Source organism: Silurus aristotelis, assembly GCF_946808225.1.
Source record: "Silurus aristotelis genome assembly, chromosome: 16".
NCBI classification, from domain to species: domain Eukaryota; kingdom Metazoa; phylum Chordata; class Actinopteri; order Siluriformes; family Siluridae; genus Silurus; species Silurus aristotelis.
The window spans coordinates 18,951,169-19,368,668 of NC_139589.1; the positions used below are offsets into that span (position 1 = coordinate 18,951,169).

General features: G+C 37.8%; 1 protein-coding gene across 2 annotated transcripts; it reads right to left on the minus strand.

Moving 5' to 3' along the window:
• Positions 1-31,976: 31,976 nt before the first annotated feature.
• Positions 31,977-286,220, minus strand: unc5da (unc-5 netrin receptor Da). Of its 2 annotated transcripts, none has more exons than XM_083564027.1 (17): positions 285,241-286,220; positions 113,126-113,326; positions 89,480-89,623; positions 89,286-89,389; positions 74,279-74,459; positions 66,202-66,369; positions 64,562-64,726; positions 63,732-63,767; positions 61,888-62,076; positions 55,474-55,794; positions 55,068-55,152; positions 47,911-48,073; positions 44,913-45,134; positions 40,830-40,982; positions 39,432-39,596; positions 37,748-37,926; positions 31,977-32,729 (listed from the first exon to the last, which is right to left on the minus strand). In XM_083564027.1, exons 1-17 carry the CDS (start codon positions 285,323-285,325, stop codon positions 32,333-32,335), a joined length of 2,958 nt encoding a protein of 985 aa, XP_083420153.1. In that variant the 5' UTR covers positions 285,326-286,220; the 3' UTR covers positions 31,977-32,332. The 2 variants fall into 2 exon arrangements, with proteins under 2 accessions (XP_083420153.1, XP_083420154.1); XM_083564028.1 differs by having other exon boundaries at positions 47,911-48,070; positions 285,241-285,745.
• Positions 286,221-417,500: the final 131,280 nt, after the last annotated feature.

Here is a 417,500-nt window from a genome sequence, read left to right on the forward strand (position 1 = left end):
GAAGAACCAAATATATTTAGGAATCATTAGTAAACAAAACTTGCAGGAATTGGAGATATCATTGATACTGGACTGAGGTTCACGAAGATATCACATGAGAACTTTGACTCTGTTTACCGTATATGCATGAAAATCTATGAATAAACAGAACATCCATTTCTGATGAAGAACCATTTGTAGTTATTTGTGTAGGTGGAAAACAAAGTTCGTGTGTGATGGTGTTGTGGTTATGTCCGAGAGCGCAATCTCTACACAAACACACCAACCAAATTAGGTTTCAATGATTTTCAACAAGCCTTTCAATTTATTTCTCATGCTCTGTATATATTGTACTGTTTATGGGTACACAAGGATGAAGTTTAATTTATACAAGGCTCTTTCCCTTTCTCCAGTGACTCTGTCTGTCTTTCGTCACAGACACTAGCTTTATTGGTTCAGCCAAGTTCAGTGACATTGTCAGTGAAACATTCCTAACTCATCCCTAACCCCAATTTATGATTCTTCAGTTTTATAATCATTCTTATTCAAATCAAAACTTTATGGTCATGTGAATAATTGAAAGATTTAGACATACAGCAATAGGCAGTTTATATTTTTGGCAGTATTTTATAGAGCTTTTATAGAGTATATTTCTGCAAATATGTTTCATTGTCAGAAAGTCTACACACGATTTTATGTGATCAAATTACATATGAAAATGTATACATGATAATCAACAATCAGAAGCATAATTAAAATAATCTGAAACATTTTAGGGGGAGAAAAAAATAGGGAGAAAAATGTATTTGAACAATGAAATTGTTCTGATTAAATCCAAATATTCCAACAAAAATCCTTTCTCACAAACACCATACAACATCATCCATGGGGTGAACTTGTTCATTAGAAATGCCCTCCCAATTTCTAGAACTATTGGCAAGTCAGGAGGCACCATAGTGTTAATCTCTAACCAAAAAAGTGGTGTAATAAAATTTTTTCTACCCACCATTTTTACAGTAGTGTGTAAATATTTTTTGTAAATTGTATGTAATAATGATGAGTAACACCAATAGCTAATGATAGGAATGTACAGCAGATAATATAAGGTAAATGGTAAATCAGGTTTTGATGATTCTTATGCATTTTTGTACTGCTTTCACAGCATTATACTTGAAATAAATATTTAATCTGCATCATCTATACACCCATCTTTGCTCATTTTTATGGCTTTTTTTCCTACCCAAAATAAGACAGTTCTGTTTTGTCAAGCTCTGCAGTGATTTAAGGTCACTATAATCATTTTAGCCAACCTTACCCTGGTTATTATACCTGTTAGCACAATTCAATTAACATGAATCTAATTTTAGACATTTGGGTCTTACTTTGAAGTGAGTATTTTTTAAGGTTGACATAGCCTTTCTCTTCTTAGTAAGTAACTATGATGCAAGCAATTTGGCCTCGGCCTGAATGATTTTATAATCATGTGCTCACGTGTTTTTTGTCTGGAGTTTTGTAGGAGGGATCGTCATTTGCTCCTGTGATAATGCCATCCAATTCTAAAAGCTGCATTAATCATGTGTCTTGAAAGATTTCTGTTTGGGGGGAAATCTGAAAGGAGCATGTCATGTGACCATCTCAGTGAAGGCAATCACAAAATCAACCATACAGTAAATCCTACAGAAGCTCCCATAATATCTGATTAATATACAGGTATACATTTTATCAGTTGACTCAAGTAAACATGAACATGAACATTAATAATATGAATCATATATAATATATATGGTATAAATTATATGTAACTTATGGAAAGGTGTAGAGACCTACTATGATGTGAAATAGAAAAAAAACAATTCCTGTTTAACTTGCTTGACCTGAACTCTCACATCTCAGTAGTTATTTCAAATGCCAGTGTGTCATTTTGATTCACGCTACTTTGTCAGAGACGTCTTTGTAAAGCGGCGTAGACACATTTTCAAAATGAAAAACTGCTAACCAAGAAATCATTTTAACATCCATTAACAAATACCCGCACAATGCTTCATGGGTAGTGCACACAGTAAATACCACAGCAATTACAATGTATATGTTAGAACAGATTTCTAATCTAGTTTCAAATTGGGCTAGTTTGTTTTTCATTGTCATTCTCATCAACATCATCATCATCTAAAACACATATGTTTTTTTAACTAGCTATGCTGGCTCTGGCAGTTCATGATTGACAGTATTTTTCAAATGAATTTTACATATTCATTTACAGCCTTTAGCAGGCGTTCTTATCCAGAATGACGTACAAAAGCGTTTTTGAAGTCTCTTATCAGTGAATTAATCAAAACTGGTTCACTAGGTTGCAAACTTAGGATAACATCAGCCTAAAACTTTGTTGAGAGGATTACAGCACACGTTTAAAAAATGTAAAGACACAAAACAAACAGGGAAAGAAGCGCTATTTCAAGTGTTTCAGGAAAATGTAGGTCTTTACCCATCGTTTAAAGACTCAGCTGTTTGGACACCTAGGGGAAGTTCATTCCACCAGAACAGAAAAGAGTCTTGATGTATACCTACTTCTTACCCCAAGAGAGTGTCCAAAATAAATAAAAAAATTGGAGCCCTATTTAAACCATTAGGTCCCTACATATCTGACACACTCCTTTGCACACATTAGCAGTAACCACCCCCACCAACACACACACACACACACACACACACACACACACACACACACACACACACACACACACACACACACACACACACACACACTGCAATCTGGTGAAATCGCAGTTCTAAAGCACACCACTAGTTTTTAAAAAAATTGTCAGACCTCCATCACAACTTATTCATCTCAGCCTCCAAACATGACTCTCAGAACGCTCACACATTCTCCTGCTTGCATTCATCCAGGTATTGTTTCAGCACACTTATTCCTCAATTAAGCACAAAGCACATGCAGGCTTATTATCATTTCGAGCATTATCAACTCTAAATGATGGCTAATAAAGCCCAAAAGTATATTCTTTCCAAATAATTGTGTATGTACCACATTTCTATCAGGAACTTTCAACATTGAAATTTAGGTAGGACTTTTTCAGCTGTAAGTCCCAAAAGTAGGGAGCAACCTAACAGTTAAATCTGTTTGTGAGTTATCTGACCATTGTCTACTTTTTGACCACGTTCTTGATTATCTTAATTATTGAATTTGGATTTTACTGTAATTGTCATTTAAGCTGCTATTTGTTTTCAACTGCATCCATCTTTGTCTGTTAAAAACAACCTCATGTTTGTATCTGTAATGATATTCATTTAGAACACATTATCTCATCTATGAGATAATGAAATGCATTTCAAATTCATGTACAATTCTTCACCAAACTCAACAGTATTTTGCATTTTAAGATGAATTATTTTAATAATACTCTCTCCATATACATCAGATATTAATATGCAAATGTTATTTCTATTGGGAAAAAAAGCTCCAAATGCTATATTTTGCTCCAAGTGCGTTATTTTGCATTACATAAAAACTGAAACTGGAGCTCTCTTTGGAAGCTTCTGCACCGCTAAAGTTAATAAAAAGTGCAATTGAAAAGAAAAAAAAACATCCAGTGAGTGTAAAATGTCAGAAGAAAAAAGCGAATGGTCAGAATTGTAGTACTGGAAAGGAGGGCTCAAGTTACTTAAATAACCACTCTTTACAACTTGACCAGAAAAGGACCTATGAATGCTCTACAGGGAGTATTAAATATGACGATTTCTATCATAGCTTATTATTTAAACATAATGTATAATTAAATGGAAACATTTGCATATGATAATTATCACTATTATGATAATTTCCACTACTCGCATTCATTCTGCTCACTTCAAATAATAACAGTGTAAATTCTTCCACATTGACCAATGTTTCATTACAGCTTAAACAGTCTCCTAAATACTATTGTGACACACCAATGATATGACTTGCGTTTTATAATTAAACGAATATAATGTGTTCCATTGTATTGTAATTAAATATTACTGGTGATGGCTATAACTAGTCTCACATAATTTGACTCATCAGGGAGTGGTTCTTTTGAAGCATTTTGCTTGAGAAATGAGTTTGGACGCCCATATCACAACAAAGCCGCGTTCGCACTCCCGAGAGACGTGACATATTTTTACAGCCACCTCTGACGCCACACAATGATACAAACAAAAGACAGCGAGCTTCTGCTCCATAATAAAATAATCCAGGTAAATGCTTAACCAGTTTGGCCTGCCATCTCACACCTTAATAGCTGTATTATAAATGCTAATATGAAATAGTTGCTTTTGACAAGAGCTACTGTCGTCAAAAAGACTTAGACAATGTTCTGACTGAGAAAGTGTAAACAAACCTGTTTAACAAGTTAAATACTTTACAAGTTAAGTACTTGAAAATGAAACAAAACAAGGCACTTATGTTTATTTGCAAGCTAGTTTAAACGTTTGCTAGAATATCAGCTAATCCTAATGCTATGTTAATCAAACCACTCAAGCCAGATGTTATCTAGCTCTATAAATAACACATAACCCAGCTATCTGTAGACATGATTTCATCACGTACTTGTCGTTCAAAGTCTAGCTCTTAGTGTATTATGAGTAATATGCAGTACAAGATCACCTAGGCTACTGAGTTCACTGATACTGCATGCTGGTCAAGATAAGTGCTGCTTAAATCAAAACCTGGCACTCTAGAGTAAAAACATTTGTATATGCCCATGTAGAGTATACATTGTATGCAAATGTATACATTATATATGTTTATTAATCCATTTTCTATACCACTTGTCTTACACAGAGTCACAGCCTAGACTGGATAATATTTTCTGGACTTAATGTACAAGGTAAGGTACAACTGGTTCGAGGTGACGACCCGTCTCACACACAAACATACTATGGGCAATTTGGAAACGCCAATCAGCCAAGAGTACCTGGAAAAAAGTTCTGAAGCATGTCTAGAACATGCAAATTCCATTCACAGAGGGAAGAGCTGGAATTTGAACCCACAACCTCAGACAAATATACACAGTGGATACTCTTTATATATACATATAGTGTCTAATCTTGTGCACAAGTCGCACCATTGCTCCTATTTTGCCATTAGAGTGTTAAAACCGTCCCTCCATTATTCTCAAAGTAACACCTAGGTGTGAATACAGTGCTGGATACAGCTGTGTTTGGTTCCAAGGTTAAATCAGATGACAGATTTTTAAGATTAGATTTGTGGACACTTGAACAGAAGATTCATATGTGCTTTTTGAGCATGCCATTCCACATTAAGTCCCCATTTGCTGCGATTGTGAAGATTTGTGCTCAACCACAAGGGCGTTAATAAAGCCAGGTACTGATGTAGGGTGAGAAGGCTTGGGGTGCAGTCAGCATTCCAATTCATCCCAAAGGATGTGGTTTAAACTCTATCGTTGGCTAATCAAGAACTTCCACTCCCATGTAAACCGTATATATGGATCTGACTTTGTGTACAGCTAGAACATCTTGGGTCTCCTAGTTCAAGTAAAGGGAAAATGTAATGCTACCACACCCAATACAATTGAGAGCCTTCAACTTTGGTGAAGAACCGCATATAGCTTGACAAGTCCGGCATCCCAATACTTTTGTACAAAGTACATACATCCATTTTGGAACTGAAGAACTGTAGGCTAATGTATTATATGATCTATGTTATGTTACTCATTGTTAGAAAAACATTTATTCAGTAAACTATGTTAAAATCACAGAACTCCATTAGAGACCCTCTATATCAAATACACTATATTAATTTAGCATTAGTCTCTGATGGTGATCTCTTCCCTTGCAAATAATTAGTCTATAGTACAATTTCTTTAGAGTAAAAAAAAACCCTTATTATACACAAGTAAAAGTTTCTTAAAGTCAGCTACTATTTTTTATGTTACAAAAAATTAGGGCTGTCAAGCAATGAAAATATTTAATCGTGAATAATCACACGATTGTCTCGAGTTAAATTGATTAATCGCAACATAATCTAACATTTTTTATCTATTCTAAATGTAAAAAAGGTCAAACAGAAATGCGCGCTCTATTGATCTTATCTTATCTTTTAAATTAATAAAATGTGTGCCATTATAATGAATTTAACACGTTAGCACTATTTTTAATTTTGACAAATTTAATCTGTATTTTAAATGATATCAGCTCTATGTATCACTTTGAATTCCAGCAACCCACACAGCCTACCGACAAGGCTGCAAGGGACTACAACTCCCAAAGCACACACACTCATCCACTTACATTTGCCCAAATTTCAAATGAGACACGCATGTTTTCAATTACACACATGCATCTCATGCTGACCTTTTAATGTACATTTATTCATAGAAACACCGTGACGTATCAGCGCTGTTTGTGTTTCTCTTGGTCTATACCAAGCCTTATTCTTGTGTTTGCATATCTGGTTTTGATCTTTTGTTCTTGTTATGGTTTCCTGTCTCTGGATTACCCTGTGCTGATCGCCTGAGTTTTTACCTGACTTGGACTTTGATATTTGGATTGGATCACGGACAAATCCGAATCCATATCCAATATCCACTAACACTTTAACCTCTGAGCTACCACTATAAGTATACGTTATAGTGACTTAGAGTATACGTTTAATTATACTATAATATGATATAATATAACAAAAGAAAATTGGCAAAAGCAAAAAAAAAAAATTTGTATGACAATGTTGGATCATAATAAACTTATTGCAAAAATATAATTAATTATAAAAACCTCAGTTCAGTTTCAAATAGTAGATAAGAAAATAATTTCTTCTGAACAGATTTGTTCTTGCCCTACACTAGAGACAGACACGCCCCCTCGGGAGGGAGAACTAGCAATGGCAGCGGAAGGACGTATTCACAAAACACGTTAGGAAAATACCAGAAAGGTCTTTAAAATCAGAAACTTTTCATTCTGACACTTACTTGCAGTTGAAAATCATTTCTTTTGTATGATAGAAAAACAGGATAGTAAACATAGGCAGCTGCATGTACTTGAGTAAAGAGCTTTAGCTTCGGGATCATAAATGCTGTTTACATATGGACATTCTGCAAATTCTATTTTTACTTTATTGCAACTTTAATTTTAGTGTAAAATATATTTTTTTCTTTTTTCTTTTTTTTTTTTCCTTTTTCTCTTTCATTTTTTAAATACTTTTTCTTTGTCAGAGACCAGTAAAAATAAATAAACAAATAAATAAATGCATCTCGTACTGTGTATGGTGTTTTGGCTTGCCAACAAAAGTATAACTCAGCTGCAGTATTGACACACAAATCACCTTAAATGATAATTAGGCCAAGTAACAAAGTACTTTTAAGTACTTTCCACCGCCACACAAATCTGGTTTTCATCAGGAACATCAGTTTTTTGACGTTTCCTTCCAGAAACGGTACTATCTCTGATTTAGCCTTGCTTTGTAGTGTTATGTGTATCCAGCTGTTACATTTCACACTGAGCTGTTTCTTGTTAGCCAGAGCACAACACACACACACACACACACACACACACACACACACACACACACACACACACACACACACACACACACACACACACACACACACACACACACACACGCCTAAAGTTATTTTGAAGCGTTCGTTTTACACAAAAGCATCTTTGTTTGTTTCCAACAGAGTAAAGCAATTAGACTCGGATCAAGAAGAAAAGAAATAACGCTAACTTTTAGACAAATCTCTATCATTTAGAATAAGTAGAACATTTTTCCCACCATTGTGGTTTGACCCAGGAGGAGATTCCTTCCATATTTTCTTCATTCTTTCCTTGTCTTTCTTTTCTTTTTTTTTCCCTCTGGAAGGGAGATCTTTCACTTTTCTCTAGGCCAAGGCCATTGCTGGAGGATATAAATCACACTGAGTTTTGTGTTTATAAGTTAATAAATAGTTAGAAATAGCATACAAGTCATGGCTTGCCACTTCATCGCTACAGTTATTTGTATGAAAATCATTCAAGTAGGTTCTGGTTCAGCTGATGTGATGAGAGGAGATGATCCGCAGTCAGAGTTTTATTATCTAAACCACTGAGAAACATATAGCCTAATTATCTATTGTTCTACTTTGATCCAGGAGCCAAGCTGTGGTTCCTTCCATACCCAAAGTAATGACACGGACCTCATCGCTTATTTTAATGCGAAAAAAAGTCTCTTTTATTTTATTATTTACCACTTCATCCAGACTTTTCACATTTCCATCATATGAACATTATTTGATATTTATAGGGCTGTTCCTGAGACAAAACATCTGTCAAAGAAAATGTGTGACCAGGGAACAGTATCCGTATCCTTTCTCCGGAAGACTTCTTGAGAAAGTCTACATATTTCATGTTCCTTTTTATTCCAGCTGCTGATCACCTGCTGAAAAACAGATGATCTAAACTGGGACTTTTATAAACAGTTTGTAGAAATAATTGCAATATATTACATTTGGCAGACACCCTTATCCAGAGTGATTTCCAAGTATCTCATTTCTACAAATGAGCAGTTGAGGGATAAGAGCCTTGTTTAAAAGCTCTGCAATGGCATTACAATGGTGCTGGGATTTGAACTCACAACCTTCTGAGCACGAGTTTAAGATCTTTACTACTGATCTACCACTTCCCACTATTATAAGGTGCGGCAATTGCATTATTTTGTAATAGTACTAATTAAACTCTCTTTCGACTTTTCCCGTTAGGGGTCGCTACAGCGGATCATCCGCATGTTTGATTTGGCACGTTTTACGCCGGATGCCCTTCCTAACGCAACCCTCCCCATTTATCCGGGCTTGGGACCGGCACTGAGAGTGGCTGGGGTTGGTTCCCTGACCGGGGATCGAACCCGGGCCGCAGCGGTGAGAGAGCTGCAGCCTAACCACTAGACCACCAGGGGACCTTAGTAATAGTACTAATTAATAAATACAATTTGTTCGATAACATGGGATCCCACGCTTTAAATTCTACACAATCACGTATTCTACACAACATCCCGATTAGGTGAAGACATGCAGCAATTTTACCAAATGCACCACAACGCTGGACATTATTTAAACAAATTAATCAAATACTATTTACCACTGGCTTCCTTATGAGATTTGAGAACATGATTTCTTTAGCCAATGGATTATACCATATTGAAACCCAATTGATTGTTTATTGAAATTTTTGTGTAAGCAGGGAACATGTTTTGTTGACTTAATATTTAAATGATGTGTATTTCAGTACACATTATAGTTTCTCTGTTATCTCTCTAATTGTCTCTTTTTAGGAAAGAAGAAACGATTTAATCTAGACCCGATTCTAAATAAAAACCTGTGGCGTGATCTGAAAATTGCAGTCCAACATTCTCCGCCTAATTTGGCAGAGTTGGAGAAAAATTTGCATTGAAAAAACAAATAAAAATGTGCACCATTTATAGAGACACGCCTAAGCCAACTCAAATCTCTAATTGTTGCAGAAGCACAATTTATACTGGGGGGGTAAAACTAAAGTGGAGTTGAATTTTGAATGTTTTTGATTTTCCCCTTCCTGAAACCATCTCGCTAATCCCCATTCACTTTCAGAAAGCTCCGGCGCTGAGATCTACACTACCTGGACAAAAGTTTTGGACTTTTCCAGCCATATGTGGTTGTTCTAAAAACTGTTAGCACAAAGTTGGCACATAATTGTAAAGGATGTCTTTGGATGCGGTAGCAATACTTTCCTTTACTTAAACTATCAGGAGCAAAGTGAGCCTCATGCAGATATGGTTTACATTATTTGGAGTCGAAGCTCTTAAATGGATCTCAAATCTACTGAATATATTTGGGATGAATTGGAAAGCTGACTGTACAGCAGGCCTTCTTACCTCACCTACATCAGTAACCTGACTTTACAAACACTCTTGTGGCTGAGTGATCACAAATCTCAATAAGCACACTCCTATTGGAACATCTTCCCAGAAGAGTGGAGGTTATTCTGACAGCAAAAGGAGACTTTATGTGGAGTGAAATTTGCAAAACGCACATATGAAACTTATGTTCCATTGGTCTGTAAGAACAGACACTATATTTAATAGCTGACAGGAGTCTTTATCTTCAGTATATCTGACTCAAACAAATATTCAGGACAGATTTCAGTTTTTCCAAACGGGTTTTTTTCAATCACTGCATAATGCAAAAAATTGATGCAGAGGCCTGCGTGTAAAAACGTTATATATGATAATGACTGACTTATCTTTCATGTATATTTCATGGCTTGTAAAGATGAGACAGATAAAAAATTTACTGGAAAATAATAATTCCTAATAATGTTCCTGAAAGCAAAACTAGATAGACCCAAATAAACATCACATGTGAGAATCACAAGGCCCCTCTCCATCCACAGCTGATGATGTAATACATTTTCAGAAATGACTATTGTACTTTTATCACCGTTATTCACATTAATAATGTCTATTCAAATATAAGCTTGCATTTTTTTTATTAGAGACTCTTGTCTATTATTCAGTATTTTTTATTGGTCCTTGCAGGCACTATTTCATTATTACAAAACCACTAGTTTCATTTTACAACATGATTATTTGTGGAGCTTCAGAAGAGAACTAAAACATCTGCGAGTGCTACTTGTGACAGAACTATTAAACTACTCAGAATGACATTTACATTTATGATATTTGTTAGACATCCTGAACCAGACGACTTTTAATTATGGCATTTATACAACTGTGCAGCTGAGGTATAAGAACCTTGCTCAAGGGCCCAACAGTGGCAACGTGGCAGTGTCCTGGGATTTAAACTTTCAACCCTCTCTGATCAGAGGGCCAAAGTCTTTAACACTGAGCTACCACTTGACACATGGTTTTCATAGATGGATGCAAAGACCTCCAGTGGTGCACATTCCTCCAGTCTTTTGCTCTCCTTAGAGATACTGAGCCAATTAAAGGTCACCAGCGATATCCATTTTTCATCCAATTTAAAATATAAACTTAGGAGACATGTGGCTTTCAACACATTACTTTTCTGGATTGCTACATTACTGATTTCATGTATTTATATAAACTTTCTTTCAGCTTCTCCCATTAGGGGTCGCCACAGCGGATCATCCATATTCATGATCCGCATGTTCGATTTGGCACATGTTTTACGCTGGATGCCCTTCCTAACGCAACCCTCCCCATTTATCCAGGCTTGGGACCGGCACTAAGAGTGCACTGGCTTGTGCAACCCTAATGGCTGGGGATGGTTCCCTGACCGAGGATCGAACCCGGCCCGCAGCGGTGAGCGTGCCGCATCCTAACCACTAGACCACCAGATTTCATGTATTTATATATGAAGAAGAAACTAAATTCAATTCAGGACATTTATTTTCATGGTACTTCATCGAATATAACTTTCTAAACCTTATTATCTTTTTGAGCAATATTAACTTTGAATAATTGACAGTAAAGATTTATGGGTTTTGATCATGCCTATCAATGCACATCACTTATGCCGGGTTTTCCCTCATGACTCGTCCTAAACCTGACTGTTGGCTTGACAATTATTGTAAACCTAAATGTAAAAGTTTACGATTTTAAAAACCATTTAAGAACATGATTTCTTTAGCCAATCATGTTCCTGTGATGATAAAATGATCAAATCTGTACTTCTTGATTTATGGTCACCTTAGTCAAATAATGAATTGATTCTCTGCAATCTTTTCTAACAATTTCTTTGTGATTTAAAAAACCGAGCAAACATCGCAGTCACATTCCCTTGTGTTTTTCCTTTCTTGCTAATTAAGCTTTAAAATCTAGTTAGTACATTATATACATAATAGACAAAGTTATATAATGTTATATATTATATAACTTTTTAAACTGCCAATTTGCTTGGATATGTATCATACATCCTGAAGTGCGTATAAACAAACTTAAAAATAAATAAAAATACTGGAAGGGAACTCTACAGCAGAGGATTTCCTTTACAGCTATAGTTTCAAGGTTTCAGCTGTTCTAAACTTTTCACTTTTTTCACAAGACATTTTGTAATAGTTTCAACTCATCCGCGATCAGATTTCTCCTTGTTTATGGTCAAATGTCAGTACACTTATAGAAAAAAACTCTATGAAGGGTTCTACAATGGATCTTTAGATAGTAACAGGGTACTATATATTATTTATAAAAATATATAATTTTTTTATTTTAAATTTTAAATTTTAATTTAAATTTTTAATTTTTTAAATTATAATTAATTTATTTTTAATTTTTTTAATTGTTTAATTTTATTTTTTTCTTATATATATATATATATATATATATATATATATATATATATATATATATATATATATATATATATATATATATATATATATATATATACACTCACAAAACAGTCCAGTCCAGATTTATATCATAAAAATACATCTCAAGAGCTGTCCATGGAGCATAAATGCTGTCATTTGCTTTCAACACATCGCATCTTATAAAACCTATCTGAGAGGTATAAATGATTGAAGACATCAGGTATTATTAGGCGTATTAGTATTTTCCAACAATCTGACAAATGCTAAATCTAATCTCACATCTGAAAATGCATGTAAAGTTTTCCAAATCCTTTTCTTAACAAATAAAAAAAATTATATTTAGCTCACTCATGTATGGACATGTGGACGAAAATACTGAGGCGTGTGTGTGTTTGATCATTCTTTGGCAAGCGCAAGGTTTCCTGTTTTGTAAAGTGTCATGGAATGAGTCACTTACCTACACACTCTCATACACTAATACAAGTTTGCTTTCGCCCAGGATTGCACAATCCTATTCATACCTGTCTGGTTATTACATCTTTCCGTTTTGCAATATATCCCATAAAAGGTGTGTTTCCGCTTTGCACACAAGTTCCCAACACAGGCTCCGGGTCCAGCAGTATTAAGACCAGGAATGAAATAGAATGGATAAGTAAAGTGAGTGTTTATAGATATATATATCAAAATATAGATGAAAGGTAATTCTCATCAAACATCAATCAGTTAACTGTGATATAGTTCTTAACCCCAGATGGACTAATTAATGTATTTGCAAATCCCCAGTTTTTAAAGAATGGTGTAAAAAAGCAAATAGGAGGAAGAAGGTCAGACTGGTTCAATCTGAATGGAATGCTATACTAGTTCACATTATCACTCTTTACATCTGTGGTGAGCAGAAAACCATCTCAGAACACTCAACATGTCAAACTTGGGCTACCAAAGCAGAAGAGCATGTCAGTTTCCCTTCCTATCAGCCAAAAAAACCCACAGAGCTGGAAAATGAGGCTGAATCTTTTGTTGCCCTGAAGGATATTCATTTCCTATAATACTGAATTTATTGGAATTTTAGGTAATTTGTAATTCAAAAAGCATATTTTCTTCAGACATCGGTGCAACTACAGCTAAGAAAATGAAGGCTATTTTCATTTAATTTATGAGTACCAACCTAACCCCTAAACTAACCAAAACCATTCGTCCCTATACATATTCTTAAAAAGCACCTAACAAAGATTGTGAGGTTGTGATCACAGACAAAAAAACGAAAATAATCGTTTCCCAAGTTTGGGAAAATGTGCATATCGTCATATTACATAAGACACACATGATCTGTAAAGTAACTTTTTTTCCCGGCTGCTGATTATGTTGCTAATTTTGGCAATATCATTGGACAAAACCCATCAATTCGCATTTCCTCTGAGAACAGATGGGGAAACCGATAGGGATTGTAGAGGGAGGAAGTGAGGGACGGAGCGAAGGGATAGCAGACTGTATTTGGAGAAAGAGGGGAGGGGGGTAAGGAAGAAGGAGTGGAAATAAACGGAAGCTAGGACTTCCTGAGCGTCAGTGATTTATCTAGTGACGCCTGGCCTTTATTGTTTCTCAAGTGTTCGAGAGGGACAAAAAAGAAGTGGAGGTCGAGGTTGGACTAAAGTACTTTTCCTATAGAGGCCGTTCTGTTTTTAAAATGTGTGTGTGTGTGTGTGTTTTGGGGGCTATTTTTATATCTTGGTTGGGATCACATGCTCCTAAGTAATAAAGAAACAACTATATAAAAAAATGGTTAATAATTATGACAATGGAACACATATAGTTTATTAAACAGATGTGTATGTGTGAGTGTATGTGTGTGTATGTTTTTTGAGAGAAAGAGCAAGAGCGAGAGAAAGAGAGAGAGAGAGAGAGAGAGAGAGAGAGAGAGAGAGAGAGAGAGAGAGAGAGAGAGAGAGAGAAAGCATGGTTTTGTGAAAAGCCATGAAGAGACAGCCGGCTTCATTCCCATTAATGATGTCATTTGCAAACTCTTTTGGAATTTAATCAGTTTCTCTGTAGTGCACGGCCACTTCAACATCAGCACGTAGGGTTGAGTGACCGCCAGTGTAACACTGCTTTTGTACACTTCGCTCTGGGATTAGGGGGAGTGGTGGCTCCAGCGGTTAAGGTGCTGGGTTGCCGATCGGAAGGTCTGGGGTTCAAGCCCCGGTATCGCCAGGCTGCCACTCTTGGGCCCTTGAGCAAGGCCCTTAACCCTCTATGCTCCGGGGGTCCCTTACGAGGGCAATATCAAGGTCCGTGACGTCGGAGTGACGTGGGGCCGCCTTCCCATGGGCTCACCACCTGCAGGAGGGACTGTAAGGGACGGTGCTGTGAGGATTGGGCGGCAGTCGAAGGCGGGGGCCTGCTTAGACTGCTGCCCCCGCGACCCGAATTACGGATAAGCGGGAGAAAATGAATGAATGAATGTATTGAGATCTTTTTCACAGCCATCTGAGTTTCAAAAAGTCTTGTAACTGTGAATTCCCAACTGGTATGAGTTTAACCAAGTCTGTCTGTCTGTCTATCTATCTATCTATCTATCTATCTATCTATCTATCTATCTATCTATCTATCTATGTCTGTCTGTCTGTCTGTTTGATCTCTGTCTGTCTGTCTGTCTGTCCAACAATATCAACTATAAACAAAATGATCAACATGGAATTCTTTCTATCTCTGTCTGTCTGTCTGTCTGTCTGTCTGTCTGTCTGTCTGTCTGTCTGTCATATCTCTATTCTTTGCAAAGTTGTGAAAGCAATGCAAATGTGCATCACCTTACTGTATTCACATTTATTTAAATTGTTTCAGGGCAAGCATCATGCATGGTCTAAAGATCGTAAAGATATTTTACTAAAAAACTTTAAAACAGTTGATTGGCAAAGGCCACAACTGAAAGTGAGCTGAGGCCAAAATACACATAGCTCACAGCAGTTTCCTAGACTTATATCTAATAAAACAAAAATACAGCTTGTTAATATTTACATTAAACAGTACCACATATGGATTATGATTCTCTCGATGGTAGTGCAGCCAATCTGCTTATTTTCATCTTGTGCACCTACATGAAGGAGAAGTATTACCTAAAAAGATCCATAACCATCAAACACTGTTATGCTGATGCTCAATATGGGTCTCTTTTGGCTTTTTTGGTTAAGAAACAAAACAATAAAATGGCAAATTTTTAATTGGTAGAACTGATGTCATCTCTACCAACCTCAGTCCATATCAAATTGACCAAAAGTGAATCTGAAATCCAGTCTGTTTTAATTTGCTGTCAGTTATAAGGTCATCACAGAAGCTAATAATAAGAAGCTCAGCATAATAAATTGAATCTGAGCTTTTAGAATTTTTTTTTACACAGTACTTTTCAACCATTATATCGAAACAAGAAGATTAAATCAACAAAGCTACAGTACCATGTTTTAGGCTCAAGCGTCACATATCTATCCTTTTTACCCTTTAACAGCTTGAACTTCACAGAAGAAATGCTTTCATTTATAAATCTGCTGCTCTATATACGTGCACAGGGTTTAAATAAAAAAATTTATTTAAACAAAATTGACTTGTGTGTTCATTTGACATGTTTTCTGTTATTGCTTATTGCAAATCTCAAGAACAAATAGAGTGTCTTAGATTTACAGCAGATTCTGCTAGCATGTCCACCAAGCTTTTCTAGAATTTAACAAACAAACTCAAATAAGAAAAAAGACTTTTAATAGTCACATACACAGTAAAATGTTTACTCCAGGTGTAAATGAGTAAAGGCTGGGTTCAGGGCCCAAGGTCAGCCATGATACAGCACCCTTGGAGCAAAGAGGGATAAGGGCCTTACTTGAGAGCCCAAGAGGGGCAACTTGGTTTTTAGCAACCCAGTGCCTTAACCATTGAGCTACAACTTCACCAAAATGACAGATCATTTTGAATTGCTGTCAACATTTTCTCTGTGGGCATTTTTTTAAACAGCTAGCCTACTTATTCAGTCACATACTATGCAGTTTGCTAGAAAGTACCACAATGTCACAGGCGGATGCAAGTGCAGGTGTTTTTATTTATACTGTGGTCAATCTGAATACTTAAATTTTGACTGACTGTAAAAACCTTAACAATAGTAACATACAGTTCCAGTTGCATGGATTTTGTGGCTCTTTATTTTATAAACGTGACCCAGTAGTAGTAGGGCAAATAAATATATAAAAAGCTATTGCTTTAGAGGAACAAAAATACCACCCTTTTGACCTTTCCTTCAGGAGACTCATTTTTTATTTGCTTTTTCCTTCTAAGAAACAGAGAGTGCTTGTTGTTAGTGAAAGCAGGTGGCTATTCAGAAAGTGAAGAAGTCACGGACGAAAAGAGGAAGCCGTTTCATCCGAGAGCGAGCGATTGTTATTCCTAAACTGCTGCCGGTGATTCATACGTGTTTTTTCCTGCGTCACGTTCGTTTGTACAGCTGTTATTCTTAAACCCAACACATCAACGCTTCATTTTAGCAGGCATCCTTAAACCCTGCCGTTCTCTCAGCGTGTGTGCCTGTTCCTTTCCAAACCGCTTTCAGATTCACAAAAAAACAGTCTGCAAAAAAAAGTCATGTGTTTCCATTAAAGTCTTGTATAGAGATGCAAAAGATGACATCATCAGGCGATTGGCAGCCAATTGCATGCACACAGTCATGGAGAGACAGGAGTACACACTTCATTTTTTTTCAATACAGTATTATGTTTGACTTTATCCATATGGCAATTTGTTACTATTAAGTCACTATTGTCACTGAGGTTGTCTTGTGATGGACTCAAATTGTACACAAGATCAGGTGGGTAAAAAAAAAAAAAACACTCTAGCAAAAAATCATTCAGTGAGAATTACTAAAGCAAAAAACATCATCTCTAGAAGAAACATCAATATTAACCTTATAAAATGACTCCCGGTTTTCTGTTCGTTTTGGTGCATTTGTTCCCTGCATTACAGGTTTCCTGAGGATTTGAAATGAAGGTGTGTTATTCTACACATTCTATAAAAAAAAGTAAACACAAAGGTACTGTTCTGAACAGTTTTGACTGACCTTTCCTCACAATGTCCTGCTTTCTTTGAAAAGTCTTCAATGTTATGCATGTTTACCTGAGCAACAGTTCTGCTACAGTAGTAATCATTCAGAATCGTCAGTGAAAGGTGTGAACAAGAAATGGACTCTTGGACTTTTTTTTACTTGTCTGGAATTGACACCAGATCAGTTAGCAGCATACAAGCAAAGAGCAAGTTTACACACTAGCATACTATCTGGCCAAATCTAACTTTGCTATCTAGCAACAAAGACCCTTATTGATTATCCCAAGCTTTAGCTACAGGCTGCACTACTGACCTATTGAGTCACATCCTAAGTGGAATACAGACCAAGGATTGAAACATCAATAGATCTGACCTGCTAGTCCAGCTAACTCATCTAGCTAATCACCAACCGGTACACACATGGTTCAACAGGTTGGATGTTGAGGCAATTTTAGCTTTTACAGATCATCATGCTAGCTAAAAAAATCAGGTCATCATTCTCAGATATTGTTGCTGTTGTTTACAGATGTTGAACCCGTGTACATGTGGAAACAGAATGTACTTTATTTTCTTGGCAAATACAGAACATATAGTACTTTTAATTAAACATACAGGTAGTCATCGACTTACAACCTATGCAACTCATGACCATTCGACTTTACGACCACAATCGCTAGCCGTGGCGTACGTTATTTTTTTCCCATCTTCCGGCATAATTTCACAGTACTGTACATATAGCCTACTCTACTTATGACCAAATCGTGTTACGAGTGTCGTACGCTGCAGCTACGCCGCTAGCCGCGGCATACGACAGTGCGTACCAGCTTACGGCATCATTTCACAGTACTGTACATATAGCCTACTCTACTCACGACCAAATCATGTTGCGACCGATTTGTCGGTCCCAATTGTGGTCGTAAGTTGACGACTACCTGTACAGTCTTCTGTGGTGAAATGCATTATTTAATGTTTTACTATTTACCAGAGTAAGGGTGAATATTTTTATTTTAAATTAAAGGAAAACTCAAAGTACAGTTACAGTAAAAAATATACTGAATCACACTGTCCATCTCACTTTGCTCCAGTAACCTTAATCTTAATTCATTATTATTATTATAATTTACTGAATTAATTCAGTGACTCTTTCTATACTGTAAATTAGATCAACGCATACTTGTTTTTGCATATAGCATAAATTAGGATGCATATGTAATAAAACAAACACACACAACAAGAACAAATGATTCATGTTTCAATGTTACAATAATAAAAAAGCCATCAGGAAATTTTTACACAGTCACAAAGTGGATTATAATATGTATATTGGATTTTAATATGAACCAAAAAACAACAACAACAACAACAGCATGTGAATCTTGTCTTATTCTTATAATCTTATATTAAAATTCTCTCTCTTTTGTTGAAAGGATAAAGAACTAAATGAACCACATGCATACATTAACCAAGCTGATATCAGTGAATCCTCAGATCTACACTGGTTCACCATTGTTTGTTCACTACAGTAATTACCAGATGTTTTAAAAATGTACTAAGACTTGAAAAACTTAATAGAATACAGCAGAGCTATAATATTCTTCTATATTTTGTCCACTGTTGAGTTTCATAAAAAAAAAAAAGGAAACCATTTATGTTTGCAGTAATTAGATTTCAGTAAATGTCACGTTTATTTTGTAAAGTCATCATCCATCATTATATATTAATACATTTGGATTATGCTTCAAGGGGCAGAAATTAAATTTCTCTGAAGTGCTTCAGTCTTTTCATAGCATAGCTTATTTCCTACTTGTTCGTTCTAACACGAATGACAATTTGTTGAAATCGTTCACAACACAAAGTCTTGTTTATTGAGTGACATTTTCTTTCAATAGCAACAACTAATGACATGCTCTGTCACAGCCAACACTGCAGCCAAGTGTTTTACACAAGGATGGGTTTAAATGAACTAAGAATATGAGTCACTGCATGGAAGGAAACGAGAAAGTTTTAATCAAAACCTCTGATATCTTTTCCAAACAAAATATCACTAGTGCTGTACATATAGTACATGCAGTTTGCTACTTCTAGTCATAGTTATGTTTATAAGAAAAGACATCATTACCAAATGAATAGATTTATTAAGCAATAAGAAGGTAGATTAAACCAGAGCCTCTTAACAACTTTACTTATTGTTATAGTCATGCTTTTTGTTACAGATTTGTCATTTTTAGCTTTACTTGTACAAGTAACCACATTTTAAAATGTTATATCTCTAGTTTAAAAAAAGACATGCTAATCAGAATCACGAACTTCACAATCTGGCCACTTTTAAATGGCAACCACAAAAGAATTTGTGTAAAACAGATTTGTAAATTAAACCATTAGTAATATGATGAAACATGATCGCTCTCATTGCCAAGTTCCTGTCACAGTTACCGCAGGAAATCCTAGCTAGCCCTGTGGTAAAGTTACCTACAACATAATTGCCCAGGAGCAGTGAGCAATTTCAGTAGACAAGCTGTACATGTTTGTGTGATTCTGTGTGAGTTCTCAGAGTAGACAAGAGGACAAGGAAGTGTTTCCTATCTGCATATAATCTGCATCAAATTTTACTATGACGTTACAGCGCAGCTGCGTTCGCACACCGTTTTGGTAGATTCCTAGGCATGTTATTCAAGCATCAATTTTTAGAACAACTGAGTGTTCACATAATATCTAAGCAGGAAAATCTGATGGGAATTTCTTCTGACCAACATCCAACATACAATTGCAAGCATCAATGCAGATGTTGTAGAATTTTAATTATTCTATTCGATTCAATTGTATTTGTATAAAGCTATTAACAATGCACATGCGCACAAAGCAACTTTACAGAATTAAATGGATTAATAATATGCAATAAAAATTTCGAAATGATTCCCTGAGGAGGCAACAGTGGCAATGAAGAACTCCCTCAGATGATATAAAGAAGAAACCTTGAAAGGATCCGAACTGCGAAGAGATCCCATTTTCATCTGGTTGATACCAGATATTTACCTTTGCCCTGTACATAACATACAAAAGCAATGATGCAATCCTTGAGAGTTGAAATGGCATCTTTTCCATAGTTCCATGGTTAATGCAGAAACGGATGCTATTAACAGCCTCCCATATTTGAGCTACTTATCTAAATAACAAAAACGAGTACATTATTTTGATACTTCTCAATTCAAGGATGTGCCAATGATATAGACAGGGTTACAACTTAATAGCCCACTTTTTCTGTCCATTGTTTACATTCCTTGCTTATCTGGTTTTCTTTTCTGTCTGGATGGTCTCACTATCGTTGACCTCTATAGCTTTCCAAATGTTTCAAAACCAGAACTCCGGATTCATCTAAACCAAATGCTGCTGTCTGATTAAAACATTTGGGATACATTTTTGTTGTTTATATTCGTTGTTCTCTGCAAAACTTCTGGAATCAGAGAAACCAGTCTTTACATACAGCCATTTCTAACCAATGCATTAAACAGGAAGTGTGCAACAAAGCGAAGGCATGTCTTCAACAGTGTATAGAAGTAAGAAGGACCCAGAGAAAAAAAATCTAACTGATATATAGCTGAGCGTAAAGCTCATGGCCTATCCCCAGGTTCTTCTTTTTACTGAAAAAGGTTATAATAACAAGTCAAAATAATCACTATTTACTTATGATCTGCCAATTGATCGAGACTATGTTCTTGAAATGAGTACAAATTGCATGAACATTGACTATGTAGACAAAAGTATCAGGACATCTCACTTTTTCAGCCACATTGAGTTGCCAAACTGTAACCAAGTTGGAGGCACACAATGTTAATCGGATGTCTTTAGATGGATTTTTTCGTCTCTTGAACACTTTGTCCCAAAACCTTTCCAGCATGACAATGTGTGATGTGTAGTTTACACCTTTGGGATAAATTGGAATGCTGAGTGCACCTCAGGCCTTTTCAGCCTTCATCAGGACCTGACTTTAGCTAAAACCTTTATGGCTAAATTAGCACAAATGTCCACAAATGTATCGGCAACAAACTCACATGGAGAGTGCGCTTGGTCAGATTAGCACCAGATGCACAGCTCTAGATGTACACAGGACAATGTCTTTTGGCACACTGACTTATGAAGTTCGGTGCTCCCTGTGACTGTGCGTGCAGCCTTGTGCTGCCATCTGTTGGTGTGTTACAAAACTAGTCTTGAAAGTTTTTGAAACTACAGCAATCCCCTGCTTTACCGCTGTTCGAATCTCGCACCACATAACAATTTTTTTTTCCGTGTTTTTCCCAGTCTCTCGCGAATAGGCCAAAAAACTGGGAATTGTTTTTATGGAGTTTTATGTTGAAATAATGAAATGTATTAATACAATATCATTACTAATTATAACATGAAGTAAAATGTTAATACAGTACAGTACCGTATACATAAAATAGCATTTTTGGGTTGGCGCCTGTTTATTGCGGGCGGTCTTGGAACGTAATTGGATAAACGGGAGATTAAACACCTTAAATCTTTAATGTTTTACTGTTTACTGTCATAAGCATCCTTGTATATACACTTTTTTTCTCATATATATCTTTATATATTTTATTTTATTTATATACTCTTATTTATCTGCCTTCTTTTTTTCTTGGTTTATTTTTCTCCCCATCCTATTCCCTCATGTTGGACCATCATATAAAGCATTTCACTGCATGTGATACTCTGTATGTATGTGTATGTGACAAATTTGATTTGATTACTGTACCTCGTACAAATCTCTTATGGTCAAGTGTCCACAAACCTTTTGTCCATATAGTGTAGGTTTAATAATGATTAAACGAAATAAATGAGGGGTGGGAGTAAAAAGCAACCACACATGAGATTTTAATACAAAACGATAAGGTTCCATTAAAGCAGAAAAAACACTACTCAGAGTTTTCAAAGCACTGTATTACACAAAGTAGAAACTAAAGAAGTTCAAGATTTTCATATACATCACGGTTTTTTTTCTTTGCGACCCTGTGTGTGTGTGTGTGTGTGTGTGTGTGTGTGTGTGTGTGTGTGTGTGTGTGTGTGTGTGTGTGTGTGTGTGTTTGTCTTTAAAATGAAATTTTTAAGACCAGGATCAATAAAACAAAGAGTTATGCAACGTGTGTGTGTGTGTGTGTGTGTGTGTGTGTGTGTGTGTGTGTGTATGTGTGTGTATTTATAAGTTTGTCTGACCCACGCATTAGTTCCTATAACTAGAGAGCAGACTCAACAGCATTGCAGTACCCCATTTACTGGCCTATGTGTACGTGTGTGTGTGTGTGTGTGTGTGTGTGTGTGTGTGTGTGTGTGTGTGTGTGTGTGTGTGCCTGTCCATCCTCCTGCTGGCTGTAAGATTGAAGTAAGGTCGTTACAGAGTACTGCTGAACATGGGTCACTGTGCCCTCAAGTTACACACACACACACACACACACACACACACACACACACACACACACACACACACACACACACACACACACACACACATACACACACACATACACATACACACACACACACATACACAGAGCGGTGAAAGATTAGCTTCACAAGCAGCTAACATGCTTGTGTGGGCGAAACAAAAGACAGCAGGAGATAATAACAAGGGAGTGGAGAGAAAGAGTGGAGAGCAGGAAAGTCTAGTAAAATGTTGAAGAAGTGTGTGTGTGTGTGTGTGTGTGTGTGTGTGTGTGTGTGTGTGTGTGTGTGTGTGTGTGTGTGTGTGTGTGAGAAAGAAAGAAAGAAAGAAAGAAAGAAAGAAAGAAAGAAAGAGATTCTGTGTGACGTCAATTGTTAGTTTAAGGCTGCTCACAGCAGGAATCCTGGGCAGAGTTTCACTAACAAACACATTTAGATATGTGGCCTGATCAGTCACACACACACACACACACACACACACACACACACACACACACACACACACACACACACACACACACACACACACACACACACACACACTCACAAATCGGCTAATTATGTAAAACCTTTTTGTGTGTTATAATGGCAGCATTTCTACAGTGTTACAGTTTTGTATTGTGTTTGTGTAAGTAAAAAACAATCAATTTTTCTTTTATGAAAGAAACTGTGTTTCTTTGTTGTGAGAGGCTACAAGATGCATTTTGGATATTATGAATAGGATAATTTTTGGGCAGTAATCTGATCTGATTTTAGTTTCCTTCTTGCACAAGAGTTCCCCGTGGAGTTCTCTCCATCTTTGGTGTAGGATTCTCCACAGAACCTTTTGATTAAACCTTTTCTGGGTTCCACAGAAGGACTACCAGCATCTGAAAAATATTTCTCGGGATAAATCTATTAAACACATTTGCAACATTATAGCAAGGTCCCATGCAGTTATTGTTTTCCATGGCTCATTTAAAGAAGTTGAATAAAAACCACAACCAAATCAATATGAAATGTTTAAATGTTTTAATAGAGATGCATAGTTTGAAAGAAAAAAAGGAAAAAAGAGAGAAAGACTGAGATAGAGAGGGAGGGAGAGAATGAGGGAGAGAGTTTCCAAGGTGCCAATGTAATGACTTAAAAAGACAGACATAGACAGAGAACAAATAAGGAGAGAGACGGAGGGAGACGGAGAGAGATGGGGAGAGAGAGAGAGAGAGAGAGAGAGAGAGAGAGAGAGAGAGAGAGAGAGAGAGAGAGAGAGAGAGAGAGAGAGATGGAGACTGCAGGATCGCTATGTGTACATAATGACTTGTGCATGTGTGTGACTTTAAACTTACAATGGAACGTGTGTGTGACAGAGAGAGAGAGAGAGAGAGAGAGAGAGAGAGAGAGAGAGAGAGAGAGAGAGAGAAGGAGAGATAAAGAGGGGAAGAGAGAGAGAGAGAGAGAGAGAGAAACTCGGCTGGCCTGGTCTGTAGCAGTTGGCACTTGGTACAAATGTGCAGTAATTCAAAGCATGCGACCCGCAGTGTGTGTGTGTGTGTGTGTGTGTGTGTGTGTGTGTGTGTGTGTGTGTGTGTGTGTGTGTGTGTGTGTGCGTGTGCGCTTATAGACTGTACACATGTTCCACTTCCCTCTCTCTCTCCCTCACACACACACACACACAGAGGCTTCCCTTCTGTCTCTCTCTCGCTCTCTCTCTCTCTCTCTCTCTCTCTCTCTCTCTCTCTCTGTCACACACACACACACACACACACAGAGGCTTCCCTTCTCTCTCTCTCTCTCTCTCTCTCTCTCTCTCTCTCTCTCTCTCTCTCTCTCTCTCTCTCTCTCTCTCTCTCTCTATCTCTCTCTCTCTGCTTCACTCCCCTTGAAACATTCTTATATTTTTACCAAATTATGACAAATTGAGTTTTGAATCAGAGGCTCAAAACAGATCCTGTTTAAAGATTACTTTCTTTCACATTTCCACTGAGATCATGGGGTTGCACATTCCACAAGTCCAATGAGCAAGAGAAAGGAAGAGAAGGAGAAGAAAGAGAAAGAAAGAAAGGTCAACATGGCAATTTTTGCAAAATGTGTCTGTGTTTGCTGCAGGAATGCCACTCGTTCAAGTGAATAAAGAGCAACAAGAAAGGAAGAGAAAAAACTGTTCATCTCAAAGATCAGTGATAAAACGGATGAAAGTGAAGCTTGCACTTGTATCTAAGCTACAGAGGAAGTAAATTCCAAAACATGTCCAAAGCAAAGCTCTCTCTCTCTCTCTCTCTCTCTCTCTCTCTCTCTCTCTCTCTCTCTCTCTCTCTCTCTCTCTCTCTTGTCTCTCTCTCTCGCTCTCTCTCTATGTGGAGGATTCAAGCCTTTTTACAAACTCTCATGAGCCTCACATGACTCTGCCTTTTCTCTCTTGCTGTCAATCTCCCACTCTATCTCTCTCTCTCTCTCTCTCTCTCTCTCTCTCTCTCTCTCTCTCTCCCTCTTTCCCCCTGCCCCCTCTCTCTTTCTCCATCTGTCTTTTTCTGAACACCACTGTTGCACATTGAGCTGTGACCTTTATGTTTCACACTCCTTGACACTGCTCTCTCTCTCTCTCTCTCTCTCTCTCTCTCTCTCTCTCTCTCTCTCTCTCTCTCTCTCTCTCTCTCTCTCTCTCTCTATCTCTTTCTCTGTCTCTTTCTCTCTCTCTCAGCAGTACACAGGCATCCTGTGTGTGCTGGACTGAATGGTATGCGAATGGAGTGGGTGTCTGAGAGGCCTTTCATCTGGCACAGGCATTGAGAGAGGGAAAGAGAGAGAGAAAAAGAGAAAGAAAGGGAGAGAGGGAGAGGGAGAAGAGATTGGGAGGGATGGGGGAAAGAAGAAGAGAGTGAACGAGCTATATTTAATTGAGTTAGCACAGTCATCCTAACAGCAGGACAACATGGTTCAGCTCTTTTCTAATATCAGTAAGTTGGTTTCTATTGGCAGAAAGAAAAGAGGGTAACACTTTCAGACAGCAGCAATAAAAACTATGTTTGTGGAAAATGAATTTGAAAAAGATGTGGGTATATGGCCTGGGAAAAACCTTTACATGGACAAACATCTACTTTTGGTCTGGCTTAATCCAAATCACTGGTTTAAATGAATTCACTTGTTCAAATAGGGTTATTTTTTTTACAGCTCACATCTTAAACTTGTATAATGACCAGATGATAATAAACAGATTAACAAAAAGTCAAGTCAAGATACAAAATACAATAACATTACAAAACTTACAATAAGTTTTTCTTAGATTTGGAAAATTGCATCCAAAGGTATTACTACTATCACTGTATACTACTATAATAATAATTGTCAGTTACATTTATGGCATTTAAATAAATCTGGGTAACTTACAATGATCTTATTCAAACAAATGTGCAGCTGAGGGTTTGAACTTGTAACATTCTGTTGAGAAGTCTTAACCATTAAGCTACCATATCATCATCATCATCATCATCATCATCATCATCATCAACACTATCATTGTGGTACAAGATCATTGTGGTACAAGAAAATTAAATCCAGTCTAAAATCATGTTGTTTTAGGCCACATTCTACCACTTTAATAAGGATTATTCTTCCTATTACAGCAGGCCCTCATCTGTTTTCTTCTATTATTACTCACATCAAGCCTGTTCCCTCCTGTTAGTGAAATGGGAGAAAAGTGCATTTAAAGCTTGCACTCCATTTCAACTAAAAGATGCCCCACCCAGCTTAGCATTACTATAAAATAATCAAAAGAACTATAAATCAATTGAACTGTGTTCGTGTTTACATCGTTCCGCAAATAAAAAAATTCACCCATCACTTGGACACTATTTGTGACTTAATTTTCTGGCATTACCTTTACGGCATTCAAAATTTACAGCTGAATAACAATCGAGGGTTGAAAGCCTTGCTCAAGGGCGCAGCAGTGGTAGTTTGGTGGTGCTGGGATTTTAACCCATGACCTTCTGAGCAGCAGTCCAACATTCTACCACTGAGCTACACTCCTCCAGTGAAACATTTAAAACTGTTGGCTTTTCTGAATTTTGATGTCATTGCAATGGTGCAGGAGGAGGACGACACGATCAACGTGATGGTGTGCATTTTGTTGATCAAAACCTGCTGTGTTTATAATACTTGCCCTTTAACTAACGTGATCTTTGCAGAAGATGACAAGACAAATTTAGCCTCAATAAAAAACATTTTGATGTTTCAAAATCATTTTATGGTTTCCTAAAGAAAATATATATCAAATGTTATTGCTAACAGAAACATGCAACTCATCAAAAACTTTTCTTTTTTTTCCGTAGCAACATCTGGTGGCACACAATAATTGTATATTCTTACATAGTTTTAATTTAATTGGATTAAAGTTGATTCAAATCCTGCACTGCTTTTTTTATTGAGTATGATGCAATATTGTGCATATATATATATATATATATATATATATATATATATATATATATATATATATATATATATATATATATATTATATACAAATACTCCAGTGTTTTGAATGTAAAAACTGATGTTCTGTTTAACTGAAACATTCATTTTCTGTACTGCAAGACTCTACTAGGAGACCCAAACCTGTTCCAGCATGACAATACCACTGTTCACAAAGACAACGCCATGATTTAATGGAGATTTGTGCTCATTAAGCCACACGGGTGTTAAATTTAGGTACTGATGTAGGTGAAGTTAGGAGGTCTGGGGTGCAGTCAGGATTCCAAATCGTCCCAAAGATGTTTAGTAGTGTATGCTCTTTAGCAGGGCTCTGAGGATCTTCTACTTCAAACCATGTAAAGCATATCTTCATGAAGCTCGCTTTGTGCAGAGGAGCATTGTCATTGTTTAAACAAGGCCTACTGCATCCAAACACATCCTACATATAGTTGTGTGTCTCAAATTTTGTGGTAACAGTTTAGATTCATGAAGTAGATAGATAGATAGATATATAGATAGATAGATAGATAGATAGATAGATAGATAGATAGATAGATAGATAGATAGATAGATAGATCGATAGATCGATAGATAGATAGATAAATAGATAGACAGACAGACAGACAGACAGACAGACAAGACAGACAGACAGACAGACAGACAGAAAGACAGACAGATATGCAAAAAAGTCCATTTAGAAATTTTATTAATAAATGTTATACAATAGCAAGTCAAGCCCCAAAAGCTTTTACAATGGAAAATAAATTGTTGTTCCCTCCATTATGATGAAATAACTTACATTAGATATGGAACATTCTGAATATACAGTAATCTTAAGAATAAACAAACAAACAAACAAACAAACAAACAAACAAACAAACAAACAAACAAACAAACAAACAAACAAAAAAAAATTAGCTTGCTGATTTCTTTAAACTATTGAACCCTCACAGAGATTCTTTCTCATGTTGAAGAGAGAGATGACAGACAATACATGTGGCATCACACACACACACACACACACACACACACACACACACACACACACACACACACACACACACACACACACACACGCACGCACGCTTGCACGCACTGCATACGGAAAGTCTGTACATACAGCATACATCATATGATTCAAATGGTTCAGTCACAGTTGCACATACATTTTTCATGAAGCATCGACTCCTAGTCATTTTGCTGGGCTGTAATATAATCCACATTTAGAGGGACAATCCACACTGTATGAACAAAGGTTTGTGGACACTTGACCATTAGATTCATATGTGCTTTTTGAACATCCGATTCCACATTTAGTCCCCGTTCTCTTTTATAAAACCTTCACTCTTCTGGAAAGATATTTGGCCGGATTTTGGGGTGTGTTTGTGGAGAGTTGTGTTCATTCAGACTAAAATGCATTAGAGAAGGCAAGTATTGATTTAGGTGAGGTGAGGAGGCCTGAGGTGTAGTCAGCGATCCAATTCATCAAAGGGGTTCAGTAGGGTTGAGGTCAGAGCTCTATAGCAGGCTACTTAAGATCTTCTACTCCAACCCATGTAAACCATATCTTATGGCTGGCTTTATGCACAGGGACATTGCCATGCTGGAACTGGTTTGGGTCTTTTAGTTCAAGTCAAGGGAAATTTTACCATAATCCAAAGTTCGCTCCAACTTTGTGGAAAAGTCAAGTATCTCAATATTGTTTTCGATAAAGTGTCTCTTATAATTTGAATCAAGTACAATCCATTTTTACATCTTTCCCAAAAAGATGGTCAGGCTTACATTTCAGTTTACCTTCCCAATTATTCAAATCATTCGATGTGTTTTCAATGTATGTAATCACAAATCAACAATCTACTAACGTTGATCGTTGACTTCACAGCACTTTGCTGAAATTTAGTGATAATTTGTTTTTGTACAAATAGTTTAGTTCTTGTTTTTTGAGCGGGTTTAATTGCAAGTATGTACAAAATACCTGCAAATGAATGATTCAGTCTCATGTGTTAACTCTATAAAGGGAAGAAATACATTACATAAAAAAATAAATAAAAAAAAGTCACTATCATGTGCAAGTTTTTATGACAATTAATACACGTTGTCACTGTTTTTTTCAATAGTGTGTGTCATTTTATTTAGTTTTACTTTTTGACTGGTCTTTTATCTGATAATCATTAACGATTATTAACATCTTATATTAGGATCAGTAAATGTTGGCTTGGCATTTGATACATTTTAATCTTTGCATAAAGTCAGTAAAAATACAAGAATATAATGAAACATAACAATGACTGTGTGTGTGTGTGTGTGTGTGTGTGTGTGTGTGTGTGTGTGTGTGTGTGTGTGTGCGTGCATGGATGACCAGATTTAATACTAATATAATAATAATAATCGTAAACAATTTTATCAACAAAATAAGAATTTAAATGAAAATAAAAAAATAATATTCAATTGAATATTTGTTTTTATTTGTTAAATATCCTCTTTAAGCCTCACATTCTTATTCGAAATGTTTTGCCGCCCCTTTGTGGTCCATTACGGTACTGCATTTTACTCTCATATACCTGATAATGATCATTTTAATTTAAAAGTATTATATTTCTTAATAATTTAATTATATTTACTTATTTCCAATAATTAACATTTACATATTTTATATTGTCTTTCATTAAAAAATATTTTTTTAAATCCAGAATATCTTTTTAGAATTTAATAATGATAACATTTTGATGTAAAATTGATGCATCAAATAAAATCTAATTGAAAAGATTTTTCCTGAATACATCTGAAGCCTTTATGGAGCTGCTTTGAAAGCTTATAATAAATATATAAGTATGTTCTCTCTGATCAAAAATAGCCATTTTTATAATAGCCATTTACTTTTCTTTAGTGTGGTCTGTTCGGTTGATTAGGAAATGATGAGTCCTGACATAACACTGATCCAAAACATCAAAATTGTCTGTCAAAATTTGGAAACATCAAGTCTTTTATCATTTCTCAGTACACATGCATGATCCTTTTGTTGATATGCAACAAACTAGGTCATTTAATGGTATAAGACTTACTTTGACCAAATATATAAATGCACAGATATTCAACTTTATTTCCCTGAACAATTAATCCTTAACCATGAATAACAGCTTTACACAATCTTGACATCTAGACAGTTAATTTCTCCAAACAATTGTCTGAAATAGCCTCTTAAAACTTGCCAAAGGTGTTCTTCACTAGATATTTTTTTCTGACCTTGTCATCCAGTTCACCCCAGAGAAATTCAATAGGATTTAGTTGCAGTGACTGGGCAGGCCATTCCATGATAAATAACACTCCAGCTGAATGTTTGCTCTCCAAAATAATGCTTATAGAGCTTGAATGCTACAGATCACCTCTCACCTGGAATAAATCTCCAAACTTCCCTGCTCCAAAACAACCCCAAACTAATTAAGCTTTCACCTCCATGATAGACTGTAGGTGCGAGGCAGTCTGCTAACGTCTTCGCTCCTGTTCTCCATCTTCTTCTGGTAAACATATTGAATTTAGACTCTGCTGTCCACAGATATTTCTTTCACTCATTCGCTGTTCAATTGTGTGTTTTTGCCTTTACCTAAGATGTTGCATATACAGTAAACAAAAGAAACAGGCATGTGTTTTGAATTTTTTTTAGAGACTAGTTGTTTCCAAACTTTTGACATGCACTGTATGTCCTTTGCACTGAAATGCAGGTTCAACTGACCTGTTAATCAGGAAAGCCTGACCATATGTTAGTCTTAAAGGGAATAACTGCATGATCTAGATTCTAGTCTCTTCTAACATCTCATAATGCCAAAGATTTATCATTTTAATCTCTTTTATAAAATTTGTAATCTCTTTTTTAAATACAACATAGTGCCGTTTCTCTGTCTCTCCATAATCGTCCATAAATAAACTCCATACTCTTTGTATTTTTTTCTAAATGCGCATCTATCTTCAGACATCATAACAGGTTACAATAACAGCTTGCTATAAAGGAATGCATGTGAGTGTATGCTGTAATGCTTCTTGTCTAATCTGTTCACCTCTTCGTTTGTTTCATGTGCGTAACTGTTAAGTTTTAGTCTCATTTCTGAAGGAAAGAAAGAGCAAAAACTAAAACAATTTGGTTTCATAAGACTAGAGATGTGTCTCAGTCACCTCCCTAGTTCAGTCTTCAGGAACTGATGAGGGAGTCGGATATTTGGAGCGTTGGTATGTTCAATCCTTAAACTAAAAATCCCACGATGCCGCAGAAAATCCACCAATGCTCTGGAAACGATGTAATTCTTTAAAGATTGAAATGTAAGCAGCTTGTTATCGTTGTATATGGTTTGTTCGAGTTGATATTGTTAAAGTATTTTTTTGAAACCCACTAGCTAACCTACTATCCTGCTTGAAGTACAATTACAAAAACATTTGATTATTTTGTCATATAAAGAAATTAATATGACATATAAAACTTAAATATTTGATAAGTTTTTTACAGGAACTGATGAGTAAATTAGAAATTTCGTCCTGCTTGATGTTGTGAGAATGCTTTACAGGTAGAGTATATGAACAATTCATCAGTAGCTCAATATACAGCAAGTCAGGATTCTTATCAGTGCCCGAACTTGTATTCTTGGTATATTCACCACAGAGGGAGCTAGAGAGCTGAATAGGATGCATCTGACTCATTGAGTCTAGAAATTTTTCGAATACCAGCAGGGGGCGTCAGAGGTGGTTGTGAAAGGCAACTGGAGTTAAAAAGTGGATGTTTCCCACCACCTTTTATTGGTCTTCAACAATTCCAGGTTTAATTTTGTGAGTAATTTATTTGCCGCAGATCAGAAAAGTCCATTGTGAAACGGTACTTCATTCTTGCAAAAATTCCGTGTGCTAGTTTCTGCCTGTCTATTTCTTCCTCCGTCACTGTCTCTCTTGCACACATTGACAAACACAAACACTGTATCACTATCACCTTAAACCCCAAATTCTCAAAACCTTTTTGTCTATCCATTGTCCAACCGAGGAAAGAACCTCTCCTAGTCACCACCCCCTTTTTTTCTTCAGTAGACTTTGCTAATAACTGCTTGTTTTCTGCATAACATTACCTAGGTGTCTTCTGAGTCTAAGTCATTGCTGTAAGAGCCAATAGTTGGGTCAGTGGTTAGAGATTTGCCAGTGTTGTGTCTTGCCTGGTCCAGGATAAGAATATCATCCACTTTTCCAGACTTTTCCATCATGCAACTGATGTTAGATGAGTTTTTCGAGTAGTTCAGAGTAAGGGAATTGGCTGGGTGTTTGGTTTCGTCCATGTTACCCATGACTACCTGCTGTTTGGGGTGGTCCTGATTACATATAATGCCAGACTGTTTGACCTGGACACGTCCAATTTCCTCCAAGGCACTGGCCAGAGAGTCAAGATCTCCTCGTTCCTGATGTTGAACTTCCCACAAGCACAGGATTGCTGCAGAGGGACTTGACTGCTGTGCAAAGTAACCCAGATTCCTAGAATGAGAATTGAAATAAACAATAAAAAGATTTCATGGATAAAAGTTCTTAATTAAGAAGTGAAACAACTGCCATATTTATTACGATACTGGAATTCAACCGGTTGCATAAAAATAAAGACTTCAGAGTTCAGCAGTGCGAAATGGTACAATAACAGGTGCAATTGTCATGAGACAGTGTATGAATTAGAGCAGGCAGCTGCCCAACGCTTCAGGGTGGATGTAAATAATCATGGCTCTTGCATAATGGAAAAGAATGGTCAACTTTTATTATTATTACATTTCATTATTTAATCATGTTAATACATACTGATGGGTCATGCTAATAAGCTGATTTCACAGCTGACTACAAACATTAGCAACAACAGCAACACAAACGATCGCTAAAATGAAGTGGGGATCATGACCTAGTCATCAAGCAGTGTCACAGAGAGCATAGTGCTCAATTAGGACCATTGTACTTTCCGAGAGCAGAGGTCAGGCCACAAGCATTTTCTAAAGACCCCTATTAAAGGTACAAAAAAGACAAAGGTTAGTGTGTCCTTGATGAATGCCTGACCATTCAAATAACCGTTAGGATCAGCTACATGGGGGTTGCATGGTGAATGACTGGAGAGTGGGGGGTACCTGGCTTTCTAACTAGTATTCAGGAGTTCCAACAAGGTTCCCTGGTGGTCTAGTGCTTAGGAGGCGGCGCACTTATCGCTGCGGCCCGGGTTCAATCCCCGTTCAGGGAACCAACCCCAGCCATTGGGGTTGCACAAGCCTTAGTCCCAAACCCGGATAAATGGAGAGGGTTGCTTTAGGAAGGGCATCCAGCGTAAAAACATGTGCCAAATCAAACATGCGGATGATCCGCTGTGGCGACCCCTAATGGGAGAAGCCGAAAGAAAGTTTATTCAGGAGTTCCAACAATTATGTCTTTAGTTGTGAGTATACTCCTAAGTCTAAAGTCATGCAGCTGGAGTTTGTCTCAGAATTCAAGAGGGTTGATCCTATTAAATCTTCACTTCCCAAGAAAAAGAAACCGCTGATTGTTGAACTGACATATTCACCAGATAAAGTATTCAGGTTTTTGAGAAGGCAGACCATGTGCTTTAAGAAGCATTACTATTCTGTCTGCATAGTGTTACTGGGAGGGAAATGGGGTAATACTTCCTTACTGTAATTCTTTGGCTACTTTCTAGTATTACTGAGTATCAAAGATATAAGCAACTTTTACTATCTACTCAAATACATTTATGATTCAATATATACATTTTCTATACAATTCTAATTGACAATGACCGTCACCAATTACATTTAGCCTGTTAGCTTTATTAGTAATGGGTTATTTATTTAGCAAAAAGGACAATATCTACTTTAGTTTTATTTGTCCATTGAATACTAGCGATTCTTCTTCTTTGTGATATGATATTGCCATTTTATTTGTTAACTGAAGATACCTTTTTGAAAGATTGCTTTACTACTCTGTCGTTTTTGCCCCGACTTGTTTGATCTTTGTTTCTCTCTGGCATGTTGAAGAGATGTTGTGTTGATTTTGATTAATGTAGTGTCGAGGTGTACAATTGTATTCCTATTTTTAGAAAATAATACCTCATAAATCAACTGGTTTTGGCTTTTTACTAACATGTGTTTCGGTGTTGAGGAATAGTGCATCTTTGAGCTTATGTTCAATAATAGTCAAATACTCAAGTATTGTTCAAATCAGATACTTTAAGACTTTCAGTTAAATCTTCTTGTAATTGGTGTCTTTCTCACGCTCGGATCAAGAGTCGGAGACCAGAATACAGTCAATGAGTTTTATTTGCCTTAGTACATGAGACAGGAGTTTGTGATTCGGCAGAATCACAAACCGGAAAACGAGTAAAATCCGTAACATGGGATGTCCAGGGATGATCTCTAGTGCAATCTGTAGATCGGCCGGTGAGCGAGTGGGAACGGGGGCCTTATAAATGGGAGAGTAGATTGGAGACAGGTAAAGGTGATTAGTAGGAAGGCGCGGCTGTGCGAGTGTGCTGAGTGCAGGTGGGAGGTGTGGCTGACAGCCTTTTCATGTATTATTTTTGGGCGCTCTTTACACTGACAAATGATGGAGATACTTAGAGATGGTGAGATTGGGATGAAGGAGTGGCCAGATCGACACTCAACTCAAAAAAAAAAGTTATTAGGCAAAGCTCATTAATGTAATTTTTATTACCAGAGCACTTTGGGTCAAATGTAATTAATTAATTTTGTGATCAATTTACTGGTCTTCAGGCCATATGTGGGGCAGAGCTGTTAATTAATCAGCCATTGATGATAAGGGGTGAGTTAGATTTCTTACACAGGTTGATTGTCAGATTCATCTGGTAATCCAAGGAGAGCCTTCCAGGTTGTTGAGGAGCATATGGCAGAAGCTATGGTGAGATTATAAAATAACTCTTACTTCTGAGAAAAGCCTTCCTTGTACTGAGAGAAATCAGATGCATGGTGTCTGAATGCACCACATGTAATTCCTTAATTAAAGTGGTTGCAGTGAGATTCAATTGCTGTAAGACAGGAAGGAAGGAAGATATTTAGAATGCTTTGGTGAACACCAGCAACCAGGTATACAATCAGTGAGGAAGGCCTTCTGAAGAATGCTCACAGAAAACTCACAGAAGACAGACAATCTGACTCAAATGAAGTAAGATCCACAGAAAAGCTACACAAAAAATCACAAAACACTTCATTCATAAAAAATAAAAAATTGTATTAGCAAACCATTTAAAGCTTGCAGAGTGGCCAAAACCATACACAAGCTCTGTTGAGCAAGTCTGGAAGAGGGTTGACTTTTATTGGAGATATTGCTACAGTAAGTGATGGGAGGAGAACTGAGAGACTGGGAAACTCCTTGATTGAGAAGAAGAGTTTCTTCCTTTTGGTCTATTGTCTCAGGGGGTCATTTTCTGCGACTTAGATTACTTCAGAAATTTCAGAAAAGTTACAAGGGAAGGTAGTTTCTATTTTTTTTCCATCAGGAGGCCTGATAGTGTCATGCAATTATGAAGAATAATTTTCTTACATCCTAGAAATAGCATTTGTCATTTCAATTTAAGATTCTGGGGAAAAAATGAAGGGATCCTGACTGTGAACCAGCATTTTGCTTGCACAACTTTGGTTTAAAGTGTGATATAGTCTTTATGCGCTCTTTATTTATTTAATGTAGGCCTGGAATCAGTTTCTGATTTTATTAGACAGGAAATCAAGATTCAGGCTTTTCCGTTAGGGGGGCTTAGTTGCGTTCCCTTCCTTACCAGTAATAGCAATTTTTCTGGGCACCATCTGGTGTAGACCATCGATATTTACTCAAGCATTTATCTACTTGTATAAAATCAGCACCTCCAAGTCTGATGCTATTTCCTACTTGAAATGTGTGGGATGTTTTTTTTTTAATTTAGGTAGAAACAGTATGCTGAAACAGTTTGCTTAGAGTGTGAATGTTCTGTTAACCAATCATTATACACCACATATGGTCTTGAGTTGAGGGAAAAGACTAAACGCTTAAGGTCACAAGCACAGACAGTTTTAATGAGGTTTGTCCACAGGGTTGCTGGGTTTAATATTTTCTGATAATTCATTTTGTTTTACAGTTTGGTAAAAAGCTTATACTTAATAGATAAGCACAACAAATAACCAGTCTTTTTTTTTTTATATTAGATATGATCCATACTGTAAAATACAGCTTAATTTACTATAAACACAATTCCTCATCTACGAGGCTCATCAAGGACAAAATCTATCATTGCACAAAAAGCTTGTAATGTGTATTTTTCTCCATTAGGAGACAGTGCTGCACTATTCACAGCATCACTACCTCTCACTGGGTAAATCACCTTACACACATTGTGGAGAGTTAATTGCTGAAATCCGCTTAACAAGGAAGCATGTCTCATTACACGCTGCCTGCAGCATCGGACGGGTGGAAAATCCTGCAAAATCCTCCAATCTTTAAAGCATGTGTGTGGCTTTTTAAAAGAAAAGCAGACAGACTTTCCCCCCCTTAAACCGGTTTTGATTTGACAGCTTATATTGGTTCAAAAGTTACAGTGCATGGAAAAATCCCCTGATACACTGGTGACAGTTTTTTTCTATTGAAATAGACTTTTTGGATTTATATACACTTCAGCAAAATGAACAAATTAATACCAATACATTTTCCAGGCATGAGTTGTATGAAACTTTGGCATTTCAAAACAATTTTATGCAAAATATGTGTATAGATCAAATAAAGACCTCATCATTAATTAAGAAAGGTTCACAAAGAAAACACCAGAAAAGAACAATACTCTATATGAGCAATATTTGCACCTAAAAGTACACAGGACTCTGTAAGGGCTGATAGAAATATAGTTGTGGTTAAATGCTGTTCTGTGGATGGAGGGGGAAGTGAGTGGTAAGGATCACACACATGTGCTGAATTTCACTAAGTGTTCTGTGTTCCATTGAGTGACGGCATGCATAAAAGTGAGAAAGATGAGAGCCGAGAGAGAGAGAGAGAGAGAGAGAGAGAGAGAGAGAGAGAGAGAGAGAGAGAGAGAAAGCTGAGCACAAAGAGCAGTGTGTGCACTATCAATGACTGTCCTGAATAATGAAAGTAAAATAGTGCAGAAAATATAGAGACTTCATTTTTTTTTTTTTTTTGTCCCAAGGCTGTCTATCGTTTTCTCTTTCCTAAACCCTCTGTCATTCCACAGGCTGGAATATATTTCTTTGTGATGACTTTGGAGGAAGGTTTTTAAAATTAATTAAACCATAGACAGTGTGCCCCAGTTTCCTCATTAATATTTGGCTGATTTGAATCTGGTCTCTTTTGTTAATGACACTGAACATGACAGTAAATGATTGAAACAACCATTGACAATTTAATATGGCCAATTTTTGGTTTGTGTGTGACTGTGTGTGTGTGTGTGTGTGTGTGTGTGTGTGTGTGTGTGTGTGTGTGTGTGTGTGTGTGTGTTTACATGTGTGTATGCACTTGCAAGTGTATCCCACCTGTTTATGTGCAGTTTCTGGGCTAGCAGCTGCCAGTCTTTGCCTTTGGCATTGGCTGTGTCGAAGGTGGCACAGATCCTCTGCCGTATGGAAAGGGGGATTTTAAAAGCTTTTTCCCCCGTCTGAGAGGAAATGGTAGAATCGGACTGAAAGGAAAATGGCACCATTTCCTTTTGGCTCTGGAAAAAAAAATGTTTGACAAAGGATAGAAATGATAATTGCTATGTTAATTAACAGAAAAAAGACACCTAAAGCGAAAGCTTAAATACACACACTTCAAAATCATAAAATGAACAAATGTGGTAGCAATACATTTTTCTTTCAAACTAGGAGACCAAAATCTGTTCTAACATGGGATATGCTTTGGAACATCCCATTACACATGTAGTCCTCCTATTGCTCCTGTGATGACCTCCACATCTTGGTTAGATCTTCCACTAGAGTTTGGAGTGTGTTTGTAAAGATTTTTGCTCAATTAGTCACAAAGGCAAAGTCAAATAATAAAGATGGGTGAGGAGGCCTGTGGTGAAGTTAGCGTTCCAATTTATCCCAAAGGTGTTCAATAGGATTGTGGTCATAGTCCTAGTTAAATTAAGTCAAGTCAAGGGGCTTTTGTTGTCATTTCAACATTATGTAGCTGACGCAGTACACGGTGAAATGAGACAACGTTTCTCCAGAACCCTGGTACTACATCACACAACATAAAGCTACATAACAGAAAAGACCGGACGATACAAGACAGTGTGGGACAGATACACTTTTTAGCTCTATAGCAGGCCACTCAAGATCTTCCACTCCAACTTATGTATATCATACTTTCATGGAGTTCATTATGTTCACAAGGGGCATTTAAATAATGGAAAAGCTTTGGGTCTGTTACTTCAAGTGAAGGGAAAATGTAATGCTACCACATCCAAAGACATCCTATACAATTGTGTGCCTCCAATTTTGTGGTAGCGTTTGAGGAAGAACCACAAATGTCTGGAAAAGCCAGATGTCACCATACTTTTGTCTATATAGTGTATATACATAATTACAGGCATAAGTTTATAGCCATTATGACCATCTGCCTAACATTGCATTTGTCCCCCTTTTGCTGCCGAAACACTCTTGACCCTTCAGCAATTTAAGCTACAGAAGCTCGTCTGTTGGATCGGACCACATGGGCCGGCCTTCAGAGAGCCATATCAATGAGCCTCGGCCGCCCATGACCCTGTCACCGGTTCACCACTGTTCCTACCTTGAACCACTTTTAATAGATAAGTTAGGTTGAGAAAGGTTATAATTGTCATAACGTCATGCTTAATCAGTGTATATACAAGAAAACAGTTAACAGTTACATTTTATGTCAATGAACTACAAAATCAAGGTTATCAAATGAACTTATTAATAGTCAAAGGAATTAACAATTCAGGGTCCTCAATACACAACTGCAACTTGAATCATGAATAAATCATTGCATGCTGAATGTATGTATGTGTGCATATATATATATATATATATATATATATATATATATATATATATATATATATATATATATATATATATATATATATATATATATAATAATATATACATAATTTTTTTTGTATATTTATTTTTATAGTTTGTATGAGCATATAAAACTATTTGCTCGCTCTTTGTTTGTGCTTCCTTGTTAATGTCTGTATATGCTGCGTACCTCAGCCATGGTGGTGCAGAGCTGCAGGATCTGCTCATGACCTTTGACCTGCCGCACCCTGATCTTACATGAGAGCTGATTGGCTGCTGGATTGTGGCACTGCAGAGAGAAGGCACAATGCAAAGGAGATGCAGTACTGCACCACACCTGACTGAAAGGGAACTCCTGCAGAGAGTAAAAGAGAGAGAGAGAGATAGAATAAAAGAGAAAAAGAAAGAAAGAGATAGTGATATCGAACCTGGAATTAAAGGCCACCTATGTAAGCTGTATACATACTTTGTAGGTATACAGCTACTATTTCAATCCATTTCTGCCTCATTCATCCATGGATCGCTGACCTGATATTCTGAGTGCCAGAATGTCATTGGCATGATATTGATATAGTAGAGTGTGACTCGAGTGCAAGTACAAAACCTGGTAGAGGTATATTATCTAGACTTTGGATGTTTTTAGATCAACTGATAAATTGTTCTTTGCACACATCATGCATAGAAAAAATAGAGAACATCATTGTACCTTTGTGTGATAATGGGACCCAATGTGTTTAAATAAAAACAATTAAATCTGTACTGCTTTCCTGAAAAAAAAGCACTAGATCACAGGATGGTCAGCACTGGTCCTATGGTGGTCCCTTTACATTAATTTATGGAGTTCCCTTACAGTATATGTACACTAGGTATACTTGATAAAGTGGCTAGTACTGTATGTGTTGTGTGTTTGCCTTTAATAAGCTGCTTTAATAAATAATAAATAATAATTAAAAAATCTTCTTTAAAACTATCAACACTACTCAAGCATTCATCTCGTTTTTCATCTTTCTTTTATTGTTTTTTTCTTGCTACAGTCACTGCAGGCTTCCTCGTTGTGGATAAATACACATCCATTTATATATAAGTGAGTTTTGTTCTATAATACTTATGTTCTGTAAAGCTGTTTTGAGACAGTGTCCATCATGAAACACGCCATAGAAATAAACTGGAAATGAACTGAACTGAATTGAATTGAATAGTTTATTTTTCAACTACTTTTCCCAGCCCTTCTGTTTTTCCTTCACTTTCTCCAGTTCACCTATTCAACCAGCTGTTATTGTTGTTCATTTGTGCATCAAGAAAACCTGAAGCATTAATTAAAGTTGCTTGTCTGAGGACTAAATGTGAATGAAGAGAAAGGTCCAAGCAATATCCGTTTCTTGTGTTGAATTTCCCTAATTGCTTACTAACACATGTGTATTTCTATTTGCATAATAATCGTTGCATATTCAATTCAAGTAAAAGAAAACCCAACTGTCCCAATAGCACCCCTTACTAACTTAAGCTCATGAATATTTGCATACAAATCTGCATATTAATGCATAGCACACTCCATGGTGTAATGAATATGCATAGGCTGAGGCGGGACCTGGCAGGTGGCGAAGGGTTTGATGTTCCAAATGTAGTGAGGTGAAACATCCTGGATGGAGATCTGCAAGTTCGAGAAGCTTCTGCTGAAGAACATCGTGCACAGCTCTCCCAGGAGACGACTGCACTGAGCACGCTCTAACCACAACACCTCCTACACAAGGGAAAAAAGCGTGAGAGAGAGAGAACTTAAGGTTAATTAGAAGTTATTGAGAGTGTATAAAGGAATGAGGAAGAATAGATGAGTGAGTGAGAAGTGTGTTGGGAGAAAAAAAAAAAGGTTAAGGGCCAGTATGTATGGAATAAGGTAGAGTGCAGACTGCAACTTGATGCTGCTACAAAAATAAAATTATTTCTGAAATGAATGTTCAATTTTCCATAGTTGTAGCTCATCATGAAAACTATACCTGGGGAGTGCTTCCTGCATTACCTCTGTGTAAGGTGAGAATTGCAGTTTCAAAGCTTTTGTGGGTAGTGAAAATTCTTAACCATACAACTGTCAAAAAATCTTAGACCTTATTATGAGATGCTCAGAGAGTCAGCCAAACATAATATAAATAAACGACAGCACAAAGGTAAAAAAAAGGGCTCATTAAATAAAGAATATGTCTGAATATGACTGGTATGCATTTGACTGCTAACCGCCTATTAATAAAATAATTAATGTACAGTATAAAGAACACTTCTTAAAAAAAATTAAATAAAAAAATAAAATAAAATTTTTTTTTCCAAACTTTTTTTGTGCTAGAATATAAACTTTCAAATGTGTTTTTTAACAACCAAATTCACATTTAGTCCGCAATTGCTGTTATAATAATCTCCACTCTTCTGGAAAGATTTTCCACTAGATTTTAGAGTGTGTTTGTGGAGATTTTTACTCATTCAGCCACAAGGGTGATAGTAAAGGTTGTGATGAAGAGTGAGGAGGCCTGGAGTGACGTCAGTATTCCAATTCATCCCACATGAGTTCAGTAGGGTTGAAGTCAGAGCTCTCTAGGAGGAAACTCAAGATTTTTCACTCCAACTCATTTAACCCATATCATAATGGAGCTTGAATAGTACACAGGGGTGTTATTATGTTGGAACAGGTTTGGGTTTAATAGTTCAAGTGGGAAATTTTAGACATTCTATGAAATTGTGAGCCTTCAACTTGTTTGTAACGATTTTGAAAAAAACCCCACATATGGCAAGAAAAGTCAAATGTCAGAATACTTTTGTCCATGTAGAGTATTTTAATTACACCTAAAAAGTGGCCCTGAGTTCACCCAGCCTTTTTACACTTACACCTTGAAAAAAATACCAGCATACCTTGGCCTCTGATTAAGCATTCTGTCAAGCAACACTTAAAAAAAAAACATTATTACACTGGATATGAGGTATAACAAATACCGCATACAATCGACTTAATGGAGTTTTGTTCAGCATCAGAATACCCATAAGGTAATGTGGTAACTTATGCCCAAATGCCGTTAGTTCATCTTGCAATAGTCATTAAGACATCTCTTCTCTCTCGGTTGCTGTGACAGATGTCTCTGGATTTCATATCTGACTCATGTTTATACAAATCCCAAATCAATTATCCTTGAATTCCCATCCACATTGGCATGTCTAAAAGAGACATTAATAAAATTATAATGAAAAGTTCTTTCAGAGAAGAGTGAAAGCGCAAAACTATGTAATAATCCAACATCAAAAACATTCCGTTTGTTGGGAATGCGCCGATACGAATGGATCGGCATGCCATCCAGGATGTTTACTACAGCGCCGACCAGAATAAAGCTCTTATTCAATATAAACGAAGATCATGTTTTTTTAAAAAAAAAATTCTTAATAAATACCATACAATCAATACTGCAAACATAATCTGGTCTCCTGTTTATGAAATCTCAGCAGCAGTTGATGAATGGCATGAATAAGCCGAGCTTTATAAAATCGATTTTTTCACGCTTCCATAAATCAACACTTGTCTAACTTATGGAGTTCAATGAACAGAAAAAAAATGGATTTTGCTCAAAAAGTTCCAAAAAACTTGGCATTAGATCATTTCGAATACTTGAGAATACATTCAGGATTAATTCGGGGGTGTTTGGGGTGGGTTCTGATAATCACAGGTTTGCTTTTAATTCGAAGATTTCCTTCCAGTGTTCAACCGCTTATTCGCACAATTCCGAAAGTCAATGAAGTGCACACAGGTTTGCAAAAATTGTAGCCAATATGTTCATAAATTGTTTTTAATTATTACCCTTCCATATACAATTTTAAAAGGTGAAGAGGTGTAAATAAAGGCATGGGTTAATAAAAGAACAAGTGAGACTAATCACTAGACATGGCACCTGAGCTGAAATTCAGCCTACAGTCATCGCTGACAGTCAGAAGGACGTTGTTCTAGTGAACAGGTGAAAAGTGAAACGTATATGGAAGAGTGGTTGAAAGAAAAAAAGTATGGAAAAAAATGACATTGCAATTAAATTGCTCTCAGTCAATAATTCACTGCTACGACTGTTCTCTAAAGAGCACTATACTATATGGCACTTATTAATGAGAATGCAAGAAATAAAGTGGGTATGAAGAAGGAAATAATTAAGGCAATAGCTTGAATTTTGTTAAGCAGGTTGCAAGTGTCTTGCATACACTTTTTTTTAAAGCCATCAGGTTTTATGGTAACAAATAGTATTATTCACTAGTAGCTGAATACCATTACACTGCCAAGGGTGTAATTAAAATAGCTAATCCTAAATGTCTAGCAAGCATAGCAAGTGGTTAAATAAATAAATCTATTTGTAATGGATAAGAAATGTGTAAAAAGAATCATGCTTATTTCCCAAATAAGCAAAAAAAGGTGTTGAAACCGAATCAAACAATAGAACACAGAAAATTCACAAACAGACCAAACAATAGAGAGTTCCAAATAATAGGTAATCAGCAAGATTTGCAATTTGCAAGATCAACAATTTGAACTTAGAGAAATATAAGAAAGTAGTTTAGAATTGGCAAGAGTTCGCACTGACTGCAACATTAACCTGACTCTATTAGTCTCTGGTCAGAAGGTGTTTTTGAATGGGGGATTATATAGCTTGTATTTAGGAAAGAATGTATGTTTACACCCATTCCCATTATACCCATATGTGCATCTTGCCCAAGCTGAAGCACAAATCGTCTACAGTGTGTTTGTTTGGTGTAGTCGTAACAGTTTGCTTTAGGGAACATAAGAGGCCAAGCCTGTGTACAAATGCGAGGTCCATATAAACATGGTTAGCCAAGATTGGTTTAGAAAAAAAATTGAATGCCCTAAACAGATCTCTGACCTCAACACACTGAACACCTTTGGGATGAATTGGAATGCTGACTTTGCAATAGACCTTCTAGTTCAACTTGAGTGCCTGATCTTACTAAGACTCTTGTGGGTGAATAGGCACAAAAAAAGCATCATATGCAATCCAAAATCTAGAACAAATCCTTCCCAGAAGAGCGGAAGCACTTATAACAGCAATGTGGGAACTAAATCTTGATGGGATGCTTATTATGCACATATGGGTGTGATTGATCAGGTGTCCACATCAGTTTTGCCAATGCCTATACTAGCCATAGCTATGCTATCCATTACTACATAGAGGGTTATGCTACAAGCACAAGTAGAACAAATTTGCATATACAAGCTGTAAACATAGTGCCTAAGATTGATCGTTTTAGTTTCATTCTGTTGTGGATGTTAAGGGTGTGCTGGCAGTATAAGAAGAGGTGTTCCGGCCTTTTTCTTTCAGCCATAATGGAATTTTGCCAACTGAAAATTCCCAACGTCATGAGTTTCTTTTAACATAAATTATTATTGATTTTGCTGAGTGTAAAGCATAGCTGCAATGTCCGAGGGATTTGTGTATAAATGAATGTTAAGGTTCTTGTTAGGCTACATGCCTGCTTTCCATTGACCACTGACACTGTACACTAGGTTGCTTTCTACTTTACAGCAATCATATCTTGCTCTCAGAATAGAATAAACTAATAAATAAATAAAATGAAATAAAAAAAATGATGTGCACACATAAATACTCTAAGAACAGTTAGCTTCTTCATTTCAAAATGTCACCTGGTAGGCATGTGGTGTGTCGTCCATGCAGTAAACTCTGAGTGTGTACGCATTTTCCTCTGAGATTCCGAAAACTGCAATACGAAGTCTTTTCGCTGCTGACTCACTGATTGGCATTCCAACCAGGGCATAACGGCCAGGCTGATCCACAAGCACAAAGCAGCGTCTTGACTCCAGCACGCAGTAACACGAAGAGTTCTCCTCTTTCATCCACATCACATCCTGCAAAAACACATATATGAACATGTTGAATGTTTTCAGGCGTAAGAACATACAGCACATCCAAACCATAACGATCAAATACAGAACGAAACACAGGAACTGTGGCGGTGGTTCAACCGCTCTCATATATACAGTACTCATAAATCTCAATTATGTAGAATTTTTCAGATACTGAAGAAATGTACTAATGTTTACAAAACATTTAGTCTGAAAGAGACAAAGTGGAATTTGGAAATAGAACAGTTGTTATAACACTTGTTCCTTTATAAGACTCTTTACTTTCTCACTCTTAGAATAAAGAAGACAAGAAGACAAACAATGCAGCTTCTGTTCTGAAGACTTTCCTGTTACGGATGGATATTAGTAAATACTGTATTGGATCTTCTTCTTCTTCTTTCGGCTGCTCCCATTAGGGGTTGCCACAGCGGATCATCCGTCTCCATACCACCCTGTCCTCTACATCTGCCTCTTCCAAACCAACTACCTGCATGTCTTCCTTCACCACATCCATGAACCTCCTCCTTGGTCTTCCTCTTTTCCTCCTTCCTGGTGGCTCCATCCTCAGCATTCTCCTACTAATATAACTCATGTCCCTCCTCTGCACATTTCCAAACCATCTCAATCTCGCCTCCCTCACCCTGTCACTAAAACATCCTACATGCGCTGTCCCTCTAATAAACTCATTTCTAATCTTGCCCATCGTCGTCACTCCCAACGAAAACCTCAACATCTTCAGTTCTGCTACCTCAATGCCACTGTCTCTAATCCATACAACATCGCAGGTCTCACCACAGTCCTATAAACTTTCCCTTTCATTCTTGCAGATACTCTTCTATCACAAATCACTCCTGCTATCACTCTTCTCCACCCACTCCACCCTGCCTGCACTCTTTTCTTCACTTCTCTAACACACTCTCCATTATTTTGCACTGCTGACCCCAGTTACTTAAACTCCTCCACTTTCTCACCTCTTCTCCCTGCAACCGCATCACTCCACTGCCAATATCATTTCTATAGTAACAACTTACTATACTACATACTTTAGATTACACAAAAAATCATTTTTATCACTTCAGTTAAACACATTTGTACATTCAGGTCATTGCAGGCAACATTTAATCGTTATTGTGGCAGGTGCAAATGCCAGGGTATTGAATTAATTCAGGGCATGAGACATAATTTGTAGATAAACAGCATATTGTTAATTCTTCTCAATGACACTAAAGCACCGACATACAAAGTAAATCAAAAGGTGAATCAGGCCATAACAGTGCTTTTGGTTAATATATTTGACAGTTATTGTTTTATTTTAGACAGTCTATTCGGCATAAAGTAATTATTGTGCCACGGTTTGGATAGTAATTAATACACGTGTTACCTGTCAGACATACATTTGTGTGACCCTCTCTGTTTCTCCTCCCTCTGTTTGTTTCTTATCTCTCCGGCTTCTTCTATTCTACTGTAGGGGGACTCCCCTGCAAATCATTATTATATGGTGGCTGGAAATGGACCAATAAGAACAACAACCCAACCAGATGAGGCAGGATCTATTGTTTAAAAGCAGCACCCTGAAGTTCTTAAAACCTTAGCTCATAAGGCTAACATTTTGTTAGCCTTGTAAGCCTTGTGCTGTCCCATATATCATATACTAATTTGCTTAGTTTGTTAGCAAGTAAGGTGCAGCATACATACAATCTATGTAACCTACTGTAACACTCTAGTTAGATCTAAAATCCAAATTCCGAGATGTGCAATTTTGGTATTAAATCCACTTTACTAGATTACAGTCTACTAAAAATTATGCAGAGTATTGCCCAGTATAAATAAATTATTCTTTCAACAAAATGTTTTATTCGATACAGCTATTTTTTTTTTTATAAATAAAGAATGTGTAAAAGAAAAAAAAACAGATGTAATGTATGTAATGTATATATAAAATATATATAATAAAACTAAACTACTGTTTTTTAATATATTACTTTGTGTTGTAGGTTAGTGTTATTTATGATTAATGTAAACCTCGATCTTACCTTTTAGTATTGTAAAAACATTGGTAAAACACTGAAAAGGCATTTCCTAAAACATTGGGAAAGCACTGAAATATGGAAAACAATGTTCCATGTGTGCAGATGTGCAGACACTACAACCATACTTTTATATATATATATATATAAATATATATATATATATATATATATATATATATATATATATATATATATATATATATATATATATATATATATATATAAAATTTACAACATTTTTATGAAAATTTAAAATTGTTTTGAATGGGTCCTTATGATTAATATTGGTATAACCTTCTAATAATTTTGTGCTGGATTACGGGTAAGCAGAATAAATTAATCCTAAAATAAAGTGTAATGAATGGAATTCCACTCCTATTTCATGTTACCCTTGTGTACACTGCAAAAGCTGAGGCAAAAAGTGTGTGTGTCTATAAAGGATTGGGGGAAAAAAAATGCAAATTGGAACCACACTTCTTCCTTTTTATATTTAGCTTGCCAAAAGAAACTTTACCACCAACAACTGTATCACAATTAGGCAGGCTGACCCAAAGCTATATAAGTGGCAGAAGAAAAAGTATATATATCAAACTCTTACTTGCACACATATAAGTATATAAGTATATATTCGTACCTACTTCACTGGCATGGAAGGCAATAATTAGAGTCCGTTAAAATCGTACCTGCTTGTAAATCATAGCCTTATTTAATCACAGTTTGTCCTACAATATTAATGATAATTCACTGACCTCCCAGTTGTCTCCATGTGTTTGTCTCTTCAGTCGTACACTCCAGTCCTCTGAGACTTCTGCACAGTGTGATATTGTCATGGCGACCGGACACGACAAGACGACACCTGGTGGACCGAACGAGATCTCTGGACCCAAAAGTACCTCGTCATCAGAGAGACTGCTGAAAACATAAAGCAAATAAAGACCATAGTCAATAGTTACTGTGTAAATATTATATAATGTGGTTAATATGCAACTGAAAGCCAACATTATTTCACTCGATGTTGTAAACACTGAAATATTACACCTTTATGTGGTATAGAATCATTCTCAATTTCTTTGCCCAAGCCAATTTACAACATATTTACATAGTAAACAACAGGCTTCAGAAACAACAATCTTTTTCTATGGTATTATAAGTCAGCTTAATTTTAAAAGGATGAAATTGTCCATAACAATAAACCAACCTGAACCGTGTAAAAACACAACGCTTTCACTAAAATAATAATAATAATAATAATAATAAAAATAATAATAATAATAATGAAAATAAATGGCAGAACTGACGTCCTGTGGATTGTGGGTATATTGAATAAAAAAGGTATTGTATGTAATGTTTTACACATTAATATAGAATCTAGGTAGCACTATATTAAATCTAGGTAGCACTAGGATGCTAAATTGTAGAATGATGTAAGATCTTCTGGTTAATAGATACAGTATCTCACAAAAGTGAGTATACTCTCTACATTTCAGCAACCATTTTATTATATCTTAATACAACTCGGATAAACTTTGGTCAATGTGCAGCTTGTATAGCAAAAAAACTAATTTACTGTCCTCTGAAAATAACTCAACATACAGCCATTATTGTCAAAATATCTGGCAACAAAAGTAGGTACACACTAAGTGATACCAGCTGTACGTTGTTTAATCATGCAAAGCCACATGTCCAATTCATCATGTTTATGTTTTTGTCTGCTTGACAGAACCATACAAATTTGTGTATCTTGTATTAGAGCAGTTCAAATTTGGTGCTTTGAGTAAAATTCTCTCATACTGACCACTGGATGTTCAACATGACACCTCATGGCAGAGACTCTCGGAGGATTTGAGAATGAAAATTGTTGCTCTGCACAAAGATGCCCAGGCTATTAGAAGATCTGTAACACCCTAAAACTGATTTACAGTACATTGACCAGGGTCATTTAGAGATTTTCCAAGACGGGTTCCATTCGAAACAGGCCTCGCAAGGGTGGAGCAAAAAAGTTGAGTCCTCGTGCTGTGCATCAGGTGCAGAAGTTGCTTCAAAAAACAGACGCATGAGTGCTGCAGCATTGTTTTTGAGGTTACATAAGCTGAAGGTCTGTTAGTTAGTGCTCAGACCATACGCCACACACTGCAACAAGTCGGTTTGCATGGCCATCATACCAGAAAGAAGCTGAAGCTGGCTTACATGAAAGCCTGCAAACAGTTTGCTGAAGACAACCTGTCCAAGAGCATGAATTACTGAAACCATGTCCTGTAGTCTGATGAGATTAAGATAAACTTGTTTGTCTCAGATGGTGTCCAGCATGTGTGGTGATGCCCTGGTGAGAAGAACCAAGAAAATTGTGTCTTGCCTACAGTCATGCATAGTGGTGGTCTGGGGCTGCATGAGTGCTGCTAGTACTAGAGAGCTGCAGTTCATTAAGGGATTCCTACATGTACTGTGACATTCTAAAGCAGAATATGATTCCCTCCTTTCAAAAACTGGGCTGAACGTCAGTTTCCCAAACACACCGCCAAACTGCTTTGCTGAGAAAGTTGAAGGAGAAGGTAATGAAGTATGTCTCCAGACCCAAACCCTATTGAACACCTGTGGGGCATCCTTAAGTGAAAGTTGGAGAAGCACCATGTGTCTAACATCCAGCAGTGATGTCATTATGGAGGAGTGGAAGAGGATCCCAGCAACAACCTGTGCAGCTCTGGTGAATTCCATGCCCTGTAGGATTAAGGCAGTGCGAGATACTGTAACAGTGGTGCTCACCTAAAATAATGACACTTTGGACACAGCTTTTAGGTGTGTCCCTTTTTTAAGTACACTTAGGGTGTACTTACTTTAGTTGCCAGTTATATAGACAAAAATGGCTGTATTGTCGCTTGAGAATATATAATAAAATAGTTGGAAAAATGTGAGGGATGTACTCACTTTTGTAAGATACTGTACTTTTAAATGCTATCTGACACCTGTAGACAGTTGGAGGTGCTTTAGCTGCACTTTAATGGCTCAGTATTTTGAATATCTCAGATAATGAGACTAAGATAAAGGTTTTGGAAAAATAACTCCACACAAAAAAATGTAGTGCACCACTCGGCTGGCAGACTGGTGCAGTAGGTAGCAGTTCTGTCTCACAGCTCCAACATGTTTAGTTCAATCGAGTGCCTGTGGGTTCCTCGGGTTCAAGTGGTGCAGCGGATCATGCTGCTATGTTACAGCTCCAGGGTTTGGGGTTTGATCCTGAAAAGCACAGCATGATGCTACCATCACCATGCTTTTATGTGATGGTTGTATTGTGGCAGTGGTAGAGTCGAGCTTCCAAGAAAAACTTCTTAACTAGTGCCTCTAGTTTGATCTTGTGGGCTCATTGGTTTCCTGGCACTATCCAGAATCACACCAGTGGATACTCTTGGTATGAATGAATGGTCTGTATAAGAGAGTGTGTATGCTTGGAGGGCTGCATTGGACCGGTGATAGGATCCAGATTGATCTTGAACCTGACCAGGATTAATATGTACCAAATATTTGTGTTGTGCCTTTTTTAGTGAGATTAGATATTAAGACCAATTATATTCAGGGGATTGTATTTGCTCCTCTTCCTCTAATTCTGATTAATGATGGTCTGATAATTGTAGTCTAATTGTAGACAGATTCATTTTATGTTTTGTTTTTCTATGTTTGCTGCCATATTTGATAAGGTGTTGACATTTTTATTTCTATTTCTTTTTCTACTTAGCAAGGAAATCAAAATTCTAGAAAACAAAATTCTACACTTTTGATTAAAAATGCAACTAGTGTCTGGAATGAAAGTAAGTAGAAACCAAATATAAATTGTTTATGGTGACTTAAAAAAAATAAAAAATAAAAATAAATAAATAAATAAATAAATAAATAAATAAATAAATAAATAAATAAATAAATAAATAAATAAATAAAAGGGTCCTTTAACACTTTTTTAAAATTGAACAATTTTCACTCCAGTTCCCTCACACCATGTATTGGTTTGTTTATTAGTTTGTTTGTTGATTCGTTTTGTCTCAGTAATTACAGTCATTGAACAAAGATGCTGTGCTTGGAGTTTTTTTTTTTTTCTGTGTACAAAGACAATCAACTCGATGAACAAGCAGAAGCTGTTGTTCAGATTGTAGAAGGGACAGAGAAATGAGTCACTGAGAGTTACACACAGCTGTTTGATTGTAATTATCAGCTAGATATGATAAGATGATGGCTGAAATGCTAAAACATGCAGAAAATACTGGGTTTTGTCTGGTTGCTGAAGGCGGAAACAAACGCAGACTTAATAATTTGCTCATCTTGATTACTGTGCTTGAAAGTCAGTTCATTGGCTGCATTGTGGGTGTGTGTGTTTGTGTGTGTTGTCCCTTTGATTGTCAGAAAAAAATCTGTTAATTATAGCAATGTGAAGGATGGACTGCAATCATCAGTAATCCCTAAACTCATACACACTATATGGACAAAAGTATTGGCACAACTGACTTTTCCAGCCATATCTTGTTTTCCCCCAAACTGTTAGCACAAAGTTAAAGGTACACAATTGTAAAGGATGTCTCTGGATTCAATACAATTAAATTTTTTTTGCTTCACTTTAATTAGGAGAACTAAATCTGTTCCAGCATGAAAGATCTAGCTTACATAGGTTGGTGTGAAAGATCTTGAGTGGCCTGCTACAGAGCTCTGACCTCAACCTTATTGAACACCTTTTGGATGAACTGGAATGCTGACAGCACACCAGGCCTCCTCACTCGACATCAGTACCTGACCTTAATGAGCTGAAATCTCCACAAGCACAATGGAAAATCTAGTGAAACAGCTTCACAGAAGAGTGGAGGTATTATTATTACAGCAATTGGGCACTAAATGTGGATTGAGGTGTTCAGAAAAACACATTTAAATCTAATGAATAAATTCTTCCATAAATTTTTTTTTCTTTATACTAAAAACTCCAAGAAAAATGTTTTATTTTAGATTTTTGTTTAAAATGAGTTCTTTATACAGTCATACATTCTTTTACTAATAGCATTTACTTGAAAAGTCCAATGGCTTACCAGACATGTTCAGTATGGGAAAATCCATCAAGTTTTTGACGCACCCCGTCAAAACGTCAAAACGCACCCGTTTTCACCTTAGTGAATTCATCTAGACATTATGTCACTTTAATACAATAATGTTTTTCAAAAAATAAAAAAAAATAAAATTGTTAGTGAATACATAGTTTAAAATGTTATTCCTAACATTCCTGAACATTATTGTATTTTAAGATAATCCGCAACTTGATGTTAGTTAGGTTCCAAACAAGAACCCGCAAAATTTCCGAGCCCCGAGTTCCAAACTACGAATGAACGGGGGTTGACTGTATGATGTTCGGCACTCTAGGGTTGAGACTCTCTAAATATTCTCATGCACACTACAAAATCTTTTGGAATAATTTCCCAGAAGACTGTAAAAGACAGCAAAAGAGGACTAAATGTGGAATAGGATGTTCAAAAAAGTACATTTAAATCTTACAATCAGATGTCCACAAACAACTGTCAAAATAATGTATATAAAAAGCGTTATGTTAAACATAAGCTTGCAGAGCTAAACAATGCTCAAGACCAATTCTAGTCTTTTTTAAAGACAGTAACTGATCCAAAACAACTTGTGTTTAGTATTTGTGCTGTTGGAGACCAACATGTTTCTAATTCTGACTCCTTCATACTGATTGTAATATTATTTAGCTGGCATAGAGGACTATACTAATTGATTTGAATTAAGCAAAAGAATTATCAACCAATATACTACAATGATCTACTAATGAACACTGGGTAATTTCTGTACTCTGTAACCAATAATGAATTAATATTGTCTTGTTGATTTAATATGATTTAAACAATAATTACTGTCTTATACATTACATCTTTCTCTAGGAGATGACAACAATTAGTGTTTTTTGTTTGCTTTGCATATACACATGTACACACACACACACACACACACACACACACACACACACACACACACACACACACACACACACACACACACACACACACACAAAAAAGAATGCAGATATATGTCCTGAGATAATCGCATCATTTAGATCATCAGTTTACATCTAAACTGTAATATTTACACCCCCCCCCCTCTCTTTTTCTCTCTCTATGTGAGTGTATGTATACAATATCTAGCTGATTATTGCATATGAACCGTGAAAATTATGGTAATGAATGCAAATATGCAAATCTATTATATAATTACTACACAAACTCGCCGGCAAAGCAATCGAGCCTCAAGAGCCATGCAAACCATCTGCTGCTTTTACACTTTCCAGGTTCCTTTTCTCTCCCTAGTTCTCTTGTGTTCGCTCTTTGTTTCCTCCCCTGCCAAATTCTCTCCCTCTCCTTTTTTTTTCTATTCGTAACTCTTTCCATTTTTCCTCGTTTGCTCTCTATAACCCCTTTCGCTTTTATACTAACATACTCCTCTCTGAATAAAGTGTCTATCATTCACAATCCTGTCACTTCAGCTGATGGATGACGGCTCTGCTGAATGGGAACGTTTTGATCGACGGGTGAGCGCCTGGGTGTGTCAGGGTGTCAATTGCAGCTCGGTGGATTTCAGTATAGAGTCTTGACACATCAGAAAAGATTTATGGACTTTCTTTAAATAATGACAAAATGAAGGAAGACAAAACCTGAAACAAGTATAGAGGGTGGTGCGGTGGATCACACAGCTCCAGGCTTTAAGGTTTGATTTTGAGCTTGGGTTTCTTTTTGAGTTTCACATATTCTGTATTACTATAAGTGCTGTGATGGAGGGATTTCGTCTACCTTGCAGCCAGTGCCACAAGATCACATGATCCTGATAAGAATGAATGTGCTAACTGAGGATAAACAAATCAAGTAATCTATACTCATTAATAATATTTTAATTCATATTTAATTCTAGCTCACTCTAACAAAATGACTAGATTAGTAGACAAATGTAAGTCTAAAACAGATAATATTCTATGATTGCTTTGTATTTGACTCCATTTATCTTGAGATCAACCCTGGCAAATTTTCCAGCGTTTGGTAATGAAAAGCGTCCCCATAACTTCATAAAGGCATCAGCATGCTTTACTGTGGTTGTGGTATTTTTTGCAGGGTGATAAGTAGTCTTGGGTTTTGAATAAACCCAATGCTTTGAGCCACAGTAAAAAACATATGCGTTACATGCAGCAACCATTAGCCAATGTTTTTTTTAAAAGAAGGATTCCTCTATGTAAATGGTTTTGTATCAGAAATGCATCAAAAAAAGATCAAGACGTCAAGTTTACATGCCAATACGTCTGAGACACGTCCATTCTAAAAATGTCATGAGACTGGACTCACAGCCTGCCATGTTCTTCATCATGTATATTGAGGTTTAATGTTCTCTTCTTTTTTCCTTCCAGCACTCAAAACATGGCAGTGTGAGGATTAGCTATGCTTAATGACCCTACGTGTAAATAAGTGGCAATGTTTGTGTGCATGGTGCCTTGAGAATGAATGGGTCTCATTCAGGATCTTTTCCAGCATTTCATCTGGAGGCTTCAGATATACCACAATCCTGCCCAGAATCTACCAGTTATTAAAGCTGATTGAATGAACGAATGAATGAATAAATGAACAGATCTCCTCAGACACACACACACACACACACACACACACACACACACACACACACACACACACACACACACACACACTGAGTTACCTAACTGCCAGACATAATTGCTCTAGATACTTTTGTTTGAGTATGCCCCGACAACATACACAAACCAGATGCTAACATAATTAAATTGCAACAATAAACCAGCAGTCAAACTGTGTGTGTGTGTGTGTGTGTGTGTGTGTGTGTGTGTGTGTGTGTGTGTGTTTGTGTGTTTTATTACCAGGTGATTTCCTGATTGATGTTCATGTACATCTCCCAGCTAGTGTCTTCTGGAATTGCCCCATGAGGAATCAGCAAGCTCACACCTGCAAACCAGTGCAAAGAAACACACACACACACACACACACACACACACACACACACACACACACACACACACACACACACACACACACACACACACACACACACATTTGTACCAATATGTTGGTACATGTAATAGACATGAGCCGTGTACATGCGCACACATATTTATATCTTTGATAGACAGACAGACAGACAGACAGACAGACAGACAGACAGACAGACAGACAGACAGATGCACACATATACACACACACACACACACACACACACACACACACACACACACACACACACACACACACACACACACACACACAAACCTGTGTGTGGCAGCACTAATCGCCCTCCATTATACCCAAAATGCCCACTGGTCTTGTGTATTGGCATGCTAGTGGGTGGAGCCATCAGAAACTCCTTGCTTCTCCCCTCAATCATACCATCATGGGGAAATGTAAGGTGTGGAGCTTTGGAGCGATGAGTCGTTCCTTCTGTCACACCCAGAGACATCATGAAGGAGCTGTGAACTTTAACCTTGACATCAGGTAGCGGGTGAAAAATGAGCTCTTTATCGGTCGAGTCAGGAAAACACATGGGGCTTGAATATGACACCGAGTGACCTGGGTTCATCAGTAACGGGTTACCTGGAGAGAAGCGGGATTGAGAGCGATAAGATGAAAATATCTTGAGACAGGGACACACTGTCATAATATCACTACTGCTACTATCGCTGTTACCAACAAGCACAGCTACACATCCAATAGAAACCAAGCCAATTTTGAACCAAAGCATTTATGTTGGGCATTTTAAATCATGTATGCTGTGTCTTCAGAAGGAGCTCATTTTTATGAAAACATCTGAATTCTTTTATTTATGCATTTTATGCACTTGTGCTATTTTAACACCAGAGGGCCCAATCAGAGCATGCTATAGAGTTAAAATATACACTCAGCATCCATAGAAAGATCTGTACACCTGTTCTTTTATGCAACTATCTATATGTATTTTTGGTACGTGGTAGGTTAAATATTTTAATACTATATGATATGAGTAAGTTATACTTCTGTAAGTGGAAACATCTACATTAACGTTATTTAAAGAGGACTAAGAAAAATTTGTTAACAAGTGCCTGGGCTCCAACATGCCCATGTGATCTAACCTGCCTGAGAAAAGGCTTTAAAAACACCACTTGAGTCGGCTTTGGAGATCAATGACCCCCAGGTCAGATATTTTATTTGTCCGAGCAAAATTTGGGGGAGACTTTATACATTTTGTATTTGGTAAATCTCCAATACATTTTGTATTATGAGCCCATGTTCATAAATATTAAATTTAGTTTGTATAATATCAATATTATTTACTAAAGAAATTAAGAAGTATTTTACTTCATAATTATTCCTCATTCAAAACTTATATTCACATCGAATCGAATCGTAAAAACAGTATCCTGAATGCAGCATTGAATCAAATCATGGAAAAAAACAACCCAACTGTATATAGTGATCACATAACTATAGATATTTGTAGAAGTAATATTATTGAAATGTAATTATCATGTTGAATTATACCACAGCATAATTACATTTTAACTGTGATTGGTGTTGATTTATTTTTTATAATTGCAGCTCTAACAGTTGTTCTAAATATAATAAAAAATCACAAGCTTATAATAATGTGGGTTTTTAAATGTTATTGTTTCTATATTCTATAATATATAAAAATCAACAAACATAAATGTGCGCAGACAATATATTCTTAACCCTGACCCACCCTTTGAAAAGCATGACAGATTTTGTAGATGTCTGCATTAATATTTCTGCCAAAAAATCCAGGACACAGGATTTCTCAAGCCCATTTCTGATGGAAATGGCCTTTTTGGGTGACTAGGTCAAAACCTGTCAGAGAGAAAAAAGTGTTCTTGCAAGCTCCATAAAACAAGTGGCTCTCATATTCTGTGGGAACAATGCAAGCATGAAATGTATGGATGGAGTACAAAAGCTGACATAAAAAGGGAAATTATCCTGGGTTTGTACAGATCCTTGTAATAAGATATGATCAGTTATCAAACACCAGTCATATGCCTAAAACCGAGGAGTCCTGTAAAACAAAAACTGTACTGTTGAGAAGATGGTGGAATTGAGAAGGTTATAGCTGTTAAATATCTGAAAGGAGGTGTAAATATGAATTTATGTACCATCTGAAACACCCAAATGTTGTAAGCCCTCACTGTATATAACCGCCCTCATTATGCTGTGGTATAAATATATTTGTTTAGTCTTTACTGTTTTAGTTTTCTCTCTTTACTTTCAATGTGGAAAACCTTTGCATTTTGCTCCAATTTGCTCAGTATAAAACACCTTTTCTACATGACCTTCACTGCTTTTTTCATTAGAGGATTGAAGTACTCCATATGTACAAACGTTTGTGGACACCTGACCATAAGTTCCTAAAACCATACCTTCATGGAGCTCACTTTCTGCATAAGGGTAATGTCTGGAACAGTTTTGCATTTCCAAGTTCAAGTGATAGAAAAATCTAGAATATGGTAGCTCAATGGTTATGTCGTTATATTTGATTAAAAAGGTTGTGAGTTCAAGTCCTAGCACCGTCAAACAGCCACTGCTGGGCCCTTGAGCAAGACCCAAGAGTTTGGTGAAGAGTCACATATGGTTTCAAATGTCAGATGCCTCAACACTTTTGGTAATACAGTGTAAGTTTGCTAGACATTTACTGATGTGTCACTTGAAAAGGGAACTCCTGTGACACATCAGTCAAGATCTAGACATCAGCAAGGCTCTCGTTTATGAACTAACCACTCCATATCTTGACCCCATCCCTGCCAAATGACAGTTGATCAGGTGAACTGGGAGTAAACAAATTAACCAGGGAATAAACCCTGCATTTTCTCAGAAAAGGAAACTGGAAATGAGAGAACTGGCTCAATTTATTTTTTGAAAGGCCTGACATCCTTTTTTTTTGTGCATTTTTCCTTTATTCTTTCACCAGATTATTTATGATCAGTATGAGGGACTGAAGCAATGCTGGGAAGATTCGTTTCTCCATTCTCTTAATAATGTCCCTTAAGAAATGTTCGGGTGTTACAGCAACAATATCACAGAAATCATCCCTAAGCTACATTTTCTCAATTTAGTGTTTTGCCAGAAATCTGGCAACGCACACTGAGAGACATATTTAGCATGAGTGAGTGTGTGTGTGTGTGTGTGTGTGTGTGTGTGTGTGTGTGTGTGTGTGTGTGTGTGTTTGTGAATGTGAGAGAGAGGCATATCCACCATCAAAACCTAAGAGAGCCGATTATCGTATGAACTTATCTGGTTCACATCGTGCGGTATGTGTGACACATCACAATATTTCATGCACGATTTTATTTTTGTTTCTCTTTTTCTTGTTATTTGTGAGACAAATGCAAGTGCATTTGCATCTTCGCAAAATCTGCCACTCAGAAATCCGGAGCTCCTGAGTGAATTTGTGCAAATTTACCTAGAAATCCCGATTGATCAGCTTCAAATCCTTTAATTGAGGCGATGAATTACCGCTCAGTTTATGTACAAATTATGCTGTCAAGTTTAAACAGCTCATTTATTTCCATTACACACACACTCAACACACATTTGTGAAACTCAGTCCTTTTTATATTAATGATTGTAGCTTGGATGAAAGCGATCCAAAACAAATTCAGAAATGAAGACAAATAAGTCTATAATTAAGATGGCACACAATAAATAATGACACCGATATAAAAGCAATTAATGCTAGCTGCATTGTAGTGCATCTATGCTAGCTGACACATTATAATGACTGCACTGCATTATTTTATGTTGAAGCAAATACTGCCCTTAGGTTATGATCTTTCATATTTAGTTCTCAATTTGTCTTTTATGAGTAAGTTTTTTTGGCCTTTTATGGCATTTCTTGCCAGGAATGTTTGTGGTTCTTTGTGAAAACACATGCACAAGGATGATAAGTGATTCTGAAACTTTTGAAATTTGTAGCTCGGTTTGGATTGCGAAAAATATTTGCACACCACTTTATGGATAGTTCGATAAATATTGCTAACTGTTTGATGAAATGTACTGTAGTACAGAATAACTACACTTTATTACTGTAACTTTATCTCTAATTCATCATACATTATCAATTTCATGAAATACATTTTACAAATAATTTTAAATACACTGATTTAACACTCAGATCAATGGTTGTATTGCATCACATACAGTATTTTTTTTTTTTATGATCAACCAACATTAAAATGACTTTTCTTTGAATGTCTTTGTTTCCCGCCACTTGAAATAGGAGACCCAATCCTGTTCCAGCATGACCAGACCCTGTGCATGAAGCCAACATGGGTTGGAATAAAAGATCTTGAGTGGCATATTGTTGCTGGTCTTGTTAAACATTTTTTGGGATAGACTGCAATGCTGACTGCACCCCAGGCCTTCTCACCTCACCAACATCAGGACCTCACTTTACTATAACCCTTGCGATTGAATAACAAAATCTCCCCAATCACACTTCAAAATCTATTGAACCTTTCCAGAAGAGTAGAGATTATTTTAAGAGCAAATGGGTACTAAATGTCAAAGAATGTTTCAAAAGCACATACAAATTACTGATGAGTCGTTCTTGAACGATTCGTTTACGAACCAGTGATTCGTTCATTTTCTACAGGATGCACATGAGGAAAGCGTGACAAAATCAAAATAGGAAATGCACAGGAAACAGAATTGAGTAGTTTACCTCTCGACTCTTCTAGACTCTTCCGAGTCATGTGATTCCCATATACACTATGCAGTGCGATACACAGGAAACAGAATTGAGTAGTTCATCTCGTGAGTCCAATGGTCCGAGTCGTTCATTTTTTTGTCACGTGACTCCCACGGAGTCCCACGTGACTACACCATAAAGGTGATTAAAGAATTAAAGAAATAAAAAGAACTAAATGATTTCACTTCACTAATACAAATCGTATGGCCAGGTGTCCACAAACTTTTGTTTCTATAATGTGTATATTAGGACATTCTCAGTGCAGGAAGGTGCTGTAGATGATAAAATGTAAGTGTAGGGTGAGGTGTAGGGTGAGTATTAAGTCAGTGGATGGCTCTCAGAATAGTAGTAAGACACACGTACAAAGCAGTAGAGTTTAATGGTTTGATGAAGTGTGTAACTGGGAATAGGAGGTGCTGGCATAGGGATTTAATGGGGTATGTATTTCTGTGTCTGTGTAATAAAGCATCTGATCGAAGTAAAGTGTAGTTTATTTGGTGGTGGAGATTCATGGTGCAGCTGCGTGATGGCAATACGGACATTTTAGTAGAGCAGGTGGCAGAATATAGAAGTGTGTGTGCGTATAATGATGGCAAGTTTAGTGTGTGTGTGTGTGTGTGTGTGGGTGGGTGGGCAGATGTGTGCGGTAAAGTTTAGTAGTGTTTTGTGCATGATAGTGGATTTTAAGTGTGTGTCTGTGTGTGCGTGTTTGTGTGTGTGTGTGTGTGTGTGTGTGTTGCTCTGCTCCTACAGTAAAGAAGCTACATTACAGAACTCCATCTCCATCATACCCTCCTACTGTGTGTGTTTACTAGAATAGTGTGTGTGTGTGTGTGTGTGTGTGTGTGTGTGTGTGTGTGTGTGTGTGTGTGTGTGTGTGTGTGTGTGTGTGTGTGGGTCTGCTTTTCTTTGTTTCTACGTATATATTGTTTCTGTTCATTAGGGAACAATTATCATTTATATTAAACTATATATTTAAAAATGAAGAAATACAAAATATTGTCTTGTGTAATGTTGTGTATCATTGTGTAGTGTTGTTTAGTGTTATTTGGTACAAATTAAAATTTCCTGCAAAGAAAAGCATCTTAGTAAGTAGGAATATCTTCAATGTTGTAAAACTGATCTAGTATTTTCAGCTGAAAATAACAAAGAACAAACAACATTGTAACCTCTGTTATCTGTGTAAAGCTGCTTTGGGACAATGTCCATTGTTAAAAGTGCTTTACAAATAAAACTGAATTGAATTGAACAAAATCTATAAGTGTAAGACAACTGAAGGGAAGTGTATGTACAAATAATATCCCAAACATAGATTAATGGTCCTATTCGAAGGTTAATTGTAACCTAATAATAACTAAATAAATACTCAATACATTTGACTACATGCTAAATATTTTTTTCATTAATGAAGCTTTTAGCAGTGTGAAAGTAAACACAACACAATATACACTAAATGGACAAAAGTTTATCTAACCATAAAATTAATATTTTCTTTTCTTTTTGAACATCCCATTCCTTATTAAGTCCTAATTTGCTGTTATAGTAACCTTCAATCTCCTGGAATGATGTTTCACTAGATTTTGGAGGTTGCTTATGGAGACACTAACGTATGGTGAAGAGGCCTGGGGTGCAGTCAGCATTCCAACTGCTCCCAGTTTTGAGGTCAGAGCTCCATATCAGACCACTCAAGATCTTCCACTTCAACCCATGTCAAAAATATCGACACGGAGCTACACTTTTTATAACCTCTTAGTTCGCTATTATTCCACTGGTGTCATTGCTACTTACCTTAACTTGTAAGTTAACAAAACAACGCAGCATTTTTCCAAAAATGATTCTTTCTTGTAATTTATTGTAGCTTAAATGTTAGACAAAATTCTTCATTAATTACTTATTCAATAATTAATCAGTAAAATCATCAGAAGAACAAAATTGATAAGTCATGGTCTCACCCTGTGCATTGCTCTTAAAGCTGAAGGACTGGAATCCTCCAGTGAGCACAGAAGCATCGATAGCATCAACGCCGCACTCGCTGTGGCTCCGCCTGTAGAGGGTCACAACGATGATCAGCATCACCACGGCGACTGCACCGCCTGCCAGGCCTGAGTACAGAGCCACGTCATTGTTGACCTCTGGGTCCGCTGATAGATAGATAGATAGATAGATAGATAGATAGATAGATAGATAGATAGATAGATAGATAGATAGATAGATAGATAGATAGATAGATAGATAGATAGATAGATAGATAGATAGAAAGAAAATATTGATTGATTACTGATTGATTAGTGATTGCTGCAATACTGTTGCCATTGTAATTGTTTTCCAGTTTCGAAAGTATCATTAGTAGTTCTGTCAGGGGTGTTCGGTTTAAACTGACAAAAAATTTCTTTGAAATGAAACAAGTCTGATTACACTAAAAGAAAAGAAGAAAAGAGAGCAAATAGAAGTAAGTGTTCAATACACTACAGTCTAACCTGAAACCTTCAGTCCTGTTGTAGTTTTACCATTTTTCTTGCTGAATAGGTAAAATTTGTTCGCTGTTTTAAAAGGAAGCTAGTAAAAAATAAAATAAAATAAGGCTGAGCTAGAAAAGTCATGGTTGCCTAAACTGAGCAACTGAAAATGCTGGTGTGTTTTTCTCTAATTTTATCTTTTAAACTCTTCTATATCTGGCAAGTGTGTTCACATGATCCATATATTTTTATTTACTTGTGTGGGCTTAGTCTGGCATGCAAACTGTTCTGAAATGTTCTCCTACAAGAAGCTTGCAACAGGGTTTTTCCATCAGTAAAATTTCAGAATTTGAAAAATGAACTTAAAAAATGCTTTTATTTATTTTTTCCTCTCAAAAGTCTAGTAACATATAATTTTGCATCTTAACAAATTACCAAATTATTATTAAAAATACATTAATTAACAAATGTAGCTTTTATCTCTGCCTCTGTTCTCTCATTGGTTATTCACCCTAATGTGTTCACCTATTCTGTGTTTGACCTTGATAAGATGTGTTTCTGTTCCTCCTTGCAAAATCGTATTCTTGTATAAATAATCGTTTCCTGTCCCACTATAAAGGTACAAATGTTACAGCCCAGTTGGTTTCTAGTTCAGTAGTCAGGGAACTCATTAGGGAGTCGAACGATTTAAGAGCTGTTTCAATCTTGAAATCCTTCCAGTGCACTGGTACGTTCGCTCCATAAAAACAATCCCACAATGCGCCACAAAAACATAATTGGAAATGACGTCATATTTTCTGAAAGCTCTCAGCTCATATGATAAGCAGCTTGTTAGATCTCAAATGATTACTAATGTTGGTGATAGTAAAATGATGGTTAATAATTTGTAAAAAAAAAAAAAAAAAAAGATGATGTACCGTAAGAAAAATGTCTGTCATAGAAAACCTAACTATTCTATATGTTTGGGTTTTACAGTGACTGATAAGAAAATTAGAAGCTGCATCCTGTTGTTGATAAATACCAGTGGTGGCACTTTCTAACTCAAATACATAGTCATGTAACTGAATCATTACTGTCCCAGTGGGAGGTGAGCCAGGGTCCTTACCAGTGCCTGAAACTGTGTACACAAAATACTGTCATAGGGAGCTTGGGAGCTGATTGAGACACATCACAAGCTTGTTCTCTGCTCTACTACTCATGTTTAATGTATTTATAATTTTGTTTACTTCTGACCCTTGGTAGAAATTTGAACTTTTTAATTTAACAAGCATAAACCAGCATATTGAGTTCATGCACTTGCATCGTGTCTTTATTAACAATGTTTTAAAACGAAGTCCTACCTTGAGGAACCTTCAAATCATGCAGAAGCTTTTTATCTGCAGACACACACACACACACACACACACACACACACACACACACACACACACACCGGATTAATATTTAAAGTGTTATTTAGAACGTGAAATCCTGTTTTACAGACACACTGATTAAATACGACAAACAGTTTAAACATTTACAATGTACAATTGGTTTTCTTTTAATTAAGGTATTACAGAATCAGATGTAATCAGGTATATTTAGTAAAAATATTAAACATTAGCTACCGAGTTTACATTTTACATCCCACTCTTTCATTATTTAAACTGGAGTGCTGTGTGCATAGCTTCTGAACAATAAAGCCATGCCTTCTTTGATTTATTGGGGCATCTCAACACTTCTTGTCATTCTAACAATATACACTTTATGGACTAAAGTTTATGGACACCTGACCATATTATTCATATGTGCTTTTTGAACGTCTCATTTCACATTTAGTCTTCAAATTTCTGTAATAGTAACCTCCACTCTTCTGGGCAGATGTTCCACTAGATTTCTAAATGTGATTGTGGAGATTTGTGCTCATTCAACCACAAAAATATAATATTACATCATCCAAAGACATCCTGTGAAATTGTGTACCTCCAAATTTGTGGTTTTAGTTTTTTTGGTAAAAACACATATGACTGGAATGACTGTATCTCAATATTAATGTGTATACAGTGTACGTAGTGGTGCATAACTGGTTATTGTTGACTTTAAATTTCTTGGAAAGAGGTCATGTTGACATATCCCCCTTCAATATCTATTGCCCTGAAATACAATGTGGAGGGACCTGAAGATATCTCACCTTGAGAACACAGATCGCCAGTGCAGTTCTCAGTGTCCAGTGCACTTCCATCACACATTTCACCTCCATGTTTGGGTTCTGGGTTTACACACTCTCTACCTCGCCAGCGTTCACATTCTGAACCGCACACAGACCAGAGAGACCACCCGGACCAGCCACCATCCACTACACAACACAACACACACAAGCCTCCATTATTACTTACACAAACATCAGTCATTTTAATTCAGCCCTCCAAACACTTTTTCATGGATTAACATCTCATTTACATATTTATTTCTTTACTCCCAGCTGATAAATCATTATTTCATTTCTATAAATGATTTAATGATTTAGGACTTAATTATGATGAACTTACTGCCACAACCTATACCACAAAAAAAATGACTTCACTAAAGTCAATTTACACCTTCACAAGCACTAAGTAATATCGAGAGATCAATGAGACATTGGTCAACTGAACAAAACACATGAGAGAACGATCACGTCAGACAACTGGGACAAATGAATGAGATTATTAATTAATGAGTTAAATGTAATTTAACGTGTGTGTTTCCTGGATGTGGTTCAAATCGTCACACAGCCAGCTTTCCGTGATTAGCCACATTACATGGGCATTTTTATACTATTTCAACCAGAATGACTATGAGAAAGAAGACAGCAAGATTTAACTTATGGGAATAGAGTGTAGGTATAGACTAAATTTGCTACGCGGCTACTGCTGAGCGTGTCCTAAAATGACTGTTAAACACGTCTAAAAATAGCGATGCTAAGAACCATGCTGCTGCTGCAAAAGGTGTAAGAGTGACTTCCATAACAGATCCACACAGATAGTACTGTGGAGGTATAATGTGGATCGAAAATAATGAGGGGTGGTATATAAAAAAAATAATTCTCCTTTTGCTGCACGCACAGTCACAGGGAGCGCCGACCTTCATAAGTCAATGTGTTAAAAGACATCGTCCTGCGTACATTGGGAGCTGTGCAACTGGTGCTATTCTGACCATGTGCATCACCATGTCTGCGATTTCATTATGGACAGACAGCAAGTTAGAACAATTCTGCCCTGAGATGAAGCAACAGTCTTCACAACGGAAAAGTCTGTCATCCCCATGACCGGGAAAAAAGGCAAAGCAGGTCCGCAGCTCGACCGAATGCATGCGCATCATCTTTTTTTTTACATTTTTGCTGAATTGTGCATCAACAATTCACCCTCAGGGGCCAGACCATCAATACTGGCAAGTTTTAAAGAGTGTAAAAGAGGACATCCGGTGAAAGTGACTTAATTTAGACAGAGCTAGTCTCAAAAACTTTTTGAAACTAAATCGTACATGTGTAGCTAATGTATAGATGGTGCCCAAATAGGTTATGACAATAAAGAGTTATGTAGGTGGAGAAGTACGTCTGATAGGTTTGGCTCCAGGATCGAGAGAGCCAATCAGTGCGCGGCTGAACTAGAAATTCATTGCTCTAGCTGTTTTACCTAAAATTTATTTGAACAATAATTCTGCCTTTCTGCTGCTTAATGTCTGTTTATGTTTGTCTACACAGACAGAAGAATAAGCAGAGATAGGCAATAGTTATGTGAGGATTATGTTTTGGATGGAAATACACACACAGTGAAACACATCACAGCTTACCTGGACATGGTGAGGAGCAGCTGGTCTTCTGCACTGAAACACCTTCACAGAATGCTCCTCCATTCAGCGGTGCTGGATTGGTGCACATGCGTGTGCGTTTCATAAAACCCCGCCCACACTGCACACTACAGCTCGACCAATCGGACCATAACGACCAACCTCCGTTCACTAACAAACAAAGTAAAGGAAAAGAAAATGAAGAGATTGGCAAGTGAGATTATGATGGCATAGGAAATATACATCATTATATCCTGTACATTATGAACTAGCGGATCCCCAGAGAACTATCTCTTTCTCTGACACGCACACATGCACTGAAACACCCATTTGCTTACTGACAGTCTTTTTGAAGTCTTAATGAAGAAAATGGTACAAAATGGAAGCTCTTGTGGTTTCATCTATGAAATTATGCTGTCCTTTGCTGGCTCTGACAACATAAAAACCTAACAACATGAGTAAAAATAAGGATTGTAACCATGAATTTTGGTGGACCGGCATGATATTAATACTGACATATCATACAAACATCATTATTTTAGGTTTTTAAGTAGCACCATAATGGAAAGTTAAGAGTTGACAACATGCAATCATCCAGTGTATACACTAGTTTCAGCTATTTAAGCATACAAGTAGTGTAGACTCAAAAACACCAATGTTTGCATGGGATAAACAAGTCCTTTGAACATATTTTTGATTATTTTAAACATTATTCCCTAACCCTAACCCCCTTTTAGTACTTCCAATCTTTGCAATATATCTTACAATAAAAATGTAGAATAGAAATAGTTGTGTAAACACTGGATGCATGCATGCACACTTAATGTATTCTGATTCTTGGTCACAGAATTATTATCTAGCTCAATCGGACAATGCACTCATTAACTGTCCTGTCTGCTCCTTTTCTTCTTCACAGAATGATTATTCTGTAAACGTGGGACAGAAAGATTTTGCCTCACATGGAGCTCTATTAGTGTTCATTGCAGTTCCCCCTTTTGACCACTAGGACTTGCACAATCAGTCCAGTGATTGTACAATAGCCATTAATTCAGTTAGTATGATTCAGTTTTATTTGTATATAACTTTTAAAAATAAGCAGTTTTACACAAATAAACAAAAGTGTTTAGGAATTAATTCATTTATCCCTCTAAGATTCATCCCTGCAAATAAATTAGTGGAACATTGCCTTATTAAAACATCGCCTCATATCTGTTAAAATAAAATAAAATAAAATAAAATAAAATAAAATAAAATAAAATAAAATAAAATAAAATAAAATAAAATAAAATAAATTAAAATAAAATAAAATAAAATAAAATAAAATAAAATAAAATAAAATAAAATAAAATAGTTGTTTCACCCAGTGAAGTGGCCACTAAAAGTTAAAATAAAAAAGAGGGCTGATGTTAAAAAAACAGTTTATTAAAACTGATGAAATCAACAGATATGCAAAACTTTACATGTATCAGTTTGGTGTTAAATATTTTGTATAAACTATTAAAGCCTTTTATGGACTAAGCAACATGAGAAAACATGAGAGCTACTTCTTGGGTACCGATTAATGTGAAGGGCTACCAGTTTGATACACACAGTTTTCACTTTGATCTGAAACAACAAATTTGCTCAATTTACCTTTAATTATATGTTATTATTAATAATTAATGATATTCATCTATGTGAAGACACTGATCATGTTAATGATTTCTCATAATAATTATCAACAATGATTTAACAAAGTATGAAACAGCTATTTTTAGAAAAGGCCTGCGGGCTACTCATGTGGTCCTTGCGGGCTACCTGGTGCCCATGGGCACCACGTTGGTGACCCCTGGTGTATACTTTTTGTCATGCAAGTAACATTATTTGTTTTGTTTTATCTTGATGTTATCAAATATCCAGCTCCTGTACATAGTGCAAAACTAAGAACTGTGTAATTCTTAATCTTTTAACAATTTAAAGAAGAAACCTTTATTTTATTGGTCATTTACAGCCCTCCTTAATCTTGCTAAAGGACACATCAATAAATGAAGAATAGTATGCAGAATTTATATATTTATTAATCAGTACTGCCATGTATTGTCAGATTAAACCCCTTATATGGCTGTAAATGCCTGACCATTAAAGTCTGAGCTATTACTATACAGCTCATGTATGAAAAGTAAATTGTATGCATTGATTGGAGCACCTTTAAAGCTGGAACTGACAGTCTGGGTGAACTGACTGACACCGTGAAATCCTAAATCAGTTTTTTTGAAGACGTGTGTGCCAACCAAAACCTTCTGCACATTCAGTAACAACAAGGCATGGTTCACAACCAAACTTAAACAACTTTGACATACCAAGGAGAATGCCTACAGAGGGGAGGACAAAGCCTGTATAAGCAGGCTAGGAACCTACTGACAAAGGAGATCAGAATAGCCAAAAGAAGCTACTCTGAAAAGCTGAAGTTTGCCTACTGAGCAAACAGATTAGTGGATGATGCAGTCAACATGGGGCATAACTACATTCTGCAACACTTTGACTGCTCAGGGACAGAGAACTGCTTTGATCTCCTTTGTTGCGGTATGGCAGTAGCTTGCAGTGGCTGCTCAGGAATCAAATGTTTCATTTTGTAGCCTGTAGCAATCGTTGTCCATGTGTACCATTGCTTAAGACCAGAAATGACCCCAACAACATCATTAATGATGAACTGAAAAAGAAGATACATGACCTCAAAGTGCTTCAAGGACCAGGCCTACAGACCTTGGCATCACCTTCAGCAGACGGACGAAGAAGGGAGCATCAAAAGCAGTGCACGAGGAAGAGGAAGCACGGAGAGCAAGTGGGGGCTAGTGCTAAGCTGAAGGCTAACCATAGCCGGCCTTGCTTTATCATCCATCCTGCTAGAAAATGTCTGCTTCTTGGACAATGAATTGGACTACATCAGACTCCAGCAAGCTGCTCAACGTGAGCTTAGAGACTGCTGTGTCTATGTTTAACGTGTAAATGTTTTACGTGCTTTATGTGTAAGAACTCTGTCCTTGTTTCCAAAAACTGCTCACTGCCTGTGGAGCTTATGGTTGTGGGATGTAGACCTTCACCACGGGAATTCACCACCGTTGATGTACTCGGAAAGTACATTCCACCTAGCACTGATACTAAGGAGGCGTTCTGTGTACTCTATGAAACCATTAGCAAACTGCAGAACATACACCCTGACGGATTGTTTATTGTCATCAGAGATTTGAATCATGCAAATCTTAGGTGTGTGCTTTCTAAAAGCAATCAAAATGTGGACTTTGCAACCAGAGGGGAAAACATGCTGGATGTTTTTTACACAAACATCCCGGGTGCATACCGAGCGAAGTTCCGCCACCACCCTTGGCTATTCAGACCACATTTCTGCAATGCTGATCCCAGCATATAGACCACTCAATAGACAAGTTTGAAAGCAGGTAGGAACCTGGCCAGCAGGAGCCATTTCTGCTCTTCAGGACTGCTTTGAATGCACTGCTTGGTACATGTTTATGGAGGCTGCAACCAATGGTGACTTGGAAGAGTACAACGTCAGTGATCGGCTACATCAGCAAGAGCATCGATGACATGACCATCTCAAAGACCTTCACCACAAGCTCCAACCAGAAGCTGTAGATGACCTTTAACATGTGTGCGCTACTAGAGTCTAAAAAGCAGGGGACAAGACTGCCTTAAGGGCCAAACTGTTCCAAGCCATCAGAGAGGCAAAGCATGCACACAGCAAAATAATCTACAGCCACTACAGGGACAGCAGAGACACCTGGTGCATGTGGCAGGGAATCCAGGCAATCATGAACGACAATACACCATCACCTGCCTGTGACCATGATGCTTTCCGCTCAGATGCACTGAACGACTTCTATGCCCAGTTTAAGGTGCAGAACAACGTGGCGGAAAGGCGGCTCCTTCCAACCACCAGGTACTTTGTCTAACCACGAATGGAGGGAGGAAAACTCTATGCAGAGTTAACCCATGGAGATCTGCTGCACCAGAAAACATTCCTGGCAGAGTGCTAAGCGAATGTGCAGAATAGCTAGCAGATCGTCTCACTAACATCTTCAACATCCCCCTTAGCAGCGCTGTTGTTCCTACGTGCTTCGAGGACAATGACCATCGTCCCTGTCCTGAAGAAGTCTACAGTCTCCTGCCTAAATGACTATCCTCCTGCTGCATTCCCATCATAATAAAGTGCTTAGAGAAGCTCGTCATGAGGCACATCAAGACAAAGCTACCACCCTTACTGGACCCCATGCAGATTGCGTATCGTCCAAACCGTTCCACAGACTATACCATAGACATGACCCTCCATCTGGCCCTCACCCACCTGAACAATTAGGACACACGGACAAATGCTGTTCATAGACTTCAGTTCAGCATTCAGCCCAATCATCCCTTAGCACCTGATTGAGAAGCTGAACCAATTGTACCTGAAAACCTCCCTCTGCAATTGATTCCTGGATTTTCTGAGTGGAAGACCTTAGTCAGTCCTGATCAGGAACAGCATCTCCAGCACAACCACACTGAGCACTGGGGCCCCTCAGGGCTGTGTGCTCAGCCCACTACTGTTCACTCTGCTGACTCACGACTGTGTAGCAATGCACAGCTCAAACTACATAATTAAGTTTTTCAGATGACATGACCGTGGTGGTTCTCATCAGCAAGAAGATGAGTCAGCATACAGAGAGGAGGCGCAACATCTAACAGCCTGGTGTAGAGACAACACCCAGTCTCTGGACGTTGACAAAACTAAAAAGATGGTTGTTGACTTTCGGAGAGCACAGAGCAGACATTCTCCACTGACTATTGATGGATCTTGACAAATAAAATTTGACAAAATAAAATTTGATTTGATTTGATCTTCTGTGAAGATTGTCAAGAGCATCAAATTTATTGGTTGTTTATCCGGTGGAGAACTTCACCTTGTCACTCAACACCAGCTCCATCACCAAGAAAGCTCAGCAGCCTCTCTACCTCCTAAGAGGGCTGAAGCCCCATGACGGACCACAGAGGGACCATTGAGAGCATCCTGAGCAGCTGCATCACTGCCTGCTTTGAGAACTGCACCGTCTCGGATCGCAAGACTCTACAGAGGATATTAAGGACAGCCGAGAAGATCTTCGGAGTCTCTCTCCCCTTTATCACGGACATTGACACCACACGCTGGATCCGCTAATCTAATTGCATTGTGGATGACCTCAAACACCCCTCACACACACTCTTCACCCCTCTACCATCAGGAATGAGGTTTCGAAGCATCAGGGCCCTCACATTCAAACTGTGCAACCATTTTTCCCCTCAATCCATCAGGCTTCTCAACACACAGCACTGTGTGTTATTAAGCTGCTACAAATCTGAACTCAAACACACACTCAATACTAATTTCAATTCACAAACATCCATGTCTTCAGCACCACCCATTTTATATTAATTTATTATATGTTTATATTGAGACAATGTTCATCACTAAATGCGCTATACAAATAAAAATGAATTGAATTGAATATGCTGTTTTGCACACCCACTTAATCTTTGCTGTTACCATTAACACAAAAAGTTGTGCACAACAACAACAGCAAAAAAAGTTCTCTTTTGTTTATTGTACGGTATAACACGTTATACAGTAGGTTTACTGGTGGCGCTATTATTATTTTGTGTCTTGTGTTGTCTTTTTGTCTTGCACTGTTTGAAAGAAGCTGTACACGATGCACTTTATGTGGCTAGGACAACTTACATCAGTCCTAGCTCTGTATTCTGTATGTAGCTCTATTTTGTGTGATGTAGCTCGATGTTGTTTTATGTAGCACCAGGGTTCTGGAGAAACATTGTCTAATTTCAATATGTACTGCGTCAGCTATATATGGTAAAAATGACAATAAAAGCTTCTTGACTTGACTTGACATTGAATTTTTCTTTAAATACAGTAATTCGAGAAATACTTCACTTCAAACTCCTAAACCTCACTATGCCCCCTGCCATCTGTCAGTGGATCACCAGCTTCTTGACAGGCAGGAAACAACAGGTAAGACTGGACAGGGTTATCTCCTGTATTCGGACAGTCAGCACTGGTGCTCCTCAGGGATGTGTCCTATTCCCACTGCGATTCTTCCTCTATACTAACGACTGCACATCCAGTGACTGAACTGTTAAACACCTGAAATTTGCAGATGATACTACGGATTCATCCAAGATGGAGACGAGTCTGCATAGCAGCAGTAGGTGAACCAGCTAGTGCTATGGTACAGTCAGAACAACCTAGAGCTACAAAAGGAGGATAGTGGAAACACCCATCAACACTACTCCCCCTTCCCCTTCCCCTTCCTCTGTGTTATATGTGGAGAAATTTCTGGGAACTACTATTTCCCAAGACCTGAAATGGGAAAAAGGCCCAAAAAAGCCCAGCAGAGGATGTACTTTCTAGCCCAATTAAGGAAGTATGGTCTGCCACAGTAGCCGTTGATACAGTTCTACACTGCAGTCATTGAATCTGTCCTGTGCACATCCATCACATCTGGTTTTCAGCAGCAGCAAAACAGAAGGAAAACAGACTGCAGCAAACAGTTAAAACAGCAGAAAAAAATCATTGGTGTTCCCCTGCCCACTCTCCAGGACTCTCCAGCACCATACAAGAACCAGGAAACAGGCAGGAACTACAGAACTTTGTTCACCAAAACTGCCAGGTGCAGGAACAGTTTCTTTCAATCACCCTCATTAACACCCTCATATATGCCCTGCTTCATATCTATAACTACTGCATTATCAGAACAGTCGAGTCAAGTCAAGTTTATTTCTATAGCGCTTTTCAAAACATACATTGTCTCAAAGCAGCTTTACAGAAATCAACAGTTAAGGGGAATGGTGTGCATTTATCCCTGATGAGCAAGCCATGGCGACTTCAGGTAAGTCATCAGTAAGTCATCACTTCATCCCCATATGTTACACTCACAACTGCTGCTGTATATTGTACAACAGTTCAAAAGTAACTTCTTTATATAGGACTGTATAAGACTGTAGAAAACACATTACTCAAAATCACACATACCAGTGCTCACGTTAGATCTCACTCTCCAGTGTTCTGTATTGTTTAAAGACTATAATTACACTCTTGATCACCCAAATGAGGATGGATTCCCCTTTTGAGTCTGGTTCCTCTCTAGGTTTTTTTCTCATAACATTTAAGGGAGTTTTTCCCCTGCCACAGTCACCACGGCTGCTCACCAGGTATAAATACACATCGTTCACCTTAACTGTTAAATTCTGTAAAGCTGCTTTGAGACAATGTCTGTTGTGAAAAGTGCTATAGACATAAACTTGACTTGACTCTTACGTGACACACAATACTCCTATTTGTAATACCATGCACTCTCACACTTTATATACATTACTGATCTGTCATATGTTCTATATATTCTATTTAATACTTGTAATATCTATATTGTTTTGCATTGTCTTTTTTGTCTCAGATAGTCTGTTTTGTCTTGTATAGTCTAAGCTAAATATATGGTGTTATTTATGTTTGTACTTTTGAGTCACCATCAACTGGAACCAAATTCCTTGTGTATGTCAACACACTTGGCCAATAAACGTGATTCTGATTCTGAAACCATTACTGTCCTCAATTAGGCTTGCATTATCTAAAAATCAGCAGCAAAATATATACTGGAAGACTTAACCTAATGCCGCTTGAAGTCAGTAAAGCATGGCAATGCAGTGTCTGAAAGGATTATTTACTCATTAGATGTTCTGTTTCAAAAACCGATCAAAACTAATCTGACTGAAGTTCTGAAAAGATACATAGCCCTGTTTCTCCATCATGCCTTTCAGACTAGACCATTAGCTGTTTGAAAAATGAGAAAGATCTACCGTGAAGCACGCTACAGATTATGACTTATAATAAGTATTGGCAAATAGACCATTGACGGGAAACAGGCTTTTTGAATATATGCAGTCTGTCAATTACAATGTCGACTTTCTGTTCTACTTTATTAACTCATTGGAAGACATGGCCATTCATAATTATTTATTTTTTTCATGGAAATTGAATAGAAATAAATAAAAAAAAACTTACCATAAACAACAACAGTAGCTGAGGCACTACGTCTTCTAGCCACGACATTGTTGGCTACACAAGTGTAATTTCCTGAATCTGAGAGTCGTGCTTCGTGGATAATCAGGTTGTGATTTGCTCGTGTATCGAAATGAGCTTCAGAGTGTGTGCTGACTGGTTCATCATTCTTCAGCCATTCCACCTAAAAATAACAAAAAGAAACAGAATGTTTATGTAAGGCACCAAAGACCTATTTTGTCATTAGGTCCCATTAAGATCAAATCACTTGACACAATGTACAGTATGTGATAATCCCAATAAAATTCTACAACAGACAGCGTAATATGTTCTTAATGACAGATAATAAGGTCTGTCAATCGATTAAAATAATTAATCGTGATTATTCACATGACTGTCATGAGTTAACACTTGATTAATCACAACTTAATCACATTTTTTATCTGTTATAAATTTACCTTACAATACAATTCAGTTCATTTTGACAGCCCTACAGATAATATAATAAAAAAAAATTATTCACACCTAGCCTTGAACTATACAGCTAATCTCATGATCATTTGCTAGAAATAAGAGTTTTAAACTGCTGTTGCTGTTTGACAGAAGTGATCAAAAATAACAGCAAATTTTAGTTGGTTGGTTAAAGATCCAGAAGTCTAATTCTACTGAAACACACCTGATCTTAATTACACACATCCTATAAACAGGGACTATCACTAAAGACTTCTTGCAACCGTGCATTTTGTTTCTATTTTTCTTTTGTGCTTTTTGGTTTGTTTTTTTTGTCTGTTCCTGTTTATGGTTTTTGCTTCCTGCTTTAGAGCTTTTTGCCAGTTTCTTGTCTTATCAGTGTCCTCATGAACAAAAAACAGCATCGCATTTGTCTCTGACTCTGATTTCTGTAACGTGGACCATATTTACATCAAACTCATTTGACCAGAAAGAACATGAAATGTCAGAAAGAGAAGTTTTAATCAAGACAGTATGTTTTAAGGCAATTAAAATAAGAAGTAGATGCCATTCTCTGTTTCAGATTCAGATCAGATCTTCCTTCCAAGGTGGCCTTGGCAGTCAGATATCAAGCTTGCTGGATAAAAATAAAAGCCAGCCTTATGTACATGCCAGTGAATAGGATAGATATACTCTTTTTTATTAGTGCCCATTGAAAAAAGTTGCATTATATTTGCCTAAAGCTTTCTTTATACATGCAGTGGTTTTATCATTGCAAGTTGCCAGTCAGTGTACTTTGAAGTTGCCAGGAGGAGTTCTTACTATTGGTTGCCATAGTAACTTTTACCAGTGGGTGATGCAACTATCATTCCACTTTGGACAATAAATCTGTAAAGAGATCACATGTGCTCTGCTCTTCTCTCTTCACTTTCAATGGTAGTCACTGAAACAAGTTGCTTCACATTTGCTTAAAGTTAAACTTCTCAAAAGTCTTCAACCAACGCTGGTCAAAATAAATAGTTTCCACCTGCTTTTTGGCTATGACTCGATCCATGTGTGATCAGTGCAATAAAGTAAAAATAAATCTGTGCTGTACTGATTACGTCCCAGGTGACTCTCCGGTTAGAGCTTGTAGTTTAAAGGAGTGTATGAGCTAAGGGTAAAGTTATGTCCAATTGCAATTGATTCATTTCACTCCGGCCTCATATTCATTGATCCATGGGTGTGTGTTTGGAGTCTTAACAACACTGTGACTTTGGGGATGACCAGTGAAGATGTTTTAGTGTGCTTGTCCTGTGTAAAGGAAAATTCTGAAGTCGAAAAATAAGCAGACACAAACAGGCACCCTTCTTCTCTCTTGCTTTCTTTTTTTCTTCCTCTCCTTCACTCTCCAAGGTTTTAGATAAACGTGGGCGTAAATGGATAGATATTTCAGCTGTTAGCTGGTGAGTGGAAAAATGTGTTTCGTGCCCTGTTTGATGGCCAGAGTGAACGCTTTCATCGCAAGATTTTAATTTCACTATTTTCTTTGTTCCACTCCAAATGACTTACCCAACTACTGGTATATCTCTGCTCACTTAATTTCTCTAGCACAGTCCTTAGATGCCTTTATTTTAAACCTATTATAATTGTAGACTTGTATTATACATTTAGGCACACTCATAATACTCTGATTTAAATTATGATGATGATGGCTTGATAACCTGATCTCTAGTAATTCTCTGTGTGGAGTCACACAAAGCCTCCTGTATCTCTATGTGTTGCCTTGTTTACCCCCTACCTCCTAGAAATCCTGTTGGCAGTGATATTGGCTATGCTAAATGCTCCGGAGTGTGTAAATGAGCAGGTGTGTTTGAGTTATGGGATAGAATGGCATCCCATCCAGGATGCATTCTTGCTTTGTGCAAAGTATTCCTGGAATACCTCCTGGTACCCACTGCAAACCAATGGTGAAGATAAATATAGAATCCAATGGGTTCTTCAGTTCTCTCTCAGAGAGCGCTTAGAGCAAGAATTTAAATTCGTAACGGTCCTATCCCATCAAATTCTTTGCATTCAAAGGCACAGATGGTTAACTAATAAGACCATAAGATACCTTTTTAGTCATAAATGATTGTTATTTGGGAAGCTAAGAACTCTAAAAGTAGCAAGAGAACCTGCATATAATTCTTGGAAGATTTTTCTAGCAATAAACATGAAACTTAAATAGTAAGTTTTCTTCATGGTTTCTTTAAATGGTCTGGTGATTGAGGATGCTGTTGGTCAAGGGTGCCTAAATCCTGGAGATCACCACTATCACCATCATGAAGTAAACATTTTGGCTGAATTTGGAATTAAGTTTATAGTCATAACTTTTAAACCATTTGCCCAAAATTAATTTCTTTTTCTGTCTTATTATATATACATCATTTGGGAGAACCCCTTATCCACAACAAATTACACCTATGCAGTGGCAGCTTTTTGGTGCTGAGATCTGAATTTATCACAATCTAACCATAGTTCAAGGCCTTAACCACTGGGCTACCACCTCCCTACCAGATTTCTCACCCTCTTGGATTTGGACTACTACAGATTTTTTTATCACCAAATTTGAAACATCATCATAGTAAGATTCACAAATGTTCTCAAAAGAATTTTAAATACTCAAATCGGACAGCAATGCCACTAAACAGAACGTAAGGCTGTATCTCATCAACAAGTTTGGCCACTCAAACAAAATTTGACAGACATCTCTAGGACCATGGCCTGAGTCTATGCAAAGCATTTCACCTACTGCATCAATTGGCTAAGTGACAATAAAGTTACAGCAAACTGCTGCACCAAGTTTGGCTTATATCATCCTTACACCCTGCTGCATATTAGTTCATGTAGACCTTTTCTCCTTCACATACACACCATGAGTGAAACCACAAATCACTATTGAATGAACTTTTGCTTAAAATTATGATTATGTTCTTTTTGTGATGCAACAGTTGTATCATGTCTTAGAGTTTGGGTGTTTCGCCACCCAATTTATATGTAAAATATTTTTCCATAATCCCTATTTTAATTGTTGAATCCTGTACTGCTCTACCTAAAGAAGTTTTTGGCTAGTCAAATTTATGATATTTATGTATTGAGCTCTATTTGTCGCTCTCTCGCTCTCCTCTTCTCTCTCTCTCTTTCAGTCTGTTTTGTATTCATGACCCGATTTTGAGGTCTTTATGAGTCCTCTGAGAGTCTAATCATAGGCTGATGGGAAGACAGGGAATTCCATCCCTTTGTGGTGCCCAGGGATTGAAGGAAATTCCAGGTTCCTCAGTGCCACATCCATTCTAATTAAAGCCCGATGTCATGATGGTCGGTCTTACAACCATGCAAACAGCTTTTAAACACCTGGCAATACAGCTGAGAGTTTGTGGGGTTCATTTTTCCACAGTTACTGGTAGCCATGTAGCCCTCAGAGAGCTCCACAGCTTTGATGTTCCACATGAAGATGAAAGAGCCAAGATCTGAGGTCGCAGCTGTTTAGGAATAAGAGAGAATATCTAACCTATAGGATTGCACAAGGATCAAACTGAATCACAAAGCATCCAGCGCAAATAGAGTAATGGCCAAAATGGCTTTCAAGTAGCAGACAGTGAGCGATTGAGGCTAGCAGATGCTGGAAACTGTTCCAGGTTATGGTTGCATCATCATCAAGTAAAGAGAAGTGAGACATTGACAACTCTGGTGGATTGTATGAAGGAGTTCCTAAAGTCTTTTTTTTTCTTTTTTTGTTATGAAGCAATGAATCAGTGCTAATCTTGGCACTAGAACAAGGTGAATAGCCAAACAGGTCAATATAATTAGTGTCAGGGAGAACAGCTCGTAATATTGTCATTCTGAAGCTGGAATCCTTTGACGTTTATTCATAGGGGAAGCGAAAGTGACAGGAAGGCAATTACAGGATGGTGCCTTGCTCAATTAGGCATTACTTTGGGTGATGTCCGTCTGTATCATTTTACAATTGCTTCTACAATTTGAAACAACATCATGACGAATTTTTCACCAAAAATGATCTTCGACAGGTGCTTGAAGCTTTTTACACCTGCCGTGACTTCATCTATGGCAAATGTTATCAATTTAAATAATTGCAAACTGTTTTGCCTCATCAGACATAATGATTAATTGCATTACACAGAGAAATCTGTGCCATGCCATTATGAGGTTTTCAATGTTCTTGGCATATTTATTTGATGTCTTCCTCTTCATGAACGATCGTACTCATCTTTACACTGACATAATCTGGCACTTTCATTTCCATGCTGGTGTATCAGATTTCATTACGCTAAGCTTATTGTCCATGGGTGTTGATCTCATGAGTTGGATGATAGCGATCAATGCAGCTTGCTTTAAATAAACTCCACAAGGTGGAGTTGGTAACCTTTAAAAAAAAATTTTTTTAATTATGTTCGGAAATGCAATGTTTTGTGTTTTCCAGAGAAAAGCAATTTGTGATCAGTGATCTGGTGATATTTATTAAATTCCCCATCTGATCTAATGTCTCTTCACATTTAGCTGGGTAACATGATATGGTTCAAACAGACTGTGCGAGTGGTTATGGCTCCATCATATTATTTGCTCGACCTTTAGTCTCTGATTACAGTAGAAGTCATGTTTTCCCTGAACAGCATAAAGGAAGCCATTTTGGAAATAATTCATGCCCATTCAAACGGAGAGCCTTTTCTCTTGACAGTAAGGCTAACGCTGTGTCTGGTAACCACTGATCGACTCTATTTGCCGGTTTCTCCTCCTCACAATTAACAGAGGAACCATTTTGGCTTTAATTTTAGGAACAGGATCTGGCTCGTATTCACAAACCTATACTTTCTTTCGACAAAAACATGCCATGTTGTCTCCAGTGGCTGTTGATTAGCCCCAGTGACAATTTCTTTTATTTCTGTTTTCAAAATCCTACCCAGCAGCCATTTTGGCACTCTATCCAACATGACAGATGGCACATTTAGCTACTTTTTCAGTTTTCAGCTGGCAAGGATAAACAGAGACCTGGGCTTTGACATGCTTGGGATGGTCAAACCTAAGGATAGCAAAAAAAAAAAAAAAAAAACTTGAATGGTACATCACAGCCGTGAATCTCCAGGCAAATATATTTTCATTCTTTATCATTCTTTCACTGCAAAAGAGATCTGTTCATCACACCTGCTGTTAAAATTTATAGTGCAGTGGAAAATCATACACTGAATTTAGAGATGAACCAAAACAATCAAAGAATTAAGAAAGCATGTCAAAAAAAATGCAGGGGTGTAAAATGACAAGCTTGCTGTGCTCTTAATACAGTACTTGAGTACATGGTTACTGTATTGTTATACAGTATTTTCTTTACATTTACACAAACACCCTAATCCAGAGCGAATTACAACTGAGCAGTTAAGGTTTAGGGGCCTTGCTCAAGTCAAGTCAAGTCAAGTCAAGTTTATTTATATATCGATTTTCACAACAGACATTGTCTCAAAGCTGCTTTACAGAAATCAACAGTCAAGGTGAATGGTGTGCATTTACCCCTGATGAGCAAGCCGACTGTGGCGACTCAAGTACCCAGCAGTGGCAGCTTGTTGGTGCCAATCTGGTGGTGGACTTTGTGACTTTCCGGTCCAGAGTCCAATGACTTGAAAACTAAGCTACCACCTCCTGTATTATTTAGTTTTTTGGGTAAAAAAGGCTCTTTCCCCAGGAAGACTACAAGCTAATTAAAAAAACTGTTTTGTGCAAACATTTATATAATTAAAAAAATAATTCATATGCAAAACAAAACAAAAGGGGCCATTCCTTGAGTCAACTAATTAGATTCTTGATCTTGGTTTTTGGTTGTTTACCTTATGCTACATATTTTGTCCAATTCTCAACAAATTTGGCACATGACATCTTCAGAGTGAGCCTAACAAAAAAATTATTTTTAATATCTAAACAGTTAACACCATAATGGGCAAACCATTCTGACAACAAAGCTGGCAAACAGACAGAGATTATATCTTGATGTATCTCAATGACTTTGCTTACCGGCAAATGACTAATTATCTCCATCTCCTGAAATATATGTGAGGATATGCAGCAAATTTCCTATCGGTGCCACCTACTGGCACAATAATGTGCTATAAATTCTTACATCTAAATGCCATTTTTGCTACTCTTTCACCAAAATAAGTCCTATCATCCAAAGTTTTGATTTACAACATGTTAGCCACAGTGCAGAGTCAAAAATGTACAAACCATAAATAAAATGACAATTCACTTTTTGACAATAGATCTGAAAACTCGGCTCATCAAGTCTGAGTGCTTGGCCCCCAGAAATTCTTTTTGTAGTAGTTAGCACTATCATTATTTTTACTACTACTTCTACTAAAATGATCAAGCCATCTCATATTCCCTTTCTTCTTATATTGTTGTTATTCGAGGTTGTGTTTACTTGAGTATAGTTCACTTAAATTGTTCAAAAATAAATTTTTGTTATCTCAGAATCTCACATTTTTAATACTCCAGCCTTTAATATTTAAATAACTTAGAAAACGTAATTTGTAAAGATATTCCCTTTTAGATGTTTTTTTTTTTTCTACTCGATTATAATACGCTTATTTGAGAGCCATTTACTTTGTGACTCCTTTTACTTTTATTTAACTGACTGCCACCACTGCTAAAATGTCAGAAAGATTAGACACAAAGCTTATTCTAGTCTGGTTTTATTAGCCTGGATCGGCACTAACATATAAATTATTGATGAATGTGTCACATTGGGATTTCCAGTGCAGCATTCACTTTTTTACAGAAAGACAGACAGAAAAAGAAGAGATCATTTACATTTATTGCTTTTTCTTCTCCTTTGAGAATAAGGGATAACAAGTAAGATAAAAAGAGTAAAAAATTATACAATTGTGCTATTCAGTGTTTGATTCTGACAGTTCAGGTGTAAGGATTCATTTCATATAGCAGCAGCTTATATAGTGTATAAGTTAGTGAGTTAATGCAAAGTGAGCGAACAGAAGAAAAATGTAAATCAAATCAATATTTGATGTGACTTCACTTTGGCTTCCAATTCTTAAACTTGCACACTTTGTACACTTGCACAAAGTCAAGGATTTTTAAGGATCTGAGTCAGGTGCATAATTATATTAAGCAAATTCGATTTTATTCGATTTGATTAGTTTCGATTTAGTTCAGTTAAATTCAATTCAATTCAATTCAATTCAATTCAGTCTCAAAGCAGCGCTACAAACATAAAGAAGTTATACATTTGGAATTTATACAATCAAGTTGTAAGTTTGTTCCTTATAAGGTTATCCCAAATGAGAGCGCCCATGGTTACAGTGGCAAGGAAGAACTCCCTGAGATGGGATGGGGAAGAAACCTTGAGAGGAACCATAATTAAAAGGAAACCCATCCTCATCTGGGTGTGCACTGAATGTCAGTTCACTATAGTTCCATCATTGTTGAGGTGAGCTGTTCAATAAAAGGCGCTTAAATGCAGAACTGCAAAATGTGGTACAAAGCCATTATAGCAGACTGTTCATATTTGTTACTGTCCAAATCCATCATCATAGTTCTTGAGTTGCTCAGTAACTTGATTGGTCTGTGGTATAAGTGAACTCCATTAAGATGATTCAGGCAGATTCTGAGAGAATAAGGTACTAATGGTCAGCAATTTCATACTGCATGTACGGTGAAACACAGTCATTAACTAAAACAGAAACAGCTTTGTAAGAGGAACTGAATGAGGAACTGCAAAACTCTGTTCCTAAGGTGAGGTTGGGAAAGACAATTTCATGTCATGGCACCATGGCAAGACTGAGCAGAGCAACAAGACACAAGGTAGTTCTACTGCATCAGCTCGCAAAGATTTTAAAGCAACCTGGGATTTCAAGATGTGCTTTTCAGGCTATTCTGAAGAAGCACAAATAAAGGGGCAATGTTGAAGACTGTAAACCCTTAAGAAAACTTAATGCAGCAGATGAAAGACACATCATACCGCTTCTCTTTGACATCACAATATGTCTAGAAATGCCATCAGCAAAGAACTGATGGAAACCAGTGGTACACCCCAATACTTTTCCTAGGAAGTCTGGTCAGAAGTGGTCTTCTAAATAAATAAATGATAAATAAATTAATTGTGGTCATAAAGCCATATTCAAGTTCAAGTTTAAGTTTATTTCTATAGCTCTTTTCACGATGGACATTGTCTCAAAACAGCTTTTAGGAATTACAGAATACAGAATTTAGGAATTAAAGTGAAATGTCCAAATTAAAAATATTTGGCTGTTGCAGTTTGTTTGCTAAAGGTCTGAAGAGCAGTTCAATAATGGCCAGGATTAATGATGTCCACAGTGTGGAGAAATACAGGCAGACACTTGTTCATCATGTAGTACCATCTGGGAGGCATCTAATTGGCCCTGAATGTATTCTGCAACAATAATTTTTTAAACAAAGTAAGTAATTAATAACTTTAGCATAAATAAGAACAAAGAGTCCTGAAAGTGATGGTTTGCCCCCACAGAGCCTTGGTTTTAACATCATCAAGTCTGTCTCGGTTTACATGAAGAGACAGAAGGATTCTAGTTCCCCTAAATGTTTAAACCAACCTACCTGCTGAGTTCCTTCCAAAACTGTGTGCCTTGAAGAATTGATGCTGAATAGCATGCTAAGGATATTCACCCCAAATGTAATATTTGTAACTGTAATATTTCATTGGAATAACTTTTGCTTTAATTATGGCACGTGTTCTCTGTGGCATTTTTTCGATATATCCATAAATGACATAAAAAATGCAAGATCTTGTATTGATGAGATCAACGGACCACTGCATAAATTCTTCTCCAGCACATTCCAAATCTTCTCAACAGGGTTAAGTTTAGGACTCTGTGGAGGCCTATCCATGTGTAATAATTATGCCTTATGTTTCCTGAACCACTCACCAATCACATATGTATTTTTATTAACCAACATTAATTAGCATTAAACACATATTTCAATGTAAATAAACAAAGGTTTAACCAAAAACAACAAATTTGCTGTAGCTAAAATAACATGTACTTTCCATCACCCTGCACCCTGCAGTTCATCGCTGCTATTTTTTCTCCAGTAACAGTGCACATATTTTTATGCTCTATACATTATATTGCTAAAGCAGGTTCATACTTACACCCACCTCTACTGCTATTTATGTTTAAGGAACCTATTTGTAAGACATTTGTAAAGTGATGAGGAAACTTTTCTGTGCTGTTGTTAGTAAGTTTGTAGCTTATGATACTCTCATGGCTACATTACATGGCTTTATTACATCAAGTAACATGTTCTCTTATGTTTTGTGTACACTGGCATATAGAAGCATAATACAATAATGAAAAAAGTTCTTTTGACATGATTCAGAGAAAAAGGGGTTGAGGGTTTGTTGGGGATACTTTACAAGCCTGGGGTCCATTGAATAATACTCAGCTACTCTATGTATGGAGTTCTGCAAGACCTCAATGTGTCCATAGGGGATTATTTTATGATACATTAAAGATACACATTAGGCAGCTACCATTGCAATATGATTCATCCCTATTACGATGCAGTGAGATCTGATTTAGATTTTATTTAACACAATGCGATTCAGTGCAATATGATGCAATAGAAAAAAATATGATGCTATGTAATTCAATATGGTACAGATAGTTTGCTTGTATTTCTTTGGTTCAGACAGACAGCAAATCATAAATTTACTTAATTAACCTTTCTGAGGTGGTACTGAGAGAATGTGTCTGTTTAGCGAGAAGAAATCAATCTAAAATATTGGTCACAAATTATTGGTCACTTTCTAAATAATTAAATGATAGTGCATCTACTAATAATTTTCTCTCTCTCTCTCTCTCTCTCTCTCTCTCTCTCTCTCTCTCTCTCTCTCTCTCTCTCTCTCTCTCTCTCTCTCTCTCTAACGTAACGAGCGTGGTGTTATACACTAGCTTCACTATTCTTACCCCGCATGTGTATGTGGGTTCTCGGCTTTGTTCTACAATTCGTTTATTGAGCATCAGGAGGTGCTCTCCTAGCTAGCCACAGCAGATTAAACAATGCATCTCATCTCTCTCTCTCTACACTCTCACAGTTCCCGCGCGGACTGATTCCAATCACGGGTTACTGTCTCGCTATAATATATCCAAATCTTATTTATAGTAATTTATAACTTAAAATTTCAGTCCCTACATATAAATGTAAAAAAACAATGCATTGCTATTTAAATGCCAGCTTGTACCTGATGCACACTTTTTAAATAAAAGTTTTTAGGCTGATCCCCAAAGTGAATTGTTGAATCTTACCATTCCTACTGTATACATGGGGATGGACACATTGCATTTAATCCCTTACCGGCAGATTTTTTTTTTTTAGATCATTTGGTAAACTTTCAATTGGAGGTTCCCTGGTGGTCTAGTGGTTAGGATGTGGCGCTGTCAACGAGCACGGGAACCAACCCCAGCCATTAGGGTTGCACAAGCCTTAGTGCCGGTCCCAAGCCCGGATAAATGGGGAGGGTTGCGTTAGGAAGGGCATCCAGCGTAAAAACATGTGCCAAATCAAACATGCAGATGATCCGCTGTGGTGACCACTAATGGGAGAAGCCAAAAGAAAGTTTGTTAAACTTGTAATTAATTACATTATTTGAAAAATGTCCCGTGACCATCAAGTGACTATTCAGAGATCAAATTTGCTTCAAAACTAAAAGTACTGATCAATATAAAAGTACCAAAAGTACTGATCTATGAGAGCTACATTTTAATCATACATGCAATTTAATTTGCCATTCCCCTGTGTATCATACCTTTTTAAGAAGAGAGTTTGCTATGGCTACAGACCCACAGAGAGAGTACTGTACCCTTAGGGTGCCCATGGGGTTGCAGTTGTAATTTCCTGACAGGTTCTTAACACAATTTGTATTCACTTCAATGTAGCAAGGAAATGCATGTTTTTTTTATAAATCATTGGAGTGAAAAGTAAGATTTTACATGATAAAATAGTAGTAAACTTTCTAGTAAAGTCAAAGTTTCCCTGAATTACTTTGACAAAATTTAGATAATGAAATAATAAATAAATAAATAATGAACTTAAGTTATCAGCTGAAAAAATACTTTCTTACTGTCCACTACTGGTATAAAGTATCATGATCTGTGAAATATAGTGAAATCAAAAACGATACTTTTATCAATTCTTTATTTTAAAAAGGGGTTTCAACTGTACCAAGATGTACACATATCTGAACTGAGAATCTGCCCCTGCTGTAATTCAGGCATTTCTGTTGCCGAGCTCCCCTACTGTTGCAGATTTTATGCCTGACATCTCCAGCACTTCTAACAGGCACAGTATATGAGCTATCACCTTGTCTGTACTGAAATGTGACATCCAAAGATTTATTGTCATAAGAAGTAGAAATCCGTGTTAAAAAAAGAACTAATTTTCAACAATCATCTTTTCAGAAACATTAAATTCGAAAACCTACTAAAGCAGACCAGCTCTTTTTTTCAGTATTGTTGTTCCCTATAAATACTGTTCACAAACTTAAGGGAAATAAACGTAAAGTGGTTAAGAAGTTGGAGTTTTGATTGGAAGGTTGCAAATTCAAATCCTTGAACAATTTAGTCCACTGACAAAATTCCCATGCTGGGCACTTATTTAATTGTATATCTGAAATAGTTTTAAGTCGTTCTCGATAAGGCTGAATGTCAAACGCCAAAAATTTATAATCTTGTTCATAATAACTGCTGGATTATAACCAATGTTGACATGGTACTTCCATGTATGTAACATACACTATATCAGGGGTCTCCAATCTTTTCCAGAAAGGGCCGGTGTGGATGCAGGTTTTTATTCCAACCAAGCGAGTCCACACCAAATTCTACCTGTTCAAATCTAATGATCATCATTGTAAATGACTATCAGGTGTGACCATTGATTGGTTGGAATGAAAACCTGCACCCACACTGGCCCTTTCTGGAAAAGATTGGAGACCCCTGCACTATATGGACAATAGTTTTGGAACACCTGACTTTTCCAGCCATATGTGGTACTTCTCCGATCCAACGAAGTTGATATAGGAGACCCAAACCTGTTTCAGCATTCCCATGCCCTTTGGACAAAGCCAGCTCCATGAAGATATGGTTTGCATGGTTGGTGTGGAAGATCTTGAGTGGCTTGCTATAGAGCTCTGATCTTTTCCCTTTAAAGCATATTTGGGATGAATTGGAATGCTGACTGTACCCTGAATGAGCACAAATCTCTACAAGCATTCTCCAAAATCTAGTGAAACATCTTCCCAGAAATGTTAAGGTTATTATAAGAGCAAAAGAGAACTAAATGTGGAATGGGATGTTCAAAAAGCACATACCATCTCTAATGGTCAGGTGTCCACAAAATGTAGTCTATATAATAACTTGCTTCATATTTCACAGCTTTGTTTCATAAGTGAGATATAAGTTATCACTTTCTATATCCTAGTGCCCATGAATCTAATTCCATGAAAGAGAGACACCAATTCCAACCTCTGAGGCTTTGAGGTTTTCTGAACACAATAACAAAACACATCTTATTTAGGCTTTTATCAAATACAAGAAGGAAACTGAAAATGAAAACGTGAAAAAACAACAAAGGTCTCCACCTTTGTGCAAATGAAAGCATAATCCGTTGATGTAAGGCCAGCTAATTTACTGTTTAGAAATAAAAGCTTGTTCAAGGATGTGGGTGGAATGTCACAACAGGGGATGTGACATTTGAAAGCTCGACACAGGGTATTTTTAAAACTTAAAACCAGTTTATATCCACTCTGTTTTACAGACCTCACATGTGCCAAAGGCAGAAAATTGTAAAATATTAAATATAATCAGAATAAAAATGTCTTATTACAATTATGCCAGTTTTCTTTGTTTCTTTCTAGGGGACATGGTTCACTCCTGAGATAAGTGTCTTCTGTATGTTCCAAGAACAAAAAAATATTTTAGTTATTTTTTGTTCGGATTTACTTTTTTTATTCTTCTCCTTTTCCTGTCATTGTTTGGCTACCCTAACGTGTTCACCTGTTCTGTGTTACATTTTTTATTCGTTTATTTTTTTATACGCTCTTGTTGTGTATCATGCATTTTCGTATTATTAAGTTCCAAGTCCTGTTTTTCAGTTTGTTTGTAAGTCTGTTTTGGATGTGACTGTTTTTATCATATTTTGTTTTGTTCATGGATCTGTTTATTGTAAGGAAAACCAGAGATCATTAAATTGTCCCTTCAGCACAGCCAAAAAAGTGAAAAGACAGAAAAGAAGGCAGATAGTATTGAATACACAACAAAATCTTTTTTCTTTTTTTTTCATTTCAGGCACACATCTAACAATCATGAGAGACAAAATCTAAGTTATAACATCGTAAAATACGTGTGCACAATTTACTTCATTTACCTTCTCCATTTTTGTGTTTAGAATCATTTGTGCTCTCTTCTAAATGTTAAGAAAAACACTCTGCAACTGGAGTTGGCATGACGTACATACTCTTAGGAGCTCTCATGCTCTCAATAATGCCATGGGAGTGTGTTTTTGAAGTGCTCTCAGCTATATATTTTATAAAGTTTGCCTCAGCTATATATAAAATTTTTATATATAAAAACGTTTTTTGTTCTTTTTTTTTTGGCTTAAAAACAAAATTGCACTCCAAAGGGATCTGTAATAGAGAGTGAAGGTGAAAGATCTGATTTGTCAAGTAGTAGCACATGCTACAAATGACAACATACACACAAACCTCTTAGACACCACACACATTCCTTCACATTCCACTCAAACGGCTGAAAAGTTAATGAGAAGCTAAATGTAGTCGGGGAAAAAAAAATGAGAAAAAGAGAACAAGTCAAAGTAATTTTCAATGATACATGACAGGGGTGAAACGTTCTGTCCTTACTGCGCTAAAATAGAGTGACAGAAAGACAAAGAGAAAATGAGAAAAGCGTATCATTCTCAGAACGGCTGGCTGAATCAATCAGTTCGCATCCCTTATCATGATAACAGGAACCAGCTCTCAGCCCCTAACCCTTATTGTGGAAAAGGGAAAACAGATTTTTTTTTTTCTCAGGTATATCATGTTAAAAATCGAGTGGATTTGAATATTCTTTTAGCATTTTATTGTGGGAAGGCATTTTATACTACAACAATACAGTCATATATTAGGAATTTTAAAAAATAATAATAATTACAACTAGGAAAAGTACACATTGCATCATGCTACCACAGTGCTACACTGTAAATGACACAAAGCTTAAAACAATAGAAAATTGAGGTTATTATGTCATACTTGAAGCCTTAAATTGATATTTTTGACGCATAATAGATAAAATGTACAAAAAACAACATACAAACAACCAATGACTCCTTTATAATATTAACATAAACTGGGTAAGATATAATTTACTGTATAATTATTTTCTATTAGCCAAAGGGACTAAACTATTCACTAAATAAATCAATGATGAAACAAACAAAAGAAACTTGTGGGTGGGGCTTTATTTTATTGTATGTTTGCTTGACTAACCTCAGCTTGAGGAACTCCCTCTGGAGGACGACAATGGAGGACGATCATGCCTTTAATGGGCACCTCTGTCCCCTGTGGCTCCTGCTCAAAGTTCTTCCTCAGGTCTGAAACACACATATATGTATATACAATGCATTATATGTGAAACTTTTAGCGTGGAAAAAAATAAATAAATGATAGCGCATGGTACTGACATGCAATGCGGACTGTGGCTTTTCGACTCTTGGCTGTGCCCAGGTGACTCCAGGCCACACACAAACACCAGTAATCCTCAGGACCGTGAAAATCTTCCACTTGCTGTCGAGAGACATTTATCATCACTTCACGAATCTTCAAACCTGTATGGGAAAGATAGAGAGAGAGAGAGAGAGAGAGAGATAGAGAGAGAGAGAGAGAGAGAGAGAGAGAGAGAGAGAGAGAGAGAGAGAGAGAGAGAGAGAGAGAGAGATTAATATTGTGTGTATATTAAAGTATATTAACGCTTTAATTAAAGTGTAATTGTTTTAGCATTTAAGAGTATCTATATTTATAGAATGTGGCTGACGAGCAGCATTTTCATCATTGTTAATAACAATTTTTTAATAATAATAAAGTATAATACAATATTTCACCACCCAGCCATATGTGGTTCTTCCCAAAACTATTACCACAAAGTTGTGCACAAATGTATAGGATGTCTCTGGATGTAAAAGCATAAGATTTTCTTTTAATTTGAACTAAGAGACCCAAATCTGTTCCACCATAACAATGCCCATGTGCACAAAATAAGATCCTTGAAGATATAGTTCACATGGTTTGGAGTGAAAGATCTTGAGTGGCCTGCTCTAGAGCTCTGACCTCAACCTTATTTAACACCTTTGGAATGAATTAGAATGCCTCCTCACCCTACAGTACAGTACCTAACTTAACTAACACCCTAGTGGCTAAATGACCACAAATTTCCACAATCACACTATAAAATCTAGTAAAACATATTGCCAGAAGAGTGAAAGTTATTATAACAGCAAATGGGGATTAAATGTGGAATGGATTGTTCAAAAAACATATATGAATCTAATGGTCAGGTGTCCACAAACTTTTTTCAATATAGTTTATATCAGAGGCAGACATTGCATTTTAGTTCTCGTTTGCTACCTGAGTATTTTCCAGAATCCATCACATTTACATTTTTTTTACTTTACTTGTACTTTGCTGCATTTTGCACATGCATTGCATGTTCTATCTATGTAAGAGTAGTTTTTAAAAAAGAGGATATAAAATTTGCTGATGATTCCATAATTGTTAGCTTACTAAGTGAGGAGGACTCTACGCATGGTTCTGTGCTTGATGATTTTATAATTTGATGTCAAATTAATGTTCTTAAAACTAAGGAGATGACTATTGATTTCAACTCTAGGAGGAAATCTATTTAGTATAAGTAAACATGCATTAAGGAAGTGGGTATTAAGAGTGGTGAACAGTACAAGTATTTGAGTACTGTCCTGGATAATAAATTGCCCTTTACATCAATTGTCTGTGTAAGAGGTGGCAGCAAAGACTGTATAGTTTGCGGAAACTATTTTTCATTTAATGTGGATAAAACGCTGATGTGCATGTTTTACAGATCCTGCATTGAGGCTCTGTTATAATTTTCATCGTTGTGTTGGTTTAATTTTTTAAATGTAAAAAAAAAATGGTCTATAGCGCATAACCAGGAAAGTAAAATTACAGGGGGGAAGCAGATATATTATACTATAGACCAGTGACGGGCCATGCATTTGGTACCTGGGCCTTCAGTGGGGACTTACCCGAATTAATCCACCTCTTAATACCACTACTATCATGTCGCAATTATAGAAACCATCAACACAATACAAAAAAGCAATATAACAACGCGTGGCATTACAGAGAGAGAGAGGCATTTCACATATGGAGAGTGAATACCATTTTACTAAAGCAAGCTCCAAACTCGTTCGCTCTGACCAACCAATCAGAGGGTGGAAAAATGCTGACGCTATTCTGGGCCAGCTAGTTGACCGTGTGAGGCAAAATTTAAATCTGATTGGTAAAAGAAACAGACCCATTGCTAATATAGTCTAAGGTACATCAGCCAGCACTACTGATTCTGAAGGCCATAGGCAAATTAGATTGACAGGGCATTTTGTCAGATCATTTCCACCCTATGTACTAAATAAAGAGCTTCACCCACTCCTTTCTGGCATGCAGTATAAAACTCCTAATGGTAAAACAAATAGGTTTAGACATTCATTTATCCCCTCAGCTATAAAGGTAAGATAAAATACCTTTTGGAGAAATTGTAAATTTGAATTATTTGTTTGAGTTGTCTTATGTCTTATGATATCCTTGTATGGTGCAACCAAACTGCCTTCGGGAAACAAATAAAGATGAAATGAACTGAACTGAACTTAACTAACTTTTGTACACCACTATATTTAAACTACAAACAAAATTCTTTAACAAAACAAGAGTCTGTCACGAGACCCCAAAGTTCTCAAAGTATTTTGAATCTTGTACTGGAAGAAGAAGACCAAGGAGGAGGTTTATTAATGTGGTGAGGGAAGACATGTGGGTAGTTGAAAGAGGCAGATGTAGAGGACAGGGGGGTATAGAGACGGATGATCCGCTGTGGCGACCCCTAATGGGAGAAGCTGAATGAAGAAAAAGAAGAAGAAGAAGAAGAAGAAGAAGAAGTACTGTAGAGTAAAAATGTAAAGGGAGAACTAAATGTTATCCACCATTGGGATTAAGATAATGCATGCATAAAACGTTTGATATTTCAATATTTTAAAAGAAGCATACAAATATATACTGCATTGCTACATTTTTACACTTCTGGTAGATGCCAAACTACATTTAGTTGCTGTGTACCTGTACAATGCAATGACAATAAAGTTCTATCTATCTATCTATCTATCTATCTATCTATCTATCTATCTATCTATCTATCTATCTATCTATCTATCTATCTATCTATCTATCTATCTATCTATCTATCTATCTATCTAGTTGTAATTGTAATTGTAATAAATACTAGTAAAATATTAGGCTTGTCTGTTTTTTGTTTTCAAGTTGAAAAACTTATGTAAGTGTTTAGATTTCATTCATTATCAAAGCTACTATTCAACAAATTCGTTAAATCTGTTTTGTAAACATGCATATGCATAAGCATTACTAGAAAATGAAGCATAACAATTTTTTGGTCTATTGCAGTAAATCTGTATGTTTCAGTGACCTGCATAATAAAGTCGAAAGATGACAATTTCAGTTGTGAACAGCTTCACAATAACGTTGCACATGTCTGACATATTCAATCATTAATATTACCCTTCCCCCCCTTGTGTAGGTCTTATAATTCCCAGGATATTTATACATATCTTTCTGGTGGATCTGAGTGAGATTGAACCTGCGAACTTTTCTATGCAAGTCACGGTCCAACCGTATCACAGCTACACAGCTCAAAGCACAGCCGTCACCGATTTGTTATAGCAGTTTTATCAACGTTGTGCAGACGGGCTTCTTTAGACTGCACACCCCGGAAAAAACGAAAACCATTAAGAAGCTAAATTAGTTTCACATTTTCATGTCTGCTCGTGCAAAATAAATCATGCCATTTAGAGTTAATGCTACTACTCCGTTGGAGCTTTCGTTAGTATACTTTTCTCTGCTGGAATTGGGAATGCAACACTGGAATTCAGAAATCTATGCATAGGTATTTCTTACACACTCAGTTCTGAGCTGAAAATGTATACTTTCATGATCAGTTTAACATTGTTGCCAGTGGATGGGAAGCCAAGCCATCACACACATTCACACCTTTGGAGCGTGTGTGTTTTTGGCAGAGAGTTGGAAACAGTAAAACCTATGTGAACAAAGGCAGTACATGTAAATCTCCATTAATATATCAGGTCCATTTTTATGATATGCAAATTATTGAAGGCGATAAGGAAATTAGGTATTGTCAGGATTTTGGACTTAACATGCTGTGTTTTAGATAATAGAGTTGCTGCTATCTGTATCTAATTCCCATGTGTATACAGTATTTCACAAAAGTGAGTACACACCTAACATTTCAGACACCATTTTAGTATGTCTTCTCAAGGGACAATACTATAGAGAGGAAACTTGGATATATTCTAGAGTAATCAATGTGCAGCTGTACTCTTAAAATAACTCAACATACAGCCGTTATTGTCTAAATAGCTGGCAACAAAAAGTGAGTACACCTTAAGTGATAACAACTGTATGTCTTTTACCCATGCAAACCACATGTCCTGTTCATCATGTTCATGTTTTTGTCTGCTTGAAATTTGTGTATATTGTTTTGGAGCAGTTAAAATGTGGTGCTTAAAGTAAAATGCTCTCATACTGACCACTGGATGTTCAACATGACACCTAATAGCAAAGTCTCTCTGAGGATTTAAGAATAAGAAATGTTGCTCAGCACAAAGATGCCCAGGCTATAAAAAGATCAGTAACACCCTGAAACTGAGTAACAGTACAGTGGCCAGGGTTTCCCATGACGGGTTCCACAAGGAATAGAACACGGTGCAGAAACTGGCTTTTGTCTGCTTTAAAAAACAGACACATGAGTGTTGCAGCATTACTTCAGAGGTTGCAAAAGGCGGAAGGTCCGCTTTTTAGTGCTCAGATAATACGCTGCACACTGCAACAAGTAGATTTGCATTGCCATCGTCACAGAAAGAAGCCTCTTCTGTTACTGGCTCACAACAAGCCCACAAATGGTTTGCTAAAGACAACCTGTCCGAAAGCATGAATTACTGTAACCATCTCGTGTGGTCTAATAAGATAAAATTGTTTGGAGTGGCCAAATATGTCTCCTGACCTGACCCTATTGAGCACCTGTAGAGCATCCTCAAGTGGAAGGTGGAGAAGCGCCATGTGTCTAACCTCCAGCAGTTCTGTGATGTAACTAGGTATGAGTGGAAGAGGATCCCAGCAACAAACTGTGCAGCTCTGGTAAATTCCATACCCAGGAGGATTTAGGCAGTGTTAAAAAACAATTGTGCTCTCACAAAATATTGACATTTTGGAAACAGTTTTGACATGTTCACCTAGGGTGTGCTCACTTTTGTTGCCAGCTATTTAGACAATAATCGCTGTATGTTGAATTATTTTTACAGGACAGTCTAAAAAATCTATACTGCATCTATACTGCTATACAAGCTGCACATTGAATAATCTAAAATACAGTGGAACCCGGTTATCTCGCCCTCGGTTACCTCGACAACCCTATTAAGTCGACGTTTTTGAAGTGGAACCACCAAATTCTCACTTTTTCTAAGCATTTTTTATCAGTTATGTCTCGAGCACAAGGGGGGGAAAATTTGCCATTTAACGTCAGTTATCTCGATCAGCACTGTGCAGCCGCAGAAGAACTCGCGAAAGTGGCGGAAAAATCAAGCCTTACAGATGCTACAGGTGTTGTATTGTATACTGGTGAATCTCTGCTGTTAGTTAGTGCACATATGCCTTTTGTTGTTAAATGTTATGCGATGAACGGGAGCCGAAAGCCGCGCTGGGTAGAAGTGCCGGTGGGAAGACACGTACCGGGATACGCATGAGCGATAACAACGACCGCCGTGAACCAACATATACCAACAATAACGGACAGTGAGAGTGTGGAAGTTTAAATAGGAGCTGGTGATGATGCTAAACGAGCACCATATGTGCGCGATTAAAGCCGGGAGCTTCAGAGAAAGCGGTCGAGAAAGCACTTGCCACGCCGAAGGGGGCCGAAGGGGGCGTGGCAGGTGGATTCCTGACAGATAAACATGTACTGTATGTATTTTTATAGCATGCCTTCATCAAACAAATCGCAGCAACGCTGTTGTGTAAAAAAAACCTCCAAAAACACGTGCATGCACATTCTCATTTATTAACGCACATCATGTACATAAAGAAATTTCAAGCACGTAATATACTGCCGCCATATTGATTTCCGTTTATCTCGATCATCGGTTACATCGATGCTTTTTGGCGACCCCTAGGACATCGACATAACCGGGTTCCACTGTATATCCAAGTTTCATTTCTATAGTATTGCCCCTTGATATAATTTATTTATATAATAAAATGATTACACACGTTTGTAAGCTTCTGTATTTAAGTAGCCTTGTTCCTTTGTTTAATTGCTTGGAGTCTATTGTTATTTGTGTCTCATTCACATTTCACTTTGTTTTGTTTTTTTTGACTGCTGTTTAAGTGGAACCTGTTTTGACTTTTGCATTCTATACTTTTATTTGGTAAACTTTGGACTTTGGATAAAGTCTTTGAACGTTTACCCTGTTTGAGTCTTTCTTTGCATTGGCAAAGTGGTTTGGCTCACTGGGAGCAACTGACTCATGCTGCTGACCCCAGATCAAATTAATCAGTGTTCAGGTGTGTAAAAACCCATACGATAAAAAATATATATTTTCAAATATATTTAGAAATTTATTTTTAATTATATAAAAAATAAGCAAAAACAAATTTGCTAAAATATATTTCAAAATATATTTACATATTTTTTATATTCTATATAAATACTTTTTTTCCCCATTTTTTGTATATTTTCGAAAATATATTTTTAAATCATTTATCATTAATCATTTAAAATAATATATTTCAATCCAAGAAAATACATTTGCATGAACATTCTAGAAAATCTTTATTTTATTCACGGCATTTGTCAGATGCACTTATCCAGAGTGACTTAAAATTGAGCAGGGGAGGGTTAAGGGCCATGCTCAGGGGCCCAGCACCAGCAGTTTGGTGGTGGTGGGATTTTAACTTGTGACCTTCCAATCCACAGTCCATAGTCCAAACCACTGAGCTCTTACCTTCCTACTGTTTTATCTAAAACATATACAGTAACACGTTTAACAAATCAAGCAAGTAACATAATATATATCCTCATTCCTCTTTCAACTGTAAGCTTGGAAATGCATTTACTTGACCCTAAAATATATTTTGGTTTGAATTAAATATATTTTTTTATTAAAGAATATATTATATTGAGCATCACAGCATACAACATATTTAACATTTATTTAAAATATATTTTGGCTAAAATAAATCTATTTTTTTACCATATGGGTAAAAACCCCCTCATCCGCAAATTTTAATAGAAACTGTTTTGGCACATACTGGCATATTAATAGTACTGGTGTACTACTTTGGAAATTAATAATACATGTATCTGTCAATTGGTCATTTGTTAATTCACACCGTATCCTAATGTTGTAAACTTTATTTAACATTACGGAGTAGGGAAAATAGCAGGAAATTTACATGAAAAAAAGCATGTTTTAGTAGGAGAAAGCATGTGAGAGAGCAAGGGAGAGCGCATAACAGGAGGATTGAAAATGAAATGAAGGGTACTAAATAAATGGGAAATTCAGTCAGGTTGGGATTCGGAGCATCTATAATCCTTTAAAACTGACTGATTTCCACTCAGACTGTGCCAAGTCCACAGAGAGAGTGACAGATAAAGAGAGAGAGAGAAAAAGAGATTACAGATCCCAAGCACATTCAATTTCAAAACACTGGCTGAGTTAAATGTAAAAGTGCAGTATATAAAATCAAATGTATAAAATACCCATTGGATAAACCTACTAGACAACAAAATAAATATAAGGTTTAACTCAAAATGTTTTTTTTTTTACTATACTATACTATACTATATATATATATATATATACGTTCCCAAAGCGTTTTCCTAGTAACGTTTTCTGTTTTGTACCTATACTCTTTATTAGGAACTGGATTTTGCAATGAGATAAATAGCAATGGGATCAGGTATATTAAGCATAACCATGTATTTATGATGAAAACAGCTGACATAAGTCATGTGGTCAAAGTTAGTATGACACCTTAAATATTTGCCAGCTAGTTTCTGTTTCATTTTCATGCATATCATTCAATATTAAACACATTGTTCACTTCAAACTGCCCCTCAAGCTACCCACGTGCAAATAAGTTATTTTCTTAGGAGAGATATATAATCTTACATTATAGTCTTTTTTATACATTCATAAAGTGAAGACCTGGTAATGTAGTGTTTTAGATTTTATAAGTAGAAATAAAATCTACATAAAAATGTGCATCTTAAATAGTTATAACATTACTACTATTTTTCTGTGATCCTTTGGGTGCTTGAAATACATTATGATTATTAAAATTATATGAATGTCATTTATATTTATATAAAAATATAGCTAACCACACAGTTTATCCACTGAACTCCTGTTATAGTGTTGAATGACATTTAATGTCCTTATCTGACCAGAAAGCTGCTGGGCCTGACAACATATATGGCAGGTGCTCAGATGATGTGCTGATCAGCTCACAGATGTTCTAAGAGATATCTAACAATATCTCACTGATCCAGACAGTTGTTCTGGTGTGCTTCAAGGTGACTTCTTTCATCCTTTTGCCAAAGAACTAATCTGTATCCTGCTTCAATGACTACCAGCCCCCAGCACTCACACCAATCATCATCATTAAACTGGACCCCGTTTCAGTTCACCCATGGTGGACACCATATCCTCTTCTAGACCTGTCCTAGATAAAAATGGAAAAGACAATTTTGTGAGAGGATGCACTTTTGTTCAGCTGTCAATTAAATCATCCCTCTAAAACTTATACAAATAGCAGAGCCTGCAGAAGTTGACCACCTTCCTCTGCAAATGGATCCTGAATTTTCTGACTGGGAGACCCGAATGCCATTAGAATTGGCACCACCACCTCCAACACCATGCCAAACATTGCCACTCCCCAGGGCCTTGTGCTCGGTCTAATGCTGCTTTTGCTTCTGACTCAGACTACGTAATCAAACTTACTGATGACCAGTGTTGTGCTAGTTACTAAGAAATAGTAACTAGTTACAGTTACTAGTTACTTTATTCAAAAAGTAACTGAATATATCACAAGGATTTCTGAAATAAATAACAAAACAAGCTGAATAATATATTCAGAATCAAAATCTAAAGTGACTTCTGCATCATAAAAGCTGTTGTGTTGAGCTCTTAAAAATGTTCCTTTTACAGCTTAAGTATGAAAACTATCAACAATGTATAACAGAACACAAGGTTAGCTTCTAGCTTCGTCGAGGCGTGGAGTTTCTGAAGGAGCTTCGACAGATTGGAGTTGCTGCTATCGCAGTAATTACGACCTTCGAACCAGAAAGACACAGCTTACATTTAACTAAAAAGTTTTTGTCTTTATGCTCAACTAAAGTGAAATAATGAGCATATTTCCACTTTGAGAAACTCGTCTTGCTCTCGCCTCGACTCGCCATTACTGCCGCACAGACCTGAATAAACGGAGACACGCCCACAGTGCTTCTTCTTCGTGTTTACAGTGGTTTATCCGCCAATCCTACGATGCGTCGCTGCTGTAAACAGGTTAGACTGTAGGCTACACTTCAGCCGAAATTAATTCATTTAAAAAAGTAACGGACAACGAACCAGTAACGGAGTTACTTTATTTAAAATGTAACGTGTTACAGTATTAGTTACTGTCAAAAGTAACTGAGTTACTAGTAACGCGTTATTGCCCAACACTGCTGATGACACTATGGTAATGATTTATAAATCATTGTTTTTGCTGATGACAGTGTAGTAGTGGGCCTTAAAAGCAACATCGACAAGCATGGTGAGAAACAAATCAATGTGAATGATTGTTAGCATGACTAGATCCAGTTCTGATCACTCTTCCCTGTTTTAGAACTGTGGGGAAAAAGAAAACTGGTGAGGACCTGACCTGGCTTCTGGACAAAGCTTACCTGAAGAGAGAGACCTGCCTTACCTCCGTTTATTCATTTGTTCATTCAGATAGCCCTGACCGATTGTCTGATGTCCTGATATAGGAACATAACATAAGCAAAGTTGGGTAGATCACCTGGTTTAGGATTCAAGTTAGGATTAGGGTCACTCTGCCCACCAACCACAATGCCTCCAGCATTGTGAAGGACTTCTGTTAACCAGCAAAAGGCATGGAATGATCACCACTACCACCAGTATTTACACAAGCTACATCTCTGAGGCAGTAAGAGTACTAAAAAACCCAATTCTACCACCAACTTCCATAGGGATTAATTAAAATGCCTTGAAAATCCCACCATGAAAAAAAGTATTTTTATTATGTCAAATGGTTATAACACCTGAAATCTTTCATCATGCCCCAGCTTTTAATCAGATGCAAATTAAACATTTAAAGAAGAAATTTGGCTTCACTGATAAAGAACAGTAGAGCTAGAGCAACTCTAAACAAACAATATAAATCATTATTTCAAAACGCATACAAAGAGATGGCAAGCCTGTGGCACAAATTCAGATGAAGGCAAACTAAAGCATGACTAATTGGATATAAATATGCCTTGGCTCAGAGTCTGTCCATCAGTGCCAGTACTACTGATTTGGCAGAAGCTGTGAATATCAAGCCATGGTGTAATACAATGTCATTCATGGCCATGAGACATTACTCTGGAGGTTATACAGAAGACAGGAAAGGAATTGTTTACTATTTTGAGTCAAAAATCAGTGATAGGTGTTGCATAAAGGATTTTTGTTGCAAACAAGGATTGACTAATATTTTGTGTTAAATTATTAAAATAATATAAATTTCTGTCACATATCAACATCTTTAATTAGTGAGAGCTAGTAAGTGCCAGCTGGCACATATGTACATAATATGCATGCTGATCGGGTCTGGTATTTTTATTCATGTTAAGTTGTTTACAATTTCTTTTCTGTGGATTCAGGCATAAACAACCCAACTGCATATTACTCAATCGATTATTTCACATAGATTGTTTTGGACCTATTTAAAACAGCATCTTAAGAAATACATGTACTGAGATGTTTTTCTGGCGTAGACATTTCCAAACAAACTAATGACTTAAGACAATCAACAGATATGATGAAACTAAGTTTTCTCCATTTTTCAATGTCAACCATTTAATGGAAACTAATTGAGGATAGAAATAGAAGTTGTGAAGAGGAACTTGAAATGTCAAACCCCAAGAAATCATTTGAGCCAGTTGTTTGTCTACTATGGATGTGCATTTCCATAACTGAGGCCGATGCGATTTGTATATTCGATATGATTCACCCCTATTATGATGCAATGAGATCTGATTTTCAAATTGAATCACACAATTCGATTCGATTCACGATATGATGCTTTGCAATTTAATATGGTACAAATAGTTCATTTTTATTTCTTTGGTTTAGACAGATTACAAATCATACATTTACTCAAGTGCCTTCTTACATCTTACACATGGCTCTTTCACTAATAGGCCCTATAGTGCAAATAAAAAAGAAAAGAAAAAATATTAAATAAAACTAGACTTTCTTTTCTTGTTGAGAAAGAATGGTGATCAGTATGGAGTAGTATACTGTCATTTGTTTATAATCTAACAAATTGCAGTACAAAATGTAGCAAAACAGAGCAATTTACAGTACCGTACTGTAAACTATACAGTATATATGTATGTGGGATTGGTCATGAAGACGAGCACTGGTTCGCAAGTGGGGGAGGAGGATATGCTGCTACGTTTGTCTGCCGTGCAAAAAACATAACTTATTAAACTTATTATCGAAGATGGGAAGTAATGAATTACACACATTTTTTTACCGGTATCGGTACTTTACTTCACTATTTTTACTTTCACTCCTTACATTATTTTACACAAATATCTGTACTTTCTACTTCTTACATTCTTACACCAGGCTCGTTACTTTAGTTTTAATCTATTTGGTGACATGATCAACAGTTCAGCACATCAACCTATTTCTTGTCATTGTCTACCACTGGTCATTTCCTGGCTATCACACACAGCAGATGTAGGCTATCCTACAACAAGAAAGGCAGAAGGCAACAAGTATGGGGCTAACCTGGACGAGACAGAGGAAGTTAGCAATGTAAACATGACTGAGAACAGAGACATTTTTGATCACCTGATCATCATCATATTTTCTTGGCTTGGGTTCTACAGTATATGGTGGATGTTCAGCCTGGATATATTAATTAGGTAACAAAATTTGTTCTTTTGTATTAATATATTAATATGATGTGAGGTTCAATTACCAGCATGACACTAAAACAGGTAGTAGCAATGGCTTAAGTACTTAAGTACATGTCAGAAAAAGTGTAGTCAGTTCTTCAACTTTTACCAGAGTCTTTTAAATCTGTACTTCTACTTGAATGAAGGTTGTATGTACCTTTGCCATATCTGCTTAATATACATACATTTTCTTTTACGATTTTGTTTTATTGCTAGTTGAACCATTGTAAATCTGAGACAATCTGTATTGTGAGTGACTCTCAGGACACGCCTCGGTCTCCTTCGTGTTGTGATACTTCATATTCATGTAGCAGCATTGGTGCATATAAAATATTTGTCACAAATGATTGAACACTTTCTAAGTAATAAAAGTATAGCACATCTACTAAGAATAATAACAAATAAATCAGTGCATCGCATTTATGCCGATGCACCAATGCGAATCAATGAATCCTACTATCCCTACTGTCTACAATTAAGAAAATCATAATTCAGTTTGGGCTCTTCTTGCTCTTACTTTGTCTGTCATGCAAATTCATCGAAAAAGTATTGTTGCATTTTACTGTTTCACTAGCTTGTGTCAGTATCTCTGAGTGATAGAGGCGACACAGAGCCAAGTACAATCACATTGTATTCTACTTGTACCTTTCTTTACCTGTACTAGATAATCTTTTAATTAAAGGTCAAACTTCAGTGGCCTTTGGCCTGATGTAGACTCTGGGGAGCAGGGCTGAAAAAATATTTCATGCTAATCAACGGTTATGCATTATGCATGTATATTAAATGCGGATTGACCTTAAAGCCATTTGTACAGGATTTCCTTACTGATTGTGAGAAAGCCCTGACATAAAGGTCTATGATGCAATGAAATGAGACATGCTGGCTGTGTACTGTACATAAAAAATCCTGACCTATTAATAATATGAATAACTATTTTTTTTTAAGTAAAAACTTTCTTTCGGGTTCTCCCATTAGGGGTCGCCACAGCGGACCATCTGCATGTTTAATTTGGCACATGTTTTTACGCTGGATGCCCTTCCTAACGCAACCCTCCCCATTTATCCGGGCTTGGGACCGGCACTAAGGCTTGTGCAACCTTAATGGCTGGGGTTGGTTCCCTGACCGGGATCGAACCCGGGCCACAGCGGTGAGAGCGCCGCATCCTAACCACTAGACCACCAGGGAACCCCAACTAATTTTGTTTAACTAATTTTAATAAATTATATATATATATATATATATATATATATATATATATATATATATATATATATATATATATAAGATATGATTAAAGATTCATTAATAAAATAAATACTTTTTTTGTTGGACATTGTTATTTGGATTTATTTTTAGTTTAGTCCAGCGAGAACTCCCAAGACACTTTACAGCCTACAAACAGGGCCCCTAAGGAATCCAACTCAATTACTGGACAGGCTGGACACAATCACACGCAAACACTATATATATATATATATATATATATATATATATATATATATATATAAAGGGTGCACAAACATACAATCAGTGTAAAGTATAGTTCATTGTAGAGTTGTCTCCTGACACACAGCATTTGATGTTCTTGATTGTTTAAAGGTTTAGGTTTTTTGTGTGCCCACTGGTTTCTAAATCTACTCTTGCTGTGTAAACCTACTTTATCTTTGCTTTACCTGCACACGCAGCCATCTTTGCTGTCTGATTTAGTTTACATCTTTTGATGAAAATACACCATATGCCAATATTTTATGTCCCTTTGTTGTAATACTGACTTCAAAATTCTCTAAGAATGCTTTCCACTAGATTTGGGAGAGTGGCTGCGGGGATTTGTGCTCATTCAGCCACATGAGCAATCTGCTGGGCACTGATGTTTGATGAGGTGGCTTAGTGTGAACTTAGACTTCCAGTTTATACCAAATATGCTCAGTGAGGATAAGGTCAGTCTTTTTGCTGGCCACTCAAAATCAGTGGTGGGCCATGCATTTGGTACCTGGACCTTCAGTGGGGACTTACCCGGCTTAATCCACCTCTTAATACCACCACTATCAAACCATCAATACAATACAAAAACGCAATATAACAATGCGTGGCATTACAGAGAGAGAGGCATTTCACATATGGAGGGTGAATACTATTTTTACTAAAGCAAGCTCCAAATCTCTACACTACAACCGCAACTGTAGCACCTACATCATCTGGAGCAGTTCAGAATCAATATTTGTCTAATAACATGACAAAAACATTAAAAATTTAAATAAAATACAACCTAACCACCAGACATGCAGACTCATATTTTGCACCGCTCTTCAGAAGCTGAAAGCCAGTGGTACCGCTTATATTCACTGGTCTGGAAGTGGTAAACAAACCCTTTCCTGTGCTGAGACAAGCTAGCTAGCTTCAGGGTTGGCCGACCTCTCCTCACGATGTCTAGCTTGTCTTGAAAATTTATTTTTTAAGTATGTCTAAGTTCAAATAAATGTATCTTCCTCCATAGGCATAAAAAAGGTTTAACCCAGATGTATTAACGTGTACAACATGATACAGACATGTTTCGCTAATAGAACTTGGCTGTAACAGTTTCCCTCTGACCAATCAATCATAGGACAGAGAAATGCTGATGTTTTCTAGGCCAGCTAGCTGGCCCTGTGAGGCAAATTTGAAATCTAATTGATTTAAGAAACAGATTTATTCGTTCATTTATTCATTTTCTCCCGCTAATCCGTAATTCGGGTCGCGGGGGCAGCAGTCTAAGCAGGCCCCCGCCTTCGACTGCTGCCCAATCCTCACAGCACCGTCCCTTACGGTCCCTCCTGCAGGTGGTGAGCCCACGGGAAGGCGGCCCCATGTCACTCCGACGTCACGGACCTTGATATTTCCCTCGTAAGGGACCCCCGGAGCATAAAGGGTTAAGGGCCTTGCTCAAGGGCCCAAGAGTGGCAGCTTGGCGATACTGGGGCTTGAACCCCAAACCTTCCGATCGGCAACCCAGCGCCTTAAACGCTGGAGCCACCACTCCCCCCACGAAACAGATTTATTTCTTCTTATTTCTATACCTGTTTTTCTATTGGCCATCTCATCTCTAAATAGAGCTGGGGACCTTCATGCCCTTTCCGTGAGCCCCTCCTGTCCGGAGTTCACTCCAGGCATGGCAAGTGCCTTGCTCTACCCCAGACCATGGTATGTCCCCAAGGTGCCATCAGATGTCCCATGTCCAGTCGTGCTCTAGGCATTTTATCCTTCTCCTTATCAGGCCCCCTGACCAGGAGAAGCTTAACCAGTGTTCCAGGTGTGAGCACTGGACACATATGTCCACAGAACTGCCGTGTGGAGAAAGTCGGTCCAGGTGTTTGTCTGATATGGTCCGTATAAGAAAGGTCTCCCTGCAGATAAGCATTTGTGGCATTTAGCGGATGCTAGCAGACCCTCAGCAGGTGGACTTTGAATGCTTTCCACTTCTCTTATGAGTCCTCTGATCTCCCTGCTCGTTTTGGACTTTGTCAGGTCCTATAGCCTTGACATTAATGGTACCCCTGGCCCCTCTGTCCTTCGATCTATCTGTGCCAATCCACACTAGGCAGGGACTGGTCAGTCTGGCGGTTTTGTACATTCCTTTCCAAAGGGTTGTTGACGCAGCTAGAGTTCCCGAAGGGAAACGTCTCTAGGTTATGTAGGCAACCCTGTTTCCCCGACAGAATGAAAGGCTGCATTTTGGTGCCTCACTTCCTACATTCCTGCAAATGATTCCTTCACTTTCGAATCTGGCAACATTTCAACGGCATGTGCTTTATAGCTTTCTGGTCATGATGTGACCCCGCAGGTGACGTCGCACTTTTACGTTGCACTGATTACACACGTGGTTCAGAGCATGATCAGGCAGAGGCGTTCCCAAAGTGTTACCATAAATAACCAAGAGACGTTCTGTAAATGGTCACACTGTTAAATTAAATGTTGATAATGTTAAATGTCAAGAACTGGTACAAGGCACCTAAATATATTTGATCTCATAACACATCTATCTATCTATCTATCTATCTATCTATCTATCTGTCTGTCTGTCTGTCTGTCTGTCTGTCTGTCTGTCTGTCTGTCTGTCTGTCTGTCTGTCTGTCTGTCTGTCTGTCTGTCTGTCTGTCTGTCTGTCTGTCTGTCCGTCCGTCCGTCTGTCCGTCTATCCGGCTGGCTGGCTGGCTGGCTATTACAAATACAGAGCTACAGAGATTTCCATTGATAAAAGGATTGTGGATGCTTTGGATCCCAATTTATATGTTTGTGTGGCTTTGTGTGTGTGTGTCTACAGTATGTGTGTGTGTTATTTGGGGATGTGCAGCTTTACTTAAAGGGATTTACCAAGCTTGATTCATCAGGCGGATTAGAAATTACACATACAAGCACACAGACCTAGTATAGTACTTTAGGGAAATGTTAGTCCCTTAGACTCTTAGTAGTCTCTCTCTCTCTCTCTCTCTCTCTCTCTCTCTCTCTCTCTCTCTCTCTCTCTCTCTCTCTATCTCTCTCGCTCTCTCTTTCTCTTTTTCTTTCCTCTCTGTCTACTCAGCTGCTACCCAACATGTTCCCTTCTCAAGTCCTATCTGTCTTCTTTCATCCCTCAATCCTTCCTCATCCACTTTAAATCTCACTGTAAAGCTTCCTTTTTTCCACTAACCCTTTAAATCTCTTGTCCACTCGGTGTCTTTCTTGCTAGCAAGGGGATTCAAAAGTTCAAAAACTCCTCCACAGACACACATGCACACACATGCATACACACACACACACACACACACACACACACACACACACACACACACACACTGACATAACAGCTATAATCAATACCATATTAATAACCCTTGGTAACCTAAATGAAACATTTTCTGTACAGATTTGGTGTAACAAAGATTCCTTGAGGGAATAGCCAGATGTCCCTAAAGAGAAAATTTGTAACTGTTAGATATTCCTGTCCTTGTGAGAACATTTGATTCCCATCAAGATACCCCCCCCCCACACACACACACACACACACACATTCACTTCCTCTGTGCCAGCTTGATTGATGCTTGTTCTCCCCCTAGCACAGCAAAATAATTAAATGTTCTTCATGACCTTTCTTTTTCTCCAACTAAACATTTACTTATGAGTCATATCATTTGACATATCAACCAGTTCATATGAGTGTATTTGCCTTTTCTGGAACTTTCAAAACTTGATTGTTTGTCAATGCATTCCCAAAATCTGAACAAAATCTGGACAGATATTTACACAATGACACAGTTTTGCAAAGACTATAATGGATTTGAAATGAAATATAAATACCTGGCCATTTCATGAACCCAGACAATGCCTTCTTGTCTTCAGCTCACCTGCCAGAAAAGCTTTTATACATCTTTTATGATATAAATCCTTAATTTCTCAAAGTCTTCACATCACTTTTGTTTCCAGAAATGGTGCCTTTAGTTTTTGCTCTTTTTTTCCGCAAACATTGTCTTACCTAGAACTAAAAAAAAAAGCAGGGAATTGAAAAGCAAGGAGTGACTACTTTTATGTTTTATATAACCAATAAAGCATTGATACAGTATGGTTCAACCTAGTTGACATTGTATTGGATTGAACTCTATCAACATATTAGCATTGTTTCTCTCATACAATATAGTATATGGTATTATATTGTATAAGCCCAGTTATGAATGCTAAACCAAATTGTTATAATTTGATCCTTTCTTGGCCTTTAAATTGTTGTAACATGTCATAGATGTACAGTCAGTTTAAGTATCTGTTATTTAATTGTGCTCATTAGTTGAACTATTTCCCTTTGCTATCAAGCTTTAAAAGAAAACACGGCTATGCTGTTTATTCATCTTAGCCATGATTTATTGTTTTATGTAGTCAGCAATGCTAAACAGAACACTTAGTATGCTAACCAATCCATTCAAACATAACAGTTAGTCAACAATGCTAAGCAAAGCAGACATTCTTTATGTATTTACAACTATTAAATCAAAATTTCATGAGAAGCAAACTTTCATGAGAAGCAAACTTTCATGAGAAGTCCTAAAGCTCAGTCGACATTAAATATAATCCTGATACTTTAGTGCATGTGTATTCACAGTAATTATTGGTACTTGGTAATAATAATATAAAGATTATCATACAAAAATAATATTAAATCCATTAATTTTGTTAAGTGCACAAGTTAAAGTGAATTTCAAATGTAAAAAGTATGTTTAATTTTTTAGGTAGACTGTAATTATCATTTGAATGATATTTTATGTTTATATTATAAATTATTTTATTTTAATTTAATTTGTAATACATAATATAATCCACAATGCAAATATAATTCAAGTATTACTATTATAATAAAGATTACAATTATGCCAGGTCTATTAAAATATAATAACAATAATTCATACTGATAAATGATGTAAATTAATAAAAAGTGTTATTTATTTATATAAAAAAATATATATTTTTTTTTGTTAATTATCTTCCATACCAAAATATTATACGGGGAATCTGAACAATTTATGTTTTATATAAAACATTGTATTCTTTTAATTTTTTCGCTTCTATTTTATCTCCCAATTTTATAAGAACCGAATTCAAAATAATACAAGAATAATATGAATGCAGAAGAATGAAGAATATATTTTAGATTGTCCAAAGTAGCTCCATTTTGATACTCATTGCAACTAATGACATTTGCTCATCAGATTCATGATGTAGTCACCTAGCATGGGTATCAATTCACAGGTGTGCCAATTGTCCATCATGGTGAAATTCCAGTAAATTTAAATGTATCCCAAAGTGCAGTCTTCAAAACCACCAAACATTATGATGAAACAGGCTCTCATGAGGACCATCCCAGGAGAAAAAGAACACCAATTTACATAAATGCTTTTTAGAGTTCAAGTGTCAGACATATTTAAACACTGTTCAGAGGAGACTGCGTGAGAAATGAACGTTAGATCAGTGGAAAATTGTCCTATGGTCTGATAAATCATAATTAGAGCTTTTAGTTCTAAACACAGAGTCTTTGTTAGATGTTAGAGGGCGAAGGGACGGTTCCTAAATGTGTGGTTCCCACTGTGAAGCATGGAGAAGAAGGTGTGATGGTGTGGGTGTGTTTTGCTGGTGACAGTGTTGGCGATTTAGTTAAAGTTGAGAACACACTTAACCAGCAAGTCTACCTCAGCATTTTGCAGGGACATGCATCGTGGGAAAATAATTTGTTTTCCAACAAGACATTGATCCTACAACACACATCTATGTTATGTAAGAACTATCTGTTCAAGAAGGAGAGAGAGATGGAGCACTGCATCAGACCACAATCACTTGATCTAAATCCATTTGAGATGGTTTGGGATTTATTGGACCAGAGAGTGAAGGAAAAGCAGCCAACAAGCACTCAACATCTCTGGGAGCGGAGCATGATTTCCAAATGATTGTTGGAAAACTATTCCAGGTGACTACTTAATGAGCCTGACTGAGAGAGCTTGCAAAGTTTTCATCAAAACAAAAGATGGTGATTTTGAAGAATTGCAAAACAAAGATTCCGAGTTATTTAACACATTTTCATTTGCTACATAATTCTATGCATTCTTTTACATAGTTTGGAAATGATTTTCATGGTGAAAATAATAAAAATTGCAGATCAATGGATAAAGCCATTTGAAAAAATACCGTATAATTATATATATTCATAATTTGTTTTTATATTAATCAGTTTATACTGACTTGTGCCTAAACTAATATGCTCCTGATGTATTCAATTATTTAAATCATGGCAGAGATTTGTTTCTCTGTCCTTCACTAAGTCAGTATTTGAGTCTGTAAGTCTAAAAAGAGTTTAAATATTTAAATATTGGATACTGTTTCAGTGTATTACTTAGAAACCTTTTTAAAACATATGTATAATTTATATTAGAGTATTTGTGGCATGTATAAGTTATATACAAATATTTATAATATATGTATAATAAAATACCTTGCTTAACTCTGCTTACATATGCACTGCAATAATGCAATTTTACCCTTTAGTTTTTCTATTATTTAACTTAAAGAATATATATTTATGTATAGTATATACAAGGTGCATCTGACTAATATATATATATATATATATAAAATTATATCTTTAGTATAATTACTTTTTTTTTTACTTCTTAGACAAATGGCAGGACATTTTTCAATAACTGCTCTTGTTTTTCTGTTTCATTATCGAGAAAAGTCCTACAAACTCCAAAATTAATCCCCAAATTAAAATGTACACATTTATATTCTGCATATGTTATCAGATCCTGTTTAGGCAATGAGTGCTACAGGACAGGCTGCTATACATCACTATAATGTTGAGCACTATTATCAGATTGTCAGAATTGAAAAATAATGACAGCACAGCCGAACAAATCATCAAGCACAGTGTGTGCATGCAGCCCAAGGACAACAGCAGTCCCGCTATCTGAGTTTGATTTATTGCCCTGTCTGTTGGGGAGATGCTATCGGTGTATATCTGTCCTGCACTATGGGACCTCCGAATAAATCAATGGCACGTTGGAGATTTGCAGTCGATTAGCTTACCTTACAAACGCACACACACACACACACACACACACACACACACACACACACACACACACACACACACACACACACACACACACACAGTTTAAAGAGTGTGACAGAGAGCTCCAAAATATCATGCATTTCACTGCAAGTAGAGTGAAAAGGGGAAAAAGTTGGTGTCAAGTAACAGTATTAAAAAAAATGACTACACTTTTCCAAACACCTTTTACACAATTCTCCATAATGCCAAATTAAAGTTATATCGACAACCAAATAGTCTCTAATTACCTTGATTTTTACCACATAATGCTCAAAGGTATATATAAGTGACATTACCATAAGTCCTTTCCATATTAAGGCCACCAGATCTTTTTTGTCATAATATGTTGCATGATATTTTTAAAATTGTGTGACTAAGATAAATGTTTTCATTTGTAATTCAAATTTTTATTTATTTATTTTTTTTGATTAGATGATGTTTGACAGCGGATTTGTCTGTTTGAAAAAAAATATTCTTGGATAACAAGAATTAACTGGCTTAAATGTAGCATTTATTTCCTCTGCTGAAAGGAAAAAACACTTATAATGGGACCACATGGTGGGATCAAAACTTTTCAAGTTGCCATTTCAAGTAACTGTGCGATGTTGCTTTTTTGAATATAAATGACCATCATTCATGGACAGGCTATCATCGTCTATCATCACAAACCACAGTCCACTCTTTATACTATTCTCAGTTGCTGAATAGCATCAAACGCCAGCTTTGTCCACCTGTTTCTTTCATTCAAAACAGTGTGAGTGTAAAGAAATAAATAAAATAAACTTCATAAAAGGGGGGAAAAAAAGGAGGCAGTGTGTGAAAACGAAAAGCCGCAGGCTGTTTCAGGGTTTGTGAATTGAAAAAAAAAAAAACAATTGGTGTCTGGCACACTGAAGGCAAAAAGAACATTTCTCACGATTGCATCACTGTTGCTTTCATGGCCTTCCAACTCGTAGCTATCAAAAAGTAACACGCAATTTTATACAAGTGATATTATTCAAGAGCAAACTCATAGTTATCCGAAGAGTAATACATTATACGTAGTTGCTATTATTTAGAAGTATGTCACTTAAATACTAAATCAAATCGATGTTTTGGCTGGGTGGTATGAATCTGGAATTGAATTGAACATGGGAGGTGACTAATTTAATTAATAAATTAATTGTCATGCCATAAAATAAAGTACATTCCTAGTACACTTGTCATTGACAAAAGGGCCTCAATCGGAGATAGTGTACAGCTATCTTCTGTGAGCAATATGATTTAAAGGCAGAGGCCTTGTTTGCTACGTCTGGCCTATAAAGCATTGCGAAACTTTCTGCGAGCTGCATGGCAAAGCCTGTGATTGGCTGTTACAAACATTTTCAAGCTGACTGATTAAAAAATAAATGGTTTTGGGTATCAGCTGTCAATGTCTGGTACAAACACTTAATCAGAAGGATTACAAATGCATACAAATGGTTTTAAATTCTAACAATTGCAGACAATTGTTAGATTGACTAATTAAAATTTGCCTTAAATTCTAACTTTAATGCAGTCAATGCACAAAAATGCTCAATTTATTAAATGGTTTCACATGACAGCTACATCTCATTGTGCTTTGTAAACATGAAACAAAAAGAGCAATTCATTCTCTTCCTCTACTTATATTTGTGTTTTTTTACCACCTTCTGTGTCACTATAATGATCAACCATTAGTACAGTATATTGCAGAATATTTATTATAAATATGCAAGCATAATTCACAACTAATTACCGTATTTTTCGGACTATAAGCCGGTACTTTTTTACCACGTTTTGAACCCCGCGGCTTAAACAACAAAGCGGCTTATTTATGAATTTTTCACAAACTTTAAGCCAAAAAACTGAGCCCTATAACATTAGACCAATTAAATTTCCGAACGGAAACGAAAAAACGCACCTCACCTGTGTTCTGAGCTGCACGACATCAGGGAAAAAAAACTTTGTTTTTTTTTAACGCACGACGATGCCAAAAGAAAAACTCCCGAGAGAAATAGTTGTGAAAGGAAGGAGAAAGACAGTGAACAATGACTTTCTTGGTAGGCTACAGTTAAGATATAAGCCGTTGTTACGTGTTGTATCAGGGTGTACAAGGGAGATCTCGCTAACTCCAGTTGCAACAGAAATCATATAAGCACAGACAGGTTTCCAAAACTCGTGCTTTTTTATTTTTCTTTGCAACAACATTACTGGTTTGTCAAAGAAACTTAGAAATGAGCATCAGAAAATAATAAGGACATATTCCTCGGTCTTGCACACATGCAGTAATAGCATGTGTGCAAGACATAGCAAATTCGGAGGCAGGCTATTCCCAAAATGCCGCTCTGCTCTTAAAGGAGCCACAACATATTTCACCTGTTACAACGTGTAACAGACACTGTCTTTTGTTAAAGCCTGTGTAAAGTTCATTAGTTTCAGTGTAGACAGTGTAGGCTTATAGACAGGTGCGGCTTATTTATGTTCAAAATAAAAATCTTTGTTAAATTCAGTGGGTGCGGCTTATATATGGGTGTGCTTAACAGTCCGGAAATTACGGTATATAATTTTAATGCTAACAAGGAGGCACATTTTCACATACAGTTTCTAAAGCTAAAACTGTATGTTACAATGGTTATAACTGTTTACAAGCAGTTCATTAATTTTGAATGGTGATTCAACTATATTAAATATATAGTTTGTCAGAATATACAGTATATACAGTTATTATAAATACATAAAAAACCAATTGAACTGAGATTGATATGTGCCTTTTGAAAATCTCATTCCATGTTTAGTTCCCATTTGCTGTTATAAAAAATCTTCACTTTTCTTGGAAGACGTGCCTCTAGATTTTGGAGTATGCTTGTGGAGATTTGAATGGAGCTCAGTTTGTGTATCAAGGAACTGTATGCTGAAAAAGGTTTGGGTCTCCAAGTTCAAGTGAAGGTAAAATTGAATGAAAACTTTGTGGTGACAGTTTAGGGAATATCCACATATGGCTAGTATTTGTCTATATAGTGTATACATTTGTGTGTATACACAGTATAAACAAATATACAAATATATGCATATATATTATATACAAAAAATTCTCATAATTCAGATATTTCTATGCAAATCTTTACTGAATACAGTATGAATATCTATCTATTGTGTAATGTGTGTCTTTACCTGTTTCTAGATCTATGTGTTCCAGTGATGTGTGTTGGTTCTGGTGAACCCACTCTCCATTGCACTTGAAGAAGATCTGCAGCGCAGGCCTTGCTCGGCACTGGAGCTTAATCGGGTTGCTTTTGACGATGTAAGCATCATCCGGCTCCTGAAGAAAGCGAGGCAGGGTCCCGGATGCGGTTGAAAGCCCAGCTCGATTTCCTGGAATGACAGCAATTAACACCACATGTTAGGGGTGTACCCTTTGTGTTAGTATTTGAACGATATAAACGGCATCATGACAGGTCTGTGAGCAGAATAGATGGTGTTAAATTCTCACTGAGCAGCATGCACGCTGTCGGAAATGCTGAATCCGGAGTTAAAAAGTGAAGCAAGTCGTCCGCAGTCAGCCATGATGCAGATTTGCATAATTTTAATTGGCTTCTGTTTGCCCTCACTTCCGATTAGTCTTATAGACACTGAGATTTGGGGACATTCAATGAGATTAGAGGCAGAATATCAGAAGCATGGACAGCTTCTCTTAACTAGCTCTGCAACCTGTTAAACCTACAGAGCACCGTGAACATTTTTCCTCAGCAATCTCATCAGTCAAATTATTATTTTGAATAAGGAATGGCTTCATATTTGAATCATGCTCCCATTTTTTCTAATCCCGTTGCTTTGTCAGCCATTTTATTTGTCCACAGATCAAGGCTAACCCTGAATTTTGCATATACTACAAGACACTTGCTGCATTTCAAATGGGTAAAAAAAAAAATTATGTAAATAAGTTACTCTAATCATCCTTGTTACACATTTCCTATGATAATGGCCCATCAGCATACATTCTTGGGAGGAGGACCTTATCAGCACTTTCTCAAGATGATTTTTTTAGTGTTCACTCTAGACGTGAGAAAATTACCCAAATGGTTTTCTTTTGTTGATTTCTGACATCAAAATTAATAACTTTAAATATTCATTTTGCAGAGGAGATAAACATTTGAACAACATACCACAGACACAACATTACTATTACATTGCCTAGGTAGCTGCTATAATGCTCACTGCTGCTTGATTAGTAAAGTGGAAGACAAAGTGCCCTTACCCTACTGTCTGTATTAATTCAGAAACACTTTTACTGATCTTTTTAGCTCTCATTTTTACAAACAAATTACTGTATTTTCCGGACTATAAAGCGCACCCATATATAAGCCGCACCCACTGAATTTTAAAAATATTTTTATTTTGAACATAAATAAGCCGCACCTGTCTATAAGCCGCAAGTCTACACTAATGTACTTTACACAGGCTTTAACGAAAGACACGTTACACACGGTGTAACAGGTGAAATATGTTGCGCTTCCTTTAGGAGCATAGCGGTATTTTGGGAATAGCATGCCAGAAGCGAGCTCTCCCTTTACCCTGACTCAACGCGTTACAATGGCTTGTATCTTAACAGTAGTCGACCAAGAAAATCATTGTTCACTGTCTTCCTCCTTCCATTCACAACTATTTCTCTGGGGAGTTTATCTTTTGGCATCGTCGTGCGTTTAAAAATCACCCTATAGAAGTTTTTTCTCCTGATGCCGTGCAGGTCAGAACACAGATGAGGTGCGTTTTTTCATTTCCGTTCGGAAATTTCATTGGTTTAACATTATGGGGTTCAGTTTTTTGGCTTGAAGTTTGTGAAACCGGGAAAAACCCCAAAAAAATCCATAAATTAGCCGCTTCTTTGTTCAAGCCGCGGGGTTCAAAACGTGGGAAAAAAGTAGCGGCTTATAGTCAGAAAAATACGGTAAATAGATTTAAAGACACCAAAAGTAATGAAGCAGCAAAGCCAGTTGTTTTGTATTTGCTAGATAAATATAAAATAATAAATCAGAATTTCAGCTTTATTTATTTATTTATTTTTATCCGTTTATCTGGCAGTGTTTAAAAACTTAGTCTATAGTGCAGTCAATGCCAGACCACCCAATGTTTGGGTGAGCAAAAGTATCATAAATCAAAAGTGAATATAACAATATTTGGCTGCATGAAGCCTATGATTCTAACATCTCCAAACTTTCTTTGTTAGCTTACTCAGGCTCTTACCCCAACTTCTTTTAGTTGTTCTCTGTTTTCAAGGGTTTCTCCCTATAGTCTTCTTTTCAGGAAAAAAAAACTAGACTTTATTACCGTTTTATCTGTGTAAAGCTGCTCTGAGACATTGTCCATTGTTAAAGGTGCTATACAACTAAAAATGAATTGAAGTGAAATAAATTCTGCTCAACTGGCTTAATGTCTGATCTAAGAGCTGTGGGGTTTTTTTTTTTTTTAGAACTTTTCCCTTTATCCACCAGAAGATGTCCGTTTTGGCAGCTTTGGCACTGTGCTCTGGGTCATTATCTTCTTTTATGATGAAGGAATTAGGCTTAATAGTGAATTTAAGCAACAGAAACACGGGGCACATCAGTGCTCAATGTAATCTCACTATAAAGACCCCTAATACAATAACAGAATAAATGATCATCCAGTGCAAAGCAACTAAATACACTTTAAAATGTGTTACTATAAAAAAAAAATAAAAAGAAATTTACTCCTGGAACCCTGTGTTCCTCCTTCCCAAAGCTCCAGAGCTTCTTTTCTAACCTGCACTGTACTGTAGCATCGCAATCATATTTCTTTGGTTCGCTCCCAGGTAAGAGCTTAAAAGCATTGAAAATGTATCAGCTTATGTTTCTCTAAAAGGAGAAACTAAATGTAAATGTCTACTCATGTTAACGCCCGAAGCAAGACTAACAGGAGTAGCAGGCAGATCAGTAGCAGGTGGACAGGTACGATAGAAAGGCAGGAGGGAAGAAAAAAAACATGTCTAATAAGAGAACCGGGGAAAAAAATCCCTGCATAATCAGTATGACAAATATGTACGGTGAAAATTCGAAAGGAATATGTAATACGATATAAAAACAGCATTCAAAACAGACTGTAGATATAAAAAAACACAGTTTAATGACATGCTTTCAGTTAAAACGCAATTATGCTTTCAGTGTCAGTATACATTATATAGCACAAGGTATGTAGGCACCTATATATCAGGTATGCTGTATAATATTATAAAAAAAGTATTTGTTTTATGATATATTTTGTTAGATTATTATAATATATTATTATAAATGGGCATTATACCTGTACAAATAGTCCTCAGCAATCTTGTGCAATATTATGCAATACTTAAACATATCTTAGTATTATCTTATAGTTGCCACATTAAAATTCACTGTATGTGGTATGGTCAAAAGTTTGAGAGCACCTAACCATGAGATTTATGTGATTCCACACTTTATCTCTATTTAAAGTTATAATAACCTCTAGCCTTCTGGAAAGATGTCAAAGATGCAGGTACTCTCAGGTATTAAAACCAGGGTGAGGAAGCCTGGGGTACTTGTGGTGTTAAAATTTATTTTTCCATGCAAACCATATCATCTGGCTTTCAATCGCCATTCTAGTTCATATTAAATGCGTTCGGTGGGGATGAGAAGGACACTTTGGTTCTTACAATCCAACCTTGGTAAACCTAGCTTGTTTTGTGAACAGGTACATTGTCATATGGGGAATATTTGTTCTCTTTTTTCCAGTGAAGAAAACTGTACTACTGCAAAGATATCCTAGATTAAAGTGTGCTATAAACTTTAGCAAGAGTTGTAGAACATCCATATATGGATATAATGGTCTGATAGATTACATACTTATGGCCATATACTGTATTTTGATTGTTCTTCCAAAGACTTGTCACATTATTGGGTTTTTTTTTCTTGTAAGATAGGGGACAATAATGCATGTTGTTTTGATATTTCATGTGTGTGTGTGTGTGTGTGTGTGTGTGTGTGTGTATAAGTGTGTGTGTGTGTGTGTGTGTGCATGCATTTAAGATTGAAACTACAGTAACAAAGTATCGAGAATCAAACGATAGATTTTGTGTGTGTGTGTGTGTTTTAGATTAAATCTTACAAAGTACTAGAGAACCGAACTATAGATTTTGTGTGCGTGTGTGTGTGTGTGTGTGTGTGTGTGTGTGTGTGTGTGTGTCTCTGTGTTTTGGATTGAATCTCACAAAGTACTAGAGAACCAAAAGATAGATTTTTTGTGTGTGTGGGTGTGTGGGTGTGTGTGTGTGTGTGGTAAAAAATCAAAAATTGCGCACAGCAAAGGCTCAATCTCCTGTCCTGTCACAGCGGCGCTGGTTGCTGTGGCAATGATATATGATCATCAGTCCGGCCCGAAGATGATAACAATACACACAACACACACACACACACACACACACACACACACACACACACACACACACACATACATACAGACACACACATTGAGATAAACAAGATGCCACTGCCAGAGATGCTGAGAAATGGACTTCTAACTCGAATTCATCTGTCTGCTCCGCCCACACATACTCTACACAGTATACACATACATACGATTACCTCGTAAATAGACAGATTGGAAAAGATGCTGGCATTTTGGCATGTTATCACACTCACTACCACATTCGTTTACACGGTGTAATTTTGAGTAGCCAGTCCGCCTACTGCATGCTTATGGGAGGTGGAAATGAGAAAAAGCACACAGACATGAGAACTGTGGAAACTCTGTGTAGGTATTGTAACATGAGTTCAGGCTTAAACTGGGGACCAAATAAGTTAAAGAGAACAAACAACTTTCCTGCAAACACTTGTGTAAGACATTATGTCCCCCTCATAAATCTACACATCACACACATGAATAACACATGCAAATGGTAAAAAATAAAAACATACATTCATTCAAGCTAACATTAATAACCTAATGTTATCATGAAGGAGCAGACCCACAGTCATAAGTGTGTGTGTGCGTGTGTGTGTGTGTGTGTGCGCGCAGTGCTCAGCGGGAGATCCTCCAGCTTCTAAACCTTGTATTGTGATGCACCACACTTCAATACTTCACAAAATTTGTTCAAAACACTCCATTAGGAGATCAAAAGGAGGCATATATTAACAGTGGGGAGTAAGAGAAAATGTGTGTATATGTGGTATAAAAGGAGATTACTGGTACTTTTCTGTACATGAAAGAAGAAAGCGAGCTCCATTTAAGTATAGCGTAATTTACTGGTATTATTTAAACACTGCTTTCTCATTAAGTCTTTATCAACCAATGCAATATCACACTAAGACATGTCCCTTGTAGACCACGAGAAAGCTATAGAGAGAGAAGATTTGTGCTCATTCGAACACAAAGGTGTTAGTAATACCAGGTACTGATGTAGGTGAGATGAGAAGGCCTGGGGTGCAGTCAGTGTTCCAATTCATCCCAAAAGTGTTCAATAGGGTTAAGTTCAGAGATCTAAAGCAAGAGATATTTCACTCCAAACCATGCAAAGCATATCCTCATGGAGTTTTATGCACAGGGGAATTGTCATGCTGGAACAGGTTTGGGTCTCCTAGTTCCTAGAGAAAATTTTATGCTACTGCATCCAAAGACACCATTTACAACTGTGTGGCTTCAGCTTTGTGATAACAGATTGACAAATAACTACATAGTGCATATGAAGAGAATTTAAATAAAAAGCAAAAGACAAAAAATGTAGAATACATTTGACTTAAGTCATAAATAAGCAAATACTTGCTGAATTAGCCTGAAACATATAATTTATTTTTATGTTTGGTTAATATTTATAAAAAAAAAAAAAAAACAAGAGCATTTTGGCCATATTCAACATGCACTAGATGTAAAAATAGTTTGGTGTGCCTTTTGAATATCCAATTACAGTCAGGACTTTGGTGTTCCAGCTAGGTTTATGTTTTTTCTTACCTGTTTTTTTACCAATTTTTCCCACCATCAAATGTTGCCAATTTGTGCCCACGGCCCTAATTAACTCGTATTGTAACCACCTGAGTCCTGTTAGCCCCAAGTGCATTATGGTTCCCCTTTTGTCTGAGTTAGCTGCTTGTTGAAGTTATGCTGTTGAAGTAAGGTGGTACGTTTCCTGAGTCTCCTGGCTTTTCTTGAGTTGCCTGGTGTAAGTCTTTGTTTGTTAGTTTGTTGTTTGCCTTGCTGTTTTCCCCTGTGAAATACTTTAAGTATTTTTCCTTCAAAATTCAGTTGTGCCAATAATTTGTCAGTATAGTGTATTTTCACTTAATTTTTAAATTGTAAGCCCAGTAAGCCTTAATTTCCAATGGTTCCCACTATTCAATTATTAAACTATTAAACAGCAATCAAATCATAACAGATTTAGCAGGATTCGATTCTACCATATATGAGAAGTGTGTTTTAATTTAGTGTGCAAAAAAGAATGACCAGTTGTTCACTGATTAGATTTTTAATTAATGCATAATTATAAGTTTTAAATGCAGAATTTATTTTGTACATTAAAAGCCTTTTGACTATTTTAGTTTTTTACACTAATTAAGAAAAAAAACCACTAAAGAAATATTTTAGAAGCTTTTAGAAGTGTGTGTGTGTGTGTGTGTGTGTGTGTGTGTGTGTGTGTGTGTGTGTGTGTGTGTGTGTGTGTGTGTGTGTGTGTGTGTGTGTGATTTTATACGCGCATGTGTTCATAACCATAAGTGATTTCAAACCCAGATCTCTGAGTGTCTCTGGTTCTGTGTTTAAATATTGATGGCTGCTCTGCTCAAGAGCTTTAAAAAGCTCAGACAAGCATAAAAACCATCATATAAACATGACTCCATGACTTCTGTGCTCAGTTTTGAGGTTTAAGGAAAATAGATGATAGAATAGAGAAGATCAAGTCCTATTTTTTTTTTGCCAATTGTCTTTCAAGCCAGGTTATTTCATTGTTTTCCATGTAGATTGATTAAAGTCAGCATAGTGTTCAGTCAGGTTTCTATCCAGAGATGGAGATGGTCATGAAAAAAATATTGAATTTATGTTTTGTTATTGATTTCTTGTGTTTTGGAAATGTTTGCAGTTGCAACCAGTTTTTTGAAGTCAACAATTTTTATTTAATATATTGTCACTCTGTCTGAATCACTTGATACAATCTCTGATTATCAGCTGTATGGAACTGGTGCTAATCTATAACCACCTTGTGCATGAGAACCTGGGTGCGGTATGGCTTAAAGTGGGTTGTTTTGGAAGTAAATACTGTTGATGCCAAACCACAAAGCTACTCATTAATCGGGAGTTTGAGCCCTGACAATGCCACATGCATTCATGAGCAGGAAAATTGGCCATGCTCTCTCAGTGCCAAGTGTAGCAAACTCTCTCAGATGTCAATCACAGCGACACCAGCCAATCATGAGCGTCTGGGAGCTTTTGCATTCTCAGTGTCTCAGATAAAGCATGTGCAAGATTTCACCCTTGGTAACTGTTGTGTGTCAGAGGAGAGCTGACTGGCTGGTGAGTGAAAATTAACAGGTGGATGGGCTACAGCAGTGAACAGGAGGCTCCAATGCTTGCAGCCAAGAACTAAAATCTGAAGCAATCATGGGTACAGTCTCACCCAGTGTCCAGTTTGGGCAAGTCTGTGCACACTATAGCCTTAGACACTGATAACAGATCACTGTTTTGAAACCCGATGTGCTCTTCAGCCATTTTAGCCCACCCATCTTGTGATACACCAGTTGATTTTCTGCTCACCATGGTTGAAAAGAATAATTGAGTTACTATATCCTACTGTGTGTCACTTTATTCATAGTGTTTCCACCCACAGTACTGTCACTCACTTATGGTCTTTTTTTTTCTGAATAATAAAGTTTTATAGACTATTGTTGGTAAAATTCCCAGAAGATCAACAGTTTCTGAAATACTCAAACCTGTTGAACAGTAACCCTTCTACAGTTAGTCACAAAGATAATGTTTTCTTCATGATGTATGGTCTAAACATTAACTTAAGTGCATGACCTTTATCTGTATGATTTTAAAGCACTGTGCTACTTATGATGAATAGCTGACTGGATAACTGCATAAATTAACATATGTACCGTATTTTTCGGACTATAAGCCTCTACTTTTTTCCCACGTTTTAAACCCCGCGTTTTTCCCGGCTTTACAAACTTCAAGCCAAAAAACTAAACCCCATAACATTAGACCAATGAAATTTCCGAACGGAAAAAACGCACCTCACCCGTGTTCTGAGCTGCACGGCTTCGGGAGAAAAAACTTCCATCGGGTGATTTTTAAGCGCACGACGATGCCGAAAGAAATAGTTGTGAATGGAAGGAGGAAGACAGTGAACAATGACTTTCTTGGTCGGCTACTGTTAAGATACAAGCCGTTGTAACGCGTTGAGTCAGGGTAAAGGGAGAGCTCGCTTCTGGCATGCTATTCCCAAAATACCGCTATGCTCCTAAAGGAAGCGCAACATATTTCACCTGTTACACTGTGTGTAACGTGTCTTTCGTTAAAGCCTGTGTAAAGAACATTAGTGTAGTGGCTTATAAACAGGTGTGGCTTATTTATGTTAAAAATAAAAATATTTGTAAAATTCAGTGGGTGCGGCTTATATATGGGTGCGCTTTATAGTCCGGAAAATACGGTACTATTTATTTTAGTAGACGACAGTGCTGGACAGTAACAAAGTAAATATAATTTCTTACTGTACCTAAGTAGCTTTTTTTGTTTCTGTACTTTACTGACATTTTTCCATTTAGGGTGACTTTTACTTAAACTTAATTACATTTCGAAGTCAAATATGTACTACATATTAAAATAATATAAAAGGATTATTATTATATTACTACATAAAACTACATTTTGCAAATTCAGTCGTTCCCTTTCATTTAATGAGTGGATAAAATCTGCTCCAGCACGCAGCACGCTCTCTTTTGAACTTGTTTTGATTGGCGCTTGGTGGGATCTACACATCACCAACATTCAGTTCAGCATCAGGTCAACAGCAAGCAGAACATTTTTGAGAGGAATAAATGATGCAAGAAACTTCTGACTCCAAATCGACACAACACCCGTGGCCCTATTTGCGTTATTTATTATTTTTTTTAACAGTTGAAAAGAAGGTTTTGGGCTCATGATCATTTAAACAGATATCAGTGTTTGACTCATTAATTTCATTATATTAATAGATTAGTGTGCTAAAAGCATTAGTCTTTTCACATAAGACTGTTAATTAAGCAACAGTCTTATGACAAAATAGTCCTAACAAATCATAGTACTTTGAATAATTTTTAACACACTTTCACTCAAGTGAACATTTAAAGGGAGCACTTTTACTGCGATAATATTTACCTAGTGCAATGAAGTACATCTTCTCTACAGTACATCTATTTCAATTCCCAGCAGTCACAGCAGCCTCCAAACATGGCCGCCACAGATTTAAAACGCCAGGACTTTCTCACATTTTCTAGCTTGCGATCTGTGATCAGTCACTCACATCCACATGCGCACACATCCACAGGCACACACATGCACACCACAATCTATTTAGGGAGCCTCTTATTCACAAAAATGTCACGAAGTGCACACTGTTATTCGTTTTCACTGACTTTTACCAAGCCTTTGATTACTTTGATTGCTACTTTCTAGCTGACCTATTTTTGTCTCCACTTTTGACCTCGCCTGTTTGTTTTTGATTTGGATTTTTCCGCATTTGTTATTAAAGCTGCATTTTCCTGTATTTGAATCTGCCTATAAACTCATTACATGACACACTGAAGCAATTAGATTGTGATCATTTTTTTGCAGAGAAGTCCACACACCTCCTGTTAAAAATACAGGGTTTGGTGTACTAAAGAACCAAATCCAAGATAAATCATGTCAGCTCGTTTTCCACCCTCACTTTAAAAATAACAGGCTTTGTGTATAGATGTTTTAAAGAAAATGTTGATTTGATTGTGAAATATTGTGACCTTAGTTAAAAAAAAAGCGTTTAGATTTATCTTGGTTTATTTTATTTTTTTTTACATCACCAAAAAAACTGCTATTTTAACACAGGTGTTTAGACTTTTTTATATCCATTTTTATATCCATGCAATAGGCAAACAGCCACATCTTTTTCAGTTTCTTTCACAGACTATCATCACAAAACACAAGCATTCTTGGCCCTGAGTATTTTTTTTTTGTGTGTTGCTGTAAAATGTTGAGTGCCAATCCTCAGTCTTCACACAAACATCTTTTCTTCCTCTCTGCTGACAGCGTGCTATCCAGCACTCTTCAGCAAAACAACAATTTGCCCCTTTCTCTCTTTTTTTTTTTTTTTTTTTTTTTTTTTTCTTTTTTCTTCTGTATCTGCTCTAAAACAGAATTGGGTTATCCGAGTGTCAAACTGACAAAACCTCTCCGGCACAATGAAACTTTTCCCTGGTTTTTGCTTGCATTAGCATTTCTCAGAGGGTCCGAAATAAAATAACAGAACTGAAAGTGGAAAATTGACTATGTATATGGTCCAAGCATGGTCAGGAATGTAAAGGATGTGGATTTAGACGAATACACAAGATCCCTTCTTTACTAATGTGCCTTTATTGGCTGAAGGCAGTTAAGACTAAAAACAGAATGGCAAGGATTTCTGATTGCATCAGTATGCGGTGCATGTAGTGAGTCCTTTATATTGAAATTGCATCAATTGGTATTGAGAATTGGGATGTTATCCGGAGAAACAAACGCTGAAGTTTGACTCTTCTGTACTTAGCAGTGATTATTGTGATGATTCATCACAGCCGTATACGGAATTGAAAATACACCAAACTCCAGATGTTTACTTTAATGGTTGACATCTTATTTCATATATTATAGTACAATTATTTTTTTTTTATCTTCTAATGATGACAGTGATGTGGCAAAATTGCACAGGCAAGGTAGTGTATATACATATAAACTTCAGTTTATTCAGTACGGTACTATAAATTGCTATTTTGCTAAACTATGTACTGTACTTTGCTAAATTATTTACAAATTACAGTATACTACCCCATACTAATCATTCTTTCTAGCCTGACTACTGGGCAGCCTAGAAAATATTGGAGTTAAGATGGTTTCATCAGAACACATCTCCATCCTATGTCAGGGACTACCTGTATTAGTCTTTTCAATTCGTAATTTTGTGCACTGTGATTTGCTTTCATTTTATATCGTATTAAATTTCCCAGCTTTAAAAGGGTTTTGTCAGTTAAATTGTTCTATATTTTGTTGTATAGAACTGATTAAATTTGTTCCAATATACTGAGAACATCCCGTCCCCTGTGCATCTCTGTTTAAGACCAATTGTATTTTTAAATGATGTAACTGAAACTGAGGAATTGTCAGAGACAGATTTCCAAAAATGCCCCAAAAATTGGCAAACTGACAAAAATGATTAATTGACATTTGGAAAATGAATTTGTTAACTGATTTATGGAGTGACACTTTCATGGTCAAAAAGGCGGAATTGCAGATAGAATAACAAATAACAAATAAAAATGTAAAACAAAATAATATTTTACATATGTTTAAGTAGATTTCAATGCTACAATAATACAAAGAAATGCAAAAAATACTATGTTATGTAAGGTCATCAACTGATACATAGTCCAAAATTAGGATTATGTTACATGCACAAATATAAAACTAACCCAATGTACCACATTCATAGCATGGCTCCACCTCCTGCTCCTCTTGTTGAACCAGTAAGACTCACATATAAGCTAAGCTGAGTTCAGGGCTCTAAAGCAGGTTGCTTAAGATCTTCCACTTCAACTCATGGAAACCATATCTGCATGGTGTGCACAGAAGCATTATGATGCTGGAACAGGTTCAGGCCTCCTAGCTCAAGTGAAAGGAATATTAAATGCTTCTGCATCCAAAGGCATCCTATACAAGTGTGTGCCTCCAACCTTGTGGTAACAGTACGGAGAAGAATCACATTATGGCTAGAAAAGTCTGATATCCCAGTAGTTTTGTCTATGTAGTGTATATGCTGTGCATTAATTTTTATGTCATTATCTCTAAGACTAAGACCAGTTCTAAATTTTTTAGCTTTAATTAAAAAAAATAGCTCTAATTCATTAAATTAGAAAATGTGCATATGTACATGTACACATAGTTGGTTATTTTCCTTTGAGTTTTACATCAGTGTTCTCAATCAATGGAAACTGAATCTTTGTGTCATGCTATCAGGGACAGTGATGTATGCTTATCTGTCAGTTCAGTGACAGAGTTATTAAGGCAGTGTTTGAGAACTTCATCTTGTTGCTCTCGTTTAATATCCTGTGATCTCCATTAATTGGGTGGTTTATCTTTCATTACAATGGAAACCTCTTGCAATTAAAGCCTTTAATAAAGCTGGAGAGGGGTTCTATCCTTCAAGGTCCTTTTCTCCATTTCCTGCTCTCTCCAGCTCATGTACGCTGATGGTTCATAAAGACACTGAGACAAGTCTTTTCCTATCCATTTCTATCCTTAATACGATTAACTGGACATGACGACAAAAAAAAAAAGAAAAGAAAAGTACATCTCTGGAGACGTTGATGAAGTCAGGCAGGTAAAATGTACCCTAAATGCAGTCACTTTGTCATTTTCATTTTAAAAGAATGTGGCAGGCCAGACAGGCTGGTTTCCCATAAAATTGAAGTTAATATTCAAAAAAAAAGGAAAAAAAAAAGCCCAAAGTGGATTGTTCAGGCAAATTTATTAATATCATTACTTTGCTGTCAGCACACCCGCAAAAAATGTCACTCATAAAAAGCTTGCTCCAACTCTTACCTCTGGTTTTACCCAGAATCCATCACAGCATGAAGCAAGCCGTTAACTTTCCGAAAAAAAAAAAAAAAGCGACAGCGAGTAAGCGTCTTATAGGAGTCAAAGGGGTTACATGACGTACGGATTGGTGCAGAACGTGAATGATAGACATATAATCCGGCCAATGACATCCACTCGGGAAGAAAATACCAAAGTAAATGACCCATTTCCCATAATGACACATACCAGGAGAAAAAAATGGGCCATTAACTCTGCTAAACTCCATCCTTGGGGTTTCTAAAGAGCAACCTAAATATTCCCTGCAGAATTTAGGAGTGGGTTTTTTTATGTATTTAATGCATACAAATTTGTGGATAATTTTGTGTTCCCGTCACCTTTCTTGTGCACGCCAGCAGGATGTATGATTTGTACAGTGCTGTGTTGCAATAGATTTCGTCTTGTTGCTAGCATTTGCAAGAGAGAATTCATTTACAATGAAACTCCTTAATTGTGATTTTATTTTTGTATTAGAATTATAAACTAAGATTCTCTTAAGTCAGAATTATTTAAACAACCAAATTGACTAATATGCTCACTCTATTCAGTTTAACAAAAATTTTTATTCAGATATGGGGGCTTTAAAATATGTGTGCAACTTATGCATTTTGCCACTGTAACTATACAGGTTTTATCAGGGATTTCTGGTTTCTTGCAAAAACATATACAATTACTATATAGACTCTATTTTTGAATTTGAGTTCATGGCACTCAAATTAAAAATCAAATTGTATTTGTTACATACCCATCCATACTAAGTAGGACATATAGTGAAATGCTTTTTTGACTGTCCTACGTGTAAACATGAAAAGAAATACAATAAAAAGATAAAAAATAAGAGTAAAGTAACATAAAAAGAAATCTTGTTTATACACACACACACACACACACACACACACAATCAATTAAACAGCAGAGATGGATGGATATGTATGACAGATATAGACAGAAGTACAGATTAAAGTGAACCAGTATGATTGTGATTGTCATTAGTGTCCATGTGCTGGTATAAAATGTAAAAGTGAAGGTATAAAGTGACGTTGTGCTGGTCCAGTCCAGAGTTAGAGAGGCAGGCTTCAGTGTTAAAAGTTCCACTAGCGCAAGTAATACTAAATAATTCTAAACTACTGTAAATAATAGTTGTGCAGCGAAGGAAGTGAGATGAAGAGAGATGTCCAGGTGCTGGTTGCTGGGTGTTTTCTGGTTAAAAACTCCGAATGGCCTGCGGGAAGAAGCTCCTCCTCATTCTGTGTTTGCTTTCAAGGAGCAAAATCGATTCCCTGAACGCAACAAAGAAAAGACTCTATTGTTAGGATGGCTGAGGTCCTTTACAATCTTCCTGGCCCTGGTCTGGCACCGTATGCTGTAGATGTCCTGCAGGTTAGAGAGCTCGGTGCGGATGGTACGTTCAGCTGACTGCACCACCCTCTGGAGGGCTCGCCTGTCCTGCATGGTGCTGTTCCCGAACCAGGAAGTGACGCTACCCGTCAGGACGCTCTCAATGGTGCAGGTGTAGAAAGTCTTTAGCACCTGAGAGGGTAGTTTAGTACCTTAGGCGTCTCAGATGGTACAGACGCTGCCGGGCTTCTTCACCAGGACGTTGATGTGACAGGACCAAGACAGGTCCTGTGTGGTGTGAACACCTAGGAACCGGAAACTGTCCACTCTCTCCACTAGGGTCCTGTTGAACTGTAGTGGATCCAGTGTTTCCAGTAATGAGGCTGTGATGAAGTCTCTGACCAGTCTTTTAAAGCACTTCATCACTACTGAGGTCAGGGCTACAGGGCGGTAGTTGTTGAGGCAAGTGGGCTGAGGTTTCTTCGGGACAGGAACAATGGAGGACTGTTTTAAGCATGAGGGGAATACAAACTGTTCCAGGTAGAGGTTGAATGGTGATTTCTGCCATAGTGTTGAAACTGTGACTCTAATTTCCTCCCGTAGCGTTGCTTTTTGTGCTCTGTAATGGATTAGTTTCTTATCCAAGGTGTATTTCCCAGTGTTCCCAAAATAAACTCCTGATCCAAGTAAAGTGGTAAAAAATGTTTTTCTTTTTTATTATATATATTATTTAATAAATTTATTTATTTAAAACGTATTTTATAATATTAGAAATCTATTTATGGGCCTCCTTTAATTGGTTTGTGATCTGTTGGAAATTATGCAGAATTATTACTGATTAGAACTTTTTTGCCAGGATTAGTTTGGATTAGAGTCCCTTTCGGAGACATGGAGCAGATGGATTAGGCACTGTTTGGACATCGGGCTCATTTATATTAGCATTAATTTCCAGGCCACTGCAGATTAGAAATTCTTATGCATGTATGTATGTGATTTCATTTGAACTCAATCATGGGAATGGATTGGTTTTAGTCATGATCCGTTTCATGTGGCATTAATTTCTTATTCTTTTTTGTTCATTTTATAATATTTTTATATTACTAATCCTAAATAGAGGCCATCAGAAATACCAAAAATGCATAGAATACAAAACAACAGAAAGTCTCCTCCGCTTGGATTAAAAGGTGCAGTGGCGGAAAATTCAGGCCGAAGCCGATCCTTTTAAAAACTCATTGCCATTTTTGTGGATGCAGATAACAGACTTCAAAAAGAGCAGCAATGTGTATATTTTCAGATTAGATCACAGGTTTAAAAACTCTAGGAAATAGATTAGAATGGTATATTGGAAACCCAAATGTCAGATTAAACGATGAGGATTAAAGGACGTTCGATGCCAGAACCCAGATGAAGAACTGCCTTCTGGCATTTTCCACCTTTCATGCCTCAGGGTTTAATTGACAGATGGTACACTTGGTAGGGGGTTTGTGATTTATGTCATGAGAAACACTGAAATATTTCCTATTTGTAAAAGGATGGCAAAAATCATTGAGACTGTCGATAAGTCGGAATAAATGTTTGGCCTAGATTCATTACTAATATGAATTCTGTTTTGGGGTTTTGACTGGGTTTTTGGACAAAGATTGGTATGCATTAGGATTTACTTCCCTCACTGGATTCCTTTGGATTGATTTAGCCCAGTATTAATTTTGATTAGCATTCATTTTCAACATGAAGGGCACAGAGATGATGAGAAGATTTTTCCAAATATAAAAAAATGTTCCCCAATGGGGAAAATTGTCTACCCAACTTACCATGACACTTGTTGCTCATGTAATTGTGCTTCTATGTACCCTGGATAACTGCCAAGACCTGTTAGGTATTCACCTGTATACCTTGATGAGCCCTTCAAAAGTCTATTCTTTTATTTTATCTATAAAGAAAATCTTCCTATTCTCATTTGCATACAATTCTTACCAGGTTTGTGCTACAATAAACCCCTGTAATCATCAGACCTTTTTCCATCAGGCATTTTACACAGAACTAGCATTCAGGATCACCCCTCATAACTTCCATAGGTAGTAAGATCCATCCGCATAACGAATGAAGAAACCAGAATATATTAGGACCAAGTAGGAGAATGAAAAACTGACCCCCATAAAGCAGAAAGTCTCCCCCCTGTAGAATAGAAGGTCATAGTAGGGGCTTGGCTTTACATGCTTTGATATTAGCATGAGTAGCAAAGCAGAGTGTCAACAGATTAGCCTGTTCATACTTCACCAACTATGGCAATTTTTATAATACATTGTAATACATTTTGTTTGTCAAGTTTTTTTTAAGTAATTTTTATTTTTATTTTTTTTAATTTATGGTCTATTCATTGTTTGTGTCATGCTTTTTAGATGTCTTTGGGCAATGGGCGATGTTTTTTCCAAACCGTCTCTGCTGCTCCCAGGCCTTTTGATCTGTCATTGCCTTGCTATTTCGATTCATGCCCGTTCTAGTTTAGGCTGTTAGCCTGTTTAGAATTTTAAACCATTTTTGATTTAGGTTTGTTAAAGTGTTTTGTAACATTACATGACATTTCTTGTGTGTAGTGTATATTGTTGAATTTTATTCTTAAATTTGCAAAAGGTTCTTTATGCCTAACGTTTGCGCTCGAGTATAACTAAACCCCTCAGATTCCTTATAGTCTGCATCAAAGTATGGGGTCTTACAAAATGTCGCTGTTTGGTAATTATTGTATTATAAATATTAGCTAAAAGCTATAGCATTTTCCCTAATGAATCTAATCAATAAAGAAAAAAAAGAGTAATGTAAATGACAATGTATATGTATATATAATTACATTGCATGCTGTATCTGTTTATTCTGTATCTCTAATCATCACATCCTTTTACCTTAAAAAAAATTTTTTTTTTTGTTGGTAATCCATTTGGCTCCATTAGCAAACCATGACTTGTTCGATCATTTCCAGAGTAAAATCAAAAATATTTGTTCTGGTCTGTTTGACTTTAGAATCTTATTTCTTCTGCCCTTTTTTTGCATTCCTGTTTTTCTTACATTTTTTTTTAAATCATTTGCGGTATTTTGTTAGTTGTACTCAGGAATGTCTCATTTGATAATCTTTTGAGCAGGTTGTCTAAAAAAAATATAATCAACTAAACTAAGGCCCTGAAAACAAAAGCTATTTTTTGTTTGCTAACTACATGACCAGGATTTTGAAATTGTATATTACTGTAAGCCTGTTTGTGAATGTCTTTATTTTACAGTATATTATCTGTCATTTTATATTAGCTGTATTTAATTGTTTTTTTAATTGTTTAATTTGTTTTTTTTATATGTACCTAATTTTTTTGCAGGTCAAATGTCATTTCCTCTATGCTGATAGGAATCAGGCTACAATATAGTTATTTTTTTTCTTTTTTTTTTTTGCTAGAGAAATTTTTTTGAAAAAGGATGGTTTTAAGTGTATGGTCCAGATTATTGTGTGAACTGTTTATTTGGTACAAGTGTTATTGCTAAGCCTTAAAGGGCACTAAAAGTTGAGTTCATTGCCTAATTATGCGCTAAGACTTTTTAATAATTGTCTTTTTGGCTACACCGAATAACAAAAATCCATTTAATACCATTTCATGTAATAAAAGCAAATGTATTTAAAGACTTTTTTGGGTTAAAGTCTATTTGCGTACATTTTTTTTTTTTTTGTTTCATCCTGTTTCTCTTGCTATATTGTTTTTCTCTCCAGGCCAGCTGCTTCTTACTCTGCATGTTCACCGGGACATCATTAATCATTCCAAATAATTTATGCAGATTTTCCAAAAGCTCAGGTGAAGCAAACAGGAGCCACAGGATAATGTTATTAAAGGAACACTAGCCAATTTGGTTCGAACCTGTTTCCATCAGCATTCATTAAACCATTCTGCATTTACACGTAAACCCTTGCGATTGGATAACAGATAAAGGCAAATCCAATATTCGCATAAAAGTAGATTAATAATTGCGTCTTCATTTTTATTTACCTACACAAGCTAATTTTGAGAACGACAAACAAACAAGCCAACAGTGAATAAAGGAGGTAAGTGTGAAATCTAACAGGAGAGGAAACGCTCTCCAATTATTTGGCTGTTTGGATGAACGTGGAGTGGGATGATAATGGCAAACTTTAAATGCCAAATACCAAATAACGAGCGTTTAATGTGGTTGTTCTAGTGAGTGCAGATTTACAGGGCTACAAATAAGCATGAAAGAATAGAAAGGGTCAGGCAGTCCACTCACCTAACAACTGCATAGATACACACATACTACACACAGGCAAATGTATTCTATTATAACCTCTAATGCTCTTGAAATCAACCTCCCACACACACTAACACACAACACACAAGAAAACTGTCAGAGAATGAATAAAGAAAACACTAATCTGACATTTTTTTGCAATAATAGAACATTACAAAACCAAATATTAGCCCATGAAACTTCCATCCGCTCGTGATTAATACTTTATCAATTAGCTGTAACTGCAGTTACTCATAGCAGTGAACTTCTAGCGATTGGTATTCTTTAAAATATGGTGCACTGCACAGCAAAATGCAACACATTTGTGTTTTCACAATCGGAAACGTTTTAGTTTCTCATTTATAAAAGCGCTCAATATTTCTGAATGCTGAAAAGTTTTAGGGAATATGGGATATGAATTTGACAGGAATGTGTTGCAGGTGGAGAAACAAATAAATGGTCGACTAAAAAGGAGAAGTAGTTACCGCGCCTGTATTCGATTCGCTTTCAATTTACGTTTTCATATACAGGATGTTTCACATATACAGGAAGAGGTAGGAATCTGACATCATGGTGTTGGAAAGAACTTTCCCTGGATGTCCATACAGCTGAGTCACTGGGTATATTTAACCTAAGAGTGAAGACCTACCTCTTCCTGCAACACCTTTAAACTAGCACTTTTTTTCGTTTGTTTTTTTTTGTGTGTATATATATGTGTGTGTATATATATATATATATATATATATATATAATACATACACAAAGTGACATAATGGCATAATGTCTAGATTAACTCACTAAGGTACCATAAGGGCTGCAGGGATGCGTAAAAAAATTTCGGATTTTTAGAACTTTAAAAAAATTTAAATAAATAAAAAAAATATACATATATATATATATATATATATATACAGTGAGGAAAATAAGTATTTGAACACCCTGCTATTTTGCAAGTTCTCCCACTTAGAAATCATGGAGGGGTCTGAAATTGTCATCGTAGGTGCATGTCCACTGTGAGAGACATAATCTAAAAAAAAAAATCCAGAAATCACAATGTATGATTTTATAACTATTTATTTGTATGATACAGCTGCAAATAAGTATTTGAACACCTGAGAAAGTCAATGTTAATATTTGGTACAGTAGCCTTTGTTTGCAATTACAGAGGTCAGACGTTTCCTGTAGTTTTTCACCAGGTTTGCACACACTGCAGGAGGGATTTTGGCCCACTCCTCCACACAGATCTTCTCTAGATCAGTCAGGTTTCTGGCCTGTTGCTGAGAAACAAGGAGTTTGAGCTCCCTCCAAAGATTCTCTATTGGGTTTAGGTCTGGAGACTGGCTAGGCCACGCCAGAACCTTGATATGCTTCTTACAGAGCCACTCCTTGGTTATTCTGGCTGTGTGCTTCAGGTCATTGTCATGTTGGAAGACCCAGCCTCGACCCATCTTCAATGCTCTAAATGAGGGAAGGAGGTTGTTCCACAATACATGGCCCCGGTCATCCTCTCTTTAATACAGTGAAGTCGCCCTGTCCCATGTGCAGAAAAACACCCCCAAAGCATGATGCTACCACCCCCATGCTTCACAGTAGGGATGGTGTTCTTGAAATGGTACTCATCATTCTTCTTCCTCCAAACACGTTTAGTGAAATTATGACCCAAAAGTTCTATTTTGGTCTCATCTGACCACATGACTTTCTCCCATGACTCCTCTGGATCATCCAAATGGTCATTGGCAAACTTAAGATGTGCCTGGACATGTGCTGGTTTAAACAGGGGAACCTTCCGTGCCATGCATGAGTTCAAACCATGACGTCTTAGTGTATTAGCAACAGTAACCTAGGAAACGGTGGTCCCAGCTCTTTTCAGGTCATTGACCAGCTCCTCCTGTGTAGTTCTGGGCTGATTTCTCACCTTCCTTAGGATCATTGAGACCCCACGAGGTGAGATCTTGCATGGAGCCCCAGTCCAAGGGAGATTGACAGTCATGTTTAGCTTCTTCCATTTTCTAATGATTGCTCCAACAGTGGACCTTTTTTCACCAAGCTGCTTGGCAATTTCCCCGTAGCCCTTTCCAGCCTTGTGGAGGTGTACAATTTTTTCTTTAGTGTCTTTGGACAGCTCTTTGGTCTTGGCCATGTTAGTAGTTGGATTCTTACTGATCGTATGGGGTGGACAGGTGTCTTTATGCAGCTAACGACCTCAAACAGGTGCATCTAATTTAGGATAATAAATGTAGTGGAGGTGGACATTTTAAAGGCAGAGTAACAGGTCTTTGAGGGTCAGAATTCTAGCTGAAAGACAGGTGTTCAAATACTTATTTGCAGCTGTATCATACAAATAAATAGTTTAAAAATCATATATTGTGATTTTCTGATTTTTTTTTTTTAGATTATGTCTCTCACAGTGAACATGCACCTACGATGACAATTTCAGACCCCTCCATGATTTCTAAGTGGGAGAACTTGCAAAATAGCAGGGTGTTCAAATACTTATTTTCCTCACTGTGTATATATATATATATATATATATATGTATGTGTATATATATATGTATGTATATATGTGTGTGCTATAATTCCTCTTAACAGAGTATTAACTTAATTGTATCTCAAGTTTGTAATGTAGCAGACCAGTGTTGATTTATTCATTGATAGAGACTAAAAGCACTTTTGTACGTCACTTTTTATAAGGGCCTCTGCTAAACGTAAATGTATACAGCATACCGGTCCATAAAAATGTGAACCAAACAACTTAACCTAAAAGACCACTCTGGCTTGGTCCACTTTCAAACTAACTCTAGTGGAAACTCAGACCAGAATCAACTGGAACCAAAAAGTTTAACTCAAGGGGTCAAAAACTAAAGCCTGCTAAAGACTTCCACTTAGCAATTTCAAGATAGTGTATGAAATGTCAAAAAAATAGAACAGATTTTGGAAATGTGTTCTCTCCATGTCAGATTATAAAATGATGATCGTCCAAATGAAAGAACTGCGACTAAACAAAGCGACTGTTCTACTTAAGTCAATAACAGCATGAGCTGCAGATAATAGAGACATATAGAAAGAAGCAAGGCCTTAGTAGTGAATCTAGTGATATGTATATGAAGTGAAAACATTTGCAACTATGAGCAGCATTCTTTCTGCTGCCACGGTTCATCAAACTTCTTTTAAAATCCCAGGTTTTTTTTTTATGTCTTATTACCACTGCTATTTTTGCAGCTTTCTTGCTGGTTTTGCATCATTCGATTGATGGCACTTACACAAGTGTTATAGTAGCTGTAACACTGATATTTATTCACTGCCAAAACTTTGGTGTTGACGGTGTTTGGTTGAGTTGGGATTAAATTGGCTGCCAGTAAAAAAAAATTAATAAATCCAAGACCAACTAAGATACATAAAATTATTAATAACCATTTATTAAGTACTCTGTGTACTATATAAGCCAGTGGCATTTAACATAGTACTCAGGGGGGCACCTGGTAGTCGGCATGGAGTCTAGGATTCAATAACATTCTATTAATATCTATTCATTTCTAAAAGTTGAATCTAAAAACAAAAAAATTTCAAAAAAACTCTTTTAGAGTTAACATTTCACACATTAAAACAGTTTTGTCATCAAAATTGATGTGTTAGAAACAGGAATAATGGACAAGCGTGTTTGACTAGGGCCAAATTGTGATGGCTAGATGACTAGGTCAGAGCATCTCCAAAACTGCAGCTCTTGTGGGGTGTTTTCAGTCTGCAGTGGTAAGTATCTATTAAAAGTGCTCCAAGGAAGGAACAGTGGTAAACAGCGAAGGCTGGCCCTTGTGGTCCGATCCAGCAGGTGAACTACTGTAGCTCAAAATGCTGAAGAAGGTATAAAAGGTCATAATGTTATGCCTGATTGGTGGCCATAAAGTTTTGCCTGGTTGCTGTTAGTACATATGTATATAGTTTAAAAATGCCTAAGAGAAATCATATTTTTTTTTTATATTACATTTCAAACTCTTTCAAGATTTGTTTGACATTGAATATTGTTTCAAAGTACAGTAAAAAAGTAAAAGCTAAAAAAAAAACATATTTTAATAAATTGCAGTTTAAAGAGTATATCAAACTATTAGGACTCCAAATTATTTGATTTGATTCAGTCATTACTTACTTACATGAATACTTACCATTTATGTATTTATAAACAATGATCTGAATGGCAAACAAACCAAAAGTATCAATATTACTTTAATTATAATCAAAGAAGGTTACAGATTCCTAATTTGAGATCACTATTGCTGACATATTGCACAATTAAAGCCACATTACTCACTCTTGTAAAGACATCACCCACATCTATTATGTGGTTAAACCAACAGCAATCAAGCTGTCCCTAGAGGAATTGAGGAAGCTAGTGCTGTGGTTAGAGACTGGAGTTTTCCAACCACAAACTCCTTAATTTATCTACTCAGCAGAGAGCGAGAGAGAGCGACAGACAGACAGACAGACAGTGTATGGCCAAATGTTTGTGGACAAAAAGCTGACCCCATCCTAGTGGAAAGGACCCCTTTGTCAGCATGATGCCTAGTTAAACATGAGGCTCATTGGCTGAACAATTTGTAATGAATAAAGCTTGGCAGTCAACACATATTTACTTTAATAAAAAATCCTATTCAAACCAGCCCTCACTGAGGTAAAATGCAGACTGACTGGATATTCTCATGGCAATCTCAAATATTTTATTTTTGTTTCCCTCAACTGTCATTGTATTACACAGTATTTTCAGCGTGGCTAATTCTGTATAGTAGCAATGCTAATTCTGTATAAAAGAACATTTTAAGCTGCAATTATCTTATACAACACCAATAAATGATTCCAATAAATCCCAAACAATTAATATGTAGTAGCACAGTCATCATTTCTTTATGAAAACACGCTTTTAAAAAACAAACAAAAAAAACAACACTTTACTTTTAATGCAATCCTTTTAACATTTTCATTTCTTTCGCTCGCATCTCTCCATCGAAAGTCCGAAGCTCCTGTAGCTCTTGATAAATTAACAATGCGCTTCTACATTATTGATTTATTAAGAGCTACAAAGGTTCTCAATTCAGATGAAGAAAGCTTTCACATCAAATATGACTCTGAATCTGCTCATGCTCATTTTTTTGCATTTTAAGTACAACCACTTGAATGTAACAGACAAGTCAGAAAATGTCACCGTCTTGCATTGGTTTATTTGGAATGAACAGCTGAAGGAAAACTATTGTCTTAATAAAAGTCTTTTTTTTTCTCTCAAGCTATCCACAGTATGAACGCTTTCCTTTTCATGCAGTCAATTAAGCGATCAATCACAGTAAAATCAGCATGTTTTCTGCATTCAAATTGACGTAAATGGAGAGAGATAGAAAAAGATCAACTGACGCAGACGTACACAAAGAGATGAAGATGAGGCGAACAAGACAGTTGGGTTGAGAAACGCAGAAATGGAAAGCGGGTCGGACCTTTTATTCGCTTTTAGATAATCATCGAAAATAATAATATGCCATTATGCTCTAAGCCGTGGAATCGAAGCCATGGGACAAATAAGCTTTTAGATAGCAAACAACTTCCAATTACCGTGCTTAGTCATTGCTCTCAATGTTGTCATGCAGAATCCGGAAGGGAATAAATACAGTATTTCTAAAAATCTACACGTTATTATGGTTATAAATGTAGATATTGTGCAGCAATTTACCTCTCATACTCGTCTCAAGGGCAAAAAAAGTTATTCATTCTGTTAATGTTTCTCCTGGAGAAAGGAAGGAAGGAAGGAAGGAAGGAAGGAAGAGGGTTACAGTATAGCCCTTGGTTATGAACAAAAGATACGTCTTTTTTTTCAAGTTAAAGTACCCCAGATTGTCAATATTTTCTGGAAATGCAACCGTCGGAAATATTCCCATCATTTCCGAACCTTTTTTCATGTGTTTCCATACCCAAGTGTGTTTTGCTTTGGGTTTCATGTCATTTCTCCACCATTGTTCTGTCATCGGTTGTTTCTTTCATGTGTCAATATAAATCCATTTCCGTTTGTCTGCTTGTTTAGTCTCCGTATTTATACCCCATGTATACTTTGCTCCCTCGCAAAGTATACTCACCCCATTACTCTCTTCCGCTGACGTTAACCCAACCGCCTTTCTTACTTAACTATTTTGTTTGTGTCCTGTTTTGAGTTGTTTCCTATTTATATCGACTAGACTTGTTTAGTTTTGTTTTGTAGATCGCCCCACTTCTGCATGCTTGACATGATCCTGGATCACGTTCTGCACCTTCAATATAAACACCTTTCCTTGCGCTTGTTTCGAATCCTGTTACATGACAGCACCATTTTTTACTTCTTTTATTTTTTGTAGTAGATCACTTCTAAAACATGATTCAGCTCTTGGCCTGAAGACATAAATGTTAAAACAAAAGTGAGAATCCGGATGTTATTTGTTTTGGTGTTAAATCCAGATTGGTGTTAAGTCCAGAAATGTTTTCATTGACATTTCTATATAAGCAATATCATTATTTTGTACATATAGGATGTACATTAATGACTCTCATCTGTTAAATCACTACGTGTGGTTTGTTTGTGTTTTTATAAAAGCCCTAAACCAGAAAGAGAGAAAGAAAAGGAGACAGAGACAAACTCTTTCTTCGTACGTGTGTGTGTCAGGGAGCAAGAAAACATTGAAAAAAAAACTTGCAGATTGAATTACGAATAAAAGAAGCATGACGCTCTGTCAAACTCGAATCAAAGCACGAATCTCTATCTCCTGAGTTTTCCTTCCCACCCACAGATATCAGTTCTACATTTTGTTTTTTAGGTCTTGATAGAGGCAACAAAAATGCTTACAGATCCATCAATCATAAAGGTTCAGGTTTAGTAAACCATAAAATGGTTCTTCAATGGCATAGCTTTAATATTTCAGGCATTGTATTTTTGTTTTCCAAGAGTGTGGTGGAACAAAAGGCAAATATTTTTATCAGAGGTCAAACTGGAAGCTACACAGACCCTGGGAAACGACAAGGCAATAATGGAATATTAGTCAAACAAATAAATGTACATATCTATGTAAATAAAAAGACTGGTCCCCTGGTGGTCTAGTGGTTAGGATGCGGCGCTCTCACCGCTGCGGCCCGGGTTCGATCCCCGGTCAGGGAACCAACCCCAGCCACTCTTAGTGCCGGTCCCAAGCCCGGATAAATGGGGAGGGTTGCGTTAAGAAGGGCATCCAGCGTAAAAACGTGCCGAATCAAACATGCGGATGATCCGCTGTCGCGACCCCTGATGGGAGAAGCCGAAAGAAAAGTAAATAAAAAGACTGTTAAGTAACATAGTATTATGGAATGGTAAATACCATATTTTCTTTCTGGGAGCATAATTTATATTTAGTTAAAACAAAAAATAAATCCAATTAAGGCCAAGCCCACTCAAAATTTCAATCTGGATGCAGATGTACTAGGGATCTCCGTAACTGAGGCCGATGTTATTGGCATCTCGATGCATAGCCAACGATACGATACATTACCGATGCAACGAGATACGGTTCACTCTTATTACATTGCAGTGCGATCTGATTTCATTCAATACAATGCGATTGAATGCAGTATGATGCTATGTAATTCAAAATGGTACAGATAGTTCACTTATATTTCTTTGGATCAGACAGCAAATCATAAATTTACCTAAGGGCTGAGGTGGTCCTGAGAGAATGCGCTTGAGAAACAGTTTAGCAAGGAGAAGTCAATCTACATATAAATTATTGGTTACTTTCTAAACATTAAAAAGTATAGCGCATCTACTACTAATTATATATTTGTAACGAGTGTGGTGTTATGCGCTAGCCTCACTGTTCTTACCCCGCATGTGTTCATGGGTTCTTGGCTTTGTTCTGCTGATCTGTTTATTACCACTGCAGTTAGGACACTGACAAGGAGCTCAGGAGAACACAACACTTGGTATATTGAACATCAGGAGGTGAAACTCATACATTAGCCACAGTGGATTAAACGGTGCATCTCATCTATTTGTCTACACACTCACAACTCCCGGACAAACTGTTTTATCCGCGATCCCAATTAATGGATCACTGTTGTCTGCTTTAAAGTTGTAGTATATAGTTTATAATCTTATATTTCACTCCCTATATATAAATAAATATTCCTTTAGTGATGCAAATACAAATGCCAACTTGTATCCGAAGCACATTTTTTTTAATCGATGCATCACATTGGTAACTTTTATGTGGATGCACGATTGGAAATGGTGAATCTTACCATCCCTCATATGCACACGCTATCATGGATATCGTGGAAAATTTCCCTCCAGATCACCAGAGGGCAACACATGTCATTGCCAACTTGGACTATTTCCCTACAGGCCATCCCTCACACACCCTCACATCAAAGCTGTGTACATAATCACTCACTTGTGCATGGCACTTGAGTTCACTATATGGGAGGAAGCGAATAAAAACGAGTGAATTTAGTACTGTAAATATCATGCGTCTATAATATGAACATCTATGGTGCATTGTAAAATTGTAGTTTATCGGGTTTTTTGTTAGACATTTATTTGATCATAATAGAGCAAACAAAACGTTATGTTCATTATAATAAAAAATACATTTGATATAAACTATTAACAAAAACCCTTTACAGTCTGTCACATTTTATTTTATTTATTCTTCTTCTTCTTCTTTCGGTTTCTCCCATTAGGGGTCGCCACAGCGGATCATCCGTCTCCATACCACCCTGTCCTCTACATCTGCCTCTTTCACACCAACTACTTGCATGTCTTCCCTCACCACATCTATGAACCTCCTCCTTGGCCTTCCTCTTTTCCTCCTACCTGGTGGCTCCATCCTCAGCATTCTTCTACCAATATAATTCATGTCCCTCTTTTGCACATGTCCAAACCATCTCAATCTCGCCTCCCTCACCTTGTCACCAAAACATCCTACATGCGCTGTCCCTCTAATAAACTCAATTAAAAAAAGAATAAATCAGCAAGAATATACAAAGATTATAGACATACATTATATACAGAACATTTTCATGAAGTTTCCTGTCAGTAATTTTTAATTTTTTTAAAGTATAAATTTTTTTGTTGTTGTCATCTCATGTTTCCACAATCTTTAATATAATTTTGAAACATTTCACATTTTGTTATGATAAAGTTCTAGTGAAATAAGTTAAGTTTAAGTTAAGTTTCATGTTAAAATTTTCTAACCATTCCTAGTCTTAGCTTTTCATTGCTTCCCCATGCTTAGTTGCTTGTTTTTTTTTTTTTTTTTTTTCATTCAAAATGCACAGGTGAACTCCAATCAGCAGTCGATTTCTTCTCTACAACATCCAAAGGATTTGACCATTTCTATCCACACAGGCTGCTATTGTCAATTTTTCTCTACAACATCCAAAGGATTTGACCATTTCTATCCACACAGGCTGCTATTCACAGGCTGGTAAATCAGTCTCTTGTCATTTCAAGACTGGACTACTGCAGCTCTCTGCTGGCAGGTCGACCTCTGACCGCTATGCGTCCACTGCAAATTATTCAAAACTTGTGTTCAACCTGCCCAAGTTCTCCCATACCACCCCACTGCTGTGCTCCCTTCACTGCCTTCCGGTTGCTGCACGTATCAGAATCGAAACACTAAAGTGCTTGCCTACAAGGCCAAAAATGTATCAGCACCATATTACCTCAGATACCTCATCACTCCTCGCACTGCCCCACACTGTCTAAGATCGTCCAGCACTGTTCGACTGGTACCACCTTCTCTTAGGATGAATGGCAAATATACTTCAAGACTCCGTTCTGGCACCGAGGTGGTGGAATGATCCTCTCCTAGATGTCCGAAAAGCGGAGTACCTACTATCCTTAAGCAACGGAAGACCTACCACTTCCTGAAACACTTAAACTAACACTTTTCAAGTTTGCTTTGTTCAAAAACAATAGAGGCTTAAAGCACTTTTGTATGTCGCTCTGGACAAAGGCGTCTGTTAAATGCCGTAAATGTAAATAGATACAGATAGTGGCTTTGTGTCCCACTACATCCCTAAATAACTATATACCTAAATAGTGTTATTGCCATTTCTTTACACAATATAAATTAAACAGGAAACATTGGTTTATCTCTTGAATAATAATAACTTACAGTCTTATGTGGTGTAATTGAGTCAGGATGCCTGAACCATATTGCCCCCACCTATAAAAAATCCACAGGCTGCCATTATTTGCTTGGATTGTACCCAAGGCCTCTGCGACAAATAACTAAAGCTAGAACACTATGCAGATCTGTAAATAACCGTGTTTGTGAACGCATCTCAATACTTATTCATAATTCACACTAGAACCCGACAATGTGAAGTTGTTAAAGTTTATAGTTGCGCTTGTATAAGACCTGAATCCGACTGCAGTTCTTTTTCCTATATAAGCCTATGATGGATCATTTTGTGCTGTATTTTATTTCAGGAAAGACCAAGATTGTTTCGAAACGCTACAGGATTTATTTTCCTTCATGTGGACTATTACTCAGAATATTTAAACACATATGAGAAGCAGTTTGCTATATTTTAGTGGGCATTATTGACATTTTTCTGGGCGTCTCAAGCTCCAATAGCATAGCTACACACACAGACACACACAAATGAACCCACACCGGAAATGACAAAATAAAATATCTATTTGTCATAACGAGTTTGCTTAACAAATGATCCACAAGCAGTTCTTTTATTTATTTATTTATTTAATATTTATTTATTTTATTTGTATTTTTTTGCTTAGAAATGAGCAAATTCAATCTTTATCATTGATTTTTGCTTTTTATGACACCAGAATTCCAAGATAAATTGAATTTAAATTAAATGCTTTTTTTTATATAATTATTATTTGGACAATAAGCTAATTCTCTAAGATTTGAACATTGTGGCCTCTGCATTTATTTTTCCTGAAATGTCATGTAAAAGGTGGATCGTGATACTTTTGTCCTTGCAGCCTGCTATTTTGAGCTTTTTGTTCCTCACAGTTCACTTTATAATTTTTTCAGTCATCAGTTGCTGAGGCCACCCTTGGATAGCCCTGTGTTACAAACTACAAAATGTCCTTTTTATCACACTCTATTCTCTTATTTTCATGACAGCTGGTTGGTTGGTTTAGATACCCTTTTCTAACCTGCATGAATCAAACAGTCTCAGAGTCTCTCTTTTGTGAATGTATCCATCAACGGCTGTTTACTGTAAAGGGAATGTTTGTAATAGAGGTGCTGCAGTAGAAAAGTAGAATTTAGAATCCTAGAGATTTTGTCTTGTCTGAGGTACTCTTAAATGCTCCATGTAGAACCTTACATAAGAGAAAAGAGGCTCCTCACCAACCCGGGAACATTTAGCTTGAGGTGGGAATACACCCTGGGTAGGTGACCATTCAGAAATGTTTGCACACAAGCATTTACACACACATTCACACCAGGGCACAATTTACCATATGGGGGGAGAAAACAACAACAACAACCCAGAGGTCATATGGGGAGAACATGTACTGAAACTCCAAACAAATAGTAAGCTCAGACTCACACCCTCAGGGATGTAAACTGAAAATGCAATCATGCAGCACCAAGTTCTTTTTTATTTTCTCTCAAATGGAACTTTAATCAATGTAAAAATGCATATTATTATAATTTATGTACAGCATATGAATGAATGTACATTAATATACATTGTGTTATCCACTGGTAATCTTGGTAGATAGATAGATAGATAGATAGATAGATAGATAGATAGATAGATAGATAGATAGATAGATAGATAGATAGATAGATAGATAGATAGATAGATACTTATTTTTAAGTATTTTATATTATTTTACTTATCTGTCTGTCTGTCTAAACTTAGAAAAAAAAAAAAATACCTTATCCTGATTCAGCACTAATTTAATGCTGAAATCAGCTGTATTTGGTATTTGTTTAGTCCAACGATTACTAGATCACTAGAGTTGTCTTACATAAACACTTCTGACATCACAACAAGATGGCAGCGGATGATAAAGAGTAAACTTATTGCTTTTGCATCATATTATACTTGATATAACAAGACATTTTAACAACTTCAGAGGTTTAGGTTTAAAACATAATTCAGTTGATTTTAGGCCAGTTTGAATAACATGGCCAAGACCATTGTGACAGAAAATCTTTATGAGCTATGATGAACAAGACAGTTGTGCTATCTAATATGTCATTTCTTATTGCTAATCACGCAGAAATGATTCGTGCAGACCTTCCTTATGTTTTCCGAAGCCTAAGAACCATATAACTCAACGTAGACCTCAAACAAATTTAACTTGGAACTTTCCAAATTCTAAGTACAATGGATCGATGGATTGCAGCATAAGCAAACATTTTCCCAAGAAGAAATGTTTCTCCCCACTCCCCCGTCAAACAGATACACACACACTGTGAGCCCACCTAAGGACCTTACATTCTTTCTCAAACACAACTCCCCATACATATATCTCACATAAGCACTTTTCACGAGCCATTTGCTTTCCCTTGAACTTGTGCAGTGATGATGATGATGATGATGATGATGATCTTTGCTCAGTCACATCACATTGATTTCATTGTCCACTCAATGCTTTCAATGAAGTGTGTCAGGGAGGAGAAAGAGCGCTTCGTGTCTGAGGCCACACATACTCCCATCACTTACTACAGGAATGAATGAAAATCGTTTTTATTTGTTCTGCAGTGTCTGCCATTTTGCCTCCTAAGCACATTACCACATTACCATTGACCTTCAAAGCGTTTCATTCCTCATCCTATGCTCAATGCGTTAGATCATCTTATTTGTTCCATTCAGACAAAGCCTAAAAGCACACACTATCATTTAGCAGTTTAGCATCACCCTTCGCCTCAGTTTAGCTTTTTCCACACGGCTTCCATGTGACAACCTGCACAAACCTCATCACACAACCAGCTGGCTTTGGGCTGTCAACAACTTCTTGTTGGCTCCACATTTTCTTTCTCTCTTTAAACTCTTCAATCTATCACACACGATTTCCTGACAGAGCATCTATCGCAGCCAGCACTTCACAGGCAGAGACAATTAGCAACAACATCTTTCCTCATTACCTAATTACCACAACTGCTTACAAACCCACAACTGACAAAGCTCATGGTCAGGACGGGAAATACAAACGTGGTCAAGTCAATGTCGTAACGAATTTATTTTTCTCGCCTCTACCATTTCAGCATGGCTAAAGCATGACTCCTCACATACATCCTATGGATGGGCTATTGATTTACTGTCTAGTACCATGCCCTAGAGGTCACACATTTATCCTTTGTCCCCCTTTGAGTGAAGGTCCTGGTCAGGCTATATAAGAGAGGTTTGTAGTGAAGGATACAACATACAACTTCCATAGTATCTGCCTGAGCTGGATTTGTATTTGTCCAGAAAAAGGAAGAAGATCTGGATCCTTGTATTGACAAGCACTGCCTCATATATAACGTCAAATCAAGTCAACCTTAATTTAAGTACTTAAGTTAATCAAAATACATATTTCATACATCAGTTTGAATATTTCATAACAGTCAACCTAATGAAACTTTAAGTTTGCATTTACATATTTAACCAATTGATAAACCTATGTAAAAGCTAAAGTATACAAATCCTCAAGTAGGATTTACAAGTGGATTTTGAACTAGGTGACAGCACATGAAAAGGAAAGCTGCCATAGAAAAAGGCATGATTGCCTTTGTTTTAATATGGCTACAACAAGAAATCCACAAAAACTGATCAAAACCTGAGTAATTTAGTGGGGAAGTATGGATGATGAAGGTAACAGAAGTATTGTGGCATGGGATCAGAACGTGATGTATCAACCAGAATTTTAAAATCAATCCTTAATTGATCAAGAGGCACTTATACCTGATTCCTTTTTGTTCACACTTTTAAAAGCCTGGCTTCTGCATTTGAATTGAAATGTACATATGTAATATTATACTTATATATCATAGTTAAATATTGTTACCCATTACCACTTTTTGGCATATGGTATTTTTTGCTATATTCAAAACTCATACATACAATTATCCAAAGTGCCTGTAATCTAGTCAAAAGAGAGGAATAGAACCTGACTTAGCATTGTGTTCATTCACTAAGAAGGTTTAGTAGTGCCTTTCGGCTTGGTGGACACCACCACTGTCTTCCAAACTTTTGTAAATGATTGACTTAAATATACAATATTCTACTTTGAAATCATACACTGTAGCTTAATGGTATATTGATTTCAAGGTTCATAAAAACATAAGGCTGTTTCATGACATAAACTATAGTAAATAGCTTAACAAAAAATTACCTTAAAGGGGAAATAACACACAGTTTTGGCCTCAGTTATCTCAAGTTAATATTGAGTATCTATAGAGTAGTATTGCATCCTTCATATTTCTAAAAAGAATTACATTTTATCAGCTTAATAAAGGAAATATACAGCTTAAAGGGTCTCTACGGGAAAAAACAAGCACCTGGAGACTTGCAGTGGGCGGAGCTAAAGAGTCACGAGCACATTAAGCTTTTGTGAAGCGATTGGTTGCAAGATGTAAAAAAAAAAAAAAATGGAAAAAAAACTTTAAAGTCATACATTAACTATGGCTAACAATCAGATCCAGCCATGAATACTTGATCCAGAATCGGATCCTGAGTCTGAAATTAATCATCAAGAACAACAGCCGCAACAACACCTACATTAGGACGTGTCAATATGGTAAGTACTAAACAAGCTTGTTTTCCCCTCACATCCAAATACACACTTCTTTGAAGAAATTTTTTTCGAGCAAGTCGTGTGCAGCATTGCTGAGAACATAGGAGCTGAACTAAGCACGGTGATGGGCATGCTCTTCTTCTCGCTCTGGTTGCTGTGTGTTTGTGGTCTTCTGGGAGAAGTGCCCACACAGGAATTTCGCCCTTCATGATGTCATGAAGGGTTATACTCTTTAAAAAACTTTTAGAAACTTATATGAACCCAGAAAAAGTGTATTTGAAGAATTTTATTTTTTGAAGAATAATCTGTTACATATGTACAATACTTGCAAATATACATTTTTGCATAAGCTCCAAATGACTGTGACTGTTTAATGTGCCCAGCAATTTAGGGAACGCTTCCGAGTTGTCCACGCTCTGAGTCACGTGAGTAATCTATTCAATGGACGGTGCGGCGTCCCCGGCAGGGTGACGTCACAAACAGGAAGCTATCGCTTTTTGAACAGGAGTCCAATACAGGCAGACTGAACAGTCCCTGACTAGTGTGTTTATGCACAACTAGGTCGAAGGACAGAGGGGCCAGGAGTGTCACAAAGGTCAAGGTTATAAAATCTGACAAAGGTGGACCAGCCCGCAGCGTTGCAAAAATCTTGAATGGGTACTCCAGCGGATCAAGCTTTAGAAGTTGCCACACTCCAGGCCGAGTGCGCTCTGACCCCAAATGGAGCGGGGCGGCCAGAGGACTCTTAAGAAGACGCAATATCATTGATAATTTAGAAAAGCCTTTTCTCTGAGGGCTGTAGGAGACAAGCAGTTGTTCCGACTTCCTTTAAGGGCTCATCCTATGGACATAGGTATGATCCCAAAGTGTTGCAACTCAGCGTCTCGTTCCCCCCCCCAGAGAACTAGAAATACATATGTTCATTCCTGCCCCGTGTTCATTGTTTCCTGCAATAGAATCTAAATCCACTGTGACTCTAACCTTGATGTATATACAAAAAAAGAGTGAATTTATGAATGCTGCTTGCGAAGAATCTTTCCTGGGAGTAGTGCTCAGCAAATAATCACAAGAAAACTGGAATAATGGTAACTGTATTTTAAAAAGAATGAATAATTTAGTTGTATACTTCCTACATATTGGTCTAAAATTATTGGAGTAACAGTAGCAATCTTGAGTAGCTTTAAAAACTGCCAGTTCCTAATGAGCAATTTTAGAGATCCACAGATGAGGCATAACATTTCTTTAGCCAGTCAATTAGTGAAAGCAGATGCCCAGAGTCCTTGATTAAAGATAAGGTGTGGCTTCTTGGTTTGAAGAACAAACTTGTTCCACTAAACCCTCTTATACTGTAGCTATCCCCTGCATGCAAACTCCATTTAAAGATCGTAAACTCAATCCTAGTAGGCTGCATCCCCATCTCTCTTGCTTTTTTTTACCTTATGTCCCCATCTAGACCAAGTTTCTAAAATAGATTAGAATTTCCACTCCCACTCTTACAGACTGAACTGATCAGTGAAGATGTTTGCTGCTCTTTAAAAGAGAGATCTCATAGTCAAGATAGGGGCTTTCCACTTTTAAAAAATTTGTCTACTAAATGAACTATACAGTCAATCCCAAGGTCTTTGTTAAAATGGTTGTCCCTCTGCTTCCTCATTATTCTAAGGACATGCTTCTAGCAACAGTGCACCACCTTCCGACTCCACAGAGACCTAATTGCATCATCTCCTGACTCCTTCTCTTATCCTGCACAAAGTCTTGCTTTCATCTGATTAACTTTGTTATGCCATGTGCATTTTTTTTATCCTGTCCTAATCCCTTCCAAACAGTTTAAATTGCTTTGCCAGCAGGTTGATGCTGTAGAGTAAACTTAAAAAAATGTGTATATTGCACACATTTTTTTTTAAATTGACCACGTTTGTGCTTTAACAACTTTTGGTAGCTTATGTGTCTTTAGAAAGAAAAACAAATACAGGACTATAATAATATTGCCAGCTGTGCAGTCAGAAGCTGTGGAGTAAACAACAAAAATACAACACACTACATATACCAATTTAGATTTTTTTATTCAGCCAAAATGTTTTTTTTATTTTATTTTGAAAAAATATTTTTTCAGGTGAAAACCAATGGATATTTTAAACAAATGCTAGAGCATGGATAAAAGCGCAAAGTCTAATAAACACCAAATAAACATTTAGTACATTCTGGACCTGAGACATACAACGAATTCACTACCTTCTTAAAATCAATCCTTAAAAAAATAGTGAGTCGCTTTCTGCTACCATGACAGTTTCAGAAAGAGCTAAGTTTAAAAACATCAAAACCCATTTAGAGACCATCTCTGACCCTCCCAGAGAATAGACACTGGCAGGTGGAAAGCTGAATGAGGTTGTCAAAAATGTTTTTTTCTACTTTCCGGGCGCACTGACCTCACAGAACACCACAATTGTTCGAGACAAATTGTGGAAAATGCTAGAGAATGGAGTAATGGAGAAGCCATGTAGTGATTGCCCCATTGTACTTGTGCTCATGGTGGCCCATTTTGGCATGGACTTCCACAGCTGAATACAGTTTCAATATCTGATGCTTATCCAGGGCTTCTTATTTTCTCCTGGTTCAGCTGTGCACAGCTTATTTATTTATTTTTATTATTTAACCAAAGGTGTTTTTATGAATCTAATGAAAACTTAATTTGGCCATGAGCAAATATTTAATATTATCTCACAAAAGTGAGTACACCTCTCACATTTCAGCAACCATTTTAGTATGTCTTCTCAAGGGACAATATAATTCAAATGAAACTCGGATATATTTTAGAGTAGTGAGTGTGCAGCTTGTATAGCAGTATAGATTTACTGTCCTCTAAATGTCTAAATAGCTGGCAACAAAAGTGAGTACACCCCAAATGATAAAAGCTGTAATTCGCTTAACCGTGCAAAGCCACATGCCCAATTCATCATGTTTGTTTTGTCTGCTTGACAGAACCTAGACGTTTTCCAAGACGGGTTCCTCTCAGAACAGGCCTCGCAAGGGTCGATCAAAGAATTTGAGTCCTCTTGCTGTGTATTAGCTGCAGAAGCTAGCTTAAAAAACAGACGCATGAGTGCTGCAGCATTGCTTTAGAGGTTGCAGAAGCGGAAGGTCCGCTTGTCAGTGCTCTGACCATATGCCGCTCACTGCAAAAAAGCAGGTTTCCATGGCCATTGCCCCAGAATGAAGAAGTTGTCTCACGAGAGCCCACAAACAGTTTTATGAAGACAACCTGTCCAAGAGCATGAATTACTGGAACCATGTCCTGTGGTCTGATGAGAATAAGATAAACTTGTTTGGCTTAGATGGTGTCCAGCATGTGTGGTGACGCCCTGGTAAGGAGAACCAAGAAAATTGTGTTTTGCCTACAGTCAAGCATGGTGGTGGTAGCATCATGGTCTGGGGCTGCATGAATTCTGCTGGTATTGAGGAGCTGTATTGAGAAGCTGCATTGAGGGAAACATGGATTCCAACATTACATTCTGAAGCAAAACATGATGCTCTCCCTTCCAAAACTAGCAGTTCCATTTCAGGAACTCCAGCTGCTTTGAAACGCTTTGGGACCTCGTTTCGACGCAGCGTCTCGTTCCCTCAAGGAACTAGGGTTACATACGCAATCTAGAGACGTTCCCTTTCAGGAACTTCCCAAGAGCGTTCCCAAAGCGTTTCAACGCAGCTCGAGTTCCTGAAAGGGAACTAGGGTTACATACGTAACCTAGAGACGTTTTCCAACTTGAAAACAACCCCAAACACACTGCCAAGATGACAACTGCCTTGCTGAGAAGCTGACGGTGAAGGTGATGGAGTGGCCAAGTATGAACCCTAAACCTAAATTTGATTAAGCACATGTGAGGCATCCTCAAGTGGTAGGTGGAGAAGCGCTATTTGTCTAACATCCAGCAGCTCTGTGATATCATTATGGAGAAGTGGAAAAGGATCCCAGCAACAATTTGTGCAGCTCTGATGAAGTCCATGCCCAGGAGGATTAAGACAGTGCTAGATAACAATGGTGCGCACACAAAATATTGACAGTTTGGGCACAGTTTTGACAGGTTCACTTAGGCTGTATGCACTTTTGTTGCCAGCTATTTTGACAATATTTACTGTATGTTGAGTTATTTTTTAGAGGACAGTAAATCTGTACTGATATACAAGATGCACAAAAATATATCTGGATAAAAAAATATAATTGGATAAATTATATTAATTTTTATTTCTATACTATTGTCCCTTCAGAGGATATACTAAAATAATTGCTGAAATGTGAGGGGTGTACTAACTTTTGTGAGATATTTTATAAGAACATATATTTGAATTGTGCAATCAGTTTGGTATTTTGTGTTGTCACATCTCCTGTGAAGAATATATTAATGTAAATACCCATGTTTCCTCACCTAACCTCTCCAAATATAATTTTCTTCACAAAGTAGAACATTTTGTTTTTAGTTTTTGCTTCTTGCATATTTCGAATGATATATCACATCTTGAAATATGAAATATTCATTTCTACTCTATATGGCTCGCGCTTTACAGTATGTATATGGTTTAATTAGTATAGATAGCATTGCCAAGGATGCTGAAGTTACAGCTTCCTATAATGCGATTGCCGAAAGAGTGTGATAAATTGTTGTCTGCCCGTCTTTTTTTATTACCACCTGATAATGTGTTTTCTTGCCGTTTGATCGGGGGAAATACGCTGATAGAAAATGAATCTTCATGAATATTAAAGAGAGTGGGCGAAGACTGAAGCAAGACCAAGAGAGAAGGATGGAATCAATATACATAAAAGTGAAAAAAGATATAACGGGGGAGAATGTTTTGATTGTTACTATAGAAGTCGCCGAGTACAGTTTCGCCATCTAGTGGATAATATGGACCATTGTTTTACGGGAAAGGCTGTTCCTTTCATTTGAATCACGAGGAGTTGCTTTATTCTCATACACCCCCTTCATCACGTTCACAACTAGCTACCATGATTGCTACTAAAGCACAGTCATGAGCACACATACCTATTATAGGCAAAAAAGTCAAATTAGGGAAGGTCTGTGAGGAAGAAGAACATGAGAAAGAAGTGGCTGTTGCTATAGCTGGAGCTAAAGTGCTTTGAAAGACTGCGCAGTTCATGATTGAGGAATGTAGCTTAGGTACAAGCCAAGACAACACCCCCTCTTTAGAGTGCACAAGTGATAATGATGTGCATTATTCAAAGCAAAAGAGTCCTACCAGTAAAAATGGAGCCTTTAATGATAATTTCAATCACACATTCCTTTGCAATTCCACAACCCTACCATCCTTACATGCCTCCTTGACTTAAAAAGTGTTTTCTTGTCATTCAGAGAGTGAGTGTGATTTCCATTGAAGCCACAGCCATCAGTGGGCAGAAGTCAAAAAGAGCAAAAATGGCTGGCTGCACATGTCTAAAAGGAAGATCGTAAAGAGAAAACTGAGAAAATAAAAAAAAGTGGGAACCTCATATGCAGTGAAGAACTTGACCCTAAAATGGTGGCTCAGCTGTTAGTCACCAGACCATGCAAGAGGGAGTAGGGCTGTCTGCATCTAATACTCAGATGTTGAACAGCTTGGAAAGTACTTGGAAGAGACATGTGGCTTTTACAAAATAGTTGAAAACAAATGTTTGTTCAAGGGATCTCCGTTCTCATTCTTTTTTTGATTTGATGAAGAAACACAAGCTAGATATAAAGTTTTAGTATGAGCTCTGTCACTACAAACCAGAAAAACTGTCAAATTTCCAACATACAAAAAGGTTTCTCTTTCCACACATAAGTTCTGTTGACAATCCCATTGTGGAAAGGCAAAGCCCAACGCATTTGTTAAAAATGTACGATGGGGCGTAGTCTCATAATACTTCTTATACCAGGGGTCACCAACCTTTTTGAAACTGAGAGCTACTTCTTGGGTACCGATTAATGTGAAGGGCTACCAGTTTGATACACACAGTTCTCAGTTTGACCTGAAACAACAAATTTGCTCAATTTACCTTTTATTATATGTTATTATTAATAATTAATGATATTCATCTATGTGAAGACACGGATCATGTTAATGATTTCTCATAATAATTATCAACAATGATTTAACAAAGTAGGAAACAGCGACTTTTTTTAAAAAGGCCCGCGGGCTACTCATGTGGTCCTTGCGGGCTACCTGGTGCCCACGGGCACCATGTTGGTGACCCCTGTCTTATACTATATAGTATATATACTGTAGTTTTATAAATTATTTTTTGTGAATGCAATGCAAACCAAAATAATGTGGAAGTGGCACCACCCTAACAAAGATGGCAAGGAAAAGGTTATAGACATGGAGTTTTCTGGAATATAATGCATGGAGAAGCTGAAATGTAAAAAATTTTTATAGATGCTTCTCAGGACATGTAATTTTAACCAATCTTAAAAAGGATGTGAAAGACTTTGTTTTATGTGGATGATGGGTTTAATTGAATGCTGGCTGTAATGGAATGAGCCAAGCCCAAGATCTTTGTTCAATTGGTAGCCTCTCTACTTCCTTTCAAATTCTGCTTAGGCAACAATGCACCATTTTTCGGACTCCACAGAGACATAATTGCATCATCTCCTGACTCTTCTCTTGTTAAGCATAAAGAGTCTTGATTTCATTTCAGTTTGACTTTATATTATTCTGCTTCTTTTTGTTATCCAATGTGCATTTGTTCCTGTCCTATAATAAATGGACATAGTCCACTGGTGTCACACAGATGAGGGTGGTTTCCTTTTTGTGTCTGGTTCCTCTCAAGGTTTTAGGGGGTCTATTTTTGTCAGGGTCACCCACATTAGGGATACGCTTCTTTGTTATTTATGAGACTAAAAATCAAAATGTATTTCATTCTGGAAAGCTGTTTTGGGACAATGTTCATTGTTAAAGGTGTTATATCTGTCTAGACTGTAACAATTACTCCAAAGTTTCTTCTATGTGGAATATTTGGTTGGGTGCTGGGTTATGTCAGTAACAGGATAAAGGAAGCAAGGAAGTGCTTTTAAATGAAATTATTGCCGTATTAAATAACATACTTTAAAGGAATTTTCTTCAAGTATGCTGTGATAATTTCACCTGTGTGATAAATTAAAAAAAAAAAGTAGGCTCAAATTTCATTACTGACATTGAAGGTTTTTTTTTTTCCAGACATCTCATCATTAATTCATATTTGTAAAATTTACATGGCAAGGCTTTTACAGCACCAAGGCCATCTACTCCCTTAAGGCGCTATCAGGAACGCAGGATTCTGTATTCTTAAAACATTAACAACGTCAGGTGCATCACTAGCCACCTGGAGCTGTGGGTAAAGCAATAGAACAAAGGTTGGCTTAACCTCATGACTGCCTCAGCAGAAGCCCAATCTTGCCCTATAGTAAATTGGTTCAGATGTTTTAGGACATGGATGGCCTGTTAATCACCACACATGAGAGGAACTGGCAAATATTAAGCAATGGGCAATGGGCTGTGATATCGAAATCCCTAAGCAATGAAGTGGTGGCGTTTGACATAATTGAGTCTCTTGCCATATTCAGCTTTATTAATACTCTTTGCCACTTCTTTGCCTTCTTGTATAGCAGATCTCGTTTTAGGACAAACATTGTAGGTACTTTCAGATAATGTTTTTAGATGATCCAAAAATATAAAAATTCCTGAGCGATCAATTATATCACTGAATTTTACTCTTTTGAATACATACTGTATAATCTGAATGGAACCTTTGACCAACTGGTTGTGGCATTATGAAGGAAAAGATACTACATCCACTACCCAATCAACAAACATAAAGCCAAGGGATGTAGTTCTGATAATGGACAGCTGAGCAGGAAAAATAATGAAAAATAATAGCACTTAGCTTTGGTCACAAAGGTATGCTCTAGAAGTGACCGAGGAAAAAAAATAAATAAAAGTTACAAAACATGGAGCTTCAGAGATCTTCCTACATATGGTATGGAACATTAGTGGTAAAGGGGACTTTTTTACAGTGGTATTTAATAAATTGTGTGAACTATTAAATAATATAAAACATTTGTTTACTTGGAGTCATTTGATGAACAGTAGGTAAAAGGATTTGCAGCCATATTGAGTTTCAGCTTCTGTAGTTACATGATGTTACATAAGGCAGACGTTCAGCTGTTGAAATCCTTATCTTAATTATATAGTCTTGGAAATAGTTTTTAATAGTAAAATGTTTAAGTTAGTAATTTGTAATGATGAGAGTACAAGTTTAGTGCATGGTCACGTGATACATTTGAAAATTAAAATGTTTATTTTATTAATTTGTAATGATTTAAGTGTTGTTTAGTGTTATGGATAAGTGATTGTCAGGGATTCACCCTGCCACGCCCCCCTCTGTAGCTGTCAGGGATTCACCCTGCCACGCCCCCGTCTGTAGCTGTCAGAGATCCACCCTGCCACGCCCCCCCTCGATAGCAGTCACGCTGCTTCCCAAGATTACCGACAGCTGTGGCTCATGAAAGATCAGACTACATAAACTCACGTTCTTGAGTCACAGGCTGTCGGTCGATATATTGTCAAGATGGACAATCGCGTGGCTGCTCGACCGCCGGCTGTATATGCGAATTCCACTTCCGACTTGGATTACTCATTGCCGAAGGCTTTATGGATTAAGCTTGGGACATTCGAACTCATAGCGGACAACGCGTATCGAGCGGATGTCTTTGTTTGTTGTTTTCAACGGCTTATGAGTGTTTTTGTGTTGTACGGTTGTTGAAATAAAAGGACAATGATCGGACTATATCGGCTTCCGCGTCTGCAGCCTGACAGAACGACCGACCTATACCGAACGCGGATTCGCCATTCCGCGATTCCGACCGCAACGGATCGGCAGCTGAACCCGGCTTCGGATTTCCTCCGGAAGCTCAGTGCCGCTTCTCGCGGTTCAGATCCACAGAAGCCGGATCATGAGAGCGCGGCTGCGCCACGCCCCTCAGAGAGTGCGAGGGGATTACCGGCTCGTTACTCGGGGAAAAAAGACGAATTGGGCGGATTTCTGCAAGGCATCGGCGAGTATGTGGCTGTTAACATTTCCCGGTTTCCTTCCGAACGAGCCAAGATTGCCCTCTGTATTTCCCTCCTGTCTGGAGAAGTTCTTGCCAAAGCCAGCTCACTATGGAGCGCCAAAGGGGGCAAATTCGGCTCACTCGCCGAATTCAGCGGGCTGCTTCTGGGGAAGTTAGGGATAGAGGTGGTGGATCTCCTCTACAGTCCCCTTGAGGAGGAAGGTGCTCCATTCCAAGGTTCTCAAGAGCACGCGGCTCCGTGCCGGATCTCCCATGAGCCTGCAGCTCAGCCCCAATGTTTTGATGAGAGGGCTGCTTCATCTCAGGGTCACTACCAGCGTGCTGCTGTGTTCCGGGGTTCTCGTGGACGCACCACACCATCTCCGAGCGTCGGCGAGCACACAATGCCGTCACAGAGCTTCTACAGGCGTGCCGCTCTGTTCCGAGGTTCCCGTGGGCGCGCCACGCCGCCACAGAGTCTTCACGAGAGCGCCGCGCCGCCACAGAGTCTTCACGAGAGCGCCGCGCCGCCACAGAGTCTTCACGAGAGCGCCGCGCCGCCACAGAGTCTTCACGAGAGCGCCGCGCCGCCACAGAGTCGTCACGAGAGCGCCGCGCCGCCACAGAGTCTCCAGGAGCGTGCTTTCCCGCCACAGAGTCGTCACGAGAGCGCCGCGCCGCCACAGAGTCTCCAGGAGCGTGCTTTCCCGCCACAGAGTCGTCACGAGAGCGCCGCGCCGCCACAGAGTCTCCAGGAGCGTGCTTTCCCGCCACAGAGTCGTCACGAGAGCGCCGCGCCGCCACAGAGTCTCCAGGAGCGTGCTTTCCCGCCACAGAGTCGTCACGAGAGCGCCGCGCCGCCACAGAGTCTCCAGGAGCGTGCTTTCCCGCCACAGAGTCGTCACGAGAGCGCCGCGCCGACACAGAGTCGTCACGAGAGCGCCGCGCCGACACAGAGTCTCCAGGAGCGTGCTTTCCCGCCACAGAGTCGTCACGAGAGCGCCGCGCCGACACAGAGTCTTCAGGAGCGTGCTTTCCCGCCACAGAGTCGTCACGAGAGCGCCGCGCCGACACAGAGTCTCCAGGAGCGTGCTTTCCCGCCACAGAGTCGTCACGAGAGCGCCGCGCCGACACAGAGTCTCCAGGAGCGTGCTTTCCCGCCACAGAGTCGTCACGAGAGCGCCGCGCCGACACCTCCGGTCACAGAAGGCGAAGTGACTCCTCCGAGTCCCTCTCCAGACGACGCCCCATCCCAGAGCCCCTTCCAAGGCGACATCTCGCCCACGGAAAGCTCGGCTCCGCCCCAGGACCTCCAAGAGAGCTCCGCCCAGCTCCAGGTCCCTCCAGAGAGCTCCGCCCAGCTCCAGGTCCCTCCAGAGAGCTCCGCCCAGCTCCAGGTCCCTCCAGAGAGCTCCGCCCAGCTCCAGGTCCCTCCAGAGAGCTCCGCCCAGCTCCAGGTCCCTCCAGAGAGCTCCGCCCAGCTCCAGGTCCCTCCAGAGAGCTCCGCCCAGCTCCTGGCTCCTCAAGAGCGCTCCGCCCAGCTCCTGGCTCCTCAAGAGGGCACGACTCCGCTCCAGGCTCCTCCCGAGAGCTCGTCTCCGCTCCAGGCTCCTCCCGAGAGCTCGTCTCCGCCTCCGAGCGACCCCACGAGCTCGTCTCCGCTTCAGTGTCCCAAAGAGAGCTCAACTGATGTCGTGGACCTCCAGGCGAGCCCTTCTCCGCTCGTGGATCTCCAGGCAGGCTTCACCTCATTTCCAGGCTGCTCAGTAGGCTCCGATCTGCTCCTAAGGGTCCCAAGGAGCGCCCCTACGCCCAGGGGTTTTCCTGTGCAACTCGCCCCCGGGCTCCGCAGAAGGCGACGTCTCGCCCCCGGGCTCCGCAGAAGGCGACGTCTCGCCCCCGGGCTCCGCAGAAGGCGACGTCTCGCCCCCGGGCTCCGCAGAAGGCGACGTCTCGCCCCCGGGCTCCGCAGAAGGCGACGTCTCGCCCCCGGGCTCCGCAGAAGGCGACGTCTCGCCCCCGGCTCCGCAGAAGGCGACGTCTCGCCCCCGGGTCCTCTTCAGGGCGAAGGATCGCATCCAGGCTCCACGCAGGGCGAAGGATCGCATCCAGGCTCCACGCAGGGCGAAGGATCGCATCCAAGCTCCACGCAGGGCGAAGGATCGCATCCAAGCTCCACAGAGGGCGACGTCTCGCCCCCGGGCTCCACAGAGGGCGACGTCTCGCCCCCGGGCTCCACAGAAGGCGACGTCTCGCCCCCGGGCTCCACAGAAGGCGACGTCTCGCCCCCGGATCCCCGCATGGCGACGTCGGTCCTCCAGGTCCCTCTGACGGCGACGTCGGTCCTCCAGGTCCCTCTGACGGCGACGTCGGTCCTCCAGGTCCCTCTGACGGCGACGTCGGTCCTCCAGGTCCCTCTGACGGCGACGTCGGTCCTCCAGGTCCCTCAGAGGGTGGTACGACGTTCCTGGTCTCCGCCCGGGATGTCCTCCACTCCCCGGTCATTGTCATGGTTGGCGTCCAGTTCCGGTTCCCCGCCATGGAGGTCGCTCCGGCTCCAATCCCCGCCAGGGGCTTTACTCAGCCTCCCGTCAGCACCGAGGGCGTGGCTCCGTTCCGGATCCTCCTGCAAGGTGTTGTCCCATGCCGGCTCTCCGCAGAGGATGCTCACCAGGCCTCCGTTGCTCCCAGGCGTCTAAGGAGGCCTTCCTCGGAGTGCCCTGGCCCGCCTGGCATAGGTGGGTTTTGGGGCGTCAGGTGTCGCCCCTGGAGGGGGGGGTACTGTCAGGGATTCACCCTGCCACGCCCCCCCTCTGTAGCTGTCAGGGATTCACCCTGCCACGCCCCCGTCTGTAGCTGTCAGAGATCCACCCTGCCACGCCCCCCTCGATAGCAGTCACGCTGCTTCCCAAGATTACCGACAGCTGTGGCTCATGAAAGATCAGACTACATAAACTCACGTTCTTGAGTCACAGGCTGTCGGTCGATATATTGTCAAGATGGACAATCGCGTGGCTGCTCGACCGCCGGCTGTATATGCGAATTCCACTTCCGACTTGGATTACTCATTGCCGAAGGCTTTATGGATTATGCTTGGGACATTCGAACTCATAGCGGACAACGCGTATCGAGCGGATGTCTTTGTTTGTTGTTTTCAACGGCTTATGAGTGTTTTTGTGTTGTACGGTTGTTGAAATAAAAGGACAATGATCGGACTATATCGGCTTCCGCGTCTGCAGCCTGACAGTGATATTTAGGGAGGTGGTAGCTAAGGAGATGGTAGTGGTTAAGGCATTGGACTCTGGATTGAAAGGTTTAAATCCCAGCACCACCCAGCTGCCACTGCTTGAGCAAGGCCCTTAACACTAAATTGCTCATATGCAAGTCACTCTGGATAAAAGTATCTGCCAAATGCTGTCAATGTAAATACTGTCAAGATGTATTATATTATACTGTTTAAAGCAAAAACTAAAGTTGAATACTTTGTTTAGCTGTGAAGCTACTCATCAAGGGGACAGATTTACTATGATTAAAATCAGAGAATTAGCATAGCCACTAGAGAAAAAAGTGGGGGAAGGGACTAAAGAAAATGCTCAACAGTTGAAGTTTTTCTTAATCATATAATCTTCTGATTATTATGCAGGCACAGTATGTTTGACATGAAGTAGTAATCAGAGAGAGTGAGCGACAGAGAGACGGTAGCAGTGGAAATCTGAAATCTTTTGATTCTGTTCACATAAATGATTTGTTCAGATTTATCCAATGATTTGTTCAGTGACTGTTTCTGTAAGTTACATCAGTCCAGAATAGTTTGGGGAGAGTGGTCCTGAATAAGAATGTCCATTTCAATACTAGAATAAAAATAAAAAAGGCCATCAACCACTTTTACACAACGATATATAGCAGATTAGGCGGTTTATCTCTCTCTCTCTCTCTCTCTCTCTCTCTCTCTCTCTCTCTCTCTCTCTCTCAACACACAATATACAGTATATATAGAGGTTAAATATAGAGAGAAAGAGGTACTGCAGCTCCCCAGTACCAGCAGGCCTCATGCAGCCCCAGACCCAAAACACAATTTTCTTGGTGATCTTCACCAGATTTTGTTGCGTATGTCAGTGTGTGGCGTATGGTCTGAGCATGGACCTTCTGCTTCTGCAACCTCTAAAGTAATACTGGCAGCACTCATGCATCTGTTTTTTTAAAGCCAGATTCTGCACCTGATGCACAGTATGAGGACTTAATTTCTTTGATCGACCCTTGCAAGGCCTCTTCTGAGTGGATCCCATCTTGGTAAACTTCTTAATGACTCTGGCCACTGCACTGTAACTGTGTTTCAGGGTGTAACCGATCTTCTGGGTCAGGGCCATCTTTGTGGATAGCAGCAATTTTCATTCTCAGATCCTCAGACAGCCTTTGCCATGAGGTGCCATGTTGAACATCCAGTGGTGAGTGTGAATGAATTTTACTCAAACCACCAAATTCTAACTGCTCTAATACAAGATACACAAATATTCATGGTCCAAAAACATGAACATGATAAATAAGACATGTGGCTTTGCCTTTGCCCCCCACCTGCATCAGTGAGTTTTGGCCGCCCATGACCCTGTCACCGTTTCTACACTGTTCATTTCTTGGACCATTTTTGATAGATACTGACCACTGCAGCAGGTACACCCTATAAGAGTTGCAGTTTATGAGATGCTCTGATGCAGTTGTCTAGCCATCACAATCTGGCTCTTGTCAAACTTGCTCAAATTCTCAAGTTCACACATCAATATTTTCACTTGCTGCATAATATAATCCCACCCAACTCGCAGGTGCCATGCTGATCAATGATATTTACTTATCAGTCATAATATTATGTCATAATGTTATGCCTGGTAAACAGATTGTCTCTGAGATACAATGATTCGACTTACAATCTTACAATGATGATAGCAATAAGACAAAATAATAAAAAAAGATAAGATAGATAGATAGATAGATAGATAGATAGATAGATAGATAGATAGATAGATAGATAGATAGATAGATAGATAGATAGATAGATAGATAGATAGATAGATAGATAGATAGATAGATAGTCCGATCAGTTCGTTTACAAACTACTTTCTTCATTTTGTTTAGAATCAATACCGCTTTTATTCGGACTTTCTATGGCTCCTAATACTGGCATGCACTTTTATGTAATTGTTCAATTAAACGATTCGTTCCAAAACACTGGTCATGTTCATGAACATAAGTGAACGAGAGAGAGAGAGAGAGAGAGAGAGAGAGAGAGAGAGAGAGAGAGTATAAGGAAACTGTTTATTGTAACAAACTCAATATCCACTTTTCCACTCTTTTGGTTCTAATTACCTCAGGAAGCAGAAGATCAGATAGAGTTAACATGCACGCAAACAGAACATCTGCTACAGATCCTGATCCTGACAAAAATGTCTAAAAGGTCTCCACGCTCACACAGGGGTGAAATGAACAAGAAAACAGCATAAGCACTACCGGACACTCACCATTTACTGCTAAATTGAAGGGGAAAGAAAGACAGAAAAAAAAAAGACTTGAACAAAAATAAAACAATGGCTGGTGAAGAGTCTCTTTTACTGAGCGTTTGTGAGAATGTCTTGAGGTTTTAATCAACATCATGGTTTTCTCTACACTGGGCTACTAAGTTCTGAGGGAGGGTGATATTGCTAAAACATTTCAGAAAGAAAATACAGCTAAATGTTCTGTTTATTTTTGCTATGCAAATAGATCCCAAAGAAGCTGCACTCACTTTCTAATTGACTAGCTGGCTAGCTAGCTCACATTCATTTCTATGATCCTTTAAATGTTCTTCTGGTATAAATTGTGTTTAAGTCAGAAGTTGCTAATGGATGATGTTGCCAACAATACTGAATTAAGTGCTTCAAACTGGGAAGTGGAATTTCACGTGGCAATGCTAATAACATTTGTTTACATTTTTGTGTGTGTTATTTGGCAAAAGATAGAATCATCTTGGGTCTACACCATCAAGTATAAATATTGCAAGATTTCTTTAAGAACTCAGTACTAAGAAACATTTTACTCTGAACACACGCCACATTGTTCCAGAACAGCATACACCTGGAAAACAATAATTTTTTAGTATACAAGTTTAAAACAGAAAACTGATATGTATTATAGATTTTTGTTCATAGCATGCGATCATAATGCTTTCACCCTCACAGAATATTTTGTGTATAATAGCAGAAAGTGGACATAACACAGTGTGCCATGTCTGCTAACCATTTGTTGCTGGTAAATGTAAATGTTTTTATAAATGTTATTTCTCAAAAAAACCCAATATTTTTTCCAATTAACAAAAAAGCAAATAAATATCTACTATCATTTAATAGAAATAGAGACAAGAAAACATACAGATTATAGACAAAATGTTTTCCAGCCATATGTGGTTGGAAAATTGCTACCACAAGGTTGGTGGCCACAATTTTATAGGATGTTTTTGGATGTGGTAGCATTAAAGTCTTCTCTCAACTGAACCAGGGGACCAATCCTGTTCTAGCATGACAATGTCCCTGTGCACAAAGCAATCTCTATAAACATATGGATTGGAGTGGAAGATCTTGGGTGGCTTGCTATAGAGCTCTGACATTAAACCTATTTAATATGCCCTTGTGGCTGAATGATCACAAATTTCCAAAAATACACTTAAAAATGTAGTGAAATATCTTAGCAGAAGATTGGAGGTTATTATAACAACAAAATGATGACAAAATCTGATCATACAAATCTTAAAATCAAGACTATAAAATTTTGTTTATATAGTGTTTTCATTAGACCAATATATGTATGCTATTAAAATACATCTTATAATTTACATATGAACAGTATATATATACCATATGTACATATTATACATATAGTCACAAATAAATAAAGGAAATCAATATATGAAAAGGATATTCAGATAGATTTTAATGTCATAGAAAGAGTTCCCAATTATCAACAAAATATTTTATTTTGAATTTTTATTAACGCATTTGTATTGGCTGCAATAGATCAAATGAATGATCATAAACAGTATAAATTATTTACTGCATGTACATATTTAATGGGTAAATCTTGGTTTAGTGCACGGATTGAGAAACAAAGTTATTAGATTAGAAAATAAAGGGGTGTGTAAACCTCTCCTTGAACTGCCACCTTAACGTGGTGGAGGGGTTTGAGTACTCGAATGACCCTAGGAGCTATGTTGTCCGGGGCTATATGCCCCTGGTAGGGTCTCCCAAGGCAAACAGGTCCTGGGCGACGGGTCAGACTAAGAGCGGTTCAAAACCCCTTATGAGAGATACTACATCAGGGACCGTGACGTCGCCCGGTATGGCGCAGCCGGGGCCCCACCCTGGAGCCAGGCCCGGGGTTGGGGCTCGTATGCGAGCGCCTGGTGGCCGGGCCTTCCCCCACAGGGTCCGGCCGGGCTCAGCCCGAAGGAGCAACGTGGGGCCGCCTTCCAGTGGGCTCACCACCTGCAGGAGGGACCGTAAGAGGCCGGTGCTAAGAGGATCGGGCAGCAGTCGAAGGTGGAGGCCTCGACAACCCGATCCCTGGACACGGAAGCTAGCTCTAGGGACGTGGAATGTCACCTCGCTGGCGGGGAAGGAGCCTGAGATTGTGCGTGAGGTTGAGAGGTTCCGACTAGAGATAGTCGGGATCACCTCTACGCACGGCCTGGGCTCTGGAACCACACTCCTCGAGAGAGGATGGACTCTTTACAACTCTGGAGCTGCCCATGGTGAAAGGCGTCGGGCTGGTGTGGGTTTGCTTATAGCCCCCCAGCTCAGCCGCCATGTGTTGGAGTTTACCCCGGTGAACGAGAGGGTCGTTTCCCTGCGCCTACGGGTCGGGGATAGGTCTCTCACTGTCGTGTGTGCCTACGGGCCAAACGGCAGTATAGAGTACCCGGCCTTCTTGGGGTCTCTGGGAGGGGTGCTGGACAGTGCTCCGACTGGGGACTCCGTCGTTCTACTAGGAGACTTCAATGCACACGTGGGCAGCGACAGTGACACCTGGAGGGGCGTGATTGGGAGGAACGGCCCCCCTGATCTGAACCCGAGCGGTGTTCAGTTATTGGACTTCTGTGCTAGTTACAGTTTGTCCATAACGAACACCATGTTCAAGCATAAGGGTGTCCATCAGTACACGTGGCACCAGGACACCCTAGGCCGCAGGTCGATGATCGACTTTGTGGTCGTTTCATCTGACCTGCGGCCGTATGTCTTGGACACTCGGGTAAAGAGAGGGGCGGAGCTGTCAACTGATCACCACCTGGTGGTGAGTTGGATCCGATGGTGGGGGAGGAAGCTGGACAGACTCGGCAGACCCAAGCGTACTGTGAGGGTCTGCTGGGAACGTTTGGCCGAGCCTCCTGTCAGAGAGATCTTCAACTCCCACCTCCGGCAGAGCTTTGACCAGATCCCGAGGGAGGCCGGAGATATTGAGTCCGAGTGGACCATGTTCTCCACCTCCATTGTCGAAGCGGCCGCTCGGAGCTGTGGCAGTAAGGTCTCCGGTGCCTGTCGAGGCGGCAATCCCCGAACCCGGTGGTGGAAACCGGAAGTAAGGGATGCCGTCAAGCTGAAGAAGGAGTCCTACCTGGCCTGGTTGGCTTGTGGGACTCCTGAGGCAGCTGACGGGTACCGGCAGGCCAAGCGAACTGCAGCCCGGGTGGTTATCGAGGCAAAAACTCGGGCCTGGGAGGAGCTCGGTGAGGCCATGGAGAAGGACTATCGGCTGGCCTCGAAGAGATTCTGGCAAACCGTCCGGCGCCTCAGGAGGGGAAAGCAGTGCCCCACCAATGCTGTTTACAGTAGAGGTGGGGAGCTGTTGACCTCAACTGGGGATGTCGTTGGACGGTGGAAGGAATACTTCGAGGATCTCCTCAATCCCGCCGTCACGTCTTCCATTGAGGAAGCAGAGGCTGAGGGCTCAGAGGCGGACTCGTCCATCACCCAAGCTGAAGTCACCGAGGTAGTAAAGAAACTCCTCAGTGGCAGGGCACCGGGGGTGGATGAGATCCGCCCTGAGTACCTCAAGTCTCTGGATGTTGTGGGGCTGTCTTGGCTGACACGCCTCTGCAGCATCGCGTGGCGGTCGGGGACAGTGCCTCTGGAATGGCAGACCGGGGTGGTGGTCCCTCTTTTTAAGAAGGGGGACCGGAGGGTGTGTTCCAACTATAGGGGGATCACACTTCTCAGCCTACCTGGGAAAGTCTATGCCAGGGTACTGGAGAGGAGAATACGGCCGATAGTAGAACCTCGGATTCAGGAGGAACAATGTGGTTTTCGTCCAGGCCGTGGAACACTGGACCAGCTCTATACCCTCTACAGGGTGCTGGAGGGTTCATGGGAGTTTGCCCAACCAGTCCACATGTGCTTTGTGGATTTGGAAAAGGCATTCGACTGTGTCCCTCGCGGCGGCCTGTGGAGGGTGCTCCGGGAGTATGGGGTCGGGGGCCCTTTACTAAGGGCTGTCCGGTCCCTGTATGACCGAAGCAGGAGCTTGGTTCGCATTGCCGGCAGTAAGTCAGACTTGTTCCCGGTGCATGTTGGACTCCGGCAGGGCTGCCCTTTGTCACCGGTTCTGTTCATAATTTTTATGGACAGAATTTCTAGGCGCAGCCAGGGGTCGGAGGGTGTCCGGTTTGGTGACGACACGATTTCGTCTTTGCTCTTTGCAGATGATGTTGTCGTGTTGGCTTCATCAGACCAGGACCTTCAGCATGCACTGGGACGGTTTGCAGCCGAGTGTGAAGCGGCTGGGATGAGAATCAGCACCTCCAAATCCGAGGCCATGGTCCTCAGTCGGAAAAGGGTGGCTTGCCCACTTCAGGTTGGTGGGGAGTTCCTGCCGCAAGTGGAGGAGTTTAAGTATCTTGGGGTTTTGTTCACGAGTGAGGGAAGGGTGGAACGGGAGATTGACAGACGGATCGGTGCAGCTTCTGCAGTAATGCGGTCGATGTACCGGTCTGTCGTGGTGAAGAAGGAGCTGAGCCGCAAGGCGAAACTTTCGATTTACCGGTCAATCTACGTTCCTACTCTCACCTATGGTCATGAGCTCTGGGTCATGACCGAAAGGACAAGATCCCGGATACAGGCGGCCGAAATGTGCTTCCTCCGCAGGGTGGCTGGGCGATCCCTTAGAGATAGGGTGAGAAGCTTAGTCACTCGGGAGGAGCTCGGAGTAGATCCGCTGCTCCTCCACATCGAGAGGGGTCAGCTGAGGTGGCTCGGGCATCTGTTCCGGATGCCTCCTGGACGCCTTCCTGGGAAGGTGTTCCGGGCGCGTCCCACTGGGAGGAGACCCCGGGGAAGACCTAGGACACGCTGGAGAGACTATGTCTCCCGGCTGGCCTGGGAACGCCTTGGTGTCCCCCCGGAAGAGCTGGAAGAAGTGTCTAGGGAGAGGGAAGTCTGGGCATCTTTGCTTAGACTGCTGCCCCCGCGACCCGGCATCGGATAAGCGGGAGAAGATGGATGGATGGATGGATGGGGTGTGTAAAAGACATCTTTTCAATTTATCGGTCAGTTACACCTGCTGCCATGGATAGCAAATTGGTTTCAAAAACAAAGGTGAACAAGGCTTTGTTTAGCTGAGGATTTATTGTGTATATTAACAGATAATTGTCCTTTCAACTATTCAGGCACGCCATGTCGATACAGCTTCCCCGGCATAGTTAATTGCACACAAATTATTCATAAATATCTAATGTCCTTTATACACTATGAGTGAGAGTTATACATTGAAACATTACCGATTAATTCAGGCCTCGAGCATTACTGGGGAAAAAAAAAAAAAACAGGCTGGATGTAGTATTCAGAGTGAAAGAGTGTGAGAGATCGGAGAAAGAGAGCAATTACTTAGGAAGATTTTTTTTTTTTCATCAAAACCCCCTAAAAGTTTATAAATGATCTCTCTCTTTTCTGTCACTTTCTCTCTCTCCTTAATGTGTGTATAAATATGTAATATATATATATATATATATATATATATATATATATATATATATATATATATATATATATATATATATAATTGTTAGTTGTTAATAAGTGTAGTAAATACTGTAATAGTAAAGTAATGAATGTCTTCCATGAAGAAGAACCAAGAAGAAGAAGAAGGAGATTTGTGATTAAAAGTGAGAGAAAAGAAAGAGATTCAAGTGACTCTTGATAAATAAATGAAAAAAGCCTAAATTAAGTGAAGCCAGCAATTCGTGTGCAAGTCGTTCCAACATCATAATAGAAGGAGATTCACCCTCATACCGGCCTGAACTCTTCTCAAAGGTACAGTAAGCATCATGTTCATTTGTTTTATTTAAAGATTATTATTGTTACAGTAAACAAGAATATTATATCAATTTTACAATATTATTATACTGTATTACTGTATACTATTATGTACCGCAAGTGGAGGAGTTTAAGTATCTTGGGGTTTTGCTCACGAGTGAGGGAAGGGTGGAACGGGAGATTGACAGACGGATCGGTGCAGCTTCTGCAGTAATGCGGTCGATGTACCGGTCTGTCGTGGTGAAGAAGGAGCTGAGCCGCAAGGCGAAACTTTCGATTTACCGGTCAATCTACGTTCCTACTCTCACCTATGGTCATGAGCTCTGGGTCATGACCAAAAGGACAAGATCCCGGATACAGGCGGCCGAAATGTGCTTCCTCCGCAGGGTGGCTGGGCGATCCCTTAGAGATAGGGTGAGAAGCTTAGTCACTCGGGAGGAGCTCGGAGTAGATCCGCTGCTCCTCCACATCGAGAGGGGTCAGCTGAGGTGGCTCGGGCATCTGTTCCGGATGCCTCCTGGACGCCTTCCTGGGAAGGTGTTCCGGGCGCGTCCCACTGGGAGGAGACCCCGGGGAAGACCTAGGACACGCTGGAGAGACTATGTCTCCCGGCTGGCCTGGGAACGCCTTGGTGTCCCCCCGGAAGAGCTGGAAGAAGTGTCTAGGGAGAGGGAAGTCTGGGCATCTTTGCTTAGACTGCTGCCCCCGCGACCCGGCATCGGATAAGCGGGAGAAGATGGATGGATGGATGGATGGAAAAGTTTGATATACCAGTTTAGAAATGAAACAAATTATGCTTGTAAACCGAGGTTCAACTGTGTGTGTGTGTGTGTGTGTGTGTGTGTGTGTGTGTGGGTGTGTGTGTGTGTGTGTGTGTGTGTGTGTGTGGGTGTGGGTGTGTGTGTGTGTGTGTGTGTGTGTGTGGGTGTGTGTGTGTGTGTGTGTGTGTGTCTGTGTGTATGTGTGTGTATATGTAAGTTTGTACGTATAGATAGATAGATAGATAGATAGATAGATAGATAGATAGATAGATAGATAGATAGATAGATAGATAGATAGATTAGTTACAAAAGGTAATTCTGCGCATTTCTAATGGAGACAGTTTAGGAACCAGGGCGGTTAATGACACAGTTGCCAGGTCTGTCATTTGCATGACTAAATTAAAATAATCTATACCTGCCAAGATCCAAATGAATTTAAACACATTTTTAAGTACAGTATGATGGCCTCTGTAACTTCATTAATGGCCATAGGCACTTTGGAAAACTGATCAAATGGCAAAACGAAAGAAACGCAGCAGTAGAATACAAATTAAGTAAGAAATACAGTATACTATGGACCACTATTAATGAAATACAAGTTTAAGAATGATAAAACAAACACATTTTGAAAAACTATTTAAAATAAACAGTCCATTTTATATTTTTTTTAAATGGTTTCTTTTCATTTACTATGCAAGAAATACTTCAGACTCCTAAGTGAAATTATATATAATAATATAATACATCCACAAAGTTCAGTTGTAAGTAACTGTAGTTTAGATGTACTTGTAATGCAGGTCTGAATGTCTGAATGAAGGTACATCCAATATTTTGGAAGATATCTGCCTCACTGACAATTTAATTACAATGCTGTTCTGTGTTATCGTTTCGGTGAAAAACAATTAGTTGGGAATCAGAAGTGAATGTAATTCCAGTTGCACAGCAGATTTCTTTTTCATCAGTGTGTTACAGCCATGCCAGAGTGAAATGCATTCACTGTGCAGACATAGTTCTTTACTGCACTCAATGATGTGGTTGCAGTTAAAGAAAGGGAACATTTCTTTTTTTTTTATTAATCAGCTGACTTTTTCTTTGTTCCTAAGTCTGTATGAGTAGTAATGACTCCTGAGTTTTCCAGCTATATGTGTTTCTTCCAGTGGCAGGTCTGTCAAAGAACAGAACTGAAGTTGACGTTAGAGTTTCTATCCAATCAGATTTTAGCTATATCATCACGTGTTGCCAAAGTCAAAGGAATCTGCTCTGAGGCCTTCAGAAGCTTAGAATACATGAAAATAACACTGTGGCTTTAATCTAATTGATTTCAAGTTAACAGCACCAGGGCCATCTAGCTGCATCTGTAGCAAACTGCTCAAGCTCAAAAATATTTATGTAGATTTATTAGCTTTATTATTCCCCAAAGGGCTGACAGAGGAGAAGAAATTGAATTGGTTGCAGATATATTTACAAGGCCATTTATAAGATGGACCTTTAAAGAAAAGCTGGACATCATGAGGAAAAGTTGGCCACAACAATTTAAAACTGTTGTTAAGCTTTTTCATGAACCATTTTTGCATTTTCTTTCCTGTAGAATTTACACAAAACACACAATTTGCCTTTATTTCAAAACCCAATAGAAAACCATAATGCATGAGGGAAAGAATGCAGGGGAAAAAACGCATGATCATTTTATGCTGTTAATATTGATGCTTCTGTTAGAGATGGTGTATGCGGCATTGCAGCTGCAGTGAAAGGAGACTTTTTAAATTGTGTTCATTGGGTTTCTTGCTTTAGTGATGGCATTCATTGTCACTGCATGAGGTACCTGTCTGAGATGCAGTACTCTGTTGAACAGTGCTTCTGTATAATACTGATGGTTTCTACAGCCATGGGGTCATAATGATGGTATTAAGAGATGGATTGGTCCAGGTAGGACACCACTAAAGGCCTAGGTATGAAATGCATGACCTGCCACTGTTTCCCAAACTGTTACTACAAAGTTGGAGGCACACAATTGTATTTCCCTTCACTGGAACTAGGAGACTTAAATTGTAATATTCCTGTGCAGAGAGAAGCAAGCTCTATGAAGAACTGGTTTACATCAGATTGAGGGGGAAGATCTTGAGTTGCCTTCTTTTTTGTAGTTCTGACCTAAACCTTCATCAGGTGGTCTTATAGTCAGGTGTCCCCAAACCTTTGTCTATACAGTGTATATACATATACATACACGGATTTCTTATTATTTTACATGTTTGTCTCACTTTAATGTTTCAGATCATCAAACTAATTTAAATATTAGTAAAAGATAACACAAGTGAACACCATATGCAGTTTTTAAATGAAGGTTTTCATTATTGAGGGAAAACAAAATCCAAAACTACATGGCCCAATGTGAAAAAGCGTTTGCACACTGTTAAAACTGTGGTTTATCACATCTGAGTTTAATTTCTCCAGCCACACCCAGGCCTGATTACTGCCACAAGAAATCTCTTAAATAGGACCTGCCTGATAAAAAGTCAAGGAGACCAAAAGATCCTCAAAAGCTAGTCATCATGCCGAGATCTAAAGAAATTCAGAAACAAATGAGAAATAAAGTAATTAAAATCTATCAGTCTGGAAAAGGTTATAAAGCCATTTCTAAAGCTTTGCGTATTTCAGAATAAGAACATCATACCAACGGTAAAATGGTGGTGGCAGTGTGACGGTCTGGGACTGTTTTGCTGCTTCAGGACCTGAAATACTTGCTGTGATAATGAAACCATGAATTCTGCTGTTTACCAAAAGAATCCTGAAGGAGAATGTCCGGCTATCTGTTCCTGAGCTCTTGGGATCTGCAGCAGGACAATGATCCAAAACACACCAGAAAGTCCACCTCTGAATGGCAAAAAAAAAAAAAAAAAAAGGAAGACTTTGGAGTGGCCTAGTCAAAGTCCTGACCTGAATCCTATTGAGATGCTGTGGCATGACGTTAAAAAGGTGGTTCATGCTCGAAAACTCTCCAATGTGGCTGAATTACAACAATTCTGCATAGATGAGTGGATTCCTCCACAGCGCTGTTTGCAGTTGTTGCTGCTAAGGGTGGTTTGTTTAGGGGGCAAACACTTTTTCACACAGGGCCATGTAGTTTTGGATTTTGTTTTCCCTCAATAATAAAAACCTTCATTTAAAAACTGTATGCTGAGTTCACTTGTGTTATCTTTTACTAATATTTAAATTAGTTTGATGATCTGAAATATTAAAGTGTGACAAACACTTTTTCACACCACTTGTAGCTTTCTTGAAACAAGTTTTTAATGTGTCATGGTCAGGTATTCACTGCAGATTCTTCTATAAGTGAAATAAATGTTTGACAGACATAAAATAAGCAAAAGGCTTTACAGGACTCATATCAACATGTGATCTGCAGGTCTTCAGTTTTACAAAAAAAAAAGAAAGGACATCTAGCTAATGTTGCAAGATAATGACCCTGAAAGCTTTTACGAGTTCCACAGATGTAATTACAGCCTTCTTGGATTTCTGTGCAAACTTTAACTTGTAGTTGTATTACAAAATAATTATGGTGATTCCTTTATATAGTATACATTTATAACTGTATATTAGAATTGGCTTTTATTAAAGGAGTATGGAAAAAAGTTTTTAGACACCTGACTATAATATCTGACCATCAAGTACAGATGGTTCCAGAGTTACGATGGTTTGACTTACGATTTTCTGTGATCTTAAGATGGCGATAGCGATACGACAAAATTGTAAAAATATTTACATTTCGCTCAACAGGCACAGGCACAGGCAGCAGCGTACGGTGTACGATATGTTGGACGTGCAGCTGGGATGAGCGTATCTCTCGCTTTGTGAGACGCCCTACTCTCGCTAGCGGTCGGCGAAGTAAAGTTGTCTCAGTGTTAGTGTGTATTTTTTTTCTGTTTTTAGCAATTTTAGTGATAAAATCATGTCTTAAAAGTGCCCATGTATGTCTTCTGCTGGTAGTGAAAAAAAGAACAGAAAAGCCATCAGTTTAGAGCAGAAAATTCAAATTATAAATCAGTATGAAGCAGGAAAAGCTGTGACAGTCATAGCACAATCTTTGACTTATGAAATTTTTTACTTACGATGGGGTCATCATAACGTATCTCCGTCGTAAGTAAAGGACTACCTGTACTTATGTAGGGTAAGGAGCTCTGAGGTGCAGTCAATGTTCTAATTCATCCCAAAGATGTTCAGGGTTTGGGATCAAAGCTCTATAACACTCAGGATTCTTTACTCCAACCCACATATATTTCTAAATATATATATACAGTGTATATATAGTAGTTATTCCTACTGACAGTAAAACACAACAACACTCAGCATCTGACATAGACTAAAATTTTTTAGCCGCCTGAGGCTCCACTCTGTGTCTTGCGCATTTCATGGTGGCAATATCAATTTCTTACATTTCAAAAGGCCTACTGAAATGAAAAACACAAAACACAATTCAGTAATGGTAAGCTGTTATTGTAATTATTAACCTGTCAACGTGTGACTTCATTGTACTAGCATGAATGTGTTGACCGTTTTGTACGTGTAGAAAGAAATGCTGTCATATTCAGATTGTCCAGAATTCTAAGGTGCATATTAAAAATTTAATTTTTTGTCTTTGATGAGACAATTAAGCTTCAGGGCTGACTATTCTTTCTTTAAACCTGTGAGCACAATTATTTGCCAAATGAAAAGGCAAGGAAAAAGAACTGTTGAAATTTTACTTGGAGAAAGTGGGCTTTTAAAGACATCATTAAAGCAAAGACACTTCTTGTTGTAGAGAGGTAAACTCATGCGCACAAACACACACACACACACACACACACACACACACACACACAAAGATGCACACATTTGATTGAGGACCCATTAGGTCTATTGCGCACACACACAGTCTTGATGGAAGGCTTATTAGACCGAGTCATCACAAGGCTTCTATGCTGAGACACTCCATTTTCAATAACGATTATCTCTCAAACTTTGTACCGTTGGCACTTTCATTACTTACTCACAGACCTACATCATTGAGAAACTGCAAAAAATAAAAAATAAAATCAAGCAGTAGACGAATGAGGAGAGAAAAGGAAAATATGTCAGTTTTATGCAGCATTTACACCGAAATCATTCCAGGAGGTCATGTGGGATGGAGGAACATAAGTCATGTGAATGGTGTGAGGGTGAAATAGCTTTATTTTAAATAGGCTCTACAGTTTAGTTAAGAAAGTAGAATGGATAATTATGGTTTTGAACATGAAAGCATGGTTTAATCTGAAGCACGTGAGGTTGTGCTTTGTTTCGGGGTATCTTAAGTATTCTTATGTAACACCTAAATAATGTAGTACAGTGTGCTTAAGCACTAGCATGCCATACCACATGGGAGCGACATCAGCTTCTGTTGTTCAGGTAAGCACTTTGTGTGTGAATCTGTGCAGCATGGCTGAAATGCAAACAAACTTTTGCATGTGTGTCCCTTCTTGCCCCCGTTTTATTACAGGGACACACACACACATAAGCTTTGTGTTGTTTGTTTGGGAGTGGAGCATGCTTAATCGGCTCTCGAGAGATACAATTGTCCGTGCTGTAGCTGTATGGTGCAGAAGGTCGTGGGGCTCGCAGGCTGACCTAGCCGAAGGCATGGAGATGGATGAGTCCTCTCCAACCTCCCCTGTTGGGCCGAGCTCCCGTTCCCTGGGGAAAGCTCTTGCGATGCGTGTGACGCGGAGCTCCGGATCTCTTCCGCCGAGGAGGGAGAGTTTTCAGATGCAAGCAAGCCCACAGACTCCTCATAGCCTGTATGAGGTAGTGATGTGGGCTGTCGCTAAGCTAGAGATAGCTTTGCCTGACAAGAAGCAAAAGCAACGCGTTCCCAGCAAGCTGGATGAGCGTTTCCTGTGTCCCGCGGACAGCCTCCAACCAGGGGCCTACCGTTTTTTCCGGACCGAGGTGTCTGGGTCTTAGGAGACCCCATGTGCACCACATACCCTTCCCCTGCCTTTGCTATACACGAATATAGTAGGGTTTAAGGAGTGCGGCTATGGGGAGATGCCCAGGGTTGAAGAGATGCTAGCTGGCTATCTCTCCCCAGGTGTTGCATCGCTGAAGGCCCCGGTGTTTCCTACTAAGCCGTTGAGAGCCACTTCGGCCTTAATACGCAGGGCTTATGCAGCAGCAGGCAACAACTGCCTCCACACTATGGGTGTGTTGCAGGCATACCTGGCCGATTTGCTGCAAGAGTTGGACGAGGGATTTAACTCTGGGGCTGACAATATCAAGGAGTTACGTCGCATTGCCGACCTAACCCTTAGAGCCACCAAGAAAACGGAGAGATTGGAGAGAAACTACGTTCATGTCTCAAGGCCCCATTCTGGGAGCTCCTTGTCGTCGCGTAATGCTAATGACGGACGCACCCCCTCACAAAGTGGGGAGTGGTCATGAGTGGCCGCTTCGCTCAAGGTCGGTGGAACAAGTCACATCTTTTATGGCACATAAACTGCCTGGAGATGATGGCTGTGTTCTTGGCACTGGAACACTTTCACCTAGACCTGAGAGGTCACCACGTGTTGGTCCGTATGAACAACATGTCGGTGGTCTCATACATCAACCACCAGGGGGGTCTCCGGTCTCATCCCCTGTACAGGATGGCTAAACGTACAATCCCGGAGAGAGCACTTTGGGAAGGGTGCTCTCGCTAGTTCTGGTCCCACTTCTGCTGGGGCAAAGCAGCTATTGAGATCGTGGGGTTGCAAATGGATCTGGAAGAGGGAGGGAGACAGATAGGTCCCTTTCTCCTTACTCACCTGCCAGATCAAGAGTCACCTCCTCTTAGAGTTTGGAAGCCCGCTCTTTGCCGTTTTCTTTGTGAAGCTGTATAAAAGGAGAAGCTGTGCCTCCAGGCCACACTCCCTGCTGTGCTTCCTTCCCTCTTTAAAGCTAGTGCTGTCTCCACTGCATGTGCGTTTATAGCTCCAGTTCCAGCCGGTAATGTCACGCCCTTCCATTGGTCAGATTACACAGTTGGTTCAGAGTGTGGTCACGCAGAGGCGTTCCCAGATCGTTGTTGACACAGCATCTAGTTCCCTCGGGCAACCAGGGTTACATAAGTAACCTAAAGATGTTTACCTTCAGGAACTCGAGTTGTGTCAACAACGGTTTTCTAAACGAGAGTACAACACCTCCAGGCTGACAAATCCCTGCCTAATGTGCATGGGCACAGCTAGGTTAAAGGACTGAGGGGCCAAGAGTGGCACTAAGGTCAAGGCTGTAAGACCTGAAAAGGTCAGAGGGGTGGACCAGCCTGCAGCATTGCTAATGTATTGGAGAGAAACCCCAGAGGAAGAGGCGTTAGAGGCCACCACACTCCTGTTCCAATGAGCAGCACGGAGGATAAAAGGGAGAGGGACTAAACAGAGAGAAAGATAGACAGAGATTGAGAGAGAGAGAGAGAGAGAGAGAGAGAGAGAGAGAGAGAGAAAGAGAGAGAGAGAGAGAGAGAAAAGTGAGGGACACATAGCAGTGTGTGTATGTGTGTGTTAAAAGAGTGAAAGTGGAATAAATGTGAAAATGTGACTCTTGCAAAATAAAGCTGATTCTTTTGGTGAAACCTGTCGCCTGTCTCCTATTTCTTCCTTACTGAGCCACCGAGCTACAACACTAAATCCATCTATCATTATTTCTATTCCACATGCATCCTATACTCCGATCTATTCATTTTAATGCTTTTTTACATACACTATATTGCCAAAACTTTGCAGACACCTGGTCATAAGTATGGTATGTGCTTTTTGAGCATCAGATTCCACATTTAGACCCAATTTCACTTTATAATTCCCTCCACTCTTCTGGGAAGATTTTTCACTTCTTAGTGTTAGTAAAGTCAGATACTGATGTAGGCGAGGAGACCTGGGGTGCAGCCAGTGTTCCAATTAATCCCAAAGGTGTTCAATAGGGTTGAGATCAGAGCTCTAAAGCAGGCCACTCAAGATCTTCCTCTCCAAACCATGCAAACCATATTTTTATGGCGCTCGCTTTGTGCACAGGGACATAGCCATGTTGGAACAGGTTTGGGTTTCCAAGTTCAGATGAACGCAAAATGTTATTATACCACAACCAAAGACGTAATGTACAATTGTGTGCCTCCAACTTTGTGGTAGAAGCTTGGAGAAGAACCACACATGGCAGGAAAGGTCAAGTGTCCCAATACTTTTGTCCATATAGTGTACTACATATACATACTGTACAGATCATAATGTATAACTAACTGAACACATCCCTTAGCACCAATTAATTCCTAGAAGGAAAAAGTTAAAGTTAAATGAATGCTTGGATAGAGTTGAACATAAACTCCATGCCAAAATAAACCACTTGAACAGTTTGCATTTTTAAACGAAACTGCTGAGCAAGCAGACTGCCTTTATAAAATATATGGGATATGCTTAGTATTAAATAGCACATTATAAGACAGAAATAGAGTACTTGTACACCCCCTTAAGACCTCATTATTGATTTATATAAAATGTGCATGTTTAGTAAAGAACAAAGAGAGGGGAAATGCCTTCTTATTGTTTTACTTCCGTGTCTGAAATCAGTCACATGCAACGTGCACAAGGTTTCATGAGGTTTTATTTTCTCCTACAGCATGCCTAGGGGGACTGGAGTTTCTGTTAGAATAGATGACATAAACCACTGTGAATTCTGACACTACATTCTGACACTGTCTCAATAAAAATGCTGAATTTAGTTTTCTGTCAAATATATACTGCTTAAAGATGAACACCCTTCATAGAATGTATTTGTTTATATAGCAATTATTCAATTAACTAAAAATTCTGATATTTTCTCAAATTTTATTGTTTAAAATGGTCTTGTTGTATATTTCACTTTCAGTCTTCATCTTAAACTAAGACTGTTTTTTTTATTTGATTAGGGCCCTGATGCCACCAGGCTCTTGCCAGCACCCAGTGAAAGAGAGAGCGAGACGGAGCTCTGTGATTGGCTATTTAACTGAGATAACTGAGCTCAGGAGAGGAGAAGCAAAAGTGAGCAAAGCCAAAAAATGAACCTCTCAAAATGATACATGCAGTTCCACTTTTTCTTAGTGTATTTTTCTCACTTTATCTGTGCTCATCTGCTGAATATTTTAATACACCAGTGCTTAGCTTCAGCATAGCTGCCCCCTCCCACCAATAAATAAATAAATACATCACACAGGCCATTTAAACATTGCTCATACAAAAACTGTACCTAAGCTGGTGTGTTACATCATGTTAGACCTCAGCTGGTTGGCAAATACAGTCTCTAGTTTACAAATATGGCTACTGCAAAATCCAACTCCCAGGCCACACATGCATTTTCTCTCTCCTAGTTTCCAAACTACTGATTAAGCACAGGTGTTTTCAGTTTTATACACTCACACACACACACACACACACACACTGCCTTTACAAACTCATTTGTATATATGCTCTCATTGTGACTCGTTACCTAAACTTGCCATTCCTTGTATTACCACTTGATATATTGTTGCTGAATATTTTTGCCATTCTTCAACTCTCTTAACTTTCTATTTAGATACTGTACAATACAATGGCACCATCTTTAAAGCATAAAGCATATATTGTCAGAGACGTTTCATCAAGCTACTGTCTCATTTCACCTCAGTTGAACTGCATGGCTACTTAGCCTTCTCAAGCTAAATACTTTCCTTCTTTTGTTCTGTATTGACACAGCAACTTTAAATCATTTACTATGATTTCAAAGTGATAAAACTATTCGTGCAAAAATACTGCTGCACATAGAAACGAATACATATATTACCAAGGGGACTTAAGAGGAAAAAATGCAAAAAAAAAGCAAAAATCTTTATGACACACTGGAGAGAAGCTGACATGCTGGACTTCCAATATTATGTAAATTGCACTGCCACTTTATAGCCGAACTCGCCTTATATCCAATTCCATATTATATAAATCACACAAGCACTCTGTAATTGCATTATTATGCAAATCAATCCACAGCTTTCTATACAACTAAAAGTTTTCAGGCCTTTGTATTAACATGCTCTCACACTATAGCTTACAGTAGTTCATATTATCTTTACTATGTGTATGTACATTTGGAGTGCAATCTAAAGAGAATAGTGTTTTGTAAACTGTAATTGTGAAAAGTCTGTTATGTTTTGTATTACACAGTACATTGGATCATTAGCTAGCTGGATAACTATGCTGCTGACTGTTGAAGTAATTTGAAATTTTAACTGCAGGCAAGACCAATTGGATTTTTTTGTATAGCTACGGTATACCAAGATCAAATACTCCACCAGTTATGGTAATACAGAAAAGAGAAAGATACAATTTATCTAGGTGATTTTTTTTATCTGGATTGTGTTGCGAAAATTTAACCGAAACTCAGCATATAATTATTACTACAAAAATCATGAGCTGTTAAATGGAATGGTTCAAATTTTCTCTCTGCGTGTAATATGCATGAAAACTAACGATGGGTACGGTACTCCCAGCTCATTAGCACTAATCTAGAAACACCTATTTGCAGTGTGTGCTATTCAAACAGTTATGACCTGAGCAGGCTTTCCAAATGTGTTAAACCCACATCAGTGCAATAAAAATAGCATTAAGCTTCATCGTATTCTATAACTTTTTTGGACGATGCCACCCTACACAAGTAAGGAAGCTGTCCAGATGGACCTGGTCATTGCCCTGTTATTGCACCAAAACCAACTTTAGAGTTAAACTGAGTATTTTATTATTATATTATAATCTTGTCTTTAAACACAATAGAAAATCCAAATCACATTTCTTAGGCTTTCACAGCTTTCAGAAATAAGTTAAACCACTGGAACACTTAGATTGCAAAACGACCAATCTGTAGTGGGACTGATTCAAAGTAAAGACTCATATCTAAATTTCACTTACATTGATAACAATGCAACAATCAACCATGGAAAACCCCTTGAATGGTCTACATAATTTTCTTGGATAGTAGACAGTTTTTGCTAATGGTTGTAAATGTAAAATAATTTTATTACTATAATATACAAATACATTGATTAACCATAATATTAAAAGCACCTGAATAAAGCCACTGCCAATAGCTGCTATAAAGAGCTTGAACATGGTTTGCAACAACGTTTATGTAGGTGGTACATAACAAACATATATCCACATAAATGCCCTGATCTATGATTTCCCAGAAGAACATTACGCAGGACATCACAATGCCCCCACCAGCTGGATTAAAATTAAATGTGATTTAAAACACCATGAAATATTTTCCTATTGCTCCATGGTTCAGTTTTGATCCTCTCATGCTCATCGTAGGTGCTTTTGGTGGTCAGCATGGACATTGTCCGATCTACAGAAGTACAAGCTGTGATGCACTTAGTATAATGTGTATATAACATTTTCAGAGATTTGTGCTACAGTAGATCTATCGGTGAATCAGAACAGTTATGCTAACCTTCACTATCCTTGGGCCCCATTCACCAGCTGTCCTTTCTTGTCCACTGGAGAGAGGCTCTGTCTCTGTTGTCTAACCATCACAATTTGGCACTTGTCAAGTTTGCTCAGGTTTGACCCATTTTTCCTGCTTCCAGCACATTAACTTCAAGACTTGACTGTTCAAGTGCTGCTCCTTGACAGGTACCATTGTAATTCTGTAAGCTTATTATTGTTATTCAGATCACCCCTGCCATAGGTTTAAATCACATGTTTTTCATTTTAGTCTATATCTGCACCTGAGCTAATAATGAACATGTATAACTAATACATCGGACACACACTTCCTTCCTTTTTTGCTTCCTCTATTCCTTCCTTCATAGAGAAGAACAATTGAGAGGGTAAATCCATCAAAAATGGATTTGGATACAGATATTTGGAGCATTATCAGATACAAATAGTGTATTGTGTTTCCCACAACCGCCTCCACCCCACCCCTTCGAACGATCATAATGACAAACAAGAACTCAAAGTAAAAACAAAAAAAGAGATATTGAATTCAGAGCATTAAACATTATTAAACTTTTATTTGAATCTCAAATTCCCTATTAGCAAAAAAGTAGGAGAAAGCAATATCAAAAAAATAAATAAAAAATGCAAAAAATGTCTGAAAAGTAATGGAAATAGATTTCCACAGTGTAAGACAATATAGAAGTATTTCACCTCTCTCTCTTTTTTTCTGTTACTCTGTCCATTCCTGCCTCTCTCTTGCACCCTTCTGTGTGGTGAGATGTGGCTTGGCAGCCTGGTTTAAGCTAAACAGACCAGTGCTTTTGTTTGTGTGTGTGTGTGAGTGTGTGTGTGTGTGTGTGTGTGTGTGTGTGTGTGTGTGTGTGTGTGTGTGTGTGCAGGTGTAATAATGAATATGTTTGTTGAGCATGTTTCTCACTGCTCACTGCTAAATTGCCACTCGAAATCAAATATGTTTCCTGCTAAGGCTATTAAGGTTTAAATATATTCCAGCTGGGTCGTGTAGACGTCTGTAGACAATAGTGTACATTTATTCATTTGGCAGATGCTTCGATTCAGAGTGCCTGGAAATTGTGCGGCAGAATAGAATATAAGCGAATGGCTAATGCAGGTGACAGTTAAAAGCCTTTGTTAGAGGGATTCGTAAAGTCAGTGCATTTTATTCATAAACCACGTTAAAAACAACAAAAGTGCTACACATAGAACAGAATATAAAAGACTAAAAATGTACATGAGTAATCCTGCACTAACACCTTAATTATTACTTGCTTAAATATGAACTAATGATAAGTTCAGTAACGTAACAAACATGACCACCATGTCGTTAAATGTTTATTAATTAATTCACAGTGATAAACTAAATCCTTGTGTATTAATTGTGGCAGCAAGCGTTATTGGAACTGGTAAAATAGCGCAGTGGTAGCAAGTGGAAGTGGTAGCTCAGTGCTCTGCTATTGCCAAGATTTGGGCCCTTGAGCAAGACCCTTAAACCATGAAGATATGGTTTATATAGGTTGGAGTGGAAGATTTTGAGACCAGCTGTTTAGCAACACTAACGGCACTCAAGACTTCCTAACACTACATCAGTACCTTCAATTAATAATAATAATAATAATAATAATTAATATGTATTTAATATATATGTATAGTGTTTTTAACAATAGACATTGTTTAAAAGCAGCTTAACAGTGATAAAGAGATTATAACGTTGAATAAAAGAATGTATAAATTTAGTGCCTATAAGTTTGTACCATATAATTGTAAGTTTAATATTTGACTATGGAAAGAAAAAAATCCCTGAGATGGCTTGAGGAAGAAACCTTAAAGAGGAACCAGTTTTAAGAGAGAACCTATCCTCATCTAGGTGGCACTGAATGTCTATTCATTCCTGACTTTTCTAACAGCCTTGTAGCTGATTAAGCACATATTACCTTAAAAACACTCAACAAGGAAAGTAAGAACGAGTACAATCAAATATAAAGCACTGACAGAAAATCAAGATTGTGCTTGTGAGGTTAGCTGCTTTTAAGAAAGCTCCAAACCACATTTAGAAGATTTTTCACGCTTAAAAAAAATCCTATTTACTATGGCTACAGTAGCTACATTTTATATAATTGCATTTATTTCTTTTTATAATGCTATTCTATTTTTAACTTCCTTTAATAAAGTTCTATTTTTTATTCATTTTTATGTGTGTGGTTGTGTATGTGACTAAAATTTCAAACTAAATTAACTTTGTTTAAAAAAAAGGTTTTTGTTTAAAATGTTAAATATTTAAATTATGCCTCATTTACCTCACAGGTATTTGGTTTTTGGGTTCTCTTGAACAACCTGAGTGTTTAAAACTGATCATAATACATCAGTAGCTTCATGAAACATTGTGGCTTTGCTCTAAGAAGTTAATATGGATATGGATATGTGCTGTTCAAAGGCAAGAAAAGACCTCTTCTTACAATGCTATGCTGGGCAAATATTTGGACACTCATTGCAGAACAAACCTTGATTTAAAAAGACTAACAGAAGGTAACATATCGGCTGCCCAGTGAAAGTCTATCACTCAGCCTTCAGCTGAGATCATGGAACTGTAACTACACTGAAGACTATTTGAAACAGAGAACTAGCACAGTAGGTCAGGCATGTAGGATAGCAGTAGACCATTAATAGCTTAACAAGGTTTAACAAACTATATAACTTTAAACTGCAATCTGTAATGGACAGGGAGCTGATGCAATGACACACAAACCGGAATGGTCTCTTTCCTTTGTGTCATTGATTGACAGAAATTGCTGATACTAAAATACAGTAAATTACAGTAATTTAACCTAATTAAAATAACTTTTTCCTGGTGGTCCTCGGATGGGAGAAAATAAAGGAAATAAATGTAAATTTACGTAAATTTATTCTCTAGGTTACGTATGTAACACTGGTTTAACGAGGGAACAAGACGCTGTGTCAACAATGCTTTGGGAACACCTCTGCGTGACCACCCCCTGAAGCACGTGTGTAATCTGTCCAACAGAAGGACAGCGGCATTGTGACATAGCAACCAGGAAACTATAAAAGCACATACAGTGGAGACAGCACTAGCTTCGGAGTGGGAAGGTAGCACTCGCAGGGATATAGGAAGTGTGGCACCGAGATGCAGAGTCTCGTTTTCTCTGGGAATCAGGGTTACATACGTAACCCAGAGACATTTCCTTTCAGGAACTCGAGCTGCGTCAACAACGCTTTGGAAACGAGAGTACAACACTGCCAAACTGACTAATCTCTGCCTAGTGTGGATGAGCACAGCTAGGTCAAAGGACTGAGGGGTCATAAGTGGCACAAAGGTCAAGGCTGTAAGACCTGAAGAAGGTCAGAGAGATGGAACAGCCTGCAGCGTTGCAAATGTCCTGGAGAGAAACCCCAGACAAAAAGGACTTAGAGGCCACCACACTTCGGGTCGAGTTAGCCTTGACCCCGAAAGGAGAGGGGAGAAGATTAAGCTTCTCCCGGTCCCGAAAAGCAAGGAGGATAGAAGTCGAGGGCCCCTTGCAAACATTCCCTGGCCTGGGGTAGAGAAAGGCACTGTTCCTGCCTGGAGTAAACTCCAGGAGAGAGGGGGCCACAGAAAGGGCCTGAAGGTCCCCAACTCTCTTCAGAGAAGAGACGGGCAGAAGAAAAGTAGTCTTTACTACGAGAATCCTCAAGGGCACCTTGTGCAAGGGCTCAAAGGGAGGCTTGGACAGGGCCTTTAGAACCACGGCCAGATCCCACAAAGGCACTCTAGGCCGTACCAGAGGCCTCAGCCTCCAGGTACCATGGAGGAAACATGTCACTAACGGGTTTTTCCCCAGCAATCGCTCAACAAGCGGAGCATGATATGCCACAATAGCAGACACATAAACATGTAAGGTGAAGGGAGAGAACGTCTCTAGGTTACCTATGTAACCCTAGTTCCCTGAGGGAACGAGACGCTGCATCGAAACACTTCTTCCCAAAGCGTTTCGATGCAGCTCGAGTTCCTGAAAGGAAACCCTTTGTTAAACTGTTCTTGCAGGATCAGTCCCACTACATTAGAGTAGAAGGTAACATTGGGGCTGAAGAGGCAGGCCGAACAAGGATTATTCTATGATCTGGACACCTTGGTGTGCAGATCGGGAAAAAAAAGGCGGGCCTCCGCACGGATGCAGTGACTTAGGTTGCAGGAAGCGCTCATCTAGTTTCTTTTGCGGACCCAGTTACTGCTTTTCAGCTGGCAACAGCTAAGTATTCATGCTAACGCCGTGTATATATATATTTTTTTTTCACCATAGAGAAAAAGCTCAGATTTTTTATTTAATCAAAGGAAACTGTTCGTCATCCAAGTCTTAATATCCCTAGTGCACCCTGATTGTTTTAGTTTAAAGGAAAAGTGTGATTTGAACCAGCAGGCATTCAATCAGCAGTGCAGAACTGCTGAGCAAAGTGTATTGATGAGTGTTTATCATGATCTGGCTTTTCTAGCTCTCTCAAATACACTGTAAGCATTTAAACAGTGAACAGTAAACATGCATACATGCAGCTCTGTACTCTAATAATATTACACTATTCAGCTTACCTATGGGGTGACAGTCACAGGATGTGAGATTACGGAAGCATGAGAGAGAAAGAGAAAGAGAGAGAAATCTTTTATTTGTGGGTGTAGAAAATTAAAATGACATGAAAAACAGTGAATTATAAGTAGTATACAGCATTTAGATATTCTCTTATCAAAGCGTATTTCATATACCGGTGGTACTGGGACTTGAACTCACAACCTTCTGATCAAAATTCCAACATCTTAACCACTAAACTACCACTAAAATTGTAAAGGATTCTAACATTAGAGGTAAACACAATTAGCATTTAATGCCTGTATAAGTCAAATGGCGTGTTTATCATTTTATTCATACACAGTTGGAGCAGTAAACAGTGTAACGAAACAACATTTATTTACGCGCTTAGACAGCATAGAGTTACACCAGACAAAACAGGATTAACTAAAGCATAAGGATGTTATATGGATAAAAAGTTGTGAACGGCTGACCATATTTCATATTTGTATCTGTTTTTGAACATCCCATTCAACATTTAGTCAGCATTTCCTGTTACAATAAGCGGCACTCTTCTTGGAGACTACATTTTGGTGTGTGGCTGTGGAGATTTGTGCTCATTCAGCCACAAAGTTAGGTATTGATGTACGGTGATAAGCCTGGGGTGCAGTCAGTGTTCCAATTCATCCCAAATGTGTTCAATAGGGTTGAGGACAGAGCTCTATAACAGGCCATTTAAGATCTTTTACTGCAACCCATGTGAACCAAATATTCATGGAGCTTGGTTTTCTTTTTACCCAAATAAAGGGAAACTGTAATGCTACCACTGGAAAAGTCCCAATTTTTTATAGTGTTAATATAGTGCTTGATTGCAGAACATGTGACAGGGACCATGATGGCCATTTTATATGTTTATTACAAAATGACCCTGACACAAATATGTTTTGAGTTCTTGTTTAAATTCGCTGAAATCATTTGCTGTATCTTCGATCTTTCCATCGAAATGAAACCTCTTCTTCTACACAGAACCCTGCAACAGAGTGTTTCCTATCAAAGGAATGCAAAATAAATGCAAAAGCAAAGAATCCTTAACTATACAATGACCCCAATTAAAAAATCGGATGTGTCTACCATAAATGATAAATAATATACTACTCATTTGCTCTTTTAAAACACACACAAATACACATACACACTGTGGGCAGAAGTGATGTCACCTATATCAGTAACACCTCCAAGTGACCTCCAACACTAAATTTTGTTTACTGAGCTAATGTATTATGTGTTACCATTTATGGTAGATGGTGAAAAATGAGAAAACCAAATGCTGTCAGAATCACTGCCATAGGTTTTAATACATTTTTGTCCAAGAATAGGCATTCAATTATTCTTAATAGTCTATTCTCTTAATTTCATAGAGTTTCTCTCAGGTGTGCTGCTGCTTGGAGCTGCACATTCGAGTGTACGTTTTCGTTAGAGATAATTTTCAATCAGATTTCAGTCATCACATCAAGTGTTCCCAGGGTAAAAGGATTCTATTTTTCCTAGAGCTATCACTGTGATCACTCCAGGTGCCCATTGCTTACAATCCATGTAGAAAGGGCTAGACGACTGCGTCAGCACTTCTTCAAAACTGCAGCTCTTGTGAGGTGGGCCTGCAGTCTGCAGTGGTCAGTATCTATCAACAGTGGTTGTGGGCCATGGGCGGCTAAGACTAATTGAAGGCTAAAAGGCATGTGGGGAGCAAAGGCTGGCCAAAGTAGTCCGATCCAACAGACGAGGTACTGTAACTAACCCATTATAGCAAATACCTACAATGGACTGTATTTTATTCAGTGATGTATTCATGTCCTCTGCTTTGTGCTCTAATAGACTTAACAAGATAAAGTGGATATTATGCATGAACGAATTTCATCCATTGTCCTAGTTTGTATTAACCTTAGCTATAGTGTCGTTATCAGCCTGGCCTTGCCCCCCCCCCTAAGGTCATAATAATGTCTTTATTCCTGTCTTGACATTGAGAATGTACAGAGTTAAAGATAATTGCCAATCACCCCTATAGATTTTAGTAAAAAGCCCTTATATTTTTATATTTTTTATATATGAGCTGCGCAATATGTTTTTTCTGACATTGAGGTTAAAACCCATTTTTGCCTACATTCCTGCTTATCACTATTTTATTTTATGTTTATTATTTTTTTGTCTTCAATTAAATACTGAACCATGCAAAGTCGACTGTAGAGCTGTTTGAAAAAAATCTATAACTTAGTGATCGAATGGAAGATGCGTCTCAAAAGAAGAAGAAGAGTCTCAAAAGAACAAAAATCATTCCGTCTGCCTTTCAAAGGACAAGAGATTAACAGCAGGAGAGATAACAAGAGCTGCCTCTTTTCAGAAGAGATGTGGAAGGAAAAACTTGGGTCTTACTTTTGTTTGCACACAGTAGTAAGTTCTTTCATTCTTTTCTTTCTTACACAAAGTTTGTACTGAGGAACAAAACACAACAACATCTCCGGAGATATATGCATGTGGGCTAGATTTGTAAATTAGGCAATAATTATACTTTGATCTGAAATCTTCCATAGTTTACAAATATACTATAAGAACAACGACTTTTCCAGCAACATGTGGTTCTTTTCCAAACTGTTACCTCAAAGTGCTGTCATTGATGTTCATCTGACCGAATGGATAAAAATAACATTTTTAGGTACTTATTTTATATACAGGTCCTTAGATCTAGAATTATGCCTGCTCTTAATCATACATAGAGATAAAGTAGTGCAATATTACATTTATTGGAAAATTTTTTAATAGTTATTAGAGAGAAAAAGACACATGGTGTCTGTAACAAAGGGTTACAGTTTTTATTAAAGCAGTGCTTTCATTTAGAACTGCGATTAAACCGTCTGGAACGTCATGTGCTTTTAGCAGTTTGAAAGCACACCTTCCGGCCAATCAGCATCTCCTATTCAGACAGCCCAAACGATAATGTAGATTAATGTTCATTATAAACCATAGATTTCGGGGTTGTACTGTGGTTAAATGCTTCTAGTCTTAGTGATTTATTGCCCTGTATTTAAATAGTAAAAGTGTTCCATGGCTATATTTTATAAAATGGGTTGTTGGCATGAGTGCCCCTTTTTTTTTTTTTTTTTTAAAGCCGTTTTAAACGAGTATTGTGTAGTTTTATTGTATTAGCACTGACAATATTTACGCAATATAAATACAAGGTGTATTTATGTAATTGTGGTTGTTACTCATGATTTTTTTTTTATTTAATTAAAAGAAAAACTTTTTTACATGAAAATGGGTAAATGCACAATATAAAATACAGTGTCATATTTACTTTTTTTTTTTTTTCCCCCAAAATCATTCAGCAGTAGTTCTTTCACAGCCTGGTACTGGTTTGCAACCTCTACTGTAGTACACTGGTGGTACTTCTTTACACAATGATAACTCAAATAACCACTCTCGACAATGTGATGCCCAAAAAAGCATCTCAGGAATCAAACAAAATGCCAAAGCAAATTGCAGTATGTGGTGTCACATTAAGAAGATACACTGCTTGAGGCAGTGAGGCAGTGAGTCGAAATCCACACTATCTCGAATTAACATTACAATGGACGCAAACATCCAGTGTACTTACACCTGCCAATTGTTTAGATTTAAGGGCTGGTGTTTGCTCACAATTGGTTTGCTTAGTATTTCCAAATAAGTTTGAAGCTTTGTTTGAGTTTCCCATTTCTGTAATTTTCTTTTCACTGAGCCTTGCATGTCTTTGTTTCTATTTTGTTTGTTATTTTGATATCCCTTTTGGGCGTGTTTACTGTGCCGTGAATGATTACTGACCTCTGCCTGTTTAATGCCTTTGCTGTTTGGATTGCGAGTTGGATTTTTCCATCTGCTTTGTAAATAAACATCTGCACATGGATACAGAACACCATTCCTAGTCTGTTCTTACATAAAGGTGGAGCTTATTTATAAAGCAGTCTGCTAAAAAAATAGATTTAGAATGAATAAGGGAAATAAAAAGTTTGTCATTTATTTGTTTATGCATTATAAATGTAAAGTTTGAGACGGTCAGTAGTAGTGGTTAAAATGTGGCAAATAATACACAGGTAGACATACATTTCAAGATTTCAAGATCAAAGATTGGAAAGATCATGCAAGATTTCCATGTGGCATTTTTCTATTATATATTTCTCTTGTTTACATTATATTGTCCATATGTGGAGATATGCATTGTGTAGCACAGTGAATAAAACATTGGGACTCTGACCCGAAGGTTCTGAATTCACATTCCAACACCACAATCCTCCAACTCCACAGTTTCAATAAGATAATTGTAAGTTACTCTGGATAAGGGCATCTGCCAAATAGTGAAAATGTACATTAATTTTGCGCCTCAGCTTATTTAATAAAATTGACATATTTACTATATATTTATTTGCACTTTTGCACGACTGCTACATTTTGCACTTCTGGTAGATGCCAAACTGCATTTCGTTGCTATGTACCTGTACTATGCAATGACAATAAAGTTGTATCTATCTATCTATCTATCTATCTATCTATCTATCTATCTATCTATCTATCTATCTATCTATCTATCTATCTATCTATCTATCTATATAATATAATATAATATAATAAACTGACACACAAACAATTTATTAACAAATGTTCCCAAGTTATTAGAAAAGATTTACAATAACAACCTCACTCAGTATGCAACTGCAACTGTATGTTGCAATTTTTACTATTGCTTAGAATTTTGCATGTTTATTTAGACCAGGGGTCTCCAATCTTTTCCAGAAAAGGCCAGTGTGGGTGCAGGTTTCATTCCAACCAAGCGAGTCCACACCAAATTCTACCTGTTCAAATCTAATGATCTTCATTTTCAATGACTATCAGGTGTGACCATTGATTGGTTGGAATGATAACCTGCACCCACACTGGCCCTTTCTGGAAAAGATTAAAGAACCCTGATTTAGACAATAAGTTTTGAGTTTGAACACATTTTCCAGCCAATCAGAATTAAGTATTCACGTTAACCATTGTAAAAAGGGAAATAATATATAATATAATTAATAACAAAATGTACAATAAGTATATATCTAAAATAGTTAACAGCTATTTGGGCAAATGTGCAATAATATGTCATTTCAATGTTTGTAAATTTTTTTTATTTTTTACATTAAAAATAATTTTTCTAGACTGATACAAAAAGAGATATGACAGGTTATTCATCCAGCTTGGATGTTAAAAGAGTGTGTGTATATGTATATATATACAGTGAGGAAAATAAGTATTTGAACACCCGGCTATTTTGCAAGTTCTCCCACTTAGAAATCATGGAGGGGTCTGAAATTGTCATCGTAGGTGCATGTCCACTGTGAGAGACATAATCAAAAAAAAAAAATCCAGAAATCACAATATATGATTTTTTAAACTATTTATTTGTATGATACAGCTGCAAATAAGTATTTGAACACCTGTCTATTAGCTAGAATTCTGACCCTCAAAGACCTGTTAGTCTGCCTTTAAAATGTCCACCCCCACTACATTTATTATCCTAAATTAGATGCACCTGTTTAAGGTTGTTAGCTGCATAAAGACACCTGTCCACCCCATACAATCAGTAAGAATCCAACTACTAACATGGCCAAGACCAAAGAGCTGTCCAGAGACACTAGAGACAAAATTGTACACCTCCACAAGGCTGGAAAGGGCTACGGGGAAATTGCCAAGCAGCTTGGTGAAAAAAGGTCCACTGTTGGAGCAATCATTAGAAAATGGAAGAAGCTAAACATGACTGTCAATCTCCCTCGGACTGGGGCTCCATGCAAGATCTCACCTCGTGGGGTCTCAATGATCCTAAGGAAGGTGAGAAATCAGCCCAGAACTACACGGGAGGAGCTGGTCAATGACCTGAAAAGAGCTGGGACCACCGTTTCTAAGGTTACTGCTGGTAATACACTAAGACGTCATGGTTTGTAATCATGCATGGCACGTAAGGTTCCCCTGCTTAAACCAGCACATGTTCAGGCATGTCTTTAGTTTGCCAATGACCATTTGGATAATCCAGAGGAGTCATGGGAGAAAGTCATGTGGTCAGATGAGACCAAAATAGAACTTTTGGGTCATAATTCCACTAAACGTGTTTGGAGGAAGAAGAATGATGACTACCATCCCAAGAACACCATCCCTACTGTGAAGCATGGGGGTGGTAGCATCATGCTTTGGGGGTGTTTTTCTGCACATGGGACAGGGCGACTACACTGTATTAAGGAGAGGATGACCGGGGCCATGTATTGCGAGATTTTGGGGAACAACCGCCTTCCCTCAGTTAGAGCATTGAAGATGGGTCGAGGCTGGGTCTTCCAACATGACAATGACCCGAAGCACACAGCCAGGATAACCAAGGAGTGGCTCTGTAAGAAGCATATCAAGGTTCTGGCATGGCCTAGCCAGTCTCCAGACCTAAACCCAATAGAGAATCTTTGGAGGGAGCTCAAACTCCGTGTTTCTCAGCGACAGGCCAGAAACCTGACTGATCTAGAGAAGATCTGTGTGGAGGAGTGGGCCAAAATTCCTCCTGCAGTGTGTGCAAACCTGGTGAAAAACTACAGGAAACATTTGACCTCTGTAATTGCAAACAAAGGCTACTGTACCAAATATTAACATTGACTTTCTCAGGTGTTCAAATACTTATTTGCAGCTGTATCATACAAATAAATAGTTAAAAAATCATACATTGTGATTTCTGTATTTTTTTTTTTAGATTATGTCTCTCACAGTGAACATGCACCTACGATGACAATTTCAGACCCCTCCATGATTTCTAAGTGGGAGAACTTGCAAAATAGCCGGGTGTTCAAATACTTATTTTCCTCACTGTATACTGTATGTACACACACACACACACACACACACACACACACACACACACACACACACAGACACACTCAATATAATATCATATCCACACATTGAAATATTAATATTATTAATATTTCAGGTATAAAATAGAGAGGTTTTAACAGCTTATATCGTTTGCATGTCTCATAACAGTATCCTTTTTACTCATTTCACAAGACCTGTACAAATACTTTATAATTATCTAGTTTATTTTCTACAATTTTCGAAAATATTGTATATGCTACTTTACAGCGTAACAAGGTCAGTGTTGAAAGTGCAGGCTTTAAACACACAGTGTTGATGTGTGTGTCTCTCCTCCATCTGGCCACCACCTCTTAGCTGTCCTCCTTAATTAGCCCTCCAGAGAGCACACACACATTCGGACAGTTGTATGCGTGTGTACAAGGCTAGGGGAAAAAAAAAATCCAGTTAAAAGAGAATGATGTTGCGGCGGGTCGAGTCTTGCCTCATTGTCTCTCCATGAATGTAATTAAGGCTCTCTTTCTGCTTCTCTTGTATATAAGTGGTGTTTTTGTTGGCAGAGAAATGAGCCCGTGCTAAATTAATAACATAAACGCTCAAGCCGCGATGATCAAGTGTCCTATTAGAGTCGGGCTGTGTTTCTTCATCTCGCTTCATATTTAATGAATCATTTTCTCATTTCTTCATCCTTGATTGAAAGGCTCAGTGCAATCTTTTACACACTATAGCAATGTTGGGATTTTTTCGACATGGTTAATTTCATCACTATTACCATGCTGGCAATAAATATGAGTAAGGAAGCATGTTTTCTATTATGCAACAGCACCTGGATGGATGAGCCACTCAAAGCAGCCTAAAAGGTTTGTATTTACTCATATAGACCAGGTACACCAGATACGTAAATATCATTATTACATTGTGATGATGGTAGAGATGTATGATATCCATAACTTCATTATTTTGATGTATAAATTGCTCTAATTGTATATCTTGCAAACACAATTTGCATCTATCTAAGATAATGTGCACAGAACGTGTTCAATTAAAAAAATCAGGATAAAAAGAGATTTTTTTTGTCACTACAAAAGTAAAATTAAGTCATACAATTTTTTTGCCTTGACTATATACATATATAGACCAGAGCATGATCAAACAACTAAAAACAAATATATAATTCTCTCTCTCTCTCTCTCTCTCTCTCTCTCTCTCTCTCTCTCTCTCTCTTTCTCTCTCTTTTTCTTTCTTTTTCTCTCTTTGTCTTCTCTATGACTGATTCCGCTCAGCCAATCACATCTTACGAGTCCTAAAAAAGCTGTCGTCATTCTACAGACAGAAATGGTGGCTCTGATTGACCACTAGACCTGACCATTTTACAAAAGCCCTGATTTGCTATTCATTCATCCCTCTTCACCCCCACCCCCCAACACACAGTCAACTTTCATAATCACATGTCCCCTTGTTGCTAATGTACGTCTGGTCTTCTTCCACAATCCTATGTCCCAAACACCACATCATACTTATTATAAATGACACCTATTAGCTTAAAGGAGTTATATTTGAAGTGAAAGTGTACTTCTATTAAACTGTTTTTATTACAATGCGTTATTCATAGAAGATGGAACGTTTGTAGACGTTGGTAAATTTGATCAGTGCTTGTACAGTTAATTTTCAGTATACTCTCTCTCTCTCTCTCTCTCTCTTTCTCTCTCTCTCTCTCTCTCTCTCTCTCTCTCTCTCTCTCTCTCTCTCTCTCTCTCTCTCTCTCAAACAAACAAACAAACATACACACAAACCTGTACTTTAATCATTTCCTCTGCTATTCTTTCTTCTAAAACCTACACCAAAAAAACGTTTCTCTTTGCTTGTTTATCACAACAAATAATATTCAATCAAATAAGCTTACATTTTGCAGAGGTAATACAGAATAGCTCTTACACACACTCAACTGATTAAATAAATAAAGGAAACAAATGTACTTTTTTAATGCTCTATAGCAATGTTGATAGTGTGATCAGTATATGTACCTTATACCTTTGGAAATGTTTGATTTGCCTTCATTTATGCATTATGTTTGCATTGATTATTTTGATTTCATTTATACAAAATAAATATTATATATATATATATATATATATATATATATATATATATATATATATATATATATATATATATATATATATATATCAATAAAATGTATTTTGTGTCAGTTTTTGCTGTTTATTTAGCTGACAAAATGAGTACCGTAATTTCTGGACTATTGAGCGCACCCAAATATAAGCCGCACCACCGAATTTTACAAAGATTTTTATTTTGAACATAAATAAGCCGCACCTATCTATAAGCCGCAGGTTCCTACATTGAAACTAATAAACTTTACACAGGCTTTAACAAAAGACAAATACACGGCTTGTATCTAAACAGTAGCCTACCAAGAAAGTCATTGTTCACTGTCTTTCTCCTTCCTTTCACAACTATTTCTCTCGGGAGTTTTTCTTTTGGCTTCGTCGTGCCTTTAAAAATCACCATCGGTGAAGCTTTTCTCCCGATGCCGTGCAGCTCAGAACACAGGTGAAGTGCGTTTTTCTGCCCGGTTGTTTTTAGCGTGACGAATGATTTGCATTTCCTGTTGACAGTCCGAGTGAGCGGCAGGTCAAACGTCAGAGGAACCTCATCCATATTTATGATGTGGTGCGGCCCGATTCAGTGGGAGCGCATCTGATTTAATATAAAGAGTTTCATTGGTTCACCTGAACCCGTTCCGCAATTTCATTGGTCTAATGTTATGGGTCTCAGTTTTTTTGGCTTGAAGTTTGTGAAATCGGGAAAAACCCAGGAAAAATCCAAAAATTAGCCGCTTCATTGTTTAAGCCGCGGGGTTTAAAGCGTGGAAAAAAAGTAGCGGCTTATAGTCCGAAAAATACGGTAATTGGGGATATGTGTTTACATCGTTACATGATTTTTAATTATTAATGAATTTGTTGTAATAGGAATTACAAATTGTATTTGCAATTGGGTTTGCGTTTTGAAAAACTGATCACTATTACTATACAAACAACATATTAGTATGAGTGCATTAATATAAACCTTTATGAGACAGTAAGAACTATCATTAGAGATGTGCTGTTATGGGAAATGTATACACATCATCCATTCCATGTATTCGAAAGTGCTTTAGTATAAATGAATACATTTGTTGTTGCATTACATTTAATGCAAGTGTATCTAAGGGTTAACCCAGCCATTGGGTTAGTGCACTCTTAGTGCTGGTCCCAAGCCCGGATGAATGGGGAGGCTTACGTTAGAAAGGGCATCCAGCATAAAATATGTGCCAAAGGAGATATGCGGATCACGAATCAGTGCAGAGGAGGAACATGGGGTATATCGGTAAGATAATGCTGAGGATGGAGCCAACAGGAAGGAGGAAAAGAGGAAGAACAAGGTGGAGGTTTATGGATGTGGTGAGGAAAGACATGCAGAAAGGGAGACATCTGCCCAAAAGAGGCAAATGTAAAGGATGGGGTATGGAGACGGATGATCCGCTGTGGCGACCCCTAATGGGAGCAGCTAAAAGAAGAAGTATGTAAGGGGCATGGTGGTACAAAAGGTAGCTCTATCTCCTCATAGCTCTAGGCTCATTTTTCTATTAAATACCATGTGATACGTTATGGCTGATTCTTATTTCTAATTTTATCCATCGGCACCATCTTGGTCACGCCAGATGGGAGACTTTTTACAAGCCTCACTCAAGGGGTCACAGTAATGGTCATGAGGTTCAGAAAGATTACAGACCTCCACAATGACATACTCTCATAATAAGCTTCTAACTTACATTAGGCATACAGACTTTTATTATATGTCCTTAATAATAAATACTCACTATTATATGACAACATTTCTGAAAGTACTGGGGCTTAATGAATTTCTGTCATCTACTTGATCTACATCAGTCGATTAATGAACAAACGTGAGTAAATTCTTCACTCAAACACTTATTGACATCCTTTCAGTGAGTGGTTGGATATAATGAGTTGTGTTTTACATTTCAGGATGAGCGGCCATGTAATTGTTTTCTGTAGGAGAAAAAAAAATGAATAATGCCCTTAATTGCCACAGCATTAGTGAGTTATTTCAGGAATATCGAATAATCAAAGGTGTTGTAAATCTTTCAGAAGGAGGCCAGCCAGGAGCCAGTAACAGGTGGAAAGTAACAAAGTTAATGTTATTGCTTTTTTAGTGTATCTGTAAATTAATGAAGTATTTCCATTTAAGGAGACTTAACTGGTCAAGCACGCAGATAACCACCAATCAGGATAGAGCGCTGCTCTGTTTGGAACTTGTTTTGATTGCCACTTGATAGTATCTACATACATACAGATACAGTACAGGTCAACATCATTTTAACTGCAAGCATAACATTCATAGAGTAATAATACAAATAAACCTTAAAACAAAACTGCCTGCTTTCAAATTCTGTTATTTCATTTGGTTCTAAAGGAAACTGTTTAGCTTCAAGGTTTTGGGCTCATGGTCATTTTAATAGATAACAATTAGTGCTCATTAATATCACTCTATTAACAGATTGGTGTTGCTGAGAGTAACATTAGAGTCTTTTTACATGACCTTATTTAATTAAGCAAAGAGTCTTGTTACAAAAATGATAATAGGAACATTATAGCCATAATAAATCATAGTACTTTGGATATTTAAGTACATTTTAAGGCAAATTATTTTGTACTTTTACTCAAGTGAAAGTTTAAGGGGACACTTTTATTGGAGTAATATTTTACCTACTGTATCATCACTTGTACCTCACCTACATTGTTTGTGTACTTTGTCCATCATTTATTAAAAGGTAGAAAAAGCCTAAGAAAGATGTCTGATCATTGCTGTGTCTTATAGATGGTTTGAAATAAACAAGTATATAATAATCAATCTTTACTCTATTTTACTGATATTAAACAAAACATCTTTGGGAAAAAATTCTGCACTTCTTTAAACATGCATTATGATTATAATGATCTGGGTTTAAAAAAAGGCACTAAACTTATACATTCCAAATCATAACCTCTTTATCTCTGTAAAACTTCAGGACAATGGCCATTGTTAACAGTGCTATACAAATACAACTTAATTAATTAGAATGAATGTAAATTAGCATAAGGCTCTTAATTTCATAAATAACCACAGTGTGTGGAAATTATATTTTATATGATTTAAATATACAGTATACAGTTTCAGACAACACACATTTTTTTTAATTTCCTTTGTATTTGAATACTAACCCAACACTTCTTTGAGTGGAAACTAATTCATGTTTACAGTTTATTAAGATTTGTGCACACAATCCATCAGCTGCAGAGAACGGCATTGAATGTTCCTCGTATTAGCAAAGTTACTTTTTATGACATTATTTAAAATGCCAAATTACACATGGACCCCCCAGTAAATCCTTGATCTTAGACCGCTGACTCCGACTATGAAAGAATAACTGTGTTGGATGAATGAATTTTCTACATGCTCCTTGACTCTTATCCATACCCCACCTACCCTCTATGATACAGTGGTCAGAAATCTGAAGGTCATCAATAAAAGGCGAGCACCAAAGCAGAACATAACTGCAAAAAATATGCCTGAATCAGCGATGAATCTAATGAATGCATTTATTGCTTATTCTTCTAATAATAATTTTTGTATGATTATTTATATTGAAGTTTACTTTCAATATGTAGGCAAAGGATGTATATGCACTATAAATCTATATACAATGCCTTAAAACCTTCCAGATGAATTAGAGCTCAATATTCATTTTCGCAGAAGCTGCTCAGCCGTGTTACTCTCAGAAATGCTTTAAGCAGTTAAGCTACTTTGAAACTTCCCAAGCAAACATTGTCTAATTATTGGTTAGTCAAGTGGGTGATTTTTTATTTATTTATTTTTTTGAAGAGGAAGCTGCATCTAGAGATATTCTTTGCCTACCAAATAAATTGTCTGGTCATTAAAAAGCAATTTTGAGAGGAATAAAAATAATTTTTCAAATTATTGCTGAAACCTAATTGCATTTTGAATAATAGACTCATGGCATGTCATGTTTTTATTGCATTTTGGATTGAGTTTGTTTACACATAAATATGTAAGGAATAACCCACTTCTAGATGTGCGTCACATGATTTTACTGCACAAAGTGGACTCAAAGAACCGCCCAAAGCAGAGTGCATTAAATTCACACCTAGCCATTGTTTATTTCACTTACACCATAGTCATCTGTCAGCAATGACAATGTTTGACTGAAAGGATCAAAATAATGGTCTATTTCCATTTGTTATTTTATAAACAGACTTTTGTCATATACAGACATAAAGTTGTTTGATACAATTACATTTATTTAAATAAATTATAATACGAATTTGGTTATTGAGAGAGGCATATGCCATATGAGATAGCAATATTTTTCTTTTCACTTCTCTTGTTGGTCACTTTTTTGCCTTTTGCCAATACTGTAGTTTTCTAAATCCACCCCATATGAGGTAACATTACAATTAAGATTAACAAAGCAAGCTCCATTAACATAACTGGCCAAGATTAGAGTGAAGGTCAGAGGTCTATAGCAGGGCGCTCAAGATCTTCTACTGTACTCCAAGCCATGTAAGACAGATCTTTTTGAATCTTTAGCTTGGGTGAAATTAAAATGTTGTGCTACCACATCAACAGACATCCTATACAATTGTTTGCTTACGAATAAATATTTTTTTTAGGTATTTTAGTTTTTATGCTGAACACAACATAAGTAACAACTCTATGCCTAACCTGTCAACCATTTTTTTTTACTTCAAGGGGTTATAGACTGACATCAAAAGCCTATTAACTTACTAGATTAATTAGTTACCGTAAAAAAATATTAAATTCATCTCAATATTTTAATCACTGTCAGACACCTATGACAGGATTTAATTTCATGCCAACTCAGGTAAGGTCAAACCGATTAAAATTGTAGATTTTATGGTCAAAGAAAGACAGGTCATAAAATGAGAGAAGAAATTAATTGTGAATGCTTTACATGAGCTAAAAGCCTTTTTAAAGGTCTCTCACATATAAAATAGCTTTGCTGAAGGTGGATATTGCGTGCACTTAACAAGCATTCTGTAGCTCACCGCAGGAGTTCACTATTAAGAGCTAAGTTTTACTCACCCAGTGCTTACAATAAATAAAAAAATGTACCATTTAACACTGTAGCAAAGTAGCAATAAGGGTAAGGGTGAAGGTAAGTAGTGGTTTAGAAGGTTTAGTAGTGCTAAACACTTATTAGTAGTGCTTGCACTAAAAATTAGATTTTATCTACACATCATATCTGTTAACTGTTAGCTTTAGCAATAACCTGGAGCATTAATACAAAGTTATACCAACATTCTGTAGGAATATAATTATGTCATCGGGTCATCAATTTAAATCCCAGCACCACCAACTGTTGGGCCCTTAACCCTCAAATGCTGTTGTATAAATGAGATAATTGTAAGTTTTCCTGGACTCCAGTGTCTGCTAAATGCCATACATTAAATTAGTAGGCAGGTTGATTGCATTAAAGTTTACCAAATTAACTGAAATAATATAAATGTTTGCCTACTGTCCATTACAGCACACAGTTCTAACAATCAGCACAGTGACAGATAATTTACATTTTATCTATTAATTATGTGTTACTGTGTGTTACAATGTGAAATTATGTGTTCACTTTCCGGATCTCGAGCTACATCAACAAAGCTTGGGGAATGCTTCCTGCCAAAGCAAAGCGGCGATACATGTCTTAGACTTGCAATTGGATCCCAGGGTTCGGAAGCACACCTTTCTGTGGTGTCGTTCCCCTGCGCAGAGAGCGCTGCGCAACACCTCTCTTCCTCCGAGGAGGGGGAGGGTATGGATGCCAGCGATCCCGTAGAAGATACGCCCCCACAGCCAGTTCAGTTAGAGGAGATGTTGAAGGTAGTGACTTGGTCTGTAGCCAAGCTGGATATCGCCTGGCCAGCCAATATGCAGTAAATACACCATGGATGTGTTACAGGCTTATCAGGCCAACCTGCTGTGAGAGCTTGACGAGAGAGTGCCTACGGACAGTGATGGGGTTAAAAAGCTGCATTGTGCAACAGACCTGGCTCTCAGGGCCATGATAGTGACTGCTAGAGCCATTGGCCGGTCTTTGTCTGCCCTGGTTTTACATCTCTGGCTCACCCTGTCAAAATGTTTCTGACAGGAATAGAGCTGTTCTGCTGTGGTGCTGAGTGGCCTGTACGGTGATGCCGAGAATACTGTTGTTGAGAAATTTCAGGAGGCCAAGAAACAGTCTGCAGCGTTCCAGCGGTTTCTTTCTTGCGCTCAACCCCTGCCCCAGCTTAGCATGCCTCGTGAAATTCAGAGACCGATTGCCACTACTCGCGCTTCCCAAGAAACTAGGGACCCTGGGCTGCGCTTCAGGCCAAGGCCTAAGAAGCTGACAGATCTGAAGACCATTATCTTCAATAGAAGCGTAGCACTGATCTCTGAAGTTTTGGAGAGAGTTCGCCGGGATGGAGTCTGTCTCCTCCTGGTGGCCCTGTGCTGGCCAAAAGCGCCCTTTTGACTTTTGACAGTCAAGACTGTTTGTCTACTGGCCATCTATCTGATAAGGGTTGGGGACCTTTATGCCCTTTCCATGAGTCCCTCCTGTATGGAGTTTACCCCAGGCATGGCTAGTGCCTTCCTCTACCCCAGACCAGGGTATGTCCCCAAGGTGCCCTCAGCTGTCCCACGACCGGTTGTGCTCCAGGCATTCTATCCTCCTCATTTTCAGGCCCCCGACCAGGAGAAGCTTAACTGGGTGTGCCTGGTGTGAGCATTGAACAAATACATCTAAAGAATTGCCGTGACGAGAAAGTCAGGTTAGCTGTTCGTCTGCGACGGTCTGTAAAAAAAATGGTCTGCTTATCCCTCAGTATGCTATTTACTTCTCTGGTATGCTAGTCCTCTGGTGTTCCCTCTCCTTTCTTCTTCAGAGCACACTCCACCATGTTTTTTTTTTCACATGTGCTTTTATAGTTTCCTGGTCATGATGTCACCTTGCCACTAGTCGACCGATTACACACGTGATTCAGAGTGTGGAAACAAAGAAGCATTCCCATAGCGTTGTTGATGCAACATCTTGTTCCCTCAGGGAACCGGGGTTACATATGTAACCTAGAGACATTTGCACCAAGCCTAATTTATTTTAGATATATTAAATGTCCATGATACATCATCCGCTTTGATTGAAAATGTGTAAAGTACAGTTTCAGTGAATAAAACATCAATAAGGTGGAATCATTTTTCAATCATTGATTTTTTTAAAATGCCTTTAGAAATTAGAGATGAAAAACCAGAAGAAATTGAGCTAATCATAAAAACTTACATGAAGGATCAAAGCAGCAGGTTTTATGAGTTTTGGTTTGGGCATTTCTGTTCACCAGGCACACCATTTGTCACTGCATACAGTAGCAGGGATGGGATTATTTATTAGGACTGTATATAAAACCAGGCTCAGCACTCTTTCACCGGTTTTCATTCCTCCTATGCATATGGATCCTGTATGATTTGGAATAGTAATGCTGGGTTCCCTGTATCAGTGATTTTGCTGAGTGCTGTGAATATGTGCAGATTCAGCAGTTTCACTGTGAAGCTGAGTGCACCTTTTGCGATCAGTTGCATATAAAACATCAAGGCTATTGGTTGCATTTCATGTCTCGTCACATCTTTGAATATTTGAATGAAGCATGAGACGTACACATACATTACATACATAGCAGTGGTGGCTGTCCAAATTTCTTCTGCAATGTCTATTACTGGACATAGTTGCAGTTTGCTACAATTTGCTGTAATGCAGCTTAATGCCAAAATGCTTACATCAGTCTACACTCTATACCCCATAATGACAAGCAAAAGCCCAGATTTGTGATAACTTTGCAAATCTAAGTATTCTGGAAAAAAAAAAGGACTTTTGCTATGTTTCCACACAGACCTTTTAATGATGTGTGCATGGTGGTGGATTTTGGTGCTTTATTTGAGCTTGCCACCTCAGTAAAATATTTGTTTAATGTTAAAAAAATATTTCCATGTAGTTTATTATTTTTTAAATATCTAAGTAAAGACAAAATTTCATGAATAAATGTGTGTTGCGTTGAAGGTTTTAATTTGACCTCTTTTATATTTATTGATTTCATTTTTATTAAAAATGGTCAAACAGAAATGCGTGCTGCATTAACCAAGTGCCGTCAAAATGAATTTGCGTTAATGCGTTACTAACACGTTAATTTTGACAACCCAAATATATACCAAAAACAAGGTGTAAGGTCAAAGGAATGTCAAATTCCAATGAACTTCCAGACTCATGTTATGAAACTGCAGATCATGTCGAAACATTTTAAATGTGATGCACCTGAGCTAAATTTTCAGTGGAATTGCAAACACTCTCACATTTCTGTAAAGTTTCTGTAGGTATCTTTTTTTTTTTAAATACATTTGCAAATGTTTCACAAACCTACTTTTTGCTTTGACATTAAGGGGTTTAAAGTATAGATTAATGTGAATAAAAGAAAAATGAAATAAAAACCTAATATAACAAAATGTGATAAACATAAATGGTTTATTGATGGTTTATTGATGCTTCCCAAATGCAGTGTCCACTCATTACTTAACATTTTATAGTAAGCAAATGCACTGACAACTCACTACTTACTATTTTGCAGTAAGCAAATGCAATGACCACTTATTACTTACCATTTTATTGTAATCAAATGCACTGACCATTAATTATTGACAATTTAATAATAAGCAAATGCACTGGGCACTCATTACTTACGATTCTATAGTAAGCAAATGCACTGACCACTCATTACTTCCTGTTTTGCGGTAAGGGAATTTGAAAAATGAAATCTGAAAGCTTTGTATGTGTAGATAGGGATGCTTTGAATGTTTAAGCTTCCTATTTTCACTAATTTGTCAGAATTGTCTATTTTAAATAATGGTATTTTTAATTAGGTATGAAACCGTATGCTGTTGAGTATGCATGACAATAATTCAGAATGATGAAACCAGTAAGACATTTAAAGCCTGATTTAATATAACATTCCTACTGATAATCTGTCCTATAAACAATTTTTTTAGTAAATTGTACTGGTCTTAATGTGCTGTTAATGCACTAGCGGTATAATGCAGTGCCGCTATCTGTACAGCTACCCTGTTTAATTCTGAATTTTCTACATTTTAGCTGATAGTTTTGCTCAGTCTCCTGTTCCTTGTTAATAATTATCAGTTTATACCTGCTTAAGTAAGTTAAGTTAAGTAAGTCCATTTTCACACAAATAAGCAAACTCTGTAGTAGCAACATTGAAACCTCTATGGCCCTGACCAGGCAATTATTAAGCACTGCCACAGAATCATGTTAATGAACAGGGCACTCACTTTTCCCACAAGCTTTGTTTGCTCCCACATTAAAATGAATGCCTTTCATTCATGCCTTTTTTTGTTGTTGTTTGTTTCCCACATGATGATTTCCCGGTCTAAAAGATATAGAGTGCTTCTTATTAACATTTATTTCTGTTAAATCCAAATAATATATTATGGATCATGCATCAAACAACATGCGCAGTGAGATTTCCTGTCTTGTACATAAGTATTACACCAAAAGTGGGAAAGCACTGTGAAAAAAGAAAGGGGAAATAGCAAAGGGAAGTGTAAATTGGCTTTAAGTGTACTGCTGTATAATATGACTATTTTGGTACCTTGATAAAAGAGCTATTTAGGAAAATGTCATGATTTTTGTCACATACAGTAGATCCTAAAATCATAAAAAATACATAAAAATACATACATTAATATCCTTAGACTTACCCACAGCATTTTTTTTATTTCTTTTGCCTCCTCTTTGGTGCCAATTGTTTGCAGAGGTTTATACTTGCTAATTTCCACCAATTTACGGTGGCTTTTAAATTGCAATTTGCACTTCAGAGGAAATTTAGTAAGCTGTCCCAAATGCAGTTTGTGTGTTGAAATACAGCGCTAATCAACTGAAGTGTAAGGTTGGACAATCTGCATGCGTGTTTTGTGTTGCGCTTCGTAATACAAAGCCTTGCAGTAGTGTTTAGCCTCTTTTATAGTATTCAGACACTTCAAAATAATTATCCACATCATTTCTAAATGACTTTTACACCGGTGGCTTTAGTTAATATTTTAAAAGCAAACTTATATGCTTTTAAACTACATTTTTTATACCGGTCTGTCGTGGTGAAGAAAGAGCTGAGCCGCAAGGTGAAACTCTCGATTTACCAGTCAATCTACGTTCCTACTCTCACCTATGGTCACGAGCTCTGGGTCATGACCGAAAGGACAAGATCCCGGATACAGGCGGCCGAAATGTGCTTTCTCCGCAGGGTGGCTGGGCAATCCCTTAGAGATAGGGTGAGAAGCTCGGTCACTCGGGAGAAGCTCGGTCACTCGGGAGGAGCTCAGAGTAGAGCCGCTGCTCCTCCACATCGAGAGGGGTCAGCTGAGGTGGCTCGGGCATCTGTTCCGGATGCCTCCTGGATGCCTTCCTGGGAAGGTGTTCCGGGCGCGTCCCACTGGGAGGAGACCCCGGGGAAGACCTAGGACACGCTGGAGAGACTATGTCTCGCGGCTGGCCTGGGAACGCCTCGGTGTCCCCCCGGAAGAGCTGGAAGAAGTGTCTAGGGAGAGGGAAGTCTGGGCATCTCTGCTTAGACTGCTGCCCCCGCGACCCGGCCTCGGATAAGTGGGAGAAGATGATGATGATGATGATAATTTTTATACAATTTTCATATGTACTGTATCAAGTTTATTTTTGTTGCCTATTCCTACTGGTTGATTTCCTCCAAGTTCTTCTGTTTAGTTGGATGTTGTTTTTTAACTGCAATTTACGACCAATGCCAGACATGCTCACTGGGATCTGGGTCTGAATTTTGACTTAGCCATTGCAGCACATCACAGCTTTAATGCGTTGGTTTTGTGTTTGGGACCACTGTTCTGTCTCCCAAGCTTTAGTGTTGTATCTTTTATAGATTATAATTTTTTTGACTGAAGCAGGTTCTCTTGTAATAACTTGTTGAAATTTTCTTAATCATTTTCCCTTCTGCTTTGAAAAGAAAGTAGTATAAAGTAGTAGTGGCCCTATTTAGTAGTATCTAAAGTGCATAATGCTACCACCATTATATTTCACTTTCAGGATGTTAGCCTTGATTAGATGCTTTACAGTGCTTTCAAAAATTGTTTCCTTATACTGTATCTGGATTAACATCTTCACTGGGTTGCTCTCTTGCTTTCCTTTGGATCTTTTTGAAGGATTTTTTTTTCTACCATGCAGTCCTCAGTTACGCAGATCTCTTAAAATGGTGATCTGGTTACTCCTTCACACCACTCTCAGCCACTGAACACCGCAACAAGTGATTGTTGGACTCAATGTGGCTTCCCTCACTGGTCTTTCTATTGTTCATTTTATGAGTTTTGAAGTACTGCTTACTTTAGTTTTGGTCCAATAGAGCTTTATGGGCTGTCTAACCTCTATGATTCAATTTTACACATTATTCACGTTATGGTAGTCAACTGCCTTATTTTTACATTCTTTAAAATGCATCATACTTTTTATTTTTCATCCTTTTAATTACTTTTCCTCACACCGACAGTCTCTTCTATGATAAATTAATCGATATAGTTTCGTTTGGTAAATAGAAGCTATTTTATTATAAGTCAAGTCAAGGTTAATTAAAGTCAATTATTTTTGATCATTTATTCAATAGCTTTCATATGAAGTTTCTGGAACCTGGAGGTGGAATGTAAAATTCTGTGTGCAATTTTTTTGTTTGTTTTTTGCAGTATTTGCTAACCAATAAGTACATTTTACATAAAAACAATAATAATTTGGCAATTAAAAAAATACTGACAAGAAGAAAACTTTTATGCATTATTCGTTATGAGGACATATCTGACCAGTCTCGGATGTAATGAATGCTTTGGCAAGCCACTGCATATGTACATTTAGCTTTTAATGAAAGATTTTTGCAGATGTTCTTTTATCATCACAAAATAGGGTCATTGCTACATTTCCACTTGATTGCGGTTGTCCAGTCAGCCAATCATGTGGCATAAAATTATGCAGATACAGGTCAAAAAGCCTAGCACAGTTGTTGGTGCCAACACTTTTCTGAAATTGACAGAGAATGGTGCATAAAACAAGAAATAATCAGTGAATTCCACGTCAGTGGTTAAGATGTTGGACTTTGGAAAGAAAGGTCATGAGTGTAAATCCAAACTGCCACTCTTATGCTTTTAACCAAGGCCTTTAACTCTCCACTGCTCAGGTGTATAAATAGAATAATTGTCGTTTTAATCTTTTTAAAATTCGCTCTGGATAGAAGTATCAGCCAAGTTCAGTAAATGCAAATGTCCATTTAAATAACCACTTATTACATCCAGGGTGAACAGAGAAGAATCTCATTACCTGACAAACCTTAAGATGGATTTGCTACTAGTGGCCAGGCCTTAAATCAAAACTCTGCAATCGAAACAATTTATTTAATTAAATCGCTATTGAAACAGAATCGAAAAATCAGAACAGGTTTTTATAGCCAAAACTGCTCACGCACAAGAGAAATCAGTGGCACTTATACACATATACACACACACACACACACACACACACACACACGCATATATATATATATATATGGGGTCTGGGGTTCAAGCCCCGGTATCGCCAAGCTGCCACTCTTGGGCCCTTGAGCAAGGCCCTTAACCCTCTATGCTCCGGGGGTCCCTTACGAGGGAAATATCAAGGTCCATGACGTCGGAGTGATGTGGGGCCGCCTTCCCGTGGGCTCACCACCTGCAGGAGGGACCGTAAGGGACGGTGCTGTGAGGATTGGGCAGCAGTGGAAGGCGGGGGCCTGCTTAGACTGCTGCCCCCGCGACCCGAATTACGGATAAGCGGGAGAAAATGAATGAATATATATATATATATATATATATATATATATATATATATATATATATATATATATATATATATATATATATATATTCATAATTAGGTTTCATTATATGTATAGTATGTATAGTATATTTTATAATATTTATATCATTTAAGTTTGTATAATAAATTATAAGTTTACAGTCACATGAGTCATCAGTTTAAGTGTTATTGATGTAGACAGCCTAGGGGCAAAAACTGTTCTTATGCCTTGATGTTGTTTTTATTTATTACACCATTATTTTAAACTCTAAAGTCTTGTGCAACTTGATGGCCAAGTGTAATTTCTCTGAACCCTGTTTATGTGCCAAAACACATTTATAAAGCCTTTACAAGACAACCGATAGGTTCTACATGAAACTAATGAAATTTCAATGTATGTCACTCATGTTATACAGTGAGGGTTTGTAGAATTAAGTGCTGCGATTACTCAGAATACTTGTTCAGGCAGAAGTAATATATCTGTGTAAACATCTGTGTCCTGTTTTGTCTTTCTGAACAAATATTGAAATACAATTATACCAAAATGGTTCGCATAGTTTCTGCTTTCCAGATCTTGCAGAAATTAATCCTAAAACTGTGCTTAGCATTGCATTTGTGTTAACTAACAAGCTAACTAAAACTAACACTCTTACATGGATTTCACCAGTTCTAGTTTATTCATAATGTGCATTTTCACCCCAGACCTCATTCTAAATGGAAATGAAGGCAAGAATCTGTTTTCTCTGCTTGTTATGGTGTCATTTATGTAATTAATAATATGGGAGATTCTGGTGTCACTTCGTTTTCCAGCTCCAATCCCAAAGAGTTTAAATAATCCTTTCTATTTGAGGTAATGAGAGCGTGCTCCAAATCAGAGTACAGAAAATAATTTTGTATTTAGCCGCAATGAACTTTGGGAAGACTAGGATTATAAGAATTTATATAATGTATGTGTTAGGGACGGGTGATACTACTTATTTTCTTATCAATCCAATGCCAAACACCAGTATAGTTGATATTGTTACATATACCAGTACCAGTATTTTTTTAAAGTCATCATTAACAATAATAATCAGACTTCATTGAGTGGACTTCTCTTTTTTACATTCATTTTAATAAATAATTAAGAATGTTGATCATTTTTTATCTTTAACTTGTTCCTTTTTTGACTACATAACTGTCATCCTTTTTTTTAAGGAGGTACAAATTTGTGAGCTGAATAAAAACACAGAAGAAGAGAGTTTCTATTCATGTTAAGTAAATATTAAATTCCCTTGTTAAAAAAATCCCGGGTAGCATCAATAATTTTATAAAATAGAAACCACAATACAAAGCCACTATCATAAATATTAATACTTTAGGTCTGACTGTTTCTATAAACTGTTACCAGAAACTCGAAGGCACACAAGTGCGTATGAAGTCTTTGGATGCGGTAGCATTACATTTTTCCTTTACTTGAACTAGGAGATTCAAAATCCTAGTTTGTAACAAATGTTTCAGCATGACAATGCCCACATGCACAAAGCTAGCTCCATGGCGATATGGTGTATATGGTTTGGAGTAAAAGATCTTAATTGGCCTCCAATAGAGCTCTGACCTCAACCCTATTTAACACATTTAGAACGCTGACTACACCCCATTGCTCCTCACCCTCCACCATGATTTTACTAACGCCCTTGTGGTTGAATAAACACAAATCTCCACAACCACACTCCAAAATCTAGTAGAACATGTTCCCGGGAGAGTTCCACTAAAAGAGTTATGGTCCAGTGGACTTTTTAATCATCTTATTCTACTGTTAGTCCCAATTTGCTGTTATAATGCTCCACTCCTCTGGGAAGATGATTCGATTTTGGATTGTGATTGTGAACATTCAGTCATAAGGGTGTTAGTAAAGTCAGGTATTAATGCATGGTAAAGAGCCTCGCACTCTGCATTTCAATTCATCCCAAAGGTTTTCAATACGGTTCAGGTTTGTGTTGTATTACAGGGCACTCAAGATCGTCCACTCCTATCCATATAAACCATATCTTCATGGAGCTCTGTGTGTGCACCAGGGCATTGATATGCTGGAACAGGTTTGGGTCTCCTACTTCAGGTGAAGAAATTATTTATTGCTACTGTACCCAAGGACATCCTATACAGCTGTGTGCCTGCAACTTTGTGGTAAAAATTTGGGGAAGAACCACACATACTGTAGCTGAAAAAGTCAGGTGTTAATACTTTTTCTTCATATCGTGTGTATCTAAGTAAACATGTTTGAAGTTCATCACATCAAGCAAAGACTTGTTTTTGGACTGCTTCAACTTATGTTAGCCTTGAGTCTAAAATATTGATGCGACTTGAAAATTCTTAACTCATGTAGCGTAGATGCAGTTTCTGATGCTGCAGGCTTTCATCTCACACTTCCCTCACTCTCTGTCTTCTGAATGATAATGTTTCCCTACACCTCTAGGCCTTACAACAGCAAAATCCTTCCTGTTATTGTACAGCAGAAAACATTACACAAGAAAATATGATTCGTAATTTTTTTTTAGTTACTAAAGCAATCGCTCTTTAAACAAACAACTTCAGGACAAATAAGATGTTGTTTTGGTAAAAAAAAAAAAAAGATCCTTTCCGTCTGCATAAAAGACCATATCTTCTATAGTGATAAAAAAATTAAAATAAAATAAAATAAAAAACCAGAACCAACAGGTATTCCTTTCCTTTGTCACATATGTATATTCTAATACATTAGTCAAGTAATGCATTATTCAACACTGACTGTTAAATCTTTAACTGATGTTTGCAGTGCAAAACAGTTTGAATGGATAAAACAAATTGCATTATTTTTTGCACACTCAATTTACACCATTACATATGCAAACCAGTGCGTTTTATTTTTCTATCAGAATCATCCAGGGCACCTGTTAAATTGGCATTGTTAAAAAGGAAAAATTAATTGTTTGATTGAATATCAGTAAAACTAATTCTGAATCACTGCATTTTAAGACATATATTACATTTGCCTTGTCTGTCTGTCTAGATTTTTGGTTTTAATTTATACTAATAGTTTGGTTGTATTTTGGGTGGAATTAAATATGATGGTACAAAGGTATTCAAAAGAACCCAACATTTCCATTTCATCTAATGGTTTAAAATAATTACAAATTTGAGTTAAGTAGATGAGGTTGAGGAGGTTGAGAATTTGCAAGCCATTCTTTCGTGCTGGCATTTCTACCTCTGTTTTTTTTTTATTTCTTTTATTGTGCCTATAGTAACATTGTCATATCTAACTTCAGATTCATAATTGTGTTTGTTTCTCTCATTGCCTAAATTAAGATAACATACTTTGAGTTGTATTCAAAATGGTTGGTTGTGATTGTGTTTTATTTTAGCCTGTATATTTTGCTGTACTGTATGTAGCTGTGGACTGTGGTGCCAAGTATAACCGTGTCTGTGTCAGACACAGGAGCACTGTGCTTTTATTTTTGAAATGCAGAATATCAAACGGGATGAATGAAATGTCAGGCTAGAATCAGGCGATCAATACATAGTGTGAGGTAGACAAGTAGAATCACAAAAGCAGGAGACAAGATAAAATTTAAAATTGGAATAGAAGTAACAATAAAAGGCTTGGCCTATAAAAAAGAATGGTTCACTGAACAATTTTTGGTTATGTGAGTGTATCTGGTGACAGTATTGAGGTGTGTTCAGTCAGAAGTCTGGGGCTTTGTAGTGTGATAACTGGGAACTTTAGTACAAAGCTGACATGTTTGTAGGCCACGGTGCAATGTGGGAAGTGCTGCCAATTCCGACATAAATATGACAGCCCAAACTTGCTATTTTACTGCTTTAAATCTTGTCAGGGATCCACCAGCCACACCTTCACCAAACACACCTATCACTCCAAGTAGCTCTCCAACCTACTAACCACCTGCACCTGGCACTTATTAACCACCACCCTATATAACCTCGGTTCCCCCACCAGTTTATTGTCCGCTCTACAGTTTTGGCTGAAGAACCACGTCGGCCTACCCAAGCTACAGATATCCTGTTCTGGTTTGGATTACTGTTGTTTGCTGGACTCTATTAAGTTCTACGAACTCTCTGCTCGTTGCTTTCACCAGGTTTAGTCAAACCTGGAGTTTATGTTTGGTTCGCCGTTTTTTTTGCCCTTTGCCTTTTGCTGTTCATCAAAACCTTCGTTATTTGCACTTCGGTTTCCGGCGCGTTCTTCCGCCTGACAAATCTATGCTTATTATTTTGTCTAATTTCAGAATTCCCACCTCTTTGAAGTTCCAGGACTCTTCTGCATATGCTCCCTGATACCTACAAATTATATAAAATATCCAAGAAATCTTTTTGTTAAGAAGGAGGGAAAGAGAGACACCACTAAATTTCTAATAGTAGGAAAACTCTGGAGAGAGTGAGTGACAACACATGGCAAAAAATCAAAATCAAAAGTGACAAATTACTAATCCTGATTTGTCCCACTTTCTGCTAACTAGATAGTTCAGATTAAAATTTTCTTTGTGGTGAACTTTACAGCTGACCACACTAGGTGCATTTTACACCTAGACCAGTTGTCGTACCTGAATCAATCAACCTCTTAATACCATCATTATGAAGCCAAGGCTATAAAAACCATCAACACTATACAAAACCTCAGCATCACAGACAGACATCTTATGCAGTGAGAATATATTTAACTACTAAAGCATAAAAACCAATTAACACAATTCAACAAGTCTTGTTTCACTGCAGCCACAGCGGCATAGCCTGCATACATCATCTCTAACGGAAGCATCTTAAATGCATTCTGGTACATTTTTGTTTATTTTTTCTATGCATTACAGTTTTCCTGTGGATTTGAAATGAAGGGAAATTGTGTTTTTGTGCAAATTCCATGGGAAAGAAAACTTTCCACACAATGTTCAGCTTTTTTTTATCTGTCCTGTAAATGTCCTTATATCTTATCTTTGAAAATAAATTTCAGGCATTGTGGAATGAAAAAACAGCTATTAAATCCACATAAATATATATATTTGAGCTTTTACATTTTGCTCTAGATGCGGTTCACAAGCTCTGACTAGCATGCTCTCAACTATCCAATCAAAGGAGTTATTAGATGCTTGCTAGATGGCTTTGGTGTCAGCAAGTCGAAATCTAAAATTTTTACCCATTAAGGATTGTAAAATATAGGATGCCTGCAGAATACACTGTGAAGGCTCAAAGCAGAGAGATTTTACACCAACAAATAAATCTGACCCTGGCAAATGTGATGTGATGACTAAAATCTGATTGGACAGAAACTCTAACCTAAACTTGTACTCGAATATGCTTCTCCTTGCAGCAGCACACCCGAGAGAAAAGCTATGAAATGAAGAAAATAGGCTTCTGGGAATAATTTACTACATTAGTGATTCTGATAGGGTTAAGGGCAGCAGAGAAACCCTTGCTGGCCCTGGTGGCCCACCACCGCTTTTTATTTTATCTAACAGTTCAGTGTGCCACTGTAGTTCAGTAATACTTAATAATCCGGCAGAAATGTGGCAAAAATGCAAACATGCACTTCACCTCAGATTACTGTACATTGAAGTGTACCCCTGTTTAATAAGGGTCAAAGACAGTTTTGCTTGTTGTAATGTTTGTAAAAGCAACTGTGGGGTTGCATGCTGTGGGTTAAATGCTTATAAAGTAATTTGATCATTAGCAAGGTTAAGGTTATTTAAACTAGCTAGCAAACAGCAAGGTGCTACACTGTTGACATCTTTCTTAAGGAGCCAAACCTCCCTTTAATTTTTATTTAAGTTGTAAAAGAATTGAATCCTATAAAGTTAAGGTTATTATAGTTTTAATTATATAATAATATTAATCATTATATCTTCTTCTTTCAGCTTCTCCCATTAAGGGTCGCCACAGCAGATCATCCGTCTCCATACCCCCTAGTCCTCTACATCTGCCTCTTTTAACCCAACTACCTGCATGTCTTCCTGTACCACATCCAGACACCTCCTTTTTGGCCTTCCTCTTTTCCTCCTGGTGGCTTCATACTTAGCATTCTCCCACCGATATACCCCATGTCCCTCCTCTGCACATGTCCAAACCATCTCAATCTTACCTCCCTCACCTTGTCTCCAAAACGTCCTACATGCCCTCTAATGATCATTATATATTAAACATAATATCAATTAACAAAATACATAATAGAGAGAATTTTGTATAAACAATATAATAGATTGAAATAGGGAACAGGTGTCTGTAATTTACTTCCTGTGTCAGCTGTGTTGTCTTCATTGGATTGACATGTTCCGCCTGTCATGAACTACGTTCTATTGTCTGTTTCTCCTCTTCCATGTTTTATTGTGTCTGATATATGGTTGTTTTTGTATGTTTTTCTCTTTGTTCATGCTTTATTGTGTCTAATCTCCTCGCTTGTTTACTGTGTCCATTGCAGCAGTAGGTGACAGTGTGTGATCTGGCTCTTAGTTCGATTGTGTCCTCTTTGGCTGTGTTCTATCCCCTTTTTATTCTTGTCCTTCTCTGACTCATTGTCATTCAGTCTAATCTGCCCTCCATGACTGTTTTTTGCTGTTTTTCTTTGTCCTCTCAAGTTGTGTTTCAGTGTATCTGATCTACCTTGTCCACTCTGGCTGTGTTTCATTACCCTTGTCTGTTCTCTTATGGCTTATTGACACCAGCCCCATCCTGAGTCATGAACACATCTGCCAAGAGGGAAATCAATGCAGTCTGAATCACACAGAGACAGAACACACAACCTGCAGAGAGGAAGTGAGGGATACGACGTGACTTGCACACATGGAGTTGCACATGCGTATATATACACTTAGACACAAACACACACACACACACACACACACACACACACACACACACACACACACACAAACAAACACAATAAATTTACTTTGATCTTAGATTACAAGCTTTGCGGCTTACCTGGCAACGATAGTTAAAAATATAGCTTTTCATTTCCTCTGCCAGTTTATAAAGCCTGATCAGGTCAGTTATTGAACCAAAGTTACAGTTGTAGGTGTAAAATTACTGAATGTAGTCCATCTCTTGTGCATAATTTGCTACCCCATGTCCACCCATAAAAAGATAGCGAATGTTCACAATTATATTTTTTCCATTAATTCGAACAAAAACAAATCCTATTTAGCATATTTTATATAAATAGAGCTTTTACTTATTATTCTGTTGAAGCACATTATCCATCCAGCCAAAATATAATTGGGCCAGGATATAGCAATTGTAGGCAAATATGAAGCTTTTAATGGTTTGAACAACAAATCATTGGTCAGAACATTAGCAAGAATTAAACAAATGCCCTCCTAAGACCTCCTGTGCCACTATTTGCTTGTTTGCTTTAACTTTTTTGTTGAAAAATCTACAAACAGAGAAATTCACTTATATAGTTTTGTGGTATGCGCAATAAAATTATGTTAATGTTGATATGATGATGTCTGATGTCAAATTACCACACTAAAACTTCCCTTCAATATTTGTTGTCATTATTTGGTTATCTGCTACCATTAAGGGCCTAATATCAATCTTATAAATTAAACCAGGGTAAATATGGCAGTTGGATCTATAGTCGTTAGTGGTCTATAATATTTGTTTGATGCTCACTAATCTGTCTGATGAGTTGCTGTTAATATTATTAAAAGCTTAGCAATTTGGGACTTAGCACTATTTGGCCTATTCTCTAATGTTCTTAAATTGTCTATAAGCTTAGCAGACCTGAATTTGCCAATCTACCTTTATTTGCTGTACAATCTTTCAAGCTCTCTCAGGTTGGCGACTTGAGCCACTTCTAGATTAATAATCTGATCAGTAGAGTGCTGTAGAAATTATTTACTTTCTGCACTTCCAGCAGCAAGACTTTTTTTTTTTTCTTCTCTAAAAATACACCTTGCCAATATTTGGCCAATTAATGTATGGTGTCTTTAAAGCAAGAAAAAAGTCTGTTTATCCCTGTGCCCCAATGTTGCCCCAAAGTCATTGGCTCTGGTAGTCAGCAATAATTGACCAATGTTGGCTTAAAGTCAGCAGTTTTGTGTGGCCAGCATTGATCCAACCACTGGTGCGATAATTATGATACATGTTTCTTTGGCAAAACTGGCCCAGCATTGTGTGCTATGTATATATATAGCAAGCCACTCAAGATCTTCCTGTATATGCATATGCGTGTGTGTACTACATTAAGAATTGCTAAATGGAGATCCTATACTTTATTTAATACACTTTTGTACTTTATTTTTTGTCTTCTTCCTAAATAACAGTATAATAAAGTGGTTTTGAAAGTCCTGTCTCATACACCGTTAAAGTGCTAACTCTATTAATACACTGCACTCCACCGAGAGCAGAGCTTGCTGGGGTTTTTTTCCTCAATGCTAAACAAACCGCTATTGAGTCGCACCTGGAGGATTGGAGCTAGTCAGCAACTTTATCAACAACACAGAGGGAAAGTGAGAGAGAGAGCAATTCAATTGTGTTACGATGATGGATGCACCTGTCGGCAAACAGCAAATACCATCATCATCTGGGGCATGAAGAGTGAGAAAGTGAGAGTACAAAATATATCAAGTCTTTAAAAACCAAAACATGTTTATGAGCTAAAAGAAACTGCAGAACACACTAACCCTATTATTAGTTTTATTGGATATCTTTTAAAAATATTATATTAGTACTTTGAGATATTTTACTATCTCAATAAACCATTTCCTTCTCTTTTTTGTTTGTTGTTCAAGGCTATTAGTATGGATCTAGGTTGCTAAATAAAGAACCATTTTTAATAAATGTATTATTAAATGAAATTCATTCACCTTGAAATATCTTTAAATAATGAATCATACCATAATGAATGTAGTTAGAGCTCTGGACTACTGATCTAAAGGTTCTGAGTTTAAATCCCTAACCAATCCCTAATTAGATGAACTCAATTAGACCAAAATTAGCATTTGTAACATAAATTCATGCAAATATTACAGGAACCTCCTTTTTTATTTAAGGTCACTGTATGCTGTAGGCTTCATTTCTATTAAGCCAAGTTTTAGGATAGAAATATAATTTTAAAAGCAATAAAAAGTTTTTTTTTTTTTTTTACAGGCATGCTTTTTTTATATATTATATAGCAAATTATATAGCAGTTTTCAATGCTACAAAACACATTGCTAGACCCTTACAGAAGCGTGTAAAGCAGATTAAGCCATTAAAAAACACCTATAGCTTGTTATAGTTTAACACATTATAGTTGTTCTTTTTTCTTTCACTTCTTGAAGAAAGAATACCTGAACAAACTGAACGAATATATCTGCTGAGCCATGATCAGTGCATCAGCAAGTCTTTGTTCGATCATCTCATTTATTAATTTTATTCACAAATGATGATTACTATCCACGAAGTTTGACAAATATGCTGAGGCTTGAAAAATCTTTCAATAACTTTTTTTTTTTTTTTTTTTTACCTCAAATGGCAACAGCAGAGCTATTCTATTTTTTTGTTTGTTTTGTCGATTACAGAGTTTGAATAAAATCGAGAATGACATTTGCATAGCTTTCAGTCAACATCATTTTTATTGTGTAAGGCCATCATCAATCATTACATAAATTTAAATTACACTTCCTGCCAGATAGAAAACCTCTCGAAATTGCTACATTCTTTTCGTAATATGCCTCTGCCCCCTTCTCCGAACCAGAATTGAATGAAATGTAAAAGAATAACAAGTCCCAGTTTGATCCTATAATTCACAAACTAGTTCCATTAGTTCCTTATTCAGCCTCAACACCAGTCTCATTCAGTAAAACGTGTTTTCTTTTGGCAGGTTCAACCAATAACATGCTGTTTCACATTCATATTTTATATGGGTGGGACATAAGTACATAAAAGTCAACACAAACAATGTGTGCACTTAAGTAAGCTGATAAAAAAAATTGTTCAGGAATAGAACACCAATGTTTCATTGCAGTCAAATAGGTTAAAAGTTTAGGACTCTAATTGAAATGCCCTTGACACAACTCAAACAGAAATCTCCCACAGGGAACAACTATGAGGTCAACAGCCTGTTTTTAAAACTCATATGTTAGCATATGGGTTTTGCACTTTGCCTGGTTCTAGTTCTTTCTGTCCTTTGGTCCTTGAGCAATGACAAATAATAAAACTAAATAGAACTAGAGAGGGCAAAAGATAGAGAAAGAGAGAACAAAAGAGAGAGGGGGAGAAATACCACAACAATGAAAATAATATTTGAATTTGCATTTTGAACATTTAAAATTAAACTTTCTTCCGGCTTCTCCCATCAGTGGTCGCCACAGGGGATCATCCACATGTTTGATTTGGCACATGTTTTTATGCTGGATGCCCTTCCTAACGCAACCCTCCCCATTTATCCGGGCTTGGGAAAGGCTGAGTGGCTGGGGTTGGTTCCCTGACCGGGGATTGCTTTTTAAAAATCCCTTTCAACATTTAGTTTTCATTTTCTGTTATTATAAACTCCACTCTTCTGGGCAGATGGTTCGTATACTTGTGATCATTCAGTCATGTTCAGTAGGATTGAGGTTAGAGCTCCATAGCAGGCCACTCAAGATCTTCAAACCATGTCAACCATACAGTATTTTAATGTAACATTCCTTGTGCAAAGGAGCACTGTTTTACTGGAAAAAAATGTTTTGTCTCCTAGTTCAATTAAAGGGGAATAAATGTAATTCTACCTCATCCAAATCATCATTTGGGAAAGAACCACATAAAAAGTGTCCCAATAATACCTTTGTCTATATAGTGTAGGATGCAAAAGATGAAGTTAATTTAATTGTAGACTTTGTATATGCTCTAACAGTCTGTACACCTAAAGTGTGTGTGTGTGTGTGTGTGTCTGCATGTACTTGTATATATTTTTGCCCTGGAACAGTACTTAATGCAGCTGCTTTAATGCTACAGTATAAAGTAGCTGCCAACACAAAGCCATCATTCATCATAAGACTCTCTTGGATCTTAACCTCTGCCAAATGGTTGGGAAATCCATTGAATCCTGAAGTAGAAGTGTTAAATGAATGAGTTTGCGCAAAGGCTCACAATTCCACTTGCCCTTTGTACTGATGTTTTTACATATTTATAGATTTTGGCAACAAAAAAAAAAAGGAATACAAGGTTGCTAAAATCTCTCATGAGAAATACCAAATATGGGAAAAGAGAGTTACAGTAGAGAAAGCAAGAGAGAAAGAGAGAGAGAGAGAAAGAGAGAGATAGATAGAGAGAGAGAGAGAGAGAGAGAGAGAGAGAGAGAGAGAGAGAGAGAGAGAGAGAGAGAGAGAGAGAAATAAGAGAATGTTGGCTGTGCAAGGAGCAAATCATCATGAACATCAAAGCAGAAACAGAAGCTACAATATTTGGACTGATACAGATAAAACAAATAAATAACAAAAGCTATTGTAATATATATAATTAATATATTTGCAAAATGTATAATCTTTTCCCATGTATGAGCAATACTAAGCAACATATTTACATATTACATTACAAAATAAACATATTTACATATTTACTTTATTAAAGAATTCATAAAACATTATTATTTAAAACATTACTGTTAAAAGATAATAGTCAATAATGAGCTGGTATAATGTGGTGCTAGTTATTATTATTAGTGTGTATTATTTCTTTTATACTGTATAATGCCAGTAATAACTTTTTTAATGACATTTTTTAAAAGATCTGATGATCAAACTTCCTCGAAACTTATCCACAATGCTTCACCAATGATGGGGGATTTGTTGGCCTTTGCATGGTTGTTGATTGTTGCTTATGGTGTTGTTGTTGTTGTTAGTGGTCTTGGTATTATTGATGTTTATTGGTGCTATTGTTGGTGGTATATTTTGTTGTTGGTGGTGTTAATGTGGTTGCTAATGGTTTCTTTGTTGGTAGTGGTGTTGGTATTGTTGATTGTTGTGCTGTTGTTTGTGGTGCCATAATTGGTGTTAATTTTTTATTTTTTATTTGTAGTGGTGATGTTGTTTGTTAGTTTGTTTTACTCTCTATGCATTCAGGGCATCTTACACACACATGTGCCTTAAAGCCACAAATAAATCCTATTGTACACTGTGGTTGAGTGTCTCTTTCTTTGAAGTAAGGGATTATGGGAGTTGTAGTACAGATGGAATTGAATAAAATGGACTTTAAAGTCGAGTGAGGATCAGTGTAAGAACTCAGAGATCAGAGAACCTCTGCACAACCCTCCCATCATCTACAAATCCCCTATTCCGCCAGTCTATCCCATTAAATCTCTCTATTCGCACTGCAGGGTAAAATAGAAGAGAGAAAGAGGAAAGGAAGAGCAACAAGAAGGAATATTGAATAGGCAGATATAGATAGTTGATGAATTTACAGTGAATTCACATGGATTTAAGCAGATTAATGAGCTGCCAGGAGGACTGCCAACACAGCAGAGAGCAATCATTAATGCTGAAATACATACTGAAGCTTATTACATCCCTCCTCACCCCAAAAAGCACACACAAACACCACACATTGAAACATTATTGAGCACAATTTTGTATGTTTATGCCATAATTTAAAAACCACATGCCTAACCGTAATATAAAGTTCCCCTTGTGCCAAAACAGCAGCTCTAACCCTTTAAGACCTGGACTCCACAAGACCTTTGGAGGTGTGCTGGTGTCACCAAGACTTTTGCAGCACAACCTTTAAGTCTTATCAGTCACGAGGTGGGGCCTCAATGAATCAGACTTGTTTGTCCAGCAGATTCCAAAGACATTCAACTGGATTGAAATCTTGTGAATTTGAAGGCGAAGTTAACAACTAAAAGTCTTTGTGATATTCCTCAAAAGGACACTGCCATTAGGCACTATCTTCATCATGAAGGGGTGTACTTGGTGAGTAACCATGATTAGGTAGGTGGTATATGTCAAAGTAACATCCACAGGACCCAAGGTTTCCCCAACAGAGAATTACACTGATGTTTGCTGGTGTGCCTTCTTCCCATATTGCATCCTGGTGCCATCTCTTCCCCAATGCACATGCACCCAGCAGTCTAATTATGGAAACAACTCCTTCATAAAACTGTATGACATTGTAGTGGTATGAATAAGTGCATGCTAGCAGTGTTTTGAGTATATCTTTCCACTTTCCACTAATCATGTGGTTAACCTATAATAATGACAAAAAACATCTTTACATTTTATGTTTTAAGGACAATATAAAGGTCATTTGCTAGTTATTTATTGATAGAATTAGGTAAATATAGCCTCAGATTCCAATAATAACACCAATATAACAAGATACACTGTATTTTATTTTATTTTTTACAAAAATAAGACAGAAATAAAGAACCATGTGTGAAAAACTAAGTACATATTATGATTCAGTAGCTTGTAAAACCACCGTTGCAGCAATAACTTGAAGTATTTATGTTATGTATGAAGAATTTAGGGCTCACTGTTCTTTACATTGTTGCTTCAGTTTATTGGGGTTTATTGTTAATGCACAGCTAAAGAGCCTGCCATGGCATTTCAGTCAAGATGAGGTATGAACTTTGAGTCTTTGTACCACCTTGATTCTGTTCATTTTCAGACATTTTGCTGTAGATTTGCCTGGGATCATTGTCTTGTTACATGACCTAATTTCGACCAAGCTTTAGTTGTCTGACAGGTGGCTTCAAATTGGACTACAGAATACTCTGGTATACAGACGAATTCATGGATAACTCAAAGACTGCATGTTTCCTAGGCCTGGTAGCTGAAAAACAAGCCCACATCATTATCTTTCCATTACATGCTTTACATGAAGTTGCAGTTAATTTTTTTTATTAGATACAACTTTACATTTAATTGGTAGCAGTATTAATTATTGCTACAGTCAAGCTCAACTCTCAGCCTTTCAACTGTAAAAAATAATTATGAAATTTGTATCAGTGTCTGAATCTTTTATTTTGAAATCAGGGTACCATTTTTGTTCATGCTAGATGGCTAGTTTATTTTGCCATTGTTTTTTCTTTTACACATGTTGCAATGTTCTTTTTCTCTAACCATCTAGCAGACAGTGTGCTAATGTGCCACTAGCATGTTGGCCTGGCTTCAACTTCCCAGGTGGTGTTCATTGCTGTGTTTGCTAAATGAGCTGCATTTCTACATCTGCCACTTAGGATCTAAGTCTCGTTTTTTTTCTTCGCAATGACACTAAGAATCCTTTGGAGTTGGAGTTGATTGGAAATTTAGAGGAAAGTTTTCTGGTCAGACACCAAAACCGTTCTGTCTCTAAACTAAATAAGACTGTAGAAATAAGGAAATAATCTAAGGAACACCATTCTATTTATAAAGCATAATCGTAGTAGTTCCATGTACAGTATGGAGATGCTTTGTTGGTATGGTAACATGAAATATGTGAAAAAAACTGGTTTTGAATGCCTACAGATTAGGTTTAAATTTTGAGTGTGACTGTATAGACTGAAAAACTGCTGCACACTATTTCTATATGCAGGACCATTAAAAAACATTTTTTAACCTAGTGGGAGTCACTCTCAAACCTTTCAATTTAACTTCGACCAGAGCAGCTGGATCGGGATTTGGTTAGGTGACTCAAAGGGGCAATTCATTACAGACAATGTGACCTTTTCCTCAAATTTCCTCTGCCCAGTGTAAAGGTATGTTTGGGGTCAAAAAACAATCATTTGTCAGAAAAAAACCTGTAAAGAGAATTGTCCCAAAACAGGCAGTGTACAAACACCCATCGACACATACACAAACACAGACACCTATTTAGGCCATGATTAAACCTGGATGTGTTAATATTTGGAGAGTTCAGTCTGGTGAAACGTTCCCTGGTTGTGTTTGAATTTGGCCTGCAGGCATGATCCCAAGTTCCACAAACAAACACCAGCTAACATAACATTTTAAGAGATCCAGAATGTGTTTATTTTTTTATTGTTGTTGTCCATGTTTGCATGGGAGTTTTGCAGGACAACACTTTTGCTCAAAAACATTACCCCTCTCAACAAAAGGCTTTTTTGATAAAACGTGTTTGGTATAATGCAGGGGTGGGCAATTAATTTTTACAAGGGGCCACATGAGAAACCTGAATTGTGTCAGAGGGCCACACCAACGATAATATTTTAGGGATGCACCGAAATGAAAATTACATTCAAAAGGCAATGAAATCCATAATTTTTTGTGTTATGCCTTTTGCCTTGGCACCATCACTGGAAAACTTTCCTGCCTTTTCAAAAACGTCCTCTACAGACGGAGTGCGCATGCTCGGATTGACTTTACTTTTCTGCGCCGCGTTCTCATATTTAGAAGACAATCGGGATGTTTGGATTTCAGGTGATAAATTAAACCCGACTTGGAGAAACTCTTTACAGATACACCCCCTCTTGAAATTTCAGCATTGCATGTTCTGCAAATCACTATCCGCACACCGCAGACATGTTGCTCTTATTCAGACAACCGTGTGCTGGCTGCGCTTTTTTATTGCGTCATTACAATTGTGTTTCTGCCGTGTTGTTTTGGTGATTTAGGTATTTTGGCCGAAAATTTTCGGTGCATCCCTGTAATTTATGATTGGCCTCATGCGGGCCGGACAGGGACGTACAAATGGCCGGATGTGGCCCGCGTGCCGTAGTTTGCCCAGGTCTGGTATAATGGCTTAAACCTCATCTGTAAACCTACACTGCTCTACCAAGTTTCTTTTGCATTTCTTCTTTTGCACTTCCTTCTGCATTTAAATAAAACATTCGAATGAACCCATATCAAAGAAACCATGTGTGGTACAAATTTTAAACAATATTTTATATGCCAGTTGTAACCTAGGTCAATTTTTAAATCATTCACACTGCTGTAAGAAAAAAACTTACTGGTGTACCACCTGCTTCCAAAAGAAAGACCATGATCATGGTTTCATGAATACAAGGCTAGAAAAGCCGGTTGGAAATATAGCCAACACCACATGTCTAATTGAATGTGCAATCAGTAAACAGCAGAAGTTGATAAAGAGAAGATCGCCTCATTATTCTATGCTGCATAGTCAATAATAAAAAAACCCCAAAAAAAACATGCCATATGCAGTCTATGAAGACTTGGTGATTCTCCAACAGCAAAATGGTCTTATGGACTCCGCACTACACACTGCCAAAAAAGTAACTGCTCAGACAGAAAGGGAGATTAGACCGAATGTCGAGGACAACACAATATAATTAGGAATAGAATGTCAATTTCCTGCTTTTGCTCCCTGTGTTCTAAAGCTCCAAAATAAATGTATTGCTGCAGATGAGTTTTTCTTTTTCTCATTAAAGATTCAACAAAGTGTTGCAAGAGGTCTGTTTTCAGTTATGGAATTGACTGCTGTAATTTACTTGGTTAATGAATATTTCATTAAATGGTTTGTCTCTAAAAGCTGGAACTGGAAGAAAACTTGCAAATGTCATATTGGGTAGATTTATACTTAATAATAATAATAATAATAATAATAATAATAATAATAATAATAATAATAAAAATAATAATAATAATAATAATATTATTATTATTATTCTGGTATTCTATTGCCACCTGCTTGCAGAAGAAAGAGTTTTATCTCAGAGGCAGACCCAGTATTAGTCACATAATGTCAAAATTGGTAAGGCAAAATTTGCTTAAATTTGACTCTTTTTAACCACTGAAAACATGCTATCCAGAATTGTTTACTCTAGCAAGTGATAAGCAACCCCCTATTTATTTATTTTGATGCAAGACCACAATGCTATGATGCTTTAAATGTGATAATATATGGACAGAGCAACAACTGATATTTGAAATTGAACATTGCATTTTTTTCAATTCCACTCTAATCAACCTTGCTATTGTAAAATATCTATAAAAAATTGCTTAAAACATCCCATTCCTTCCACACATTTTCCAAACACTTTTGGAGCTCAGAAATATTTTCTTGATTTTAAATGCATTAAAAAGAAAACTGATCCATATAACAACCCTGAACAGAATAATGAAGTTAATAACAAATGTCCCACAAAGGCAAGATGGAACATATTTGCACAGAACAATTCATACACTAGGGAAACTCAATGCCCTTCAAAAAGATTTGAAGATTATAATTCATATTATTTTTTAGATATTAGATTTATTGAGTGGTTTATGTACAAATAGCAGCAGATTAAAAAAAAAAACAACTGCGAATGACATGAGTAACTGAAGGTTCGCATTGAAAGATTTGATGTTGCGGTTCAGTAAACAAGGTTCTAAACTACAGAGGCTCTGATCAGTATGGATTGGAGTTCAAATCATAGCACAGCCAAGCTACCCTGCCTAAGCCCATGGGCAAAGCTTTAACTTCACCCTTCGACTGCTCAGTTCAAATCAAAGTCACAGACCAGTCGGCTACAAACTTTTTTGATTGTTTGTCTACTAGAATGGAAGTTATACTAAATTCAATATGTGATTAAGTAAAACAAGAATACTGTTGTTTTGCATATGACAGAGCAATTGTCATGTTGAGTGAAAGCACTGGCATTTCTGTCCTGTTGGTTGATGAAATAAAAAAATAAAAAAATGTATTAGATATGTAAACCTGGTTCCCCAAAGGAACGAGATGGTGTGTCAAAATGTTTTGGAAACACTTCCACGTTGTCCACGTGCTGAATCGTGTGTGTAATCAGTCCAATGGGAAGGCACAACATCACCAGCGGAGAGATGCCACGACCAGGAAGCTATGAAAGTACATGCGATAGAACTAATGCTAGGTTCGAAACCTGTTCCCTCAGGGAACCAGGGTTACATACTGTATGTATCCTAGACACGTTGTCTTTCAGGAACTTGAGCTGCTGAGGGTCTCCTTCTTCACAGGGAGGACCTCTAAGGGGCCATTATTTCCTGGACACATGCAGTGCTTGCATTGGACACCACCGTTGAGCTTCCTGGCCTGAAGAGGAAGCCTGGAGCACTACTGTTCGTGGGAAGACCAAGGGCACCTTGGAATCTACCCTGGATTGGGGTAAGGACAGCACTGGCTATGCCAGGGGTAACTCCCAGAATGGAGGGGCCATGGAAGGGCCTGGAGGTCGGACACGTAATCTTGAGTGGAAGAACAAACCTTGGCTGGTAGACCTGGCAGTAAACTGGGACTAACTGGTCTTACTCACACCATCCAGTAATTAGATGCTAATTCGCAGCATACACAGGAGGGAGCTCTGGACTGGAGAACAGCCTCTATCACAACAGTGGAGAGACCAGAGGCTAGGCGCTGTGCCTCGGCCTCAACGGGGTGTCTGCTTCCACGTTTAACTGCCCTGGAATGTGCTGTCAACATGAAGATACTCTGGCCTGCAGGAGAATCTGGTATGCAAGCTGGTGAGCCAGCGAGACCGCAGACCTACCTGGTTGACATAGGAGATCACAGAGACATGACCTGCTTCAGGGTTGGCATCTCGGACCCAGGTCTGATTAGTTAGTGGTCGAGCTGACACAGATTTAATAAAGCCCCATCCTTCTTGGGAACCACGAAGCACCTGCTGTAGGACCCTATAAATGGCCTCCTTACTCAAGAGAACATCTCAAGGTTACGTATGTAACCCTAGTTCCCTGAGGAAAGAGACGCTGAGTCAAAATGATTTGGGAACGTGCCTGAGTATTCGCGTTCTAAAATAATGTGTGTAATCAGTCAAAAATTGGACGCTGGCCATTACCGGCGGGGTGACGTCACAACCAGGAAGTATAAAATGCACATGGAGTAAGGCAAACACTAGCTTCTGTAAGGGAGAAGAAAACGCTGCTGGCAGTGTGGCTTAGAGACGCATCGCCTCGTTCTCTCAGTAAACTAGGGTTACATACGTAACCTAGAGACGTTCTATTTTAGAAACTCGAGCTGTGTCAAAACGCTTTGGGAACGAGTGTCTAATCATGCCAGACTGACTAGTCCCTGACTACTGTGTATAAGCACAGCTAGGTCGAAGGACAGAGGGGCAAGGAGTGGCACTGTGGTCGAGGTTGTAGAACCAGAAGAAGGTCATCAGGGTGGACCAGCCTGCAGCATTGCAAATGTATTGAACTTTGAGGCAGCCACACTCTGGGTGGAGTGAGTTCTGACCCCGCAGGGGGGACCAGATAACTCATATGATGATGTGATGGCATCAATTATTCATCTGCTAAAAGTCTGCTTATTAGCAGGGAGAGCCATAGCCGATGAGCAGTTGGTCAGATTTTCTCCAGGGACCCGTCCTATGGACTTAGGTGTCCAGTGCGCGTACCAGGCACAGCCGGGTAAATTTCTCCTGGACTGGGGCTTAAGAAGGAGGAGGATAGAAAGCCTATAACCTTACAGGTCGTGGGACGACCAAGGGCACCTTGGGGATGTTAACTGTCCTGGGGTACAAAAAGGCACTGGCTATACCTGGAGTAAACTCTAGGAAGGAGGGGGCCACAGAAAGGGCCTGTAGATCTCCTACTCTCTTAAAAAAGCAAATAGGGGGCTCAGAGAGAAGTACAGATGCAGCCTCGGCCATGCCTGACACATGGCGTGGTAGAAGGAGTAAGGGAGAACCAGAGGGGACAGTGCGACTTCTCTTGAGACGCAAACAGATCCCCCTGTGCTTTGCCGAATCTCTCCCAAATCTGCTCCAGGGTGGAGCCGCCATTCCCTGGTTTTCAACCTCTGCCTTGACAGGTTGTCTGCTGCTTCGTTCAACCGACCCGGGATGTATGCTGCTTTCAGCGAGAGGAGCTTCCTCTGGGTTCACATGAGGTCCATGTGGAGGTATGGAACAGCTGGATGGACATTAAAGTATGCATTCTTTAGATCTACCATGACAAACCAGTCCTCGGATCTGATTTGAGACACGACCTGCTTGAGGGTCAGCATCCTGAACCTAAGGAACAGGAAGTTTCTTAGGGGTATCGGTCACTCGAGACTGACCTCTGGTGTGCCTAGAGCCGAGGCAGTGCCCTGATGCGACTCTAGGAGCCTCGAAGGAGGTGGAGAGTTCTCCTGGACCACTACAAGACCAGGTGGAGCCCAAGGATGCTTGCTCTCTGGGAGTGGAGCGATCGCATAGAAATGCGAGCAGAATGGGCACGGCACATTGAGCACAGATCATGCACAGAATGTGGAGAGAATCTGCGCTGAAAGTGAGCAGACAGCTCCCTCGTGAACCGAACTAGCTCTGCCCTAACTCCATAGCTCCTTGAGACTAGACCTCAAAGCGCGCCCCCCCCTCCTCCTGAGAGGAAGAGAGGTGGAGCTAATGCTCTCGTTGCAGGACTAAGAAACCGTCAAAAGGTGTGCTTCTGAGCCTGTGAGCAAGTGCTGGACCAAGTGAGGTTGGAGAAAGGGACAAGCCATCTCGAAACTCTCTGCGGGGTCCATTTGCGAGCCCCAGGACCTGGTGCACCACTCCGCCACACTGATTACACACATTATTTTAGAGCATGAACACTTGGGCACATTCTCAAAGCGTTTCGACGCAGCTCGAGTTTCTGAAAGGGAACTTTACTTTCCTTTTTTCATAACCAGAGTCTGCCTGAGCCCAACCAGGGTGGGGTATACCCCGTTGAACCGGGCTAGGTAATAAATCTACAGTATGCACAACCCTTTAAGGCATGTCCAGCATTTTAGGTGGCCAGACAGTCTCTGAAGGTAATCAGTCTCTCAAAACTGATCTCTGCTGCTTTTAGAGCAGGGGGGCAAATGCCCTGGCGCTACTCCTGAAGCCTTATAAGAGGTGGTGAGCCCCCTAAGCCCACTAGGGTTCTAGGCGGAAGCGAGAGAAGGCACTCGTTGAAGATGGTTGCGCCCTGAAGCACCTTATGTGGCATATGTGGTAAACCGAGGTGCACAGCGCCCCCTCTCTGGCAAAATCCCCAGTTAGTCCTGAAATTAGGAACGCCTAGCTGCAGTTCTGCAATTGCCAATGACGGTTCTTAAATCTGTCAGGCCCCAGGCTTTGGCCTAGAACGCCGCCCCGGGCCCCTTTTATGGAGTGGGTGTACAAGTGGCTATGGTCTGTCTCTGGGTCTCCCGATGTCAAGATGTGCTGGGCCGGGGTTGGGGTCTGGGACTGCCAAGCAGCCCTACGAGAGCGACAAGGGAGGAACCTCAGACCAAACAGACCAGTGGGCACTACAGGGGCGTCCAGCAGCACAGCCCTATCCCTGTCAGAAAGGTCTAAACACTTCTCTTGGAGGAGACAAGGGTGGACATGGACCAGGCAATAGCCCTAACATTCTCTTGTGTAGCCTTAAGAGCCAGGTCTAAAGCACGATGCAGCGTTTGACCGTGATTGAAGAAACTCCCTTGTCTAGCTCCCGCAGCAGATCGGCCTGATACGCCTGTAGCACCACCATGTTTGCTGGATGGGTGCTGTTTCTGCTGCTCTGCCGGCCAAGTGATATCCAGCTTGGCCACGGCACGGGAACTCTACCCCCAACAGCTCCTCGAAAAGGATTAGCTGAGGGGGCGTGTCCACAGGTTATCTGGAAACCGTCCCCTCCCCTTCTTCGTAGGAAAGAGAGGTGGAGCGCAGCACTCTCCTCAGAGAGAAAAGAAACCGCAGATTGCCGTGTTTCCGAAAACTGTGAAAGAGCGCTGGTCCCGGCAGGTGAGGAATGAGAAATGGACAAGCCCATCCCCAAACCTTCTGCTAGATCCATCTGCGAGCCCCACAACCTTGAATGCTGCTTCGCCTTGGCAAAAGCGGGGCCAGTGTAACAAGGAATTGAAGTGCCTTCCTTAAAGTGCGCTCTCCAGGAGCGGAGCGTTCGCATATACAATGCGAGCACAATGTGTGCAGTCGGCTCCCTCGAGAACCAACCGAGCATTCTCTGCTCCCAAGCAAGCGACACACAGCCGAAAAGAGTGCTTACTCTTCATAGTCGCTTTCATTTTATTTTATTTTTTTCTTATATTTTTTTGGATATTACCATTTGCCATAAGACAAAACACACATAGAGTACTTCCTGAACAAACAGAAGCTAGCGCAGGCTTCGTCGCTTGTTCTTTTATAGCTTCCTAGTCTTTCCCATTCGACTGATTACACACATGATTCAGCAACGCATGATGGACAACGCGGAAGCCTGCCCAAAGCGTTCTGATGCAGCTTGAGTTCCTGAAAGGGAACTGATTTCTTTCTAATCAAAATCAATACAAAAGTTAAGGAGAATTGATTCAACAAACTTTCTTGACTAGTCAGGGATGGTGGAACAAACAGTGAGGTAAATGTTTAGGAGAGACAGATGCTATACAGATACAGATGCTATATGTAGGCTCAATGTATATTGTAGTTTGAAAATATTCTGACTAATAAAGCCAAATCATTTGCAAAAAAGAAATGCCCAAAATATAGCTTTAAGCTTAAGCCTTTTGCGTAAACTTGTAGACTGTAAAATGGTGGCACAGGAGGTCTCAAATTTTCTGACCAATTATTTGCTCTTAAGACCATTAAAAGGGTAATATTTTGCCAGTTTTCCCCCTAAGGTGCTCATTTAACTGCACATTTCTGTATGTAGAACTATGCTGGAGAATAAAATACTTAAAAAAAATTGTACTTATGGAAAGTTTTTTTAAATCCCACTCCCACCAGTATTTTTAGTTCTTAGTGAGTTGCACATCATTATCCACTGAGGCTACTTATACTGGAAGTGAGCATGATGGGAAATCCTTTCAGACTTTTGTTATAGACTATGCCCCATGCAAGAAAAGCTACTCATTAAACCATGAAGAGGTCCCTGTTGACGGACATGAGCTTTCATGCTCCACTTTCGGTTTCAGAATCAACTATTTTAGATGAGCCTCCAGGATGTCGATAAAAATAAATGTAAAAAATTATTGCACCTGGAAATGTGGTTTGTAGCCTAAATATTATTGTTCATGTGAATAAAGGGCAGTTTGATTTATTCTTTGCAGTTGCTCAGAACTTAACCGCACTGATAAAAAAAGTAACATGTCAATCTGCTAAAGATGACCCTGCTCATGTTTGTGAAAACGAATGACAATCTTCTGCAACACTGACACCAATTTACTAAAAAGTATTTTAGATGGCTTAACCCTCAAGCATGGAAGCTGAATGTCAACAGAAAACACACACACACACACACACACACACACACACACACTCACACACACACACACATACACTGGACAGATCCAAAGGCATCCAAACACACACCTGCACGCATAGAGTGGTTGTTTGGCCTGCTATGACAAAACCCTAAGGGTTTTTTTTATGTCAGGTAATTTCTCTTTTGACTCATCATAAATATCACTGGTGCCCGATCAAACCTCGTCTGTTCATCCGTCTCTATCTATCGATCTGTCTGTCTGTCTGTCTGTCTGTCTGTCTGTCTGTCTGTTTGTCTAAGATAGAAGGAACAATTGCTGCATGTGCATCACTATGTAAAGAACATTTGATATCTGTGTTCCTTTCTATGCTAAATGTTTGATTTAATATTAATCTGAATTGCCTCATTTTAATAAGGGCAAAATCATGCTAAAGCGTGGACATATGTTTGGATAAATTATTGTCAAATGATTGATTTACTGCAAATGCTAACAGGAAATGTGTAACTTTTTTTGGAACTAAGGACTGCTAATTCTATAGACAGTAAGCCTGATAAGACCGGAATGAGGTTTGCAAAGCAGTTAGGAGGTCAGAGGTCAGTCAATTGAGTGAAATCATGTCAGGTGTGCGAGTGTGTGCAAGTATATGCCACATCAAATTTTATGCCTTCTGCATACAGCCTGTCTGTTGCTAATGCAGTAAAACAGGCATTCCAGGCACTTTATAGTTCGAAATGTTTGACAGTTAATCTGCTAGTGTATACTGCTGCATAGAGTCTAATGGACTGATAGTTTAATGTGTTCGTGTGTAGAAATCCATATAAGACCATTTAACCCCAATCTTATCATCACTACACTCGCTACCTGTTAAGTTTCAAATAGACTACAACCTACTGCTACTTACAGTGCCTTGCGAAAGTATTCGGCCCCCTTGAACTTTGAGACCTTTTGCCACATTTCAGGCTTCAAACATAAAGATATGAAACTGTAATTTTTTGTGAAGAATCAACAACAAGTGGGACACAATCATGAAGTGGAACAAAATGTATTGGATATTTCAAACTTTTTTAACAAATAAAAAACTGAAAAATTGGGCGTGCAAAATTATTCAGCCCCTTTACTTTCAGTGCAGCAAACTCTCTCCAGAAGTTCAGTGAGGATCTCTGAATGATCCAATGTTGACCTAAATGACTAATGATGATAAATAGAATCCACCTGTGTGTAATCAAGTCTCCGTATAAATGCAAGTGCACTGTGATAGTCTCAGATCCGTTTAAAGCGCAGAGAGCATCATGAAGAACAAGGAACACACCAGGCAGGTCCGAAATACTGTTGTGGAGAAGTTTAAAGCCGGATTTGGATACAAAAAGATTTCCCAAGCTTTAAACATCCCAAGGAGCACTGTGCAAGTGATAATATTGAAATGGAAGGAGTATCAGACCACTGCAAATCTACTAAGACCTGGACGTCCCTCTAAACTGTCAGCTCATACAAGGAGAAGACTGATCAGAGATGCAGCCAAGAGGCCCATGATCACGCTGGATGAACTGCAGAGATCTACAGCTGAGGTGGGAGACTCTGTCCATAGGACAACAATCAGTCATATACTGCACAAATCTGGCCTTTATGGAAGAGTGGCAAGAAGAAAGCTATTTCTTAAAGATATAAAAAGTGTCGTTTAAAGTTTGCAACAAGCCACCTGGGAGACAGACCAAACATGTGGAAGAAGGTGCTCTGGTCAGATGAAACCAAAATCTAACTTTTTTGCAACAATGCAAAACGTTATGTTTGGCGTAAAAGCAACACAGCTCATCACCCTGAACACACCATCCCCACTGTCAAACATGGTGGTGGCAGCATCATGGTTTGGGCCTGCTTTTCTTCAGCAGTGACAGGGAAGATGGTTAAAATTGATGGGAAGATGGATGGAGCCAAATACAGGACCATTCTGGAAGAAAACCTGATGGAGTCTGCAAAAGACCTGAGACTGGGACGGAGATTTGTCTTCCAACAAGACAATGATCCAAAACATAAAGCAAAATCTACAATAGAATGGTTCACAAATAAACATATCCAGGTGTTAGAATGGCCAAGTCAAAGTCCAGACCTGAATCCAATCGAGAATCTGTGGAAAGAACTGAAAACTGCTGTTCACAAATGCTCTCCATCCAACCTCACTGAGCTCGAGCTGTTTTGCAAGGAGGAATGGGCAAAAATTTCAGTCTCTCGATGTGCAAAACTGATAGAGAAATACCCCAAGCGACTTACAGCTGTAATCGCAGCAAAAGGTGGCGCTACAAAGTAGTAACTTAAGGGGGCTGAATAATTTTCACCGCCCAATTTTTCAGTTTTTTATTTGTTGAAAAAGTTTTAAATATCCAATAAATTTCGTTCCACTTCATGATTGTGTCCCACTTGTTGTTGATTCTTCACAAAAAAATACAGTTTTATATCTTTATGTTTGAAGCCTGAAATGTGGCAAAAGGTCGCAAAGTTCAAGGGGGCGGAATACTTTCGCAAAGCACTGTACTTACAAAACACTAAATGGTTTGGCTCCCATGTATCTTTCCAGTTTTCTAACACGTTACAATATAATACAATATCATAACCCTGTGCTCCATTACATCTGATCAAATGCACATTATGAACTTGTGCTTTTTAATACCATTACTTCCTGCAGCTACGCTAATTCCTCTCCACTGCTTCTCTTTCTCTATTTATCCCGAGGCATCCTGAGGTTGCTTTAGCCCCAGTCACCTCCCACCTCATGAAGATTGTGGACTTTTAAAGAAGTAGATGCCAAGCCCGCAAACATCCCGAACCATCTAGAGACGTACCAGCGGCAATTGGATCCCACTTAATGTGGAGTTTGGACACTGGACCTCCTTGAGTGTTTAAAGGCTCTGGCATGGAGAAGCTGGTGTTGGATCTGTGATGATCGCAAATGTTGAGCTATTTTATGAGTTGCTCAGTAGCTCCTAGTTTTATAACCACAAATGACTTTAAAAGACTGTAGAAAGAACATTACTTATAATCTTACATTCCAGTGCTCATGTTAGTTCTCACTATCCATTGTTCTGTATTGTTTAAAGATTTATAATCGCACTCATGATAGCACCCAAATGAGTCTTTTATTTGCCACAGTCTTGCTCATCAGGGATAAATGCACACCATTCAACTTAACTCTTAAAATTCTGTAAAGCTGCTTTGAGACAATGTCTGTTGTGAAAAGAGCTATAGAAATAAACTTGACTTGACTAGAAATGATCCATGTGTGCCGATTTGTGTTATCACATATCAGCAGTTAATCACAAGCTTTTGTACTGTACAGTTTCAACATCACAACTCATACAACCTTATTAAGATTCAAACAGCGATCACTGATGTGTGTAGAAGTTATTAATGTCATCAAATACTATGCTACACTAGCATACGCAATGAGAGACACTGATCGGCAGCCAGTCGCATCAAATAGTCATGCTAATTATGTGACCTTCACATGAATTTTCTTTTTTTTTTTTTTTTTTGGGGGGGGGGGGGGTGTCTAATTGCGTACACAATTTCACCTTGGTCAAATGCTTCAACAAAACCTGGTTGCTCACTGGGTTTTTTAAATAAATAAATGAATAAGTGATGTACTTTGCTGAACACATTTTGACATGCTGCAATTCATCAAAACATTCCACAATGGACTTCAGGAATTGTACAATCATGCACAGACTCTTGCTGTCAGACACCCACGCTAGATTTCTGGAGCGGCGAAACAGCGATTTTTGAGCCAAAATAGAAGCGTCAGATCTGACTCAGCCCCTGTGTGTCTGACAGGCAGGCTGTCTGGCCATCAGAGAGAATTTAGGAGGAGAGGAACTTGGTGTACTAAAACCCTCTGGCCGTTAGTCTGAGAAGGAACTGTGCACTACTGAGATGACACACAGCACATTGCACTGCTGGATGTCAAGAGAACTACAAACACACATACACGTGCACACACAAAAACACACAGGACAGACAATATTATTGAAATGAGCCCAAATAATAATGTCTCTCCTGCATGAGTTTATGGCACTGGTGTGGTTGGCCAGCCCACTATGCAAAACCAGGAGTAAATTTTTTTTCTTTTTTTTTTTTTTTCCACTATGAGTTTCTATTTGTGTTGTGAACATTTATTTGTAAGAATCACCTTAATTCACTATAGTGCTCATGTAAACCCCATTGCTGTTGAGTTCGAATCTCAGAAGCAGTTTTTCTAAGGTGTTTAATTTTCTAGGTTTCTACTAAAGCATTCAGTAATAATTTAGTAACAAGTAATATTATATGAACACCCAAAACAATTTGGTTTCACTACTCATTTATTACCTAAAATATATAATAAAAGAGTGACCTGGTAATTCATTATGAACTAAGTAATAAGTAATACTTTATGAGTCCTATATATCCTATGGAGAGCATTATTTGTTGCCTTATTTGTATTTTTTATTTATTTATTTTTCAAATAATGCCTACTGGCCTATATATATATATATACAGTGAGGAAAATAAGTATTTGAACACCCTGCTTTTTTGCAAGTTCTCCCACTTAGAAATCATGGAGGGGTCTGAAATTGTCATTGTAGGTGCATGTCCACTGTGAGAGACATAATCTAAAAAAAAAATTCAAAAAATAACAGTATATGATTTTTAAACTATTTATTTGTATGCTAAAGCTGCAAATAAGTATTTAAACACCTGTCTATCAGCTAGAATTCTGACCCTCAAAGACCTGTTAGTCTGCCTTTAAAATGTCCACCTCCACTACATTTATTATCCTAAATTAGATGCACCTGTTTAAGGTCGTTAGCTGCATAAAGACACCTGTCTATCCCATACAATCAGTAAGAATCCAACTACTAACATTGCCAAGACCAAAGAGCTGTCCAAAGACACTAGAGACAAAATTGTACACCTCCACAAGGCTGGAAAGGGCTACGGGGAAATTGCCAAGCAGCTTGGTGAAAAAAGGTCCACTGTTGGAGCAATCATTAGAAAATGGAAGAAGCTAAACATGACTGTCAATCTCCCTCGGACTGGGGCTCCATGCAAGATCTCACCTCATGGGGTCTCAATGATCCTAAGGAAGGTGAGAAATCCGCCCAGAACTACACGGGAGGAGCTGGTCAATGACCTGAAAAGAGCTGGGACCACCGTTTCCAAGGTTACTGTTGGTAATACACTAAGACGTCATGGTTTGAAATCATGCATGGCATGAAAGGTTCCCCTGCTTAAACCAGCACATGTCCAGGCACGTCTTAAATTTGCCATTGACCATTTGGATGATCCAGAGGAGTCATGGGAGAAAGTCATGTGGTCAGATGAGACCAAAATAGAACTTTTGGGTCAAAATTCCACTAAACGTGTTTGGAGGAAGAAGAATGATGAGTACCATCCCAAGAACACCATCCCTACTGTGAAGCATTGGGGTGGTAGCATCATGCTTTGGGGGTGTTTCTCTGCACATGGGACAGGGCGACTGCACTGTATTTAGGAGAGGATGACCGGGGCCATGTATTGCGAGATTTGGGGGAACAACCTCCTTCCCTCAGTTAGAGCATTGAAGATGGGTCGAGGCTGGGTCTTCCAACATGACAATGACCCGAAGCACACAGCCAGGATAACCAAGGAGTGGCTCTGTAAGAAGCATATCAAGGTTCTGGCGTGGCCTAGCCAGTCTCCAGACCTAAACCCAATAGAGAATCTTTGGAGGGAGCTCAAACTCCGTGTTTCTCAGCGACAGGCCAGAAACCTGACTGATCTAGAGAAGATCTGTGTGGAGCAGTGGGCCAAAATCCCTCCTGCAGTGTGTGCAAACCTGGTGAAAAACTACAGGAAACGTTTGACCTCTGTAATTGCAAATTAAAGGCTACTGTACCAAATATTAACATTGACTTTCTCAGGTGTTCAAATACTTATTTGCAGCTGTATCATACAAATAAATAGTTAAAAAAATCATACATTGTGATTTCTGGATTTTTTTTTTAGATTATGTCTCTCACAGTGGACATGCACCTACGATGACAATTTCAGACCCCTCCATGATTTATAAGTGGAAGAACTTGCAAAATAGCAGGGTGTTCAAATACTTATTTTCCTCACTGTATATATATATATATATATATATATATATATATATATATATATATATATATATATATATATATATATATATATATATATATATATATATATACACACACAGTGGTGTGAAAAAGTGTTGAGGATCTTTTGGTCTACTTCACTTTGTCAGGCAGGTCCTATTTAAAAGATTTCTTGATTGTGAGAAAGTTGGCAGTAATCAGGCCTGGGTGTGGCTAGAGAAATTTGACTCAGGTGTGATAAACCACAATTTTAATAGGGGAGCAAACACTCTTTTACACAGGGCCATGTAGTTTTGTTTTCTGTTAATTTAAAAACTGCATGTTGTGTTCACGTGTGTTATCTTTTACTTATATTTCAATTAGTTTGCTGATCTGAAACATTAAAGTGCGACAAACATGCAAAACAATAAGAAATCTGTGTATGTGTGTGTGTGTGTGTGTGTGTGTGTGTGTGTGTGTGTGTGTGTGTGTGTGTGTGTGTATATATATATATATATATATATATATATATATATATATATATATATATATATATATATATATAATATTTATTTATTTATTTTTACTGGATATATATTTAAAAGAGTTTTACCCCATGTTGGGTAAAAAAAAAAAAAAAAAAAAAAAAAAAAAAAAGCATTTTCGTTATTTTACTGGTGATTGAAAATAGAACATCCGCATGCATAGGTAGTGCTTTGGTGTCTCAACTGTGAAGCAGACCTGTGAAGAATGCATCCATTTTTTAGCAGCTAACATAACAAAGGGGTTAAACAAAAAAAGCAGAAAACTAAAGTGACTTAAAAACACCCTACAGGGCTTCCATACAGGATTTTATGGATAATTAAAGTTAGTTTCCAATCATTACTGCTAAAAAAAACATACTCTGCATCAAACATTTAACAGTTCCTACAGAGCGATTATAGAAGAAGCCCTAAGTGTTTTGCATTTTCTAAGAGTGTCCTCTTTATATTTCCATGCTGATATGTTATGATGATTATATGAACAAGTTATAAATTTGAGAGCGAAACATGTCAAAGCAGCATGAAGCAGCTGGACTTAGTAACACAGGGGTCATAAGCGCTGCAGGTGAGATTGTGAGTTATTGTCCTCGCATGCACCTGGTGTGCCCTGCTTTTATCTAAATGATAGCACAGCAAAAATAGTTTTTTTTTAGTTGATTATTCCTGGCACACTTTCAGACGGACCACAGGGGGTGTGTGTAGTGAAGGTTTCACCCACACACACACACACACATGCATGGTTTGGTCACTAACTGTGAACTAGTTCTTTATTATTTCCTTAGGTCAGTTCAAACATTGCTCACTCATGCAATTATCCCTGACCTTGATAGGCAAACAGAATCTGATGTGCTCTCTCTCTCTCTCTTTCTCTCTCTCTCTCTTTCTCTCTCTCTCTCTCTCTCTCTCTCTCTCTCTCTCTCTCTCTCTCTCTCTCTCTCTCACACTCACACACACACACACACACACACACACACACACACACACAGACACCCAGACACACACTGGGAAGCTAGCAGGATAAGTATGATCTTCTGTTGGACGAGAGTGGCATGTTGATTGCAGTTAATGGGCCAATTTATAATTCAGTTATTCACACTGAAGCATATTCAGTGAAAAGTCTGGACCTGCTGACGGTCATGAGTGCTCTGGAGATTCTGTAATGAATATACTCCATAAAATGTTCTTCTTTTGTGTCGGTAGGATACAGTGAATGTATTTCACAGTGTTTTGATTATTTTTAAAATTATTATTATTATAATTATTACTATATTTGTATTACTAGTATTGTGTGTGAAAATAATACCCCAGTCTTATTGTAGCCTTTTCTTCTTTTTCTTTCTCTTCTTCTTTTTCTAGCTACGCAGTCTATGGACAGCCTATAGAACTGCTTCGTAAAAAGTGAAATTTGATGCATCCCTGAATTTCATGGGATGAATTCAATGCACCCTAGATTTTCCAGACTTTACACTTATCCTTGTACAAATACCTTTTGAATACTCCAAATGTTAAGCCAACAAACAGGAAGTGAGACTTATCTGTATCTTAGCAACTTTGCGCACTGACAAAAAACATGGTAGGCATGACCTGATGCAATGCAAACCACTAGTAAAATCTACTAGTCAAAAGTCACCAAATTTAGCCACAATTATCTTGCCACCCTGCTGCCTCTTTTCATTTAGGTCTAAAGTTATGGCTCTGTCATCCTTCGATTCTTCATGAAACACAATTTTGTTGAATGTGAGGCTCACAGTTTTGGGTGCTTGGCCCCCAAACAAGCTTCTAGCAACCTCATGATTACTCATGCCATTTATTATGGATACATTATCACCTAAAGACATTTCAAATGCATTTTCAAATATAAGGGTCCATTCATCAAAAGAGCTACAGAAACATAGATGACATTATTGCGTTTATTTAACATTAAACTTGCAAATCCAGGTCAGAGTAGAGTTTCTGCTGGATGGATGGGAAATGCCAAGAGAATGGTTTGCATGGGAAGAAAAATGCTTGTTTGCTCAACGATATCTGCTGCACACATAATAATATCCCGATAGTATCTTTCAACCATATATTTGTATGAATTAACCTCTTCAACTCTTTTTCCAGACATTTACATTTCTATCTACATTCAGCTGAATCTTTTATCCAGAGTTTTAAATCCATGTTAAAGGTGAAAGAAAGGTGGTGAGGAGCAGAGATGAACAAGTGCAAACACCAAAGAAATAGAAAGAAGTGTAAATATAGAATTTCTATTATCTCCACTAATGCCTTTTACTTATTGAATTATTCATTAGTCTTGCATAGGCGTAAGCTTGAAGATGAAAATCTAATTAATGAACAAACTGTAAAATGAGTTGACGATCATATACATATACATCTATTGTTTTAAGGACCTTGATCATTATAATTGCATTTACAATACTTGTTCTACTGATGTTTTAAAAAATAACAAATACTAATCCTGGAAGGAAACACTGAGTTGCACTTGCTTTATGAGGTCAGGTATTAAAGATAGCTCTCCTACACAGGCTTCATGATCTATAATATCCATTGTGCATAAGTGATATTCTGTTGATTTATTAGCATAAGTGAAATTCATTGGCAGATCAGTGTATTACTATTTGCATAATGACACCAAAACCGCAATTTACAATTTAAACATTTTTGCAAAAAAGGGAAGCTCAGAGCTCTAGGGAAGGCATCTAGGGAAGGAGTAGCTCAGTAATTAATATGTTGGACCCATGATCAGAAGGTCATGAGTTTAAATCCCACCACCCCAAAGCAGCTACTGATGACTGTTGGGCACATAAGCAAGACCCATTACCCTCAAATTTTCAGTTGTATGAATAAGTTAATTGTAAGTTCTCAAAAAGGGTGTCTGCCAAATGCCATATATGTAAATACCAGATATTGCAAACAAATACAAATCGCAAAACAATATATTTATAACTGTCAAGTGGAACAATAACCAATAACCAATAATCCAATTTTTGAATGTCTTAAAATATTACAGTGCTCCCATCAAAATTAAATGCACTTTTCCTTTCCACTGTCCCTTTTTTCACTTAGTCGACATGTGTTTGATTATCTGGATTCCCTGTTAGATTTGTTAGATCATTATGCATGAGCTATTTAAAGTATTAAAAATATCTTTCTCTGATAATGAAATCTGCCAAATTTGGTGATGATTGAACAAAATTTGATGAAGCAGTAAAAAGCAATTTATTTACAATTTCCACAATGGTGGGAATTTGCCAGCAATTGAATCCTTCTCAATTCAGTGAATTGCTTTTATATATTCTGCACAAATTTCCACAAATATACTTCTGAATTAGGCCCAACTTGAACCGATTGGGGAGAATAATTCGTTTTAGCTTTCTAACAAGAGGCATACCGTGTGTCTGTGTACCGATATTGTGATCTCAATGTCTAATTCACCTGTACTCAACTCCATCACACCTAAGTAAATCAAAGCCGACGTAATCATCTAATCTCGCTTTTCTTAAACTCCGCCCGTGATTCAGATCTTAACTCTGAGCTAAGACACCACAAGAGAACACACATATACCCACACCAAGAAAGATTTATCGGTTCTGTTTCATAGACAGCTGTGATATTTCCTTCGCTTGTGATGTTCTGACTTCCCAGGTGACAAGCAATATCACTCTCTTTTACACAGTCTCTCTCTCTCACTCTCTTACACACACACAGACACACACACACACATAGACATACACCCACACGTATCCTCCTTTTGCCACAAGGGCCATTTTGATGTGCCTGACTTCAGAGGTGACACTTCAATTTCAGAGACCTGGAGACTCTGGCTAATAAATTTGCCCATTAAAGAAGACCCCCCCTCCACACGCACATATTCTCTCTCTCTCTCTCTCTCTCTCTCTCTCTCTCTCTCTCTCTCTCTCTCTCTCTCTCTCTTCCCTCTCTCTTCTTACAATCTTTTCTCACCATCCTTTCCACTTCCATCTTTATATACAAGCTATTTTAGCTGAAACTAAACTGTTTGTGACACCAGAAACAAATGTTTCCATACTGAGACCCTTTCCATTATAATAAACTCCTAGTACACTTAGCTCCAAGACTACATTAACTACAAAAAAAATGTCAGCTAAAATTGTTATCAAATAAAATTTTGTTTGAAAATGACATTTTCTCAAACATGGAATCCTTGAAGCATATTTATGGGTAACGATTCCAGGTGTTCATTAAAGAAATCTACACGTGTTACAGTTTAAATGAATCATATTCTATAATATTATGCAGCACTAAGAGGATTTGATCCATTTTCCTTTTTAACCTTGTTTTAAATAATGCATCTGTTCTGCTATAACTAATGCAGTATTATGACCTGGGTACAGTTTGCCATTCATTTTCAATAAATGATGAAATAAAAAATTGCCACCTTCAGAAAGAATTTTTTTATGAGGAAATATTTTTTTACTTCCTGCACACGTTATCGCTTAGTGCAGTGAGCTGGAAATTAAATGAATGTATTAAAGCAATATGCGATCGAAGCTATAATGCATGGTTCTGATAATTAACACTGTGCAATGTGAGTTCATGCAGATAAGATTTCATATGAAAGATCAGCACTTGACTAAAAGGTTGAAAGAGTCATTGATGCCGAATGAATTGTGACTACTGTGTAACATAATAATTTTTCGTAGTTGGAGTTGGTGGCTCACAATTGTATCGGATGTCTTTGGATGCAGTAGCTGTGAATCTTCCTTCACTTGAACTAAGAGACTCAAACCTGTTTTAGCATGACAATGCCCTATACACAAATCTTCATGAACATGTGGTTTTCATGAGCTGTGAAAGATCTTGCATGGCCTGCTGTAAAGGTCTGACCGAAATCCTACTGAACATCTTTGGGATGAATTGGGCTGCACCTTAGGCCTCCTCAAACCTACATCAATATCTGAGAATACCTAAACCCTTCTGGCTAAATAAGCACAAATTTTAAAATCTGGTAGAACATCCTTCCAGAAGAGTGGAATTTTTATTATAACAACAAATGGGGACTAAAAGTGGAATCGGATACACCTACAACACCTATGATTAACAAGTTAAATAAACCAGAACTCACTGTGTGTCTGCAACAATGAAAACATTCCCCTCACAAAAGTATGATGTGCAGAAGAATGGAACACTAAAGTGCATAAATTATTTAAATATATTCATCAGTACTTTTACTTCTGATACTTGAGAACAGTTCCAAAGCAAGTACTATTGTGAATATAGGTAAGTAAGTAGTTTTACTCTAGTCGAAATGTAAAATAACACTACACACCACATTGAATGGTGAAATATAGATAAAAAATAAACCTCACATTTTATATGTCAATATCCTCCACATACACCAGATTTAGTAAACCGCTAGAGATATTGGAGTCAAAACAATTTTATCTAGATAGATGTTCCTCCAACTAGTACAGTTCCAGGGACTTGTGGAATCATGGAAACTTAATAGACAGTATATGTGACTAAAACAGCAACAATTATTTAGAATTATTTCTTATAGTCTGCCACACAATCATTAATAATCCAAAAAAAGAAAAGACATAAATCTTCAGAAGCCGTGAGGGAGAAACATCTTGATCTTGATGTTTAGAAAACATAGTTAGATTTTAGAGTTCCAAGTGTCTATATTGTTGGAAAAATGCAACACTGAAACTCTGTAGCCATGAGAACGCATTTGCCTTGCTTCGTTTAAATGAACAGTGGCATTACATTAGCTATTTAACAAAGCTATTGAATACCAGTTAGAATCGGGCCATAATGTCAGCATGATTAGCAGATGGAAAAAACACAACAAAAACATAGTCTGGTTTCACAAATCATGCAAAGAATGCACTTACCAACCATTGTGTAATTTGGCGAGACTCAGATAATGGGGCAACAACTAAATTAGGAGAAAATTAGGTTTATTCAAATAAAGTGTAACGAGATCCTATTTCCATTAGCAACTAGATGCAATTTCCAGGGAATAATTTATGTAAGGCATAAAACACACACATACACAAACACGCACATATTCAATTACATGATGGTGAATCGTGGCCTGACTGGAACCTGCGTTACTATCGCCACCATATAGTTGACTATTTTCAAATCACATCACAGGTCACTGCTTGTATACCAGAGCGATTCGCCATTGATTCTACTGACACCCAAACTTATTACCATTTAAACCCCTCAAACTGTTCTCCTACCAATTCCTACCCATCAACCAGCTCGCCCATAACATAAAATATATATTAATCAATGAATGGTATTTGCTTCATCTAAGACACATCAAACCAGCAGTATCTTTTAAAACTCCTGTTCACTTAGCTACACAGGGCAAGATCTGCCTTCTTTCTCAGTCATGTGACTCATATCACATTTGTTTTGATTCTGCAATTAATGTTATGGTCAAGCTAGTTCCTACTACTGTCACTTGTGATATAGCAAAACATTTTAACTTAATCATATGCCCTGATTACATGCAGTACCTTTTGTTAGTGCCTGTAAATGAGTATTAATGTTGGACTGCTTTAATTGGAAATTAATAAATTCCATCAAAGCAATCACATTCAAGTAATCAACTGTGCTTTGGAAAAAAAAAAGGGTATTGTTACATATATTCACCTGAAATCCTTCCTGCACTCTGTGAGAAGGGTCATAAATTTCATATATAACGATATTTCAATGTACTTAGATCTTATTCCTCAGCATGTGCAAGCCATCCTCTAACAATTACTCTAATAATCTGAGAAACCCATATATATATACAGTACAGTATATATATATATATATATACAGTACAGACCAAAAGTTTGGACACACCTTCTCATTCAAAGAGTTTTCTTTATTTTCATGACTATGAAAATTGTAGATTCACACTGAAGGCATCAAAACTATGAATTAACACATGTGGAATTATATATGGAATTATATACGTAACAAAAAAGTGTGAAACAACTGAAAAATGTCATATTGTAGGTTCTTCAAAGTAGCCACCTTTTGCTTTGATTACTGCTTTGCACACTCTTGGCATTCTCTTGATGATCTTCAAGAGGTAGTCACCTGAAATGGTCTTCCAACAGTCTTGAAGGATTTCCCCGAGAGATGCTTGGCACTTGTTGGCCCTTTTGCCTTCACTCTGCAGTCCAGCTCACCCCTAAACCATCTCGATTGGGTTCAGGTCCGGTGACTGTGGAGGTCAGGTCATCTGGCGCAGCACCCCATCACTCTCCTTCTTGGTCAAATAGCCCTTGATGCCTTCAGTGTGACTCTACAATTTTCATAGTCATGAAAATAAAGAAAACTCTTTGAATGAGAAGGTGTGTCCAAACTTTTGGTCTGTACTGTATATATAATAACACTGTACTTAAGCGCAAAGAGACCCTATGTTCGGAAATATATATATATATATATATATATATATATATATATATATATATATATATATATATATATATATATATATATATATATATGTGTGTGTGTGTGTGTGTGTGTGTGTGTGTGTGTGTGTGTGTGTGTGTGTGTGTGTGTGTGTGTGTGTGTGTTCTTGGGTATGTATAAAAACTAACAGAGCAACACTAATGAAAAGCAACTCAGCTGTGGAGATTTTAAGCAGACTCCTAATTTACACTCAGAGCACATGGCTTAAAGATCCATGGCTTCAAATACATAAAACATGTCGGAGAACTTGGGCTCGTATATGCCAGAGTTTCTACTTCCACTTTACTATTGAATTGTTTTTGCAGTTAATTCTGAATAGCTGAGTTGTTGAGAGGCTCATGTGGACAATAGCAATTTATTTATTTTTTTTAAATAAATGATGTAGCAGATGTGTTTGGTTTAAAATTGTGGATAATTCTGGAAATTCTATATGGTTTATTGAAAGAAAAAAAGCAGTTGTGCATTCCTATCCTATAGCCATTTAGGATATTGTGGGAAAATCGTGCCATAGGAAAAGGATGTTTTTTGTTTGTTTTACAAGGTGCCATGTTTAATAGCTAACATCCCTATAAATCTGCTGAAGCATGAATAATAACTTATTTAAAACTGACTGGAGAATTATGTACTTTCTTTCTCGAAATTGTGTTTGAATAATTGCTGTTGCATGTCCGTAATCCAATTATAATGATAAATACATGGTATGTACTACTGAAGGTACTGTTAACTGCAAATGATAAACAGTGTTGACAAAACATAAACACAGAGCCAGGGCTAGTGCTCTTGTTAAGAAGAAGAAGAAAAAGAAGGAGAAAATGAAGAAGAAGAAAAAGAAGGAGAAGATGAAGAAGAAGAAGAAGAAGGTGGCAAAGCCGGAACAGGTACACACAGCCTAGCCTCAGATTTGTGGGATTATTATCTTATTATTAGTGAATATTATAATAATATAATTGTGTTCAAAGCTAAAAAATGTGTGCCATCATATCCAAATTCATGTTGAAGATCTTTTCCCAGATGTACTCCCACTTTTGCTTTTCTTATTACCTCCATTATCCCCACAAGAACCTCAAGAATGAAAATACACAGCTCATAATTCACCAGGTATAGGCACAGCAAAATTACATCATAATCAACATAACCTACTAAACAAACTAAGTTTAACTGCAAATCAAAGTCCTTCCAAAGGTCATATGCACTACCAAAGGTTTAAGTATTTAGTCTAAGAACTCTGAGTTAACCCCAACAGTGAAAAGTAATACATAGTCAACTTAATTCACCTGCAGCTATTTTCTGCATCAGGATTATACAGTATGACTTTTATTAGCCACTGCATTGCACCATGTCAATGTGAATCAGTGGTAATTAGCGCTTCTGCATCTTCAACTCTCAAAACATTCTTGGAACCAGTATTTCATACTTTCATGCTCAGTTAGCTGGATTTTATTGCTGATAGTTTTCCATGAACCAAGATGATTTAGTTCTTTGACGCTCATCCTGGATTCATTGTCATAGCAACAGTTCTGTAAGCTAAGATAACTTCCAAAAACTATAAATGTTAACTCTAGCTACAATTTATTCCATGGAATACAGTCAACCCCCGATAATTCGCAGTTCGAAACTCGCAGCTCGGAAAATTTCCTGGGTTCTCATTTGGAACCTAACTAACGGCAAGTTGCGGAATATTTTTAAATTTGCGGGAATCTGCATGTTAAAATATATAACAAATTTCATAAAAATTCTTAAAACACATTATTGTATCAAAGTGACATAATTTCTAGATGAATTCACCAAGGTACCATAGGGTCAATTTGCAGCGAATTGCATCTAAATTCACGGATTTTCAGAACTCGCTGGGGGTCTTAGAAAGTAACCCCCATGAGTTCTGGGGGACCACTGTATTTCACTTCTTCTCAGGTTCTAATTAGGCCTGTAGTGACATTAATAAAGCAACAAAAAAAACATTTTTGAAACATATAACATGGGGAACACATATATTTAATTAGCAGATTTCTAGGTGTTCCCTGTCATTTTAATAAGTTTATCAAATTCTTCATAACCTTCGAGTATAACATAACCTTCAATTTCTAACCTTCGAGTACAACATTTACTATTTTACTTTTCCTAGTTGTAGTAGTTTATTGGAATTTTATAGCATTGGCACACTATGATGAATTTACATCTTGAAGCATTGCCAATCATGGTTTCTAGTAGTAGTACATGTACAGGTATATTGCCTTTAAAAGCAACGTATGAACCTGCAATTATCTAACTAACTCCTAATGTACTTATCAAATCTGCACATGTTCGAAGCCAGAACTTTATGATTGCCACAATTATATGATTTCGAATGTGTCATTTGAACAAGGCCCTGGTGTCTGATTTGTCTTTCATGATTGCCACTGACAATTGTTTTTCACGTGCCAATGCTGGGGGATTGGTTTCCTTGTTGCTTTGTGTTATAGTTTCTGTGTTTCTGCATTAACTCATCTTAGATTCATACAGTGTTGAAATTTTGCTTGGTGTATCTTTGAGACAGCTGCTAAGACCTTTACTAGTAAAAAAAAAAAAGAAAAGATAACAAGTATTAGCCAATAAGCATCCCTTACGAATGTATTGTACCAAGTGTAGACACAGTGCTACTGCATCAAAATGTGATATTAGTCAGCCAGTAGGACTGCTTGTTCTGCAACCCTTCATCCAATCAAACTGAAATTTTATAGACGGCAAATAAATACTATTTTAAATATGACAAAGAGCAATGCTCTGCAGTTTTGCTTGTGGCTGCTATTGGGGAAAGAAACACAGATGCAGAATCTCTATTGGCACCACCCTTTTCCCAATGTTTACAGTTCTTTAGTGGATCTCTTAGGCATCCAAACTTCAGTCAATCTGAAAAAACAGGGATTACAGCCAGGGCTTAAAAGTGCAGATCAGAATCAGAATCAGAATCAGGTTTATTGGCCAAGTGTGTTGACACACACAAGGCATTTGGTTCCAGCTGTTAGTGACTCTCAAAAGTACAGACATAAATAAAACCTATACATGACAAAACAGACTATACAAGACAATACAGACAATGTGAGACAGTATAGACAGTGTGGGTATTAAATAGGGATACAGATCAGATTCAACAGATTCAACAAGGGGACTTTAGGAATTCTATTGTAATGCAGGATATGTGCTCACACCGGTGTTATATGGTGGTACAACCATGCTTGTTCTTTATGGATACATACACACAAGCAGATAAGGGTTAACTTTTCATTTTCAGCAGAGTGGTACACAGCTTTAAGATCCATTGGTAAGACACGGCTGGTGTTTTATTGGTGCAAAAGTTAGATGTATAGCTGTATAGATGGGATAAACGATTATCTGTGTAAAGCTGCTTTAAGACAATGTTCATTGTTAAAAGCGCTATACAAATAAAAATGAATTGAAAAAGGAATGTGATAAAAGGCTAATAAATCAAGATTTCAGTATTTTATATGATGACAATTTATGGAAATAGCAAACATATTATTTGGCATAACCTTCTCATTCTCCTTTATGGCACTCTCTTATCTGAAAATAAGAGGAGGAACAGGTTTAATCACTAAAAAAAGCATATGCACAAAAAGTGGTCTTGCACTCTCTCTCTCTGACTCCTATATATATATATATAATACATTAATGTAGCATAGTTTTTTTCTTTTTTCTTTCTTGTGTTTAAATGATTGTCTGTGTTTGTCATAATGTACTGTAATAGTGATGAATGCACGCCTCAACCATTTGCGGGTGCCATTAATCAAGCGTGAATAATTGATGAACAGTGTTGGAAAAACAATGACAGTTTCTGTTTGGGGCAAACTAATAATGCGTAGAACTGGAATTACTGTTTATGCGTGCGCAGTCACTGATGTGCACACACACACTCACACAAACATACACAAAGGGGAAGTGGACATTAATTAGCTTGGGGAAGTATGAAGAGCAAAAAAAAGAGAGCGAGTAAGAGATAAAGGGAAAACAAGAGTGGGTAAGATTGAGATTCTGGCCTTGACTCTAACCATTAATTAAAATATTAAAATAAAAACAAGCAAAATAAAAATAAATTAGTCACTTTTTCCAAGGCAGAACAGATAATAAGAGTAATGAGATGAGAGATAGATGGAAAAGGGACATTAATGAAAGCTCATCTTGATCTTACGTTCATCTTATGATTCATGCTCTGAAATATTTCTGAAGCAAATGGTTTTGGGATAATGGAGAGAGATGTTTTTGGGAAAAGGGTGAACAATATATAGTGTTTTACCTCACTGTAAATTGGGTTAATGTTTACACATTTCCACCAATAAATCAAATTTGTTATGGTAAAAATGAATGATTTTGTTTTTTGCTCCTGGAGACTGCTCACTGCTATAGTATTTGTAAGACCCGTATCTGTGATATCTATACAGACAGAAAATTAAAGTACCAATATTTTTGAAAGCTATTATTATTAACATTGGTCTAAAGAGTCCCTCTTGCATCTGTTTCTTCTCTGACTTATCGAATATCCTGCTTTAAAAAAAATAAATATCTCAGATGGTAGAGATGACTACCATCCCTAAGTATACAACCAATGGCCAGAATGCTAATTTGCGTGTATGATTAACAGAGTCACAGTGGAAGAAGAAATAGCTCCGATTCATGTTAAGTAAATATCAAAGACACTTGATCCCCAGGTGGGATTGATTTTTTTGATGTCAAAATTGATCCTCTTGATACAACACCAACATCAAAAATATTGATATTTTTGGATTGATTATCCTGTCCCTACTATATTTGGTAATGTTCATATTACTCACAGCGCATGCCTTAGCATTTTTAATAAATGTCTTCGATTCCTGTGATGCCAGTAGTAGAATTCCGAGCCCAGACATATGCTAATTATTAATGTACATTTATTTTAACACAGGTTTACAAATGTTACACATATTACAAACATTCAACATATACAAACATGAAATCTTTTTAAATCATAGGGGAAAGTTAAGAGATCAACTTTGCTTAGTAAGTAGGTGTGGATCAATTAACACGACTCATATGCCTGGACTGCTTTAAAAAACATATCATTGTTCATATAGTGAGTTGTTTTGTTTGGGGTTTTTTTTTAGAGATGTTTATATGCTACAACTGGCCAATTATACATATTTATTTTTGACATCCCAGTCCAGATTTAGGTCATTTTTTATATTCTTATAACCTGTAGAGTAATAGCTGTAGAGATATGCCCATTCAGCCGCAAGAGCATTAGTGAGGTTTGGCAGTAATGTCATGTTATTAATGTCATGTGGGGGTGCAGTCTGCATTAAAGTTTATCCCAAAGGTATTCAGTGAGGTTGATGTCAGGGCTCTGTGCAGGTCACTCAGGTTCTTTCACTCCATTTCTGGCAATTCATGTCTTCATGGAGCCCATTTGTAAATATGTCTGGGCCCCTTAGTTTCAGTGAGAGGAAATTGTAATGCTAAGATATATCAAGACAACCTACACCACTGTGTGCTTTGCAATTTGTGGTGATGGTTTGCTAAAATCTCTTTAATAGGTGAGATTGTCTGGTGTTCATATACATTTGGCCATATAGCATATACCATTAATGGTAGGAGTCAGACTGTTTTCATGGAAAAGTGTTAATGGTAGAGGATTTTCTATTTGAAAAAAAGAGTCGGATTTTTTAGGCAGTTAAAAATAACTTGTATAACAGTAATACATGAAAAATTATACTTGGTAAAATACTGATCTGCTACACTGAAAATAATCCACTGAAACAACCGGTTAGATCTGCATGACAACACTGTTTACCAGATGTTATTTCTCACCAATCTTAAACAGGTGGATAAACATTTAGGCTAGTGAACTGGTTTGCTTTTGCGTCAAGCATTTAATCACGAGATTGATCTGTATTGGCAATAAAACTTTTCAAATCAACGAGCTGAAACGCGTAGCGTTTACACCGATAACAGTTGAATTACTGAGTGTGTCATAAACAAAAGCCAGTGGAGCGCTAGAGTGTGTCTGCAGTGACACTAATGTCCTCTGTCTTTATGTTGCACCAGTTGATACAATGGGAATGTAAACAGGTGTAGTAGTGGAATCTAAATGCAGTAGTTTACTGTGTTTTTTAATAAAAGTACTGGTAGTACAGAGAGTTTAGATTGCATGAAAAGTAAACAATTGTATAAAAGTTTAGACATATTGTAATTACAACACAGTCAAAGAAAGCTTTTAGATTTGAGGTCAAAACAAAAGATAAATAGAGACATAACTCAGTTGTCAACATACACCATGCCAACCATAGTTTATTCTTAAATCTACAGTAAATAATGTACAGATATGCATATTTTTGGTATTAACTCCTACATATGAATAATGCAAAACACAGCATATGGTGGCCAATAAACGATGCAGTTTCATTCTAATTAGTGGGCCATAGGTCAAATGTAATTCTTATTATCTACTATACTATACTTAATAACCACACAAAATTAAATGGATAATAATTCATTCACAGGAAATTTTAAAGGATTGAACAAATAAAGTACAGTAGCACTCACATTCATAATGTGGTCCTTATGGCTTTTAATCATTGTCAATGGCTAACAATTTTGGCCCAAATTGTGCCCCAATTGTCCCACTTTATTGCTCCTTGCCTCTGTATTTCTTATTATTTTAATTAGTTGGTATTGTTATAGCTTTGTCAGAGTTGATGTTGCATTAATTTCTTTTGTACTTATGTCTGCTTATCAGTCAATTGTCCAATATTTAAAAATAATGCAAATTGAAATTTCTATCTATCTATAAAAGTCAACACTTTGGTCACATGGTTGCGCCATATCCAATCCTTTGCGTTGGTGTCTGAATATTTATGAAGCCTACTGTGCACTTTAGTAGCTGTGAAGATCGAATTGCAAAAAGTCAGCCTGTTCGGTTTTAAATTTGTTGCTGGAAAAAAAAGCCTGTTCATAACTTCAAAACTCTTTTAGATGTGCAGAGTGAGTCACACATTATTAAAACACAGCTCTATCGCTCATCTCTAACTGTGATGGATACATTTCACCAGCATATGTTGTGCCGTCTCCTCAGGCTATTGTACACTGTACATGCTCCACAATTGACAAAAAAAAAAAACACTCTCCTCAGCACCTTCGCCCCTCTCTCTCTTGCTCTCTAACTCACCCTCCATATACTATTGATTGTTTTACCACAATGATGAAAAGATTTAATGGAATATGGGAGGGGTAGGAAATCAATTACTCTCATATGCAGAAGGTGGTCACAAAATGCCCACAGCTAAATAAAGCAGTCACATCGTTTCATGTAACAGTGATTACCTCTGCCCAAAAAAATATAATAATAGTAATAAAAAGATTTGTTTGATAGAATGCATTACACATGTTAATGTCACCTCTTCTCCTTTTTTATGACCATACTGTATGGTTATGGTTTCTAATTTAACCAAGCTTTAATCAAATATACTTTGAAAATGAAGGCAGATCATATGCACTGTACTCAAGAGGAATAACCCTGATCAATAACAATACCTTTTATTCCCCATGAGGCACTGAGCAGTCATATGTCTGTTATATGACACACATTTGCATCATTATTAGTCATGATGAGTGAGTGGAAATAATTTTTATGGGAAAAGAAAGCATGTTGTGCCTTTTATTAAATACTAACAAAAACGTAAGAAAGGAAATTCAATGGAAAAATATACGCATATATGGAGAATATTGACATAAGTCATATCATAAGTTCTGCAAAATGCATAATCAGAAGTGTGCATGTGTGTGTGTGTGTGTGTGTGTGTGTGTGTGTGTGTGTGTGTGTGTGTGTGTGTGTGTTCCAAAAAAGTCAGGACTCTGTGTAAAATGATTTACAAATCTCATAAACCCATATTTTATTCACAATAGAACATAGAAAACATCAAATGTTTAAACTGAAAAAAATTACTATTTTCAGAAAAAAAAGAAGGTAAATAGTGTTTTTTTCTTATTAGAACATCTCAAAAAAGTTGGGAATGTGGAGCTGCCCATTCAAGGTTTCATCAATGCTAAATGGTATATACAGGTTTTAGAGCAGCAAATGCCATCAAGAAAACGTCGTTTTTAGGGAAGGCCTTGCATATTTGAGCAAGACAATGCTAACCGTATGCTGCATCTATTACAATAGCATAACTTTTTAGTAGAAGGGTCCAGGTGCTGAACATGCCTGTCTGCAGTCTAAACCTTTCACGATTTGAAAACATTTGGTGCATCATTAAATAAATAACACAACAAAGGACACCCAGAACTGTTGAGCAGCTAGAATCCTGTATCAGACACATATAAGACAACAATCCTCTCCCCTTTAGCACCTGGTTTCCTCAGTTCCTGGATGTGTATGGACAGAAGACATGATGCTATACAGTGGTAAACATGGCCCTGCCACAACTTTTTTTTTGAGACCTGTTGCAGCAATCAAATTAAAAATTACCTTAGTTTTTCTGTGAATTGGTATATATTCTCAGTTTAAACATTTTTTATTAATTTATTTTTTTGTGAATACAATATGTATATATTCACATGTATATATTTATTGTTTGATTGATTCAAAACCAAAATGAGAAACACATCTGTTCTTTTTGTTTTGTTTTTACTTGTTGCATTTGTTAATTTGCTAAGTTAGATTTTTCTCACATTTTAATGTGAATTTAAATAGCCCCCAAAACACTTAGAGCTTTTTTTTTTTAAATACCCAGTTTTCTCAAGGGTGCCAATAATTGTGGAGCTGTTTGTAAGTACTTGGCGCTGTTGCCATGGAAGCTGCAATGCAAAGTAAAGAGAAACACGACCATGATCATGACTAACACCTGATATTTGCACAATCTGTGCAGTCTTCTATGCATTATTGTCCTCAATGCTTTCAGTCAATGTCAGACTACAGAACAAATTTATTTTGTTGCTAACTTTTACATGATGTTTTTGGACCCATTTTGGAAGTCACTGCGGGATGTAGGAGAACATATTATGGGGTCTAATACACTAATAAGGATCAAATACGGTGTGTGTGTGTGTGTGTGTGTGTGTGTGTGTGTGTGTGTGTGTGTGTGTGTGTGTGTGATTTTAAGCTCAATATATTAACATTAAGGCCACACTAATAAAGACATTTAATTTTTATACATATTTTTTTACAATTTTATTTGCCACACACACACACACACACACACACACACACACACACACACACACACACACATGCAATTAAATGGTTTTAATAGCTTGTCTGTGACAAAAACTTGTCAACTGTCAACTGTTGTAAGTATAAAATCTACACTATTTTTCTATATAATTAAATATACTAGCACTACAGTAATAATACAATTTACAGTAAAAATAAAATTATACGCAATACAGATAGAATAGAAATATGACTTTTCCCATGTTTTGCATTTAGAAAACCCCCCAAAATATCTGCAGCCAATGATTTGTTTTTAACTGGGTTTACTGGTTTTGTGTGACATCATTCCAATTAGGCCATTGATGAGAACTTGCCATGTAGTATATTGCTCACAATTCCTCTAATATCATTAGTTTGTCTTATTTCATGTAAAAAGATTGCCATTTATATGATTTAAATAAATGGCATGAATAAACCTAAATGTAACTGCATATTACCTACTCACTTTTTTCGAACTAACACACACATCTAGGATGTGAGGCATTGTTTTGTTCAGCAGGGTGAATATTCTGAGCTTCTATTAAAGGATTCAATTGAGCTGTCACAAACCAGTAGCATCTTCCAGATGACATATTAGGAAAAGAAATAAAGAGAGAAAAAGAAAATGACAAACACACACGGAGAAAGAGAGAGAGAGACCACAGTAGTAAATTTAGACCTTCAGAGATCACTGAGCAGGACTGCTGTTCTATAAAACCCGCCAGCATGTCACACTCCATACATATTAGGTTATTTGGCTCTTTCCTAAAACTTTGACAGATCAAAGGCTCATGAAGGCCGAGCAGTGTCATTTCAAGCATTCACCAGAGGAAAAAGTTCCATTTCAAACGCTACACGAGAACAATGACCAACAAGATCACGATGGGAACCAGGAAAATAGGTTGGAGTTAGACATTAAAAGAGATGCAGCATGAGAAAGGAAAAGATAATTACCATGAGAATAGGGACTAAAATATCCAGGAAGATGGTGAAATAAAAGTTGAAGTTGGTGCCATTAAAACAATTTTGATTCTTTGGTCCTAATTCTGGAGTGAGTTAGATGAAGTGGTAGATGGTGTACCTAGGAAAGAAAGATTGGTGATTGGGGCAGACTTCCATGGGCATGTTGGTGAAAGGAACAGAGGTGATGAGGAGGTGTTGGGTAGGTATGGCCTTAAGGAGAGGAATGTGGAAGGGCAGATGGTGGTAGATTTAGCTAAAAGGATGGAAAAGGCAGTGGTTAATACGTAGAAGAAGAAGTAGCATATAATGACGTATAAAAATGGAGGAATGTGCACACAGGTGGACTATGTTCTATGTAGAAGATGCAACCTAAAGGAGATTGGAGACTGTTAGGAGTTGGCAGGGAACAGTTTAGCTAGACAGCATAGGATGGTGGTCTGTAGGATGGTTTTGGAGGGAAAGAAGAAGAAGAGCGGAATGAGGACTGAAAGAAGAATTAGATGGTTCGAAAAAACAGAAGGAGGAAGACTGTAGTGTAAGGTTCAGGCAAGAGGTCAGACAGGGGCTCGGTGGTGAAGAGGTGCTGGATGATTGGGCAACTACTGCAGAAGTGATAAGGAAGACAGCTAGAAAGTTACTTGGTGTGACATCTGGAAACAGAAAGAAAAACTAAGAGGCTTGGTGGTAGAATGAGAAAGTGCAGGAGAGCATAAGGACTAAAAGATTGGCAAAACAGGATTGGGATCGGCAAAGTACAAGAAGATGCGGCAGCAGGTGAAGAGGGATGTGGCAAAAGCAAAGAAAAAGGCATGGGAGCAGCTGTATGAGAAGTTGGACACGAAAAAAGGAGAAAATGATTTATACCGATTGACCAGGCAGAGAAACCGAGCTGGGAAGGATGTGCTGCAAGTTAAGGCAATAAAGGATAAAGATGAAAATGTGTTGACTAGTGAGGAAAGTGTGTTGAGAAGGTGGAGGGAGTATTTTGAGCAATTGATGAATAAGGAAAATTAGAGAGATAGTAGGTTGGGTGATGATGGGTGGTGAAGCAGGAAGTGGATGGGAATAGTAAGGAAGAAGTTATAGCAGTGATTAAGAGGATGAGGTGTGGAAAGTCGGTAGGAGCAGATGACATACCGGTAAAAGTGTGGAGATGGCAGTGGATGTTTTAAACAGATTGTTCAACAGGATTTTGGAAGGTGAGAGTATGCCTGAGGAATGGATAAAAAGTGTGTTGGTACCGTTTTTTAAAAATATGGGAGATGTGCAGACCTGCAGTAACTACAATGGAATAAAAGGCATCAGGCACACCATGAAGTTAGTTAAGAATAGTGAAAGGCAGGCTGAGAGAAGAGGTGACCATCTGTGAGCAACAGTAGGATTTCATGACGAGAAAGAGCAATATTTGCTTTGAGAATGTTGATAGAGAAGTATAGAGAATGTCAGAAGGAGTTGCATTGTGTGTTTGTGGATTTAGAGTAAGCATATGACAGGGTGCCGAGAGAGGAGTTGTGGAAGAAGTCAGGTGTGTCAGAAGTATGTGAGAGTGGTGCAGGACATGTATGAGGACAGTGTGACAGCAGTGAAGTGTGCAGTAGGAATGACAGACTGGTTCAAAGTGTAGGTTGGATTGCATCAAGGATCGGCTCTGAGCCCTTTCCTGTTTGCAGTGGTGATGGACAGGTTGACGGACGAGGTCAGAGAGGAGTCTCCATGGATTATGATGTTTGCGGATAATATTGTTATTTGTAGGTAGTAGTTAAGAAGAGCCTGGAGAGGTGAAGGTATGCGCTGGAGAAAAGAGGAATGAACGTCAGTAGGAGTAAGACAGTACATGTGTGAATAAAAGGGAGGGCAGTGGAGTGATGTGGTGTAGTTGCAGGGAGAAAAGGTGGATAAGTTGGATAAGTTTAAGTACCTGGGACAACAGTGCAAAGTAATGGAGAGCATGTTAGAAAAGTAAAGAAAAGAGTGCAGGCAGGTTGGAGTAGGTGGAGAAGAGTGGCAGAAAAAGAAGGCCAAGGATGAGGTTCATGGATGTGGTGAGGGAAGACATGCAGGTAGTTGGTTTGAAAGGGGCAAATGTAGAGGACAGAGTTTCACTCTCATTTTGCCATATAAGTGCATCTATAGCTTTTGTTCTAGCTATTATTTGTCAAGTCTGTATGTTTCTTGTTCCATTAACAGTTCTTGGTTTCTTACAATTTAAAAATAACAATTTAATAATAAGATGGCTGGAGGTAATACATGCCTACACTTGAGCTAATTTCTTATCTAATGCCTTTATTTCCTGTATAATGGTGTGAATACTAGAAGTCAGCTGATCTAGATTTTTACCGATACCATTAGCTGGGTTGGATCGTACTTGACAATAACCGATTAATCAATTTAAAATGGATACTGTAAAAAAAAAAGAAACTTCCACTCCATGTAAAATAGTACTGAACTTTATTACAAAAATAACAACAACAAAAAAAAAAAACATTAATAGGTGCAAAATATAATACATTTGAATATATGAATTATATTAATAAATATAATGACAATTTGTAAATTATGAATTATAATCAATAGAAATATATAATATAGCACTCTCTGTACAGCACGCCGTCTTGCGTGTAAAAACAAATGTGGCTCGGTGAAACCTTACAGTTTTACACTTAGCCAAGAGAAACAACTGGTTTGCTATGTGTACATTTGTTTTTTTTTTGTTTTTTTTTATTCATATATTTCATATTCTAGGTCTCAAGATCTGCATAAAGAACCACTCGAAAGCATTGGAAATCCTGTCCTCTCCCTCATTGAGATTCTGAATCTGATGTGTTTGGCATTGCAGATATAAAAGATGGGGTGCGTGAATGCTGCCTCACCAGCATACATTAAAATATATTTAGTACAGCAAATTTACACACAGTGTATATACAAACTGCAAGACCGTTCCAAATAAACTTGTTTATTTCACAATAAACATGTAGGAAACATCTGGGCTTTAGTCCGGGTGAGATACAAGCTCTATCACTGTATCTATCACTTGCTCTAGAGATTTTGTCATTGCCAGAAACTTTCAGGTGACTGACTAACTTGGGCTGTTCTCAATGTTGCATTGGAATCTGGGGATGAAGTGAAAGAGGATTTCATGGTGCAGACACTGATTTTTATCTAACTGCCATTTTCCACCTGCAAGTCCTGAGGGAATTCATCATCCTGCCAATCAGGCATTTAGCATTGTTATAAGCCGATGGCTGTAATGGCCATCATTGCCACGACACAACTCAAAGTTCACAGGTTTGATCCCAAGTTTTGCATGTTCTTCCTCTCATTTGTGTTGGTGTCCTTTGGGATCTCAAGTATCTCAAGGGTTTGTAAGTAAGCATCGCTCAAGCTAATGATAAAGGTACAGGATGTGTTTAATATACATGTTACATACTTTCAATTATGCATATTTGGACATACTGCATTGCATTGTTACATATGTACTTTCAATGATATTTTCAAACTACTTTCTTATACAGAAAGCTTTTTAATATATCTGAATAAACTCAAAGTTGGCTTTAGCTAAAACAGTACATTTTTTTCCAAACATTATCATTCAATATAGATTCTACTAGAAAAGCATAAAGTAATAATGTAGAAAAACAAAGGAACAAATGCCAGGACTGTCAACATTTTGTTTAAAATTGGTTTCCTCAACCTCACTCAAGCTCAAAATTAAGTATCAACATTTTGAGGGGGAAGTGAAGATCAGTGGTTAAAGTGTTGGACTTCTGCTCGGAAGGTCGTGAGTTCCAATCACTGTACCTCCAAGCTGCCACTGCTGGGCCTTTGGGCAATGCCCTTAAACTGTTTAAGTTGGATAAATTAGATAAATAAATTGCTTTGTATAAGGGTGTTTGTCAAATGACATAAATGTATCCTTTCACTCATATTTTTTTTTGTACCAAAACAATAGCAATATCTTTGAACAAATTATTATAATTTTTTTTTAAATACAGTATAAACAAATGTGTAGCCTCATTCAAACCACTGTGAACCTGACCAGGCAGCTACTACAGATGAAGTAATGAATGTAGTTTATGTGGCATGTTCTTGTTAATGATCTAGCTCTCTGTTTGCCCTTTATATTCTGTAGCTAAAGAAAACAATTTTTCACTCAAAAACCTTTTACTTAGTGATACAGTAAATATAAAACATTAGTAAGGTGCATTGGACTACAGGCAACAAAGAAAAATCTAACTCTGGTTTAACAGAACAATAGAGCAAATAGTAGACAGAGAACTAAAGAAAAAACACCCGCAAATTTTCCAAGCTAAACAGGTCAAGGTAGATCAGTGTCTGATCACTTTTTGAACAACAGTGGACTGAAAGAGAAACCCAGGAGTATTCCACTACTGGATAAAAATTATCCGAGATGCATATTGACAAGTCACAATGCTTCTGAGAGAATGTCCTTTTGAGACATTTTAGTCAAAATTGGAGATTTTTGGCAAGTCACATGAGGTGCTTAAAGGCAGAAAAAGACACCAAACCTACTGTGAAAAATAGAAGAGGCTTGATTGTGTTTTGGGGCTGTTTACAGTAGCTGCATCTGGCATGGAAGCCTCAAATCTGTGCAAGGCAGAATGAAATCTCAAGACTAGCAAGAGATGCTTGAGCATAATGTTGCCCAAGATCAGAAAGATCACAGCACATGGGTCCTCCAAAGGATAATAACGCAAAATACGCTAAAAGCACCCAAGGACAAAACATTGGAATATTCTGATTTTCTGAGTTGAAACATTGATATAATCTGGAGAAGGAAACCTTTCAGACCTGAGACAGCTGGAACAGTTTGCTCATCAAACGTGGGCCAAATCACCTGATGACAGAAGTGTTACAAACATGTCCATGTTTGCTTCTATTGCCTCTAAAAGTTGTGCAACAAAATATTAGGTTAAAAGTCCCAGCAATGTTCTTTATGCATGCAATTTTCATTATTGTTTTTTTAATATAATATTTTATGAATTATTATAATTTTTTTTATTTAATTACAAAATAAACAATGATGGATGCCAATTACTTTTGACGGTTTCACTTTTTTGCAGTGCTTGTCGCATATTTATAAAAGCTTGTAAATGGATTCAGATTGTCTGATCCATGAAGGAGCACAGAGAGCGAGAGAATTTAGCAGCAGGAGCATCTGTAAACATTCATTTCTCTGAAAAGGCATTTGGAAATTGAGAGAAGCAGAGGGGAACACAAAAAAAGAGATGAAAGGGAAATGTGGATTGCTTTACTAATGCAGGGCCGGATGTATGTCAGGAGGCGCAACGGAAACGTCAGTTGATGTGGCTGCAAAATGAGTTTGCGGTGCATAAGAAATTAGCATTTATTAAGGATTAAGCTTGTCACAAACCTAAAAAATTTAGCAATAGGCTCTGCATGAAGTAGAAAATCCAGTGTGAGGTGAAGGAAATGGTCAGAAATACCACAGAAATGCCAAAAAGAACAAAGAAGCAAAATGTACCTTACATGCACACCTACATTATATTTAGAAGAAAAGTGCTATTATAACAATCTCCAATTTTTTTTTAAATGCTTTCAACTAGATTAAAGCATGGCTGTGAGGACTTGTGCCTATTCGTCCATAAGAGAATTAGTGAGAAGGCCTGGGGCGCAGTCAGCATTCCAAATCAACCTTGAGGCCGTTGTTTGTCTCAAGTTCCTCTACATCAACCATATGAAGCCTGTATGAACTACAGGATGCGTTGGGCACTGGGGATTTGTAATGTTTGGACAATTTCTTTCCATGGAAATTAGATATTAGTGCTAAGGCATATGTATGACACATATGAGTGTAATGGTCATGGCTGTACATATGTTATGTTACAATATATAGTGTATAATACATTATTCCTTTTAATGAAAAGGCTACTGTGAAGTTATACAGAATATAGACAATGTGTTAAATTTATAAAGTCGAAAGTCCTGTTTCATGTCTCAAACAGCCGAAAAAAATATATAATTTTCTCATTTTTCTTAAATCCAGGACCTTAAAAGGGTCTTATATTCTTACACATTTTGACATAAATTGAAAAAGATATACAATAGAAACCTATGACAATAAATACAAATGGTGTCATTGGTTAAAAGAAGATAAAATCCCGTGGGAAAACAGTGCACCTGGCAACACTTGGTATAAAGCTTGGTATTGCACGGGGCCAATTTACACCTAGTTGTTGGGGGGGTCATGCACAAAACTGGACATGATTCATTTCTTCATCTCCTCACTTCAGTGTACAGGCACTTGTGCACAGCTTAAAGTGCACATTTCACTGATTTAATGCTGATTTTTATTGCTTACGTTTGTTTCCCGTGCTGAAGTCTACACATGTGAAGAAAAAAAGTCAACATACACACAAACGCAGACAATTATAAAGCCCTCGAAAGGTTATTCGAGCGACCTTTCTGCACGCAAATCGATGCTTGAAGAAAAGAAAACACGGCGAAAGGAAATCATCTCATCATTAAAGGAACGGAAATATTGGAATCTCTGAGCGTGTGTATGTGTGTGTTGTTTAAAAAAACCCAAAACAAAACAGAGAAAGAGAGAGAGCCAGAGATAATTGGCCATTACAGCGATGGACAGCATGTCATTACCTTTTCATTAGGAGGCTTTCTACCATCCCCTGCTCCCATAGTGAGACCCAAATGCCATTAGTGTAATGCAGAATTAAGAGAGGCGACACACAGACACACAGACACACACACAGACACACAGACACAGACAAACACACACACACACACACACACACACACACACACACACACACACACACACACATTTGTACATAAATACATATAGAGCAGTTCTCTCTTAGGAAAACACAGAAGTGGAGAGCAAAATTGGATAAGTGTAAAAATGCCAATGATCTAAAGAAGAGAAAGACTTGCTTGTGTGTGTGTGTGTGTGTGTGTGTGTGTGTGTGTGTGTGTGTGTGTGTGTGTGTCTGTGTGTGTGTGTGTGTGTGTTTGCATGTGTGTGTAACAATAAGAGAAAGTTTCCTTTAAATAGAATTACTGTAGAATGTAAATTCTATGCACTTTGTAAGTCCTCGGCTCCCAAAAAAAAAATTTAAGGACGCAGTTAATAAGAATCTAAATGGACAATTATACTCTTATAAAATACTCTGATGCTTGAAGCCATTTTCTCAAAACGTCACATATAATGCATTTTAATCTCACCGAGGTTCGCTCTACCTGGAGCAGACAGTGATGCATGCAGCAAGGCAGCTGTTTGTTCTCATGCTGTGCTAGCATAATGCATCATTTACAGCCTCGTGGTTTTTAAATTTTCAGATATTTAGACTCTGATAGACTGAACATGTGCGTGTGTTAAAACGATCTTGAGAACACCTGCAAAGAACTACTCAAGCATACAGTATTATTTTGGTAGCATTGTATCTTGTGTCTGTGGAACGTTCTACTCCTGGTGCGTTTCAGCTACACGGAAATTCAATTTGGCACGAAAGGAAACAGAGGGAAGTAAGCTAATTCGAGTGATTCATTTCTTGTGTGTAAAATCAATTAGTAAAGTATTTTAATATTAAAGAGAGATCAACACAATTAGTATGCAAATTGGTACAGCAGAATGGCAGGTATTACAGTAAATTGGAAGACAAGGCTTTTTATATTGGAGTCATTATTACTATATATATATATATATATATATATATATATATATATATATATATATATATATATATATATATATATATATAAAGTATGCATTATTTTGACTATACTGTAATTTTTAATGATGTTATATGTTATGACATATTTCTTTCATTTTTTTACTCTATACAAGTTTTTTTAGAGTTCTGAATTTACTTAGAACAAACCTAATTAACACATTCCTTACACCTTCTTTCTTGCCCATGACAAATAAATATTCTTAGATAAGTCACCCACAAACCGCAAACACAATCGGCCCCAATGGACATGCAAATTACCATTAGTTATTTAGGGGGAAAAAATTAAGGCCTCAATTAATTAAAGATGTGAAAGGTCAGGTGTCTGAGTACTTTTGTCCACATAGTTTAGCACTTAATCCGGCGCATCATATTACATTATATTTAATATCAATTAATTTAACATTGTGTACATATAAAGAAACGGCTTTTTAAACAGTTGGTAAAAGTCATGATTCATCAAAAATTATTTTAGTATTTGTTAAAAAGTGTCCTGAAAACAGTGTCCTGAACACAGTATGGATATAATCCCTCATTCGCTACCATTATGCATGCGTCATAATCTAACATTTAGAAACGTTATGTATTTTTTTATGAAATAAATAATACAAAATTAACGACTTATCTTTTAAAGACAAAAATTAACGACTTATCTTTTTAACGACTTATCTTTTAAAGACGTCATAATCTAACATTTAGAAACGTTATGTATTTTTTTATGAAATAAATAATTTCATAAAAATTTCATTAAAAGATAAGTCGTTAATTTTGTATTATTTATTTCATAAAAAAATACATAACGTTTCTAAATGTTAGATTATGACGTCTTTAAAAGATAAGTCGTTAATTTTGTATTATTTATTTCATAAAAAAATACATAACGTTTCTAAATGTTAGATTATGACGCATGCATAATGGTAGCGAATGAGGGATTATATCCATACTGTGTTCAGGACACTGTTTTCAGGACACTTTTTAACAAATACTAAAATAATTTTTGATGAATCATGACTTTTACCAACTGTTTAAAAAGCCGTCTTGACTGATGGAAGAACAAATGCAGTTCTGAGTCCTGGTGAAGGACTCAACTGACCTTTTTGTAGACACAGAGGGATGCACTGTTCACACTCATTTAAAGAGCACAGGACACATCAGGTGACCATTTGTGTGACATTCTCCTTCTGGAAACACTGTCAGTGCAAACAGCAGGTCAGAGCGAAAGTGAGGGATAGGAATTAGTTCAACATTTACACAGTGCTATCATTGTTTTATCACTGCTCTTTCTCTTGTGTGTCTTCTTGCTTCCCTTCCTCAACTCTTCTGCTTGTATAATCACTCTTTCCATATTGCATTTCAAGCTCTCCCACTCACTCATATGCTCTCTCTCAGTATTTCTTTACTATTTATACACTCTTACCATCTCTTTCTGAGTCTCCTGTGAGTAGTCGATGAGAATGAGAGAGAGACAGCATGAGAGAGAGATCATCACTCTTCATCAGTCTGTTCCTAATGCACTTTGACATGCCTAACCGCTCCTGTTCATATTTATAGCTGCTGCCTCTGAGTGTCCTGGTCACACACCATTTACTTTTTACAATTATTATTTATTTTTTTTACTCACACAAGCCATTTTATTACTAACACGTATAGAAAGAAATGCCTATTCATGCATCATTCATTTATCTGATCAACCAATCCTGTGACCACTGTAAAATGCATTGCAAAAAACAAAACAAAAAAAACATGCAGATTCAGGTAACAAGCTCCAGTTTATATTCACATTAGACACCAGAATGGGGAAAATATATGAACTTTGATCAAACAGGCTGATTTTAGTAGGAACTTGTAATATTCTTTGTAGGCTACAGAATGGTGTAAACATTTTTTTTTTAATTAAATAAAATAAATAAAAACTAAAATTAAATAAATAAATAAACCAGTTCTATGAGACGAAAAATGCCTTATTGATGAAAGGGGATCAATACCCATACTGCTTTGAGAGGGAGGTGGTAGCTCAGTACTTAAGGCATTAGACTCTGGATCGGAAAGTTGCACCAAGCTGCCACTGCCAGGCCCTTGATCAAGGCCCTTAACCCTCAAATGCTCAGTTGTAAGTCACTTTGTATTAGGGCATCTGCCAAATGACATAAATGTAAATGTAAATAAAGGATGCCTCTAGTAACTCAAACAATCACTCTTTACAACAAAAGCATCTAAAAACTCATATGTCAAAACTTGACGCAAATATCAAGACAGTCTACAAAATCAGAAGACCATATTGGGTCCTGCTCTAATCAGTCCAGTTATACAGTATATCTACTGCAACATATTGCATTGATCGTGTTACCTTTACTTTAACCTACTGTAAAATAAATCTTATTTATTTGATTGAACCTTAATGCTATTTGTACTGCTAATATAAATCATGCTGTTTACTTTTACCATAGTAAACCTGTATACCATAGTAATATAACTTTACTTTTAAACTTCATTTACACTATTTGCACTACAGGTTGAATATTAACTGTAGCTCATTGTCTCTGCACTTCTATTCTATTAGTGACAGTTAAGTTGACTTTTATCTAACTTGATCTAAGAGCGGGAATGTGAAGCAACAGTGGGTACATGTTTGTGAAGACACAAGGCTTTTCTTTTATCATGGTCATTTGCATATTTTGAATTACACACTGAACATGAACGTAACCTGCCTCTGAATACAAGTAACTTTCTTCAAATAATTATCAATGCAATTTTGGGACTTAAGTCAGCAATATGGCGCATAGTGCAGGTAATGATGATGTAGAAACCGTCCAGGTGATTCGCTTCCGAATGAGTCGCGATTTGTTCTCATTTAAATGTAAATTACGAAAGCAGTTATGAGAGCTTGTGTGCATGTGTGTGTGTGTGTGTGTGTGTGTGCGTATGTGCGTGTATGTGTGAGTGTGTTCACTGATTGAAAAAAGAGCGAGCATCTCGACCCAAGGGCACAGTGCAGGCACTCAGATCAGCGCGTTCTTTTCCGTTCATCCGTCCTCTTAAAGTCTTTTCTTTTCCTTTTCTTTTTTTTTTCTCTTTCCACATATTTTTTCTTTTCATTTTCTTTCCATCACTTGTTTCTTTTCATTAGTAAAAGCTCGATTAAACCACCACTGTTCATTTGTATCTTCGTTCTCCTGTCAGATCCTTAGGATCCCCCTCCCTTTTTTCTCCGTCTCTCTCCCTCTCACTCCCTCTCTCATTTTTCACACAGTGGCTGCAAATATGAGAATGTGAGAAGAAGAGCGATACAGATTCTCTGTCCCAAATGCTGCTCTAATGGAACATTTACACTGCAGTAAAGTGAGGTGGCTTATGTCCTGCCTCCCAGTCAGTTGGAAATCCTAAATAGAAGACTGTGCAAACTTATATATATATATATATATATATATATATATATATATATATATATATATATATATATATATATATATATATAGAGAGAGAGAGAGAGAGAGAGAGAGAGAGAGAGAGAGAGAGAGAGAGTGAGAGATTGTAAACAAAATGTAGTACCGGTTCACCATATCTTGAAAATAAATAAATAAATGACATTGTCAACAAAAATTTAATAAACTAAAATCTATAAACTGGGGACTTGAAAGATAAAGCGACTGCAATTTTATCTAAACATAAAGCTCATAAACAATTAAAATGCCCTGTTTTTATTAAAACAAAATAAAGCTTTATGTAACTTTGTAATGTATGATTTTTTATTTTTTTTGGTATCATAGCTAGGGGTGACCCTGAACAGTCAAAGATTCGATGCTTCAAGTCTGATTTAACTACCAAACTATCAATCTTCGCAGAGGTGTTATAAAACATCTGAAATTTACAAAGAATGTACAATCAGACACATAAAAAAATTCATATACAGCCCACTGTAATAGTGTTATGCATAAAAATGCAAAAAGAAAGAAGCTTTTAGTAAATATTTTCAATGTGCATAAATAAATCCAACCAGCCCTGTGACAGATTAAAGTTTCACTTTCCATGATCCGTGACCAACACAGGAGCATCTTGGCGGCAGGGTTTTAATTATTTAACAATTTATGGGATATTCTGTAAAGGTACAATCTGTTCTAATTTAATTCGGAAATTAATTTGTTTATAGTTTTCCCTTCAAAACAAGGTGACAATGAGTCTAACTCAGTGGAACAAGAGAAGTCAATAAAATGAATGAATATGCTGAAACATTTATTGAATAGGAGTCTGACGAAAGAGTAAATAACACAGAGAACACAAAACACCGAAGCATTTAATGTCTATTTGGGGTCATTTATCAGGAACCCAATGCAAAATGTTGTAAATAAAATATACAATAGCCCTTCACACTGCTAAATAAAAATTCCATACCGAAATATATTACATTTATTTTTTTTATATATTTTTTTTATATTTTCTTTGTTTTCTGTGACACTACTGGATCTTTTGTTATTTGCAGCAACCTGTTGTGTTCGATCCTGGCTAATAATCACTGCTAAGTCTGAACCTATGCGTGCTTTACTAAGGAGCTCATTAAGCAAGCATAAAACAGACCTTTTAAAGCACCCAGATGCGTGATGTGACACACAAAAGGGAAAGAAAAGAAGTGAAAAGTACTTAAACGTGTCTTTTCAGCCACCCTTACACTGACATGCGTACAAACATCCTACTAATTCACACACACTTACTGTACATATATTCATGTTTAACGCCCATTATTAAACCCACCGCACTCACAACAAAAAAACCCGGCAAACATTTAGCACCAGTTGGTATTGTGTTTGGTCCAAACCTTCATATTTTCCTGCTAAAGTAAAACCAGCTAAACAGATACTGGATTATTTGAAACATGCACGCGCATTCATTATTTCATTCATCTTGGGAATGGATGGGATACCAGTCTATCACAGGGCACCACACACACACACACTCACACACACACACACACACACACACACACACACACACACACACACACACACACACACACACACACACACACACATTCTCACCAAGGCACAATTTCATTATTTTTGAGAACCTGGACGATATTCTAAAGGGACACAGGGAGGACATGTGAAACCCTTCACTCATAGTAACCTGAGCTCAGGATTAGCAGTCACTCACATGATCACAGGCATATGAGAGACCAAGCAGAGAAGCAAATTACAAAATGACACAAACTTCATTTAGGAGGGGTGTGTGTGTGTGTGTGTGTGTGTGTGTGTGTGTGTGTGTGTGTGTGTGTGTGTGTGTGTGTGTGTGTGTGTGTGTGTGTGTGTGTGTGTGCGTGTGTGTGGGTGCTCATCAAACACTTCCATAAAGCAGTCAGAGAGCACTAATCTTAATCAGTTTAATAGAAGACGTGTGAGAGCTGGTGTGAATTTAAAACAGCAAGATCGGCTGAAGAGAGGGACCGAGAGAGAGAAAAAGAAAGAAAGAGAGAGAGAGAGAGAGAGAGAGAGAGAGAGAGAGAGAGAGAGAGAGAGAGAGAGAGAGAGAGAGAGAGAGAGTGGTGTGGGGAGGGTATGAATTCTTGAAAAGACATAGGAAGGCAGGAATGAAGGGTGAGATGGATAGCTGTAGGAAAGATTCAGCTTAGTGCAAAATCCACCTTTCTAATTAACATCTGATCTTTCAGTGGCACACAAGATTTATTCTGTAATGAAATTCTGAGTTCTGCTTAATCTTCTTTCGCTGTGCATTTTTCACTTTCCTATATTACCCACAATGATGTTCGACTACCTGCTGATAGTGGTACCAGTAGAATTAACCTTTGCTTCATCGCTACACAAAGAAATGATGAAGCAGCTCTTTAGTCCTTTATCCTGTTCAGTTCTCTCCTGATCTCCTCAACACATCCTGCTCAAACAGTTAAGCTTCCAACAGCTTCCAAACTTGCTAATGCTATGAAAATGCTAATACAGCAATAAAGCCACTGTGCTTGTCCTTTCGATGATCGTGAACCGTCTGAGACGAGTCTACGATGTAATTCATTGTGGCTGCCTCATATAGCAGCACCGCATTCTGGGACTTCGAGTTTGACCTTTGCTGCCTCCGTTACTTCCATATTAGTTTTCTACATTATTGTTTGTTTTTATTTTAAAATGACATTAACCAGCACTGAGGAATTGTGTGCAAGAAAATAATGTCTTCAATATTCTTGAGGTAGCAAAAAGATGATTGGGTCCCTTTTCACCAGACATTAGTTACACATTTTTTTAATATTTAAATTCACATATTAGCTAAACATTAGCGGTATATTTGTAAAAAAAAATTCTTAAAGACTTTATAAGACCACAGTGAAGAGTGATCACATTTAGGAATTTAGAACATTTTATTCAATGTTTTATAATGGCAAAGAAATATATATATATATATATATATATATATATATATATATATATATATATATATATATATATATATATATATATAAATAATCAGTATTTTCTTTACAGCATTATTAAATTATATTCATATAGTTAATATTTCAGCAGTAAATTCTGTAGAAAATCTAATCAAACTAAAGCCTGAATGTCATTTGTAGGTTTGTACCGTAGGTTTTTTTTTTGTGTGTGTGTGTGTGTGTGTGTGTGTGTGTGATGATCGGTCATCGGAAATGCGAATGCAAGAACGTGTAATCATATCTACATCGTTTTCTCTTTCTTTCTTTATCCTAAATGAGTCCAGGCACAACTTTTTCAGCACAATTATGACCTCTATTCTAAGACATCCTGGATTGAATTCCGCTCTGTGTTGTTACGAGTGGCTTATCATGTCAACGTCAAAATGCTGATCGATCATGAAGCATTAAATATTCATACAGGGCACAATATGGATTTCCAGCAGCAGTAGATGTGGCTTCGTTTACCAGTTCCTATGAGGCAAAAGGAGCAAAGTGAGAGCAGGATGTTACTGTAATTAGACTCTGATTGAGACAGTGCTATCAGTCAATGTGAGATTTACGTGTGTGTGTGTGTGTGTGTGTGTGTGTGTGTGTGTGTGTGTGTGTGTGTGTGTGTGTGTGTGTGTGTATGAGTGTGAGCGTATAAGCAAAATATACATTTCTTCACAGGAAGCAATCTTCTTGATCCCTGATTATATATTATATATTATATACATTCTGTTTATAATATGTTATGTATAACCCAAATCCACTGGTCAGACCTTAAACCCACACCGATACCACACCCTTCATTTTCTCCATTTCTATCACTCCATCTTTCATCATCCCTCTTCTCATTCACCTCGCAATTCCACTATTCCATTTTATTTATCAGATTAAAGTCTTACAATAGAGAAGACTACAATGTAGATAAAAGTAGAAATAATATAATGTATTCTATACGATGTTTATATTATGCACCTTTAAAAATTTAAATGTAAATAGAAAATAAAGTTTTTTGTATCTTTCAGTGCCTTAATGTCTTTTGCTTTTAAAGGAAATGAAAAAAAAAACTAAGTAAAAGGCCACCAGAAAAAAAGAGGGAAGATGAGAAAAAAGCCCTCAAGAGACATGATTGGAAAATGGAAGCACTTAGAAAGAGAGAGAGACAGACAGAAAGAGAGAGAGAGGGGGGGGGGATAGCTGTAACAGGCAAATAGACAGAAACAGAAATACAGTGTGCAAGTAGGAAGTAATAGAGAGAGAAAACTTGATGGAAAAAAGAAATGGCGAGGGAGAGAAGTGTGTTCTAGGAAAAGAAAAGCAGAACGCTAGAGTCATTGGGTGACAGAATATCGAGGGGAAATAAAAAGGAAAGGAAATAAGTAAAAATATAATGAGTGAAAATAAGTAAGAAGTGGCAAGAGAGAGCATGAGAGAAGTTCATATGATATTGCTGCTTCTCAAAGGTCTGAAATTGTCCTTTGTTGGGGCGCAGGATTACTCGTCTTCAAGGCTCTTGACAAAACATGCAAGAAAAAAAAAATATATATAATAATTAATATTGATGATGATAAAGTTGAAAAGTGCAACAACATTTTTTTCAGAGTCAAGCAAAAAACTCTAGTGGCATCGGGCATGGCTTCTTTTTTTTTTCTGCCCTACAATGCAACAATTTTTTCCAAATCCCTAATTGAACAACAAGGACAATTTGCTATTAATTAATATTCTTCAATTACACAGACAGATGTTATAGAAGCATAGTCTTATTGATAATTAAAAAATTATATCAAATACAATTTTGCAATGTTCTTAATGATTGTTTTTTTTTTATGTTTATTACATAAAAGTGTCTCGTACTGTAATTGTTATAGCTGTACTTATATAGCTGGAAACTGATTGCACATATTTTTTCCATTGCTTTAAAATAAAAGGCTAAATTAAAGCATAATATCATTTAGGATATTTGCAGAACAAATATATACAATGAGGTTGATTTTAGACAGTAATCTATGCTATTTAAACTTACATAACGTTAGTAACCATTGAAGAGTATAGTAACCGAAATTGACATAGTAAACTAACTTGATTTTTATTTTATATTTATGTAATACATTATTTGTTTAGTTAAATTAACTTCAAATTAACGTCAAAATTGAGGCAATCGGATTCTAAGCAATTTCTAAATAAACCAACCAAGTCAAACTAAAATGTCCACATACAAAATGACGACTTTTATTGTACCTGAATGTTAATCTTCATTATATTCATTATGCTCTATTTCCATTGCAAACAATTTAGTATCAAATTCTGCTTGTGGGTTTATGCAGCATGTTTTTTAAAGTGTTTTATAAAATATATATATATATATATATATGGGGGATATTTAAGTGGTAGTAGGGTGTTGGATGCAATTGTGTGCCAGGCCCTTAACCTTCAACTGCTCAGGTAAATAAATGAGATAAGTCACTTTGGATAAGATCATCTAAAATATGGCATAAATGGTAATGCACTCAGGATTTTACTATGGGTATTGGTTAAAACATATAAACAGAAAAATAGCATTTTTTACAAGCTGGTGAACCTATGATGTGTCATGTTCAACCCCTAAAGTGTGCCATTATTTGGCACACTTTTAAAAAGAACATGGGTAAAACTAGCATACAAAAATATTGTTTCTGGCAGGGAAACTTAGAACTTTATTAATATAATGTTGTAACAAATAGCAGTGTGCAACATTCGTCAAATTGGATAACACTCCCAGGAAAAATGATACATTACAAGAATAAAAATCCACTTTGTTCAGAAAAGTGCCTACATCATATGAAATTTCCAGAGTGCATGCACTTGTAAGGACAATGCCTCAAAAGGACAATGCCTCAAATTTATCATTTAGTCTTTAATGATAAATTTGTACATTTTCAGATTTACGTACAGTATATACAGATTACTCTGTCAAGTTCATATAGTAAACGTATTCACATTACAGGCATCAGACATCAGTATTTACATTACAGACAAACATCATAATTTACAAGGTATGATGTTTTAAATAATGTAAATCATCAGGACACTAAACTGAACTTTTGCTATGTTTCCACGGTTTTAAATGCCTGATGTGTGCATCATGGTGGATTTTTGTGCTTGTTTTTAGACTTGACGCATAAGTGGAATTTATATACAGTATGTATATATTTATATATATATATATATATATATATATATATATATATATATATATATATATATATATATATATATATATATATATATAGGCGTGTTTAGATGTGGAACTGACAAAAGTAACAATTTACTGAACATTTACTAAAAATGTACTAATGAAAATCATACATTGCTTTTTAAAAAAAAAAAAAAAAGATTTTTACTGATTGTACCCTTAAAATGATTGTACCCTTAACTTAATATTAAGCTTGCTTCAAGTGATTTCTGTAACTCTCATTGAGACTTCTGCACCTGTAGACAGGTATTTTAGCCCATTCTAAATCAGCAAACTGCTCCAGCTGTCTCAGGTTGGAAGGGTGCCTATGCTGTTCTTAGCCATTCTTGGGTGTTTTTTAATGGGTGTGCTGTATGGGTCATTATCCTGTTGGAGGACTAAGGACCTGTGACTAAGACCAAGCTTTCTGACACTGGGCAGCACATTTCACTCCAGAATACCTTGATAATCTTGAGATTTTATTGTACCATGCACAGATTCAAGACACCCTGTGCCAGATGCAGCAGCGCAGCCCCAGAAGATATAGCCTTTACCTTTAAGATGCATGTCTATTTTTTTTTTTTTTTTACTAATCTCCTTAGACAATTCTTTCCTTAGCTTTCTGTGGTCCATGTTCAGTGTGGTGCACACCATGATACCAAACAGCACAGTGACTACTTTTCAGCCTTTAACCTTTAATCGGTCCTTGGGGTCTATATGACCCCAATCGACTTTTCCTTGATTAAAAAAAAGGGTTCCCTTCATCTGAGTGGAATAATATTTTGTGACTTTTCCTACATAATCTATCTATACACACACAAAAAAACTGGGTTTGATTCGGTTGTTCTGAAGGTATGTAAAAAAAAATTTTACACTTCTGGTCTTCGGGGTCAATATGACCCCACATTGAAATGAATGGGAAATGTGAAAAAAACTCAATATTTTTTCTTCATTTGTCAAAAAAAAAAATCTATAAATCCAGCATAAATCAGAAATTTAGATCATCATTTAAGTGATTTTTTCATAAAAAATTAATATTTCATATGCAAGCTTATGGTGTAGTTGAGGAATTGTGTGGTAAATAGGTACAAAAGTACTTCATATCTCCCAAAACACAGCATTAATGAATAGATGAGAAGTAAACAAAAAAATATATATATTATTTGTATAATTAAAAATGTATATTTTTTGTATAATTTCTCTATCAATTGTTGGGGTCATATAGACCCCAAAGACCAGATTTGTAAACAGGAAACAAAGACCTTATGAGGGTTAAATAGGCAGACTGACTGACTACAAGTTGGAAGACACCTTTGCTAAATAAAGGGCACACTTTAGTGTAACATGTCCCTATGGTCAAATTATTTTCTCTTTTTGTCGGGGTACCATCATTTTTGTCCAGGCCAGTTTCCTTAGTTTGTTGTTTGAATGCTTCTGTTGAAGCATAATTCAAAAGCAATGTCTGATCTTTTTTATATATATATTGCGTTATTACTTTATACATGTTATATTAATATATAAATATTAAAATATATACGTCACAGCAAATGTGAACTTTTTGTGGAATGGGATATTAAGTCTATTCACTTCTGTTCATACACACCGAACCATAGCATTATGACATAATAACATTATGATGAATGAGTGAATAACACTGATTATCCCATCATCATGGCACTTGTTACTGGGTGGGATATATTATGCAGCAAGTGGACATTTTGTCCTCAAAGTTGATGTGTTAGAAGCAGAACAAATAGTCAAGCGTAAGAATTTGAGCTTGAAAAAAATGTTTGACAAGGGCCAAATTGCGATTGCTAGACAACTGGGTCAGAGCATCTCCAAAACTTTAGCTCACAGTCTGCAGTGGTCAGCTATCAAAAGTGGTCCAAGGAAGAAACAGTGGTGAACCAGCGACAGGGTCACAGGTGGCCAAGGCTCATTGATGCATATGGGGAGCGAAGGCTGGCCCGTGTGGTTCCATCCAACAGACGAGCTTCTGTAGCTCAAACTGCTGAGGAAGTTAATGCTCAATGGAATCAGGAGTGTTTGGGCAACAAAAGGGGGACTAACACAATATAATGCAGATGGTCATAATTTGATGCCGGGTCAGTGTATAGCATGTATAAAGATAAACTAGGATATTTGCTGTGAATTATTATATTGTTTATATGATTATATCATTATAGAGAAGGGAAAAAGAATATATACAATGCAGAGTTCAGTAGGCTGATGGTTGGGGGTGGCACTGGCCCTGAAACGTCTGGTTATGGGGTTATGGGGATATGAGAACTTGCAGAAATGCATTTATTTTGGTACATGTAAGGTTTGGTAGAGAAAGTTTCCATTCTCCAGAATTATACTTAATTATTTAATTAAACCAAAATATACCTAATTAAACTTTATATCATTGAATGTTACTGTTAAGATGGGCCTCACACTAGTTCTCTAAACACACACTCCTATGTTGTCTGTTCAGTGTCTATATGATCTTTACGATATGAGTATGTAAGGTACACAGAATGTCTTTGTCTGGGCTCACACATCTCTGGTTACTATGTCTTCTTACCCAATCAGGAACAGTTTGGATCTTAGTTTTTTTCCAGTGTGTGTATATACTTGTCTGTTATCTGCAATAAACTGTAGAAGAACATATGCACCATTCTGTGTGCGGTGTGACTCTTCCCTGATCAGAAATGACACCACGGGCATCATAGATCGCATGGGAAAGTCTCTCCAAGATTTTTTTGTTAGGGCATGATAAAAATCTTACATTGACTTACTGTTTTTTTTTTTGTTTAGTCTGGCCTACAAGGACATTTACACACATTTGGAGGATACAGGGTAATCTTACTAATAAGCATGAAGATACTTGAAATGGACCAGACCGCAAATAAAACCATTCTTTTTTTTAGGTGATGCAGGACAGTGGGAATGTTTTGCAATATTATTACAGAATAGAGGTGTAGAAGAGTTAGCAAAACAGCACTCAGTGTGTTGAAAAGATGTGCGGAAACAGCTGTAAAGTATAATCCTATAGAATCAAGGTGAGATTATTCAGAGAAGAAAGATTTAGAATTTGACATCTTTTCTTTTTTCTTTTTTGGAAAAAAACAAAACAAAAAAATAGCAAGAAGTGAGTCAGAAGTCCGAATATTGGCAAGCAGAATTAGAAAAAAAATGAATCAGCTACAGAAGTAGAATTTGACAGCTGGACTGCACGATTAATCGTATTTTTATCGCATGATTTATGCTTTATCACATTTCTCACAGCACTAAAATAACACTATCAGTCATAGAGCAGATGACATCACTACATTGGAACTGTAGATGTGGACATGGCAGCAGCCAAAAACATGCTCATTACATACTATTTTGCATTATAATCCCCACTGTGTTTCATCAATATGAGCAGACTGTGTTGACTCATCATAGAGTCATGCTTTTATTTTAAAAAGTCATTAAATGTATGATATTAAATTTGTTAATACAGGTATTCATTTTAAAATAAGTAGTGTGGTGCACATGCACACACACACACACACACACACACACACACACACACACACACACACACACACACACACACACACACACACACACATTTAATTACATGTTCCATGTTAAGTATGTTATGACTGGAATTAATTTCACCATCAATAAATCATTTCATCATAAATCTCATACACACACACACACACACACACACACACACACACACACACACACACACACACAAACACTTTAATAATTATTCCATAGTAAGTGTGTTACTATTCATTTCCCAATAAATAGGTGTTTGCATACACACACATCACAGACACGCACACACACAGTTCAATATATGTTCGTTATATGTTCCATATTGTCACACACACACACACACACACACACACACACACACACACACACACACACACACACACACACACACAGATATCTTTTCATGTTCCATATTGTTTTAACAACACACACACACACACACACACACACACACACACACACACACACACACACACACACACACACACTTAATTTTTGCTTTCAACATGGCATATAGACATAAACAAGATTGCTGCATTTGTGCACACAGTAAACACACACACACACACACACACACACACACACACACACACACACACTTCATTCTTGCTTTCAAAATGGAATATAGCAAACAATTTTGCTGTGTTTGTGCACACAGTAAAAAACACAAACACACACACACACACACACACACACACACACACACACACACACACACAGACACACACACACACACACAGCTGATGAATAAAACATGGTCAATGCAAAATGCCTTTTAACACACTACAATCACAGTGATGATGTAATACCATGACCCGGCTCAGGGACAGAAATATGGCGAACAGTTCGACAGCTTTAGCTTTTATTTTTCTCCACCTGAGTCTTGCTAAAGATAACTTTTTCCTTAATCATGTACAGTAGGTGTACCCAACTGCATTCCTCTATGAACGTTGTACATGAAAATTATTTATGAATTATGAATGTTTGAGCAGCTCTTTCTGATTTCCATAGTCCACAGAATGAAGGAGGGGTCACGCTCAAAGGGATAATTGTCTAATTGACTTGCAAATGGCTCATAAGGGATCAGTTAAAGTTAAGTGGATGCCAAAGGGTCAGAGTTTCTGTTTAGTGTGAGGAAATCAAAGCTCCTCTCTGTCCAGATTCATATTTTGACGAAGACTCACTGGTATGGGAATTAAAGCGTTCATGAGTGTGTGTGTGTGTGTGTGTGTGTGTGTGTGTGTGTGTGTGTGTGTGTGTGTGTCCGCGTGTGTATGAATGCAAGCACCCTTTTGCTTCTCAGATTCACTGAAAATACAGAGGTTTTTTTTTTTACAATTGTATGTCTAAAATGCTGGTTTTATCCTCCTAATAAAAAAATAACTAAAGAAAGTTATTAAACTTATTTTAAAAGAAATATACTATTTAAAATATTCAGGGTGGAGCTGCTCAGTATAAATAAAATGCTGGCCATTAAGTGGTTATGTCATGAGTGAATATTTTATTTTTATTTTTTTGCAAAAATGACAAAACTCAAACAACAATAATAAAAACCGAAATGTAAATATTTTGAAAATAAAATATAAAAATAATATTTGAATAATTTATTTACAAAATAGCTGCAGAATATATATATATATAATACATTAACAAATAAACTAATTTAACATAAATAAATTCATAAATAATAATAATAATAATAATAGTTTAAGAATTTTATTTATTTATTTTAAATAAAAAATTAATTAAAGGAACACAAATAAATAGGCAAAATGACAACAATAATAAAAACAACAACAGCAACAACAACAATAATAATAATAATAGTAGCATTTGAATAATTGATTAAAAGAAAATCAGCTGTGAAACAAATATAAATACAATATCGAATGTAATAAATAAGTAAATAAATAAATAAACACAAACACAATACTAATAATACTACTACTACTACTACTACTACTAATACTACTACTACTACTAATAATAATAATAATAATAATAATAATAATAATAATAATAATTGAAGCATTCAATGCTTTATAAAAAGAAAATCAGCAGAATATACATAAATCAGTGAATAATTAAATTAATAAACTATTGTAAAATTACTACTGTTATCAATATTAGTAATAATTCTAACACAAATACTGAAACTACTACTACTAATAATTTTAGCGCATAATAAACTACTTTTCATTGAGCTACATTTATTTTTAATCATTCTAACACCTTGCACTTCACAAATAAAAAACAAACAAACATACAAAAGATAGAATCACAGAGGTTGATAATTGGGTTGAAAGTAACAGGTGATATCTGTAGCATTGATGTTACCATGGTTATCACACAGGTGTATAAAAAAAGAAAGTGCTAAGCTTTTCTACACAAAGCAGCGAAACAGGTGGCTAAAGCCCTTAAACCTGCAGACATGTTTTTTCCATCATTGATATCATACACTACTGTATATTTACACAGGTTTGTGGACACCTGACCACTTGTGCGTTTTGAACATCCCTTTCAACATGTAGTCAACATTTCCTGTTATAATAACCTTTGTGCTTGTAGAGATTTGTGCTCATTCAGCTAAAAGGTTATTAGTAGATTCAGGTACTGATGTAGGGTCAGAATGGTGCAGTCAGCATTCCAAACCATCCCAAAGATGTTCAACATGGTTGAGATCAGAGCTCTATAGCAGGCCACTCAAGATCTCTTAACCTTCATGGAGCTGGCTTTGTGCACAGGGGTATTGTCATGCTGGATCAGATTTGGTTTGTGGGAGAACAAAACAATTGGGGGAAAACTTGAAAAAGTACTGTCCATCAATCGGCTCAAGCCAAAATGACACTGAAATTTAGCTTGTAAATAGCTAAATAAACCGATCGTCGTAAAAAGCATTTCACTGCATGTCATACTCTGTGTGTATGTGTATGTGACAAATAAAATTATATTTGATTTTATTCGGAATAGCAAAATTTGTGTACCGTATTTTTTGGACTATAAGCCGCTAATTTTTTCCTACACTTTGAACCCCGTGGCTTAAACAACGAAGCGGCTAATTTATGAATTTTTTCTGGGTTTTTCCTGGTTTCACAAACTTCAAGCCAAAAAAATGAACCCCATAACATTAGACCAATGAAATTTCCGAACGGAAACGAAAAAATGCACCTCACCTGTGTTCTGAGCTGCACGGCATCGGGAGAAAAACTTCCACCGGTGGGGATTTTTAAACGCACGACGATGCCAAAAGATAAACTCCCGAAAGAAATAGTTGTGAAAGGAAGGAGGAAGACAGTGAACAATGACTTTCTTGGTAGGCTTCTGTTTAGATACAAGCCGTTGTAACGCGTTGAGTCTGGGTGAAGGGAGAGCTCGCTAGCTCCAGTTGCAACAGAAATCATATAAGCACAGACAGGTTTCCAAAACTCGTGCTTTTTTATTTTTCTTGGCAACAGCGTTATGAGTAAGTCAAAGAAACTTAAAAATGAGCATCAGAAAATAATAAGCACATAATCCTCAGTCGCACACACTCAGTAATACCGGAAGAATGCAGTGGCAGGCTATTCCCAAAATACCGCTATGCTCCTAATAGAAGCGCAACATATTGCATTTAGTGTCTTTCGTTAAAGCCTGTGTAAAGTTCACTAGTTTCAGTGTAGACACAGGCTTATACACAGGTGCGGCTTATTTATGTTAAAAATAAAAATATTTGTAAAATTCAGTGGGTGCGGCTTATATATGGGTGCGCTTAATAGTCCGGAAATTACGGTAATTAGAAAAGATGATTATGATTAAATTGATTGATTATGTAAATATGTAAGCTATAAAAATGCTTTATTAATTAAAATACACATAAGCACAGCTTCTCGATGTGTGTGCACATTTGAACCGTGCTTCATTATTTAAAACAAACAAATAAACAAAGAAATAAAGATGAAAACATTTTAGGCTTGTATCTTATTTTCGATTCAATAATGAATCGTGTTATATTATGCATAAAACACAGAGTGTGACAATACATGTCCAAACGTATCGCAGTTATTTTAAGATCATGGCTGTTGAAGATTGAGCTGGTTTCAGTATTTAACTGTTGATATCCTGGGATTTCTAAGTATAACAGTCTGGAGTTTACTCAGAATGGTGTATTACAAAATAATCTATTGAGGAGAAGTTGTGCAGACAGAAACATCTTGTTGATGAGAGCGCCCAATAGAGAACAAAGTAGCTCTAGCAGACAGAAAGGCTACAGTGATGCAAGATAACCACAACCGATTGAATGCACAACACGTCAACCCTTGAGGCAGACAGGCTACAACAGGAGAAGACCATGTCAGCCAAGAACAGAAGGCTGAGGCTGCAGTGGGCACAAGGACTGGAAAAAAGTTAGCCTGATCTGATGAATCTTGATTTCTGCCGAGGCACATGATATTAGCAAGAATTCGGAGCCAACAGCATGAATCCATGAGCCCAACCTGGCTTGTGCAAACCATCCAGGCCGGTGGAGTTATTATACCCCTATATAGCATACCCCTATATATACCTATATATACCCATATACCCCTATATACATTATACCCCTGGTAAAATGGTGCTAAGGTGCAAATAAATTCCTTAGCACACATTTGGCCCATTGATACCAAGTAATCACTGCCTGAATGACACAGGATATTTGTGAATTACGGTAAAAGACCTGGGAGTTATTTTAGACAGCAACTTATCTTTTAAAAATCACATCAATCAAGTTACAAAAACAGCCTTCTTTCACCTTAGAAATATTTCTAAGCTAAGAAATATGTTATCTATATCTGATGCAGAGAAGCTCGTCCATGCGTTTATGACCTCTAGAATAGACTACTGTAATGCATTACTAGGTGGATGTCCTGCATCATTAATAAACAAGCTTCAGTTAGTTCAGAATGCCGCAGCAAGAGTTCTTACTAGGTCAAGAAAATACGATCATATAACCCCAATCTTATCGTCCCTACATTGGCTTCCTATTAAGTTTCGAATAGACTACAAACTACTGCTACTCACTTATAAAGCACTAAATGGTTTGGCTCCCATGTATCTATCCAGTCTCTTAACACGCTACAATCCGTCACGCTCCCTGAGATCTCAAAACTCTGGGCTTCTAGTAGTTCCTAGAATAGCAAAGTCCACTAAAGGCGGTAGAGCATTTTCACATTTAGCTCCTAAACTCTGGAATAGTCTTCCTGACAGTGTTCGGGGTTCAGATACACTCTCCCAGTTTAAGTGTAGATTAAAAACATATCTTTTTAGCAAAGCCTACACATAACACACATCACGCACATCACATCACAACCTTGTGCTCCAGAACATCTGATCACATGCACATTATCAACTTGTGCTGTTAATATCATGAACAGCAGCTACGCTAATTCCTCTCCACTGCTTCTCTTTCTCTCCCCATCCCGAGGCTTCCTGAGGTTTGGCCAGCTCCAGTCACGTCCCACCTCGTGAAGATTATGGACCTATGGATGATCATGGAGAAGTAGATGCCGAGTGTTTAAAGGCCCTGGCATGGAGAAGCTGATGCTGGATCTATGATGATCACAAATTGTTCTGTATTGTTGAAAGATTTATGACCAAACTTTTGATGTCACCCATATGAGGATGGGTTCCCCTTTGAGTCTGGTTCCTCTCAAGGTTTCTTCCTCATATCATCTAAGGGAGTTTTTCCTTGCCACTGTCGCCACGGCTGCTCATCAGGGACAAACGCACACCATTCACCTTCACTGTTGTTTTCTGTAAAGCTGCTTTGAGACAATGTCTGTTGTGAAAAGCGCTAAACAAATAAACTTGACTTGACTTGACTTGACTTGAATTACTGCTTAAATTCTTGTGCCTTTCTGGGCCCTTCATCGTCCAGTGGCTACTTCCAACCTTATAATTCACCATGTCACAAAGCACAAGTCAGAATGGTTTTACAGCCATTACATTGTTTTCCAGTGGCCTTTGCAACACCAGATCTAAATCCAGTATAACTCTTTTTGGATCTAATAGAACACAAATTTCACATCATGAAAATGCCCCTGAAAAACGATCTGCAGGAATTACAATCACATCGTAATTCTTTTGGAATCCTTAAGCCCAAGAATTGAGGCTGTTATGTTAGGCTCTACATAGTAACAGCATGCTGTCGTGTTCCGAATACAGTTCAAACCCCAGCCACACCAAGCTGCTACTCCTGGGCCCCTGCGCAAGACCCTTCTCTGCGCAAGAGCATCTGCCAAATGCCATAAAAGTAAAGTGTAACAGGACATCTTTTTAATGTCACATGGACTCTAATATTTAGTAAATGTAATATTTAGTAAACGTTACAATATATATTTATTAAAGCAAACAGAATGACATTAGACCCTTGATAGACACTACACCCTAGACAATAAATGTCAGGCTAAATACATAATATCTACTACACACTGCTTCATCATAGCAAACTTAAATACACGCCTGCTCCATGCACACTGCGAGAAGGTTCCAAAATCACACCAGACATGTTCCTTTTCTGTTTGTTAATAGCAAAAAAAAGTGTGGGAGCCAATTTTTTTACACAGCAGGTACTGTAGCTCTGGTACTGCTCATAAATGGAAAAGAAAGTCTGAGTTAAACATTACAGCCACATTTATTTAGTGCAGTGATGGAAACTAGACAATCAATACAGTTATCATTCGACAATATTTTCCAGAATAACATTGAAACACATGAATCTAATTAGAGAGACAGCATAAGCGAATTTGAGCTGCTTGACTGTTCGCTGTCGAACGCAATCAGAGCGTTTTCTCATGTGTTATAGTCTTTTACTCTGTCACTTTAAAAACCCAGCCATTATGGTTGCCAAGCCAGTGCACTCTTAGTGCCGGTCCCAAGCCCGGGTAAATGGGGAGGGTTGCGTTAGGAAGGGCATCCAGTGTAAAACATGTGCCAAATTAAATATGCGGATCACAAATGAGAATTTCATACTGGAACGGTCGAGGCCCAGGTTAACAACGACAGCCACAGTTATCGTTAGCCGACAGGGTGCCGGTGGAAATTGGGCTACTGTTGGCCGAAGGAGGAGAAGGAGAGGAGGAAGACGTCTACAGAGACGGCAGGGAAAGGAGCAGTGTAGGAGACTGGAGGTTCAGGTTGGTACGTTAAATGTTGGTACTATGACTGGTAAAGGGAGAGAGGTAGCTGATATGATGGAGAGGAGAAAGGTAGATATGCTGTGTGTTCAGGAGACCAAGTGGAAAGGGAGTAAGGCCAGGAACATTGGAGGTGGATTTAAACTTTATAAAGACTTTGTTTTTGATCTATAGCAACATCTCTGATAGTAATAATTAGTAACAATTAATAATACAATATAGCATTTAAAAGTAAGGTTCCCTGGTGGTCTAGTGGTTAGGATGCGGCGCTCTCACCGCTGCGGCCCGGGTTTGATCCCAGGTCAGGGAACCAACCCCAGCCACTTTTACTGCCGGTCCCAAGCCCGGATAAATGGGGAGGGTTGAGTTGGGAAGGGCATCCAGCGTAAAAACATGTGCCAAATCAAACATGCGGATGATCCGCTGTGGCGACCCCTAATGGGAGAAGCCGAAAGAAAGTTTATAGTATTCAAAAGAAACTAAATAGACAAAAACTATAGGGACACCTGACTTTTCCAGTCATATAGGGTTCTTCCCCAAACTGTTGGGGCACACAATTGTATTGGATGTCTTTGGATGTGGTATCATAACATTTTCCCTTCTCTTCAGCATGAAAATGTTCTGAAGCGAACTCCATAAACAAATGGTTAACATAGGTTGGGTGAAAGATCTTGAGTGGCCATAGAACATAAAAGAACATACCATAACCGTATAACATGTTATAAAGAATGTGTTACGTGTTAAACCTTTTTGTATATAGTGTAATGCTAACAATGTTCTTTTATTTAAAGTATGTGGTCTTTTATTTGTATGCTTTATTTGTGATGTATGTTTTGTTGACTGTTGTAGAACATCCATGTTTGTCAATACTTAACAGTAGAACCTTCTCGCTCTCACTCTCAGATTGATAAGATAATCGAGGCTTATAAGGTTACGCAAAGATTTAACATATTCCTGTCAGAAATTCTGCTATTTGTAGGTTGTTTTTAAAAAGCATTGATGTTGGAGACTAATTTAATTAACGAAAATGCTATAATAAGAGACATCTGTGTTTATGTGAAGTGTCCTTCATACAAAGGAGTTATGAATGAGTTGGCACTACAGAAATGTTATTGTATTAGAAGGACAACATAATTTTTTTATTGAATTACTAATATTAACCATTACAATAAATGTCTATGAAAGACCACATTCTTATATTTATTTAATAAAAATATATTTTTTAAATTCTATTTTATATCACGGGCCTGTTGTTACGAACATGTATGCGTATCATTTTGATTTAATATTTTACATTATAAAAGCAAAAAAAAAACTATAATAAAAAAAGTTTAAAATGGAGCTTTTCTGCAGCACCTTGTATACACTGAATATTAACATTCAGCCACAAGTGTACTTTGAAAAGCAGCATTTTAAAAATTCGTTGTTCATCCACTTCTCCTCTATCATTATGCTAATTAAATAACATCAATATGTAAAAAAAATTATTATTATTTATGCAACATTGAAATTCATTATATAGAAGATGGTGGAGTTTTTTCTCATGTTAAAATAATTTATTTTTGGTCTGCTAGACTAGGCTGTAATATTAGATAGATTAGATTAGATTAGATTAGATTAGATAGATAGATAGATAGATAGATAGATAGATAGATAGATAGATAGACAGACAGACAGACAGACAGACAGACAGACAGACAGACAGACAGACAGACAGACAGACAGACAGACAGATAGATAGATAGATAGATAGATAGATAGATAGATAGATAGATAGATAACATTTCTATAGTGACAACTCATAGTAATTCACATTAACTTGTGGAGAATAAAGGATCCTTTATGTCAAAAGATGTATTGCTGATATTTTGTAGTTTCCTGTGGGACGTTGATTTTTTTTAAATAGCCTTCAGTATCAATGCTTTTTGAACACTCAGGAATATGGATAGAATGAATTTGCAGTTTCGCAGTAACATAACAAGCTGTACATTTGTCTTGTTAGCTTCAGGTGTGAGAGGTCAGTGTTAATAAACTAGCTTCATGGGCATTTTACAATATTACACATAACTATAAAGAAATAAAATGTACAGTGTGTCATTTTTTTTTTCATTTAATAAATAAAATTTTATGAATGTTGGTAAATTGATGATGTATAAACTGAGCAATTAAACACTTTAGGACAAAGTGTTATGGGAAAAATTAATTGCTCCCCATCACACCACTGTGGCGTTCATTACTGTAATATAATCCACGTCCCAACTGTGTTTTATTGTTTAATAAAAGTAGCAGTATAACAGTTACGGACAAAAGCTAAAAGAATTTACAACCTTTATACCAATAATCGAAGGTGCTATGTGCCAAGGAAAATAGGGAAATGTAGCTTAGCTTTGGAAACAATACAAGATCCATATAACACTAGCAAAAGAAGAGTAAATGGATAAGGATGAAAAAAGACGTGCAATTTTCTGAGCATTGACATGACTCATCTTCAAGAACTTAAAGAACCCATGAAGTGGTTGGAGGGAGAGACGGAAAACTCAAACATGGCTGGTAAACAGAAAATGTATTTATTTGTTTGTGTGTTTATTTGAATTCAGTACTTTGCTCCCTTTGCCTGTTCTGTACTACTGTGAAAGCTGAAATGATCTACTAGATAATGGCAATAGATGATGACATTTTGGTGATGACATTTTGGACTTTCATCTACATTCTGCTTCGGTCCTCGGCGCGTACGTGCGATATCCATAGCTACATTTATGGATGCATTAATCATATGTAACAAAGTTAATACTCGCTCAGGGACCGTACTGTACATGTGCAAACATTTTTATGTAACAAGCCTCCTTTATTTGTAAACTTGCAAATGTAATGCCGAGCTAACTCACCAACTGACTGAAGGGGGCATTTATTTTCTGCATCGAGGGGCACGGTTTCCTGTGTAGACTCCTTCACATTTCACATGCATTTAGCGAGCTCAAATGTAAGAGCATCCACATACACACACACACACACACACACACACACACACACACACACACACACACACACACACACACATTTCTGCTTTTGGCCTGGCATGAGCCAAAGAGGTCTGAAACAAGGTTACATTACTTTTTCGATGCCAGGACATTATAATTATATTCAGCACCGACTCTCAAAAGTTACTGAAAACTAATCTTACGCTTATAAAACGAATAGATGTGAAATTTCTGCAAACTTTCTTCCACCGTGCAATTCCAGGGTCCCCGGTTTAATTGTGAGCTCTGGTTACAGTCCACCTAATTGTTGCCCATTTGCATACTGTGTCCTCCAAGTTTTTTTTGTGTTTCCTCCAAATTCCTGCTCCTCTAAATTGGGTGTGTGTACAGCATGGTGTACTGTGTTCCTGGTGCACCTGGTGTTTCTAGGTTAGTCTCAGCATCCTGCGATCTTAACCAGTATAAAGTGGTTACTAAAGACGAATGAATAAATGATTAAATTACACACAAAGGCAAGCGCAGAGCCTCAATTGCATGTTGCACTCATAAATGTCAAAATTAGATTGCTTTCCAAATAAAAATATGCTCCAAGAATATAACCAAGGGTCAGGGTTTACTAATCTGCTATATTTAAAGAGTAAAATATATGAACAAGAAAAACTGAATTTAAGAGAGAGAGAGAGAGAGAGAGAGAGAGAGAGAGAGAGAGAGAGAGAGAGAGAGAGAGGATAAACAGCATGAAGGAAGTGTAAAAACCTGTTGCACAGTGTGCATCGCATGACACCGAGCGTGAATTTCTTTTATAGCCCAGAGGAACATGTATAATACACTCCCAGACCTGCACAGACCCACACAAACATACTATTAAGCACTGCCATTTCACTTAATCTAATTAATGCACAGCACATTTTGGCTGCACTGCATGATTCTGGCTAGCAAGCCGCTCTTAATACAGCCAAATGAATATCATAGAGCTAAATAAAGTCCTGCAGTACATCACTAAACTACTGAACACTGGACCGGGTTCATTTAAAACTGCATTCAGCTCTCAGCAACGCAATCACGTTCCCAGACATGCATTCCTAGAAATGCATCACAAAAATGCAATGGCATGCAAGAAATAACACCCAAGCCTAATAAACGATAGGATTTTAAAACAGAAATGTCCATCCTGCAGATGTGGCATTGAAACACATTAATGCACTGTATCAACCCACACACATACACGCACGTATGTATGTATGTATGCATGTATGCATGTATGTGTGTATATATATATATATATATATATATATATATATATATATATATATATATATAAGGTATAATAATAATAATAATAATAATAATAATAATAATAATAATAATAATAATAATAAGGTATAATAATCTAATAAGGTTTTAAAATAAGGTCTAATAATCTAATAATTTTATATATATGCACACAAGGTCTAAAGGGACGCAGTAACTTTTTCGCTCGTCACGCGCTAATAACTCTTCCTCGCGCGCTCGTGGAGATCCACCTGACCATGTGCGTGCGCGTGTGAGGTGTGTGTGTGTGTGTGTGTGGGTGTGTCCCTCACCTCTGGCCCCGGCGGGTGGCAGGAACACGCTGACGGCTGCCACGAGGATCCAGCACAGGCAGCGTGCGCTCCACGGGCGCGCCATCGCTGCTCAGCTCGCGCCTCTGCTCCCTGCGCACGCACGCATCTGTAGGCGCGCGCCGTCGTGATCCGGTCGCTCGCGCCGTGCCGGTGTAGTGAAAGAGCTGGAAAAAAGCGCTTTGCGTGGTAGAAGAAAAAAATAAATAAAAGGAAAGAAGGGAAAGAAAGAAACAAACAGTCCTCCAAGGGAATGCACCAGAGCGGGACGAGAGCGGACGAGTGCCTGGAGTGAGATGTCCGAGAGTAAGGAGTGTGCACTCACACACACACGGATGGAGAGAGAGAGAGAGAGAGAGAGAGAGCGTGCTTGGCGTGCTGTCCTTCACTTACGAGCTCGTAGGAGCTACCCGCGCGTGCCAAGAGCTCCACGAAACTCTGAGACACGAACAGCTGGGAGAGCTACGGAGCTTCTCATTGCTCCGATACGGGCTGGGCAGGGGCACTTCGCCAGAAAAGAGAGAGAGAGAGAGAGAGAGAGAGAGAGAGAGAGAGAGAGAGAGAGAGAGAGAGAGACCGAGCAACAGCTCAGTACATTACAGAGCAGAGATCTACAGTCACGAGCCCTTGAGTTTTATTAATAAACAATTCAATTCTACAATATAACACACACGCGCGCGCACACACACACACACACACACACACACACACACACACACACACACACACACACACACACACACACACACACACCACAAACACACAAACACAAGTGTGTAGTGAAATGGGTGCGATACAAGCCCAGGATTGTTAAACCCGGTGTTGCTTTAGGAACAGTAGGATCAGCTAGTGAATGCCTAAAAATGTCGCCAAAAGTCACCAAGTGACGTCACAACCCCGAAGCATTTGCAAACTGATTGTTTCGTCGTGATTCTCATTTGCATATCAAAACGCGTTGAAGAGTGGGCTAGACTGGAGCCTTTTTAAGTTTTTCACAACAGAATTGCATTGGGCATGCGACCTCTGCCTCTGGTTTCTTTCAACCTCCCAAAAATCTTTAACGAGGATGGATGAATAGCTCTGAGTGTGTATCAGTGTGTGCAAGGTGCTCTGAAATGCACTAATGTCCCATTCAGGGTGCGTGTCCATCTTGTTCCTAATGTTCTCTCATTCCCAGTGTTTCTGGGTCAGTGGATCAACTATACAGGTCAAATCAATACTGATCAACTATACAGGTCAAATCAATACTGAAATAAAGGAATTAATAATCTTTTTATTATATAAACATTCCTGATCATGCATGACCTCATAAGGTATCAATTCAACCACAAGATACTGTGAAATGAACTATGTATTTCTGACTACAAGAAAAAAAAAAGCAGTGAATGACTTTTATTTGAATGACTTGTTTTTATCACATAGTCATGAAATGACATGATGATGAAGTGTGTTGGTTGGACAAAATAATACATAAAACTGTGGAGTGTGAAGGTAAAAGATTTGTGATATTGGTATAATGTGACTAAAGTTTAACAGGTAAATAATGACTAAAAGCTGAACAATACCTGATCCTCTGAGAACATCCTAAGCAACAGTAGCAGTGGTGGATTTGTGATTTCCAATTTGTGAAAAACAGAACCCAGCAAACCTGTAATCCTAATAATGGAGAAGTGGGAAACAAATACAACCTGGGTCCAAGAACGAGAAGAAAGTCTATGTCCCAGAGTCAGTACAAACAAGGCAATCATTTAAGGCATCTAAAAGAGCACTATCATTACTATGTATGCTATTATTTGGGTTTTTGCAGAGGTGTACAGAGTACCTGAAAATCGTACTTGAGTAAAAATATAGATACCTGCAAAACGTACTCAATTACAGGTTAAAAGTCACCAATTCGATCTGATTGATGGGCAGGGAATAAATGCACTAATGTCACAAGAAGTAAGGTGGAGACGGATAAGACAGATGGCAGTGATGCAGAACCAGCTGAAAGCGAAATGGCGTCGAATCGAGACGTTTAATGCCTGCTCTCGCCGTCTGAAGTCTGTATCTGCATTTTTTTTATTTGGCTCTATCATAAATGACATTATAACAGGAGATTTATTTTTCTGTAAAAGTGCATAATTAAATTTAGACCCAATCCATGGACTGTGGTGTTTTTTTTATGCACTTTAATTTGTAAATGTGTTTAAAAAAAAAAAAAAAAAGCTAAAAAAAAGTAACTCAGTAAATTTGACCCTGAGTACATTTTACATTGTATTTTGTTTTTACCTTTACTTGAGTACATTTTAAAATTGGTAACTTTTATTCAAGTAAAAGTACAAATACATAAGTAGAATATTATTTTTTGTATGGTTTTATTTCCTGAAATACAAATCACATTGTAAACCTCAACACTGCAGTAACCAAAAATCAACACAACATCCCAGAATGAAACAAAGATCAAAAAATTAGTAAAAAAAAAAAGACAAAGCAGTAAAGCAATTTTTCAAAAAGGTATATTCAATTAACAAATAAAATGACAGTATCGTGTTACCAAGAAAAAAAAAAAACATTAGCATTCAATGGACTCAATGAACATAAATATTGCTTCTTCTACAAAATAAATAAGCCAATGTCATGTAAAATGTAATTTGTAATGGTTATGGTCAATTAAAATATAGTGAAGTAAAAAATCTATATTGCATCATAAGTGTAGTTGAGTAGTAGTAAAAGTTGCTTGAATATTTGATACTAGCAAATTACACAATAGAGTACAGAAACAACATACATTTCCTCAAACACTTTACAACATTGAGTTTTTGTTATTGCGAAGCAAAAACTTTTATCAGTACCGGTAGTCCACCACTTTAGATGAAGATGCGTTCTTATGACCCCATCATAACCTGAAAATATCAAGCCTACCCACGACCCAGAATGGTGATCAATGTGGGGTAGTTTATTGTGATTTGTTAATCTTCTTCTTCTTTCAGCTGCTCCCATTAGGGGTCACCATAGCAGATCATCCGTCTTTATACCCCCCTGTCCTCTACATCCGCCTCTTTTAAACCAACTACCTGCATGTCTTCCCTCACCACATCCATAAACCTCCTCCTTGGCCTTCCTCATTTCCTCCTTCCTGGCGGCTCCATCCTCAGCATTCTCCTACCAATATACCCCATGTCCCTCCTCTGTACATGTCCAGAACCATCTCAATCGTGCATCTCTCACTTTGTCCCCAAAGCATCCTACATGCCCTGTCCCTCATATAATCTAATTTCTAATCCTGTCCATCCTCGTCTCTCCCAATAAAACCTCAACATCTTCAGCTCTGCTACGTCCAACTCCACCTCCTGTCTTTTACTCAATGCCACTGTCTCTAAACCTTAGAATATAGCAGGTCTTACCACAGTCCTATAAACTTTCCCTTTCACTCTTGCAGATAATCTTCTATCACAATACTGTGGTTTGTTAATAATTTAACTGATCACAATACATAATTTGACAAAACAGCAATTTACAGTACACACAGACTCAGATAAAACTGGCGACATGGAAAAAAGGGGAGAGACAAGATCTAATCTTTGAAACACCAAAAACACAGAATAAAATGCTCTACAACTGAGACAATTGAACTCTGTCGACCTCTGGCAAAAATAAGGCATCTCACAAGACGATAGAGACGCACAAATGGCAGCGTCCCAAGGTATTGTACTGCATATATGCTGCTACTTTTGCTCGCCATGCAAAATGTCATTTTTTTTCTCGTAGCGCTGTAGTCATCATGAGATCGGAAAATCGTAAGTTAAACCAATGTAACTTAGGGACTATCTGCATTTCAGCTAGGGATGATAAAAGAGGTGAAATTTCCAGTAGGGCCAGGTTTCTTAATAATGGGTATGAAAGGAAAGAATAAGGCCACGTTAATGAGAAAGCAGATAGATGACACAGAGACAGAGATACACACATCCTTCACTCAAGTAGAAGTACAGATACTTCTGTTTTAAAAGACTCTGGTAAAAGTTGAAGTACTGACTACGGTTTTTCACTCAAGTTAAAGTAAAGAAGTTTGGGCCATTACTACTACCTGTTTTAGTGTCATGCTTGTAACTGGACCTCACATCATATTAATTTATTAATACAAAAGAATTTCCAATTTTGCTATCCAATGAATGTATCCAGGCTAAACAACCACCATATAGAACACGAGCAGAGAAAAAATTATGGTGATCAGCAATGTCACTGTTTTTCTTGTTGCCTTCTGCCTTGCTCGTTGTTAGCTTTGTAAGCTAGCCTACATCTGTGGTGGGTGATAACCAGGAAATGACACCACTGGTAGATTAAAAAAGTCGCGCAATGACAAGGAATAAATTGATGGTCTAAAAAACGGCACGCGATGGGAAGAAAAAACATCGATCATGTCACCAAACTCAAGTAATGAGCCTGTTTTAAAAATTTAATGAGTAGTAAGTGAAGAAATTTATGTAAAAATTGTAATGAAGGAGAGTAAAAAGTTGTCCAAAAAATGAATAGTAAAGTACTGACACCAGAAAAAACAGTAACTAATTAATTAAACTTTACTACTTTCAACCTCTGCACAAAGACACTTCTTGAGCTGGTAAGAGTCGACCAGACTTTATATTTAAAGATATGATCAGAGTTTGAGTGTTTACACAGGGTTTTAAATAATACATGTATAATAAGTGCAATTCATATTGATTTTGTTGTAATTTTACAAGTCCGCATCTGTATCAGTTTCATATCTCACAATAGGACATTATTTATTAAGTAAGAAACCTTAGGCAGCAGAGTCACCTGTCCTGTTATTATCATTCTGGCCAATTCAATGGGAGGCACTGTTGTGTGTGCTCAATAGAGACTTTATAAATGACACCACTGGTGGAGAACAATGGCAGGGATTGAATTGCTTGCTGTTCTCCAAATTGGTGGTCCCTGGTAGAAAGGTTCTGTGATAATAGACCTGCACATAGCATAAAAGCTGGTAGCTTTCCATTTCAGTTTGGCTGCTGCACAATATTGCATATTAAGTTTAGCCATTTTTTCAAAGTGGATCCTGTTATGGAGGTGTATGATTGCTGTGTTTCATTTAGACGTGGCCTGCACAGCTAGCTACAAGCTATCTATTGATAAAGTCACGCCATTAAAATTGTTGGTTGGTTGAGCTTAACTGTGTAAGAGAAAGCTGAATTCTCATTAGAATTGTTTCTATTAGCTCATTGATATCTACTATATGTTTCTCATTTTATTTAGTGTATCCACTGTGCCGATCAATTCCATGCGTGTGTGGTATAACTGGGGGATTTTTAGTTTCTAAAATACAGTGGGGAGGCTGGCAGTTGCGTTCTGTTTGCTAAATCTATTGCGTCTGTGCTGTGCATTCTTTTGGTTGTAGTGATTTTTGGTTTTGGTGATATTACTTACTCTTTTGGTTTCTTTGGGTGTGGTAATATATGCCCTCTTTTATCCTCTAATGTATCTACCCATTCAGTTTGCATCCAGTTGTGAATAATTATGGCCAGTTTAAAACAGAACTAGTGTTTTTATGTCTGGTTAATTAATATTGGAATATGTTCAGGGTGGGTTTTTCTTAAAGGTTTTGACAAGCTGATGTACAAATCCAATGAAGATTTCCTAACCCAAGCCAAGGACATACTTAAATGGCCTATTAGAAATGGTTATCTGGCTCCTGAGTGGCATGTTCGCTCTATGGTTGGAAGATTCTGATTTTGAATCCTGACAACGCCACAGCCGTCCATGGCCAGGAGCCAAGAGAGCAAAATTGGCCTCGGTCTCTGGGTGGCATACACTTTCTCATTCCTGTCATGAGGGCAGATTTTTCTCTGAGCGTCTTGTGCTGCTCTGTGATGCGGCATGAAAAGCATTTGAAAAGATGTGGTGCTTGGCTGGCATTACATGTCTCTGAGGAAGCATATTGGTTTTCACCCTTCCTTGGTTGGTAGCTGTTGTGTCATGGGGTGAGCTGGCTGGTGGGTGGGGCAGAATTAGGAAGAAAAGAGTGAGGGGAAACACCCATTAAAATATCAGTTCAATACCATAAACTGCATATTTGCTTAATGTTTGCTTTTAATACTCAAACATGTATTTGAACGAAACACAGCTGCACTTCCTTTTATTATAATAATTATTCTGGTTGTTTTTTTTGTTTTTTTTTGGCAGAACATTTTGAACAAAACATATCTCTCCTCTCCAACTGTATATTTACATTCATTAATGCCATTCCCCTTCACTTACATTTACATTTATTAATAGCTATACAATTGAACGGTTGAGGGTCCGTGCAGTTTGGTTGTGCTGAACTCTAAACCTTTCTTTCAGGATCTTAACCACTTCCCCAACTAATGTCCCTATGTAATTAGATTAAATAAGATTAGATGAGATTAGATTCAACTTTATTGCCATTGTGCAATCTACATGTACAAAGCCAATGAAATGTAGTTAGCATCTAACCAAAAGGGCATAAGTGGCCTATTTACAATAAATAGCAGTGTGATGAATATGGGTATGGGGTCCAAACAGTACAGTACAGAAAAATTATAAACTGTGAAAAGATTGTGCATAGATGTTGGGAGATAACATGCTTAAATGACATGATATAGTTATGTACAAGTATGAATGTTGTATTATACAGTATATACAGTATATAAACTTTCTTCCGGCTTCTCCCGTTAGGGGTCGCCACAGCGGACCATCCGCATGTTTCATTTGGCACATGTTTTTATGCTGTATGCCCTTCCTAACGCAACCCTCCCCATTTATCCGGGCTTGGGACCGGCACTAAGGCTTGTGCAACCCTAATGGCTGGGGTTGGTTCCCTGACCAGGGATCGAACCCGGGCCGCAGCGGTGAGAGCACCGCATCCTAACCACTAGACCACCAGGGAACCTAGAGTATATACAGTATATACAGTATTAAAAAATTATCAAGTAGCATCGGACATACTGGGAGCTCTTTATGCCATAATATTAGTATGATGCAAAGTGCAAGCTGCTCCTGATGAGGTGCTAATGTAGAAATGTGCTCTTTTTATCTGCAGCACAGAGACACATTCTGGTGCTGTGCAAACAGAACATGTTTGCTGCTGTTTTATAAAAGAGGAAGAAGAAAGAAAGAAACATGCCATGAAAGAGCAGTAAAATACTTAATTAGGATGTTTTTTTTCTTGCCAGTGAGTTGCCAGTTTTTTCCTTATTGTTTAAACCCAGTCCAACCACTTTTCCCACAGCAAGGTTGTTAGTGCCTCGATAAGTATATAGATCTGCTACTGCCCAATATGTGGACATACTCATTTAACTTTTTTAAAAGTGTAGTGTTACAAATCTGTCCCTAAAGCCTTTTTGTGCCAGACTGTGATCCAAGCACTTTTAAATTAAGAGTATTATTATTATTATTATTATTATTATTATTATTATTATTATTATTATTATTATGATAAAGAATATATCTAGTAAAGAGTATTGCATTAGAAAATAGAACACTGCATAGTCTTTTTCTCCAGTAAAAGATGTTAGCAAGTGACTCAGGTAGGCTACAGGTCAGAGTTGGGTGACTCTGGTGTGGTTGAGAAAGAAGTATATTTTAGGCAACACTAACACAAGTTCACTTTTTTGTGCATGTTTTTCTGAACACCACTTAACAATACCAGAATATGCGCTAACATATCATTTGAATCAATTTGGTATGAGACTTGATGTAATTTTTTATAAAAAATTCTGCAATATCTTCAGATGTAAATAAACGATATGCTCTATATAGACAAAAGTATTGCTGAAGTCAGAAAAATATATAGAACGTCTTTGGTTTTGGTAGCATTCTATACTTCTCCCTTCACTTGAACCAGGAGACTCAAACCTATTCAAGCATAACAATACCCCTGTGCACAAAGCCAGCTGTGTTTAAATATGGGTTGAGCGAAAGATCTTAAATGGCCTACTATAGATCTTTTAACCTCAACCCTACTGAACACTTATGGGAAGAATTGAAATGGGAGGTTCAAAACGCACATATACAGTAAATCGTGTTTTGTTCAGATGGTCATATGATTATCAAAATACCTCTAAAAACATATAACAAACAATAGAATCTAACATTAACATCTAGTATCGTACCGTACATCAATTATCATGACCCATTAAAACCCTAAACAAAATAAATCCTATCAAGCCACATATCTAATGTCAAAGTCATTATTCGATTGTGAGCTAAAATGGCTTGGGGGAATTTTTTTCATTTTAAAGATTTAATTAAAAGAGTATGCCCTCTCCTTGAACTGCCACCTTAACGTGGTGGAGGGGTTTGAGTACTCGAATGACCCTAGGAGCTATGTTGTCCGGGGCTATATGTCCCTGGTAGGGTCTCCCAAGGCAAACAGGTCCTGGGCGACGGGTCAGACTAAGAGCGGTTCAAAACCCCTTATGAGAGATACTACATCAGGGACCGTGACGTCGCCCGGTATGGCGCAGCCGGGGCCCCACCCTGGAGCCAGGCCCGGGGTTGGGGCTCGTATGCGAGCGCCTGGTGGCCGGGCCTTCCCCCACAGGGTCCGGCCGGGCTCAGCCCGAAGGAGCGACGTGGGGCCGCCTTCCAGTGGGCTCACCACCTGCAGGAGGGACCGTAAGGGGCCGGTGCTAAGAGGATCGGGCAGCAGTCGAAGGTGGAGGCCTCGACAACCCGATCCCTGGACACGGAAGCTAGCTCTAGGGACGTGGAATGTCACCTCGCTGGCGGCTTACATACATTACACGAGAGGGTCGTTTCCCTGCGCCTACGGGTCGGGGATAGGTCTCTCACTGTCGTGTGTGCCTACGGGCCAAACGGCAGTATAGAGTACCCGGCCTTCTTGGGGTCTCTGGGAGGGGTGCTGGACAGTGCTCCGACTGGGGACTCCGTCGTTCTACTAGGAGACTTCAATGCACACGTGGGCAGCGACAGTGACACCTGGAGGGGCGTGATTGGGAGGAACGGCCCCCCTGATCTGAACCCGAGCGGTGTTTAGTTATTGGACTTCTGTGCTAGTTACAGTTTGTCCATAACGAACACCATGTTCAAGCATAAGGGTGTCCATCAGTACACGTGGCACCAGGACACCCTAGGCCGCAGGTCGATGATCGACTTTGTGGTCGTTTCATCTGACCTGCGGCCGTATGTCTTGGACACTCGGGTAAAGAGAGGGGCGGAGCTGTCAACTGATCACCACCTGGTGGTGAGTTGGATCCGATGGCGGGGGAGGAAGCTGGACAGACTCGGCAGACCCAAGCGTACTGTGAGGGTCTGCTGGGAACGTTTGGCCGAGCCTCCTGTCAGAGAGATCTTCAACTCCCACCTCCGGCGGAGCTTTGACCAGATCCCGAGGGAGGCCGGAGATATTGAGTCCGAGTGGACCATGTTCTCCACCTCCATTGTCGAAGCGGCCGCTCGGAGCTGTGGCAGTAAGGTCTCCGGTGCCTGTCGAGGCGGCAATCCCCGAACCCGGTGGTGGAAACCGGAAGTAAGGGATGCCGTCAAGCTGAAGAAGGAGTCCTACCTGGCCTGGTTGGCTTGTGGGACTCCTGAGGCAGCTGACGGGTACCGGCAGGCCAAGCGAACTGCAGCCCGGGTGGTTATCGAGGCAAAAACTCGGGCCTGGGAGGAGCTCGGTGAGGCCATGGAGAAGGACTATCGGCTGGCCTCGAAGAGATTCTGGCAAACCGTCCGGCGCCTCAGGAGGGGAAAGCAGTGCCCCACCAATGCTGTTTACAGTAGAGGTGGGGAGCTGTTGACCTCAACTGGGGATGTCGTTGGACGGTGGAAGGAATACTTCGAGGATCTCCTCAATCCCGCCGTCACGTCTTCCATTGAGGAAGCAGAGGCTGAGGGCTCAGAGGCGGACTCGTCCATCACCCAAGCTGAAGTCACCGAGGTAGTAAAGAAACTCCTCGGTGGCAGGGCACCGGGGGTGGATGAGATCCGCCCTGAGTACCTCAAGTCTCTGGATGTTGTGGGGCTGTCTTGGCTGACACGCCTCTGCAGCATCGCGTGGCGGTCGGGGACAGTGCCTCTGGAATGGCAGACCGGGGTGGTGGTCCCTCTTTTTAAGAAGGGGGACCGGAGGGTGTGTTCCAACTATAGGGGGATCACACTTCTCAGCCTACCTGGGAAAGTCTATGCCAGGGTACTGGAGAGGAGAATACGGCCGATAGTAGAACCTCGGATTCAGGAGGAACAATGTGGTTTTCGTCCAGGCCGTGGAACACTGGACCAGCTCTATACCCTCTACAGGGTGCTGGAGGGTTCATGGGAGTTTGCCCAACCAGTCCACATGTGCTTTGTGGATTTGGAAAAGGCATTCGACTGTGTCCCTCGCGGCGGCCTGTGGAGGGTGCTCCGGGAGTATGGGGTCGGGGGCCCTTTACTAAGGGCTGTCCGGTCCCTGTATGACCGAAGCAGGAGCTTGGTTCGCATTGCCGGCAGTAAGTCAGACTTGTTCCCGGTGCATGTTGGACTCCGGCAGGGCTGCCCTTTGTCACCGGTTCTGTTCATAATTTTTATGGACATAATTTCTAGGCGCAGCTAGGGGTCGGAGGGTGTCCGGTTTGGTGACGACACGATTTCGTCTTTGCTCTTTGCAGATGATGTTGTCGTGTTGGCTTCATCAGACCAGGACCTTCAGCATGCACTGGGACGGTTTGCAGCCGAGTGTGAAGCGGCTGGGATGAGAATCAGCACCTCCAAATCCGAGGCCATGGTCCTCAGTCGGAAAAGGGTGGCTTGCCCACTTCAGGTTGGTGGGGAGTTCCTGCCGCAAGTGGAGGAGTTTAAGTATCTTGGGGTTTTGTTCACGAGTGAGGGAAGGGTGGAACGGGAGATTGACAGACGGATCGGTGCAGCTTCTGCAGTAATGCGGTCGATGTACCGGTCTGTCGTGGTGAAGAAGGAGCTGAGCCGCAAGGCGAAACTTTCGATTTACCGGTCAATCTACGTTCCTACTCTCACCTATGGTCATGAGCTCTGGGTCATGACCGAAAGGACAAGATCCCGGATACAGGCGGCCGAAATGTGCTTCCTCCGCAGGGTGGCTGGGCGATCCCTTAGAGATAGGGTGAGAAGCTTAGTCACTCGGGAGGAGCTCGGAGTAGATCCGCTGCTCCTCCACATCGAGAGGGGTCAGCTGAGGTGGCTCGGGCATCTGTTCCGGATGCCTCCTGGACGCCTTCCTGGGAAGGTGTTCCGGGCGCGTCCCACTGGGAGGAGACCCCGGGGAAGACCTAGGACACGCTGGAGAGACTATGTCTCCCGGCTGGCCTGGGAACGCCTTGGTGTCCCCCCGGAAGAGCTGGAAGAAGTGTCTAGGGAGAGGGAAGTCTGGGCATCTTTGCTTAGACTGCTGCCCCCGCGACCCGGCATCGGATAAGCGGGAGAAGATGGATGGATGGATGGATGGATGGAGTATTCTAAATAATTAGGGCCGTACTGGAGGACATTACTAAAACAATTAAACATGTCAAAAAGGTTTACATGCCATTATAACACACATTCAAGGTTTGTTTTCCCTTCTACCATACATGTCGTTACTTGCAATGAATTCAATCTAGCTACTAAAAAATAATAAATCACATGCAGGGAGAAAAAATCTGCAAAGTCGACGCATGTAACAGTATGTCATTGGGAAGTTTGGGAAGATCATAGGAATTTAGCTTGTGTGCTCGTTTCCTACTGTAGTTCTCCCAGTTTTAGTTTGAGATTTTTTATTAGAAGTATATACAATGAATGAACGACTGCATTTGTTTAGAAAATATGACAGGGCATCAAATCATCTTGTTAAAAAATGATTTCTAAAAAAGTTCTTTCCAAATTGACATTCAGGCTTTTTTTATTTCACTTTCTGTTCCATCACTGAATGTATTGAGTTGAATTAACGGTGCATAGTGAAGACTTCAGAATGAGCACACATCAGAATTTAGAACTCAGACATATTTAACACTTAAGCAGCATTCAGAATTAGGCATGCAGCGGGTTGGTGTTTAAACTAACCTTTGTTTTTTACACGATGATCAGTCTCTTTACAATAAAGTTGTTAAGCGCAACTATTTATTTCTTTTTTATTCAGCAAGCTAAATACAGAACCTGTATTTGGTACACATGGATCTGTGTACCATTCGTGGATTACATGGATACAAGAGGAACAGTTACAGCATCACTTTATTTACAGACATTACCAAACGAGAAAGAATTAAAAGGGGAAGTAAAGCAGAGAAACACCAAGGTTTTTATGGAACATGCCATTATTCTTTGCAATTGCAAACCAATTAACTCTTATCCAGCAAAGAGAAAATTAGCTCCCCTTTAGCACAAAAAAAACCCCTGCTGATCTGAAAACTGGCAGTGGGCTTTAGGACATATTTATCCGCATGACCATAAGCAATTTGAGTTGAGGAGCAACGTTTGAACAAAGAGATAAACGAAAAGGTTTGAGGGATTTTAAAATCAAATAATCAATCAATCAATCAATCAATCAATCAATCAATCAGTCAATTATTCAGCACATTTCCTGATGATCCCAATAATGATAATGATCTGAATGCTACCAGTATGATTCTGCTATTTACTAAACATAATATTATCCTCAGTCTAAGTGGCCAACAGCCTAAAACTTAAACATAAAAAAACTTTTCAGAAATGTATCCTCTTCTTTTTCGACGTTAGGATTGTCCTTCTGATAGAGTCAGTGGCTTTAGAAGGTGTCAGAATTGCATAGTATACAACCCAAAAAAATCAAATGAATTTATATTCCATTCACAATAGAACAAAAAAAACATATCAAATGTGTAACTAAAAATATATACAATTTTAAAGAAAAAAAAAAAAGATAATTTTGTATTTGATGACTGTAACAGGTTTCAAAAAAGTTGGGACAGGGCTATGTTTACCACTGTGTAGAATCATGTCTTCTGTCTGTAAATATCTGGGAACTGAGTAGACCAGTTGCTAAAGTTTTGGGAGAGGAATGCTCTCCCATATGTGTCCCATTGGGATTCTAGCTGCAGTTCTAATAGATGCAAAATAGCTCAAAAATGCAAGGCCTTCCGGTTTTCTGGATGGAAGTTGCTGCACTAAAACCTGTACATACCATTCAGCATTGATGGAGCCTTACCAAATGTGCAAGCTGCCCATTCCACAGTCACTTATGCACTCCTATACCACAGACATGTGGCTTTTTCTGTCTGATCACAGAACAGTTTTCAATTTTTGCACATTTCAAATGAGCTTTGGCCCAGAGAGGATGGTGGCGTTTCTGGATCATGGTCACCCATGTCTTCCTTTTTGCAATGATTTATAAAAGTGTTAATTATCCCCCAAAGTTAAAATGCAGTGCCACTTGAGGGCTTGAAGATCACAGGCATCTTTTCTTCTGAGAAACTCTGACGCTCTAAGGCCATGTCCACACTAATGCATTTTCGTTTGTACAGCATATTTTTCTTTACGTTTTGGTCTTCGCTCCACACTGAGTTGTAAAAATGCTCTCCAAAGTGGATACATTTGAAAAGGCAGTTTTGGCATCACAGCGTGGACTGTGAAAACGGAGGCTTTCGAAAATAATGACGCATTTAATAACAGACATTATCACAAAACAGCGTTACAGAAATAAATGTATACATTTATTATAACTTGTAAATGTATAAATGTTTAAGTAATGAGCAAGCCAGAAGAAAACAGACAAAAAATTCACTCAAATGGACTCAAAAGGGAATCCATGCTCATCTGGGTGATACTGGACAGTGCAATTACAAATAACTTTTGTATATAAATGTGATTATACAGTTTATTGCCAAAAATATTTGGTCACCTGACCTTTCCTGCTATATGTGGTTCTTTCCAAACTGTTACCATAAATCTGGAGGCACCCAATTTTATAGGATGTCTTGAACTCAAACCTGTTCCAGCATGGAAATCCCCCTGTGCACAAAGTGAGCTCCTTGAATATATGATTTAGAAGCTTTGGAGAGGAAGATCTATAATGTGACCTGATACAGAGCTTTGATCTCCCTACTGAACACCTTTAGGATGAATGTGAATGCTGGCTGCACCCCAGGTCTCCTCACCTACATCAGTACCTGCCTTTCGTAATACCCTTGTAGTTGATGAACACAAATGTCCATAAGCACACTCCAAAATCTAATGGAACATCTTCCCAGAAGAGTGGAGAGAATTATAAGAGCAAATTGGGACTAAATGTGGAATGCATTGCTCATGCTTATGACCAGGTGTCCAAATACTTGAGCAATATAGTGTAGTTTTTAACATGAACTGTTTGTAAAAGTTGCAGTGCCATGGTCATGGTTACTAAGTGGTGCCATCAACATAATCTCATGTATGTTTAGGCTGTCCATGTGGGTTGATGCTTATCTGAAGCAAGTGGTTTCCAAATGGTGAGAACCCTAACCAAAAAAAAGGCATCAGGATAGATAATGCAGCTCTGGAGAGCAAAAAGGGGACACGATTAGGGATAACTTAGTAGTAGCATGTAGTAGCAGAGAAGAAGAAAATGAGAGAAAGGGAAAAAGAGAAAGGTCTCTTTATTGTCAAAGATGAAATAAATCAAAAAGGAAACTTGTGCCAAAAACCCAGGAAACCAGACGATTTCAGATTAACTCTTAAACTTTTCATTGATGGACAAAAGTTCATCATAATCAACAGCACAACTAAATGTATTTATTTCCCATTTCCATATAAATGTCCCCAACCAGTTGCTAATAAATGTTGTCTTATTTGAAACATTTAACACCATGTAAACTGGGAAACCTTCAGTTGCTTCTTCACTTGCTGGAGCTCACTTTGTGCATGCTGGAGCTGGTTTGGATCTCCTAGTTCAAATGAAGAAAATCTTTTTTGTGTACCTTTAACATTGTGGTAACAGTTTGGGGAAGAACTACGTATGGCTGGAATTGTCTGGTTTCCCATTACTTTTGTCCATAGAGCCTACCATAGAGGTATAGTTAAGGATGATGTACACTGTTAAAAAAGACTCCAGCAAGAGCAAGTATGACGGTATATACGGAAAAATGTGATGGCGTCCTGAGACATGAAGCGACCAGCCGCTCAACAAATCTAAGCGATCACACGAGAGTGGAGGCACCATTTAAACATCCCAGTTCACCAAATTACTTTAAGTCCGTAAGCCCTCCAGATCTACTTCCTTTACTTTACCACAAAAAACCTGAATAAGCACATATGTTTTCATCTTATATTTATACACTGAGCCTACAAATTGAACATGAAATAGCTAAAAATATTATATTGAATATAATTACTGAATATGACTAGGATTGCTTTTTTGTACACACTGGGGATGTAACGGAATACAAAGGCATTATTCAGAAATAAACAGCTATTGTGTAAAGAATACAAATACCGATATGAATCAGAAGTGCATTATTAGGTTTTCAAATCTATTTGTGTCACTTTGTTTCATTTATTTTTGAAAGAGTGCCAGGAGAGGAAACAGGGTTGTTCAAGTTGTTCATCTGGACTGGGATCCCATGGAAACACATAACACTGTGTGATGCTTTAACAGGAAATTTCAGATGGGTTGTGGTACGGTTTATATTTTTTTATGGCAAAAATCCAGGTTCATTCATTGGCAACATAATGCAAGCAGCTACAAAAAATGAGCTAACTAACCAAATAATAGCTTTAAAGGCATTTCTGTTGCTTTTATAGTTTATTTATTTATTTATTTGATTGTTCATACATACAGTATAATGCAAAAAAAACAAACAACAACAGCTTTTTCACTTGACCACACTCACATCAGGCTTCTAACAGAATATACAGTAGATAGATAGATAGATAGATAGATAGATAGATAGATAGATAGATAGATAGATAGATAGATAGATAGATAGATAGATAGATAGATAGATAGATAGATAGATAGATAGGACGGACGGACGGACGGACGGACGGATGGAGACCCTCTCTACTTTAGTTTCAGACTCTCTTTGCTTCAGTTACAGAGAATTGGGATAATTTATGTTCATTTATTTGATTTTAAATAGTAAATTATGTTCTGAAATCAAAGACTAAAACATTAAAGTACTCTTTAAGTACATTTTCTCACAGTTATTATGGGTTACATTAACTATTTTTGGAAAATTTTATAAAAACAGGAAGTCGCTCTGAAATTGCCCGAATTATAGCTTTGATTCTTTACCACTGATCTCAATTAATCCAATGAAACATGCATATTGTAGGTCATTTAGATATCTAGGACTTATTAAACAAGTGAAGTCCAAATTGCAGTCAAAGTCTGTCTGCCTAAGAAGAAGATATCAGCTTCGCTTCTGATAAAAAAAAAAAACTCTCAACCTTAATGACTGCGTCCTATGGCGCACAGTTCCCTGATGGAAACGAATTATGCAGCCAAAGCCCTGCTTAATATCGTGAGTAATTTACCCCAGCCTGACCTGATTATGCTTGATTAGCTTGTTGAGTGTTTGTTTGCTCTGATGTGAGTTAGACCATGTCTGATAAGGTTAACGTTTAAAATGGTGCTCTAAATATCCCAGAATGCCCATAGCCACCCCTGCTACAATTTATCAAAAAGAACAAGGCTTAAACTTGTGCATGCATGCTAATAATTGTCCTAATGGAGAAATAACCCTGATTGCCTTTGTGAATCCAAGCATAACGATGTCTAAGGCACTGTCTAAAAACGTCTTACACGGTTTTTGTTCGATGGTAAAAACAGAGCAGTTCAGAAATGAACAATAAAACTTTTAACAGTTCTCAATAAAACGTTTCCAGATGGTTATTAAAATCTCAATTGAATTCAGAATAAGGTAATCATTACTAGGTTTATTAGAGGTGGGAAGTTCAGTCAAACAGTTTAAAAGTAACCCTTGACTATAACCCCAAATAAAGATCAGCTCTTTTTTTAAGGATATCTCCTTAGTTTCATCCGTCCGCTGAAGCCGAGGTCCAGAAAGAGCTTACAAAGCATGTATGAAATCTCATTGTCAAAAGGTATCATCAGGGGAAATGTACAAAAGAACAACATGTGGTGAAATTGGGGCACCATTGTGACATTTCCAGGAACAGGCTGTCCCTCCAACATTGACAAAAAGGACAAGATGAAAAAACTAATCAGGGAGGCCGCCAAGAGACCTACGGCAATATTAAAGGCAGCATCAGAAATATCTGGCAAGTACTGGTCACTCCCTGCATACAGCAACATTTTCTCATGTTTTCCAAAACTTGGGCAATGAGGTAAAATGGCTTGATTGAATCCTTGTCTAATAAATCCTGCCTAAATGACATCAAACCATGCATTATGGTCTGATGAGACCAAGGTAGAACTTCTATTCATCCATTTTCTTTACCTGCTTATACTATACATGTTTGGTAGTAGCCTAGCCTAAGGAACTTGGAGCACAAGGCATGCGACACCCTGATTAGGGTGCCAACTTATAACGGGGCACAATCCCAAGCACACAATACAGATAATGGCAATTACATGGGTTAGGGTTAGGGTTAGGGTCAAGCCTATGACACATGTATTTGTCCTGGTAAAGAAAATACTCAGAGAAAACAGCTGAACCTGCAAACATTTAAACTCCACACACAGTAGGCAGAAGCATGATCTACCAATCCCTGATATGTAAAGTGATTTAGACAAACTATTTGCATAATATATTATGTACAACATATGTTTAGCACAAGACAAGACAGATTATTAGTAAAGAACACCAAACTCATGGTAAAAGTATGGTGATGGTAGCATCACCCTATGGGACCGTTTCGGTTTAGCTGGAACTGAGACTGTAGACTGGATAGAGGGAATCGTGGCTCTGAATATGATTATACAATTCATCCTGGCACAAAAAGATTGCTGAAAGATCTGATACAGCTGAAGATGACGAGACATTTCACATTCCAATAACACCAATAACAGCAATAAAGGCTGAATTAATGAAGATAGATAAATGGATGGATGTATGGATGGATGGATGAATGGATGGATGGATGGATGGATGGATGGATGAATGGATGGATGGAAGGTCCCCGAGTTACAACAATTTAACTCACAATCTTACGATGATGATTGCAATATGACAAAATTGTAAAAATGTTTCACATGGCAAGAAAACATAGCAGCGTATGCTTCCCCCTATAGTTGCGAACCTTGTCCATGTGTCTGCTGCCAAATACATATATACTGTATATTTATGTGTCTCGACTTATGATTTTTTCAAGTTATGATGGAGTCATCGCAACACACATTTCCATCAAAAGTCGGGGACTACCTGTACCCCCAAAAGGATGGAATAATGCATCATAAACAGAATATTATTTAACAAGATTTGAGTTGAGGGGCATGCATACTTACCCAATTAGCTTATTTCCTTTTTCTTTTCTGTTTCTCATAATGGCTCTGTTTATTTATTTATTCGTTTTGATGGTATAAACCGTTTTGACATCCAATGTACTGTCCATATGTACATATGTACTCTCATGTTTCTCTCACACACAAACAGCTCTTTCTTCTTCTCTCCCTTTTCTATATTCTTTAATTTTTATTCAGTAGGTGCAGTAGTGTTTATGGTGGACACTTCTGCTAATATGTTTTTCCTCACTGTTGTGTCTTTCACACACACACAAACACACACACTGAAAACACTAATGCAGGTAAGAAAATAAACAAATCACTTTTTTTCTGTTCTCACTTTGTCTCAGTGTGACTTCAGCCTTAAAGTAAGTGACAGCAGCTTGTCATAGCTGCTTAGTGTCCCCTAATGCATGCAACCCATTGAGATAAACACTTAAAGAACCGGTGTAGCCACACACCCCTCACACAAGCTGACAAGTACCAGAAGGCAGCTGGCATGATGCCATAAAAACGGCACGTTTTGCACCATATGAGCTTGTGTCTCGTATACATTGATACATCCGACACAATAAAAAGCCATGGACCGAAACTGCACATTGGGTTATTTCAAGTTGCACTTGTTTTAGGTTCAGATGCATTTGAACAAAACGAGTATAGACACCTCACTATGAGACTCGTATGTGCTTTTAGAACATCCTATTCCACATTTAGTCCTCATTTGCTATTACAAAAACCTCCACTCTTCTGGGAAGAGGTTCCACTAGATTTTGGAGTGTGGTTGTCAAGATTTGTGCTCATTCTGCTGGTAAAATCAAGAACTGATGTAGTATAAGGGGGTCTGAAGGAGTTCGCTCTCTTTAAAGAGTGGCAAACTTGACCAACCTCATATATGTATCAGCCGAGCCGACATCAGTGAGTCAGCAAAATCCTCGTTTGTTCGCTTATTTTGTTCAGTTTGTTCATGAATGACAATTTCCAGTTGGAGATGTTCTACAAATGCACAGGCTTGAAAAATGGTGTTTAATAACTATACACACATGAAATGACAATTATTTATTAAATAAAAGATTTGAATAAACTGCTGACTTTAAAAAAAATTAACACAACTCAATTTTCATATTGAATCATATTTATTATGTAAGGTCATCAATTATCAGTTACTGTACATATTCATAAATTAAGATAATGCTTTATGTGCAGATATAAAGTCCAAAGTGCTACACCCTGGGGGAAGTGCTAGCTCTGTGGTTAAGGCTCTGTGTTACTAATTGGAAGGTTACTTCAATCCCCTGTATTGCCACTCCGTCACTGTTTGGGCAAGGCCCTCAACCCTATGTGCTCCAGGGATACTGTATCATGGCTCACACTGTGCCCTGACGTTCCTGGGATATGTGGAGAAAGAATTTCACTGTGATGTAATGTACCTGTGAGAAGTAAAAAAGCACCTGGAGTCTCCTCATAGCATGTCTTGACCTACAATTACCAGTTTGTCCAGTTTTTTGATTGTACAGAATCATTAAGGTTCTCTTTAGACACAAATTCCTGTCTTGTTCACTTAGACACATGTTCTTTCAAAAGCTCCAACCAATGAAATGCTCCGTTACAGCAGTGGTGTAAAGTATTTGAGTAAATCTATTTTGTTATTGTACTTAAGGAATTTAACTTTTACTCTCTACGCAACTACATTTATTATTCAATATATGTACATTTACCCCACTATATTTAATATTTTTAACCATTTTTTGTTTAAGCTGAATAAAAAAATTTGCGCCTCTCTGTGACGGAGATTTGCATCAAATCACAGTCAGCTCTGAATTTCTGCCTTTATTTGATCTACGATTCTTTACTTGAATTTTATTTGTCAATTGGAAACTAATTGTTTGATCTTTGATTCATTCTGGCATGTTAAAGAGTCTGTAGCTAGGTAGCAAAATTTAGCGAAGACAAGTCGAACATTTCGAATCAATTGGCTGTGTAAACATCTGGCAGACGAGTGTAAAAATGAACTCCCTGCTGTGTCGCATCAAACCTTCAAAAACGTGGGAGAGAGAGAGAGAAAGAGAGAGAGAGAGAAAGAGAGGCTAAACTAATTATGCAATGCCTGAGATGAATGGAGTGTCAGTGATGTTTTTGCACGTCTCAGCTCAGCTCTGGCTGCTTTTAATAGGTGAAAAAAAAAGCACCGAGTCTCAGCACCCTGTCTAATGCTCATACTCAGATTAATACCTACGCTCCTGCAATAATTACAGCGCGTCAGGCTGGAAAAGCAAAAAACTGATCTGAGATATAAGTGGAATGCTCAATTATTGCTGGGTAAAATTTTCAGACACAATAGATTTACATTATGAATATTTGATGCAGGAAAACCTCCAGTATATGGACATATGTGGTTCTTTCCCAAACTGTTACCACAAATCCAGAGCTGCATACTTGTATGAGACGACTTTGGATGTGGTAGTTTTGGATGTAGTTATTTTTCGTTAAATTAAACTAGGAGACATAAACCTGTGACAATGTTCCTAAAAAGCCAGTTCCATTAAGATATCGTTTACATGGGTTGCAGTGGAAGATCTTCAATGGCCTGCTTTAGAATTACGACCTCAACCCTACTAAACACCTTTGTGATGTATAGGAACACTGAGGCGTCCTCACCCTACATCAGTACCTAAATTGACTAATGCCCTTATGGCTGAATGAGCACAAATAAAACTTCAGAATCTTATAGAACATCTTTCCAGATGGGTGTAGATTCTTATAACAGTAATTGGGAAATGTGATGTTTAGAAAGCACATACAAATTACGTCCACAAAAATTGGTTTGTATAGTGCATGACTCTAGCAGCACACGGATGAAAAAATGTGAAGAAATACTTTTCTTTTTATTAAAAAAAAGAGAACTTTAAAAAACACAAAGGGTTAAAACTGGAGTACCGTATTTTCCGGACTATAAGCCACTACTTTTTTCCAACGCTTTGAACACCGCGGCTTAAACAAAGAAGCGGCTAATATATGGATTTTTCCTGGGTTTTTCCCGGTTTCACAAACTTCAAGCCAAAAAAACTAATTATTCGTCACGCTGAAAACAACCGGGCATGAAAAAACGCACCTCACCTGTGTTCTGAGCTGCACGGCATCGGGAGAAAAACTTCACCGATGGTGATTTTTAAACGCATGACGATGCCAAAAGATAAACTTTCGAGATAAATAGTTGTGAAAGGACGGAGGAAGACAGTGAACAATGACTTTCTTGGTCGGCTACTGTTTAGATACAAGCCGTTGTAACACGTTGAGTCTGGGTCATGGGAGAGCTCGCTAACTCCAGTTGCAACAGAAATCATATAAGCACAGACAGGTTTCCAAAACTCGTGCTTTTTTTTGGCAACAGCGTTATGGGTTAGTCAAAGAAGCTTAGAAATGAGCATTAGAAAATAATAAGGACATATTCCTCGGTCTTGCACACATGCAGTAATACTGGAAAAATGCGGCGGCAGCCGATTCCCAAAATGCCGCTCTGCTCTTAAAGGAGCCACAACATATTTCACCCGTTAACCCGTGTAACAGACACTGTCTTTCGTTAAAGCCTGTGTAAAGTTCATTAATTTCAGGAATTATAGACAGGTGCGGCTTATTTATGTTCAAAATAAAAATCTTTGGCTTATAATTGGGTGCTCTTAAAAGTCCGGAAATTACGGTAATTACAATATTCACACCAAACAATTGAAATGAGTGATATGGAATTAATACACTCCAGTTATTCATCCACAAATGTTCATACATTATCCATTAACTACAGTGAAATTAGTTGCAAAAGTTACAGAGTGATAGATATTAGTTTGGTCCCAACAGCAGACTGTAAGAGTTGAAGGGGAGAGAAATTGCAATGATGAGTCAACATGAATAAATCACATTGCCTGACTGGGATGAGTCAATTCTATAGAATGAGTCATCTGCACTGACTAGCACATGAGTGTACTGGAATTTATAACGGTAAATTGACTTACTAACACGATTTCATTAAAATATATCTGGTTTAATTACTTTATGAGTCAGGACTTTTTTATGGTCTGGAATTTTATTTATTTATTTTCGCCATTTTTTTGCTGTGATAAGCTTTATGCGTTAACATTATGTGGGTCCAAGGAAAAAAACAGGTGCTGCTTAATTCCTCAGCAGGATTGTAATTAAACAGGCCTGCAATGCCTTCAGGCAGTATATCACTCATGTTCTTGGTTCTATGAAGAAATGCAGAATGTATTGGCAGAACTGATATAGATACATATCTATTTAGTTTATTTTTATGTTTTGTTTCATTTCTATTTTAGTTATAAGGCATAAAATTACTTAGGGCAGTGGTCTCCAATCTTTTTTTTGCGCCACAGACAATCCTTCCACAAACTAAAGGGGCGTCACATGCCTAGCTAAACACAATGATGTTCATATTATTTTATTATTATACAGATTATATGATTTAAATATTAATGTTATTATTATGTACAGTATATAATGAAAATGTAACTCAACTCACCCTAATGTAGAATCCGTTGGTGCTTAATTCATCAATGCATAGAAAAAACTGGAGCTGAAACAAGTGTCGGAAAGAGGCAGAGGTGGTCATTTTCAAAACCAATTTGCAGACCGCAAAAGTCAGTAAAATGGAAATAAAATACAAATGTAAACTTTTTTATTCTTTCTGTAAGGCCTGGTACTAAGTGATGGACAAACATTTTTTGAACACCTGGCTATGAGATATGTATATGCTTTCTGATCATTCCATTTCACATTCAATGTGCTGTTATAATAAAATTGTATCAAATAATATTGCAGTGTATTTTGAGTGCGGATGTCAAGGTTTGAGCTCATTCAGCTACAAGGGTGTTAGTAAAGTCAAGTAGGAGAGACTGGCAATTGTTGTTTTTTTTTTCATCTCTGTCTGCATTTTGCAGTTTTTTTAAGCCAGTGCATTCAAAATGCAATTCCAACTAGTTATAAGTGTCTGCTATTAAATGACATACCTGTTATCTTTGCAGCACAAACAGAAAATGCATAGTTTAGTTTCAAAAATGACAAATGAAAAGTTACAATTCTCCCCTAGGTCTAAGTTAGTTGTAACAGACCCTGGGGTGATTTGTACCGTTATGATATAAGTGATATGTAACATAATGAAATAAGGATTATGAGGAAATATTAATTTGTAATTTTTGTATTCAACACTGATGTTTCAATATAACTGGTGTGTGTTTGTGTGTTACAAAGTTGTATAAAATGTGCAAATGTGAATAACCTTCAACAATTAAAGACTATTTGTGTGTGTGTGTGTGTGTGTGTGTGTGTGTGTGTGTGTGTGTGTGTGTGTGTGTGTGTGTGTGTGTTATGAGCATCATCGTCATAAAACTGAATACCTCACATGCATGTGTTTGTCTGTAAGTTTGTTTCTCCAAGTCATAGTAATGACCATATACAATAAAACTTAAACATTTGTTTGTTAATGTCATGACTTTTGTTTGTTGTCCAGACCTTTCTTGGGCAAGCTTATTTTCCGTTTCACTTGGTCAGATTTTGTTCTCTGCTCTTCAACCAGGGCCATTTTGACAGGTGAGTATTGCTATCTGTCTTCTCTTTGTTTCTGTTTAAGAGATTTTCCTTGGTACAGCTTTTGTTGAGGGTCGCAGGTCACCTGGGCTAAAGTTGACCAATTTTTCAGTTCTTCTGTTGGCAATTAAGAGGAGTGGCCAGGCAGGTAGCTAAAGTTTTGGACCATTCTGTGGCTTGAGGAGCAGTCAGGTGGAGAATTTCCAAAGTGGTCTTCTTGGCAGCTAGAGGAGTGGTCAGATGGAGAGCTGGAGGTGTGGATTGGTGATGGTCAGATGAATAGCTGGAGATGTGATCTGTGACATGTGAAGGTGAAATTTTTTTCCCCTTAAATATGTCTGCATTGTAAAGCCACATTTTCTTTTTTCTTAGTAAAGACCTTTTTCACTGTGATAGAATACTCTAGGAATTTCACTAGATTCCTTCTCTTCTTAAAACTTTTTTTTCCCACCAATCTAACAGACTGAGAGATACCTGAGAGATACCCCTTGTCCTGTCTTTCTCTTCCAAGACCTAAACAAACTGAATTTTAACCATATACATTCAACTAAATTTGATTTGGGTTGGTTGTAATATGTTTTAATGATGCTACAACTGACCCAGAGTCTTGTAGCCATAAATTAGCTCACCTTACATCTTACAGCTAAAGCATTAGCACCAAAAAATGTTCATGAAAAATATCTAAACAGATCCAAAAATGACCATTAAATTTTGATGAGGTTAACTAAAATTTAGGCATTGACATCACAAAAATAATTGAAGTTGAAAAAAACATACATTCTTAGCTTAAATTTAGTTTTTCCCTTCTAAAATCTGTTGTGTCTACCACAGGGCTCAACTTTCACATGTGGAAAACTTTGCATGTATAAATTGAATCAGGTGATTTGTAACTAGTTCCTTATTACTGAGATTGGAAGTGTTACAACTATCCCTGGGCTCCCCTACTCAGAATGTGGTTGGGAATATTTGTGCTCAGTTAGCCACAAGGGTGTTAGTAAAATCAGGTGCTGATGTAGGGTGAGGAGGCATGGGTGGCAGTCAGCGTTCATATTCATTCCAAAGGTGTTCAGTAGGGTTGAGGTCAGAGTTTTATAGCAGGCCACTTAAGATGATTCACTCCAACCCATGTAACCCATGCAAATTAAAGGAAAATTTTATGCTACAGCATCTAATGCAATCCACATCAGATTTAAACGTGTGCCTCCAAATTTGTGGTAATAGTTTGGGGAAAAACCACATATTACGGAAAAGATCTGAGCCCAAATACTTACATTTACTTTTGCGCCATTTAGCAGACGCCTTAGTTCGGAGTGACGTACAAATGTGCTTTGAGTCTCCATCAATGAATAAATCTACAATGGCACGCTAGATTACAACTGAAGATACGTAAGCCTACACCTGTGTTGAAATTTTTATTTTAGTTATTTATTTATTTTAAACAAAGCAAACTTGGAAAGCGTTAGTTTAAGTGATTCAGGAAGAGGTAGACCTTCACCCGTCGCCTGAAGATAGTCAAGGACTCTGCGAGAAGTGATGAGCTCTCTGATGTAAGAGGGTGCTGGTTCATTTTTGTCCTTATACACAAGCATCGGTGTTTTGAATCTGATACGTGCAGCTACCGGAAGCCAGTGGAGGGAGTGCAGCAGTGGGGAGGTTGAAAACAAGAAAGGAAGACCTGCCAGCAGACAGTTGCAGTAGTCCAGTCTTAAAATAAAAAGAGATTGAACATGCACATGTGTAGCCTTTGTGGACAGATTTAGTTGAATCCTTCGGATGTTGTAGAAAAGAAATCGACAGGAATGAGCCACCTTCGCAACATGTAAGGAGAAGGACAGTTGATTGTCCATAGTCACCCCAAGGTTGCGAGAATGGGAACTCCCAAAGCGTTTCGACGCAGCTCGAGTTCCTGAAGGGGAACAGAGAGTTATGAAGAGTTGTTTTGAGATCCTGAACTGGAGATGAATCACTTGGGATGACCAGCAGTTCGGTTCTGCTGGGGTTGAGTTTTAGTTGATGAGCACTTATCCACAAAGATATGTCCGCCAAGCATGCTGAGGTCTGAGCAGAAGCTGTGGTATTTGAGGGAGGAAAGAAGATGGCATCGAGCAATGACATTGAGCATTGACTTTGAGTGGCATCAGCATAGCAGTGGTAAGAAAACCCATGTAGGATATGACTTCAAAAAGAGAATAGGTATAGAGGGAGAAAAGTACTGAGCCTTGTGGGACACTTGTCTGCGGAAAGTCTGCGTGAAGCAGATTTTGGACCCCCTCCATGTTACCTGGTATGAACTACACTTACTTTTGTCCATATAGTGTATGTCTGGGTGAAAAAATTCTATGGTTAGAAAGGTAAGATAAAAGCGAAGTTAAAAGACTTAAATGTGTGCAAATTCAGCCCATTTCTCTCCTGTGCTGAAAATGTTTCATTTCAACTTTTCTCCTTCCCTGAAATACAAGCACTCACTAGTGTAAACAAACTGACCTGCATTTTCTCACACTGGGTCTCTACAACAGGAACCGTGATTTTTAAATGCGAGCAATTTTTTCCCCCAGTCTGCTGATGCTAAAACCCCTCTCACCTTTCAGGAATATTAAACAGGGATTACAGACATGAACACTTTAAAGAGAGCACTGGGTTTTCTTGTAAAAACAGAAAAGAATCTAATAACAGAGCAATTTTGCTAAGTCGATTAATAATTGCATTTTCTTAGCAACAGTCTGTCCAAACAAAAATCACAGAAAAAGTGAGGAGAACATTCCTTTAATTAATAATTACATTGAAATTTAATAATAATTAATAAAAAATCTTTTTCTTTTCTCAACCTTTGTTTGTTAAACAAAAATGGATTGTTAAAAAACATTGACCCATACATGCCAAAGTCACATGACCTATGTTATATGTTAACCCTATGCTAAATGACACCATTGATACTATATATGAATGTCTTAAATGAAATGCTTGATGAGATAATATAAAATGAATGGGCAAAAGCCAAATTATGGACAAGACCAAAATGGCAAAACATGAAGGTGTTAAAGGTCAGAAATCATTGATTAGGCCTTCTTCTTCTTTCCGCTTCTCCCATTAGGGGTCACCACAGCGAATCATCTCTCATCCCCCCTGTCTTCTACATCTGCCTCTTTACACCCAACTACCTGCATGTCTTCCCTCACCACATCCATAAACCTCCTCATTAAACAAATACTGCTCTGTACATCCTGGTTCCATTAATAAGCTGGTTGTCAGACCTTTGGTAGCATATAACTAAATAATCACTAATATTTTAATAAATAAACTTTCTTTCGGCTTCTCCCATTAGGGGTCGCCACAGCGGACCATCAGCATGTTTGATTTGGCACATGTTTTTACGCTGGATGCATTTCCTAACGCAACCCTCCCCATTTATCCATTAGGGTTGCACAAACCTTAGTTCCGGTCCCAAGCCCGACTAATATTTTAATAAATAAAATCCTAAAAGACAATAAAAAAAAATCTTTGGACAACCTCACGTGTTGTTTTATATAAGTAAATTTTATATAAAGCATTTCTAATATTTATCGTAATTTTACCTCTGCATACAAAAAGACTATGTAAGACTATGGATTGTTCTGTTTCTAGTTTTTCCTCAATTTTGCAGTAGGGTTAAAGCAATACCATTTACAGATATACGTCCACTTGCACCCCCCCACCTTCACTTTCCATTGTTTTTGACAGTAAAGCAGTTATTGTTCAAAATAAGAGCGCTAATAGTTATTAACAATATTTTTAGGTCAGTCAAATGTTAATTGACCATATTTGAAATTCAAAAAACCAAAAAAAATCATACAACAATACCTTTTAAAAATGTTTTGTATATTATCATGTAATGTAGAAAATCACTGAACAACTTTAAAGTGTAAAAACAAGACATGCTATTTAGTGCCTATATTCATATGCCTATGTTCCATCAATCTGATTCATGAAAGTTTATTTAAACTTGAGTTTGCGCAGTTGTTATTCGCAGTGTCTCATTTGTGCTGAATCTGTGACTTTATTGTTTGTCCCCATGGCTACGAAGAAACTGCTACTGCTAGTGCTGATGCTAGTAAACATCATGCTATATTGCTGGAGGATAAGGTGGTATGTCGTTGCTTATAGAGGTTTATGAGAGGTTTACTTCAGGATTAATTTACCCATCCCTAGTTCATTGCAGCAAAAGTAAATGAGAAAAGGAGGTCTCGAAAGTGGCTTTGTTTAATTATTGCTTGTTTTCTATTCACGATTTGTTTTTAATTCCATTTAAAGCTTAACATTTGATCACTTCCAGGATTGCGGACAGTGTAATTCTTGAGCATCTATGCATCAGCCATAAGAACCTACAGCTTGATGACAATCTTTTAGAGATGTGACTGACCAGGCTGATAAATGAGGTAAATTGGTCACATCTACAATAAACCTGTGTTTAATGTAGCCTATGCAGCCAAAGCAGTAGGCTCAATAAATGTGCATTATTTATTACCCTGGCCACTGCCACTGGACAGCCAGTTGGATCACATAAGGAGATCATGTATTGTTTTTTCCTGAAATAGGCATCATCTTGGCTCCTGTACCATATCACTATATAATCTTTAGCTGTCGGGACAAACAAAGTTATATCTGAATGTTCTTCAAATTCCTCAAATTCACCTTCTCCATGGTGTTACAAAGGGGTGCTCTTAAATTATGCAAAGTGACACACTTAAAGCAGGCGAGCTTTTAATGCTGCTCCAATTTGTTCGTTTAAAAAAGTAAGGAGAGACTGAACTCTGAACATGTTCAAGTGAAAGCGAGGTGAAATTGAGCTGCGCACCGTAAGCACACATACACACAACCAACACTTACATCCACATGGCCAAAGATCTATTTTGTTAGACATTTTTTTTAAAACATCAAGCAGGGAAATTTTGTCCGAGACTTGAATGTTAAACATCATCATAGATGATATTACAAGACCGAGATAAAGGATAAGAGAAAGAAAGGCAAAGAGATTGAGAAAATGAGAGGAATAATAGACTGATTCAAATGCTGGAGCTCTGTACCAGACTATGGTTATGCTACATTAAACTAAATTGATTTCTTGTAACTGCTTTATCTTGCTCAGCTCGATCTGTCAGTCTGGGAACACTGGGAAAGCAGGCAGGAATACACCTTGAAAGGAAGAATACACCCAGGAGGCAGGAATACAACCACACTGGAGCAATTTAGCAAAACCAGACAACCCAAAGGAAACCCATCTGGTGCAGGGAGAAAACTTCACACAGTTGCTGTGCTTTTGGTTTTGCTGTTTTGTTTTGTTTTGTTTTGTTTTCTGATTTGCAGGGTTTCATGTTTGGTACTGTTCATTCAATGCACTGCCATAAGTGATATTGGCAGAGCCCTTTGGCCCCATATGTAGTGAGGTAAACTGACATTTTCTCTTTGTATTGTGCAGTGGTGGGCCGTGCATTTAATACCTGGGCCTTCAGTCGGGACTTACCCGACTAAATCCACCTCTCAATACCACCACTATTATGTCGCAATTATTGCAACCATCAATACTATACAAAACCACAATATAACAACGTGTGGCATTACAGAAAGAGAAGCATTTCACATATTGAGAGTGAATACCATTTTACTAAAGCAAAAAAACCCAGTTAGGACTCCAAACCTCTACACTACCACCGCAACTGTGCCACCTACATCATCTGGAGCAGTTCCGAATCAATATTTGTCTAATAACAGGACAAAAACATAAAAAATGTAAATAAAATACAACCTACTCATCAGAGATCCATAGTCATAATTTGCACCGCTCCACAGAGGCTGTAAGCCAGTGGTACCGCTCTTATTCACTGGTGTGGAAGTGGAGAACAAGCTAGCTAGCTTCGGGGTTGGCCGACTTCTCCTCACGATGCCTAGTTTTTCTGGAAAATGGATTTTTAAGTGTCTCCGAGACCAAATCAATTATTCGTCCTTTGTAGGCATAAGAAAGTCTAACTCAGATGTATTAATATGTGCAGAACTTGGTTGTAACAGTTTCCCTCTAAACAAACATTTAAAAGAAAAATGCTGACGCTATTCTGGGTCAGCTAGATGGCCCTGTAAGGTGAATTTGAAATCTGATTGGTTAAGGAATCAGAGCAATTTCTTAAAGGGACTATGGTTAAAAGGCCAGCAGTATTGACTTTGAAGGCACTGTGCAGATTAGAATGACCTGGCAGCACATAGAGGCTCAAATCTGATTGGACAAAAAAAGATTTTACATCCACATACACGTACTGGAAGCAGTGCAGCCAAGAGAAACGCTACGAAATGAAAAGGCCAGCAGAGAAGGCTTTGCTGGCCCTGACTGCCCGCCACTGGTATTGTTTACCAATTTGTGACCTTCCTAATTTGTATCCTCAAACGGCATTCCAACAACTTCCAACAAAAATCCGTTTTCTGCACTTGGCCTAGTTGGATGATATTACTATATACAGTATACTGTAAAAATAATCTGCAACAATAACTTTGGTATCCAAATGCTTGTGTGTTTTGGACCAAAATGTGTGTGTTTTGGACCAATCTGTAGATGTCAACCAGAAGATAGCAAGGAAGACAAAAAAAAAAAATAAGTAAAAAAGCTTAAGAATTGAAAGAAAGAGGAAAAGAAAAAGAAAAAGATTTTTTTTGTTCTGCTTAAATGGCTCAAAGTCTCTGATTGATCTCATTCTTTGTATTTCCCATAGGAGAAAAAGCATTGTGCTGCTTTATTTGATCCCTCGTTCACTCCACAGGGTTAAAAAAAAGGCACCCTACAATACAGCCTGGTACATAGTGCAAAAACTCTACACATAGACAAGACTGAAATTCCAGTGCTGTCTGAGAACTGTATAAAAATTATAATACATAACAGGGTCCAAAAGTCCATGTCCCCTTCCAGAACTGTGTTATTCCTGGACATTTTTCATCTCATGTAGCCAATCAATAAGGACCTTTGTTTGGTTTTGGTTTTGCCTTAGTGTTTGTTGAGTTTTTGGGTGTGTTGCATTTGCTGTTGTGCTGGTCTTGTAACATGATTTCTCATTTCACTTAGATTTAAAGTTCTTGTCACAGTAAATCGTATTTTATCGTCATTTTCTATTCCTGTTTAATACCAGAATTTATAGGGGCAAACACTGAAGCTGCATATGTAGACTATCTTAGATCTTAAATATATGTGTACTATAGTCTTAATATTGCTGTGTGAAAGAACACAGGAAGGCAGTTAGTAAAAAGAGCAAGCAAGAACAAAAAAATTTATTACAAAGATAAAGAAATAAGAAAAAGAAAAAAAAATGTACCCAGCCAAAAAAAGAGAGATACTTTTTTTTCTTGCTCAAATGGCTCAAAGTCTCTGATTGAACTTGTTCTTCATTCTTCCCATAGGAGAGAAGACAGGGGGAAAAAAAGCTTTGTGCTGCTCTGTTTGATCCCTTGTTCACTCCACAGGGTCGAAAGAAAGGAACCCTACAATCCAGAGTGGTACATCAGTGCAAAACACTACATATACTGAAGACTCTGAAATCCCAGCATGCTGTCTGCGGTCCATACAAGAATGCTAATCTGCAGCAGGGTCCAGAAGTCAGAGGGCAATAGCAGTAACTGTTATTATATAAAAAGTTACAATTGCATATAGCATTTTATTCAACTTCTTTCAGAACTCGTACTCGTCACTGTGTTCTGTAGGCATTATATTGTTCCCCCTAACAACATCCAGTTTATAGCATGAATAAAGTTTTTGGAAAAATCTAATAAAAAAGTATTAATTACATCTAATGTTACATGAAGAGGAAATACACATGATGGACATGCAGTTAAAGAAAATGATCGACAAAGAACTGATAAAAAAGTACATTAAGCCAGGTGCACACTGTGCATTGGTCGTCTGAGACAAATTTTAAAAACCCTAAAAGATTCCTATAATCTTAGGGCTAAAATCTGTAGACTTTGATTGCTAGTATGATATTCATCGACAGCTGATTAATAGTCTTTGCAATGTGTTTTTTTGCTGATGAAATTCTAGCAGTAAAAAAATATTTTTTTTGCAGTGTTACTTTTCCTATGGTGACCGTCAAACTCAGAACCAATAGGAGCCCCTCGAACCCGATGACGAAATTAGCGAGACAATTTCAAACCACCTCAGGGAAAATGACGAAACGTGTGTCATGGGAACCATGTTCATACAGTCTGACAAGTTTGTACGTTTAGCATTATCTGAATATGTTAAGTGGACTAAAGTCTTCGGACGCCTGACTTTTCCAGCCTTTTGTGATTCATTAAATGTTCCTTACACTTGAACTAGAAAACCCAAATTTGTTCTAAAATGACAATACCCCTGTGCACAAGCTCCATGAAGATATTGTTTCTATGGGCTGGGGTGGAAGAGCTTGAGTGGCCTGTTATAGAGCTCTGAGCTCAACCCTACTAAACACTTTGTGATGAATTGGAACTCTGACTCCACCTCAGACCTCCTGATCACAAGCTGATGACAAACAATACAGTATATCTACTTTAGCTATGTATGTAGCTCTCCCCATGTTTGACCAAATCATGACATTCTTTATGGGAGAAGAGCAATGTATGTCAAATGATTGTAAATTGTTGGCAGACAACAGGCAAAAAAAAAAAGCTTATCCCTGCACACATAAGATATGATAATATTTTGGTATAAATAAAACACAGAATGTGCATTAAATGACAACTAAAGGGATTCCTATATGTTGTGGTTGTTTTCTGATTAAATTTTGAAATCAGAAAAGGGAGAAAACAGCTTTTTTTTTTTATTGTTTCTGAGCAGGATTAAAAGGTATCTTAAAATAAAATAACTTTAAGTGTATCAAAATAAACTACAAAATACAGCAGCCATAACATGTATCAAAATAAACTGCATTTTTGTATCTAACAAATTCTATAAAATACTTTTACAAGGGAGCAGGACATTTCTTCACAAACCTTCTATCAACTGGGCTATTTGATCTGTTCCTTCACCATTAAACTGACTCAGATGATTAAGTAAACAATGTTTGATAGCAAAATATTTTCTCAATTCTGAGTCATGCAATAAATCTTGCATATGCAACCAGTTAACAGATTAAATATTCACATACATTTGCCTGTGATCTCCCAGATGATTGTTAGTTTTTAAGTAACCAACAGTTTAATGTTCAACAGTTTGTGAAAGACTCATAATTGTATCCTAATTTAGTTACTTGGTGTTTGGTAGCGAAGGACCTACGTTTCATCAGCAACACTGACTCAATGACAAACAAGTCATTCATAAGAAGACAACTGATGGCTCCTGCATAACTAATTGATCATTTGATTGTTAATCATAACTATAATAATATATTATGTGACAGGCAGTCATTCATGCAATGGTATGCAAAATCATGATCCTACTAAACACTTACTTCAAATAGGGTACAATATTCAGCAATCGAATATTTATTAATCAATCAATGAACACTTATTTGAAAGCTGGCAACCTGCACATTTCTTATCCTCACCATCTTTTTCCATATGGATACATTTTCTGTTCTGATCTCAACAAGCCTGGGCAAACTGCTGAGTAGGTACCAATCAGAGGCTGCATTTTTATGATGTCATCATGTAGACTTCTTACAAAGTATTATACATAAATAAAACTGCAAAAATACAAAACAAAAAAGTATTTTAATACAAAATATACAAAATACAAGCCTATCAAATACAAATTACAAGATCCTAAGTGGCAAAAAAATGATACATTTTACAGTTAATTCACAATTTGTTTTATAGTTTCAGTACTAAAAATGAATGAACACAACATACAAAAACATGAAAGAAGTAATATTAATTTTAAGCTGCAATATGATAATACAGTATATACCAGATCTACTATCGGTGACGGTTTCCGACAACAAAATGTTATGATTGTGGTCTCACACCAGGTTCATATTTAATAACATTTAGTTTTCATTTTAAAGTAAGAAACAACCTATAAACAGTAAATAATATAAACACATTTATCCCAAAATGCTTAATGACATGAATAAACATCCGGTGCCATCCAGATGAGGACGGTTTACCTGTTGAGTCTGGATCCTCTTAAGGTTTCTTCTTTACACCATCTCAAGGAGTGTTTCTTGCCAGAGTCCCCACACGCTTGCTCATTAGGGATAAACTCAAAATGATAAGGAACAAACTTCTTAAAAGCACTATACTATACAAATAATAACTAATTGAATTGAATCAGATACATAAAAAGTATAAAGTACAGTAACAGAGTTACTGCTACTGTTCACCACTGATCCAACCTCATTTTACTTCATTTTAATTAGCATTTATATTGTATTGCTTTAAAATGGAACAAAACAATATATATATATATATATATATATATATATATATATATATATATATATATATATATATATATATATATATTTTTTTTTTTTTATAACACTAGTTTTCGGATCATCTTTAAAAAATCTAGGATTAACTGAAATTTCAGAACTCCTTACATTTAATTTTTTAGACAGTAAAGAATTATGAGACACTGACATTAAAGGTTAAAAGGTCATCATTTTGCTATCATTTGCCTTTTCCAAAAATGTTTTGAATATACTTTGGAAGAGTATAACCACTATTCAATAGCCCCTCCTTACTTTCTATTTCTGACCACACATCGACTCTCTTTTATTTGTGGAGGATTTATTTCAGAAGCCCAATAGCCTTGGACTGCACTGCTGTTATTGTAATCATTGTAAAACCCATTGGTGGCCTTGAGTGCTTTTTAATAGACTCCTAAGTGGCTGAACCTGCAGCGCCAATGAATCGAGGTGGTTATACACTCGTTTGTTTGGGGCACTAAATGCTAGCTCATGTTCTATATCCACATTTCAGCCAGCGGAGAGAAAAGACGAAAGAAAACACCAATTAGGCTAAAAATGGACCTTCGGTGTGAATGAATCCTAAAGCCCTTAGTGTCTATGAGAACAGAAACAGCATTATTAATGTTCATCTGTTCGGGGACACACACACACACACACACACACACACACACACACACACACACACACACACATTGCAAAAATCTATTTATCCAAAACATTGTACTTGTATAAATACTACTAATTAACAACATAATTAATATGATTATTAATAAGACGAATCACTTCTAGCGCTCATTCTTTTAGTGCTGTTTATTAAAGTGCAAGGTGCAAGTGCAGCCAAAAACAAGGGAAATAAGATCATGCTGAGAACTGGAAAATAGAAAAGAGTTTTCAAGGAGACAGACACACCAAGTAATAATTAAGTAGCTGAGCTCTAATGCAAAAACATACATCCAATGAAGAAAAAAAAAAGTTGACATGACAGGGCAGAGACAAGATAAAAAAAAAAATAAAAAAAAAATTGTATAAAAGACTAAAGAGGGACCACACATGGAGTTTGGAAGCCAAAAAGGGGAGAGGCATATTATTGTGCCAATTTGTTAATATAATTCAATATTTATTAAAATTTAAATAAATATAAATGTCAGGGATTCACCCTGCCACGCCCCCCTCTGTAGCTGTCAGGGATTCACCCTGCCACGCCCCCGTCTGTAGCTGTCAGAGATCCACCCTGCCACGCCCCCCTCGATAGCAGTCACGCTGCTTCCCAAGATTACCGACAGCTGTGGCTCATGAAAGATCAGACTACATAAACTCACGTTCTTGAGTCACAGGCTGTCGGTCGTTGTATTGTCATGCAGGTAAATCGCGTGGCTGCTCAAACGCCGGGATTCACCGCTGGCTATTTCTCCGAACTCCATTTCCTTATTGAAGTACTCATTGCCGAAAGCTTTACTTGCATTGGGATTAGGCGTTTGACATTCGCGCTCATAGTGGATACTTCGTTACGAGCGGATGTCTGGGTTTGCTTTTGTTTTCATTGGTGTATGAGTGTTTTGTTTTTTGCACCTCAATAAAGAACATGATTGGACTTTATCTGCTTCCGCGTCTGCAGCCTGACAGAACGACCGACCTATACCGAACGCGGATTCGCCATTCCGCGATTCCGACCGCAACGGATCAGCAGCTGAACCCGGCTTCGGATTTCCTCCGGAAGCTCAGTGCCACTCCTCGTGGATCAGATCCACAGAAGCCGGATCATGAGAGCGCGGCTGCGCCACGCCCCTCAGAGAGCGCGAGGGGATTACCGGCTCGTTACTCGGGGAAAAAAGACGAATTAGGCGGATTTCTGCAAGGCATCGGCGAGTATGTGGCTGTTAACATTTCCCGGTTTCCTTCCGAACGAGCCAAGATTGCCCTCTGTATTTCCCTCCTGTCTGGTGAAGTTCTTGCCAAAGCCAGCTCACTATGGAGCGCCAAAGGGGGCAAATTCGGCTCACTCGCCGAATTCAGCGGGCTGCTTCTGGGGAAGTTGGGGATAGAGGTGGTGGATCTCCACTACAGTTCCCTTGAGGAGGAAGGTGCTCCATTCCAAGGTTCTCAAGAGCACGTGGCTCCGTGCCGGATTTCCCATGAGCCTGCAGCTCAGCCCCAATGTTTTAATGAAAGGGCTGCTTCATCTCAGGGTCTCTACCAGCGTGCTGCTGTGTTCCGGGGTTCTCGTGGACGCAGCACACCATCTCCGAGCGTCGGCGAGCACACCATGCCGTCACAGAGCTTCTACAGGCGTGCCGCTGTGTTCCGGGGTTCTCGTGGACGCACCACACCATCTCCGAGCGTCGGCGAGCACACCATGCCGTCACAGAGCTTCTACAGGCGTGCCGCTCTGTTCCGAGGTTCCCGTGGGCGTGCCACGCCGCCACAGTGTCTCCAGGAGCGTGCTTTCCCGCCACAGAGTCTTCACGAGAGCGCCGCGCCGCCACAGAGTCTTCACGAGAGCGCCGCGCCGCCACAGAGTCTTCACGAGAGCGCCGCGCCGCCACAGAGTCTTCACGAGAGCGCCGCGCCGCCACAGAGTCTTCACGAGAGCGCCGCGCCGCCACAGAGTCTTCACGAGAGCGCCGCGCCGCCACAGAGTCTTCACAAGAGCGCCGCGCCGCCACCTCCGGTCACAGAAGGCGAAGTGACTCCTCCGAGTCCCTCTCCAGACGACGCCACATCCCAGAGCCCCTTCCAAGGCGACATGCCCACGAAAAGCTCGGCTCCGCCTCAGGACCTCCAAGAGAGCTCCGCCCAGCTCCAGGTCCCTCCAGAGAGCTCCGCCCAGCTCCAGGTCCCTCCAGAGAGCGCCGCGCCGCCACAGAGTCTTCACGAGAGCGCCGCGCCGCCACCTCCGGTCACAGAAGGCGAAGTGACTCCTCCGAGTCCCTCTCCAGACGACGCCACATCCCAGAGCCCCTTCCAAGGCGACATGCCCACGAAAAGCTCGGCTCCGCCTCAGGACCTCCAAGAGAGCTCCGCCCAGCTCCAGGTCCCTCCAGAGAGCTCCGCCCAGCTCCAGGTCCCGCCAGAGAGCTCCGCCCAGCTCCAGGTCCCGCCAGAGAGCTCCGCCCAGCTCCAGGTCCCTCCAGAGAGCTCCGCCCAGCTCCAGGTCCCTCCAGAGAGCTCCGCCCAGCTCCTGGCTCCTCCAGAGGGCACGACTCCGCTCCAGGCTCCTCCCGAGAGCTCGTCTCCGCCTCCGAGCGACCCCACGAGCTCTTCTCCGCTTCAGTGTCCCAAAGAGAGCTCCACTGATGTCGTGGACCTCCACGCGAGCCCTTCTCTGCTCGTGGATCTCCAGGCAGGCTTCACCTCATTTCCAGGCTGCCCAATAGACTCCGATCTGCTCCTAAGGGTCCCAAGGAGCGCCCCTACGCCCAGGGGTTTCCCTGTGCACTCACCCCGGCTCCAGGACTGCGAAAGGGAAGTTGAACCGCTGCCCCCGGGTTCCACCGACGGCGACGGCTCACCCCACAGTCCCGCAGAAGGCGACGGCTCGTCTCCAGCGCCCGCAGAAGGCGACGGCTCGTCTCCAGCGCCCGCAGAAGGCGACGGCTCGCCACCGGGCTCCGCAGAAGGCGACGGCTCGCCCCCGGGCTCCGCAGAAGGCGACGGCTCGCCCCCGGGCTCCGCAGAAGGCGACGGCTCGCCCCCGGGTCCTCTTCAGGGCGAAGGATCGCCCCCGGGTCCTCTTCAGGGCGAAGGATCGCATCCAGGCTTTACGCAGGGCGAAGGATCGCATCCAGGCTTTACGCAGGGCGAAGGATCGCATCCAGGCTTTACGCAGGGCGAAGGATCGCATCCAAGCTCCACGCAGGGCGAAGGATCGCATCCAAGCTCCACGCAGGGCGACGTCTCGCCCCCAGGTCCTCTTCAGGACGACGGATCGCCCACAGGATCCCCGCATGGCGACGTCGGTCCTCCAGGTCCCTCTGACGGCGACGTCGGTCCTCCAGGTCCCTCTGACGGCGACGTCGGTCCTCCAGGTCCCTCTGACGGCGACGTCGGTCCTCCAGGTCCCTCAGAGGGTGGTTTCACCGATTCACCGCTGGCTATTTCTCTGAACTCCATTTCCTCATTGAAGTACTCATTGCCGAAAGCTTTACTTGCATTGGGATTAGGCGTTTGACATTCGCGCTCATAGTGGATACTTCGTTACGAACGGATGTCTGGGTTTGCTTTTGTTTTCATTAGTGTATGAGTGTTTTGTTTTTTGCACCTCAATAAAGAACATGATTGGACTTTATCTGCTTCCGCGTCTGCAGCCTGACAATAAATATACAAATACAGGACACCTGCAGAAAATAATCATAATTGGTTAATATGAATGACATATTTGCCTTGAGAGACTTAAGAACCAAAAGGTTCTGGTGAGAGTGTGTCTGTATCAATAAAAAACTCTCTCTTTAAACTGATCTACGGGAGAATGAAACATTAAATCGCATACATTATTAAAATACAGTTTTCATAGATATGGATTAATCCTACTTTGGGCCATGCAGTGCACTGCCGCATTTCCACTTTTGTTTTCATAGCCATGTGTGTATATGTTCAGACATAATTCATTTATTGTCTGCAACACTGTCTCATTATTGGTTCTCATGAACGTGTCTTGTTCACACTTTCGTGTTTGATTCATTTAATTCATGCACAACACATTTTAATATTTAAAGGCAGTCAGCAGCAAGTGCTTTGTAATATTACTCAAGTAGAAGTGTAAAAGCAGCACTTTTTACTACAGTCATATTTAAACAGGGGACTTTTATTTCATGGCTGGTTTCAAATATTTTTTTTTTAGGGGTTCTCACACCACTCGATTGCTACGTCCCCTCTGCAGGCAGTGTGTAGTTGATTTCATCAGATTTAAAACACTGATGCTGGCCTCCAAAGCCAAAAACAAACCAGCAACCACCTACCTACCGCAATGCTCCAGCTGATGCTCTAGCGCTTCTCAGCAAGGAAGGCCTGACTCAAGACTCTTCTCTGTTATGACTCGCCACTGCCAAGTCACAAGCAGTTTTCAAACAATGTCTAAAGACCTAACTTTTCCAAAGGTGGTTAAATTCGCACTCCTTATGAACTGTATAGCCTGAGTTGTCAAACCCGATTCTTAATCTGTCACCTACTAATGAACTAGTATCAGAAGGTATTGCTCGATAAAGACTTCAAAGCACTTTTGTAACTCAGACTCCATAAGGACATCTTCCAAATGCCATAAATGTAAATAATTACACCGTCTAGCAGCTCATTTTGGGCAATTTAGACATATCTTCATTCAGCTGAGTTGAATAGAGCAGGTGTGCTCCCAAAGTTTTAGCAAAATGTCCAGCGCAATTACATCTTCATTAACATTTCCATTTCTAGCATTTGGCACACGCACTTATCCAGAGCAATTTACAGATATGCTTTTAAGAGTCTGTCAATAAAAACACCATGGTACTGGTTTATTAGGTCAAGGACAAAAAATACGTTAAGGCTAAAAACTCTTTTTGTAAGGAAAAGCACTCAGGCTACACATTTTTTAAAGTGTTAACTCAAGTACTTCAGAAAGACTTTATTTGAATTTTATTTGAAGAATTTTAATTTGAAGACTTGTGACTTGGATGCACAGACATCTATGGGGCGTTCATTCCAGTAAAGAGGAAGTGGTAGTAAAGAGAAGAGTCCTGAGGTAGGTCTTGAGAGACGGTAGGATCAGAACCTTGAAAGAGGATGGGATGGAGCATGGTGTAGTGGTGCACTTTGAGGTAGATGGGAGCTGGTACATGTTTTGCCTAGTAAGTAAGCACCAGTGTTTAAATCTGTGCAGCAATAGTAAGCCAATGGAGAGAATGTAGCAATGGGGTGATTTTGGAGAAGATGTTGCAAAATAATTCATGCAGCTGCATTCTGGATCAGTTGCAAGGTTTGAATAGCACTCAGAGGCAAAAGTTGCAGTAGTCAAGCCTATAAATGGCTAAAAGACTAAACAAACACCTGAGTGGCCTGCTTGGATAAAAAAACACACACACAATATAGAAATAGAGCTCAAAATATTCAGCCATTTGAAATGAGGAAACATATTTTCTTTCTCATTCCCCAGGCTTTGTATTGGTAAAATATTGTTAACAAGATGCACATGATATTACAATATACCGTATTTTTCAGACTATAAGCCGCTACTTTTTTCCCTCGCTTTGAACCCCGCGGCTTAACAATGAAGCGGCTAATTTATGGGTTTTCCTGGTTTCCCAAGCTCCAAGCGAAAAAACTGAGCCCAATAACATTAGACCAATGAAATTGCCGAACGGTTTCAGGTGAACCAATGAAACTCTTTATATTAAATCAGATGCGCTCCCACTGAATCGGGCCGCACCACATCATAAATATGGATGATGTTCCTCTGACATCTGACCTGCCGCTCACTCGCACTGTCTACAGGAAATGCAAATCATTCGTCACGCTGAAAACAACCGGGCATGAAAAAACACACTTCACCGGTGTTCTGAGCTGCACGGCATCGGGAGAAAAGCTTCACCGATGGTGATTTTTAAACGCACGACGATGCCAAAAGAAAGACTCCCGAAAGAAATAGTTTTGAAAGGAAGGAGGAAGACAGTAAACAATGACTTTCTTGGTAGGCTACTGTTTAGATACAAGCCGTGTAACAGGCACTGTCTTTTATTAAAGCCTGTGTAAAGTTCATTAGTTTCAATGTAGGCGGCTTATAGACAGGTGCAGCTTATGTATGTATGTTCAAAATAAAAATCTGTGTCAAATTCAGTGGGTGCGGCATATATATGGGTGCACTTATTAGTCCGGAAATTACGGTACATCCTATAATTTAAGTAACATTTTCATTTAATGATCAGACATAATATAATATCACACCAATGAAAAATACATGTGCATTGATTACACATGACAATTTTAATGTATAATGTATAATAAAATGTACATATAATAAATGTTTATTAACAGCAAAAGTGATAGGTAAGTGGTCTGTGTTGGCTGTGATTGTGTAGCAGCTGCTCTGCTGGAAAGAAAAGCTTTAAATCACTTAAAAACTGAAATAGTATTTGCAGAAGCACCACACAAAATAGGCACAGAAGGTTGAGCAGCTCTGTGACCATTGAAAATGATGGCATTCAACAGCACAAACTGACAGGTAAATTAGCAGAAGACATTTACCTGCAATTGACAAAAGCAGTGCCACTAGATAATCCAATACATGAAAAAGTTTGCATTTGAAACAAATATAAAAAAATTTTTTTGGGCACATTATGTTTTCATTTAGAATTATGTATTCATATTTGGAATATGTCATACTGTTTTTCAATTCTGGTGCATATACTGTACATGTCGCTTTACATACAATTTACTGTGTAGAAAAAAGTTTGTGGACACCTGACAGAAGATTCCTATGATTTTTTAGGAATCCAATTCCACAATCCCCAATTTCTTTTATAAAAAAAACTCACTCTTTTGGCAAGATGTTGCACAAGGTTTTAAGTCTGATGGAAGAGATTTGTGCTCATTTAGCCACAAGGGCTTTTGGAAACTGATGGACTGGTGAGGAGGACTGGGGTGTTGTCAGCGTTGCATCCCAAAGGTGTTCAATAGGGTTAATGTCAGAGCTCTACATCAGGCTACTCAAAATGTTCCACTCTAACCCATGTAAAGCATATCTTCTTGGAACAGGTTTGGGTGTCCTAGTCCAAGTGGAGGGAAAATGTAATGCTATGACTGATATATCTGATAGAAGTATGTGCCTCCATCTTTGTGGTAACAAAGTAGATCTTAATTCATTTTATTGAAGTGTTTTTAATTTGATTCTATTTTTATTTTTTTTTCTCTATATTTTATTTCACTGTATGTGGTCCTGCTTATGGTTGTGTATGTGATGAATAACATGTGATTTTGAATGTACAGATTCATGCCTGTTAGACTGGAATTCCAGCAATAATCAGAAGCACTTGAACTTCTTTCATATCAACTGTATTGTAAAGATGAAGATATTTCTCACTGTGCATGTGCTTTAAAATAAGAAATGATATAGGCAAATCAATGCAGGGTGCAAATTATACATTTGCTTCACTCAGACGTCCATAAAAGCAAACAAGCCGCTTCAGATGTTAAGTGTTAAAAGTGCTTTTAATTAAATACTGAGAATACAGAATACTGAGAAGTTTGAAAGGTTGCCTGTCAAACTGAGGTTTATGGAGCTTTCAAAACATGAGGTTTATTATCTCTCAATATCAATAGAGACAATAGGATTTTCTTAACTCAGTTGAATTCGTGACCCTGATCATGCTTTATAGGTGGACACTCCATAAAAAAAAGTTGTGTAATTATGAATATGGAGATTTTGCTCAGTGGGTTTTTTTTTAGGATAGGTATATTTTGCATTTGAAGTATTTTTAAGCATTTGGAGCAAAACGAATGAAGTCTACTATGTTAGAGGTTTCAAGAGACATCAAGACCCAGAAAGCCCCCAGGACAAAGGATAGCATTTCTAAAACAATATTCTCCAATGATATTGCTTTGCTATAAAAAAAAAATAAAATAAAAAAAAAGGTGCCACGATTAGAATGCATATGTGTTTGTTGGCAAATATCCTTGAAATGAAATAAATAAAACTCTGGATGTTTATTTTTATAGGAAACTACATTACTTTATATATTATTGTAATATCAAACCACCTTATTGCAATAAACCTCTTGTTCACCTATGCAATATTTGGTCTTTCAATGTACCACCATGTCATTCTGTCGAATATCCATAAATCGCACTTAAGCACAGCAGCAGGCAGTGGTCCTATTAACTAAAAATGTCTCTTTTGTCACCAGAGTACTAATTTCTCCTAACAACTTTTCACTCCTTGCAAGTGGCCAATTTGTACACAGATGTGGCAAAACACTTTAAGTTGTGTATCAGTTCAAGAAAACACTACCATGCAGACATCTGTGATTCTAAAATGTAGCCAGAAGCTTTCTTTCTAAGCTACAGCTTTCTAAAATGTACAGAAGTCCACATTTATATTGATATACCGCTTATGAACGAATAAGCAATTCTGAAGCAATCTTTTATGTTAATGCATTGCTTTTGTTCCTTTCTATAGATTGACATATTTCCCATTAATATATTTTTTTTGGGAAGCAGTAGCTCAGTGGTTGAGGTTCTGGGTTACTGATCGAAAGGTCAGGTGGTTCATGCCCCAGTATTGCCAAGCTGCCACTTTTAGGCCTGTAAAACTCTGTGCTCCAGGGATTCTGTATCATGTCTGCCCGTAGCTTCCTAACATCGGTGGCCCTTAGAATAGGATCGGTGGCCCTTAGCCCCTTTGTGCTCCAGGGGCACTGTATGATGGCTGACCCTACGCTTTGACCCCAACTTCCTAACATCACTGGTATATGCAAAGAAACATTTCCACTGTGCAATGAAGTACAATACTTTAGTATATAGCACCTTTCCTAAGTGCAGGTTTAACTAATGCACATGTATCCTCAAAGGGGTATCAGCAGCCTAATCATCTATCTTAAATAAGTTTTTCAAGTACATTATATCCTCTAAGGTGACACCCCAAGGACAAGTGTAAACACACTAAATGGTTCATTACTTTTCTTTTAAAAAAAACAGAGAATTACTAACATGTAAGGGTTAACACATCCAATTCATCCCAAAGGAGTCACTTTATTTACAAGAGTATTGTCTTGGGTTTTGGGTGGATATATAATGCCTTCTTTCTAAAAAGCATAAATTAAAACATAAACCCATGCACATACAACCCCACACACCCCCACACATACACCCACACACATCCCCACACATACACCAACACACACAGCATCTGGCCACTTTCAATGTGCCACTTCAAAGTGTGAGTGTAAACTTCAATCTTACGCTTCATTTGAGATTTTGCCACATTTTTTCTAACCTAAAAGGTATAAAAATATCTCTCGTGTGTGTGTCTATATGTGTGTGTGTGTGTGTGTGTGTGTGTGTATGTATATCTGAGTGAGAGACTGTTACTGTGTAAACCACCTGCTTACTGTGAGATATCTGTTGCAGCACCTGTTTTTCTCATCATCTTTTTCTTTTTTTTTTTTTTTGTATAAATTCTCTCTCCATTTCTCCAAATTCTCTACAGCATTTTCAGTGGAATAAATCTGCTATTTCCGATTGATTTCAATTCACAATGCGCAAAACATGCCTTTACTTTTGTCGTTTTATTCCATGCCATAGCTGATTTGGAGTAAATGGAATTGGAACAAGGTGATCATGTTCTTCCTCCTTTTAATCGCTCTCTTTTTGTCTACTTCCAGCTCATTTACAAAGACACCAGTAAAAAACCAAAAGAAAAAAATAATAATGCTGGACAGATTAATGTAAAAAGGTTTGATAGAGTAAAAAGGATAAATGTGATAGTAGAAAAAAAAAAATGGCGTTAGGAAGATCATGTAATATAGAACCATAGTATGAATCCCTAATGCTGGGTATAAACCTGTTAGCAATTACCAAGGCTATTTTGACATCTGGATAGTTTTAAAGATTATATTTTCGCTTTCTTATTAAATACAGTGCTGTCAACCACCAGCAACTATCAAAGGTTTTTAAAAGAAATAATTATTTGTCTACAGTGTGCATAAGTTAAAAATGTAATGGCTACATGTCATGTAATACAATGCAAGTGCAAATTATGTTTATTTACTGGGCGAATATATATATAAAAAAAGACAAAAATATAAACAGAATACAACATAAAAAAAGCCAAACCTGTTTACAAAGATGACCACTTTGGACAATACCTACCATGAAAAGACAAATGTGAGCCCATGCATGTGCTGCCGGGTGAGGTTATGCTACGCTACATGTGCTACTATCCTCAAACGTGAATCGGATCTAAATAGTGAAATAGTGTTGGGATCAGTTGATGGGCAGTGAATAATGGGCACTTTAGTTCAGGCCCATAATTCTGAAATTGTACTTTATTTACATTACTTCTTTATCAATTAATTTAATACACTTGTATCTGTATATCGTTTTAAACAATGGAAATAGTCCCAACGCAGCTTTACATATTTAAATAGGTTATAAATTGTGAATTTATATGTAAGTGCCTATAGGTTTGCCCATAATAAGAGAGCCATGGATGACAGTGGGAAAGAAATACTCCCTGAGATGTATGGGAAAGGAACGTTGAGAGGAACCGGACTAAAAAAGGAACCCATCCTCATCTAGGTCATCAGATATCAATATATTATGGTTTCATCATTCTTAAAATGCATTGTTCTGTGATAGATGCTTAAATGCAGGACTGTTCATGCAACCTGTAGTCCAAATGCCTCATCATGGTTCTTTTTTAAAAAGTCGCTTTTTATGCATTTTTTGTGTGTTCATGTAAACCCTCCTTATCTGTACAGAGTGATCTGCAGTTTAAGGGAACACCATCGAAAGGTAGGCTGTCAGGATGGATGAGGTGGATCTGGAAAGAAGAAAGGAACAGAAGCACTGCTCAACTGGTACCTCAGTCTGTTTTAATTGATGCATTCTGTTCTCTTTGGAATAAATAATGCAAACTAGAAGTTGTAGTGACATTTGTCTTTTACAGCACTATCAAACTGGAAAACAGGCACAATAGGGGCGGAAGTTCAGTGGTTAAGGTGCAGGGTTGCTGATCAGAAGGTTGGGGATTCAAGCCTCGCTTTTGAGAGCTGCCACCCTTGGGCCCTTAAACAAGGCCCTTGATCGTCTGTGCTCCAGGGGTGCAATATCATGGCTGAACCTGCACTCTGACCCCATCTATAGAGCAAGCTGGGATACTGTGCAGTAATGTATATGTGACAAATAAAGGCTTTTCTATTTTATTATAACTTCTGCAGTACAACATCCTGCTCCATGTTGTCTGTTTAAAGCTGAATGGGTCACATAAGACTAATATATATATATAATTTTTTTTTGAGTCCACAAAATCAAAGCAACCAAAAACAGTGTCTCAGTGTGGAAGGAGAACAGTGTCCCAATGACAAGACAATAACAGTGTCTCTATCAGAAGACTGGAAGAGTGTCTCGATGACAATACAAGTACAGTATCTTAATTACAATACATAAACAGTGTCTCTATAACAAGACAAAAACAGTGTCTTAATGATTTACGAGAATAGTGTCTCAATGTGGACAAGAACAGTCTCACTGACAAGACACTTTTTAAAATCTTTTTAATGACAGTATAAATAGTAATGCAAGTGCAGGGTTAAGGTGTTTTAATGTGTGTGTGTGTGTGTGTGTCTGTGTGTGTGTGTATATACGTGAAAGAGAGAGAGAGAGAGAGAGAGAGAGAGAGAGAGAGAGAGAGAGAGAGAGAGAGAGAGAGAGAGAGAGAGACTTTGTCAACTCCATATTGACCTCAGCCATGACCACTAACTGATCTTTGCGACCTCCGAGTTAACGAGACTCTTGAGAGTCTCTCTCACTCTTTCTTACACACACACACACACACACACACACACACACACACACACACACACACACACACACACACACACACACACACACCTACGAGTGACAGCACTAGTAACTGGTAACATCCAACCTCCACTAAGTGCGCTCCTGATATCGATTTTGTGTGTGTGTGTGTGTGTGTTTGTTTGTGTGTGTGTGTGTGTGTGTGTGTGTCACTGGGTCAAGATTTTTTTTACCCTAGGGACCTATAAAAACCAAATACAACAAAGAGCAAAAACTATACAGAAGTGTTGCATTCATGCTGAAATGTTGGATAACTAATATACTTTTCTCTATATACCATATATATAATGATCCTTTTAAATCAAAGGTTTTATGTATCAAGACATAATAACAATCATCTGGTTATTATCTGAGCATTGTTTTGGGTCTCCTTTTTCAAGGGAAAATGTGATGCTGCCACATCCAAAGACATCCTATATAATTGTTGCCTCCAACTTTGTGATAACTGTTTATTAAAGAAGCACATATGGCTGGAAAAAACAGCTGTCCCAATATATTTGTCTATATAGTGGATATACGCGTTTGGAAAATTGTTATAACACACAGCCTTATAACCAGTGTTGGGCAACGTTACTTTTTAAAGTAATGCATTACAATATTGAGTAACTCCCCAAAAAAGTAACTAATTACGTTACGTTATATTACTTTTGCGTTATATTAGAGCAAAAGAAATTTTTTAAACATTTAAAATGCTTAATAACTTCTTCGAAAACAATAAGATGATCGACTAAATTTTGACCACAAGGCTGAACACTTTCCAGTCCCACTTCTCTACACTGCTTTGCAATCTGCCTTCGCCGTCAGAAATGTAACTATCGTTCGTGTTTATAAGGTTGAGGGTGTGGGCTGCACACCGGTGATGTGGAGGGAGAACATACCTTTCGCTGTCATCTCGTAAAACATCGTGCAATCCCGTAAATATGACCTCGTCCTCGTCTGCATCATTCTCTGCTTCATCATCAGCTTGAAACATTCTGAACGCTTTTACAAAGTTCGCGCTATTATCAGTGACCTCGGCACTTTATCTTCCCACAAAGAGCAAACGAGCTGTTAATTTGCTCTCTATCTCCGCTGCGATGGCGTCGTACATGTGTCTCCCACGGAAAACTTTTATTCTGAGCAGCCCATAGAGCTGCAGTGGTGGAAAGTCGGCAAAAGTTTTCTATATTTCTGTGTATTTTTTTTTATTTGCATATATTCAACATTATACACACACACACACACACACACACACACACACACACACACACACACACACACACACACACACACACACACATCTGTAGTGCTGTGCTTTGCATGCAGATTTTTTTTTTTTTTTTTTGAAGTGATATTTTTTGCAGTTGACAAGAGCTTTTCACCAACACATAATCTACACATAACCATTATTCCTTTCTCCTTTTCCTCGACTATTTCAAAATAATAAAAATACTTCCATCACAGTAATGTAATTCTACGTGACTACGTTCATTTTAATTCAGTATTTATTTTTTTATGCAAAATAATTTAACTTAAAACTAACTCGCATTACTTTTAAACAGATATTAATGTGTAAATTTATAATGTAACGCGCTACTTTACTCGTTACTCCAGAAAAGTAATATTATTACGTAACGCACGTTACTTGTAACGCGTTACCCCCAACACTGATTATAACTGTCATCCAAGAAATCTGTAGCTCAGTGGTTAAACTGTTGGATTTCTGATCGGAAGGTTGTGAGTTCAAATCCCATCACCGCTAGGCTGCTACTGCCAGGCCCTTGAGCAAAGCTCTTTACGCTTAACTGCAATGAATTTGAATGAGATCATTCGCTCTGGGTGTCTGCCAAAATGGGGTAAATGTACGTAACATAACTCAAGGATCAACAATCTGTAGTTAATCTTTAGATAAACAACACGTGACTGAGATTGTTTATGAACTGAGAGTGCATTTTAACTCCCTCACAAAGCAAAGAGACAGGAAGACAATCAAAAGTGCAAATAGAGAACAAGAAGGGTTGATTTAACATGTAAGGACAAAATGACAGAAGTGGACAAATGCGAAAAAGAAGGAGCGCAGAAGACCAAAAGAGAACAGGGCACAGGAGAGAGAATTCCTCAGAGCAGAAACAAAGACCGAAAATTAAATCTGATAATGTGTGATGCCAGAGATAAGAAATCAGCATAAGCTAAACAATTGTTAAGAACAAGGGAAGTAAAAGGTGAAAAGACATCAGTGAACAAAAAGTGAAAAGTAAAGCAGGAAATAGAGGAAGCAAAGTTAAATGAGTTAATGAGATAAAGAGTAGAATTGATCAAAGTAAGGAAGAGACGATATAAGTGAAAAAGTGTAATGAATGCATTTATGCCACAGAAGTAAAAGAAAAAGAGGTCTGATGAACATTTTGGAAGAGAAGAGAAGAGAAGAGAAGAGAAGAGAAGAGAAGAGAAGAGAAGAGAAGAGAAGAGAAGAGAAGAGAAAATGCAGAAAGCAAACAGAATTTTCTTATTTTTCTTTTATTACACACTTTCCAAGCTTAATTATGTCTTTGGTCCCCTGTATTTATTATACATTACAAATTTTGATAACTGCATTCAGATTTAAATCTGAATTGGCCATGGCTCATAAAGTGCAAATATTTATTTATTTGTTTAGTTTTTATAAACCTTATCTCTATGCCCACCCAGAAGCACCAGAAAATGAGGAATAGCAGAAATAAAATAAAATGTAAGCATTTCCATAAGTCATTTCTTTGTCATGACAGTTCCTCTATTTTTGCTATATTATTTGAGTTCACTATTTGCTCAACTCGTAATGTGAGTTCAGGTGAGACAGTCATTAGAGTCAGTAGCAAGTTGAAAGTGCAAACAGGTAGCAACAGAAATGGCCGATAACCCATCCTCAAACACAAGAAAACAACACACAAGTCGAAAACCAGGATTTGCTACTGTACCTGAACAAAACATAAACAAAAAGAAATCATTGTTTAGAAATTGTAATGCAATGTGAGCATGGCACAAGACTTTGCACTTAGAATTCAGAGTATAAATAGACAAACAAATGTAAGTGACTGACTAAAAAATGACAGCCCAGGAAGTGAAAACAGACATTTACCTGTCAGAGTTATGATAAAGAAGGCATGGACTACACTTCCCATGAACCACTGCACCACATTAATACTGTCACATGACTTGTTTTTGGACATCCCTATACATTTATATTGTGCATAAAGAAAGTTTATCTCATCAATTACATGATAGTTACATTGAAAGCACCAAGTTGTTCACACAGTTATCATTGTAATTGTTCGAAAATTCATTGTAAATAAATAATAATACTTTTTCAAATAGATTTACTTGGTTCAGTTTCACAAAATACAAAAAAACATGAAGTCTAACTGAAACCACCACAACACAACATAAGTACAGTACATGAATCTGGCCTTTTTGTTGTTTCCTTCACAACTGTATGAAAATTCAAACTTTCCAAATGCACAATGTTTTAATAATGTTTAAATTCAACCAGACACCTTGAGGAGCAAAAAAAAAACCCTACAGTAAAATAAATAATAAAGTTAATAATGCAGCGCCATCCTTTGATCCGTTTGCAACACATTATCTGTTCATTCACAATAATGCATCTGTGTCTGGTTTCACCCCTAATGTACATGTGATGTAGATACAGGCAGACAGGCAGAGTGCAGTGAAAAGTCTGCACTTTCTATCTGTAACTCGTCTCGACTTGGAATGCAGGAGAACAGACGAGGCTTGAAACTGTGTATGTTGGATTTCTGATTATAATCCTGTCTCAGCTGGAGAGCTTCTTAGCGTGTTCCTGATCACGCCTGTCCACAATGCTTACCAGGGATCCCTGTTTCCTTATATTATCATTTCTTGCTGCTAGAGACATCTTATCTTACTTGTATTTTACCCCCTGCCCTCCTCCACTATGAAGACAGAGTATTAACAGCATTCTGCTTAGCCTAGATACCCCCTAACCTAATCCTCAGTACCACTGCACTCTGCCTCTCACACATCTGGAATGCTATATGTGCTACAGATATTACTAATCCTGCTCCTCTACTCCACTGTTTATGTTATGTCTATTTGTTGGTGTGTTACTATATGTGTATTCTTTGTTCGGCACTCAAACTATTGCGTATTTGCGCTTTGTACCACATACTATTATGTGTCACATTGTAGTTGTGGAGAAATGAAATTTGACTTAAAAATATACAAGCAACACAAAAAAGATAATAAAAACATAATGATTATAAAATATAAATGATTTGTTGTCATAAAAGGCAACACCGAGGTTGTAAGTAAAGTCAGACAGTGATATAAGGCATGGGGTGCAGTCAGTTCATGCCAAAGGTGTTAAATAGGGTTGAGGTGAGGAATCTATAACAAGATCTTTCATTCAAACTCATATAAACTATATTTTCCTGAAGCTGGCTTTGTGCACAGAGGAATTATCATGCTTGAACAGGTTTGGGTTTTCTGAAGTTCAATTGAAGGAAAGATTTAATACTATCACTTCCACATATATTGATGTATTATGCATATACAGTACATATTATGCATGGTGGAAGCTATTATCAGATTTATTCAAAAGTGACTATCATTTTTAATGAGCACAAGCAATACTCAAGTGTGGCATTCAAATAATGCTGGATTGGTGGAAAACATTTCCCACACCACACACCATCACCACCAGCCTGCACTGTTGACACAAGCCATTTTGGAGCCATGGATTCATGCTGTTAACTCCAAATTCTGATCTTACCATCAGGATGAGAGCCCAATGTGGTCTTCTGCTTTTTGTAGCCCATCTGCCACACAGTTTGATGTGTTGTGCATTCTGAGATGCTTTTCAGCACAACACGGTTGTAAAGAGTGCTTATTTGATACTGTCAGCTTTTATTCCCACACCATCCTTTGCAAATAAAAAAAACTTTCTTTTCGGCTTCTCCCGTTAGGGGTCGCCACAGCGGATCCTCCGCACGTTTGATTTGGCACATGTTTTACGCTGGATGCCCTCCCTAACGCAACCCATTTATCCGGGCTTGGGACCGGCACTAAGAGTGGCTGGGGATGGTTCCCTGACCGGGAATCGAACCCGGGTCGCAGCGGTGGGAGCGCTGCATCTTAACCACTAGACCACCAGGGGACCTACACCATCCTTTGCAAATAATAAGGAAAAAAAATCCCAGGAGCTTGGCAACATCTGAAATACTCAAACTAGTTCATTTGGCAAGGTAACTGTTCGATTTTTTTCATGCCCAAACTAAACTTAATTTCTTGGATTGGTTTTTTATACGATATGCGATGCCCGTGGTGTCTTTTCTGATCAGGGAACAATCATACAGCACACAGAATGGCGCATATGTTCTGTTACAATTTAATGCAAATAACAGACAAGTATATACACACTGGAACAAAACCTGAGCTAAAATTGTTACTGATTGGGTTAAAAGACATACATATATATATATATATATATATATATATATATATATATATATATATATATATATATATATATATATATATATATATATATATATATATATACATCGTAGAGATCCTCTAGACACTAAACAGACAACATTTAGAGAACTAGTGTGAGGCCCATCTTAATACTAACAGTAACATTACCATTAACTGAGATCACATTTTCCCAATTCTGATGTTTGATGTGTATATTAACTGAAGCTGTTTGTTAGCATTCAACCGCATAATTGGTATATGCATTGCCATGCAGCCTCATAATTGGTTGCTTGTATTGTATTTGTTGTTGTTTTAAAAGCTTATTTAAGCATTATATTAAGCTTTTTGCGATCAAAACAGCACAAAATTCTTTTAGGTGAACAAGAAAAATCTACTTAATTATCTTTTTACCAATTTAGCATGTTTAAGCTATAGTAAAAATGAAATCCATTGGCAATGAGGTTTTAAAACATACATGTAAACATTTGCAAATAGGGACTAAAGATAAAATACACAACTTTGCTTCTGGTAGTAAATAGGTGGAAAACAAGTGCAAAACTGTTTACTAAATTACCTTGTCAAAACAATGAAAAAGGCATTAATAGTTTGGTTCCCGAAGAGCACCGCTGTTTCACAGAGAATGGTGAGGATGAGTCGGCCATACTGTATCGATGCCCAAATAGACTTAGGCAGTAATTTACAGGTCATTTACAGACATACACCAACCAGACATAACATTATGACATTATAACATTATGGCCATTGAGTGAATAACTGATTACCTCTTTATCATGGCACTTGTTAGTGAGTGGGATATATTAGGCAGCAAGTGAACAGTTTGTCCCCAAAGTTGATGTGTTAGAAGTAGGAAAAATATGAAAGCGTAAGGATCTGAGTGAGTTTGACAAGGGCCAAATCGTGATGGCTAGACGACTGGGTCAGATCATCTCCAAAACTGCAGCCTTTGTGGGATTTTCCTGCTCTGCATTGGTCAGTATCTTTCAAATAAGGTCCAACAGTGGTAAACCGGCGAGAGGGTCATTTGTGGCCGAGGCTCATTGATGCACGTGGGGAGTGAAGGCTGGCCCGTGTGGTCCAATCCAACAGACGAGCTTCTGTAGCTCAAATTGCTGAGGAAGTTAATGCTCGATTAGTCAGGACTGTTAAGGTATAAAAAGGGTGAACACACAATATTAAACAGGTAGTCATAATGTTATACCTGATTGGTGGCCACAAAGTAATGCCTGGTTGGTGTTTGAAGCATGTACTAAACCATATCAAACAAACAAACCAACAAAGAAACACTATTCCAGAAACTATCCTGATGTACTTTGTCAAATATTTATCAGGACAGAGTCTAAATGTTCTTAGGTATTTCCATTACTGTGTAAATAATATTACAGTATAGTATTTAGTATGCCACAAAGGTTTGTTTAGTATTTTTCTTTCCAAATATCTTCATTACAGAAAAACAGTGACATCCTGATCATGTGGTGGCAAAATACCATCTAAAATATGGAGAACATAAGAAAACTTTAAAATAGTTAAGCAGGTGACTTTTATAAACTCAGTTCCATTGGTTCCTGGAGATATATGGATGCAACCTCAGTGAGACTCACCTCATCAGAAGCCAAAGCTTTTTTAGTGTTCCACATGGGAGCCACGATATACAGTTTTGGTGTTTAGTAGAGAATAAAAAGGTTTGTACCTAAAATACTTACAAAGTTATTTATATTGTTGCTAGGTATCATGTTACGCGGTACGAGGAAGCGGAAAGCAGACGAGACAAGTGCAGACTAATTAATTAAATGTGCAAACAATGTGCAAACAACGAAACAAAACACAAAATAACCAGAAAAACCAAACCAAAGACAATGTTCAAGGTGAGGTACTTGTATATTGACAAGTGCTGATGATCATGAATGTCAATCCAGAGCCTAAATTGTGTGACATGACAGTGCTCAGTGGATTGTGGAAAATAACGTTCCAATCCATAATCCTGCCAGTTTAATAGCTGTAGTAACATTAACTGATGCAAGGCCTTTAGGCTGTCTGGTCTCAATTATAGTGATCTGAACTCATCAGAGACTTCTTGGTATTTTTTACTTGCATTTGTCTGAGAATTATTAGAATATTGATCTTGAGCATTGGTCTTGCTCTTGGTTAATTGCTTGTGATATCTGTTTTTGACACGGAGCAATCCCTGTTTTTTGGAAACCTAGCCTGGTGTATTGCACAAACGAAGTTAAGTAATTCATGTAAAGATTTGCTATGAAAAAAGAGTTAATGGTTTTCAAATCTCAGGTCTTGTTTTTATTTTTTATGTGGACTTGATGGACTTGACTTGGCCTTGGCTTCGGTCTTGGACTTGATAAAGGTTTTGACTGCAGCGCTAAGCCCTAATGTATTTTTAATGTATGCTGTTTTTAGTAATCATTGAGAAGCATTGGAGTATAAGAAAATCAAACATCTCTCTCTCTCTCTCTCTCTCTCTCTCTCTCTCTCTCTCTCTCTCTCTGTCTCTCTCTCTCTCTTTCTCTCTCTCTCTCACATACACACACACATAAAGAGACATACATAATGTAAGCCCAAATACTTAACACAATAAAACTGGGGAAAAAAAAAAAAAAAAAAAAAAAAAAAAACGAAAAAGTCAGAGTAATTTACATAAAAATGGACATTTTGTAGCATTAGGAACTAGAAAATGGTTCAGTAAATATTTCGATCCTTCTATTACTTAGCACTTTTTACTTGTCATAGCCCCCCCCACACACACATACACACACTCCTAAGCCAAACCACATCTCATGTGATCAGTACTGTCCAAACTCTGTGATCTGTACTTTTACATTTTCTAATATTTGCACATACAGGCTATCCTAGTTCCACTAATTAGAGCCGTTGCACTGTTCCCCTCATTACTCCATCGTGAACACATTTCCCTGATGAACACACACACTATCAAGGGCAACAAAAACACACCATGTTTCTTCAAAGGAGCTAATTATGAGCAGATCAACGATTGATCAACGATTGATCTGAAAATGAATAATAGGTGAATGCTAGAACTCCTGCAATGTGAGGGTATGGAAGAAGACTTGGGAAGAAAACTCTCACCAAAAACTAAACGGCTTAACAGGAACAAACAGAGCTCATGCTCTGTGAAGTTCAAGTTCACGCTGTGTGTGTGTATGTGTGTGCATGAGTGCTGCATGATTCAGCTCAGCCACTCTCTCTGTGGGTACAGAAGTTACAGAAAGCACAAAAATATACATATAAGTAAACTGGCAGTACAAAGGTACAGGTGAGAATCATTATGCGTTACCTGCCTGGTTACTGAGCGCCTCTCTGTCCAACAACTGACCACATGCCCACACAGTTAAAGTGAATAACATTGATTAAAACCTTTACAGTGGCAGCTGTCAAGAGGGGAGATATTTTAAGGACCAAGGGAACTGTCAGTTTTTAAACTTAATATATTGGGAGCAGGAGAAATGGGCTTGCAGGATTTGAGTGACTTTGACAACTGTGATATCAAAATGCCTGGGACAGAGCATCTCGAACACAGCAGGTCTTGTGAGGCATTCGCAAAAAAAGTAGTGGATAGTAGCTAGCAAACCTGATTATAGGAAGGAGAACCAGTGTACAGTACCAGTGAGAGTGGGTTCCCAAGGTTTAATGATGAATCTAGTGTATAAATTGCTAAACAAATCGTTCATCCTGAGGGTGTCAAAACACACAGGAAATACCAGCTTGCTGTGTATAAAGCTGCATAGTTCTTATCTATTGCATCATTAAATGGAATGAATTTAATAAAAAAAATATAAAAGAAAGGTGATCAAGAGCATATGAACCATATATCAGCAATGCTTGGATTTTAAAATAAGGATTTTTAAATACATTGTTAACATGGATGTCATGTGATCTCATGTTTTCTATCTACATTATCTACCTGATTCAGCTTTTTCCAACTCTTCAAGTGTGCTTATGTTAATTGGTGTTACACCGCATGTTATACATGTAATATAAGCAATTCCTGGAAAGTAAATGCATCTCAAATTAGATCTCCTGCTTATATCTTTTGCAGCTTATGAATATCTTATTTGATCCTCTCCGTGGAGGAAATAAAAAACAAATGGCATAGTGCACATCATATGCATTGTGCAGAGATTATTGAAGAAAGGTGCAATCGGAATATTTTTGAATATCTAAATACTTGAGGTGATTTTTTTTGAAGGTGGCGAGCTTTTATTGAGCCAATGCAGAATATAATTTTTAGGCATGAATAAAGGGGATTTACAAAACAGCATAGATTTACACATATATTAACACCCAAATACAGACTGTGGCTCATGGTGTAAACAAGGACACAACTCCCCAATTGTGTATATAATTATTATCACTCAGACCCTACAGAGAGTTTGCTTTAAATCTGTAGACATGGCACTCAAGCATTCTGTATCTCATTAGAGAGTGACCCTGTGCTTACTTGAGCAGCGGATAGTCACAAAATTCTTGTTCCTGTCAAAAGTGTGCTTTCATTCAGCTATAATGACTGCTGTGGAGTTGTTGTAATCAATCCCAGAACGCCTCCGAGACACAAAACCAAAAAAAAAAAAAAAGATTAAATTGCATGGCTATGCTATGAATTAAACTATGAAGTAAAGCTCCAGACTGGGGCTGCATGATAATTAAGAAAAATGTTGGAAAAGTGCATTTTTTATTTTTTTATTTATTTCTTATATCTCCTCTTATTTGTAAAGCTCAACGTCCCTTTGTTGCACATCAAAGCTGAATGTCTTGGTCCTACACATTGTGATGACTAATGGAATTTGGCATATCTTACCTAATATTTATAACTATGTGAAACAGGAAATTGTGGTTGAATGATTTCTTGTGTCAAGTCTTCTAGGTGTACTTAAAAATAAAAAAAAATATCAATAGTAATATGCTTCACATATACACCCCTCACATTTCAGCAACCATTTAAATTTATCTTCTCCAGAGACCATTCTATAGAAATGAAACTTGGATATACTATAGAGCAGTTAATGTGCAGCTTGTTGAGCAGTTCAGATTTACTGTACTTTAAAAATAATTCGACCTACAGCCATTGTCAAAATAGCTGGTGACAGAAGTGAGTACACCCTAAGTGATAACAGCTGTATGTTATGTTACCATGCAAAGCCACATGTCCTATTCATCATGTTAATGTTTTGTCTGCTTGACAGGACCATACACATTTGTGTATCTTGTATTAGAGCAGTTCAAATTTTAGAGTAAAATTTTCTCATACTGATCACTGGATGTTCAACATGGCACCTCACGTGAAAAAATCTGAGGATTTAAGAATTAGAATTGTTTATCTCGACAAAGATGTCCCAGACTATAAGATGATTGGTTCTATAAGACAGGTTCTACATGGAACAGGCCTCGCAAGGGTTCATCAAGAAAATAAGTCCCCATAGTGGTGGTAGCATCATGGTTTAGGGCTGCATGAGTGCTTCCGGGTACTCAGGAGCTGCTGGAGCATTGAGGGAAACATGAATTCCAACATGTACTGTGACATTCTGAAGCAGAACATCACTTCAGAAACTTGACCGCATGGCAGTTTTCCAACATGAAAACGACCCGAAGCACACCGTCAAGATGACAACTGCCTTGCTGAAGGTGAAGACGATGGAATGGCCAAGTATGTCTTCAGACCTGAACCCTATTAAGCACCGGTGGGTATTTTTAAGCAGAAGGTGGAGAAGCACCATGTGAGAGAGAGAGAGAGAGAGAGAGAGAGAGAGAGAGAGAGAGAGAGAGAGAGAGAGAGAGAGAGAGAGAGAAAGAGAGAACGGTAAAGTTAGTACAGGGAAATGCAGAGTCACTGTGTTGTTATTGATTCCCTCACAACTGTTTCTTTCCCCCAAGGTAGATCTGATAATTATTTGGAATGATTGAGCATATTGTCAAGAATTTTTTTTTCCATTTAGTACTCTCTCACAATACTGGCCACACTCTCCTCTGCATATATGTACCAGAGATTCCCCCCTAGCTCTGTTCATGGCAACACTCTTACTCTGCACTTGCATTCACTTCAATTGTTGAGCATTAAGAGTATGACATGAAAAATTACTTGGGATGATCATCATGCTCGACTTGAACATGACTCGATTTAATTCCCCCACTAGACTTTATTTCCTTCCCCAGCTCCATATGATTGCTCTTTTGAGCCAGAAGTTTCCTCTTGCAAAGACAAATTCATTTTTTTTTCTTAAAAGTCTGCTGGACCACAAGCCTGAGGATAATGGCTCATGTTCCTGTTATCTAAGCTCACTGGCCTAGCTCACCAGTGACCTGAACTCCTCCTGACCCAAGATACCAGGGACACAATCTGCTTTCAAAGGTTTTTTTGTCAAGAGGAGCAAAAGGAGTGTGACCTAAAGAATATTTTGGGCAGGGTCACCCTGACTGACAAGCCTCTTTCACTCATTCCTCTTTTTCTATAAGGTAAGGAAGACTAGATCCCACGAACAGCTTCAACTCAAGGACAATGTGGTAACCCTTGCTGCTGAGCTCACCCTTGAGGTCGACAAGAAGACCTCCCATGATCCATTGGGGAGGTGGTATATTAGTGATTAAGGCATTCGACTTTGGATTGGAAGGTAACAAGTTCAAAAAGTTCAAATCCCATCACATCCAATCTCATCCAATTTCATCCCATCCCAGAGCCCTTAGCAAGGCCCATAACGAAAATAGCTGCTCAGGTGGACAATTGTAAGTTGCTCTGGACAAAGGCGCCTGACAAAGGCCATAGATGTAAATGTAAAATTCACACTAGAGGCTGATGAGACAGCTTCCCGAGACTAAAAAGGCGGACTCCCATGACCAACTCATGCAAGTGGATGATAGTGCAGCTTTCTAAACCTGGTCCCAGCAACCTGAACCAAGCAGGTCCATCTTGGCTACAGAACTAAGACAATGCCTGCCTCATGATCCAGGTTCTAGAAAAGACCTCCAGCACCCTAGGAGGTGTGTTTTTTAGGGGGTGGGGGATTATGTTGAAGCGGCAACACTCTTACCCAGCGCAAGCATCCGCCAAATCGATCATGCATTTAGTTTGTGAGATTAAAGTATGACTTGCTCTGTCTGTATGTAGTGTAGTGGAATGAATAGAGTATTTTTTCTTTTCATTTCACAAAATATTTATGCATTATATATTCAATTTGTTCTTCTACATTTCAGAAAAATGTCACTCCTCATACAAGAAAACACTCCACATACAAGGAAATTGTGTTAAATGAGGACCTGTAGCAAGACCACAAGCCAAACCCCACTATTCTAGACAGAGTTTCCATAGAGTAAGTGTAGACTTACTGTGTGTCTGTAACAATAAAATATTTTCTCCTAATAAAAAATTCAGGATTCAGAACAAGTGCTTTGTACTTTGACTCAAGAAATAGAATGCTGTACCTTATTCAACAATAAAAAGCAGCTATAAATCCAAGTGCCTTGTTTAAAAATAAAAATCTTTGTAGTTGCCAGTTTAGGATTACTTTTACTTCGGTTCACCCCGGTAGGTGACATAACAACAGACTAATTAGAAGGACAAAGATATTTTAGAGAATAATAATTAATGGAAGGAAGATGCAGTGAGTGTTACATAGCCAAAACATTTTTTACACAGATTATTGCATTCATTCATTCATTTTCTCCCGCTTATCCGTAATTCAGGTCGCGTGGGCAGCAGTCTAAGCAGGCCCCCGCCCTCGACTGCTGCCCAATCCTCACAGCACCGTCCCTTACAGTCCCTCCTGCAGGTGGTGAGCCCATGGGAAGGTGGCCCCACGTCACTCCGACGTCACGGACCTTGATATTTCCCTCGTAAGGGACCCCCGGAGCATAGAGGGTTAAGGGCCTTGCTCAAGGGCCCAAGAGTGGCAGCTTGGCTATACTGGGGCTTGAACACCAGACCTTCCGATCGGCAACCCAGCGCCTTAACCGCTGGAGCCACCACTCCCCCAGATTATTGCATTATTTAATTAATCTGACGTTAGCTAGCTTTATATAACTACTACTATTACTACCACTTTTACTACTACTACTACTACTACTAATTTTAATTTCTTATGGTGTTTGCTAGTATAACCCTAAGGTGGAGAAAAATATATTTATTTGGGTGCCACAATTTAATATAGTATATTATTATTATATTATATTAGTAAGTTTCTTAATATCTATTTTTTGTAGCCACAAAATACTTCACTTGTCACATGTTATATTTTAAAATAAGTGCTATACAGAAAATAAACTGAACTAGATTTTGAGGGGACCTAAACACTGATTTAATTTTTTATATAAATTTCATTCCTGGAATGATGCCATGCAGGAGTTTCTGATGTTGCATCATGGATACATTACTGTAGTCAGCTGTAGTCACCTTAAGTTGATTTACTGGGTAGATAGATTTTTCTCATTGCATCAAATGATCCACTGGAGACCATGTACTTAGTGTGACATTTCTAGTTTAAGTGGCTATAATTTACAGCCACAATTTGATAATATTTCATTGTGACCTCAATAATAAAATTCGATTAAAATTGATTTGTATAGCACTTTTAACAGTGTAACATTGTCTCAAAGCAACGTTACAGCTCAAATAGACCTAAAGTATAAATCAATAAATTTATTAATGCTACGCCATACAATTAAAATGAATTGTACCTCAGTGGATCTGTAACTAATAGCTAAATCCCAAAGCTTGTTCAAAAAGTGACTTGTTTAGTATATGGCTTGAAGTTTCCTCAGAAAAGCCACAAAAAATACTCCCTCAACATAAAATTTCAACTTGTCATTCTGTAGTAGACTTCTCACCTGCCACGTCCACTATTTATAGAGTGCATCAAATCACAATGTGAAAAGTGGAAGTTTCTTATTCTCTTATTTTAATTTTGTATTTCACAATATTACAATTTCAACAGTATTATTTTTAACATACAGATACAGAATTTGGTTCAATCTAAAGCATAACATTAAGCATACTAATGTCTGTCTTGAAAAGGTAATCATCAATATTAGAGTTATCCCCTACTTTAACTGGCTAGCTTATTGATAATCAACACACCATGTTTTATGTCACAATGTTATTTCAGTCCAAAATATTACATAGACATTTTATTTGTATTTTAATGCAGTTACAGTAGCTTTTTATAAGCTTTATGTTTACTGACAGAGCAAAAAAAAGACATGATTTTCTGAAGACATCCATGTTTTTTCCCACTTTACACATTAAATATGCCAAAGTGGGAATTGACGATATTGCATCTTGCAAAATGTTTCTATTTCTATTTTATTGTCTAAACAATAATGAAAATAACATCTACTTAACAGTCATGGGATTAAGTGATTAAGTGGTTAGAATGAGCAATTTCAAGGTCTCAATGTATATGGCTTGTTCAATAATCTATGGGTGAGCAATATTCAATATAATTAAAATGATAAAGTCATACCCTGCATAAATGTACATTATGACTATACAATTCATTTGATGCAGTTATCAAAATGTATTTTTTTTAACACAGGGGCCAAACAGAATGTGAAATGAAAGGCATGCTAATCATTTCCTGAGAGCTTATTACCAGGCTGTCAAGCTCCAGTCCTGGGAGGCCAGAGCACTGCAGAATTTAGCCTTCTACCTCATTTAGCCTTCTTGATTTATCTCATCAGATAATTAGCAATAGGCTAGTGTGGTGTGTTGGAAAAAGAATCTGCAGTTGTATGCAAAGGTTTGTGTATTACATGATTTCTTTAAGTAGAATCACCTAAAACACTGTTTCTGTATCAAGATATTTATTGAATATCTGCAAAAACAACATACATTATATTATATAACTCTAAAATAAAAATAAAAAATAACAATATCAGAATAAAATAGTAATTGGAATGTGGACTTGTTGTTAGACACGTGTCATTAGGAATAACACTTCTTTAAACCTTCTGTGAAAATTCAGCAGCTGTGGACTTTACACAGCTGACTGAGAATCAGAAAGACTGTAGAACTCACAATTTTCACGGTTTGCCAGAGTTACTACTAGATTAATACTATCACTCAGTGGCGGGGGGTCAGGGCCAGCAAAGCCTTCTCTGCTGGCCTAAACACTATCAGAAACACTATCCTACATTTATAACCTAAATTCTAATATTTGTTCCATGAATGTGTTAATTTATTCCCAGCAGTTTATTCTCTTCATTTCGTAGCGTTTCTCTTGGCTGCACTGCTTCCAGTACGTGGATGTGGATGTTAGGTTTTTTGACCAATCAGATTTCAGCCTCTATTTGCTGCCATGTCAATCTAATCTGCCCAGGGCCTTTAAAGTCAGTACTGCTGGCTCTTTGATTATAGAGAATACTAGCAACGGGTCTGTTTCTTTAACCAAAAAGATTTCATATTCACCTCACAGGGCCAGCTACCTGGCCCAAAATAGCGTAAGCATTTTTTCTGTCCTCTGATTGGTTGGTCAGAGGGAAACTGTTACAGCAAAGTTCGATTGGCAAAACACCTGTGTAGCACGCTGCACACATTAATACAGCTGAGATAGACTTTTTTACACCTATGGAGGAAGAGAGATTGATTTGGTCCCGGACATATTTAAAAATACATTTTCAAGAAAAGCTAGACATCGTGAGGAGAAGTCGGCCAACCTAGAAGCTAGCTAGCTTGTCTCAGCCCGTTATAGTGCTTCCAGACCAGCGGTACCACTGGCTTACAGCCTCTGAGGAGCGGTGCAAATTATGAGTCTGCATCTCTGGTAGGTAGGTTGTATTTTATTTAAATTTGTATGTTTTTGTCATGTTATTAGACAAATATTGATTCTGAACTGCTCCAGATGATGTAGGTGGCACAGTTGCGGTGGTAGTTTAGAGGTTTGGAGTCTTAACTGGGTTTCTTGCTTTAGTAAAATGGTATTCACTCTCCATATTCGAAAATGCTTCTCTCTCTGTATTGATGGCTTCTATAATCGCGACGTGATAGTGGTGGTATTTAGAGGTGGATTAGGTCTGGTAAGTCCCCACCGAAGGTCCAGGTACCAAATATTACTAGAGCTAATAAAGAACTGGTTAATGATCATTGTGGAAATCAAGGCAACATCTACAAGATCAAGAACATTTTCAAATACAACTGGGCAGAAAAACAAATCAAATCCCCAACATGAGGCAAAGAACCAAAAGTAAGGTTCACCTAAGATATTCCCTACAACCTTACAATAAACAGCATTTGCTGTATGCAAAATGATATCTAGATATGCCAGAGGCATTTTTGAAAACAAGTAGACTGATGACTGGAAAATGGAACTTACGAACACCAAAGGTATATTGAAAAAAAGAGCTGCATTGGATTAAAAGAAAGAGTGTTGAGCATAGAAGTGGATCTGCTTCAGTTTGGGTTGGTGTGGCAGCCAATGCCACAGGAAATATTGCATAAATTGTTGTTTGAATGGATTCCAGTAAATATCAACCAATTCTGTAAGTAAATGTGAACCGGTTGGTCAAGAAACTGTAATGAAAAAGAGATTGACTTTTACAACAGAACAATGATCCTAATTGTATCTTAAAATTTACCATAAACTTCTAGAACTGGAGAAACTTAATCATAATTGACAGTATCGGGGTATATCTTAAATGTAAATGCAAAACATAGCAAGAATATCTTAGAAGTGGAAGCATTCTGCAAGGAAAAGTGGGTGAAGTTATGAATGCGAATAGGTGGACAACTAGCTGGCTATAAGAGAAACAAACAGTGATACTGTATCCGCCTAAGGGGGTGTTACTAAATACTCATTAAGAAGGGTATCCATACTTTTGCAAATACCTAACCGTATGGTTTTGGTTTGTTTTTGTTTTTTTACCAAATATGGAAATAACAGTCTTTTGTGCAGTTTGTCATAGGTGCAAGCATTGACTACCTGAACTCAATAAGCCATATTCATTACCAGATGTTGAATATCTTCTCTATTGAAGCTCTGCAGAAGCTATACTGTATGTGTACCAGTTTGTGTGCCATGTGTGCGGTCTGTTGTTGTTTGTGACTCATATTCATTTCCAGATGCTGGCTATCTATTCTGTTGATATGCTGCTAGATCTAAAATGGGTCCATTTTCAACAATTGCTTGTTTTCTGCCTTCAGTCTTAGCCTCAGGAAGTGAATGCAGATCAGTAAAATATCTAATTTTTTATCTAATTTTGCCTTGTAGAAAATGACATGTTTGCTTTCTGCTTTTTGTGATTTGGACTTAGAAGGAATGGATCTGTACTTCTGTTCTATCTATAATAAGCCTTATTAAGCAAGCAGGATTTTAACAAATTTAATTGTAAAATCCAGTTTACAATTGATTTCAAAAAAACATTTGTCTCCTGTGTTCCTTTTTTAATTTTTGTTTTTGTGTACATTTGCATAATTTCTCTGTTAGCTTGGCTAAATGTAAATCCGCTGTGACGTGAATGTGCTTGGTAATGTACCATGTAATGATTATGATTTATCAGCATACACAAATCAAAATCAGCACTACCCAAAACCTTTGTACCTCAAGTGGGACTTTTTACCTTGACCAGTTAACAAAAATAAATTAACACCCAATTTCACACCCAATTGCACATCATTTGCACAAAAGAATTATACATGAAGCCTCTTGTGGGAACTAAAATATACATTTTGTGTTGTTAGAAATGCAGAGTATCCAATTAGTAATGCAAATTGCAATAGGGTTAAAAGCAAATAAATAAGAATTATAGCTCTCAACATTGGAATTTTGAGAAATATAATTCATACATGTTTCTATTGGTCAACAAGATACAGTTTAGAACTTACATGTATCAGTTTTGGAAACAAAATGTCAAAATATATTCCCATTCTTTTCAAATTCATGATACAGTCAAGCCTAATTGAAGAAATTAAACACTTTTTGCTGAAATTAAACTGAACTAGATACATTTTCAGAAATATGCATTTATTAAATGATATGCAAAAAGCACACAATTCCAAAATGTGGAACCAAAACAGAGATAGAAAAAATGTGGAAAAGTCTTTGCTCAATACTTTGTTGAAGCGCCTTTGCCACCAATTACAGTCTCAAGTCTTTTTGAGTTTGATGCTGCAAGCATGGCACAGCTATTTTTGGGCAGTTTCTCCCATTCTTCTTTGCAGAACCTCCATCAGGCTGGATGTGGAGCATTGGTGCAAAGCCATTCAGACCTCTCGAAAGATGTTCAATCGGGTTCAATTTTGGGCCACTCAAGGACATTTACAGAGTCATCCTGTAGCTACTCCGTTGTTATCTCGGCTGTGTGCTTAGGGTCGTTGACCTGTTAGAAAAAGAACCATCGCCCCAGTCTGAGGTCCAGAGTGCTCTGGAGCAGTTTTTTATCAAGGATGTCTCTGTACATTGCTGCATTCATCTTTCCCTCGATCCTGACTAGTCTTCCAGTTTCTGCCACTGAAATCCATCCCCAAAGCATGATGCTGCCACCACCATGCTTCACTATACGGATGTTATTGTCCAGGTGATCAGCGGTGCCTGGTGTCCTCCAGACATGACTCTTGGCATTCAGGCCAAAGAGTTCAATATTTGCTTCTCATCACCTGAGGTGCATTTTGGCAGACTCCAGTTGGGTTGTCATGTGCCTTTTACTGAGGAGTGGCTTTGAGTGCTACAGAGATGGTTGTTTTTCTGAAAGATTCACCTCTCTCCACAGAGAAAAGTTGGAGCTCTTTCAGAGTGACAGTTGGGATCTTGAGCATGATATTAGTTCATGTAACAATCCAGTAATTGCTATGGAGTTCATATATACCTAAAAGCTCAAAAACGAATCTGAAGTTCATTATTCAATTTTTAACAATGCACCTTCGCTGAAACACCAGCATTTATCATAATGTATTTTTTTTTTTCCCCATTAAACAACGCACTCTAAGGATATACCAAATTTAATAGAAAGGAAAAATGAGTGCAAGACAACCATAAATTATCAAAAAAAAGTGCTCAGTTGTACAGTTTATGTGAAGCACATGTAAAAAATGTGTAAATTAAAACTGCTTTTTAACTTCATAGGCATAGTCTTTTTAAACATCCATTATGCTGGATAAAAAAAAATAAAAATAACAAATAATAAATAAATAAATAAATAAAATTGTTCCCTTGTCTGATGATTAATGGGCTACGCTGTAGTTCAGGGCAATTAGCTTGAAAAAAAGCAATACAGGAGCATTTGTTTATGTCTGAGGGGCGAATAACACAAGTGTGTTTCCATGGCTTTGTAAATTAATCACATGGAGCAAAAATATATAGAGAATGCTGTGTTCTCAAACACACACACTCACACATGCATTTGTCTTACCTTCCACTGACATATTATTAATGCAGTTAATTGTTAATTAATGCCATGCCTAAAACTAAATCAAAGTCTAACCCAAAGCCTAACCTGAGTAATAATAAAGGAATCGAAGTTGGATCTTTCAGGGGGCTTTTACACTGATTCAGGGGGACTGTGATACCAAACCCGAATCTACCTATAACTGTGTTGTGGTTCCTGTAAATGTGAACAGCTCTCATTACTTGGGTCCACACTTATTCTTCAGGAAGTACCATATCACACCTCATAATAATGGAATAGCACAATGTTGGCAAAAACACGGGAAAACCAAAAAAAAGGAATACCAAATGTGCCTGGTGTGAAAACCAAATTAGTTCATTTATTTCTAAAAGCAGATATTTTTTATATGTATCTATACAATATAATTATAAACGTCATTAAAACATAATGTCAGTCCCCTTTAATTCATTAAAAAGACTGTATCATCTGCAAAATTCCTGTGTTGTATCACTATAAAACACGTTTGTATATTCTGCTATCGGAAAAATAATCAAATATTACACCATCCTGTCCCTGCCTAAGGGCATGTTAGAGCATATTCCTATATCTTGGTTTAAACCAAAAATGTCCCCACAAGGGCAGGAGTATCTGACAGTTTTGACCTTGAGGGGAATGAGAGTGTGAACATGCGAATGCATGTAAATGAGTCCTATCCAGGGTATATTCCTTCCTCTGGATCCAATGCAACCCTGGACAGGATAAAGCAGCTACAGTAAATGAATGATTGGATGGGTAATAAATAAAGAATCAAATGGATTACCATTTTCCTTGTGTCAAATGAAGCTTGTAGGTGAAAGTGACAGTTGTAGGATTGGCTATGAGAGTTTTCAGTCACCACCGTTTTTTTATGTATTATGCATGTGCGTGTGTACGAGACATATTGAGATATCTGTCACTGCTGATTACAGCTGTGTTAACAGAACAGCCATCAAGTGTTAAAAAAAATCCCAGTTGTTAACTGAAAAGAGAGAGAGAAAAACACATGGCGAGATACTTTGGTTAAATGTCTTCAATGCTCTAGCTAGTGTATTTATACGATAAGCCTAAAAAGTCCTCAAAACTGTATATACTCAGACTGATGTCTACAGTCTGAATATAAACAGCAAGGTTCTGTTGGAAAGATTACAAGTCATATTTAATATTCAGTTAAACCTAAAGCCATCCACAGATTCTCAAAATGTATTTTAAACTCCATACTAGTTTCAATAAATTGATATATCCTACAAGATTAGAGAAGTTGGAATATTGAGGCTGGATGTGAATAATGACCTGTTGTCATGTAAAAAAAAGGAGAATGTGAATCAGTGAAGTGTCTTCTGGGTGGTCATGAAGAGCCAGAAAAGATGTCTTCTGCTTTCTACAATTTCCTAAGAGCATTGCCCATCACGGAGCAGACACAAGACACTCCTTTGTGCAATCTCGCAATGCAATCTCCTCTATGAAGCCCCTGAGCTTCCAGATTCCAGGCAGGCAAGCTTACAGGACTTGAGACAGAGCAGGTTTAGCATGTTGGAGCAATGTGGGAGGTGGTAGCTTTAGTGGTTAAGGCATTGGACTTTGGATCCGAGGGTCATAATTTCCCCACCAATTCCCAGCCACACCAAACTGCCTCTTCCAAGCCCCTAAACAAGGCCCCTAGCTGCTCCGCATAGCTGCTCAGTTGTATAAATAGTATAAATTAAGTCAGTCTGGATAAGGTCATTTTTTATATATGAGTGTAAATGTCTCCAGTTGATCTAGATGTTGTAGTGATTATACTGACACCTGAATTGCATAGAAACCAAACATAATTGAATCAAGGTCTTTATTATATTGCTCATCATAAGGTGACAACCAGAGTAATAAATCAATATTCAACAAACAAGACAAAATCCCATGCACATGGTTCAGAATTCCAATAATTACACTCTTATGGCATTATCTTTTACATACTGTGTTGCATTCTCCAATCAGAAGCTTTGTGTATTTTTTCTGTAACAGCATAGTTTTTTGTAGTACTGTACAATATGTCTAAAATTAACATACATGATAGAATAATTCCTGTAGAAACATCATATACGAAGGTACACCCCAGATTATCCATGGCTAATAAAAAAAAACTATATTCGATTAAAACACTGTGTTTGCTGTATGTGAAAGAAAAACATACCATTGGAGAAGTTTTCTTTTACTAGAGGTTTTTGTAACATTTATGAAAGTTCCCTAACAATGGAACAAAGGTTTGAGCTTTTCTTCAGTTTCTTCGTCACATGGCACAATGCATGTTTTGTCTCATTAACTTTAAGAGGAAATACAAAAGATTCTGCTGAGGGAACAGCTGCTTCTATGGTAGCTAGTATAAGGCAAGTGGTAGCAGGAAAACTTGCCTAGCAGATGTCCCAACATCTTTAAACAGTTAAAAAGCATCATGTTTTACTCTTCAATAGATTGAAAACATTGCAATCACAGGCACATTTCTGTTCTATACTTGATACACGTTTGTGTCATCCATTTGAATTAATTGAATCCACTTTAGCTGTCATGTAATTTGAGTTATATACAGTATTTCTGTCTCTTGCCTTCTTATCTTGCTAGCGACTATCGAGCAAGTATCGAGTTAAGCATAGATTTTACCATAGTATACATTGGAAGTGCATACAAAGATTCCTAAACTCTTCAGTGATAAGCACCACTTATGCAATCATGTTCTCCTAATAATGTGTGATTTTCACAAAACCTCAATTAAGGTCCTAGGGTTACATCCTCAATAAAGATAGATTGGAAATATATATACATATTAGGGCTGTCAAAATTAACTTGTTAAAAACGCCTTAACACAAATGAATTTTAATGGCAAAATGTAATTCATGTAATAAAATAATGCAGCGTGCATTTCTGTTTGACCATTTTTATATAAAATAGAAATAATTAAATATAGAAACCTTTATATAAAAAAACGCAACACACATTATTTGACGTCATTTTTTTTACTCAGATATAAAAATGTTTTTTATATAAACTCTAAAAATGTTATTATTAATATTATTACACATTTGCATAAAGCATCCATATTTGTCCATGCCCATGTTGATTAGGGTATTAATAACTTGAAAAGTATTAATTTAAGGTACATTTAGAACAGATTCAAATGTGCGATAAAGTTGTGATTATTCAATTAAATATTTCAATCGATTGACAGCCCTAATATATTATATATGGAAAGGGAGAAGCAAATATGCCGTGACCACATCACTTCTTGACCAAATATTTAAAATGCTTCTTGAACTGTGCATTTCAGCCTCCTTGACCTACAATTCTCACTCAATGGTAAACCAAAAACCCCTCAGCTGGGACCTAAAAGTACCAGCAGTGTTTTTTGCATTTAAAAAGTTAACAACAATAGGTCCTGATCTGCAATTCATCATGGAGTTGCCACCAGTTAACTAAAGCTGAACCAGCGCTGTCTGGCAGCACACCTGCAATGGCAAAAAATAACAGCTTTACTTGGAGACATTGGATGTTTATGTACCTTTGTGGGTCCCTGCCAAACACATCTTAGATCCTTTCACAGAAAACACCCCGACTCTTCTTTTCCTAAACACAGATAGAAACTCTGTCACATGGAACTGCCTATTATTGGGGCCTGTAGGATCTGTAACATGCAGACCAGGCTTATCCCCAAATGAAGGCTAGAGGTTATCTTCCACTTAAAATTTTAATGATTTCGTAAAATATTATATTCTTAAATATATCTTATATTCTTAACAATTACTAAATCTAATCACTTAAACATGACTTTCCATCCAATTTAAAGCTACAATGGAGATACTGTACACACTTTCGATATTTGCATCTGGAAGCCTGTGGCCATTTAAAAGATAAATTAATAAATAAATAAATAAATAAATAAATAAATAAATAAATAAATAAATAAATAAATAAATATATATATATATATATATATGGGTACTTCCTCTTGTGTCAAGACCAGAGCATTATGACAATAATCTCAGTGATTGCAAAGGTTTCATGCTTCAGTGTTCTTTTCATCTTTTCAAAGCCCACTAGTTCCTATTCTCCAGCCTATTCCTCTGGAGTAACAGGACCTCTACAGATCTATTCAGTAAGTCAAAAGCCATTTCCTGAGCTACACTTACAGTGTGAGTGCATCATTGAGCTTCTATTTGAAGCCACACTGGATTTCACTTTTGTCATTGAGGAATATAGTGGTTGACCTCCAGAGGATTCAGAAGCTTTAATAATTTTAAACAAAATGTTGGCGAGATTGAGCAGAAGAATCAAAATCTGCAGATAAACCAAACATTATAAGAACTGCCAATTTTCCATGAGCAGTTTCAGATAACTGGGTGTGCTTGACACAAACGTGAAACTTGATTAATGGAGACAAGAAAAGAATACATGTTCTAATGCTCTTAGGTTTTCACAAAGGTGAGCTAGGTCTTGCACTTTCTGCGGGGTTCCCCCCCCCCCATATTTATCATGGTTGCGCCTTTTTACTCTAGTCTGTTCAAACAAAATAGGAAAATTGTGTTGTCATAGATAATTTTTGATAATGTGTGCTATTGCTGCAAAGAAGAGTTGATGGTATTTCATTAGATGATGGTTCCATTGTAGAGAGGAATGAAAATGTATTATTTTAATGAAGATGTAAAGTGTATTATTGTTTGTAAAACAATGTGGTTAGAAGGTCTGCCTGCTGAAATAACCAACTGTATTATCATTCTGAGGCCAAACCCTTTTTTGTGGAATGAATGAGGGCATTGGAAATATAGAGCAATTTAACATGCATGCCTATCTTGTTCACATAGTATGTAGTTTCACTAATGGTAATGATAATGATTCAGATTGAAAGGGTATTTCACTTGCACCATTGCTCCTGCCTCTCAACAGTCCTGATATTTATCTGTGGTCCTCAGAGGGCATTAGACTGCCAGGGGTTGGAAGGTACTGCACAAATGATCTGGAAAATAGAGGACAAAGGCTGTCACGGCTAGACGTTAATAGAGAGCAGACAGTATTTGTGGCTTTGTTTACTTCAAGAAATAAGAACTGCTGGGAAAAGGAAACAGGAAGGAATAGGGGAATAAGGACAGTTCAATGGAACAAAACACAGAGGGGTAGCTGTGGAGGCTAAGAGTTTAAAGATAATATACTGGAATAACAGCATGTCTACCTTCTTAGCAAAGTTTCACATCAGAACTATTAGCTTCATAACGACAATAACAGGGTAGTATTTAGGACAAAATGTTCAAACTTGGCAGCTTTGGTGTTTTTTTTTACTGTAAAACTTTATTGGAGCAAAATTATGTTCAGTACTAAATGTTATCCATTTTGCACATCCATGTTTGCACAGATTTATGATTAGTTTTATCATTGAATAACCAAACATGATTCGTTGATGGTGTTGAAAACATTGAACCTGCTGCATAATGTACTACATTTCAGAAAATTACTACAATTACTAAAAAAATTCCATTTAGAAAATTTCACTGCAAATAAATACAATTTAAGGCTTTGCAAACTGCTGGTTTATATTATAAAGAACATTCTACAGAATTTGTAATAACCTGCTGGAACCCATCATGGTTGCCCAAAATAGTTTTAATGGAAAATTTAATGATCCTCATAAGTATCTACAAGTAATTTCTGTTGGGTGGCATGTTATGTGCAGTGGATACCATTAAGGATAACCAGAACACATTTGGCCACTTGTAGATCACATGTTATTATCTACTTAAAACCAATAGGGACTATTAGGACAAGCATTTAGATTTTAATACCGTTATTAAGGTTTGATGATCACTTTTTTAAATGGTGGACACAAACACACTAAATAACAAAAGAAGTGTAGTAATGTTTTCAATTGTGGACAGCTGATGGTTTGTAATGGCATTATAGTGGAAACCATTAATGTTTGTGTGCTAAATTCTATTTTAGCAAGTCCAGCTCAGGTTGTGCAAAAGCACCACTTCAGAATTCTGCAGGCATCTTGAATATATGTAGTTAAAAATATTTTTTATCTTGTTTTAGAACGCATCAAGTGACATGCTCACCAACGACTGACATAGTGTTCTTGTGAACAAAGACATCTGACAACATCAGAACATTTTCATATCGAAAAGGACTACTCAAAGACCTTTTAAAGAGGACACTGAAAGTCATTAAAAGGAGGAGGAAGTATGCAAGACTACAATCAACACACCGAATGCTGAAGGTATTACTGCTGGTATATAATTAAAGGACATTTATGACATGTTGTTGCTTAGTTTATTATAGATTTTAGCCAATATTGTGTTTGAATGATCTCATATAGTATGATAAATTATAAGAAATTCAACAGTGTAAAACCGAATTCCATCTCTGTGGCAAATTCCTAAATGATAAAGCTGTAAGTAATTAAGCCATGTGAGTTTCTCCTGCTTCGTATTCTTTAGTTGAGGGTAAGAGAAAGAAATGTCACCTGAGAGGTCAGATGGCCAGCACTGATATACCTTTCAAATAACTCTATGTTTAATGAGCACCAGGACACTAATATAATTAGAGCTTGACTCTTTGGACTACCAGTTCCTAAGTTCTTCATAGAAGCAACGTGTGATACATTCAGTACCTTTTTGTTAGAATGTGATAGATGTTCTACTTGTATGCAGAATTTAAGCATTCTTAGCAAGACCTATTATTTAGATTAGGGATCTTACATGTCAGCATGTAGGCTTCCTAATTATTTTGTGGCAGATTGTTAACAACTAAGAGTTCCTGGCTAATTAAACATGTCAACGAGGAAGTGCTCAGCAGGAACACATGGAACAAAACCAAAACAAAGCCTGTTGTTACCTGAATTGAGTAACCTAATTGTTATCATACTGTGGAATTGAACTTAACAAAGGAGGAAACAACACTTACACACTTGAAGACAGTTAATCCCTTGCCACATTCTCTTTGTCTTAGTGTCCTCAATGCACTGTATGAGCCAGAATATTCAAAGTACCTGCATAATATTGTGTAGTTTCCCCAAAACAGCTCTGACCATCAAGGCATGGCATCCACAAGACCATTGAATATGTGCTGTGATATTTGGCACCAAGATGTTAGCATTAGACCTAGTCATTCCTGGATGTGGAAAGGTGTGGGCTTTATTGAGCAGATTTATTTGTCCAGTGCATTCCACGGATGCTTGATTACACTGAGATCTGGGGAATTTAAAGGTCAAGTCAACACCTCGAACACAATTCCATGTACCTTCAACTATTACTGTACATTTTTCAAAGTGTTGCATTATCCCAGTGAGGCCACAGCCATTAGGGAAACTTGTGTGGTGTACTCATTTTTATGTAGGTCATATGTGTCAAAATTACATTTACATGAAAGCCAGAAACCCAAGTTTTTCAAGCAGGACATTGTTCAGAGCATCACACTGCACCTGCCGGCTTGCCTTCTTCCCATTGTGCATCATGGTGGCACCTGGCAATTTACATGAGGTAAAATAAAATTTGATTTGTAAGACCATTTTACCTTCTTTCACTGTTTTGAAGAACAAATTCCTATTGCAGACTATCATAGCCAGCATTAACTTTTTAGCAATTGATGCTGCATTAGATATTTTGTGGATTCTGACCAATGCCTTTTAACATAAAGGTGAAATACAGTACCAAAGCACACATTTATTTTACCAACATAATCCAATTAATTATCAAACACATTATTTCCATTTTTAAATAATATTTAGCGATTTTTTTGGTGCTTTTTAATTTCTAAAAATTTCAAAATGAATTTTTTGATTGAAGTTTACATCATTCATCCTCATTAACATGAATGTAAAACTTTGATAAGATTAAACAGAGTGGTGCAGTAGGTAGTGTTGCAATGACCTCCGGTATGTTTCTGACCTTTTGTGTCACAGCCTGCATTGGGTTTACAATCTCCCAATGTTTATGCCGGATTTCTTTGAATTCTCCATTTTCCTTCCACCTCCCAAATGTATGGTAGGATTGGTAAGGTGAATTGGCTTTGCTATATTGCTCCTCTCTTTGTGCACAGTGTATGAATGTGTGTGTGTGCAAGGTGCCCTGGGATGGACTAATGTTTACAATGTTCTCTGGATAGGCTCTATTACACCTTTAACACCTAGGTCTCTTTAGAAGGTCCAGACATTCCTCATTCTTGTAACTGCACATCTTTTTTAGTATTTGTGAAGTCACTAACTAATTCAAAGCAGTTAGAAAATAATAACTGTGAAATATAATTACATATGAAATAGATTTGCATTAGTATTTAGCCCCTAACAACATTATATTTTATTATCTATTTATCTTTGCTGTGCTACTGTAAGTGTGTGTCTAAGATTGTTATTTTTTTTTTTCTGCAAGCTGTCTGGCTCCAAATGATAAATCATTTGGGGCTGTTTGGGTCTCCTGGTGGTCTAGTGGTTAAGATGCAGCGCTCTCACCGCTGCGACCCCGGTTCGATTCCCGGGCAGGGAACCATCCCCAGCCACTCTTAGTGCCGGTCCCAAGCCCGGATAAATTGGGGAGGGTTGCGTTAGGAAGGGCATCCAGCGTAAAACATGTGCCAAATCAAACGTGCGGAGGATCCGCTGTGGCGACCCCTAACGGGAGAAGCCGAAAAGAAAGTTTTTATTGTTTTCCAGGTGTGGGCTGCTTGGTCTTATACGAAGGTGTTTTTGTGCCATGTTATAATACTAAAAAGATTATAAAAATAAATTCATTGCAATATATAAATTAAGTCGAAATAAATTTTTAGCATTTAATTAAAGCAACACAAGATTAAAGTTGTAATATTTTGGAAAATGTTCACAAAATTGCAAGAAACATTTCACTGCTTTGCATAAAATGGATGTGGAGGATTTGGCTGAATGTTACTTTAGGTTATGATTTATAAATAAGAAAATGATTTGTCTTTTGGTGCATCAGTACAGACTTATAATTAGAAAATGGCGAGATCATCGTAGATCCAACACCAGCTCCTCCATGCCAGAGCCTTTAAACATTCAAAGAAGTCCAATGTCCAAACTCCACATGAAGTGGGGTCTAAATGGTACTGGTTCTTTTCTAGATGGTTCGGGATGTTTGCTGGGTCGGCATCTAATCTTTAAAGGTCTATAATTTTCATGAGGTGGGACACAACTGGAGCTGGCGCAACCTCGGGATGCCTCATGGTTACGCTTTCACTCAAGTGAACACTTTTACTTTTACTTGAGTGATATTTTCTATAGTGTCTCTACTTTAAATCAAGTATATGGTTTGTGTACTTCATCTACCACTGGAAATTGTATTTATTCAGCAGAAAATAAATCAGACAGACATTGCCTCTTTTGTGCAGTCTGAAATGGCGACCAGTGATCGACTCCAAGGATATCAATGGTTACATCTGCGTGCTATTCGAAGGCAATATGTTGTGTCTCAAGAGACTTTGAGGAAGATTAAAGAAAACAACCTTGAAGGAGTTAAACACTGGTGCGCTCAACACGCTCTTATTCTCAACTCTCTCATTGCTTTGACTTTATTCTTGTAAGTTTGACTTTTTTCTTAAAAAATTATAACTTACGTGGCACTAAAACGCCATCGTAGTCTTACATATTTTTGTTCTTGTGCTTTGGGCTCATTTGCAATAATCCTGATCCTTGGATTAGCACCATGGCAAAGTTCTCTGAGTGCAGTGATATCCTGTTGAATAGAAGCCCTAAGACTGAAAAACAATAAATGTGCTATTATATTTTTTTTCTGTTTTCACTTTGTTTTATGTAATTGTATGTAATTTTTGTTATCTACAAGATTATGGATTATGTCAATCACACAGTTTTGCTAAATGTCAATTTTTGTTGTCCTCAAATATGTTTAGCACAAACTAAAAAAACCGTTTGTGTGTTTTATGAGCCTAATCAAATTCTTTCAATATTAAAGCAATCTAGTTCAAAGTCAGACCAGATTTGCATGTAAAACTAATGCAGAAATCCACATTGTATGAACATTTTCATAAACCTGGAATATTTAAAAAAGAGAAGAAAAGGTTTGAGCACAAAAGGAGAGTCTAAAACTGGGGCAAAGTGGAGAATGAGATATTAGAAAAGCTATAGGAAAAGAGAAACAGAACGACAGAAGGGAAATGATAATTGACAGACTGGTAGGTAGACATCTGCCTCCTTTAATCGTTCTCTCTATCATTATCCAGATGAAGAGGAAAAAAATCTTTCACTCTCGCTAACACCAAGGGAAAGTGAACTAATGAAAGTTGTCCTTGGGTTTCCTGAGCGAGATGATGGCACAGGTAGATTCGATTTTCGCAATGAAAAAAAGTGGAACTCCTCCAGCAATGGTGCACGCATACATTCTCACCCAAACCACACACACACACACATGGAAATAAAAAAAGAGATCAGTTGACATGTTACTCGCCAATCAGTTGCAGTGTTTTAATGGAGGAAATGGAGGTTCAATCACTTGAAAGAATTTATAAGATTTGTTGCAAAGGGTTGCATGCAGACACACACACACACACACACACACACACACACACACACACACACACATCGGAAAGATATCCATATCAATGGACATGTTACAATAGCAGCCAATCATCTGAAATGTGCTTAAATAGAGGAAATGGAGGCTTTCACCTTTAAGGCGTTTATAAGGTTTGTGGCTCGGGTTGCATGCACACGCCACTCACACACACCCACACACACACACACACACACACACACACACACACTCACACACACCCACACACACCCACACACACACACACACACACACACACACACACACACACACACACACACACACACACATACACCACCTCCACCTCATGCATTAACAAAAGAGTAGCTCAAAATACCTAGGAATTAACCCCCACAAACAATATACTCAGTTCTTACATAGTGTGCATTTGAAATTACAGACTTTTACTGTATATGCACCATGCCATAGATTGTCATGCTATTTCTCCATTTGTATTTTACTGTATTTTACAGATTCTCTCTCTCTCTCTCTCTCTCTCTCTCTCTCTCTCTCTCTCTCTCTCTCTCTCTCTCTCTCTCTCTCTCTTTCTTTTCCTCTCACACATTTCTCATTTCCATCCTCTGTTCTGTATTTGTACTATCACAAGCCAATGACAATTTGACTGTTTAATGCTCACTGTTAAAGCTAATTATCGAAACAGGGCTTAAAACAGCCAATGACTTCATAGGGTTAAAAAGAAATAGTTTTTACTGTATAAAATTGCTCTATCCTGCTTTTTCTGGTGTTTGCAATGCTATATGATATACATATTGATCAGTTACACTCTTTGCAAGTTAAATTAAATAAAAAGTGGTGTAAACATTTTCTTTTATTTTAATCATGCAGTTTAGCTCAATGTCGAATGTACAATGGACGCTCAAGTCAAACCAGGACTTTTGAGTTTATAAAATAAAAGAACAAGGAGTGGAAACTGCATTTATATTTGGACATACTCCTCTGCTACATTTATAAACTTATTCTACTTTTAACTAATACCTAATTTGTCATTGAATGATTTGTAAGTACACCTAAACCCAGTGGTATTTGGTACCTGGGCCTTCAGTGGGGACGTACCCGACTTAATCCACGTCTTAATACCACCACTATCAGGTCGTGATTATAGAATCCATCAATACTATGAAAAAAACGCAATATAATAATGCGTGGCATTACATAGAGAGAGAATCATTTCACATATGAAGGGTAAATACCATTTTACTAATACAAGAAACCCAGTTAAGACTCCAAACCTCTGCACTACCACCGCAACTGTGCCACCTACAACATCTGGAGCAGTTCAGAATCAATATTTGTCTAATAACATGACAAAACCATAAAAATGTAAATAAAATCTAACCTACTCACCAGAGATGCAGACTCAAAATGTGCACTGCTTCTCAGAGGCTGTAAGCCAGTGGTACCGCTGTATTCACTGATCTGGAAGCGGCGATCAAACCCTTTTTCCGGGCTGAGACAAGCCAGCTAGCTTCGGGGTTGGCTGACCTCCTCACAATGTATAGGTTTTCTTGAAAATGTATTTTTAAGTATGTCCTATACCAAATTCATTTCTCCTCCTCCATAGGCATAAAAAAGCCTAACTCAAATGTATTAATGTGTGCAGCATGATACACACGTTTTGCCAGTCGACCTTGACTGTAACAGTTTCCCTCTGACCAACCAATCAGAATGCTAACGCTATTCTGGGGCAGCTAGCTGTCCCTGTGAGGCAAATACGAAATCTTATTGGTTGAAGAAAAAGACCAGTTGCTAATATTCTCTATGGTAAAAGGGCCAGCAGTATTGACTTTGAAGGCGCTGGGCAGATTAGATTGACATGGCAGCACATAGAGGCTGAAATCTGATTGGACAAAAAATCTAACATCCACATACAGGTACTGGAAGCAGTGCAGCCAAGAGAAACGCTACGAAATGAAGAGAATAAACTGATGGGAAAAAATTAATACAATTTCATGGAACAAATATTAGAATTAAGGTTGTAAATGTAGGTGAGTGCTTCTGATAGTGTTAAGGCCAGCAGAGAAGGCTTTGCTGGTCCTGACCGCCCACCATTGCTTGAACCATCCTCTAACAGCCTACTTAAATATTAAGGAACCACTACAACTGGGATTATCACTGATGGATAAACAGCCATTTTTGAAACCATTACACCATTCAAATGTCTTAGCATCCCATCACCATACTGTGCTTGATTGGTAGATACAGTATGTTGGTTTTACGCTTTTGTTCATTATCAAACTTGCAGTTATATTATCCATTGCACCATAACGTTACTTCATTATTTAATTCATTTTATTGGCTATGTGAACAACTGCTTAGTGTATTTCATTGCATCTGTGCCTGTACTCTGACAGTGACAATAAAGCTGAACCTTATCTAATCAAACCTAGCCAGCGTGACCCAGTGCAGATTTTGTAGTAGATCCTATTTTGCAGGCAATCTCAAATGCTGTATACAGCTCATTGGAACAGTGACTGTTGGGTTTTAGGGCTCAAGATTTAATCAGAAAAGGGATAATGTTCAGATTTTTTGAGATTTTAATAATAACATAGAAAGTTTGAAAAAGAACTGACAAAAATTCTGCCTGAGCGATTTATTCTCTCATCTGTACAGAGTCTATGGCACTTCTCGAAAGTGGTAACATGAAACACCACTACAAAGCAAAACGGAGAATAAAAATAAATAGTTTTCTCAACTTCAGGAATTATATGTAGCTGACCATCTTATTGTTTCCCACATAACAATTCACTTGGCAATTTTCCCATATATTATTTTATTCTCATGTTTGCAAAACTTATTTTATTCTTAGCACTTGAATGGCCATTAATGTTCAAATTAAAGGAAAATTGTGGAATTTAAAGTCATCACTTTGAATTACAGCCTATGTTCAATGCAATGTTGATGGAAAGCAGAGCATTTTGTTAAATAGACAAATGAAAAGTGGAGCTGTTTGGAAAGTTCCATCCACTGTTACATTAAAAAATAATATCAAACTGTATAGCAGGAACAACAACTGCTGTGCAACATTATTGTTTTTTTTGTTTTTTTTATCTTTTTATCTTATTCCATCGAAATCATGAATCTGTCATTAAATTTCCCATCTGTAATGAGAGAGAAAATGGGGGAAGTGGTAGGACAGTGGATGAGATGTTGGATTTCTGATCAGAAGGTCAGGGGTTTAAATCTCAGCACAACCAAACTTCCACTACTGGGCCCTTGAGCAAGGCCCTTAACTGCTCAGTTGTATAAATGCGATAACTAAGTCACTCTGGATAAGAGCGCCTGCCAAATGCCATAAATGTAAAATGAGATCATGTGGTGAGTGGATTTGTGGCTTGAGCACAGAGCTCGAGGGATTTCATTGTGAGAGTGAGAGATCCATCTGCATTGTGGACTTAATTAAAGCGCAATCGTTTAATATAAATGTATTTTTTTTATGTCTGTCAAAAGGTTTTGAACATTATATTCATCCTAATGCCATATTCCTTAATCCCAATGCCTTCAACACTTCTATCTTCTTAATTTTTTCTCTCATGCCTGAACATCTGCATGATGCATATAAAACCAAAGCTATCATTGAGATGAACAAAGAAAACATGAGGGAAAGAGAGAGAAACTGAACCTTTCGTGCACATTTCTGGCATCATAAGACTAATGTTTCATATTAGTCTAATGTTTATATATACATATTGATTTATTTATTTGTATATATATATATATATATATATATATATATATATATATATATATATATATATATATATATATATATATATATATACAGTATATGATTTATATATAATGTATATACATTCGTTTTTTAATTACATATATTATTTTGATTATTCAGCTTATTCTGATAAAAATTATTCCGATATTATGTCACTTGACTTAATTACATAATGAATTACATGCATAACGTGTTTGTCCTCTTCTTCTCACAGACATCTCTCCATATCTTTTTCTCCCTGTCACCTCTCTCTCTCTCTCTCTCTCTCTCTCTCTCTCTCTTTCTTTCTCTCTCTCTCTCCTGCTTTTTTCCAATCGGCCCATGAATAGGACTCACTCTTGCTTAGAGTCAGATAAAGGAGTCATCATTTAGCCGCAGACAAAAAAAAGCTGCAGTCATTTTCCTGATCAACAGAGCATGCGCCTATTTGTGTGTGTGTGTGTGTGTGTGTGTGTGTGTGTGTGTGTGTGTGTGTGTTTGTGTGCATTTGTGTCAGTGTGGGTAAGTGTGGGTGAGTGTGTGTAAAGTGTGTAAATGTGGAGAAGGCTGAAGGCACTGTGTATTGAATTTGTACACACTCATTAAGATATGAAGCTCAGGAAAGATGTGAGAGCAGAAAGTGATAGGTCCTGTGGTGACTGGTGCCTCCTGTAAACTGTGTGTTGTTAGGGAAAATTATTATTTTTTGTACTTAATGAGTGTTTAACTTTGCTTCGACTATGAATGATGCGAACTTGGAAGTGCGTGGGTGAGGAACAGCTGGGAGGAGTGTGATATGTGTCTTAGTCTCTTCTGAGAGATTTAACATAAGCGGGTGCCGTGTAAGGGCTGTGACACACCAAATCAATGGTGATGAACATGGGAAAAGTGAGCATTTTTTGTGAAATGTTCAAACGATAATATCCAACAAGCACATGTTCCAGAACCTAAAACTGGGTGTGAAAGCAATCCATCGCTGGAGCCAGATCCCCATACAGTAATATATCTAGAAAAAGTACAATTCATCTTTTCTACGACTGAAAGCACCCAAAAAGAAAAAAATAACAAACAAGAGCTAAGAACAAAACATTGGACTATTTTGGAGAGTCCTGATCTGAGGCCTATTGAACGTCTAAGAAAAGAACATGCAGACTGGAGAAGGCATCCTTTCAAGTGTTTGGCAGCTGGAGCAGTTTTCGCAAAGACGATGAATGCCTTTAAAAGTTTGCGCAACATAATATTAGGTTATGGGTCCAATGAATTTTCAATTGTTTTATTATTTTAAATAGTTTTCAATTATTTTTAATTATAAAATATTCTTCAAAAAGGCAATATTCAATTTGTATTGAAAAAATGTGGTGCCAATTACTTTTGTCCGTTTTAAATTATATTCAAATTAAAGAAAGTTGTTGACTCTTCAACAACTGTCCATGTATGTAACTGATTTACAGCTTAATACAAAAGAGAAATGAATGTTTTTAGAACACAAAATTGTTTACAATATACCATTTTCCTGCCGTGCCTTCTAATTATCACTGATTGATAATACAACCCTTATTCCGAAAAAGTTAGTACACTGTGTAAAATGTAAATAAAAACAGAATGCAATCATTTGCAAATCTCATAAATCCATATTTTATTCAGAATAAAAAAAACAAAAAAAAAAACAGATGTAATGCTTAAAATTAGAAATTACTTAATTTTGAATGTCGTAACACGTCTGCAAAAAATAAGTGTTATTAAAATAAAACAGTTAGAGAAACATTATGCATTTAATTAGGTTAATTGACACCAGGTCAGTAAGATGAGTATAAATAGTATATATATTAGTGGGGGGATTCTTTTACAAGTAAAGATGCAAAGCTTCACCAATCTGTGCGTACAAATTTGTGTTTTTTTGCGTGTAGCTTCAAGGAAGCGTATGTCACTGGACCACATTTATTATAATCAAAATGCACTGCCATGTTTCATGTCACCTGAATCACGTTCTGTCTTTATTAGTGCTTGTACAAAGTCTCACCTCACACCACACTCAGTTTGTCTTCCACAATCATCATAATTGTGTCAACATCAAGGTTGTCTTGATCGTATGCTTATTAATTTCACAATTTGTTCTGGTGTCCTTTCTGTTCTACAGGACATTTGCTTTAAATCCCTCACACAATACTGACTCAGGGCATGAGTAGTGGGTGTGCCAAATAAAAACAAAAAAACATATACATGCTATGTCATTACAAATAAAAAAAATAAAGTATCATAAACAAATTAATTTTTTCAGTGACTCATAATTAAATCAAGACTTATATTATATACAACTTATATCATCTACAACAAAGGAACTTACACATTGTTGCTATAATGCTATAATTGCTATATAGATGCTGAAAATGTATGAATTACAGAAATTTGATGTGTGGGAGTGGCAGCACGGTCGTGGAGAAAGTCTTGCTAACTTTTTAGCAACAAGCTTCCTATCCTACATTCTTTCAATACTTTTGCCTTGAATCTTAAATGGGAAAATCTTCTGTCTTGTCTCATTGGTTTATCGTTTACAGCACATACTTCTCAATGACACATTAATTCTGTGGTGAACTTGGTTTAAAGCAAACAAACTAAATAAAACACTGGCCTTGCTAGCATTAGCTAATAAGTTATTTAGCTAGCTACTGTAATAATTTTTTCTGCCTACTGCCTAACACCCTTAAATAAGATATAGAAACCCCAAAATGTGTTATGAAAATGTTTTAATGAGCATCCTACACTACTTTACATTGAATACTGTATATCAGGAAAGGATAATGTTTTGTCTTCTCCCAACATATTTAAATTCAAAGATCACAGCATCCTTAATCAGTATTCTGCTGTGTTAACAGGCATGGGTGACATGTTTTCAATACTATCTGAGAGGCACAAAAAAGGCCAGTGCTTTGCGCGACAGATTACAGCAAGGGAAAGAATGTCTTGTGGCTCTTTTTTGGCACCTGAAGTGACAGGGGAGCTGGAGGGGCGAAGTAGGACACTATTGACAAGAACACAAACAGTTGTAGGGATGAATAATGTTGAAGGATGTGTCAGGAGCATGTTCTTCAAGGAGCGAAAATGAGGACATGCGATTGATAGGAATCACAAGAGAGACAAAAAATTAAATAAAAAGTGTATATTGAGACACTGTGTATCCCTGTTTTAGAAGGTTTTAATGAACATAGATACATTAGTTTGCATTTATTATAAAAGAAAAGACATCTGACAATGCAATAATGGCAGAGGGACAGCAGATTTGTTTTTTGGTGACACTGCGCACACACACACACACACACACACACACACACACACACACACACACACACACACACACAGACACACACACACACACACACACACACACACACACACACACACACACACACACACACACACACTCAGGGTGCTCAGGGTTCTGATTCTGCTATGTCAACTGAAAAAAAGGGAATGAAATAATCATGTGATGAATCTGCGGTAAGCAATTTAACCATCGCATAAGATGTCATGTAACAATCTATTTTATGAGTTAACATAAAATGTTTAATCGTTAATGAGTTGATTGTGTTAACAATTGAATTACATTAGTAAATAACATTTAACACACTTTCACTGTGTATTTTTCAGTGTAAAAAAACAAATAATAATAGGCACTAATAATAATTATAATAATAATAGACAAGCAGCCAATTAACATGCAAACTGCTCATATTTACTGAATGTATAATCACAATTTATACACTATATTGCATAAATATATTATGTATATTGCAATATTCTGTCCTGTGCTACCTTGAGACTCGTGTTTTTAGTTGGTCAGTTTCACTAGAGTGATGTAACAATATGTGGTAATGAAACAGTGTTATAGAAAAAGTGCCCCTATTATTACATCATATTTTTCTTGGAGCTCTGCACCAGCAAAACTTCTCTTCAGTCCATCAGTAACCAGCCAACTAGGGGCAAGTAGCCTCAACTAGCAGCGATCAGCACTGAATAACAACTAGTAGTGATTACTAGGTTTAATCTTCTTTTCAAACATTCGATCTCCCAGTTTATACCTGTTTTAATAGTAATTTGTATATTTTTAGCCCAATTTTAATTAGTTCTGCTCTAATTTTATTATAATACTGAGAAATACAAGAATCAGGCCTCTTTGTTTTACGATTCTTCAAAATGTCTAAAGAACTGAGTGATTATACTGTACTCATAATAGCACTAATGTTAAGAGTGAAAATTTGGCAGATTTGCTTTTCTCCACCATGAAGAGTTTGATTTGTTATATTTTTTTAGGTATGGTGTGTCCACACTGTATGTGGGTAGCTGCACTGCAATGTACCCATGCTGGTATAGAAATTCAGCTCTGCAGGCCACATTCACATCTTCATTCGACTCGGCAGGGACTGGAACGCTGACTTCTCACGTAACAACTTTGAGCAGCAGGTCGACGAACACAAAGCACACTATCATGTTTATACCAGGTAATAGTGTACGTAATGCTACATGTTTATATATTGTTTTACTGTTTTATTGCATTTTGTGCCTAAAAATTTTGTGTCCCAGTTTAATTTTGAATTCCTAATTCCACAATAAAGAATCCTGTTCATTGAGAACCTCGACAAGTTGATTGATGGCATGGCCCTTTTTGGCACCTTCTTGGTCCTGTCAGGCGAGGTTCAGGCTTTGACCTGATTGGATCTGAATACATCTGCTTTTTTATCTACTAATGTCTATATTGATTCTACTTGATATTAATTGTGAGTAATCACTTGACGTGTATTTCCTGAAGGTTCCCGGTTACAAGCTGGGGTTGAAAGTGTATTGTTATATCCAGTTTAAGGCTGCAGAGGAAGCAGATTATGCAGCAAAGTGACTAAATGCCTGTTTAAGGCATAAAGTATAAGTCGTGTGAATGAAGTTTGGTCATGTGAGCGTATTTCAGTCCACATCAGTTAGTAATATTGGTAGCATGTTCAGAAAACCACCAGCAGCATAAGTTGCGGAGGATGGAGTGCATGCAGGTTAAAGCAAGTGTCCCAAAAGTAGTCACAGTTTTACCTTAAGCTCTAGCTGTTGAACAACTTCCAGCTCCACTTCAGTCTCCAGCTGTTGAAGAGGATTCACTTTTCACATCAAACTTCTGCTATTGATTAGGTTCCAGCCCCACCTCAATCTCTTGCAGCAAATGAAGAACATCTGTGAGTTAAATGCATCAGGAAGAACCATGGCATTAAGGATAAATAATAATATCAATAACAAAAAAATAATATATCATAAAATTAATAATTACATTAAAATTATAATAATAATTAAAAAAAAATATATATATTAAAAATAATTTCTTATGTGAGCAGGTTGTACCCATTGATCCATCACCTGTTCAACGTCTGACCATGTTGGAGTCCACTGATTTTGGACTGGAGCGAGAACCAACTGGAGCGAGAGTTTCACACTCACACACAAACACAAATATATAGCTCATATACACTCCTCCTATTGTCAGTGATTTAGAGAACTTTATTTTTTTACTTCCCGGCAATGGTTCAGGTAGTGGTATAATAGTGTCTCCTTGTATAAGAGGAGTCTGGAGTCTGAGCCCTGCCTATGTTATATGATTTTAATTACTGTGGGAACATACACCTCACTCTCTCTCTCTCTCTCTCTCTCTCTCTCTCTCTCTCTCTCTCTCGCTCTCTCTCTCTCTCTCTCTCTCTCTCTCTCTCTCTCTCTCTCTCCAGATGATTACCTGTTACCTATTGGTGAGAAAATCCACCTGACTGAGGCAAATTAGATCATGTATATAGTGGAGTGAAAATATTTATGCGATTATAAACGCGATTGGAGATCCTGATTTCCAGCATGAAAATGTGAGCCCACACATACACACAAAAAATATATTATTTCTAGGGTTTATTTGTAAGAATAAGTGGCTGTTGTAACAAATGTACAGTATATTCCAATAATATACAGAGTGATTTGTATATACTGAGTGTTTCATGCATTTTGGGTTGTTTGCAGGCGAACATGTTTAAAGTTTTCTTTTAACTGAGAGTGGGAGTGGCATTTAAAAGTCCTTCATGTCTTTTGATGAATGCTATTTAGTACCAGTTTCAGACTATAAACACAATTTTAAACTGCTGGACCTGTCAGTCCGGAAACATCATTTACTCTCTTTTCATCTGAAAAAGTTAACCAAAGCATTTGGGACTTCATTGCCAGACACATAAACACACCAACACACACACTGTCACTTTCTCAGGCACACCCCTCTTCATATGTACAAATTAAAAAATATTAAGAAATTGTCATTATAAATTCCAATCTTAAAGGGTTTTTATTTTTTTTATTCTTGCGCCACAAACAAAACCAAAAGATTTTATGTCTTAACAATACAAAACAACAACAAACCCGTCATATACAAGATTATGGTATATTAATTATGTTCAAATGAAGTAATTGATAATCCAACTTTAAGCAGTTTGAATGCTAATTTGGTTACTGGTACACCAGGATAAATGGAGTAGTTTTGTGATGCAGGTGACACTTGTTTTAGTGTAACTGGTAAAACAATCTTGTAAAATTGGAAAAGAAAATATGCTTAAAAACCTGTTGATTAGTCTGGTGAATCAAGGCAATATATTTTATGCATTTCGCACATTTTCAGTTATACTGTTCAGATTTGTGGGCGAGTGCTTAACTAAACCTTCGAGCTAACAACCTGGATTTCATTGAATTATCTTTATTAAGAAACATTATCTGTTCCACTGCATTTGGGCCGAGATGGTTCTTGTTTCCTCCCAAATCTCCCCTGCTTTGGAGAATATACGTATACATGGTGTTGAGATTGCTGAAATTAAAGGAAATAACTTTGTTAACTGGACTATATGAGGGAAGATGGCACAATGCCTGCTTCAGTAATCCAGCACATCCTCTCCTCTGGGTAGAAATAGTGCAAAGAGATATGCCCCTATACAGTGGTATCAGTAGTGACACTCTGACTCTGGGTAAAATTGCCCATGATTTTGTCAAAATCAACCTCAGAGGCTGCATTATTTTTAAGATGTTAAACAAATGACTGTACAATGCTCATGGCGAGTTCTCACTGATCTACTTGCATTTTTAAAACATCCAAAAGACAGAGTTTTGAATCTAGCATCAAGTAGATAGTTGCACTTAGAGATTCGACCCTGCACTGACCCTCAAATAATTCTGAAGTTATGGTAAGGGCAATTGTAAACCTTTGGCTTTTCTCTTGAACTTTCTGAAGAACCATTTGTACCACTGGACTTATTTAAGATGCGGAAAGGCTCTCCCACTGCCAGTTCAATAGCGGGTTGATTGAAAGGAGCAAGAACCTGAAGCCATGGGCTGAGGTATTTCATGTCCACTATTTAAGAAAGTTACAAGGGTGTTGAGAGAGGCCAAGACTGCTCACAATGCAACGTGCAGCTCAAACAAAGGCTGCAGTATTGAAAAAGTGGTGTTCTATTAGCCCTTATTCTTGAGGACAAGCTTCATTTTGAGTTTTGTTCCAGCTCTTTCTAGATGTTTGAGAGCTTCTCCTTTGTAGTAGCATTAGACCTAAACCATCCGACAATGTTTTCAGGACTATGATTGAATCACAGAGATCTATAGCCTTTGTATTCCAACTACATGCCATACATGCTCAAGCAAACATATTATCAGCATTTGTAGCACATTATGAATCTGAAGTGACACAGTTTTTTAACATTCAATCTCTTTTTAACATTCAATTGTCATAAATGGTCCTAGATTGGATGCCTTGGCAGTGGAAGTACCGAACAGTACTGGCTGATGGGTGGTTTTTCATTCAGAAACTGGTGTTTGACCATGCCCTTTATTCTTCTACTAATACTATTACTGCAACAAAGACATCCTATCTTTCAAAGCACTTGATGAGGAGAAATCATTTATGGATACTGGAGCCGTGTGCATGTTAACCCCTAGAATAGGTGAAATCATAAAAACATTGCAAAACAGACATGTGGCATAGCAAAACACTCAACAATGGCAAACAGAAACTACAGAATGTTTAGTAACAAATGGTGAAATGTATTTGTTATAAAGTAATGTTATTTATTTTCTACCGCCAAACGTTAAGTAGCTCTAATTAAGCATAGAAGTTTTCAAGTGTAGCCACTTGAGTTAAAGAGGTTGCTTTACGTAAGCAATGTCTAGAAATACCTGCTCTAAGCTCTCAGCAAGCATTGACAAATCCTTATTTAACATTAAACACGGTCATAAATGGTTCTAGATCGAAAGCAGTGGCAGTAGAGTTGATAAATGGAGGGCGTATTTTAATTCAGAAGCTGGTTTTTGACCATGTCCTCGCTGGTCTTCTACTAACATTACTACTGCAGCATAGACATTTGATCTTTCAAAACAATTTGCTCAATGATTAGAAATTTAATATATTGTGCCATATGGCTCTTGCTTCATATTGAGGGATTCACAGTTATTTATTTTTTGCTTTATTGTTATAACTATTTCAGGTTTTATTTTTACAGACAGATCCTCCAGCAACTAAATTCCCTAAGAACAGAGGGTCAAGGAGCACCTGCCGATGGAGTGGAGTAAATGCAAACAAATTTACTCCTGCACTGATACACTTGACACTGAAGTTTAGCTCTAAATTCGAATGAATAAAAAAAAGGTACTAAAAGTGCTTTACAAGTGTTACCATCTTGTGCTTTCTTGCAGGGAATTTGTGAACAAGATCAGTGATCTCAGTGGTGTTATGGGCATTTTAACTACTGACCTGCTATACCAAATCTGTTAGCAAAGCCAATGGTTGTTGGCTCCTCTTTCATACCCATATATCACTCAGTGGCAGAAATAGTTAAAAAACTATTAACAGCTAGTCATCTGGACATTTATTTTCCCCAACTTCTCACCCTAATCCTGAACCTTCATTCATTTTATTACAGTGTCTCAATAGGAGGGTTGTGTTGTGTTGTTCTACATGATGCATGCGAGTGTTTTACTGCAGGTTTATTCATAATGTAAATGTTTTGAATGTAGAGAAGAGAAAAAAACGGTGATAGATATTCACTTTGAAATGATAGGAACTAAAGTTTCACATTTGTAGTATATACAGTAGTATACAAAATCTCACAAATTGAGTACATGCCATTTTAGCATATCCTATAGAACATATAGAGAGGGACAATACTATAGAAATAAAACTTGGATATATTATAGAGAGAAGTCGATGTGTAGTTTGTGTATCAGAACTGATTTACTGTCCTCTGAAAATAACTTAAAAATGTATCCAAAGTGTCAATATTTTGTGTGAGCACCATTGTTATCTAGCACTGCCTTAATCCTCCTGGGCATGGATATTACCAGACCTGCAAACTGTTTGCAGGCTTTCTTGTGAGCCAGCTTCAGAAGAGGCTTCCTTCTGGAACGACGGCTATGCAAACCGACTTGTTGCACTGTGAGGCGTATGGTCTGAGCACTGACAAACAAACCTTATGCAACCTCGAGAGCAATGCTGGCAGCACTCATGTGTCTGTATACTCACAACTTTTTTTTGATGGACCCTTGCGAGGCTATTTCTGAGTGGAATCCCTCTTGGAAAACCTCTTTATTACCCTGACAACTGTACTGTAACTCAGTTTCAGGGCGTTACCGATGTTACAGCCTAGGTCATCTTTGTGGAGAAACTACAATTGTAGTTCTCAAATCCTCAGAGAGTTCCTTGTCATGAGGTGCCATGTTAAACATCCAGTAGTCAGTATGAGATAATTGTACTTAAAGCACCAAATTCTAACTGCTTTAATACAAGATACAAGTTTGTCCTGTCAGGAAGAGGAAAAAATGAACACGATGAACAGGACATTTGGCTTTGGATGGTTAATCAACATAAAACTGTTATCACTTAGGGCAGACCTGGGCAAACTACGGCACGCGGGCCACATCCGGCCCTTTGTACGTCCCTGTCCGGCCCGCGTGAGGCCAATCATAAATTACAGGGATGCACCGAAAATTTTCGGCCGAAATACCTAAATCACAGAAACAACACGGCAGAAACACAATTGTAATGACGCAATAAAAAGCGCAGCCAGCACACGGTTATCTGGATAAGAGCAACATGTCTGCGGTGTGCGGATAGTGATTTGCAAAACATGCAATGCTGAAATTTCAAGAGGGGGTGTATCTGTAAAGAGTTTCTCCACATCGGGGTTTAATTTATCACCTGAAATCCAAACATCCCGATTGCCTTCTAAATATGAGAAGAACGCGGCGCAGAAAAGTAAAGTCAATCCGAGCATGCGCACTCCGTCTGTAGAGGACGTTTTTGAAAAGGCAGGAAAGTTTTCCAGTGATGGTGCCAAGGCAAAAGGCATAACACAAAAAATTATGGATTTCATTGACTTTTGAATTAATTTTTCATTTCGGTGCATTCCTAAAATATTATCGTTGGTGTGGCCCTCTGACACAATTCAGGTTTCTCATGTGGCCCCTTGTAAAAATTAATTGCCCACCCCTGATTCAGGGTAAAGTCACTTTTGTTGCTATTTTTGACAATAATGGTTGTATGTTGAGTTATTTTCAGAGGACACAAAATCTATACTACTATAAAAGCTGACTATTGCACATTGCACATTGACTAAAATATATCCGAGTTTCATTTCTATAGTATTGTCTCTTAAAAACATATACTTAAATGGTTGCTGAAATGTAAAGGATTTATTCACTTTTGTGAGATACTGTAAAGAGATAAGGGGGAAATCATTCATAATTGCACCCTGATGAGGCCTGGTCCCCTACTGAGTCTGGTCCCTCTTGAGAGTTCTTTCTTGTATCACCTATGGGACTTTTTTATGTCACTGTTGCCTTTGTCTTGCTCATCAATAAATTTCACATGTAAAGATTTTACCAGGTTTCTGTGTATCAGTGTGTACTGATAGAAATTGTATTTTATTTGAATAATCATCAAATACTGCTATCAAAATGACCGTTAAGATAGACAGAACCGATTGAACCAAAAATAATTGGCAAGTGACAAGACATTATTTCAATTCCCAATGTATCCAAAATTGCTGCTTCTTTATCGGTGCTCTGTGTGTCTTTTTTTTTTATCATGACACCCCTCAAGAGAATAGTGGAGACTTTGTTCTGCTCATTGCTCTAATGACATGTCACTGCTTGGAAGGTCTGCTAAGGTTCACATTTAAGAGGTTTTTTTTTGTTTTTTGTTTTTTTTTTTTTACTTCTAGCATGGCTTTGGGGTTATTGTCGATTCCAGCATTGACTTAAAGTGACTTTAATTATTATTTATAAAGGATCAGGTTTGGGTAAATTTTCCACAATGAAAAATTGTCGTCCTTTACAAAATTGAGAAAGAACCTTGTCTAGCTAAACAATAATGTCATACATTCTGTGTAGAACAAAATGTTTTCTAAATAGATTGCATTATATAAAACATAATCAAGCCCTCTCCAGATGCTCCAGTATTGGCACTCCAAAACTCTCGGTGCTTTGAACGGTTTAGTCACCACTTTGTTGTTGTATAGCTTTAATAAGACAGATGTAGCTGGCAGATGTTTTGCATGTTCAAAGAGATACAGTATCATAGTAGCTTCCAGGTTCTTTTGAAACTTCTTTTATTTCCTCGATGTTACTATGTAAATTATTTGCAAAAAATATTAAATACGGACATCGAATTTGGATCCCTTTGTTCACATGACCCGTCTAAGATAGTCAACTTTTAAAACACCAAAAACAATGAGGCCCATTTAAAGAAACTGGAAGAACGAAATGCACAAGATGGCAGTGCATTAAATATCTACTAAACATTAACAACCATAAACTGTGGACATAGAGTATAACATTAGTTGATGACAGTTATCTGCTAGGTTTTTGATAGCCACACATATCTAGAGACTACTGTAATTTCTGGACTATTAAGCGCACCCTAATACAAGCCGCACCCACTGAATTTGACAAAGATTTTTATTTTGAACATAAATAAGCGCACCTGTATATGAATCAAATGAACTTTATGCAGACTTTAACGAAAGTCAGTGTCTGTTACACGGCTTGTATCTAAACAGTAGCCTACCAAGAAAGTCATTGTTCACTGTCTTCCTCCTTCCTTTCACAAAAATTTCTCTCAGGAGTTTTTCTTTTGGCATCGTCGTGCCTTTAAAAATCACCATCGTTGAAGCTTTTCTCCCGATGCCGTGCAGCTCAGAACACAGGTGAAGTGTTTTTTCATGTTGTATTCAGCATGACAAATTATTCACATTTCCTGTAGACAGTCCGAGTGAGCGGCAGGTCAAACGTCAGAGGAACCGCATCCATATTTATGATGAGGTGCGGCCTGATTCAGTGGGAGCGCATCTGATTTAATATAAAGAGTTTCATTGGTTCACCTTAAAACGTTTGCCAATTTCATTGGTCTAATGTTATAGGGCTCAGTTTTTTGGCTTGAAGTTTGTGAAACCGTGAAAAACCCAGGAAAAATCTACATATTAGCCGCTTCGTTGTTTAAGCCACGAGGTTCAAAGAGTGGGAAAAAAGTAGCTGCTTATAGTCCGGAAATTACGGTAGATGTTTTCTATGTGCATAAAATGTTACTGCCAATTCTTATGTGAGCAAATATTTCATACAGTAAGTAATATAAGAAATAATTAGTCTGCAATACTAAAAAAAAAAGACTTGCTCTAGCAGTAACTGTGTTAGCAAGCACAACATTAGCAGTACATCAGCATGAAAATCGTGGCGTAATTTCACAGTGATTTCAATCTTTTGTCAGGTCACAGCCAAACTCCATCTCCCAGAAAACACCCTGTCTCTGCTTTCACAGTACACAACGCTTACAGTCACCAGCTGATGCCAATACATAGACTCTGATTTCACCAGAAAATTGCATTTGTATTTGCTCAGTTTTACTGATATTACATTCTCTGATTGCCAAACTTATTACTATTTCATGCCATTGTCTAGCCCTGTTTATTCCCATTTGGTAATCAATTGACCTTGTCAAGGTTCTAACGAATGTCAGTTTCTGAACTTAATATTACTAAAGTCTCTGTACTTGCACTTGCATCCACGTCCCCTCACTGATTCGTTCAATGGCTCTTTCTGCTACATTCGTGCAGGCTATTAATGGTACAACAATCATAAAAAAAAAAAAAAAAAAAAAAAAAAAAGCCATAATTTATTTCTACTTTAGTGTATAGAGCATTATGCTATAAACAGCATTTCTGTATAGTGGATTTTACATGTATTGCATTTGACAAAGACCCTTATCCAGAGTGGCTTTTTTATACCACTGAGCTGTATGAGGCTTAAGGGCCCAGAAGCAGCGCTGGGATTTGAACTTTTTCCAGAAGTCTACTGTCTTAGCCACTGAGCTATGACTTTCTTTTTTCTATAAACAACACATTTATTTAGCTGATTAAGATATGAACAAAACACAAGGCTTGTTATATTGTTGTTCTAGGTTTTTTCTTACTTATTGTTCCAAATGACTGTTTCTCCTGTTTTCTTATTCTAAAGGTGACAAACCAAATGAACCACATGCATATATCAGCTGATCTTCAATAGTTTGTACAAATGGTAATTTCCATCTTTTTCAATTCTTTTAATTCCAGTTTTTGGTGTTTTACAAATTAACTTAGACTTAGATTGTGTTTGATAAATGTTTTCACCTCAAATGTCAACAGCAAACCCATCATTTTCTTAGAACTTGTCTTTTGGTAATCATTTTTCAGCCATTTTTCAGTCTGTTGTGTTATGTCACTATCAATCATCATGTTCCGACCCCTTCTACTTCATCTAACTCTATAAATAACTTTATAGATCATTATTTTACTTTATAACAACAGTTTATGGATGTGGTGAGGGAAGACATGCAGGTAGTTGGTTTGAAAGAGGCAGTTGTAGAGGTCAGGGGGGTATGAAGATGGATGATCCGCTGTGGCGACCCCTAATGGGAGCAGCCGAAAGAAGAAGATTTTTCAATTAATTCAGAATCAGTACTGAAACATTACTATATGAGATAATCTTTCTAAGAATCATGCTTTGGGAATTGTCCAAACAAATCACACAACACACCATTTTTATTATTATTTGTATAGACTTCAACTGGTGACTTCTACCACATTTTTTATATCAATGGTTATTCAACAGCAGCGTCACGTTTTTAGAACCAGTTGCTGAACTTTTACAGAGTCACATAACGTTATTGTACATTACTAATGACTGTACTAAGGTTAGAATATTATATGTGAAGTATTGTCAACCACTGGCCTGCAAACTTCTGTGTATGACTATATATATCTTTTTTTTTACTTTTTTGATTGATTAAGATTAAACATTTTACTTGATGAGAACCAAGCAAAGAGAAGCTTAATACAGATAGCTTAATTTATTATTGTATATCTATTAAGCTGTATCTATAATTGAACAGGGCTTAAAAATCCTTTTGTAAATGAAAGATTGTTCATAGTGTACATTTTAAGTACAATAATTCTTATTTAGCCCTTGTTGAGCTATAATTATAGATGGACGTACTTTAAGTTTTGCTGACATGAATTTCATAAATGCTTCAGGATTGAAACGTAATACATAAAATGCATAAGAACCACAAATTTTCTTAGCTCAGTTTAACCTCCTTTTGTCTGCTCCGCTCAAAGTAAGAGAAAAGCCTCCCTTAACTAATAAAATGCAGCTTTTAGAAAAGATTTCTAATATACAGTATGAATCAACAACCAATATTTTTCCTGTTGAACTGGCATCATCTAAAGTTAAACTTTCTTTCAGCTTCTCCCATTAGTGGTCACCACAGCGGATCATCCATATTCATGATCCACATGTTTTTACGCTAGATGCCCTTCCTAACACAACCCTCCCCATTTATCCAGGCTTAGGACCAGCACTAAGAGCGCACTGCCTTGTGCAACCCTAAAGGCTGGGGTTGGTTCCCTGACCGGGGATCGAACCCGGGCCGCAACGGTGAGCGTGCTGCATCCTAACCACTAGACCACCAGGGAACCTGGCAGCAGCTAAAGTTGATGTGTACAAACCCTGGTTGTATGCTATATCCATGTAAGATGTGGGCCACTAGAAAATGTCTTTATCCCCTTTACAATTCAATGCCAAATTCAAAGACATGTGCAAATGCATATGGTGCAGGTTGGCTCTAGTGCTTTCAGCAATGATTCATATTGGCTAATTGCACCAGTTAACAGCCACATGTGACCCAAATGTTCAAGCTATATTAGCAGAATTTGCCTTTTATTTAGCATGCTAATATTAGTCAATTCGTGGTTTGCACATGTTCTATTATTTCCTCAGCCTGTTCATGCATCTCTGACCCCCTCGATCTTTTGCATAAGTACACTACTTAACCAGCAAACTTTGTTAGCTACACAACAGTTTTTATTGCTAGAAAAAAACTTTTTTGTGTCCTTTTGTTTGAATCAATAGCCAAAAGTATTTAGGAAATTGCCAAGTCCAAAGATATCGTCAACAAAGTTTAGCTAGCTAACAAAAAAAAAACTTCTGGCCTGTGTATTTTATTACCCTTTTTTGTTTTACCTGAAAGGATTCATGTATTCGAAAATGATGACAAACTTGATGTTAGCATATAAAGTATGCTATTGCAGGATGGCCAGGATGACTCACAGCAGCTCATACAATTTTTTTATTTTTTTTTATCTCTAACATCATTACTGTCTAACAAACTGCAATTATTGAGGATCGAGGAAAATATAATAAAAGAGAGGTTGGGTAATGGGTTAGGTGTAGGCCTTGTATTCACTTTCTACTGTAAAATACAAGTACTTAAAGAAGATGATATGAGAGAAAGAGAGAAAAAATTTGTGTATTAGAAAATGCTGGCCAGCTTCAAGGTTATCAAAATGCCATCACAGCAAAAAAGAAAAAAAAACAATTATGGCGATGCCAACTGTCTCCCTAGATAGCTGCTCTATTCGTCTCTCTCTTTCTCTCTCTCTCTCTCTCTCTCTCTCTCTCTCTCTCTCTCTCTCTCTCTCTCTCTCTCTCTCTCTCTCTCTCTCTCTCACTCACTCACTCACTTCCTTTATTTCCCCTCACATATACAGATCAGCACTGACATGATGAGTCTGCACATTTTCTAATGCATCTACATCAAATCGTACTTATATTGTTTTCTCTCTCAATTTGTGAAATCGATATTGAAGTCATGGAGGAAGCCAGATACGGACAAAGAATGAAAGCGATTAGCATTCTGCAAATTTTATAACATGACCTTCTGCATTCTACACACACACATACACACACACCCACTCATACACACATACAGAGACATGATTTGGTTTTGGATTTTGCATGCAATACGTCTAGGCTTTGAGTTTTTTCCGGTCTGAAATATGAACCTGAATATAATTCTTGTATTACCAACATTTCAGATTAAGCTTGAGACTAGATCTGAGTCAGAATCTAAGTCTGAATCTGAGTTAAACGAAAACATTTTCAAATACTAACGTAACTTTTTAAAATAAATTTGCTTACTCTCTATGAGCAAAAAGTGTTACATGTTGCAAGCAGTTTGTGTCTGCATCATGTTTGGATTAGCAATTGAGGGTGGCCTCATCTTCTCAAGTGCATGCTGGAGAGCCAGCTTCCTCAAGAGATTCTGAGTGGAAAGAGAGAGAGAAAGAGAGATCGAGAGACAGAGAAGGGAAAGCAAAGGAAGAGAGATTCATTAGCTCTCAGCTTCGATAATGAGAGTAGCGTTCTTTGTCTTCTCCCAACGTGCAACTCTTTTGTGCTGCCTTGATTGAGCTGTCAGCTGGGGTTGCTCTGAATAATCATCAGTCTCTAGCAGCAGGTTATCAGACCTGGCCTGCCTCAGGCACACATTTATTTGTTATTGTGAAAGCTGTCAAATGACCCATGGTGTTTCCTGGACCTGCTTCTAAACTTCCAACACTGCGCTTATGTCTTCCTGCAAGGTTGCGCACCACACAGCACTTTTTTCTTTCACAGATTTATCTGGAACAAAAGCAACATTTAATCACAGCTTCGTTTACCTTTTTTCTTCCTAAAAGCCGAACAGAACAAAGGTCATCAGCGGATGATGGAGTGAGTGCGGCATTACAACCGCTCGCATCTCGATCCCTTTGGAAAGCCCATCGGTAGTGGAACAAATGTAGCCTAAGCTTTAGAGTTTTCCTTTAAATGATATAACTACATTATTTTTATACTGTACACGGACCTGCGGCTAACACATTATCACCATAGGTGTCCAAAGTCAATCAAAAACTGGTAACAGTATTTAAAAAAAACTATTTTACGGTTTAACCTGATTTAACGATTCACATCTTTTCAACAAACTTGTTTAAGTCAACAAAACTATTCAATAAGGACTTTGTAGACCTGTGGTGATAACTGGATGCAGTTTATTGGAGGTTTATTCTCCAACTAAACCCCATATGAGTTCAGATTGAGGAAAAGCACATTTTAATAAGGGCAAAGCACTTTTTTTTGATTTTGTTGATTTCTCTTAGCACTTTCTGTAGACATCTGTATTTTTTTTTTTTTTACAGTAATTGTGGTATGTGCAAAATAGACACCTGTGCATGCACACCATGTTTATGAGCACAGGTGATGTTTAAGTATGGGCCAATAGTATCCCCTTGCATTTTTTAGCACTTTGCAGTTCTATTAAATTTTTTCAGATCTTGCCTTGATTCCCTTTTGCCCTAATCCTCCCATAACTAAGATTTGTTAATGCCATTTTGGACAGTAAAAATCTAATATCTTTTTGAAGCTTTTTTCTGCTTTATACGCATTAATGAATTTTATTTCTCATATCCACATTTAACTGCTTTAAAGAACTCATGGTTGTTGGATAAGAGATCATTTGACAATACTCCCGAATTGTTATCTCTAATGGCAATTCTTGATCTGGCTAAGAAGTTCTAATGATGAAATCAAGGGCTAGTGAGTTCATTTAGTTCTGACAGTTCACTTCAGTTCAGTTTGCATGTCATTGTCATGTTCATGGTGCCAGATTGGGGGATTTGTGCTCTGTGCCATGCTGTATTATCATACTGGATTTAGAGTGTAGAAAATGGGTAAACTGTGGTGATAACTGAATGCAGTAATAATAGTGTGGCATTTAGACAACACTCGACTGGTATTAAAAGCCTCAGCATTTGCCCAGAAATGTATGATGCATGACCCTACCATCTGCATGGCATGGCATAAATTGAGATATATCCCAGGTCTGCTTACCCTACATCAGTACCTGACTTCAATAAAACCCTTGTGGCTAAATGAGCAAAGATCTTTATAAGCACACTCCAAAACCTAGTTAAACATCTTTTCAGAAGAGAGGATATTATTATAACAGCAAGTGGGAACTAAATATGGAATAGGATGTTTAATAAGCACATACAAATCTTATGGTCTGGTGTCCATAAACATTTTTTCATAAGTGTATTTCAGAATTAGAATCAGAATACTTTGTTGGTGCATGGACAAAATGAAATAAAGGAACCTGGTGTAGGTTCAGTTGTAACACCATAATAAATCCTTCACGGATAGATGTTTTGTGCGAAAAAATAATGCTGGAAAAGAAAACATACTATATTGTAAAATATATTGTATTGTATAATGTTTGCTCCAGATCATGTCATGTAATGAAGCGGAGGGCAGATGCAAGTGAGATTATTTCCAGTGCAAACAATTACTAATTAATACAAAGAAAACAAATCACAATACAAAAAAGAAATCATAACCTGAGCATGAAAACAAGGGCTGTCAAAAAACAACAACCACCATGGGAAGACAAGCATGAGACAATGAGTGAGCTAATTAACCGAAAATGTGCGGGTGCAGCGGCTGATGGGAAACGTAGTCGTGTAGCATAATCCAATGTCAATCAAACAAGCTTTATCATTAAGCCAAGGAGAAAACCATTTTAAGGTAAATGGAATCTCTTCTTTAAATACTGAAATATGTGGATTGATAACTACAGTGGCAGGCGGTCAGGGCCAGCAAAGCCTTCTCTGCTGGCCTAAACACTATCAGAAGCACTCACCTACATTTACAATCTAAATTCTAATATTTGTTCAACGAAATTGTGTTAATTTATTCCCAACAGTTTATATTCTCTTCATTTTGTAGTGTTTCTCTTGGCTGCATTGCTTCCAGAACGTGTATGTGGATGTTAGTTTTTTTTGTCCAATCAGATTTCAACCTCTATGTGCTGACATGTCAATCTAATCTGGCCAGGGCCTTTGAAGTAATCTGGCCAGGGCCTTTGAAGCTTTGAAGTTTGAAGCCAGGGCCTTTGAAGTTGTACTGCTGGCCCTTTTACTATAGAGAATATTAGCAGCTGGTCTGTTTCTTTAACCAATCAGATTTCATATTTTCCTCACAGCTAGCTGGCCCAGAAAAGCGTCAGCTTTTTTCTGTCCTTGTGGTTGGTTGCTCAGAAGGAAACTGTTACAGCATTTAAAAAAAAGCTAGACATCGTGAGGAGAGGTCGGCCAACTCCGAAGCTAGCTATCTTGTCTCAGCCAGTACCACTGGCTTACAGCCTCTGAGGAGCGATGCAAATAATGTATATGTTGTATTTTATTTACATTTTAATGTTTTTGTCATGTTATTAGACAAATATTGATTCTGAACTGCTCCAGATGTTGTAGGTGGCACAGTTGCGGTGGTAGTGTAGAGGTTTGGAGTCTTAACTGGGTTTCTTGCTTTTGTAAAATGGTATTCACTCTTAATATATGAAATGCATCTCTCTCTGTAATGCCACTCTTTCTTATATGGCGTTTTCATGTAGTATTGATGGTTTCTATAATTGAGACATATTAGTGGTGGTAATAAAAGGTGGATTAAGTCGGGGAGGTCCCGCCACTGAATAACTAACCTTACACTGTCAACTATCACGAAATCTACTAAACTAAACTATTCTGATTTTTGTTCTGGTTCTAAGGCTCTCACTTCCATATTGCTTTAGGAATTGATTACTTTGCCACACATGCATTATTTTAGTTTATGTCCTGTCTCCACTCATGCCATGTCACTGGTTGTCTTTCTTTTTTACTCACACCTGATTTCTGTTAACTTTTGCATAGATGGTATTATTAAACATTTCCTGTGCAAAGTAAAGTGCATAGTTTCTTTGGCTGGTTTTGTCTAGCTTTCACAACCCCAATTCCCAAAACAGTTTGGGACATGGTGTGAAATGTAAATAAAAACAGAATGCAATAATTCTGCAAATCTCACAAACCCAAATTCTATTCACAATAGAACATAGACAACATACAGTGTAGTGGGGGATATAATTACTTAATCCCCTACTGATTTTGTACATAAGAAATGAACAGTCTAGAATTTTTATGGTAGGTTTATTTTAACAGAGAGAGACAGAATATAAAAAAAGCCAGAAAGAAATTGAATACTTTCCAAATATCGAATCATTATGGGTATAAAAGACACCCATCATAGAATCAATCTCTTCCATTCAAACCTCTTGGTTTAGGAGAATTTGAGGTGGTCAGATGAGATAAAAAATTGAGCTCTTTGGCATCAACTCGACTCGCTGTGTCCGGAGGCTGAGAAATGCAGAATATGACCACAAGAACACCATCCAGTTTCTCTGCTAAGGGTACAGAACGACTTCACCACATGAACGGGGCCATGCACTGTAGAATCTTGGATAAGAACCTTCTGGCCTGAAGATGGATCATGGATGAGTTTTCCAGCATGAAAATGACCCAAAACATACAGCCAAGGCAACAATCACATGGTTCTGTAGCCCATTTCAGCCTTGTGCAGGTCTACAAACTTGTCCCTGATGTCCTTTGACAGCTATTTCGTCTTTCCCATGGCGGTGAAGACATTTGAATGGAAGAGGTTGATTCTGTGACAGGTGTCTTTATTTCACATAACGAGTTGATATAAGAAGAACTTTCCTAAAAGGACAGGGGTATGTGGAAGTCAGAATTTTTGCTAATTTGGCACGGGATCAAATATTTATTTCACATGATCAAATAGAAATTCATTTATAACGTTCTTTAATGGGGTTTTTTTCTATGGATTTTTTGTTTATATATTCTGTCTCTCTCTGAAATTAACCAACTATAAAAATTCTAGACTGATCATTTCTTTGTAAGGGGGTAAACTCATGAAATCAGCAGGGAATAAAATAATTATTTCCCCCACTGTATTATAATAACATGACTTCATAGTAGAAGAGTTCGGATGCTGAACTGCCCTGCCTGCAGTCTAAATCTTTTACCATTTGAAAACATTTGGTGCATCATAAAATGAAACACACAACAAAGGACACCCAGAACTGTTGAGCAGCTTGAATCCTGTATCAGATACATATGAAGCAACAGTTCTCTGCAAAAACGTTAGCAACTGGTCTCTTCAGATCCCAGATGTATATGGACAGAAGACGTGATGCTATACAGTGGTAAACATGGCCCTGTCCCAACTTTTTTTGAGACCTGTTGCAGCAATCAAATTCAAGATGACCTTATTTTTTTCCTTAAAGATTTTAGCTTTAAATTTTCGATATGTGTTTTTATTATAAATAGAATATGGATTTATAAGTTTTGCATGTCACTGAACTGTGTTTTACATTTTACACAGTGTTCTGTTTCCTTAGTCAAGTATTTGGATCATGTTGGATATCATTGTTGGTTGTCTGACCTCCGTCTGTTTCCTGTACATAATCTTGATTCACTCTGTGGATTTATCTGCCAGCTCCTTTAATAAAATGCCTTCAATTGTGCTTGCAGCTGTTTTGGCCCCAGCACTGCTAAGCTTTCACGCTCGGTCTCTTGCACAAGGCCCTTAACCCTCTCTGCTTCAGGGGTGCTTTATCATTGCTGACCCCAGCTTCCAAACAAGCTGAGATATGCAAAGAAAGAAACTATCTGTGCCATAATGTGTATGGGACAAGTAAAAACTTCTGTAGTATGAAGAAACTGGACTGATTCACACTCAAAGAACATGATGTTTGGAACTTTCTACTAAAAACTTAAACATATGCAGCATTTACTATTCTTTAAATAATGTCATTGCATTTAATTTCACATCCAAATTAGTTGTAAGTCAATCTGATATTGTTCAAATGTTCTTTCTGTACTGTACTGTGTGTAGTTTGTGTGCATATGTGTACTTTGTGTAGCCATGTTTGTAGTTCTGCTTAAGTTATAGTTAGTTCTACGCTGTCATTGTTTTTTGAAGAGCCTCCATTGTGGAAGAATTTAGTTTTAGTCTTACTGAGATGACAAACACTTGACTTGATACAAAATGATCATATAAATAAAAAATAAAAAAAATATTTATTTTTTTATTTGAAAAAATGACATTTTTGTAGTTTCAAATCTATAAATCACATTCTAAATTCGTTAGGTTACAATTCCTGTTCTTTTTTTTGCATGCACATTGCGAAAGTCACGAATAAAGCGTTTTGCGATTGACCCTACACTCAGAAGACAAAAACCTGACATAATAAAACAGCTCTAATTGTAATCACTTGTAATCAGATTCTTTCCATTTCTCCAGTTGGCATTGAACTTAATGTCCTTTTCTCTCTAAACCTCTATGCATCTGTCACTAATTATTGATAAATGTAATATTAAAATTTTCCTCCTAATTTTCATGCATAACAAATTCAGTGTTTATGAGTTTATCATTCATTTGACTGACATTTATACACCCACTTAAGCCATCCACACACTGATTTCATTTAGCCCAGGCTGTAATTAAGCTTACATGTTAATGTAAATTATGAAGCTCATGACATTTATTTCTGCTTTGTCTTAAAAAAACCCTCTCTTTTATATTCCACGTCTCCATGTTTTACTTCTCTGTGTAAGTCAAAGTGTTTCATAACAATCCCATTAACATTCATTTAATCATTTCGATCAATGCATTATGTTTCATTACATCCATTATAGTAGTCTACTGAAATAAGGCCGAAAGCTTCCCCTTTTGAAGCGCACTAAACCGCTTGTTCCTGTCCTTTCATTAGCAAAATCCCTCATTACACGATAGTAATTCCACATGTTTTATCAACCTTTTTTATCACATAAGTCTTTTCTCTTTCTAATGTATTCAACTCAGACAGTCTTCACTCATATGGTTTTTAATTGCCAATTAGACATATCCATCTCTAGTAGGTTAATCAAATCACACACACACACCTGCACAATTTATATATATATAAACACATAAGAGAGACATCCTATGCAATTTTGTACCTCCAACTTTGTTGTAACAGTATGGAGAAGGACCACATATGAATAAAGTCAGGTGTCCCAGTGCTTTTGTTCATACGGTATAACTGTCACTAAAATAGGTAGACAGGTTTGCAAGGCAATATTCAAAAGTTAATGCATTTGGCATTTGGCCACTATTCCACACATTATGTGGGCCACAAGGAAATGCCAGCTGTGGCCAACATCTGCACCACACCAACTTTGCTATCTGGTTTCATCCATACTTGCCAGATCACACAGCTTGTGATTTTGCTTTGCCACACTGCATTGTCAGATCAGGGCTGATATGAGCCCAGGGTTAAGTAGGATTATGGCTGCAGTGTTAGATATCATCATTTCTCTTCACCCTGCTCTTTATCTAATTCCCTCATGTACAACTGGCACTTGGGAAACAGGACTTTTAAGCTTTTGTTGGTTAATCAGTGTGGCTTCTGACTGCAGTCTCATTAATTTAATTTCAACTTAAAAAAAAATAATAATAAGGTAATCATGCCTCTATAATTAAATATAAGGCTAACTTTAATACTTATTTTTTAAATATTACAACTTTACATATTAACAAACTAGAAATATATAAATTCTGAATTTTATTTTAAATATACGAACTATATAATTACAATATGTAATATTATGTAGTGTAATAATCTATGGTGCTCTCCCTCAGCATGAAACCATACTGTTGCTTACAGATGGTCACCTCTTCTCTCAGCCTGGCTTCCACTACTCTTTCCCATAACTTCATGGTGTGACTGATCAACTTTATTCCCCTGTAGTTACTGCAGGTTTGATCAGTACCAGCACACGCCTTCTCCATTCCTCAGGCATCTATCGATTCCAAACAACCTGGTTAAAAACTCCACTGCCATCTCTCCTAAACATCTCCATGCTTCTACCGGTATGTCATCTGGTCCATCTTCTTCATCTTCTTAATAGCTGCTCCCAATCCATCCTTACTAATCTTATTCACTTCCTGCTTTACCATCTCCACATCATCCAACCTTCTCTCTCTCTCATTGTCTTCATTCACCAGATTCTCAAAATACTCCCTCCACCTTCTCGACACGCTCTCCTCACTAGTCGACACATTTCCATCTGCATCCTTTATTTCGCTAACTTTTAGCACATCCTTCCCAGCTCGGTCCCTCTGCCTGGCCAATCGCTACAAATCCTTTGCTTCTTCCTTAGTGTCCAACTTTTAATACATTTCTTGTATCTCTTAGTCCACATTTCAGGCTTTGCTCCTCCTTTACTTTGTGTTTAGTTGCATTGTGTATGTGTGCTTTGTTAAACATTTTTGCACATTTGCACTTCCTATTCATTACATGAAAATCTAATTTAAAAACACACAAACACGCACACACACTGCTTATATTCAGCAATAAAGACTATCTATTGACATACAGTAAATATTAATGCAGTTAAATGATGTTACATCTACCCTTAAAGGGGACATGAAAACACAGTTTCACCCAAACTTATGTTAATTTTATAAAGTAGTATTACATCCTTTACATCTATGAAGAGACTTTAGTTTTAGCAGATTTATAAAGGATGAAGAATCTCAAGCAGCTTTTGCTTAGCAATTGTCTGCAAGCTATGACATCACTATAAATAAAATAGGAACAAAAACTTCGTAATTTTAGATAAACTAATGCTAACAATTGGATCAAGCCATTCATATATCAGATCCCGAATCTGAAATTGAACATGGAACAACAGCAGCAACAACAACTACAGCAGGATGTGTCTAAATGGTAAGCACTGAACAAGGTTATCCTTCCGTCACATCCAAATACACACTTCTTTGAAAACATTCTTCTCAACTTTCGTAACCAAATGAAGCACGGTGATGGGTGTGGCTCTTGCTCTCACTCTGGTTGCTCTAGTGCTGTGTGTGCATGCTCTTCCGGGAGAAGCACCCATACAAGGAATTGCACCCTTCATGATGTCATGAAGGGCCATACTTAAAAAAAGACTTTCCAGAACTTATACAAACCCAGAAGGAGTGTATTTGGCAGGGAAATACAGTAATTTGTCATACTTTAAGTCCAGGTAGTTTGAAACTTTGGCCATGTTTAGCATAAGGATCAAACTCGAATAATGTAAATAACTCAGAATGCATGAAATAGCATTAAACCCCCCTTTAACCAATATAGTAACCAAAAAGAAACCTGCCTTCTTTTAGAAGCACCAGTTTTATATGTTTTTTCCCCAGAGGTATTTTAATAATACAAAATTCTCCTGGACATTTTTTTTTGTTTGTTTTTTTAACACTTTTTTTTGTCTCCAGTTCAAAATCTTATCTATCTCCTCCAACACTCCACTTAATTAAACTTTGAATCCTATTGTGTGTGTGTGTGTGTGTGTGTGTGTGTGTGTGTGTGTGTGTGTGTGTTTGTGTGTGTGTGTGTGTGTGTGTGTGTGTGTGTGTGTGGTACTTAAAAGCATAAAAGTAATTAGTGAATATTTATGCATTGAATGAACACGTACAAACAACCACACACGTACACACAATTACAACCTGAGATCTGCCACTAATAAGTTTCACTTGAACAGTTTTAATTTTGACCTTATCACCACACTCTTTCACCCATGAAAGGTAACTTACTAGATAACTAAAACTAAAAAAGTTTAGCACCACAAGGTAATATACGTGATTATAGCCGATTAATTAGCACATGCTAATCAGTAGTTCTTGAACCACACAATCTTACAATTCCCAGGTGATTATTGAAAGGGTTTGTGTGAACAGACACTGCAGTGGTCTTTCAGCCCTGTAGCGCTCTCTCCCTTTTTTTAAAACTGTTGATTTAAAACATTGGCACGGTGAAGTGACAACAGAAGGAGATGTGTAAGGTCTATTAAAGAAAGGATAAAAAGTGTGAGTAATTCAGTCACTGTTGCAAAATGGGCTCCAAAAATCTGGGACCAATTTAAATATATTTTTTTGGGGGGATGAAAATAAAAAGAAGATTCCAGAATTTCAAGATATTTGAAGGATAGAAAATAAATGTTCAATGTACTGAATATTGATTATTCAAGATATAATTATTATGCACTTTTTCTACTCTATTTAAATATAAGCAAATTGCTATTACTGCTTTGTACAAAAAGCAGTATGCAGGTGCTTGCATTTTATGTAGCTTTATGTTATGTAGCTTTATGTTGTGTGTTGTAGCTCTATGTTGTTTAATATAGCACCAGGGTTCTGGAGGAACATTGTCTCGTTTTTGCCACTGTGTATAGTAGAACTGCTCCTAAAAACACAGAACTTGTTTAAAATACGCAGTATGTATCATTATATGAACAGCGTCTATTTGCACTTTATTCCACGGGCTTGATAACTTTTGCTCAAATCAGAAAATTCTGACGTACTTTTAATATGGAACACATGCAGCTAGCAGTAAACCTTCTGACTGTCTCGGTGTGTACAGCAGCCAAAGACCTTGGTGTGATTATTGACCCTAGCCTGTCCTTTAAGGCTCATGTCAATAACATTACCAGGATAGCCTTCTATCACATTAGAAATATTGCAAAAATTACAACTATGATGTTACAGGAGAATGACGTTGCAGAAAAATTAGTTCATGCTTTTCTTAAATCTACATTAGACTACTGTAACTCTTTATTCTCTGGTTGTTCAAGTAAGTGCATAAATAAGATTATGTTAGTCCAGAATGCAGCAGCAAGTGTCCTTACTAGATTTATAAAATATGACCATATCAACCCTGTTTAATTCAGTCTATATTGGCTCCCAATTAAATCTCGCATTAAATAAAAAATACTACTACAGATGTATAAAGCACTTAATGGTCTCGCACTGCAGTATCTGAGTGAACTTCTGTACCATTATGATCTCCCACGCCCACTTAGATCAAAAGGTTTACGCTATTTGTTGGTACCTCAAATAATGAAGACTACAGCAGGGGGCAGATCTTTCTCTTATAAAGCCCCACAGTTAGAGAACAGCCTTACCAATTAGTGTTCGGGACTCAGACACAGTCTCAGTGTTCAAGTCAAGGCTGAAAACAAATGTATTTAGTCAAGCATTTAATCTGTAGATTTTTGTTGGGTAAAGGAGCAGATCATGGATATAGAGTGTTTGGTGGACTGGGATATTTGTTTGCTGTCGCCACCTCACTCTCACACGTTTATTTCGGTTTGTTGACAATGGTGTGGTGCGCCGTCTTTTATCCCAGAGAAACGCATTATGTCTGTGTTACCTTCAGGCTCTTCATTTTAGTTATGCTGCCATAGCGAGTCTTGCCGGAGTCCCCAACTGCACAGTGTCCCTAACTTTTATAAAATAATATACATGAATATCTTTTTCTTCTTGTCACCTTCCTTCTCTCTCTCTCTCTCTCTCTCTCTCTCTCTCTCTCTCTCTCTCTCTCTCTCTCTCTCTCTCTCTCTCTCTCTCTCTCTCTCTCTCTCTCTCTCTCTCTTCTCTCTCTCTCTCGGTCGAGTTAAACATGCTCCTGAGGTACCAGTGACCACTGTTTCTGGCCCTCTCATCTCCTCTTCTCAGATCTGCCTGATTTATCTTGGCCTGCCTCTGCATTGTGTTCTATTCGATTGGAGGCCACTTTGTGCAGCTGTGCATGGTTTCACATAAATGGCCTGGGGATCAATGAAATTACAGAGTAACACAGAAGTTTTGAGGATGGATTTGGGCTGTACTTAATGTCAACAGTCTGCTACACTGTCTCAGGACCACAGTTTGCGTTTGATCACAATCACTGCGCACCTCAACATTGCTTAGCTGTAATAAATGGACATTCGGTGCCACCCAGATGAGGATGGGTTCCCTCTTGAGTCTGGTTCCTCTCAAGGTTTCTTCCTTATGCCATCTCATGGAGTTTTTCTTTTCCACAGTTTCCACCGGCTCATTAGGGACAAATTTACACTTAAATAACTTAATCTACACTTAAAAAAACAATCTTATTCATTCTTTCTTATCACAATATTTACAGTATGTAAGACCGCTTTAAGACAATGTCCATTGTTAAAAGCGCTAGAAAAACAAAAATTAAATTAATTAATTAAATTAAATTAAATTGAATTGGTCATTGCTGCACTATAATTTACTTTCATTTACTACATACAGCCAGTTGTTCTACTGCTCTGTTCTGTATATAGGACACATTTTTACGGTTACATCAGTTTGCATTCGGTGTAGTCCTGTGTGTAGGTCTGTGTGGTCTTAGTTTTGTGTTGTCTCGTTAAATTCTGTGCTGTTTTGTGGAGCATCTTGTTCCTTAAAGAATTATCTTTAGTAACTGTATGTGGCTTTAATGTCAACTCAATAACATAAGAGCAACTTGACTTGAATTTCTACTCCAGTGTGTATTCCATTTTAAGTGAATACTGCTATTAAAGCAAAAGAAATAGGATACATACCAAATTCAATTCAAACCTTACATTTAACTTCAAATAAACAGTACAAAAATTTTCTCACATAAAAAGTGTACACAGTACATTTATGTACCGCTGCGGCCCGGGTTCGATCCCCGGTCAGTGAACCAACCCCAGCCACTCTTAGTGCCGGTCCCAAGCCCGGATAAATGGGGAGGGTTGCGTTTGGAAGGGCATCCAGCGTAAAAACATGTGCCAAATTAAACATGCGGATGATCCGCTGTGGCGACCCCTAATAGGAGAAGCCGAAAGAAAGTTTATATATTAGTAAAGAAAGGAGCTTTTTACTTGTCAAATGTATTTTACAGCACAGCGAAATTCTTTCTTCACATATCCTAGTTAGGAGCTTGGGTTAGAGTCAGCCATTAAGCAGCAACCCTGAAGCACCCTGAGTGTTAAGGGACTTGCTCAGGGGATCTATCTATCTATCTATCTATCTATAGGCAAGACATTGGAAATTATTATGAGCACAGTACATACAGTATATTCAGTAAAAAAGAATGCCAAATAGAAGTGACTAGACTAGGGGGTGGTAGCTCAGGGGTTAAGTCTATGGGTTACTAATCAGAAGGTTGGGGGTTCAAGCCCCAGTATCACCAAGCTGCTACTCTTGGACCCTTGAGCAAGGCCCTTCACCCTCTGTGCTCCAGGGGCTCTGTATCATGGCTGTTCTGATCTCAACAATTCTGGGCAAACTGCTGAGTAGGTACCAATCAGAGGCCACATTTTTATGATGTCATCATATAGACTTCTTACAAAGAATTATACATAAATAAAACTACAAAAATACAAAACACTAAAGTATTTTATTACAAAATATGAAGCCATGTTCATCAACCCTATCAAATACAAATTACAAAATCCTATTTTATATTTGAAATACGTATTTGAAATACAAGTATCATAAATACTGCACATCCCTGATTGGGGTGTTATATATTTCATTCAGATGGTACATTCTTTTACCTACAGTTTTATAGGGAAGCTAATAGGGTAGTGGTAGCTCAGTGGTTAAGTCTCTGGGTTACTGATCAGAAGGTCGAGGGTTCAAGCCCCAGTATCGACAAGCTGCTACTCTTGGGCCCTTGAGCAAGGCCCTTCACCCTCTGTGCTCCAGGGTCTCCGTATCATGGCTGGCTCTGGCCCCAGCTTTTGAGCAAGCTGGGATATGCAAAGAACAAATTTCACTGTAATGTATATGTGACAAATAAAGGCTATTCTTCTCCTGGTGATCTCAGAATTTTGGCCACTGTATATGCATTTAAATTGTTGACCTCAAGACAAATATATTGTTGAATTTGTTGGTTTGCTGATTAGCTGTTTCATCTCGACAGCAGTGTAGTGCTGTAGGTCGAGATAACTGGCGGCCGACACTTTTGCTGCGACCTGCTGGTGAGAACAGACTGAATCACAAACATAATTGGAACACTAACCCCATGTTCACACTAGCAGGAGACGAGTCACTCGTACTGCTGGTTGTTTGCCTCTTGTAAGCATGTTGCAGCATTCACTGGGTGTGCATTATCATGTACATTAGAATGAATGCAAAATGAGTTTTTCAATGCTGTAGTGTGACTAAAAGGTTAAAGCACTTTCTCGTGTACAACCTCTTGCTAGCACTGTACAGTAAAATATCTAAGCAACAGCTCTGTTTGTTTTCTGTTTGCGCTGTCAAGAGGCTTGTGATAAAAATAATAAAAGCTCATGCACCTTCTTATCCTTGTGTGTTGTGTTTGCTGCTGTTGAAATTGTTTTTGGAGTCATCACCCGATAACCTCCAGAACAACCACCTACTACACCTACACTAAGGATCTGTGGACATCTGACCTTAAGATTTGAAGGTACTTTTTGAACATCTCATTCCACATTTAATACATCATTTGGTGTTATGATAAACTCCACTCTTCCGGGAAGAGATTTTAGAGTGTGGAAGATTTTTGCTCATTCAGCCACAAGGGTGTTAGTAAAGCCAGGTACTGATGTAGGGTGAGGAGGCCTGGGGTCCAGTCAGCGTTCCAATTCATTTTAAAGGTGTTCAATAGGATTTATGTCAGAGGTCAAAAGTAGGCCATTTGAGTTCGTATACTTTAACTCATGTAAACCATATAGTATTTTCCCATGTGCCCATCTGAACACTACCACATCCAAAGGATTGTGTGCCTTGATTTTGTGGTAATAGTTGGGGAGTAACTACATATGGCTGGAAAAGTCAGTTTTCTGAAAACATTTGTCCGATTATTATTTTTTTGGTTTGGTATGTTTTTTCTCTAAAATGTATTTGTTATATTTACCCCTTGATAAAGAGAGAATTCACCATCCACCATTGTTTGGAATGGCACATTCTTTTATTTTATTTTTAACAAATAAGATTTCAGTATTTCTTGTTTTAAACTACGGTTTGAATTACAATGACTGAACATGAACAAGGCTGAATTTTAAAATGTATTGCATCTATGAATTTCAACAGCACAAATGTACACATTACAAAAAGTGGGACAAAGACTGCAGGAGACCAGGACAGGATGTTGATGACAACGGAAGTTGTGAAGGTGATAAGATTGTCAGATTATGACAACTGGTTTAACCATTTTGCATTCAATGACTTACGCAATGAAGTAATGCCTGGATGTTTTGGGGTAAAGACTATTAATTTATTTTATTTCCTGGTCTTAAGTCATAATTTTTTTCTCTACTGATTGGCTGTCATTTTATTTGAGCTTCCAACATAGTGGCTTAAGTAGTAGGTTAGAGCACTAGTGCACCACTTATTGACTTTAACGCTGCATTTAGCGATGTCCAATTACATTAGTTTGTTGTAGTTAATGGGATTTGTACTGAGCATATGGCTGGAGGGATGATAGGGTCCCTGCGGACAGCAGAGCTTTATAAATAATCTGAACTGGGAAACACACACACACACACACACACACACACACACACACACACACACACACACAGAAATGTGTCTTCTGGCATCTCTCACTCTCAAAGACTGTAGAGGAAAGAAGACTTTTAACAAAGAACAGGGTTGCTATTAAAGGAGAAAGTGAGTGTGAAAATGGAAATGTAAGCAGAGAGGTGGCTGTGTAGATCACACATCATACATCACACCCCATGAATGCTTGAATGATGGCGCTAAACATCTGAAATAGCAAATTAAAACGGTAAAGAAAATTAAAATTGAGCAGCAAATTTAACAAACAAAAAAAGTTATTCTGATTCATTATATCTGTATTTGTGGATGTTTGGAATGCATCTGGATTATTGTAGAGAAAGAGAGAGAGAGTGAGAGAGAGCGAGAGAGAGCGCGAGAGAGAAAGAGAGAGAGAGAGAGAGAGAGAGAGAGAGAGAGAGAGAGAGAGAGAGAGAGAGAGATAGAGAGAGAGAGAGAGAGAGAGAGACACTCTGGAAACCAACAATTGGTGTATGTGGTTTGGTGGCTTGGCTGAGAGGCGCCATGTTGTAGCAAAAAATAAATAAAGCTGGCCACACACACACACACACACACACACACACACACACACACACACACACACACACACACACACACACACACCAATGCCAATGAAGTAGCCACAGACACTGAATCGAACCGACAGTAATCCTCTATGGAGCTTATTCTCTAAGTACTGGGGGGAAAAAAGAACAAGAGAAGAGAAAGACAGGAAAATAGAGAAGAGGGATAACACAAGCAAGGAAGCAAAGATCTAGAGGCATTTGATAAAGATGGGAAGTGTTAATCATGATAAGTGTCACTCCTTATCCTTTGGGGTTTCATTCAGAGTCAGTACTTACAAAAAAGCGGGGTGTGGAGAGGAGGGAAGCCGTGCGTTTATTTATCCATCTCTGAGTCGAGATTAATGAAGCACTGATTCAGTCTCTTGAGTAGGAAAGGGATCGAGGGCTTTAGTCAATGCTTTACAGAGTTAATGAAGAATTAAGAGGGGCAATTGTAAAAGAAAAAAAAATCAAGTAAAGTCATGTTCATGAGTGTTTATATCCATTTATTTTAGAGAGAAAGAGAAGAGGGGGAAAAGTGTGTTCATTCAGGATATATAATTAATAATTTTCCGCATTTTAAAGTTATCTGCTCTGTTAAGACTCTGATTTCTATTTTATGTGTATGGTTTCCTCCAATATTGTTTATATTAAATATGAAACAGTTAAGGCACAGTCACACTTGGTATTTCTATTCTTCCCAAGCTACCCACATTTATGCTAACATGCTAATGACACTTATACTGTTTTATTTTTTTTATTATTTTTTTATATTAGTTATATGGAAGACATTAAACTAGCTTCATAACTAGAAGAACAAAGTAACTTCACAGGCTGCATACCTGCACCAGAGGCACCACCAATCTCTGATAGCTTTATATACTTTTAATGTGGAAGTATTACAGTTTTTCTCAGCTGCTTTGGAGCTTGATATAAACTACGGTTTGGATCACAGTGACTGAAAATGCACAACATCTGACTTCCTTCTGTACGGCATCTATGGATTTCAGCAGCAAAATTGTATTTATTTGATTGCATATTTGATTTATATTGATTGCAAGAGATAGGATTCACACTTTTTACTGTTCGGTACAAGTGTTCGTTTGTTCATCCATTGTTAGTTGTTCATCTATTTTCAGAATTGATTATTCTTTGTTTTGCTCTGTCTGTATACACTCTCCATTTGAAGGTTCACAAGATTCACCTTTGACCTGCTTTAGAGAAGTAGTTATTTATTGGTTGATCTGATGCCGTTCACTCGCCTCCATTAGTGACACTCAAGATTCATCTGCACAATTCATCAATTCAAGTCACATTTACAAGAAAAAAGTTGATTAGAAATTTTAGATGAGAGATGATGACAATTGGTTTAACCATTTTGCATTCAATGACTTATGCAATCACCTGATGCGGAGATGTTTTAGGAGTTGAGACTATTCAGGTGAAACCAGTATAATGTATTTTGATCAATATGAACATAAACAACTGTATTTATTTGATTGCATATTTGATTTATATTGATTGCAAGAGACTGGAAAGGATTCGCAAGTCTTTGTTCGTTTTTATGGTTGTTAATCAATTTTCAGAATTTATACTGATATTGCTCTGTCTGTATAAACTCTCCAAATGAAGGTTCACAAGATTCACCCTTGACCTGTTTTAGAGAACTAGTTGATCATTGGTTGGTCTGGTGATGATGACAACTGGTTTAACGATTTTGCATTCAATGGCTTATGCAATGAACTGATGGCGAGGTGTTTTGGGGGTTAAGACCATTTAGGTGAAACAGGTACAATACATTTTGATCCACATGACATACACAACTGTAGGAAACAGTAGACAATTGTACACAATCGATTAAATGAATGTAAAAAAGCATTCGCAATTTGATCAAAGCATCAAGAAATGTTCTTATGATGGGCACAAATGACAAAATGATGTGGAGGTTGAACAAGTAGTTTTGAGAATTTTATTTCTGATCTGTCAAACATTCCAAAGAGACTGAGAAAAACTCTAAGACAGTATAATGTTACGGCTATATGTTGTTGTTGTTGTTGTTGTTGTTGTTGTTGTTGTTGTTGTTGTTGTTGTTTTGCGCTTTAAACAATAAATGTGAATTATTTGCAGTTTGGAAGCTAAAGTCATGCGTATGAAACTAAAAAAAAATGTGGTCTGAGGTTTTTTTCATTTTCCCCACACACAACTTGAATCATTTGAACCAGTGATTTGAGAAAAGCTCAGTTCGAATGTCACACTGTCACTTTGTTGTTTGCCACTGAAATTGTGACTACAAAAACCTACCTATAAAATAAAACACCTGTTAATTTGTCCCTTGCTGCTGTGAATGTGTAGTTACATAGACAAGAATATTGTTTTAATAAAAAAAAAAACTGAATGAGGAATAAATACACAAACATAATCTACATTAAGTACATGGCAACTTCATTGCATCCAGGGGGCATTAAAAGTCCACAGTTCAAAAGTAAACAGAGATTTGATTTAGATTTTTTTTCATAAATAATTAATATCATTATGAACACTTTTTTCAGAGTATGAACAATTCGTAACAATTTCAAACAAGAGTATCCAGAAGTATAAAGCTATTATTTATTCTATTCATTTATTCTTATAAGATCTTAGTTATTATATATATTACAGCTTATTTGACTATAAATAAACTGTAATAATTATAATTATCAATAATATCAATATCATTTATATTATTATTATTATTATTATTTGTTTGATTGGATTGTTTTTATTATATAATAATAAAATAACACTTCTGTGAGTTGAAAAAATCTTTAATTAACAGGAAGAAAGAAAGAAAGAAAGAAAGAAAGAGATAGATAGATAGATAGATAGATAGATAGATAGATAGATAGATAGATAGATAGATAGATAGATAGATAGATAGATAGATAGATAGATAGATAGATAGATAGATAGATAGATAGATAGATAGATAGATAGATTTTATATATAATTACTACTACTACTATTATTTTTATACTCATCACACATCACAATAAGAATAAAATATCGTAAAAACTGAAGGCATATTTTGCTCATATTTGAAATTGATTTACATTTATTTAAGATATCTACAGTGGTCCCTGAATTTATGTTGCAATTAAAGATGTCCTTGGCTCCTAGATACTGGAGCAGTAAAAATTTGACGGTGTTTAATGGTGGAGAGAACCCCCTGTATGTGTTCCAGTAAGTGTGCTTTAAGTGTGTGCTTTGTGTAAAAGAGTTGAACTTTCTGCTTCTCCTTGACCTTGTTTTTTTCACATATTGAGTTATTGGAATTCAGACATGTGTGTGTGTCCAACTGTGTGACCTGTAATTCCAGAAACTCTCACACACTCCCAGACACACAGACACACAGACACACACACACACACACACACACACACACACACACACACACACAACTTAGTTTAGGGGAATGTGATAGTCCTTGAGTCTTTGGGTGAGTGTGTGTCGTGTAAGTTTTGAAATTCTTGGGGAGAAATGAGAATATTTCACTCTACATTTTGTATGATGTGATGATAATTAAAAAGCACATATGTGACATGTCTGCTTAACACTAGAGTAGAATAAAGAACCTTCTATCCACATTGCTGCTGACTCTGTTCCCATAGCGATGTTGGTGGGAATAGGGAACAGTACACTGTGATCTCATAAAGAGAAATTACCATCCTAGGTACAGGATCTTGAATAATAAAAAATAAGTAAAAATTGTCCCTGTCTGAGACTAGCATCTTATTTTAGTTTCCAAAAAAAAAGTTTTCCCTTTAAAGCTGCATAAATAGAAAGTCAATCCATTGTTATAGTTAGTAAGGTAAATTAAATACCACAGGGCATCAATGAGTTATTATATTTCATGAAGATCATGCTAAGGTCATATTATAAACATAGAAAGGTAGAAAGGTAGAAAGAAAGGTAGAAAGGTAGAAAGGTAGAAAGAAAGAAAGAAAGAAAGAAAGAAAGAAAGAAAGAAAGAAAGAAAGAAAGAAAGAAAGAAAGAAAGAAAGAAAGAAAGAAAGAAAGAAAGAAAGAAAGAGTGTCTCCAGATATGTGTTTACCCATTCAGCAGTGATAGTCATTTACAGCATACACACGCTCTTTTTCATCCTTTTTTTTTTTAATTAACCAAAGTGTGTGTGTGTGTGTGTGTGTGTGTGTGTGTGTGTGTGTGTGTGTGTGTGTGTGTGTGTGTGTGTGTGTGTGTGTGTGTGTGTGTGTGTGTGTGTGCAAAGTGTGCTGTAATTAAGTCAATTAATCAAGTGTGAGGCAGCATAAACTCTGAGCAGGAAAGCCATCATTGTCCACTGAGAAATAAGAAGAAAGTGGATAAAAAAAAAGGGGGGAAATAGAGAGATAAGTCAAAAATGAAGCTGGAGAGAAAGAAACAAGAATGTCTCTAGGTTACGTATGTAACCCTAGTTCCCTGAGGGAAAGAGATGCTGTGTTGAAACGCTTTAGGAACGAGTTGTCCGCGCTCTGAATCACGTGTGAAATCCGGCCAATAGGCAAGTCATGACGTCATCGGTGGGCGACGTCCCATAAAACAAGATGCTACAAAATGGCTGAGAGATGGTAGCGACATTGGCTTCTGAAAAAAGAGAAGGTAAGGATGCAGGGAGTATGGCCGTTTGATGCTGTGTCTCGTTCCTTCAGGGAACTAGGGTTACAAACATAACCTAGAGACGTTCCCTTTCAGGAACTCGAGCTGCGTCGAAACGCTTTGTGAATGAGTGTCCAATCACGCCATACTGACCAGTCCCTGCCTAATGTGTCTAAGCAGGACAGAGGAGCCAGGGGTGGCTCTGACGTTGAGGTCGTAAAACCTGACGAAGGTCACAGGGGTGGACAAGCCCGCAGCTTTACATATGTCCTGTAGGGAAACCGGTGCCACCAGGGGAGACGTACTCCTTCCTGCCGGATTCTCTCCAGAACTCCCGGGAGCAGCGGCGATAGTAGGGAAGGCATACAGACGTAACCTCGGCCACGTCTGCACCATGGCGTCCAGCCCCAGTGGGGCTGGGTGAGAGAGAGAGAACCCGAAGGGACAGTGCAAAGTCTCCCGAGTCCCAAAAAGATCCACCTGGACTCTGTAATATCTCTACCATATCTCCTCCACCACCTCGGGTGGAGCCTGTAAGAATGGCTGCGATCCAGGCGGGAGACAATTGTCCCCAAAACACGGTCGAGTCACACACTACGCACAAGAAGGTGGTTCTCTGCAACGGAGAAAGCACACTCTTCCTTGCGTTCAGTCTTAACCGCAGTTCCTTTATGCAGGCGAGAACCACATCTCGACCGCCTGAAGCTCTGATTGAGTTAATATGAACCAGTCGTCGATATAATTCAGAATGTGGATGCCCTGAAGTCGTAGCGGGTCTAGAGCCGCATTCATGCACTTTGTGAAGGTGTGGGGTGAGAGTGCTAGGCCAAAGGGGAGGACCCGATATTGGAAAGCTTCGCCCCAAATGCAAACCTCAGGAACCTCCAGGAAGGATGGCTATGTGGAAATAGGCATCCCTTAGATCTATCGTGACAATCCAGTCCTCAGACTTGATCTGAGACAAGACCTCTTTGAGTGTAAGCATCCTGAACCTGAACCTCTTCTTCGGAACAACGAAGTACTGGCTGTAGTAGCCTGACTCTCTGACTGAGGGAGGAACCACCTTGATGGCCCCTTTCCTTAGGAGGGTGCGCAGAGCAGAGCCTGCTTGTGTCCCACCACCATAGGACACATCGCGTTGCACCATGGAGGAGAGGACCTGAATTAAATCCAATAGCCCACCTCTATTGTACGCAGGACCTACTGAGACACGTTTGACACGTCTGGTTCCTGGCATGGATGACGTCACAACTTGCCTATTGGCCGGATTTTACACGTGATTCAGAGCCTGGACAACACAAGGCGGTCCCAAAGCGGTCCCAGCTCGAGTCCCTGAAAGGGAACATGCTTAAAGTCTTTAAATGCAGAGCCACATTTGTAGCTGTTGCAGAATTTTCATACACACACACACACACACACACACACACACACACAAACACACACACACACACACACACACACACACACACACACACACACACACACACACACACACACACAGAGAGCTTAAATGTGTCTTTTGAATAACTGTAACTCAATATACTCAAAAGATAACATTAATATACACGTACATACAGTGCATATTCTGCTACAAAATAGTGTTAATTGCATAACAACTTACATATCAGCTCAGCAAGTGAGCTTCACAATGTGTTATCATCATTACAGCCTTCTGCCTGTAATTAAAGATCTTTCTTTATTCTATTTTAGTGATGAGCGGTGAAATGTGTCAAATCATTTGTCGAACATTTGCTACTCATTTGCTCAATTTGTTCAAAATTTACCCATGAGCTGTAAACTTCATAAGATACTGCATTTTTTTTTTTTATTATTATAAAGGAAAAACTTCACTTACATGAAAATCTAATAATTTTTTTTCCTTTTATTAGCATGCCCACACACTTATACACGGTTAAGTTTGGACAAGAACTCCATTTCTGTTCTTTTTTGCTTCTGTACACCATTGCAATGGGGTACAAATGAAACAATTATAATGTGAAGGACATGAAAACATTTGGCTCTGAAGTAATTCAAAACTTTAACAAAGCCATAGGGATTTCAGCCACTTTTTACAAAGTAGCTTTATTTTTAAGTTACATAAGCGTGGTTTTATAAGAATGCAAATAATTTTGCAGTCAATAAATGTCTAAAATCTGGAAACCATGGACATCATCAAATGTTGAAATTCCATTGGCAGTTGGGTCGAGGTCAGGTGAAATTTTTGGGTTGCTTTCACTCTGTTTCTCTAAGTTATTATCCAAAATTTTGTAGCTGTCCAAATATTTACAGACCTGACTGTATATTTAGAATACACTGTGTGACTTTTTCAAGATCATGCCAGAGAGAAATTCACAGTTTTTCACCAAACTGTTACAATGAAGTTCGAGGCACACAATTGTATTAGATGTCTCTGGATGTGGTGGCATAACATTTTCCCTTCACTTGAACTAGGAGATCCAAAACTGTTCCAGAATGACAGCTCCAGCTCAATGAACATATGGTTTACATGAGTTGGAGTGGAAGATCTTGATTGGCCCGCTATAGAGCTCTAATCTCAATCCTATTAAACACTTTCTGGACTGCACCCCAAGCCCCCTCACCCTACATCAGTACCTGGCTTTATTAACTCCCTTGTGTCTGAATAATTACAAACCTCCACCAAGCACACTCCAAAATCTAGTGGAACATCTTCCCAGAGAAAGGTAGGTTATTCTAATAGGAAATTCAGTCTAAATGTCAAACGGAATGTTCAAGAATTACACCAAATTTTATGTTAATGTGTCCATAACATTTTCTTTTATGATTTTGATTCACCATTCATTTACCAGGGGGAAAAAAATAAGTTTGGAAAAAGCTGGCAGCTAATTCTGGCCACGTGACATATTTATATATAAACGGTAAAAAAATATATGAGGTAAATAACGACACCTCCGCACCTACTCTACACACTTAGACTTTGTCAGTTTGAAACTCCCTAAACAGCCTCTCCCTTGTGGTTTTGCTTACGTTGTTTTGTTTTCCCTATGTGATTTTAAAGAACCATCGAAAACTAATTACAGTATAAGGGTTAATTAGGATTTAATAAGGGTTTAGTTGTTTGTTTGCTTACTGTTTTGCTGACTGGAAGTATGTTTATTTACAGCATTACCGAGCTGTCACAAGATGATGCATCCAACATATTGAAAATGTATAATCACATATGACAAAAGCGTATGGATTTCATAGTTACTGTTATCTACTAGTGGTGGGCGGTTAGGGCACAAAGGGCAAAGCCTATCAGAAGCACTGACCTACATTTACAACCTTAATTTTAATATTTGTTCCATGAAATTGTATTCATTTATTCCCAACAGTTTATTCTCTTCATTTCGTAGTGTTTCTCTTGGCTGCACTGCTTCCAGTACATGTATGTGGATGTTAGATTTTTTGTCCAATCAGATTTCAGCTTCTATGTGCTGCCATGTCAATCTAATCTGCCCAGTGCCTTCAAAGTCTGTCTTGATGGCCTTTTTACCTTTAGTCTCTATTATCAGTGGGTCTGTTTCTTTAACCTATCAGATTTCAAATTCGCCTCACAGGGTAGAATAGCTGCAGAATTCTTCTGTCCTCTGATTAGTTACTCAGGGAAAAACTGTTACAGCCAAGATCAACTGGCAAAATACGTCTGTAGCGATCTGCACACATTAATACATCTGCGTTAGACTTTTTTATGCCTATGGAGGAAGAGAAATAGATTTAGTCTCGGACATACTTAAAAATAAATTTTCCAAAAAAACTACTGTGAATCCAATAAAAATGTAGCTAGGTACAAATGGATTGGTTTGAGAACATGTGGGAAAAAGCAGTGTCAGCATTCTCCAGTTCATCTTCTTTTTCCCATGTGTTTTCTCAATCCAGTCCACCTCTAATTAGTTTAATCCTGATTGGACAAACAATGTCTGTCTCTCAATTAGCGACTAACTATGAAATATCATCAGAGGTGGACAGTAACGAATTAAATGTAATTCATTACTGTACTTAAGTAGCTTTTTCACGTATCTGTACTTTAATGAAGTATTTCTATTTGGGGAAACTTATAATTTAACTTCACTACATTTTTAGGTAAAATACTTTTTACTCAACAACATTTTGTGACATCATTTGTCCCTTCTTATTAACTGGTCAAACACAGCAATCCACCAATCAGGGTAGAGCACAGGCTCTGTTTTGAACTTGTTTTGATTGCCGCTAGGCGGTCTACTTCTACTTAGCATAAACATACAGTTCAGCAAAAAAAACTCCTGACTCTAGCTTACCACAACACCGCTGGCCTTATTTGCCTGATTTTTTTTTAATCTAAGTTTTATTTGATATTATTATTTATATTATTACACTTTATATAAGTTTTGGGCTCATGACATTTTAATATCTATCAGTCAACTCATTAATATCATTCTATTAATAGATTGGTGTGCTGGTAGATTGGTGTGTAGCGCACCATGTTCCTTTTCTTAACACTTCACACTATCTGAAATAAAGTGTTTTCCGGTAAAGAGTTTAGATTTAATAGCCCCCTTTTCCATACATCACACTCTGAGTCATGCCTAATAAATAAATCAAATCTGTCCGGAATGTTTATCCTACGCACTCTTGTAATGAAAGGCAGCGATGAAGAACATGATGCTATTGCTTAATTCTACCTCATCCCATCAAAGATTAAACACATTATACAATGTACTGTGTGTGGGTGTGTATGAGTGAATATACAGGATGTATATGTCATAGAAATAAATATGTCATAAAGCACAATGCTTCTGTGTCTCTATGTACCTCATACATGAATCTTTATCTCAGGAGAGGAAATGTATTTCACTTCTTAAATTCCTGACTCCTGACTCAGAAATAAACAAGTATATTTTGAAGTTTTTTCATGTTAGTTGAAGCATTTTGTCTGCATGATGTCATAACAGGATGTTTCTCCTGTTTCTGACAAAAACAAGGATGCAAGGTTTTTTTGATAAGACAAGCATGGCCCAGTTGCGTTTTCTTCATGAGATGCAATAGTCAACCCAAGGTTATAATTGATCAAATCAAAAGGCCATCATATTTTCCCCTAGCTTTCTATCAGCATTTGGAAACAACACTTCCATATTGTTGAAGGTGAAGGAATGTTTTAAAATCCATTCTCTGATGTGATTTGCACTCTCTTTCAACTTGTCCAGTTGGCCCTTGTGGGTTCCCTTGTGGCATAACAGATAATCGTTTCTGCTATCTTCCAGAGATTAAATCCTGTTGATGGCATAGCCATCCATTGCTGAGAGCACGTGAGAAAAATTTGACACATACTTTCTCTCCTCTATCAACTACAGAGACACTAGCCAATCATTGGAAAGTGGTAGCTTCAGGGTCAGGATGTTGGGCCTTCGATCAGTAATTCATGAGTTCATATCGCTCCTCCTTGAGCAAAGCTCTTAACCCTTAACTGCTCAGCTGTATAAATGAGATAAAAGTTGCTCTGGATAAGGGTGTCTTCTAAATGTCATAAATGGAAATGTAAAAGTCACGGGTGTCTGTGAGCTCATGCATGCAGGAAAGGGTGGAAAACTAATTGGATCCCATTGTTTGGTTTGGCTCATGCATACAGTACATGTGCGTTTTCCACATAGCAATGCAAAAAATAACTGTAAACAATTGTGTCCAGTTTATAAAAACAATTTTACACATTCCTGATTTATATTTTCAACTGAAGTTCTTATATAGTAATCAGATAAGCTTGGATGCAACAGAGCATCAGGTTTAATGCTACCATATACACATAATTTATTTTATATATATATATATATTAGGGCTGTAAATTAATTCAAATATTTCTAAGAAAGGGGGAGTGGTGGCTCCAGCGGTTAAGGCGCTGGGTTGCCGATCGGAAGGTCTGGGGTTCAAGCCCCGGTATCGCCAAGCTGCCACTCTTGGGCCCTTGAGCAAGGCCCTTAACCCTCTATGCTCCGGGGGTCCCTTACGAGGGAAATATCAAGGTCCGTGACGTCGGAGTGACGTGGGGCCGCCTTCCCGTGGGCTCACCACCTGCAGGAGGGACCGTAAGGGACGGTGCTGTGAGGATTGGGCGGCAGTCGAAGGCGGGGGTCTGCTTAGACTGCTGCCCCCGCGACCCGAATTACGGATAAGCGGAAGTAAATAAATGAATGAATTTCTAAGAAACAAATTGACTCAGGGTCGTTTCTGTTTGCACTTTTGATCCTCTGCTTGCCCAATGGTTAATACATTTATTGTATGTAACTACTTTTTTTTTAGTTCTTGATAAATGTTTTCACTGATTGCATGTTAAATTCAAATGGTTTCCTTTTCTTAAAGTTTAGACACCCTTGTTTCAATCTACATTACTAATATGAAAAATGTATTATTTATTTACAAATTAATTTCAAGTAGTATTACTTTTACACTGGTAGCGCAGTGATCAAGGCATAAGACCTCTGACCAGAAGTTCAATGAATGATCTTAAATTCCAGCACTGCCAATCTGTCACTTAGCCTTCACCTACTCAGTTATGTAAATAGGATAATTGTTGTGTGAAAAGTAGGTGAAATCATTATCAGGTGCATATGTTGTGGCTAATATTAATTGTAGATTGTTAAATTAATATTACATATTTTGGGGTACTAGACATGTTATTTAAATGTAATATGATGCCTTTCATGACATATAAGACTTTTCTGCAATATAAATCAGTGTTTTGTTTAAATTCTTAAGCAGGAGTTGTGAAATTTAACCAACTTGAAATGCCTCACAGTGTAACTACACTATATGTAAAGGTTTGTGGAGACCTAACCTAAGACTTGGATGTGGTTGTGGAACAGCCCTTTCCACATTTAGCTGCCATTTATGCTTATTAATAACTTCCACTCTTCTGGGAAGATGTTTCACTAGATTTCTAAATATGGTTCAGGGGGTCTACTAACAAGGATGTTAGTAATGTCAGTTACTGATGTAGGGTGAGGAGACCTGGGACACAGTCAGCATTATAAGTCGTCCCAAAGGCGTTTAACGGGGTTGAAGTCAGAGCTTTATAGCAGGCCACTCAAGAAGCATATCTTCATATGGAGTTAGCTTTGTTCACAGAGGCATTGTCTTGCTGGAACAGCTTTGGGTTTTTTAGAAACATCCTATACAATTGTTTGCCTCCAACTTTGTGGTAACAGTTTGTGGTAACAGGCAGAACCACATAGTGTATGCCTTTAAATGTATCCAATTTTCTAGTTTCTTAATTTAGTCATTTGTCATACGTCTTCTCCACTTTTTTTCTAGAGATCTCTGTCTTTTTGCAGCATAATGAAAGATTTCTGATATGTTAAAAGGACAAAAAGCATCTGCATTTCTAATTTCAGGTTTCATTTTCTGATAAGCAAAAGGGAGGCAAGGGCAAGAAAAACAAATAACAATAAAGTGATCTAGACATACTGATGAAACACATTGATTAAATAAATAAAAGGAAACATCAGTAATCGTACACGTCTTGTGATAGATGGGGCAAGAAATCAGATATTTATGTGCTAGTCTCAATTTGATTAAAAAAAAAATTATTTCTATAAAAAAGACATCATAATTAGAAAACAGTTTCATTAGAAAGATTATTGTCAAGGTCATTTAGGCGTAAGAGTAGTTTCTTTTTTTTTGTACAACAAATGTTAGCAAGTTAAATCAGTGGGTGAGGTCCTCCATCTTTTATATAAGTAGAAACATCTTCAAGCTTGAAAGGGATCTATTTCTGAAATTCTTCAGTAGAAAGAAGATTCAAGGTTGGGCTTTGAAAACGATATTTGGCATTATTTTACATATTTAAAAAAATTTCTCTCTTTTTCTTTCACACACAGACACAGACACACACACACACACACACACACACACACACACACACACACACACACACACACACACACACACACACACACACACACACACACACACACACAGTAAATTATGAGTGAGGCAAAGCCTGCCAGTTTTTTGCTGGCTCTGAGGAACAACATGACAATCCAGTGTAGATTTCTACAGCAGCAGCACAGTTTTTACAGTGTGTCACTGCTCACTCTCTTTCTTCTTTCTTTATATATATCTCACACATACACATCCATGCACACACACACAAGAAATGCCACACCATTATTATGACATTTACTCTTACAGTGTACATATACAGTGGCCTGTTTCCTTCATGTGTCATTCATAATACACCATTAAACCTACATAACCTCTCCTCACACTCTATAATACAGCATGTGCAGTGCCCTTTTTACAATGTAAATAATATCCTTTAAGGCAATTTTGAATTAAAATCTCAATATGTAACATGATATGGGAAAAAAACAACAGCTCTTTTCTGCTACTTGGTTTGTTCATGTTTATTCCTATTCCCTTTGCTATCGGTGTGTTCAGTGTGGATCACAAAAGGTGCGAGATTAGAGTCTTAAGTACTCTGTGGTTGGAATCATTATGGATAACAGCCTCAGTCCTCAGAGTTTGTAATGTGTAGGATAGCAATTTCATAAGTATCAGTATTATTGAAATGCCTTTGGTTAAGCATTTCTTTATGATGCAGAGTAAAACTGATATTACACAATTATTGTTATTATCATCATTACAACATTCAAAGCTTCAATCTGTCAAGAAGTGTCTGTGACGTGTTCCCATCAGTGCTAAAAAAAAAAAAGGTATTTACTGGCATTGCTCTTGAAAAGGTGAAGAAGAAGAAAAAACGTAAACACAATTTTATGAAGTTACCAAATCACAAAAGCAAATAACCTGCTTTTTCGACGTGTCATTAGCATTATATTGCCAAAAACAAATCCCATTTCTGCACAGCAGAGCATTTTTTTTTTTCGCAGTCATTTGATGTGATTAGCTTAGTGTATTGTTCACTGGTTTGGGTGTTTATTAGGATGATTTGCTAGAGTGTTGACAGATTAATGATACTCTAGACAAAAGCTTCTGCTGTCGGCATAGTACTGTATATAGGACTTTAATCTTATTTGGATTTAATGACAAACAATAGAAACAGCAGTCATGTAGATTAGGTGCATGTCCTAAAGTTCATGCTGTCTTGAATATGTGCTACAAGATGTCTCTCTCTTGCTTTTGCTCTCTCTCTGTGTATGTGTGTGTATATATAGCTTATTGGTTTAATAGCAGTCTGCTCAAGATCTTCTACTGAAACCAATGTAAACCATATCTTTATGGAACTGGCTTTGTGCACAGAGGCATTGTCATACAAAAACAGGTTAGGATCTCCTAGTTCAAATGAAGGGAGCATCCAAATACATCCTATACAGTTGTGTGCCTCTAACTTTATGATAACAGCAAATTAAATGTTTTAGTTTTTTAATTATTTCAATCTAATTGCTTTATTTTCATACGTCTGGCCCTTTCAGCTAAGCTTCCATGGTGAATCTAGCGGAATGCATAAAAGCTGTGAATCTGTGAAAACGAGAGATAAAGAAAAGATCGTAATCAAAGCACCTACTAGTCAATACTAATTCAGTAAACATGTCTTAAAGACAAATAAGAACTATTGAACAGATAAAGGATGGTTGTTGTTTTTGTTACATTTTTTTCAGAAATGTCTTATCTTGTAATATCTGTTTTTTATTTTTTTTATGATGAATCTTACATAGTAAATTTTTTTTAAATAAATAAAACATTGCCATTATAACATGAGATATAAAACATACGGAGTTGCTCTATAACAATAATTTCATATGTACAACTGCATTGCATTGTATATTGTATTACACTATAGCTCCAAAAAGCTCATTTGAGATAGAGAAAGCATCTTGAGCAGAAAAGCAGGAGTTAATCAGGGTAGTAAGGTACAGATAAAGGCGGGGGGTGCCGACCTTTCAATCGTTGGTTCTGCCTGAGAGAATAGCAGAAATAAGAGAATTTCCATTATAACCGAGACGGGGGGAAACGAGAAAGGAGCAAAGGGAGGCAGGTGTGCAGAGCTGAAGAGAAAGAGACACATACGAGAATGAAGAGAGGAAATAATCAGGAGGAATAAGAATCATTGAGAAAGGTAATGCAGAAGGGAGGTGGAGGAGATGCAAATTAAAATACCAGTTCAAATCATTTTTAGGAAGTTATAGAAATTACTATGCATTGCCAATCGACTATGCAAAAAAAACAGAAAAAAAAAAAAAAGAACTGACGACACCTTTTACATTTACACATTTTTTTTCTTTTCTAAATCACAGCATGATTAAACACAAGAGTAAACATAGGCTTCAGAGAAAAAAAAACAGCAATTTTTTAAATAGTGTCAGCAGCTACATGTAAGTCTTTTAATGCTCATACAACATGTCTCTAATTATAGAGACAAAAAAATATGCCACAGCAGCTTCATATTCTCTGGGCTCATTTATTTATTTTTTAATAATCTATTAATTCTTCCCACACAAATGCACTTTTTTCTTCAACTGGCTGTACATGTCTGATATTTGTGTCCTTCTTGATTTTACTTCTTGGATTTGGCTTGAATAAATAATATCCACCGGATAACAGCGTAAAAATCAATGTTTATTTTTAAAGGTAAATATAAACTTGATTAACTAGTATTATTAAGAATTACACTATCTTAACTCTTAAATCTAACTATCTTAAAGGTTTGTGGACATTTGACCAAAATGTTGGTCTGTGCTTTTTAAACATCACGTTTAAAAAATTTTTCCCCATTTTGCTGTTATAATAACATCCACTCTTCTAAGATGTTCCACTAGATTTTGGAGTGTGATTGTAAAGATTTGTGCTCATTCAAACACATGGGTGTTAGTAAAGCTGGGTTTTGATGTAGGGTGAAGAGGCCTGGGGTGCAGTCGTTCTTCCAATGTATTCCTCATTTCCGAATCCAACCCTGTTTTACAATTTCAAAAAGTGGCTGTGTTCATGGGCGTAAAACGATCACAAATGTGTCTGCCACACACGCCAATGCTACAATTTCATTCCCTTTTTGTGTGTTGTGATCACAAAAGAACAGCTTTTAAACTTAACAGTGTTGAAAATAGATAGAATAGAGCACTTTTTTTTTTTTAAAAGAAGGGTTTTTATGACATCATACACACAAATGATGTATTTTTACTACAGTATGTTTGTCTTACTATCCATCTGAGGACGTTCTATACAATTGCATAATGTCAGGATCTTCCGGGCTCGCTGTGTTTCGCGGCGCACGCTTCCGGGTCAGTGGCCATCTTGCCGTTTTTCCCTTGCCACCTGGTATTTAAGGACAGATAAAACATTTACTCCCAGCCAGATTGCCTTACTGGCTTTTCAGGTCTCTGAGATTATTCTTGCCACCCTGCCTGCTCTGGATCGTGTTCCTGTACTTGTTTCTATAGTTTTTCCCAATTCAATTAACTCGAGCTATGTTGGCATGACTATATACTATACAAATATGGTACTGGCAAAGCATTACAGGAAAGTAAAAAAAAAACTGTTTATAATAAACATACTCATTATAACATTGTATGCATAGAAACATGAATGTGTGATCTCTCTCTCTCTCTCTCTCTCTCTCTCTCTCTCTCTCTCACTCAGTCACTCACTTACTCACTCTCTCCTTTCTTCACTCCCCCCTCCTTCTTTGCCCAACCAGAACACTTCTTAATTAGCTACTCTTATGTGCTGTGAATGCACATGTCAGAAAAGTCAACAGGAGATTACATCTTTCGGTGAGAACTGCTTCTCTAGCCTTCGTTGCTTTGAGAGGCCTTGTAGCAGTAATTATGCCTGTTTCCTGTCTGGACTACTTAATTAGGGTTAAGACATAATTAGGACAATGTTTAGAAAAAAAGCAGCACCTACAGGAAAAAAGGAGATTGATCAGTCAGCTGATATCTCATTACCTATGTTCGTTTATGAGGCATTCTCTATGTGCAAAAGTATTCGTGCACACACTATAAACCCCTGAGTGGAACACATCAAACTGATGTTAGCCTCCTGACATGCTTCCTGGTCCCGAAACAAAATAAGGGTAGTTATATTCCATGTTCAAAAACTACATTCTTTTAAATGATACATGTACCCAAGCTAACAAAAGACGGTTGTAGTTACAGGCAATTAGGAGGGGTAATTAGCTTGTCTTGTTACTGCTCATTTCAGCTGAGAAGCTAGCTAGAGCTTGTTTTGCTAACCTAATTCAGATTAAGTTAACAAAACCTACATGCTTTAGCTTGATTGCATTTGTCGACATCAAGAAACTAGCTAGGTAACACTAGCAAGCTTGGTCATGGTTTTACTGAGGCTGTGTCTATACTGGACACAGTTACTAGCTAATGTAAAAATAGTAAAAATTTGTTAATGTCATGTGGCTGAGCAGCAGGTCGGCTTTTAATGCCACTACAACATCCTCTGCGCTGTTATCATAAGCATTGCCATGAACATAACATTAAAACAAATGTAAGCAAATTAAGATATTTGTATGCTTGTGTATATGAGGTTTGCATGTATATGTAAGATCATTGCAGGCTAGGCCACAACTTAGCATCATTTAGTATCCACTTATTTTTAGTTTTATAAAATTTAGCTAGTTTGCATTTTGGCAAATATTGTTCCAATTCCTGGATTAAATTCTTCATCAGATTGATTTTTTTTTTTTTTTGTCAGATTATAATTAAAATTGCATCCAGAATTGGGAAGTAATAAAGTACAAATATTGTAATGAAGTACACTGTTCATTTTTCGGACAACTTTTTACTTTCACTCTACATTTTTACACAAATATCTGTACTTTCTACTGCTTACATTTGCAAAATAGGCTCGTTACTTTAGATACATTTATTAGGTATCAAAATGAAAAATTCGTTTTGTATTAATATATTATTTAGGGGTCCCCTGGTGGTCTAGTGGTTAGGATGCGGCGCTCTCACCGCCGTGGCCCGGGTTTGATCCCCGGTCAGGGAACCAACCCCAGCCACTCTTAGTGCCGGTCCCAAGCCCGGATAAATGGGGAGGGTTGCGTTAGGAAGGGCATCCAGCGTAAACACACCCGGATGATCCGCTGTGGCGACCCCTAATGGGAGAAGCCGAAAGAAAGTTTTATTAATATATTAATTAGGGCTATCAAAATGCAAATTCATTTTAACAACACTAATTCTAATAATGTGTGATTAATGCAGCATGCATTTCTGTTTGTCTGGTTTTATTAAAAATATAAATAAATATAAAGGTGGCGAAATTAAAGCCTTCGCACAACACATTTATTCAGGACGTCCTGTCTTTATATATAAAAAAAATAAACTCCACCAAAAAAAAAGTGTAATCAGTAAACATTTGTTAAGATTTTTTTTTCTGATGCTCCAGGTGTCAAATCAGCACCAGAATCAATGATGCACTCAATGAACCCTCTGGGGTCGACAAACGCACCCGCACATTTTGTGGCATTTTTTTCCTCATAACGTCGAAACAAGCTTGAATTATTAGTCTTTTTTCGATCGTACAAATAAGAGCAATACATCATTCGAATCTGTAAAGAGTCTACATTTATTTGTATATACTCATAATAACACATAAAATGCTGTGCTTTTGTAAAATAAAGCAAACAGACAGGGTGTGCTCTCTGCCATCTCTCTTCACAGACACACAAATAAAACAACCTGAATCTCAGTGAATACTTGCCTCACACATATAATAACTATATAAATAGCTTGAAATGCCTACTTTTAAATTAACCAATTCATGTCAAAAACAAATATTTTCTGATTATGTAATCTGTATGAATATTAGAAGAGGTACAGTTTCTCCGGTATCACCTCATTAACCGTCTGTGTGGAAACATAGCAAAGGTCCCATTGGGTATCCTGATGATCTACGCAATTTAAAACAGCATTATTATTTTTAGAAGTATATTTGGTCTTTATCCTCTATGCTGAGTATGTTTTTACTAATAATTAACATACATTTGCATAAAGCATCAATATTTGTCCCTTCCCATGTGTATTAATTTTTTTTTATATTGACTATTTTAATCGATTGACAGCCCTAATATTAATATGTATTAATATTAATATTAATATTATATATTGATGTGTGACACTAAAACAGGTAGTAGTAATGGCTACTGTTTACTTAAGTACATATCAGAGCCCAAACTTCTTTACTTTAACCTGAGTAAAAAAAAGTATAGTCAGTACTTCACCCTTTACCAGAGTATTTTAAAACATGAATACCTGTACTTCTTCTAGTGAAGGATGTGTGTACTTTTGCTACCTCTGGTTGCATCAGGTTGCTAGGCTATTCAAGTCATTTTGCAATCATTTTGTATGAACATCTACTTTTGTTTACTAGCACCAAAAGGATTTATATATAAGTGCTATGCCCATAAATATCTG

Coding starts and splice junctions, on each gene's coding strand:
- unc5da (XM_083564027.1), bottom strand. CDS start 285,325: ATGGCGCGCCCGTGGAGCGCACGCTGCCTGTGCTGGATCCTCGTGGCA. Junction 64,727..66,201: donor CTGCTCCTCACCATGTCCAG/GTAAGCTGTGAT, acceptor TGTGTTGTGTAG/TGGATGGTGGCTGGTCCGGG. Junction 55,795..61,887: donor CTTTAAGAGCAATGCACAGG/GTGAGACCATGA, acceptor GCTTCTCTCCAG/GTAACCCGTTACTGATGAAC.